Below are 576,716 nucleotides of genomic sequence, written 5' to 3'. Positions count from 1 at the left end.
GGTCTACTAAAATTTCACTAGACCTACTGAAATACATGCTGATCTACTGATTGTCTGAAAAATACCTTTGAATGAGAGAAATCTAGATATTTGGCCTTATGTGTTTTTTTAAATCCACAACAAAGCAGTGATCAACTCTGCACAAGTTTCTCCTTCAGCCAGGTGACTCAGTGGAGTCAAAGCAGAGCCAGAGTCAGATTGCCAGTTGTGTTCCATGTGTACTCTGCAGTCAGCAGGATGATCTGCTGAGATCCCTCTGCCAGAGTATTTTGTCTTGTCAGAGGAACAACGTTTTTAACAACCAATCAAGCTTTTCCAGAGGGTTTCTAGATGGGCTAATCTCAGACTCAGTCTAGGCCTGTAATTGGTATAGTTTGGGCAGTTTTTTTAATGTATGGAAACTGAGTGCATTCTACCCATATATAATTGTGTCGATGCTGTTTGTTCCACTCCCTGCCTGAGTGGCAATGCAATAACAGAAAAAGAGGTGCCAGGACTCCGTTCTTCCTAGTTCCACCACACACAAACGAGTCCTGGCTGTAGGGCTGTGGGCACTCTAGTAACTTCAAAAACAGATGGTTTTTTCTGGTTGCATTTTGAAGTGACTCCACCCTCTGCTGGTCACACCTCCCTTCTCCACTGTTGACTTCAGACCTTTCAGGACTGCCCACAGCAAAGTGATGGGCCAATCACTGTCTCTGTTTGAGCCTACAGCAAAGTGTTTCCATTGACCACACCTGGAAGACAAATGGATTGATCTACCAATCAGTTTCAAAATCTGCCTGAAGCTGAATTTTTTAAAAAAGCACTTGAGCTGATCATCCAGGGTATTACAGTAAAAAGGGAAGGGGTTTTATTGGTGTTGTGTGCCCATATTCAGAAAAGAGAGGTGGAGATGTACTGGAAGTGTGTCTCTCCCCAGGAAACAGAGACTAAAGGGAAATTGCTGCTTTTTAGGACCCAGGGGAGTCTATAACCTGCAATTGAAACAATTGACCTGTCAATCACAGCTCTGACTTCACTCATTGGCTAAAATTACTGAAAAGGCGAGACAAGCAAACCTGGTACATCCATCTATATGTTTTGCTTGCTTACTTCCTTAATATAAGGCTGCTTTACTTACTTTTTTTGAAATGAAAGTTTTAAATGAATGTTCAGAGTCTGGGTCCTCTTGCAGGTAGATGCCCTGATGCAATTTCTCCAATTCAACCAGCTTTGCTCACACACACAAAGTAAGTAAAAAGGCTGCTGTTGCAACAAGGCTTGCTTGTTCTTGTTATGGGCTGACCCAATGTTTAATGTATGTATTTCCCATCTAAGATTGTTTATATGTGTATTAATCCTAATGTATAGGATATTATATATCTTGATATGCCGACCTCCTCATAGCTTTCAGTCAAGTCTTAAATAGTTCAAAAGGGGAAAAGATTTTCTGTTTCCCCCCTCCTTTGTCTAGTTCTGGGCAGTCAGCCAGTGATTTGATGATGGCCTGTAGCTACTAGCTGCAGCTGCCTGTGGACATGTAGGAGCCAGAGCAAGAAGATCCTTATATGGTGTGGGCAACCCCTGTTTCTGGTAAAACTAACCAGTTAGCGGGTGCAATGAAGAGGTGCCACAAAAATACAACTGTGAGCTCAGGGTCACAGGCTTGGGAAGATATTTATTTATTTACCTGTGTGAGTTTCTGCAAGACCTGCTCCCTGCATTTCTGGCTGATTTCCACCTGGCCTGGAAGGGCGGGGCCCTGTCTCTCTCCAGCTACAAAAGCAGCAACTGCTGAAGGGGCCAGAGACCATCTACCTGTGTGAGTTTCTGCAAGACCTGCTCCCTGCATTTCTGGCTGATTTCCACCTGGCCTGGAAGGGCGGCCCTGTCTCTCTCCAGCTACAAAAGCAGCAACTGCTGAAGGGGCCAGAGACCATCTACCTGTGTGAGTTTCTGCAAGACCTGCTCCCTGCATTTCTGCCTGATTTCCACCTGGCCTGGAAGGGCGGGGCCCTGTCTCTCTCCAGCTACAAAAGCAGCAACTGCTGAAGAGGCCAGAGACTATCTACCTGTGTGAGTTTCTGCAAGACCTGCTCCCTGCATTTCTGGCTGATTTCCACCTGGCCTGGAAGGGCGGGGCCCTGTCTCTCTCCAGCTACAAAAGCAGCAACTGCTGAAGGGGCCAGAGACCGTGTGTGTGTATGTGTGCGTGAACCTGCTGCTCGGGATGTCTATAGACTACTGGGGTTTTGTTTAGTATTATATGTTATATTTTACTCTATGTTATATTTTAGTCTATGTACGCCGCCTAGAGTGGCCGTTAATTTGGCCAGATAGGCGGCCTAGAAATAAAATTTTATTATTATTATTATTATTTATTATTTGATATACATCCCACCTTTCGACTTCCGGGAAGGGTGACTTAGCCTGTGCCTGCTTTTGAGACGGGCTCCTGCCTCAAAAGAAGCTTATTCAGATATATCAGTCAGTTTTTTCTTTTTTTTTTGACTGATTAAACTTCTCCCGGGTAGGGAGAAACGAAGAGATTAACCTCAAAGCCTATTTTTGTTGGGACGACCAGATCTCATTAATTTATGGGACGAGGTCCAGCCGACGAAGGTGGGACGGATTTTCAACAGCAAGCTCTATCTGTTAAAGCGAACGTTCATCTTATCTTCTAAGAGAGAACGCACTAACAGGCAAGCACCCCTCTTTCTATATTTTTCTTTTACTTGACTTAAATTGTTGCTGTTTAAAAGAGATTTGCCAGATTGATCGGTTTTTGACATCTCACTGGGGAGCCATAACTTCTCTCTGCTACGCACTAATTAATAGCTTATCTCTGTTTTTGTTGCAAAAAGCTGTCCTGGATTTGCATTCTAAAGATATACACAGAAGAGGGATTTCTATTCCAGATTTTTATTTTGAAGAATATTATACTGTCTGAGACTACTCTCTTTTTGGTCTATTTTATTTTGACGAATCTGTTTCTTGACGACTGCCATTAATTGTTTCGATCCTGGGAACTGCATTTTGTTTACTTAACTATGGAGAGATAAGGCTGTCTGCTCTGTTTATATTGTGATGTCACCAAGTTTGGAGTATTAACCCAATTGTTGCTGAAATAAGAAGTGGTTTTCCTATATTTTTCTTTTAAAATGGCAATTAAGAAAGTGGCTGAGAAGCTGGAAATAACTATGTTTCAGAAAATAATGGATGAGATTGAGATAACGAAACAAAACCTGCGACAGGGTTGTAAGAAGCTGAAAGTTGAATTGAGTAAAATGAAGCAGGAGATTAAAGATATAGGGGTCCCTGTGAGAGAGGTGACCCTGGAAGGGGTCCCTGTGAGAGAGGAGACCCCGGAGATTGGAACAAACGTGGAACAGGAAAAAGATTTGGAGTCTATGGACTTTAGAAACAAAATCTATTGTTTGGAGACACAGGAGATTAAAGACATAGGGGTCCTTGTGAGAGAGGAGACCCTGGAGACTGGAACAGGGGTCCCTGTGAGAGAGGAGACCCTGGAGACTGGAACAGGGGTCCCTGTGAGAGAGGAGATCCCGGAGATTGGAACAAACGTGGAACAGGAACAAGATTTGGAGTCTATGGACTTTAGAAATAAAATCTATTGTTTGGAACTCAATGTTATCTCTGAAGAAATTAATGAAGATTCTAGAGATAAAGTTATTAATGGCATGGATAATCTTCTGGACTGGAATGATGTGATGGAGCCCAATATAGAGAAAATCTATGGAATTAACTGCAGCCATGTGACAATGGAAAAACTTTCAAGAGATGACCCAGTGTATTTTGAAAAAAAGAACAGAGATATGATTTTACAGCTGTATTTCAGCAACCTATTCAGAATGGATGGCAAGAAAATATTTGGGATAGAGGTAATTCCCATTAGACTCTTACTATATGACTATGGCTTTGACAGCAAGATTATTATGGAATACTGATAATGGAAGATTGGATACTGAAATTACTGGACTTAACAAGACTACTGAAGATGGAAGATGGAAAATGGAACTAATAGGGATAATAGAACAATGGCTACTGAAATTACTGAACCTAACAGATTCTGATGTGATGGATTAATTGAAATGTTTATTTTGACTATGGTTATGACAATAAGATTATCATAATTAGTAATGAGATGGATTAATCGATATGCTTATCTGGAAAAAAAAATTGATAGATATATTTCTTAAAGAATTGAAACCTCTCTTTGACTTTTTGTGGAAAGAATAAAGTAATGTTTATGAGATTTGATGATTAAGTAAGATAACTACTGGAGGAAAGTGATTTTATAATATGACTTAAGAGACAGGATTGTTATATATTATAGACTTATAACTGATTTGATCTTTGACAAATGGGAAGTCAATATTTTACTCTTTATTTTTTATTTTTGTTTTTTTTTTCTTTTTTTCTTTTTGTTTAACTATTTTTGATTTTGTTTTTTGTCTTTGAATGTTTTATGATTTTGTCTTGTATGTTTTATGAAAATCTGAATAAAAATTATTGAAAAAAAAAAAGATATACATCCCACCTTTCTTCACCAGATTCTTCACCAGACAAGAAGATACATAGGAAGCTGCCTTATACTAAGTCAGACTATTGGTCTATCTTGCTCAGTATGTCTACACTGACTGGCAGCGACTTTCCAGGATTTCAGCTAGGATTCTTTACCAGGCCTACTTGGAGGTGCCAGGGACTGAACCATGGGCCTTCTGCATGCAAAACAGGTGCTCTACCACTGAGCTGCGGCCTTTTCTGAATAGTTTGCTTGGAGCTAAGTGCTAGCAGCTTTCAGAGAGAGAGAGAGAAAGAAGTAAAGCAAGTAAATAAGGGACGATGTAAAAGCCGGAACAGAACGGAACAGGCCGGAACGGGCCCTTAATAAAAGAAATTGATGCCAAAAACACTGGGATGTGTTAGAGACACTTCAGAACAACATTTAGGAACAACAACCATTCTGATTGTTGGAAAAAAGAGGGATCTATAAGGGAACCAGTGGCATTACCACAAATGTGTCTGAAAGTATGAATGCAGTGTTCAAGAGGCTATGCAGTGAGAAGGAACTGAACATGGATGAAATGGTTTTGGTTTTTTATTTCCTTCAGACATATTATCTAAAAGAAATTTTAAGAGGATTGTGTGGAATTGGAAATTACCACCTCTTAGCAGAACATAATAGCAGAAAATTAAATCCTGATACTACACAGTTTCCAGTAGACTGTGTTCCTGTAGATGACATTGTGCATTTCATAAAGCAGGGAAAGATAGACACAGACCATGTGCCTGAACTTCAAAGCAAAGACCGTAAATCAAAGACTATGGAGGGTCTAGCAGATTTAATTTTAAAGTAAAACCGCATATTCTTACAAGCACAGTCTGGCTGTTTCCTTATCAGAGGATTACGTGAGAACAAATATGTGGTGAAATTATTTCCAAAAGAAACATGTTCTTGCAACAGTTCCAGGACATGCTATCATATTATGGCAGCACAGATGTCTGTAAGAAAAAGTCTTCATCGGACAAAGGTGATGTATTCTCTGAAGAAATTGAGGATGAGTGGACAAAAAGGAAAATCTGGAAGAAAGAAACCTAGACAAAAAGATGAGTTAACCATATTGGCTGCATCAGATTCTCTTCTGATGCACGGTTATACTACAACTGATGCCTCCCAACAGAGAAATGAGAAAAATGAAAATCAAGCTGCTAGCAAGGAAAGGCAATTATCATCCTTTGCCTTTGATCATGACCAGGAAGCCCCCTATTTTTCAAGTACCCCTCAAAAACCTACTCAAGGAAAGCTGATGGGGGAAAAGAACATGTTCCATGGGAATCTATAACATGCTATCCATGCATGAGAAATTCAACCATACAAAGGGTCTACATCAATGCAGATGACATGAAGTCTCTTCTGAATCAAAACCGGCTAGTTGACACTGTAATTGAGGGACTCCTAATTACTAGAACAAATCTAGAGACTGTGACAAGTACAGATGTCGATGTGTGTGTCTTCAGCCCATTTATTATGCGGTCCATGGAATTACAGGGATACACAACAAGTGTTCACAACTTTGGTACAAACTTGGATGTTATGATGAAGGACATCTGGCTCATCCCCACCAATGTACACAGTTCTCATTGGGTACTAATGATTGTGTTCTTCAAGTGGAAAATTATTCTGTATCTTGATTCCAAACATGGCATCTCCACCAAGTACACCAACATGCTGCAAACATTTATAGAGATGCAGTCAGCTTCAGCAATGAATTGGTCAGAGTGGATCATTCATGCACCTCTTGACATACCAGTTCAAAAGGACTCTTCCAACTGTGGGGTGTTTGTATGTCTGTTTGCACATGTGTTGTGCAGTGGCTCTCCAATCCCCTTCCCAGTAGACATGGTCCCTGTACGGCAGTGGATTGCTACGGAATTGCTCAGCAAGAATGCATTACTTCCACAACCAAGAGACAGCAGCAGAGAACAAAGAAACAAATAAATCAGAAAGTCATCAACAATTTCAACACTCCTGTCTCAAGAAATGTGCCTAAAGAATCATTGTCTACAATTGCATTCTTATCTTCAGCAGTACAACAGTATTATAATTCATCTTGGTCATTGTGTTTAATGGGTAATCTGTGCAAGAAACCCAAGGAGGACACAATGATTCTCATCCAGGGAGTCTGTCAGGACTGGTACCATCTGTCCTGCCTTGAGATAAATCAAGCTCCTCGTGGCATATTCAAACGTCCAAAGTGTTGTGACAAATGAAGAATCCATGCCACAGGCAAAAATGTTTTACTCTATAACATGATCTTGTCTAATGTTATATGATTATTTTCAGTGTTGATAAATACTGTTCTATACGTGAAATGATCTTGCATGCCTACCTGCACAAAAGAGTACATTTGTGTTCTATTTATTTTGCAAAATGTTTACAAAAATATTGGTTCAGTTGCTGCTATTTATATTATGTTACATTTATATCCTAATGTTGTTTTAGAATATATATATATTTACACATATTTGTATACATTGTTTTAGTTCTTGCTATGTCTGTTTATTTTTTACTGGATTCATATTTTTCCAAAGAATATAGCTAATGATGCTATATGTTAAAATATCTTTAGAAGAATGGAAAATCATTACAGTTTTTCAGAACTACTCTTTATAGTTATAGTTATTTATTTGTGTCATTGTAGCCATACATAGAACAGGTGTGCTACTCCTTTTCTGGGTGGAGGAATGGATGCTTGCCCCACCACTTTGTAGGCCAGATAATGTCAGAGGGACTGACCTCAACCCTGACATCTGATTGATTTGTTTTGTGATTTTGTTGATATACACTGGTACAGTGGTGTGGCATTTTCGGCAAAGGAGGTGGTACAATTATTATTATTATTATTATTATTATTATTATTATTATTATTATTATTATTATTATTATTATTATTATTATTATTATTATTATTATTATTATTATTCCCCAATGTAAATAGCAGGTGCAGGGACTAAAGCTCCCATGTCAGGACCCCACTAGGGATCAGGTGCCCTGCACCTTCAATTTAGTGTTGCAAAGCTCATCGTGCAATTGTTTATTGCATGATTGGTATCTCATCTAGTTTGGCCCTCAGACTGGCAGTGGCTGTCCAAGGTCCTGTTCTGCAACCTTCTTGCCTGAGAGCCTTTTGACTGGAAAGTTCTTCTGCCTTCACCTCATGTGCTCTGCCCAATGAGTGGGAGTCCCTCCCACAGGTTCCAGACTTTAATAACCTTGATTTTGAAAGTAGTTGTGTCAGAAACTCATTTCACAGAAAGCAAACTGGTGAGGTTTGGCCCAGAACTTGAATACAAGGCAGAGGTGGAGTCTGAGCCCAAGCACACAAGAGCACTTCTTTGAACCCAGTTTTTTTCCTGTGATAGCACATCTATTTCACAGAAGGCAAACTCTATTTCTCTCCCCCTTCTGCCAGCCGACTTGCCCTTCCAATCTCTCTTTCTCTCTCTCTCTCTCTCCCCAATTTACCAGCCATTTGCAACCTGGTAGCAGCACCAATAGTGCTGCTTGGTGGACCTACAAACAGGAAGAAAGGGTATTGCTGATCACCCCAGAGGTTCCTGGGTCATCCTGTGTTATCTCCCATTTCCCAACAAAAGGAGAGACAGCAACATGTGTGGTTGGTAAATTTTGGTAGGTCTGGCTGATTGGGAAGTTGCCGTTCCAGGCTGTTTTATGTAAAAGCATATTATAGCCCGGGACGGGTATCGGAAGGTGGTTTGCGTGAAAGTTTTGTGTCTTATTGCATGCATCCCATGTAGTCATGTGGGACTGGAGAATTTGGGAGGTCTGGCTCATTGAGAAGTCGCTGTTCCGGGCTGTTTTACTTAAAAGCCTATTATAGCCCGGAACGGGTATCGGAACGTGGTTTGTGTGGTTTGTGTGGATGTCTTATTGCATGCATCCCATGTAGTCATGTGGGACTGGTGAATTTCGGAGGTCTGGCTCGCTGGGAAGTTGCCGTTCCGGGCTGTTTCATTCCTTTCTGGAGGGCATTTTGGGTGTTAAAGGGTTAATAAAAATCCTATCAGAATGGTTTTTGTTCCTAAATGTTGTTCGCAAGTGTCTCTAACACATCCCAGTGTTTTTGGCATCAATTTCTTTTATAAAGTGCCTGTTCCGGTCTGTTCCATTCCATTCCGGCTTTTACACCATCCCAGTAAATAAGTCTCAGGCTGTATGTTTGTAAATGTGAGATGAGGGGGAGGAGGGTAGTGAGTTATTTAATTTATTTTTTTCATGGGGGGGTGCTTGCTTCATGAGGAGAGAAATAAATGGCAGGTGTCTTTGCCCTAATGCCATCCATGCAACAAAGCCAATGTTCAGGCCTTTTTAGGGAGAAAAAGGTTTAAAAAAACATATTAAAAGCAATTCCAACACAGATGCATAAGTCTCAACTTAAAAGGCTTGTGGAAAGAGGAAAGTCTTCAGTAGGTGCTGAAAAGATAACAGAGATGGTGCCTGCCTACAGGGAATTCCACAGGGTAGGTGGAGGTGTTATCTCCCCACCACATTATGTATCTCTCTTCCCACACCCCCTTCAAAGAATCAAAGAATCAAGATGTCCAGATACACCCAATGGCTGAATGAATCAACTGAGAAATCCACAAGTTGCTCATTTCATTTCCAGACTGGCTTTCCATTATTACCAGGGCCGGTTCTAAAGGGCGGCCAGGTGGGGCACTGGCCTGATGGTCCCAGAGCTACAGGGGGCCCTCAGCCGCCCCTCCGCTCCCCTTCTGCGATCTGCAGGGGCCCCATACCCCCAACACCCCTCCACCTACCTGTCTGCTGTCTTTTACCATTGCCCTTAATGAAGATGGCAGCCGCGATTTCCCTAAGGTACAGAAGCCCCTGCCGCCATCTTAGTTGATGGCAGAGATGTGCACGCATAGCACACATGTGCCATCAACAAAGATGGCGGTGAAGGAATCATCCCCTTAGGGAAACCACGGCCGCCATCTTTGTTAAGGGCAATGGTAAAAGACAGGAGACAGGTAAGTGGGGGTGCCACGTGCGCACGCACACACACACATGCACACACCAGGGGCCAGGGCAAGTTGATGCCCAAGGGCCCCAGCATTCCTGGAACCGGCCCTGATTATTACCCTTCAGCTTGGTACATCCATTGTCCTACTTATGAAAGTAATTGTTTTAAACCAAAGTCGGCTGAAGGCCTCTCCTCCAGCAACCATCTTAATTTTCGTGACCTTTCCATTCATGAAGGCCTAGTAAAATATGAGTCCATTATCATGTGTTTGGGTTAACAAACATCTGTAAGAATATAAGTGCTGGAACAAGCAAGGCAGCTGCAAGTATGTAATGCTTGTTCCAGCACTTTAAGCACACTTTAGGGCCAATAAACAAAGCTCTGTGAAGTTTTAAATCTTTTGAACTTATCCTGCTAATTTGATCTCATGAAAGTATATGCAATCTTATTAGAATAGTTGGATTATCTCTTACCTTATTATCTTATATTTTAGCAATTCACATAGGCGGAGCATGCTTTGTGATCAGAGCTTGGGAGATTATATTGTGCCTCTCCTACCCCGCCCTGACTTCATGAAAATCCAGGATTGTGCTGAGGCCCTACAAATCCTCCAACAGGGGCTGCATGTTGAAACTCTTTGACTTTCACCCTATTTGTGTACTTTTTGCCTCCGAATCCTATTGTTAATTTCTAGAGTTAGTATTCTCCAGGCACCAGCCTTCTATCTAGGGTTGCCAGGTTCTTGGCCTGAGACTGATCCTGTATCTTTAGGAAAAGAGAAAGTCAGCCAAGTGCAGGTGTTCTTGCAACTCTGTAATGGGAAAATCCACAAGGTGGAATTCTCCCTTCCCAATGCACAACTTTTAAAGATACAGAAGACATCTTGGAGGCCGGGCCTTGGCAACCAAGAGGTCTTCTGTATCTTTAAAAGTTGTGCAGGGCAAGGGAGAATTCCACCTTGTGGTTTTTCCCATTACAGTATTGCAAGAACACCTGCACTTGGCTGACTTTCTCTTCTCCTAAAGATGCAGGATCAGTCTCAGGCCCTGAACCTGGCAACCCTACTTCTATCTCACATATCTGGTAGTTAAACTACTAAAGGCCTAACTATCCGTTACTAGCAAATATGAGTAATTGAATCCTCATGACTTTCCATGTCCCTACCATAGTTGAAGTTGCTCAAGGAAGAAGTGGCTGGGGAAATCTTTTATTCCAAATGGCTTTCCCCGGCTGTTTTCCTTCCTGCTGAGTCCTAGGTATATGTATGAATGCCTGCAGGAATAAAAATGGCTGGGGAGATGATAGTGCTGGAAATTGGAGCAGAGCAATGCTAAAGGAGTAAGCACTTCTTTCTGTCCCCCCCCACACTCCAAATTACCCTCCCCAAGTCCTTATTTTGCTTTTAAATCACTGCAGGACATTGCAGAGAAAATGAATATAGTGTACAACAAGCTAACAACAGGCAGGTGACTTACTCAGGTATTTGATACCTGTGGGTACCAAACGCATAAAACAGCTCCAGAAGACATGGGCTATTCCTGCTCCCTAAATGCTGATCTGTGCACCAGCCACATTTCTTGGCTGATGCATGATCAGCATCAGTGTGAAGAGGACCTATGCATGTACAAATGTGCATGTGTCTAGAGCTGCTTCCACAGGAATAGCCCCTTCATGGACTGGATAACTCCTTCATGCAGTCAGTACCAGTGGTTACTGAATATCTGAATATAGCTCATGTGTAATGGTGGGGAGACCTCCAACAGAGAACAATGCTGGGAGAACATGGTCATGTTCAATTGTTTAAATATTTAATTATTTAACTGTTTAATCATTCAATTGTTTAATTGCTCAGCTGCTCTGTTGTCACCCCTTCATAAGGCTAAATATTCATGCTCTTTTTGGTATCTTTCACTTTATATACCGTAAATGATGATGATGGTGATGATGATGGACTTGGTGTTACACATACATACATGTGTCCTTATCTTCAGCTATTAAATGCGGAGGTACAGTGTTGCTTCTCCCTTGCCACCTCCTTTCATCACTGAATAGCAGAGGCAAGATAACCAAAATACATATAAGTGTCCTCCACTTTTATTACTTTGTGCCTGTATCTGTCTTGGCAATGTTTGTGTCACCACTGGCCACAAGTAAATCATATGTTGCCTGCACATTAGCCCTTTCCCTATGCTCATCTTGAGGCATCTGAACATTTCCACCCTGTAAATCCATACTAACTCAATCCACTGATAATCTGGAAAGGGAAGGAAAAAACATCTTCACTCCGTATCTCTAGGGCTTGCAGACTCTGCTCTGATGCTTTTAGGCAGATGTGTCAGTTGTTCCCTTGTCCATGCCCACTCCCTCCTCCTCCCTTCTTTCATTTCATTTCCTGTGGGCTGAAGAGAAACTTCCACTGCTCTCTCCCATTCTGCAAGCCTTTTTAATGTTGCTGCAAATGGTGCCTTATTTTTCTTTTCCCCCTAATGCTAGTTGTTACTGCTGTTGCTTGGTTGTATTTTAATTATTGCTGTTTGTTGTTTGTTGTTGTGTGAATGAGATTGAGTGGATGTGTGTATGTATTCTTGTGTTTATGTTTCTTAAGTGTTTTGTTGTGTTAGACTTATTTTAAGATGTGCCTGGGAGAACATACTTTGGGCTTGGCAAGGGGACTTTCGGGGGGCCCAATTAACATAGTGACGGGTAATGGGAGGTATGGTGTTGGGAGGAGAACGTGCCAGGTAAGGGGAACTCGTCCCAGACAAGTTGTGTCTGTGCCCTGTTCCGGTTCTCCTCATATCCACAGAACTGTTGGTTGTACTGTCAGCCAGCTCTCGGATCTCCAGGTGCTGCTTTTAAATGCCAGGTCGGTTTTTAATAACCCCCCCCTTATCCATGATCTGATTGTGGAGAAGGGCGCCGATCTCACGTGCATTACCGAGACCTGGGTGAGTGAGCGGGGAGGAGTTGCTCTTTCCCAGCTTTGCCCACCTGGGTATTCGGTGCAGCACTGTGGTAGATCTGAGGGCCGGGGAGGTGGGGTTGCTGTGGTCTATAGGAGTTCTTTCTCTCTCACCAAGCACCCTGTCCAGACGGTGACTGGTCTCGAGTGTCTTCATCTTGTGCTGGGCCATGGAGACAGACTGGGAATACTGTTGGTGTACCGCCCACCTTGCTGCCCAACGGCTTCCCTAGCTGAGCTGACAGAGATAGTCTCGGAGGTGTTGTTGAGGTCCCCCACACTTGTGGTACTGGGGAATTTCAACATTCATGCCGAGGCTGTCTTGTCTGGGGCAGCTCAGGACTTCATGGCCTCCATGACAACCATGGGGCTGTCTCAAATTGTTTCTGGCCCAACGCATGTATCAGGACATACTCTTGATTTGATCTTCGCCACTGGTCATGGAGACGGTGATCTGAGGGTGGGGTATATTGTCATGGACAGATCACCGCTTGCTGAGTTTTAGACTCACGACAGCCCTTTCCCTCTGCAGAGGTGGGGGACCTATTAAGTTGGTCCGCTCCCGGAGGCTTATGGATCCTATAGCTTTCCAGAGGGCTCTGGGAGTTTTTCCGGCTGATAGTACTGGCGCTCCTGTCCAGGCCTTGGTCGACCTGTGGAACACGGAGATGACCCGGGCCATTGACACGATCGCTCCCACGCGCCCCCTTCGGTGCAGAACTCATACAGCACCGTGGTATACCCCGGAGCTGAGAGTGATGAAGCAAGAGAGAAGGAGGCTAGAGTGCAGGTGGAGGCGAACTCCTGACGGATGTAGTCATGCTTTGGTAAGTGCTTCCACTAAGTTGTATGTAAAGGCGGTTAGGGCGGCAAAAAAGTCTTATTTTGCTGCCTCCATTAGATCATCTCTTTGCCGCCCAGCGGAGCTTTTTAGGGTGGTACGTGGGCTTTTACATTCCGGCCCTCATGATACTAAAGAGACATCTGAAGCCTGCTGCAACGAGGTTGCGGAGCACTTCCAGGACAAGATTGCATGCATCCGTCAGGACTTAGACTTCCATGTTATGACAGATGAATCCATTGAAGTGTCCAGAACGCGGCCTTGTCCTTTATTATTGGATGAGTTTCAGTTGGTGCAGCTCGAGGAAGTGGACAAGGTGCTTGGAATGGTGCGGGCAACCACGTCTGTGCTGGACCCTTGCCCATCTTGGCTGGTGAAGGCTGGCAGGGCTGAAACCACCGGCTGGGCCAAAGAGGTGATAAATGCCTCCTTGAAGGAGGGAGTAGTCCCTGGTAGTCTCAAGGAGGCAGTTGTGAGACCTCTTTTAAAGAAACCTTCTTTGGACCCAGATGTTCTGAACAACTATAAACCGGTGGCGAATGTCCCTTTTTTGGGCAAGGTTTTGGAGCGGGTGGTTGCCGGCCAGCTCCAGGCGCTTTTGGATGAAACCGATTATCTGGAACCGTTTCAATCCGGTTTTAGGTCCGGTTTTGGCACTGAAACAGCCTTGGTCGCCCTGTATGATGACCTTTGTCGGGAGAGGGACAGGGGGAGTGTGACCCTGTTGATTCTCCTTGATCTCTCAGCGGCATTTGATACCATCGACCATGGTATCCTTCTGGGGAGGCTTGCGGAGTTGGGAGTTGGGGGCACTGCTTGGCAGTGGCTCCGCTCCTACTTAGCAGATCGTCGCCAGAAGGTAGTGCTTGGGCAACATTGCTCGACACCCTGGACTCTCCATTGTGGAGTCCCTCAGGGGTCGGTTCTGTCCCCCATGCTCTTTAACATCTACATGCAGCCTCTGGGTACGGTCATCAGGAGTTTTGGAGTGCGTTGCCATCAGTACGCTGATGACACGCAGCTCTATTTCTCTTTTTCATCTTCTTCAGGTGAGGCTGTTGATGTGCTGAACCGTTGCCTGACCGCGATAATGGACTGGATGAGAGCTAATAAACTGAAACTCAATCCAGACAAGACCGAGACACTGTTCGTGAGCTCTTTCCCTGCCCAGATGATAGATGCTCATCCTGTTCTAGATGTGGTTACACTCCCCTTGAAGGAACAGGTTCGTAGTTTGGGGGTCCTTTTTGATCCTTCCTTGTCGCTTGAGGCTCAAGTAGCCTCGGTGGCACGGAATGCATTTTACCATCTTCATTTAGTAGCCCAACTACGCTCTTATCTGGACAGTGATGATCTCGCTTCAGTTGTTCATGCTCTGGTAACTTCTAGATTGGATTACTGTAATGCGCTCTATGTAGGGCTGCCCTTGAAGACAGTCCGGAAACTTCAGCTAGTGCAAAACGCGGCAGCCAGGTTGTTGACGAGGACCGATCGGTCCGCGCATATAACACCTGTCCTGGCCCGTTTGCACTGGCTACCTATTTGTTTCCGAGCCAGATTCAAGGTGCTGGTGTTGACCTATAAAGCCTTACACGGCGTGGGACCGCAATATCTTGTGGAACGCCTCTCCCGCTATGAACCTACCCGTCCGCTTCGTTCAGAATCTAAGACCCTCCTCTGGGTACCAACCCATCTAGATGCCCGGAGGACTGTTACTAGATCTGTAGTGGCCCCCGAATTTTGGAACAGCCTACCTGAAGAGATCCGCCTGGCGCCTACAGTACTTTCCTTTAGGCGCCAGGTTAAGACCTGGCTATGCTCCCAGGTATTTTAATGTTTTAATCTTTATGTTTAATGTTTTAGCTCAAATTTGCTGATACTTGTTATTGATTTTATTGTAACTTTGTATTTTAACTCTGTTTGTACACCGCCCAGAGAGCTATTAGCTATGGGCGGTTTATAAATGAAATGAAATAAATAATAAATGAAATAAATAAATAAATAATATGTGCACAAAAGCATAACAGTGCTCAAACAAATATTTGTATTTCATTTGTACTGTACCAGTGAAAATACAAATAATTGCACTTCTGCATTTTTTTAATAAAAATGAAACTTACTTGTAGAACAAACTGAGCATGCTCGGTTTTCAGGTAACCAGAGAGAGTGGAAATGTTAAATTAGAGGATGTAGTCTTTGAACACAGTGTGATTGATGCTTCCCCTCAAGTGTGACTAGAAAACACCATATTTGCAGTTGGCATTGAGCCCTTACTGTGGACAGTGCCAACAGAAAACAGAGGTAAAAACAACATATTTAGCATAAAGTTATGCTTGCATGTGAATAAGCCCTAAGTGGTGGACCAGCAGAGGTTTCCTCTGTTGGATTGGGAAGAAGGTGGGATCAGAAAATTAGTGGGAACGGAATGGAGTGCCTAGAATCCTGAGCAGATTTACTGCAACATTTTCAACATGTTTCAATAGCCACCATATCACTAGGATGTCTCTCAATGTCTCTGTGTGGGGACTGCCATATTGGATGCTCACAATATCATCCAGGTCTCAGAGTACATCACAGATGACTTCTCTAAGAACACAATTTATGGAAGGTCCTTTCACAAAGGGAGAGCTCTTGAGATAAGCAAATGCTAATGTTCTAGGTTTTTAACCCAATATGCCGTGGATGCTACTGTGCTGATAATCCTAACCCTAGTACCTATGATCAAATTGAATGTAAGCTCTGAAGCCAATCCTATGCCTTATGACATCAATGGTGACTCAGCAGAATGCTATATAAGGTCTTGGAGTTCTTGACGCTCTATTATATGTTAATGGCCTGATAATGCACTCATCCCAGTCCCAAATACAATTAAGATTTTTTTTCTTTCTTTTCTATTTGTAGCATGTCTCATCCCCTAGTTTCTCCAAGTGAGGACCTGAAAGGTTCCTAGAGCTCCCTATGGCCCCCAGTCTCCCCAGAATCATAATTTGTTGCTTATCTATTTAAACTATTTTCACACTGCTCTCCAGCTGAAAAAAAACTCTCGGAGTGGCTTACAGATCAGTCAAAAAACAACTGATATGTATGTTTTCACATATGCAGAAAAAAGGAAAAGGAAAGAAGGGGTGGGGAAGCAAACTCAGTTATAGTTCTTATAATGACCAGCACAGATGGAAACAGTTGAGGAAGAGGAGGAGCCAAAAGGAGCTGGCCTCTCAGCAGAGCCAACAGCCTCCCATTTCTCCCACTTCTGCAGTTTGACGGAATGGTGGCTGGAAGGTAATAGAGCATATTCTGTGAGATTGTGCCAAAAGGTTATGTGGTGTCACAAACACTAGTGGAGATCCAGTGTGGTGTACTGAAAAAATGATTAACTGTGGTACAGTGGACAGAGCGCCAGACATTGGCTGAGGATACGTTGTTTTGCCAGAGGGCAAAGGTTCTTTTAGGATTTGATGGCAATAAGCACACAAATGGGGTGAAAGTCAAAGAGTTTCTCACATATAATAAGAGCGTAAGAGTGTCATCATGCAGCCTCTGTTGGAGGATATGTAGGGCATGATTAGTGCACGCACAGCACAGCCAGCATTCACTAAGGGAAAGGTGGGTAGGTGGGCCGAGTGGGCAGGTGCCAGGGCCCATGGCAGGCTGGTGCCGGCCCTGGATGGGGGCCTGATCATGCATCTTGCCCTGGGTCCAGTGCTAGCTCTCAGTGGCCCTGGCTGATCTCACAAAACTACTAGATGTTTCTTTGCAATAACATTGTTACCTGTTATCCATACACTTGGGTAAAATTACATAAAATGTGGATATGCTCAATTGTATCTAAGTATGGCATATCAAAATTAATTTATTTGTGCTATGGCTTTGTTGGAAAAGCAAAAGAGTACCATACAATTGTCTAATATATTTTAGGTGCATATCTGGATCATGTAAAGTACAATATGAAGTCAACCATATCATAATGAGGAAAAATTAATTTTTTCCTTGATATATGGCTTGTACCACAAAAATAGTAATGGGTAAGGTTATTATTACAATTAGTTATTTATAAGAGAATTCATTAGCTTTCCAGTGCAGCTTTAAATTTTAAAATTGGACACTTTGTTCACACATTACAGTTTAAATTAGAAAACTTGGAAAAAGATAGCTTCGGCTATCTAGATGTCATCACAAAAAAGCATAATCAGCCAGTCAGAATGGGATATCACATGAAAATACAATCCATACACCTTTAAAAAAATCATAATGAAATTTTGCCACCTTATGTGATACTGATACGTTACTTTTCAGCTCTTGGCTCATGGACTAATTGTTTTTGTTGTTTTGGATAGTGTTTTATTTCACGTTTACTCCACTGATTTTAATTTCTTTTAAAAACTTGTTTATTCACTATAAAAACCAGAGTGGTTTAACAGTCAGTCTCTCTTCCCAGACAATTCTGGTAATTGTAGCTGTGTGAGGGGAACAGGGATCTCCTAACAACTCTCAGCACCCTTCACAAAGTACCCTTCCCATGATTATTTGGGGGAAGCCATGACTATTAAAAGTGGAATAAATGTGTGGTGTGAATGTAGCCTCAGTGTCTACTGATTAACTTAACTCTATATTTTTTCAATGGGTTCGACTTTGAGTATGACTTAGTTGGATTGGATACAGCCCAGTGGGTTTGAGGCAGGCTCTGCTATGGTTTCTGGGCAGAAACCCAAGAAGAATGATTGAGATTGGATGATCAGAGAGGTGAATGCTTGTTTGTGCTGATTTTGGGGAGCAGTAGGTCTCAACTGCCTTTGAATGTCAGAAGACCATTGACAGCCCATTTCTGCTTTATGTGGTGAGTGATCATCTTGAAATTATTAAAATTAATACCTAGAAATGTTATTTGAGATAATCTGATGTTGTAATGACCTGATGAAATGTGTTTTATGATGACATTAGGTGCTGTATATTGAAATCAGTGCTTTGGTTCCATTAATGAGATAGATGGAACTATGTTTGCCATTCAGAGCTATTTGCTTGTGGCATTATTCTTCAGCAGAACCCATGCTCTTTACCTGTGTTATTCTTGTGTCTTGAGTATGTAGGTTAGATTGTGATGTATGATATGTGGGTGGACAGTAGGGATGGGTGAGATATTTGATTCAGTTCACATTTAAAGCCAAACTTATCATATCCACACTTTCTAAAACAATATGAAAACTGAAACACAGCCATCCTTCAAAATTCGCACTTATTCAGCTTTTGCAATGCAGTTTGCCAACCAAACAATGTTTACAAAATGCAAATGTTGGGGGAAAGTGTGCATAAAAACGAATTTGTTAGTGAAAATAACATTCAAAAATGCATTGTTTGCAAAAATGTGTACATTAGTCAAAACTGCATACAAAAATGTGTTTAGCAGGAGAAATTCTCACTAAAATGCTGGAGATTGTTCATGAGGATTTTTAAAAAAAACTAATATTGCTGCAGAAATGTTGAGAACCAAATGTAAGATTGGGAAAAACTGAGAGAACCAAAATTGACAAACCCTCCATCCCTAGTAGATGGTCCGACCCTTACCCAAGAATCTGATAGTGTCTGGTTCCTATTTTATGATTCTATGAAAGCACGTTGTTGGTGGTCCAAATTGCTAACTTCTGTTATTCTCAAAACACACCCCAAACAAAATAATAAAGTTGCTAAAAACAACAACGGAGATTATAACTTGGGAACTGATCTTCTTGGGACTCAGAATGAACCCTTGGGTGGCATTCTGGATTCTTAAACGCTGCATCAGCCTTTCCCAACCTTTGGGTCCCCAGATGTTTTGGACTACAACTCCCATCAGTCCTCAACCAGCATGGTCAACAGCCATGAATGCTGGAAATTGTAGTCCAACAGCATCTGAGGACCCAAGGCTGGAAAAGGCTCCACTACATCATATTTCAAAACTAAGACTTCTAACAGCTTTGTGGTGTGTGTGTGTGAAATTATTGTGAGGAAATCTGCAGAAAATAATAAATCTAAGATGAAAGAAGAAATTCCCCAAGTAAACAAATAAGCAGAAAGGCTGAAAGACCTTGAATCCTTTTTAGAAAAAGTAGCCTTATAAGCTCACAGCACAATCCTAACCATGTCTACTCAGAAGTAAGCCTTACTGAATTCTTTAGGGCTTACTCCCAAATAAATGAGAATAGGACTGCAGGCTAACTAACTAACCAACATTTATGAGACCAAGACATTATTAAGGATGTTCTGTACCAATAAGGTGTTGGCTCTACAATTAATTGTAATCCTCATCCCACTAACCACCTAATGTTACCAACATAAGGATTATTACATCAAGTCATTACATCACCATGTGAATAACATTTGTCAGTATTCACTTTAGTGCTGTCAAGTCAGTAACAACATAAATCTATTTTGACAGTGGAGGTTTGTGCAACAAAGAGACTGAACTTGAACTGGGACTGGAGTTTGACTGAGGTCTCAAAGGCTCATTCGCTTTGCCCAAGTGGTTATTCAGCACGGACTGCAGGGCGCTCAGTGGGTTTAAACAAGGCAGCTCAGAGGAGTGGTTAGCAGCAGTGCATCCATTGCTCTAAAACAGGAGCTGTAGAATCTGTTGATGCATTACTGGAAGGTTTCAAATGTGGGCTGTCACCAGCAGGTGCTTCAGAAAGTGACTGCATTTTCTCCACTGCCAGGGGATCCAAAACGAGTTGTTTTCCTTTCTTTGAGGCTGAGCTTGTGACTTTCAAGAAGTGACCTGTGACCATCATGTGTGTGGTGAGTTGCTGCAAGGTATCATGTGAGCTCCCACGTTCCATGCACTTGAGGATCTGCGACTTGCATGCTTCAAACTGCCATGTGTAACTGGCTCCATTCTGGTAGCCATAGCGATTGTTAGATGACAACTGCAGGTTTGCATTCTTCTGGGTAGAAAAGGTGTCAGCAAAGGATCCAATGGTTGAGTCTGGGGAACAAGGCCTATTGACATCAAACACATGTTTTTTAGCTGGAGTTACCATTTTGGAATAGTAGGTACTGGCTCCTTCAAAGGCACTTTTTGGTAGTGATTTGTTTTTATCATATGAACACTAAGAACTTGAACAGTCCACATCCACAGCCTCAGCCATGGACTCCACAGTCGCTTCTGTTGGCATGCCACCACTTCTGGCTTTCTCTGCAAGCACCTTGTCCATGGACACTGGATGCTGGTGGGTCAGTGCATTTCCCTGACTGTCATCCAATTCCTCTGTGGGAGCTGGCAGGATGAGAATTTCATGTAGAGGGGATTGGAAGAGAGATGAGAGGGCATAGTCAGAGCCACAGTACACACAGCTTAGGTGCCCACCACCCTGTTTATCCCCACTCCATCCATCCCAGAGGGTTGCCTGAGACGGAGTCCACACCAGTGTCACACATTGCCTCATGGGGCATGATTGGTATGAGCACCTACTTGACCAGGCCCAAAGCCCTATCCAACCCCCCCTGAATGAGCATGCCTGAGTGGCATAGGTCTCAGGCACCCTTCCAGAGGGCATCACAGATGTCATTCCATCACTTGAAGCAGGAATCAGCCATGCTGCAGCAGGTGGGGAAGCGGGCCTTTGGGTTTTTGAGTCACCCCCCCCTTAATTGTTGATAGCAGCTGAGGAGGAAGAACCAACTGGGAGGCTCATCCAATATTGAACATCTTTCTCAATTATATTTGTGGCACCTCATTATCTCCTCTGGGAGCGCTTTGAAATTGAGAAAAGTGAAGAGAGAGAGAGTGCTAGTAGCTATAGTTGGAGTAGAGGTAAGGAATGTGCCAAGGAAATGGTTTATACTAGGCAAGGATATAAAAATCTGGGACTTGCAGTCGAAGTGCCATCTGAGAGGCAGAAGTAGAAACAGAAACGCCAAGGAAAAATTTCACAATTCTTCACTCCAAAAACAGAGGATGAATTTGTGAACAAATCTTTGTCAAACTCTGTACTAGACTGGTCTACTGACATTAGATGTGCCGTGTTCGGGGATGCAGTACCGGATGGGACTAGGGATCTAGTATCTGAGTTGGCTCTTGCTGGGAGGACCTCATGGGTGGGAGAACAAGAGGTACAATCTGCTCTAGATGAGTCATTGGTTAAACAGATAGATGAAGTGGTAGGGTGCCCACTTCTTCCAGCCCAAAATGGGATCTCTAACACCCAAGAATCGATCAACCTAAAACATGAGGTTGAACAACTAACAATTGAACAGTTATTTGAAATTGAGAAACGGACAAATGATATGCTCAAGGATCTAGGTTTAATTAAATCATTTCTTGCGGAGTGTAATGGGTTATTAACTACAATGGTAGAGCTTTGTAGAAGGGGAAATATTGGTTCTATACAAAGGGAAAATAAGTCTGGGTTTCCCAGAGTGCTTCTAATGTTGATAGGCCTACTGGAGTATGCCCTAAGCTCAGTTTGAAGGCAATTAAAAGAGGAAATAGCAATGGAAAAAAGAGTAAAAATATAAAGCGCACAAAAAATAAAAAGAGAAAGGGCCCCCCAAAGGTTACACATTTGGATAGGAAAATGAATTTTAAGAAATTATTTAAACTGGTAGATAAGACCCCTACGAAAGCAAAGGATGTGTCATCTAAAGGGGGAAAGCCGCTTAAAGGGGAAATGAGCAGAATACAGAATGTTGAAGAGAAACCACTATGTGATCAGTCAACTAAAACACCAGTTGGACTTCCTCTCTCTTCTGATAGGAACTGTGGGCTGAGGGAAATAAATGATCCATGGCAACATGTGCTTCACAACCAGGGACTGAGGTCTGCAACTGGGGAAAATGACCAGAGTCAAGGCCCAAAAGAGGCATCTAATTGGATGGTGCCAAAAGACGAACTGGAGGTTCAGGGGGAAAGAAGATTGAAATGGCAAAAGGTAAATGTGAGCAAACTTAAAGACTTCCAGAATTCAATTATGGGCAGACTACTTGGCAACATAATTTTAACTCCTGATGCCAATATTAATGCGGTACTGGAAGCGTACCAGGATATATGTAATAATTTGAGACCTTTTTTAAAAACTGATATGAGTTCAAATGAATTAAAGCCTATGAAGTCATTATGGTTTGACACAGAGTGTAGAGTATTGAGAAGGAAACTGAGAAGACAGATACGAAGAGCACATGCCTCATTTGATCCTGAGGTACACAATATCATGTTAAAACTTAAAAGTGATTATAAAAAATTAATCTCAATTAAGCAAGCACAGTTTCAGAAACTTTTCTGGGCGAACCTCGAATTGGCAGCAACAGGGTCAAATTCTGCCTACTTTTGGCATCTGGTCTCTGGCAGACTCAGAGAAACAAAATTTACATTTGATATTCGTATCCCAGCCCTAACTTGGGAAAGGTTCTATTCAAATTTATTTAGAAAAGAAGATGATGTAAGGTCAGTTAGTAGTTTTCCGTGGGCATTGGACATCACTTCCCTCCCTTTATGGTCACCTGTAACTGCATTTGAGATTAAATCCCTTATTCAGACAATGAAGAACAATAAGGCCCCAGGTGATGACTTTCTGCCTCCGAAACTGTTTAAAAGTGATGCTTACCGTGGGCTTCATTATTGGCAGGGCTGTTTACCCATATAAACAAGACAGGCTGCATCCCAAAAGGTTGGAATCTTAGTATAGTAGTTCCAATATTTAAGAAAGGTAATCAGCCGGATCCTAGAAACTACAGACCAATTAGCCTGATTAATATCCCAGCCAAAATTTATGCCAAGCATCTCTTGCAAAAATTAGAGGACTGGGCGGATGAAAATTCTATCTTAGCTGAACAACAGCCTGGTTTCAGGAAAGGCCAATCCACCATGGATAACTGCTTTACATTACTTCATTTGATAACTAAGTATTCCACAAAGGGTGGTCAGCTTTTTGCAGCTTTTATTGATTTAAGTGCAGCTTTTGACTCTATAAATAGACGCCGTCTCTGGGAAAAGTTGTCAAACACAAATATAGATACGAGGCTCTTATTCCTAATGAAAGCACTTTACTTAGAAACTTACGTGAAGGTCAGAACAGGTTCAAGTTTGGCCCTGACAGACAAGATCTCCACATATAAAGGTGTACGCCAAGGTTGTATTTTAGCACCGTTTCTTTTTAATTTTTATATTAATGATATTGTCGTTTCGCTACAAAATCAGAATTATCATATGCCCAAAAACTTAAAGCGGTAAATATATTATTATATGCAGATGATATGATCCTCCTTTCAACATCCCAAGTTGGTCTGAGAAGACTGCTAAGACAGTTCAGTTCCTACTGTGCAGAAAACAACTTGGTTATTAATAACAATAAATCTAAAGTAGTAGTCTTTGGTAAAAAGAGGAAATCACATAGATGGTATATTAACTCCAAAGAGTTAGAGCAGGTAAAATCTTATTGCTATCTTGGCATTACCTTCTCATCTTCAGTATCCTGGGCATTACAAATAAAGAAAAATGAAATGAAATCTGTCACCAGCTTGCAATCCCTAAACAGACTGCTAAATTACAGATATCCAGGCTCATTTTGCCCAGTTATAAACATCTTTAAAGCAAAGGTGATACCAATGCTAATTTTCGGCGCTGAAATTTGGGGCTTTGCAGATCTTTCTAAAATCGAAAACATTCAAAGTCGCTTCCTGCGTACGATTTTAGGGGTTTCAAAATCTACCCCAGCTCGTTTAACTAGAGCTGAACTGGGCATGGATAAGATCTCAGGGTTAATATATGGCAAACTACTGGTGCAGAATAAATAACCTAACGGAAGAAAGGCTCCCTAAGATCTGCCTGGAGGAACAGAGGACACTTTTCAAATCTACTCCCAAATTTTGGATCCTCTGCTCAGGCATTGAATCCAAGGCTGAATGTTATTAATAAGATCTTTAAACAAAGAGCGTCTGATGTAGGAGCACAAACTGACATAACTGCCCTTACTTCCGCAGAAACAGTGAAATGGCTGGCTAGCGTAAAACGTGAGCATAAATATGAAAAATACCTGGCATTCCCCTTGGAAATGGAAGTCCGTAAAGCCTGCAGACGCTTACGATTTGAACAAATGGATACAATGATGAAATGGGGGAGATTTTACAGTACACCAGTACAAGACAGGTTGTGTGTTTGTGGAAAGCCCGTTCCGGAGGATTTGGCACATTACATACTCGAGTGCCAGTTATATACTGACATTAGAGAAAGTTATTTAGAGCCTTTCCTAAAGAAAATGAAATTTTGGGGTGTGGAAGAGAAACTTTGTTTCTTGTTACAAACAACAAATCAGTATGTGATCTGGAGGGTCGCTGCCTTTGCGGTGAAGGCTGCTAGATGCAGGGAAAAGTTCCTGGATTCCATTTCTGTTAATTATTATAGAGATTCGGAGATATGAGTATATAAAATGTTCTCTGCTATGTTATTAGATGTTATGTTATTTTACTCGTTGTTATTGTAATGTTTATTTATTTTATAAGTCAAGCTTCATTTGCCTTAAGACAAGTTATACATTTTATTTATTTAATTTTAATTGTGATTTTTGAAATTACATGAAAGTCCTAAATATTTTAATGTTTTGTATTCAGTGCCTTCTTGCAATGGTCTTTGGACTAAGCAATAAACAAATAAACAGTGGTAGCCAAGGGTGCTGATCTTCCCAGTAGCTGTTGTGAACCCACTTCCAATGGTGATCTTCCATGAGCGCACAGGACCATCAGGGTCCTCCACCAGCTGGTACAGGTGGGCCTTCTCCTCTGGGTGCCAATTCAGCTTGCCCTACTTGCAGACTTCTGAACTGGGACAGAAGTCAAAGAGACTCTCACCAGCTTCCAATACAGGGACCAGGACAGGGAACAGGTGAACACCACCTGGGAACAGGTGAACACCACCAGGAGTTCCCATGGTCCTGCTCATCATGCCACTGACCCCTCTTGGGAAGTGACATAGCCTACCCCATGTCCATTGCCTCCCACTTGCAAGTTCTAGCAAGGAAGTTATGCCCAGAGAGCACCTCAAGGCCATGGAGCCTAACCACAGCTGATAAGGGATAAAAGAATACAGGTTTGGGCTGAACGCAGCTACCTTATACTACATTGGCAGGGAACTTACTGAGATGGTCCACCCTTGAAGACTTATGGAATCTGAAGGATTCCTGAATGCTCTGGGGGATTTTCTGGATGACATGGCTGGTGCTCTTGTTGAGGCTCTTGACACATTGTAGAATGGTGAGATGCATAGTGCCATTGACATGATTGCTCCTGAGTGCCCTCGCCATTACTCTGGAGCATGTAGGTCACCTTGGTACTCAGTGGCTAGGAGTGCCTGTTTCTAACTACAGCTGGTTTACCAGCTATGGACCCTTTTGGACAGAGATGACTTGGCAACAGTATTCTGTGCTCAGGTAACTTCCAGATTGGATTATTGCAATGTGCTCTACATGGGTCTGTCCTTGAAGGTGACTTGGAAACTTCAGCCTGTCCAAAATGCAATAGCCAAATTACTGGCTGGGATTGCTTCTAGAATTCATGTAACACCTGGTCTAAACAGTTGCATTGGTTGCCAGATCATATCCAGTCCCAATTCAAAGTTTAAAGCTCTAAACAACTGAGGCCCCAAATAATTGCAGCAGAGTGCAGCCAGCAGGATGCTTGTGGAGGTCAAGGATAATGACCATATTACACCTGTACCTGTGCCAGGTGTACTAGCTGCTGCCTATTTCTTTCTGGGTCCAATTTAAAGTGTTGATTTTCACTGTTCAGCCCTTGGTTGGGAACCAGGTTATGTAAAGGACCCATTTACACCCATATGAACTTGCCTGGACCCTCAACTGGGCTTTGGAATGCCTGCTGTCTGGCTTGCTATCAAGATTTATCAGAATGGCCAGAGATAGAGCCTTTTTAGTGGTGTACCCACATATCTGGAAATCTTTCCTTTGAGACATATAAACATCTCACTTGTGTTTACTTTTAAACTGACCTAGAAACACTGTTTATCTATGTTTTTATTTTTTAATGCAAAGATGTTAGCTGCTATCATTTTTATTACTGACTGACTGACTGACTGACTTTATATCCTGCCCCTCCTCCCAAAGGAGCCCAAGGTGGCAAACATAAACAAAACAATTTAATTTTAAGGGGGAAAAACATACTAAAAACAGTTACACATTCCAAAACAGAATTACAGTTGCCGCCCTAGGCTCCTACTGGAAGAGCAGGATATACATCTAATAAATAAATAAATAAAAATAACAATTAAACATATTCTAATGCACAGTTACAAATATAGTAAAACACAGTTAAAATATATTCTAAAACAAATTTACAACATTATTTCACCAGTGATCTTCTGTTTGCCAGGAACAGTTAGTTCCCTTCAGCCATCAAATGCCTGGGTGAACAGGAGCGTTTTCAAATTCTTCCTTATGTAGTTTTTTTTTTATTGATTTTAATTACAATTTTAATTTTTTGTATAATATTTGAGAGGAAATAAAATATATTTGAAAGGAAATGCAAAACCACCATAAAACATTTTTTTTAAAAAAATCCCAAATAGCAGAGAGCATCAGATGTAGCAGACTCTAGTCCACAAAAGCTTACGGTTTATGCCTTAATAAACTGTGTTAATCTTTAACGTTCTACAAGGCACTTTGTTGTTTTAAAAGGGCAAAATCTCTCCGCAGGTAAATACTCTGATGAGGCTCGATGGGTATATCTGTTCGTTGATGATGGGCCAGAATCAAGATTCCAACGATAGGCGGAGGGGAGGAGCCAGACTGCATGGGCGGGGCCATAGCCCACAAGATGTAATTTTCCTCTCTAGTAAGTGGGAGAGAGTCAGTCTATGCAGATATCTGGACGGGTGAGAGGTACGCTTGCGCGCGCGGTGCACAGCGGGACAGCCTTATAACCGTTGGGCGCCGCGCTCAACCTTTCACCCGACGCTGTTTGACGGCTTAATACGGAAGTGCGATGGCGGAGGGGCAGGGCGGCGGCGGCGGCTTACAGTCTGCTGCCCACCGGAGGCTACGGATCCTCTCGGGCCACCTGCGGAGCGCTTCGGAGACGCACCTGTCCGCCACCCAGTGCCGAGGGCGAGCAGCCACGGGGCCGCCGACGCCGGCGGGATCTCAGCCGAGCACCTTCCCTAAGAGGCGGTAAGCAAAGGGATTGCGGATTCCTCCTGCCTTCACCCTCCCCATGAGCTTCGTGGGGCTGCACGAGACGGAGCGAGGCCTCCCCTACCCCCTGAGACGGAGCTGCTCCAGCGGCTCGATGGAAGCGTTTGAATCCGGCGCTTTTGCTAAAAGAAAAAGGGGATGGAGAAGCAGGGCAGAGGTTGCCTCTTTTTTCTGACCCTTCCCCCCCCGCCCATTTATTAATCGCTGCCTGTTTTTCCGCTTAATTTAATTCGGAAATTGATTGTCCATCTTAGTTCCGGAATATACATACTGGAAAGTATTAAAGTATTATTTATCCTGCTGACATTTTTACTTACACTGTTCCCTGGTGTAAGTAGTTTTCCAAACTTTAAGTTATTCCAACTTGTGATTTTTTTAAAAGGAGAAAAACCCACTTTGCCAGCAGGAAATACATGCTTGCCCATTCCTATCCAGTAAGATAGCCTTCTTCCTGTTACCGTGCAAGTGTAATAAAAGGAACTGAGGCTTCTGCAAAATGGAGAAGGCACCTGCCTACCACATGAAATATGGATATGTGAAAATTTTGCTCAGTTCATTTAATATTTAGGTATTTTGTTAAGAAAATGAGAAGGAATTTTATGAACCCTTTGTGAACTTTTTTTAGACATGGTAGCATATGCATTGTATATGAGACTTGCTGCAGAAAACTTTATTCCTTTTTATTGCCTGTTTTTATTTCCAGTGTGGTGTAGTGGTTAAGTTGTTGGACTACGACTTGGGAGACCAGGGTTCGAATCCCCACACAGCTGTGAAGCTCACTGGGTGACCTTGGGCCAGTCGCTACCCCTCAGCCTCAGAGGAAGGCAATGGTAAACCCCCTCTGAATACAGCTTACCATGAAAACCCCTATTCATGGGACTGCCATAAGTCGGAATCAACTTGAAGGCAGTCCACTTCCTTTTTTTTATTTCCACAGTCTCATTAACATGTATGGTGCTTTACAAAATTTAAGAGAAAAAGTTCTTTTTTGAAAGGGTTTAGTAACCTAAAATTAGGCACAATGAAGATCACAACGGAAAGGGAGAAAAATGAAGATGGGGAGAAGAAAACATTTTTTTTCAGTTACATGTACTTTTTTGGTTACGGTAAGACAGGGATGAGGGAGCTTCAGACCTGGGAGCCAGTTGCAAACCTTTAGGCCTCTTTATCTATCACTCAGAACTTCTTCCCAAGTCACATCCCTCACTGGGCCTGCTTCACACCCGTGGTGTTTTTGCCTGACTAGAATGACTTGAACTCATGTGTCTTTACTTGTTTGGATGGAGGCTAGGGAAGTGTTAAAAGTATTGTTAGTTGCTCCACCCACTTTTGCCTGTGGCTCCATCTGCTGCTGGCATGTGGCCCTTGGAAACTTCCTAGAAGAGAATGTGGCCCTTGGGCTAAAAAGATTCCTTTTTCAATAAGAGGTAGTACCATAGATGTGTTCTAGAGGCAATTTTAGGCTTCTTGAAAGAATGGTTGTCTGGAATTCTATTGTCTCTTCTCCCCCCCCCTTCTGATGTCTTAGAGCAGCCTTTCCGAACCAGTGTGCCTCCAGATGTTGTTGGACCACAACTCCCATCAGCCTCAGCCAGCATTGCCAATGGTTAGGAAGATGGGAGTTGTGGTCCAACAATGTCTGGAAGCACACTGGTTGGGAAAGGCTGTCTTATAGAGTGATCTAATTTAGCATGTTTATTTTACTTGTACTTAGTAAACAAAGCCAAAAAAGTTAAAACTGCCAAGCTTGCTTAATATTATTTGCATCTGGCATCCAATCTTTGTTACATACGAACTTGTGAAATGGAATTATAGAATACAGTGAGGCAACAGTTATTAATGGTGTAATGCTGCTGTTGTAATGTGAATTGTAAATATGTGGACTGGAAAGTAGGGTCTCCACCTACATTTGTCATTTCACCGGAATAGGGATGGACTGGTTCCATAAGTCAGATAAAGTTAGTCATAATTTTTCTTCTATTTTATTTTCAGGCTAAGTATTGAAAGACTGGAAGTCTACTATGAGTTAGACATATGTTTTCTAAACAAGTATCTATTGTGGTGTTATCCCATAGTGCATCACGTTAGAAGTCGTATGTTAAGATGTACCATGACAGGAGACAGGATTTCACTTCATGGAGTTCTGAATTAAAAATAAATGGTGTCATGGACAGATGTGCTTCTTTGATTGGTTCTTTGAAAACCGAGATTCCAGTGGTCTTGGAATCCCAGGATGCCAATGCATCTGCAGATTTGCTGAGCAGAAAAGCTAGTACAAATTTCCAGCTGTTTGTGGTATCGCCATCTTTTTCTCACGCTTTTCATAGAATAAAAGTCAAACCGTATGGTCGTGTAAGAAGGAACCTGTGTGCCCTCCATAGGAACTGGATGCATCCAGACCTTCTTCCCTGATTCGCTTGCAGGACTGGCTTGGGGCTATGCCTTGTCAATATTAGTCCTGATCCCTTTTACACCCACTCCCCCTGGAATGGGTAGACTTGCTGTCTGAATGCTTCTGACAGTATCTTCACAGAGAAGCTGGTTGCCCACTCAGGCAGGAAGGCCATTAGCATTTTTTGTGGTCCTGCAAGAGAAATGGTATCTTCTGTTCTTGTATTTGTTTTCTTTCTTTTTAAATACTTTTTATTGAAACTTTAAACTTTTTTCAATCAAAACAAATCCAAAATATTCTTTTCATATTTTGTTATATACAAATGTTAAAACAACAGCCATTATGATAAATCAATCTAAGATAAAAAACAATAAATGATTATAAATAACTCAGGTCCTTATTCTAACATCATATGGCTAACTTAATAAAACCTTATATTAAACAAAGAATCAACAAAACATTAAGACTATCCCCCCCAATTATCCCCTTATCACCCACCCTCCAGGCATAGCTATATTTAATCTTAGGCATGCCATATATTACCATAATATATCAGCGGGGTTACATCCCCTTGAGCTTGATTAACATAAACTATGAATGGATACCAGATATCTACAAAGGTATTTGCTTGTGCGATGCCCTGAGCTTGCCATAATTTTGAGGTCAATTTCTCCATAATGGCTATATACCATACTTTTTGGCTCCAATATTTCAGGGTGGCCCCTTTCAAATCTCGCCAATGTTTGGCTATAGTGAGCCGGGCTGCCATCAAAAGGTGGCCTATTAATGGTTTACAATTTAAATCTTTATTTGAATCTGAAAAAATTTAATATTGCTAATTGTGGCTTTTTTCCTATATTTTGTCCTGTAATTCGTTGAAACTCATCAAATATTAGGCTCCAAAACATCTGTATTGGAGCACATGACCACCACATATGATGGTATGTACCTAATTCCTCGCAACCCCTCCAGTATTTGGGAGACATTGCGTGGGTAACTTTTGAAATTTGCACAGGGGTGGCATGCCACCTATGCGCTACCTTCAGCATGGTTTCATGGACTTGATGAGAGGAAGTGAGTACCAGTTGTTTATTCCAAAGTTGACTCCATTCCCCCTCATCAAGCCCGATTGACCAATCGCCCTCCCACAGACTCTTAAGTCCTAACAAAGGGTTTCCCCCCAATTCTAATAGCATTGAATATAGCTTAGAGGCAAGTCCTCTTTCCTTGTTTTGGGTTGCCAAGATTATATTTTTGAAAGTGGATAAATTCGAAATAGCCTGGATTTTAATTTTTGGACGGGAGAAGAAAATCATGTATTTGTCTCCATTGTAGCCAAGGCACTTCTGTTTGACCCATTGTGTGTCTGAATGATCTTTCTGTGATGGAGGTTTTGTTAGGGGAAAAATACCGAAGATAAAAGAAGCCATGTTCTTTCCATGTTTGCCAGGGTAGACTTCTATTAGTATTGAAGAAATCTTGGTGGAAACCTAATGGAATTAGCGGTGATGCATTAGGTAGCACATGGTGTTTCCAAGTTTTCCAACTTTTTAATAGTGCATTGGTAAGTGGGTTCTGCCCAGCAATCTGGAATATTTGTTTTTTAAAAGGTCGAAGAAGCCAAATTCCCCGCTTAATTTTTTGTATTGTTTTATTTTCTAATTGTGTCCAACTTTGTGATTTAATCCCTAATATTAAATGAATTATATGGAATAATTGATTAGCTCCAAAATAAAATTTCAGATTTGGAATCCCCCACCTTCCTTTCTTGGAATGTCTGAATAATAATGATTGTCTAATCCTAGGCTTCCTTTTATTAAACATAAAATGTTCCAATTCCTTCTGCCAAATTTTTAACTGTTTATCAGGGACATATACTGGTAATGCGTGGAAGAGAAAATTGAGCCGTGGCAATATGTTCATTTTCACCGAGGCAATGCGAGCTGATAGGGAGAGATTTAGTTTTCCCCATCTCTTTATATCTGCTTTTATATTATACCAGAGAGGTCTATAATTTGTCATAAATAATTTATTATAATTTCTATGTAATTGTATGCCTAAATATCTCAACTGCCTTGGACACAAATGTACACCCAAGGCAGCCCAGAATTGTTTTTGTTGTACAGGTGGAATATTAAAACACAGTGCCTCTGATTTATTTAGATTTACTTTTAGACCGGACATCTCAAAGACCTGTAACTCTTGCTTGATATGCAGTGTTGCTTCCAGAGGATTGGAAATTAGTAGTGCGGTATCATCTGCATAGCAGCCTTTCCCAACCAGTGTGCCTCCAGATGTTGTTGGACCACGACTCCCATTAGCCTCAGCCAGCATTGCCAATGGTCAGGAAAGATGGCAATTGTGGTCCAACAACATCTGGAGGCAGACTGGTTGGGGAAGGCTGGCACAGAGACGCATTAAATGTGTATTATTTTCAATTTGGACTCCTTTTATGTAAACACCCTTGTTTGGTGCCTCTGAGGATATCAAATTGATGAATTCATTCCATTAATTTTAATTTTAGAGATGGTAGACGAATATATTTTATTTAATAACATTATAAATTTCTCATTAAATTACATTGTTTGGGCTGTTTTGATCAAAAAGGGCCAGGACACACAATCAAAAGCTTTAAATATATCTAAGGACAAGAATGCGAGGGGAGAATTGTTTATTTTACAATAATTGATAACATTTAAAATTTGCCTAATGGGGTCTGCAATTTGCCTATGGGGTATAAAGCCAGATTGATCAGGGCGAATCAAATGTGATATTACACATTTTAATCTGTTTGCTATAACTGTGGTGAATATTTTGTAATCAGTATTCAATAGAGCTATGGGCCTGTAGGAATCTACTAATAAAGGATCACGGAATGGTTTGGGGATAACTATTATTCTTGATTCTGCCCAGGTAGGGGGAAATGGATCTCCATGTAATATAGCATTAAATAGGGATAATAGTTTAGGGATTAGTATGCCTTTAAATCTTTTATAGAATTTGTTGGTAAACCCATCTGGGCCTGGCGATTTATTGGTTTTGAGAGGGGAGAACACTGTTTCCAACTCATCTTCTGTAACATCTGCTGTGAGAGATTCCCTCTCTGCCTCTGATAAAGTGTTTAATTTTGAATTTTGGAGATAGGAATCAATGTCTTTAGGATTGGTTTTCTTATCTTTATATAGTTTTTTGAAACAATCTATAAATGTTTCCTTGATTTCAGCCACAGAACAAGTCAGCTTATTTTCTTTTCGTATAGTAGATATGATGTTCCTTTTTCTTTTTGATTTAAGCCTATTCGCCAAAAGACGGGACCCTTTGCTGCCAAATTCATAGAATCTCTGTTTTGTATATAGCATATTAATCATAATTTTATTTGAATCTATAAGATCTAATTCTTTACGTTTTGTGTCTAATTGTGTATATACACGCTTTGAACCCGTTCTACCAAATTCCTGTAATAACTTCTTTATTTCCCTCTCCAATTGATCAATTTGTATTTTATTCCTAAGATTCATTTCTTTAAGTTCTTTTATGCAGACCTCTCTTACTACTGCTTTCATTGCTTCCCATTGTATTTTTAAGGGCATCCCAGGTGTATCGTTTTCTTTGAAATAGTTTACAAGAGTTTCCTGTAACTTGTCTTGGGAATTTTGTGTAGTTAAAAGGAGAGGATTTAGTTTCCAGTCAAAATCTCTAATCTCTTGTATTTGTGTCTGCAAGGTGGCTATGACAGGGGCATGATCCGTGATTCTGATCATTCCTATTGTGGTGTCATGAAGGGCAGGAAGCAATGCATTAGGATGCCGTCTAATTGTGTATGAGTTACATGAGAATAATATGTGAAACTATGGTCATTTGAGTGGAGTGTGGACCAAGTATCTTTTAAATCATACTTATGTATGAGTATCTTTTAAATCATACTTATGTATGAGATCCATGAATTGTCGTCCCAAATGTGAGACATTAGTCTTTTTATTTGTTGCTTTAAAGATTATCCTTGTCTCACTTTAGGTGTGAATAATCCCTTAAGATTAACATTGAAATCTCCTCCCAGTATTAGATTACCTAACTGGAACTTCTTAAGTTTGTGTAATACCCTTGATAGGAATTTTAATTGGCCTTTATTGGGCACATACAGTGTTCCAAATGTGTAATAATCTTTGCCATTCAATAAACCAGCCACAAATAAATAATGTCCTGCAGGGTCTTTCCAAATTTTCTGAGTTATAAATGGAACTGCTGTTCGAAAAATTATTGCCACCCCTCTGGCTTTAGAGGAACCTGGTGCTATAAATTGGCTGCCAAAATATTTATGATTGAGTACAGTAGGGCCCCGCTTACCGGCGCTTCGCTTACTGGCATTCCACTAATGTGGCGGCTTTCATTCCCCATTTTAAAGCTGCTTTTGCGGCATTCTTGCACGACGCGCCCCATTATACTTAATGGGGTTCCGCTTTACGGCGATTTTCACTTTATGGCTGGGGTCCGGAATGGAACCTGCCTTATAAGCGGGGCCCGCCTGTAGTGGTTCAGAACATTTTGGTTTGTGTATCTCTTGTAAAAAAGTGACTGCAGGGGACATGCGCTTTACATAATGTATCATATTTTTCCTTTTTATTAGATTGCCAAGGCCTTTTACGTTTAGTGTAACCAATCTTAGACCTTGTCTGTTACCTGTCATGTGCACACTTCATTTACACATTCTACCAGTGTGCGTATCAATATTAGAAAAGTAAAATGGAATATTTTAGATGCCATGCCTGCACCCTCCACCCTCCCCATTTCCTCATTTATTATTACTATTAAAAAAAATTGTAACCGAACTATAAACCTACTTATAAACTGTAGGAACATTGATCTGATCCTGCAGATACTGGTACAATTACCAGAACTGCGCCCTTGCCCATGGGTATGGGATCTGGACTTAGATCTAATATGCTGAAAGCACATATTAAATTGAGAGGATAGGCCATCAAAAGAAGAACAAAATGCAATACAAAACTACCATTTGTCCCCTACTACTGTCTCCCTCCCTGGGAGAAAATGCCCCTGAAGGAAAAAAAAAAACTTCGGAGGTAGATATTAAATTATAAGGGATCAAATCCCCTATATCTACATACATATCTCCTCTCTCTAATATTGGAACCTTTTAATAGAACAACATTGCCCCTTGTTATGTATGAATACTTAAGTGAGCAGTGAAGTGCTAAAGAAATATCAGGAGTCTTTGCAGCAGTTCAGTGTGGGTTGCCTATCGTTCTCAGCTTCCAAAGGTGTTTGGCGCTTCTGGGAAAATTTCCCTGGCTTGGATTTCTGCCATCAGTTCTGAGGGTCTCGTTGATCCGTTTCTTCTTCTTCTTCAACTGAAGGGTTGTCTAACTCTACCGGGCAGTCTACATTGCAGGCTTGGAGTAATCTGATGACTTCTCTTGGCGTCGCTGCAGATATAGTATGGCCATTATGGACTGCTTACAAAAACAATAAAAATACACAGTCAATTAAAAGCAATATTGTGACAGAGGTTGTTTTAGCAACAGTTAGGAAATGTGAAATGAATGCTACAACGTGTAACACAGATAGAAATCAAGATTTCAATATTATCAGAAAGATCAGAGTTTCTAGCTGGTGGTAGCTGAAACTGCGGGTGAAGCATTGGGGAGAAGGGATGTCAAGATCTGCTGCTTCTTGCATAAATATTTGTTTGCTTCCACTACACTCTGCTTCTATATTTATAAATATAACAGATATTACAAAGATACTAGAAGTCTCAACTGCTCTATCATCCAAAGGAAACGAAACCCTACTATTTTGCCCCTGGAACTGCTCAATGCTTGGAAGTGGGGAGCTTATAACAGTATTACTTAATAGCTTGCCACATACACCCTTTTTTGCTTCTGGATTAAGAATGAGATCTTTGTTAATGTATTCTCTTACAACAACAAACATCTCTAGGAGCCAATCAGCATGAAAGTGGAGAGCGTTAGCAACTGAGAAGAGTCTTCTCAGTGGCTGACTCACCTCCTTTCACTCTGATTGTAGGATGCTTGGAGACTTAGGGACCCTGCTCCCAAAAAAGCAGGGGGACTAAGACCCCTTGGGTGACTACACTCCTGGTGCTTATGGACATGACCGTAAAATATTTTGTGATGTGCAAGTTCGATATGACATTATTTATTAAATGTGCTTAGGATCACACTGATGGCATTCCTAAATATGTACTTTCACACAGAGTTTGGTTGTCCATAACACAATGTTTGTCCAAGCCTCCACACTTGGGAGGGGGGCACTACTTGCACATTCCTTCCATAAGCACATCAAAGTTGGATACACACCTGAACCAAGACCCAGACAACAGGGCACTCAAAATAAAAAGGTAATTACAGTGGCTGAGTAGATCCTGTACAGTGGTTATAATGACAGGGCAACCACTGTCCTTCATATTTTACAAAATACTTTTTCCTATATAGAAAATACTTTTTCCTTTACAAAGATTAAATTTCTGTGTATGACAAAGTAATATATGAAGTGGTCTCAATAGTGAGAAAAGTAAACAAGTGAACGGTGATCCAAATGTTTTTCATTCTCACGTTATGAAGCTAGCTGCCAGATGATGTATCACCTTCGCTACGCATGCAGCGTAGACTGAAAAAACAGCACCCAAGCCACCATTCAATACGTGCACGTGTTCTTTCTAACATCTAAACGTAATGTGTGACACAGTCCTCAAATTTCTTATAACATGCCTCAAACATGGTCTCTTGTTCTACCAGCATGCCTGGTAAATTGCTTTTAGGGAGGTTCACAATTATGATTTCCTATTTATTTAATCTAAAAATATTTAAAATACATAAAAACAGCCAGGGGAAGATATTGGGGAAATATAAAATAAATACAAATAAAAAGGGATGTGTGTGAAGAGACCTTAAATGTGTAATAAAAACATCATCAACAACAACAGCAATAACAAAAAGCAAACCAGAAATATCACTGGTTGATTTTAAAAGTATTTGGCTGACACTTAATGTTAAACAATACAATAGTCACTGCCAGGGGTGAGTCAGCCCAGTGTCCACCAAGGGCAGGCGGGACTCACCCTCCTCCTCTGTGTTCTTCCGCCGCCTCTGCCCGCTGCCTTCATGCAATGGTTGCACCCAGTGGTGTGCTGGTAAATGATGAAGGAGGTGTGAAAATTGAGGGAGAAATATCAGTAATTTATGCAGTATCACAAAATTGCTTATGGGGGGGCATGGATGGTTTGAAATGGGTTTACTTTGGAAGGAAGGAACTATTTGGAACAAACGTCCCCTGCCAGCCAAGGGAGGAGGGGAGGGGAGGAAGACAGAGGCCACCACTCAGCTGCTTTGCGTGCCATCGAGGCTCACCAAGCACAGCAGACAGAGCAAGTAGCGCACACACAAACAGGTTCTTCTCCCACTCAGTGCAAGCACACACACACACACCCCCTCTCAGCTAGCAACCATTGAGGCTCACCAAGTACAGAGGCTGCTCTCGCCACCTTTTGCCTTTCCCAGGCCTGGAGAAAAAATGAGGCTGCTTTGCCGCCAAAGAAGGGAAGAAGCCGTGTGTGTGCGCGCACACCTCTCAGCAACTACCCTGCCAGCACATCTGCCTATCGGTCCCTATGCAAAGGCATTGCAATGAGGTTTTCTAGACGCTGCCTCAGGTCAACCAAACTGAAACACAACCCTGGCTTCACTGATTGGCTGCAATCCTGAACGGGCAGGGTTAAAGCTAAGAAGTGCTATACAGTACAGTACAGATTTGTTTTAAAAAAAGATTTAACAGTCAGGGGGGTGGCTGACGTTTTTATGTATATCTTGAGAACCGGATCACCTAGAAACTTTTTTTTAATTAAAGCTGAGAATCCGGGCCACCTAACGGGCTAAACGGGCGCCAGGTGGCATAGAAAGAATCTGGGTAAAACCCGGCTAACCAGGCAATATGGCAACCCTAGATAGTAGTACTAACCTTTTCCGTCCATGAGACAAGGTGCTGTTTGATGCCACTTTGAAAAAGGTACACTCTGACTTCCTGTGCTACTAGCAAGTTTGTATGTTTTTAAAAATTATTTCTGTGGCAAAAGATGCTGGAGGCTTTTCCTGTTAGTTGCCAGAATTAACTTACTGCACACCATTGGCAAGTATATTTGTGGACCTCTGGCTGGACAGAGATTTTACACTAATTTAAAAGTTCTGTTCATCTACATCCACTGGTATTCAAACATTTACATTTTGTGCATTTGTTAAACAGTCATATCCATTGTTTCTATACAAACAGCATTAGCAGCAGCAACATCAAGTTTACTTCAGGGGTGGGGAAGCTGTGGCCCTCTACTCAGCATGGCCAGTAGTCAAGAAAGTATGGAAGTTATAATCCAGGAACATCTGGATGGCCAAGATGTCCCCCACCCCTGCTTTAAGTCATCATCACCTCCAACTCCCTGATCACTATCTTTTTTTAAAAACCCTATACTGTACCTTTTTATTTATTACTGGCTTCCTTTGAGGCCTTTTATCATGCAAAAGGGTGGGAAATAAATATTCCAAACAAATAAACATACATAAGGGATAAAGATGATAGATGATGATGAAATAATTTGAAATTGTATAGGATGGTGGAAGAGATTTGTACACCTTTGCTAGTTAGGGTGAAGTCCCCTCTAATATGATCAGAAATGGATTGGTATTCGCAAGGTTTCTCAGGGAATCCTCAGGTACACAGGAAGCTACCTTATACTGAGTCAGGCCATTGGTCCATCTAGCTCAGTATTGTCTCCACTCTTCTTCAAATTTGTGTCCCCAGATGTTGCTGGATTACAACTCCCATAATCTCTGACCATTGGCTAAACTGACAGTAGATGATGGGAGTTGTAGTCCAACAACATCTGGGAACCCAAGGATGAAGAACACTGGTCTGTGCTGAGTGGCAGGGTTTCAGGCAGGAATCTCTCTCAGCCCTTCCCAGAGATACTGCAGATAGAACCTGGGACCTTCTGAATACAAGGCAGATGCTCTGCTGCAGAGCCTTAGTCTTTCCCCAAAGTGTTTGCAAAACACTGTCCTTTTGCAAAGAATTCTATTTTAGTTTGTAATATTGGCACAGGTGTCTGATAATACCATGCATATTTGCCTTATATTACTCCCTCGGGATTGTAGTACTCAACCACCACGCTCCCCTTGCCCTCCCCCCCAATACAACTAGAAACATGAGTGTGTTTGACCTGGAGGAGGGGGAAGCAGCAAGAGACCACTGGAAAAAAACAAACAAAAGTTTGCTTGGTCCCATGGTCTGGTCATGTAGTTCCACAAAAGGCTAACACTCACAAAGGTTTTGCATCTACGTCTAGTGAATACTGATCTCGCATTAAGAACACAAGAACATAAGAAGAGCCTGCTGGATCAGGCCAGTGGCCCATCTAGTCCAGCATCCTGTTCTCACAGTGGCCAACCAGGTGCCTGGGGGAAGCCCGCAAACAGGACCTGAGTGCAAGAACACTCTCCCCTCCTGAGGCTTCCGGCAACTGGTTTTCAGAAGCATGCTGCCTCTGACTAGGGTGGCAGAGCACAGCCATCATGGCTGGTAGCCATTGATAGCCCTGTCCTCCATGAATTTGTCTAATCTTCTTTTAAAGCCGTCCAAGCTGGTGGCCATTACTGCATCTTGTGGGAGCAAATTCCATAGTTTAACTATGTGCTGAGTACTTCCTTTTGTCTGTCCTGAATCTTCCAACATTCAGCTTCTTTGAGAATCTAATTTTACGGTCTGAGCTTGAGAAAAACTTTTTGGGGAATGAAGTTTGGTTTGTAATTGGACCTTAGAAAGCTGAACATATTCACATTCTAAGTTGGTGTCAGCTCTGCACTGAGACGGCAGTGCCGGTGGGGGCTGGAAATTCCTGGGTAGTTATCAGGGCGGGAAAGTCCTTAGCTGGCAGTCTGGTTGTAAATCTGCCAGGCTAACGAGGATGAAGCATGATAAGGGCAAGGCCCTTTCCAAGCTTACATGCCAAGCCAGAAGTCCAGAAGCGAGGTCAGTAGAGGTCCGGGTTCAATTGCCAAGGGGTCAGTCCAGGATAAGATTCAGGGAAACTAGAAACACACGAAGCCACACCTGACGTTGTAGTCAGCAACAAGCTGAAGCCAAGGTTTGACTTTTAAGGAGCAGGTTTGTCAGCAGGTGTGAGCCCTCAGCGTTTTGGCCTTAAGTGGACAGGCCTGCCCCTCTGTTGTCTACGTTCTGCAGGTGAGGGGGGAGTATCCTGTTCACTGTCTGCATCTGGCTGAAGGGCTTCAGCTGTGTCTGGGGTGCTCTGCAGCTGAGGGGGAGAAGGAGCTGGGTTCTCAGGAGTTTCCTCCGTTTCTCCTTCTGGGTCTGCTGCTGTTACTCCTGAGTCATCCTCGTCTGATGAGTCCTCTGACGGGGCCATGACAGTCAGGGAAATACAAACTTTGGAGATGCTGTTAGTTAGAAGCGATTACTGCAGTTGATTGCATAGGAAACTGGAGGCACCAGTGTGGGCCAACTACAGAGAAACTATTTGTGTCTGTCTTGGAGCTGGCGTCACTGGTGATATTATCAGGAGGGTAGAGCTATAGTACATTTCATTGAACTTGAAAACATTTTACCGAGTACAGAGCCTGGAGCACTGAGTGACCATTGAGCGTTTGTCATTTAAGCTCTATTGGGATGCTACCTGTAAAATTCATGATATGTCCAAGGCCTGAAGGTTATGAATGATGACTGGATGCAAATCTGAGGCAAAAAAATTGCAGCCGTATCACCAGATAGAGTTGATTAAATGCTCACTGTATTGGCAGCTTTTGGAACTATCTGATGTCCAGAAAGCCGCAAGATTACAAATATTAGATTTAATGTGCTGTAGATGCTAATATCTGGAATATACAGTTTATGCCTGCCCAGTCTGGTTTCTTGAACATGGCAACCTACTAGCAATGTAGTTTCCCTAGACATAGGCCTACAGATGACTGCATGCTTTGGGTGGGAACTCTTTCATAAAGCCTTTTTGAGGCAGCAGCATCTGGTACTTGGAGTTTTCAAAAAGACTTCTCATTCTTCTCTTATTTTCAAGGCCCCCGCAATTTTTTATTTAAGAAGCAATCTGCCAATCTTAATGCAGATTTCTTTTTTAAGAACCATATGTCCCAGGTTCAAATTGGCTCTACTTTAGACTTGAGCAAGAAGATGTTCCTGAGGGCTATGTTCTTTGTGTCATCCTGTTTCTATGAAGATTAATGGCACTGCTGAATTGCTGCCTTCTGCAGCCTCCAATTGCCTGGATATTGTGTGTGCCTTTGCATGTGATACAAAAAGACAACTGTAGCAACAACTGCTTATAAATTTCCTCAAACCATTTCTCAGTGATAATTCTAATTTGACAGTAGGGTAATAGTCCTCCCTTTTAAGACCTTGAACTGATTTGGGTGTTGCAAGAAGAAGGCTTTATGCCTGAATAGAAACCTGGGGGCAATTGCTTGAACTGTTGTTTTTTTGTTCCGTTCAGTATGGTCAGGATGCCTCTGTATCACCATATCCCTATTCTACCTACATATCCACCTCAAGTTAGGAGAGCCTGAATCCTAGGAGATGACAAACCTGTCAAAAAATGCATTTTAGTCCAGAGTAGACTTAAATTGTTTTGTCTGCAACTAGTCTCCATCAGAACACTGGACCAAGATTTGATACTTTCTGGTGACATCAAGTTCTCAGGATGATTTCACTTAAAGCTTTCTAAACATGTTGAACAAGAAAGTTTACAAGACCAGACCATGAAGGGTCTTATGGGAAAGGTATGATTACACATCCTACCTGCTCCTCGTTCATCAAGCTGTGTCTCTGTTCTGCTTTATGTACCTTCTCAGGACCCATTCTGAAGAAAGCCTTTAAGCCACTCTCTCATGCGTAGCTATAAAATCATGACTAACCCTTTTGTACTTCTTTGTCCAATGTAAACTGTGGCCCCTGTGAGCAAGGATCATATTAGCTACATTGTTTACACCAGGGGTGGGGAACTTTTTTGGCTCCGTGGACCAGATCCTTACCAGGATCTGTTTCACAGGCCAAATTTGACAGGTGGGCAGTGTCGCCCACCTGTCAATCACATAGCCTCGCCTATCTGACAAAATTCCTTGCCTTTCCCTTATAACTCTGCGATTGGAGAGTAATCCATCTCACTTTCAAATTCCTACTCACTGGAATCTGTGTGAGCCCAATAGATAAGTTATACCTCCATGTGTTTTTCAAACAAAGACTTCTGGATCTAGTTGGTGCTGGTGGCCAGGAATATAAATGTGAAAGAACCAAGCAAGGGACCTACTTCACAAGCAAGAGTGGGGCCCCAGCTGATGCAGCATCTCAGCCCCAATGGTGAAGTTTCAAGGTGACAAGTTTCAAGCAGCTGAGTGAGTTTAGCAGCAAGATGAGGAGACCAGGCCAGACTGCTCTGCCCCTCTTCTCTTTGATTGAACAAAGCCCAAGCAAACCAACTCACAAACTAACTAAAAAAATAGATATGCAGGTAGAAAGCCAATAGAGGCATGTTTTTTCCTAGAGTATTGCCCACATGTCACATGTAGAACTAACTGCTGCTGGACAGAAGTCATGGGTGTGTACTCAGTGCATTGAGCTCCTGACCCTTGGGGAACTTCATACTGTTTCTGGGAATTGCAAGTGGGGAGAGTGCTGTTGAACTCAGGTGCAGTTTGCAGGCTTCCCTTAGGCATCTGCTTGGCCCTCACGAGTACAGGATGCTGGACCAGATGGGCCTTTGGCCTGATTCAGTGGGGTTCTTCTTGGGTTGTAGTCCTACTCAGAGTAGATCCATTGAAGTTAATAGACATGACTGACTTAGGTTCAAGTTAGTTGTGTCTGTTAACTTCAGTGGATATACTCTGAGTAGGACTAGCATTGGATACCACCCCTTATGTTCTCAGGAAATGCACATGCTCTTACTACAGATATTACACAATAGTTTTATAGTATCACATACAAGTAATGATGGTATGGGTGGTAGGCAGAAAATGGGATTTTAAAATGAATATGAATATGATAGTAATGAAGATAATAACTTAGATTCTAAGATAACGGAAGCTAGGCCCTGATTATCAGTAATTGTCAACACTCAACATCCAATAGAATGGTCCTACCATGTCTACTAGTGTGGGTATTTAGAATGGGAGTCTTTCTAAAAGGCATATCATTGGCAAATTTATTTTTGTTATGATAATTAAGATTTTAATTTTTGGAAGCTGCCACAGTTGCTGTATATGCATTGCATGGGTGCAATAGTTGCAGATTGACTAATGTGGGTCAGTATTATCCATCCAGAAGGGAGTCCATGATTTAGTTCTAACTATACCATGCATTTAGTTTGAGGGAAGGAATCTTTTTAAAATTCTTATGTATATTCTGTCTTTATTTATTTGTTTATTATTTAATTTATATCCCACCCTTCCCCCCAGCAGGAGCCCAGGGTGGCAAACAAAAACAGTAAAAACACTTCAAAACATCATAAAAACAGACCCTAAAATACATTAAAACAAAACAACTTTAAAAACATTATTTAAAAAATAATAGAATAGAGGAACAAGAGATAGATGCGTAATATCCATCCCTTGTTCCAGGTCTGCTCAAAACCGGAAGATAACTGGGAGATGCAGGATTCTAACTAACCTTCATTTGCTGTTGTGTAATGCCAGGTCTGTAGTGCAGAAAACATCATGCATCCATGATATGATTTTGGATGAATCTGCAGACCTGGCATGTATAACGGAGACCTGGTTGGACGAAGCCTCGGCACCTATTTTAGAGGCGATGTGCCCGCCAGGTTTCCGCTATGCACAACAGCCGAGGGAAGGAAGGCGGGGAGGGGGAGTGGCTGTCATCTATCGGGAGTCCTTAGTTTTTGCCAGATCTCCTCTCCATGGGACCAAGTTTGTTGATTGCATGTACTGGAGGTTGGGCCCGAAGGGCAGTTTAGGGATTCTGCTTGTGTACCGCCCGCCTCGCTGCACGGCAGAATCCCTGACCGAGGTGCTAGAGGTGGTCTCCGGTGTACGTATGATGTCCCCAGAATTGTTAGTGATAGGGGACTTCAACGTGCACGCCGAGACCACTCTCAAGGGAGCCCCTCGGGATTTCCTGGAAACCATGACTTCCTGGGAACTGCACCTTAGTAATACTGAGCCACCCATGTAGCCGGTCATGCTCTCGACCTTGTATTTGTCCTGGGGGAGGAGGAAAGTGCTCTGAAGTTAGGGACTATTACTTCTATCCCTGTGTCATGGTCAGACCACCATCTGGTAAATGTAGACTTCTCGATGCCACACACCCTCTGCAAAGGCACAGGACCTATTAGAATGGTCCGCCCCAGGCGTCTGATGGATCCAGAAGGATTCCTGAATGCGCTGGGGGAACTAGAACCTGCTGAAGGTCACTCGGTGGAAACCCTGGTGACGGAATGGAATACAAAGATCACCGGGACATTAGACCGAGTGGCTCCGAAACTTCCTCTCCCCCTAGAAAGATCTCGGACGGCACCTTGGTACACACCACGGTTGCGTGTTCTGAGACAGGAGGTGAGACGACTAGAACGCCGGTGGCGAAAGTCCCGCTCCGAAGATGCCCGGACACAAGTTAGAGCAGCAGTAGCTGCCTATCATGTGGCAATAAAGGCAACAAAGAAGGATTACTTTGCTGCCTCTTTTGCATCAGCGGAGTGTTGTCCCAGGATGCTATTCCAAGTGGTCCGAAGCCTGGTCGGTCCAGCTGCTCAAGAACCCTTGGAATCTTCAAAGGCCTCCTGTGACAATTTAGCTAAACACTTTGCTGATAAAATCGAGCATCTAAGAAGCTCGATTTCGCATACCGTGAATGCAGATAGTGGACCAGAGTTGACCAGTCATAATGAGATCCAATGGGATCGGTTTCGGCCTCTTCCTTCTGAGGATGTGGACAAGGTACTGTCAACTGTGAAACCTACCACCTGTCTCCTTGACCCTTGCCCGACATGGCTCTTGATGAGCTGTAAAGAGAAATTGGGCGATGGGATCAAGGCGGTGGTAAATGCATCCTTGAATGAGGGTGTATTGCCATTAGCCCTCAAGGAGGCAATTATAAAACCTATTTTGAAAAAGCCCTCCTTGGATCCCCAAGATTTAAACAACTTTCGCCCAATTTCAAATCTACCATTCTTGGGCAAGGTCATTGAGCGAGTGGTGGCCAATCAGCTGTCAGCGCATTTGGATGAAACGGATTATCTAGATCCATACCAATCAGGTTTCAGGACTGGACACGGAACAGAAACAGCCTTGGTCGCTCTGGTGGATGATATGAGGAGGGCATTAGATAGGGGAGAACTCACATTTCTTGTCCTCCTGGATCTCTCAGCGGCTTTTGATACCGTCGACCACGGTATCTTGCTGGATCATCTGGAGGGATTAGGAATAGGAGGTACAGTATTAAACTGGTTCCGTTCCTTTCTCTCCGGTAGACAACAGCAAGTGGCATTGGGAGACGAGGTTTCAGACCCTTGGCCCCTCAACTGCGGTGTGCCACAGGGTTCTATCCTTTCTCCCATGCTATTTAACATTTATGTAAAACCGCTGGGAACCATCATCAGGAGGTTTGGGCTGCAGTGCCACCAGTATGCGGATGACACTCAAGTCTACCTCTCTTTTAAGTCCTCACCAGAGTTGGCTGTGGAAGCCATGTCCAAGTGCCTGGAATCTGTGAGTGGATGGATGGGAAGAAACAGGCTAAAGCTGAATCCTGATAAAACTGAAGTACTGCTTGTGGGAGACAAGGGAAGACTAGGAAACATCGACCTGACATTTAATGGGGTAAAATTGCCCCTGAAGGATCAGGTCCGCAGTCTCGGAGTGATCCTTGATTCCGAGCTATCTATGGAGGCCCAAGTTTCATCGGTGTGCCGAGCAGCTTGGGGTCAATTGCATCTCATTCGAAGGCTGCAACCCTATCTTCCTGCTCACCTGCTCCCACTCGTAGTGCATGCTCTGGTCACCTCTCGTTTAGAATACTGCAATGCGCTCTACGTGGGGCTACCCTTGAAAACAGTCCGGAAACTACAGCTGGTACAAAATACGGCGGCTCGTTTACTTACAAATAGCCGCCGGTACGATCATATTACTCCAGTGCTCTACAATCTACACTGGCTTCCAGTCATTTTCCGGGCTCAATTCAAGGTGTCGGTATTAACCTTTAAAGCCCTATACGGTTTGGGCCCTGTATATCTGATGGAGCGCCTCCACCGTCATAAATTGTGCCGCCCTACGAGATCTGCCACACAGGGCCTTCTCTCAGTCCCACCAACTAAAGTAGCTAGGTTGGTGAGGACTCGGGAGAGGGCTTTCTCTGTGGCGGCCCCCTCGATCTGGAACTCCCTCCCAGTAGATCTTCGACATGCCCCTTCCCTGGAAATATTTCGCCGGGGCTTGAAGACTTGGTTCTTCAATCTGGCTTTTACAGCCTCTGAGACCTCTAGGGTGAACTAGCCACTGTACTGAAATGTTGATAATTTATTATATTGTAATTCTGTATTGTACCGTACTGACTATATCTTATTTATTGTATTTTATCATGTTTTATTGTATGCTGCCTAGAGTGACCATCGGCCAGATAGGCGGCCTATAAATTAAAGTTATTATTATTATTATTTTAAATAAAAAGGGTTAAAAACATATTGTTTGGGGGGGAAGGTTTTTTTTATTTTTTTAAACATATTAAAAGCAATTCCAACACAGATGCAGACTGGGATAGGTCTTAACTTAAAAGGCTTGTTGAAAGAGGAAAATCTTCAGTAGGCGCCGACAAGATAACAGAGATGGCACCTGCCTAATATTTAAGGGGAGGGAATTCCACAGGGTAGGTGCCACCACAGTAAAGGTTTGTTTCCTATGTTGTGCAGAACGAACCTCCTGATAAGATGGTATCTGCCAGAGACCCTCACGTTAGAGCCTTGAAATTCCAACAATAACACTAAAATCTAACCCACCCCAAAAGCCTGCCTGAAGAGAAAGGTTTTTGGGGTCCGGCGGAAGCTCATCATGGAGGGGGCATGGCGAATGTCATTTGGGAGGGAATTCCATAGAGTGGGTGCCACGATTGAAAAAGCCCTCTCCCTAGTTCTCACCAGTCTAGCTGTTTTAACTGGTGGGACGGAGAGAAGGTCTTTTGAGGCTGATCTTGTTGGGAGGCAACATTGATGATGCTGGAGGCGCTCTTTCAGATAGACTGGGCTGAAACCGTATAGGGTTTTAAAGGTCAAAACCAACACCTTGAATTGGGCTCAGAAAGCAACTGGTTACCAGTGCAACTCCTTCAGCACCGGAGTAATGTTGTCTTGCCGGCGGCTACCCTTAATCAGGCAAGCCGCTGCATTCTGTACCAGTTGCAGCTTCCGGACCGTTTTCAAGGGTAACCCCACATAGAGTGCATTACAGTAGTCTAGGCGAGAGGAGACCAGGGCATATACCACCAATGGGAGCAGATGGTTTGGAAGGTAGGGGCGCAGCCTTCGTATCAAATGGAGTTGATACAACACTGCCTGGCTCACAGCCGAGACCTGAGCCTCCATGGACAGCTGGGAGTCAAGAATGGCCCCCAGGCTGCGGACTTGGTCTTTCAGGGGCAGTTGTACCCCATTAAGCACCAAGTTAACATCCCCCAGCCGCCTTTTGTTTCCCACGAACAGTACCTCGGTTTTGTCAGGGTTCAGCTTCAGCTTATTCCTTCCTATCCAGCCACTCACCGACTCCAGGCGCTTTGACAGGGTTTCCACAGCCAACCCCGGTGAAGACTTGAACGAGAGATAGAGCTGCGTGTCATCTGCATACTGATGACATTGCAGCCCACATCTCCTGATGATAGCTCCCAGCGGCTTTATATAGATGTTAAACAGCATCAGGGAGAGGATAGAACCCTGTGGTACCCCACAAGTGAGAGGCCATGGGTCCGAGACCTCGTCCCCCAGTGCCACCCTCTGGTACCTATCAGAGAGGAAGGAACGGAACCACTGCATTACAGTGCCCCCTATACCCAGCCTCTCCAGGAGGCCCAGGAGGATACCGTGGTGAACGGTATCAAAAGCCGCTGAGAGATCCAGGAGGACGAGGAAGGTGCATTCGCCCCTATCCAACACCTTCCTCATATCATCCACCAAGGAGACCAAGGCCGTTTCAGTCCCATGTCCAGGCCTGAAGCCGGATTGAAATGGATCAAGGTAATCTGCTTCCTCCAAGTGTGCTTGCAACTGCTTTGCCACCACCCACTCCACCGTAGGCACGGTTATGATGTTTTACTCGTGCCCGATCAGCCTCACAGCACATCTTTCACCACTTGCGCTCTAGCCGCCGTCCAGCCTGTTTCATTGCCCTTAGCTCACTGGTGTACCAAAGTACAAGCCAGGCTCGACAATGCCGGAGAGGGCGCTCGGGGGCAACCCTATCAAGAGCCCGACGCCCCTTGCTGTTCCACAGGATGACAAGGACTTCAACAGGGTCACCTGCTCTATCTACTGGGAACTTCCACAGGGCATTCAGGAATCCAGTGGATTCCATTATTTATTTTATTTTATTTTATTTGTATCCCGCCCTTTCCCCCAGCAGGAGCCCAGGGCGGCAAACAAAGCACTATAAAACATCATAAAAACAGATCTTAAAATACATTAAAACAAAATAGCATTAAAAACATTTTAAAAAAAACAACTTTAAAAAAGGGTTAAAAACATTTTTAAAAACATATTAAACAATTCTGACACAGATGCAGACTGGGATAGGTCTCAACATTAGGCTCTGGGGACGGACCATCTTAATCTGTCCACCACCTCTGCAGGGAAGGATCGGAGCCATTAGTCTAAACTTCACCATGAAGTGATCTGACCATGACAATGGAGTGACATCCACCCCCCTATCTCCAGACCACCCCTTCCTCCATCTGGAGCAAAAACCAAGTTGCAGGTGTGCCCTGCCCTATGTGTTGGGCCAGTGACAACTTGAGACGATCCCATGGTCGTCATGGAAGCCATGAAGTCCGAAGCGAGAACACTAGAGGCAGCCTCAGCATGGACGTTGAAATCACCCAGCACTATTGTTCTGGGCTCCTCCAAAACCACAGCCGAGACGGCCTCCACCAGCTCAGTCAGAGAAGCTGCCGGGCAGCAGGGTGGACTGTACAGCAGCAGCAACCCTAGTTTACTGTCTCCTTGGCCTGACACCAGGTGCAGGCCCTCACAGCCAGCTCCAAGACAGAGTGGTTTCCTGGTGACAGAGATGGAAGTTCTGTAGACCACAGCAACTCCTTCCCCCCATCCCTGCAGCCTGTGCTGGTGTTGCACCGAGTATCCAGGTGGGCAAAGCAAGGTCAGATCAACTCCTCCCAGCTCACCTACCCAGGTCTTAGTAATGCACACCAAATTGGCACCTTCATCCACAATCAAATCGTGGATGAGAGTGGTCTTACTGTGTACCGATCTGGCATTAAACAACAACACACACAGGCCAGGGGGCATAGCAGATGAGCAACGAGGGACCCATCCATGAGAGGTGTGGCAGCAAGGAACAAGGCGCAGATAGCCTTGCCCTCATCTTCTATGGTAATTCACCACATCCCCATGGCTATATTTCCCTTTACCCGTGATCATTGAAATTGGGGTGGCATCACCTATGTTCCTCCATACTAAGACTCCTCCTAAACACCTGATATGGACCCAACATGAGCCCACCAACAAAGCCTGCTGGAGCCAATTATCCCAGAAGGCCTCTGCGAGAATTGGGAACAGTCAAACCCATTCACACTTTTTCACACAGGGCCCATCTACTCCCCCTCCTGTCTTGTACCCAGGGAGAGCCAGCCTTCTGCCAGTTACAGACTCTCACTCTGAAGGCATCTGGCGACTTTCTGCTACCGATCAGTTCACTGCACAGGCTCTCACCCTGTGCAGGAACTACACATGCACCACACGCCCTTCCTACCACCAATCTCCTTTAGATTGGTTTAACAATTATTTTTTTTAAAAAAAGGTAATAGAAGGGGGGTAGCGCCCTCGCAACTCCCTAAGGGGCTCCGGGGCAACCCCCTTTGGTGGCAACCCCGCCAGCAGCAGACCCGCCGCCCAAGGGCAGCTGGGCTTTTATGCCTCTTGACCCAGCCAGCAGCAGATACAAGAGGCTGCGAGATTAACTGCAGCCTCTCTCTGGAGCAAGGGTCAGGCAGGTCTTTAAATATTTATATTGGAAACGTTATTTTATATTTATAAAATTTATATTTATCTTGGAAATTATTTTTATTGGAATACTAAATTTATTAAGATATGACAATGTTGTAGCATACACTTCTGTTGCATAGGGCAATATCTGACTGTGTCTGTCTGCCAAACAAGGGACTTCCGCTCACACAATGGGACTTGAAGTTGATTAGTATTGTATCCATTCCAGTTTCCTTACTTGGTTTGTATTGTGTCCACTCATTAAGTCAGTGGTTCCAAACCTGGGGGTCGGGACCCCAGGGGGGCCATGAAGTCATCCCAGGGGGGTCTCTAAGAATTATTTATTAATTAAAAAAAATAATCAATAGCTGGTCTGTGCCCCACCAACTTGCAAACTTGCATTGCATGTGTGTGCAGCTGCCTCTGTCTCCCTTCCAGCTGGCCAGCACAGTTAGTTCCTGTCACACAGAGAGCTGAGCAGCACAGCGCTTGAGCAAGGGCATCAAAAGAAAGGGCCATCTGGGCTTATCTAACCTTCAGCACCTCTCCCATCCCTCCCTTTTGTCAGTGGCAGTGAGAGAAGATTGATCAAGCAGTCCAAATGCCCTGGCATCAGCCAGGCTCTGTTCACCACTCTGGGTGGTTTACTTTTTTCCCTTCTTTAATGCCCTTCAAAATTTGTTAAAAGTTATTTATATTGCTGCAACGTGCCCTGGGTTCTTCTGGTGAAGGGCAGGTAATAAATACCAACATTGTCATATTTGTTTTTGTGATGAATAAAAAATGATATTATTTAATGCTTCATGGTGTATTTTTTCAATTAACAGAGACTAAGATTACAACAATTAGCATGTGGGGGAGTTGCAAAATTTTTGAAGTTACAAACAGAGTCCCATACTTATAAAGCCTGGGAACCACTGCATTATGTTACTAATTTTATGAAACCATGCATTTTTTAAAAACGGTCAATTTTCCGCTAACATTTCTGGACTAGAGTTGAAATGAATAGTCATGTATGCCTTGGGTGCATCTGTCACATAATTTAGAAATTTGCACTTCCATGCCAAGATTGATAGAGTGGGAAAATGAAAAGTATATAGTAAGAAAAACGGATGTTTGTGGATTGCATGTCTACTTGATGTTTTGTTTTTCTTCTTCTTTTAGTATTGCATTTATATTTCATCTTTCCTCCGAGGAGTTCAAGGTAGTATATATTTTTCCTCCCCATTTTTATCATCAAAACAATCCTGTGAGGTAGTTTATGCTGATAGACTGGTCACCTAGTGAGTTATATGGTCAAGTAGGGTTTTGAACTCTGGTCTCCCTGGCCCTAGTCCAATACTCTAACCCAGCCTTTCCCAACCAGTGTGCCTCCAGATGTTGTTGGACCACAACTCCCATCAGCCTCATCTAGCATTGCCAATGGTCAGGAAGATGGGAGTTGTAGTCCAACAACATCTGGAGGCACACTGGTTGGGAAAGGCTGCTCTAACCTCTTCATTCAGCTGTCTAGGGAGTGAGATGTATTTGTGGGGAGCCAAATTTCACTGTAGGTTTTGACAACTAGGGGACAACTTTGATTTCAAAATGAATGACTCCATAATAGGAACTGGGCTCCTGCTGGGAGGAAGGGCGGGATATAAATCTAATAATAATAATAATAAATGCAAGTACGAAACCTCATTTTCTTATTATCTTCTGGGGAGGTGTTATCTGGGTTGGTGGAAGGACGCCCTGATTGTAGGGCAATCTGTATGAAATGGTGGGGTCCAGATCTAGAAATGAAATCCAAACAACTATTGGCATGTAAAATGCACATGTTTAAATGTGACAGAAAGATCCTTTCTAGCCTTTTGTGAATGAATGAGTTGAGCACTGGTGACTTCGCTTTATTTCTAATATCAACTTACTCTGAAAGGAAAAGCTTATAAAGTATTGGTTGCCTCATTCAAATACATGGAAACATTGCCACCTTGTGGATACTGCTTTGTGGATCGTAACTTTCTCTTAGTAATGTTTCATGGTTATAGTATCCATTCCTGGGTTGCAAATTACTAACTTTCTTAGGTCTTTTGATAATTCTGCCCTGAACAGCTCCTTTGGAAAATGAGGGAATCCATATGTTGCAAGTTCTGTTGCTTTGTAAACGAGCATGACTAGTCTTGTTTTAAAAGCTGGCAGCATAAACTTTAAAGCTGCGTGCTTTAGATAGAAACGTATTCTAGAATTACTTAACGTCCTGTTTCTTATGCTACTTTCTCAGTGAAATTCGAAGCATTTTCCTATGGAAGCATTTTGGGGATCATCTTAACACAGTAGATTGAAGAACAAGTTATCACATTCAACAGGCAAATTAGTTATGTAGTGCGCTTGTTTTGCTTTATTCTTATAAAAAATAAGCCTCAAGGCATAATTCTTAATCTGGTTTATTTTAGCTAAGACATGCTTGCCTGTATGCAACATTTGGCCTAGCAGTTCTGGTGACAAGTCTATCTGCAGACCTCAAGGGTGGAGAATCTCAGGCCATGGAGCCAAATGTGGCCTTTCAGGCCTCTGTATCTCGTCCTTGAGATTCTTCCCAGGTCACCCCCTTCATTAGCCTTCCTTCATAGCCTCCTGAAGGGTTTTTGCCTGGCTGGAATGTGTCCTGGTTGCCAGGATAGAGGGGTATATGTAAGCGTGTGTAGAAACTAGCCCTACTGCACAAAGTTAAAATTGGCACTAATATCTCTAGCCACTTTTTACCTCTAGCCACTTTTTACCTCTAGCCTCACCCATCTCTGCATGTGGCCCCTGGAAGGTTGCCCAGAAGAGAATGTGGCTTTCAAATTAAAACAGGTTCATCGCCCCTGGATCAAAAAACCTTCCCGATATTTACAACAAATGCTAGCACATGGCCCAGTATAGTTGCTGCTGTGATATCAAAAGTCAGTAAGCCTACCTATGTAGCATGTTGGGGTATTATGCTAAATAATCCAGCTCCTGGATAAAGTCTATCTTCCAAATTTCATTAGGAACTTGTAGCTTAATTGAACCCATAATTGAAGAGCCTGTGTTTTGGCACATCTTAGGGCTGCTGAATACATTATGATCATTCTGTGTTGATATTTTTTTTCCACATGGGCAATTATGTGATGAATGCACGTACAGACTTGGAAGCTTGGAGTGGCAGCAACATCTAATGCTGTGTAAATCTCAAAAGGGTTGTACGAGGCAGTTTTAGTAGGTCAGAGAATGTGTAAACTTGGGGATAATTTCTTAATGTTAGACTCAAATTCATTGTTGGACCCAGTAAGACCCTTTTTTGGTCAAAACACAATCTGTATAAAGTTGTGCTTATTGATAACTCAGGTGTGTGTTCAGTGAGCAGTGTTTTCTAATTTAGTAATGTAAAAAAAAACCCCGAGTAATTATAAGTAACTGAGAAACTGTATATGGCTTTGCACATCACCTACATAATCTTTCAACTTGATATAACGTTTTGAAAACAAAAACAATTATACTGAACTAACAGATCATATTATTTTTATCCTCCTTCCATTTTCAGGCAAGAAGTTTTTAAATGGAATGGATGGGGATACAATGACTCAAAATTCATTTTCAATAAGAAGGGACAAGCAGAATTCACAGGAAAAAGGTAACAACCATAGTGTTTGGGGGGATTTAAAAGCATGGAATGGATGATAAATATTAGGCATGGTAAGATCACAGGGTTTTTATCTGTTTACTTTATTTATAAAGATTTATATACAGCTATTTCATTTAAAAACATAGCAATTTACAACAAGTAAAAAAATTGTACGGTAAAAACCACTACAAATACAGTAAAAACAAAGGTCAACTATTTGTTGACTGTCAAGCATGTAGTCTATTCATATTACATTCATTTAAAGAGTTTATTGGTGACAAAGTAAAACTAAAATTCTTGCCCTGATGGTTGCATGGGTTTGTAGAAAGTGGAGGGAGTGACTGGTAATTTCTGGTAGTTTATAACACTCTGAGACTTGATTTATCACCCAGACTCAAATACTTGGGAGATTGTTTGATCTCCAGCATAACTCCACCCCCTTACACACATCAGCTGTTTTATCCTGTGTGAACCAAAATGCAGGCAAAGGGCTCTTAAGCCCTCCCTCTCTCTAGTCCAGGGGTGGCTCAGTAGTGGCCCTCCAGATGTGAGCTGTGGTTCAACAGCATCAACCCCAGCCAGCATGGCCAAAGGTTAAGGGTGGTGGGAGTTGCGGTTCAGTAACATCTGGAGGGCCACTGTTTAGCCACCCATGCTCTAGTCTGACAAGCATTAGAGAATTTGGCAGAGCCCTACCCTTACTATGCATCCTAATTGTGCTTTCTGAGATGCTGGCAACTCCCCTCTTTTTCCAGTGTGGTCAACAATAGCAAGCCTGAAACCATTAGCTTCTTATTAAGCAGCTCAGCTGCTGACTCTCACAGACAAGCAGAAACATAAGCAAATGGGAGTGATCAGCTGAGGCACAGAGTGTCATCTAAGCCTCTGGCCATTACCACATAATGTGACAGTGAATTTGGTGAGCTAATGGTGTGTTCTGTGAGGGCATACTTTTCTTTTGTGTCTCCTGAATCTATCTATCTCTTAATTTCATTCGGTCAACCAAACGTCTAGTAGTATTGGGGGGGGCAAAATTATTTCTGCTTTCTTCACAGTATGCATAACTTCTATTTAAAAAGCTTCTGTGCCTTTTTTTATGAACTGATAAACCCCAAAATGCTGTAGCCTTTCCTCATAAGGAAGATGCTCTAACACCCATTCATCTTGGTTTCTCAGCTGTATGATCTCCTAGTCATCCCATCTCCAAAAGAATCGTATACAGTATTCCCAATATAGCTGCACCACTTGTATTAAAGCACTGCAACTCTGGCATTCTTATTTTCAGGAAATACAGTATTTGTATTGCCTTCTATAGTTAACTTGCTATCAGTTAATATGATGAGTTCTAGGTTTTTTTAGGAAATAGCTTTTATTTAGATACAATATAATTTTGCAAGCCTCTGCCCCCTATTTAGCTGCATTTTATCCTAAAGTAAAAAACCCCAATCTCTTAAGACTCATTTGAAAGAAATAGGCTTAAACCTCAGATCCATTGTATTTGTCCTTTATGTACTAACTGCAGCTCTGTGATACCCTCCTTGGATGCTCTCTTTCGGGCATCCGGAAATGTACACAATATCCTAAATATGAGCATGCCATCAGTGTATACACTTGTGACACTGTTTTTATTTCAGCCCTATTCCTAGTGCTGAATTTACCTCTAACAGCCCCAGCAGGCATTTTCACTAAGGTTCCTGAGGCCTATGGCTCTTTCCTGGGTAGTTGCAATAATTCAGAGCTTGTCAGTCTCTGATGGGGTTTTTGGGGTGGTTGGGGGTGTCCAATGTATATAATTTTGCACTTTGGGACCGAGTGATCAGCACAATCCATTTTGTTGCTTAATCACCTAGACCAGAAAGATATTTGGGAAATTCTTTAGTATGCTTCATATTTTTCCCTATTAAATAGCTTATTGCCTGGAAAATTGGTTACATCGTAGATCACCAGATCACTTAAGAATAAGTTAAAACAGCATTGATCCCAATACTGAACTTTAGAGTACCTCAGTTTTCTTCTCTCTGCTCATGTTCTTTATTTTATTAGCTGCAGTGTAATAAAAAGGTTTTTGTCACATGACAACTATGTTTTCTTGAGGAACTGGAGGGCCACTAACTCAACATCTATATTGACAGTCAAAAGGACATAACTGTTATCAGTGTGTTCATTTCACACTCCCAAGGAATTTGGAAAGGTTATCCGGCAAGACTTCCCTTTCAGAAGCCATGCTAGCACTTCTTTGTGGTTAAGAATTCCTAGTATTAAAGTTCTCTGCAACTTGCGTATATAGATGAGGCTGACAGATCTGTCATTTTCAGGATCCTCAGTCCGCTCCTTCCAGAAATTATATACTATTCATGTGTATATTTGAAGACATAAAATACTAGATTTGCACCAGTTTCAGGCTAGAGGGAACTGACTATATTACTTTTGGATTCAGGTACCGGCTAGGTGGTATGACACTGCCTCTTTTGAGAGAATGGATAGAGAAAAACCTTGGTGGAAGTCTGGAGCATAAAATTACCCCAAGAGTAAGTAAATACAGGGAAGCCTAACTTGGCTTAACGCATCTGCAGTGTCTAAGATTTCTTTGTAGGTGGTTGAGTGAAACATACAGTGCCTTGCAAAAGTAATCAGACCTCGACCAATTCTCTCATAGTACTGAATTACAAATGGTACATTGTAATTTCGTTCTGTATATTTTATTTTGAAACACTGAAAATCAATTGTAAGATGACATTGGTTTTATGTTGGGAAATATAAAAACATAAAAAATGGAAACATGTTGCTTGCATAAGTATTCAACCTCTGTGCTGTGGAAGCTGCCAGTTTACACAGATGAAAGAAATTACCCAATCAAGGACAGAATTTCCTTACCATTGGCCTCCACCTGTGAACCATTAAAGGTGCTGTCACATTGTCAGGATAAAACCCCACTGTTGAAGGATCATTGGTCAGGCTGTGGGTCTGAAGGAGAATGAAGACCAAGGAGCATTCTACAGAAGTGTGAGATAATGTAATACAAATGCATAGATTAGGAAAAGGGTACAAAATAACATCCATGTGTTTGGATATCCCAGTGATCACAGCTGGATCAATAATCAGGAAGTGGAAGCTGCATCACACCACCGAGGCACTGCCAAGAAAAGGCTGTCCCTCAAAACTCAGCACTCGAACAAGAAGGAGACTTGTGAGAGAAGCCACAGAAAGGCCAACAATCACTTTGAAGGAGCTACAGAGTTCAGTGGCTAGGAGTAGAGTAATGGTGCACCAGTCAACCATATGAAGAGCTCTGCATAAGACTGGCCTGTATGGGAGGGTGGCAAGAAAAAAGCTGATACTCAGAAAGTTCCATCTGAAAGCACGTCTGAAGTTTGCCAGAAAGCATGAGTGCCCCAGCTGCGATGTGGGACAAGGTTTTATGGTCAGATGAGACCAAGATAGAGCTTTTTGGCCAAAACTCAAAGCGCTATGTGTGGCTCAGACCTAACACTGCCCATGCTTCAAGACATACCATGCCTACAGTGAAGTATGGTGGTGGCAGCATGATGCTGTGGGGATGCTTCTCATCAGCGGGGCTGGACATCTTGTAAAACTGAAAGAAGAACAGATGGAGCAAAATACAGGGAAATACTGAAAAAGAACCTGCTTCAGTCCACTAAAATACTGAAGCTTGGTAAAAATACTGAAGCTTGGGAGGAAATTCAGTTTTTAGCAGGACAATGATCCCAAGCACAAGGCCAAAGCAACATTGGAGTGGAATGTCCTGTAGAGGCCCAGTCAAAGTCTTGATCTCAATCCCATTGAGAAGCTGTGGCGCTCTTTGAAAATGGCGGTCCACAAGCAACATGCAACCAACCTGAATGACCTGGAGCAAATCTTCCAAGAATGGGCCAAAATCCCTCTGACACTGTGTGCAAAGCTGGTACATACGTACTCCAAAGACTTAAAGCTGTTATTGCAGCAAAAGGTGGCTCTACCAAATATTAATGTGTATGGATTGAATACTTATGCAAGCAACATGTTCCAGTTTTTTATGTTTCTTACAAACATTTCCCAACATAAAACTAATGCCACCTTACAATAAATGATTTTGAGTTTCAGTGTTTCAGAATAAAATATACAGAACAAAATTACAGCGTACCATTTGTAATACAGTAGTATGAGAGCATTGGTCAGGGGTCTGATTACTTTTGGAAGGCATTGTATAAAGCTGGCTCAAGCTAAGTCAGACCATTGGCCTATTGTCAGTGCCCATTGAAGGACTCGAGTAGAGGTTTTTGCCAACCTTGCTATCAGCGCACTATGGCTACTTGCTAAATTGTTCAGTGTGAATCTGTTCAAATAAGGTGTACTTTCTTTGATCTGATCTGATTTTGTTGCTTTCCTGTAACCTTCCTTAGTGACATTACATTGCTCCCTTTTCGACACAGATTGAAAATGTTTTTATTTTAACAGGCTTTTGGTGTTTCGCTTTTGTATATTAATTTTTAAAATTGTTTTAAATCTGTATTTTTTAATGTTATGATTTACTACTACTAAGTTGGTCTATGAGTAAAATGTTAAATAGTAAACATAATAATACTATACTTGGGAAGTGTTTTGGTCACTAATTAGTCATTCTTTGACCATTATCCCTGTCCCCCACAAGATACTTGACCAATTAGATGGTCAAATACATAGGAGCAAGTACACTTTTAAGTTAATAAAATTCTAACAAAGCTACCTGCTCATTACAATCAGCTGTGGAACATTGAAACTCTATTCTGTACCACTAGTCACCATTTTGTTTAGCACGTGTGCCACGAGTCAAGTCCAAAATGAATAAGTCATGCTGATGTGCTCCTTAGTCCGTATATGCAGCCTTCCCTGGGCACTGGGAGAATTTGGCCCAAGGATCCTGAGAAGAGCAGTAGACCAGCATTGGGGAGGCAGGGAGGTCTGTAGGTCTCCCTCTGTGCAATAGCCAGGTTATAGGCCCCTCCTGTTCCTGGCCACAAGTGCTGCAAACCACAGTTGCAACCGGTTCCATGTTCTGAACTTTGGTGATTTTATCTTTAGCTTGTAATATTGGCACGAATACAATTGCATATTAGTTGTATCACAGAGACTGAAACAAGTATTTCCACAATTATTGTAAAGTTCACTTTTAATCCAGGAAAAAGTGTACATTGGCTGGCATTCGGAAGTTTTGGAAATGAAACATGGCATGATATGACTTGACTGTTGTTGAGGCATAATACTCTTTCTTGCCTACATTCTTACACTGAACTTCATTATCAATATTGCACTAGATTATTACAATAGAACTTGTTAGAATTATTGCTGCAACAGCACTAAATTAAGCATTTAGAGCAGACGTCAACAGAGAACTAGGCTTGTTTTCCAAGAAAGGGAATATAATGAAGTTTTGAACAAGCTCAAGATCTCATAAAAAGGACTTGCAAGTGGGCTTGTAAATGCCTTTCCTTGAGTTAAATGGAAGTGGATTGGATTTAAAACCTTCAGTTTCTTAGTGAATGGACGGGAAGTGGCTCTAGGTATAACCTACTTCAGTTATACAGAGGAGTATTTTAGTGGTCAATGATACTTAATGGATAGACGAGAAGCACCAGGTGTGGAAACTCCCTGTTTCAGTAGGAGTCTGTCCAGTGCCAGTCCCTCAACTATGTTTCCTACAATACAGGCAGAACTGAAGCAGGGAGAAAGCAGGTGATATGGGCACAACCTTCAAATTCTGTCAGGGCGAAACCTCCCTTTAGCATCATTGTTGGGTCCAGATGGGGACATAGGTAGAGTAATAATAATAATAATAATAATAAAATTTTATTTTTGAGTCGCCTATCAGGCCGAATTAACGGCCACTCTAGGCGACGTACAGAATAAGATAAGATAAAATACAACATATAAAATACAACATAAGTCATAAACCTCAGACTATAATTAATCAAAACCATCCACAACTGTATCACAATCAAACTAGTCCAGCCCAGGAATCTTGTATGCCTGCCTGAATAGCCAGGTTTTCAAGGCTCGGCGGAAACTTGGCAGGGAGGGGGCATGGCGAAGGTCATAGGGCAGGGAATTCCAGAGGGTGGGGGCCACAATCGAAAATGCCCTCTCTCTCGTCCGCACCAGCCTAGCTGTTTTAACTGGTGGGACCGAGAGAAGGTCTTGTGAGGCTGAGAAGAAAACAAAAAGCCTCTGAAATACAGCAGTAATGTTGAATGACCTGACCATTAGCTGGAAAGAAAGTTAAGGATTTTTTTATCCAATTTCAGCAGCAGTAAGTGGGATTGAGTGAATGCAGTCCTAGCCTTCAGGAAATGGTTTTGGTTACTCTTAAATGATAACAATAAAACCTAAGAAAGACCTGTGGGACCTGAGGAAAGGCAGAAGCAAAGAAGTTCAGGCTAGGATGCCCATACCACCTGCTCCAGATAAGAGTCATTGGTGACCTGAGAACTGCTGGAGCGGCCCCTTCCCCACCTTTCCTGGGGTTACTTAAGATCTGTGTAACCTAAAGGAAGTCAGAAGCGAGGAAGGTCAGGCCAGGGAGTTTGTGCCATCAGTGACCAGTTGCCCTAGGACAGCCTTTCCCAACTAGTGGGCCACCAGATGTTGGACCACAACTCCCATCAGCCTCAGCCAGCATTGCCAATGGTCAGGAAAGATGGGAATTGTGGTACAACAACATCTGGTGGCCCACTAGTTGGGAAACGCTGCCCTAGGAGGACTACATTTCCCTCTACATTTTATAGCATTAACTTGTCTGGGCATTTTCAAATTGCAAGTCATCTTGGGTGCCTTGGAAGAAAGGCAGTATATAAATGTGATAATAAATATAAATGGAAAGGGAATAATGCAAGAATGAATTGGTGCCACAAGAGAGACTGCTGGCATGAGCTGGACGTTGCTCTTCTAACAGTGTATCTGAAAGCAGTTTTTGAAGGAGCTTATTATTCTGAACATATACACTGAACGCTGTGGTGTGTGTGTGTTTTCTTTTACATTGAAGGCATCCTTAAATGTTAGTGATGTACCTCCCTCCATTACAAATGAAGAATTTCTCCAAGATCTCCAAGCTGCTAAAATCTCGTACTCTCAAGAAGCAGACGCTAGGGTATTCAGAGCTCATGGTAAGATAAAATCCGCATGCACAAGAGTGCATTTTAACTGCATGTTTGTTTTTTTAACTGGGCATTTTTTGTAAGCCTATTTTCCCCTTGTACTTCAGGTCATTGCCTACATGAGCTGTTTTTGCTCAGGGAAGGAATGTTTAAACGAATTCCTGATGTAGTTGTGTGGCCAGGTAAGCGCTTTAGAAAGTTCTTCTCATTCTTCAAAGTCTTCCCTCCCTTGCCCCCTGAGATCCAATGTAGCAAAATTAGAAACTGTGAAAAAATTGAACTTGATCTTGGAAAAGCACTTGCAGATGTTGGCAGAATACAGAATCTTCAGTATTTGTTTCAGGAATGCTGTTTGGGAGTCTGCCAAGAATGTTGCTTATGCAGCATGGTGAAAAGGCCTTTGTAAAACACAGCCTATCCTCCCCTTGCCTGTCTCTTCCTTAATAGTGTCAGAATTTGGAAATAGACATTACATGGGCACAGTATCAAAACACACAAACGTGTGACAGAGTTGAAGCTTATTTCAGTATGCACATACCTTTAGGTTTTGGAAGATCAAATGAAAGTCTTGATTTGGTAACTTCAACCAGATATTTGCAGGCAACTGATTCTTACTAAAGAAAGAAACTTGACATATGCTAGTAATTTCAAGAACACATAATTTATTGTTTAAAAGGCATTGCATTGGTTCAAGATGGCTAGTTTTGTTTATAGTTATTGTGGCCTGCTGGCCCTTACCCAGTTGTATGCGTGTACAGCAATAGGCTGTTGTGCATGGTGTTGCCTGATAGTGCAAAGCCCTTTCCAGCTGCCAGGCTGTGTGACTCAGCCCTTCCCAAGTCATCAGCAGTTGTGCTCACTACTGTGTGTTTGGGGAGAGGCACAGTAATAAAAATCACCAAATCCAGCCATTTGCTCCCCTCATCCCCCCCCCCGGCACCCCTTCACTTGATTATCAGCATTGTTGCAGATGATCTAAATTCTGCTGAAACCAATGTAGCAAGTTGGTCACAACTAAGTGGAAACTTTAATGTCTAGCTTTAGCTGGATTGAGGTCACTGTTCTAAACCTTAGATATAGACACCTTTTTTGTTTGCCACAAAGCAACAGTTCTTGACAGTTTGTGTTTTCAACTCTTACTTGCCAACCAGTAAAAATGTATACTTCGGCATCTTTTGGATATACCCTTTTGCAACTCCATCTCCTAACATGTGTTATATCCATAACAACTTCAAGCATCAGTGCCTTTACCAGCTTTGGCTGGTGTACCAATTATGTCCCTTTCTAAGGAGTCGAATCTGGTCATGGTAATTCATTCTTCACTAACCTCCAGACTTGAATACTATAACACACTTGACATGGGGTTGCCCTTGAAAAGCTTTTAGAATCTTCAGCTAGTGCAAACTCCTGCCACTAGATTGACTTGCAATCATTATCTGAGTCCCTGCTCTGCATTCTCTCACCAAAGTTTAGTGGGTTTCTACTGGAAGCAGGGACTTTTCAGTTGGGGCACCAGTCTTATGAAATGTCCTCTCCAGCGGGGACCTACCAGGTCCCCAGTATATTGGATCTTCAGGTGCCAAGTAGAAACCTGGCTCTTTAGAAAGGCTTTTGGGCCTTGACTGGCTTGTTGGTTTTACTTTCCTGTTGATTTACTTCTATTTTTACTTCTTCGTTTTTTCTGAGTTTCAGCTAAATCTGTAATTTGATATTATTTAAATTGTAAATTTGTTTTGGTAGTTTTATTTGCAAGTTGTTGCCACTTTGGTTCGATTTTTAAGAAAAGCAGCATGTGAAAGATTTAAAATCAAATGAACTGATGATCTGGACTAGTTTTGCTAGCCAGCATTGAATATATTTTCATTTCCTCATCCCCAATATTGGTGATGCAGGGACTCTTTTTCATCCTGAAGTGAAAGCGTCAAAAATACTAAGACTTTGCTTACTTCACTGTAGTACAGTTGTGGCCTGTAAAGGCAAGCTACTGTTAAATAATTTTAATAAATATAAAAATAAGTTCTAACAGATATGTTAGGTATGTTTTTAATTCTCTATTTTTTTTATAGAATGTCATGATGATGTAGTTAAAATTGTGGAAATAGCCTGCAAACATAGTGTTTGTATCATACCATATGGTGGTAAGTTATATACCTATTTAATAACTTTAAAAGAATAATTTGTTTCCTTGTTTTCAGTGGCCAGAATCCAAAGTGCTACTTCATGCATAACTAATGGCTTGGGTGTACCCCAGTGGGATTTTTATATTTTGAACAGCAGACTTGCTTGCTGTATCACATTCTACTTATGGAAGTCCCCCTCAAGTTCAAATGTAGTACTGTTTATTATTTTAAAAATGATTTGAGCCCCATAGTTAACTATCAGGGAACTAACATTCAGGCACATGAGATAAAAATAAATTGATGTTTTTCCCATGTGTGCAGGAGGAACAAATGTTTCTAGTGCTCTTGAGTGTCCTGCTGATGAGAAAAGAATGATTGTTTCATTGGACACCTCACAAATGGTATGTGGAATAAGCATTTTCAGGCAATACTCCACTGAAAGTCAAATTGTAAAACTATTTCAAATATCAAAACATAATTCAAGCAGACATCTATTCCTGACTGGTGTGAAGGTTACAGAGAATGTCTTTATAATCCCTTGAATAGTTTTAGTTCTTGTTCAAAAAGTTATGTAGGCTTTTGTAGGATCAGTACACTTGGTAGCAGAGTGAAGATTTGAGCCTGGCTTTCTCATGTCTCTTGCCCAGCACTGACCATTATACCACATTGTCTGTATAGTGGGAGCTGACTATAGATACTGTCACCTGGATTGATAGGTTGTTGACGTCATAAAGCATTTCCAGTCTGAGTTAGGCAATTAATATTTGAAACTGCACAAGCATATTTCTTCCTTTTAAAAAAATCTTGGCTGTTGCAGGACTGTCTGTGAGTAAGAAAATACCTTCTGCTACTTTTAGTGTCTTTCACTACTCTGAAGATTTCATTTTCAAACAATATGCCGAGACCATCTTGATACCGATGGTAAATTGATATATTTTGAAGTACATTTTAATGTCCAAGACCCATCACATTGTTAAGTTCCTTTCAGTGCCTTAGACTTAGATTCTATAGTTCTTATATGAATCCATGGGTCTCCATTGCTTATGGATATTTTTGCTTTATGGTAATAGTCTACATTTTCACAGTTTAGTCCTGTGTTTATATCTTCCTGACTGCAGTCCCTACTGGCACAATCCTATACATGTCTACTTGGAAGTAAGCCCCATTGTGTTTAATGGGACTTACTCCCAGGTAAGTGTATGAGATAGAAGCCTGGGCAAGCTAAACACTGCTGGTTTTGTTAAAGAACTGAAAATGAAATTGTTTCATGAGTCTTGCTTTTGTTTCCTTGCAATAGAATAGGATTCACTGGATAGATGAGAAAAACTTAACTGCTCATGTCGAAGCTGGCATTGTTGGACAAGACTTGGAAAGACAGGTATCTTACTCCATTGAGAATTCCTTGTGGTTTTTACATCTGCCAAATGTACAGCATACCTTTTCCAAGTTACTGAGTCATCTGTGTCTTAATCATTATACAAGGGCTTATTTGCTCCTCTCCCTCTTCAGTGCAGCTGTGTCTGTTAACTTTTCTGTTAAAATGATTCAGCTTTCAGGTTAGATTTAAAATTGCAGTTCATGAGGCAAAGCATGTGTACATCTCAAGCAGCGGTCACCAACCTTTTTGAGACAGTGCTGAGGGCGCCAGTCACAAAATGGCTGTCATGGGGACATGGCATATCACAATTAAAGCGATTATAGCCATTGCTATTCCCTCCCCCCTCTGGACAATCTCATGTTTACCATGGAAAATCAGCTGTGTCTTGCAGGTCCCAATTGTGGAGATACAGCTGTTACAGGCACAAGAACCCTGTTTTCCAAAATGCCAGTCCTAAAGCAAAGCCTAGGCTGCTATCCTGTACCCACCTACGTGGGAGTAAAACCAATTAACACAAACATTTACTTCTGAAGTAGGCTTGTACACCACTGTACTGTAAGTTAAGTATACTTCTTAATGCATGACTTAATGCAATGACTTCTTAATGCATGCCATTTGGGGAGGGGATTCTTTAACATCCAGCCACACTTATTGTGTAGTAATATTTGCAGAAAATAACTTCTAGGGAGTACCTGATATCAGATGAACCTACCACACTTATTGCCTGGTGTCCAAACAACTTAATTGTCAGTCATTGTTCTGACTTCACTCATTGGCTAAAAAAGCTGACAGGCAAGAGCAGCCCGACTGCCTCATTTCACATAAATAGTTTAGAAGCATATCTGCACATTGTGCTTCACAACTTTCTTTCTAGGAGGGCTGGAAACCTTTTTTGAAAAAAATGAAAGCTCAGAGTCTGGGACCTCTTCCCGGTGGCACCAGTGAAGGCACTCACCGGCACTGGGTTGGTGACCCCCAGTCAAAAGCTGAGGAAGGGTATTTTAGCAATAGACATGATTCTGCTGGTATGTTGTTTAGGGAAGACATTGTAATGTTGGGCACCTGCACCAGATCTGCACTCATCTAAAATTTTTGTACACTCCTGACTTTCAGAAGAACTTGTGCTGATATTTGACACTGTTTTCCAGATTCCTGTAATGCTTGAAAACATGTGATCCTAGTGAGGATTAGCCTTAAGCTGTTGTGGTGCACCTCTCTGCTTGCTCTACAGCAACTTAAATCTGCATCCTGTGTGAATCAGGTGGAGCAGCATTGACAAGTTCCCCTACTTGCTTCTTCCCACCTTGCCCTCCTCCCCCAAGAAAAACTTCAAATGTTTGATATACTTTTCTGCAAATATTGGGGGAAGGGAGGAGTCTGCATAATGACTGCAATTCCTCCTGCCTTGGAAAATCCCATTTGCTCCAGGACTTAGGAGTTTTCCCATGTACTAGCATCAGTGTCTGCTGCCCTGGTACAACATGAAGCATGCTGTCTGCCCCTCTGGAATACATGTTTTCTTGCGTACAAAATAAGTACTTGTTTCTTTTTGGAAACATGGTTCAAGAAGGGTTTAATACACAAGTCTTCTGTGTCTATAATCCAGAATGGCTTGGCAGCTCCTGCTTCTAAATAGGTATTTATATAAAAAGCTCTTCAATAATGTTTTTAAAATGTTTATCTTGTATTCCATAACTTTAAAAGATCTGCGAGAAGCAGTTCTAATGATGTGCTCTATTTTATGCACTCTGCTTTCTAATTTAGGTTTAGCAGTAGCTTGACAAAAAGTATCCATCAAACCCTGTTTTTTAACTGGGAATTGATGAGAGTGTGGCACTCTGGCTACAATACTATACACGGTTACCTGAGAGTCAGTCCCATCAAACTCAGTGGTGCTTAGTTCTGAGTAGGAGTCCCAAGATGCTATTCCACACACAGCTGGACTGAGTGAACCATTATCAGTAACTTCACAGGCTTGAGAATTCAGTTACAGTTAAATTGGATTTTCAAACTAGGTATACAGACCAGAAATTAATCCAGGCACTGGTAACATAACGTTTAAACTTAGGTCAGTGAACAAGAAATTGGGTTTAACTTACTTCTGAACTGGGTAGTATTGGCAGCCTATCACAAGGAAACAACTCTCTCTTACACCAGTATTTTAAAAATCCTCTTCCTAATGCTGATCAGGAAGAGCATGCCTCTCAGATCAATCTTTGCATAAGATTATCTGTTAGAAATTTTCTGTCCTTTTCTCTTTAGCTATAACTTAAATTTTGTTAGTCTATGATTCCTTTGCTTGCTGGTGAAGCCTGGGATCATTCATGGTGCTTTCTTAAAAGTGATTTCCTTTGCACTTTTCCTGTGTAACTGTAACACATACTTGGTGATATGCTCCATAGCTGAACTTTAAATTCTGAATAGGCAAGCATGGATTTGGCAGAGATTAATGAATTATTACTATAGATCTGGTTAAAAACCATTTTAAAGTCATACATGCTTTAAAACGTGTTTGAATAGTTAACGTGATACTTAACAATAGACTTCCTGCAGAGGAATAGTCCTGTAGCTTTTTCAAATAAATGATCTTTGTTGAAAATTACTAACAGCACTTTTTGATGAGATGGCCTTTCATACTTTTTATATTTATATCATCATTTGATGTAGTGTTTTAACCTTTCCAGAGCTGTTGGTTTTTTTTTTTTAAAAAGTTAGAATTAAAATGCACAGAGCCTGTTCTCTTAATTTAAATGACATTTTTCCAGGCTAGTAACTTCTGATGTTTCACTAACTGTTCCATTCTTGAAATGCCACAGAACCTTCTCCCGCTAGAGTAAGGCATAATAGCTCCTTTTGCAGCAGTTTGAAACGAAAGCGATGCCTTCCATTTCTCTTTTGGGGCTTCAGTGATTTTCAGTGTATATTTTTATGCAGCCTGAATATATCCAAACCACTGTGGTCAGCACCTGAAGCATAGTTTTAGGAGGGGATGTGGTCTGGTAGGCGGCTTACTATAAACCATGGATAATGCCAAAATGGCTTATTAAAATTGGTGAAGGAAGGGCAGAGGCTCTCCAATAATGTTTGAAATATCCAGTATAAAATAATCAGCTGTGTTACTCTTCTGACATATATGATCTTGCTCAAAAAAGTTTGCATATCAGTGTGGTTTGTCACCTGATTGTGTTCATCCACAGTAGTTTCAGCTCAGAATCTGTCCTGAGGATGCTAGGCGATTTAGGTTTTTTGTAATTTGAGATTTTTTTTAAAAAAGGTTACGTTCATATTTTTATTTAATAGTAAATATAGTATGCCCTGCTACTGATTTGAACATTTAAACACAGTCTCCATGTAATGTGGCTGCTGGTGGAAAAATTACTTCCTTGTGATCAGGGTTCAGCGTTTCCATGAAGTATGAAGGAAAAGCCCTGTGGGTCACCCAGACTTTTCCTTAATAAAAGTAGTCCTTCCTTAATGAGGAAGGGCAGGATATAAATAATAATAATCATAATAATTATTAAAAGTAGAACTGGTACCTGAGCTTCTTTTTCCACATTCCTTTTTCCTGATGTGTCAAGCTTTTACATTGAAAACCTGAGGGTAGGGACTGTCTTACAACTGATTTTATAAGCCTCTCTGGGAGCCTTCCCACCTTTTTTTCTTTTCTTTTTTTGCTAAACAGCAGGATAAAAATTCTTTAAATAATTATTAGTAATTTACTGTATACTTTAGAAAGTTATTTTTGTCTGTTCACTGTGCATTTGGCTGCCTCTTACAATATCATAACCAAATTTTGCTTCATGGTTCCTGAGATCAACGAGCAGGCTTTTGTCTGTGTTTGGATAAAATTGGATGCTATTTTAAATCAAGATGGCCAACTAAACCTTTGAAACTTCAATTTTTGTCTTTTTTCTTTAAAACAAGGGGGGAAATCTGCGGCAAGAGGGGGGGGTCTATTTTCATGCAGGTTATGAAGTGGGGGAAACTGGGAGGAGTCTCAAAGGTTGAGAAGGGCTTTTCCAATTTCCAACGGATTACCCTTGAGAGAACATGGTCCTCAACAGAAAAAAAAGGTTCCCCACTCGTGCTTTAAAAGATAACATATAGTATATTTAAAAATTAAAACAAAAGATGCAGTACACTTCAGCGTGTTTGTGTGTGTGTGTGCATTAAACCAGAATCAGTTTGGGATGATGTCTCAATTGATGAATCGTGATTTTGTGACTGACAAAACAGAATAGGAAAAGATGCTTTGAAGAGAGCATGCAAGCTATGGTTTGTACTGATAATGGTTGGTATGATGTTTAAATTGATAAACCATAGGAATTGTAATGACTTGCCTCCAGGGACCACTGCACCAAGAGACTGCACTGCTGAGCAGTTTGGGGGGGGGGAAGTGATGAAGCCACTCTAAACCATGGCTTACCTGTATGTTTTGAGGAAAAATCTATAATGTCAATTCTAAACTAAGGTTAGCATAAATCATGGTTTCCTGTGATGTCTGAACGGAGCCATTGAGGCTTTTCAGACTTAACCAGAGTGGTTTGATGATATGAGCATGAGCCTCGGTCTTGTGCACCCCCTCTTCCCATGCTGAGATTAAGAAAATTCAATGCCAGTTTGGGCAAGCTGTAGCTTGCTGCTTTGTCTGAATTTAGCAGATTTCCCCCCCCCTCAAGCCAGGATAGGAAGTTTCTGGTCTCAATATGGGTAGGAGAACAAAGAGTAAGCATGCCCAAAGAAATGCACCATCTTGTGCTGTCTTAATAGCTGAGGTCAATCACTGAGATCATCTGGAGAAGCACAGTTAGTTAGACCCTCATGTTGCAGAGGTCTGACTGGCCTCAACCAGAAATCGGTCACTTAGTGTCGTCAGTCCCTTACTGTGGAACATTCTTCCAGCACAGATTTGGCAGGCATTCTCTCTGTTAACATCCAGGCACCTCCTGACTTTTCCTTGTATGCAAATAGACCTATGCAGTTTGCTTAAAATTTTCTTGAATAGCCAGTCATTTCAATAATTGATTTGTACACCTTTTGATGGTTTTTAAAATGTTTTTATACTGCTTACACTGCCCTGAGGGGGTGGTATAAAATAAATAGCCTTTTTGCTAGCGCACTATCTTGTAGGTTTCAGTTTTTAAATTCAAAACTTGCTACACTATCAGATATATCTTTAAGCTAGGGCATACCAACCCCTGCACCAGTGAATTGTCCCAGTGAGCATGTTGTAGTATGTAATAGAGCAGATAAAACTAATACAGCTATTTTGGATCTGTGTTTAAGCAATTCAGGGCATAGAGCAGCATCCCAAATTGCATGACTGAACTTCCCATTCCTTTCTTTCGCCCTGCTGCCTCTGTGCTCTCCTTCAAATCTGCTCCAGAGGGCAGTGGGGGCTGCAGGAGTGATGAGGAATTGGTTTTGCCGATGGTGTTTGTTTCGCTAGTGGAGGAATGCTGTTGGATTTCACCCACAGATTATTTTGCCAACAGTTGTACTGGAAAATGCTTAGGAGTTACTCAACTCCTACAGGGCATTCTTAAATAATTCCTCTTTCAAAAGTTTCAAGCACAGAATGTGGTTTCAAGCATAGCCCGTGTGAGCAGTTATGGGGCCAATTGACATAAGACTGTTTTGCCGAGCAATTTCATTGGGATAGCTTTGGGGTCAACTTGTGAAGGCATTTCATTTGATTTTTAGGCGGTACAGATGGCAAAGACAAACTAATAAAGAAAAATGAAACCAGTGACAAATGTATAGAAATTCCTGCTCTGCATAACAAATATGCTATAGTTTTGCACACAGAAAGCCCAGCCAGATGGTTGTATATTAAGAGACCTCTTCTTGAGAGAATAAAGTGTAATTGATGGTTCAAGATTTCTACAGGCCAGCTGCAAATCATCTTAACAGAATCATAAATAAATGCTTGCTTTATTGCTTTTTAGTGAAGTGGTTAGTTGCAGTCTTCTAGCTGAAATTGTGTCATCTGGAATGTTCTTCACAGTTAAGGTATCAGAATTAGGCATTTAGAACTGTGGGGATAAATAAAGTGCTTACTACATTCTGCTGAGACCTGGGTCGTTCATGTCTTTCCCTGTGTATATTGTCATGGGCATAGTACAATGTCAACCTGAAGTATATGGATACACCCTTGCAGCAGTTCTTGCACTTAGTGGTAGTGTCAAAAGTACTGCCATGATAAAGGAAATTGCTGCAAGCGTGAACCTTTTGTGTGTTTCTGTGTGATTGCAGGCACTGGCATACCAGAGAGTGTTCATGTGGGAAAAAAATTCATAGCAAAACTTGCTGTTATGTTAGGATTAACCATGTTAATCAAAGCCAATTTTATTATATTGGTTCCAGTTTTTCCTGTCTGTCACTAGAAATATCCATCTGCAAAACTGAACTCTGCAGGGGAAGTTGTATGTTGTTAGAAAATTGCCTGTTACAATAATCGCTTCTTTTAATGTGTCTAGCTGGGTGAAAGTGGTTACTGTACAGGCCATGAACCAGATTCAATGGAATTCAGTACTCTTGGAGGCTGGGTGGCAACACGAGCATCAGGCATGAAGAAAAATATTTATGGAAACATTGAAGACCTGGTAATAGTTTGTTCTTTTTCTCTAGTCTTTCAGCACGCGCTCTCACTGCATTGCATTGGTGTCTGATATTCTTGTTATGATCTTTTTATCAGTCATGGGAAACTTAGGCTGCCTTGAAATGCCAAATATAGCTTTTTTTAAAAATTGGAAGAATACAGTCTATTCCGTTCCAGTCTTACGAATGGGCAGAGAGACAAAGGAAGAATACATTAGCTGAGCAATAAATGTGATCAATGGTGGCAAATTTTGGTATAGACTGAAGATGGTTTGAGGCTTTCACATATTTGCATGCTTTTGTATATTTTCACTTGCATGTAATTTTAAGTGAATATCCTTTATCATACAGGTCATTCATATAAAAATGGTAACCCCAAGAGGTGTAATACAAAAAAGCTGTCAAGGACCACGCATGTCAACAGGACCTGACATCCATCATTTCATCTTAGGATCTGAAGGTATACAGCAACAGAGAATTACAGTACTTGTGTTGAAGAGCCTTTTTGAAATCTGTATAAACAACACATTGTTTACTAATACCAGTCACCCCCAGCCTGGTGCCCTCCAGATGTTTTGAACTAAACTCCTGTGATCCCTGACCATCGGTCATGCAGACTGCATATCCAAAACATCTGGAGGACACCAGGTTGGAAAAGGCTGATTTAAAGAATGAGACTTCTACTTTCTGTTCAGCTGACTGTCATGCAATTTTTACACAACACATTTAGTTGTAGACCTGTTTTTGTGTGGCATAATAATTTGTACTGGTCAGGGAAGAGGCTGGTGCATTTTCTTGGGGGCAGTGCTAGATTAGGAATGCCTCCTGCTTCCCACTAACCGTCTTGCATCTTAGGCTGCATTTCTAAACACACTTGCTATGGAGGTAGCCCCACGAAACTTTGAATAAGCAAGTCTAGGATGCTTTTCACTTTAACCACTCGCCTTAAAAGCCATTATAGCTTGGACGTCCTGATTTCTAGAGTGTTGTATTCTTAAATTGATTCCATTTCTCCTTTTGGGCTTTCTTTGGTGGTTCACAACCTCCTAAGTACGTTGGTGGCATCAATATTACAAAGCAGCTTCCAGATTTTAGGGTTTCACATGCATGTAAAATGTCGGATTAAGACACAGTGGCTGCATTCAGACATCATGGTAAACTGTAAACTCTTGTTTACCATGCATGAGTAAATTGTGCCCAGTGTGCTCCTCCCTGATCGTGCTGGTAAGAAACCAACCATAATCCCTGGCTTAGCATTATGTCTGAACCAGGAACTGTGGCATGTTCCACTCCCACACACATATATACGTATATGCACAGGACACTGCTAGGGCAACTACATGTGTTTGGCTCTGTGCCTACAGCATAGAGTGCCTGGTCTTCTAGAGGTGATGTATTTGCTATAAGCATCCAGGTAAAGGCTGAATTACAAGAGTAGAGTTTGAAAATTCTCAGTCAAGATTAAGTAGGACAGCACAGTTTTGGTTCACAGTGTTTCCAAACACTTCTCTGCTGAAGTGTTAATCTAATTTATTATATTAAAACCAGAACTCCAAGGAAACTGGTTTTAATATAATAATTGACTTGAAGGCATATAACAACAACAAATGCATTTCTAGATAGGAATCACGGTATTGTGAGTACCTTCAAATTGTAGTATTCTCCATTTTATTTGCTACATACAGTGACTCGGACATTGTGCCAAACTATGGATTGAGTTACCTGCCGTTTAGAACCCAGATTATTCTGAGCTAAACATACAAGCAAGCTATGGTTTAGAGCTGCTGGTTTGCTTTCAGTTCTTTCTGTTTAGCATTCCACAGGCAAAGTAGGGAATGGAACTATAATGTGTTGATTTTAGTATCATGTGAAGCACAAATCATGGTATAGACCCCAATTGAAACCTCTGTCTCTGAATCTAGTTTGTCAGCCAGTCATAAGATACGTCAATTCAGACATCGCACTAAGCCGTAGTTGAACTTTCTTAACCAGTTGGTGACTTCTGAACTGAGTTAGCATATTAGAATTCTTCCTAATGTAGGTTTAAATTAATTAATGATTAATTAACTTAATAGTTTTCCAAACTATCAGGAACCATACTTGGCCATAGGCAGTTGAGCACCTTCATACTCCATGAAACTGTGTCCCACCTCCACTTCCCTTGCAGGCCTGAATATCACACTTCCATTTGTTCCCTGCACTCATGCTGCCTTGTTCACCTTGTTCTCCATTATAAAATCTTGCTATCTCCCCTTTGTAGCCTGATGACCTTTCTTTTTAAATAAATGACAGTCAGATTATTACAGAGCACCTTCTGATGCTCTGCTTGTTACTAAACAGTGAAAAATAATTGCTTACTATATTTGGCCTTAGATTGCACATCTGAAGAAAGCACCCAACAGACTGAATGCTTTTGTCAAATATATTGTAATATTCACTATGTTGAATTTTAATTATAACTTTCTCTTCACTGGGTGCTTTGATAAATAATAGTTTTAATACCTCGGCATAGTGTTAAAGCTTTTATCTTTTAATGTAGTACAGTTGAAACTATTTCAATATTTAATCTCATGAATTACAACATTTCTGTAATTAGAAACCTAATCCTCACAGTTTGAGAAATACTGCATTAACTGTACACTACCATATGGGGGTGCTAGAATAGGCAACATTTCTTAAAGAATTGGATTAAATTGCCATGTGATTTTCAAAATTGACAGATAGGATTCTGAATTTTGCCTATTAAATCACAAAATAATTTTGTAAATCTTCAGCTTCAATAGCAAAATGATTATTTTCCTCTTTTTATAAAGGAACCCTTGGAGTGGTAACAGAAGTTACAATAAAAATTCGACCAGTCCCTGAATACCAAAAGTATGGCTCTGTAGTATTTCCAAACTTTGAGCGAGGGGTGGCTTGTTTAAGAGAAATAGCAAAACAGGTAAAGTAACCTTACATTCAAATTGTATTTTATTGCACTTAAAAAAATAAAGAAGCAATATCCAAATACTTTCACTAGATGGCATGCTAATGCTCTGATCACCTAACCTTTTTTCTCTTGAGGCTGAGAAATGTGTTGAAAGGAAAAATCTCCTTTTCAATTTTTAGGAGATACCTAAATTGAATGTTAAGGTCTTACATTTCTCTGGGTTGCTTCCCTGATTATAGGATTCTTTCCTGTTATAATTATGCAGCAGCTATCACTTCAATTTTTTTAAAAAAATCAATATAGTGTAAAAAGGATTGGAAATTTGTATTGCTAGCACCCTGAGTTGGAGGCTACATCTGTTCCACTTAAAGTATGCTAAGTCCTTTTCCCCTGAGTTCCCTTTTGCCCTTGCAGACCTGGGGCTGGTAGAGAACAGCAAGTTAGGTGACACTAGGGTGTCATCAGTGATTGGGTATATGTAAAATCCACACAATTATCTTTAAAATTCAGTTCTTGCAAACCATTTTGTTTGAAATAGAGTATCTTAATGTTGTGGATAACAATTCAAGAATATTAAGTTTGACAAATGGCATATAGGGTTACTATGAGTGTGGTGATTAAAGCTAAATTGTTTCTGCCAGTATTGTAGCTGAGGCTGTAAAAGGGTTCAGATGATACTTGTTATATATGTACCTGAACTGCTAAGAATACAGTAGAGTTGTATGTTCTGTACCCAAGGACAGAATGTTGCTCAGTATTTTATCCACATTTCTGTAACGTTTGACACAAGTCTACTGGGCTGAGATATGGGAGGAGTATTGGATTGTTTACTTGTCTTCTTCCATTAAATTAATTATCCTTACACCCTTTTTTGTAATAAAAGCAGTTAATCTACCCACATTAAAAAAAATTAAGACAATGTATGTAGATATCTAGGCCCCTCAGAAAGCTAAGTATGACATAATCTTGAAATATAAGCTTATAGAACGTATGAAGTAAGCCTAGATTATAAAAATAAACGGAAGGCACTTCTGCTAATGAAATATGTGCCCCCTTCTAATTTCTGCCAATTCCCCCCCCCCCCAGTGCAGCTCCCATACTGTTCCAGAACCTCCTAAACCTCAGGAGGCGCTTGAGAATACAGCAGTGGGGAGGAGGGAATTGGAAAGCCCCATTGAATACATGCAATTCTGTTCATCTGTCTCTGGATCCAACCCAGCATTTGTTTTGTAAAGATGTCACTTTATCCATCCCTTCTTCCTCTTTGCTATCTCCTTATATTCTCCTGTCACTTCCATTAAATAAATAATACACTTGCTCTGTACCTTTTCCATAGGTTGAAGTTTCTGTTCATTTTCCCCGCCTTTGTTATAATATTTAGCTTTTGGGGTACTCTTGTTACACCAAAACATGTTTGCATCCCTGTCTGCACATGGTTATCGTTTGTGCTGCATACAAGTTTTTTTTCCCCCAAAACACAACTGTGGCTTATTCTTTCTTCTAGTTTATTGATGATGCAGGGGAAAAATACTTTTTTTCACAATCATGGGGCATTATCAATATGTCCTAGAAGGTATACCAACTCTTTCCTCACTTCACTTGGATACCTGTTCCCTATTCTTCCAAGACGTTTTAAAAATCTTACATAACATTTATCCTCCAATAGCACTGTTTGTATGTCTAAACTATATACCTTTGAGACTGGACAGACTACAGTCTGACGTTATCAAAGGCCACATGTTGACCTAATGTAATACAATGTAAATTTTAGAGATTGCATTAATCTTTCTCAGTCTTGGCCTCTGTGGTAAGACTTTCATCATATAGTGTAAAAAAAAAAAAGCACATTCTGTATCTCCTTTATAGATATCCAGTAGCTAACTGTAAGTGGACAGCAATATTTTTCCCATGCCAATTTTTTTCTCTATGCTATTTACGTAATTGCTATATTTTCTATTGATGTTCTTTATTAATGTGCAACTTGTCTATTTATAGCAATGTGCTCCTGCATCCATTCGCCTTATGGACAATGAACAATTTCAGTTTGGTAAGTTTTTACTTATTTCTCTCAAGATTAGTTTTTGTAAACTTATGCCAGGCATTGTGGTCTAATAGCAGACTTCCTTTGACCATGGGTAAGGAATTGAAAATGAAAAGTAGGCGTGTGTGCCTCCTTCTTCCCATACTCCCTTCTCATGCGCCATTGCCGCCATTGCACACCTCTCCCAAGCCTGTTGCCAGTAACCATGGTCCATTGTAATAGCCAAAATCCAGAGAACTGCGCAACTAGTTCTGCATGCCCAAGGGAGTTTTGGGATTGTGTTTCATGAGCATCCACTGCTGCCTAGCAAACTGCCTTTAAAATTAAGGTGACATCTCAGCTACAGAAGAGTGGGGGGAAAGTCAAAAATCCCATAGGGCATGCTGAAGAACTTGGGCTCTTTAAATCCAGCCTTAGTTATATCTTACCAGCATTTGGAACTCTGATTTAAAGGGAAGAGGGCACAATCTGCAGCTGGTTCTTAGTTCCTTAATATGGTTAAGGAACAGATAGTGTTGTATATGCACCAGTCCTGTCTTTCTCATTTGTTCATTCCTTTGTGCCATTCATCACTGACTTCAGATGGAGAGATTACACAGTATGGATACTTTAGAGTAGGGCCCCGCTTCTCGGCACCCCACTTTTCGGCACTCTGCTAATACGGCGCCAGCAGGGCAATCATCTGGAGGAGGGGGTGGAGCTTCCTGCTCTCCAGCTGATCTCGCCGGAGGAGGGGAAGATCAGCTGTAGAGAGCTACAGCTGATCATCTTCTCCTCGGGGCGATCAGACTCCCGCATGAGCTGATTGCACCAGAGGAGGGGAAGATCAGCTGTAGCGCTCTACAGCTGATCTCCTCCTCCTCCAGCACAATCAGCAGGTTAGGTTCTAGACCCCCCACGCTACAGCTGATCCGCTTTTTGGCAGTTTTCGCTTTTCGGTGGGGGTCTGGAACCTAACCTGCCATATGAGTGGGGCCCTACTATATTTGCTTCCCTTCTGCCCCCCGCTGGGCTCTAAATGGTTCACATAAAATCCAGTAGAGACAAATACATTTTACAAAATAAGGATTGGAATGTTAAATTGATTGGTTTTTCTTGGTTTAATCAATTTAATCCCTTTGTATCAACTAACTGGTTGGCACCTAACTAAGGGGCACCTTGTTAATAGCGCAACACTTAAAAAAATATTTAAACATGTGCCTTCCGTTTTATCTTGGCATTCCTATCTTTTCTCACACAACAGGAAATACCACTTCATACGTGCATCATCTAAAAACAAAACACACTTAATTCTTCAACACTATTGGTTAATGAACATGGATATTTATGAACCTTTAATCAATTAAGTCTCACATAATTTTTCAATTAAGACTTCTTTAATTGGGTGACAGCCGTAAGAGATTTTCTAAAGCCTGCCAACAAGTAGGCCACATAAAGCATAGTAGCAGCAGTCATTGTCCTAGCCAGCTTCTCCAAGAGCTTGTTGAAATAATACCCATCCTCTTGTGACCCTAATATCTGTTTCCCTCTACATCCCTACTAATACTTTGTCAGTTCATTCTCTTGTTGAATAAAATTCAGAATCCTCTTGGGTGAACAGTTGACTGAGGAAGTAGACTTTTGGCTGAAGTTTAGGAACTGAGAGTATTTGAAACTAGATTGTTTGTTTACAGTTCATTTACAGTTCTAGGGTTGCATTCACAGTAGTAGGTGGAAACAGCACAAGAAAACTTTCCAGGTGTGTTTCCAGCCAGATCTGTGGTACTTGAACAAAGTAATGAGCAGGGTGGTATGTTACATGGGGGAGGAAATCTTTCTCCTCCCAATTCAGACTTGTCAGCAAAAGCTAGATGATATAGACTAAAATCTGTGACTGGTTAAAAATCTCATAGCATTGTGCCAAAGTATACAATTGTTACAGAAGTAGTCATGACAGATCTCTCCTTTCTTACGTGGACAAAAAACTTTCTGCTGGATGAAAAGCTGTTCAACAAAGAGAACAGCAGCACCAGATAAACAACTAAATTAATTGAAATGCGTGACTATACAAGTAGCATTTAAACAAACAAAAGGAGACAATCCCACCAATCTGTCATGCAAAGGGAGAGAGTTGCAAAGGCTCCCATTTTGATATTCATCTGTTGGCACCCAAAGAATGGAACTTCTAGATATTACTGATTTTTTAAATGTCTTGCATATATGTCTGAAGATGTATATCTACATTAGGTTCCATAAATCCTTTGTCACAATGTTAATGTTTATTTTGCTACGAGACAGAGCACTTACTAATGAAAAATGTCATTAAGCTCCAATTTTCCAGTCATATTCCAAATTAAAAGTCTGGACTCTATTGTTGTTGCTGTTGTCTTATTTTTTTTCCTTTTTCCTAACCCTGCTAAGGACATGCTCTTAAACCACAAGTTTCTTCAATTTTTACATCACTTTTGGATGGTTTGAAAAAATTCTACATTACAAAGGTATTTAATTTTATTCTCAACCTTTAATTGATTCAGATTCTAAAAGCTTTGGGCACACATTCTTCCACAAAGGGTAGCTTTTTGAAGCAAAAACACTGTATAAGCTGCATGTTAAGTCTTCTCTTGTCTCCCCCCCCCCCAAATCTCAACCTAGATTTTTTAAAATGAGAGAAGAGAGAGGTGGGAACATCTGTTCTGATGTCAGAAATGCCACATTTATCTGAATGTGGCATCTCCTTGAATGTGCAAGAGATGTCATTCATTCTACCTTCAGTGGTGGGGGAAGAAAAAGGAGAAACCATACAAGCCCACAGTGTGTTCCTGGCAATCTTGGAGTTTGAGTTTTAATTCTGTATATCGCATAAGAAGCAAAATTCTTGAACTTGAAAATTTCAAAATCAAATTAATTTCATCATGAATTCAGTTCTTCTCAAACACCCACATGGCATTGGTTATATAAAATTAAATGATGGCAGCATATAGAATGATGGATGTTGTACAACACGTCAGTTATGTATTTTTTCCCTAGCTGAGTTTCTAAACGTGAATTTTTGTTCTCTTGCCGGCTCCTTCTTTAGTGTTTCTTTTAAGTAACACTTCTAAATTTTTGCCATTTTACTTTGAAATATGCCCCTCGTTTGTGTCTTAGTACTGCAGTGACTGGTTATAAGGAGTCCTTAAAGTTCCTATTTAAAAGTGATGGCAACTCTGATTCTTAGGGGAGCTAGGGAAGATGGTGCACATACGAGAGTAAAGCCTAAAGGTAATTTACATATCAATTACTGGTTACCAGTGGACAACATAAAAGCTCAAGAGAGGCTTTATGTCTGTAAAACAGCTTAAAAAGTTCTTGCCCTAGCATATGATTATTGACAACCAAATGCTACTTGCTTGCTCCAACTAGTATTGGTCTTCTAGAATTCTAGAAGCTTTCAGAATTGACTAGTGGGTAGCGTTGTAAGTAGTAATTAAAGGCCAGAAGAATTTTTTAAAATCCATGTTTTAGTTTGAAATAAACTGTTCACCGTTTAATCCAACTTTAATCCTTAAGGTAAAATTGATTTTGGATGGCCACTACACCAAGTGAGTAATGTACTGATTCACTGAATCATGAATCAAACACTGATTTCTCCTATGCATGTCAATTGCTCTCCATGTCCCAGGAAACCTTCAAAATGTGAGCTGAACCAGGAGATGAATTGCAGTCCCAACTCCTGATGGGAACAGCCACAAAGTGGCACTATGCAAAAAAATCTATTTATGGCAGCTGCTTCATGCTACCACAGTCACCTGCTAAACTGCTTATGAATCTGCTTTAGAAACTGTACTGTACCATGTTTAAAATAATTTATGAAAATGAGTGTATTGTAAATTACTCTAAATAGTAGATTGACATGAGAAATGATACCTTGCTGTACATATTACCATAATATAATGGGGGTGCCTGTTTTTCCGCAGTTCAAAGGATTTGATCCCAATCTGTTATGTGTTGCTACCTTGCTTTTTGAGGGCGACAGAGAGAAAGTTCTTCAGCATGAAAAGCAAGTTTATGATATTGCTGCAAAATTTGGGTATGATTTCTGAAAGCTTCATATCTAGTAGTTAAACAATATCTTGGAAAGTCTGAAATCTTTGAAAAGCTAAATACTGAAGATATTTTATTTTCATTTATGAAAATCATGAGGTATCACATGTTTTTTAATAATATAGAACCATTTTGAAAAGTGAGAATGAAATTGTAGACATTAACTAAAAGGATTTCATTACCCATTGTGTAGAAATGTACCTGAAAAGACAAAATAGTAATTTGAATTTGCTTAAGGATAAATGTTTGTTGGGGCTTAACTATTATATACAATTCTGTACATTTTGCCATGGTCCAGTTGAAGTCAGGGCTGTTTCCTTTCTCTTTAACATAGGAAAGAGACTTTTGTAACATTAAACAAACAAGCCCTAACACACTGAAGGAAAGCAGTGTTTTTATTATACCGTAACACTGTGCATTATTGACCAAAGCTATGACTCAAGCCAGCCTGTTTTAAAAAGGAAGTTGTATTTAATCAACAGAACTTGATTAATTATATGTATCCCACCTCCTGTCACTGATTGCTCAGTGCTGTTACAAAGGAACAGAAAACATTTCACTTCAATAACAAGCTGAGTAATGATAGGGTGGTTTGTGTCCATCTGGTTTGATTGATTATAAGACTAATCAGTGAAACCATGGTGAAGATATTTGTCTGGGCCACACCTTTATTTCTCATTTAAACAAATTATTAGTTAGATCATTGTATTTAATGGAAACAACAGACACTTTGCAAATGTTCTGCTTTACAGGTTTGCTAACATAATATCTGAATGAAATCTTGCAACACTCAACTTCCTAGTCTCACCAAAAAGTCCTTTCAGAAAGGCAGTTAACGGAGATATTTGGGTTGGGGGGAGAAGGGCAGACAGAAGTAGAATACCTTCTGAAATATAGACATTTAATGAATATTGTACAATTACCTGACAGTCTGGCAACTAAAAAAAGTAGGAGCTATCCTGCTACATTCCTGAGAGCTACGCAACCACACATCTCTGCCCCATCATACTTGTCTCCTGTCTGGCGGCCTTGAAGCTGGAAGATGAGGAGAGACCTGGGGCAGGCAACCACTATTAGCTGTTAGGGCTACTAGCTCTTGAAGGCAAAGTAACTCAAAAACTCAGCCTGTCCCAGCCAGAGGGTGTTTTCTACCTCTTTGTTCATTTGCCAGAGGAACAGAAAAGGAGAAAGCAGCATTAACCTACCCAAGAACCTCCCGTTTCCCTCAGCTGGCAGCTGTTATCCATGACTAGCTACAACTGTGCCAAGGCTGCATGCCCAGTTGGGTTTCAGACTTTCCTCTGCCTCAAATGTGCCAGTGAAGATTAAGCATAAGAGTCAAATGAAATGCCTGCATAGCCAGCACTGCAGCTGGGCTAAGTTGCCACTTAGGTGTTTACTGGGGGGGGAGGGGCACTTGCTCTATGGAAGCAGACCTGTTTCCATACTTTCCGTACAAACACCAGACTTTCATGTGGCTTTCACAGAAGTGTTTTCCTTGGCACCAGAAGTCTTGAAGCTGCATTCTTTTTCATTGATGATCTATTGATATTTGACAAAAGCTCATAAATAAAAACAAATATTGTGGAAAATAGAGGAAATAATTTTTCACTGCTATACCTTAGGTAGTTTATTTCTTACTGCCAAAAAGCAAAAGTCTTTATCTCCCTCTTGTATCTTTTGGCTCTCCAGATGGCCTATTTTATATTTTATAAACTAAATTAGGATTATGAAGGGAAGCTGGCCAAAATCTAGGTCAGTTTTGTCAGGTTTTTTTTAAAAAAGTGAAAGAAAAAATAGTAAATGAGATTTGACTGACTGATATTTAGTTCCTGCACACATTGTATTTTACTTTCTCCTTCAGAGGACATCTGAGTTAAGGCTATCTTTTTGAATGTAGAGTTTACTTAATAGTTGGTGGCATTTCTTGGTATTCAGTGGGATAGGATCCAAGGTACTGTGCAATTCATTTCCTACATCCAAGGGCTTGGATCCAGAGAAGTGTCAGTGGAAGGTGATGCTCCCACCACCAGTGGAGACATCTTCTAGGAGCTGGAGCTCAGCCTGTTCAAATGGGTCCCTTGATCTTGATCTGCAAGACATTTTTTGGGATGGGAGGTGGAAAATCTCCTGTTGACCCACTTCTTCTAGAGCTTCTTTGGATCCAAGCCAAGGGAATTTGGAGATTGTGTTTCTTGAATAGTAGCCCTCCATGCCACATGTTAATCTACTTTGCACTTCCACTTAACTAGATACTGAGAATATATACAAATGTCTGGACTTTTGAATCACATGGAACTGTATTCAAGGGCTTAGATTCTGTTGCTGGGAGCAATTTGCTTCAAGCACCTTCCCAGGAAGATTTTTTTTATTAATTTTTATTTTTTTAATTAAGTTGAAGAGGAAGCATAACTTCAGAAATGTTGATTGTCAATTGTGTGGAAACTTTTGCAGATCTGCAATGTGATTAAATTTGCCAAATTAATGATCAGATGTGCTTATATCCTCTTGCTCAAAACTGTTTCACTGAAACAAGCTCTCTAAGCTGTCACAGGGCATGTCACATTACTGCCTAGTCCTTTAGGTTGGCAGAAACTAGGCACTTTTGGCCAATACACATAGAAGTTGTTTTCTGGTACTCCTGGCAGTAGTAAGCAGTGTTAAAATGGCTGAAAAAGTAATGCACTGAAGCAGCATTACTATTATTATTAACAGATTTATGAAGAACATACAGTGGCTGTGTAAATAGATATTTTGAATGGAAATTACTTTGTAGAATAAAACAGTAGCTGACAGAAATATTTTTTATTACTTTTTCCAGAATCTTTTAAAATGTTGATGAGAACTGACAACAATGCTGAAATGTTTGACAGAAATACAGATACTAGCTATGCAGGGTTTTTACACGTATTTACTGTCGAGATATAATGTCTCCACAACAGAAATGTAAAGATTACAAATTTTAAAAGCTTGGGTTGTCCTCCTTCCTGTATACCTTTTTTGGGATGGAGAAGTACAAAAGTGTTCAGAACAAGTCACTCATAGACAAAGCAGCACTTGAGAGTTTTCATATAAGTGAAAGACGGTATTGTAGGGCTTATGAACATAGGAACCTGCCTTATGCCGAGTCAGGTGATTGGTCCATCTAGCTCAGTATTGTCTACAGTGGCAGCAGCTCTCTAGGATTTGAGGCAAGGTTCTTTCCTAGCCCTACCTGGAGACGCCAAGGATTGAACCGGTGACCTTCTGCATGCAAGGCAGATGTTCTACCACTGAGCCACGGCCCTTTCGCCACTTGGAACTCCTATACGCATTTGAGAACTTTCCTACCACTTGGTGGTTCCTCCGTTGGTCACCTTTTCAAAAACACTCAAGTTCAAAGTTAATGCATTTCAAACTAAACTTAATCTCCCTACCTAAATTCTTGATTTGAAATATTTTTGCTGTTAAGCATTTCATACCCTAGAAATAGCTGGTATATTATATTTTTCTGTCCTTAAATTGTAGCGGTCTAGCAGCTGGAGAAGACAATGGACAGAGAGGGTACATGCTAACATTTGTCATTGCTTACATTCGGGTAAGTCTCTTAAAATTATTTTTAAAAAGATATTTAATTTTCTGTTATGTGCTATGTTGGTGTGTGTCAGACAGAGCAAGGAGAAATAAGATGGTACATTCTGTTTAGGGAAACTTTCATGTTTTAGTGGTTCAGAGCTCTTTTCTATACAAAAACCATGCAAGTTCGGTTACTCTGCTTCTTTCTTAGTTATGCTTTGTAAAGTTTGTATAGTTGCACATTGCAGGTCACACACAGAGGCCATGATAAATGAAGCAATCAACTATCATTGTTTGGGAGGGTTAGATGGAGAGGGCGTTTGAATCCAGGTCCATCCCCACCGTTTCCACCCCTGACATTGAACAGAGGTGTCTCAGCTGGCTATCCCTGATCATCTGATTAGGTAGATATGTGCAGGTCTGTAGGCAGTGTTGCTCCTCTGGGTTGGGATCTTTGTATTTAGAAGCTGGTTTGGCAGAGTCCAGAATCTGTGTTCATTTGTGTGGACGTGCAGCTTTAGGCTGTGAAGAAACACACCCTTGACTGCTAGGGTACCCAGGTTAGTATTTGGTGACTCGCCCATTTAAAATGAGAACGAAATAAAGGTTCCTGCGAACCCAAAGCACCCACCCACAGGAACAGCTGTTTGTTATGTCTTTGCACATGATCCTGCTGTTCTTTTGCTACCTTCCAGTTAGTCTTCTTTGGGAGCTGATTTTTCTGCTTCATCTCTGAATAACCCATTTCCATTCCCACTCAGTGCAACCTTTTCTGGTGCAGAAACACAGATGGCAGAGACACAGGTGGCAGTGGCAGACTGCATATACCACTGTATGAATTCCTGCTTTAGGCTTTCCCTTCTTATTGGAAAGTGTGCTCAAATCAAATACTCGGGCAAGAACACAAGGGGGTGAGAGCCTCTGAGTGTGGGATATTTCTTCATTATAACAGAGAGCTTTGGGGGTAAAAATTAGTGTACCCCCAGAATTATCTGCAGAAACATCTTCAGTCTTTTGCATCAGAAATTAACTGCTTTCAGTGAAAGCTGCCTTTCTTTGTGATAAATGGCTTAATCCATTCAGAGCTTCTGCTTTCTTGAGTTCTAAAGAGGTGCAGTTCTGATTGTCTCTGAAAAGGAGAACATATAAGCAGTCTCTCAGTTGCAGTGATTTGGCAACAAACTTGGGGTTAGAATGGTTTCACAAACTGTTGTTGCTCCAGCTCACAGAGAAAATAGGAAATCCATTACCAGATTTAAGAGTACTCTTTTCTAAGGAAGTTAGCACATCTGGGTTGTGCCTAAGACTAATGGAACATCCAGGAGAACAGTACTCAGTAATATATTTTATCCATTCATTAATAACATCACTATTTGGTATTTCCCAGTAAAAACATGAAGCATCATCCTACGAAATACTGAGTGGCAACTTTCTTCCTGATTAAAAAAAAGTGACTTGACCTAATAACACATCAACTGTGTTCCAGATGCCTAAAGGCTGAAAAGCACTATGACCATTTGAAGTAATTGATAGATTCAACAAATTTATGCAGTGGGCCCTGAGCTAGGCCCTCTTGACAAATGTAGCTTGTCAGAAGTACAGATGAATATGCTTAATGTTTTCATTGTTGTGATTATACTTAATAGCGGGTTAAACTCCAAGCCTACAGATATATAGCTTTAGCAATACTAACTTGAAACTTTTCAATCTCCTTAATAGGACCTAGGCATGGATTATTATTTAATAGGAGAATCATTTGAGACATCTGTTCCCTGGGACAGGTAAAATCAGTCCATTTTTTTGTTCATAAGACCTCATTTTTTTATGATGAATAAATGTTTCCTAGATAATATGCAAAATGTTTTGTGTTGAGTTTGAAGTTCTAAAACTGCTGTGCAGCATATGAAAAGAGTCAGTAAGGGTATTCCAAAATTAGTAAAGTGAGATTATACATTTGATAGCCCACATGCAACCTACTTTAGCAGTAGAAGTTGTATTCAAGGTTTTTGCTGAGTTAAGCAAGCCACTGAATTTTATCTAAAAATAAATTATCAGAAAAGAATCAACTTCTCAGAGACATTTACTTGCTTATCAGCTCTGACTCTATTCATAACTGTCTTCCAAAAACCATCAAAATGAAGTACTGCTATTGGGCTCACACATAATACCTTGGAGTTGATCATATTTCACATGAATTATTATTCTTAGCCTTTATCACATTCCAAAAAAGTATCCATCTCTACAGCCATAAACACAAAGATAATTTTATGGATTGGGACTTCCATTTTTGAAAAACTATATGTTAGGTGATTTTCACTTTTTCCAAGAACATGGCAGTTTTGAAACAAATGTAGGTCTGGTTCACATTTATTTAATACTTGCATCCCATACAAGCAGTTAGCAAACCATGCTTGCTACTGCCCATCTGCATCATATATAGGAGTACTTAGAGAGTCAATGTGGGCTGAGCTGTCTGCAGCAGGATTAATGCGGGGAGGGGCAGGGAGGAAAATACCTGGCTTTGTCAGCTTATAGAGTACAGAGACCTAATCAGAAGAGGAAATCTGAGTGGCGAACTCTTCATTTCATGCAGGTAAAAGACAGTAATCGAGGCACAGCTGTAACAGATAAATATTTTCAAGAAAAAAGTGGAAAATATGGCAAAAAGAAACAGTGTTCAAAGTATCTCCCCACACCCACTTCACACCAGAGAGCAGCCCAGTAGTCACTGGAGAACTACATTTGATTACTTAGTTTCTTTTTTCACCTATAAACTCAGCCATTTCCTTTTTGAATTGCAAATGTTAGCATGGCTAAACATTATATTTAGAATTTTACTAAACCATGCGTCTCAGTTCTTTTGTGGCAACTGGTGATTTTAAGCAAACAAACTGAATTGAACCTTGGCTCCCTAGTAGACAGATCAAATTGTATACAGTGCCTGAATTTATGTTTTTAAGATAGCTTATTATTTTAACAAAAGAAAATCTGCTTCAATTTAACATACATTGTAAAAAAAGAAAACGTAAACGGTGTATAAATCTCACACAAATCTAAACATATACAAGGTAAGTGAATACTTTTTCTTTTTTATAACTTCTCTATGTTTTGTTTCAGGGTTCTAGACCTTTGCAGAAATGTAAAGGAAAGAATAGTGAGAGAATGTAAAGAAAGAGGTGTTCAGTTTGCACCTTTTGCTACCTGTAGGTAAGGTATTTTAGATTTCAGCTTTCTGTTTGCTTGATTAAAATCAGTCTAAATTAGGGACAGTAGCAATCTTGACATTCTTTTGGTGAGAAATGGCTGGGCGCAGGGCTGGATCTAGGTTTGGGGGGGCATCATCAACATGCTGTCTGGTAGACCCTACCCTCTTCCATTAGCCATTGCCAGGTATGGTAGCTTCTCCCTTCCTTTCCTTTTCCCTTTGGACTAGAGGCCAGGTGAGGGAGCAGAAGTGAGCCCAATCTTGATGAGAAATGCAGTCCTGCTGCTGCTACCTAGAATTGGAGGCATACACCAGTGGCTGCTCTGGGAAGGTCAAGATGAATTAATAACAATGTTGGTTCTAATTGGCAGGTAGATGCATCACAGCTTTAGAGATACTGTACCTACACGATATCCATATTATGTATCCCTTGTCCATCTGGTTCTCCAACCTAGATATGAGATTGCGCTTCCTAAAGAGCAGTACAGGAAATGTCTCTGACATAGTGGCATCTCAAAACCATAATGCCCTCACATTATATAATGTCAGAAAGCAGCATTTGAATTTAGTCCTTAAAAATGGAGAATTCTGCTCTAGTTTGAAGTTTTTAGAATACATAAATCTCTGCTGCTACACTTCTTTTGTTGCTTCTTTCATCTGCTATTAGCTTCTTGGATTCTTTGTATGCAATTTGAGGTGTGTTTTCTTTTCTTTGTTTCCTTCTAACACTCTGGTTGTGTTCAGAATGAGCTTCAAGCCAACATGCCCCTACGTCCCCTGTTCTTCTCCAGAACATCTGCCTGGAGGAGATTGGAAGCTTCCACTTTGTTTTAGATGAACCACAATGTAGCATGTTATCCGAACCCTCAACTGTGGTAAATTTTAAGTATGGTTAGTTGAAACAAGCCAGCTTCATGAACTGTCATTTGAAATTGGCTTATTCCCACTAGCCATAGTGAAGATAGAACCAGATTGACAGAGTTCAGATGACACTGGAAATTTCAGTTAATATAAAATGGAAGTGAAAACTATAGTGTGTGAGAAATGCACAAGCCCTGGACTGCTGCCTGGACTCAGTGGTGGGCTGGATGAGGGCCAATAAACTGAGACTGAATCCTAGCAAGACGGAGATGCTGTGGGTTGGTGGTTCCCGCATTTGGATAACTGTTCAGTTGCCTGCTTTGGATGGGGTCATACTACCTCTGAAGGAGCAGGTCTGTAGTCTGGGGGTGTTCCAGGATCCATCTTCGTCAGTTAAGGCCCAGGTGACCTCAATGGCTAGGAATGCCTTTTACCAGGTGTGGCCGTTTCTGGACCAGGAGAGCCTGACCACTGTTGTCCATTCATTGGTAACCCCCATGCTTGATTACTGTAATGTACTCTATGTGGGGCTGCCCTTGAGGTTGGGCCAGAAGTTGCAGCTGGTGCAAAATGCGGTGGCAAGACTGCTCACTGGGGCAGGGTATCGCCAACATGTCACTCTGCTGCTGAAAGAATTGCACTGGCTGCCCATTTGCTACTTGGCCAAGTTCAAGGTTCTAGTTTTGATGTACAAAGCCCTATACAGCTTGGGACAGGATACCTGGAAGACTGTCTTACCCCTTATATACCCAGTTGATCACTGCACTCTGCAGCTGAGGGCCTCCTGGAGATACCATCTTATCAGGAGGTCTGTTCTGCACAGCATAGGAGATAGACCTTTAGAGTGGCGGCACCTACCCTTTGGAATTCCCTCCCCTTAAATGTTAGACAGGTGCCATCTCTTATCTTTTCGGTGCCTATAGAAGACCTTCCTCTTTCAGCAAGCCTTTTAAGTTGAGACCTTATCCCAGTCTGTGTCTGTGTTGGAATTGCTTTTTAATATGTTTTTAAACCTTTTTAAAAAATATGCTTGTGAACCTTTTTTAAAGATGTTTTTAAAGCTTTTTAAAAAAAAATGTTTTTAAAGATGTTTTGTTTTAATATGTTTTAAAGTTTGTTTTTTATGATGTTTTAAAGTATTTGTAGTACTTTTATTTGCTGCCCTGGGCTCCTACTGGGAGGAAGGGCGGGATATATATCAAATAATAAATAAGTAAAATAAAAATAGATTGTGTTCAGTCTTGAGAGAGCTTTTTCACAGAATAGTGTGGTACATGATCTAACTTGGTCTCTATCTTTAAAAAAAAAAACACTACAGGGTGACACAGACCTATGATGCTGGTGCGTGTGTCTATTTCTATTTGGGCTTTAACTACAGAGGATTAAGTGACCCTGTTCGTGTTTATGAAGAAGTAGAGGTAATTTTACTACTTATGGCTTTTGTGTTATAGATAAGGTGTGTAATGCTTAGCTACAATAACTAATTCTGCTGTCCTAGACCTGCCATTAGCAGTGTAGTAGTTGCTGAAAACAACCGCCATGTAAGTGGAGCTCCATGAAACCATGTTGCAGTTTGAATTGTGGTAGCCTGTGGCTCTGAGCAATAAAGATTCATTCATTCATATCACAGTTGTCAATTGTGTACCATTTGGGTTGGTGCTATTGCGATACATGTCCCCAGAGCGTTCCTTGCAGTGGGGTCAAAACCTGTGGAGGGTTCATTGCATACAAATGTGATACTAACTATGTGAAGTTCCATCCACATTGATGTAATTTTAGCAGCTGCTAATCTGCTAGCATCACCATGGAAATAGGCCTTAGAAATGCACTTAATCTAAAAACTTATCCGCAGAGCATCTTTCAAGCCTTCCAATGTGTGCTGTTTTTCCCCACCTGTATACATTCTTCCAACCCCCATCCATTTCTCTCCCCTACAGTCAGGTCACGGGGGAAGGATTCCAAGCTGGGCAGTATCTTGACAATAGGCCACTTCTGTAGAAATGCTCTTCCCAACACATACTGTTATTTCAGATGGGCGTTTTGAGCAGATGGTATTGTAAATCCTTGCTTTTATGGGTTGTTTGTATTTAAATGTGGAGTTTGAGCGTATTTTGCCCTTTGAATGCCTGTCCTCATGTTGCTTAAATAAGTGTTATTATGCAGAAGTGTCTTATCATCCTCTTACTTTCTTTCTTTCAACTGTTTATCGACCAAAATTATTCCAAGAATGTACCAGTTTCTCTACTTGGTATGTTTCTGTGACTGAGATAGGCTATTCTAACTGAGAATATTTCAAGAAATGTTGAACTTCTGTCTAGAAAGTTCTGATTGGCAACACAGTTCTGTTTAATGGGCAGATTTGAGCGTTGAGGGGCCAAGGCCCCATGGCAAATTCATGTGCCAATATCTGCCAATAATTGGTATCAAATACTACTTTTAAGTACAATTTAGATTAAGCTATGATGAGTTGGATCCAGTCTTCCTATGAGAAGAATTCCCACTCATGTTATCCTCCCACCAGGAAAAAGTAGGGAACAATTTCTGCCATTTCCCTGAAAACCTGCTCTAGGGGGTTGGAGGACCCTCCATTACAGTGTGGGCAGTGGCACAGAGGGATGCAGGGAGAAGGGGAGAATTGGGGAAACAATTCCCCCCTTCCTCCAGTGGTAACATCCCTTCCTTAAACAGAAAGAGCCCTTGTGTTTGCAGACAAGCATATCTAAATCCAACTGCATATGTAGATGTGACCAAGGTTCAAGGAATCTGGGGGGTGTATGCTGAAACCAGGCAACTACTTCAGCCTTTTAGGGGGGGAAACAATTATATTAAACAAACCCTTCACAAATGTTGGTCTTCATAAAAGGAACCAAGTCCTGAGTAAACTCCTGTTGCTTATTCTGGCTACTTAGTCCCTTTGCTTTTGCAGGGCCCTGCCTGTTGCCCATGTAAATGAGATGAATATGTCTCCTCCTGAACACATGCATTGCAGGCTGTTGGATCCCTTGCTCCTCATAGCCATTCTATCCCATGTTGACTCTCTCTTCCTATCTCCCTTCCTAGATTTTTCTTCTTCAATTTCTTTCTCACAGAGCAGCTTCCACTCCCTCTTCTCCAACCGACCTTTTTCAACCAACTTTCCCCTCTTTTCTCTCTTTCCCCAACATTCTGTTCCCCATGGCAACTGTTGCCATGAGGGTGACATAGATATTCCATGTTGAGATGCTTCCTTATCTTAGCCAGCCTTTGAGAAGAGTTGCATCTTCATTTATATGGACTTGCAGAAACGCATGGTGGAAATCTATCTCTCAGTAGGTGGGTGAAATGCAGCTATCTCAGAAGCTGCAAGTGGAACCTAACCCTCCAAAATATGAAAATAACCTTGATTTATATTGCTTACATGCTGGTGCTAAAATGAAAGAAGCGTGTGTGATATCATGGCTTGCTTCATCAATATTTAGTTCAGCAACTAATTTAACTACCTACTTTCTTTAGATGGCAGCTAGAGAAGAAATCCTTGCTAATGGAGGAAGCTTGTCGCATCATCATGGAGGTATTGTTTTTGGTTTTCTTTCCAGTTAATGACTTTATAATACTATATCTTGATACCCTTTTGTGTATGATGCTGTTAAACCTAGTGTTGTAGCACTACCTTGCATTACGGGGGAGAGTTTCGGGAGCTTGTCATTATAAATGGGCCTTTTAAGATTTTGATGCAAGTAACTTTAGAGATGGTAACTTTGTTCAGTCCACATTTTGAAGAGAACTAATCTAATTTGCAGTATCTGGTCTTGCACCTCCTTGACTAGTACAGATTGGAACGTAGCTGTCCTTCACACTGCACACTTCTCCAACTTTTCTGATGCAGTTAAGTAACAGAAAACAGGATGGAACAGACTTATGACCAAATACATGCTAAACTAACACAGAGGCAGAAATAGACTGATATGTCCACCCTTAGGTAATGCCTACTTTAAATGTTTGCCAGAAGAAATATTCTCCTGTCCTCCCCCTCCTACTAAGAGGCTGCTGCTGAAAACCCTTTTGTATAAGGAGATGGCTCAGGGGCACATGAAACCAGTGCTGCTGGATCTGCACTGACTTCCTAATGCTTTCTGGGCACCATTTGAGATAATAGTTCCAACTGCTAGCTAACCCTAATCTCCGTCCTTTCCCATACTCAATTATTATGGCTGTAATCTGCTAAAAGCAGTAGTCTGACAGTTCCCATCTACTATGTGCTATCAGTATGGCTGGCTAGGGTGTGGAGGAAGAGCTTGCCTTACAGCCGGAATGGCATTTTGGCAGGAGGTCAGTGAGACTCCCTGAGCCATCACTGACTGTTCCAAGGTGGCAGCATTCAGCTTCAAGTTACATCATGCAGATGTCTTGCCTCCACTGTCTCTTTGGTTATGCTGGCCCTTTAACGGTGCAACATGTCTGCTAGAGCAGAGAGTATCACACACAAGAAGTGTGGTGGGTCCAACAGGCAGAAGCTATGGAATTTTCATATATATATATTTGACAACAGTATAGGTTATAGAAGATCTTATTTAACCAGGTTTTCAGCAGCTGGAGATGGGTGTGATTTCTAGTGTAAAGTTGTATTATCCTCTTTAATGTTTAAAAATGTTTGTTACTTGTCTTGAGCCTAGAGATAGGAATGAATAGAAATTTTAACAAATGAATATGACATGTAATACTGTTACAAGGGCTGAGCATGGGAGAATTTATTTGAATCCATGGTATGTAAGGAATTATGAAATCAGTGGCTGCTGTTCCAGCACACTGGGTGCCTTGCTCCTTCATATTCTGTGGGGTTGATACATGACTCAGTGCCACAGCTTACAAAAGGGGTATTTAAGTTATTTCTGTTTGGCCAATGCCATTTCTTTGGGAATCCTATCTAACACTGTGTAGTAAATTCCTTCTGTAAATCTTAATGTTCCTCTTTAACTAGAGCTTACTGTTTAGGATTAAACTGGTTGTATCCTTTTTATTATTATTTACTGACCTTAAGGCTTCCCATGACATTCTTAACATGACATTCTTTTAAATCCTATGTGAGAGAGGGAGAATATTGATGCAATTCCTCTTCAGTGTTTGCCCTATAATTGTGATTAATAACAGTTGTTTTCACTATCTGGAAACAGACAGCCTGGTTTGTCTGCCTAAAATCATGTTGTGATAAATGGAGCTATTTTAACTCTGGTTTTGTGTATCAAACAAAGCAGATGTAGTCTGAGACTTGAGGCTATAAGGAATATAAAGCCTGTTTAATTCGATCTTCGTAGTGTTTGTTGTTTTAAGGAAGGAACTGGATAGTTTATACAGCAGATATTATTCTAGAGACCTAAATAGTTGCTATTTCTGTATGCAGCAACTGTTCATTGTAAAGGGCCATGTTCCTGAGGTGCAGCCACCTGCTGTGTAAACAAAAATCTTGAGAAACTTAAATCATGAGAGATTGCTTCACAAATAACTTTAGTTTATAGTTGGTCTTAACGTTCTTCATTGTTTTACACATATAGGTAACCAATTTAACCTAAAGCTGTTGTCAGAACTCATCTGAATACCAACCTTGCACAAGAGCTGAGAGCACATGGCATAATAAATGTGCAGTGTCGACTAAGGGATTGAAACAAAATGTTGAAAAAGATACTGCTTACTTTTTGTCATTTACTGGTCCACGCACTAGTGTGTTCTCCTCTCCATCAACGAGAAGCTCATATTTTTATTGACTGGGAGGTCTAGGAAATACCCCACCACTTCCTTTCTAGAGCCAGTTGACTTTTTCTTTTCTTCCATTACCCTTATACCCACCTCCCAAATGCCAGCAAAACAGAGGAGTGGGGATCATGCCAAGTCTAAGACTTGCCCTGGCAAGTCCCTTCTATATCCGTAGGCTGCTTGAGGTAGCAGGTTGCTGGCACCAGTCTGCAGATGTGGTATTATACTGAATTTAGTAATACACATTGCAGTTTAAGGTTTTCAACAACATTTATGCCCTGAGAATTAAATATGCACAAAGTATGATAGAAAAAGTGGCTTGAGGGTGTAACACATTTTCTTGATGTTACTTGATTAATTGTATAAGTACCCGGGGGGGGGGGAAGCATGAAGTGCTCAAAGGGCTCTCGGAATTCTACCAGAAGTTCTAGATTCCTAAATACTGTTAATTCTCTAGTGAGTAAAATGTATTGGGATTTGTCATCTTTGAATCTGTTTCCATTAAACAAACTGCTCAGCTGATTTGCACACACAAGATAGTGGTTAAAAGCCTTTGCCTTCTCATCTAGACAGTACTTGTGGGTTAACCTAACAAATGGTGATTATGGATTTTCGACTAGTAGTTGCAATTCAAAGTCTCAAGTCACTTGACTATGTCATCAGAGCAGATCAGCTAATGATATTAAGAGGTGGGGCAGGCAGGTGGAAAAAGTCTTGGAATGGTTAGCAGATAAACATAAACGCAGTCTATTAATGATGGGCCCTTCACTAATCCCTGTAAAACTACTTAATTACCATATTGTAGGTTGAGTTGTAGGCAAAAAGTAAGCACTGTATACAAGATGGAAGCAAATCCAGATTAAAGAGCACACTAGGAACCTTTATTTGATTGACACGTATTGAGTCCATCACTCAATGATTGCAGCATCAACAGATTATTTGGGTGTGTGAAACAACTTTCGCAGATCAAATATCACATAATGGTCAGAGGACGTTCACTAGTAGAGGGTATTCACTGATCAGTCATGAATTGATGCAGTCAAGTGGACAGGAAGCTTATATCTGGAGCTCAGTGGTAGAGCACATGCTTTGTATGCAAAAGGTCCCAGGTTCCATCCCTGGCATCTCCAGGTAGGACTGTGAAAGACACCTGTCTGAAACACTGGAGAGCCCCTGCCAGTCAGCGAAGACAATACAGAGCAAATGGTTTGACTCAATCCAAGGCACCTTTCTGTGTTATTGTTTCCCAAGGAAAACAAAATGGTGATATCCCTTTTTGTGTAAAACCTTGATTAGCCATAGTTGCAGTAACCACTAAGTACATGTAACATACTAGCAATTGGGACCTTGCAGTGTTATGCAACAAAGGGGTTAAATTTTTGTCAGATACATTCATAAAGGACCACCAGTGTCCGCTGTACAGTTTTTTACTTTCCAGTCCGCTAATCAAATGTATGTTAGATTTATTATTATAAAAGTATAAAGCATAGAAAATGTGACAAGATAGATGTGTAAATTATCACTCTGACAGAACTAATGATGCACTCCAAGCACCTTCTGTTTTCAAGCACTTGGTGAGCGACTTCATTAAATATGCAATGGCTGTTTGGTGGCTGCTCAGACATCAGTTCAATCCCTTGTGGAATTGCATTATTACTGGAGGTGGGGAGAAGACAGGCATGCTAGCTGTCGGACATCCTGCTGTGGCTTTAATGTGCTCCATCTTGTTGGACCAGTTGTTTTCAGTCTTCTTGAAACAATTACATCCATAACCACAGGATACATTCACTGAAACAATTTTACAGATAATGGCGGATAATAGCATAGACTCTTCATTGTCTCTTTAGCTCTAGCTGGGATGTAGGTGACTGGATTGGTAAATCTCTGCTCTCCTTGGAATTTCAGTGTTAAACTCACCAAATAAGAGTAGAGAAGAGGAATATGATAGCAGGAAAGTGTGTATCATTTTACAATTAAATCTGCATTTTCATAGTGCAGTAGAACAGCAAAACCAGTCTGTTTGTATATTTGCTGTTACCTTATGAATTTAATGCCAGTGCTTTGCTTGTGCTTTTACCAAATATTTGGGGAACGCCTACACTGCTAAGTCCTGCTTTCTTTTCAGTCTGCAACATGGCTTGTATTCCTCAGAGAGAAGAAACAAAAATACTTTACTGGCCATTGCTGTCCCCATCATTAATTATTTCAATGACAGTTTAGCTAGAATGGGCCATGCAAGATGGGTTGAATTTAGCTGCAAAGACATGCAAGAGGCAAATGCTGTGGCATATCGCCTTTATACAAATAGATCATGTCTTAGGTTGGAACTCCAAATATAGTATCTGCCTTGACTAATTCAATCAAGAATTCAAATGCTTAGTTAAAAGCCATTAAGTTACACAACTAATCATTTGTTAATAAAGATATGTACTTTTATGTGTGAATAGTGTAGATTATGATTGAAGTCAGAAAACTTAATATATGATCATATTTATAATTGCCTAGGATGTAGTAAGACTCATAAGGATTGTGACGCTATCAGAGTGATCTTGGTTGTACACTCAGTTAACAGCATAATCCTATATATATGGATGGAAGTCCCACTGAGTTCAGTGGGCACTCTTCAAAGTAAGTAGGTACAGGATTGCAGCCTAACTTTTAACTACCCACCTTTTTTCCTGGCTTGTTCGCCTGAGCTCTTTTTTTAGTAACTTCCTGCAGCTGTATTCAGTTTGTGTATTCCATGTTTAAAAATTAACATTAGAAGTCTGTATAACAGTCTACTTATAAAAAAAACCAAAACAAAATAGTTACTACAAAGGAAACAATCTTAAGGGCATCTCAATATATCCTGTTGAGAGGGTTTGAAACATATGCAGCTTTCAATTTAATTTTGAATGTGACACATCATCTTGGTGTAAACTTTATCTAAATTTCATACTTTGTGAAAAGAGTAGGCAATGTGGAACACAGGCTTCCTCTGGGAGTACATTGAGCTTAATGAGCTTGATAGTCTGGTGGGCTCAATAAATCAAATAAAGCAAAACATTTCTCATTTTTGAATAAAAACATTTATCACCCAGTGTTTGTTCATTCATGGTCACAAGATTGATTGGCTCCTGCTATTATGGTGAATATTAAAGTCTCTGTTTTTTCTCTTTGCTTTTTTCCAGTGGGCAAGTTACGGAAGCAGTGGCTGAAAGAGAGTATCTCTGATGTTGGCTTTGGCATGCTGAAATCTGTCAAACAATTTGTGGACCCCAATAACATCTTTGGAAACAGGAACCTTTTATAAGCCTGTTTGTGGTCCAAACTGAAATTACAAAAAGTAATTGTTTTGAATTTCATGACTATCCCAGTATCCAAATAATAGCATGGACCCAAATTGAAAGCTGCTTACTTCTTACATCTTTTATTTCTTCAATTAAACATTACTCATAGTACACTTCTACAGACTACTTCTAAATGTTTCACATACAACCAGCCAAAAGTATACTAATGTCAGTCTAATAAATAACCTGTTTGGATGGCTTTCCTGCTACAGTGCAAGAATATTCAAGGTTGACACTAGTGTTTTGGTCATAGGAAACACTCTTCATAGAAAAGCACTTCTGGGAAGCAGATGAAAAATAGGTTTATTTATATAAAATGGGCTTGTCTATTGAAAGGGTCCAGATGGGAAAATGAACGCCATGCTGCAATTTTTTTTAAAAAAAGCAACAGTTTTGCCTTCCCAGTCCCCTATCTGATAGTATTGAAAATGTTGATTAACAAAAATGTGGTCTAAATTGCATTTGTAACCGTACTTAATGTCCTAAACAATACTTACTGACCCGGAAGAGTATACATTTCTTTTTGGATATTGGAGAAACTTTGCTATATAAAATGTAAGTCCATCATAATTTTACCCTGTTAAATAGTCTGCAATTATTTTACAGGGCAAAAATTTTCAAGCAGGAAAAAATGGTCCTGTTAATTGTTTCTCCAGAAGTGTAGTAACAAAATTTGAGCCATATCAAATCTCAAAAGTAGTCCTTTTTTTTTAATGGTTAGATAGAAGTGTAATGATTTCTTTCACATAAATAAAATGTCAGACTTCTAAAAATATCAGTAAGCATTAGAATGCTTACTTTAATTTAGCACTTGTTATCAATATATACATTCTTAGGGATAATTTCTTAAAACAAATTGGCTTTTTGTGAAATTTAAATCTTTAGAATGTTTAGTGTCACCAGTCCTTTAGCTAGATTATGCCCTTTGTGTCTCTTTTTGAAAATCAGAGCAGTTCTAAGTCTGATTTCAGTGGGATTAAACTGTTTCCAAAAATTGGAGCGCTCTTCAGTCTCTACTCATCTGAAGAGGGAAAGTGAATACAAAGGGGCTGCAAAGCTCTGTTTTTAGCTCCACACCCATCATCATGATGCTTGCTGCTCATGAGTTCAGTTGTAACCTCTGTAGAGGGGAGAATTTTCTATGGACACTTCCCCATGTCACTTAAAACCCTGGAAAATTGGGGTTCTGGGTTGTAGAAAAGACTCCCCACAGCAGTAGTTACAGCTACACATGCAAATAGCCAGCATGAGCATTGCGAAATGAGGGTGAGGCAAAAAGATTTCCCTTTGGACTCGCTTTTCCTTTTTGTATGAGTAACTTTCAAAGGGTTTGGATATATATGGGTTTATATCTGAAAAAGCTTTAAACAAAAAAAACCTTAAAATGGTGACACGTGTTTTTTAAAAAGTTCATGTTTACGTCTACTAGCTATTGGTAACAAATGTAAAAATTTAATACATAATTAAACATAGTACACTGATTTGACCACCCAACTTTTACTCTTGAATTTTAACCCCACATGTTTTTACTGGTCAACAACTCAAAGCAATATATGGTCAAATCTTAGTTACTGCTTTCATGTCCTAAAAGCTCCTTCAAAATAGACAAATGCACACTATCTCATCATAATGAGTCACACTTTGCTGTTGGTCTTAACAAAGCCAGGATTGCAATACACACACACACACCCCTTTTAAACTTTAATCCACAGCAGTAAAAGAAAATTGCAGCATGATTGACCCCAAAAAACTAGAGTCTGCTGAAGTCTGTACCCATAGTAAACATTAAGACTGAGCCCAACATTAAGCTTTTTCTTAACCATGTACAATATTATTGTACATTATTGGTATCAATCTGGTTACTTAAACACAGGGAAACTCAGTTTTGTTTTGGTAGAAATAAGAGTGTTTTCATGTGCCTAATGAGCACCAGATCTAGGATCAAATATGTTTCAGGGAATAAAATTGCCTTTTTTGATAGCAAAAGTTTAATTTCCTGCTTATTTTTGCTTGTTCTGATCAAGTTTGTTCTATCTCCAAAATCTGTAGCCTCAGTTATGGTGCTTAATTGATTTATTTTACTGATTAGAGGTTTTGTAATCCTTTGTTACTGGAAATTGCAGAGGGAAATACCCTATGGGGATATTTGTCATAAATTTATAGATAATTAGATGAGAAGCAGTGTTCAAATCATCAAGTATAAGCTTGTGTCATGTTCATACAGGCCTATCTAACAAAGTAACTGGGCATAACAAAAGTAGATAGGCTTTTGTGGAAAGGACACAATGCACATTACTGTGAACATACTGTAAATTGCTTTACTTATGTCTATTTTGCTAAACCTTATTTTGTTTTCTTTTTGAAATGGTTAAATTGTTCAGAGCATTAGCAAGAGCACCTGTAAAACATAAACAAGCATGTGAATGCTAATTTAAAAAAATACAAACTTACCAAATGGAAAGCTATTTACTGTGTATTCATGGCACTCGCAGCAGGACAAAAATATTAGTGAAGGATCTGCAGGCATGTCAGAATGTTCATTTAATTTTGTCCTAGTGTCTTTTCACTGAAGTTGTAACACTCAAACTACTCACTCCTGAGGAAGCTTCCAAAGGACCATGCCTATGCAGCCATACACATGCCAAGATTCTTTTGGCCTTCAGGAGTGGCATCTGTGAGAGATGGCCAGAGCAGCATGCAACATGATACAAAAGGATGGCCAGAAATGAAAACAGAGGCACAGGTGGAATTGTTTTAGGGGTGCACATATAGAGTCTTGGCCATAATCTGAATTCCACCCTGCAAGCACTCCTTGCCATTATTTTAGCTGATGTAAATGATATCTGCAGTATTGCAGTGCACTCATTGGGGAGGAGCTGATATGTAAAATTTTACCACTGCTTTCAGGCACCCCTTCCATCTGACCAGAAACAAATCAGAGGGTATTCCAGAGGTTCTGTGTTCTTACTAAAATATTGGAACCTCACATTGAGTGCTAGGTGTTCTTTCAGCTCGTGAAACAGCCTTCCTCAGCCACTTAGGATGGGAAATGTGTAGACCTCATTCCATGCTGTATGGTAAACCTCTTCGAGAATTTCCAGTGCAACGTAGTGAGAGTTTTCAGTTCAAAGAAGGAACAACTCAAATCCCACTGGGCATACCTAACAGCTGTTTGGATCCCTAGTATTTCTTCAAATTCTGTTAAAAATTGGAGCTTTGGAGCGGAACCATGTGTGTGTTACGCAAGCAGAGCATAATTCAAATTTAAAGGACAATTGGCCATATTTTCATTTACAGTTTTATTTAACTCTTTGCCTCTGCGTATAGCCCACAGTAAGGCGGCAGGATCTAAAGAACTAGGAAACTTGCTCCACATACCCAAGAGGTCTTGAGTGTTGCTTTATTATTCCTGAATGCAGTTTTCCATATCATAGAAATATGATATATGAAACTGAAAGGAGTTTCAGTGGTAGTTTGTGGTGTTGAAGGAGGAAGAGAATCAAGAATCGTATTGGTGATGTGTAAGCTGCCTGTGTCTAAAAGAAGCTCTTTAGATTCTGGCTAAGTACCACGTCCTCTTTTTTTGTACAATTCAAGCCTGTAAAATATTATATAGACTGTTACATCTCTCAATGGGACATATATTTGTGTATTTTCAGAGAAGGTTAGTTGTAACTTCAAAACAATGTTCTAAGATTCATGGTTTTGTGTTTTTAGTTTAGGAACTGTTTTACAATAAGCGTGCCTCTTATTCTAAGGACCAAAGTATGTTATGTTAAATGTGTCTCTGCATTTGAGTCATGGTGGTAACTTTCTATAGCATAGTAGAGTAGGTGATCTGGGTCTAGACCGCTGTACAGTAGGGGGTTAATTTTCTATCATCACAGTCCCAATCCACATTAGAGCCCCTCATAGCTTTTTTAAAATGCTCATGCAAAGATAGATATATAGCATAACATATTTTGGGCCCTATATCAAATTTTGTCCACTATAATTCTAAGCAACTAAAGAATACAACTGAGCTTTCTGCTAATAATAATGTTTCTCATATACTGAACAAGTAATTGTACAACTACAGTTATAATGTTGAGATAATAGATGCTTATTAATGAAAAAGAGTGGTCCTCAATTTTCTCCTTAAGCTGATTAAATTAATACTTTTTTCAAATGGCTGGTTGCTTTTGATTCATTGACAAATCATTTGAAAGGCTGAAATAGCTTTGGAAGCTTTGGGCATCTTGCGGGAGCAAAAGTTTAAGAATATGATTCTATGACATTAGATTATTTTCGGGAAGTTCTTTTCAACTCCTAGAGTTCTCCAGCACTCTCTGGATACAAGCTTATTACATTTCAAAAGCCAAACCACTCAGCTGCCTTTTATTAGGTCATAGCACCATTCAGATTCGTTGAATTCTGTGAACTAGTTTCTGAAATCTTCATAGAAGGACCTTTTACCATTTTAAAATGTTTTGAGGCATGCACTCCTGCCTTCAGGTATTAAGGGTTATAACACAATTGCACTCCTGAGATACAAACTACATGGTGGGTAGAGTTCTGATCTCCTTTCCACCCCCCATTAGTAGTGTTAATATTCACAATGACTACTAAATCTCTAACAAGCTGAGAGTCTGCAGAAAGGAAGGATGTGATCTGGTGGGGGGTTTTTGTGGGGGGTTTGCCATTGAGGAGAAATATAGGGGATCCCTCAGTAGTCCTTCTGTTTAGATATAGACTCCCTGCCTGTTTTAAATTTATTTTACTTTTTAAAAAACATCATTGTAGTGGAAATACCTGTAGGCATGGCATGTCAGTCTGACAATAAGAAACAAGGTGTGGTCATACCTATTGTGGCTCCCTAAGGCTCATCCTTGAGTATTTGGAGATCTGCATTTCTTCACACTTTTGCTGTTGCAGTGTTAAAATATCAGTGTGCTTGGGGCATTTTTTCATTTTTTTTGTGAAGTGGTTCACAGAAAGGTAGCACTCTCCCTGTTAGTATCCTGGACTATATGGGTGTAGAGCCTTTGCTGATAGCGTATAGGTGTGAGAGATGTACAACTATAGTGGCAGTGGGATTTTGCCAGATGGGTTAGGAAAAGGTGGGGCATAACAGTGCTGATGATGGCTGCGCCTGCTCATTGCAGTCAGTTCTATCTGTTTGGCTATCATTGTGTATAACCTTGGCTTTTGGGGAGGAGAGGAGCTCTGGAACAGACATGAACATGGAAGAAGGCTGCTTTCAACAGTTTACATGGACTGCCTCCTCCAGCTTGGGGTAGTGGAAATCCTGGAGGCAGCACTGCTCAGTTCTGTTACAAAGCTGCTGTGATAAGTTCAGGATTGTTCCATCCCAATAACTGTAGGTGCTGTCTTGCTCCAGGTACATGTAGTAGCTGACAGAATCAGAGGTTAAACTTTAACCTTGCACCTTTAAATCCTCACTGGGAAATGGCGCAAAAATCCAGAACAGACATTGGATAATTGTAATATGTTTATTTGAAAAGGTAACACAGCAGTTGGTGAAGTAAAACAGACACTTGATGTTGACACAGAAGATGATGTGAGTGCAATTCATCAATCCTGAACGGATGGAGCTCTAGGGAACCAGAGACAACAACATGGTCCAAATACAGCAATTGACCTTTATCCCAAAGGCAGGAAGAATGAGGATTTCATGATGCAAACTTCATTAGAATGGGGATATCCAGGGTAACCTGACTGCCCAGCAGCAATACGTTTAAAAACTTAGTTACATTTCCTGTCTTAATTATTTCCCTGAGTTTTAATACAGAAAACACTAAAATAGCACACAATAAGAATGGTAACCTTTCAATTACAGTTCAAGCAAATATAAAGTATATTAACTGCCTCTATGAACAGGCCATTTGTCTTCAGCTATCTTACGACAACAGTGCCACTGGTCATAAACTGATGTATGTTTATGAGAGACTGAAAGGTGGGGGTGCCTAAACAAGGGGGGGGGGAGAACAGAAAGAGTGGGAGAGAACTCTAGTGACAGCAGGTCAAAGATGGAGAAGCCATGGCCCTTCAGATATTGGATTCCAGCTTCCATCAACCCTAGCCAGCATGGCAGATAGGGATGATAGGAGTTGTCCCACATCATCTGATGGACCATAGATTCCCCATCCTTGGTGCAGATACTTTATTTGGGGGGGGGATCTATATGTATGTGCAAGAGCAAACTCAAATATGCAGCACATGGCTAATGCTAATATAACAGAGTTTTCAGCATGGAATTCAGAAATTGTTTAAATATTGTTATCCACATCCTAATGGTCCAAGCACTGAGAAGCTTCTGGAATGCAGCTGTTACCCAGGCATACAGGCATTTTGTAATAATGGACTGTAATTTAGTGACTGAGCATAGGTGGAGGTAAGCATTAGCACACAGAGATGCCCCCAAACCCACTGCTCCCACATTGGACTTCTAGGTGAACTGTCAACACCCTAATATGCTTCCAGAACCAACTTAATGATCTCTTGTTTTGAGCCCACCTTTCTCAAAACTGCAGCTTCTACATGTGTGTACACACTGACATCATCCCTGGCCATGGAAGGGGAAAGGAAGACATGCCCCCCTTCTCCATAATGGCTTTATTCTTGGCCACAGTTCATTGTTAGGGAAGAGAGCATGATTAGCACAGAAGTAAAAAAACAAAAACCGGGAAGATCAAAGTGGCTGTGAGCACCTCTCTTAGAGCCCACACATTGATGTAGTTCCTGTAGGCCAGGGGTGGGGAACCTTTTGCAGTCCAAGGGCCACATTCTGTTCTGGGCAATCTTCTGGGGACCACATGCCAATGGTGGGTTGGATCAGAGACAAAAGGGGGCAGAACAATGAATATTTACCATATCTTTGTACTGCAGACTAGTTTCTACATCCCTGTCTGTCCTCCATCTGCAAGAAGTGTTATCAGAGGTCAAGGCACATTCCAGCCAGGCAAAAACACTAAGGGTTGTGTCCAAAGTAGCACTAATGTAATTGTTCCATCAATGCAAGAATTTCTGCTTACACAATGGGACTACTCCTCTCCTCCTCCCTGGGCCTCCTAAGTCTGTTCTAGTGCTCCCCTGATCCTTTGGATTAGGTAGAGTTGGAAGAGAGAAGTCCCATTCTATAAGTGAAAATCCTTGCACTGGCCGGATTTGTTAGTTGGATACTGCCCTAAAGGATGCAAAGCCGAGCTAGTGAAGGTTGTGACCTGGGTAAAGGAGCATGACTCTGTAGAATGTGTTGCTTGGACCTGAGATCCCCCATCGTGTAGCGTGCCTTAGTTTAGCATACTATGATGTGCAAACCAGGCCAAAGAACCCTGGGAAGAGAGAGCAGCAGGGACCTTGAACTTGCCCATTAGCAGCACCAGAACAACAGAGTGAGCAGGTAGACATGAGTCACCTGGTTACAGTTTTCTCCTCAATGGTGAAATGTACTGTTTCTATTTAAATTGTAGTAACACTTTCTAAATTGTGCATATAGGTATGTATGCAAATCTGTTTTTGTTTTTCATGATACATTTGCTCTCTTTTGGCAATGCATAATAAATTAAAGCAAAAGAACTGAAGTTTTTGCTGATATAATTGAACTACTGGACTTTTAGTGTCCTTTTCGAGTCTGTAAAATTCACTAAATTATTGATTTAGCACTGTCATTGGACATGTGTGAAATCCTTCGCTGAAGATGCTAGGACTGTGAGTCTGACACTTTCTTTTAGAAGTTTAAGATGTTGATGTCTGGAAGCTTTTGGAAATCTCAAGTTTTTAATAGCTCCTGGTTTTCCAAAAGCCCTTCACTAATGCTGCTTTTTTCATTTATTTCATCTCCATTTCAAGAGCTTTTATGCTGACTCTTTAACAGCTATGGAGTTCACATCCCAAGTGTGGAGGCTGGCTTAGCCTGGTCTATATTTTAGACCAGTTTTCATATATTTTATCTTCACTTAATTTTCTGGATGCAGTAATTCTTTTTTTCTTTTCCTTCTCTTTTTCTCCATTTCCTGAAAATGGAGGTTACAATTTATTGTCAGACCACTGTATCACATTGGTTTAAGCCTGAACCAGCAGTAAACATTTCCATCTGTAACAGGGGACTCCATCTCCTTCCTTTGCTCCCCCTTGAGGAAGACAGGTGGGCAGACTATAGAATAAATTAAGAGGAACAACAAACTAAGTGATTTATTAAGGAAAGTGAATCAGGTTCCAGTGTATGGTGGTCTGCCTTCCATTATTTATTTATTTTATTTATGTCCCACCCTTCCTCCCAGAAAGAGCCCAGGGTGGCAATACAATAAAACACACTATAAGAAATAAAAGAATCAACCAAAAGTACAGCTGCAAATCAATGTGAATATTGACTTATTCATTTATTTGTATTTAACAAAATTGTTATACCGCTTGAAAGTAAAGATCTCTAAGCAGTTTGCAAAAAAAATAAAGTTATTGATAGAACAGTTAAAATCAAGTAATTGAAAACATATTTAAAACAATTAAAATAGCTACTAACTAAAACAAAACAGATTAGCATCTATGTGTCTGGATAGGCTTGCCTATGACATCACACCACAGGGAAAATGACCGGTTGAAGGCTGCAATATCTGCTACAGAGAGAGACAGAGAGGTTAGAATTAAGAAGATTTTTTTGCCTGCCCTAGCCTGCAGTCTGTTGCTTGCCCTGTGGAGTAGCCCCTCCTCTTCCTCTTCCTCCTCTGAGTCTGGCCCTGTTCCAGGAGGCTTTTGCTATAGCAGCTGCTCTAAGCTTCCACCTGGGGATGGTCCCTTTTCTCCAGCCTCTTCCTCCTCCGTGATGCCGGGGGTGAGCAGGATGGATCAAATTGGAGGGAGGTGAATCTCATCCCTCCTCTGGACCCAACCAGTCAAACCCCTCTACTAGATTTAGTAAACCAGGAGGACAGTGGTAAAGAGGACCCTTGCTCGGACATGTAACTGCCAACACCTTGTCTATATCAGCTGACTGCATACACGGAAATGGATCCCACAACACATCATTGACTCCCGCACTGGGTACTCCATCTGAAACTGCAACAACAGCAGAGTCAAGGTCATGCAACTTCATCCTCAAAGTGTGTAGCCAGTTGGTCACAGCAGGTCCTTGTATGCTCCAGTTGGAGTCGGTAAGCTCCGGACCATTCAGAGGAACTCTGCTGGAGGATGCAGTGCAAGTTGCAAAATAAGCCTTCTTCGCAGCCCTCACTGCCACAAGGTAGGCATGCTTGTGTGCACTAACCAGTGTTCAGTCAGCTTCAGGGTGTGACTTGTGACACTTGTGTTAGTCTTTGCCCAGCTTGCTTCATAGCCCAAAGTTCCTAGAATACCAAGGAGCCACACAGGCTCCACAATGCTGGAGAGGATGCTCGGTAGTGATCATGTCAACTGTCTGTTTCATCTCGTCGTTCCATAGCGAGACCAGGACTTCGACAGGATCGTCAGCTTTCTCTACTGGAAAATTCCCCAGAGCATGCAGGAATACATCAGATTCCATCAGTCTCCGAGGGCGGGCCAACTAAACAGGCCCACCACCCTTACAGGGGGGAATTGCCACTACCAGTCCAACTTCACTATGTAATGGTCCGGCCATGACAAGGGAATGCATTGCACACTCCCTTCCATCGATCCATCCCTCATATCACTTAAGATAAAGACTACATCAAGGGTATGCCCTGCCTGATGTATTGGACCAATGACTATTTGAGATAGCCCCATGGTTGCCATTGAGGCCATGAAGTCCCGTGCTGGCCAACAGCAGCCTCCACGTGGATGTTGAAGTTAGCCAGAACTATCATTCTGGGGTTCACCAACACCACACCAGAAATCACTTCAGCCAGGATATGCCATAAGCTGCCTGAATGAAGAATGCAGGCCACTGGTGATCCATGGACCACAGTTTGGGAACCTCTACACCATCTTGACAGGATAAAGGATATGGCAGTCACTTTAAATTCTCCATTATACGTGCTTACAGCAGCCTTATGGCCAACATTCAATGACTTAATTATTTGGATGAGAGTGACAAAGATGTCTCTATTTAAAAAAAAAAACATTTTGTGAGATTGCAGGCTAATGTGGAGCTGTTTTTTCTTCAAAAATATTTACAATGGCTTTTCATTCTAGGCAAGCATGAAAATAGAGGTTGGAGGGCTAGCCTTTTGCTATGGATCCATCTGTGACAAACTGTATTTGTTTTTCCAGTATTTTTAATCATGTGGACTGTTAAAGCTGTTTTTTTAAAAAATAAAATAAAATGATAGTCTTTTTATCTTTTCCACCAGCCTTGATGTGGGGCAGTGGAGTTTGCAGGCCTGCTTTTATTTTTTAAAAAAGTGTGATTCTGAAAACATTTATTCTGTGTTTCCTCATGTTTTGCTTAAATGTGATTTCTCCTAGAAGTGCTTTTAATGCATCATATTTGGAGTTTCTGTTTGGAGGTGATAGGAGAGGAAATTGCTTGGACTGTGGAATGTTAAGGTGAATGGGAACTGAAGGGAGCGTAGAATGAAAGTTGTGCTGATGGTGGGAATTCAGTCAGTTGACAGTTGGGGAAAGGGTGGAGGGGATTACACAATGATCCAACTCATGGGAAGCTGGCGGAAGGGGTGCTGGCGGAGGAGGAGCCAACGGGAAGGTCTGCAGCATCCATTTCACATTCAGGAGCTGCTGGGCCAGCTAAATGCTAGGACCGGAAAGTAAAAGCTAGCTCTCATGAATAGCCCTGCTGGGGATGGGGAGCAAGCACTCTCCATAGACTTCCATTGTAATTACTTTCTTAGACCAACCTTTTTTCTTGGTGTATCTTTGGCCCGGATTGGGACCTGCAGGAGTGCTCCAAACATGAATAGGATGTGGCCTAAGTCCCACCCGTGGTTCCTCCTCCAACACACACACCCCAGAACACCATCTTTTTAAGCCTTACACCGACTTCTGCCAGCTCTCCTTCCACAGCTGAGCCTGGGTGAGGGGCTTCTGCCAGCAGACCCTGGCAGAGCTGGGACCCTGCCAGCTCAGCCAGGGTTCTGCCATGTCCAGCTACACTCAGCCCGGCATAAATATGAGTTGGATTGTGCCCTTAGCTGTGTAGGAAGCGTTTCAGGAGATGACTAGTTCTGATTGCTTTCATCCCAGATTTCAGTTTACCATGAACTTGTTTTCATGTTCCTCAGATATACACTCTGTTGTTAACCCTGGGTAATTGTCAGTGTAACTCTCACTTAAAGAGTTTGAATGTACCCCTACCCACAATACCTTCAGCCAGAGTGCTGTGAAACCTTCAGTAAGACAGTGACAGGGGGATGGATATTATCGCTGCCAGTATTTACAGCTGGCCTGCATTTTCTCTACATTTTCTCATTTATTCCACTTTAGAAAACAGCTTTTCCACAGCTTTGCTCCCAAAGCAGACTGTCAGTGCTGATGTAGTGTAACTGCTTACAGGAGTGAAAATTTAACAGGACTGTTGAAAGCATTTAGGGAGGACTACACACATTATAGAATCCATAATGCAGTAGAAGAAACCTGATGGTGTTTGAAAAGGAATGTTGAAAGATGGAATATGTCACAACCTGAGGTAAGTCAACTCTGCCCCAAACACCTTTTCCACACCTTCATTTTTAAGATCAAACTGAAGAGGATTTGGCTGTGGCTTTTCATTCAGCCACAGAAAGAAGAATTGTGCAAATAGCTGTCTCAAAAGCTATGCAGAAATCTAAATACCTGCTTCCTGTATTTGGGGGCTAGAATGTATTTGACTGTGCACACATCTCCCTTGGTTGATGTGAGGGAGCTCAAGAGGAGAGAAACAATCTGCTGGCTCTACTGGTGTCTTGGGGGCTCTCCTTGGGACTAAGACACATCGTGGATTCTTCTGCTTGAGCTGCCTTCCTGTAGTTCTTCAAGTCCACCTGATAGTCATAGGGGCCCATCTGGGCTGCTGGTATAATCTGATGTATGTTTAGAGTCATATGATGAGTTATAAGTGCCCAGATCTTCCTGCAACCACCACCTTGGCATTTGTCTGATTTTGGCACAAAGACTGTTTAGCTTTCATTCTTCCTAGCTGACCTTGTTGTGGCTGTTTCATAGTTTTCATGTCAACCGGGTCTCTTCCTGCCTGTGTCTGTTGCATTTGCCTGCTCAAGAAGCATTTAGGGCTGTTCCCCAGGACAATAGAGTTGCCTCCATCTTTCTGAAGAAGCTCTGGGGTGCTCTTTAGAGTTGGGAAATTTAATTGTAAATGCCAATTGAATGGTGTAAGTTATATTTAAAAGCATGGGAAGATGTTGCAAGCAACCATAATATGTGCTACATCTCTCTGCTGCTTACACTGCATGCAAGCACAGTATGTAATACTATACATTTTCATGGCTTTTACACAGGATGCAAGTTGAGACAGCAGCCTTGATTTATCTTTTCCTTGTGTTTCAGAAAATAAATTAATTTAGAAGAGCCTTCGTGCTTCTCACACAATAGAGGATTTTTTTTACACATTACAAAGGAAGAGGGGTTATCTGCTTTTGAGAGCCTTCAAAATTGGGCCAGAATTGTTTGATGTCATGTCAGATAAGAAAAAGACAAACTCGTATGGTGTTGCCACATATATTCCTTCCAAGTAGGGAGTAGGACTACACTGCCCTGTGCTGCTCCCACCTTAGGTGGCAGTTCACTAGAAAAAGTCATTTCTCTGCTAGCCTCCTTTACCATCGATCAACACGTGAACCAAAAGATCAGCTTCCCTATATTGCAAAAAATGATACATGATTGGTTTTGGCAGATTATTGCAATCTCTATCGGCCTAGTCATGGTGTGGACTAAAGCAGGACTTAGAAGGTCAGAAGAACATGACTCTCCTTGTCTCTGTAAAAGGATCCAGGTGCAATGGAGCTCCTAGGATGGCCACATTGAGGAAACAAGGACACTCAGAGAGGTGGAGGCATCCAAGAGGCATCTCTTACTCCTGCCTCGCAGTGCTTCTTGTACTGTGTTCCCTCTCTCCCAGGAAGAGCATCATGACCAGCTAGCCACAAGCCAGAGAATGAAGGGCTTCAGTGAGTTTATTTGCCACCACAAGAAAATTCAGTTCTTACTGCCAGGAGCCTGGAACAAGGGCTATAAGGTAGTTGCACTACTTGATTCAAGCAAGAAACCCAGCAAGGGAAGCTCAGCCTGGCCTCAGCTGGATCCAACTGTCCGTTTACAAATCACCATTTTATTCTGCCATTGTCCATTGTCTCCCCATCCACCCTGTTCCATTGTGTGCCTTGTCTTTTTACTATGTCAGTCTGAGGACAAGGCTTTGTCTCCCATATTTTTAAATTGATGTGAGCAACTTTTAGAAGACAAGTTTTGTCAGAAAAGCAAGGTAAACATATAATAAAATAGGATATCTTATCACAGTCTCTATGGTCACTCAAGGGCAGGTCTTTAAGTGTACCCTCTACATATAGAAAACTGGGGAAGATAACTGCATAGATAACAGGAGAGCCATTTGCATGACTGCACCAGGGGATCTGTTTATCTTGCCAACTGTATCAATCTCTGGAAGAGACATGTAAAAAGCCATGGTTGGCTGGTATTGTATGTGATTGCACCAGTCAAAGATGTGAATGTGTGTCCCTATCGGTGCCTACTCAAGTACTTTCAGAGACGCATCAGTCACTTGGCAGGAGGCACAAACCTGCTACTTAGGTCATAGAAAAATACAGCTTTTGATGTTAATACTTTCAAACTTTGCTAGTAGGGCATGCTGCCAGAGTGTTCAGGAAGCAGCTTGCTTGCTTGAATTACATGCTCCATGCCACATTAGGAACTATTTATTAACTTGAGGTGTATGTTGGACCTCACTTGTCAAAGATAGGTGATGTGACCTTCAATGTATTATGTCTCTTCCTTCCCCTCATTTTCACATATATGCATAACACTGCTAAATAATGCATTCTCTGTCTCTGTCTCTCTCTCTCTCTCCCTTTCTCTTTCACACACAAGGGTGCTTGAAGCAAGGAGAAGCAGTCACGAAGCATCAGATTCTGAAAGGGGATGCCATTGACCTGGCTCCAATCACAATTTCTGTGCTTCATTTTTTAAAACAGAAGAGGGATATCATTTTGCAGCCTTGACTGAGCTGCAAATATGAGTCCTGATTTAAAAGTAACATTGAGTGAAGAGGAAGACCGTATGTGTGCCGTGTTCCATACAGCTGGGTATCTCATTTTAAAGTTGGGCTCTCAGCCACTATACATAAAATGTTAGCACACCAGAGTGGCGCCCAACCAGGCTTATGGATCACTGGAATACTAATGCTGTCCCTGCAGGCAAGGTGAGACAGTTTAAACAAGGCACTGGATTTGCAGAAGCCTATTATTGGCTTTGTGTTGTAATTGTCATAGAGGATTTATTGGTAAACCAGTTTGCTCCTACGAATACAGTATGGGAGCTATGCTTAGAATGCGATGAGGATCTTCCTGTCAAATCCTTGGCACCCATTTTCACCTCACACCTACAACAACTAAATACTTTTACCTGTTTCCTTCCAGGTATTTCTGAGGCATCCCACCTTTAGCTATGTAATGCTATGGAGCCTAGTTGTAGATGCTTGCTCAACTGTCTGTCTGGATAATTCTACTGGCACAAGGGCAGTAACATTTTACAAAATTCAGTAAAAGCTGTTTCCTCCCAACACACCTTTATTTTCCATGCATTATTTTTCTATGTGCATTTTGGACTTGATGTGAGGAAAGAAGATGGTACCACAAATGAATGCTCAGTTGGTGCATCCACCACGTTTATCATTAAATTAATCTTTTTAGGTTTGGGGAAGACAGTGGCTCAGCTTGAACAGAATGCTAAACCATAATTCAGAATAACATTCATGAGCAGCAAATTGCATTGTTTCTGTTTTTAAAGAAAAGTTTTTTATGTCTAAACTAAGGGAACTCTGGGTAGTTTAAACTACTGTTTGTTTAAACAAACCAGGATTATAAACCTTATTTTGATCCATAGTTTTTGATCCAAACCAGAATTCCACCAGTACCAATTTTTCAGGCATAAATGAGAAACTCTGATTAGTTTTAAGCCAGGAGAAGGTGCTTCCAGTCTCCTTGCAGCTACGTTTGCAGAGAGGGAGTGTGCAAGCCTGAACTCACTGCTGCTGGCGTACAAAAGTATTTCTTTGCATCACATCCAGAAAGGGACAGTTTCTGACATACTGAGCTGCGGAAATAAAATGACTGCATAATCTGACAAAAGTTGTTCCAATAAGCTTGCTCACCCGTTGGAAATTTTCTTTATCAAACTTTCATGTGTGCAAAATCAATTTTTAACATGCATTTTATGTTTAATATTGTTTTTGCAATCTTAACCAGAGATGGGGAACCTGTGACCCTTGAGCTAATTTCATGCAGCCCTTGGTTTAATTTCGTGTGGGTAGCAAAGAGGAGGAAATGAGGGAGGGTGAGTGAGGGAGCCAAGAGGGGGTTTAGCCCTGCTGCTGTCTTTTGGCTCTGGTCCAAGTGCCCACCTAATTTTGGCTCCAGGCCCATCCATCATGTTTTACAGCCCCTGACAAGGAAATGGGGCCCTTGAGAGAAAAAAAAGGTTGCCCACCCTTGAACTTAATTGTAAACCACCTTGTGAGGGACTTTGGCCCTGAAAGCTGATTTTTTAAAAAAGGAAAGAATGAAAAAAAGTAAATAACCTTTTAATTGTTTTAGATACTCTAAATTATTATTGGACGCTTCCCTCTAGAATTCAACCAATTGCGGGAGGAAGTTATGAAACAGGTTTTCAGTTTTAAGAGGACAGAAACTAAATGAAGTCTGCATCCCACTCATCGTGGGTGTCTGCAGGATGGTTTCTTTGGAGGGGGGAGTAAATGCTCCAAATAGTTAGATAAAAAAACAAACATAACTCGTGTCAGAGAACAAGCTTACCAGTTCTGATAGTTCTGGTGACTAAGCAATGGACAGGCTTGGTAAACCTGGCCTCTGTATTCCACCTCTACTTCTCCGTTGGTTCTCAGTAGGTAGACCTGCTTTCCTTCTGTTTCGACAGGTAGACCTGGCATCCGGACAATATCTTTCTACTCGCCATTGAAACCCTCAGTTCTCTCCCTGGCTCCCTTCACCTCCTCTAGCCCTTAATCAATTGTGCTGCTGTTGCAGTCATCTTCACAGCGCATCCCACACCCTAATTTCCCCCCAAATAAAAACATCAGTACACCAGGATAACACTGGCCTACACTTCAGGGTTGTCAAACACGACTCTTAACTCCTTTCAGCAAAACAGATATAACAACACTTGGTTACTTTGCAAGACTGGCATAACATCACCCATGTTCTCCCTCCCAGGTATTTAATATTTTAAACCCGCAATCTGATTGCTAATCACCCCATTCGTGTGTAATTTGACTTTTCAAGCATTTGATCTTGGATTCGACCTTTCCCCCAATTATTTTCCTTAAAAACATACTGAAGTTATAAAATGCCTTTTTTAGTTGTTGTCATATTCCAGACATATTTGCTTTACATCTACTCCTCTGTGGAGAAAAAAGGCGAACTATTTCTTGATTAAATCCTCTCCACAATGTGTAACCTAATAATCTGTCTTCTGTACTATTCTGTACTAGCCTTTCTATACTCAGTGATAGGTCTGTGAGCCTAGCCTGGATTTTTTTGTTTGTTTGCTTGTTTCAAGCAGCCAAGCCTAGAGAAGAGCTCTGTGTGATTTAAAAGCTTCTCCCAAACTTTAAGAGACATTGCTGCAAAAGACATTATTCTCAAATGCCATCCAGTTTCACCACTTCCAATGTGATCTCTTTTGCTAAACCTCTTTGACTGAAATCAGTTGCTAAATTCCCCTGAGGAATAACGGAGGGTGAAAAAGCGTTTAATTAGAATAGCAATCTACCAGCTTCCTGTAGTCAGGCAACAGGCTCATCAGTGTTTGCCAGAAGGTTGTATTTTATGAAAGATTTACCACATTCATTCTGTTAGGAAATCCACACATGGCTCCTCTTTATTCCAACTGCTGTTTTAGCAGTGAGGCTGATTTGTAGAGGTTAACTCTTTCATCATGTGAGAGTTTAGTGTGTTCTTAGTGAGTCCATTGCAGCAATCTTTAAGATGCCACATGACTCTTGGTTGTTTTCAGTAAGTCTAGTAATTCTGAACTAAAACTAGACAAGGGCTCATGGGCTCTACAAGTACTTGGCTTTGAAAGAGTTGTATGTATCCCTAAGAGCAGGGAGACCTAAACGTGGGATTCCTGCTCTCACTCTGTACACTGTAAGAAGAGATGCTGGACTTGCTGGACTTCTTCTTGCCATCCAGCGGTTAAGAGTCACAGGAGCCCTCTTTGGGTCAGGAGATGGCAACCCTACCAAGGTCATGAATTAATCCACAGGTGTCTGCAATGTTCCATCTTTCAAACTAAGCTAGCTGGAGAGAAACTGGTCAGTATCTGGATGAGATACTACCTTTCTCATATACATTGTTCCAGCTAAAAATGGAAGAATATATACAGTGCTTTTTTTGTACCCATGGCAGCCATTTTGTGCTGGCACCCATGGAACTTTTATCAATGTATGAGTACCGGCACATCATTTTCTACCCAAAAACAAAGTGTGGGTGTGTATGTATTAAAACAGTTTTGTTAATATGCAAGTACAAAACAAACCTACAGTAGTAGTGGTCCCTCCCATGACATGACCCAGATTATGCCATTCTAGCATTTTCCGCAGGGAAATGAGTTCCCGTCTGTAGTGAAAACATATTTATAAGTTGAAGAATGGCCTGACATGCTTCCTAGACTGTGTTTCCTTGAGAATTCCTCATGCCTCAGCACTAGGTGCCACTTCCCTTATCCTGTGACAGGGAAAATATCTATACCTTATGCACAGCAGGAGGAGCAAATGCAACGCCGCCCACAACCCATCGGGAAAGCCCCTTTATGGGACAAAGCAAGTGGCTGATGTCAGCCGCACGTGGCTGGCAAGCAACAAGCAACAAAGACTGGGGGGTCCATCGCTGCTTCCTCATTCCCTCCCATCAGAAAAAAAAACCCTTCATGGGGCAAAGCAAGCCAGTTGTTCTTTCCTCTTCCTGCCCCCTCCCTGCCTTCCCTCTGCACATGTCTGTGTGTGCAGATGGGTAGGAGGATGGCTGGTGAGTGGTGGCGGGCTGACACCAGTGTGTGAGTGTCAATCCCAGAGCGCTGTGGGTTCCCATGAGGTCATGGGACCTCAGCCAATGCCCCACCTGGCTGGCCGTCGCAACCGCTGCTGCTGCTGCTGCCCACAAGCAAATGCTGTCATTGCGAACAGGAGCGGAGAGAGCCACCTGTGCGTCATTGCGACAAGATATTTTTGCAGAAACAGTTGCACGTAATCTACTCCATGAGTGAGCTCATAGGGGAATGCTTCTTGCTCAGATATCAAGCAACTAGCCACCCAGCCTAGGGCAAGCACACGAGAGTGGGGGGGGAGGACAACAATCACTATCCCACCACTGTGCAAAGAGGAGCACTCCACCCAAATGGAACCACCCAGAGGGAAGAAGGACAGGACTGGGGGGGGGATGAGCAGAAAGACTAAGCAGGTGCAGGCTCAGTTTGTTTCTCTTTTCACAGTTTCTACCTGTCCTGAGCTTGAGTGCACTAGGAAATGTGTTGCCTTGGAACATACTGTAAGTTACTACTCCATTCATGAAAGGAGGGGTGATTTCCACCAACCCCTCCCTCCATCCTCTGCTCCCTCCCTCCATATCATAAACCACACTATTCCAAAGGGTCCCCACCCCATGCGAGCAAATTTGAGGAGTGTATAGGGGGTTGCAGAAGGAAGACGAAGATGGAAAAATCCTGTTTCCTTCCTGTGTCTCTCCTGTTGATGAAAGAAAAGTTAGGATCCAAGCCAATCTCTCCCTGCCTTTACAAAGGAGTTGCCTGAGGTAAAATAAATAAACAACATGGAGATAGAGCTCGCTATCCTCAGTCAACCCTGTTTCTTTCCCTCAGCTGTTTTCTCCCATCTCTTTCTCCTGCCTCCAACGCAGTTCTGCTGAACACACATAGTCTCATGCATGAATCCAATGAATAATCTCTAACTATAGCAGAAATATACTTCTCCTGCATTGCACATTCTTCTGACCTATTAGAGCCTAGGAGCTTTGTTTTCCTGTATATGCCACATATGGGTGGGTGGTTTCCAGGGCTGGATTAAGCTGAGGAGGACCCCTAGGCTGATTCTGAGCCGCCCGCCATCCTGTCCCATCCCATCCTCCTCGCTTCATCTACCTTTCTGCTTTTTTGTGGCTGTGCGCACTGCACGCACAGGTTTGCCATCAATCAAGATGGCGGCCGAGGTTTCCCTAAGGGGCTGAAGCCTCTGCCGCCATCTTGGTTGATGGCAGCAATGCGCTCGTGTAGCATGCATGCGTGCCATCAACCAAGATGGCAGCAGAGGCTTCAGCCCCTTAGGGAAACCTCGGCAGCCATCTTGACTGATGGCAAACTGCAAAAAACAGCAGAGAAAAGGGTAAGTGAAGCAGGGGGATGGCGGGTGGTTCGGAAGCTCTTGTCCCGCGATCCGTGGCTCCTGTCCTGCTTCCGTGGATCGCGGGCCCCTAAGAGCTCCGGGCCCCTAGGCTTCAGCCTACTAAGCCTAATGGATAATCTGGCCCTGGTGGTTTGTGGTTATCAGCTATGAGGAAAAGATCCTCTACAATCTTCTCTAAGATGGTTCCGCACCTTTTTTTACATATGTGTTCACTAACACTGGTTCACATAGTACATTTTATTTTATTACGTTAAAAAAGAAATGGATGTGCCACTTGCTCAGTTGGTAAGACCAGCCTTTCTCCTATCCTTTCCCTTGAGTTTTGCCCGAGAATTATGAGGTAAGGATGAGGGCAATGTTAAAATACTATATTATGATGTCAGCAACATTTAAGCAAGGGAGAGGTGCAGACAGAGCTGTGTGTACCACACATAGCCTCCATGCACCCCCTAAGCTAGCCTGCTGCCCTCAAGACACTGTTCCATTGGTATTGTTGGTATAAGATTCACCAGCCGGTCTGGTTGGCTTTTAACTTTTGTACATGGAATGGGGGGAGGCACCATCTTGTCCTTTACCTCAGGCAGCTAAATATCTTGGGTCAGCCCTGAGAATGAACATTCTTCTCAGATAAGATGATGGGCAGTGTGGTGACCAAGCAGTTAACAGGAGTTCCTGGAGGATACAGATTATCTGGATCCATTTCAATCTGGTTTCAGATGCAGTTTGGGGATTGAATCAGCCTTGGTCACCCTGATGGATGACCTATACCGAGACAGGGATGGGGGGGTGTATTTCTGTTTTCTGCTTCTTGATCGCTCAGGGGTTTTTGATACCATTATCATGGTATCCTCCTGGATCAGCTCTGTGGGATGGGTATTGGAGGCACTGTTTTATAGTGGTTCTGCTTCTAGCTACAAGGCCATATCCAGAAAGTAGCACTGAGGCCTTATCCAAACGGAGCGGGATAATCCATGGTTTCCATATTCGGTTTGTCATCTGATAGTCCTCACTTTGCCTTTTAGTTCGCTCTTTCCCAATTAAAAAAAATGCTTTTTTGCACCCACACACAATTCTTTTTGCTTTTTCCAAGCTCCGCCTCTAAAACCTCCCCCTATCAACCAATTGGTCAGCAAAAAAATGATGTATGCTTGTCTCCCCCTTTGCAACAAAGCACAATATGGCTGTAAAGGAGTTCTCGCCACGGAAGGAAAGGGAGAAGGAGGGAGGTGGTCGGTTTCAGCCTGCCTCCGGAAAGCTTTGTCAATTTCATTCTACTCCTGGGGTTTTTGCTTCATTTCGCCAGGGAAGGAAAGGGAGAAGGGGGGGGTGACACGTTTCTTGCTTTTTTGGAGAAATAAGTGCAATTGCCAGCGTGTGTATCTTCTTAAATATCCATAAAGGCAGAAAAGCATACATTCGTTTAAGCATAATATCGCAAATACAAACAAGAAAGGGGCTGCTGGTCAGTTTCATGCCTGCCTCCGGAAAGCTTTGTCAATTTCATTCTACTCGCTGTGGGGTTTGTTTCAAATCATTTTGCAGCGGGAAGGAAAGGGAGAAGGGGGGGTGACACGTTTCGTTTCTTGCTCTATGGTTCTCCAGTCTCTATGGTTCCAGGCAGTGGGGACGCTGTAGCAAACCACTCATATGCAGGGCAGGAAATGCCCATTACTTTCAACGGGTTTCGACTGCTGTTGTGTAATGCCAGGTCTGTAGTACAGAAAACAACACTCATCCATGACATGATCATGGATGAGAATACAGACCTGATGTGCATTACGGAGACCTGGCTGGATGAGGCCTCAGCTCCTGTGCTTGAGGCCATGTGTCCAGCCAGTTTCCAGTACGCGCAGCAGCCGAGGGTTGGTAGGCGGGGAGGGGGAGTGGCAGTTATTTATCGGGAGTCTTTGATTTTTGCCAGGCCCCCTCTTCATGAGACCAAGTTTGTTGACTGCATGTACTGGAGGTTGGGCCCAAAGGGCAGTCTAGGGATTCTGCTGGTGTACCACCCACCCCGCTGCACGGCAGACTCCCTGACCGAGGTGCTTGAGATTGTCTCGGGCGTGCGGGTCCTTTCCCCCAGCCTATTGGTTTTGGGGGATTTTAACCTGCACGCCGAGGCAGCTCTCATAGAAGCTCCTCGGGATTTCATGGAAACCATGACTTCCTGGGAACTGCACCTTAGTAATACTGAGCCCACCCATGTAGCCGGTCATGCTTTTGACCTTGTGTTTGTCTCGGAAGGGGGAGGAAGTCCTCTGAAAGTGGGGGCTGTTTTTTCTAGCCCCGTGTCATGGTCAGATCACTATCTGGTAAATATAGACCTCTCAATGCCGCGCACCCTCCGCAGGGGACAGGGACCTATTAAGATGGTCCATCCCAGGCGCCTGATGGAGCCTAAGGGATTCCTGAATGTGCTGGGAGATATGGAGCTGTCTGAAGGTCGCCCGGTTGAAACCCTGGTGATGGAGTGGAACAGGGAGATCACCGGGGCAATAGACCAGGTGGCTCCGAAACATCCTGTCCCCCTGAATAGAACTCAGATTGCACCCTGGTATACACCATGGTTGCGGGGTCTGAGACAGGAGGTGAGACGACTAGAGCGCCGGTAGCGGAAATCTCACTCCGATGATGATCGGACACTGGTGAGAGCAGCAATAGCTGCCTACCAAGTGGCAACAAGGGGAACAAAGAGGGATTTCTTTGCTGCCTCTATTGCATCCGCAGAGTGTTGTTCCAGGAGGTTGTTCCAAGTGATCCGTAGCCTGGTCGGTCCAGTTGCACAGGAACCCATGGAACATTCTAAAGCCTCCTGTGACATATTTGCTAAACACTTTGCTGATAAAACTGAGCGTCTGAAGAGCACGATTCCGCGCGCCGTGGATACAGGAAGTGGGCCAGAGTCGGCCAGTTGCATTCCGGTCCGGTGGGATCGGTTTCAGCCTCTTCCCTCTGAGGAAGTGGACAAGGTGCTCTCGACTGTGAAGCCGACCACTTGTCTGCATGATCCTTGCCCCACGTGGCTCATTATGAGCTGCAAAGAGAGACTAGGAGAAGGGATCAAGGTAGTGGTGAATGCCTCCTTGGGAGAAGGTGTAATGCCTTCAGCTCTCAAGGAGGTGGTCATAAAGCCCATTCTGAAAAAGCCCTCCTTGGATCCCCAAGAATTGAACAACTTTCGCCCAGTCTCTAATTTACCATTCTTGGGCAAGGTGATTGAGAGAGTGGTGGCCAAACAATTACAGACACACTTGGATGAAGCAGATTATCTAGATCCATTCCAATCGGGCTTCAGGACTGGACATGGAACTGAAACAGCCTTGGTCGCTCTGGTGGATGATTTGAGGAGGGCGTTGGATAGGGGAGAACATGCATTCCTCGTCCTCCTGGATCTCTCAGCGGCCTTCGATACCGTCGACCACGGTATCTTGTTAGATCGCCTAGAGGGAATGGGAATAGGGGGCACTGTTTTACGGTGGTTCCATTCCTATCTCTCAGACAGGCATCAACGGGTAGCATTGGGGGATGAGGTTTCAGACCCTTGGCCTCTCAATTGTGGTGTGCCACAGGGTTCTATCCTCTCCCCCATGCTATTTAACATCTATATAAAGCCGCTGGGTGCCATCATCAGGAGATTTGGGCTGCAGTGTCACCAATATGCGGATGACACTCAGCTCTATCTCTCATTTAAATCCTCACCAGAGTTGGCTGTGGATACCATTTCCAAGTGCCTGGAGTCCGTAAGTGAATGGATGGGAGGTAATAGGCTGAAACTAAACCCCGACAAGACCGAGGTGCTGCTCGTGGGAGACAAGAGAAGGTTAGGAGATATAGACCTGATGTTTAATGGGGTAAGACTGCCCCTGAAGGACCAGGTCCGCAGCCTCGGGGTCATTCTTGACTCCCAGCTGTCCATGGAGGCTCAGATTTTGGCAGTGAGCCGGGCAGCCTGGTATCAATTACATGTTATACAGAGGCTGCGACCCTACCTTCCTGTCCATCTGCTCCCCCGGGTGGTACATGCCCTGGTCTCCTCTCGCTTAGACTACTGTAATGCGCTCTACGTTGGGTTGCCCTTGAAAACGGTCCGGAAATTACAGCTGGTACAGAACGCGGCGGCACGTTTGATTAAGAACAGCCATCGCCATGATCACATCACTCCGGTGTTAGAAGACCTACACTGGTTACCAGTTGTTTACCAGGCCCAATTCAAGGTGTTGGTATTAACCTTTAAAGCCCTTTACGGTTTCGGCCCAGTTTATCTGAAGGAGCGCCTCCAGCATCACCAAATATGCCGCCCGACGAGATCAGCTTCACAAGACCTTCTCTCGGTCCCACCAGTTAAAACAGCTAGGCTGGTGCGGACCAGAGAGAGGGCATTCTCGATTGTGGCCCCTACCCTCTGGAACTCTTTGCCCTATGATCTCTGCCATGCCCCCTCCCTGCCAAGTTTCCGCCAAGCCTTGAAAACCTGGTTATTCAGACGGGCTTACAAGATTCTTGGGGCGGACTAGTTTTTATCTTGTTGCAGTTGTGGGTGGTTTTTAGATTAATTACAGTTGATGTTTTTGCTTATATGTTGTATTTTATATTGTATTTATCCTATCCTATTATGTACGCCGCCTAGAGTGGCCATTAATTCGGCCAGATAGGCGGCTTAGAAATAAAAGTTTATTATTATTATTATTATTATTATTATTATTATTATTATAATGGGTAGAACTGGGGGCAGAAAAGCCCATGCATCTCAATGGGTAGACCTGGCGTCACAACAGCCAATGCATTTCAATGAGTAGATCTGGCATTTCAATGGGTAGACCTGGCATCCAGAAAGTCTATGCATTTCAATGGGTAGACTAGGCCACCAAGTCTACCCATTTGAAGCCTGCTTGCTTTCTTGTTTGTATTTGCGATATTTAAGGAAATACACACTCTGGCAATTGCACTTATTTCTCCAAAAAAGCAAGAAATGCCTCATCTTCATCATCGGCCATCCTGTCAGAGGGAGAAGGGGGCCCAGAGACTCTTGCGATAAGCTCGATACCCTGGACCCTCCATCGTGGAGTCCCACAGGGATCGGTACTGTCCCCAATGCTTTTTAACATCTACATGAAGCCGCTGGGTGTGGTCATCAGGAGTTTTGGGGTGCGTTGTCATCAGTACGCTGATGACACGCAGCTCTATTTCTCCTTTTCATCTTCTTCAGGTGAGGCTGTTAACGTGCTAAACCGTTGCCTGACCGCGATAATGGACTGGATGGGAGCTAACAGACTGAAGCTCAATCCAGACAAGACTGAGACGCTGTTGGTGAGTACCTTCTCTGCCCAGATGGTGGATGTTCATCCTGTTCTTGATGGGGTTACACTCCCCTTGAAGGAACAGTTTCATAGCTTGGGAGTTCTTTTCGATCCTTCCTTGTCTCTTGAGGCCCAGGTGGCCTCGGTGGCATGGAATGCTTTTTACCATCTTCGATTGGTAGCCCAGCTACGTCCCTATCTAGACAGTGACGACCTCGCCTCAGTTGTTCATGCTCTGGTAACTTCTAGATTGGACTACTGCAATGCGCTCTACGTTGGGCTGCCCTTGAAGACTGTTCGGAAACTACAGCTAGTCCAGAATGCAGCGGCCAGATTGCTGATGCGGACCAGAAGGTCCGCTCATATAACACCTGTTCTGGCCCGTCTGCACTGGCTTCCTATTTGTTTCCGGGCTAGATTCAAAGTGCTGGTTTTGACCTATAAAGCCCTACACGGCATGGGACCGCAATACCTGGTGGAACGCCTCTCCCAATATGAACCTACCCGTACACTGCGCTCAACATCTAAGGCCCTCCTCTGAGTGCTATCCCATCGAGAAGCTCGGAGGGTGGTGACTAGAACTAGGGCCTTTTCAGTGGTGGCCCCCGAACTGTGGAACAGTCTAACCAATGAGGTGCGCCTGGTGCCGACGCTACTATCTTTTCGGCGCCAGGTGAAAACCTTTTTATACTCCCAGGCATTTTAAAGTGTATTTTAACAGTATTTCACTATTATCTTGTATTTTGGATGTTGTTTGGTTCTTTTATTGTTTGTTTTTGGTTCTTGATTTATTGTATTTATTGTACTTATACACTGTGCTTGTTTTATTTTTTATGTACACCGCCCAGAGAGCCTTCTGGCTTAGGGCGGTATATAAATAAAATAAAATAAAATAAATAAATAAATAAATAAATAAGCATGTGGAAATTGCACTGAGAAGGGACTTTGAAGCAGAGGCAGCTGCATTCTGGGCTTCTGCAGCTACATCGGTGATGGCAAGGACTTGCATGTTCTGGGCAGAGGAGCTCACGTCCAGAAAGGATGTTCCCAAAGACATTAGGAAAGGGCTGAAGAAAATCTCTATACCATCAGCCTTTCAAGCAGATGCTTCCAGGGATGCCTGGTAGTTCAATGCTAGAGCAATGGCAGCCAGCACAGTAGCACGTCACAACATCTGCCTCCTTCTCCCTTTCCTTCCTGCGGCGGAATGATTTGAAACAAAAACTGGGCAGCTATAGTGAATACACCAGGGGAGCAGGAGACCTCCTCTCTGAGATATTGTACTGCCCTACAAATTTGTCAAAATGCAAACACAATTTGGGTTGGTCTTTCACAGTCCAATCCACTTCCTGTGCAGCTTGGAAGAATTTGGTAACATGTGCCTCTGAGCATATGGTGAGTGGTGGCAACACCTGCTATCTCCAAAGATAGAGAATTATATTTTTCTATGTTTGTTGGTGTTCTTCTTACATTGGTCTTTCACAGTCCTGCATACCTTGGAAGAATTTGGTAATGTGCCTCTGAGCATATGGGGAGTGGTGGCAACACCTGCAATCGGTCCAAATAATAGAAACAAGACATGTGCCATGCTGAGCTTGTTTTAGCAGGGAGGAAGCAACATTAATAAGACAGTTGACATAGTTCAGATAGTCACTTTAAATATGTCTGATTTACTTTGCAATTTTAGTGAAGTTTCCTATAGGAAATCATTTTCTTTTCCTTCTATTTCTGTGAATATGTGAAGTATAGCAACACTTTGCAAAATTTACACTAAAAAAAGTCCAAAAATAGTTGTGGAATAACGGCACTGACTTTTGCGCATTACTTGTGGGGGAGCAGGGGAAGTCTTCTGCTCCTCTGATTTGTGAATAAAAATCATGTGCTTCAAATTGGGCTTCTGTGCAGCATTGTTCTTCCTTAATGTTCTATTGGTGCTTAGGAGGTGACGAAGGAGGAAGTGGAGAGCGAGATGGGGTGGAGAAAACAATTGTTTAAAAATTGACAGGAGTCGAAGGAGAAAAGAGCTGGAGGCAATATATATATATATACAAAAAATATGTGTGTTGGGGTATCATCATTGCTGGGGGATGTGAGATTCTGTTATGCCATTCTGTTAATCTTCTGGAGACAAAAAATTATTCTACTACCCTCTGTGTGTGCGTGCTTATTTTTAATGTCGTTTTAGGCTACTTAGATGTGCATCAGCCAAGGCCAGCACCTTGTAGGCATTTTTTTTAAAAAAAGTAACTAAAATGTAATTGCAGCAATTACTTTTGAGTAAAAGTAAAGTAATCAGTTACTTTCAGAGCAATCATAACTGTAATTACTACTTTTTGGGGGGCATGTAACTGTAACTGTAATTTATTACTTTTTAAAAGTAATCTTCCAAGCTCTGACCATGAAGAAGTGCTGTATAAAGTACAGTAGGGCCCCACTCATATGGCAGGTTACATTCCGGACCCCCGCCAAAAAGCAAAAACCGCTGAAAAGCGGAACTCATTGAATAGAATGGTGTGCGATGCCCGAAAACCGCCATAAAAGTGGAACAAGCGCCGTATGAGTGGGGCTTTAGTCTAATTGCATCTAATTGAGACAGCTGCATTAGCGAAACGTCGTAAAGTGAAGCGCCGTAAAGCGGGGCCCTACTGTACTTCCTTTTGTCTGTCCTGAATTTTTCAACATTCAACTTCTTTCGGATGACTCCAGGTTCTAGCATTATGAGAAAAGAAAAACTCTTTGTCTAGTTTCTCTGCATCATGTATAATCTTATACATCTCTGTAACCTCTTACTTACCATTTTTCTAAACTAAGAAACCTTTAAACTTAGTTGACAGAGAACCAGAAGAACTATGGACTGAAGTCAGGGACATTATCAGGGAAGAATGCAAAAGACAATACCTCTTGTTAAAAAGAGAGAAAGACCTCAATGGATGACTGAAGAAACTCTTAACATGGTTAAAGAGAGAAGGAAAGCAAAAGGAGATAGAAACACGGTCAGAACCCTAAATGCAACTATACAACAACCAATACGTAGGGACAAAGAAAACTATTGCAATAGTTATTGTATAGAAATAGAAAAGGACAACAAAATGGGAAGAACAAGAGCCCTATTCCAAAAGATTAGAGAAATGAAAGGGAAATTTAAACCACGAGTAGGGATGTTGAATAATCAACAGGGGAACACACTGACTGACCGAGATGAAATAAAAGGAAGATGGAAGCAATACACTGAAGAACTCTATAAAAGAGATGACAGGATGACAGATTCATTCATGGAGGAACCATATGATGAAGAACCAGAAATTTTAGAAAGTGAGGTGAAAGCTGCTCTTAAAATTCTTGGAAGAAACAAATCACCAGGAATAGACGGCATACCAATAGAGTTGCTATTTATTATTTATTATTTATTTATTTTATTTCATTTTTAAACCGCCCATAGTGAATAGCTCTCTGGGCTGTGTACAAAAGATTAAAAGTACAGAAATACAAAATATCACAATAAATAAACTGAAACAAAGAGATTTAAAATTGTAACATTAAAAGCTTTAAAATGCCTGGGAGCATAGCCAGGTCTTAACCTGGCGCCGAAAAGATAGAAGCGTCGGCGCCAGGCGTATTTCTTCGGGGAGGCTATTCCACAATTCGAGGGCCACTACAGAAAAGGCCCTAGATCGAGTAACTGTCCTCTGGGCTTCCCGATGGGTTGGTACCCGGAGGAGGGCCTTAGACGCTGAGCGAAGTGACCGGGTCGGTTCATAGCAGGAGAGGCGTTCCACAAGATACTGCGGTCCCACGCCGTGTAAGGCTTTATAGGTCAAAACCAGCACCTTGAATCTGGCTCGGAAGCAAATAGGTAGCCAGTGCAAACGGGCCAGAACAGGTGCTATATGCGCTGACCGGCTGGTCCTCGTCAGCAGTCTGGCTGCTGCGTTTTGCACTAGCTGAAGCTTCCGAACTGTCTTCAAGGGCAGCCCTACGTAGAGCGCATTACAGTAATCCAACCTAGAAGTTACCAGAGCATGAACAACTGAGGTGAGGTCATCCCTGTCCAGATAGGGGCGTAGCTGGGCTACCAACCGAAGGTGGTAGAATGCATTCCTTGCCACCGTGGCCACTTGCGCCTCCAGAGACAAGGAAGGATCGAAAAGAACCCCAAGACTACGAACCTGTTCCTTCAAGGGGAGTGTAACCCCATCTAGAACAGGGTAAGCATCCACCATCTGGGCAGGGAAGGCATTCACCAACAGTGTCTCAGTCTTGTCTGGATTGAGTCTCAGTTTATTAGCTCTCATCCAGTCCATTATCGCGGTCAGGCAGTGATTCAGCACATCCACAGACTCACCTGTAGAAGATGAAAAGGAGAAATAGAGCTGCGTGTCATCAGCGTACTGGTGGCAACGCACTCCAAAACTCCTGATGACGGCACCCAGAGGCTGCATGTAGATGTTAAAAAGCATGGGGGACAAAACCGACCCCTGAGGGACTCCACAATGGAGAGTCCAAGGAGTTGAGCAATGTTCCCCAAGTACTACCTTCTGGTGACGATCCGCCAAGTAGGAGCAGAACCACTGCCAAGCAGTGCCTCCAACTCCCAACTCTGCGAGTCTCCCCAGAAGGATACCATGGTCGATGGTATCAAACGCCGCTGAGAGATCAAGGAGAATCAACAGAGTCACACTCCCTCTGTCCCTCTCCCGACAAAGGTCATCATACAGGGCGACCAAGGCTGTTTCAGTGCCAAAACCAGGCCTAAAACCGGATTGAAACGGATCCAGATAATCGGTCTCATCCAAGAGCACCTGCTACAAGCTACTGAGACTGAAACTGTCCAAATTTTGACAAGAATTTGTCAAGAAATATGGAAAACTAAACAATGGCCCACAGACTGGAAGCGTTCAATACATATCCCACTTCCAAAGAAAGGGGATCCCAGAGAATGCAGTAATTATCGAACTATTGCCTTAATATCCCATGTGTGTAAAGTAATGCTCAAGATTCTACAGCAAAGGCTCTTACCATATATGGAGTGAGAAATGCCAGACGTCCAAGCTGGATTTAGAAAGGGAAGAGGCACCAGAGATCATATTGCAAACACACGTTGGATAATGAAACGGAGCAAGGAATTTCAGAAGAAAATCACCCTGTTTTTATACATTACAGCAAAGCCTTTGACTGTGTAGATCATGAAAAACTATGGAATGCTTTAAAAGAAATGGGGGTGCCACAGCATCTGATTGTCCTGATGCGCAACCTATACTCTGGACAAGAGACTACTGTAAGGACAGAATATGGAGAAACCGATTGGTTCCCCATCGGAAAGGGTGCGAGAGAGGGGTGTATTTTATCACCCTATTTGTTTAATCTGTACGCAGAACATATCATACGGAAAGCGGGATTGGACCAAGATGAAGGAGGTGTGAAAATTGGAGGGAGAAACATCAATAATTTAAGATATGCAGACGATACCATACTCTTAGCAGAAACCAGTAATGATTTGAAATGAATGCTGATGAAAGTTAAAGAGGAAAGCACAAAAGCAGGACTACAGCTGAACGTCAAAAAGACTAAAGTAATGACAACAGAAGATTTATGTAACTTTACAGTTGACAATGAGGACATTGAACTTGTCAAAGATTATCAATACCTCGGCACAGTCATTAACCAAAATGGAGACAATAGTCAAGAAATCAGAAGAAGGCTAGGACTGGGGAGGAGAAATAGAAAAGGCCCTCAAATGCCAAGATGTATCACTGAACACCAAATTCAGGATCATTCAGACCATGGTATTCCCAATCTCTATGTATGGATGTGAAAGTTGGACAGTGAAGAAGGCGGATAAGAGAAAAATCAGCTCATTTGAAATGTGGTGCTGGAGGAGAGTTTGTGCATACCATGGACTGCAAAAAAAACAAATACTTGGGTGTTAGAACAAATTAAACCAGAACTGTCACTAGAAGCTAAAATGATGAAACTGAGGTTATCATACTTTGGACACATCATGAGAAGACATGATTCATTAGAAAAGACAATAATGCTGGGAAAAACAGAAGGGAGTAGAAAAAGAGGAAGGCCAAACAATGGATGGATTGATTCCATAAAGGAAGCCACAGACCTGAACTTACAAGATCTGAGCAGGGTGGTTCATTATGCTCTTGGAGGTCACTGATTCATAGGGTTGCCATAAGTCATAATCGACTTGAAGGCACGTATCAACAACAACAGTCAATAAACTCCCTTGCTTTTAACAGGAACATCAATTAATTTAACAGTTACTGTTACACCAAATAATGATTTATTTTAAGTAAATAACAGGAAAGTCTTTTACTCTTCAGAAAGTTCATGGTTTGAGTAGTTCAAACCAACTTCATGGTTTGAGTAGCTTTTCTGGACAAATAGTTCCAAGTCAGAACCATGTCAAATTCACTTTTTAAAAATTCTCTGATTAATTTTCTTGGAAAATTAATTCATGAAATCATTGCTCTATAGGTGGATCCAGACTAAGTTAGTTGACCCTATACCTCAGTGAAATCAGTGGGACAAATTAGTAATGACTTGATCTCAATGAGAACTGCTAGCTTAGTCTGGACCCAACCCATGGTTCCTTAATACTTATATATTATATACATATATATGTGTGTGTAGATTTGTATAATGGCACTATGATGTTGGCAGTTTTATTTCCAGTTCCTTTCCTAATGATCTCAAACATAGACTTTGCCTGTTTTGCAACAGGTGCATACTAGTTTAACATTTTCATCAAACTATTCATCTTGACCCTAATATCTCTTTCCTGGTCAGCTAGTACCAGTATTTATATTTGTACTAATAAAACAGCAACCTCCAGTACCATATAACAAACCTCTACAGAGCTTTCAAGAGCAGTTTGTAATATGACCGGTCTGCTATTCAAAGAAAAAACAGTGGGATATCCCGCTGGATATACCCAAGCCCTTGGGTATACCTAAAGTTGTTCTTTTGGATCCTAGCTCACAGTGATAACTCCTAGATCCATCTTCATCACTAGAGGCCCAGGTGACCTCAGTGGCTAGGAGTGCCTTTTACCAGCTTTGACTGGTGAGACAGCTGCGGCTGTTTCTGGACCGGGATAGCCTGACCACTGTTGTCCATGCACTGCTAACCTCTAGGCTGGATTACGTAATGCACTCTATGTTGGGCTGCCCTTGAAATTGGTCCAGAAGCTGCAATTGGTGTGAAATGTGGTGGCGACACTGCTCACTGGGGCAGGGTATCACCAACTAGGGTTGCCAGATCTCTGGTATTCTGCCGGAGTCTCTGGCAAAAGGGGGCCGTCTCCGGCCTCCGGCCATACTTTGTGTGAAGACGTTGATCTCCGGCTTTTGAACGTCCCCCTCAGGTACGCATGCGTGATTGACACATGCATGCATGAAGGCTGTGGCTGGCTGCCTTCCCGCCCTTTCTCATTGAGGCAGGGACTGGAGAGACAGGAGGAGTACTTGAGCTGGCGCCCCTGCAGGCCCCACCTGAGCAGCAGCCCCTGCCCGCTCCTGCCGCCCACAGAAGTACAGGTGAGTGTGGTGAGTGGAGGCCATAGCCGCGTAGCCGAGCGAGGTCAGCCTCCTGGGCCACGTCCGCCACGACGTGCGCGCCTTCGTCGATTCGCTGCCCCTGCAGGGCCACCCCCCCAGCAGCAGCGGTGGGCGTCCGCTTCACCCCTCATGCCTTCACCCCTTGGCGCTACGACTGCTCAGTGAGGGCCTACGAACGAGCCGGCCTCTAACCGGCTCCTGCCACCCAGAGGCCTTCTTACCCCGAGCGGATTCAAAACGACGAGGTGCTCTGGTCGCCGCTGGCCAACAGCGGCCATGATGGAGACCGCAGGCAGAGACTGCTCAGCCCAATCGAGGCCGCTCCTCCCACCCAGAGGCCTTCTCTGACCCCGGAGCCGATTCAAAACGATGAGGTGCTGTGGGCGCCGATGGGCAGGAGCCGCTGCGATGGGGCTGAGCAGTCTGTGGCTGGGGGGGGGCATTGCGGCCGCTGCCGCCCAGCAGCGCCCACAGCATGAGGGGTGAAGCGGCCGGCCATCCTTTCCAGAGCAGGGGAACCAGCTCCGGGGCTAAGAAGGAGCTGGCCCTGCCCGGCCTCCACTCCTGCTGAGGCTGGCAGGCCACTCGGATGCCGTCTCCTAGCAACCGCTGCCGAGACGGTGCCCACGTGGCCTGGCAGCCTCAGCAGGAGCGGTGAAGAGTCGGTGGTAGGGACTCTCTCTCTCTCTCTCTCTCTCTCTCTCTCTCTCTCTCTCTCTCTCTCTCTCTCACACACACACACACACACACACACACACACACACACACACACACACACGAGATTAAAAGATTCAGGCACAAAGATTAAAACATGCACAAATGTAAACTTAACTTCTTCAGTAACACACAACTATCATACCAAGAAAACTAGAGGAACAGTTCTTTCCCTTAGACGTGCAAAGTAGCACTTGACAGTTTTAAACATTTATCAAAGTATTATTGAAATAAGCTTAGGCTCATCATCTTGGCTGCTAGCATTCAAGACTTTGCATTAAGATTGAACTTCCCGGAAGGAGTGCTGGCTGGTGGTTGTCTCTGAGGGAGCTCTGCCTCAGAGGAAGCTTTTTTCAGGTTAAAAGCCAGCCAAGAGGAATCTTGGACTGGCTTAAATGTTCTCCAAGGTATAGGAGAACCGATCAGATTTTCCACAAGACTTCGTTGAGCTGTCGGCGGCTGGAATTGATCAGGAAATCCCTGAGATAAGAAGGCATGCCGATCGGCTGAAGACGGAGTCAGGATTTCCACGCAAGCTGTACTGGAAAAAAGCGAAGCGTTCTTTTTTTCTTCTTAAAAAAAAAGTTCTTAACCAGCGAGCCTACTTCTGCCTAAATCTTATCATTTGGCTTAAATTACTACAATAAAAGGGATTTGTTTACGGATCAGCAACTGAGAAACCTGGGTGAGTCATACTTTTTCTCTTTTAAATATAATTAAGGAAGAAAGAAAATGTAAACAACTTATATACTTTTTTTACGACAAAAAGCTGGCCTGAATTTGGAGTTTTAAAGTTTAAAAACGGATGAGAGGTAATTATTATATTTTGGACTATTTTTCTCTTTGGACTATTTCTTTTTGGACGAATCTGCTGCTCGTATATGTTACTAATTGTTTGGTGTTGGCAACCAGAATTGTTTTGCATTCTTGGATGTAGATAAGAACTGTGCTGTGCTGGCTGGACTTCAATAACAGGCCTGGAATATTAACTCTTTTGTTGGTGGAGGAAAAAAAAAAGAAATAGACTGCCTCTAGGTTTTGGAACAGTGATTAATATCAGAAATTAAAGGCTTTTCTTGAAAATGACAACTAAAAAAGCAACTAAGACCCAGGAGCGAAGAAGAAGTTCTACTGATCCACAGGAAGGGGTTATACCCCCAGATATGTTTCAAAAAATAATGGAAGGGATTAATGATATAAAACAGGAAATGAAAACTGAATTGACAGATATAAAAGACTATATTAAAACACAAGTGGATGAGATTAAAGGGACAATTGGGCAAATAAAGGAGGATGCAAAAAACACTAAAGAAAAGGTATCTTGGAGAATAGAACAGATATATTAAATCTGGAATTAGAAAAAAACTTGGACTATATGGCTGTGTCTGAAGTGAGAAATAAAGAACATTGTTTGAGATTCCGTGCAATTCCTGAGGAAACAGGTGAAGACATCAGAGATAAAATTGTTAATGCTTTAGTAAAATTTCTGGATTTGAATGAAGATCGGATGGAATTTGAAATAGACAAAGTGTATAGAATTAATTCCAGATATGCAACAATGAATAAAATTCCAAGAGATGTGCTTGTTCATTTTATAAAGAAGATGACCAGAGATATGATATTACAGCAACACTTTAAAAATACCTTTAAAATTGATGGTAAGGAAATACTGGTGATGAAAGAAATTCCTATTAGACTTTTACGTAAGAGAAAAGAATATGCTTTCCTTACAGAGAAACTTAAGCAATGCAAAATTCAATTTAGATGGGATGTTCCAGAAGGAGTGATCTTTACATTCAGACAACAGAAATATAGACTGAATACTGTTCAAAAAGCAAGGGACTTCTTGAGAAAAGCTTCAAAAGATATGGATGAAGATAAACTCAAAGATATGGATATAATTCCTGGGGAACAAAGTCAACAAAGATATGCAGAGGAAGGAAAGGAAGATGATGGATTAAAAGGAGCATCAGGCACATTTTAAAATACACGCTTAAAGATGGATTACAAATATCTAACTTGGAATATAAATGGAGCTAATACAGCGCAGAAGAGAAAGAAAGTGTTTCACTATTTGAAAAAATTAAAATTGGATATAATTTGTTTACAAGAAACCCATATTAAGAAGAAAGATTCCAAATATTTGATTTGTAAAAATTTGGGTGAAGAATTTATTTCGGCTGGACCAAAAAAAAAAAATGGAGTTGTTCTCTACATTAACCCACAATTGCTTCCTAAATTGGTATTACTGGATGATAGTGGTAGATTTGTGGGGGTTGAAATTACTTTACAGGGTACAAATATTTTGATAGTGGGTATCTATGCCCCCAATGAAGATAAAACAAGGTTTTACACAGGACTTATGGAAAAATTGTCAGAGTTTTCATATGACCATTGGTGCGTAATGGGTGATTGGAATGGGGTAATCTCACCAAAAATTGATAGGCTTTCTGAAAAAAATATCAAAGAGACACAGGGTAAATTACCGAAGATTTGCTTTGAACTGATAGAACATTTAGAATTGGTGGATACCTGGAGATATATAAATGATAATGCAAAGGAATTTACTTATTTTTCAGAAAGACACAAAACATTCTCGAGGATTGATATGATCTGGATGTCTAAAATTTTAGCGAAGGACACTTTTAAAATGGATATATTACCAAAAACTTTTTCGGATCATAACCCTGTGATATTAACTTTAAAAAAGAAAAATATTGGATTTAGATGGAGACTAAATGAATCTTTATTACAGAATGACAAAGTAGTACAAGAATGTAAGAAGAAATTAAAAGAGTTTTTTGAACATAATTTACATAAAGGAACAAGTGAAAATATCGTTTGGGATACAAGTAAGGCATTTATGAGGGGATATCTTATTAAATGTAACTCTGAATTAAAAAAAAGAAACAACAGAAAATGCAATTAATTTTGGAAGAAATAAAACAAAAAGAGGAAGAACTGAAAAAGAATCCAACTAAAGTTTCTATTGTAAATCAAATCAAAATGTTACAGAAGCAAGTATCAATGCTGACAGTTAGAGAAATTGAAAGAAAACTAAATTTTGCTAAACAAAGGACTTTTGAATTTGCAAATAAACCTGGGAAATGGTTAGCATATAAATTAAGAAAAGAACGTCAAAAAAATATCATTTTAAAGATACAAGAAGGAGATGAGACGTTGACAGATAATGTAAAAATTAAAAAGATTTTTCATCAATATTATTCAACATTGTACAAATGTCAGGAAATTCCATCTGAAAAAATAGAAGAGTATATATCTAAACAGAATTTGCCTAAATTTACAGACTTTCAGAGACAAGCTATTAATGGCCCTATTACGTTAAGAGAGATATCTGAAGCTATAAATAAAATTAAATTAGGAAAGGCACCAGGACCAGATGGGTTATCTGCAATGTATTATAAATGTTTGGAGGAAGAACTCTTACTACCTTTACAGTCTACAATGAATCTTATTCTTCAAGAGGGAAAGATACCGGATAGTTGGAAAAATGCTAATATAACATTAATACCTAAAGAGGAGCAAGATTTAACTAAAACAAAAAAATATCGACCAATATCTCTATTGAATAATGACTATAAAATTTTTACAATGATCTTGGCAGAAAGATTGAAAATAATATTGCAACAATTTATTCAGGAAGATCAATCAGGGTTTTTACCTAAAAGACAATTACGTGACAACGTCAGGAATGTCTTGAATGTCTTGGAATATTTAGAACAACGAAATGATAAACAAGCAGCTTTGATTTTTTTAGATGCTGAAAAAGCATTTGATAATTTGAATTGGAAATTTATGTTTCAGGTTTTGGAGCAAATGGATTTTGGAGACAATTTTATAAAATGGATTAGATCGATTTATACATCTCAGAAGGCTCAGATAATTGTTAACGGAGATTTAACGGATTCATGTGAAATACAAAAGGGTACAAGACAGGGATGTCCTTTATCTCCTCTTTTATTTATTCTGGTCTTAGAAGTGCTGCTTAGAGATATAAGGCAAGATAAAAGAATTTCAGGATTAAAGATAAAAAAAGAAGAATATAAATTGAGAGCATTTGCTGATGATTTGATAATTGTACTAGAAAATCCTTTGGAAGGAATTAATGTATTGATGGACAAATTAAAAGAATTTGGACCGTCAGCAGGATTTAAGATCAACAATCAAAAAACAAAGATGTTGGTGAAAAATTTAACTTTAAGGGAACAGAAAGAGTTAATGGACAAGACAGATTTTACAATAGAGAAAAAGTTGAAATATTTAGGTATCATTATGACAAATAAAAATTCAAAGTTGTTTCATAATAATTATGAAAAATTATGGACAGAGATTAAGAAAGACTTGCTAAAATGGGATAAACTACAACTGTCATTAATGGGTAGAATATCTGTGATAAAAATGAATGTATTACCGAGAATGATGTTTTTGTTTCAAACAATACCTGTAATATCCTCTGATTTACCTTTTAAACAATGGTAAAAAGATATCTCTAAATTTGTATGGCAAGGAAAAAAACCAAGAGTCAAATTTAAATTACTACAAGATGCCAAAGAAAGAGGAGGACTGGGATTACCAAATCTGAGACTTTATTTTGCTGCCTGCTGTCTAGTCTGGATAAAGGAATGGATCTTATTGAGGAATAAAAGACTATTGGATTTGGAGGGCCATAATTTGAAGTGGGGATGGCATGGATATCTATGGTATGACAAAGTAAAAGTAAATGTAGACTTTAACAATCATTTTATAAGACGTCCTCTGTTGAAAATATGGAATAAATATAAACCAAGGTTTTATTCGAAAATACCATTATGTGTCTCAAGTCAAGAAGCGTTTTATAGAAGAGAAATGGCTGGAAAAGAGAAATGGTTAACTTATCAAGAACTATTAGAAAATGTACATGGAGAATATACAATGAAAGAGAGAGAACAACTGACAAAGGAAGGATATAGTTTTCAATGGTTTGCCTATTTACAATTGTTAGAAAGATATAAAATGGACAAGAAAATGTATGGGTTTGAAATAAGTAAATCTGATTTTGAAATAGGACTGTGTACAAATGATGAAAATATAATTGCGAAAATGTATAAACTCTTATTGAAAATGGATATGGAGGAAGAACAAGTAAAAGAGTGTATGGTAAAGTGGGCAAAAAATTTTGGTTATAATATACAAATGGATCAATGGGAAAATATGTGGAAAAAAGGTTTGAAATTTACACTATGCTATAATCTTAAAGAAAATTTTTATAAAATGATGTACCGTTGGTACATGACTCCAGAAAAGTTGTCAAAAATGTATAGTAATGTTTCTAATGTTTGTTGGAAATGTAAACAACAAGAAGGATCATTTTATCATATGTGGTGGTTATGTAAAAAGGCAAAATCATTTTGGGCACAGATAGGTAGGAAGATGCAAAAAATTCTAAAGATAAATATTCAGTCAAAACCAGAATTTTTTTTTATTGGGTTTTATGGATAAACAAATAGAAAAGAAATATGGAAGAATAATATTATATATGATTACGGCAGCAAGATTATTATATGCACAAAAGTGGAAAATGGAATCAACACCAACAATGGAAGAATGGCTATTGAAATTAATGGACTTAGTAGAAATGGATAAATTGACATGTTTACTTAGAGAAAAATCGACAGATACATTTCTTAAGGAATGGAAGCCTCTCTTAGACTTTTTGTTGAAAGATCAAAATAAAATGATGATACTGGGATTTGACGATTAATTAAGACAGCCTATGGAGAAAAGGGATTCTGTATGTATATATTAAGGGACAGGTTTGATGTATATTATATACTTATAGCTGATCTGTGACAAATCGGAAGTCAACTATTTTATTTTCATTTTTTGTTGTTGTATTGCTATTTTTTTTTACTTTGTTTTGTTTGTTTTTGGAAAAATTTGAATAAAAATTATATAAAAAAAAAAAGACTTTGCATTAAGATTCAGTAGCAGCAACCTATACAACTTTTTTTCTGCAATGACAAGTTACTATATTTCAGCTGATCAAGGTCATCATAAGATCCTCTCTCCAAAGCACTGCTACTTCTTGGTACTCACAGTTTATTTTAACTATTTCAAGTGTTCAAAGTGCTTCACGTGCACCATTTCAGTAATCATTACACCACGTTAAGGCAGAAGCAACTCACCCAGTGGAACAGATCTACAATGCCAATATCTTAATGCCTCATCAGTCGCTGAAAGCCGCAGCAAAGCTGCTGCTAGAAAGTTAGCATTGCAGCTCCACCCCACAAGGTGAGCCGCTTCTGCTGTGAGGTAGGCCACAATAATCATTCTCATACTGCAGATGGGGAACCAAGAAAGATTCCATCAGCTAGCAGAGCTTGGAAAAGTTACTTTTTTGAACTACAACTCCCATCAGCCCAATCCAGTGGCCATGCTGGCTGGGGCTGATGGGAGTTGTAGTTTAAAAAAGTAACTTTTCCAAGCTCTGGATAGGAGAAGAAAAGAGACGGAGTGCATGCTCTCCCCTTCTCTGCTGAACAACCAGCAACTTTTGGCTCCTCCTGCTCTTGAAATCTTTCCATTTCAGCTGGTGATTACAAGAACTCAAGAAACAGTAGCAGTTTTCTTTCTTTTTTCCTCCAAATCCCTTTTCCTTTTGTGGCATTTCTTTTTAGATAAGGGATGGGGAACTTCAGGCTTCTCTATCTGGCCATCAAGACTCTCCAAGTCATACCTCCTATCCAGCCACACCAATTCTCCCAGGCCACATCCTTCACAGGACCAGCTCTGCACCCTCTGTGAGTGTTTTAGGCTGGCTGAAATATATCTTTGAACACTGATAATAATTCTTGCTTGCCTACATGAAGAATAGGGAGGTGTGTGAGAGTGCAGAAACTACCCTACTGTTCAAAAGTGAAGTGCACATTCAGTACTCTGCCTGCTTTTGCCTCAGCCCCACCCACCACTGGCATGTAGTCCCCAGAAGTGAATCTGGTCTTTGGGATGAAAAGGTTCCCCATCTCTGCTTTAGATTGTAGGCCTGAGGGCAGGGACTGTCTTACATTTGTAAGCTACTCTAGGGGTAGTGGTTAAAGTGTTAGACTATGACCTGGGAGACCAGGGTTCGAATCCCCACATAGCCATGAAGCTCACTGGGTGACCTTGGGCCAGTCACTGCCACTCAGACTCAGAGGAAGGCAATAGTAAACCACCTCTGTCTGAATACTGCTTACCATGAAGACCCTATCTGGGATCAACTTGAAGGCAGTCCATTTCAATTTTGCATCACCCTAAGCTTGTGAGAAAGAATGACCTTGTCACTTCAGATGGACCTAGAAACACCCTATTTTAGGTAAGATTTCTATTTTAATCTCCAATCAGAGAATTTTTTTTTGAATCGTATGCTCCAAGCAACTGTGGTTGATACAATGTATCGTGTTTAATGACATCACTAGGGCCCGCCCCGTGACGTCACTAGGGCCCGCCCTGTGACGTCACTAGGGCCCGCCCTGTGACGTCACTAGGGCCCGCCCCCATTTTCTCAGGTTTTTGGATGGTTCCGACCTGGCAACCCTATCACCAACATGTCACCCCACTGCTAAAAGAATTGCACTGGCTCCCCATTTGCTACTGGGCCAAGTTCAAGGTTCTAGTTCTAGTGTTCAAAGCCCTATACAACTTGGGACCAGGATACCTGAAATACAGTCTTATCCCTTATATACCCAGTTGATCACTGCACTCTGCAGCTGAGGGGCTCCTGAAGATACCATCTTATCAGGAGGTCTGTTCTGTATAACATAGGAAACAGGCCTTTAGTGTGGAGGCACCTACCCTGTGGAACACCCTACCCTTAAAGATTAGATAGGCGTCATCTCTGTTATCTTTTCGGCACCTATTGAAGACCTTTCACTTTCAACAAGCCTTTTCAGTTGAGACCTTATCCCAGTCTGCTTCTGTGTTGGAATTGCTTTTTAATATGTTTTTTAACTTTTCTTTTAAACAATGTGTTTTTTAACTTTTCTTTTAAACAATATGTTTTTTAACTTTTTTTTAAGATGTCTTCAAAGCTTTTTTAACAAATGTTGTTTTGTTTTAATGTATTTTCAAATATGTTTTTATGATGTTTTAAAGTGTTTTTAGTGCTTTTGTTTGCTGCCCTGGGCTCTTGCTGGGAGGAAGGGCAGGATATAAATAAAATAATAAATAAAACTTTTAATCCTGCATTCTACTGGGCTTTCTGAGGCTGTATTTGTTGTACATATAACCCAAAAAGGGAAGCTTGTAGTTAATGGATGAGTAGTAAATAATGTTTCTAGCCATCAATTCATCACTACCTTCCTGTGTGTTCATTGTATGTATAAAATACCAGCTCTGGGAACACCCTTGTTGAATTCATTCAGATCAGATGTCATGACTTTTGACAAAGAAACTTCAGCTACCAAATACGTCTCAGTTGATGAGTTTCGAGCTCCAGTTTTCTGGAATTCTGTTCAGATTATGTAGGTCTCCATGAACAGTGCAATTCTGTGCATGCCTACTAAATTCTCCCAGGCAGATGTGCAGATTTCAGTCTCAGTTTAAGAAGATTTTCTCTGATGCAAAAATAACAGATTGGATTAGGCGTGTGGTTTGTCTCTGGGGTGGCAATGCAAAAGCTTCTAGTCAAAGAAGCCTTAACTTCTTTACAGCAATGCATATTACAGTGCAATGCTGGAGAATGGTGAAATCACTGATTTGTGTTTGTTTAAATTAAAGTGCATGACAATGGAATGATTTGCCAGCATAGCTGATGTTTGACAAACAAATGAGTTGCCTAACCAAGCCTCAAGGTATGTCTTGTTGATGTCACAGGATCAGTTGAGTGTCATTATTATATGGCAAAGCTGTAAAAAGGTGGCGTGTTCAATCAAAGCCAAGATCAAATGCCAAGGCTGTCCCAAGCAGCTTCACTATACAGTGCAAGAGGTGTGCCCCCAAATCTGCTGTGGTGCAACTCTCAAATTGTGCTGCAGTTGCAAATGACCCAAGTGCCATTCTTGTTCTGACTCGTCTGCAGCAGGTACCCATGAGGCAAGGCCAGCTGGTGGTTGCAGCACCATGAAAAGCTCAAAGAAAGCAAGTTTCTCCAACTAAGAGATGGGGGACTGAGACCCTCCACCCAGTCTCTCTCTATCAACCTTCACTCTGTCTGAAAAGTCTGCATCCTTAAAGGGCCAACCCTCTGGCCTGATGGCAAGTGCTTCTTCTTCTTTCTATGGTCTCCCACTTGTACCATCGGCCAGGCAAAGTGGAGCAGGAGATACTTGACTCCTCAGGCAAATGAGGCTCAGCAGTAGATGTCCTTGGGGGTCCTGGCTCAGGTTCTGCCATCTCCTGGCCACTAGTATCAGGATTAGGGTTAGGGTTAGTTTATCCACGTCTGACTCTGAGGCTGAGGCTGGGGTCATGACAATGTTCTTGCATCCTCTGTAACACTGCAAGAAGCCTTAGCGTGCACCTCTAGCAGAGCATGTTGCTTAATGGGTAGCTCCTAGCAATACTGCTGACCCAGAGAATCTCTTGGATTGATCTTGCTTTCAGACCAGGTTTTGAAAGAAATAATCAAGAAGCAGAAGCTGGAGCCGTTCGAAGTCAGGAATAATAACTAGATGAATTCACGTTTCCATTTTGGACTTCGGCAAAATATTAAATGCTTTCTCACATTCAGGTAAACACAGGTCTGACAGCAAAAATGGCAGCCAGTATCATATTCTTCCCTCTCCAAAATACTAAACAAAAGGTATCCATGTCCTGACATCTTTGTGTTGTTCATTTACCTCCAAGCTACAGCTAATGATATGGAATGGGGCAAGAATAAGCAGCGCAGTGACATCACAACTTAAGGGGGTTTAGACAACCCCCCGATATATAGTAGAAGAGCATGTGAAGGGGGCCGGAAACCATGCAGGATAGTTGCACCCCTAAAACACAGAGGCCACACACACCCCATCTGTGCATTCAGTCCGCGTGTGAAGGGGAACCTCGAAAGCTGCCTTATACTGAGTCTGACCATTGATCTATCTAGCTCAGTGAACCAATAATATAAGCAAATTCAGGTTCACATGGCCAGTGCAAGAAACAGTTCTGGAAGGAGGAGGGGGCAGATGGTTTCAGTTGAATTGATGGTGGCTGTTCTAGGAGGGGAGGCGTCAAACAGCCATTGGTCCCAAGCAGGCTGAGAAAGAGTCCCTCTGATGCAGCCAGGTGAAATGACTTGTGGGGTTTCTTAATATTCTTTTTAATTTTCAGTTTGCATTTTTTTTTCTTTTTGCATAGTTTTGGAGGAATGCTTAGAAGTAGGAACTCAAGTGTCCCAAAACAGGCTTCCAATAAAGCAGCGCTGTCCAACAGAACTGCAGTATTTAGAACAGCAAAAGACTTGGGGGGGGCAGGAGTCCTATAGTGTGCCTCCCCCTTTCGCCCCTCAGGCAAAGACAATATCAGAGCCTTCTCCAGTCAGGCTATTCCCCATCCTCCAGGTCAAAAGACACCATCTGCCCTGTGAGGAAAGAGCATTTTATTTGTTTTAATATTTTAAAACTGTCAACCATCTTTGGTGCCTTGGCAGGATGATGGCATATATACACAAAATCCAAATAAATATGTATACAAAAAAGAAAGATTGCATATAAACTCAATCAATCTATCTTTTTTACTTTTTTACTATTACTGACATATGGAAGGCACATGGATAGCAAATTCAGTCATTCTGATTGTATTTCAAAAAGCTCCAGAAAAAACTTTCCTACATCTGTTCGCTCATAAGGAAACATCTGCATCATACAGCACATTGTTCTCTCTCACTCTCTCTCTCTCTCTCACTCACTCACACAGAGAGAGAGAGAGATCTTAGATTTTAATATTTCTGCAATAATTTTAAAGTTTATTCAGCTAGACACACAGAGCTGTCTCTCTTTAAATATTACATGCAGTTTGAGGAGGAAGTATATGTTTGTGAGGAAGGGGATACCTTTCTTCTGATGCAATTTGTGTTTTTTTGGGGGGGTCAATCTCATATTTACTGACCCCAGGGGAAAATCCCACCCCCTTTGCCTGCCCACTCATTGCTTTGATTTTATGGAGCATGTAGCTATGACAACATTTACAATGTGGCAGAAGTGAATTTGAAAACGAATTGAATCACACCTTCTGGCCACCACAGCTCTTTCTGAACACTGGAAGGAGCATGAGGCACATAAGATGTAGAAACACTTATTTGCTTAAAATACACCAGCCAAATGTTTTATGTCAGTTCCACCTCTCTCCCCTTCCCCTCCACTCATTTAATTTCATCATGTTTTAAACTAGTGTGGCAGCAGATAAAAAGCATGCCTGTCTGTTTGTTCTTGACAATATTTAGTTCATCAATAGTTCCATATTGCTTTTTAAATATAGTTGATAACTGATAGCTTATTTCTAGGCTTTTTAAAGGAGGCAAGATGCATGTTAAAGACTTACACAATGCCATCAGCTCAGTTTGGTAGCTGAGTAAGAGAGACACTGTTCATAAAGGGAATGTAATGTTTTAAATTGTTGTGACCTGCCTTGAGATCACATGTGATCTCAGGGCAGCTTATAAATCTTATCTTATAAAAAAAAAATTAAAAAGAAAATTGGAAGCTCAGACATTATGTATGGGTGTTGCTTTTAATTATGTTGAAAGGGGAATGATCAATAAGTATGTGTCTGTTTTGTAATATATTAAAATAAGTGAAACTCTCATGATCCAAACCTCCTGCATCATGTTCATCACTTGATTACAGCAACAGCAATGAGCGACACCTGAACAAGCTGTCAGAGGTATTACAGTACAGACACAATTTTCATAACACCTCATGTCACCTCAAATGTATCCCTTTGTCATCCTATGGCATTGTCATCCTATGGCACGATCCATCAGCTTCCACTAATTTCAATGTATGCTTCAGTGCACAACCAGAAGAGCAAACGTTGGGAGTAAAGCACCAATGCTTGTAACAAGTAATCTAAGCCAGTAGAGAGGGGGAGGTGATAGACAGAAAGGCAGCCTGTTCTTCCCTGGCTGATTCCTTCCTAAGAAACCACTAGCTGATATGTAGATTGTTTTTCTCAGGCTTCACTTCCTTCCTCCTCCTGTAATGGCGACATGAATGCCTGTACTCAGAATGGCTTTATTTCCCAGGAGTAATAAACCTGAAGGTCCTTTACCCTTTCAACCACCAGCCTTACCAGATCATTCATTTCTGCTCTCAACTGCTATATATACCAAAGTACAAAGCAAGAAACTGGTATTCTCAGAAAATGAGGTGGTGCATGGCTGCTTGCATCTGACTAACATTCCAGGATTCTTTGAGCCTACCCTGGGGAATCAAAGTGGTTAACAGGTCTTGTTGTGATGCAAACATTAAAAAATCACTATGCAGAAGCCATATAAAAATCACTCCACTTTAGTGGCACAACTGATCACTTACACTTTTTGTATATCTCTCAGGCCATCCATGTAAAGGGCCATTTGAAGTCTGTACTCGTCAATGAAATATGAACTAAAATATAAGCAGGAAGATATCTTGCAGAGCAGACACCGCTTGAATTACAAGATGGGAAATGAGAGGTTCATTGCAGTTGCAGTGACCGTCAGTTGCCATAGCAGATGCAGGGCAGGACAGATTTAGGAGGAAGCTTATGCGGTCCCCAGTTTTCACTAGCAAGCCAACAAAATGCAGGCTTTCCAGTCTTGCAGTTGGACCAAACAATCAGTGATGCTGGAATTCCTAGATTTGAAGTGGTGGGAATAGCTAATTGGTTGCTCATTGAGATGGTGTTTTCCAGATTTTGTTGTCTAAGAGGAATTTTATACACTGTACATGAAAGTACAATAGGTTTGTGTATTTTTGAAGTAGGAAAAAAAGTGTGAATTTGAAAGTATGCCAGCTTTCATTAAAAAAATAAAGTCATGGTAGGGCAAGTCACTGGCTTAACTGGGTTACTAAGGCATCACCCAATTACATACAGTTTATCAGCCAGTACTATACATACTTACCTCAGAGTATTTCTGACCATTGAACTTCTGAGTGGACACGGATAGGATTACACTGTAACTGAGCCAGTTCAGGGGCAGCTGGATGTTCAAAAACATATAGACCCCAGACTTAAAAACTTAGTCATCCCCAGTTTCAGCTATTTTATCCCCAGCAGTTTCAATACCTTTGGTCCCAGTTCACGAGGAACTTGAAACATGGCTAAATGTATGGCAAGCCAAAGATAGGAGCTTTAGCGCTCACCCCCCAATTTTCACAGCTGAATAGCAGTGCAGATCAGGTGGTCAAAGCGCCATGTTCCTTATTCTCAAAAATGTGCTTTGTGGGAAAATCCCATGCAATAAGCAATGCGTTCTTTAAGTGAATGCTCTTATTTCTTTCCATTCTGTGCCTGGCCTTCACAGTGGTATGTGTGGCTTTAAATTGGATTGGAAAGTAAATGCTGTAAAATGTCTCAGTCTTTCAGTCACTGGGCAGAGTACCAAACCACCAGAGACTTTTAAGAGGTGTATGAGTTTAGTACAGGGTAGCAGTCACACCTGGCAGCTTGTATGATGGTTTGTATGCTTTTCTTCATCAACACTGTTGACGCCGCCCCTTTTATGCATAGTAGAAACGGCAGAGTCCTTTCCTTCTCATTTTCTAATATATTTTCATCCTTAATCCATTCATCCAGATGGACCCGATGTGAAGCAAGGGAACCCACTTGCTAAAATTACATTGTGACATTGTAAGCAGCAGTAAGGCATTGCGGGTGCATGTATGAAAAGTTATTGCTCACGTAATTGGAACATTCATATATTTTAGCAAATGGATAGCATTAGCTGTTACATTAGGATTCGGCTGAGGCAGAATGCAATGGTTAAAAACCTGAATTCTCAGTAGGCACAGTGGTCTGTAAACTTTTTACAACCATGAAGTAAGAGGATTGCAACATGTCGTTTCTATTTAGAAAAGGGGCGGGGAATCTGAAAGTATGCTGCATTACATATTTGAGAGATGTCACTGAGATGATGGCCCTGACTTAAGTTATGAGCTGTTACTAGAAGCTTTCCACTGAGAAATGGAATTAGAACAGGTAAACTTTAATTCATTGCATTATTATTCACAATCCTGCTGAAACTAAGCTCAGCTTCAAAGTTCAAAAATGAGCCTGTGATAAAATGAGGCACAATAGTATTTTCAAAAGGGAATAGGGCTGCCAATGATGCTAATATCTATGGCTGAATGTTTAAATTCCACAAGTCCTGTACTGCTGTTTGTCAAAGCCACCCAGGATTTTGAAAAGGGCTGAACTAACCATTATTTAAGAACGCTGCCAACAAGGTCATCAAACCAGACTGTATTTGGAAAATGCAACGGTCTCTGTGAAAGGTTCTTTTAAAAAAAAACCCTCTCACACACAATTTAGGAAGAAGAAGCTGTTCCTTTATTAGCTGAAAGGAAAACAGGAATTTTGGTCCCAGTTCACAAAGAACTTGCTGACAGCCAGTGTGATGTAGCGGCTAGAGTGTTGAGCTAAGACATGGGAGATCAGGATTCAAATCCCCGCTCAGACATGAAGATCACTAAAACCTTAGATCAGTCACACTATTTCATTCTAACCTACCTCACAGGGTGGTTATGAGGATAAAATGGAAAGGGGGAGAATCATATATGCCACTTTGAGCTCCTTGGAGGAAAAATGGCATATACATGTAATAACAATAATAATTTTTGAAAATGAAATATGGATAAAAATGGCCTCACAAGAATGAACACACTCCCTCCAGTGCAGCTATAATGTTTATTCTGCTGTACTGTAGAGTGCTCTCAACACCCCCTTTTCTAAGCAGCTGGAAGTCCAGGGTAGCCTTTACAAGGCCAATTTCCTATAAAATGATTAGAGAGACTTCTGTTATCAGTACAGGGAGAATAGGTATTTCTAGAGCTGACAGTGTCCCTCTATGGCTGCACCCATTGTGCTGCTCCTTGTGGTTGGCTCCTTTCAATTTTGCCCTGCATGCAATAGGATAGTTCTCTTATCATATGAAAAACGAGCAGTGTGGCATTTCAAAGGAGAAATAAGATGATAGTATATATTGTCTTTAATAGAGAGTGATGTGCACACTAAGCCCATGTATAATTATGATCTGTAACCCACCATCTTAATTACAAGGAGAAAAAATTGAATTAGTTCATTAATGCAGTGAAAAGAAAATGTGACCTACCTGCCAAATGGCAAGGTCGAAATAATTAATCTGGTCAGTTATAAAGAAAAAGATGCATTAAAATGCAAAGCCTTTGGTGTGATGCTTTAAAATTAAGCAATTCTGATTGACAAGTGGTGCATTTATTGTCAGGCCTGGCTTATGTGCTTATAGTACAACCCGATACACATCCACTCAGAAGTAAGTCTCATTGTTTTCTGTTGGGCTTATTCTCAGGTATGTGGATATAGGATTGCAGTTTTTCATTCATTTAATCTGAGTTCAGTAAATTCATTTGGAATGAATTGCTCACATGGCACTATCAAGGTTCTTAAGGGCTTCCTACTACATTCTAATCTAATGTAAAAAAACCAAACAAAGGGAAGAAAAATGACAGAAAAATATGTTCAGATCAAATGCAATTAATTCATTCATTCCTTGTAGTTATGTACAGCGACGCTGTTACTTTTGTTCGATCTCTCAGCAGCATTTGATATTTATTTATTTATTATTTGATTATATCCCACCCTTCCTCCCGGCAGGAGCCCAGGGTGGCATAATACCATGGTATGATACCATGGTATCATGATACCATTGACCATGGTATGCTCTTGAACCGATTCAGTGAGATGGGTATTGGAGGCACCATCTTATGGTGTTTCTGCTGTTACCTTCAAGACTGTATCCCAAGAATAGCACTGAGTGAGTGTTCCTCGGCCCCCTGGCACTTGTGCTATGGGGTTCCGCAGAGTATTATTTTCTCCCCAGGACTACTTCATCTATATGAAGCCACTGGAAGCAGTTAGGAGTTTCGGAGCAAGGTGCCATCATTATGCTGATGATACGCAGCTCTATTTCTCCATAACATCTAAATCAGGAGGGGCTGTGAATGCTCTGGATTGTTGTGGACTGAGCTTGAATCCTGGGAAGACAGAAGCTCCTTGGCTGGTGGTTCCCATGTCTGTGAGACACGCAAATTACCTGTTCTAGATGGGATTGTGCTCTCTCTGAAGGAGCAGGTCCATAGCCAAGGAGTATTCCTGGATTCATCTTTTTCACTAGAGGCCCAAATATCCTCTGTTGCTAGGAGTCCCTTTTACCAGCTTTGTCTGGTTCATTAGCTGTGGGCCGTTCCTGGACAGGGATAGCCTGACCACTGTAGTCCATGCATTAGTAATCTTGAGGCTGGATTACTGCAGTGTGCTTTATGTGCGGCTGCCCTTGGGCCTCGTTTGGAAGCTTCAGCTGGTACAAAATGCAGTGGGCAGACTGCTGATGGGGAAACATGGCCAACAACATTCTTAAAACATCTGCACTGGCTGTCCATCCATGGCTGAGCCAGGTTCAAGGTCCTTGTATTAATTTACAACAATTTAGATCCAGGATACCTTAGGGACCACCTGAACCCCTATATTCCAGCTAGGTCACTGAGATCATCTGCAGGAGCACCTTTGCCCATCCCCCAAGCTGGTGAGTCTTATTTAACATCAACACAAAACTGAGCCTTCAGTGTCATTGGCCCAGTTCTCTGGAATGTTCTGCCAACAGAGATTCAGGAGGCGCCTTCTGTTTTAACCTATAAATGCTTGCTGAAAACCTTTCTGTTTCATCAGGCTTACACAGGGAGTTAAGAAGGCGTCTTTTTACAATAGTTGGCCTTTGTTTTTACTGTGTTTTTAATGTTTTTTATTGTATGGTTTTTTATTTGTTGTAAATTGGTTTGATTTTTAAAAAAATGAAATAGCAGTACAGTATACAAATATATTGATAAACAAACAAACAAACAAACAAACCAGCACAAAGTCCCCAAATAATTGGGGAGGAAAGGGAAAATTGCATTTTGATCCATTATATGACGCTGAACAGCTACTTGAAGATGGAAATGGACTACCTTTAAGTCAATTTTCATGGTAAGCAGTATTCAGAGGGGGTTTACCATTGCCTTCCTCTGAGGCTGAGAGGCAGTGACTGGCCCAAGGTCACCCAGTGTGCTTCATGGCTATGTGGGGATTCGAACCCTGGTCTCCCAGGTTGTAGTCCAGCACTCTAACCACTATGCCACACTGGCTCACTGGCTCCACTTATGCACTGCCGAAAAAGAGGATAAGAGAGGACACAGACTTTCATAATATTCACATACATGAATTTATATGTATAAATGCTAATTTAGAAATAATTACTACAGTCAGGTGAACTGTGTGCCTGCTCAATCTGCTGTCCAGTTGCTAAGCATTGATGGGAAATTTCAAGGCCCCTGTTCTCCATTCTTATGGATTTGGACCAGACAGCCTTTCATACAGAACACTTTCAAATACAGGATAATCCTCTGACAGCCCTTCAAATAGAAGACTATACTCTTGAAGTAGGACATATGACCACCTTAAACTAGACTAACAGTTAAGGGATGTGCCTGGTCACAATAGAATTATGAAATATGGAATCTCTATCCTAAGAAATTATCAACATCCACTTTTTCTTTAAAGAACATTCTAGAATTTTGAGTTGTCTGAAAATAAGAAAAGCTTGAAAACAAAAGGGCTGTTTGTGCTAAAGGCGCAGAGACCAAAGGTGGCGTAAAAACAAGGCTTTAAGGCTAATGTGCCATTATGCCATCTTCCTTGTTTTATTTTGTGCTATTTATAAAGCCCTTTTTCAAATCCTGAGACATTGACATCTCTAAAAGGATGAGGCATCTTGGTCTATTTATGGCCTCAGACATTTCAGCTTGATAGAAGAAGCTGAACTCTGAGGGACACAGCACGTATGCTTTGTGGAATTGGAGATAGTAAAACAGTTACTTTTCTATAAATACCAGTAACTTCTCTTGACATTTACAAGCATGTAAGATTCTTTTACACAGTCCATGATCGCCAGAGTGTTTAACAGATCAGTGAACTGTGTTTTCTGCAGTGAAGAGGCTCAATGCAGGTAACTGCAAAGCTATTTTACACTCTTGCAAGAGCCCTTGCAAAAGTTTAGGACATTTACATTAGTGCCAGTAGATCACCAAAGCATAAACTAAAAAAAGAAATATGAGTTAATGGCTGAATGGGAGCCTGGAGCATGAGTGCAGCAGCTTAAAGGAATATACAAATGTTATTGTTTTCTTTAACTACAGTATATATCAAGTCAAGACACCATTTCCTAGTTTGGAGAACAGTTTTGTCCAAAATATACTTTTGGCACCCCCAGTTGCTAAGAAAAGTAATTCACTAAATGGAGGAGAGTTCAGTGGAAGGCATATTTATTTGCTAAGTGTGCGATTTGGCAGGTTTGAGGGAAGAAAATATGTAAAACCTAGCAAGAAGAATGAGGAATGTGATTAAAATATGCAGCATGTTTTATAACCTCTGCAGGAGGCTGGGGTTTGCCTTGTGTAAGGAGATAGAGAAAGTAGCTGGTGCAAGGAATCAAATTTTTGCTAATAAAGCAAGCTCACCTTGATGTCTTTTGAAAACCACAATTTCTTTTCCCCATATCTCTTGGCAGTAGGGTTGCCAGGTTCCTGGCCTGAGACTGGTCCTCTATCTTTAGGAGAAGAGAAAGTCAGCCAAGTGCAGGTGTTCTTGCAACCCTGTAGTGGGAAAAAACACCAGGTGGAGTTCTCCCTCCCCCCTGCACAACTTTTAAAGATACAAAAGACCTCTTGGAGGCTGGGCCTGGCAACCAAGAAGTCTTCTGTATCTTTAAAAGTTGTGCAGGGGGAAGGAAGAATTCCACCTTGTGGTTTTTCTTGTTACAATGTTGCAAGAACGCCTGCACTTGGCTGACTTTCTCTTCTCCTAAAGATACAGGATCAGTCTCAGGCCAGGAACCTGGCAACCCTTCTTGGCAGGGTTCCTGCAAAATCCTGGAAAATCACATAACAGGGATTTGAATGGAAGTTGTTTTTACACCTGTCCAACACATTTTGTTTGCTGCATTCTTATGATAAGTTGTGAAAAGAATTGCCCATGGTCTGCACAAAATGCTCGCATTTATCAGGTGACAGCTCATATCCTATATTACAAGGTACTCCTTCCTGCGGAAGGCTGCCCACTGTGCCTATTAGCGATGCTCTCATAACTAGGTGTGGCAAATGAGAAAGAAATTATAATCTGTATAATAAGTCCAAGTCATATCAGCACCCAGCATCTCTGGAAAACACAAGAAGCATCTTCTGCTTTTCCAACTCTGTGATTGATTGTACCACATTCCTGATCCACATACCACACTGACAAGATCATGTTACCCCCATTGCGCTTAGGGTGTAAATCAGGGCAGGAACTGACCCCTGGTCTTTTAAACTATCAATAAAACCAACAAGGAAAACTAAGCCCAAGTTAGCTATGCTGGTGCCCAAGGAAGGACACAAACCACAGTGGAAAGGCACCTTCACACATGTGTGTGAACCATGCAAGAATCTGGAACAGGGTCAAGATTACTTGTGTAAATGCATTTAATGCATTAGTTTTTATTAATGGTACAGTCATAGTAGGCTTGGGATTGTTAGTTTACATTCCGCTATTGTATGACTAGTACTGCCTTGCAAACAGAATCTAAAGCATCTCTACTCCCATTAGCATTTTCTCAGCAATAGACCACAACTGTTTGTTGCTGGCAAAATGAGTTTCATTCTTTCTTCCCCCATTAAGAATTTGAATGGCTCTTGAGATTGCCAAGCACAGTATTCATGTACCATTGCCACACAAGTACCACAACTACTCATATCCATGGTGTATATATACATGTATACTCCTTTCTTAAATTTTGAAAATTTAAAAAGACAAATAAAAAAGAAACATTTTCAATACGTTCCCCCCCCATTTTTGAGACTTTATTTTCTGCACTTTTGTTATCCAACAGGAATGCTGACTGTATCCAAAAATGTATAAAAAGGCAAACTAGTGAACAGATTGGCTATTCATACACCCACCTGGTTTGGCCCACCATTTCATGAGTATTTTCAAAAATAATTTACAGTGTAAGAACCCTAAATAAGTGTACTCAGAGTTCAACAGGACTTACTCCCAGGGTAAGTGTAGCTAAACGGCAGTCCACTCTCCCCCACCCCTGAAGCAAATTTTTCTGCTCCCTTCCCCCAAAACCCCATTGATTTTGGTAGCCATGGCAAATATAAAAAAAGTAAAATAGAGGCAGTCCTGTGGTGGGAGGAGAGGTGTCTACATGTGCCCAGGGTGTGTGGGTGTGGATAACAGAGTAGTAAGTTGTCCCCAGAGGGCTGACCAAGGTGAATGTGGCCCTCAGGTCAAGAAAAGTTAGCCACCCTGGTGTATAGAGCTGCTCTGTTAATTTAGTTTCTTTCTTTTCTTTTTAGCAAATGTATACCCTAACCCTTTCCATCCAAGGGCATCCAAGACAGCTAACAGTATAACATTTTAAAACAACATTCAAGGGTCTGCATTTTTAAGCAATGCACTTGCATTTTGTGCCTCAGTGCCCCACATGTAGTTATTTTTTTCCTTACAGTGCTTGTCCACTGAGAAGTAAGTCCTTTTGAGTTCAGTCAGCTTATTCCCGGGGTAAGTGTATATTGCAGACTTAAAGAAGTAACGAAAAACTTTGCCCCAGAACAAGGTCATTCCCCTTCCAATAAAACTGATCTCCCATCCATTCCACATGGGGACAAATCTCAGGCTCTTAGCCCAGATTGGTGGCTGGTGCCACTTTGCCATTAACTTTAGTGCTAGGAGATTTCTTTCAGACTTTTAAAATGTGTTTGTAGTGGTTGGTTATTGGGGGGGGAGGGGATTTCTCCTTTCTGTTAACTTTTTCTTTTTAATATCAGGCTGTAAACTGCAATCCTAAACACATTTGCTAGGCATTAAGTCAGATAAAACTCACTTGGGCTTTCCTCTGAGTATACATGCTTAGGATCATGCAGCATGGCTGCAAAACTAAGCATAGTTACTTTGAAGTCAATCTCAGTGAAATCAATAGGAGTTTCTTCTAAATAAATGTAGCTAGGATTGAGCTGTAATAGTATTTTATGGGATCCTGTCTGAAGGTTTGAGTCACCGTCACCATCAAAAGTAACGACCCAAATCCACCTGAAGTTGCAAAGTATTATGAGTGGCCCCATATGTTTTTGCCTGACACAAGAGCTTGGAAGTAATTAGTTACAACTAACACATTACTTGTAATGCATTACTTTTTTGAGGAAGGAGTGGATAATTCCTTACATTTTGATTGTAATAGAACTAGGAGTAATTTTATTACTTTTGTGAAGTAATTATAACGTTTCCAGCACTACTGGGGATGGGAGGGAGCAGGGGAAATCTTCTGCTCTTCTTATTTGTGGATGAAAATCATGTGCCTCAAACTGGGTTTCTGTGCAGCGGCAAAATGGAGATAAAGAACTGTGGAGGTGAAACTGTAGTTTGTTAAGGTTGGTGGGAACTATAACTGTGAGGGGGAAACTACACTTCCCAGAATTCTTTGGGGGAAGCCATGCACTTTAAATGTGAGTTGGATGTGCTATAAATGTATTATGTGCATCTGCATTACTTCATAAACTTTGCCTGCATATAAATCATTTTAATTAAATTTTCGTATGGAAAGCGGGATTGGATCATACGGAAAGCAGGATTGGACCAAGAGGTGTGAAAATTGGAGAGAGAAATATCAATAATTTAAGATATGCAGACGATACCATACTATTAGCAGAAACCAGTAATGATTTGAAACGAATGCTGATGGAAGTTAAAGAGGAAAGCACAAAAGCAGGACTACAGCTGAACGTCAAAAAGTCTAAAGTAATGACAACAAAAGATTTATGTAACTTTAAAGTTGACAATGAGGACATTGAACTTGTCAAGGATTATCAATACCTTGGCATGGTCATTAGTCAAAATGGAGTCAATAGTGAAGAAATCAGAAGAAGGCTAGGACTGGGGAGGGCAGCTATGAGAGAACTAGAAAAGGTCCTCAAATGCAAAGATGTATCACTGAACACTAAAGTCAGGATCATTCAGACCATGGTATTCCCAATCTCTATATATGGATGTGAAAGTTGGACAGTGAAAAAAGCGGATAAGAGAAAAATCAACTCATTTGAAATGTGGTGTTGGAGGAGAGCTTTGCGCATACCATGGACTGCGAAAAAGACAAATAATTGGGTGTTAGAACAAATTAAACCAGAACTATCATAGAAGCTACAATGATGAAACTGAGGTTATCATACTTTGGACACATAATGAAAAGACATGATTCATTAGAAAAGACAATAATGCTGGGGAAAACAGAATGGAGTAGAAAAAGAGGAAGGCCAAAGAAGAGATGGATTGATTCCATAAAGGAAGCCACAGACCTGAACTTACAAGATCTGAACAGGGTGGTTCACGACAGATGCCATTGGAGGTCACTGATTCATACAGTCGCCATAAGTTGTGATCAACTTGAAGGCACATAACAAAAACAACAATTAAATTTTAAAATGGAAATAAGCTACAAAGTTTACTGGGTGACCATGGGCAGCGCACCATCTCTCAGCCTAATCTGCCCCTCAGAGTGAAAACAAGAGTGGGGGACTATGACCACCCCAAGGAAGAAGGGCACACTTAAAATGTAGAGGAAATAATAATTGGTAAATAATAATTTACAACCATAGTGTGAAATCAGATACATATTAAGATATAGTATATAGAAATATTTATATAACATGAATGTCAAATATGTTTATTATTTACACAACCTGTAAATATATTTATAGTGCAATCCTATACATGTTTACTCAGAAGCAAGTCCCAATGTATTCAGCCAGGCTTACTCAAACAGGGAAGCATGCACAGGACTGCAGTTCAGTGATAAGGAACTTCCTTCACCCAACCCAAACTTCAGAATCATGCCACTTTAATCTGTTTTGCAATTGTTTTATACTTGTTTTATGGATTTTAAATGGCTTTATTTCTTGTGATCTGCCTTGGTTTCCAACCCTACCCTACAGGGTTGCTGGAAATATTCCATATACACACACACTGGAGATGTAAAAATACATACACCCCCATATAATAGTTTATTGCCAAACCAGTTGGCCACTGCAGAACACTTTTTTTAAAAGTATTAGTTTCCTGCCACGTAAAAGCAGTGACACCGAAGTAAGCCTTGCCTAACTGCTTTAAATAAAAAGGATTGGAGGGGGAAAGAAAGATGTACAACACAATCCTTTTCTATGTTCACTCAAAAGTCCTATTGATTTTCAGCACAATCCTAACCATGTCTACACAAAAGTAAGTCCTACTGAATTCAGTGCAGTTAACTCCCAGGTATGTGGAATTAGCATTGCAGCTTTCTGCCCAGAAAACCTTCATATTGGGAAGGTTTTAAAAACTGGTCATGAAAAAGAGAAATAAACCGCCCTCTTCAAGAATCCAGTAAAATTTAAACTTGTTTGACTCCTTAATTAGAAAAGTATAACACTGCAGCATGTACACTTTTTAAAACGTCTGTTTAAAAATTAATTGAAAAATAAAATGTATAATAGCTGAATTTTAATTAATTTAATAAATTTACCATTGAACTCAATGATAATGTCAGGCATGCTCAGTAAGAACCAACTGCCAGTGTTCTAAAAGCCAGACTCACAGCTGCTGGGCTTGCCTAATCAGGGGGCCACACGCACACCAGACCTTTATCTCACTTTAGACAGTCATGGCTTCCCCCAAAGAATCCTGGGAAGTGTAATTTGTGCAGGGTGCTGAAAGGAGACTCTATTCCCCTGACAGAGATTCAGTGGCCAGAGGGGTTTAACCATCAGCTGCTCTGATTGAAGCTCTGTGAGGGGAACAGGGTGTCTCCTGGCAACTCTCAGCACTAACTACACTTCCCAGGATTCTTTGGGGGAAGCCATGACTATCTAAAGGGAAATAAAGGTCTGGTGTGGATGTGGCCAGGGACAGCTTTGGTTTAAATTTGGATGGGAGGCTACATGTGCCTGCTGTAGAATAAAAAGGTGGGGGAAACCCTGAAAAAAATGATCCTGTGCACAATATTTTCCTTTTGGAAAGAAAAGGGGCTTCCCCTCTGCCTAGTGCCCACCTACCCAATATCCACTCCTCCCCCTTCTCCTCCCTTCCCTGCCCCTACCCCATGTCAGTTTCACCGATGCTAAACAGGATTGCACAGAAATAAATCCCATTGAACTCAAAAAGTATGCAAGGCTCGGAGGGTTGTGACGAGATCTAGGGCCTTTTCAGTGGTGGCCCCCGAACTATGGAATAGTGTTTCCGACGAGGTGCGCCTGGCGCCTACACTTCTATCCTTTCGGCGCCAGGTTAAAACCTTTTTATTTTCCCAGGCATTTTAATATATTTTATTGCTGTTAATATATACCAGGCTGTTAAATGCTTAAAATGTATGTTTTTAGTGTCCTATTGTTATTTTATTGTATTTATTGTATTGTATTGTATTTACTCTATGCTGTGCACCGCCCAGAGAGCCTCTGGCTTTGGGCGGTATAAAAATCGAATAAAATAAATAAATAAATAAATAAGTGATCATACTCACTTTCCCTTCTTCTCCCTCCTATCACTTGCCTCTTTCCTGTTCCCTAACCCTTCCTTTGCCCCTCCCTCCCCATTCCCATTCTGTTCTAATCCCCTCTTTCCCCTTCCCCCTCCCTTCTGCCCTCCTCCCCCCATGGTCAGTTTTACCTATCTTAAGCATGATTGCGTGGGAGTAAATCCCACTAAACTCAATAAGCATGCAAATGATCAAACCTGCCCTTCCCTCCTCCTTCCTCCTATCACCTCCCTTTTGCCCCTTCCCTCCCCCTTCCTTTGCCTTTCCCCTTCCAATCCCCTCCTTTCCCCTTCCCCTCCTTCTGCTCCCCTCTCCCATCCCTTTTTCCCTCCCTCTCCTCTCCCCTCCCTCTCCTCCTCCCCCCTGGTCAGTTTTACCTATCCTAACTATGATTGCATGGGAGTAAATCGCATTGAACTCAATAAGCATACAAATGATCAGACCTGCCTTTCCCCTCCTTCCCTTCTCCTCTCCCTTCCTCCTCCCCTCCCTTCTTCCTTCTTCCTCCTCCCCTGCCCACTCCAGCCCTCCCTCCTGGTAAGTTTCACCTATCCTAAGCATGATTGCAGGGGAGTAAATCCCACTGAACTCAATAAGCATGCAAATGATCAATCCATTCTCAGCAAACTTGCACAGGATCTCATTTCTTACCTCCCGGATTAAAAAGCAGAGAAATTCACTAATAGGCAAAAAAAACCTTGTGGTTTAAGAGCGTACCTATATCCCACAGATATTTCTATCAAACTATAAAAAGCAGGGGAATTGGGCAGCTATAGGGAATGCACTAGGGGAGCAGGAGACCCGACCTCCTGTCTCAGATATTTTATTGCCCTACAAAGTTGTCAAAATGCAAACACAATTTGGGTTGGTGTTTCACAGTCCAATCCCTGTGTAGCTTGGAAGAATTTGGTAACATGTCCCTCTGAGCATATGGGGAGTGGTGGCAACACCTGCAATCAGCCCAAATAATAGAAAGAAGACATGTGCCGTGCTGAGCTTGTTTTAGAAGGGAGGAAGCAACAATATTAAAACAGTTGATATCGTTCCGATAGTCATTTTAAATATGTTTGATGTACTTTGCAATTTTAGTGAAGTTTCCTATAGTAAATCATTTTCTTTTGCTTCTATTTCTGTGAATATGTGAAGTACAGTAACACTTCGCAACACTAAAAAAAAACCCTCCAAATACAGTTGTGGAATAATGGCACTGACCGTTCTGCAGAATAGTTTCCAATGGACATGAGGAGTGTCTCAGTTTGCACAAGATAAAACAGTGGGAGGTGAAATATATTCTAGCAAGATTCTAGATGTGCTCTGTTTTTAATTGACCATGTCTACCTTTTCTTAAGTGTAGTGGTTTAAACATAGCAGGCTGAAAACATGCATCTTCGGCAGGCCAAGTTTGCTTTTTCCAACAGCTAGAGTCATTGCTTAAGTAGCAGCAACATATTATAATCAGTGTGATTTTACATCAAACTGCAGTTTCAGATTCAACTGTTGATGCACCCAAAATAGAAATAGAACATAACCTCCAATCTGAAACATAAAAGGCTGTCTTCACCATCATATGACATTGACCAATAAAAAGGCTTTGAAATTAATAAAAATAAAGTTGACACAGGTTTCTAGGATGAATAATGAGAGAAATAAAATTTTCTACATTAGATTCTCTGTAGAAACAATAGTAATACAGGAAAGAAACAAAGTAAGAACACCAACAAACATTCAAAAATGTAATTCTCCATCTTTGGAGATGGCAAGTGTTGCCACCACTCCCCATGTGAACAGAGGCACATGTTACCAAATTCTTCCAAGCTACACAGGGATTGGACTGTGAAAGACCAACCCAAATTGTGTTTGCATTTTGACCAATTTGTAGGGCAGTAGAATATCTCAGAGAGGAGGTCAGGTCTCCTGCTCCCCTAGTGCATTCATTATAGCTGCCCAAATTCCCTGCTTTTTAAAGTTTGATAGAAATATCTGTTGGCTATAGGTACATTCATAAACCGCAAGGTTTTCTGCCTATTAGTGAATCCATTTAAGTATGTGATAATGAAGTGAAGACCCACACACCTGCTACCCTATGTTTTGAAATTTCATCATAAAATCAAGGAAGATATATATAGTTTGGACCCACCTTATCCTCATGATTGTAATCTGTTCATCTGTTTTTCATATCCTGTTTTTAAATTGTTATAACCTGCCCTGACACCTCATGGCGGGTCAGCTCCAGAAGGTGGTGCTTGGGGAACATTGCTCGGCAGCTTGGACTCTCCAGTATGGGGTTCCGCAGGGGTCAGTTCGGTCCCCATGCTGTTCAACATCTACATGAAACCGTTGGGTGCGGTCATCTGGAGCTTTGGAGTGCATTGCCATCAGTATGCTGATGACACGCAGCTCTATTTCTCCTTTTCATCTTCTTCAGGTGAGGCTGTCAATGTGCTGAACCAGTGTCTGGCTGTGACAATGGACTGGATGAGGGCTAATAAACTGAGGCTCAATCCAGATAAGACTGAGATGCTGCTAGTGGGTGGTTTTCCTGACCAGATGGTGGATGTTCAACCTGTCCTGGATGGGGTTGCACTCCCCCTGAAGGAGCAGGTTCGTACCTTGGGGGTTCTCCTAGAACCATCTCTGTCACTTGAGGCTCAGCCAGCCTCGGTGGCACGGAGTGCCTTCTACCAACTTCAGTTGGTGGCCCAGCTGTACCCCTATCTGGACAGGGATAACCTGGCTTCAGTTGTCTATGCTCTGGTAACCTCCAAGTTAGATTACTGCAATGCACTCTACGTGGGGCTGCCTTTGAAGACGGTTCAGAAGCTGCAGCTCGTGCAAAATGCAGCAGCCAGATTGGTAACAGGGACCAGATGGTTTGAACATATAAAACTGATTCTGCCCCGCTTGCATTGGCTGTCTGTATGTTTCCGAGCTCAATTCAAGGTGCTGGTTTTAACCTATAAAACTTTACATGGCTTAGGACCACAATACCTGATGGACCGCCTCTTCCGATACAAACCCACCCGTACACTACGCTCAACATCCAAGGCCCTCCTGCAGGTGCCTACTCCACAGGAAGCTGGGAGTCTGGCAACAAGGGAGAGGGACTTCTCAGCGGTGGCCCCCAAATTATGGAATGATCTCCCTGACGAGGTGCGCCTGGCACCAACACTGTTATATTTTCGGCACCAGGTCAAGACTTTCCTCTTCTCCAAGGCATTTTAGCATGTGTTTTTAAATTGCTTTTTAAAAAATGTGTTTTTAAATTTGTATATTTGTTTTTGATGTTTTTAATTGTTGTAAACCACCCAGAGAGCTTTGGCTATGGGGCGGTATACAAATGTAATAAATAAATAAATATATGATGAAAGGTGGATATGAAATCTAAAGAAATATTTCACAGAAGAATTTGGTGAGTGGCAGGAGGAGGAAATCCTGTATTGACTAAAGTTCCAAGTGCTAAACTCTGTCTGAAAAGCTTCCTGTGAAAGGTTTTAGGAAGAATTGTGTTGGAGCAACTTAGCTCAGAAGGTTTCTTGATCCGTTTGTCCCTATTTAAAGCTAAATTTATTTTATTTAACAAAAAGTATATACCACTTGAATGTAAAGCCCTCTAAGTGGTTTACAAAATAACTGAAGTGATCCTTTTCATGGGAGCAGATGTATAAACATATACATACACTTGAGTTGTGTTGAAATCTTTCTTGGGTAGTGCATTCTCAGCTATAGAAAGAATGAGATTGCGCCAATGGAAGCTTTCTTCCTGGGGCACATAGCAGGTGCATGGGGGGTTGGAGTGAAACCATAAGAGGGCAAAGTGTTAAAGCCTCCCTTTCTCATGCCAAGTCTTGATCCAGTTCCTCACTATTTATTTTTTAAAATCATAAAAAGCTAATTGTGTGATTGTCATGTCTAGTTTGGCCTCTGGTAATGCATGTGCAAACACAATGGCCATTTATTCAGAACCTTGCACACTTCACTTTCCCATGAAAACAGAATCCTCCATATATGCCTCTGTGTTTGCCATTGCAGACATGTAGCATTTTCCTCCCATCAAAGAAGACAGGGAGCCCCTACATAGGCTTGTGGTCCACAGTGTATACAGCCAGAGCTGCTAATACTGTCAGTGCATGAGACAGGTATTGTTGCTTTTTTCCTTTCCTTTTGTTTTTTTAATACAGAGGCCATCCAGAGGTTACAAACTGCTTTTGAACATCCCAGGAAGCCACACTCTTTAGTACATTGATGTCTGCATTTTAGCAAGGTGATATGTTTTAACTCCCAGGAATGCCTTTTAAAAGCCTAGAATTGTGAACCACTAACTGCTTACCTCTGAATGCCTTCAGCTGTCCCCATCCTTAGTGTGGAGGCTGTACTGACCTCAGAGAGGATGTTAATCACATTATTAGCCCTTGCATGTCAAATCATGGGTTAAGTAGGCGGATGTTTCTAGGCAGAATCCTATTCCTCTCCTAGTCTCACAGGATGCCATTTCTATGTCTTATGTGTAAATGAGGACTGTATATACTGGGTTTGTTTCATTTATTCTGCATTTCCTCTTTTTCCCAGGGAGACTTCAGTAGGCTGTCGTGTTTGGCTTTAAAGTTGTGAGAATGCTGACCCCTTGTGGGAGAACAAGCTTGTGATTCCGGAAGTCTATGTGCAGCTCACTAGCACCCTCTAGAGCAACACATGAGAATGGTTTGCAACAAAGTCTGCCTGCATATGGATTGGATATTGAGAACACACACAAAATCAGGCATCACTTTCTAATAGAGACATTCACAAGTCTTTAGCAAACAGCTGCGAATCCCTCTAGACTGGAGAGTTGCAGATCAGTCTTATGCATGTTCATTTGAGCTCAGTGGTGCTTACTCCCAAGTTAAGTATGTATAGGAATGCATCCTTGATGGGTGTCGGTTTATCTCAGGGGTGGGCAACCTGCAGCCCTTGGCCTAAACTCATACAGATGCTGAAGAGAAGGTGGGAGGTAGCAGACAGAGAAAGAAGGAGGGGTAGCCATATCTACCATCGGTAGATGGCCTTCAACAGATTACCCCAAAGGATTTTGGTAGCTACAGGGGTGGGGGAGGGTTGCTCACCCCTGGTTTATCCTTTATCGTCATCTGTGTTGTAGCGACTATAAGATAGTATTAACTGTAAAGACTTGCTTTGAAATTGCACAGGTAAGCAGCTGCCTTTGAAAACTCCTTCCCTTCACTGAGTGCTTTCCAAGAAAACCAGATGTTTTAATTCCCAATAGGATTTATAAGACTATGCACCATCCATAATCTGATGTCTGCATTTTTGCATGGCCAGGACTGATTAAAAGTGGAGAACACTGACAAAAAACATGATAGACAAAATTAATTTCAGGACTAAACATTGTTTTCCTTTTCTCGGAGCGGGCAGGGGGTGGAGAGGAGAAAGGATGCTCTAAGACTGGTATCCTTCCATTCAATTTCTTACAGCAGCCATGTTTTAATAGTATCCTGTGCTTGCCTCTCTCTCTCTCTCTCTCTGGTATAAAAGTGATTGTTAAAGCAGCATGATGGTCAGATTGTGCTATTATATGCACAACATGACAGAACATTAGGAGAGAAAGCAAGATTCCTAGAGAAACCACTGTCTACTGTGAAGGGAAAAGAGGAAGAGGGAAAGAATGTGTTTGTTTTCTGTATCTTTTTGTGAACGGGGGACGAAGCCATGATCTATATATGTTACTACTGTAAAGACTTTAAAACAGACTGGAAAGCTGTACACCAACGACATAGAGCTAGAGTAACCTTGTCATTATTATTGGCCATAGCCCTTCCTCATTTTCAATACATTCAGCCCCACAGGGTTGACCCTCAAGCATAACTAATGTCCTCTGGCTCCAGAATTCTCAAGGGGAGCAGAGAGTTGGGGGTGGTAAAGGAGGTGTTACACAATCAAGCAGCTTATCCACATCTGATCTTGGTAGTAACTACTTCTGTCCACTCTCACTTCTTCAGTCAGAAAAAAAGATTGTGAATGACTGAAGGGAGAAAAGATAACAAAGGAAAAGAAGCGAAGGGAGAAGATAGATCTTTGATGTCTTATCTTACTGCACACACTGTGACACTGCAGACCCCACAGACTCAACACTAAGTCAAGAAAGACACAATCGGGCTACTATTATTCATGCTCTTGCTGATTATAATTGTCATTTATTTCATACACCAGAACTGGCTGCATGGTGATTAGTTATATGTAATTCATGTCCACTCAAAAAGATACCTCTTGTGTTTAAGGAGCTGGCCCATCTCTAAAAACGGATCTTGTATTAACTGGCAGTGCCTTATGCGGTGAACAACATGCGCCAAACCCACCATTTGGGGTTTTTTTGGCCTTTACAATCAGTCAAATTCATTGGATGTTTCTACACTCCCATCACCAAGTTCCAATATAGTGAGAGGAGGGAAAAAGTCTTTGCCTTTCTACCCTTTTTAACATTAAGAGTTCAGAGGGCAGAATGGAGACACAGTGTGAAAACGCATATCCTACAGATGGCTGTTTCTCTTCATGACTTCCAATATTTGTGGCTTTCAGCTCCTTGGGTTAAAGGAACAGACAGGAGCTTGACATTCTAATAGGTGATGCTGGCTGTGGAATCATAAAGGCTGATTCTAAAGGTGAAATGTCCAGAGCACACAAACATTGTAACATAGTCAGCCATGAGTAAAATCATAAAGAACTCTTCATCCTGCTTTGCATTGCTTAGAGGGCATTCAACATTTGAACTCACACAAATACGCATGGAGCTTTAAAAAAAAGAAGTCCATTGACTTTTACAGAAAATGCACAATGAATATTAATGAATATGAAACGAAGCCCTGCTACTCCGTGTCACTGCCCATAGCCTGTGCTTTGTTCTCGAGAATATGGAGTGACTTTTAAAAACTATTTGTAAAGGTCACACTATTTATGCCTAACAATGTATACAATACAATTCTCCCTGTAAATTAGAAACATACTTTGCTGCTTGCATACTATGCTCCGTGAAGGTGAACGAGGTTTGAAACCATAGACCCTGATGGGCAAACAATTTTGGGAAGCAATTATATATATGGTGGGAAAGGACAACCAGTACCACACGGTGGCTCTAATCATGTGAATCACCACCAATCTCCCTAGTTTTCAGTCATGCGATGAGCCCAGAATTATAACACGCTGTCCTTCCCAAGTGGTTGTAGGAGGGTGATAATGCTCAGCATCACCATATGGCTGGCACCTACATAGGACTTGGTCTTTCTGCATGATTGTAGTAATCCTGTGACAATGTGACCAGCAGTCAGCTTGTTCACCCACTAGAAGCAACAGCTGCCTAGCTCTAAGTTGTCTTGAAATGAGCTACAGAAGGCCTTTTCATAGTTTACTGGCAGCAAAATGGAAGCTTCATCTCCACTCCATCACTCCCAATAAAGTTGAAGGAAAGTGATCCCTTGGGTGTGCTTGGCAACGCTTGCGTTACTTCGCTTCCCAGCTTGCTAGCCTTGCCCACAGATCAACTTCCCTTGCGCGTTAGAGAAAGCAATGTTGGAGGATGCATGCTGCCATGCCTCTGCTGGTACAGTATGAGAACCAGGCCGGAGTCTTTACTTCTAATACTTTATTATTTCAAACTAAGTCTTGAAGACCCTCTTTATCATTAGATTTCTGAAATGTGCTCAAAGTCAGTTAAGTGCATGTGAATTTTAAAAACCCTGAACACAATAAACAAATTTTAAAAAAAGATAAACAGGGCTTCTACATTTTCTACCTGCATATAAATCTTAACAGATAGGCAGTATTATTTACCTCCTTTGACTTCTGCAGTGGGATATAAACTATGTCCTATATTTGAACAACTCTGATGTACACTACAGAAACAAATGCATTGTTTGGTATTTGTTTTTTGCTGTCCTGGGCTAATATGTGCATTATAACGTCAAAAAGACTAAAGTAATGACAACAGAAGATTTATGTAACTTTATAGTTGACAATGAGGACATTGAACTTGTCAAGGATTATTAATACCTTGGCATGGTCATTAACCAAAATGGAGACAATAGTCAAGAAATCAGAAGAGGGCTAGGACTGGGGAGGGCAGCTGTGAAAATCATGTGCCTCAAACTGGGTTTCTGTGCAGCGTCTCTCTTCCCTCATGCTCTGTGGGTGGGTAGGAGGCGACGAGGGAGGAGGTGGAGAGTGAGACGGGATGGAGTGGAGAAAACTATTGTTTTAAAAAATGGATGGTGGTGGTGAAGAATGGAGTGGAGGGAAAGAACATGGATAAAGGAGAAGGAAGCAGCAGCAAAATGGAGATAAAGAACTGTGGAGGTGAAACTGTAGTTTGTTAAGGTTGGTGGGAACTATAACTGTGAGGGGGAAACTACACTTCCCAGAATTCTTTGGGGGAGGCCATGCACTTTAAATGTGAGTTGGATGTGCTATAAATGTATTATGTGCATCTGCATTACTTCATAAACTTTGCCTGCATATAAATCATTTAAATTAAATGTTCATACGGAAAGCGGGATTGGACCAAGATGAAGGAGGTGTGAAAATTGGAGGGAGAAATATCAATAATTTAAGATATGCAGACGATACCATACTACTAGCAGAAACCAGTAATGATTTGAAATGAATGCTGATGGAAGTTAAAGAGGAAAGCACAAAAGCAGGACTATAGCTGAACGTCAAGAAGACTAAAGTAATGACAGCAAAAGATTTATGTAACTTTAAAGTTGACAATGAGGACATTGAACTTGTCAAGGATTATCAATACCTTGGCATGGTCATTAGTCAAAATGGAGTCAATAGTGAAGAAATCAGAAGGCTAGGACTGGGTAGGGCAGCTATGAGAGAACTAGAAAAGGTCCTCAAATACAAAAATGTATCACTGAACACTAAAGTCAGGATCATTCAGACCATGGTATTCCTGATCTCATGTATGGATGTGAAAGTTGGACAGTGAAAAAAGGGGATAAGAGAAAAATCAACTCATTTGAAATGTGGTGTTGGAGGAGAGCTTTGCGCATACCATGGACTGCGAAAAAGACAAATAATTGGGTATTAGAATAAATTAAACCAGAACTAACACTAGAAGCTACAATGATGAAACTGAGGTTATCATACTTTGGACACATAATGAGAAGACCTGATTCACTAGAAAAGATAATAATGCTGGGAAAAACAGAACGGAGTAGAAAAAGAGGAAGGCCAAAGAAGAGATGGATTGATTCCATAAAGGAAGCCACAGACCTGAACTTACAAGATCTGAACAGGGTGGTTCATGACAGATGCTCTTGGAGGTCGCTGATTCATAGAGTCGCCATAAGTCGTAGTCAACTTGGAGGCACATAACAACAACATTGTAAAAATCCAATTATTATTCAAATATTTATTTATTCAGATGTGGGCCACCTTTAATTTTCATAAAGGTAAACCCAATGGGCACAATCCAGACAAAATTAAGTGTACCTAAAGTTCACTGAAATTAATGGGACTTAAACATTAACTGTGGCTATCAGACCCATTGACATAGATGTGTGTAACTTTCTCTGAATTGCAACCAATTACTGAAAGCAGAAATATTACAAATAAAACAATTTTTAAATGACTGCAATAATACAACCATCTAGAACTGTTGTGAATATATCACTGCCTGAAAAACTAAACAAGACTATATTTTGTATGATGTAATGTTGTTGTGTTATTCAGCTGTATGATAAAATTGCCCCCGAACTATGGAACAGTCTCCCCGAGGAAGTACGCCTGGCGCCGACTCTGCTCTCCTTCCGGCGCCAGGTCAAAACCTTCCTATTCTCTGAAGCATTTTAAGTTACACTGATTTACTTTTTAAAATGTTTATTGTATTGGATTGATGATTGTATTTTAGTATTATTTTGTTATTCATTGTATTTTTATGCTATTTTATGTTCACCGCCCAGAGAGCTATTGCTAGTCGGGCGGTATATAAATTTAATAAATAAATAAATAAATAAATTGTCTTTGTTCAGATCTGCAGACTGAATTAAAGAGATTCTGAAGTAAACATAGCCAAGGCTTGAAACTCTCCCTGTCTGAACAAGGCTGATCAGCAGTAGTGGCACTGAACCACTAGTTGGCTGTCTCTAAGAGGCCAGTGAGGAACGCTAAGGCACGCTGGATAGACACTGCATTGCTGAGGCCTCCAATACACAGGCCAGCGTGGATGGAGATACCACTGCACAGGCATGGCATCAGCAATGTAGGGCCTAGCGTGGAAAGGCCACAACAGTTTCCCAACACAGCAAACAACAGCATGAAACCACAAGGCCTTCCATTTTCTTCACCAAATATCCAGTAACCGAGGGCCCCTTCAACACAGACTTCTTGTTCCAAGAACAGGTCTCCTTGTAAGGATTCTAGATAATGGAGGACCTTGGGCTGCTGCCTTCTAGCTTGCTGTCATGGCAGCAAGCGGAGAGGAATTAACACCAAATTATACAGCCACAAGAGTGGCTGTATACTATAGTCAGCGGGGATTTTTCACATTCCGCAATGTTAAATGGAAAATAACCCTCATGCCATTCTGAGGCTTCCCATAAGCTCATTTCAAAACAAAACCTTACAGAACTTATAGTTCTGAACTCAGAAACGCTTGCTTAACAACCCTGTCAATTTTCATGGCGATACACAAAACAGTCAGAGAGAATTGAGAGTTCAAAGTCTAAAAACAGAGAAAAAAACTCTTTTGGACTTTTTTCTGTGAGTTCTCATAATCTGTTGAAATTCATTAAAAATCAGCCATGTTCACAGAGTACCTGTAATCCTAATACTGACCTTGCGCCATACTCTGACCTTCAGCAGTTTAAAAGTTAAAAAAATGCCTGGTTGATTTTTAATTAATTTAAGAAATTTTGGCTGGAAGCCTATTATAACGCAGGGTATGCTCAGTAAGGACCAACTGTCAGTGTTCTAAAAGCCTCACAGCTGCTGGGCTTGGCTAATCAGAGGGCCACACCCACACCAGACTTGATTTCACTTGAGACAGTCATGGCTTCCCTCAAAGAATCCTGGGAAGTGTAGTTTGTGAAGGGTGCTGAGAGGAGACTCCTATTCCCCTGAGAGAATGGTTAACAGTCAGCCACTCTGATTAAAGGTCTGTGAGGGAAACAGGGCGTCTCCTAGCAACTCTCAGCACCCTTCACTAACTACACTTCCCACGATTCTTTGAGAGAAGCCATGATTGGCTTGGAGAGAAGCCATGATAAATTGTTTTAAATTGTTTTTAAAAGATGTGTTTTTAAATTTGTATATTTGCTTTTAATGTTTTTAGTTATTGTAAACCGCCCAGAGAGCTTCGGCTATGGGGCGGTATATAAATACACTAAATAAATAGATAAATAAATAATGATTGTCCAAAGTGTAATAGAGGCCTGGTGTGGATGTGGCCAGGGACAGCTCTGTTTTAAATTTGGGTGGGAGGTTGGGTTGCCAGGTTCAGGGCCTGAGACTGATCCTGTATCTTTAAGAGAAGAGAAAGTCAGCCAAGTGCCAGTGTTCTTGCAACATTGTAATGGGAAAAACCACAAGGTAGAATTGTCCTTTCCCCCTGCCCAACTGTGAAAGATACAGAAGATGCCTTGGTTGGCAGGCCCAGCCTGGTCAGTTTTACCTACCCTAATCATAATTGCATAGGAGTATATCCGATTCAACTCAATAATCATACAAATGATCAGACCTGCCTTTTCTCTCCTTCCCCTCTCCTCTCCCTGCCTCTTCCCCTCCCCTCTTCCTTCTTCCGCCTTCCCTGCCCACTCCAGCCCTCCGTCCCTCCCCCCCCAGTCAGTTTTACATATCCTAAGCATGATTGCACGGGAATAAATCCCACTGAACTCAATAAACATGCAAACAACCACATCTGTCCTTCTTCTCCCCTCCCTCTCCTGCCTGCTCCCATCCCAGTCCTCCCCTCTGCCTTTCCACCCCTCCCTCCTCCCTCCTCCCCCCTCCCCTGTGGTCAGTTTCACCTATTCTAAGCATGATGGCCTGGTGTGTGTGTAAATCCCACTTAACTCAATAAGCATGCAAATGATCAATCTATTCTCAGCAAACTTGCACAGGATCCCATTTCTTACCTCCCGGATTAAAAAGCAGGGAAATTCACTAATAGGCAAAAAACCTTGCGGTTTAAGAATGTACCTATAGCCCACAGATATTTCTACCAAACTTTAAAAAGCAGGGAAATTGGGCAGCTATAGTGAATGCACCAGGGGAGCAGGAGACCTGAACTCCTCTTTGAGATATTGTACTGTCCTACAAAGTTGTCAAAATGCAAACACCATTTGGGTTGGTCTTTCACAGTCCAAGCCACTTCCTGTGTAGCTTGGAAGAATTTGGTAACATCTGCCTCTGAGCATATGGTGAGTGGTGGCAACACCTGTAATCAGCCCAAATAATAGAAAGAAGGTATGTCATGTGCTGATCTTGTTTTAGCCGGGAGGAAGCAACATTATTAAGACAGTTGATATAGTTCAGATGGTCACTTTAAATATGTCTGATTTACTTTGCAATTTTAGTGAAGTTTTCTATAGGAAATCATTTTCTTTTCCTTCTGTTTCTGTGAATATGTGAAGTACAGCAACACTTTGCAAAATTTATACTAAAAAAACTCCAAACATAATTGTGGAATAATGGCACTGACTTCTGCAAAATAGTCTCCAGTGGACCTCAGAAGTGTCTCAATTTGCACAAGATAAAACAGTGGGAGGTGAAATATATTCTAGCAAAATTCTAGGTGTGCTCTATGTTTTTAATTGATCGTGAACACCTTGCCTTAAATAAAGTGGTTTAAACATAGCAGGCTGAAAACATGCATCCTCTTGTTTCCAACAACTAGAGTCATTGCTAAAGTAGCAGCATATTGTAATCAGTCTGATTTTACATTAAACTGCCGTTTCAGGTCCAACTGTTAATGCACCCAAAATAGAAATAGACCATAACCTCCAGTTTGAAACAAAAAAGGCTATCTTCACCATCATATGACATGGACCAATAAAAAGGCTTTGAAATTAATAAAAATAAATTTGACACAGATTTCTAGGATGAATAATGAGGGAAATAAAATTTTCTAGTTTAGATTCTCTGTAGAAACATTAGTAACACAGGAAAGAAGCAAAGTAAGAACACCAACAAACATACAAAAATATAATTCTCCATCTTTGGAGATGACAGGTGTTGCCACCACTCACCATATGCTCAGAGGCACATGTTACCAAATTCATCCAAGCTACACAGGAAGTGGCTTGGACTGTGAAAGACCAACCCAAATTGTGTTTGCATTTTGACAACTTTGTAGGGCAGTACAATATCTCAGAGAGGAGTTCAGGTCTCCTGCTCCCCTGGTGCATTCACTATAGCTGCCCAATTTCCCTGCTTTTTAAAGTTTGGTAGAAATATCTGTGGGCTATAGGTATGTTCTTAAACCGCAAGGTTTTTCGCCTATTAGAGAATATATACTTAATCTGAAGGCTGGATGGTTGCCACAACAGTCTAAGTGGTAGTTGTATATCTGTGTCGGCACAGATATAGTCTCCATAGAATGACCTTTATATATGAATAATATATCTCTGTCATTACAAGAGCTGATGTCTGGAGAAAATTTAACTAATTATTTATCTACATTACAGTGTTTACTCTCTTCTGTTACTGAGGACAAAACTACTCAGTATGAGAAATACATAAATACATCTGTCTTGTATTTTTGGTAACTACAAGCTGTGGAAGCACAATCTGGATCTAGACTTGGGTGCAGGAAGTTAACTCTTGTGTTATTTCTCCGAAGAAAACTGGCTGCTGAGCTATTTGCTCTGTTAGATAGAACATGTGAGCCTAGCTCCTGCCAGCTCATCTCCTGTTCCTTCCAAAGCAGTAAGACATTCACATTTGGGTAGCACAGATTTTGACTTTATTTTGGAAACCTCATTTTGTTTACTTTGTTATATTTTAAATATATATCTACAGCACAATTCTTAAAAGAAAAATAATAATTAAAAAATGAACAAGTGTTACCCAATATTTCCAAGCTATTTTAACCTCTAGTTCAAGCAAGTCTAGCTAGTTCAATATTTCTTCCCAAGTTTGATAGATATAAATATGCTTCAATATTCAACAGCCTCTGAAGGTGCTCTCAGTTCTGTGTTAATTTGGTACAAATCCAATTTTAATTTCAATCACAACAGACTACATGCGAAAAACAAGTAAATATATATAGTATTTTGAATAGTGGAAGTGTCTCATTGATCTTCTGCTCCCTGGCAATTTTGTATGGGAATGTCACAGCAATTATTTATTCCACCCAGTAACTTCATACATCAGTGCCCTCAGCTGCCTAGCTTCATAAGTAACAGTGTTCTTCCCTGTATGCATCTTCTCTTCCTCAAGAGGTTGTTCAATAACAGCTGGAATGTTTCGGCCATACACTTCACAGTGTTCAAGAAACTGGACACATTCTTGAATGACGCTGTCACGCACCATGATCACATGCTTGCACATATTTTCCAACAATGACAGGAAGCATCTTTTGGCATAATACCAAGTGTCTGTACCCAGCTTTTTGTTGTAAGGCTCCAAACTCTTAATCACCCTTGAGATGCCAAAGTCAAAGTTCCCTTTGGCACAATAGAGAGTCCCAATCACTAGGTTGACAATGCACAGGTGATAGATCTTTTTCTCAGGTTCATGGTAAGATAGCTGCTCTTCTTCCTTTTCAATCTTCCTCATCAGCTCTTCTGCCTCTTCGTTTTGACTAGTCATGATGTAGGAAACACACAAGTTAGCCAGTACAATGGCACTGACCTGTAAGATGTTATCATAGTGCTTTTTTACAATAGGCTCATAGAAACCAATGGCCTCTTTGTATTTGTTTTCTTGCATGAACAGTACATGAGCCACGTTAAGTTTCCATACTTCATGATCCTTGCAGAAGTCCACTGACTTGTGGAACATTTTTTCCAGCATAGGATAGTTCTCCATGTCCCAATAAATCTTGGCTTGAGCCATAAAGACAGGAACATATTTCTCCAGAGTCTCATCATATTCATTAACTGCCTTCCTTAGAGCTTCATCATCTCGATTTTTCCTAGATTCCTGCACCTCCTTGGTCAACTTTCTCAGTTGCTCAGTTAGAGCCCCTGCCAACTCATCAAGCTTATGGAATGCCTCCTCAGGGGCAGTTTGGCAAGTGATCATGGCATCCAAGAAGTTGTACAGATAGGGTGTGAGAAGCTTATAGGTCAGGTGAGCATTTTCAGCCAGCACATCCGCAGCCAAGTCATAGTACTGATACTTGCAGTAGAGAAGAAGAAGGTTCCCAAAGGTCTCTGGTGGGCAGGGGTTCTGTTGCAGAAGGAACTGCAGCTTCTCAAAGCCTTCAGTAGGCCGTCTATCCATGTTCATCAAAGCCTGGTTGTGCAAAGTGACTGGGTCCAGCTCCTCCTCAGCCCGGGGTGGCATGTCTGTGAGTGCCTCTTGAGCTGCCTGCAGGTTGCACAGTTGGTACTCAATGGCAGCCTTGAGGTTGAAGGCCTCTACCAGAGCCGTGCGATGCAGGAGCAAAGTGTTGCCCACGCTGCGGACATCCAGGCCCTCGGTGTTTGTGCCCACACTCAGCTCTGGATGCTGCTGCATGCCCCGCTCAATGATATCCGCAATGTGCTTCAGGGCAGGGGCGTACTGCTTTGCTGCATAACAGCACAGCGCCATGTTGTAGGACAGCTCAGGGCAGTAGCCCAGCACCTGCATGGCAGACGCAAACTTGCTGCAAGCCTCTTCATGCTGCCCTTCGCGGTACAGCAGGCAGCCCATGTTCACCTCGGCATCCGGCAGCTCCGAGGGGTCTTCAGCAGCCCCAGGACTACGTTCCGTGGCGGCTGCCAGCTGCAGTTCCACCAGGGCCTTAGCGCTGGAGAGGTCGACCTGAGCATAGTGTGCAGCGGCCTGGAGGCGCAGGGCCCGGCTCTGGAAGGCCGGGACATCGAGCAGCGGGATGGTGCTGCGCACGGCCTCCGCGTAGAGCCCGGCTTTGTAGAGCGCCTGCGCGTGGTACAGCCGGTACTCGTGGAGCTCCGGGTGCAGCGCCTCAAGCTGCTCGTAGCACTCGGCCGCCGCTGCGAAGTCCTGCAGCTGATAGTAACAGTAGCCGAGCAGAGAGAGCCCTGCCCGGGAGCGACAGCTTCTTTGCAGCTCGCTACTTAAGATCCCCACAGCCTCCGCGAACCGCCCGGCCCTGATCAGCCCGTAAATAGCCGCGGTAAATTCCCCATCGGCTATGGGAGCGACTCCCGTAGCCATCCTCAGCAGGCCGCACGCAAAAAGTGTTACCTAGGCAACGCCCCGCCACCGCGGGAAGCGGAAGAGCATTACAACTGGCGTCGGTTTCTATGGCAACGGCTCTCCCAGGAATCTAGAAGCCCTGAAAAAGAAACGTCGCATCTTATAACCTTCCCTCACACCATCGGATAATATATATATATTATTCTTCGGTGGATTTGCTCCACCACCACCCCGATATCGAAGAGTGTCCTGTTTGTTTGGAATCAGAAGCTGCCCTAGATTGAAAAACGAGACCGTAAATGTCGAGCAGCATGGACCACATATTCCAGAATCCAATGCGCGTATTGTAATTTCTCGACCGACGAGCATTCTGGGATATGTAGTTCCTTTCTGGAGGCGTTTAGAACCAGGAAAGGAGCAGAGCCCGTTTCTGCGTCATGTGATGCTGGAGAAGCCGAGCGTGTAAAAGGAAAAGGGAACGTGCCTGCATGCTTTTTTAAAATTATTATTATTTGCGTTTTGGCTGTTAGGCACACAGACTTGAGGAGGGGACGCTATCTCTTCCGAATGAGTTTAAGGCAAAGGAAGGACGACAGGGCACCTGTAATAGCTGGGTAAGAGTGGTAGGCTTAGCTTGTTAAATAGGGAGACATATTAGAGACGGAGAGTTCCTCAGGATACTGGATTTCCTAGTTGCCTTTTTTATTTTACGACGTGATAACTACCCGCTCTTTGAGTGGAAAAAGTGACAACTGTTCATGGGAGGCAAGGGAGAAATAAAGGACTTTATGGCAGTGATTTAGCTCTAGCGTCTCCCCCCCCCCCTCCTATAGCATGAAGGAAAAAGATCATGCCTTTTCAAACTGATGCCTTCGTGGTGCGTATACATTTTTTAAAAAATCATTTTTCGTTATCGAAGCTCTTTGGACGGTGGGAGAGAAGAAATAAACTGCCAAGTATGATTAGACGGGGCGGCTGAGCGGCTTATGATAAACCTCTAATGCAGCGTTACCCAACCTTTTTTGACCCAATGCCCCTTTGCAAAATCTTTTTGTGCCCAATGCCCCCCTCAGATTAAGTATATGCCAATGCTTCCTATTCTTCCCTTAAAATATGAGGAATGCATAAAAGGTATTTTCAATTATTATTGATCGTTTTATCATGCCTTTTTATTGCACTAAGATTACACATTGAATTTTTAGTATGATTTATTAATATACATACATAGTTATAGAAAAGTAAATAAAATGATATTTATTATAAAATACTAGTGTGATCCTTGAGCTTGATGAGTTTTGGCTAACTTCACAATATCTGGAGTATACTTGGATAGTAATAGCCTTAAGTCACCACAACTAACACTATCCAAATGGTTTCGATTCTTCACTAGTATGCGATTCACTGCACTAAATCCTCGTTCAATGAGATAAGAAGATGGAAAGGCAATATAAAGAACTAATTATGTCCACACAGTATGAACCAATAGAATACACTGTGTTACTTAACAACAAACTCAGTTTAACGGCATTGTTTCGTTAAACAAGTTCATTTAAACATCACAGAAACAACGGGTAGCGAGTGTGTCCCATTCCTGAAGAAAACCAGCGAATAACTGACTGTCTGCGTCACCCGTTTGCACACGGCACTCATCCGTTGGAAGAATGCGCCCTCCACTAATACACCCAGCTTATCAAAGACTCTCTCGTGATTAGTTTCAACATCTCTCAAGACAGCATCGGAACATTACCTAGTGCTGGGGCGTGGCTAATATCCCCATTCCTTGATATGACACTGGCCGCTATTCAGAATTTCTTTACTAAAGAGCACACACTATTTATAGTGTTATTTCCATGAATTGAGACTATTAAATACATTCTAACTGGGGACAAAACAGTTTAAAAATTAATGATTTATGTATTAAATAAAACGAAACTTAAATGCTTCAACTGTTGCATCAGACTGCCAAATGTCAATGCCCCCCTAATGAACCCAAACGCCCCCTAAAGTTTGTAGTCATGCCAACGCCCCCCTGAAAGGCTGGAACGCCCCCCAGGGTGGCGCTGCTACCCACGTTGGGAATTGCTGCTCTAATGTAATCTGGTGCTAACATCCCAACTGTTAGTGTGAATATCCTGCAGAATGGCTGGGCAGGATGCAGGTGGGATTCACCCTGTAGCCAGCCTTCCTTGTCAGGTGGGGCAGCCACATTTTTAGGTGGGGGGAGACATAGTGCCAGTCTATCTCCCCCCCCCCAAGAGGATCTGAGGGTCAGGCCATGGGAAGGAAAAGGCAGTGACCTTGTCCCTCACTCCTCCTTCATGCAGATAGTGTATTAACTTACATAATGGGCTTTGTAAAGATTAGGTTAACAGAAAATGTAATATGAACATCAGGAAATACATGACTATAATATGTTTTATTTCATAAGAAAAAAGGATGATACAGATACAATGAACAAAGGATACTCCTTGAGAGGACCTCCTTATAGTCATGTTCCTGACCTTTAGATTTTCTGTCCTGGAAAATTGTTGGATAATCAAGGGGAAACTTTTTAACTGGTGTATAAAGAATTAACTAAGCGATTGGAATCTTAATTGTGAAAAGCAATTGGATTTTTTTTTACTAGCTCCTGGGTTGGTTTTTCTGCCCAGAAATCCTGAAAAGGCCTCATGCTGAGTTGCATACATTGGAAGAATCAGAAATTAGGCCTGAGTTACAGCCTAGGTGACCACCCAGCCTGCAGACTGTAGTCACTGGGCTAAGTTCAAGGTTCTAGTTTTGGTGTACAAAGCCCTATACAGCTTGGGACCAGGATACCTTAAAGACTGTCCTATCCCTTATGTACCCATTCAATCATTGTGCTCTGCAGGTGAGGGCCTCCTGCAGATACCATCTTATCAAGAGGTCCATTCCGCACAACATAGGAAACAGTCCTTTAGTGTAGTGGCACCAACCCTTTGGAATTCCCTCCCCTTAAATATTACACAAGCACCATCTCTGTTGTCTACTGAAGACCTTCCTCTTTCAACAAGCCTTTTAAGTAGAGACCTATCCCAGTCTGCATCTGTGTTGGAATTGCTTTTTAATATATTTTAAACCTTTTAAAAATGTTTTTAAAGCTTTTTAAAAAAAGTTTTAAAAAATGTTTTGTTTTAATGTTTTTAATGGTCGTTGTGTTTTAATATATTTTGAATGAATGAATCTTTATTGTTCAAAGCCATAGGCCACCACAATTAAATGGGCATAAAAAATACAAAATACATATTAGATCATATTACAATAAAACACAGTTCTTTAGCATAATATATTTTAAAATCTGTTTTTTATGATGTTTTAAATTTTTTTTAGTGCTTTTCTTTACTGTCCTGGGCTCCTACTGGGAGAAAGGGCGGGATAAATAAATTCCTTCCTTCCTTTAGGGCTTTTCATTCTTTGCCATCAAGTACTCAAGAAAAAGAAGAAAAAATAGCCACTATGACTGTGAGTATAGGGAGTGCTTTAAAAGAGTAAAGAGTAACATAGGGTACATATTTTTCAGATCACTTTAAGTTATCTCGTTATTCACCCTTTAGCAATAATCCAATCCAACCCAAACTCATCATAATAATTGCAAAAAAGCTAACTCTTACTTCTTACTGCTGGCATGCTTCTTTATTGCTGGCTTGGTAGCAAGCGCAACTGAAAAGCAAAGCAAAGTCCAGGGGGTGGAAACTAACCCTAGCCCAGAAAACAAAGTTCTAATGTTTAACCTTCAAGAGTCTTGTTACTATGCCAGCTGTTTTTTAGGATCACGTAAGTAATTATAGGGTGATTGTGATCATGAAAAATCTATCCTCGGGGAAAGTCTTGAATGATAAATTTTTGGAAGGGGGGCTCTTCCAGATGAGCCTTTTGTTGTGCACTCTTACTTATTGAATTTTTCAGAGGGTCCTATTTTAAAATTACTCCTGTTCTTAAAACAATGACATTCTTTAAATGGAAGCTGTCATTGTCATGTCACAAATTAAAAAGACAATTTTCCAAAAAAATCTGGGAGGGGGGCAAAGCACAGTTTGAGGGGGGGTACATCCATTGGCCCCACCCTGACTACAGGGCAGGCGAGATTGCTGAGGCTTTGTGAGAATGGCTAGCAAGTACCCTGCAATGTAGTCCAATATTATCTTCTAGTTTTCATGTTGAGGTGGGTGTTACAGCCATCCTATATTAGCAACTCCGTGTTTCAATGGGGACTAAGGCTGACAGTTGCTTACAACAACTCTCCAATGGAAATTTTAGAAATGTTCACCTACTTGATTTTTGCTGGCAAAATAACACCTTATCCACTCTTTTATACAGCCAGCCAACATTTCACTGCTTTAAGATGCAAACAATCATTGCCTATATTTGGTCATTTTTTTTTTAGTTTCTAGGAAAAGAGGTCCCACACCCCCAGGCTACCAAAAAAGAAAAAGAGTTAAATCTAGTTAAATTTACCATCTCCTTCATTCTTCAGCTCACCCCCAATGAAAGCCATTAAATTGAATCCAGATGTCTTGTGCTCCCTTCTGTCCATGCAAACACGTTGTGCTATTTACCACCTTAAGAGAGATTGATGGAGTTCTGAAATCATGCTATAAGCTAGGGAAGGGGAAAGAGGGAGTTGCTCAAGTAGGGAAGGCCTGATGAAGAATCTTGCCTTTTATTTTTTGTAAGAGTAGGCTTTTTGTTGCTCAATTTTGCAGTGCAGCGAGAGGTGCATAAATAATTGTTTTAAGTATATTACATCAAAATTCCGCCAAAAGAAGGGTATTCCTTATAGGTCCCTTCCAACTCTACTATTCTATGATTCTATGAATAGGCATATTTGAACCTATCATCCAATGCGTGAGGAAATACAATACCGATTATATCATCTAGAGTAAGCCACTATCAGAAATGTGGAGTTTCTGAGTAACGTGTTTATGCTGGAGGGAAAAAATCATAACAACCAAATGACAGAGGGCCAAATGTTATTCAGATCTTATTTTCATTATCAATGATGATACCCACTAACCTCTACCAAGAGAGAAAACCTGCTGCATCTTGTATGCGTCAAGGAAAACTACAGGTTTATCTGAAATTTAGCAATTTTCCTCTTTCAATCGCTTAGGGAAACGGTTTCCCTAGTTATACTAGTGTTACAGCTGTTACAGTCAATCTACAGTTGCACCAGATTTTCGTTTGCACTACATTACTGCTGTGGATGCCTTTCAAAAATTGTAGTATAGGATAGTAGGCCATTGAGATTCTTATGTTCATGCACTAGTTAAACTGGCAAGCGTTCAAGGACCTGCCTAACAGGATTTCTTTTTAGAATTATCTTTATAAAAATGCTTTCCCTTGCCAAAACGAAAACTTCTTATGTGATGGGTGGATAAATCATGTTCCATTTTTAGGACAGGCTTTTAATCTTTACACATTTCTTACAAAATTTTTAAAGGTAGGCATAAGCTAACTTGAAATGTGCAAAATAATAATAGTTAATATTTTAATATTTTTAATATTTAATATTGTAGCACTTTTGATATCTTGACATCGCCACATCCTAATAACTTTTAACTAATTTAATTTTAACACTTAGTATCGTGTACTTGGTTTTTAGTTATTTTATGTTTAATTATGTTTTGATTTTTTGGTATAATGAACTCATTTTAAGTGTTTAACATATGGTTTTAATTGTATATTGATTGTTTGTCTGTTGTGAACCGCCCAGAGAGCTTCGGCTATGGGGCGGTATATAAATTTAATTAATAATAATAATAATAATAATAGTTATGTAGGAGTGACAGAAGTTGGGTCTTTTCAAATTACTTCTTTTATACAACAGTTAAAAGTACACGAGGTTGGTCTGCTTTTGCATCTGATAAAAGTTAGTGTGCGTTATGTGTACCAAAAAGGACAGAGAAGAGATCAATCAGGAGGGAGCTAAAAGCATGTGTAGAGAAAGTTTTGGAAGAAAAAGGGTGACTGCCAAATCTTCTACCTTCTCCAATGCTGATCCAATTGAGTTTTACAACCCAGGTTTAAAGTATCACTGTGGCACCATTCTGTTTAGCAAGAATGTGCTCCTTAATACATCCATTACAGAGCCATGTCTTTCTTAGTTTTGTAGGCATACACAGTTATAGCACAGGCAGTCCCATGCAACAAGGAATAGTCTATTTGGGAATAAAGCCTAATACTGCCCTTTCATGCTTGTTTTGCTTAATGGAACATTACACTTCTCATCCTAATAGCCTTTCACCTTCTAGCTGTAGTCACTAAAATATTAATATGTGTTCTTTGAGCTCTGTGTTACATTTACTGTATTGTCCACATGTATGCATATAGGTTTATAGTTGTTATATTTAAAGCCCCTTTTAAATTTTTGCTTTCAAGCATTTCCTACTACTTTTTAAAAAATCCAGTCTTTAGGTGTTTTAAGGTAAAAGATTTTGCAAAAACAGCATCATGCAATTAAGCATTTTAAAATTTACACAGCAGATAGTCATAATCAGCCATACACTTAGGAATGTGTGTTGATTCTATATATGTAAAGGATTGAACAGCAATACAGAGGGCTGACTATATGTCATGGGGAAAGCTGCATAGCTGTGATCACAAATGGCAGTGGTGACTTCTGGTATAACATTTTAGACATTACTATCAGCAGTTTCAGTTGTTTGCATACAACACTCTTCCAGAACTGCAGGCTGAAGAAAGCATTCTACACAGACAGATAGATGGGCATTTTCAAATGAAATGAAAGCACAAATGACAAACCAGAGATGGCATAGCCATTTCCTTTGGTTCTTACTGTCCCAACTTCATACGCTTTTGATAGGACCTTGGGGAACAGAGGCTTTTAGGCAGCATTTTAGTAGGGTCTTTTAATTAAAGATGTAATTTGGTTAGGCAATTAATGCAATGCAATATTATAAAAAGCCGCAGAATTAACTCTTAATGGGATTTCACACAAGTTGCTCAATTGCATTTGTGAACAGCCTAGGGAAAAAGTGTAAGGCTAAGGAAATTAATCCTCTTGATAAATTTTAGGTTTCCAGCTTTCAAGGATGGCAAAAAAATGCACACCTTGTAAATGTATTAATTTACAATATACAATTTACAAATTGTAAATATATTAATTTCCCATTTGTGGTATCCTAACATTTTTCTACTTGAGAATTCAAACGAATTGTACTTTTCTGCAACCAAGTAGTGGAGGGACACCATTTGTAGGAGAGAAGTGTGTGCTTTTAACTCCTCATGCTCACTGATTTTCAGGGGAGAAGTGGGGGGGGTAAAGGATTAACTACTTCCTGTCTGATGCTTTTCTCTCTACCACTTTGCTGTAGAGCTGTGTTTGCCACTAAATAGGTACATCCTTTGAAAGGCAAAATATATACTCATAGACAGAGTATTTATAAAGAAATGTTTATTACTTGATTTTGTGGATTTACAGTTATACTTGAAGTCATCTTTAAATTGACCCAATTCTGCCACATCATCACAAGGAAAAGCCACCAAGAAACATGCAAGTGTATGAGAGAGATGTTTTACATGTTGGGAATCTCACTGAAGTTTCAGGGCCAGATACAGTTTTAGCATTTATGCTTACCTGGGATAATGACCCTTTGAAGAAAGCAGGGCTCATGAATAATATGCATGGGATCATGCATCAGGAGAACATCGAGAGGCTAAAAGGATCAAGGATCTTCTGAGACATTCACCCACTCAAATATCTTTTCAAATGGAAATTTCAACATTAAAGCTATCTTTTTTTTCACTGAATAACCACTAAAGCATGCTGTGAGCCCTAATAAACAATGTGAGACATTCATTTAGTGATTTATTCATTTATTTAGTGAGATAACATAGACCTAAGTTACCCATTTCAAAAACATGCTATTAAAAAGTTGAATTGGAGTTGTTGAATGAGCTAATACAGACCAATGGGGTGCATTGTATTAAAGGAAAGAGATAAGTATACATAGTAATACAAATCCAAATTCCATAGAGTATGCATTTTTATAGAATACACAATCAATTTGTGCTTTTTTTAATCCTCAGTTTAGCTATGCACATGTATGTTATAACACACATATTGATAGTCAGTCTATAACAGTATCTTTCACATAGCTGGCGGAAAACTAACATGTCCCTTACCTCAAACATCAATTCAGAAAAGTTCTAATTAAAAAAAGATCAAAATGAGATATTCATGAAATAAAATACAAGACATTCTCATACACATTAACAATCCTCTAATAACCCCCCAACCTCTCTTTATTACAACTGATGTACAGCAGGGGTGGGCAAGCTGTGGCCCTAGAGAAGTTGCTGGACTACCCTGACAATCAGCCATGCCAGCTGGGGCTGATGCGAGTTGTAGTCCCAACATCTGGAGGGTACCAGGTTCCTCATCCCTGATGTATATATTGTTTTGGTTAAAATCCTTTTCACCTAGCATAAGAATGCTAATTTTTCAGGTTGAGTAAGACTGAGAAGGGCAGCATGGGAAGAGGACCAGCTCTGCTTACTTCTTTGCTTTTTATTGTATCTCTCCCTTTTGTACATGTATGAACCAGTGTGGGGTAGCTATGAGTGTGTCAGATTAGGGAGCCTTGGGTTCAAATTTGGACTCCACTGATTAAGCTCTCTGGGCAAATCAGCAAATGAAGCTTGCTGTTATTGGACCGATCAAAGCCTCCTAACTTGCCTAATGGAGTTGTGAGGGATACCATATCTTTGATTAATTGCCTATTACTCTGAACTGTCATTGTTTTATAATTTTTATCGTTTGTATTGTATTATTATGATGTATTTTATTGTAACTGAGTTGTACGTCGCCTAGAGTGGCCACTGGCCAGATAGGCGACACATAAATTAAATTATTATTATTATTATTTGATGACTCTATGTATTCTGTCTTATGTTCTTAGAGGGAAAGCAGGATACAAATGAGACTGATAAATAATGGTGAATTGGTATATTGATAAAATCTTGGAAGTTTCTCCATACAAATTATTACATGCACAAAATATTTAGGATGTCTTTCATTTTGTCATGAGACAAATAGTGATATGTATCTGGTTTTATTAATACAAACTACTGATTTTGACATCTTTCATATCAGACACTCTTGGCTTCAGTTTTTTAAAAATGTGAACAATGCATGCGAGTAATATTTTTTATGTGACAATATTATGTCTAAGCCAGCCTTTCCCAACCAGTGTGCCTCCAGATGTTGTTGGACCACAATTCCCATCTTTCCTGACCATTGGCAATGCTGGCTAAGGCTGATGGGAGTTGTAGTCCAACATCTGGAGGCACACTGGTTGGGAAAGGCTGTTCTAAGCAGTTGCTTCAGTATGTTGGAGTGGCCTGATTCACACGTAACACTAAACTATGTCTGTTTAGTCAAAATAACACTAATATGTAACACTAAACTACGGCTGTTTTGCTGCCCTTGGCTCCTATTGGGAGAAAGGGTGGGATATAAATAAAATAAATAACTAAATAATATGGTGTGTCTGAATGTGTGGCCCCAGCAAATTAACCATGGTTTGTTTTCTTGTAACAAATCATGCTGAGAAGCCATGTTTTTTTGTCTGCTTAGGAACCATGGCTTGTTTTTACTATGTTTTGCCATTATGTTTGAACCCAACAGCATTGCTTTAGCATGGTGTGTTTGGCCATCCCAATGTAGATGCTCATCAAGCTACAAGGGCACAAAGCAAGAGCAGCTGGAAAACAAACTAAGCTGTGTGGCTTGTTTGCTTGTGAGATGACACAGTTTATTGAACAAACCATGGTAAACCATGGTTTAGCATCATATCCAAACTCAAACAATGACAAAGTAGGCAAGAGAGGTGCAGGTGATGAGAGGAAGAGAATAAAGGGACTGAGGACCACCAGAACCACAGCATTAGTCAGCAGATTCTGAATTTTGATCCACAATAGAAAAGATACCAGAAGACATGTGAAATAGATGGAGGCAATTACAAATAGCTGTGTGATGGATGGTTGACATTGTTAGGGCTTCGAATATATGTCAGCTTGCAATGGTTTTGCATTCCCGTCACTACCACTGCTGTTGCCATGGGCAACAACGTGCTGAAGCCAATAAAAAGGAGAGGAAATGAGGGAACACTCAACCTTGGAAGAAGCTGTAGGTTATGTGCTATAAATTATGTCACACTTAGTAATATGCTGTATCAAAATTCAGGAAAGCTTTATGTAGCAGCCAGCAGGACCAAGTCAATCACAGTGTCTGTTTTTGTCATGAAGCACATACTATATAAATAAGCCTTATGAGGGCTTAAAGCATGCCGTCCCAGGTCTTTATTTATTATTAGAGAAGAAGGGGTGGGGGGAGGTAGCGGAAAAGTAACAAACACGTTCAAACAGTGCAGGTATTCATCTCCAGCATCTAACATGGACTTTCCCTTCCCTGTCTGCTTTATATTACTCTTTGGCAAAATAATTCAAAATGATTATTCTGATTTTTTGTTAATATTGTGCATTTAGTTCTTCAAACATTGCTATGAACAGAAAAATAGTATCAAGATCTGAAAATAATCTAGTAATATAAACAGATTTTTCAAAAATCCTTTGTGAATTTTGTGCTTAGATGTCTCTGTTGGAGGTGGTAAATCTCTGCTGTTTCCTCCAGTCTAAAATCAGTGTCCATGACATCAGAATTCAGAGTTCATTCCCAATGATTTTCCTGCTATACAATAACAGCTACAAACTGTTTGCAGGGTCTTTCAAAATGGATGGACATAGCACCTTTGTTTTCTTAATCAGGCAGTTTTAAGATTCTGAAATCCTAAATATATTTTAGATCGGCATGCATTCAGGAGATACTGTCAGAGAACAAGCTGTAGTGTCATATTGCAGCATTCAAATTGCCAAGATTCTGAAGATTCCTAGACAGAAACTACCTTTCATGGAATAAGGGCTACACAGTTGTATTCATCTGAGAAATCAGACATGTCTGCATTAGGTGTTTATTGTAAATTGGAAACAATTTGAAACTAATATACCTATGTAATGTGTCTGACCTGCGCTGTTTACACAATAAAAACTCCTCCATCTGCATCTGCACAATACAACCTTAGATGTTTCTGCTGTAATTTGTAGTAAACACTTTTCACCTCACCCAGGCCACCACCACACACGCACAAAAAAAGTGTTCATATGCCACTCTTGTGATGCTGACATCAGGGCTATTGCTTGTGTCCATTTCCCTTTGGTCTGAACAATTTTCATATTAGTATTTTTTCCCCCTAAGTTGATATTTCTATGATTGCCCAAATTTAACCACCAGTTTCAAGGAGTTACAGAATGTGGAAGTATGGAACGTGGAGGTCAGAGAGAGCGAAAAAGGAAATGGGAGAGAGAAAAAATCAGCACGAAGACCACTAAAGTTTATAGTAAGTATCCTAGAAGGGGAGGGGATTAGGGTTGGGTGGCTGCATGCTATGAGGTTAAGGGTAGAAACACACTCAGTTTTGCTGGTTTCAGTGTCTTCACCTCTCTCTTCTGAAAATGGGGGCACATGATGCTAGTCAAACCCTGCCTTTTTTTAAACCTGGTGGGACCCGCTTGAGTGTTTTTTTTAAAAAAAATTGAGCTTCAAAGAGATTTCGCAACTGATCAGCAGATCAATCTATTCCCCCTCCAGGTGTGGCTAATGGAACCACTTTGATCTGGGCTAGTGTGTTTACAACCTAAAAAATTGTCCTGCCTGAATTATGGGGGGATGTTTCAGGAGGCAGGGAAGGAAATGGGAAACCTGAGCTGTCTAATAATATAGTTTAGACTATTTGTCCATATAACCCAGAATTGTTTACTCTGCCTGGCAGCAGCTCTTCCAGGTCTCGGTCAGAGATGTTTCACCTTTTAGCACAGCAGGGAAATGCCTGGGTGGGGGAGGGAAATTGTGTCGCGTTTTCTTATCCACCATCCCCAGCAAGGGCTGAGCAGAACTCCAAGGCTCCTATTTCACAAACTGGAGCACTTCTCTGCACATGCCTCTTGTGATCACAGTTCCCAACATTCCATCATATTCCAGCAAACATGACCAAAAAACAGAGTTGTTAAGAGGTGGGACTATGCAAATAGGAGCAGGCTTGCTTCTCAATGGCTGGAGTTGCCAGGTAAAGGAGCAGGTTAGCCCTCATCCCAGGGGTGACTCCGAGGGTATCCCTTTACTTTCTCCTGCATTCGTTCCTATGGTAAAGTGAAATGCTGCAGATGGGGACACTGTTTCAATTAGGGCAAATCCTCCCATCTTTCCCACTGGCTGGACTGACCTCAATGAGAGCAAGCTGATGGACAGATGCAGTGTGTCTCAGTGCACAGAGATGCACTGCACCCCCATGTAGTGTTGTTCAGGCTGAGTGGGGTTGGGGGCATTTTTGGGCTGGGTATATGATAAAAGAACACTTTTGTCTCTGCCATCATGAAGCCTTTCCTGTTGTGCTATATAGGTCTAGAAACAGCAGCATGTACCTGAGCATTTTATCATTATATAGTAGTGGGGATGAAGAATGAGCACAGAAAAAGGGGTCCTTATTCCTTTACTCTTCTTCTCAAAAGTGTGTGCGTGTGGAGGGGAGAGATATTTTTAACCTCATGACACGTATCCCCTAACCTGAATCCCTCCAGGATACAGCTGTTGGAGGCTTCAAAAAGGAAAATAGAGAACAGACGTAGAGAAATGGCCAGGTCTTGACTGTCTTAACCATAGACTTAATTAATAGATTTACACAGTCTGCCTGGCTTCTTTAGCTTTTTTTCCTTTCTCTTCTTTTTTCTGCCCTCCATAGGTTCAGTTTCTACCAGCATTCTGAAAGTCCTAGAAGCTCACAGCCTCTTGTCAGGTGGTTTGGTTTCCCCCTAAAAAGTTACTTTTAATTTACAGTCATCTGCCCTGCCACCTGTGCAGCCGTGGGCAAGCTGCATAGTCCCAAGGAGCCCAGTTGCCCCCCAGCTGGCAGTTGCAGACAAGGAAGGGGCTGGCTTGTGCAGCTGTGGCAAGCTGAGCAGGCTTTAGCCAGCTGGGGAGGACTAGCCTCAGAGGGAGGCAATGGTAAACCCCCTCTGAATACCACTTACCATGAACACCCTATTCATAGGGTCGCCATAAGTTGGGATCAACTTGAAAGCAGTCCCTTTCCATTTCATACTTTGGCATAGTTTGAGAGTACCATGAGTACTACTATTTGACTTGTTTCTTACTTAAAATAAAGCAGACGTTCCTGGAGGGTGGTGACAGTAGAAAGTACAGGCAGACACCATTCCCTAGGAAAATCCCAGTTAGCCCCAAGCAGTCCTGCCAATTCAGATGTCCAAACTGTCATGTTAAGAATGTGAGTTGTGTGGCTTTATACACGGTGTGGCAGATGCTAAGGTGGCCAAATGAACACTGTATATCCAGCCCACATAATTGCACAGTAAATGTTGTATGAGTTGAGGACTGGCAATATGGTGAAGCAACCACATGACATATCCTCTATGTACTGAACATTGCTTACTGGTGCATTCAGTCCACATTCTCAACACATTTAGTGGTTGTGTGAAATGAGCCTGAACATACCATGTAATTCCAAAGCTAATTAGGGAACAGAGACCCAGGAGCAGCACTGCCATGCCAGCAGTACTAAAATAAATTTTGGGGAGACCAATGTGCTAAATAAAAGTACATTCATTTCCAGTGTAGATAAGTCCACTGACACATTTCACTTTCATGTCTATCAAATGTGATTCATATGCAAAACTTCCACCATATCTCAGCAAATACAATTTTGGATTTCATTTCTGGTAGCTGCAATAGTGGATTAAACTAGCATGTTATTATAAAAAAATTAACGGCCAGAAAAAGCAGAGGTAGTGATTGCCCCCTTTTTTGACATACTCCAGTACACTACCAATCCTTAACAGTAATAGTCAAAGATAATGTGATTCAGAAAATGTACTAGAGAGCCATATTAATATCTATAGTGCAAATTCTCTACCAGAAGGCAACAGAATTCATTTTTATTATGCAATTTTAATGAAACACAATTTGTTCTTTTCTTATGAGTGCAAAGCAGCTTTAAAAATGAATGTTTAAAACAAAATTCTAAAGAAACCCAAATTACCATGCAGAAATTTTACCTTTATATAAGCTTCCACCTGAAGAACAGTTCAAATTGCATTGCTAATACAAAATTCTTAAGGAAGCCAGGACAGGTTGGTGTTTTTAAATGTAATAAAATTAGTTTTTTCTCTAAAATGTAGCAAAGACAGGCAGTTCTAAAAGCCGCAATCGATCATTTGAAGCTTTGTTGTAAAAAACAAACAAAACGTCAGTAGAATAAATACAAAGCAGGCTTCTCTGAACATTCAAGCATAATAAAAGGGGGGAAAAGATAAACATCACAAGTGCAGATATTACCTGGTTCATATCAGCAAATGCTGCAAACTCAAGTTATTATTACAAACTATTCTCTCTCTTCTCCCCTCAGTAGCCCCTTGCAGATACCTCAATTATGTTAAAAAATATTTCAGCCGTGCTCTCTTTTACTAATTAAACTAAGCTGTAACCTCCTGTTAGCCAATCCTTTGTGGCCATGTTTGCCAAGTTTCATAACAGCAGCTTGAAATAAGCTGACCAAATCCAGACCTGCACCAAACCTTTCAGGTTACTGCAGATAGCAACACAAGGCTCACTGTAGATCCTCCCTTCAGACCAAAGGTCAGCTGCCAGCAAACAGCTAAACCATGGCCAGCTGGATAATTTTTATTTGAATTAAGCATGTCCTTGACAGCAATTTGTTTTTTTAACTGATGAGACTAAGCTTTAACCAGCCTTCAGACATCTTATCCTAGCAGCAGCAAAACATATGCAGACTTAATTCATATCCTCCAGAGACATGGTAAAGTTGGAAGAAGAAGAGGAAGAAGATGTTGTGTCCTTGGAAAGCAGTCTTTGTTGGTGCAGCTCCTTCCACTTATTTCTATTGTCCACCACTGAATCCAACATAGGCTTCAGTTTTCTGTTCACTTTCACTAAAGTCTAGGAGAAAGCAAAAAAGAGGAGTCATCACAAATCATAGCTGAGTGAGGATTTTAAGATGGTTCTCCCCAATCCTAGTGTGTCCCTGGGCAAGTTTTTCCATATCAAATCTCTCTGTGAGCTGCAACCTGCAACATACTTTAAGTTGCAAGTGTAACTGTACACCACTGTTTTCCATAGCATGCATCTAAAATGTGAATGGAATATATGAACATCTAATGTATGAACATCTTTAGACATCCATGTTGGATGTGATACTCGGTGGTTTTGCCCCTTCACAACAGTTTTGGGAACTGACCGGAGCACTAGCTTTGTGCAGTTGTCTGGAGTTTGATTCACCCAGAATGCAATGCTATAAAGGGCAACTCAAAATGGTGGCAGGGCTGGGTCAAAATATATGGGCCCAATGTTAATCACAAGATTCAGCCTGTTGGGGATCCACTGAATGTGATCCATTAGAGACAGGATCTTTTGGAGAGGCATTCTCAAACCTGGAGTTAGCTCTAATTTAGTTTGTTCCATATACCTCAGTTGAAGCCACTGGATCCTTCCAGATCACTTATAAAAATGAGAATGGGCAAAGGGTATTAGCCATCTCTACAACTGCTGTAATTCTTGGCAAGTTACTTGTCTTCAACGGCAGTGCTTTTCTAAGGGGCATACACAATCGTGTAGTTTTTCTCTGTTAGAAGCCACACAGCGAGCAGATTTCAGCATCTATTGCAGTATTTTGTAAAAGAAGAAAGTGTCAAAGAAAAGCTATATATGGCTGACTTTTAAGTCTGTGGGAGCAATGGTTGCATGAGTGCCAACACTCCCTTATTGGGTGGTCTGATGTGACATCGCTGTCAAGGATGCTATTAATTCCTTGTCAACCATATTGAATAGTCAAGAATTTCCTCCTCTTTTCTCTCAGGTTATGTGTTCTGCTTATGTGCTCCAACTCTCCAGCACATGTAGCAGTGCTTCCAGGTGTGGGCAATTTAGCAGCAACCAATCATTGCTGTTCTGCATCAGCTTTGAAGTGGAATAGCAATTCTGCTTCCAGGCCTCTAGAATCCAAATAACATTCTCTAGCCAAGTGGTCAGTTTACCTTTCTGCAGCCTCAAATATGGACAGATCCACACATACATTTAAAGCACATCCAATAACATGTAAAGCACATGACTTCTCCCAAAGAATCTTGGGAGCTGTGTTTTCATTGGGACTACACTTTGTGGGGAAAAGGTAAAACTCTCCCCTTGCTACACTTCTAATTATGATTGCACCCCTACTGCCAAATATGGAGAAAAACAAAAAGATATAAAGGAAATGCTATTATGAAAGAGAAGGGTTAAAATAGTAGAGTTGATTCCTAGGGAGGAGAGACAGAAGGAAATAGCAAGAACAAGGTATACAAGTCATGACTGGACAAAACTGCTCTGGGATGGGTCATCCATATTGTTATTATATGCTACATTGTGTGAAAAAAGCTGGATTTTCTGAGCTCCGAAAAAACCCCAGAAGCTTAACTGGAAAACATGGGAGGAGGATGTTTTGATCAGTGGTGGTCATACTTTGTTGTGAAGCTTTGTGCAAATAACATGGGGGGGGCAATTAGTTTGATTATATCCAATTACAATACCTTCTGAAACATTATTACAAGAAGAAATTTAATTAAATATGAACTACATACCTTCACTATTATTTATGTATATAAACAATAGATAGGCACATCTTGCAATATCCCAATAACAAACCCTTTCCTTAGCAGCCTATTGCCTCACCCTCTTAACATTATGTGGGGAAGAGGATAGTGCTGCAGATGGTAAGTTCTAATAATGATGCCATAAGATGCCATGTCTACAGGAGTCTGCTACAAACTCAGCCTATTCTTAGCAGTATAGCCTTTACTTTGGGTTCCATTTCTTGGACACACTACGGGTGCAGTCCAAATCCAAGATCCATTATGAGCAAGTTAGGATCCGGTGCATCTCTACCTCAGCTGGCTGGTTCTTGGCTGGGCTACGCCAGTGTAGTTTACTCATCCTGGCTCAGCCAGAGATATGCCAGCTTAACTTGCTCATCTTGGCTTAGCCAGGGCTCAGCCAAAACTGGTGTAACTTGTGCTGGCATAAGTCCTGAAAAATGGCCATTCTGGGGACATGGTTGCGGGGACTAAGTGTGTGTGGGGGCTTACACTGGATCCTAACTCAGCTCAGTCACATGACCTGACAACCTGGCTGAATTTATACCAGCAAAAAGTCTATATTTTACAGGCTTGTTTTCCCTCTGCCAGACTTGGGCTGCCGCAACTGGCAGTAGCTTCGCTCCTGAACAGGGTTTGGATCTGAGTTACACCAGTTTAACTTAAACCAGCATAAATTATGCTGGCTTCCATAACTCAGGATTGCTCTGTAAATTAGAATATGATGAATTCCAGGAGTTGACAGATATATATGCACATAAATGCACACATTCAGAGTCAGTATCACCCCTCCTAGTAGCAAACTCAGGTGGTAAGTGCTAAGCAGCAACTGGACTGGAGCCAAAATGGGGCCCAAGAGACACAAGAGGAAAGGCATCATCATTGCTGGGGGAATCCCAAGATTTTCAGAAGTACAAAAAATATTTCTAAAAAATGTAAAAGCAACTTTTTTAAAAAAAAAAAAACCCCAAAGCAGCTCAATGATGGCTAAGCATGCAAATGTTGAATGTTACCTGGAAAAGGAAAATGGAAAACTAGGGAGGGATGAAATAGTGTATCCCAGAAGAGGGGATGGCTGGCTGGAACCCTGAACAGGGGCATTCCTGTTAGAAAGTGAGGAATGGATACACTGCAAATTTTTGTGGAAAGTCATGCTGCTGATATCTCTTTGTATTGTAGATAATATGATTTTGCTGCATCTCTGTTCACTGTTCTGCCAATTCCAGTGCATCTCCATCACTTTTCTGAAAACAGGAGCACATGACACTAGTCAAACCCTGCTCCTTTTTCCTGTAAAACCTGAATGTTATTTTTTATTCACCTTTAAAGAAATTTTGCAACTGATCGGCAGATCAACTTGTTTTCCCCTCCAGGTGTGGCTGAAGGAAACGATTTGATCTGGTGACTGGTATGTTCATAGTCTCAGTTCAGGAGGAATTTGACTTATACCATCCTTTTTGCCAGCAAAGTTCTACTGGATTGCTGTGTCACGTGGCTGCGCTGAAAAGGTTTGGAATAAGTGTAAATCTCTCCTTGCCTTGTCCCACCCCCCTATTTGGGGACTTACAGACTTTTGCCAGCATAAATTCCGCTGGTGGAGCTGGGATGAGGGACTTATACTGGCATATCTCCAACACAGCCAGGGTGAGGAGCTTATGCGAGCTGTGCCCCAGCTGCAGTGGGAGAGCCCAAGATCCACCAAATCCAGACTCCTTGATTAGATGGCAGATCTTGGGTTTGGATTGCGCTGTGAATCTAGGTATAAAAGTTGTGGGGAAGTTGCTAGGTATGAATGCCTTTTGGGCCTCCTTTGGCGTTATTACTAATTTGACCTATTGATATGCTTTAAGCTCACAATTATATATATATATTTATCTCTCTATACACACACACTATCTGTATTGTCCAGCAATGTCCGTATATTCCATGTTCCAAAGTTCAATTGTCTTTTGCAACCGCTAAGTGGTGACCCCACTGGACGCGGTAATCTAGTCAGGGAGAGAGATGAGGCAGACTATGTTTAGGGCACCTTTTCTAGCCCCCTCCCCATACGGGGTGAGCAGAGTGGATCCTGAATAGGACTGCTCAGTCGTGGATATAGCTGCCAAACTACTCAACAGTGTTACGAGGTGCAAGGCTCTGGAGCCTGCTGGACTGTAACTCCCACCCCACACCCTCCTTGTATTGCAGGTTATGCATTCCTGAGGTACGGTGTACAACAAGGTCATCCTGTGAGCAACAAAAATAACCAAGAGCAATTGGAATAAATGTTGTCTTCTCCTTGGCAGATTTCCCTCACGCCCAGCAGAACGATCCCATTGTTCAAAGAAAGTTGCCTGAGTTTCTCAGAGTCAGCTAGAAAAATGCGCACACACAAAATCACCTCATACCCAGACCCCTCTTTTGCAGGGAGGTGAGAGAGAAAAAGCGTCTTTTAAAAAGAGGCTTGAGTTGGGAAAAGGGGGGAATGGCGATCTGAGCTCCAACACGTGTAACAACGCTCTCAACGCAGGACTGCAGGGACAGAACCAGTAAAGGAATTTGTGTCTTGACACCAGCCTTGAGACAAACAGAATCTTTCCTGATTTTGGGTCAGAGCTCTTCCACACCCCTTCAGCTGCATTTCACTGCCCACTCCTGGGCGTAGGATATGTAATCTTTCCTACCTGTCACTCTTTATAGTAATAGGGTCCTTTGATCTCTTTTGTTTAAAGTCATGAATGGGTTAGGATATTAATGATTAATGCTGCCACACACCCAATAATTTTGTAATGCTATTCTGCCCTTTTCTCTCAATAAAAGAAAGCTTTGCTTTAGTCTGGTTTGGACCTGCATGTCTTGGGTTATACATGCACCATTTAGGCATACTTCAGGGAAAGAGCTTGTTTTATCCCTAGCAAAAGATCCCCCTCCTCTCAAGGAGGTGTGTTTCATGGGACATGTGGGTGGCAAGTTCACACACTCAGATTTCCAAGAACACGTGTCGTAACAACTGGCTCGGTCCTTGAGCCAGGACGACTGAGTCTGTATCCACCACCCATATGGTGGTCCACGACTAGGGACTTCCGGATTTCACAGTCGTGCCCCCGTCGCTGATTGCTATGGGGCTTTTGGTTTGGTTTGGTTTGGCTGGAAGATGCCTGTGCGTGAATTTGTTTTATGTGGGGAGATCGGCGCCCAACAATCAACACACAATCGTAACAGAAAAAGGCTTTGATCCAATGGCATGGATACCACAACAATTGGAAGTCTTTTATCTCCTGCAGCCTTCATCCGCCTTCACAGCAGTTGTAACATACACATTGTTATCCTCCGTCTGTTCTGCCATTGAGGACATTCTTGGATCGTTCTTTGTCTGGTTCTTCTCCGTTGACCTTACTGCCATGGGTGACCCTGCTGGGAGTACATGACTCCCAACGGCATCGCTCATAGGGTTCATTGGAACACACAAGCCCACTCACCACTACAAGGTGATGATCCAGCGAGTGGAGTAGGCTTTGCTATTAAAAATAATCTTGTGAAGCTCTTGTCAGAATGAACGACTTTCAACTCTCTGATTAAAACTTGCCAAAATCCAGTGGGCAACTATTCTAAGTGCTTATGCACCAACATTAGACGTTGATGAAGACATCAAGGAAAATTTTTATAACCAGCTGGACACCATCTTATCAGAGATACCTAAGGAGGATAAAATTATCCTCTCGGGTGATTTCAGTGCAAGAGTTGGCCGTGATTTCATTTATGGCCAGAAACCATTGGGAAAGAAGGAGTTGGCAATAGCAACCTGAATGGCATTCTACTTCTGACTAAATGTGCAGAGCATAATCTTGTTATTACAAACACACTCTTTCACCAGAAAAATACATTTAAAACATCATGGAAGCACCCTCAGTCAAAACACTGGCATCTCCTGGATGTCCATGCCAGAGATCGTCGTGATGTACTCCTCACTAGCGCCATGATGAGTGCTGATGACTGCTGGACAGATCACTAATTAATTCAATCCACTATGGCCATTAATATTGTTCCTCAACGTAGGCTCCAAGGAAGAAAACCAAGGTGCATAATGAGCATCCATGCCCTTCAAGATCCTATTAAGCAAGCCTGCTTTCAAACAACTCTCAAGAAACATCTACCGACGAAACTCCCTGAAAATGTCGAGGAACACTGGATTAAACTGAAGACATCCATTATTGCAGCATGTGAACAAACTACTGGATACCAAACTAAGAAACATCAGGATTGGTTTGATGAGAATGACAGTGAGATTGAACATATCAACAAGAAAAGGAAAGACTTCCAGATATGGCAGAAAGACATTAACTGTGCTGCTAAGAAATAAATCTATGCCAGGGCAAAGGCTAAGGTCCAAAGAAGAACTAGAGAACTTAAGAACGCCTGGTGGATAAAGAAAGCTCAAGAAATCCAGCACTTTGCAGATGCTCACGATGCACGGGGCTTTTTTAATGCCACAAAGGCCATCTATGGACCAACAAATTACGGTACAAATCCCTTACGTTCAATGGATGGTACCAAACTTGTTAAGGATAAAGAGTCTATTGCACTGTGCTGGAAAGAGTATTACCACAACCTCCTTAATCGTAACTCTGTTGGGGCTGGTGAGGTCTCCTCCACAACAACAAACTAGAGACGAGCTTGCAGTATCCCCTAATTTGGATGAAGTCAGTAAAGCCATCAATCAAATGAAGAACAACAAAGCTAGTGGACCTGATGGGATTCCTGCTGAAGTCTTTAAAGAAGGTGGGCCTGAATTTACACAACAACTTCATAAGCTCATTGAAAAAATCTGGATGAGGGAGGAGATCCCGGAAGACTTTAGGGATGCCATAATTATCACCCTTTTTAGGAAGGGTGATAGAACAGATTGTGGGAAGTATTGAGGCATCTCTCTTGCTACCGCAGGTAAAACCCTTGTAAGGATCCTCGCGAATCGCCTCCTACCGATCTCAGGGGATGTCCTCCCTGAATCTCAAAATGGTTTCTGCCCTTCCAGGGGGACAGTGAACATGATCTTCACTGCACAACGGCTTCAAGAAAAATGCCAGGAGCAGAATTGACCTTTATATATGGCGTTTATTGATCTGACTAAGGCCTTTGATATTGTGAAACGAACTGCTCTCTGGACCATCCTTCTGAAAACTGGATGTCCTGATAAATTTGTGAATATTTTGCCACTCCTTCATGACAACATGACAGTGACAATTTTGGATAACAATAGATTTCAGAGCGATCCATTCAGAGTCAGATCAGGCGTAAAACAGGGATGTGTCATTGCTCCTACCTTATTTGCTATGTTCATTGCTATGATTCTACATCTTACTGAGGGGAAACTTCCTACTGCTGTGGAAATCATATATCGAACAGATGGAAAGCTTTTTAATCTCAGTAGGCTGAAAGCAAAAAGTAAGGTAATGTCAACCTCTGTCATAGAACTTCAATATGCCAATGATAATGTAGTCTCCGCACATTCAGAGAAAGATCTTCAAACTATCCTAAATGTCTTTGCATATGGAAAGCTTGGGCTCTCACTTAATATTAAAAAAACCAAAGTGCTTCATCAACAGGTGCGAACTAGACCCCCTGTAGCACCATCAATCCAGTTTAATGGTGCGACGCTGGAGAACGTTGATTGCTTCCCCTATCTTGGCAGCCATCTCTCTGTAAAAGCTGACATTGATGCTGAAATCCAGCATCGTCTGAGCTCTGCGAGTGCCACATTCTCCCGAATGAAGCGTAGAGTGTTCGAGGATCGGGATATTCGCAGGGAGACCAAAACGCTTATTTACAAAGCCATTGTACTATCAACCTTACTGTACGCCTGTGAAACATGGACCATTTATAAATGCCACTCCCAGCTTCTTGAAAGATTCCACCAATGCTGCCTCCGGAAAATTCTGCAAATTACTTGGGAAGACAGACAGACTAATGTTAGCGTTTTGGAAGAAGCAAAGACTACCATTGTTGAAACAGTTGTCCTTCAACATCAACTTTGCTGGACCAGTCATGTTGTTCAAATGTCTGATCACCATCTTCCAAAGCAGCTACTTTACTCCCAACTTAAGGATGGAAAATGGAATATCGGTGGACAGCAAAAGAGGTTTAAAGATGTTCTTAAAGCAAATCTAAAAAAATGTAACATGAACATCGAGAACTGGGAAGTTTTGGCCCATGAACATCCCAAATGGTGGTCGGCTGTTGTCAAAGATGCTATGGACTTCGAAGAAGCATGAATACAGGGCGAATGGGACAAATGAGCTAAGCAGAAGGCACGTCAAACAAATCCTTATCACAACCATCTTCCATCTGGAAATCTATGTCCTCACTGTGGGAGGCTGTGTGGATCCAGAATTGGCCTCCACAGTCACTTACGGACCCACTGTTAAAGACCTTATCTTGGAAGACAATCTCACTCGGCCACGAGTGATCACCAATGAATGAATGGAATGAATGAAATGAATGACACACACACATATTAAACAAATAGTTAATTGTTGAACTGTTACTGATACTATTTTTATTATGTATTATGGTTATTGTCCTATTGTATTTTGACTGTTCATATGAACCACTTTGAGCACAGATATCTGTGGAAAATGTGATTGATATACAGGCATACCCTGCTTTAACATACGCAATGGGACCCGAGCGTGTATGTAAAGTGAAAATGTACTTAAAGCGAAGCAATTATCTATGCATGTACTGCACGGCAATCGCCACTAGATGGCAGCGGCGTCATGCCATTAAGTGTCCGTAATTGCGAAGCACGCGTACGTTAAGCGGGGTCTGATGGCGTATGGAGCATGTACGTTATAGCGAGGCGACGTTAAGTGAAGCGACGTTAAGCGGGGTATGCCTGTACATAAATAACTATATCATTCATCTATAGTACATTTTTATGTATATTAAAGAGTCTAGAAACTCAAGTGTTTACAGATGAACTAACAAAGATGAGGACACTAGCTAGCCTGAAATGCTCTTCATTATAGCCTTAGGGTTATTAAAATTGAGTAAAATAAATTGAAGGGGATTTTTTAAAAATTGTTTTAAATTTTTAAATTGTGTTTTAAATTGTTTTTAAAAGATGTGTTTTAAATTTGTATATTTGTTTTAATGTTTTTAGTTACTGTAAACCGCCCAGAGAGCTTCGGCTATGGGGCGATATATAAATACAATAAATAAATAAATAAATAAAATTTTCTTGGTCTTTGGTTTTTCAGTCATAAGCAAAGTATAGGCAATTAATTCTATAGAATAATGGTAAAATATATAGCGTAATTAAAAAACACAGTCATTTGTTATGCACATTAATCAGGCGGCATTTGGACTAGAAAAACTCCAAAGGCTAGATTTTATGTACAGGGCATAAAATGTCCTTCTTCAAAGGTTCCTTTGATATTTAAACCCTATTTGTACATTTTAATACACTTTGGCTTTGGGACATAGATTCACTCTTTTAATTAAACATACTACTATAATTCCTATGGAAATTAGCCTTTTAAAAATAATTCAGCTACCAAAACATTACTCTCAGACTTTCTGGATACAAAGTACACTATTTGGATTTTATAACTGCCTGAGATATAATTAAAAACTCACTTGATTACTATATATTTTGGCTGTCTGTTACTTATTAAGTCCTTGCAATCAATTTTCTTTTATGAAGCTTCTGGGAAATTATCTCAAAAGCAACACATTTCTCTCTTCCCTGAAGATTCCTTGAACATTTACTAAATTACTTTCTTAGCACCTGTCCATTTCTGAATCAATCCGCCAATTTATTCCTGAGCCACTTAGATCTTTTGGCTGTAGTACAACTGAGACTCTGTACCCATAGCTCTTTACACATCCTGTGCCATTTTGTTGAATGCCACTTGCTTAGTGCTGCTTTGTAAAGCTTGTTTCTCTCTAATTCGTTCCCTTAAGAAATTATAGTTCAAAGTAGGTACCTAACTCTTACTGTAACAAAAATGTGACAAGTTTTAGTTTGACTTGATCTTCACAATCTAGCTACTGCTGGATGATCTTTTAAGCAGACAGTGCATTATGTCATTTGGGGGGAAAAGGACAGTGCATTATGTCATTTGGGGAAAAAAAATCCTGACCACAATGGGTGATCAACAACGCAAAGCACCAAGGTAAGCCAATATTAGTAATGTGGTTTTAGTACAAAAGGGCTTGCAGAAGACAAAACTGTGGTGTTTCATAGTAGTATTTGTACACTATATTTGGTTGGTAGTTCATTTTAAAATTCATGAGTGAAACCTCTTACACTCCTTTAATGATTATATCTCTTCAATAAAAAGTAACCATTGTGGCCTGATTCACACAATACATTTACACACAAACAGTCTGGATATTTGTTGGGTATGGACTCACATGGACATATGTGTCATGTGTTAATTGTGAATACAGAAATGGATTATTTCTGAAGCCTTTAGGGTCATGGGCAGAAACAGATTTGGGAAACCACACATGGGTGGAGGATAACCTAATCCCTGGGCCATTTCAGGAAGCATAAGCAGATAAGAAAAATATTGAATCAGGCCAAAGGTCCATCTGGTCTACCATCCCCATGCCAACAGCAGCCAGCCACATGCTTCTGTGAAGCCCACAAAGCAGGGCAAACAGAACAGTCCTCATAGAAGCCTGTATTATATCAAGTCAGACCACTGGTCTATCTAGCTTCATATCGTCTACATACATTGTCTGGAACAGCTCTCCAGCATTTGAGAAAGGAATTTTCCCAAGCCCAGGGATTGAAACTGAAATCTTTTGCATGCAAAGCATGTGCTATACCACGGAGCTAGGAAGTGCTTCCTCACTGTTGTTCACTGGCAACAGGTATTCAGAAGCATTGTTGCTTCTGAACAGTGTGCACAGAAGTCCTTTCTTTTGTTTGTCCTGCGTCTACTGCCATTCAATTCATACCTCTTCTCAAAATGTTACACATGTTCTTACTGTTTTGCAGTGTTAATTTGCAAAGTGCTTTACAATGTCCATGTTTGCTCTTGCAATTCTGTGAAGTAGGTCACTATTTTTTATTTTCCGTTAATGTATTAAAAGATTTATATACTGTCCCTCATACAAAAATACCAGGATAGTGTTGTTTCCAATAGGCAGATGGAGGCTGGTGCCTGAGAGAGACTAGGTGATATTCAACTAATGTGTCCCATCAGCACAAGGATTTCCAATTGCACAGCAGGTCTCTCCCCCTCCTTTTTTTCTGCCCTGTGCCCTCTGCAAAATCTGCTCCAGAGGGTTGGGGGAACCCCTAGAACAGATTTAGTGGGTATTGGAGTTTAGTATGTATTACAATGGAGTTGAGAAATAAATAGTTTGGTAAGCATATATGTGGCCATTGTAGAGCCATGAGGCTCGTACTGACAGACACTATCTCTGACTGACTAGAAAGGAAGAGGAAGTAGGAAGTAAAGCCTGAGGAAAACCCAACAAGTAGTTATGAAAGAAGGAATCAGAGAGGGAAGAATGAGTTGCCTTTCTATTGCCCCCCACAGTTCAGGTTACTTGTTACAAGTGTTGGTGCTTCACTCCCATGAATGGACACCTGGGAGGAAGAGGGAAGTATCGTTGCTCAGGCTGAAATCTTTGTGCTGATGGGACACAGTACTTAACGCCATTTTGGATACAAACTAGTCACTTTCTCTATGATGCCATGACAAATATGGAACTTGAAACGTTCTTTTCGTGGGTCCAAGTTGATTTCTTGGTCCATGGAATAGTTTGGGCTTTCAAAGTAGACTGGAACTTGTTTTTACAAAGCATATGTACTGGAATTGTTTTTAAGATGTTTTATTTTAAACTTGTTGTTTGCTACCCGGGCTCCTTTTGAGAGGAAGGGCAGGATACATATTTAATAAATAAATAAAAACTAAGTAAAAGCATTTTCACAGTCACACAGTAAAATTCAAATGTTGCTCCTAGCACTCTTCTCCCTTCCAATGGGGGAGGGGGGAGAGAGACAGGAAAAAAAGGTTTAAGCAGTTATTTGTACCCAAAGTAGCATTTAGGTAGACACATACTTGTAGGTCGACTACTCCTACCACCTACTCAAAGCAGGGAATCTAGAGCTAGAACATTCCTAGAATTGATGGTTGTCCAGCCTCTGCTTGAGAGCTTCCAGAAAGGGAGTGCACCAAACCTCTCAGAGAATTAGATCCATTTCTGAACTGCTCTTACCATCCTAACACTCCACCAAAACCTTCCCTCCTGTAACTTAAGCCCATCTAATCCTGCCTTCTTTTGAGGCATCAGAGAACAAGACTACATACACACCAAACACTTAAAGCACATGACTCCCCCTCATAGAATCCTGGGAACTTTAGTTTACCCCTCACAGAGCTACAATTCCCAGCACTCTTATCAAACAACCGTTCCCAGGATTCTTTGGGGGATGTCATATGCTTTAAATGTGCTTATCTTTGTCCTCTCCTAAGTAACAGTCCTTCAGATATTTGAAGAATGCTATCATGTCCTCTCTCAGTCTTTCCTTTTCTAGGCTAAACGTGCACAGTTCCTTCCACTTTTCCTCATAGACTTGTTTGCCATACCCTTGACCATCCTCCCTGTCAGCTCTACACTGCGTCAGCAGTGCCGGTGGGGGGCTGGAAATTCCTGGGTGGCTGGCAGGGAAGCAAAGTCCTTAGCTGGCAGTCTGGTCATAAATCTGCCAGGTCTAGGAGGAGGGGAGCTGATAAGGACCAGGCTTGTCCGAAGCGTACTTGCCGAGTCAGGAGTCCAGAAGTGAGGTCAGTAGAGGTCCGGGATCAAGTGCCAAGGGGTCAGTCCGAAAGAGGGTGCCAGGAAACTAGGAACACATAAGCCACGCCTGACGTTGCAGTCAGCAACAAGCTGCAGCCAAGGTGTGCCTTATAAAGAGCAAGGTTGACAGCAGGTGTGAGTCCTCAGCGTTTGGGCCTTAAGGAGACAGGCCTGCCTCTCTTCTGCCTGACCTTCTGCTGTCTACGTTCTGCAGGTGAGGGGGGAGTATCCTGTTCACTGTCTGTGTCTGGCTGCAGGGACTCTGCTGTATCTGGGGTGCTCTGCAGCTGAGGGGGAGAAGGAGCTGGATTCTTAGGAGGCTCCTCCATGTCTCCTTCTGAGTCTGCTGCTCCTGGGTCTGCTGCTGTTACTCCCGAGTCGTCCTCATCTGAGGAGTCCTCTGACGGGGCCATGACACTCCCTGCCCTTCTCAGAACCCATTCCGGTTTGTCGACATCCGTCTTAAATATATAGTACCCAGAACTGGACACAGTACTCCAGGTGAGATCTGACTAGTGTGGAATAAAATAGAAAGATCACATCCTGGGATTTGAGAACTATTTAAAATAAGCTACATTAGTCATCTGTAATCTAGAGAATTATAAATCAAAGAAAAAATTATTTATTATTTAATTTATATCCTGCCCTTCCTCCCAGCAGGAATCAGTTGTCCTGTAAAGAAAAAATCTCCCACTGTCCTCTAAAGTCAGTTCCAAACTGGTTTGCAGGACAGCATGCCACCCAGTGAATTACAAGCAGAACTTTCTGCTGCAATGTAGATTTGTCTTCAGGGCTCCCATCCAAATATTGACCAGTTCAGACTTGCTTATTTAATTCATGAGCTTTGACAAGATAATTGCACATGGCTGTCTTTCTCCAGATCTAACACTTGCAAAGTGTGTATGTGCAATAAGACCATACAAATTCTGTTTTTTTATTCAGCAGAATATCAGAAAACTACAAGTCACCATGTTCACACTGCTCAGTAATGCACTGGGTTCTAATCAATCACTTTACTCAGGCAAGGAAGAGAGAACCTGGTGACTAGAGAAACTCAAAGGGCACAAAAGATGTGAGCACATGAAACTCCCACAGAAGATAATAGAATCAAAACTGTACTGCATGTGCTTTGCTGACTAGGTTATTCTATGGAAAACACTTGGAATCCTCCCCCCCCACCCCAAAGATCCTAGAATTTTCTCAGCTGATATAAAACATGACTTGGGTGACACCTCAAGGAGGGAATGAAGTGCTTGGAATGAACTAATTCAGATCAATTGAATTAATTCAAAAATCTCTGAATTACACCTGAAAGTAGTTCCTATAATTTCCAGGTGAACTGAACATGAATTACATTCCTTTTCTGATAGAACTTTGGGTGATTTTTAATTCAATAAAATTTTAATTTTAATTCAATAATTTACATACACAGGGGTTTCATCACATTTAACTCTGTTTGATTGTGGCTACTGCATTTACCATTGACCTATCTGAAGCTGTTCTTTAAGCTTAAAGATCACAATTGTTGGGAAGAATAAACAACACAATTGTTTGCATTATACTGTGTGTTCTCATATTTTCCTTGTATTCTTAAGTATAATTTACACTGCAGCAGAGCAGCTAGTACAATTCTGAAGGATGAGGGGGGAAATGTAGAGGACCCCATGAATGAATTGTGAATTGAACTGGAACAAAATTATTCCCTTTTTGGAGAGGGCAGACTTGAACTGGAACGAATTCTTTTAAAATGAACTTTCCAAGCACTGACTAAGTTACAAGAAACCTGGGGCTGCCACCAAAAACAGAAATCCTGTGTTGGATTCCCTTCTCCTGCCCTGTAGCATCTAGTACAATTTACCTCATTCCCTGACAACATTATATTGTGTTTTCCCATCCCTTCTTCACATCATTGGGGAATACACAGGATAATAATGTCACTGCATGGGGGGCAAGTTGTTCTAGATGTTATGGAGGGAGAAAAGGCAATGTGACTCAGAGCTGCAATTTCTGTTGGCTGCCCCACAATTCTTGTAACATCTCATTCTGTCCCTGGATTTCAGAAGATTTTGCAGAACCAAGATTGCATCTACATTGGGACCACTAAAGGTATTGAAGGTTTTTTTTCTAGGCAAGCATCACCATTTTGTCACTGCTAATCAGTGGCTGTACCAAACAGACCCAGTTCACACAATGGCGACAGCCTATTTTAATTAAGGCTAGTCTTGTTTCCACTGTGCTTGGAGTATATTAACAAGTACCACTTGACAACAAACACCAACATTTCCTGTTCTAGTTTTTTCACTTAATTCATTACAGATACCACTATCCACATTTCTGTTGCCCTGTTGTAGGAACCATTTGTGCCTAGACACTTTCACTGCTTTTACATGGACCATTCATTCATTGGCGATCACTCGTGGCTGAGTAAGATTGTCTTCCAGGGTAAGATCTTTCACAGTGGGTCTGTAAGTGACTGTGGAGGCCAATTCTGGATCCACACAGCCTCCCACAGTGAGGACATAGGTTTCCAGATGGAAGATGGTCACGATGAGGATTTGCTTGACGTGCCTTCCGCTTAGTTTGTTTGTCCCTTTCGCCCTGTACTTGTGCTTCTTCAAAGTCCATAGCATTTTTGATAATGGCCAACCTCCAATTGGGGACGCTCATGGGCCAAAACTTCCCAGTTCTCAATGCTCACGTTAATTTTTTTAGATTAGCTTTGAGAACCTCTTTAAACCTCTTTTGCTGTCCACCGATATTCCGTTTTCCATCCTTAAGTTGGGAGTAAAGTAGCTGCTTTGGAAGACGGTGATCAGGCATTCGAACAACATGGCCGGTCCAGCGAAGTTGATGTTGGAGGATCATTGTTTCAACACTGGTGGTCTTTGCTTCTTCCAATATGCTAACATTAGTCTGCCTATCTTCCTAAGTAATTTGCAGAATTTTCCGGAGGCAGCGTTGGTGGAATCTTTCAAGAAGTTGAGAGTAGCATTTATAGATGGTCCATGTTTCACAGGCGTACAGTAAGGTCAGTAGTACAATGGCTTTGTAAATAAGCATTTTGGTCTCCCTGCGAATATCCCGATCCACGAACACTCTACGCTTCATTTGGGAGAATGAGGCACTCGCAGAGCTCAGACGATGCTGAATTTCAGCGTCGATGTCAGCTTTTACAGAGAGATGGCTGCCAAGATAGGGGAAGTGATCAACGTTCTCCAATGTCGCACCATTAAACTGGATTGATGGTGCTACAGAGGGATTGGTTCGCACTTGCTGATGAAGCACTTTGGGTTTTTTGATGTTAAGCGAGAGGCCAAGCTTTTCATATGCTTCTGCAGACATTTAGGATAATTTGAAGATCTTTCTCTGAATGTGCGGAGACTACATTATCATTGGCCTATTGAAGTTCTATGACAGAGGTTGTAATTATCTTACTTTTTGCTTTCAGCCTACTGAGATTAAAAAGCTTTCCATCTGTTCGATATGTGATTTCCACGACAGTGTGAAGTTTCCCCTCAACGAGGTGCAGAATTATGGTGATGAAAGCAGCAAATAAGGTCAGAGCAATGACGCATCCCGGTTTGATGCCTGATCTCACTTTGAATGGATTACTTTGAGAGCCATTGTTATCCAAAATTGTCACTGTCATGTTGTCATGAAGGAGTAGCAAAATATTCACAAATTTATCAGGGCATCCAATTTTCAGAAGGATGGTCCAGAGAGCAGTTTGATTTACAGTACCAAAGGCCTTAGTCAGATCAATAAACGCCATATACAGAGATCTGTTTTGCTCCCTGCATTTTTCTTGAAGCTGTCATGCAGTGAAGATCATGTTCACTGTCCCCCTGGAAGGGCAGAAACCATGTTGGGATTCAGGGAGGATGTCTTCTGAGATCGGTAGGAGACGATTTGCGAGGATCCTTGCAAGGATTTTACCTGCGGTAGCTAGAAGAGAAATGCCTCGGCAGTTCCCACAATCTGTTCTATCACCCTTCTTGAAAAGAGTGATAATTATGGCATCTCTAAAGTCTTCCGGGATCTCCTCCCTCATCCAGATTTTTTTGATGAGCTTATGAAGTTGTTGTGTAAGTTCAGGCCCACCTTCTTTAAAGACTTCAGCAGGAATCCCATCAGGTCCACTAGCTTTGTTGTTCTTCATTTGATTAATGGCTTTATTGACTTCATCCAAATTAGGGGATACTGTAAGCTCATCTCTAATTTGTTGTTGTGGGATTTGCAAGAAGACCTCATCAGCCACAATAGAGTTACAATTAAGGAGGTCGTGGTAATGCTCTTTCCAATGCAGTGCAATAGACTCTTTGTCTTTTAGAAGTTTGGTACCATCTATTGAACGTAGGGGATTTGTACCATAATTTGTTGGTCCATAGATGGCCTTTGTGGCATTAAAAACACCCCGTGCATGATGAGCATCTGCAAAGTGCTGGATTTCTTGAGCTTTTTTTATCCACCAGGCATTCTTAAGTTCTCTAGTTCTTCTTTGGACCTCAGCCTTTGCAGTGGCATAGATTTTTTTTCTTAGCAGCCCACTACTTGAATGTACTTCCACCACCACCCTACCCTTTGATGATGGCATTATGGGATAACCTGGCAGTATGAGATCCTCATTATTTTGGGGTTTGGTTGGGGCAATTAGAAAACCCCTAGAAACATGTGGAAATCTGAAAGAATGGCAGTCTGTGATCACTGATACACTGCAGAGGTGTGCCAGCCTAAAACCAAATTTCTACACAGAGATTTCAGACCTAAAAGGGGAGGAATGAGAAGCAACCCCACATACCAAATTGTTGATTTTCCTCATTGGAGAAGACAAAGGCACAATCTGAGGCCATTCTTAAAGGCTAGTGCCAAGTCAGAACGCTGCTCTTTTAAATTCCTTGCAACTTCACTTGGGTTTCAGGGCTCTGGCAGTCATCTGAGCCTTCTGGGCAATATACAGAACCTAGCTGGGCTTTCATTTATCCTTCACTGGATAAATTCCATGGTTTTTTCCCCCTCCTTTGCATGTTTTTTTTTTTAAAAAAACAACCACACCAAAGTTAGGCTGTGAGCACACTAGTTGCCTACAGCAAAGTGTTTCCATTGGCCACACATCTCATTGAAGCAAATTAAAAAAAAATGCACTCAAGCTGATCCCACCAGGTTTTACAGTAAAAAAGGGCGGGGTCTGACTAGCGTCTTGTGCCCCAGTTTACAGAAAAGAGAGGTGGAGATGCACTGAAACCAGCAGAACAGTAAGTGTGTCGCCATCTGTCATCTCAGCTGGTTGCAAGTCAGAGTGAGGAAGAGACAGGCTGCTTAATCCTTTCCCCGTCAATAATTTTTCAGGTAAAAAACACCCACCTCAAACTGTTTTTTCTCCTAGAGAGGAAAAGACACAGAGCTCTCCCAGGTTCCGCAGTATCTGGATCTAACAAGCTACTTACAACTAGTACTGTTATCAGAGATTTGGTCCTTGCTGCCACATCTGGTTGCCTCATCTGGTTACCTGCTGCTAATTTGCTCATGGCAGGAACAGTACAAGTATTGTAAAGCATCCTGTGAGTTCTTAGAAACATTACTCCCTTGGAATCTGCCATTTGTAAGAAATAACGCAGAATACCTCACAGGACACTTTCAAACAGCATTTCTTCATTGAGGCTAATGCATATGCACTAACATGACAACAAGCAGGGTGGAATGCATGGGAGGCAGTCATTTAATGCATATATTTTGGTGCTGAGTCTCCATAGGGAAGGGGGGAGGAAAATAGCATGGAACATACCTAGTTCATTTTTTTTAAAAGAGGCATCAAATCTGTATTAAAACAAGTGTGAAGATGAATGCCAACAAGGAAAAAAACAAAATGGCAATCATATTCAAATCTATTGATTCTGAGCAACCGTGTTGCAATCCATTACTGGCAATCTTGGGAAGTGATGGACTGAAAACACCCTAAAGCATATTCATATTGCTCTCATTTTGAGGATCAGGAGTGCAATTTTTTTTGTTTACTTCTTAGAAGCAGGATATGCTGAGCAAAAACCCTAATCAATCCCTTCAAAGCATCACCCAGCTACCCTCACTTAGTGATTTTGGGATATGGAGAGGCTTTGCATTATTGGTGAAACAGCTGAAGCAGAAGTAGTTGATTGGCCACTGCTGGAAGTTATTTTAGGTAGGAGGACCTTTGGTATGATTCAGCAAAGACAGTTCTTAAGCAATGAGTGATGTACTGCCTGCTCCATGTCTTGCTTACCAGCTCGCTCGCTCTTTCTGCATGTAGTACAAAGGATGGAAAGCCCTCAAATACAAGCCTATGCAAGCACTCCTGTACTCTCCTATTAAAAGGATCGTTATGTGAATGAGATCCAACCATGTGCTAGAATTAAAACAAACAAATTTCCTGTTGCTAAAAGTTAAATCACTAAGGAGTACAAAGATGAAGCTTCTGTTGAAATATGTACCCAAATCATGAGGTGCCATGTTTGCAGGCCAAACAAATATCCTCTTGCTCCTTAACAACGTCATTAAAATGGACAACCTGATCTTCAATCTGTTTTACAAAGATTAGTGGCTACTTTGAATTAATATATAAGGCTGCAATCCTTACACATTATTTCCTCCAGAGAATTGCAAAAACTGCAAAAATACTTTGAGTACTGCAGCCATAGGGCTTCCTCTACTCTTGCAATTTGTCCCCAGTCTTATATCCAAAGAGAGTTGTGCAAAACACAAGATTACTCTAACCATTCACTTTTGGCATTTGTTCTGCACAGTAATCAATACTTGTTGCTTTGCTATTAAATAGATGTTGAAAATCTTTTCAGTCTGTATCAGTCTCTTATCCTTAGTTAGTTCTTTAGATTTACCCTCAGCTGGGAATTTGCCAGCCAGATGTAAGTTGTGATTCTGGTTTGTTCAGCGCTTACTGGAAGCATTCCATCCATCATCATTTCTAGCCATTTTCTGATGCAATACATTTTGTTCTTTGTCTTTCTTGAAAACTGAGTACCGGTAGCTGTTAAATTATCCATTAATCTTTCAGATTTGCTGCAAGTTTTGTTTTGTTTTAAATCGAAGGGTTTACTTCACTGGCTATCTTTTCAAACACATTTTCCAGGTCCTCAGTCCACTACTTCAGGTTCTAATATGCACCTGCCTTTCCTCTCAATCCTTTTCTATGTAATGCTCAGCTAATTCTATTGTTGAAGTATTTAAAATGCATGTTCTTCCCCTGTCTCTGTTGGGCAGTTTTTGGCCTCACTATTACCGCTCCCCTCTACCTTGGGTAGTTATCTTTTGCTTGGCCACATTCAGGGTTCCTTTGGGCTCAGACCTCTCACCTCTTCTGGGTTGGGTCCTTTTTGGCCTCACCAATCCAGCCTTTGGCTGAATTTAGAGCTCATTAAAGATCAGACCTCCACCCTCTTGGGGCGGGGTCATTTTGGGCCTTGCTATTCTGCTACACTCCTCTTCCTGTGCGGATGTTAATATATGGTCTGGGTCTGCTTCCTTCTACTGTGTATATTTGTGGCCGGATCACTCTGTGTTGGTTTTCTAAATGTCATTATTTAGGCACAGTGCAGTGATAGCCATTTCTTCAGCTGTCAGTGATAGGCAGCAGCACCCACTTCAGCAGCAGTCAGTGATATGCAGCAGTAGCCTTTTCAGCAACCGTCAGTTCCATGTTTCGCACAGCCTGCGTCATAAGGAATTCTGCTGGGAGGAATGTTGCATGCAATTTGGGCTGTACAAGGTGTACATTAACCCTAAGGTAGGCAAGGCGGACCTACGGTGAGTATAGCAGCCAAACTTGGGACTTCTAAGTATTCCTCCTCAGCAATTGCACCTGAGCAGCAAGGTTGGTGTTGACGCTGAGGGTGCTGATGCTGCTTGTGGAATGTAATGGGCACTTTCTCAGTCTGTCCAGGGACTGTGGAAGGGCTTAGCCTTTCCCTCAGAACCCTGGGGAAAGGGCTTAGTTTGCTACCCAGACTCCTTGGGCAGAAAACGGTGTAGCCCCCTGCTGAGGAATTCCTGTCATTCTGTCTAGTGACTGGGAAAAGGGGCCCAGCTATTTCTCCAGAAGCTTTGGCCTGAGAGATGGCATAGTCCTTGGCTGGAATTATGTCTGATCTTTTGCAATGAAAGCAATATTTGATTTCCCATTTTTTCCTTAGGCCTGAACTAATAGCAGGCTGATTCCAGGGGCAACAGTGGTACAATATGGTGCCTCCTCTAGGGGCGTCGGTGTCCCTGGCTTAGTTTGATTACCCTTTGAGTGCTTAAATGGGCTTGCATCCGATGATTGTATGTTCTTCCTAGGCAGCTGCCCTCCTTCCCTTGGCAGTGTGTCACTATTTTCCTTCCTGGAATTTACCGAAGGTCCTGCAAGCCCTGCAGCGACCTCCCTTGGAGCCTCTTAGGTCAGTACCTTTTCGACTGTTGCCCTCCAAGGTCCTGTTTCTGATGGCAGTCACCACGGCGAGAAAAGTTTCAGAGTTGGGAGCTTTGTCACCGACACGCCATCTGTGCATCGCCCATAAGGACTCAGTTGTGCTGCATCCAGATCCGACCTTTGGTCCCAGAATCAATTCAGTTTTCCACTGTAATCAGGACATTGGCCTTCCCTCGCTCTGTCCTAAGCCTGTCCATCCACTGGAAAAGGCCTGGCACTCATTCAATGTTTGGGGGGCCCTCAAGTCCTACCGGTCTCGAACCTAGGACATAAGATTAACGGATTCACTGTTTGTATCCTTTCACCACAGTCACTGGGGAACAAGGTTTCTAACTCCACCATGTTTTGTTGGTTGCATGCCTGCCTTACACTGGCTTACGAGTTGCTTAAGCTTCCAGTGCCTAGTAAGACAACAGCGCACTCGACTAGGTTGGCAGCCACTATGGCTGCTTTTGCATCCAATGCACCTCTTGCAGATATTTGCAGAGCGGCTGTATAGTCTACTCCAGATTCCTTTCTTAAGCATTACAAGATAGACCACTACGCTTCTGCCAATGCCTCTTTTGGGAGGCGTGTTCTGCAACTGATCCTTTCTCATATGTAAGCAGTGGGTGGTCCCTCCCTGTTGGGGCTGTTTTGGTACATCCCACATGATGGCATGCTACCTGGGGAAAATGGACCATTGGTCTCACCTGAAGGGTGGTTTCCCAGGTATCATGCCATTACAGCCCTCCCTGTTGGAGGATGCCTGAGTGTTTTGTACCACCGCTCAAATTATTTCTGTTAAACGTGTACTGAGTACATTGTGTGACTGAGTCAAGACCTTTCTGGTTCTATTAGGAATGGATGTGGTTTGGCATTATTTGAGGCAGTGTCTGTTTTCCTTGCTGGTAGGCCTGTTGGCCCTTGGTACTTTTTCAGATATTTCACTTCGGCCTCATCACGAATGAACTGGAGTGGGAGGGGCATGGATGCCCCCAGGTCTTGAATTCAGTATTCTTGTCTTTGGATGCTAGATGGCGCTATAACCCATGTGATGGCATGATACCTGGAAAACCACCCTTCAGGTGAGACCAATGGTCCGATCTTTGGCCACCTGACAACCTCCAGTAATATGACTTATTTTCTTGATGACATCTTCCCAAAATATTTCTACTATGGGACATTGCCAATATAAGTAACAGCACATCCCCTTAAATCTACAACTTCTCCAGCAATCCAATGAACCTCCACCTAGCATCTGCACAAACCTAACAGGGATGTATGACCTATGGATGATTGTTTTAAATTGTTTATTGTTATGAAATTGCTGTGAATGGTTTTATCTATCAAATTCTGGATCAGTGTGCTGGGTCAATTTGCTTCCCAAAAAGTCTTAAAACTATCAAGGTCTTGTACCCTTCCTCAGCCTCAAAGATTAGCATCTCAAGTAATATAAATTTCCTGGCAAAATCTTCTTATATTGAGGAGTGGATAATGGAAGATCTCACTTGGTGAAGCTGGTTATCCAATCATCATCTCCTGTAATTTATGTTTAATTTAGTCATTTGACAGTAGTATCCCAGGTTGATAAAAAGTCTTCTAGACTTAGAAGCCTTTTCTTTCCATTTTGAATAGTATTGTTCTTTAGTTGGGCTGTAAAAGGAGGAATGGTAAAGCATAGGTATTAGCAGATATTAGCATGCAGAAAGTCTCTTATGCCATTTTATCCAGGTTTTAATGGTGCTTAAAAGGAAGGGATTTTGCATCTCCTTCCATTGTTTGCTAGTAAAAAAGGTAAAGCCGCCACAGAAAGTGAAATTTGAGAGATAGTTTCTATGTTCACCCATTGCTTGCTGTCATCTGAAATCTAAAATTAAGGGGATTTGTTTCAATTGGAATGAATAATAGTATAACTGAAGATCAGGAATTCTCCAACCCCCACTTTTTCTATACATCAAATTATGACTTACCCTAGACATCTTTCCCTGAAAAATACATTTATTAAATATCAATTGCCTTATTTTTAATGATCTGGTCCTCCAAAAAGACAGTAAAGACCTAAAATAAAAACAGTAATTTCGGGAGGAGACCCATCTTTGGTTGAGTATATTATCTCCTGCCAAACCTTTGTTAAATAATAAGGTTAATTGGGGAATAAGGTGCTCCTGAAAGTTCTTATAAAAATAATTGAGCAAACCATTGGGCTCTGGTGACTTGTGAGCTGTTAGGTTGGAAATCACGTGTAGCAATTTTATTATCCAAGTATGTTTATGCTCATCTGTGAGGATGTTTAAGTTAACATCCCTCAAATAGTCTTTAATGTCACCTTCTTTCAGTTTCCTGGTTGTAAATGTAAATGTACTGCCTTCAAGTCAATTCTGACTTATGGCAATTCGAACTCTGGTCTCTCAGGTCGTAGTCCAACACCTTAACCATTTTCAAAGGCCTGATTAATTAGTTTGGGGTCAAATGTTATAGAGGAATTTGGGGTGTTTTTTATTGATAATACTGTTTTTAATGCCTCTGCTTAAATAATAGATTTGGCTTCAGATTGGATGTCTAGGCTCTGTAATTCTGTTCATTTTAGCCACCAAATTTCTATAAATGTTATTAGACCCACATAGGGTATTTTTTTTAACCATAGGGCACTTCACTAATAGCCACACCCTTTATAACCACTGTCATGGCATCCCATACTGTTTTGTGAGCTAACCCAATGCCCAATTTTGCTCAAAATATTGTTGTAATGTTTTTTGCAACTTATGTACACAACATTGTTTAGTTAGAAGAGTTAAATCTCCAACATGTTGTGGATGACTGAATGATGAATTTGAACCTGAGCCAATTCAAGAACTTAACATATTTTCCTAGAACCAATATCAGCTGACACTGCTGCACTACCAAGAGATGCAGATGATAAAATATAGTCAATTGTGGAATATGACAGAGAAGAAAATGTAACCTGCTCCCTCAGGTTCAGCTATCTCCTTATGTCCGTACTTCCTAAGCAAGTCAGCAAAACTGAGTCACTACATGGGTAGGGATGGGTCCACTGAATTCGGATTTGGCACTGGATTTTTCAGTGGTCCACATATTCTCCGTGACACTGGGTATTTTCCCCTCAAATATGTTCTTCTATTGATTTTACTCACAGCCCAGCCCAGCAGTACGTCTCTCTCTCTCTCCCTCTCCCACTCAAATAATCCAAACTCCAAGTAGGGGAAAAGCAAGCCAAGCCTAATACAGATTAAAAGGTAAGCCTAGCCCTAGGGAGTCCTTAACATCGATGAGATTCTATAGGCTTGCCTTCTAATCTCTGTAGTGTTAACCTGTTAAATGATTAAAAGGCAAGCCTAGAGACTAGAAAGTCTTGCCCAAGTTAAGGACTATAGACTTGCCAAGGAAGCAGGAAATGGGGACACTGAAAGCTGCTTTCCTCCTTTCCTTTCCAAAAGGAAAACAGCCAGTCACTGCTTATTAATGTGAAAACTGACCAGCCTCAGTTACACCAGAGGCGGCGGCGAAGCTGCTTTCATTTCCTTTATCAATATTTCCTTTCAAAATATCAATATTTCCTTTTATACATTGGTATTTCCTTTGTTGATATTAATATCAATATTTTTGGGAGAGAAAAAATCAGACTGGTAAAAGCAGTAGAGAGCAGACAAAGAAGGAACTCAAATCACTATTTCCTGTCAGGTCGACAGAATACTTTCAAGGTGGCACTGGCCAACGGATCCAATTCTTATTCCATGAGTATGGTCAGCGTAGAGCAGTCTGCATCTCAAAGTTGTGCATCAAATTCAAATCAGGTCCTATGACAAAGCCCCCTTTCCCAAATTTCTCTATTTTTTTCAGTTCCTTATTCAAAACCAGGCATTGCTTAGTGTTAAGTGTCAAATTCTAAGCTACAGTCAGTGTTCTTTCTCCAAATCTACCTTTGACAACACCCCCCCACCCCCACTGATCCCTGAAGATTTTTTTTAAATGAACGGAAGAGACATTATCTAGAATTACTGCCACTCCAGTTGCTGGATTTGCTAAACTCAGGCCCAAAATAATTAACTTTCAGAGTCTCTCTGTGCAATTGACATGATGTGTTTCTTGTAGACATATAATATTGGGGCATCGGTGATGTTGTCTGATACTTGCTTATGCTCAATAGGATCACTTTCCCATTCCATTTCATTATTTTGAAGTCACCCTGTGTGTCTGAATTTTGCCATGTAGTAGCCATATGGTGTGATGCCAGAATCAATATCCAGCAGCACTGTCCTGTGTCCCATACCTGCCAAAAAAAGTATTTCTACTCTGCTCAAACTGAAAATATCAGTAACATCAACATAACAAGACCAAACCACTGTGTACCACTGAGCCAGGGAGTTGCCATAATGGACCTCAACATTTGGATCCAAAGATCTTCCTCTCAGTATGTCAGGGATGGGGAACCTTTTTTGGCTCCATGGGCCAGAACCTTATCAGGATTGGTCTTGCGGGCCAAATTGACAGGTGGACAGGGCAGCTTGGGAATCTGTAATGGCTTCAGCCCCTTTTGCTGTTTACAAAGGGCTTCAAGACAGCCCCTGTGCTCCTGCCAGAGGCTCCAGAGCATCAGACAGGAGCATGGGGACTGTCTTAAAATGCTTTGCAGAAGCACTCTTTGCAGCAGCCTCCCCCCTTTCATTTAACATTACTCGAGCTATGTGTAAATGCGGAAGGGCACAGCTTCAAAGATCACTTTTACAAATGGCTTTTAGACCCGCACTTCCGTCTGAGCTTCTGAAGCCTCAAACAGGAATGGGGGGGACTGTCTGAAAGTGCAGTGATGCCAGCTGATTGGTGAGTGAGTGTGGTTTAGGTAAAATGGCTTCATTGACCCCCCTGGCAGGCCAGGAGTGTCCCGTGAGCCACAGGTTCCCCACCCTTGAAGAATGTGATAACACACATCTATGGGGGGACAGAAACTTATATTTCAATCACCTATCAGGGTCACCCCAATTTAAAAACAACTTAAACACTGAGTAATTATATATGCAGCTAGCAACCCAGAGGAACATGACAAACTTTCTCTTATAACCCTGTTTCACTCTCAAGGTGTATCAGGGAGATCAAACTTTATATTTCAATTGGGATTGAAGGAATCTTGAAGTAACTATGGTTGCTCCAGGTCTGGTCAGGCATGGTTGCTTCTTCCAATCTGGCTGGCTCAGTCACTGAAAGTCCTTGAAGTCCAATTCTGTCTTCCCATGGTTGTTCCAGGTCAAAGAGTGCTAAGATTAATGCTACTTCCTTATGAGTTGTGGTGATGTGCATAAACTGACTGCCATCGCAATAGGGTGGAATGGAAAGCCCCATTTGTACAAAATATTGGCCACTTGTAACTTCTTCATTGCAGGTCTCAGCATTCTGCGCTGCTGTAGTTTCCCCACAGAAACGCTGTAGCAGCATCACTGGGATATCATTATAGTACTGGTTTTGTTAGTCCCTTGCTCTTTTCATCAACCTTTCATTCTCTTGGGATTGCTCCAAGCATACCACAATGTTCTTGGGCTTAGCGCTAGAGGAGGGTTTAGCAACTAGTGCTCATACTTTCTTTTGAAGTATGTCAATAACATCCACCATTTTGCCCCAGGTATATATGGCAGAATGGATGCCATTGTAAGGAGGCATGCACATTTTGGGGGTTTTATTATTTGGTTCATATTAATGGATCAACACATGGGAGCCCAGTTTCAGTGCACTCTGGGAAACAGTCCTTGTGATAACTCCAAACTTCAGAATGGCTCGTTTTCTGACCTTAGGAAGGCAAGTACTGGTAACTTAGTGCTTAGTGATAAGGAAGGCTTAAATTGAAGATTTACCCAAAGGATAATCTCTGTAACTGAAGTTCCAACCCAAACCTAAGTTTATGATAGTTTAGAGCCAACAAGATAAGAGAGTTTTCCCCACAAACAGGAATGTACACAAACACATCCTACCGGAGACATTAAGTATAATTTTTAACTTCATTTCGGTAAAACAAACTCTAAAAGTATATTTCAAAGGAACCCTTTCATGTCCCTTCCACACAGTCACTTCCCTCTCCCAATTGCATGTAACCCAGTGAGACCCCAAAATAAATTTAAACTGGAGATTTGCCTGGGTTAAATCAGCACACTCTGGCTCCAATGAACCTTCTGACATCCCATCACTCCCTAGGATCATCGAATGTGCAGCATGGGACACTGGGACCAGGAAAGGGTAAGAACTATATTCTTGGCTACTTGGTGATATCTAGAAGGGGAGACCTTAACTCTCCTCAAGGATGACTTTTTATTCTGACTTTGCGCCCTGATTTTCTTCAGGAAAGGTATATTATCCCCTTTTCTTTCTATTTTGTTGTTTCCTTGGTGTGAGTCTATGTGCTCACTATCTTGGGTTTGGGTGTGTGTAGGTCATCTCTTTACTCTCACAGATCTAATATGTGATTGGATTAACTAGAAGCTGCCCACAGTTTAAACTATAAATTTGATGCTATACTTTTCCTTATAACAAACCAATCTTTTGTCATATTTTTCTGTATGTGTTCTTATTTTGGTATTAAGGGTAAGGTTATATACATTTAGAGCAACCTGCAGGTTTCTTGACTCCTGCAAAAGGTTCTGCTATGCTCTTGGGGTATATTTGAGACTTATGCAGAGTACACATCCCATGGGGGTTCTGACATACACATATAACACCATGTTTGTACCATCCGGTTGGGTCTCTCTGTTAAGAGTCCTCTGGGGCCAATCAAGCTTTGAAATAGAATGCGAGGGCTCTCTCTATGGCCCCCTGGTGTTTAGTAGTATACCTTGTCCTGTATTTGACTGGAGTGTACATTGGATTGGAGTGTACATTGCAGCAGGCTGTTTCACTATTGACTAGGTGCACAGCTATCTCCATTGCATGATGTCATTTCCCCCAGGAGATAGGGAAATCTTGATGTCATTGTTCATTCTGACCCCATTCTGACCCTGAGGATGCATGTATTTTCCAATCCAGGGGGAACTGCTTATGAAAAATACATGAAGAAGAGTTACATGTGCTTAAGCATTATATCTCATGGCACAAGTGTCTTTCATTTCCTGTTTCCTAAGGAATGCTACTCTCCAGCTTTATCAGACACTGAACAACTGGCACAAGTGATTGTGGAGGGGAGAAAAGTACAGTTAGAATCCAGGATCCAAGGCATGTTGCCTTTTGTTTGTTCAGTTCACAGCAGTACAGTTACCACCTCAAGCATTTTCCTTTGCATTGAGCACATTATGAATAAATTAGAAGATTTTTTACAAGTACAGCATTCAGTTGGCATCCCTCAACAAAGTCATTTAATTACAGGGTCACACATTATCTAGTACTTAATGATGACAAGCAAGAGAGGTCATGAAAACATTTTTGCTAGCGGCGCAGACATTTATGCATGCCCTTTCTTTTGTGTTCTAAGTATATCATATTTGACAAAGTATCTTTATTTTCCCTCTGCGCTATTATGTATGAAGAACTGAGAAAACATATAGTGAAAAATGTATCTTGTTCCCTGGGGGATTCGGATGAAGCAGTGTCAATTCCTTTACCCTTTGCACTGCATTCACAGAGACTTAAGAAGACTCTTTCAGATGCTTGAAAGGAGCATCCCATCTGGAATTCCAAAAAGAGAACAGAGCACTTACAGGACCAAAGATGCTGTGAATGTCTCTCATGAAAAACATATCCTTTACGTTGAAAGCAGCAGCTGTCAGCCATCACTGACTAACTGCTTAGATTCTTACAAAGACAGGAGCAGAGAGCTTGTCCTCTGACCTCTGTATTTTTCCTTGCTATGAGGTTGCCATCTCTGCTTAACAAATGAAGAGTGACAATAGTTTGGGATTCTTTTAGCCTTTTTTTGTTGTTGCTATTTTCCAATTCTCATATGAAGTCTCCCATCCCTTGTATGTGAAACACTTGGTTATAATTGAATTTCACAGAAAATCAAACAGCTATAAAGATACCCCTTGACTGTGCACAAACAAACTACTCTGAATTATGTTGTTTAGGACCAGACAGGTGAAACATGGTGGTGGTGAGTAACAAGCATGATTTGCTGCAGAAAAGCAGTGGGTGGGACATTGTGCTTCACCATTCCCCCTGCTTGCTAATTTCCAGCTGCAAACCCTCACCACCACCATTTTTGCCTCACCTTGGGCTCAACACACACTTACCTCATCACAAGGACAAGCGGCTGGGGAGGAAGTAGGGGAAAGAAGCAGACGTTAGAAAGGTTAGGCACACCTCCCACGCACTGATTCTCCACTGCGAGTTGCGGCCTCCCCTTGTTGTTTTGCAATTGTCTAATTTGGCCTTTTTATTAATGCCCTGATCTGGCATCTTCTACCTAGTCAACTTTATTTCTAGGCATATCTTGAAGACACACAAATATCCATACCTTATACACTTACAGTTTTAAGCATAAAAACAATACACAGAAATGTTCTCAAAAATCTCATAAAGGAGCACCTGGTCTTATAAACAGGAGACCCTTTTAGCAAATGAAGGCAATGACAAGACAAAACAAGCTGAGAATAAAATAATAATGATTGGGAAATGTGAGAATACACTGTAGTTCCCATGTATGTTCCATGTTTGGCATTTTGGAGTATAACATACTGGAGCACATTCGAATTAATGCTTAGTCATTCTTCTACCTACTTGAATTTTCCAGTTCTATAGGAAAAGTTTTGTACCAAATGATTAATTTAAAACAGTATGTGTTCGATAAGTGACTTGCACAAATTGAAGTTCTGCTAACTGATGTTATTTCACAAACAATGAAGAGCCTTGTGGCACCTTAAAGGCTTAACACACTTATTATCGTGTAAGATTTTATGGACTGTAATCTAATTCATCTGATGCATGAATTGTTATCCTAAAATGACAGGTATATACACAGGTGTAGAAGGGAAAAATGAAAGCAGTGCAAAAGAAAATGAAATCCAAAAAGACCTGACTGACAGTTATGTTAAGCTTAAATATTTGTAAAATAATTACTTCAACAGACAGCTACCCTTCTACAAATTATTTTGGTTTTAGCTGCTTTACTTTTGTACAGCACAATCCTAAGCATGGTTACTAGTCAGAACTACTGTAAGTTCAACTGAATTCAATGGACTTACTTCCAAATAAGTGTGCCTAGGACTACAGCTTCGGCCCAGTCATTGTCCCACTTTATAATATCTAACCTATCCTATATCCTGGAATCATCACATCATGCCTTCCTTACTGACATCAGCCAAGCAAACAAATAACATCAGGATTCTGGGTAAGTTTTACAACAAATGATAGAGGTGGAGTGCTCAATGTACAGATGTGACCTTAGGTCAGTATTGATTTAGCATACAGTACAGAGTCAAATAAGTTCTGATTCATAGAGCCAAACTAGATGTGGCATTACTTGTGTGGATGCAATTAACATGCATGTTTGTTTTTAATGTTAATAGCAACTGTGAGGAAGCTTGAGCAACTTTGGGACTGCAGGGGGTGGGAAGCTAAAGAGTAATCTAACCTTTCTCAATCTTGGGTCCCCAGATGTTGACTACAGGTCACGTATTTTTTGTCTGTTGAGCATGCTGGCAGGACATGATGAGGGTTGCAGTCCAACATCTGGGAACTCAAGATTGGAGAAGATTGGTTTAACCCTCCCCCTGTCATGATCCTGATGGAGATCTGAACACATACACACACCAAGCTGCTATTTGCATTGGGAGGGAACTACGGTGGCACCAACAGAGGCTTCCGTTCTGATGCAAATAGCAACTTTCACCAGGTCCATGACAGGGTGGAAAAATTCCTTGTCCACCTCCTGCAGCCCCCATCTATGATTTTTAGGCTTCCCCATGGGTGCTATTAACATTGTTTTTAAAATGCACATTAATTGCATTCATACAGCTAATATTGCATTTTGTGTAGGGCCACACTGTAACATGTGGTGCCACTCTTACAGTGTAGATGAGACATGACAAAGACATACCCTAGTTAATAAGGAAGGAATGGTGTCAGAAAGCGGAATGGCAGAAAAAGGAGAATGGAGCCTGCCCTTTATGGCCTCAACAAGAACATAATAAGTATCCATATTTCTTTGCAACCATGTGTGAGAGAGAGGGAGTGAAAGAAAGAAGGAACCTAATTTTTGTGCAAGCACAGCATGCTCTGCTACCATAACCATTATAGTCTGTGTTTAGACAATTTATTACCCTTAAAAGCAGAATTTGTGTGGAGGAGGGAAGAAATCCAGAACTGGAGATATCCTCAGATCATGAAGTCCTAACTTAGGTTTCTTAACCATATGTAAATGGGATTTGTAGCATCTCTATCTATGCATCACTGATGCAGTGGCTGTACTGGAAATTACTCAGCTTTATATTCCAGGGAGTATCTCACTCTGTGTGAGACTGTGACATCAAGTTCTCTGTTTACCCCTAAGGCTGGTATGGCATTAACTTCAAGTTTTGACAATGCCTTTAAAAAAAGAAAAAAAGAACAAGAAAGATGCTGAGCAGCTGGATAATAGTTGTGCAGCATGACACAAAGATAGCGGGGGAACAGGGAAGGAATTCAAATGTGCCTCTATTGACCAGCTAATATGAAGCTATGTGATGCTCTTAGTTTTCATATTTAGCCCTCTCACACAGAGAATGCATTGATGATTCTTTGCCCTCAGACACTTTTCTTGCCCTTCCTGTGGAAAAAAGTGCTGGGTCCAACAAGTAAAATCTTCTGGCTTAATAGATAATGCTTGTCTTAACTGATGAGTTCCTAACTTTTTCTCCTCCTAATTTTTTCCTTAACTTATCTAAAATGTGACATTTTAAATAATGAGGAAATATTTATTACCAATTCATCCAATGCCTAATATTTACTTGATTTGAAGCTGCTAGTTCTAATTATTAAACTTATTAAGATGAGCCATAAATTAAAAAGCCAGGTAAGATGAACATCAAGTTAGGCAGAGTGCAAAGAAGGCCTCCATAGGGAGGAATGCCCAAACTTTGAGGACATCCACTAAACAGGTCTCTCTCTCTCTCATGTCCCCAGGAAACATATCACTCACATCATATATATAAATGTGTGTCTACAGTGGGGCTTTATGCTTTGTTCTTTGAATAGGAGCTCTTCTGTGACACACTTGCTCTGGATCTCACAACCTTTGGACTAGAACCAGTATGTGCAAAAGATCTTAAAAAGTATTAAATATGCAGATTAGAGAAAATGGGATGACTGGGTTATTTGACTATTTTATTTCTCTTTTTTACAGATAGATGTCACCAATTTTGGCCTAACAGACATTTATTTCACTTCGTTAGAAGCACCTCAGCCTCTTTCTCTGCCCTCTGAGGGTTATGCCCCGTTAGATGAGAGTGAAATGCACTGCGCCCATCACAGACTTCACAGATCTAAATATTGAAATCACTTGCAAATCTGTTACATAATACCTCCCCTCTCCCTTCTGCAGAGAAGAAGGGCCAACCAGTCTTCTTCTAACTCTGCAGCAGCAGTATGTAAAATTACCTGATAGAGAGGCATGCAGATGCTATCAATCCATTCCAGCTGCAATCGAGGCAGTTCATCTTTCCTATTCCGATCAAAAATAGCCTGAATTGAAAGAGGGGGAGGGAATGAGAGATTGAAAGTGAGGGATCTGTCATGCTTTATTACTCTACAGTATTTTACTGATGTTGCTTCATCCCAGCACTTTGGATCCAGAATCAAATTGTTACAAAATGAATGCTTTGAAAACCATAAACAATCTTTATGCTCGCTTCCCCGTCTTTTGTCGAGGATGAAAAATAAACCATTTAATCTATGGCCCTGTTTACGGCATATATAAGTTTAATTTATTTGACTGTTACACCATGTAATTCCTTAACATCAAACAAATATACCATATTGTTAGCAGCATTCATGTTGCAGGGGGAAGAGATGGGGAGAGAGCTTATGAAGACATGCAACCCCCCTCCCATCTATTCATTCTTCCTGGAAGGAGATGTGCAGTGCAAGTCTATATGTCTCTACTCAGGACAATAACCCCATCTAATACAATGGTACTTACTACTAGCTAAGAGATGGGGGAGAAATTTGGTTCAGTTTGCATTTTAACGTGAAGCTACCTAACCCACACTTTCCAAACCAATACACAAAACAAAATGCAGCTATCCTTTGGAATTTGTACTTCTCCAAATTTTGAGGGCATTTCAAAATGTGTACAAAAATGCATGTATTAAAGTGTGCATAAAAATGCATAAAATAGTGAAAATAACATTCAAAATGTATTATATTAGGGGAAACTGCCTGCAAAAATGCATACATTAAGAAAAATGCTAAAATGCTGACAAATTTTCATGATGACTATAAAAAACACTGACGCAGAAATATGGAAAACGGAACTTAAGAAAGGAAAAATGAGAAATGTGGAGAAACTGAAGCTGATAGTTTCGTCCATCTCTACTCCCAGGTAAATGAGTATAGGACTGCACCCTCAATGAATGATCTGTATGGGGTGCATTGGAGAATTTGTCATTATGGAACAGAACATTTACTTTGATTTTCAAAAAAAGTTATCTGATTTTTTTAAAAAGTTATCTTATTTCCTCCTCTGATTTTTTACTGGGGATGTTTCTTTGGATTAGGTACAGAAAAATTATTATGTAACAAAGGCTAAATTGTAAATAATGAGCAAGAAGGCTATAGCTTATTTAGTATTTTTCATTCATGACAATGTATTTTATTTATTTATTATTTGATTTATTATAATGTAGTTTTATATATAATTTGTATTGCATGATGCACACTTTGCCACAACTGGAGATTCATCATACTTATTGCATGTTCTCATCCTGTCATTATTACCACTATCAATAATATTTATTAATTACAAATTGCTTCAAAGTTCTAGACACTATACAAAAATTAATCAGCTAAGACTTGCTGTACTTGCAGGCTTACAAACTAATGACAAAACCCCTGAGTCAATCCCTGAAAAAATCTTGAAACAGGCTTGGAAATATTTTGAAAAGGATCCCTCTTATTATGCATCTCAAGTGAGCTTTCTCTCAAGAGCCAAGCAAAAGGCTCTCTAACACTCCCTGTCCTGTGTGAATAGCAACAGAGGCCTCCCCCCCTTACTATGCACATCAACTGTTCACTTCTATCTGCATTTATCTTGATTTGCGCATGGGAATCACCAACTCAGTCACCAGCAGTACAGGAGAACTTGGACACAGCCTCTGTGGTTGTTCGTCCTACTTGAAGATCCACTGGTTTGTCTCTTGGTACAAATTTATATAATATGCAGAACTGAATGGTAAAACACTTCTTGGACTGGACCACCTCTAGATGTCAGGTGGGATTGCATCTTTCAATGTTCTTTCACTGGAGGGAAAAAAAACCCAGCCTGCTTATAGTATGTCAAAGAGAAGGGGTCTGCAAACCATGCAAACCACAACTACAGTTGATGTTGGAGTGAATCAGTATGTTGCTGGCCATTTTAGTCAGTTATCAGTTCAAAAAAGGTTTCTATGAAAGAAAATTGTTGCTGACCAACACTCTATCGTCATAGCCTTGCATGCATAAGAGGTGTTCGTTTCAGGACAGATGCATCACATAAAAACTGACAGAAAAAACATGAAGCTAACCTTGAAACTGTGCTTGCTCATAGCAATAAGTCTGATTATTCCTGGTTCAACTCCTGTGCCTGAGGAAATTAGACTCACTGATGTCAAATGAATTGATGAGATAAAACTTAAGAACTAAATAAATTTCTATTGCCTGGAATGTAGTCTCAACTGTTCGTATCTTTTCACTTACTCATTCATATTTTTATGGAAATCATGTAGGTATTCCTTAAATTAAAGCAATGACAAAATTATAATTTTCTTTCTCTTTTTATTGATGTTCTATTGTTATTCAATAACATAGTTAGCATAATCAGGGCTCCTGTTTTTTTTGTTTTGATGTTGAGTTCCTTTTCTTTCTTTTACACATTGTGGGTGTTTTACCTACTTGTGTATCTTTTCATATTTGTATTTTATTTGTTTTAATTATACAGTGATAAAAACAAGCACATTTCTTATAGTATGTTCTCATTTTACAGTAAAGTCTCCAAAATGAGTGATGAACTTACAGAAGGCGTGAGTTTGAGCTCAGATCTCTCTCTGTCTCCTTGTTCAAAGAACTCACTTGTTACCAGTTCAGCAACCTAAAACAAATATCAAATTATCATTTGGCATTTTTACTATTTATGAACAAATTTTCTGGCTGAAACCCAGACGAAGGAGCAGAAGCACACTTTGGATTTTAAATATGCGGTTGCTTGGAGTCTTTACTGAATCAGAGAGTAAGAATATTTGAATAGTCTAAAATCGACTCATCATTAATTAGTGCACATCAATAGAATAACTTCCCAAATAATTTTAAGGTTGCTGGAATTATATAATAGATGCTGGAGTTCTGGATACAGTTAGCACAACTGTGCTCCAGGGAATCTATTAACTCTGTTCCTCTGATGATTTATCCCAGCTCTGCCTACCTTTTGTACACCTCTTATCTTTTTAACCTCTCAAAATGGACATCACTTCATTTGCATGTACTTAACAGGCTGGAACGAGACTTATCCTTGCATAAATTGAAATATTTGTTTCATTCACAGAATAGACTGAGATCCAGCAGAGACTTTTTGTTGGAGGAAAGAGTGTGATTTTTCTCAGTATTCTGGATGGTCCCCTGATGCTCTAGAGTAGCCTTCTTGGGGCACAGGAAAAACTGCCTTCCTTTTTCCTTCAGCAGGGGCATCCTGGGAATGGACACTCTCATAGGAAGTTTGGATCCAACCCAACTGTTTCCCCCTATTTCCCCCCATAATTTTTAAAAACATTTTATCTGAATGGAGATAGCAACAGAACTACATGCCATTAATTGTGAGAAGTGAATACCTTTTTGTAAAATCACTTAATTCATGTCAGTAGTGTACACCCTCAGTATTTTCATGGGAATCCCTTCATAAGTATTGAGATGGGAATAGAAATGTCATGATGTCCATGGACCTTTACTTGCTCACTGAGATTTGGAAGGCAGAATGGGATTATTCCCTCTAGCTCTATATGGATAAATAAATGTAGCTTTGAAAACAACTTGCAAAGTGTTCATGACCTGTGGGGATATAGACTGATGCCAGTGCTTTCTTCATAGTCACTGAAGCCCAGATAACTGTTTCCTTTGTTATCACTATATGGAGTCACTTCACAGATAAGTCCTCCACCAAGAATCTTTTGTGGAAAGGGCCATAGCTCAGTGCTAGAGCACATGCTTTGCATGGAAAAGGTCCCAGATTCAATCCCTAGTGTCTCAGGTATAACTGGGAAAACTGTTGTGTGAAGCACTGGAAAGCTGCTGCCAGTCAGTGTAGACAATACTGAGTGATGATCTGATGGTATAAGGCAGCTTCCTGTATTTCCATGCTGCTGGTGGGACATTGTGTTGATATGAAGACAAACCACATAGGAAAGGCTGGCCTTCCTATCCACGTGAAGGATAATTCTGAAAGCAAGTACCATGCAGAGGTAGTTTTAAGCTACTTCCTCATGGTAACCATATTGTGAGAAGCAACCTGTAAAACAGCTTCATTAAATAAATGTAGCCTGGATTTTAAAAATATTTTTCCTATTTAAGAGTCATCTCCATATATCTTGGTTGCACATGGACATCTAATTATGAGCAGAGGTTAAGATTGTTCTAACCCTTTTGTAATGTTTTATCTACTTCATTGATTTAATTTGCCTTCAAGATGTGTAAGGCTATACATTTAATTGAAATAAAGCTGAGGATACATGAGTAGCTTCTGGAACTATGCAATGTTCTTCCACAAAGTTAAACTTAATTGATTTTCAGGTTGTGCTTCTTCAACAATTTGCTTAAAAAACAACAAAAAGTAGGAAGGGGAGGAAATGTAGTATTGCAGCAAGTAACTTTGGCATAAACAGGCACCATGGCTATTAATGTTCTCTCTGTTGCTAACATGTGAGCACACATATTATGATCTCTGTTGAAAATATAATGGGAGATCATAAGCTGTCTGAAAAGGCCAGTTCCTGTAGCATAATATAATTTGTAGCTTACTTGATCAATGCTATCCTAGCCATCATCCTGTGGGGCACATAAGTACTAGTAGTCAGCTTGCACCTTCTTTCCTCTTGCCGGGTGCTGTTTGTTTGTTTTGCTGACATTAAGACAGGCTTTATACATCAGTGAATGATATTGTAGAATCCTGAGGTGGCAGAAAAAACTCTACCAATTTAGACTGTAGGTATGGAATCATTTTTGGATAACCTCCTATGAAAACATCTCCCTGCAAGTAGAAAACAAGCGAAGCAGGGAACAAACTGTATAAAACCAGAGTGGTTTTGTTTTGTTTTTTACTTTTTAACTTCCTGGGAAGTTACATGGAGGAGCATTAAAATTTTCCATCTGCAGCAGCAAAATGTCTTCTAATGCAGTCTTGCCCGGCTTTTGGGTCCCCCAGATGTTGCTGGACTACAACCCTCATCAGCCCCAGCCAGCATGGCCAGTGGTCAGTATGATAGGATCCATTGGCCGGTGCCATTCAAAAGCATTCTGTCAACCTAAGAGGCTGGCAGCAATTCAAGTTCATTCTGTATCCGCTAGCAGCTGCTTTTACCAATCCATGTTTTTTTCTGCTTGGAAAAATATTGATATTAATATCAATATTTTAAAAGGAAACACTGATATTTTGAGGGAAATATCAGTATTTCTTTTATAAATAGTTTCATTCTTACAATCAATGTTTTACAGGCAGATTTATTTTAAAGTCCATTTTCAAAAATAGCTGTGGAAATTCTGTATATTAAAATCCAATCCTCAGCGATTGAGAATAAGCAAATTAATGGAAAGTTCAGTACCAAATCCAAACTGGGCGGAATTCTAGCATATCCCTAATGGTCAGGAATTATGGGAACTGTAGTCCAGTAACATCTGAGGACCCAAAGGTTGGGAAAAGTTGCTCTAATGCATCAGGATTCTGTCTCCTTATTCTGCTGCATGTGTAGGCAACCGTGCTGAGGCCCAGCTCACACAAAAAACAGATGAAGTGGCAAAACTGTTCTTAGATTGTGTCACTTCAGATTGACAGGAGTGAGATGGGGGTAGAAAGAAAACCACAAGGCTGAACTCTATGCCATGAAAATAAACTCCTGCACCATCTATTCATGGCATACAGCAGTCAATTTATGAGAAAAATCATTAACTATTTCTGAAAAACATGTTTTCATCTCTTTCCCAAAATAAAATTGGAAATTTCTAACAAACAGCATGGACATATCTTTAACAACCTCACCAGACAGGGTAAGATTGCTGTCCCATAGATGTGCCCTCCAAGTTGCAGTCCTAAGCATACATACTAAGATGAAAATTCTAATTTCTGAGAAATTTGCTTCCAAGTAAACCTGCTCTGTGTCAGGATCTAAATCAATCTATAAGCATGCCAACATTAATGAGAAATGAAGTACTGTAAGCACAATCCTAGAAGGAGGATATTTAAAAATGGGTGAAGCACAGTTCTTTTAAAAAAAACCAATGCCATATCCTGCACAGAAGACATGAGGCTCATGGGCAGCTGCTAGATAGTCTTCCTAAGGGATATCAACAGTTTGATATTATTGTTAAATGTAGCTATCAATGAGGATTTTAGTTGACAGATATTAAATAACAAGTCTCTTTGAGTTGGAAGTTAATCAAATAGGTGGTTTGGACTTCGGAGTGAGAGGATACATGGAGCCTCTTTCAAATGTCTAGTCTGACCAAAATGATATTTTAAAATATAAAAATATCTTTTTGCCAACTCTATAAAGGTTTCTGTAGGCTTCTAGACATTCCCAAAAATTGTCATAAGTAACATTTTTGAAGATCTACAAAGATCCATACTAAGAATTTTGCCTTCAACATTTTGTGGTAAGGAGGAAGTTCAGGAGCTGTCAACAAAATAATTAGATATTCCCTTTTGTTTTGCTGTTTTTTTATATGAAGTGGAAGAGTTAATCTTGGGACTGTGGTTATGGAACCAGGTGTTCTTCAGATGCCTTAATATTGCTCAGGGCCATCAAGTAAACAAGAACAACAAAACAATTGGGCAATACACCATGCCTAGCAGAAAACTTGTGCTATGTTTAAATGTAGCAATACTGTTGTAATTCAGTTGCAGATTTGGCCCCTTCCATGTCAGGTCCTGGAAAAACCATTGCATCAGTACCTTCTCTTCCCTGCCCTGCTATTAATCATGACTTGCCTGTCTTGAAATCTCCCACGGTTTGGTCGCAGCTCCAAGGTCACAGGCTGTCATTAGCATTGATCTGAAAAAAAGAAATGAACAATACAAGCTGAAAAAACCTTTGTTGCTTTTCTAAACAAATTCAGCCTGACTACGTAATTTGTTTTAAAGACCCAGAATTAGCACCTTTTCCCCTTACCAAAGGGATGGCACAGCTTTGAATTTCAACAGTCAGCACAGTTTTTATGCCATTAGATATAGAAGACCTAATACATTATAGATCATAAGTTAATGAATTTTCAATGCTATCCATTGAGTGCTACAAAAGAAACATGTATTACTGCAGACTAACTACTAATTTTGCTGCACTTTGACTAAAAAAGTAATATTTATAATATACAGGGCAGCTGGGTTTTTGCCATGATGTAAGAAAAGGAGTTATTACATAATAAATACAGACAGAGCTAATCTATTTGCCTACTAATGACTACTGTGGTAAGAGAAAAGCTATAAACATGAGAGGCATTCCAGACACTGTTTAAGCAGTTTCTACGATTCATCTGCCATAAAAATACCAAGATTTACAGTATGGACTACACTGTTTCACTGTAGTTTAATACCTGGTGACAATTATGTTTTATAAGTATTGGGAGAAAGAAAGTACTCAGCTGGAGAAAGCATTTCTGTACAGTACATGATGCAGATAAAACTGTGAGAAAGCCCAAACGAAAAAAGGAAGGACACTGGAAATAAAGAAGTGACATATATACTGCCCTAGCTCTAAAACCTGGAATGAGTGAAATGACATGGAAAAATAGGAAATGACCTATGTCTCAGCTAAAACACAAGAATCTTTCCCATTGCATGAATAGCTCCGTTCACAACTGTGTGATTATGCCCATATGAGAAAACTTGCAGAATGTTGCTATTATGTATCCCCAAAGTCTTTACTCTTTCCTGAAGTTTCTTGGTGAACTGTACAAGGATGCCCTAAGGAATTGCGAGTCTACAATGGTGAGACTGATGGGGTGGAACAGACTGGGATCCCCATGCCCATCTGCTGGTTGACATATAGGGAGGAGAGATGTGTGCATGTAGGGAGGGCATGTGTATGTACTAGGCATTGTAAGTGATACAAGACCTGCCTGAGGCAACAGCTACAGCATCAAGAGAACACTAGGGCTCTCCTCTTACCTATACAAACAGTTTGAGAAAGAGTGAGAGAGAAGTGGCCAATAGAAAAAGAGAGAAAATGGGTGGCCCACTAACTTTTGGGTCTGGCTGTGCCCATTTGTAACTTCAACCTCTCCCACAGATTACACCAGAGGGAATGAGACCCTCTGCAAAAAAAACGAACAGGTTGCCCATTTGTAACTTAACTAAATGTTAACAATGTATGTAACAAAAGAGCTGCTTGAAGGTGGCACTTTTCAATAGAGACTAGATGGGCAAGGAGGGGATCCTAAACATACCTGCCACCCATCCCTTTTCTTCTGCAACTCCCCACCTAAGCCACTCCCCACCACCATCCCATGAAGGTAAACTATGTGTCTGAAATGCCACAGGGGAGGAAGCAATGAAAGGGAGTTGCAATAGAAAAGCAAGGGGCAACAAAAGATTAAAACACCTAATCTCCCACCTGATCTCTGCTGCTACTCCACTTAAAACTCGGCCATCTTGAAGCAGCTTTTCTATGACAGAAATGGGCATGGCGAAACGTCTTGGGCAGCTTGATTTCTAGGAACTCATTGGCTGCATACTCATGACATTTTATTATAGAATCCATGGAGACTGATTTCTTGTTTTTTCTGCCAAGTCCACACATAATCTAGACCTCTTGCATACTTTTGCCACTGAAAAGTGCTTCTTGACAAACTGGTTTCATTCAAAAAATAAAAGCTCATTGCAGATGATTTGTGCATTATCCCACAGTGTGTCCATTTGAAAAAATGTAGGCAAGTCCCAGAAATGGGGGGGGTATATCCACACCTGCCCAATGACGTTGTTGGTGGGTGTATACCAAGACCGCAAGGGGAGGATTTTCAAATACCTATCAAGTAACCACACCCACCCGTCTGGACAACAGAGTCTACAATCAATATAGATTGAAAGCAACATGTTGAGATGAACATGAACAATTCTGTATAGAGAAAAACTACATTTTTGCACTACAATTGGGTAAGTGTGTACAAAGCCATTAACTTTATACTGCTATATGGTGCTATTTCTAGGATGACCATGTTGGGTGACACAATTCAGCTGTGGGCTAGGGATGGGATCCATTAGCCAGTGCTGGTTCAAAAGCATTCTGCCAACCTAACAGGCTGGTATCAATTTGAATTTGTTCTTTGTCCACAAGTCTCTGATTTTACCAATCAGTTTTTTTCCCCTTGTAAAAAATATTGATATATCAATTGAGCCAGTGTGGTGTAGTGGTTAGAGTGCTGGACTACGACCTGGGAGACCAGGGTTCGAATCCCCACACAGCCATGAAGTTCACTGGGTGACCTTGGGCCAGTCACGGCCTTTCAACTTCAGAGGAAGGCAATAGTAAACCACCTCTGAATACAGCTTACTATGGTTGCCATAAGTTGGAATTGACTTGGAGGCAGTCCATTTTCATCAATATTTTTAAAGGAAATATCAATATTTTAAAAGGAAATATTAATATTTTGAAATGAAATGTTGGTAAATTAAAGGAAATATTGATAAATTGAAAGAAATATATATAAAATAACTATATTAATATCAATATTGTAGATGCAGATTTTAAAAAATCAATTTCTCAAAATAGTCATGGAACATCACTACATAAAAATCTGATCCACAATGATATCAAATAAGCAAATTAATGGAAAAATCGGTACCAAATCCGAATTGGGCAGAATTCTAGCACATGAACTGAGGAATACATTATATTTGCCAGGGAAATTCCTTTCCCAATAGACAGTAAATAGTTGGATCTCCCTTGACTTTGGAATGGGAGAAACCAAACACAGTGTGGGGTAAGTGGCATGCTTCCCCTGTTCCAGTTAAAGATCATGCAACAGGGAACAATAGAAACAGGTTTTGCGACAGTGAGAGACAGAGAAATCACAGTTTGAGAGACTGAGAAACAGAGTGAATGTGCTGTAAACTTAAAAAAAATATAAGTATGGTGGCCTCACTGGGCATCCGACATGAGGCATTGGATTTGCTGCTTGTAGAGCTGCTATGCTGTCTGCCTCTACCTATGCCCAACTTGTGTATTTGCAAATAAGCCCAAATATTACCAAAAATGTCATACGCCTCCAGAGCTCTCTCCTTCCACAAGGAAATCAACCCTGGATAAGCACAGCCTCTGCAACCTCTGACTACTTAGTGACAACCTCACAAATGTTTAATGCAGTAATCATGAAAATCATATTAAGAATCTCCACACTCTTGCCCATGAGTGCCAGGGGTATCTGGCAGAGATTAAAAGTGCAATGACAGCAATCAGTGGTGAACATTTTTAAGCATTACATCTCAGGCAGGGATCACTAGTTTTGGAGAGGCTCTTTGGGCAACAGACGTGCACAAAGCAGTGTTGCTGGGCAATCTTAACCATATCACTGGCTAGCTCTAAACGTCTAGATGACTGTTAGGAATATGGTCTTCTGTTACTGCAAACAGTCTAGATTCCCATGCTAACCTTGTTAATCAAATACTCTGTATCCCATAGAGAGGTCTCACTTACCGGAATATCTCTCGCTGACACATAACATTCCAATTGTAATCACCTTTGTTGACAAGATCAAAAAATTCAGTCCTCTTCCTACAACAAAATATATCAGTGGAAAGAAACAAAAAAATATGTAAGACTTAGTTGTAATGCTTTCGCTAGCATTTTGTATGAAAAAATTGCCCTTCCTAAAACATATACGCCTCTGCAGAAAGTACTGAACTGGCCCTTACCTCTCTGTTCCCATCAATGCAGATACCCCTGGGGACCAGCGTGCCCCTACTCCAGATATTCACATAAAAAATTATACTTGCAGGATGGGTTTTTGCAATAGTCCATCAATTTCATAGTCTCCTGATTACATACTAGCAACAACAAGGATGTAATTACAGATATGCCTCTGTCTTTATAGAATAATATTTAATAAATGTTTGAATTTTAGAAATACGTGAGGTTGCCCAGCTCCCCAAAGTGGTATAACCTTCCCTGGCCCTTAGTCATGTGCATGACTGCATGTGCTAAGTGATCATAGCCAGTGACTTTCAATGTGTGAAGTTGAAACTGTTTCCATTTAGATGCGTTAAAACCAAGCTATGTGTAAAAGCCATCTGATGATCAACAACCAGCCAGGTAGCATGCACCTGGTACTGAGCACTTGTGTGATATGCTTTGCCATAAATTTCACTGAATAATGTTGAGCCACTAACTGGCTGCGTACACATGACCAGGTAAAAAGGCAGCTAGGTCGTTCCCTTTTTCTCAACTTAAATTGAAGATGGCTTGGGGAAAATGCATCAAAGACAGAGTGATCCATTTTAAATTCACTTGTTCAAAATTTTTCTTGGACATTTGTTTTTCTTAATAATGTTGTTTGTTATTTAGTTTAATTTTTGTAAATTGTATTGCTTTTATTGATGTATTTTCATACTTGTGTTTATTTTTCTGCCGCATTGAGGGCCTTTGGCCAAAAGGTGGGGTATAAATACATTTAATAATAATAATAATAATAATCAAAACGCAGAACTTCATCAGAAACGACAGGACACATACAGGATAGATGTTGTGGCTAACATCATGTGAACACCACTTGCCAAACCAGCAGTGGGAGCACACTGGATGCAGAGTAAACGGGAGTGTGTACACAGCCACTGTCTCTCAACCTAACCTCTTCATATGGTTGATGAGAGGATAAAATGGGATAACCCCATGTGTGTGTCTCTGAGATGAAGGTTGAGATACAACGGGGATAATAAATTAAGAGAATACTTGGCATGTGATTTGTTTTTCAAATCAAGGTGCCTTAAATTATTTGGTGGCAGGTTTTGTTATTCTTGTTATTTTTATAATTTATGGTTAGGAAAACTAGCATCAAATTACGAGATTTAATATTTCTAGGAAGAAACATATTTTTAAACAATGCCTATAGAAACCAAGAGAGCCAGTGTGGTGTAGTGGTTAAGGTGCTGGACTACGACCTGGGAGACCATGGTTCGAATCCCCACACAGCCATGAAGCTCCCTGGGTGACCTTGGGCCAGTCACTGCCTCTCAGCCTCAGAGGAAGTCAGTGGTAAACCACCTCTGAATACAGCTTACCATGAAAACCCTATTCATAGGGTCTCCCATAAGTCAGAACTGATTTAAAGGCAGTCCATTTTCATTTCACAGAAACCAAAACATAGAGACTTTTTGATGATGTGCAATGAGAATATCAGATTGATGGAAACATCAGTTCATAATAGAGTTGTATGACAAAAAAGGAGCCAAGAGGGCATTAAAAATAATTTCTGCTTTGGAAGAGGATATGTAGCTTATTATGTAAATTATTTGGTGTGAATTCTGGAGCTTGCATGAAGACTCACCACATAATACAGAGGATCAATATGGTAAATATTAATGTTGTAGCCACTACATGTATTTTTGGAAGCCTTGACATGGGGCCTACATCACATAGATCAGCTCTCAGACTTCCACAGCAAAAGCCAGATGACGTAGGAGGCACATGAAAAGTTTATTTTCTTTATTATTATTAAAAAAAAATTATTTATGTATATCCCACCTTTCTTCTATCATGGAACGCAATGCAGTGTACATGTGGCTGCCCAGCAGTCACCCCACCAGGCACTAATCCAAACCTGCTAACCTTCATCAGAATGGTAGCCTCATGTGCCTTCAGACCATGCTCTGGGACCAGTTCTGTCATAGTGACTTGCATCAGTGAAATGACTTTTGGACATCACAGTGTGTTAAGCCTTACAACTTATTGAAAGACAGCCTCATAAATAAGATCCTGAAGCCTTGCTATTCACTGTATTGTCTTAGACTCAGGGACTTTTCACATATCATCTGGAACAGCTTGGTTGCCACCATCCCATGCTGCTCCCAATGATAACTACAATTACCACCTTGATGGTTAGTCTATATTGGTGGTTATATAAACCATAATGGGGTTGGTATAACTAGTATGAGCTGGTACAGCACAGTGGGGAGGAGAGCCTGGCTGGGAGTTCAGAGTCTGTAAGTTCAAATCCTCGCTCGTGTCTCCTGGGCATTAAGGGCCAGTTAAAGATCACCCCCACAGTGAGTGGCTCAGGGGTTACATGCCCTGCCATCTGTGCTGCCGTGGGCAAGCTGCATAGTCCCAAGGAGCCTAGTTGCCCCGCAGCTGGCAGTTGCGGACAAGGAAGGGGCTGGCTTGTGCAGCTGTGGCCAGCTGAGCAGGCCCTTGCCAGCTGGGGATGACTAGCCTCAGAGGGAGGCAATGGTAAACCCCCTCTGAATACCACTTACCATGAAAACCCTAGCCATAAGTCCATTTCATAATTAGTATGGTCCATAACAAAGGCAAATGATCTCCTAAGGTCAATCATTAAAGAGAGAGAAAAGAACCATTTGTGTTCTTTTTAAAAATGGAGATTGAACTTTCCCTTTATTTAATATAGTCTGCTGATGAAGCCTCAAGTAATATCTTTTTTGCTTTCGCATTTTGCTTTGAACATCCTGTCAAAGTGCTTGCATGCTACAAAATGTTTCTAAAACAATGCAAGGTCACACAACCAGAAAAGAAGATTCATTTCTCTCATGCAGATTCATGGCATTATGGCCTAACAACCCCACTGGGAAGAAGTACTGCAGTGATGACAATTTTAACAGCCCAGACTAGCTGGCACATAGGCTTCAAATCAATCTTATCCTTAGCTGTTCACATACAACTCTGCATTGCGTCTGTGTACACAAGATGCTTCTGTGTATGGCTCCTTATTTTATTTAAATAAAAAACACCTGCAATTTAATACACATTTCCTAAGAAAACAATTCCACATTTGAAAACTCTATTTCCCCCATTATCTCCCTTAAGCAATACTATATATAACAATTAAAAAACTACTAAATTCTTCAACTGTGACCAAAATGTGACTTTCTCACACTCATCTTGAACTTGTTTTTACATTATAAAGGTAAAAAAAGGTTCATAAGCGTGTCTGTGTGTGGCTGAGGCTAGACACACCTCTCACTACTGGCCACATTCTGATTTATTTCAGCATTTTAAATACTACTCAACACCATAGTATCTTAGTAGTATACAGTAAGGTTAAAAAGATACAGTAAATATAAAATTGGTTAAAACTAACAATAAAATAAGAAAATTTATTTTAAAATCCCTGCTGAGACAAAAAGGACTCTACATGCCAGAAATTCAGCAGGGAGAGGGCCTGTCTGATCAGACCATCTGGTTTATCCTGCTTCCCACAAAGCCTCAAACATGGTTGGAAGGAAAACAGCCCTCTCCTGCGTTTGGCTCCCTAGGAACTGGTAATCAGTGGTACAATGTTTCTGAATATGGAGGTTCCATTTAGTTGAATTGCCTAAAAGCCCTCAATAGACCTATCCTTCATGAATTTGTCTAATCCCCCTTTTAAAATAATCTAAACTAGTGATTTATATAGTGAGGCTGATTTATATAACATGAACAACTAGGGCTGTCAGCTTTGTTTTTCTTCCTGTGCCTTTAACAGCTGCATGACAAGCCAAAGTTCAGCAGCTGAACATTTCCTCAGGAATGAGATATAGTATCACCCAGGCCCATTATCAGTACATAGCATTCTTGAGAAGCTGCTGAGACTATGGTACCCTGGAAAAGCCTACTGCTGACACCTGTCCTGTGCCCTCCCCTTTTAATTTTTGTTGCTGGCAGGTGGTGCTCCAGTCAGTGTCAGACACCACCATTTAACTTTCTCATAATGCCCTTGACATAATGCCCTGGGACATTGTGGGAAATTAAAATGGTGCTGCTCACAGCCTATTTATATTTCTACTGTTTTCCCCACTGCTAGCACTGCTAGGGCCAGTTAGTGCCAGAGGACACTCAGCTGAGGGCCCCTCAGATCTACAGTCAGGCCTTGCTTCAACTGTTAAATCTCTGTACCTTATATTGCTGTTAAATACATAAGAGCACTGCCAGAAAAAAAGTTGTCAAGCCTACTTGCAACTGAATGTGTTACCTGTATCTGTTGAAAAAGCAGGTGTCAGGGAATATTCTGTGGGATTTGATCTGCAATGGCAGCTTCACACACACAAGATATCACCTGAAGACCATGTTGGTCTTACCCAACAACAACATTCCTACTAAAAGTACTATCTGGTAACAGTCTTTTGTTATCTACATGCAGGAACGTAAGACTAAATCTATTAATTCCACTGGGTCTACTTCACGTATGACTATTGTTGGATATCATCCAATGTTATGTTTGAAGAGAGTCACATCCAGTGAGACAAGAAGTTCTTTTGATTTAGTTCAAACAAAACATTGGGTGATCCAACATTGGGTGATCCAACATCCAAGGTTAGTCATACTTGGAGTATACTTAAGCCCATCCATTTCAATGGGTCTACTTTGCACATGACTTACTTGGATATTACCCATGTTCAGAAAAACAACAACATGGGTTTGGATCCATAGACCCACTGAAATTAATGGGGCACAAATTAGTCATGATTAAATCCCATAGATTTCAGTGGGACTGCTCTAACCTTGACTAAGGCTGCAATCCAATACATGTCTACTCAGAAGTAAGCTCCACTGAGTTCAATGGGACTTACTCCCAGGTATGTGTGTATTGGATTGAGTCTGGATCCAGTCCATGTAGTACAGCTTTCCAGGATTTGTGCACCTTCATTATAGAGATGGGGCATTACAAGCTTGGAACATTCCCCTTGCAAAATAACAAAAACAAGCCAGCATAACAGCAAGCAAGAAAAAAACCTAGTTTCCTCAAATGCTATTCTTCCATTATCAGGGAGGTGAAGTTTTTTTTAAAAAAAAACACCTTATGTTGTACATTCAAAAAGTAAAAAAACACATGTACATAACATATGTAAAACTTTCAGAAGCCTAAAATGCATGAGCAGCAGAGTAAATAACTCAAATGATAATTAAATAGCAACTGCTAGTATTATGTGCCCCTTGACCTCACTGGTATTTAAAAGGTCATTAGGGGCTATAGCTCTTTCGGATTTTCATTCGTCAAATTCAGAAAACGCCAATACCTACTCAAAATAGAGAGTGAGGTCTGTTGCCAATATTGACTTCTTCAGAAGCTGCATAAGGTCACTGTAATCCTTGGAGGACAAGTTAGCAAAGATGTTGTGACCCTATAATGAAAGAGATAGCAAAGCTAAATAGCTTAGAATCAATAGACTGCTTTTGAAAGGTTTTCCAATAACTCTGCAATGTGTGTCATTATTATGGCAAATCTCTCTTTTTACTATTCATAGTGAAACCATAACAAAAATATTTTCATCGACCACTGTAATTAAGATGTTTTCCTGGATTTTTCTGCTAGACTGAAATTATGGGCAATAAAAAGGGATTACACATGTTCATTTAACATATGCAGTTGATAAACAGCATACTTCCTATTTTATTTTTGCAAATGCCTTTAAAACTACACTATGCAATCTCCCCCCCTCCCCCAACACATTTATGTCTACAGGCTAGAACAGATTGCTGTTAGGCTGTTGGCCCAATGAGAAAGATGTGTACACAGACATAATTCCCAGTTGTTTCAATGGATCTTACTTTCTCCTTTTAAGTATGCTAAGGATTGCATTAAACATTTCTTTGTAGGTTAGTCTTTCCCTTTTCCAGGTACATGTCTGTGCTACTCTTTGCAGGTTTGCAGTGTACATGTGCAAAGAATAGTACAGGAACAAAACTCTGGCTATCTGCCCCAGCGTACTCTATAAGGTGCATTTCCCAATAAGAATCTACTAATGAATGAGAGCCCCAGCTTTGCTATTCCAGAAGCAAGCTTGCAGGGAACATTGTGGGTAAGTTAGTACCACTTCAGTGACACATTGAATACAAGAAGAAATTTGGGCTCTCAAGCAAAAGGCAAGATCATTGTTTTTCCTGGAAAGTGATACTGAACCTCTGACTCAAAGATTACACAAAGAAACCTGAAATCAAGGCACACATTAGTTTTCCCCCCAGTTCTTTGTGCAGAAGGAATGCAAATCCACATGGAGAGTATTGCTGTTTATCTTTTTAGGATGTCCTAGGATGTATCCCAGGAAAAACAGTCAGAATGGTCACACACTGGCCTGGTTTGCACATAACAGTAACCCATGGTTAATGTTTGTTGTTGTTTTGTGCCTTCAAGTCAATTATGATTTATGGTGACCCTATGAATCAGTGACCTCCAATAGCATGTGTCATGAACCACCCTGTTCAGATCTTGTAAGTTCAGGTCTGTGGCTTCCTTTACGGAATCAATCCATCTCTTGTTTGGCCTTCTTTTTCTACTCCCTGCTGTTTTTCCCAGCATTATTGTCTTTTCTAGTGAATGTCTTCTCATTATGTGTTCAAAGTATGATAACCTCAGTTTCATCATTTCCTACTGATAGTTCTGGTTTAATTTGTTCTAACACCCAATTATTTGTCTTTTTTGCAGTCCATGGTATGTGCAAAGCTCTCCAACACCACATTTCAAATGAGTTGATTGTTCTCTTATCCGTTTTTTTCACTGTCCAACCTTCACATCCATACATGAGATCGGGAATACCATGGTCTGAATGATCCTGACTTTGGTGTTCAGTGATACATCATTGCATTTGAGGACCTTTTCTAGGTCTCTCACAGCTGCCCTCCCCAGTCCTAGCCTTCTTCTGATTTGTTCACTATTGTCTCCATTTTGGTTAATGACTGTGCCAAGGTATTGATAATCCTTGACAAGTTCAATGTCCTCGTTGTCAACTTTAAAGTTACATAAATCTTCTGTTGTCATTACTTTGGTCTTTTTGATGGTCAACTGTAGTCCTGCTTTTGTGCTTTCCTCTTTAACTTTCATCAGCATTCGTTTCAAATCATTACTGGTTTCTGCTAATAGTATGGTATCGTCTGCATATCTTAAATTATTGATATTTCTCCCTCCAATTTTCACACCTCCTTTATCTTGGTCCAATCCTGCTTTCCATATGATATGTTCTGTGTATAGATTAAATAAATAGGTTGATAAAATACACCCCTGTCTCACACCCTTTCCGATGAGGAACCAATCGGTTTCTCCATATTCTGTCCTTACAATTGCCTCTTGTGCAGAGTATAGGTTGAGCATCAGAATAATCAGATGCTGTGGCACCCCCATTTCTTTTAAAGCATTCCATAGTTTTTCATGATCTACACAGTCAAAGGCTTTGCTGTAATCTATAAAGCACAGGGTGGTTTTCTTCTGAAGTTCCTTGGTCCGTTCCATTATCCAACGTATGTTTGCAGTATGATCTCTGGTGCCTCTTCCCTTTCTAAATCCACCTTGGACATCTGGAATTTCTTGCTCCATATATGGTAAGAGCCTTTGTTATAGAATCTTTACACGCATGGGATATTAAGGCAATCGTTTGACAATTACTGCATTCCCTGGGATCCCCTTGCTTTGGAATTGTGAGGTAGATTGAACGCTTCCAGTCTGTGGGCCATTGTTGAATTGAATTGAATTTATTGTTACAGTCAATAGACCATTCCAAAGATCATACAGTAAAATCACAATAAAATAATATCAGCAATCCGGTATTTACCCTATCAATACATAGTTAAAACCATTAATATCATTATCTAATTTATTTTTCTGGTAGGTGGTTCTTCATTAATTTCCTGTATTGGATGGCTGCTACAGTAAATTTGGCGACTGCAAAGGTCACCTCCGATAAATGGTCACCTAACAAATAATCTAAATAAAATGATTGAGTCCTACCTGGGAAAGATAATAAAATAGGTAAGATTAATTTGCTTCTTAGATCACAATAATAAGTGCAGTGAAGAAGAACATGCTCGTTAGATTCAATTTCTCCCTCAGCACATGGACAAAGTCGCTCAGAATATGGAATTTTGTTATATCTGCCATCAAGGATGGCAGATGGCAAAATATTTAATCTCATTTGCATAAAGACTCTACGGTAGTTGGGGAGTTCCAAGGTTGAGAGATAGGACATTAAGGTACAAAATTTGGGGTTATGTTTTTGGTTTCTGACGAGAAGTAAATGGTGCTGAAAATCAATATCTCTAAGTCGTTGTTTAACTAGTTCACAAGCAGGTTCAAAGCCCAATTGTAAAATATAAGATGGGGATAAACCTAAATTTGATATTTTATCGTGGATCATTTTTTCCCAGAGCGAATGGTGGTTGTCCGAAAGAACATGTGGGGCCAACCCAGAGGGGTTAAAAATCAATTTCAACCATAATAATATTCTCAATTTTCATACACATGATTCTATAGATTGAAGTCCACATTCTAATCTCAGAATATGATTGGGAACACATGTGGGGACTCCTAATATAGATCTTAAAAAGGAATTTTGGATAGCTTCCAACTTTGTAAAGTTCGTGAAAGTACTGATTTGAGTTCCATATAAAAGTTGAGGAACAATTTTAGCAGCAAATACTTTCCTGGCCGGGGAAACAAGTTGACCCCCTTTAGTGTGAAAAAAAGATAATAGGGTCTTTGTTGTGCGCCTAGTGTTTAGCAGACTGGAGGAGATATGCTGCTGTTGAGAACCTGATGATTGGAAAATGATTCCAAGGTATCTAATAGTTTTTACCTGATCGATAGGGCGTTTGTCAATCCTCCAAATATGTTCTATCTTTTTTTTAGTAAAAACTAGCACTTTATTTATTTATTTATTTATTTATTTATTTATTTATTTATTAAATTTATATACCGCCCGACTAGCAATAGCTCTCTGGGCGGTGAACATAAAATAGCATAAAAATACAATGAATAACAAAATAATACTAAAATACAATCATCAATCCAATACAATAAACATTTTAAAAAGTAAATCAGTGTAACTTAAAATGCTTCAGAGAATAGGAAGGTTTTGACCTGGCGCCGGAAGGAGAGCAGAGTCGGCGCCAGGCGTACTTCCTCGGGGAGACTGTTCCATAGTTCGGGGGCCACCACTGAGAAGGCCCTAGATCTTGTCATCACCCTCCGGGCCTCCCTGTGAGTTGGAACCCGGAGGAGGGCCTTCGTAGCAGAACGTAGTGCACGGGCCGGTTCATATCGGAAGAGGCGTTCTGCAAGGTATCGTGGTCCCGCACCGTATAAGGCTTTGGTTTTTTGATGCTTAACTATTAATTCTTCTTCTAGACAAAATGATGTTAAGGCCGCCATCAGTCTTTTAAGGCCTATAGGAGTCTGCGATAGCAGAACTATATCATCTGCATATAATAAACAGGATCTCGGGATATGGGACAGCATCGGAGGATGCGATGAAATAGGTGTAAGTGTGGTCACTAAGGCGTTTATATAGATGTTAAATAATAAGGGTGCAAGTACGCATCCTTGTTTAACACCCTTTGAGGTGGAAATTTGTTTCGTTAAGTGACCATTATTATTGCATCGAATTTGTAAAGAAGCATTTTGATAAAGACCTTGTATCAGGGCTAATAGGTGCCTATCTATTCCCAGATTTTGCAGTTTCAGCCATAGTCTTGTTCTAGATATTGTATCAAACGCCGCTTTTAAGTCAACGAAGGCTGTAAATAGAGCGCTACCTTTAGAGCTACTATATTTGAAATCAAGTGCTGTAAAACCAGAGCGTGATCACAGGGAGAGCATCCAGCTCGAAAGCCTGCTTGCTCTGGAGCTAAAAGGTCCATTTGGTTTACTCAATCCAAGAGTTTCCTGTATAAGGAAGTGGCATAAAGCTTTGTTATTATATTCAGCAAACTTATTGGCCTATAGTTTGCTGGGTCCAGTTGAGAACCTTTTTTAAAGATGGGAATTATTATTGCAGCACCCCAACCTTCAGGAATAACCGTAGAGGAATTGATCTTAGTAAATAAATCAGCCAAAAAGGAGCCCACCATTTTGCATTTAGTTTATAAATCTCCGGGGGTATATTGTCTGGCCCTGGTGCCTTGTTTAGTTTAAGAGAATCTATAAGGTCCAAGACTTCAGCAATGGTGACAGGTGGCCATATAGGAAGCTCGTTTGATGGGCTTGATAAAACCTCCTCATTAGGAGAGTTGGTTTGATATAAGGTAGCATAATAATTTCCCCAAACAACTGGAGCAATGGCACAGTCTAATTTAAGATTAGATTTAGGCCACTGTTGGGCTATTATGTGCCAAAACATAGTGGAATTTTTTAGTTTTGAGGCCTGTATAAGACTTTGCCACGTTTGCCTCAGGGCAAGGTTCTTTTTTATTTTTATTAGCTGCTTGAAACTTTTCCTGATCTCTCTAAATTTTTCTAAACAGTCAGAAGTTCCATGAAGTTTATAATCTTGATGTATAGTTTTAACTTGTTTCTTAAGTTCATAGCACTCATGGTCGAACCAAGGATTCTTCCTATAACTAGATCTATTTGAAGTAGGGACTAGACCCCATCTAAGGAGATCTTGGATGGTACTTATCAGTTGGTAAAGGTGGCGGTAAGGCATCGTATCATCAGAATCAAGTATAAATTGATTTTTAATAGTCTCTAATTCTAAGGAATTTAGTCTATCAGATATCTCCTTCTGAAATTTGGGAACCCATTTTATCCGAGGAGGGCGTATATCTACTTCCGTTACATCAAAAGTACGCTGGACTAAAAAAGGGGAATCACCGATGCCATAGATTGAAAAAATCACAGGAAAATGATCACTTTCGGGGTGAGCTAGAACTTTACAGCAATCAATTAAAGCAAAAATTTCCTGTGATACAAATATCATATCTGTAGCAGATGCTCCTCTGACCGTAAAATAAGTTGGCTCCCCCTCCAAATCTCCATTTGTACGGCCATTCAGCAGTAGCAAGTTTAACTTCACAGACAGTTGCATTAAGTATAATCCCGCATAATTTATGCCCTTATCCTTAGATTGTCTCATAGGAATATTTAATGTACCATCTAACAGAGGGGGTTCTAAGTGAAATTTGGTGTAAAATTCATTGTCTGAGGAGCCCAATCTGGCATTAAAATCCCCCGCTAAAATTAACGTGGCTTCGGGAAAAGAATCTATCAACTTTAACATATAAGTCTCTAGATTCTTAAATTGTTTTTTAGTCAGATTTTTATTGTTGTTAGGTGGAATATAAACATTTATAATTAGATAAGTGATGCAGAAATTTTTTAATAATATTGCAGCTGCAAAGCCCAAAAGCGGAGTCAAAGGATAAATTTCAGCTTCAATCTTGGTGGTAACTAAGATACATACTCCTCCTTTGGCTCTTCCCCCTCTAGTGCTTGGCAAAGCATCCAGTGTAAAAGCCGAAAAGCCATCCAAATATATATCACCTATTGACCAGGATTCTTTTTTTTTTTCCAATTAATTTTTATTCAAATTTTCAAAACCAAAACAATACAAAAAGAAAAAACACAAATCAATAACTAACACAACAGGAAAAGAAAAAAAATAAAAATATTGACTTCCGATTTGTCATAGTTCAGCTATAAATCTATAATATATAACAAGCCTGTCTCTTAATAGATTATAAAATCACCTTCCTCCAGCGGTTATCTTAATTGGTTTCAAATCTCATTAACATCATATCATTTTATTCTTCCACAAAAAGTCAAAGAGAAGTTTCCAATCCTTGAGATATATGTCCATCAATTTTTTTTTCTAGATAAACATGTCAATTAATCCAACTCATCAAGTCTACTAAGTCCAGTAATTTCAAATTGCTTTTCTTCCATTATCCATATTGGTTCCATCTTCCATCTTCCATCTTTACGCACCCAATAATCTTGCTGTCATAGTCATATAATAAGAGTCTGATAGGAATTTCCTTTATCCGATATTTTCTTGCCATCAATTCCGAACATATCACTGAAGTATTGTTGCAAAGCCGCATCTCTGTTCCTCTTTTTTACACGATACACTAGCACATCTCTTGAAGATTTTTCCATTGACACAAAACAGGGATTAATTCTGTTAACTTTCTCCATTTCAAGTTCCATCAAATCCTTCCAGTCCAGGAATTTTTTTGAACCAATAATATCTTTATCTCCAATCTCTTCAATTCCTTCAGGGACAGCGCTGAGTTCCAAACCGTAATATTTATCTCCAGGATCCATCACAGCCAGGAAATCCAAATCTTTTTCCATGTCCATATTTAATCCAATCTCCATAGTTTGAACCTTGCCTTTAATTTCTCTTTCATCCTTTTTTGGTTTTCCAGATCTATCTTTATTCTCCTTTCTCATAGAATCCTGAATTTCTTTCAGCTCCTGTCTCATTTCATCAAATTCAATTCTCAACGCTTGACTATTATTTCTCAGTTCTTGTTTTATTGACTTAATCCCATTCATTATTTTCTGAAACATGTCTAAAGATAAAGTCCCTTCTTGTACATCCATGATCTTCTTAATTGTCATTCTTAAAGCCAAAGGAACAAAACTCCTTCAATTTTCAATGCCCCAAGCAAAGAGCAGTTTATTTCTTTATCCAGTTACAAAGGAGTTAATCTTTCAAACCAACTGACGTCACACTCTAGACAGCCCTTATCTCTTATATGCCCAGAAGTGCAAAAACAGCTTTAGTTCACAGCGTCCAAATAACTAGTAGCAGAAGGAATGAGCAGATTCGTCAAAAAAAAGTAGATCAGAAAAAATAGTCCCAGACATGTGTTACCCAAAAGTCTTATAAATCAAAAAGATTTTTCCTTTCTCTTCCAATCAGAAACCCCTCATCCGTTGTAATCTTTATAATGCTATTTTCCATGTCAGCTTTTTGCAATAAAAAAAAGATAGGCTATTTTTATTTTCTTCCCCTTTAGTTCTGTGAGTAAAAGAGAAGGAAAGTTTTATCTCATCCAGGTTTTCTTAATTGCTGGTTCTCTGACAAATCTCTTTAGCTGTATAGATAAGAAAGTAATAAAGCATAGACAGGAGAATGCTTGCCTGTTAGTCCGTCTTTCTTTAAAGAAAAAAAAACGGGTCACTTATTCAGCTGAGCTTAGCTAGAAATCCGCGCTCCGTCCGAGCTGCTGGAAGACCTTCTTTCACAGACAATTCTGACGAAATCCAGTCTCCAACAATCACAACAAAGCTGTGTGGGAGATCTCACGTTTCTTCCTTATCCGGAAGAAATTATCCCCAGTCAAAAAAGACCCTTCTGACTGGATTTAAAACTGAAAAAGTTTCATCCAAGACGGGAACCCGTCTCAGAGCTGCACAGGCGGAGGGATCCTCCTGGGAAGTCGCTATTGACCAGGATTCTTGAATTAAAATAATATCATATTTAGATAAAAAAAATTTGACAGTTGGCAGTTGTATTTTACTGACCCACCCGGCAATATTCCACGAGACTAGCTTCAAATTCCGATTTGGGGCAGATGCTGTTGGTCAATTTATAGAAGGGAGATGAGTGCTAAAATTAGCTGAGTACCTTGGTTGAAATATATCCACTAAGGGACTCTTTAAAGATTGAATATTAGTATTTTCCAGATTAGTATGGTCATCATTGGGTGGACTGGTTGGGTCTAGTTTAATATCCCCATGTTTTATATCCCTATCCAGTTTATTTGGCGTTTGAGACTTTAAAGTCATTAATAGAAGTTCCAATTTTGTAATTATCTCTTTTTTTGCATCTGCAGACAGGGAAGAGAATGAGTCAAGCAATAATAGCTCTTCTGGAGTAAAATTCTCGTTATTTAAATTGGGTGTATCTTGTGTTTGACACAAAGTTGTTAGAGGTAAGTGAGCTCGGACCATAGACGTTTTAAGTTTAACACTAGATTGAACTTCGTGGCTTTCCATAATGTCCACTTTGTTCTGCAAAGAAGGACTAATTTTTACTGGAGCAATCGGTATCAGACATGGAGGAGGAACACAATTTACAAAAACTCTAAAAATTGGTAAATTGTAATTTAGGAAAGTCTGCCTTCTATCGTAGAGATATTTAGTTAAATTATGGTCGCAGAGTGTTATCAAGACTCTAATGGATATATAATTATAAAACAAATATTCTACAGAAGTAATCTGATCTATATTTAGAATCCCAGGAATTATCTTCCCCAGTGTGTCACATAAGTGTTGCTTTCTAGCTTGATGATTTAATATGCCCCAAGGTTTTGGATAATTTAGTATAGCTATCATATTTCCTTTCCGAACTAAATTCCATCTGTCCCGGTTAGAAAGTGGTAAGGAGTCAAAATTCTTCGAGATTTGAAGCTCGAAAGGAAGTTCTTCCTCAATCTCAGGAAGGGAGGATAGTTTTATATTAGTCATATCCATATTGTCCGGTAAGGTAAGTTCTACTTGAGTTCTTTGTAGGGGCGTCTGAGTTTCTAAGCTTGTTTCCTTTGATTTTTTCTTTTTTTTCTTTTTCTTCCTCTTTTGTTTTTTAGTCTTAAGTCTCGGTGAATCCATGATTTTATAGAGTTTGTTGAAATTCAAAGTGGATTTACGGTGCATTTTAGATGATTTCTGATTTTTAGTTTTCTTAATTTGGTTTTGTTTATGGAGTTTTTTAAATCTCCTAGAGTTTCCATTTTGGGTCGGTAGATGGCAGAATTGTTCCTCCATAGTTTGCATCGATCTAGAAACTATAGTTGTTGTTACATTGTCATTTTTTGTTGTGATAAGTTTGTTCTGTACAAAGTCAGTTAAGGTGGTAAGTAGTAAATTTGATTCAGCCACAAAGTCTGCAATCTGAATTAGCATTTGAGTAGTTGTATGAAACCAATTGTCATTTAAAGAGGAAGACTTCATATATGATAACTGAGAAATTTCTGACTCCAGATGATGAGAGAACTCTGCAGCAGGATTTAAATTAACGGAGTCATCACAATGTGAAGATTCCAAAGAAGGCATTGACAGCGATATATCAGGGATAGAGTTATTTAGCACATTATTTGCAACCCAGGATTCCTCTTGAGAGGCAGATCCAATAGCTTGGGCCAGTTCCTGAGCCAGGTTCAAAGTTCCATCTTTCTCCTTCAACAGCACACATGGAGAACTAGAAATTGTCCAATCATGGTCGTAAGGAGGGACCGTTGGTTCCGACTTTGATTTCTTCACAGAATTGGAAGCTACCTTTGGATGGCAGAAGTTCGTTATTTTCGTCTGCCTTGTCTGCCTCCCCACAGTTAAAGCTGTATTGACGTTGGCGTCCGGGATAAGACCCAAGTCTCTGTAACTTTTTCTAGTAAGCACCATATTTTAAAAACTTTATCTGGCTTCTATTCACTCCGGAAATATTGTCAAATTTATATCTTATCCACCTATGATAATTCAGTCTCAGGATTAATAGTAATTAGGAAATAACTCTTTCTGGCTATTTCTCTCTTTAAAACATTGCTTCGTACGGCATGGCAAAAGGCAGATAAGTATGGTAGAGTAGAATGTAAATAAGATAAGATAGTTATAAATCTTCTGAATAAAAGTCAGAGGGAGTGCAGACAATGCCGGGAATAAAACAAAAATAACTTACAAAGCACTCGTTAACATGTCTGCTATCCTGATGCCATTTTCCCCCTCTCCCCAGAAGATATTGTGATTGGAAGCCAAGCATTTGCCTCCACCACCCCTTGGATGGAGAGCAGCAATCTGGGCCATTGTTTAGTTTTCCATATTTCTTGAGAATTTTTTGTCAAAATTTGGAAGGATTCAGTCTCAGTAGCTTGTAGCAACTCTATTGGTACGCCATCTGTTCCTTGTGATTTGTTTCCTCCAAATATTTTAAGAGCAGCTTTCACCTTGCATTCTAACATTTCTGGTTGTTCATCATACAGTTCCTCCGTGAATGAATCTGTCATCCTGGCATTTCTTTTATAGAGTTCTTCAGTGTATTGCTTCCATCTTCCTTTTATTCCTTTTATTTCATCTCGGTCAGTCAGTGTGTGTTCCCCTGTTGATTATTCAACATTCCTCTCTTGGTTTAAATTTCCCTCTAATTTCTCTAATCTTTTGGAATAGGGCTCTTGTTCTACCCTTTTTGTGTCCTATTTCTATACAATCTATTGTAATAGTTCTCTTTGTCCCTACGTACTAGTCGCTGTATTGTTGCATTTAGGGTTCTAGCTGTGTTTCTATCTCCTTTTGCTTTTGCTTTCCTTCTCTCTTTAACCATTTTAAGAGTTTCTTCAGTCATCCATTGAGGTGTTTCTCTCTTTTTAATTAGAGGTATTGTCTTTTTGCATTCTTCCCTGATAATGTCTCTTACTTCAGTCCATAGGTCTTCTGGTTCTCTGTCAATTAAGTTTAAAGCCTCAAATCTGTTCCTTATCTGATCTTTATCTTCTGGGATGTTATTTAAATTGTATTTTGGTATTATGATTGTTTTATTCTTCTTGTTTAGCTTTACTTTGATTTTCATTATTACCAGTTCATGATCTGTACCACAGTCTGCTCTTGGTCTTGTTTTTGCAGAAAGTATGCAACTTCTCCATCTTCTGCTACCAATTATATAATCAATTTGATTCCTATATTGACCATTTGGTGATGTCCATATGTATGGTCTTCTTTTCTGTAGCTCAAAAAATGTGTTTGCAAGAAATAAATTAGTCGCTTCACAGAATTCAGTAAGTCTTTCTCTTGCTTCATTTCTATCTCCTAAGCCCCATTTCCCCGCAATTCCTAGTTCTTCTCTGTTCCCTACTTTTGCATTCCAGTCCCCCATGATTATCAGGACATCTTGTTTTGGTGTATGGTCAATTTCATCCTGTACCTCTGTGTAAAATCTCTCCAATTCCTCTTCTGTGTTTGCCGTTGGAGTGTAGACTTGGATAATGGTTATATTAATAGGTTTCCGGTTTAATCTCATTGATATCACTTGCTCAGACCTCACGTTATAGCTCCTATTTGCTTTTGCTACATCATTTATCACTATTAAAGCAACCCCGTTTGTCTTAATTTCTCATTTCCTGCATAAAATATTTTGTAGTTGCCTGATTGAAAATGTCCCATTCCCATCCATTTTAATTCACTTACGCCAAGTATTGTAATGTTGATACGTTCCAGTTCTTGCTTGACAATTTCTAACTTTCCCTGGTTCATGCTTCTCACATTCCATGTTCCTATTGTGTGCTTCGTATAACTCCGGACTCTCCTTTCGCATCTCTGCACATCAGCCTCTGGGCTTCCTTTCAGCTTTGACCCGGCTGCGTCATTAGTCACAGCGCTACTCATTCTTGTCCTTTGTTCTTCCCCTGTAGCTCGGTGAGTGCCTTCTGACCTGGGGGTCTCATCTTCCAGCACTATCTTGTGTTGCGTTTTGGATACTCTGTTCATAAGGTTTTTGTGGTAAGAGGTATTCAGAGGTGGTTTACCATTGCCTTCCTCTGAGTTTGGATGCATCTTAGTCTGGTGTCTCAGCTTTGACCATTCTGCCTTGGGTGCCCCTGCTAGGAGTCTAGCCTCTTGGTCTACACTTCTGATGGCATTGCTCTTAGCTTCTTCAACACTCTCAAACCCCCTCACCACATTAAGGTGTGCATCCTAGAGGGGGATAGTTAATATTAATCACAGCTAATAAACCAGTCAGAGGTTTCTGGCAGATGAGCATTTAAACCTTGGTTTACTGCATTCCCTGCCCCCATTCCCCATTAAAGGAGACACAACCCAGGAAGAGCTGTTCTTCATTCAGTGAGCCAGTGTGGTGCAATAGTTAGAGTGCTGGACCAGCATTCAAATCCCCATTGAGCCATAAAGCTTGCTAGGTGGCCTTGGGCCAGTCACAGTATCTCAACTTAACCTATCTCACAGGATTATTGTGAGGATAAAATGTAGAGGGAGAGAACCACGTATGCCACCTTGAGCTCCTTGGAGGAAAGGCAGGATATAAACATAAGAATAAAATAAAATAAAAATGTGTGGCTTTATAGTTTTGGACAATGACAACTCCTTAACCACAATTAAGAAGGAGGTCCAGGTTCATACACATAAGCTATGGTTAATGTTAACTACGGTTAACCAACTACAAACCTTGGTTAATGAGTAACTTTTAACCATAGCTGAGCTGCTGGACTAAGTTCACACATAACACTAAGTCATGTTATATTTATTTATTAAATTTATATCCTGCCCTTCTTCCCAAAAGGAGCCCAGGGCGGCCAACAGAAACACTAAAAGCACTCTAAAACATTGTAATAACAGAAGACTTTCAGAGATAGTAGTACAGTCTTAAATGGTAGAATGGACTGTACCATTTCAGAGTTTATTTGGAGAGTGGGAGATCCTCTACATTCAAAAAATTCCCTTTAAGAAGGAAACTAGCATAGTCTGACTCATGAGAGAGGGGAAGTAGAACATTTCTCTCTGGTATGTTTGTTTTCTCACATCAGCTTTTCTGTCATAATATCTTGTCTCTCTGAACACTTCCTGCTTTCTCATTGTCCATGGATATTTCTCATTTTGAGGAGTGACTTAAATTTTATGGATTGTTGTTTGGGTCTTATATGACTATACTGAGTGTTTTGCTCTAAGAAAAGGAGGAAAACTATGAAATATCATTCTTTTGGAGAAGAATTTGATATTAATAAAACATATTATTTTGGATGCATAGGTGTGAGCTGCACCAAAATCTACATTCAGCACAAAATACAAATGTCTGTTAAGATCTACATGGGATGCCCTTCTAGATGTCCCACTGCTCAGTGTAGCCCATAATGCAGTGACTTAGGACAGGCCTTCTCTGTGGTGTCACCCCAGCTACAGAATTCTCTTCCATCAGAGGCATTATCTTTATTAGGTTTTTGCTACTCATTGAGAGAGGTTGATCTGTTTAAGGCCAGCTGTAATTGATGGATGCCCATTGTCCGTATAACACAGTTTGATTTTAACTTAATTTATAATTGTTATATTACATTTTATAGCTCTAAAGTACAGGTGCTTATGTTTATAAGTCACCCCAGGATCATATTTGATAAAGGGTTGTTAAAATATTGGGGGGGTGTCCCGTCCAGAGCCAGAACCAAGAGACAGACACGGGTGCAATTAAATCTCGTTTTATTAAAGTAATGGATACATCAAAGGCATTGCGCTTCATAAGAAACACCTATACTGGCTCACATGCTCTACGACGTGTGAAGAAAGTTGACTCAGCAACCCCCCCGTGCACTGCCAGCTTAAGTAGGGAATGTTTCCGAGCGTAATCTCTGACTCCTTTGCAAGTCCTGTCTCTGCCCTGTCCGCTTCTCACGGCGGTGGGTACGAGGCGATGGGGGGCGGGTCTCCAGCGGTTCATCGGAAGACATCTGCTCCAGAGTAGGCTTGAGGTCAGGAGGCTGCATCACACTGTTGGCATCCTGAGAACTGCTTAGTTGGGGAGGAGTTGGCAGAGTCTTCTGAACTTCCCCCAACGGCTCCTCTGCGACAACTGGGGGCGGCGTGCTCTCTGCTTCTGAGATCGCACTATCAGTGGGAATTGGCTCAAGTTCAGGCTCGCTTCCCCTCCCAAAGTCCTGTTCAGACTCAATAATTGCTGGTTCTTCCACGCCCTCAGACAGCTGAGGCGCCTGCAACTCATGCCTCCCCCCTTCCTGCCCCTGAAGGGAGATCTGAGGCTCAACATGCCTTAACCCTTCCCACCCCCGAGGTTTGGGTTTTGCAGGGTAAACCGCATGGAATTCTCTCACCAAAGCCGGGGCGTGCATGTCTTCCGCTGTTTCCCACGAACGTTTGGATGGCTCGTACCCTTTCCAATGAATCAAGCACTGAAGGCGGCCATAGCGCTTCCTCGAGTCCAATATCTGTTCCACCTCATATTCCTCCTCCCCATCAACCAACAACGGCGGTACGGCCTTGATCTGCGGCCAGTGAGGAGCATCCTTGGTCAGTAATGCCCTGTGAAAGGCCAGGTGCATCTTGAAAGTGGGAGGCAGTTTCAGTCTGTAAGCCACGGGGTTAATCTGCGCCTCCACCTCAAAAGGCCTTACCCGACGATCCTGAAGCTTACAACAACGGCCATGCATAGGTAAATAACGTGTAGACACCCACACTTGGTCTCCCACTTGAATGAGGACTCCTTCTTGCTGGTGCTGGTCGGCTGCGCGTTTGTAATCCGCCTTGGCTCGTTCCAGTTGTTCCTGGAGTAACTGTTGCATAGCATAGAGTTCTTGCAAGAATTCCTCGGCGGCTGGGACAGAGAGATTGTCCTTTGGGGCCGGAAACACTCGGAGGTGATAGCAAGGCTGGCGAAGAAAGGAGTCTGCTGCATGTGCGAATGCACGGCATTATTATAGGTGGCTAAAGGCAGGTACAACATCCAATCGTCCTGCTGGTACCCCACATAACAATGTAGATACTGTTCTAAAATTGCATTCACCCTCTCAGTTTGCCCATCCGTTTGGGGGTGATGAGCCGACGACAGTCTTAATTCACTTTGTAGTAACTTCCACAATGCTTGCCAAAAGCGCGCAGTAAATTGTGTTCCCCGGTCGGAAACCAAGCTGTCTGGCAGTCCGTGCAGCCGGTACACATTTTGGACAAATAGCTTGGCAGTGTCTTGAGCGTTTGGAAGTCCAGCGCACGGAATGAAATGATCCATTTTTGAGAAAGCATCAACTACCACCAAAACGGTGGTTTTTCCCTGAGAAGGTGGGAGGTCTGTAATCAAGTCCATAGTTACCATCTGCCATGGTCCAGATGGAGTAGGAAAGGGTTCCAGCAACCCTGATGGCTTCCCCGTGGCATGTTTGGCTCTCATGCAAGTGGGACAGGAGCGGACGTAACACTCTACTTCTTTTCTCACCTTGGGCCACCAGAACTCCCTGGTGACGGCTTGGAGGGTCTTAAAAGACTCCGAAGTGGACTGCTGTGGGAGAATCATGGCACTGACGCAGTACCCTGGCTCGCAGCTCTCCAGGGGGCACATAAATAGCCTCCTGATGGCGCAGTATGTCATCCTTCCATGTAAAGTCCTTCAGTTCTGTTTCAGGCGGCACATCTGCGGCGGCCCGCCGCTCCTGGACGAAGGGGTCCTGTTTTTGTGCCTTGCGTAATTCAGCCTCCCACGATTCTTGACAGGCCCCCACCACTCCCTTCTCTGAAGGGATAATGAATTTCAAGGGTCTTGGGGTGGGGTCCCCCAGATACTCCAGCTCCCTGGACAGGGTGTCAGCCCTCTTATTTTGCGCTTGAGATATATAACAAATCTTGAAATGGAACTGTGCGAAGAACTGTGCCCATCGCACTTGCCATTGGTTGAGTTTATGGGCGGTGTGTAGGCTCTCCAGATTATGATGGTCAGTACGGACCTCAATTTCGTGCTGCACCCCTTCCAAATGGTGTCTCCAGGCTTCAAAAGCATTTCTGATGGCCAACAGCTCTTTTTCCCACACAGCGTAATTTTGCTCAGAGTCGGTTAGTTTTCTGGAAAAGTAGGCACAAGGCTTCAGCCCTCCCCCCTTCTGAGACATTTCCAAAAGGACGCCTCCGATCGCTACGTCTGATGCATCTGTCTCCACCATGAAAGGAAGCACAGGGTCTGCATGTTGTAGGATGGGTTCAGTAGCAAACCTTTGTTTCAGGTTCTCGAAGGCCTCCTGAGCAGCTTCTGTCCAGTGGAAAGGTCCGGGGCCCTTTAGGCAATCCGTGAGCAGCGCCATCTGTTTGGAGTAATTGGCTAAGAACCGATGGTAGTAATTGGCAAACCCCAAGAAGTGTTGCAAGTCCTTCTTAGTCTTGGGGGGCTGCCATGTGAGTACACAATGGAGTTTTTTCAGGTCCATTTCTACCCCTGCCGGGAGATCCGATACCCCAAGAAGTCCAAAGTGGTCAGGTCAAATCCACATTTTTCCAGCTTAGCATAAAGGCGGTGTTCTCGTAACTTCTGCAACACTGCGCGCACATGTGCGTCGCGTTCTTCGGGGGTATCCGAATACACCAAGATATCATCCAGATACACAATCATAAAGCAGTCCACAAAATCCCTGAAGATGTCATTCATGAAATTCTGGAAGACTCCTGGCCCGCCTGACAATCCAAATGGCATCACTAAATACTCAAACTGACCGTAACGGGTCTTAAAAGCACTCTTCCACTCATCCCCTTCCTTGATCTGCACCAAGTTATAAGCCCCCCTCAAGTCCAGTTTCGTGTAAATCTTGGCAGAGCGCAGCTGCTCCAACATCTCCCTGATGAGCGGCAGGGGATAACTGTTTGGGATCGTGATTTGGTTGAGGGCGTGGTAATCATTACATGGACGGAGCTCCCCCCTTTTTTCTTTATGAACAACAGAGGTGCCCCAGCTGGGGACTGCGATGGGCGAATGAAGCCTTTCTTCAGATTGGTGTCCAGGAACTCCCTTAGTGCTGCCAACTCTGGTTCAGACAGGGAGTAGATCCTTCCAGCTGGAATGTGTGCCCCAGGCATCAAATCAATGGCACAATCATAGGGCCGGTGAGGAGGGAGTTGGTCTGCTTCCTTTTTGTCAAATACGTCAGGAAAATCCCCATACTTGGAGGGCAACGTAATTTCCTTGGTAGCAGGCACCCCTGCCATCACCTCTGGTTTCTCCTCAGGCTGGCAGTGTTGATGGCAATACTTGGAAGTAAAAACCACCATGGCTTCATCCCAGAAGATCGTGGGGTTGTGCCTGACCAGCCAAGGCATGCCCAGCACCACCGGAAAGCGAGGCAAAGACGCCACATAGAATGACAGTTCTTCCCGATGTCCAGGAACTATCACTTCCAACACCTCAGTCACTTGAGTTACTCCCCCTGATTTCAGGGGCCGGCCATCTATAGTTTCCACTGCCAACGGCTGGTTCAGTTCTTGTGTGGGGATAGCGTGGTGTCGCGCCAACTCTCGGTCCATGAAACAAGATGCTCCGCTGTCAATCATAGCCTTGGCTGAGAAAATCTCACCCGAAGGCAGGGTGATGCAAATGGGTAACAGGAGGGCACCTTGGGAAGGAAGGAGTTGTGACAGAGGCTCAGTGTCTGTGGCACCCCCCAACTCTCTAGCCTCTACGAGAGCTGGGATGTGGAGTTTTCTGGCGGCTGGGGTCTCCCTGTTTTGGCTGCAATTTCGGGCGATGTGACTGGGTTTCCCACAGTATAGACACAAACCTTCCCTCCGGTACCTTTCCCTCTCCTCCTCTGTGAAGCGTGGTCTGCCCCCCCAATCTGCATGGGTTCCTCTCCCAAGAGAGTAGGGATGCTCGAACTGGGTACGGGGCACGCGTGAAGCGGTGGGGCAGCAACCTGGCCCCGAGAGGTTTCCATCCATCGCTCCGGCTTCCTCCCTTCCAGGTGGCTGTCTATCTGCAGACTCAATTGAATCAGACTCCTCAGGGAGTCTGGGGGTGTGGAGCGTGCCAGTTCATCCAAAACTTCTGAACTCAGTCCATTTCTGTAAAAGTACATCAAGGCGGGATCGTTGTACTCCGTTTCTTGAGACAAGACGCGAAAAGCATTGGTGTACGCTCCCACGGACCTCCTTCCCTGCCACAGGGTTCCTAGCTGGCGAGCCACCGTCTCCTTCCTCTGGGGGTCTCGGAACATCTCCCCCATCACGTTCTTAAAGGCAGTCAACTGTCGCAGTACCGGGTCGCTGCGAATCAAATATGGGGTGGCCCATTTGGCCGCTTCCCCTTCCAGTAAGCTGATGATGAACACCACCTTTGCATCATCTGTCGGGAACTCAGCTTGGCGCACCTGAATGTACAACTCACATTGAGCTAGAAACGTAGCATACTGTTCACTCTGACCCCCGTATCGAACAGGAAGTCCCACCGGAGTTTTGACAAGGGCTGCTGCTGCTCTGGGCGGCGCAGCTTGGACTTGGGCAATCAAGGTTCTGAGATTCTGGTTATCTGCTTGCAGGGCTTGCGTCGCGGCTCTGAGGTTCTGGTTCTCGGCTTGCAAAGCTTGCATGGTTGTTCGGAGGTTCTGGATCTCAGTATACAAGGTTTCCATGGTTATGGGTATTCCCCCTCTTGCTCCGTCCAGGTCCATGTCGTCAGACATGGGAACAGATTTGAGTAGGGATGGTGGCTGAGTCAAACAGTCCCGTCCAGAGCCGGAACCACTGAGACACGGGTGCAATTAAATCTCATTTTATTAAAGTAATGGATACATCAAAGGCATTGCGCTTCATAAGAAACACCTATACTGGCTCACATGCTCTATGACGTGTGAAGAAAGCTGACTCAGCAACCCCCTCCCTGTGCGCTGCCAGCTTAAGTAGGGAACGTTTTCGAGAGTAATCTCTGACTCCTTTGCAAGTCCTGTCTCTGCCCTGTCCGCTTCTCATGGTGGCGGGCGCAAGGTGACGGTGGCGGGTCTCCAATGGTTCATCGGAAGACACCTACTCCGGAGTAGGCTCGAGGTCAGGAGGCTACGTCACGCTGCTGGCATCCTGAGAACTGCTTGGCTGGGGAGGAGTTGGCGGAGTCTCCTGAACTTTCCCCAACGGCTCCTCTGCGACAACTGGGGGCGGCGTGCTCTCTGCTTCTGAGATCGCACTATCAGTGGGAATTGGCTCAAGTTCAGGCTTGCTTCCCCTCCCAAGGTGCTGCTCAGACTCAATAATTGCTGGTTCTTCCGCGCCCTCAGACAGCTGAGGCGCCTGCAACTCATGCCTCCCCACTTCCTCCCCCTGAAGGGAGATCTGAGGCTCAACAGGGGGGCAATAAATGTCTTCTTTGCTCAAAATACATTAAATACCCCAACAGAGCAATCCTTGGCATGTTTACGTAGAATTAAATCCAGTTGTGTTCAATGGGGCTTGATCCCAGCTTAGTGTGTATGTGGGATTGTAGCCTAAGTAATTGTGAATTACACTAAAACAATGTTCTTTAATTTGCATATATTTACTATTCCCAAGATCAGGTTTTCAATAAATTTGGATTTGGCAAGAAGCAGTACAACAGAGGCAAGTAGAAAGACAACAGAAGACAAGAGCTGTAATCCAAAATATATTTCCCAACTTGCTACATGCAAAGGCTTTTACATAGGTACCACACTTCTCACCCTCACCAGCCCCAGCCCAACAGCAAGACTTCATACTCTGTCAGAAAATGTTTCTAAACACCCAAATTTCAAGAGAGGTCTAGTGAGTAATGCATCAGAAGGAAGGAACTTGGAAGTCCCACTGTATTTGCAGAACATTTGGTGCATGACTCTTTAAATCAAGACCAAGAGTGTAAAGGCTGGGACCAGTTTAAAACTTATGGCCAACATAAATGTCTGTTTGGCTTTATGGTGTAAGGGTCAGCATTTTACAGTCAGGTGTGGTGGGAAAAATGTACAATGAGAAACCAAATTATCACCATCCTTTCTTTATAAAGCCAGCTGAAATGTGTAGTTTTTTGGCTAAATGCTGTAAGAACTAATCTGTAAAATATGTATGAAATAGCATAATCCTCGGTATTTCTTTGCTTATCTTAGCAGGAAAACAAATTCACACAGAATTTGATTCCCCTGCCCCTCAGTGTCATCTTTAAAAGCCTGTTTAGCGCTGAAGGAGGAGGAGGTTAAGAGGAAAAAACAATAAAAAGTTTGCCACACAAAATAAAAAGTTGCATCTTCTGATCTGATAGATTTACTATGAAAAGGCTGTAGGAAAATTATATCATACAGTTTAAATTTACTGTATTAATTAAGTCAGAGGCAATGCTGGTCTATATACTGGGGGGAGAGATATATTTATGATACAGAAAAATTACTAGAATATTGCCGTTCTAATGGTGTAAATAATGAAACTCAAAAAATTTTCAAGAGGTTGTTTTGCTTCGTTGAACTATTTTGACATGGGGAAACAATGTCATTTATTTAACCGATTGATACCCCACTTTTCAGGCATTCTATTCACAAAACAGCTTAAAAACACACATACATACAGATATAAAAATACAATATAAAAGTAGTTAAAATCACATCATATCACAAAACCTAATTTATTTTATTTATTTATTACATTTATATACCGCCCCATAGCCGAAGCTCTCTGGGTGGTTTACAGCAACCTAATGACATGTGTATCAAAGGAATCTGGACCAGAACTCAGAATCCTTTTTCTGCACATTAGCAGAGAAAGAGACAATTAATAGATGTGCTATAATGATGAAAAAATCAGGTTTATTTTAGATGTTTATATTTACAAAAGAAGAAGAGGTTGGTCATTCTGCTGGCTTTGTACCTCACTCTGAAGAATCATGACAGCATGGTTAAAATGATGGTGCTCCAGAGTAGCAGATGTCCCATAGAGTTGAGCCAAAGCAGATCCAATCCTGAAAAAAATGCAACAGACACAAAAGAGCAACACTGATTCTTTCCACATATGCTTCTGAGATGTTTCAAATTATAAAATCATAGAGTTGGAATGGATCCTCAAAGTCATCTAGTCCAACCCTATCTCAGTGCAGGATCTGTAGTGGATCACTAACAGATGGTCACTGAACTTCTGTTTAAATACCTCCAGCAAAAGAGAGAAATGCTGTCCAGTTTCACCACTCATGAGTTCCCCTTGCCAAAAACCTCAAAGAATACCTTACACAGTCATGCTGAAGCTAATTTCATACCTGGTTTGCTACAGTGGCAGTCTGCTAGACATTTTTTTCACTTCTAGCCACTTTGCTGATCCCCATTTTACCCACAGTAAAAAGACAACAGAAAACCAGCCCTCCAAAGCCTGCTAGCCCAATCTAGGATCATATGCTGAAAAGTTCTGAATATAGTTTACATCTCTGATCACCACACTGCAGTCATTTGGAGAATGAAAGGTGCTTGCCTCTAAGACTGACTTCATCAACGTAGCTCCTGTTTGATATGCAATGGAAGGCCTCTCTTGGACCACAAAGAGTCCTTCTTACATACTCTTAATATAGTATATAAAGATACCTGTATAAAGGAGAGATGCGTATGTGTACGGCACATATATTTATTATTTTATTATTAGATTTATATTCCTCCCAGTAGGAGCCCAGGGCAGCAAAAGAAAATCAGCCCTCCAAAGCCTGCTAGCCCAATCTAGGATCATATGCTGAAGTTCCACAAAACATTGAGTCATAAACCACATGTCCATGTTTAGGTTTGGTACAGGTGCAGCATTTACCTTTTTTTTGTACAAAGATACTATTAATAATAAATAACCAAAATTACTGAATGATCAATTAGACATACAAAAGAAGTCCGGTGCTAATTATAATTTCATTCTTAATGTAGCAGTATGTGATACCAAAATGGTACAGTGAACAAGAAAGCTAACAGAATGGATGCTATAGCTGGAAAATGCAATACTAACAGCACAAGCAGAGTCTACTTAAAAATAAGCCAAATTGCGTTGAATGGGTTTTACTTCCAGGTAAGTATGCACAGGATTGCAGACAGACGTTACAATCCCATTCATGTTTACTTTGAAGTGTGTGTGTGTGTGTGTGAGTGAGAGAGAATGAGAGAGAGAGAGAGATCTGATTCCTATGCATTTTAATGCAAACCTATTTAATTCACACTTCCTGAAACAAGTCATACGCAAACTGAAACACAGCTGTCTTTTAAAATTAACATTTCTCCATATTTTGGGTTGCAGTTTTCCAACCAAAAAGTATGTACAAAAATGGGTATATTAGGGGAAAGTGTGCACAAAAATGCATATACTAGAGAAAACAACAATGCACTATATTAAGGAAAATTGCTTGCAAACTGTGTATTAGTGAACATTTCATACAACAATGTGTTTATTAGAAGAAATGCATGCTAAAATGATGATGAATTTTTGTGATGACTTTAAAAAAAATCACAGACTGATGTGGAAATGTGGCGAACTGAACCTAAGATTGGAAAAATGAGAAACGGAAATTTACAGATTCTTCCAGCCCTGCTTTGAATTAAGCCCCACTATATTCAGGGGGTTACTCCCTAGTGAGTGTGTTTAGGATTGCCTTCTAAGATGTGTGTACTATTTAAACATGATTCAGCTGTGATATCTGTAGATGTATATATCTAAATATATACTGAGAGAAAGAGTGTATGTATTGCACATCATTTAAAATGCTAAGTTAAATCCTTAAAGGGAAACTATGAAATGTAATTAAAACACTGAGAATTGTTGGAAGGTGAAAGGCAATTGAGTTGGACTGTCACAACAGATTAATGTACACTTCTGGGATGCAGCCTAAAGCGACAAGATTAGGTTTGTTGTGTTTTTTCAAAAAAAAGAAATCAGTATACGAGATTATGCTAGGAGGGGAAGGAGTCTCCTAGGAGCTTATACTACAAAGCTGTACCATACCGATATTTAATCATCATGGGGCATCTGTAATGGGGTATGTGTGAGGGAATGACTAGGAAACATCATCCCCCAGAGAAAACAGCGCTGAGGTGTATTAAAAGAGCAATTTCAGGCAGCCGCGATGCTATTTTCAACAACATGCCTCTTGATCTTTCATCATACTCAACCTTAGCACTTAAAAATAAAGGACAATGTTAAGCTTTATTTTAGGAATGAGCTTATGAGAATAAATTATACCTTAACATGGAGTAACTTAACATGCTATGTCACAATGTGCCTTTTGTTTAAACCCTTCAGTGATTTCCAAAGTATTATAGAAAAGACAAACACAAGGGACAGCAAACAAGTGACAGCCACTGATTGATCGGTTTCCTCTTTAAAATACAATTTGCCTTTTATTTTTTTTAAGGCAAAGTATGCATTATCTCAACAGAAAAACAGGATAGGCTAAACAGGGTTTTAATTTTTTTAAAGTCAAGTTTTCTGAGCGATGATCTATTAATACATAAACTATCAGAGCAGGTGCCTTTATAGTGGCCAAGTTACCATCTTAACAACGCAAGGTCAGTTCACATGCAACATTTTCCTTCATGCAGAAACAAAGCATGTACATTTTCACTTAAGAGTTTATTCTAGCATTTGGCACACAGTTTGGACAGCTAGTGAATGTGTTGGCTTTGTCTACTTACGAAAAAGCCCTTAAAGCTGCACTTGAACTAGCATTTCACTGCTGAATTAAAAGGGCTGGCCCAAGACATTCTGCTGCTTGAGGAAGAGAAGCAAATGGACCCCCCCACACACACACACATGTCAAGGGACATAGTGTCTAATGGCAGACAATTTCTTTTGGGATCTGAGGCAGAAAACCCACAAGTATCTCTCCCCCTCCCTGGCAATAAAAGTTACCATAATATTAAATTAAATAACTAACAAATTGCTGCTCTTTCACGGCACCAAAAATCAGCTACCTGAGGTGGCCGCCACACTCTGCCTACTGGTCAGGGGGTGGCAGACCTATACTCGCTAGGACAGGGATGGGGTGGGGCTAGGCAGCAGCTGTGTGGTCAGGGGAGCTCCACCTGTGCATATAGCTGTGGGGCTGCTGCTGCCACCAACCACAGTTTCCCTGACCTCACTGCCGCCTCAATCCACCCCATCCCGACAAGCACTGTACTACCACTTCCGGGATGACAGCTCTGCCTCTGCCCAGCCCCACATGAGCCACCACTGCCTTTTCTACGTTTGAACGCATGGCTTATAATTGTCAATCTTGTTTAAATACCTATTTGGATATAGGGACTGCATATATTAATCTATACATTTAAATTAGGATTGATTGAATATTTTTATTGTTAATGTCAGCTGGCAATGCTTTTACCCCCCCCCTTATTTTTGCTATATTTGCAAATAAAAATTATTAAAAATCAATCAGAAAACCAGAAACTTAGCCTGCCCCTCAAAGGGACTGTTGAGAGAGGTACTGTAGCTTGGTAAACCTGTGTCTGAGCTAAACCATTTCAGACTGCAGGTGGGAGCTCACACGACATAACACAAGAAAAATGCTTCTCATGGGGAAGGTTCAACAATCTAACTTGGTACAGCCCATACACAGGTTTATAATCTCAGTAAGAAATAAGCCTGAGAGACAGTTATAAAGTCTTTGCCATACTTTTATTCTAGCAGGGCCAGACCAATACAGCAAAACCTCTTTTCTCTATCAAACACTCACCTACGGAGATGTAGGACATAAGCATAATCCTTTCCATCATGAAATGCTGAACAAAACTGCTGTATGGCAAATTTGGCTATTCTGCTTTTCATGCTGGAGTGGATATATCCTACTTATTATCTATTTTATTTATAATTTATATTTATTACTTGCCTCGTAATAAAGATTCTCAAAATGCCTCATTGATGAGCATACGGTCAAGTTCTCCCATGCTTGCCAGTTTCTGAGCAGCAGGGAATCTAAAACTGTGTATTCACATGACATTTTTTAGAAACTGAATACAGTTGCTCAGTGTATCTGATTCTATCTTTTTGAACTCTCAACTACCTGTTTTGCAGATGCGAGAGTGGACTACTAGGCTGTCATAGTCCACAGAGAAGAATGAGCAACATTAATATGAGAAATCTTCACTATATTAAACCCTAGTGAACTTTCTCACTTACTTTCTACATAGACATGCCTTCAGGAACTGCAGCTCCGAATGCACACAAGCACCTCTGCCCACATCAGAAAACTCCCAATGTAACTGTGCATCCTGGTGCATGCCCATAGTTCAGACACAACCTTACTTTATTTTACCAACTGTGCACCTTAGACATTCTTCCAACAGCAGTAGCCCAGAAAAGAATAGACTATCCTGTGAAGGAAATTCAGTATCATGGGAATAAATCCACAGCTTCTTTTACCATGTAGAATACCTCCGTCACTATCTAGCGATGTGTGGGCTGAGAAAACTCTTGAGTCTACCTACTCTGCGTCTACTCTGAGTCTAGCTATGGAGTCCAGCTACTGTATTTTCTCCCTTGCAACTTATACATACTGCCACATGCACACCAGGCATTTATTCCACTTTCAACAGCCATGGCTTCTACTAAAGAACCCTGAGAAGTGTTGTTTGTGAAGGGTACTGAGAGTTGTTAGTAGACTCCTGTTCTCCTGACAGAGATCCAATGGCCAGAGTAGCTTAACAGTCAGCCCCTCTTCCCATAGAATTCTGCGAACTGGAGCTCTGTGAGGGGCATAGTAGCCTCCTAACTCCTCTCAGGACCTCTCATAAACTACACTTCCCAGGATTCTTTGGGGGAAGCCATGACCATTGAAAGTGGAATAAATGTCTGGTGTGGATGTGACCTGTGATGCCCCTGTAAATACAGATGCTCCTGTTGTACAGAATTGGCTGAGGTGTATCAATGTCTCCCCTCAGACAGGCCAGTGACATATGCTGATTTTAAGGAAGCAGTATTCAAAAGATTTAGATTGGGGCCTGATTATTTCAGAAAACTTTTCAGAAATTGCCAGTTACAGACAGGAAGGTCTTTTGTGGAGTTGGGGGCGAAATTGATGGATATATTTGATAAGTGGATGTTGAGTGCGGAAGCTCAATCTGTGGAGGAGGTAAAAAGTCTCATGGTGTTAGACCAGTTATTCCATCAACTGCCACTACAGTGGGGAGGAGAGCCTGGCTGGGAGTCCAGAGTCTGGGAGTTCAAATCCCCGCTCGTGGTGTAAAGGGCCAGCTAAAGATCACCCCCACAGTGAGTGGCTCAGGGGTTACGTGCCCTGCCACCTGTGCAGCCGTGGGCAAGCTGCATAGACCCAAGGAGCCCAGTTGCCCCCCAGCTGGCAGTTGCGGACAAGGAAGGGGCTGGCTTGTGCAGGCCCTAGTCAGCTGGGGAGGACTAGCCTCAGCGGGAGGCAATAGTAAGCTGAATACCGCTTACCATGAAATCCCTATTCATAGGGTAGCCATAAGTCGGGATCGACTTGAAGGCAATCCATTTCCATTTTCCACTACAGATTAGGTTACTGGTTAAAGATCGTTCCCCTAAGTCTGTGCAGGAAGCTGCAGAGCTGGCAGATCATTTCACATCAAACTGAACAGGTTGGTTAGGAAAGATACAAAAAGATTTTAAAACAAAACCCAATACAAATGGAAGGAGGGATGTGGTACCACAGAGAGATAAATCCTCTAACAAAATCTGAAGGTCACAGGGCACCTCAAAATGGGTCTGTGTATCCTAACATGGAGGGAATATGTTTGGATGTGGTAAACCAGCACATCTATGATTCCAGTGTGAAGCAAGCAACCCCACCAGTAATCCTGTTCATGTAAGAACAGTGAAGAATGAGCAGAGAGAGGGGGAAGTTAAGAAAATTCAATTCTGTCAAATAAGCTGGTCAACAGGGTCTGGGCAACACCAGTGTCCAGTAAAGCCCGATCTGGTGAAAGCTGAGGAAATGTTACATCAGGAAAAAGTGGTTATACAAGGTGTGAGAGGTGTGCCAGAGAGCATTCAGATGGCCTTGATAAAATGGAACCGGAGAGGAAAAGAGGAGTCTTATAAAGTGGGTATCAATGCCCAACAACATCAGCCTGTAATTTTGGGCAGAGATGTGATAGGATCACAGGGCCAGATTTATGTGGTGACAAGGCAACAGCTTTGCACAGCTGCAGAAGCCATTTTGTCTGATGCTGAACAGAACAGGGGGGAGCCTGTAACTGAGTCTGAGGTTGCCGTAGCAATCCCTAGTGTGCCTGGAGAGAATGAGACATTGTTGCCAGTCCTGAACTTGCTAGATGCTGGACCGGCACAAGAGTTCAGAGATGAGTTGAAATAAGATTCTAGCTTGAAAGCCATAAAGGAGCAAGCCCTACCACAAGGAGTCCCTTTTACAGAGAACCTGAGGGATCAAACAGTGTGGAAAAATGGGGTGCTGTACAGAATGTGGCTGCTAAAAGAGAGAGAGATAAACTGTGAGCCAGCCAAACAGTTAATAGTGCCCAGCAAATACAGATCTAGGCTGCTAGTAATGGCACATGATATACCTTGCTTGGGACACCCAGGTATAAAAAAGACAAAAAAGAGACTAACTGCACATTATTATTGCCCAAATATTGCCAAAGATGTCAACCAGTACTGTTTATCATGTCCAGTGTGCCAAAGAGTGGGTAAAAGTGGAGTGAAAACAAAGGCTCTATTGAAACCCCTTCCTATAATAGGACAACCTTTTTACAGAGTAGGGATTGACATAGTGGTTCCTTTCTCTAAACCCTCAAGGCATGGCTGGAGATATATCTTAGTGGTGGTAGACTATGACACAAGGTACCCAGATGCTGAGGCATTGAGATCAGTAGAAGCTCCTGTGGTAGCAGAAGCCTTACTGAAGGTTTTCATGAGGCTGGGTTTTCCCCATGAAGTTTTGACAGATCCAGGCAGTGTATTTATGGGGGAAGTTATGCAGTGCATATGGAAGTGCTGTGGGCTGAAGCATCTAAAAACAAACACTTATCATCCAGCTACCAATGGGTTAACTGAAAGATTTAATGGGGTGCTGAAAGGGATGATAAAAAGCTATGTACAGGATCACCCACAGGATTGGGATGAATGCTTGGGGTGTTTCCTGTTTGCTTACCGGGAGGTGCTGCAAGAATCGACTGGGTTTTCACCTTTTGAATTAATGTATGCAAGGAAAGTTAGGAGTCCTTTAGAGTTGTTACAGAATTCTTGGGAAGGGTCCTTGGTGGAATATAAAACGTCCATGGTAGATTATGTGATGGATTTCCGTAATAAATTAGAATCCATGATGAAAGTGGTACAAGAAAATATGAGCCAAGCTCAACAAAAACAGAGCTATTGGTATGACAGCACAGTAAGAGAGCGTACCTATGAAGTGAGGGATATGATCGTGGCATTTATTCCCAGAAAACATGACAAATTACAAGCTAGCTGGAAGGAACCATTTGTTATTACAGAAAAATTACACCTTGACTTATGTTATTACATCAGACAAACTGGAAAAACATAAAGTGGTACATGTGAACATGTTAAAGCCCTATCACGGCAGAGATGTAAGGGTTTAACAAGTCACCTTGTTTCCTGAAGGGAGTGGCCCTGACTTGTTGGATTTGGTGCAAGAGAGCAAGACAGAGGAAGGTTTAGATCAGCTGGAGTGGTCAGAGGAGGTGGATGATCAAGTGAAAGAGGAAATCCTGAGAGTCTTGAATAAGTATGAGGAACTCTTTGATAATAGACCTGGTAGAACTAGTGTTGCAAAACTCTCTATAGACACTGGCAATCACCCTCCAATAAGGTCTACCCCCTGTCATGTGAATGGAAGAGTGCTTGAAGAGATCAGGAAGGAAGTGAAGGAAATGTTAGAGCTGGATGTGATACATGAACCGATTAGTCCCTGGACACCTAGCACTGTGTTGGTACCCAAAAAGGAATGCTTGGTTGTTGTTTGGGCCCTGAGTAAACTGCATCTTTACGTGTAGGGAAGAAGATTTACCGTGGTCACCAATCATTGTGGCTGGTGAACCAGCCAGATGGGCGACTAATAAATTCAATAATAATAATTGTGTGCTGATGTGGCTGGACTCGATAAAGAACAGTAACGCCATGCTCCAGAGATGGTAGTGAGCGCTGCAGGAATATCTGGTGGATTTTGTACATATGAAAGGAACGGATAATGTGATTGTGGATGGACTTTCCAGACATGTTCCAGAGACTTCAGTCACCTGACCAGAAAGTTGGACTGGATGGACACTCTCCTCTAGAGTGATATGAACTCTGTTGTAACATGTCATATTATTCTTGGGCACAAGAAGAATACTATGCTTTTGTTAAAGGGGGAGAAATTGTGATGCCTCTGTAAATGTTGTACAGTAATTATGGTAAGTGTCGGTTTTGTAGCGTAAAAGTGGTAAGTAGAGTGAGTGAGAGGGGGGAGTACACGGGTTGGAATGGTGAGGAATGCTGAGTTGTGATTGGCGGAGCATCTGGGTGATTGAAGGTATAAATGAGAGAATGACAGTTGAGGGGAGGTTGTTGGTTCTGGGTTTTGGAGTGGTGCATTTGTGTTTAGGTGGGTAGTGAGGCAGGTTTTAGGACTAAGAGGTATAAAGAGAACACCATTATATGTAACCACACGCATGTTGACTGAACGTAATCTTGTTTATTCCTTGTGTTATTAAATAAATAGTTTTGATTTAACATCACGCTTGATCCTTGGCTGGGATAGTACAGACCAGAAGGGTGGGCAGAACAAATACCAAAGCTGGGAACAGTATCAATGGTGGCAGGGGCAAAGGGATAGTGTAACAGCAGCAGGTATCCAAAAGCAACCCAGGGCTGTAATCTTTAAAGGCAGAAAGATACAGGGGGTTTGTGGTCTGTAAGTGCACCCAGACACTTCGTAGCAATCTGTGGAGGAGACTAAGGCACAGTCTCAGGGCAGTATTGCATTAGAGAGTGTCAGGTGGTGGTGCCTAGTGGGATTGTGAGAGACCTGTGCTGCGGCCAGTGTGAGAGATCTATTACAAGACCAGACACAGAATAGGGGTCTGACATGACTTATACAGAATGTTACTAGCTAACAGAAACTGAAATGACTTCTTCCTCAAATAAATGTGCCCCATAACCAGTGCTGGTGACCAGTTACTCCTGAGACTGCTGAGAAAAATGGCAACACTTTATCCACCACCACAACTATCCCACTCTCTCAACGTGAACTTGGGTTTCCCAGATTTTAACCCATAGTTCTCCAGGCTCACTCCCAAGCTTTGTGGTATTGTGGGCAATAGGGCTGAACCCAGGAGAAAAAACACTTGTCAGGCAGCTCAAGACACTACCAGTGAGAAACCCTCAGTGTCTAAGTTACAGTGAGATCAAGCTGCAGAAGTATCGTAGTGAAGTCATGTATGACATTACTTGACAGACTGCCTTATCCCTTATACATCCAATAAGTCACTATGGTCTGCAGGAGAACTTCTGCAAATTCAAAGATATCAAAAGGCTGAGTAGGTCTTTCAGTGTGGCTGCCCCTGTTCTGTGGAACAGCATTCCTGTTGAGATATATCAGGTGCACACTATCTTCACTTTCTGGAAATAATTGAAGACATTTTTGTTCCAACAGGCTTTCCCACTTGGATAAATAGATCTATGCAATGGGTGTGTAAAAATGTTTTCTGTATGGTTTTATCTGTTTTTTAGCTGTTTAATCGTATCCTGTACATTGCTTTAAGTCACTTATGTGGAAGGCTAATAATAATAACAACAGCAACAACAACAACAATAATAATATCCTCATCTTTACCCTGGCAATTGATAGACAAAATAAGGCAGCCTTCCCCAACCTGGTACCCTCCACATGATGGCAAGGTACAATTCTCATAATCCCTGACCATTGGCCATGCTGATGGGAGTTGGAGTCCAACAACATCTGGAGGGCACCAGGTTTGGAAAGGCTGCCTTGTGTTGAGTGCTTCCCTAGGCCTTGGTTTCTGGAACCTAATTCCCTGCATCTTGTATCCTGTTGCCAGTCAGCTGGCCTATAAGTAGCTGTCAAAAAGCTGTCCTCTAGCCATTGGACTCACCTAGGAACCTTCCTAATAAGACCTATTGGGGTAGGGGGATGGCTATGCCATTAAGCTGAGCTGTGGGCAGCTGATTTCACTCCAAGTGACCCACCATTTTGAGGATTGCCAGCTTGTTGCCCTGCAAAATGCACCATGGAGGACATGGTGAAAACCTTGTGACCCATAAGGTAGAGTAAAAGGCATGAAGATATACACGGACTGTGAACAAGAACAATTTCATCTGCATTTTGTAGGAATATGCTCATATTAGCCAAGAAGGATCCCAGCACCTGTTTCTTCTGTTTGGATTGCAATCAGTTATATTTCCTTAATACTTCCTGGGAATTCATACAACTACAATACAGAACCAAGAATGACAGATGGGGATTTTTTTTAATGTTCCCCATTTTGGCAATGGAAGATATGTAAATGAATGAGATACCCCAATAGTGGAACACCCAAATTTTGTATCATAGTTTTATACCAGACAGAACTTTATATGAAGCAGGCCAAACCAACAGCATAATGCAAAAGCAGTTCAAAGGGAATTTAAATTTATGTGGGGGGTTTTTTGGGGGGAGAAGGGGAAGAATAGAGAACTGTTAAGATGAATAGTGTCTCTTAAAGGCAAGCATAACAATGCTTTGCTGTGCATGGAGGCACCTTGAAATTAATACTTTCTTCTGTAACTCCAACATGTAAGGAAAACAAAGTAGTTAGAATTAAGAAACATACTTAGCCTGAAAGGCATTATTGGTTCCTCTGTGGTCAAGATCATGGCACAGACATCCCACAATCAAAGCTAAAATTTCAACTTCTGTCAGAATCTCCTGAAATCCTGCCGTCTGAAAACAGAATAAAGCAATAGTGATGATGTCAATAACTGTAACCATCAATGATGTTGTAAAAAATTATATAAACTGATACTTAGCAGGAACTTGTACAGAGATATATCAGCTATTTATTTATTTATTGGAATATTTTTAGGCCATATTTCTTCACAAGTTGGCTCAATACAAATAAAATAAAATAAATAAAACACAAAACAATTCATAAAAGTAAACAGAATAAAACCAAATAAACATTTAAAGCATGGATGCCTTCACGGGGATAGTGTGTCACTGGAAGGCCTTGGAGTTCTCCATGAAAGGATGGTTTGATCGGATTTGGGAACTGGCTTTGTTAGCCACAGTATAATAGGGTCTCAAGAGGCATTGCAAAAAATGATCACTTTGAAACTGGACACTCTTTTTGGCATATGTAAACAGAAATAGACAGATAATATAACCTCCATTTTTCCATGTTAAACTTCAAAGGGGTATAAATACAGGGCAAGAATAAAAGTGCATTTCTTAATGATAATTTCAGGAAACAAACACACTGATGACCTTGAAATGTAACACTTTCTTTTACTTGGATGAATAACAAGATTGTATTATAATACTTTTTTTACTGTTCTACTGTTATGGAAAATTAATTTTTAAAAAGCTGACAGCCAAAAAAATGCTTATTGTAGACCACCTGTAAGATTTAAAATAATTTACACAATAAAAAGCAAGGTAGAGTAAGTGGGTTTTAAGAACCCATTAAAAAAACCTGACTAGATGGTGTCAGTTGTACAATAGGTAAAGAGTGATAGAGACATGGAGCCACCACTGAGAAGACCCACTCTCTCTTGAATGTCTGCCTGTTATATCTGATTTACTGTTCAGAGTTTCTGAGCCCCTGAATGTGGATTCAAAGTACAAACACAACTTTAACCTTGTCTTTGCCAGTAATATACCAGCACATACATCACATTATTGCCAAACTGCAATTTAAAAAAATGCCTCAGTTTCATCAGGCACTGTGCTATTTTGATGACACTTTTAACCAGGAAGCCAGTTGGCCAAATTTGCCATTGTCAATTGGCCTCACATCAGTGACTGGACCATGAAGCAGGATGCTTCCATCTGTATGGTCATGTATTACATAGATATCAATTTAAGAATGTCAAAATGGAAACAGAAAAGGAAGGGAAGCAGAATTTGCCATGCAGTATTTTATTACCGTCATCTCCTTGCTGAGACAGTAAGAGGCTGATGCTATCCTCCACTGTGTAGAGATAGGTGGATATGGGATCAAGAAAAAGCCCCCTTACCTAGTTCTGATGCAAGCCTCCTCTGTTCTGTTGCAGAGTATCGAAATTAGGTATTTTAGCGTCTGAGTGAGCTTTGTGTATTTGAATCTTTGAAGATTACACCTTCCCTGGAATTAATCAGACTGAGACTTTAAGTTTTAAAATAAGAAATAACTACTTTATTCTGGAAGTACATATTTGATAGGAAAGAGTTCTACATCTAGCTAACTAGCTATGTTGGAGATGCAAACACTAAGCCTAGTGTTTGCCTTCATGCTTGGAGGAGAGGGACAGACAAAGAGAAGATGTCTGTTCTCCCTCTCAAGAGAAAGAAGAAAGAAGGAAGGAGACCGAAAGATGTGGTCAACATCTTAAGCGTATCAGTCTAACAGGAAGGGAGAGTCAGCTGGAGATCAAAGGATAGGTATTAGTCTAGCAATCAGGTCTCCTCTCTAGCTACCCTTTTAACCCCATGCAGCCTCAACCCACAAGTTCGAGTTGAACCACATATTCCAACATGCTTCCCCTACCCCTGCATTTTGCTTTGGCGCTACAAATTGGCCTCGCTGGGACAGCAACTGTTGGTGTTGTTGTCCTGGAGCCAAACAGCCTCTATGTCAGGGCCTTTTTGGTTCCATGGCCCAGATCCTTATCTGGATCAGCCTTACAGGCCAAATTTGACAGGTGGGTGGGATTGTCCACCTGTCAATCACATGGCATAATTATGACATCACATGATTTTATGTGGTGCAGCAAGTGAGGACACTAAGCCCCTAAGAACTTTTCAAGCTTGCATCCCAACCCAGGGGTGCAGTAACAAGCTCCCCTTTATTCAGAGGGGGAAATGTACATCTGCTCCAAATAGTTGTAATCCAAATATTCTGGAGTGCACCCAGTTGAGGAAGGCTGATGTAGAGGCTTTAGTCTGCCTTATAGGCTAGTTGTCCTCAGTTCCCCATTCTGTCCTATTCATGTAACAGTCTATTTCTTCTGTACAGCTCTGGATTCTGAGACTATACTACATCAATCAGTGGTATTTGTCCCCAGCAAAATGAAGAGCCAATGTAGTTTAGCAGTTATAGTGTTAGACTTGGAACAGAGATACTCTGGCATAAATTCCCACTCAGCCATAAAGCTCACTGGGTAGCTTCAGATCAGTCACTCACTCTCAACCTCTCAGGATTGTTGTGAGGATAAGCGGTGGGGGTGGGGGACAGAACTGTGTGTGTCATCCTGAGTTCCTTTAGAAGAAGAGTGGGATAAAAATGTAATAATGAATAAGTGGTGCTGGCCTATTTTGCTTTGCAGCAGCAGCATAATGTAGTAAAACATTACAATATAAAGGAGCACTGTTTTCATATAGCCACAAGAGTGGCTGTATATCATAGCCAGCATGGATTTTCACATTCGACCATGTTAAATTGAAAATACCCCCATGCCATTCTGCTGCTTCTCATAAGCACATTTCAAAACAAAACCTTACAAAATGTATAGTCCTGAACTCAGAAACACTTGCTTAACAACCCTCTAAGTGTCCATGGTGACACACAATACACTCAGAGAGAATCAAGTTCTAATTGTAAAACATGAGAAAAATCTTTCCACGCATAGGAGAAGAGACATTTGGCCTTACCATGAAACGGTCTTCTCTGTGCATGTCAAAGATAACCTCAGGAGGGCTTTGCTGCCATTATTGTTGCAGTGTAGGCCTTTAGCAGAGAGTGCATGAGTGTTGTTAGTTTTTCATTTTTGTGTGGTCGCTATCATCTACTCGTACTATTGGCTTGTCATCAAGAAATGTGGCAACAAGCTACAGAGAGCAGGAAGTCCCTGCAAAATCAAACAGCACTCTTTCTGCCTTCAGCTGATAGGTGGAGCTAGCTACCCACCTGAGGTCATCTTTGATATTCACAGAGAAGACCGTTTCACGGTAGGACCAAATGTCTCTTCTCCTGTGCATGGAAAAATGACCTCAGGTGGGACATACCAAAGCTGACCCATGTAGGGTGGGAATATCGCCGGGCTGAAGCACTATTGGTCTGAGAGAATGTGCTGTAGCACTCTCCTCCCAAAGGCCGCCTCAGCGGATGTGTACGTGTTAATCTTGTAATGTTTGATAACATTAGGAGTGGCCCATGTAGCTGCTCTACAGATCTCCAGGACAGAAGCATTGTGGGGAAATGCTGCTGACGTGGCAGCTGCTCTAATGGAGTGGGCCATTATCCTGGTTAGGCAGCTGAGTCTCAGGGAAGTGTACGCCAATGTAATACATGCCTTAATCCCCCTAGCTAGTGTTGAGGTGGACACCTTATTACCCAGTGATGCTGTTTTGCATAGGGATTTTGTCTTAGAGATATATACTTTCAGGGCTCTTCTCATGTCAAGTGAGTGCCATGCCTTTTCTGGATTAGGACAAAAGGAAGGAAGCACTAGCTGTTGCTGACAGTGAAAGGTAGACAGTACCTTAGGGTGGAATTAAGGGACAGTGTGGAGAACAACTCTATCATTATGAAACACACAGAAACACTTATCAACAGAGAGGGCATACAGGTCAGACACTCTATGAGCCGAGGTAATGGCCACAAGGAACAATACTTTAAAGGACAGTAGACGAAACAGGACTTTACTGAGTGGTTCAAATGGGGTTTTTTGGAGTGCCATTAACACTTTGTGCAGGTCCCACATTGGGTAGCGATGCACTGTAGGTGGTGTGGCTATCGTTGCCCCACAAAGGAAATGCTTGAGACAGGGACGAGGTCCCAGTGGGTTGTCTGGGGATTTGGACAGGACAGCCGATAGGGCTGAAGCCTGGCATCTCAGGATGTTTGGCCTGAGTCCCATGCTAAGTCATAATAATAATAATAATAATAATAATAATAATAATAATAATAATAATAATAATAATAATAATAATAAATTTAATTTATGTGTCGCCTATCTGGCCAGTGGCCACTCTAGGCGACGTACATACAATAAATGTGGCAGAATACAATACAAAAATACAGTGAAATATATAAATTATAAGAGCAAACAATACATAATAGGAGGCATTTAAAACAGAAGAATATTAAGCCTCCCCAGAAGTCCCGAAAGCCTGCTGAAAAAGCCAGGTCTTTAAGGCCTTGCGGAACATATTCAGGGAAGAGATGTGCCGAAGATCTTGTGGGAGGGAGTTCCAGAGGGTGGGGGCCGCCACTGAAAAGGCCTTCTCTCTAGTGCCCGCCAACCTAGCTGCTTTGGTTGGCGGGACTGAGAGAAGGCCTTGTGTGGCCGATCTTGTCAGGCGGCATGATTGGTGGCGTTGTAGGCGCTCCTTTAGATAAACTGGGCCGAGACCGTGTAGGGATTTAAAGGTTAAAACCAACACCTTGAATTGGGCCCGGAAAACAACTGGAAGCCAGTGTAGATCGAACAACACTGGCGTGATGTGGTCCCGGCGACGACTGTTTGTGAGTAATCGAGCCGCCGCGTTTTGAATAAGTTGTAGTTTCCAGACCGTTTTCAAGGGTAACCCCACGTAGAGCGCATTACAGTAATCTAATCGAGAGGTGACCAGGGCATGTACTACCAGTGGGAGCTGATGAACAGGAAGGTAGGGTTGCAGCCTACGTATAAGGTGTAGTTGGTACCAAGCTGCCCGGCTCACAGCCGAAATCTGAGCCTCCATGGACAGCTTGGAATCAAGTACAACCCCGAGGCTGCGGACCTGGTCCTTTAGGGGTAAACTCACCCCATTGAACTTCAGGTCAACGGTTCCCAACCTTCTCTTGTCCCCCACGAGCAGTACCTCGGTCTTGTCGGGGTTCAGTTTCAGCCTATTCCTTCCCATCCATCCACTCACGGACTCCAGGCACTTGGACACGGTCTCCACAGCCAACTCTGGTGAAGATTTAAATGAGAGATAGAGCTGAGTGTTATCCGCATATTGGTGACACTGCAGCCCAAATCTCCTGATGATTGTCCCCAGCGGCTTCATATAGATGTTAAATAGCATGGGAGAGAGGATAGAACCCTGTGGCACACCACAATTGAGAGGCCAAGGGTCTGAAACCTTGTAGGAAAGACAGAATCTCATTAATACCTGCTTACCTAGGGAGTATCTTCCTCTTTTGCACCCAAGCGGAGAAGGCCTTCCATGTACCCTTGTATATTCGAACGGTGGATGGATGCCACCACTCGGCGGAATGCCCTTCCTCAGGAGACATTGCCTCTCAATTTCCAGACATGAAGTGCCAGTCATCTCAGGTTCTGGATGGCAAAGTTGATAATAGGCCTTCCCTGAGGGGAATCTCCCATGGAGGGTCAACTGATAGGTCGAGGAGCTCCGGGAACCAGGGTCTCCATGGCCAAAATGGGGCTACCAGTAGAACTGTTGCCCTCTCGGCACAAATTTTTTGGATCACGCTGGAAATGATTTGGATTGGTGGGAAGGCATATAGCAGTCCTGGAGGCCACTGGGACATTAGATCATCTATTCCTTCTGCCTCTGGCATTGTGCTCCTGGTGAAGAACGTTTTCACCTGGTGGCTGAGGGGCATGGCGAAGAGATCCACTTTGACTCTTCCGAAGTGTGCCACCATTTCCCGAAAGGCCACTGGGTGAAGCTTCCATTCTCCCTGGTGGACTTTGTCTGTTGTCCACCCCTCTCAGGTATTCAGCCAAGATGGAGTCAAATATGTCTCCGTCCACTGGAAGAGCAGTGAGGCTTCCCTCTGGAGGTGGGCTGAGCATGTGCCTCCCTGATGGTTTAAATGAGATTTGGCTGTCACATTGTCTGTTCTGACAAGCACCACCCCCAACTGCCTCGACTCCCCAAAATGTCTGAGCACCAGACGGATCGCACGAAATTCTACCAGGTTGATGGGGAGAGATGATTCCTGTACTGACCATGTGTCTTGTACCATCTGGCCATCATATATGGCTCCCCAGCCCATGAGTCTGGTGTCCGATGTGATGAGAGTCCATGGGGGATCCTGGAATGGTACACCCCTGAGCAGATTGGGTTCGTGTGCCCACCATTGCAGGGACTGATGGACAACCGGTGATAGTAACATTCTGCAGTGTTGCCTGGTCGCTATCTCACTCTGGAAAGGAAGAAGTGCCCACTGTAGGGGGCAAGAGTGGTGATGTGTCCATGGGGTAGTTTGGAAGGTTGAGACCATCAACCCCAGAGTTGCTGTTAGTTGCATGAGGTCCACTGATGGGGAGGACAGGAGATGTAATACTGCAGTTCAAATCTTGTTTACTCTGTCCTGTGCCAATCTTATAACTTCCTGCTGTGAGTCTATACTGGCCCCCAGATGTACTGTGCAACGGGATGGATATAGCTGGCTCTTAGCTAGATTGATCAAGAAGCTGTGGTCCTTCAGGCAGGCCAAGGTGACGTGCAGGTCCTCCCAGGCCTTGTGCAGCGATGGGGACCAAATTAGGAAGTCGTCCAGATAAGGGAAGACATGGACTCCCTGCATCCTGGGGTGTGCCACCAGGATAACCAAAATCTTCATGAATACCCTGGGGGCAGATGACAAACTGAAGAGCATGGTCCTGTACTGGAAGCGATTCTCCCCCCCCGTGAACCTGAGGTAGTGTCTGAGAAAAGATAGGAACATGTAGGCAAGCCACCTTCAGGTCAAAAGAAGTGAGGAAGTCTCCCTGTCTCAGAGCCTCCTTCATTGACATCAACATGTCCATGTACTCATTCAAGTTCTTCAGGTTGAGCACCGCTCTGAATGAGCCATCTTTCTTCACGACCGTAAAGAAGAGTGAGTGATTTCCCCTGCCAGAACAGGTTCTATTGCTGCAATGTGCAGTAGGTGGGAAATTGCCTGTTGGATTCTTTCCCTTTTGCCTGGAGACATGGGATGGTATGAACCTCGTTGGAGGGAGGGATGTGAAATCCAGCTGTAACCTGTACCGGAGGATGTACAGCACCCATTGGTCCAATGAAATATCTGCCCATCGATGAGCGAACCTTTGGAGGTGGCCTCCCACAAAAGCTGTGCTGGCGTCAGAATTGATGTTTAGTTCCCTGCAACTGGGTCCCGAACCCTTATCGGTTGGCGAAGTGCTGTTGACCCCTGACCTGGTTGCACTGTCTATTCCAGAAAGGATGGATGGAACGACCTTCCTTTGTCCTTCCCACTGGCCTGGAGCCTTGAAACGACTGTGCCATTTGGTAGGGGTGGAATGATCTTTGAAAAGATCTTCTATCGTCCTTCCTTTTAGAAGGCATGGATTTTTTCTTTTCCTTAGACTCCAGGATACCTGCTAGGGTGGCGTCACTGAACAACTTGCCTCCCACATAGGGTTCTGAGGCGAAGTTAGAGCGGGTTGTAGTGTCAGCATCCCAATGGTGCAACCACAGGGTTCTTCAAGTGAAAATGCCCACTGCCAGTGACCTAGCTGAAAATTGCATGGTGTCCATAGATGTATCTGCCATGAAGGTCACCGCTCGAGAGCTTTTCAGTACAGACTTGCGGATTTGGGCAAGGTCCTGCTGTGGACTGTCTAGGGTGTCTTCCAACCAGAGGAACATTGCGAACATTGAGGAGGCTGCTGCTGCCTGAATGGAAAGCACCCTAGCCTCATTGATTCTCCTGAGGCCCTGATCCATTTTGTGTTCTGTTTGGTCCTTGAGATGTGCATCTGAGTCCTTAGGGTTCAGGATGGATTCAGTAAATTGACAATGGGGGCGTCCATCAGAGGAACTTTCAGCTGATCCATGATTTGTTGTTCTGGTGTATAATACTGGTTAGCAGTTGGAACTGATTTCTTGGACTGCAACGGAATGTCAAACTCCAATTTATTTATTGATTTATTTATAGAATTTATTAGTTGCCCATCTGGCTGGCTGTCCAGCCACTCTGGGCGACGTACAAAATAAAAACATACAAATACGTTAAAACATTAAAATCTCAACTATAATAATAAAACCTAACCCACCCCAAAAGCCTGCCTGAAGAGACAGGTCTTCAAGGCCCGGCGGAAACTCATCATAGAAGGGGCATGGCGGAGATCATTTGGGAGGGAGTTCCACAGGGTGGGGGCCACAATTGAGAAAGCCCTCTCTCTAGTCCTCACCAGTTTGGCTGTTTTGACTGATGGGATGGAGAGAGGGTCTTTTGAGGCTGATCTTGTTGGGCGGCATAGCTGACGATGCTGGAGGTGCTTGTGACGTCCTTCCCTGGCTCTCCCTGTCAGGTTCCCACCTGCTTGTGGCTACTACCTTCCACTAGGCACCACCAGGGACTCCACCAGTCAGGACTGTCCTTTTTTATGGTTTCTCTCTCCGCTCTAGCACAGATCTCACTAGATCCCTCTGCTAGGCAGCACCACCAGTCACGTCCTATAACCAATGTTCCCAGAGACTTTGCCTGAGTCTCTCTCTATCTGGTTACTTTTGTGACTGCGTGTGTATGCTGTTCCCAACCCCTTGGTATCTATATAGATTACACATATAACTCTGGGTTGCTCTGGATACTTGAAATGTTATTATTCCTCCCTTCGCCGCTGCCACCATTTGTTACTGTTTCCCTTCAGCCTTGGTAATTACCTTGCCCTCCCTTCTGGTCTGTATATTTCCCAGCCAAGGATCAGGCCTTCGGTAAACCAAAATAGTATTTATTAAATATCAGAAATAACAAGATTACTTTTATAATGTTACATAAGCGTATGGTTTCATCTATTCCTGTGGTACTTGACTTATTATTAATCTGAACTCCCACTCCCTCTTTCTCCACACTCTCCTGACATCCACCACCAAACACCTTCTTCCTCTCACATCCACCAACTAACACCCACCCAGATTCAACTGTCATTCTTCCATTTATACTCCCAGCCATTCAAACGCTCAGCCAATCATCCAGCATTCTACTGCTCATGTACTCCCCCCTCCTCTTTCACTCCACTTACCATATGTCTTCTCTATAAACAGCACTTACCATATTTACATTAATACAGGAACATCACAGTGCTCCTTTAGATAGACTGGGCCAAAACCGTATAGGGTTTTAAAGGTCAAAACCAACACCTTGAATTGGGCCCGGTAAGCAGCTGGTAGCCAGTGCAGCTCTTTTAGCACTGGAGTAATATGAGCTCGCCGGCGGCTGCCTTTAATCAGGCGCGCCGCTGCATTCTGTACCAGTTGCAACTTCCGGACTTGATTACTTTGGGTAATAATGACGGGAGCTTAATACTCTTGACTTGGGATTTGGGTCTGGACACACTGCTGAGACTCTAGATGCGGAGGGGGCTGGAGGGTCTTCTGGGGAATATAGACTCAGTGCTTCCATTGCCTTGCATAGAAGGGGAAGAAAGTGAGCTTCCTGGAAGATCCTGTTAGTCGACATCTCTTCAGATTCCAAATCTCCATTCCACTCTTTTCTTCATCTAGGACTATTAGCTCATTGTGTGGGTCCATCCCCGGATCGTCTGGAGGGTGAGGGTGCCTGCCTTGGGCAGCAGTGTAGGGGTCTGGTGATGCACAGCTGAGTAATGGTTGCGTGTTTGAAGAGGAGTGGGTTATGGAGGAACCCTGTGCTACTTGCGCCCTTGATGGGCTCGGGAAGATAGTCCTGATGCAGCAGTTTCCCCTGGAGTGTGTTGCATGGGGGCTGAAAAGGCTCTGGCCAGGTCCATCAAAAAGGATTCCCTCAGTTGACCCTTCAGTTGTTGGAGCATCTGAGATGACAATTGCAGCTGTATAAGGCTGAGCTTGAGAACAAAGGTGCAGATGAAGGGGAACCCCCCCTCCAGTTGATGGGCATGGGAGCAAGAAGATTGAGGATGGGTCATTCCCCCCTTGCCTCTTGTGTAGCTTGAAGAGACGTGGGTGTGTCCTGAAAGCCTGAAAAAACCTCTGGAGAGGACGTTGTAGAGAAGTTGGAATGTAGGGAAGAATGGGGTTGGATGTCTTCCTCCTCAGACGGATTCTTGGTCCCTTTGAGCTCTGCAGGTGGTGCTGTTGGAGTCTTTCCCTGTGGCTCCCCCATGGATAGCTGGGTCTTTCCAAATAATGCGATCCTGCCTGTTCCCTTCCTTTGTTAGGTCTTCTGAAGCCACTATACCCTCAAGTGTACATGCCTCGGCCACCTCTTGCCTGCTGGTAGAGGGGTGGGCTATCGCCGTATCCGCCACTGCATTGCTCCTTAAGGAAGGCCCTGATGCTTGTGCTGATAATGGAGCTGGCGCCAAGTCCGATGTGGATGGAGGCGCGAGTGGTTTTGATCTTTTCGCAGGAACTGAAGATTTCAGGTTGCTTTCCTCATTGGGATTACAACCAGTGCAGCGGGACTTACAGGGGCGGGTGGCCACAATGGCGGCTAGTTGACATCACTGTGATGTTACTGGGTGAGGGAGTCAGTGACAACCACCCCCTTGAGCATCAACTGTCTCCACGGCAATCCCCTATGAACCGGGGCAAGGAGCTGCTGGCAGAGGTGGAGGGATGAGGGAGCTCTGAAGCGGTGCAGTAGGCCATGCCACTGCCTGTTGCAGCACATGAGTTGGGGCCATTGAGGAGCAGCTGGTGGGAGCAGAGAGGGAGCTCCGAAGTGGTGTGCTAGGCCATGCCGCTGCCCGTTGCAGCCAAAGCATTGGGGTCGCTGAGGCAATCATTATTTGCTGCTCGCCACAGAGGCTCAATGGAGGCTGTTGTGTACTGCAAAGCTGATGGGAGGGTGGCGCTAACCTGCAGGCAGCAGGAGCTGGACTGATCTCAAGGCCAGCAGGGAAGACCTCTTACAAGCGGCCTCAGGCCGCAACTAGGAGCCCAGGGGAGCAGGGGGAGACTTTTTTTTTTTACACTAAACGCAAGAGAAAATGGGGAGGAAGGGAAACAAAAACATTGAGATAGGGAGGGTAAAAACACCTAGTAAGTCAAGAGAAATACAAACAATACAAGCCTGAACCAATGGAGCAGAGGGAGGAATCAACCGTTTTTGGTGAAGGCAGAAACAGAACTCTGGCAACGAGCTACAGAGAGCAGGAAGTCCCTGCAAAATCAAACAGCACTCTTTCTGCCTTCAACCGCTAGACACAGCTAGCGACCCACCTGAGGTCATCTTTCCATGCACACAAGAAAAATCCAGACACCTGTTGGACTTTTTTCTGTCCCTGGTCTTATAATTTGTTGAAATTAATTAAAAATCAATCATGTTCACAGAGTACCTGTAATCATATTACTGACCTTGTCCCATACGCTGACCTTCATCTTCTGCAGTTTAAAAGTTTAAAAATGCATTGCTGAGTTCTAGTTAATTTAAAACATTTTACACTGCAGTCTATTTTAGCGTCTGCATGCTCAGTAAGAACCAACTGTCAGTGTTCTCAAAGCCAGACTCACAGCTGTTTGGCTTCGCTAATCAGGTGGCCACACCCACGCCAGACATTTATTTTATTTCACTTTAGGAAATCATGGCTTCCCCCAAAGAATCCTGGGAAGTGTAGTTTGTGAAAGGTGCTGCAAGTTGTTAGGAGACTCTTATTCCCCTGACAAAGCTCCAGTGGCCAGAATGGTTTAACAGTCAGCCCCTGTTCTGGAGTTGTAGCTCTGTGAGAAGAGGGCCTCTCCAGTAACTCTCAGCATCCTTCACAAACTACACTTCACAGGATTCTTTGGGGAAAGCCATGACTGTCTAAAGTGAAATAAAGGTCTGGTGTGGATGTGGCCAGGGACACCTTTGGTTTAAATTTGGGTGGGATACTAGATGTGCCTGCTGTAGAATAAAAAGGTGGGGGAAACCCTGAAAAACAATGATACTGTTCACAATGTTTTCCTTTGGAAAGGAAAAGGGCTTTCTCTCTGCCCAGTGCCCACTCCCCAATCTCCTCCGCTATCTCCCCCTCCTTCCCTATACCTATCCGTCCTCCCCTTCTCTCTCCCTTCCCCTTCCTCCCCTCTCCCTGCCCCTTCTCCAAGTCAGTTCACTTATCCTAAGCATGATCGAACAGGAGTAAATCCCACTGAACTCAAAAAGCATGCAAATGATCAAACCTTCCCTCTGTTCCTCCTCCCTCCTATCCACTCTCTTCCCCCTTCCTTCGACCCTCCCCATCCCCATCCCCTTCCAATCCTCTCCCGGTCCTTTCTCCTTCCCTCTCCTGTCCCCTCCCCCTTCTCCTCCTCCATGGTCAGTTTTACCATGGGAGTAAATTCCACTGAACTCAATAAGCATGCAAATGATCAGATCTGCCTTTCCCCACCCCCTCCCCTTCCCCCCTCCCCTCCTTTCCTTTTCCTCTCCCTTCCTCCTCTCTTCCTCCTCCTCTCCCCTCTTCCTTCTTCCTCCTCCCCTGTCTACTCCAGCCCTCCCTCCCTCCTCCTCCTCCTCCCCCATGGTCAGTTTCACCTATTCTAAGCATGATTGTACAGGAGTAAATCCCACTGAACTCAGTAAGCATGCAAATGATCAAACCTGCCCTCCCCCCTCCCACCTGTTTCCATCCCCTCTATCCTTCTGACCTCCCTCCTCCCCTCCCCATTTTCCTGTGGTCAGTTTCACCTATCCTAAGCATGATTGCAGAGGAATAAATCCCACTGAACCATGCAAATGATCGATCCATTCTCAGCAAACTTGCACAGGATCTCATTTCTTATCTCCCAGATTTAAAAGCAGAGAAATTCACTAACAGTCAAAAAACCTTGCAGTTTAAGAACATACCTGTAGCCCACAGATATTTCTATCAAACTTTAAAAAGCAGGGAATTTGGACAGCTGTACTGAATGCACCAGGAGAGCAGGAGACCTGACCTCCTCACTATGATACTGTACTGCTCTACACATTTAGAAAAATACAAACACAATTTGGGCTGGTCTTTCACAGTCCAATTTGCTAACTATGTAGCTTGGAAGAATTTGGTAACGTGCCTCTGAGCATATGGTGAGTGGTGGCAACATCTGCAATCAGCCCAAATAATAGAAACAAGACATGTGCTGTGCTGATCTTGTTTTTGCAGGGAGGCAGCAACAATATTAAGACAGTTGATAGAGCTCAGATAGTCACTTTAAATATGTTTGATGTACTTTGCCATTTTAGTGCAGTTTCCTATAGTCGATCATTTACTTTTGCTTCTGTTTCTGTGAATATGTGAAGTACTGCAACTTTTTCACATTAAAAAAAACCCTCCAAAAACAATTGTGGAATAATAGCACTGACTATTCTGCAGAACCCTCTCCAATGGACATGAGGAGTGTCTCAGTTTGCACAAAATAACACATAGAAATATATTCTAGCAAACTCCTAGGTGTGTTCTATGTTTTTAATTGACCATGCCCACCCTTCCTTAAGTGAAGCGGTTTAAGCATAGGAGACTGAAAACATGCATCTTGGGCAGGTCAAGTTTTTTTCCAACAGCTAGAATATTGCTTAAATAGCAACATATTGTAATCAGTCTGATTTTACATCAAACTGCAGTTTCAGATTCAACTGTTAATGCACCCAAAATAGAAATAGAACATAACCTCCAATATGAAACAGAAAAGGCTGTCTTCACCATCATAAGACAGTGACCAATAAAACGGCTTTGAAATTAATAAAAATAAATTTGACATAGATTTCTAGGATGAATAATTAAAGAAAATTTTCTAGGTTAGATTGTCTGTAGAAACAGTAGTAACACAGGAAAGAAGCAAAGTAAGAACACCAACAAACATACAAAAATGTAATTCTCCATCTTTGGAGATGGCAGGTGTTGACACCACTCACCATATGGTCAGAGGCACATGTTACCAAATTCTTCCAAGCTACACAGGAAGTGGATTTCCTGCACAAGAATTGGACTGTGAAAGACCAACCCAAATGGTGTTTGAATTTTGACAAATGTGTAGGGCAGTACAATATCTCAGAGAGGAGGTCAGGTCTCCTGCTCCGCTGGTACATTCACTATGGCTGCCCAGTTTCCCTGCTTTTTAAAGCTTGATAGAAATATCTGTTGGTTATAGGTACATTCTTAAACCACAAGGGTTTTTTTTTCTTTCTATTAGTGAATTTACTTGTCCTAATTCTTGCTATCCTAAGCTCTATTTGCCACTAAATCGGAACACAGGCTCAGGCTATTTTATTTTATTTTGCTTTCAGTACAGGATATAGTGTACAAACTGGAGCTTTCACATCTCCAGTTTGTACACTATATCCTGTACTGAAAGCAAAATAAAATAAAATAGCCTGAGCCTGTGTTCTGATTTAGTGGCAAGTACATTGGTGAAAAGCAGCAAAGGACAAATGTTAACTTTTGTTAATCAAAAAATATTGCAGTAAAGTAGGTAAATACAAAATAGCAAAAATTATTGCAAAAAGATCATTTCCAGTGTAAATACAGCACAAGAGCAGGAAAAGCACTAGAAAAGGGATTGTGCTTCCTCTGCTTTAAAAATGGAAGCATGTAAAGGAAAATGCAGACTACAAGATAATAGAGCACAATTTATTTTTCCCAGAAAATAAATGACCTTAACTCATATATGCCAGAGTTTAAAGTGAGTTGTGGAGGTCATTCTTTCCTGTGAGGAAATTAATTGCATCATACATAAAGGTAAAGGTGGCCCCCTCACTTGTAGTGCAAGTCGTTTCCGACTCTTAGGGTGACGTGTTGCGACGTTTACTAGGCAGACCGTATATATGGGGTGGGATTGCCAGTTCCTTCCCCGGCCTTTCTTTACCCCCAAGCATATGCTGGGTACTCATTTTACCGACCACGGATGGATGGAAGGCTGAGTGGACCTCGACCCCTTTTACTGGAGATTCAACTTCCTCCTTCCGTTGGAATCGAACTCCGGCCATGAGCAGCGCTTTGGCTGCGTTACCACCGCTTACCACTCTGCGCCACGGAGGGTCTTGCATCTTTTATGTGTTTTGTTGTTAGCACGCTGGATTTAAGTTTAATTATTTGCTATATTTGAGTTGCGAAAAGAAAAAGAAACTGTTAAAAACAGAACTGGAAGAAACAAGACTGATAAAAAATTTGGGTCTGATCTTGAGGTCAATCCTACAGTCAAAATTCCTTACTCAAATGAGTAGCCTCATTATAATCAATGAAAGCAGTCATGTGAGTTAAAATGATGGATGTGTAGGTTGCAGCACCAGGTCTATAGCTTTCAAAGGCCAAGACATACAGGGGTAACAGAATAAATCATGAAAGGGCTGCATAACTGTGAAGTTATTTTAAAACTTTAATGCTGCATTCATGGCAAGACCCCAGATGGGATTAAAACGTTCATAGCCATGTGCAGCTAGGTTAAAACTCTATATTTGAAAATTATGGGCTCCCCTTGCTCTTTGCAAATGAACAGTCCCTTTGGGTGCCAGAAAGGTATGATTAGTGAATAGCTCAGTTGATGTCATGTAATAGGAGGACTCTATGCTGGGCGATACAAATCCATGAGGTATACAATTTAGATTTAATAACAGCAAATTATCATCAACAGAAGTGTAACAGGCAAGGGGAACTGAAACTCTTCTCCCCTATCTTGGACTTGGTAATCCAAACCTAAGCAGCCCAGCACCATGAACATAAGCTAATTGTTAGGGTTTAATGGAAGCCATCATCCTATGTGGTAGCAGGATCAGAGCCATATGGTAAGTAGGGAGTTAACTAACAGATGAGAAACCTGTAGTGTGGCCAATTGGTCAGGAATAATGGGAGCAACATCCAGAAGCATCAGGAGGACCACAGGTTCCTTGTCACTGCAGTAAGCCATCAGCCAGAGCTTTGGGGGGAGAGGGGCACAAAAGCAAGTGCTGCATAAGGCATGAACAGAGTATGTGAAAGGATGGAGAGCAGGCATTCATATGGCAGGATCTTTTCAATAGCCAACAAGTTGCTCAGACTGAAGAAGCCAAGTCTTTGTAGAGCCAGGTAGAACTTTGTTGTCTGCCTGGGTCACCTCACCCATGCAGAGTCAGCTGGTCACACAGTTCAACCTGTAACTCCCTTGGCAGATATGCTGCCTCACTGGCACAGGTGGTAAACCACCATTGGAGCTTGGCCACCAGAGATCGCATTAACACATCTACAACTTTCATTGAACTTTTCCCACACCTCCATCCTGAGGGCTCACAGTGGGTTGATATACTTAAAAACACAGTCATGAAAAATACACTAATAAAAAAAAAGCAATATGAAAATATTAAAACTCTATATTTTACTTTGGTCCTATGCACCACAAGCCAGCTTAGATTAAAAAACCATGGTATTAAAAGATACTCTAATTTTCTTTCCTTCTATGCAATAACCTCCAATATAACCTAGTTCCAGGCTCAGTGATGTAACCACAAGAGCCCTTAGGGGTAGAAACCTCAGGAGCCCTACTAAGGCAGAAAGGCAGTACAGGCATACCCCGCTTTAACATACGCAATGGGACCGGAGCGTGTATGTAAAGTGAAAATGTACTTGAAGCGAAGCAATTATCTATGCATGTACTGCACTGTAATCGCCACTAGATGGCAGCGGCGTCATGCCATTAAGTGTCCGTAATTGCGAAGCACGCATACGTTAAGCGGGGTATGGGGACGTATGGAGCATGTACGTTATAGCAAGGCGACGTTAAGTGAAGCGACGTTAAGCGGGGTATGCCTGTATATACAAGTCCAGCATGGATGGTAATGCTTCTACCCTCAGTCACAAGGCCTGCTTGTCATTATTTCAGTATTGTCCTCAATTTACATATATGTGTTCAGTTTTCAAAACCTGGAAGTGATCGTGAAATAAATTATAACTTTGCATGGTATTGAGCACAAAATGGTTCAGTTATGCAAAGAGTTAGACTGGATGACTCTCAAGATCATTTCCAAGCAATCCATTCTTTATTTCTATAACGTATCTTACTAAGATCAATTTGTAGCAACTCCAACCTTTTCTATAAATACTAAGACTGGGTTAGATAAACAGTACCAACTGAAAATTCATGCAATATAGGCCTAGTATGAAGAACAGAAAAGTATTAATTCTTAAAAAAAAAGGAAATCCTTTTCTACCTCATTATCTATTATTCATGACCTGTCTGAACTTAATCACACTGACATCACAAATGTCATTTTTAAACATGTAAGATCAGCATTTTAAGATATATAAATAAGTAAAGCCAAAGAAATTGTCAGTGTGTTTACTGTAATAGCCAGTAATAAAAGTGCTGAACTGCTACTCTCTAGCATAGTACTATCAAAAACTAAGATGATCTTTTCACTACATTACCAGTAAGTTGTGCAAAATTATTACATTCCAAATGGAACTATGTAACGCTCAGGAAGAAAATGGATGAAATGACAAAACATGTACCCGTATTTCAAGGTGTCTTTATTTAAATGTCTATGGGTTGCATTCAGCATGCCTGTTCCATCAGCATAAGGATTTCCCCTTGCCACCAGAACATTGTCCTCCTTTCTTTTCCCACACACCCCCTAAATTTGTTCTGGACATTCCTTCAACCCTCCAGAGCAGATATGGGGATAGTACAGGGCATGTGTTGGCTAAGAAGAGGAGGGAAATCCCATTGCACTAGTGCTAATCCTTGAGCTAGGCACAAGAATTTAGTTGAATATCATTCTACAGTTTTAGTGTTAGTGACAACATTTATTATCTGGGTAATATGACACCTAAGAACAATTTTATGAATACAAATTTCAAGGGGAAAAGCAATCCTTATAGGACAGTACAATGTGCAGATCAGTCAGATACAAATGTATCCTTTGGCCTTTTGCATTTGCTCTTATGTTTTTAAATACAATGACAGTGTCAAAAATCTAATGTGTATTCTGAATACTTTATGAATATTGAAACATCTTCAATTTAGGATATTTTAACAGCAATTGATCAAATTACTAGTCTTTTTAAGGCTTTCAAAATATTGATTGTGTGTAATGTAAAAGGGTCTGCTCCTTACCTATGCCCTTTATTTAGAACATCAATAGACAATGATAGTGGTGGTGGTCTCTACAGATATTCTAATAAACATTCATAGGGCTTGTCACATTTGAGGTTGTCACATTTGAGCATTATTTAGCTGTTAATCCACCTTTTCCCCATTCAAATTAGACTGGAGTAGTACACACCAGCACATATTTGAATTTGCATATGAGGAGCAACTTTGCTCTTTCCCATTCATACCAGTAGGCGTTCCCTTTTGTGTTCGGCCCTGCCTTCTAATTTGTTGATTCTATTATGCCAGTTAAGTACCAGCAGGGCATACCCAGATAGCTGTGGACATACTTTTTTTAAAAAAATTCCAGCCCAAGTAGTATGCAAAAGCATACAGTCAGGCAATTGTAAATTTGCTTGTGCAGTTTTCTAGTTTTGTGCAAATCTGATGGATCAAAATTCTAGCTAGAGCTATCTGTACCATTTGCTTGTGCGGTGTAATGGGAAAGTCCATGTAATAGTTTCAAATATGCATATAATGTGCTGAAATCATTTGAAGAAAGTGGACTGCCTTCAAGTTGATCCCAACTTATGGCGACCCTATGAATAGGGTTTTCATGGTAAGTGGTATTCAGAGGGGGTTTACCATTGCCTTCTTCTGAGGCTGAGAGGCAGTGACTGGGCCAAGGTCACCCAGTGAGCTTCATGGCTGTGTGGGGATTCGAACCCTGGTCTGCCAGGTTGTAGTCCAGCACCTTAACCACTACACCACACTGGCTCTGAAATCATTTACATATGCTTAAATTTGCTTAGAACATGCTTAAGAATTAATGAAATAGTCTATAAAGTCTGCTGTATGCATAAGAGCCAAACAGTAAAACAGGAGTAGTTTGAAACTGTCCCCCCTTTCTTCCTCCATCTCCTGACTAAAGTAGTAATTTTTCTGAGAAACAACTCAGCTTCTTCTGATTTTCTCATGAAGTTGAGTATAGTACAAGATAACAGGTCTGGGCAGACAGCCAGTGTGTCAGGTAAACAGCTGAAGTGAAGGAGAGGAAATCCTTATATGGTGAAGTTAAGCTGACTAGTTGGGAAATAAAGACTCTTTTGGAGCTTCTGATGAGAGCCTGATTGTATGTGTTATTTGCCTGCAAGTCGATTACGACTTATGGCGATCCTATGAATCAGTAACCTTCAATAGCATGTTGTAAACCACCCTGTTCAGATCTTGTAAGTTCAGGTCTGTGGCTTCCTTTATGGAATCAATCCATCTCTTGTTTGGCCTTCCTCTTTTTCTACTCCGTTCTGTTTTTCCCAGCATTATTGTCTTTTCTAAAGAATCATGTCTTCTCATTATGTGTCCAAAGTACGATAACCTCAGTTTCATCACTGTAGCTTCTAGTGATAGTTCTGGTTTAATTTGTTCTAACACCCACTTATTTGTCTTTTTTGTGGTCCATGGTATCTGCAAAGAGAGCCTGATAGAAGTAGCAAAAAGCAGGTAAGACCATGGGAACACACCTTCCCATAGAAAAGAAAGGATATAAAAGGCCAGGTTTTATACCATTCAGGGACCCTCAGTTCTGGTAGGGGGGGTCAAAGAAAGCAGGAGAACCATCCATCTATACCATCCATAACATCTGATGGGTGACGTATCATGACTTGTATTTCTATGTACTGAGTAATTTGGCTCTGTGATATGACTTAGAGTTTAACTCAGTCCTTCAACTATTGTAACTTGTTTTAATCAAGATGTGCCTTCAGAATTGTATACTTTGATGTTAAATGGATATCTGGCAATTTCTTTTATGCTGATATATATATTTCTATTTTTCTGTTTTCTGTTTCTGCAATGAGGGCTAAGGCCACCTAGAAAGCATTTTATTAGTTGTAGGGTGCAAGATATGAATAAATAGCATATATTATAAAGACTGTTCTGCTGTCTGAAGTCTGACTCCCAAACAGAAAATATCTGGTCCCTCCCAAGACTCAAGAATTCTTGAGTGGGGTCTCCTCTATTCTTTTCTCCTACACTAGACAACTGCTGTTGATAACCTGTGAGCATAGGTGACCTAACATTCGACATGCAAAGACTCTGTGTAGATATGGGGTTAGGGAGAAGGCAAGAATCCTCGACCCTATGCATTCACAGGCAAGGGGGTAATCTTGCCAGTAACATCAGTTTTCTGCTTTGTGCAAATCTGAGAGATCAAAAGGAAAAAAAACCTGTTCCTGAGTGTACCAGAAATAGTTACAAACTAGGGATGGGAGAGAATGTCTCTGAATTCAAATTTGGTACAGGATTTTCTCCCATAGTTCACACATTTGCTATCTATCGAATCAATCTTTTATGCTGCAAGTTTCCACAGTTGTTGCTGACACTGGATTAAAAAAAAAACACAACAAATATAACATTAAACTGCTTTGCTAGTTACTAACCAATGAAACTGACTAGCCTGCTCTATGCTTTTTCTGGGGAGGTGTGTGTAGAGGATCAAATATAATTCAGGAGGAGGAGGAGGAGGATGGGGGATTGGGTGAGTAGGTGGGAGAAAGGAGGAAAAAAGAGAAAGAGGGAGAATGGCAAATTCAAGAGGTGCAGGGGAAAAGGGGGGTTGATCTCTGCTTTGCTGAGAAAAAGAGAGAGGGTGGGAAAGCACTGATATCATCAAATCGTATTATTTAGCAGGAGGGGGGAGGTAGAGAGAGGGAGAGAGGATTGACAGCCAGAGCCAGTGCATTCAATGTGGAGTGGTCAGAGTGTTGGACTGGGACCTGGAGACCAGGTTTAAATTCCTGTTCAGCCATGAAGCTCACTGGGTAACCTTGGGCCAGTCACTGTCTCTTAGCCTAAGAGGGCTGTTGTGAGGATAAAATTGGAAGGGGAAGAACCATATCTGTATGCCACCTTGAGCTCCTTGGAGGAAAGGTGGAATATAAATAAATAAATAAATAAACAAAGCATTTGACAGTGTACTCCTATACATGCCTACACAGATGTAAGCTCCACTGAGTTCAGTGGGACTTACTTTCAAGTAAATGAGCATAGTTACAGCTGGGTTAGACTCCTCTTCCCCTAGTTGTTGTTGGCAGGAAGGGTTTTGGGGTTCTCTGTGTTTTGCATGTAGGGGGAGGAAGTAATGCTGCTTTGGCAAAGGGAAAGAAGAGTGGAAAAAGTTTTGCCAATAATGTAGCCCCTCTCTCTCTGTGTATATATGTGTACATAAGCACTCTGAACCAAAGACAAAGAAGGAGGCAATTATTATTTGGGAGAAAAAAACTGAACTGGGAATAGCACATGGTTGCAATAAGCCAATGAATATGGAAAGAAACCAGCTGTCAGTTTCGATGGAATGCAATTGAAATGAAAGCAACATATGGATCCCAACCCTATTACAAACACAGCCAGAAAAGAAATGAAGAAGTAATGGGCGTGGAAAGAGAAGTAGCAGAAAGTGACAATTGATCCATGCACCCCCAAACACAGAAAAAAATGTCTGCAACCCTGAGTAGAGTGGTTTGGGGCCTGATTGTCCCCAACTTATTGGATTATCCCAGTTTCAGGTAAATCCGAATTTATAGAGGGAAAACATTGAGACTGGTGTTGTTTGAGGGTAAAGTCATGTGGACTACACAAATTAAATGGGAACACAGCTGCAAGCACACAGTAAACTGAGATTTTGGCCCCTCTGCTAGGCAAGATCGCTATCCCATTCTGAACACCTGAAAAGGCTAATGTAGTAGTACAACAAATTATTTTGAACCCTTCTGGATAACATAATACTAGTCTTAAATTCAGTTTCTAATATATCTTTGACTCTAAAAACTGATTAGCTAGAAGTGCAACTGTTAGTCTGTTGTAAAGGAAACACCAGTGAATCCTCTAGTACCTTAAGATCCAATATATTTATGGTTGCATGAGGCAAGAGCCTACTTCATTAAATGCATAATTGGACAGTAGAAGAGATTATGCCTACATCAGTCAACTGTGAGATTAGAAGATAAAGGAACAGATCCAATCATTTGAAGTGAAAGAATCCCATAGATGTAGATAGGCCAAGGCACACACAACCCTTATGGACCAGGATAAAACTGTATAATATGGCATCTCACACAACTGTTGTCATGACAGACAGAATAATTATGACTGGACTCTCTTAAAAGTCTGTCATTGTAATTTAAAAGCAGCTACATGAGGAACTCAACTGTGATCAGGAGCAGCAATACTGGAGGAGGTAGTGATCCCTTCCCTCTGAACAATTTTCCCATTTAAAATTCCCCCAACCTGCTATTGCTCCTGTGGGGGGAAATGTGCTTTCATGAAGAACACCAATCCCACAATAAATGCCCATCTGGAAGCACCCACAAACATGCAAAAGTCCACTTTGGTGCTCTAGCCATCCAGAGAGCCCCATGCTGAATACTCTGATAGCCTCATCCAGTCCTACCACTGTAGTATCTGAACATCTCAAATGCACTGCTGTATCAAACCCTATATTCTGTTGTGTTCCTTGGTGGCTTGGCCTATTACAGCAATGGGGAACTTGCGGCTTTCCAGATATTGCTGGACTATCGTCCTTGACCATTGGCCACACTGGCTGAGGCTGATGGGAGTTGAAGGGCCAGAGATTTGCCATCTGTGTCCTGCAGTAAGACTCAGAATATCAGGAACATCCAGCAAAGCCTTCTTTCTTGTCTAGTAGATCAACTCATATATTCATGTTTCAATAATTAACCTATGGCTTATTATACATATTCCACCAAAACCTGTGGCCAATGAAGTCAGAAGCAAAGTTTATATAGAAGCAGACTTACAACATCACGTACAGGTTTATTCATATGCAAGTCACTGTATTTATTGCTGCTTACTCCCAGGTAAGTGTGTACAAATTGCAAGTGTGTGTAGAATGGAAGCCTCAGTAGTATTGCAGCACTCAGAGCTTCTTTTCCATCATGTTTCCAAGACACTGATGTGCTACTACAAGTTATACCCATAACTAAAAGTGTCTTAGTAGAATTCTTAAATATACATATATACTAGAGTTGCTTCTGGAGTCTCACATTTGACTAAGAACTAAGGAGGTGCATTAAACTTTCCAACAAGATACTTCAAGGCCTATTTAACAAATATTTGCCACTGCATAGTAACTTTTAGTGAACTTTAGGCAATAATCTCATAGCGCACACGTATGTGTGTGTGTGTGTGTGTGTGTGTGTGTGTGTGAGTGAGTGAGTGAGTGAGAGAGTGAGAGAGAGAGAACAATTTGAATGAATGGAGTCATGCAAGGAGTCATGCAGCCTACAAGGCTGGGAGAGAGAAGGGCTGTTGGATGGAAGGTAGTGGGGGCAAAAGGATATTATGAAGCCATTCACAACAACAGATTCCCCATAACCCTCTGGCACCAGAGAGTTGTTGCAGAGAAGAAAATGTCATGCAAATTTGCTCTAAGGGTTGACACATAAGCAGTGCTGTATGAGATGTGGGAAATAGTTTTGTGGGAAGTGCCCCCCATTTGGCAGTGTTTTGACAGCTAGCTCTGCAGATATTCACAGATCCACTGCCCAAAGACTGATGTTTAACCCTATCAAAGCGAAAAAGACACTTTCCAAACAATAGCAGCTCTATTGGATCCTGCTGCGTGGTAGTTATTTAATCCAGATGAAAAGAAGCCATTTCGTCAAAGGATGGAACAATCTGTCATCCCTCACCATCACCACCTCCAGAAAGCAACCTAAAACAATTGTGGCCTTTGAGCTCCACCTAGGGGAAGTCTTATATTAAGATCTGTATTGTTATGAGCAAAGATGTGACACTTCCTTAAGCTGCTATTTGCTTGTGAAGAGGTAAGTGTATCATGCCTGTTTTCCATGCAGAGAAAAACAAGCTTGGAGATGCAGTTTTGATCAGGAAAATAGCACTGGAGGGAGAATTAACCATTCTTCCCTAGTCAAATCAATAGCACCCTCCCTCCCCTGCTGCCTGGAGATCAGTCACAGGTCTCCCAGAGTAATGTGTAGCTCAACCCTGAGATTCACAGAAATACTAGTCTCAGTGGGTTATTCATTTGCGCTATGAACTCTGATTAACAACTAGTGTTACCATTATACAGATAATCAAATATCAGATTAGTGAGTTGTTTCCTTTGCTAAGAAGCTGTGTCTACCCTAAACCTTGCCCCTACCTTCATATGTCAAGCAAGTTATCCAAGTTTTTTTAAAAAAAACTAAATAAAAAGCATGCATGTGTCCAAATAGCCTTCCATAACTGAAAAAAATAAACAAAATTTATTTAGGGATTGGAGATGTGCAGGTAGTATCACAGGTGCTAGCCAATAAATACCCACAACAGTCACTCTGAACCAGGAAAGTCATTTTAAAGGCCACCCTATAATAGACAAAATGTTTTGTGGGTAGCAACAGTGATATCACCCCAATTCTATAATTATTTTTTGTGTCTGCCTTCATCCCTTATTTGTTAAAAACTATTCTGTAATCACACTATAATCACCCTGAATTTTGCTTACTTCGAGAAGCTCCCTAGGTAGCACTGCACTGAAATAATGCCATCTCATGCTCAGTTTTGTCTTTTAGTAAACTGCTTTTATTTCTGATGTAATGCACTTTCCCCTAGAAAATACTGTCTAGTTTACTGGCATATGAAATGCTATTACAGATGATACAGTTTTTGGATTTGGCCTCTTTCACAATCACAGCATTTCATTATAAAATCAACAGCTGCAAAGGACCATCAAGGATCATCAACCTCTATTTTATGCAGTGAGTCACAATATTCAAGGTATCCATGTTGACAATTTGTCCACCTTTTTTTTAAAGACAACAGTGAAGGTATGTGATCAATGCCTATGTGATGTAGAAATAATAATTCTCAATGTCTTTTATATACTTGGTTAGGTTTTCTTATGCTTTCCCCAAAGCCAAAGGAAATTGTTCACCTGTCTTCATGCAGCTGATTGTAGGATAAGAAATTCTGGCTCCCTAGGTGAAATATTATTATTTTTATTTATTACATTTATACCCCACCTTTTTTTCATGATAGAAACCCAAGGCAGCTTACATATGGTTCCCAGGTGGTCTCCCATCCAGGCACTGACCAGACCTGACGCTGCTTAGCTTCAGCAGGGTACTAGCCTCATGTGCATTCAGATAATAGCCTGGGACCTATATTAAGATAGCATACTCCCTCATCCTCCATTATATCCTTGAAACCCTGCACCTAGCAGCTCATCTTCACCAATTCAGTTTAGGCTTCTCTCCTTTATAACCCCCCTTTCCTTCAGCTGAAATTTCTAGCTTATCTGTTTCCTTTAATGGAAACAGCAACAACCACCATAAAGGTCCTAATTGGTTGCTGGAGCTTACCAGTTTACTTCCACTTTCAGATCAGCTAGAGTTCTCCCTTTATTCCCACTACTGTTGAGTTTCTTTGCCCACTGCCTGATCCTTCCCTACATCCTCCCATCATGTACTTGGTTAGCAGTTAAGTGCCTTTTAGGGAACTGTGTGGGTGCAAATCTTCAGACTCATTTAAATCCAGACATCTTTAATTACATGGTTACATGCTGAGTTCCTATTTCTCTCAATGGGACTAATACACTAAACTTTCTCTAGATTGCACCCAATGTATTAGATAGATAGGTATGTAGGTAAAGTAGGGAACTGATCATGCAGCAACATCTAAGCCATATATATGTAAAACCTAGATTCTATGTAAGATCAGGTTCTATAACAATAAGGTCAGTACCGTACAACTGCCATCTGTTGTTCCATTCTTTCATGGTACTCAAATCTTATAAAATGTTGCCAAATAAGTGCTGCCAAATTAGTTGTCAAATTTGGACACTTTAATCTCTTGGGCATTTGTATCTCAGATTTTTTATGTTGTATTAAGCAAGGAGAAGAGGAAACAAATGTTCAGACACTTGTAAACAATGGGGACAGTAACATGAGCTATCCTGCTGCTCAGATACTTACAGTTAACATGGCAAACATTAGCTGGCACACATTGAAAGCATGCCTCCAGTTGTGATACAGGACCATTCGGTAATTCTTCCTCACTGTCAAAAGCCACCTACACAATGTCTGAAATGGAAAAGTACAAATTGCATCAGGGATACTAATATATACAAATGGACACAGCCATTGCCAAGACAAAAGCAGATTATCTCTGTAGAGCAGATGGTTACCTCATAGTCAATTTTAAATTTCTGCACCATTCCAAGTTCCATGAACATTCGGAGGGCTGCAGTTATCATGGCATCTATGTCGAGGGAGAAGTCATCAAAATGGATGTTGTCTATGCCAAGCTCTGACACAAGTGGGATGTTTGCTGCCTAGAATTACCCAAAGACAATAAGAAACTTCTTAGTCACAGCCCAGCTCTTTCTCTCATCTCTTTATTAGAATGCATATTTCCTAAATCAATTTAAACAACCTATAAAATAGCTTACAAATGTCTGGTGCATATCTGGGAGGGGAAGAGATGGGAAGCAGGTAATTTGAGCAGGAAACTTGCTTAATCTTTATACTGAAAACTACAAACTGGAAATGCAATCCAGCAAGTACTAAAACTGCAAAAATATCTATTCGATTAAACCAAGGATGGGGAACCTGTGGTATTCCAACTCCCATCAGCCCCAGCCAGCATGGCCAATGCAGTGGTCAGGGTTGATAGTTGTAGTCCAACAACCCCTGGACAGCCACAGGTTCCCCTTTCCTAATTTAAATGGAAACTTCCCAGATATTTCACTAAAATAGCATTTGGACAAATGGAAGTTATGCAGAAGTAATATTTGGCAGGCTGACCTTTTTCCTGCATTGATGTAATGTCTAAGTCAGGTAAATAGTGAACATTCCATTTCTTCAGTAAATACATGGGCTGGAAAGCTGATGTGTATGGCCCATATATGCTCAGCAAAATAAATATTTATGTCATGCTTCACAAGCAGAGCTTGGAAAAGTTAGTTTTTTGAACTACAACTCCCATCAGCCCAATCCAGTGGCCATGCTGGCTGGGGCTGAAGGGAGTTGTAGTTCAAAAAAGTAACTTTTCCAAGCTCTGTTCACAAGTGATGTTTTATGAACATTGCTATACACACACACAATTGACGTAAGAAAAAGACATGTGTAACGTGGCCCAGTACCAGAAATATAGCATTTCAAGAACTATCTGCTCTCCAATGGATTTGTGTTACAGACAGGCTGGCAGTTTTAGACTTCAGGAGTGATGGCAAAGGAAGGTTCAGTCTTTAAAATGCTCATCTTTCCACAGTTGCAACAAACACATCCTCAGTGAATCAGCACATGAAGATATTTGGATGTTTCACTGATATAGTCTGTGTGCACATGACCTTTTATTCTAGAATCAATGAAGCCCAAATTCTTGTTTTTTCTATCTAGTCCACTAGACCTATTTTTGCCCATGAAAAGCTCTTCTTCACAAACTGGTTTCATTCTAAAAAATAAAATCTCACTGCAGATTAATTCTGCATTACCCTGCAGTGTGTCCATTTGAAAACAGATGTAGGTGGTCCTGGCAATGGAAGATGTATCCACACCTGCCCAATGATGTGGGTGTGTGTGCCAAGATCACAAGAGGAGGGTTTTCAAACACACAATCTAATCAAAGGGAGGGTTTTAAAACACATATCAAGTAACTACACCCACCCATCTGGACAGCAGGATCTACAAACAATCTGATTGAAAGTGTCATGAGGATGAACATGAATGATTCTGTATTGAGAAAACCTACATTTTTTTGTTATAAAAAGCTAAGTGTGTATGCGGCTGTAGATTGTATGAAGCTCTATCTGACTGTCAGGCAGCTTCAAAAGTTACAAACCAGGAATTCCAACAGATTCAAAAGTGATAGACTAGCACATGCAATTTCTTCTGCAGTTGGCTGGCAGTGCTTGTTTGCCATATCTGAGAGGGCAAGTGATCATTGCATAAGCTGTAGATGGGAATATGGTCTGTACAACCTTCCTATACAAGTGCCTTTTCAGACTTTACAAACAAGTGCTAGCAACTGAATGCCAAACATACACAGTGTAGATAACTTGCAGTGCTTGTTTATACTGTTCAGAGCTGCTCCAAGGGAGGTAAAATAAATTATATGGATTTCTCAAATGGAGAAATAACAATATATAACAAATTTATCATAAAACCAATGAACAAAACAAGTCAAATATATTTTAATGACAGACTTTATATTTATGAGGCTCTATTGCCTTACATTTAACTAGGAATTCATTGTCCAAAATAATAACTGAATTAAGAGCCAAGAGGTAACGTTTGTAATCATTTGCTTTACAACAGCAGTAAAAGAAATGGCAGAATTGTGAATGAAGGCTGAAAGTAATTGGAATATAGAAAAGGAGAAATATTATGTGTACAACATCTATCATCATTCTGCATTTCAGGTGAAGCAGAGTAAATTTATAATGGAGAAAATCATAGAAATTACAGCACTGGAGGTGGGGGAAGTAACTTAATATGTTATTAAAAGAGCATGCTTAAAACTCCAGCTAATCCAAAAGGATTTTAGCTCTCAAATATTATAGACTAACAAAATAGTTGTCATTATGACAGGAAGGAGGGTGAAGAGAGGATCCATATATCGCACAACCCTCGGAAAGGGTTATAAAATACATCTGTGTGTGCTCTGCTTACAGTGACACATTGGGCACAATCCAGTAATGGTTAGTCACGGCCAAGTCCCATAGAAAGCAAAGGAACTGGACTTAGGGCTGAATTAAACATGATGCAGGAAATGTATGAATACCTGGATTTTATATGTATGCATGTGTGTTCATGTGTGTAAAACATATCTGAATGAACCTCATTCTCTTGCATGAACCTGCCCGTTCGTTAAGATCTTCTTCGGAAGCCCTTTTCTGGGTGTTCATTCTGCCTGAGATTTGACAGGTAGCTAGAAAGAGCCTGTTCTGTGGCAGCACCCAAACTGTGAAACTCCCTTCCCAATCTTGTTCACTAGGATCTTTTATAATTATCTTACAGGTGTCTGACTAAGTTCATCCTGTTCTCTCGGGCTTTGAATGCCATTTCATTGCTTTTAGTGGTTTGCTTCTCCCCCTGCTTAAGTGAGCTGTTTTCAGTTTTGTGTTTTTTCTTCTTTTTGTATTTATTGTTTGATATATATATCCCAACATTCCTCACTAGAGGTGTTATTCCATATTAGTCCTACTCAGAGAAGACCCACTGAAGTTAATATACATGACTATTAGTTTCATTAATTTCAATGGGTCTATTCTAAGTAGGACTTAGCTGAATACAACTCTAAGTACCCAAGGTAGCTAATAGTTAAAACACAAAATCAATCATATCAACTGCAAAAAGACAAAAACAACAGCAATAAAACAATGCAGCAGGACAAAATAATAATAATAAGCTAAAGTTTTTCCTAAGCAGGAACTTCTTCTCATGTCAGCAGAAGGCCATTAGGAAGGGGACTAGTTATACAGCTAAAGGTCTGTCAAATCTGAGTGGTGGGCAAGAGGTAAAGCAGGGATGGATATCCTGTGTCTCTCTCAACAGTGTTGGACTCCAACTACCATCAGTCCCTGCCACTATGGCCAATGGTTGGGAATGATGGGAGTTGTACAGCAACAACATATGCAGGGACATAGGTTCCCCATCCCTAGAAGAGAGTCCTAACCACTCCAGTGCTTACCACCCAACTACTCAATCTCCCATTTGTCCTTGCACCCATTACCCCAGGCACAGCAAGGGCAGCAACTGATTTTCCTCCCCCAATTCAAACACTGCCTTCAGGCCATGTGAAAGAAGTAACATACACTCTCCTCTTCTAATTCAGAAGCAGTATTTGAGAAGGTAGAAGGAAAGAAGAGGTGGTGGCAGTCAGTGCAATATCTGATGAATGAAAACAAACTGACTACAAGCAATCTAATAATAACTGTCTTATTAATGCGTAAATGAACAACATCCCTGATGTTTCCGATATCCTTATTGCTATCTTTAAAATGCTGAAACTGAGGCTCAGAGAGATTGAGTCACCTAAGTTCATGCAGGAAGCCCGGAGATTCAATCTGTATCCAGTACCAAGGCTGATTTAGGGACCCACTGAACCAGAAAGCTAATTTTGTCATGGGCAAGTAACCCACAGTTATATACATGTTTCGTGCATGAATACAGGTGCTGCTGGCTGAATGCAGTGAAGAAGGTAAGGAAGACTGAGATCATTTGATTGTTATTGTTATTTATTCATTTATAGAAAAAGTGTATGCCAAAATGAGGTTCATGACCTAGGTTGCATAGCACTCGAATGGCAATGGTCAAGGGGTGAATCCTAACTCAAGGGGTAGGACCACAGATTTATTTACTTACTGTTCTTATACCATGCCATTTCTCCCAATAGGAGTGAAGGAGCCCGTGTGCTAAACTGGGGGAAGACATGAATACCCAATACATTAGATGAAATTGTGGCTTTTTGCAGACCATTATTCAGCACTGAGTATCCAGGCCAAAAGGCAAGCCAAACAAACATGTGACAAAAAATCTGAGGCATTCTGGAACCTCTGGTAGCAATGGGATGTGTGTATAATAGATATACAATCTTTTGATGAAAATAAGGTAAAATAAGGAAAAAATGAAATGGGCTGCCTTCAAGTCGATCCTGACTTATGGCGACCCTATGAATAGGGTTTTCATGGTAAGCGGTATTCAGAGGGTGCTGCGAGGCAGTGATTGGCCCAAGGTCACCCAGTGAGCGTCATGGCTGTGTGGGGATTCGAACCCTGGTCTCCCAGGTCGCAGTCCAACACCTTAACCACTACACCACACTGGCTCTCAAGGTAAAAAATTAATTAAGTTAATTTTCTAAACATTTGTCGTTGTCTATTAATCTAATACAACTAAATACTAAGATCCTCAAGTCAACAATTAATACGTAGGTCAACTCCACCCCACCCCTCAACCTCCACTCATGGCAGTGGCCAATAGTTACCAGTGCAAGCTGAGCAAATCATAAGAACATAAAAAGAGCTCTGTTGGATCAGACCAAAGCCCCATCTAGTCCAGCATCTTGGATCAGATCAAATGAAGTTGTCCTGTTAGTGGAAGGGCTTTTGCCTGCACAATGCGACGGCTTCTGTTCTCCCCCTACATGCTCCCCAAATTTTCCCTGGAGGGCTGGGGGGAACTCATAAGAGATTTGGGGGGCACACAAGGAGAGGAAGTCCTGTTGAGCAGGTGGAAGTTCTTGTGCTAATGGAACTTCTTTGGATACTACCACCTGCTCTTACTGTGGTCAACCAGATCCTTATGAGAAATCCACAAGCAAGACTAAGTGCAAAAGCACTTCCCACTTGCGATTCCCAGCAACTGGTATAGAGGCATACTGTCTCACACAACAGAGATAGAATATAGCCATCATAGCTAGTAGCCATTCTTATCCTCCATGAATTTGTCTAATCCTCTCTTAATGCCATTCAAGTTGGTGGCCATCACAATCTCTTGTGGGAGCAAATACCATAGTTTAACTGTGCACTATATGAAGAAATACTTTTTTTGTCTGTCCTGATCTTCCAACATTCATCTTCATTAGATGTCCACAAGTTCTAGTATAATGATGGAGGAAAACCCTTTCTTTCTCCATACATAATTTTATACACCTCTATCATGCTCCTTACTCATCTTTTTTCTAGACTAAAAAGCTCCAAATATTGTACCCTTTCCTCATAGGTGACTTGCTCAATCCCTTTGATCATTTTGGTTGCCCTTTTCTGAAACTTATCCAGATCTACAATATCCTTTTTAAGGTGAGGTGACGAGAACTGTACAGAATATTCCAAGTATGGTCACACCAGAGATTTAAATAATGGTGTTATAATATTGGCAGTTTGATTTTCAACCCCTTTCCTAATGACCCCTAACATGGAATTCATTTTTTTTCACAGCTACCACACATTGGGTCAACATCTTCAAGCTATCCACTATGATTCCAAGGTATTGTTCCTGGGCAGTCACCACCAGTTCACAGCCACACTGGTCACTCTTGGACATTGCCTAGGTACCACATTGTAACACTGTGATGTGGGCTGGGCCTTCAGTGTTCACCAACCATGACAATATTAATGATGCCCAGAGATATCAAGCAGCACAGAGAGAAGCATGGACTGCCTTTGTTTGCTCACCCTCTAGTAGTTCTGTCATAAGTGATAGCCTCACATAGTAAATTAGGAGGTTAATTTAGGCCAGCAGATTGCAAGGTTGAACAATCTGACCCATGGGGAAATTATTTTGAACAGTGCTCTTGCACAGCTCTGTTTTAATGATGCTTATGTAGGAGAATGTCTTGGTGGCATGTGCCTTAATTAACATAAATTAACGACAGCTGAACTAGACCTGACATTGACAGATCTGTGATTAGGGGTCTCAAGGTGTTCTTTTTTTAAAAAAAAGAATAGCAGGCATGTCAGGGGAAGATTCAGAATGGAATCATGGTAGATGGGGAACAGGTGTTAATCCTTTCACTATTCTTTTCATGATGAAATTTCCCCCCAAAAATCAATTTGCCCGAAGGGGCTAAATTCACAAATACCCATATGGGTATCCTTCACCCCTTATTATTCCTGTTCATGACGAGAGAGAGGTGTGATCATGAAACTCCTGCCATTTTATTTTGTTCCTCAGAGACCGAAATGTTTTTGGGTCAGCCCTGACCACCATGTCCTTCTTGTTTTCTCTGCCAGTGGCTCCTCCTCCTGCCCTGCCTGCTGCTTACAAAATGTGGGGGAGCAAGAGAGGGGTTAAAGCAGAGGACTGCATCCAGCCAACACAACCTCCACTTCTAGACTTATTAGGAATAGCTATACAAATAAGGCTGTGGTAGAAGAGCTTGCACTTTTTAGCAACCACACCTCCTCAGGAACACCTGCCTTACTCTTGGAGAACTATGGATCAAGATGCCTCAAACAGGAGGCTACCTTCAAATGATAAATGGGCATTTCCTCTGTCTTAGAGATAGGCTGTGACCCTTCAGATGTTGTTCAACTATAATTCCCATCATTCCTCAACAGCAGCTATGTGATGGGAGCTGGAGTCCCACAAAAGCTGGAGCTCCATAGGTTCCCCATCCGTATCTTAAAGTAGTCACAGTAGATATGACTTTAAGCACATTTTAAAATCATATTCTTGTCACTAGCCATGTCTCTTTGTTTACAGAAAATAGCTGTGGCGACCACCAATCTGGATTGGGTCCATTGTGAGGAAGGAACTTGCCTCTCCTCCAGGTTATTTTCCTACTGAAAATGCCCCTCAAAACTTTTATTTGCCCTGGTTTTATTTTTATTTTTTTTTAAATGGGGCAAACAGGGGCCAGGGTTGATTTTCAATAGAAAAATTGAAAAAATCACCCAACCCCATGCTACTTTTAGTAAAAAGAGAGGCAAAGCCAGTCACAACCATTTCTTAAGTTAAAATATATTTTATTTTTAAAGGAAATGTCATCTAATAATTTCACATGAACTTACTGATATTTTGTTTGTTATGAAATATTGCAACTAGGAGCCAAACTAGGACTCAGGTATGATGTACTAGATTAGATCAAAACAGCACACATGTTTATGCCTCTCTCTCTCTCTCTGGAGGGTATATCTAATTGTTTTAGCCAAGGGATACCTTAACACCCAGAGCAAACTTAGTTTTAAAGGCCTCCATCTGTTACTGTGTCCTGCTGACTGATGGTGTCTCTCTGCCCTTCACAATGCTGAATCAGCACCTCCTCATGATAGATCTACAGCGGCAGAAGTAGGACGCTAGTCTCTAAAGGAAACTTTCTAAGACAACTTGAAGTAAAATGAGAAAATAGAGAGCATAATAAATGAGAGTTCCTATGTAGCTTGTAATCCGCTTCTGCACAGAGTTCATGTTTTGTTTCCTTGTATTTCTGTAAAAGTTGATCATTTCATTCATTGTAGATCAGAATGCTGCCATTTTCATCAAAACCAGGTTTCTGGATTTGTGAGCACTTATTCATGAAGACTTTGTAATACAAAGATTGTCGTTCATTGTGTAAAAATAGACTGCTTTTTAAAAAAATAGAAATGTAATTATTTAGAAAGAATATTGGACAGAAATGCAGTAAATAGATTAGGGCAGGGGTGGGCAGATTTCAGAATTGCAAGATCCACTTTGTTTTTTTACTAGAACCCTAAGGTCCACAAACCAGAGCCAGATGCAAAAGACATACACTTGAAATTAAAGAATTCTGAAGTGCAGGTATTTCTTTTGAGAGCTGGAACTGAAGAGAGCCCACAGAGTCTTTCCACACAAAAATCCACTCCTGGTTTACACCTACCCTTGCTGCTTTCTTCATTCCAACACTGCAATTTAAGGTGAAGGGAGGGGAGGGAGACTTTTTTTGTTGCTATTGTTAAACAATGAGGAGTCAGAGTTTCTTGCTGATCTACTGCAAATCATCTAGATATCTATCAGTAGATCCAAATCTAACTTCTGCCCACCTCTGGAATACAGTACATGAACATAATCCAAGAGTATATTGGGATCATTTTAAGATGTCGGCCCCTGGGTTTAGCTGAAGATCCTATCCCCCTTCCTCAGCAGTGTAATGGCTTCCTTGCTAAGGATATATACACAGCAGCACTCAGCTGTGCTCACATTTCCCCGTTTTTTAAAAAAGATCTATTCCTCCTTGCTCCTTGGTGTCCAAATTCAATCATTATTAACGTATTTCCTTCTCCATATATGCATTTTCTTCTTGCAGCTATGTGCTCAGGCTATTTTTAATAAATAACCCTGAACATTCCTATTGATAGCCTTTGCCCTTACATACACCATTACTTTGCTAGGTTCCAGACGGAGTGAGAGAAGAGATAATGCTGCAGGATTTGTAAACAGACAAGGATGTGCAATGTCGGGGGAGAGAAGAATGTATGTACTGATATGGTTAGTTGAATAACAAAGTGCATATTCAGTTTTGTTTTAAATTAGTGTGAAAGGGAGATACTGTGTGATGTAAGATACACTACATAAAAGTTAATATCTCTTTAATAAGGTTACTTTCATGTTCATTATAAAAAGGGTAAATGAAGCACAATACAAGTTAAGGTGTGGGTTTAGGTATGGACTGCAGAAGCTATTCATACAAGTAGAAATCTTTAAAAAGAAAAGGTGGTCCAGAATTATGCTATCATTACAAATATGCGCCTAAAATAATGGTATTTCATATTGTAGTTTGTGTTTTTATAATGGAAGATATCTGCTAAAGCCATCAGCAGCCATGAAACAAGGGAAATTCGGCACATCCACATTTTCAATACTACAGAGAATATCAAAGGAAAAGGGAAATTCCTCCTTCTAACAATCTTTTATGTTCATCTCATGATGTGGCAGTAAAGTTGAAGAAAGTAAACATCTCCTGACTCTGCACAGGTTCAACACACCCATTATTTCCCCACTTTATTTGGAAGCTTATATCCTTTGCAGCATCTTTCTAACAAGTGAATAACAAACAGCTTTCTCAGCAGCACAGTTATCTTGGCTTCTGCTCTGCTCACCCTATACAACATAGACAGTGTCCTGCTGTGTAGCTCTGGCTTTAAAACCCACCTCAGAGTCCAAACAGGCACTCTGGTATCAGGAACAACTGAGCCAGAAAAAGCAAATTGCATGTATTCAGGGCACATCAATTAACATTGCCCCCATGCAGCTTCAAATGTGCCACAAGCACTTACAGCAGGAAACGCTACTGACCTTGGCAGCTCCTGCAATTTTTTTTTGCATGAATTAAGTGTTACAGAGCATTTTAAGCAGGATGTATCCCACCCCACCCACGCTCCAAGTGCACCAAGCATGAATGCATACCCATGTCACCTTTTAATATTTTATCAGAAACATCTGCTGAGATTCAATGTGAAATACCAGGTTTTTCCTTCTATTTGGAGAGGTAGGAGGGAGAAGAACAGGAACAAACATCCTTTGCTTGATGTGAAAGCCATGTTTGTGCCATTAGCATGTTAGAAGAATACCAGCACCCCCAGGCCACATCTACACTACAAATTTATACTGGTTTTATACCAGTTTAATTGTTGCAGATTCCTCCACAGAATCCTAAGTCTGCAAAGCCATTAGCATTTGCTGTGGCAAAGGGCTCTTTTAAGCTTCTTCTCCACCATGTAAATTAAGCAGCAGAAATCTCCCCGTTACGCAGTTCAGTCATTTCAAATCATGGACATATGACACTTTAATTCCCACTTACCTCTGTGTGAAGATACTGTCAATGATCGTGTTCTTTCTTTATTCCTTTTTCTTTGTCCCTTCTGCACCCCAGGCAAACAAGATTACAAATTCAGAGCCTCTATTGCTGTTCACTCTGTCATAGGTAGTGGCTTAAAAAGCGGTGTTTTAGGTTGCATAGTTGAAAGCAGGGAGGATGATATTAAGAACCATGGGTTCAGGAGCTACACTGGAGCCAGATAGGAAGTCCCTAAGAACTAGATTGAGCCCCTGGGCCAACCGGTTGCCTAACCTTCCTCTAGAATAGAGATGGGGAACCTGCAGCCCTCCAAATGGTGTTGGACTCCAGCTCCCATCACACCCAACCAGCATAGCCAATGGCCAGGAATGATGGGAGTTGTAGACCAGCAACATCTGGAGGAGAAAAAGTTCCTTACCCCTGCTCTAGAACTTTCAGTGCTTTTACAGCTGTATACTATAACCTTAACAATAATACTTAAGCCCTCACAGAGTTGTTGTGATATTTTATTTGAATTTATTTATATTCCATTTTTCTGCATTGCAACCACAGAGGTGTTCAAATTTCAGAATCTCAAATGCCAACATTTATTACATTTATATCCCAAGACCATATATGTGATTCTCATCTCCATTTTATCCTCGCAACAAACCTGTTAGGTAGGTTAGGCTTAGGGAGAGAGAGTGACCCAAGGTCTAGTGAGCTTCCACGCTGACTGGAAATCTGAAGCTGGGTCTCATCCTATACTCTAACTCGGGGATGGGGAAGCTCCAATCTGTGGGCTAATTAGGCTCAGCATAGATTTCAATTTGGCTCAGGAGGCAGTTTTCCCCAACCCATGGCCACTTTTCCCATACCTTGCCAATGAGCGCTATCAGTGAGCGCTGATTTGTCTATTTTCAGATGCTGTTTCTGCCTAGAAACAGACTTCAAAGTCGTTTGCTGCGACCACTGATCAGCAAGGACCCAGTTCCCTTCCCCTGCTCTAACCACTACACAAAACTTGCTCTCAGCATTACTATATTGAAATAATAAAAGGCACCAAATAAAAATGTGACAATCAAATCAGCAGAATTAAAAACCAGCAGGGAAAATAGTTAAATCATCATGAAACACCAAATGCATGTTTGAAATTTTAAAAAGGATTTTAAAATCTGCGTAGAAGCAGGAAAGATGGAAACATTTCAAATGGGATACCCCAGGCAACCCCCTATTACTCTACTATGAATTCCTTGGAGAAATTACATTTATTTATTTATGATTTGATTTATATCCCACCCTTCCTCCCAGCAGGAGCCCAGAGTGGCAAATATGTACATGATACATATATATCAGTTGTTTTTTGGAGGGTCCCCCCACCTACCCCTGCAGGGTTCTAAATCAAACCATTTTCCTCATAAGAGAATAGGGTGGCCATAAAGGACTTGGGAGTGGCCAGGTGAAAAAGAAGACAGGGCTCCTGTACCATTAATACTTGTGTATAAGGGGAATGTCATGCTGAAATTTCCTCATCCTACACAACTATTAAAGGTACAGGAGCTCTGTCTTCTTTTTCACCTGGCTACCCAAAGCTGAATCGCTTGCACACTTTCTGTAATAACAAGATAATGACTGAACCAGGATTTTGCTCTTACACAAAAACTCAAGATGAAGTGCACATTCCTTTTGTCTCCTGTAGCCATCGTCAAAAAAAGAAAGAGGAAAAGACTATATTTTATCTCTCTTAATCTTTATCAACAGCTATAAGGCTTCTTTCTAAGCACTGCCTGAGAGTGATGTGCTTCAGGCCAACGAGATAATTGGAGTCAACCCAGGGTGTAAGCATAGGGAGGAGGAAAGGGTACACTTACAGGAGGAAGGGAGCTGGGGATCTGAGGGGACAATGCTGGCCTGGGCTGCAACCCCATTACAATGAGGGAGAAAATGAGGTTGAATTCTAGATCAAAGCAAACAATAACACTGATTCACATTCCATTAAGTTCTAAAATATGTGTACTAGAGCCTGAGGAACTGGAAGAAGCTTCTAAACATCTGCTTCACAAGTATCCTACAGATCTTGTTTAGAATTTTCCTTGCAATTGCGGGGGGAAACATTTTATAGTCTATTTTTGGAAAAGTATAAACAATTTCCACTTACCTTATTCACTAAGATTTACAAAAACAACTGCGAGTAATTCTCAGTGAAATGAGCTTTGCCCTACAGCAGGGATAGGGAAACTTTGGCCCTCCATATGCTACTGAACTATAACTCTCATAAGCCCTAGCAAGCGTGACCAATGGCCAGGGATGATGATAGCTGTAGCAGCAACATCTAGAGGACCAAAGGTTCCCCACACCTGCCCTACATATTTTTTTGTACACTGCCAGTAACACTGGCAGAAGCTGAAAGAAGTTTGAGCAGGTGGTCTACTATGCAGGTGTTCTATTACGAAGCAAGAACTGTTAAACCACTGCAATCAACCACTCAATGCTGGCATAAAAAGGATGGAACTACTTCTTAATAAAATCTGTTCACACCCTGGGTTAAATTATTAAAATATCAGAATATATGCACCAGCACAATTTGAAACAGGAGTTAAAATTTGGAAAGGAGAGATTTGCAGGTCAGTAGAGAGCAAAATCTGGGACCAAAACCAAGTGACCCTACCCAAAGCCAGTGGTTAGAGTATTGGATTAGCATTTGGGAGACCAGGGTTCAAATCACCACTCATTCATGAAGCTTACTGGGTGATGGTGGGCCAGCCACTATCTATTTATTTCTTTAATTTATTATTTGACTTAAATCCCGCACTTCCTCCCAGCAGGAACCTCAGCCTAACCTATCTCACGGAATTGTTGTGAGGATAAAACCTTCAGCTCCTTAGAAGAAAGTTTGTCCTATGGTTTAAAGCTTATGATTTGTCTGGAAGAGCTAAGCCACCAGCCCAAGGTTCAGACAACATGCTAAGCCAAACCTCAGCTTAGCGCAGCAGAAAAACAACTGGGGAGGAACAAAGTGGCTGTGATCTCCTCCTCAGGCCCACACATTTGTGCTAAGTTATCATTTAGATGAGCAATATGTGCAATCAAGGGCATTGTTTTTGCAGATGTTAAAAGGGCATCTGCCAATGGTGGTTAGTGCCCATTGAGGGGGGGGGAAACACCCAAACAGTAGGTGAAATCAGAGCCAATGATAGGCAAAGCCAACTAATATTAGTTTCAGCCTCAATCTTCTTCTCCCTGCTTTCATTGATGTCCTTTAGTTTCTGCATCTCTGCTACCTAACAAAGAGATATTTCCCATGTTATTTGGATACTGGAACTATGTATAGTAATGCAGTGGGATGAAATTTTCCAGCTAGCCTCTACAGTTTTTTCTTATGTTCAGAAAAGTTCTTGTAATAGACCAAGCTAGCAGAACAATGCCAGGCAGAAGACTTCATGCCAATAAACACTGGGGGTACAGTTCCCAAATGAAGAAAATCTTATTCCTGGACCTTGACTTGATTGACAACTGCAGCTGAAATTTCTTTGATTGAATATAAATCATATTAAGAGCATCTTCAAACACTGAACATGCATTTGCGTGCAAGCACTAGACAACCAAGACTGTCGTACAAAATATGCTTTATCTATCTCTTATACTTTTCAGCCTCCATCAAATTCTAGGGAGGCTATTTTGTTTTTAAGCAAACCCCATGGGGTTGAGCTGTAAATCGCATAATTAAATCACATCTTTAGCAGCATGATTGTGAACTTAATTTTCCCTTAATGTCATCTACTTTCTGAAAACCAAACAAAACCCCGTATGGCTCACCTGGTCTAACTGTAAAGAGGCAAAAGCACTGATCTGAACTAATGCTGTTTCTGACTGTCCAAGTAGACAGAGGACAGTCATTTATCACTTTTCAGTTTTCTCTGGGGGTGTGGGAGGGGACGTTATCTCAAATCTCAGCCCAATCCAGGCAGCAATCATATACACACTTCCCTGGGAGTAAACCCCATTTAATTCAATGGGACTTACTGCTGAGTAGACATGCACAGGATATTGCTGTCCATCTCTCACTGTTGTGAGGGAAGATCACATCTTGGTCAATCTGGCAATATGTGTGGTGGGCCCTTGTGTTATCCAGCACTACATAGAATGCATCAATGTTATGAGGGTGTACACCCAATTTGGGCAATCCTTCTGCTTTATAAAAGGGGTAGGAATAGGATGAAAACCAGGCAAATGTGCACACACCTTGCTATACTTTATATCACATTATGGAGGTGCAACATGTACAGGCTCAGAACCTCCATCACAGACAGGGGCCAAGGGGAGGGGCTCAGTGGTACAGCAAGTGTTTTGCATGCAGAAAGCGCCTTGTTCAATCCTTGTCATCTTCAGGTAGGGTTCAGAAAGACTCCTGTCTGAAACGCTTGCAAAACCACTGCCAGTCAAAGTATAGATAACACTGAGCTATATAGACCAACAGTCTGGCTTGGTATAAGGCATCTTCCTTTGACTATGTGTAGGAAATGGTTAGACTTGACAACCTTCAAAACAATGAACATTTCCCCACAAAATGGCACACACACAAACACAGCATTATGAGCATCCTTTACACCACTTGCACTATACAGTATATGAGCCCCTTTAAACACTACACTAGCGGCATAGGAGCCAGGATAATGTTTAAATTACCCGGCCGTGTGGAGGTGAATTGTTTGATCTTTCTCATGGAATCAACACACACATGCACTTCCTGGCAGGATGCTCACATGATCAGCACTCACCCTGCATGGTTGAGTCATTCAAATATTATTCCAGCTGCATGAAAGCCACATACAGAAAAGCACCATGTGGCTGGTATAGAAAACAGAAGGGACATGTTTTAATATTTATCTTAATATTTGCATTACAATTTAAACAAAACTCAGTTTATGCCTCACCTAATATGTCAGTGACCTTACACCTTAATGCTGTGAGTGGCTGAACTTGAAAACTAGCTCATTACTTTTGCCATTTTAGTCTGATCCTAAATAAAGGTATTTTGAGATTTTTCCTCCACTGACAAAGTAATTCATTGGTCAGGCTTAAATAGTCTCTTTCTGTGTCCATGGATATTATCTTCAGAATTATCACCCCATGTCTTACTTAGTATCTTATTACTAATAAAAAGCACATTCTGTGCTTTAAAAAGCTTCACCTGATGATTTCTGCAGATCTTACTGTTTCTGAAGGCACAGGAGCAGGCCTTGCTTTCTGGTGAGATGGCACCCCTAACAATCATTGAAGGCACATGAGTAGGCTAGACTGGTATTTTTATGAAATCTTACATACAGACACTATTTACAACAGACCTTCCATTTGCAAATGTTAAAAGGGTACTGCTGCTAGTATTAACTTGTGTAAGAGAGTATATCCACAATCAGTATGTCTGAATATCACTGGAGGCATCCCACAGAGAAGTGTTGCCAATTTGTCGGGCAGTTATAACTTCCCTGACTTTCTTTTTTGGAATTTTATATAACAAATGAAGGGGGGGAAATACCACTTCTACTAGTCAGGATGGGATCTGTCTGTTCCAGACACAATCTGTACAATGCCCTGGCTCTACAAAATGTACCAAGTAAGATTAATCATATAAGCAGGTTTCTGTTCAAAAGAATTGAGATAAAGAAAGCATTTCCTTTGGAATTTAACCCACTATTTCCCAAAATACAGTCACCTGAGGCACCTATTTTCTGAATTAAAATGTGAAGCCTCCTGTGTTATACCTGAAAAGGTTTCCTTTTGGACTGTGTAAGAGAAAGCACTACCTGTCCTCAGAGAACCCCCACCTTCTGTGTTCCTCAGAGAATAACTGTTCTAGGCATGTCTTGTTCTAAGATCAGATAGTTCTGCTACATCTCTGCATTGGGAGTGACTGAATTATCCAGTTGAATACACAGATGTAGAGACTGATTGGAAGGAGGCAAGGGCAAGAGATGACTCATACAGAGAGGCAGTCTCCTATTTGGGGGCAGGCACTTTGGGCTCATAGGAAAGTTTAATTTTTAATTAGTTTGTTTCTTGTGGTACACTAGCAGTTCTGTGATGTAATGCTAGTATTCCCTGGCATATAATTTAGGAATTTCTGGTTTAGCCTTTAAGTAAAAATAATCCCTGATGAAATCCAATAAAATCACTGGACTTAATTTCTAAGATTGGCAGGGATGGGAGGGGGGAGAAAGCAAAGACCAATTCTGCCTAGAATGTTTCACTTTTTGCCCTAGAAGGCCTGCCCCTTTCCAACTGTGGATGGGCACAGACTAGTTGTGGTTACACAGTGGCCAGACATATTACTCTCTGCATCCTCAAGGCACTTTCTTCTTCATTATTGTTTCATTAGTTCCAGATTTTGAGCCCTGGCACTGAAAACAGATTCTGGGGCTAAATCTGGGTAACAGCTCCTACTAATGGAAATACAGAAGGACCCAGGTTCAATTCCTGGCATTCCAGCTAGAACTGAGAATGTGATTACTATAAAATACAGGGTCACTCATAATCATCAGCACATCCACCACATACAAACATACTGCGATGATTCATGGAGGAAGCATCCTTGCGATAAGTGCTATTACTATATTAACAGAACCAAAAAGGATATTTCTTATAAGTTTTTCATTTGTAAGTATGCTGAAGGGGGTGGGGGGTGGCGGGAGACTGTTTATGTTCCTGCTAAATTCCAGCACCTGTCCATGCGCAAACATTATTATGGTCTCAATTTACATTAGCACTGCATTGTTTTGAATTTTACATATCTACCACAGCCACTCTGCACTACTCTGAACCTTAACGTGGAGCAAGAGTGGCACCCAGTGGCCAAACAGCTTCATTTCAGCTATTTGATTTTCAAAAACGTTCCAGATTCACATCTTTCAGAACCTGTCTAGATAGATTCTAGCTGAAAATGTAATGCATTGCTTTAATCTAACATGCTTAAAAAAACTACTACATGAAACTATTTAAGAGCGCCACAGATACCTTGCTCAAAGGAAATTTTATTTGAAAGACAAAACAGAATAAATATTAATGTTCACATCAATTTAAAAAACTACAAAACTCCAGTGTAATTAAAAAGTGAGTATGTTCTGTTTGCAATATTTTGGCGGGGCAAGGGAAGCAATAGAAAAACTGATATCAATGAAAGGGTTAAAACAGGCATTTCTATCAATGTTTTGCTGGTTAGTTTTTAATAAGGTGACACAGTATGATAAATTAAATGAGATTTTTTTAATAATACTATTTTTAAGTAAAGAGTTACATTTTCATCCTGAACTGGACAGGGGATAAAAACACATGGCATTGGATACATGCATGTGTGTGTACATATAATGATGGGTCAACACAGTTGCCTGTATTTTGGACTCCAGTTAGGGGCATGATAGCTATGAACTCTACTTGGGGGTATACCTATGAGTGTTGTCATACTTAAAAAATGTAGCACTAACCCATAGGTTATAAAGTTCCCAATGATGGGAGGCTCCTGTCCTTAAAATAGTTCTGGGTTTCCTTGTTGGCTCAGGTAGCAATTATTTCCCATACTGGGATAAATGAGAATAAACTGATGTACTGAGGATTACTGAGACCTGTCTCCTGTAAGTGGTCCTGCTGAGCCAGGAATTGATTTTTTTTTTCCAATTTGGAAGTGGAGGGAAGGGGGAGCTTCATTGTCACCTCTCAGCAACCAACCTGGGCACAAACGGAAGACATGATTGGGCTATGCTGGAGGATATCACACAGGTGTGATTGTTTGTATACACGTGCGCACACAGAATCTCAATGTGCTGGCCTCCTTGGTGGAGATTTTTAAAATTATACAGCCACAAGAGTGGCTGTATACTATACCCAGCGTGGATTTTTCACATTCTCCAATGTTAAATTGAAAATACCCCCCATGCCATTCTGATCCTTCCCATAAGCTCATTTCAAAACAAAACCTTGCGAAACTTATAGTCCTGAACTCAGAAATGCTTAACAACCCTCTCAATTTTCATGGCGATAAACAAAACAGTCAGAAAGAATCGACAGTTCAAAGTCTAAAGAGAGAGACAAACAACCCAGACTGCTTTTGGACTTTTTTCTCTCAGAGTTCTCATAATCTGTTGAAATTCATTAAAAATCAGCCATATGTTACTGACCTTGCCCATACTCTGACCTTTATCTTCTGCAGTTTAAAAGTCAAAAAAATGCCTGGCTGATTTTTAATTAATTAAAGAAATTTAGCATTGAAAGGAATGATAATGTCAGGCAGGCTCAGTAAGAACCAACTGTCAGTGTTCTAAAAGCCAGACTCACAGCTGCTGGGCTTGTCTAATCACAGGGCCTCACCCACACCAAACTTTGATTTCACTTGAGACAGTCATGGCTTCCCTCAAAGAATCCTGGGAAGTGTAGTTTGTGAAGGGTCCTGAGAGGAGACTCCTGTTCCACTGAGAGAGCTACAGTGGCCAGAGTGGTTTAACAGTCAGCCACTCTGATTGAAGGTCTTTGAAAGGAACAGGGCGTCTCCTATCAACTCTCAGCACCCTTCACTAACTACACTTACCAGGATTCTTTGAGAGAAGCCATGACTGTAAAAAGTGAAATAAAGGCCTGGTGTGGATGTGGCCAGGGAAAGCTTTGGTTTAAATTTCGGTGGGAGGCTACATGTGCCTGCTGTAGAATAAAAAGGTGAGGGAAATGCTGAAAAGCAATGATATTGTTCACAATGTTTCCCGTTTGGAAAGGAAAGGGTTTTCCCCTCTGCCCAGTGCCCACCCACCCAATCTTCTCCCTCCCCCTCCGCCGCCCCTCCTTGCCCCTCCTCTGGGTCAGTGTTGGACTAGGACCTGGGACACCAGGGTTCGAATCCTCACACATCCATGAAGCTCACTGGGTGACCTAGGGCCAGTCACTGCCTCTCAGCCTCAGAGGAAGGCAATGATAAAACCACCTCTGAATACCATTTACCATGAAAACCCTATTCAAAGGGTCGCCTAAGTCCGGTTGACTTGAAGGCAGTCCATTTCCATTTTCAAACATAATTGCACAGAAATAAATCCCATTGTACTCAAAGTATGACACTGATCAGACCCACCCTCCCTTCTCCTGCTTCCTATCCCCTCCCTCTTGCCCCTTCATTCCCCTCCCCATGGTCAGTTTTACCTAACTTAACCATGATTGCACGGGAGTAAATACCACTGAACTCAATAAGCATGCAAATGATCAAAGCTGCCCTCCCCTGCCCCTTCTTTGCCCCTCCCCCTCCAATCCCCTCCTTCCCTCTCCCGGTCCTTCTGCTCCCCTCTCCCTTCCCTTTCTCCATCCCTCTCCTCTCCCCTGGTCAGTTCTACCTATCCTAACCATGGTTACACAGGAGTAAATCCCATTGAACTCAATAAGCATGCAAATGATCAGACCTGGCTTTCCCTTCCTTCCCCTCTCTTCTCCCTTCCTCCTCCCCTCCCCTCTTCTTTCTTCCTCCTTTCCTGCCCACTCCAGCCATCCCTCCCTCCCCTCCCAGTCAGTTTAACCTATCCTAAGCATGATTGCAGGGGAGAAAATCCGACTGAACTCAATAAGCATGCAAATGATCAATCCATTCTCAGCAAGCTAGTACAGGATCCCATTTCTTACCTCCCAGATTAAAAAGCAGAGAAATTCACTAATAGGCAAAAGACCTTGCGGTTTAAAAACATACCTATAGCCCACAGATATTTTTATCAAACTTTAAAAAACAGGGAAATTGGGGAGCTATAATGAATGCACCAGGGGAGCAGGAGACCTGTGTGGCTTGGAATAATTTGGTAACATGTGCCTCTGAACATATGGTGAGAGGTGGCAATACCTGCAATCAGCCCAAATAATAGAAACAAGACATGTGCTGTGCTGATCTTGTTTTAGCGGGGAGGAAGCAACGTTATTAAGACTGTTGACATAGTTCAGATAGTCACTTTAAATATGCCAGATTTACTTTGCAATTTTAGTGAAGTTTCCTAATAGGAAATCATTTTCTTTTGCTTCTATTTCTGTGAATACACTTTGCACAATTTACACTAAAAAACCTCCAAAAATAATTGTGGAATAATGGCACTGACCATTCTGCAGAATAGTCACCACTGGACACGAGGGGTGTCTCAGTTTGCACAAGATAAAACGGTGGAAGGTGAAATATATTCTACAGAATTCTAGGTGTTTTCTATATTTTTAATTGACTGTGCCCACCTTGCCTTATATGAAGTGGTTTAAACATAGCAGGTTGAAAACATGCATCTTGGGTAGGCTAAGTTTGTTTTTTCCAACAGCTCGAGTCGTTCCTGAAGTAGCAAGATACTGTAATCAGTCTGATTTTACATCATACTGCAGTTTCAGATTCAACTGTTAATGCACCCAAAATAGAAATAGAACATAACCTCCAATTTGAAACATAAAAGGCTTTCTTCACCACCATATGACATTGACCAATAAAAAGGCTTTGAAATTAATAAAAATAAATTTTCTAGGATGAATAATGAGAGAAATAAAAATTTCTAGATTAGATTCTCTGTAGAAACAATAGTAACACAGGAATGAAGCAAAGTAAGAAGAACACCAACAAACACACAAAAATGTAATTCTCTACCTTTGGAGATGGCAGGTATTGTCACCACTCACCATATGCTCAGAGGCACGTTACCAAATTCTTCCAAGCTACACAGCAAGTGGATTGGACTGTGAAAGACCAACCCAAATTGTGTTTGCATTTTGACCAATTTGTAGGGCAGTCCAATATCTCAGAGGAGGTCAAGTCTCTTGCTCCCCTGGTGCATTCACTATAGCTGCTCAATTTCCCTGCTTTTTAAAGTTTGATAGAAATATCTGTGGGCTATAGGTACGTTCTTAACCCGCAAGGTTTTTTATGAATAGTGAATATATATATTTGTGCATGAATGCAACTTTCTAGCCTGCCTTTCCCAAGACAGAGAGTAGACTCTATTTGTTCCTACAAATCCTTAGACTATTTTGCACAGTATCTTTTTTCCTTCCTAAAATGAAAATAATTCCTCTGTGACACAAAAATACAGGACCTCTTTCTTCATTCTGATCTTTTCATCATGTCTTTCCTAACACAATCTTGAACATGCTTTACTGATATTCCATAGTTCATCATTTGACGAGGTGGATATTTTATCACGAAGCAGCACTACCTCACACTCACGACATGAGAAAAATAGCCTTGTACATGCCATCATCCCCTCTACATCCCCTCCCTGAGACTGGCTATGGTAATTCTGAATAGCGTTTACACCCCTCACAGTTTTCCATCAGATAATAAGGGTGGAACTAGGTGTTACAAGAGGCAGAGAGCTGCCTCTGCTCTATATCCCTTTGTCCTCTCTTCCTAGCAACATCTAGTATGAACACAATGTGTGATGTGATGAAATCATGCTGAGTGTTTCCCCACCCCCAGTAACCAATGACGGGAGGGAGAGGCAGGGACACATACAGTGACCCGGATGAGAGTCAGATGTGGGGCTAGATACTATATGTTGCCAGGAAAAGGAGAGAGAGACAGCAGTCCAGTCCCTTGTAAAGCTTAAGTTTTCCCTTAATAGTACTAATACCTATGATGCTAATAATTATGTTTAGAATGTAGTAGGATATATTTGTTCTTAGAAATTTCTACACAGCTACATAGCTGCATAGTCTGAAGGGAAGACAACAGTTAGACAGAACAAAGAATCATTTTATCTTCTGCAATGAATGATGCAATATTCCCTAATATAGGCTGTTTTTCCAATTTATAAGCATCATTTCACCATTAGACAATAGGCCTTTGCACTCCACAACAGATACAATAGCAAAGAAGAAAAGACATCCACCATCCGGTCAGAAGAACCACCCACTAGCAGCATCTCAGTCTTGTCTGGATTGAGCCTCAGTTTATTAGCCCTCATCCAGTCCATTGTCGCAGCCAGGCACCACTTCAGCACATTGACAGCCTCACCTGAAGAAGATGAAAAGGAGAAGTAGAGCTGCGTGTCATCAGCGTACTGATGGCAATGCACTCCAAAGCTCCAGATGACAGCACCCAACGGTTTCATGTAGATGTTGAACAGCATGGGGGACAGAACTGACCCCTATGGAACCCCATACTGGAGAGTCCAGGGTGCCGAGCAATGTTCCTCAAGCACCACCTTCTGGAGCTGACCAGCCAAGTAGGGGCAGAACCACCGCCATGCAGTCCCTCCCACTCCCAACTCAGCCAATCTTCCCAGAAGGATATCATGGTCGATGGTATCGAAAGCCGCTAAAAGATCAAGCAGAATCAACAAAGTCACACTCCCCCTGTCTCTCTCCCGACAGAGGTCATCATTCACACATGGTGACCAAGGTTGTTTCCGTGCCAAAACCAGGCCTGAAACCCGACCAAAATGGATCCAGATAATCGGTCTCATCCAAGAGTGTCCGGAGCTGGCCTGCCACCACTCATTCAAGGACCTTGCCCAGGAATGGAACATTTGCTACCGGCCTATAGTTATTAAAAGATCCTCCGTGGCAAGGATCAGACCCAAATTTTTTATCAGTCTTGTTTCTTCCAGTTCTGTTTTTAACATTTTCTTTTTCTTTTCGCAACTCAAATATAGCAAATAATTAAACTTAAATCCAGCTTGCTAACAACAAAACACATAAAAGATGCAAGACCCTCTGTGGCGCAGAGTGGTAAGCGGCGGTAACGCAGCCGAAGCTCTGCTCATGGCCGGAGTTCGATTCCAACGGAAGGGGGAAGTTGAATCTCTGGTAAAAGGGGTCGAGGTCCACTCAGCCTTCCATCCATCTGTGGTCGGTAGGGTGTTAAAGAAAGGCCGGGGATGGAACTGGCAATCCCACCCCATATATATGGTCTACCTAGTAAACATCGCAAGACGTCACCCTAAGAGTCGGAAACAACTCGCACTACAAATGCGGGGACACCTTTACCTTTTATAGTTATTAAGATTTTCTGGGTCCGGGGAGGGTCTCTTCAGGAGTGGTCTCACTACCGTCTCTTTCAGGCAGTTGGGGACCACCCCCTCTCGCAGAGAAGCATTAATCACTTCCTTGGCCCAGCCGGCTGTTCCATCCCTGCTAGCTTTTATTGGCCAAGAAGGGCAAGGATCCAGCACAGAAGTGGTTGCACGAACCTGTCCAAGCACCTTGTCAACGTCTTCAGGCTGCACCAACTGAAACTCATCCAAGAAATTGGGATAAGGCTGTGCTCTGGATACCTCACTTGATTCACCTGCTATAACACTGGAGTCTAAGTCCTAGCGGATGCTAAAGATTTTGTCCTGGAAGTGCCTAGCAAATTCATTACAGCAGGCCTCAGATGGTTCTACCATGTCCTTGGGGCCAGCGTGTAATAGCCCCCGGACAATTCTGAAGAGCTCCGCTGGGTGGCAGATTGATGATTTGATAGTGGCAGAAATTTCTTTTTTTTGCTCTCCTCACTGTCCCTAAATACAGCTTACCATAAGCACTTACCAGTGTGTAACTGCATCCACCAGGAGTTTGTCTCCATCTGCACTTCAGCCATCTCCTATATTGTTTCATCGCCCTCAGCTCTGGGGTATACCATGGAGCCGTACGGGCTCTATATAGGAGATCATGTCAACTGCCCTGGTCATTTCTGTATTCCACAGTTCAACTAGGGTTTTGACAGGAGCGCCAGCCCTATCAGCCGGAAAACTCCCCAGAGCCCTTTGAAAACCACACGGATCCGTTAGTCTCTGGGGGCGGACTAATTTAATAGGTCCCCCACCCCTGCTGAGGTGAAAAGCTGCTGTAAATCTAAACTTCAGCAAGCAGTGATCTGTCCATGACAGAGGGACTGATGTAAGGCCCTCCACCATCTCCTTGTCCAGTTGCAAAAACCAAGTCTAGAGTGTGCCCTGCTACATGTGTTACACCAACTGCATGTTGGGACAGTCCCATGGTTGTCATGGAAACCATGAAATCCTGAGCTGCCCCGGATAAGGTGGCCTCGGCATGGATGTTGACATTCCGCAGAACCAACAGTCTGGAGAATCTCAACAGTACACCCGAGACCACCTCCATCAGCTCAGCTAGGTAGTCTGTTGGGCAGCAGGGTGGGCGGTACGCCAATGGAATCCCCAGTCTGTCCCACTGACCCAACACAAGGTACAAACACTCCAGACCAGTAGTCAGATGGACAGGGTGCTTGCAGAGGGAGATGGAGCTCCTACAGACCACAGCAAACCCCCCTCCCCAGCCCTCAGGTCTACCCTGATGCTGAACCAGGTACCCTGGCGCGCATAGCTGGGAGAGACTGACTCCGCCCTGTTCACCCATCCAGGTCTTGGTTATACATGCCAGATCGGCTGCCTCATCCACAATTAAATCATGAATGAGGGAGATCCTATTATGTACCGATCTGGCGTTTAGGAGCAGCATCCAGAGGTCTAAGAGCTGGCTGACAGGGCAGCCAACAAACCTGCAGGTGCGGGGAGGACCGTAACAAGGCACAGCCATTAACTGCCTGGGCCACTTTCCCCTTACCTGGCAAGTCCTCCTCACAACGCCATATCTCCCTCTACCCGTCACTACACTAATTGGGACGCCCTTAAGTCTCCCCGCTTGGTTCTGAGTCCTCTCTCCCAGGCACATAACTCAAGACCTGCCAGTCCCACAAAAAGCCAGGAAATCTGCAAAGCAGGAGCTGCCTCAGCCAGCCAGCTTATGCATCCACTCCAGGGAAGGGACAGGTGGACAAAATCAGGAACAGCTGGCTGAGTACCTGGGGGCCTGGTCCTGAAAAGCGTGGCAACCTGCTGCACAGAACTCCAACAGGGAGAGGGCAGTGGTGGTAGCCAAGCAGCAGCAAGCAAGCAGGCAGACAGCCGCAGCAGATGGTTCTCCCTCTTCCCTGGGAGATGGTAGTCCCCTTCTTCCTGCAGGCACTGGGTCCTTCACTTTCTTCCTTCACTTTCTGTAGGATAAAGTTATCTCCAACACAAGTCAGGAATTTTTTGGAGGGGCCATGTTTGGCAGAATTTGTCTCCTAACAGATATTGGGGTAACTGAAGTCCTCCATTACTACTACATCATGCCTCCTCGAAACATTGGCAATTTGCTTTTCCTAAGTTTCATCCTCGTCTTCTCCTTGACTGGGTGGTTGGTAGTACACTCCAGTCGCCATGTTCCTCTTATTCCTTGTCCCATTAATTTTCATCCAGATACTCTCAGGGGGGCTACCAAGCTCATTCTCCTGTATTTCTGTGCAGTGATATATATATTTTAATGCATAGTGCGACTCCGCCTCCCATTCTATTCCTTACTTTCTGAACAAGTTATATCCTTCAATTGCTGTGTTCCAGTCATGGGAGTCATCCCAACAAGTTGAATGACACCTATCAAGTCATATTTACTCTCCTGTATTAAAAGTTCAAGTTTGTCCTGTTTGTTTCCCATACTCTGGGCATTAGTATACAGACATCGAAGACAATGTAATTTACAGTCTGGCTTGCTTCCTACATTTTTTTGAAGATTATTATTGGGCCCCATTAGAGCCATTCTCTCAGTTCCTGTTACTGTGCCTAACCCTTCACTGATAGTTATCTCCAAGTTTACGTCTCCTTTTCCCTTATAATTCATCTTAAAGTCCTCCTGATGAAGTTCTCCATGCTGTGGCCAAACACATTCATCCCAGTTTTTGTGAGGTGCAACCCATCACTTGCAGTCCATCTTCCAAGAAGCATAGCCTGTGGTCCCAGAATCCAAATCTCTCATGTTGGCACCACTTTTGTGGCCAGTCATTCACCCGGAGTATTTTTCTTTCCCTTTAATCCTCTTCTCCAGAGGAATCATCATAAGACACTCCATTGAGAATAAATAGGTCGAGCTTGGATGCAAGTTGGGCTAGATGAAACCCCCTCTGATTTAGTTTGCTATCTTTAGAGTGGTGGGGGAAAGATGAAGATCCTGTCTCATATACAGGGAGTACTGCATTAAAGTGGGAATACAGGACATCATTAGAAGGGCCTATTCTAGCATTGAAATCACCTGCTACTACTACTAGAACATTAGGAAACACAAGGAAAAGGTTACATAAATTTTCTGCAAAGGTAGACCAATTTTCACTTCTCATAGATTGAGCTCCGGGGGGGGCGGGGCGGGGGGGAATAGAAGAAGACCGGTGGGCTCTTTAACATTTATATGAAACCGCTGGGAGAGGTCATCAGGAGATTTGGAGTACAATGCCATCAATATGCTGATGACACTCAGCTCTATCTCTCCCTACCACCTGATTGCAGGGAGGGAGTGCTCATCCTAAACCAATGCCTGGAGGCTATGAACGGCTGGATGTGGGCTAACAAACTGAAACTTGATCCAGACAGGACGGAAGTACTGCTGACCAAGGGAAAAACTGCATCAGGGACGGGGTTGCAACCTATTCTGGATGGGGTTGCACTCCCCTTGAAGGAGCAGGTTCGCAGTTTGGGAGTCCTCCTGGATCCTGCCCTGCTGCTTGAATATCAGGTGGCTGCAATAGCCAGGAGTACTTTTGGCCAACTCAAACTGGTCTACCAGCTGCGTCCGTTCCTGGAAGCGGTTGACTTGGCCACAGTGACACATGCATTGGTGACATTGAGACTTGATTACTGTAATGCACTCTACGTGGGGCTGCCTTTGAAAACAGTTTGGAAATTGCACTTGGTTCAAAATGCAGCAGCCAGAATGTTAACTGGAGCACAGTGCAGGGAGCATATTATTCCTGTGCTTATCGACTCCACTGGCTCCCAATTTGTTTCCGGGCCCAATTCAAAGTGCTGGTTCTGACCTTTAAAGCCCTACACGGCCTTGGAGCAATGTACCTGAGGAACTGCTTACGGCCATATGTACCTGCACGGGATTTAAGATCATCTGCCTCTGGTCTCCTCTGCGTGCCTGGAGTGAAAGATGTTAGACAGACAGGCACGCAGGAGAGAGCTTTTTCAGCTGTGGCCCCCAAGCTTTTGGTTTTCCGGAGACTTCTGAAAATGATCTTGTTCTGGAGAGCCTTTGGGAGGGATTGAAGGTAGAGCCTGACACTGATTTTATGACTTCTGCATTAAATTTTACCTTTGTAGTCCCTTTAGTATATGTGTGTGTATGTATATGTATATATATATATTGTATTTTGTGTATTTTAATTGTATTTTATGTATTTTAAATTTATTTTAATGTTTTTGTGATTTTGTTGTTTACAATTTTATTATGTATATGTTTGATTTTATTTTTGTAAGCCGCCCTGAGTGCCCTATTAAAGGGTAGAAGGGCGGGATAAAAATATTTTAAATAAATAAATAATAAAATCTCTGGATTCAACCCAAACTCTGTATGACAAAATGCAGAAACATACATACAGGCGAAATGACAGTAATCTTACAGCTTCTCTACATATCCATGGCTTAGTGTTATTTTTTACAAATGCAACTGATTTTTAAATACTGAAGATATCTCAAGTGAGGATTACTGTCTAAACAAAGGTCAGTCAAAGCATCTCAGGAAAAATACTATTAGTATTATAGTCTGAATCAAAGATTTCATAAAACAGGTGATTGTTTTCTGCTGTAGGGTTCTCCTAAGTGCTGCTTCCCGACAAAAAGGAATATCTCACAAAGCTATAAATAATGTATAAGGCCATTAAATATTGATCTGTTACATAGCATTCACAGCTGCACAATTAGGTTAGGTTTGTAAATAGCACATCAATAGAGAACAGTTCACATATTCTCTTTGGAAACAGCATTAGGTGCATCTTTCCCTTCCTAGAAAAGTCTTGAACCCTTGTCATAGGAGAGCTGTATGTACTTTCTGCAGGCATTCTGCAGGGAACTATGGGGCTGCTTGTTGTATGGGCTCTTTCTGCCCTTTGTTTTTGATATGCTCAAAAAAGAACACTTGTGAGGAACATAAGGGGATTTGAACACCTGCCTGGAGAAGTGCCTGCAGCCTGGCTACACTAGGGTCATTGCTGGTTGTATCACTGGAGCTGATAGACTGGGGGCACTGTGGCATTGTTTTGTGTGTGTTACAATGTAGGATGTGTGTAAGGGTGCGGTCCCAGTCATCATGAGTTCATTGGTTCTCCACATATGTGGGTGTCAACACCAGCCATCCCTGACCGGTGGGCACTGATAGTGTTTCCAGGGGTGCTGAGGGCATTTTACACTGTTTTTCTGTTTACTGAATGTTTCTCTGTCCTCTCCAGGGCTGGTAAGATTCAGCCGCTATTCCACCAGCACAGCAGCAGCATCTCTCCATCTCCCCCCACATAATAAGTATAAGATTCCTCGGAAAAATTAATAAATAATGAAATAATCCATAATGAGAAACCTCCTGTTGACAACCTTTTAAGGTTCATTAGCTGTACCGATAGAAGCATTTCTAGTGAAAACCAATGATTCATTTCTTCATTGATTGCATGCTCAAACTTCCCATTATTTTGTACGCTTCATGCAAATGAATATAAGTTTTCATTTATTCATTCATCTGGCTTCCTCTTTACCTCAGGTTAAGAAATTATTAAAATCTCATATTTTTTTCTTTTGCATTTCTTTCTTGATACACTATTTGATTTTTTTCATTTCTTTCCCACTCCTAAGGTAATCATCAGATTATTTAACTCATTTTCCTTCTTTTACTTTCTCTGGGCCAGTGCCAACTTTTCCCTTTCCCTCCAGTTCCACTGCCCTTTTGCCGCACATTATCAACCTGCAAGCAGGGACTGGTGTTTTTTATTTTTCCACACATTAGGCACTTTTATAAATAATACATCATGATGATGATTAGACACTAAAATGAAAACATGGGACAACAGGCAGATGGAGTGGAAGGGGAAGGGGAGATAGCTAAGGAAGATCTAGTTAGGGAGATAATAATGCAGAATCTTAAATATAAAGGACAGAGAAACATGACATGAGTAGTCATATGACCACAAAAATGACAGAGAGACAATGGCTGAGAATTTTACTGTAGGCTGTATTAGCATGAGACAGCCAGTGTGGTGTAGTGGTTAGAGTGTTGGACTATGACCTGGAAGACCAGGGTTTGAATCACCACACAGCCATGAAGCTCACTGAGTGACGTTGGGTCAGACACTGCCTCTCAGCCTCAGAGGAAGGCAAGGGTAAACCATCTCTGAATACCGCTTACCATGGAAACCCTATTCGTAGGGTCGCTGTAAATCGGAATCGACTTGAAGGCAGTCCATTGCATTTTTTGTGTGTGTTAGCATGAAAACATTGGGCTGTATTCAACTAAGTACTACTCAGAGTAGACCCACTAAAAGTAATGAACATAAATTAGTCATGTATATTAACTTTAATAGAGTATACTCTGAGTAGGACTAGCATTGTGTACCACCCATTAGAATTATTCTTGAAATGGATTCTTAGTGCCACAGGAAATTAAACCTTTCCCCACAATTCTGCTTATTTTGTTTGGATTAAAAATTTTTTAAAAAATCTCTTTACACTCCATTTGCAGAATAAAATAAAGTATTAATATGTTACCTTAAATCTGTCCACTTCTGCCTTTGAACATGTTGCATGGTAAGACAGCACCTGACCCAGAACAAATTAGGTGGGGGAGGGAAGAAATTTCACATGTGAGAAGCTGAAATGATATACCATCACTTAAGCCACCTTGAAAGGACTATTAAAATTATTTATTAATATTTATGCATCATCATAGATTATATGTGAGATATTATATAATCAATTATACTTGCAGCACTCACCTGCTAGAACATTTTATAGGAAATCATGTCAGAAATACCATAATGTTGCAAACAATATTATTGTTCTAAAGTGAAGAAAAAGTGAGGTAAATAATAATGGGATGAATCCAAGAGTGCCCTTTGGCTCACATAAGGGCTTTTGATCAAATGGACACCTCTGGTAATAGAAGGGGGTGGGAAAGTAATTTTCTCTGATTCCCATGCCGGTCTGCACCACCTTCCACACTGTTCTGGAGGATCCCTCCTCATTCTGGAGTTGTAACTGCCTCCCCCTTTCCACTAGCATTATTGTCCATTGGATCAAGTGGATGGACACAACTGGATTCAACCCTATGACTTAAAGATATTGCTGGCTTTACTTAGGTATGGTTTCCAGAATGTGCCAATATCAATTTTCTTTTCCATTCTACATCACCTATAAATGTTATTAAATATTTTGCTTCAGAAATTAAAGATTCCAAGAACATTATCCAGAGGTGACATGTCTCAGGCTGTAATTCTCGCCATGTCTACTCAGAAGTAGCCATGTCTACCACTGAACTCAATAGGTCTTACTCTTAGGTAGGTGTGATTAGAGGTGGGAAGATGGTCAGTTCTAGATGTGGTTGCACTCCCCTAGAAGGAGCAGGTCTATTGTCACTTGAGGCTCAGTGGCTTTGGTGGCTAGGAGTGCCTATTTTCCAGCTACATCTGGTTCACCAGCTAGAGCCCCTTTTGGAAAGAGGTGACTTGGCCATGGATGGTACTCCATGCTCTGCTAACTTCCAGGCTGGATTACTGCAGCATGCTCTACATGGGGCTGCTCTTGAAGACAATTCGGAAACTTCAACTAGTCTAAAATGCAGCGGCCATATTACTGGGTGGAGTTGCTTTTACAACTCGTATAACCCCTGTCTAAAACAATTGTACTGGTTGCCAGTTCTTTTCCAGGCCAAATTCAAGGTGCTCACAGTAAAGTTTCAAGCTCTGAACAACTTAGGCCCCAAATACCTGAGAGACTACCTCCTTCCTTACAGAACCTCACAGGTGTTACGATCTGCAGAGGCAGCCCTCTTGTTAGTTCGCTGCCTTCAGAAGTCCAGGGGTTGGTGGCCCAGGAGAGGGCATTCTCTATGGCAACCCCAAAGAGCTGGAACATCCCACAAAGGTGCATCTGGCACCTTCATTGTACAGTTTTTGGCAAATACTGAAGATTCACCTCTTTATCACAGTCTTTGATACCTGCAGTGTATGTTTTCATCCTATTCCTGTCATTCTAATTTGTTTTAACTGTTTTTAATATTAACTATCTGCATGGGTGGAGTTTGGGCGATCCCTGCAGAAAAAAACCCCAGCATCACTAGACGGTGCTTCTCTCTGTTGGTGGGGAAGATATTGTGGCATCCTAACCCCACTACCAGCATCAACATTTTATTTATTTATTTATTTGTATTTATATCCCGCCCTTCCTCCCAGTAGGAGCCCAGGGCGGCATATATTATCATATATATATTATAGTGGTGACAGGAGTACCGCTTGATCCCTCAAATTTTGTTTAGCATTCTCAGTGTGCCTCTAGTCATCCTACCATTGTGTTATTTAAAAAGAAATACAAAATTGTGATGGTCCTTCATCATTGCCTTCATCAACATTCAGATAACACTATGATCAATCTTTATGTATCTTCCAAGAGTGTAGTATCTTAAAGTTGATCAATTATATTTTTCTTTGTTGAAATAATAAATGATTTTCCAGTTTAAGATCCCAGTACGTGGAGCATTAAACACACTTTTGTTGAAATTATATACACAGCCACACAGTGAAGATAAATTTGCGTGCAGCTGGAGTTGTTTTGAAACTTTCTGTTACAACTCATCACCTGCCTGAACAGACCAGCCAGTTCTAAAGAGAAAAACAGCACGCTCATTATACCAAATGATCTGGTAAAACTTTCACATCATTTGTGGCTAGATATATACTTCTTCATCACTGTGCCATGGCTGTCTACGGTTCTAAGCCTTCTTATTATTTACATGGAATACAGTTAAATCACAGATCTACATAAGAACATAAGAAAAGCCTTACTGGATCAGATCAAAGACCCATCTAGTCCAGTACACTATTCTCACAGTGGCCAATCAGATGCCTATGGTAACTCTGCAATCTTGATAAGGTGGCTTAGATGTGGATTGACAGAAGTTAATGGAGACATTCAAGGTCTTGCAGAATTCAGCAATAGTATCCACCAAGATTTTTTACATTAAAATAAAAATAAAGGGATGGGAAGCAGGGCAAAACTAACCTTCTCTCTCTTATGATGGGGGTGGGGGTGTCAGGCAATAAATTAAAGTGGAAATACAGGTGTCTTGTTTCTATGGCTGGAAGGGCTAAAAATCCATTCAATAAATTAAATACATACAGTGCTTTGCAAACTAATCAGGTCCCTGACCAATGCTCTCATAGTACTGAATTACAAATGGTACATTGTAATTTTGTTCTGTATGATATTTTATTCTGAAACACTGAAACTCAAAATCAATTACTGTAAGGTGACACTGGTTTTATGTTGGGAAATGTTTGTAAGAAGCATAAAAAAACAGAAACATGTTGCTTGCATAAATATTCAAGCCCTGTGCTGTGGAAGCCCCCAGCATACACAGATGAAAGAAATTGCCCTGTTGAGGACACAGTTTCCTTACCATTGGCCTCTGTGAACAGTGAACCACTACAGTTGCTGTCACATTGTCAGGAAAAAAACCCACTATTGAAGGATCATTGGTCAGGCTGTGGATCTGAAGGAAAATGAAGACCAAAGAAGTGAGAGATAATGTAATACAAATGCACAGATTAGGAAAAGGGTACAAAATAATATCCAAGAGTTTGGATATCCCAGTGAGCACAGATCAATGGAAGTGGAAGCTGCATCACACCTCCCAGGCACTGCCGAGAAAAGGCCGTCCCTCAAAACTCAGTGCTCGAACAAGAAGGAGATTTGTGAGAGAAGCCAGAGAGAGGCCACCAATCACTTTGAAAAAGCTACAGAGGTCAGTGGCTGGGAGTGGAGTAATGGTGCACCAGTCAACCATATCAAGACCTCTGCATAACACTGGCCTGAATGGGAGGGTGGCAAGAAAGAAGCTGTTACTCAAAAAGTACCAGCTGAAAGCACGTCTGGAGTTTGCCAGAAAGTGTGAGAGTGCCCCAGCTGCAATGTGGGAAAAGATTCTGTGGTCAGATGAGACCAAGATAGAGCTTTTTGGGCAAAACTCAAGAATGCTATATGTGGCGCAAACCTAACCCTGCCCATGCCTCAAGATACACCATCCCTACATGAAATATGGTGGTGTCAGCATCATGCTGTGGGGATGCTTCTCATCAGCAGGGACTGGGCATCTTGTTAAAATGGAAGGAAGAATGGATGGAGCAAAATACAGGGAAATACTGAAAGAGAACCTGCTTCAGTCCACTAAAAAACTGAGGCTTGGGAGGAAATTCATTTTTCTGCAGGATAATGATCCCATGCACAAGGCCAAAGCAACATTGGCCAAAGAACAAAAAGGTGAATGTCCTACAGTGGCCCAGTCAAAGTCCTGATCTCAATCCCATTGAGAAGCTGTGGTGCACTTTGAAAATTGCAGCCCAAAAGTGATGTGCAACTAACCTGAACAATCTGGAGCGAATCTGCCAAGAATGGGCCAAAATTGCTCTGACATGGTGTGCAAAGCTGGTACATACCTACCTCAAAAGATTTAAAGCTGTTATTGCAGTGAAAGATAGCTCTACCAAGTATTAATGTGTGGGGATTGAATACTTGTGCAAGCAACATGTTTCCGTTTTTTATCTTTCTTAGAAACATTTCCCAACATAAAACCAATGTCACCTTACAATAATTGATTTTGAGTTTCAGTGTTTCAAAATAAAATATCATACAAAACAAAATTACAATGTACCATTTGTACTTCAGTATTAAGAGAGTATTGGTCAGGGGTCTGATTAGTTTGGAAGGCACTGTACATTGATTCTTTCCCCCAGCCACAAAAGGCCAATTCTTTAGTATATGATAAATGATTTACTGAGATACTCACATCAAGAGCCACAGATTGCTTTGCCCAGGATTTCTTCACTTGGTCATACATTATCGTATTGTTGATGCCCAAGCCACAAAATATAACAAAAGCCTAGAAAAATAAAAACAGAAACACACCTGGTTAGCACATAATGCTAAGCCATGGTATGTTTAACCAAAGTTCACTTGTTTGAATGTCCAGATCCAGCCCAGAAATAAACTAACCACAGTTTATATTCTGGCAACAAACCATGATGTGAAGCCATGGTTTGTTGCTGGCTTACACTGTGCGCACACCATACATTTAAAGCACACCCCCCCTGCAAGAATCCTGGGAACTGTAGTTTACCCCTCACAGAGCTATAATTCCCAGCACCCTTAAAAACTACATTTGAAAGGATTCTTTGGGGGAAAGCCATGTACTTTAAATGTCCTTTAAATGTATGGTGTGTATGCAGCTTTACAAACTATGGGTTTGATTTGGCATTATGTTCAAACTGAGTAACCTTGTTTAACCATGGTTTTCTTCCACTTCACTCCAGACACTCATCACACTACAGAAGCATGAAGCAAAAGCTGGAAAACAAAACAAGCTTTCAAAAAACAAGCTATGGTTTAGCATTATGTGCAGATGCAGTTATAGCCTGTAGAATTCTGCAAGTGTCAAGTGAGACAGTCCAGCCTAAAAGGTTGATGCACTATTGCATGGAAAACTGCTACCATCACTTGAAGCAGTGTTGCTAGCAGCATACCAAACTAATTATTTCTCCATCCTCCAAATTTTTCAAAGGCTTTTTCTCTGTCTTATTGTTCTTGCAGTGTATACCCTAGTCTTGTAGATAGTATGTACTCTAATCTTGCAGAGTCTGTAAACAAAAGGGATAATCAGTAACTTTTCTTTTAACTCTTTTTGGAATCTGTATAAAGTTAGATGGGTTAACAGTATTCTATCTGATGGGAACTGTATGGGTTATTCTCAAATTAGAATTATGTCTGGAGGTAATTCTTCATCCTGGATTCAGTACTATCAACTGAAACATTTTGTAGCCTACAATCTTAGAATTGGGAAGATGGAAGCAAAAATGTCTCTGAATTACTAACATTTGAGAGGAAGAAATTGTAGAGGGAGAAACTGAAAGGGCTCTTGCTTCAGTTCTATCAAGCTCTTATAGTTACAGAGGGGGAAATGACAGCAGTAATTTTAAAACCAAATGGAATAACACTTTGGGAATTGATATTCCAGATTCTATTTGGCACTTCATTTTTACAAAAGGCCCTGCAGCCTCTTCATGTATAGACCCGAAGGAAAGCCATTACAAGGTCCTATACTGCTCCATCTCATCTAGCAAAAATGTATAATAGTTACTGTGAGAGATGCTGGAAATGGTAGAAACCTAAAGCTGATATCGTCCATACTTTGAGGAGTTCAGAATGCCTGAAGAAAGTTGCTTCTAGGATCATTCTTAATAATAACAACAACAGCAACAACAACAATAATAATTTATTTTTGTTGTCTGCCTCTCTCCTGGAATGCAAGTCCTAAAATGGATTACAAATTAGATTTAAAAATACAAAGCATACATAAAACCATACAGAAATTTAAACATACAAAAACATAAAAAACCATATATAAACAAATCCATAAAATTCTTAAGATCCTTAAAAACATCATTATGAAGGGGTAAAAAAAATTAACTAAATGCTTGAATAAAAAAGATGGGTCTTCAGCAGCCATCTAAAAATGGGAAGAGAGGGGGCTGATCTTACCTCACAGGGGAGAGTAATTAGGACTGGTAATTCTCAGACTGCAATCCTAGGCACACTTAACAGGAAATAAATTCCATTACTTTCACTGGTATTTACTTCTGAATAAACTTCTGAAAAAATATAAAATAAGATCAGGGTGCACATGTCCTTTCACTAATAACACGGGCTTACAGGAGACTCTGTTTGGAGAAATACTCCATTGGTTTGAATGGGAAAGTTGCAATTCAAACCTATGCAAATTTGTTCAGAAGCAAGTCCCACAATGTTCACTGGGATGTAATCTCAGGTGAATGTGCATAGGATTGCAGCCTTTAAGCCAGTGATTACTTCAGTTCTGCTGAAATGAATAAACATCAGTTTTTAAATTGGATTCTGTCCATAATTTGTGCTGCTTAAGTACAGGTCCCTGCTGCAAAGTAAACATTTCTTACCTCAAAGAGTCGCTGATCAGCATCATCAAATGGTTTCCCATCAAGTCTATTCAGTACTTGAGCTACCCCTTTAGAAAAAGTTAGAAAACATAACCCATTTTATACATTAATTCATAGCACCTTCTGTTGTATTAGTTACCAGTGTGTTTATCAAAACTGCCCATGTCATTAAACAGGGCAAATTCTGGCTTATGTCTGAGCACATTGGCTTAATTAGGTTGTCAGCTGGACAGTCTTAAATCCTGTATCCAACGAATCTCAGGGGCAACACTTTATACTGAGTATATCTCAGTATTTTACAAATTGTTAATAATAAGCTCTGTGTAAAAGGTCACTACATTAACACTGCAAGGAAGCAATGAGAAAAACAAAATCCATACATGTATTCAGTGCTTTCTTTAACCTTCCTTTCTGGAAGCCTTCAGGTACCAGGTTATCTTTTATTTTAAAAAATGTGAGCGTAGCGCTTCATAGTGGTAGTAGTAACTAACTAAATAAAATCATGCATATAGTCAAACAATAAAATTCTTGTTATCTTACCTGTCAAAATTCCACCTCTGCAGAATGTTAATGTGCACATCAAACCATGTAATTTTATACCAGTATGAGTAATTTTGAAGTTTAATTTTCAAAATTAAAAGAACTACTACTCACATGCAGCTATTTACTGTTATTAATATGTACTGAATTATAAAAGGAATACAGGATTTTTTAAAAACAACTAAAAGTTTACATTAACAAAACAATCCTATTACTCATTAATGATTGATATCTTACCAATTATTTGGTGAGTGCTATTCCATATAGGGACACAGAGAACAGATCTTATATGAAAGCCAGAAAACTGGTCAGCCTAGGACATAAAAACATTTAGTGACTAGCATGGTATATGACTTAGCATTTGTCCCACAGGTCTAACAATTAATATGTCCAACAGGTTATATTATTACACACCAATTAAAATGCTAATATAGTAAATTTATACAGATTGTGTAACTTCCAAGCCCAAAGTGAGGAGGATGTTAGCCTGTCTAGGAAATTGTCCAAATGCATAGAAATAACAAAATCTTAAATTTCCCTCATTATTTATGAGGGCTACAGAAGGCTCAGATTAACCTTCTTCCCAAAATAGACACTCAGTTTTATAACTTTCAGTATATCTAGCGCCAAGAACTATATAACATTACTGTAAATACATTTTACCCCAAATTTATTTGGAGGTGTAATAGGGTTAATTGTACCAAAACAATGAATTTTCTAAAATCACCTCCTTCCCAGATGATCTAGGAGATAACTTTCTATAACTGATCAACTTGGCAGAAAACCAACAGCAGGCTATGAAAACCAAAATTGTAAATAAGTTTATTTCGGTCAATGACCAGCAAATAGAAAGTAGACAACATAATCATAAAATGTACAACTACAAAATGACAGTCCACTAAAACTAACAAAATAATAAAATCTTATCTCTGGGCCAACTTTTTCCTGCGGGCAATGGCGGCTACACAAAATTTGGCCACCATAATAGTGACCCGTGGTTCCCAATCTTCCAAGAGTTGGTGCACAACAGCTGACTCGGGGCCTCTGCACATTTTGTACATAGGGAAATAAATAAAGGTGTCACAAAGATCTCGATATAAGGAGCAGTATAATATCACATGATCCACTGATTCCACTGCCCCAGACCCACAGGGGCAGACTCATAGGTCATAGAGGACTTTCTTATATCTACCTTCAAGGAGCGCTGAGGGGAGTACATTGAGTCTCGCGAGTGTGAACGCCCTTCTATACTTAGCAATACTCAGGTTGGCTAAGTAATCCACAGGCACGGGTGAAATGTCACTGAGCCGTAGGTTGGGAAACGCTGCTAGTAAACTCAAGTTATTTTGCAACTCGGTATCCTTTATTCATTGAATAATGGCATCTTTAGCCTTGTAAAAGCCTAGGTCTAGTACCGCTTTTGTCAAGAAACCGAGAGAAAGCAGTTTGTTATTTCCATTGAGAATGAAAAGTAAGAGGGGCTAAGCCTAGAGGAGCAAAAGACATCCTAAGCCAGAAGTTAAATCTAAGAATCCAGACTCGCAACTCCATTTGGAGGACCCCAACGATGAAAACCAACAATTCTCATCAGGGTTTGCAATTAAGTGCTGGGTGACCTCCTTCTCAGAAAAGCAAAATCAAGGGTGTAAAGAAGCCCAGGTAGCCATTGCTTCAAAGATGTTTACTTGTCTGTCTCATTCAAGTTTCTTATATAAAGAACAATCATTAGACCAGTGAGGAAATACCATAACTTTCAAGGAATGACTATAACTAAAATAAGATGTAAAGACCAATTTTAGGTTAATAGGTAAAGTTTGAAAGAGGGAAACTATGAGAAGTTTAAAGATGAAAAGAAGCTTTAGGCTGCAATCCCATGCACACTTGCATGGGAATAGGTTGCACTGAACTATTCATTGAGGCTTACTTCTGAGTAGACATGTAGAGGATTGCACTGTGAAGCTTACAATAGGGGGAAGTGGCAATTTTCAAGGCATGCATCATAATGAGAATGTGATATTTCCAAAAATTGTAGATATTTCTTGTAGATTAATACAAGAGTCTGCATGACCTATAGAACTGCTGAGAGCTGTACTTGGTGGCCAAATATGTCTTTGCAGTTCCAGATGCACCTGGTGCACTTGTCGCTTCTTAAATGATAGACTTAGGCTGCAACCTTATGCATGCATACCTGGGAGTAAACACCACTGATTAGTTCCTTTTAACATAGTGTTTGTTTTATTGCTGCTCTTTTTATTATGTTAAAATGATTTAACTGCAATTTTTGCCTTGTTGTAAGCTGCCCTGAACACTTGTTGGAAGGGGTGAGGAACAAACTCCGTGAATGAATTAAAGCACTGAACTAAAAAGGTTTCAAATTTTTATTTACAATTTAATAGTAGCATAAGAAAGGCAAATACTGCTGCACGTCTGTTATTTTATCTTACTTCAGTAAGAGATTATAGTGTTAACTTATTAATAAAGTGATTTGTCTCCAAAACCCAGTTCTTTCTAAAACCTGACATCACAGATTAAATACCTATGATGATAGTCAAAAATTAATTATTATCTCTGCTGCCTCATATGCCACATAATTCTTTTCCCATGTAAGTTAAAGCAGCATTTTTTTTAATTCATGCAGACTTTTAGGAAGTGTGAAACAAACATGAATTAGCTGCATTGTGTATTAATCAAAACATGGCCTATTAAACATAGCATATTAAATAACTACAGTAACAATATGGCATGCTTTACTTCTGCATATCTTTGGCAGAAAATATTACCTAGGCATTAACTGTACTTTCTGAAAAGCTGAATAAATTAGAATCCATTGTTCCCCCTGTAAGTTGGTACTGGGAGTTTATATTGAATCTATGGGTTTTTAAAAAATGATTGTGATGGTTTGGCAGGCATTCCTTCACAAGTTACCTATAAAGTGAGGATTTTGTATAATAGAGTAACATCGTGTACACTGTTCTAAGTTCTGTGGAGGAAGAACAAAGTACAAATACAATACATTGTCTAATGGAGTACGTTGGCAATTGTGGTTTCTACTGACATTGCCAATTCTGACCTGACAATCCCAAGAAGAGGAGGGCTGAAAAGAGGTGAGGGTGGGAGAAAATATCACAGAATAGTTTGAATGAAGTAGTCAGTTTTTGGCTGTAGGCTCGTAGTCATCACTGTGTCAATTACTAAACTAAGTGGAGTAAAGTTAATTCAGAAGGAGAGCGCAGTTCTGTTCTGTGTATGTTAAGCCAGTACCTGATCTGTCGATAAAATGAGCATTGAGCCAACAGAGCACTTCATAAACATGATTAGGGTCACAACTTAAGCTACAAAATTTAATCAAAGTCTGTATGATTTTGAATGTTAAAAGAACACAGGGGTGTGGAATTATACAGGTAGAGGATGCCTTACTTCTGCATCAAAGCGAGGATCTTGATATGCATCGCTGATGTTCACTGGGAGGCCCGTGGAAGCTACGAGTTCAGCAATACTATTATTTACTAGCCAGTCTGAATAAGATGATGGTTTCTCCAAACTGTCTTTCAAACTATCATAAAGGCAGAGCAGAGGAAGAAAAGGGTATAGTCACTGTCGCTTGAAAGCCCATCTTCATAAGCCTGGAAAGCATAGCCTTATATCAGGATTACCTATAAAAATTCAGAGCAACTCAAAGGCATTAGGTACAGAGTGGAGAGTAATAACATAGTTTTATTTGTATGGTTATTTCCAATATTTGAATTTGTGGCTAACAAGGAGATTTCAATAAATATACAAGATAAAAATAAAATAAGATCACTACAATTATTTAACAACAGTCAAAAATAAAAAGTAGCAGCAGACAGATCCGCTACCTTAAAAGAAGAATGCCAGGAAAGGCTTGCTGAAATAAAACTGGGCTTGTTTGGAGGTTATCCAGCCCATCATATGCAGCTGAGTACAGATTCATCTGTTTTCCCCGTATCTATGGGGGCAACATATATGAAAGTGGCCGATGCAAGGCTGCTCCAAAACATTTAGCTGCCTTAAGTGAAGGACAAGATATGGCACCCCTCCATTATATAAAAGCTGATGAGATTGGCAGCCAAATCTTGCAGAACAAGACAGCATCTTCCACTGCCCAGGGCATATCGCACTGTACATCTAGCTCTATCCTTCAACACCTTACAAATGCTCTAGACACCCAGCTCTATGCCCCTCGCTTATTTGGTTGACACCCCAGAAAAAAGTCTGGATGCTCAAAAAGGTCTGAATGTGAACATTCAATATGGGCGTTGAGAATGGTACGCCAAGGAAGGCAGGTATGCCCTTGTTCTCCTCCATGAGGAGGTATCATCCAAACTGGCTGCAAAAGAGCTAAGTAGATTTCTCTTGGGAGGCTATTCCAAATTGCAGATTCCATCACTGAAAAGACTCCGTCTCTTGTATCTACCCACTGTATATCCAATCTGCCTCCTGCAGATTCATATCAGCAGAGGTGATTCTTAAGGTCATTTAGAATCTTAGAAGGTCTAAACCAGCACTTTGTATTATGTCCAGAAACAGAATTGTAACCAATTTAGCTTGTAGAGGGTAAAAGTAGTATGATCTGAGCTGGCTCTAGTTAAAACTCTAGCAACTGAATTTTGTACTAACAGAAGTTTCCAAACCATCTTCAAAGGCATCCCATCTAGAGTGCATTATAGTAATCTAACTGGAATTAGCTAGGGCGTGAATGGGTGGGGCTAGGTTTTTATAAAAGAATTATACAGTTATAGATGTTGAAAAGTACCTCAAAACGTCATGTACTGATAAATGAACTCAACACACCCAAAACATCTGTAACAGCTGGCTATGCTTTATTCATAACTCTTTAAAAGATGGGAAAATGCCAAATACAGTCATAAAAATGAATACATATATTCCATCTGTGGCTTCTTTGCAGGAAATGGACAACACAGCAGATACCTATTGATATTTTCAAGGGGTTATACTACTTTGTAGGTCAGGAGTGGATAACCTGATCCTTCCAAATGTTGTTGGACTGCAATTCCCATCATACCTGACCAGTGGCCATGCTGGCTAGGGCTGATGGAAGGGAGTCCAACAACATCTGGAAAGCCACAGACTGCCCACCTTTTTGAGGTTACTCTGAATTCTGATTCCCTACTTTTAACTTCATTTTCCCACAATGGAGGGTTTGTGAGTCACTGTTATGTTTCCTTCATCTGGGGTTAAACCAGCCAATGACTGGATCCCAGTGTTTTAAATCTTGCTTCTTTGCCAAGGTGGCCTAAATCAACACATTAGGGCTGATAAATATAATCAAATACAACAAAATAAAATAAAATGCAACCTCAATGTTTACAAATATTCAATATTCACACTAAATATTATTAATTTATTTTATTAACCTCCTTCACCTTGAGGTCCCAGGTTGGATTACAAAATTTTAAAACACATTTAAAACAACTTACAGTCACAACAATCACAAAAATAGGGTGGGTCCTAAAAAAATACATCTTAAGTGTCAAAAGGCCAGGGTAAAGAGGTGTGTCTTCAACACTCACCAAAAACTGTATAGTTGTTGTGGAGAGGGAGTTCCACAGCTTAGGGACCACCACAGAGAATGCCCTCTCCCAGGTCACCCCCCCCCAAACTTCTGAGGGTGGCAGAACTACCAAGAGGGCCCCCTGTGCTGATCTTAACCCCTGAGATGTGTTATGAGAGGTGCTCGTGACAGGAGAATTTGAGAGAGTAAAGTCATATTTAAACAATCAGAATGCAGAAACACAGCAGACCCTGTCTGGTCTGCTACCAGGGCAGTGCAGAAATATCCCTATAGATGGCATCACTGCAGAGGATTTTCTCTATGTTCCTTTTCACTGCACCTGATTATGGAAGCTGGAGTCCACAGGTTCTCCATCCTTATTTTAAGTGAAGTGAAGGTAGAATGCTAGCAATACTACAATGAATATATTCCTAAGATACAGAGTAACTATTCAATATTAATTTAATGCCATTTCATAATCATAATTAAAACTGTTAAAGAATTTTCTTCTTGAGCAACATCATACAGGCAGTCCAAGTCACAAACAAGTTAAGCTGAAGTTTCTGGATTTTCAATTTGCACAAGTGTCTTCAACTGAACAAAACTGGATTCAGTCCAAATATTGGTGTTGTGCCCCAGGCGCAACGAGAGTTAGATCAGGGAGAGGTCAGATGAGGATGAGGTCCCCGGGGATGTTGAAGGAAGGGGGAGTGCTGCCAGCCCACAGACTGCTTTGGCCACCCCTCCCATCAAGGCAGATTCCACTCTGCGGGAAGCGACCACTTATGCGTGCCAACTCCACCCCCACAGGAATCCCCACCTGGCACTTCAAATGCTTCCCCACCAACCAGTTTCCGGCTCCATGAAGCCAAGCTGTCACCTAGCGAAGCCCCACTGTCGGATTGGCCGTCAGAGGCTCGCACCCCCTCACCCCGCATGAGATGGCACGAGAAGAGGGGCTTTCAGAAGGTGAAACTTGGGAGGAGTTGGTGTTTACGGGCGAAGACCTTCCCTACTTAAGCAGGTGCCCACCCAGACTCCAGTGCTGAGTCAATTCTCCCCACACACTTCAGAGACTGTTTAGGTAGCTTAGTTAGGGAAAGTAGTGAGTCAGAGTAGACAGGTTTATGAAGTGCAATGCTTTGGATGTAACCATCACTCAAATAAAATGAGAATTAAACCAAGCCTCGCCTCCGTCTCGTGTCTCAGACTGTGGGCAGGGCAATTAGGGCTTAATCTGTTTGGATGCGACTGAGGCTTTGGATACATCACCAACTAGGTCTCTATCCACAGTCAAAACTTTAGCTCCTCAATAAGAGCAAAAGCCTAAGATATGAGCTATCATATAAACATGGGGAAAAATAAGCAACATTGCATTCAGCTAATTTTGTAAGTCAAAATAATAACAACATTTAAAGGATAACAAAAGAAATTCTCTAACTCACTTGAATAAAATACCATGTCTATCAGTTGCAGAGCAGATACAGACATACCCCGTTTTAACATACGCAAGGGACCGGAGCATGTATGTAAAGTGAAAATGTACTTAAAGTGAAGCAATTATCTATGCATGTACTGCACGGCAATCGCCACTAGGTGGCAGCGGCGTCATGCCATTAAGTGTCCGTTATTGTGAAGCGCGTACGTTAAAGTGGGGTATGGTGGAGTATGGAGCATGTTCTTTATAGCGAAGCAACTTTAAGTGAAGCGACTTTAAGTGGGGTATGCCTGTAATGCTAAAACAAAAAAGAAATGGATCAGCAACAAAATAGCTGGATCCATCAGTCACAGAAAAGCAAATGATTTTTAGCTGGCTGCATAATTCTCCATCTACTCATTCACAGATGCTTTCTGTTTAAAAGGAAAAACTTCATAAACAATGGTATTAACAAAACCTTTCTTTAAAAAATCATTAAATCTAAAAACGTTCACTCACTTTTCAGTACAAATAATAAAATACATGGTATATGCTTTGATAGCAATGTAAAATCTAAATGTAAAGGTGCAAAAATGGAAAATCTGGTTAAATATTTCAAGATTTATTTCAGCAGCTTCATGAACCAGCGCCATCTCTGTTATCTTTTCGGCGCCTATTGAAGACCTTCCTCTTTCAACAAGCCTTTTAAGTTGAGACCTTATCCCAGTCTGCATCTCTGTTGGAATTGCTTTTTAATATGTTTTTAAACATTTTTTTTTTAAAAAAAGATGTCTTGAAAGCTTTGAAAAAATTGTTTAAAGATGTTTTGTTTTAATGTATTTTAAAGTCTGTTTTTATGATGTTTTAAAGTATTTTTAGTGTTTTTGTTTGCTGCCCTGGGCTCCTGCTGGGAGGAAGGGTGGGATATAAATCAAATAATAAATAAATAAATAAATAAATAAATAAATAAAATGAACATGGGGGAGGAAAGTCTTTGAGGGGAGATTCCAATTACCGAAGCGCAGAGCTCATCACTGTGTATCTTGCAAAATCCATCATGAAGCAGACAGATAGTTAAAGGGCCCAGCACCAATTAAGATCTCAACTTTACTATTACATGAGAGGGTGATTAAATCAGCATTAGATGTGTGACAAGTTTTAAGAGCAGCAAAATATATCCAAGTTGACAAAACAAGAAATAATTCAAGTGGAAGTTCAAATAGTTGGCTGCCTACATAAGGTTGCCAGGTCCAGGGCCTGAGACTGATCCTGTGTCTTTAGGAGAAGAGAAAGTCAGCCAAGTGCAAGTGTTCTTGCAACACTGTAATGGGAAAAACCACAAGGTGGAATTCTCCTTTCCCCCTGCACAACTTTTAAAGATACAGAAGACCTCTTGATTGCCAGGCCAGGCCTCCAAGAGGTCTTCTCCTAAAGATACAGGATCAGTCTCAGGCCCTGGAACTGGCAACCCTATGCCTACACCTCCAGCAAATTTATTTTCCCTAACTAACTTACCAAGGGTAACCAACATGATGCCATCCAGATGTTGTGGATTACAGCTCCTATCACTCCTGACCATTTGCCTTTCTGGCTGGGGCCAATGGGATTTGGAATCCACAACATCTAGATGGCACCACACTGGCTCTCCTTACTCCACAGAAGGTGCGGGGAACCTTTGGCTCTTCATTATTTTTTATTTGCTGAACTACAACTCCCATCAGCCTCAGCAAGCATGGTCAATGGCAAAGGATGATGATAGTTGTAGTTCAGGGTGGGCTGTTAGCGCTGGCTCTTTAGTTTGGATACCCATGTAGTGTTGGTGGCATAAAAGTTATTTCCATCAGTTTAGGCTGCTGCACTAATCACAGCCCTTTTTGACAAGGTAGCCTGACCACAGTTTTTCATCTCATAATAACATCCAGACTTGACTACTGCAACTTGTTGTATGTATTGCTGGAATCTTCAGGTAAGGTTAATTGATCCAGTAATTTGAGGAGCAAAGGGCAGAGCTTGGAAAAGTTACTTTTTTGAACTACAGCTCCCATCAGCCCAATCCAGTGGCCATTCTGGCTGGGGCTGATGGGAGTTGTAGTTTAAAAAAGTAACTTTTCCAAGCTCTGGAAAGGGTTTGTGAAACTGTCCTACCCCCAATGTTGTTTCTACTAATAATGTTGCTGACTCAGCTTGTTTATTTGGATGTCCCACTGAACTCATGGGCTTACTTCTGCTTAGACAAGCATAGGACTGCACTGTTAGTCTCTGATTTCCATTCTTCCTGCCTCCCACCACCATCACCCACCACCACCAAATTAGGGTTGCTAGGCTCAGGGTCTGAGACTGATCCTGTATCTTTAGGAGAAGAGAAAGTCAACCAAGTGCAGGTGTTCTTGCAACACTGTAATGGGAAAAGCCACAAGGTGGAATTCTCCCTTCTCCCTGCACAACTTTTAAAGATACAGAAGACCTCTTGGTTGCCAGGCCCAGCCTCCAAAAGGTCTTCTCCTAAAGATACAGGATCAGTCTCAGGCCCTGAACCTGGCAACCCTACACCAAATAGATGTGTTTTAAACCTTTGAATAAAGCATCTTTGAGTTCTTTGCAAGACATTATTGTATTGAAAAACAAATCCTAACAAAAAGGGTTTTCCTATTAGTTGAAAATTATAAATAGGGTTGCATGGAATTGCACAATGTGACTTAATATTCTTGACAAGCCTGATTCAATCACTACCTTTCCTTTGGAGGAATATTTAACATTGCACCTCTTGAATAAAGCAAACTGCTGGAGGACTGATTCACCCACTCTGTAAAGATAGGTGTTTCTCCATAGATATTCAGTTGCTGTCCACCATAATGACAGTCCCCAGTGAGCAGCAAAGGAGACAGCCATTTTTTTTTAAAGTGGCAGCCCTTTTGAATTTCCCAAAATCAAAAAGCACTTCAGAACAGGCCATCATGGGAAAAACAATATGGTGACCATTTTGCTTCTCTTCCCCCCAAAATACTTTCATCTCATCTCTGAAATACAGCTAAAACAAGCCTATTAATTTAAAAGTGGGTGAAATGGCTGAGAAACAGTCCTTGACAATGTCAATAGAGGCTGGCCTTCAAGACTACTTTAAAACTTCCGTTAGTTTAAAATGCAGCAGCTATGCTGCTGACTAGAACAGATTATGCAGATCACTTCTTGACAGTTCTGAAACATCTTCACTGGCTTCCTATGTGTTCCTGAGTGCAATTCAAAGTGCTGGCATTAACCTATAAAGCCAAAGCATCTCAAGGAGCTCCTAATTCCATGTTAACATTCTTGTGTTTTAAGATCATTTGGTTAGACCCTTCTTTTTTTTTTTTTCAATAATTTTTATTCAGATTTTCATAAAACATACAAGACGAAATCATAAAACATTCAAAGACAAAAAACAAAATCAAAAATAGTTAAACAAAAAGAAAAAAAGAAAAAAAAAACAAAAATAAAAAATAAAGAGTAAAATATTGACTTCCCATTTGTCAAAGATCAAATCAGTTATAAGTCTATAATATATAACAATCCTGTCTCTTAAGTCATATTATAAAATCACTTTCCTCCAGTAGTTATCTTACTTAATCATCAAATCTCATAAACATTACTTTATTCTTTCCACAAAAAGTCAAAGAGAGGTTTCAATTCTTTAAGAAATATATCTATCAATTTTTTTTTCCAGATAAGCATATCGATTAATCCATCTCATTACTAATTATGATAATCTTATTGTCATAACCATAGTCAAAATAAACATTTCAATTAATCCATCACATCAGAATCTGTTAGGTTCAGTAATTTCAGTAGCCATTGTTCTATTATCCCTATTAGTTCCATTTTCCATCTTCCATCTTCAGTAGTCTTGTTAAGTCCAGTAATTTCAGTATCCAATCTTCCATTATCAGTATTCCATAATAATCTTGCTGTCAAAGCCATAGTCATATAGTAAGAGTCTGATGGGAATTACCTCTATCCCAAATATTTTCTTGCCATCCATTCTGAATAGGTTGCTGAAATACTGCTGTAAAATCATATCTCTGTTCTTTTTTTCAAAATACACTGGGTCATCTCTTGAAAGTTTTTCCATTGTCACATGGCTGCAGTTAATTCCATAGATTTTCTCTATATTGGGCTCCATCACATCATTCCAGTCCAGAAGATTATCCATGCCATTGATAACTTTATCTCTAGAATCTTCATTAATTTCTTCAGAGATAACATTGAGTTCCAAACAATAGATTTTATTTCTAAAGTCCATAGACTCCAAATCTTGTTCCTGTTCCACGTTTGTTCCAATCTCCGGGATCTCCTCTCTCACAGGGACCCCTGTTCCAGTCTCCAGGGTCTCCTCTCTCACAGGGACCCCTGTTCCAGTCTCCAGGGTCTCCTCTCTCACAAGGACCCCTATGTCTTTAATCTCCTGTGTCTCCAAACAATAGATTTTGTTTCTAAAGTCCATAGACTCCAAATCTTTTTCCTGTTCCACGTTTGTTCCAATCTCCAGGGTCACCTCTCTCACAGGGACCCCTATATCTTTAATCTCCTGCTTCATTTTACTCAATTCAATTTTCAGCTCCTTACAACCCTGTCGCAGGTTTTGTTTCGTTATCTCAATCTCATCCATTATTTTCTGAAACATAGTTATTTCCAGATTCTCAGCCACTTTCTTAATTGCCATTTTAAAAGAAAAATATAGGAAAACCACTTCTTATTTCAGCAACAATTGGGTTAATACTCCAAACTTGGTGACATCACAGTATAAACAGAGCAGACAGCCTTATCTCTCCATGCTTAAGTAAACAAAATGCAGTTCCCAGGATCGAAACAATTAATGGCGGTCGTCAGGAAACAGATTCGTCAAAATAAAATAGACCAAAAAGAGAGTAGTCTCAGACAATATAATATTCTTCAAAATAAAAATCTGGAATAGAAATCCCTCTTCTGTGTATATCTTTAGAATGCAAATCCAGGACAGCTTTTTGCAACAAAAACAGAGATAAGCTATTAATTAGTGAGTAGCAGAGAGAAGTTATGGCTCCCCAGTGAGATGTCAAAAACCGATCAATCTGGCAAATCTCTTTTAAACAGCAACAATTTAAGTCAAGTAAAAGAAAAATATAGAAAGAAGGGTGCTTGCCTGTTAGTGCGTTCTCTCTTAGAAGATAAGATGAACGTTCGCTTTATCAGATAGAGCTTGTTGTTGAAAATCCGTCCCACCTTCGTCGGCTGGACCTCGTCCCATAAATTAATGAGATCTGGTCGTCCCAACAAAAATAGGCTTTGAGGTTAATCTCTTCGTTTCTCCCTACCCGGGAGAAGTTTAATCAGTCAAAAAAAAAAAAAATCTGACTGATATATCTGAATAAGCTTCTTTTGAGGCAGGAGCCCGTCTCAAAAGCAGGCACAGGCTAAGTCACCCTTCCCGGAAGTCCTGGTTAGACCCTTCTCTGTGTTCCCCATCCTGCTGAGGTCAGGTGAGCTGTGTCTGGGAAACAGATCTTTTTTGTGGTGACACTTAATTTGTGCAATGTCTTCCATGGGCTGGTACACCTGGCACTTACTGTTATAACTTTTTTGACCAGGAATGATTTGCTGTGGTGTTTTTAGCCTAGTTGTTCTTTTAAAATCCTATTGATTGATTGATTGATTGATTGATTTTTATAAATATTCTTATTTTAAGCCATCTCAGGAGAATTTTGGAGAGATGGGATATCCATTAGATAATATTTTTCAAAAAGACTCACCATTTGTAGGATTCAACTATTTGCCATTGAACAACTGGAACAATGGCAGACACACACAAAAAATGTTTCTCCACATTGCCAGTGTACATGATTAACAGAGTAAAAGGGCTATCCAGAATAGTCTGAGGGGCCATACGGAACTGGAAATCTACTGGTGCAAAAAAGCTGGGAGGACAGAAAGCCAGCCAATCACCATGGCCACTACCTGGCTTGCTGGGTACTTGATGGCACTCACCTTTCTATTTGAAGCACTCCAGGCAAACAACAGGTGAGCAGAGATGGTGGACAGCTAGCTTACAGAGTGGGGCAGGTGCTCATTCTGCCACTCTTATAATCCACTGCCTTATCCCAGAGACTCACCTTGCCTCATGATCTGACCAGTCCTGAGTCAAATGTTGCTCATCATAATGACATCAATTGTCCCAATGAATGGCTTGAAGATTTCTAAGGCAGTAGAACTGCTGAACTAAGCAGGTGTAGAACTGGTCAATGACTTGGATGAGAGGCTATTTGGAGCCCCCCAAATGCTATAATGAACATTTTTTTTAAAAAAATCACTAATTGCATGAGAAAATATATCCATGCTGTGCTTACGCAACTTCATCCCACAGTGCAGTCACAAAACCTATACCTGCACCATCTGAAAGAACAAATATTTTCTCTAAAACATCATGTAATTTGAGTGTACAAAAGATACAGTACCTACAGTAGAAGCACAAGAGGAAGGGAAGATGTACTAATTATACACATCAAATGACAAACTGTACAATAGCCTAATTGAATAGAAAAGGTGTTAAATTTGTGCTTTTTTAAAAAAATGAACATTAAAAAACATCTATTCAGAGATAATATTAAGTTCAACAATCAATGACTATTCATTAAAACATAATCAGGTGTTGCAACATAAAAAATAAAATCTAACCTATTCTCTGTATCTGCACTGCATCTTGGAGACATCAAGTCGAAAGATTTGGTAAACTTCACGACCTACCATGGTAAAAAATACATAGAAATGTGTAATGAGTTTCATTTTTTAAAACACAACAGTTGAAAAATACATGTTCAGGAGATAAACTATAACCACAAAACAGCTCTCCATTCTCACTGCATACAGCACTCATTTACCCCCAATTAAATAATATTGAATGAATTACAAATTCCTTGATTGCAAAATAGTTGCTAATATAGATTAGAATCACAACTTCATATCATTTTACCCCTCTGCATTGTTTTGTTGCTTTAATAGCTCTCAATAGAAGTATCCATATAATCTAGTTACATTTATATCCTGTCATTCTATCTGGGAACTGACCAGATCTAAACTCTGTTATGTGCCTTCAAGTCAATTTTGACTGATGGCGACCCTATGAATCAGCGACCTCCAAGAGCATCTGTTATAAACCACACTGCTCAGATCTTATAAGTTCAGGACTGTGGCTTCCTTTATGGAATTTATTTATTTATTTATTTATTTAATTACGCTTTTAAACCGCCCTATAGCAACAAGCTCTCAGGGCGGTGTACAGCAAGATAAAACCACATTTAAAAACAAACAAGTGTGGATTAAAACATGCAATATAAAACATATTTAAAAACAAAATTAAAATACAAGTAAAATAAAAATACAGTTACAGTTAAGTTAAAATAAAATTAAATTTAAGTTTAAAATGCCTGGGCGAAGAGGTAGGTTTTTACCTGGCACCGAAAAGATAACAAAGAAGGCGCCAGGCGTATCTCATCTGGGAGGGCATTCTATAATTCGGGGGCCACCACTGAAAAGGCCCTAGATCTAATTGTTGTTCTCCGGGCCTCCCTATGGGTTGGGACCCGGAGAAGGGCCTTAGATGTCGAGCGCAGTGAACGGGTAGGTATATAGCGAGAGAGGCGTTCCATCAGATATTGTGGTCCGATGCCGTTAAGGGCTTTATAGGTAAGAACCAACACTTTGAATCTGGCCCGGAAACATATAGGTAGCCAGTGCAGTTGGGCCAGAATAGTTGGTTTTATGGTCGAATTTCTTCGTCCCAGTAAGAACTCTGGCCGCAGCATTCTGCACTAGCTGAAGTTTCCGAATCGTCTTCAAAGGTAACCCTACGTAGAGTGCATTACAGTAATCCAATCTAGAGGTTACCAGAGCGTGAATAACTGAGGCGAGGTTCTCCCTGTCCAGATAGGGTCGTAGTTGGGCTACCAGCTGAAGCTGGTAGAACGCATTCTGTGCCACCGAGGCTACCTGAGCCTCAAGTGACAGGAGCGGATCTAATAAGACCCCCAAACTACGGACCTGCTCCTTTAGGGGGAGTGTAACCCCATCCAGAGCAGGTCTGACATCAACCACCTGGGCAGAGTACCCCCCAACCAACAGCATCTCAGTCTTGTCAGGATTGAGTTTCAGTTTATTAGCTCTCATCCAGTCCATTATCGCGGCCAGGCAGCGGTTCAGTACATTGACAGCCTCACCTGAAGAAGATGAAAAGGAGAAGTAGAGCTGCGTATCATCAGCATATTGCTGAGAACGCACTCCAAAACTCCTGATGACCTCACCCAGCGGCTTCATATAGATATTAAAGAGCATGGGGGACAGAACTGAACCCTGCGGGACCCCATATTGGAGTACCCAGGGACTCGAGTAATGCTCCCCAAGCATCACCTTCTGGAGGCAATTCCCAAGATAGGAGTGCAGCCACTGCCAAGCAGTGCCTCCAATTCCCAAATCCGTGAGTCGCCCCAGAAGGATACCATGGTCGATGGTATCAAAAGCTGCTGAGAGATCAAGGAGAACCAACAGAGTTACACTTCCTCTGTCTTTCTCCCGACAGAGGTCATCATACAGGGCGACCAAGGCCGTTTCTGTACCAAACCCCGGCCGAAAGCCCGATTGAAATGGATCCAGATAATCAGTTTCATCCAAGAGAGCCTGGAGTTGGTGAGCGACCACGCGCTCTAGAACCTTGCCCAGGAATGGAACATTTGCTACCGGTCTATAGTTGTTAAAATTATCAGGGTCCAAGGAGGGCTTTTTTAGGAGCGGTCTCACCACTGCCTGTTTCAGGCAGAGTGGGACCACTCCCTCTCGTAAAGAGGCATTAATCACCTCCTTGGCCCAACCAGCTGTTCCATTCCTGCTAGCTTTTATTAGCCATGAGGGGCAAGGGTCCAGAGCAGAAGTGGTCACCCGCACCTGTCCGAGCACCTTGTCCACATCCTCGAGCTGTACCAACTGAAACTCATCCAATAAAACCGGACAAGACTGTGTTCTGGACACCTCATTAGATTCAACTGCTACAATATTGGAGTCAAGGTCCCGGCGGATGTTAATGATCTTATCTTGGAAGTGCCTCGCAAACTCATTACAGCGGGCTATCGATGGTTGTATCGCATCCGGAGGACCAGAGTGTAGAAGTCCCCGGACAACTTTATAAAGTTCCGCTGGGCGGTTACAAGATGACTGAATAGAGGCAGCAAAGTACTGCTTCTTTGCTGCCCTCACCGCCTTCACATAACGTCTGGTAGAGGCCTTCACAAGAGCATAATTACAGCCGTCGGGAGTTCGCCTCCATTTGCACTCAAGCCGTCTCCTTTCTTGCTTCATCACTCTTAGCTCCGAGGTAAACCAAGGAGCCAATTGAGCTCTGCAACGGAGAGGGCGCACCGGGGCGATTGTGTCAACTGCCCGGGTCATTTCCGTATTCCACAGAGTGACCAGGGTTTCGACAGAATCGTCAGTTTTATCAGCCGGAAAATTCCCTAGAGCCCTTTGAAATCCCTCAGGATTCATTAGTCTCTGGGGACGGACCATCTTAATCGGTCCTCCACCCTTGCAGAGGGGAGAAGACAATGTGAGTCTAAATCTCAATAGGCAGTGATCTGTCCATGACAAAGGAATAGATGTAAGATTCCTCACTCCCAGATCACCATCCCCTAACCCAGTGGCAAAAATCAAGTCTAGAGTATGTCCTGACACATGCGTAGGGCCAGTAACAAATTGAGACAGCCCCATGGCTGTCATGGAGGTCATGAAGTCCTGAGCTGCTCCCGACAAAGCGGCCTCGGCATGGATGTTGAGATCCCCCAATACCAAAAGCTTGGGGGATCGCAACACCAAATCCGAGACCACCTCCGTCAGCTCAGTTAGGGAAGCTGTTGGGCAGCAGGGTGGACAGTACACCAACAGTATTCCCAGTCTGTCTCGCTGACCCAACGCAATGTGCAGACACTCCAGGCCATTAGCCACCTGGATAGGGTGCCTAACGAGAGGAATGGAACTTTTATAGACCACAGCGATTCCCCCTCCCCGACCCTCGGATCTACCCAGATGCTGGACCGAATATCCAGGTGGGCACAACTGGGAGAGATTAATACCTCCCAGATCGCTCACCCAGGTTTCGGTAATACATGCCAGATCGGCCGCCTCATCCATAATTAAATCATGGATGAGGGAGGTTTTATTATTTACCGATCTGGCATTAAGAAGCAGCAACTGGAGATCCGAGGGTTGGCTGATAAGACTACCAGCAATCCTGTGGGTGTGAGGAGGACCGGAACACGGCACAGCCACCAGTTGTCTGGGTCGAGTTCCCCTTAACTGGCATGTCTTCCTCACAGCGCCATACCTCCCATTACCCGTCACGGCACTGTTTGGGGCCCCCTCTGGTCCTCCCTCCCAGCACACTATCCTCTCGCCCAGGCACATAATAAAAATAAAATAAATAACAAAACACATGCTTTATACACAATCACACACTCATTCATACAGCCACACAAACATCCAAATAGCACAGCAGCAACAGCAATGTCCCAGCGGCCAGCGGGTCGCAACCTCAGCAGTCGCAACGGCAGGGGCTCAGGAGCAATGGAGCGACGATGCCCCCCAACCAAACAGCATCAATGGCAGCGATCCCAAAGATTGTAAGGTCCAGGCGACAGCAACAACAATTAGCAGCGATGACAACAATCCCAGGACAGTTCAAGGGTGTCGGGACAAAGCAGTAGTAAAACAACACCCAGATCCGCGGCAGTCACAGCAACGGTGATGGCAACTCAGGCGGCAGGTCACAGCAGCAGCAGCGGCAAGCGCCCAGCACTCGAAACTGCAGCAACAGCAGGAATCAATCCATCTCTTGTTTGGTCTTCCACTTTTTCTACTTCCTTCTGTTTCTCCCAGCATTATGGTCTTTTCTAGTGAATCTGGTCTTCTCATTATGTGTCCAAAGTATGATAACCTCAGTTTCATCATTGTAGCTTCTAGTGACAGTTCTAGTCTAATTTGTTCTAACACCCAATTATTGGTCTTTTTCATGGTCCATGGTATCTGCAAAGCTCTCCTCCAACACCACATTTCAAATGAGTTGATTTTTCTCTTATCCACTTTTCTCACTGTCCAACTTTCACATCCATACATAGAGATCGGGAATACCATGGTCTGAATGATCCTGACTTTAATGTTCAGTGATACATCTTTGCATTTGAGGACCTTTTCTAGTTCTCTCATAGCTGCCCTCCCCAGTCCTAGCCTTCTTCTAATTTCCTGACTATTATCTCCATTTTGGTTAATGATTGTGCCAAGGTATTGATAATCCTTGACAAGTTCAATGTCCTCATCGTCAACTTTAAAGTTACATAAATCTTCTGTTGCCATTACTTTAGTCTTCTCGGCATTCAGCTGTAGTTCTGCTTTTGTGCTTTCCTCTCTAACTTTCATCAGCATTCATTTCAGATCATTACTGGTTTTCTGCTAGTAGTATGGTATCATCTGCATATCTTAAATTATTGTTATTTCTCCCTCCAATTTTCACACCTTCTTCATCTTGGTCCAATCCCGCTTTCCGTATATGTTCTGCATATGTGAGAGCCAATGTGGCGTAGTGGTTAGAGTGTTGGACTACGACCTGGGAGACCAGGGTTCGAATCCCCACAAAGCCATGAAGCTCACTGGGTGACCTTGGGCCAGTCACTGCCTCTCAGCCTCAGAGGAAGGCAATGATAAACCACCTCTGAATACCGCTTACCATGAAAACCCTATTCATAGGGTCGCCATAAGTCAGAATTGACTTGAAGGCCGTCCATTTCCATGTGTCTGCATATAGATTAATCAAATAGGGTGAAAAAATACATCTGTCTCACATCCTTTTCTGATTGGGAACCAATTGGTTTCTCCATATTCTGTCCTTACAGTAGCCTCTTGTCCAGAGTATAGGTTGAGCATCAGGACAAACAGATGCTGTGGCACTCCCATTTCTTTTAAAGCATTCCATAGTTTTTCATGATCTACACAATCAAAGGCTTTGCTGTAATCTATAAAGCACAAGGTGATTTTCTTCTGAAATTCCTTGGTCCATTCCATTATCCAGTGTATGTTTGCGATATGATCTCTTGTACCTCTTCTCTTTCTAAATCCAGCTTGGACGTCTGGCATTTCTCGCTCCATATATTGCAAGAGCCTTTGTTGTAGAATCTTGAGCATTACTTTACTTACATGGGATATTAAGGCAATAGTTCAATAATTACTGCATTCCCTGGGATCCCCTTTCTTTGGAATTGGGATGTATATTGAATGCTTCCAGTCTGTGGGCCATTATTTTCTTTTCCATATTTGTTGACAAATTATTGGACCAGGGATGAAGAACCTGTGGCCTTCCAGAAGCTGTTGGACTCATCAGTCCCAGCCAGCATAGCCAATTTGTTGTTGTTATGTGCCTCCAAGTCAACTACGACTTATGGCGACCCTATGAATCAGTGACCTCCAAGAGCATCTGTCATGAACCACCCTGTTCAGATCTTGTAAGTTCAGGTCTGTGGCTTCCTTTATGGAATCAATCCATCTCTTGTTTGGCCTTCCTTTTTTTCTACTTCCTTCTGTTTTTCCAAGCATTATTATCTTTTCTAATGAATCATGTCTTCTCATTATGTGTCCAATCAGAGATTATTCAAATTGGAGTCCAGTAAGTTTCTCATATCTGGAGTAGGTAGCACTGATCCAACTCAGTATAAGGCTGTGAACAACCTAGTCACCTACAGCAAAGAGTTTCCATTAGTCACACCTGGAGGGGTAACGGGTTGATCTGCTGATCAGTTGTGAAATCTCTTTGAAGCTGAATTAAAAAAAAAACATTCAAGCTGATCCCACCAGGTTTTACAGCATAAAAGGGCAAGGTTTGACTAGTGTTGCATGCCCCCCTTTTCAGAAGAAGTAAGTGGAGACGCACTGGAACCAGCTGAACAGTGAGTGTGTTTCTACACAAAAGCTCCTTCATATGTGAAAATTAAGTCAAATTGATCCACACTGAAGCATTAACATAAACACACTCCTTGCCTTGGCTCAAGAAAGAAATGGGACAACTTTTAAAGATCTGTAGGATTTTGCCAGTCAGTTCTAACACTGAGGACACTGAATGAAGTCACAAACTGAAAGTACACAAAATCAAAACCCCTGATAAGAAATTTTCAGAGTATACTTCCCAGTGCTAGCTTTCTCAAAAACAGCAGGGAGATAATTATCATTACTCTAGTAGATGAATATTCCCCACCATGCAATCATTTCTTGGCATCAGTCAGAACAGTAGACAAGCAGTCTGTCTTCTTATATAATGACAGTGACAGAGCCCAACTGACATCAGTAGTTCAAAACTATAACGAAGTCGCTGCAGGAACTATAAATTTGAACACTGACTTATCAGTAACATCCATGCCTAAAAGACAGTGTCAGGTGGTCTCTCCAGTACTGTCTATTTTCTAAAGAAAAGTAATTTACTTTTTACACTGACAGGCCTATGTAACTGTTTGAAATTTTCTTGCGTAGCCACTTATTTTAATGATTGTTCTGTATTGTTTTTAATTGTGTGGGTGGGTGGTTATGTTTCGTTTTGCTTTTATGTCGCTGTACACTCCCCTGATATTTAATGACAGTGTGGTATAAAATTACTTTTATAAATAATTTATAAAACAATACACACAGCAAACAACATTCACCTTATTGCTTACACACATTATTATTCCAGCACTTGTCAATATAAAGGGAAGTTTGCTGTCAAGTTTATCTCAGTGACAATACTCTGTCTTTCTTATGACAGCCACCTTCAGCAATCCTTAGGTTGTTTCCAAATGCTAATGTTTTACATAATGTCATAGCACTAGTGGGTAAATGGCTGATATACTGATTCTGAGCACTGATACTCATAAATCACACTCTCAGGCAGTATTGCCCCTGTAACAGTCAGCACTAGGTAGGTGATGTGTGCAGTCACTAAACAGCACTGATAGCTTAAAACCCCATAAGGAAGAGTGACTGAGTGAGTAAAGCATTCTCCATATTGGGTGCTGTATTTCTGTTACCATTGCTTCTAGCAGCTATGCCAAAAAGTGCATTTATGATGCACTTGATATTGAATGCGAGACCCGCCAGCTCCTTATCCTCGCCTCCCAAAAAAGTCTAGCTGGGGCCCAGCACCCCCCCTTATCACCACAGACAAAGAAGGAGAAGAAAAAGGAAAAAAGGAAGATGGTGATGATGATGATGATAACACCGAGAAACAATGGGGGGGGAAGCCAGGGAGAAAGGCTCTAACACTGTTGCCAATTTAGTGATTTCCCCACTAAATGTAGTGCTTTTAGGCATGCTTCTGGTGGCAAATTTTCCTATCTAGTGGCTAGTGTAAAATCTAGTGAATGTCAAATATTTTATGGTCAGAATCTGGTGGTTTTTACAAATACTTCAATTTCATTATTTTTTTCTCTATCATGTATTTCATGAAACTGTCTAGTCAAAAGCTAGGCTTTTAAAAATATTCCTTACAATCAGCCAGTGACAGAGAGGAAGATTTTTAAATTAAGTCTCCAGATCCTCTGGTGTGCTTGTTTTTTAAAGGTATAAAGAGAAGGAGGTTCTTGCCAAATGAGTTACTGAGAAGGAAAATGTGCAGGCAATATTCTAACCAATCAAAATGTGATGCAGCCTGAACACCACCAACTCCTCCTCACAGACTTGAGCAGAGGAGACATGATTATTAGGAATTATAGGCCTCAGAAATAAATGGCCTGAGCATGTAAAAAGTGCACCTGCCTTACCAATGAGGAACCTCTGTTTGTATTTAATAATTCCACAATAGGTATCCTTTGTATAAACAGTATATCTTATAATCATCACAGGAATAGCCTGCCGGATCACGCCAAAAGCCCACCAAAGTCCAGCATCCTGTTTTTAGAGTAGCCAAACAAACAAATAAAATATTCTCTAAAGACCCTGCCTATCACATCCAGAGGGAGGCCTTATCTATCAACTGAATGTTCTCCAACCTAATCTGGAAAAAGTGCATTTAAGGACTCAGTAACAGAGGAAAAAACCCACACCACTCCTCCGCACCAGCTACCTAACTTGCTAGCTGTTTCACAGACTATGGTGATAATTTTGTGACTGAGGCTGAAGTTGGTATTGGCCTTAAGTAGCAGACCCCAATCTAAAACTCCAACCCGAAGCTCTCTTCATGCTGTTATGCACACACAAAGCTCCTACATCACTTCACAGCTACTTCACTGACTTCAGCAACAAAGGAGCTTTGCACAAGCAAAGAGCAGAGTTCCTCCTTGTATTGGACTTTACTTGAATAACAGCGGTGAGGGGTATAGGTAAATAAGAAGCCTCTGGAGTGGACTGTAACCTTTTCATTGATTGATTGATTGATTGATACGAGTATTTATATATCGCCCTCACGTAAAATATCAGGGTGGTATACAGCAACATAACCCTCCCCCCCAAAAGAAGTACAGAATAATGATGAAAGAGATTGGCTAGTGGCTACTAAAGAAAATATTAAACTGCCTGTCAGCATAAAAAAAAAGCCTTCAAGAGACGCCTGAAAGTCAAAAGCAAAGATGCCTGCCAAATCTCTACTAGAAGAGTGTTCCACAGCATGGGACCAGCAACACTAAATGTGGATACAGGAAGACCACCTCCACATGCAAGCTTAAATAGATTGTCTTAGTGTATTAGATATGGGAACTGAAATAAAAATATAACGTATTAAAACAGTATCCAAGATAGATGCCTGACCAATATAGCCAAGCAGTTGTCCAGTTTTGACATACATGCCTCAAATTATTAAGCTGATATATGCATGAGACTTCTGCCTATGCTCTTCTTTCTCCCACTGCCTTGCCCTCTTCCATCCTGGCATACCATGATTAAAGATTTCTTGGATGAATAGCTTCCCATTATATCTGAACCAGGAAATGATGGTTACCAGGTTTGGAACAAACCAAAGTGAGGATTGAGTGCACAGGCAGAAGGCCCATAAGATTTCACCAAAGTCTCCAGAAAGAGCCAAGAAAAAGCCATTTTGATGAACTAGCCACCAGAGTAAAATTCATGGGGATGTTTGGAGAATGCTACATCTGAGGGTAGAAACACACTCACTGTTCTGCCTGTTCCAGTGTGTCTCCACCTCTCTTGACGCTAGTCAAACCCAACCCTGATTTAGCATAAAATCTGATGCAACTAGCTTGTGTGCACTTTTAAAAAAAATTCCTCTTCAAAGAGATTTCACAACTGATCAGCAAATCAACACGTTCCCCCTCCAGATGTGGCTAATGGAAACACTTTGCTCTGGCGACTAGTGTTATCCTAGTGGCCGACATGAAAAGCCACCAACTCAGCCTGGCCTGACTGACTGGCTTGAGTTCTTCACTGAGATAGTAACCTAGTAACCCCGAGGTCTTCATGCAGGCTGGGCGAAGAGAAAAGAATGTAGGATATAAAACTGGAGGAAGAAACACACAGGCTAGGGTTGCCAGGTCAGAAGCATCCCAAACCCTGAGATTTCATGGGAGGTCCCCAGTGATGTCATGAAGCCTGATACATTAAGCATCCACCACAGTTGCTTGGAGCGTACAATTCAAACAAAAACATTTATCTAATTGGAAATTACGATAGAAATCTTAGCTAAAAGATGGAGCCTGGGTAGGGAACATTTAATCTAGCGTACTTGCTTCTGGCAAGAAGGGTTTAAGCACCCTCAGGCCAGGCCAGTCACCAGAAGGCCATTGTAGGAAGGAGCTTAGTGTTGTGGAGATGTTAGATGGGAGCACTCAGGATTAAAGATGGATGCCCCTGAAGGCTGCAATTCTAAAGAGACTCACTAAGGGACTAAGCCCAATAGAACTCAATAGGATTTACTTCTGAGTAGTTACAGTTTGGATTGCGCTGTTGGTAAAGCTTGACTAGGTATCCTCTGCAAAGATATCCATATCCAAGCAGATTTGGCAATCCCCTGCATGGAATGCCCTGCCCCTGCCTTTTAACATGGCTGCTCCAAACCTCTTTACAAATTTGACCCTTCACTTCAGAAAGAGGTTTGAGAAATGAGTAACAGTAAGAAGATTCTCTACCCTTTTCTGTCTACCCTGTGGGCTGCTATAAACTCACTTTGACCGCCAATCTAATTCCAGTGAGTAATAATTGACAGAGGGAAAACACACATGGTTTGGTCTATCTTCATGGGAAGTAGCTTGGGAACAACAACAATTGCAACCACATTTCCCAGTATGTGAATTCTCTTTTACCACTATTGAGCAAGAAACAAACCATCATGCGACCAACAGGGTGCATCATCAGTGGGTTTAAGGAGGTTGAACTGAGGGCATGGAACCACTGGTGCTGCTTCTATGGATGTAAGGGAGTGAGGTTAAAGGTCAATGAAATGCAAATAGAAAAAGAAAAGACAATGATGATTTCCTAAATGCACTACCATACCAACCACAACAAGATTCCTGTGAGTAAGGCAGAAAATTCAGCATCCCACAACCAGTCAGGATTCATAACCAAAAATCACAATTAAAAAATCCTGGCAGCCTCTTAGCCAAGGTCACAGAAATCCCCATGCAGCACAACCTGACCCAGGGGCTCCAGTTAGTGCACAATGCTGTGGCCCAATTGCTGGCATGAGTGAGACTCTATCAGCACATAATACATCTGCTCTGAAATTTGCACTGGTTGCTGATTTGCTACCAGGCCAAGTTCAAGGTGTGCTTTCCATGTTACAGGTGTCACATAGTACTTGTTCTGCTCTTGTAAGAAATCAGTCCTTTAATGTGGCAGCACCTATGCTTTGAAACTCCCTGAGACTCCTGTCTTTAACTGTTTTTGCCAATAATTTTATTGTTTTAATTCCTTTTGAATTAAAAGAAGTATCTTGCTTTGAGATTTTTTACAATAAAGCAGTATATAAATGTTGTAAATAAAATACATAAATACATTTTAGAGTCACTGTGGCATTGCAGCTATACTCCCAGAGAAGTGAGTATAGGATTTAAACTTCATATTGGGAGGGTTTTAAAATAATTTTCAGATAAGCAGGAAAAAACAACAGTTTTCTGGCTTTGCAATGGGGTCTAGCTACAACCTTGTCAATCACAACCCTGATTTCACTTATTCGCTACAAACCTGAAAGGGCAGGGTTAGAGCAGCCAGCTACACGCTCATTTAATAGAAGTTGCAAGGGGTAAGCTGACATTTTGGTGTATATCTCTTGAACCACACCATCAAGATCACTTGATTTTTTTAAAATGAAAGCTGAGAGTCCAAAGATTAAGGTGACTCACTCATCCAATTCACATTTAAAGCGCATGACTTCCCCTACAGAACCCTGGAAAGTGTAGTTTCCCCCTCACAGTTATAGTTCCCACCATCCTTAACAAACTACAGTTCCCATGATTCTGTGGTGTGATTCATGTGCTTCAAATGTGTGTTGAATGTGCTTTAAATGAATGGTGGGGATCTGCCCTAGCTATGCTGTACATACATTAGTGAATTGAGAAGAACAATTTTAAAAGGTACTTTTTCAAACAGGGGAAAGCTGTAGCTCAATGGTAGTGCATATGCTTTGCATGCAAAGGTCCAAAATTCAATTTCTGGAAAAGACTATTATCTGGAATCCTGGACAGCCAATGCTAGTTGATGTCACCAGTACTGAGCTAGATGGTACCAAATGGCCTGAGTCGGTGTCAGGCAGATTCCTTTGTTCCTAAAAGTGGAAAGAAACGTAAGGGCTACAGTGACTCCAAAATCTATTTATGTATTTTATTTACTACGTTTATATACCACTTTATTATAAAAAAATCTCGAAGAGGTTTACAGAAGGAATTTAAACAATAAAATTATTGGCAAAAACAGTTAAAGACAGGTATTTAAAAACATTCAAAATAATAAAACCAACAATGAGTTAAAAACAGATAAAAAAAACCACAATCACTTCTACGTGCCTGGGTATAAAAAAATGTTTTACCAGGTGCAGAAAAGAATACAATGAAGGCGTTTGCCTAATGTCAATAGGCAGGAAGTTCCAAAGCATAGGTGCTGCCACACTAAAGGACTGATTTCTTACCAGAGCAGAACAAGTACTGTGTGGCACCCATAACATGGAAAGCACACCTTGAACTTGGCCTGGTAGCAAATCAGCAACCAGTGCAGATTTCAGAGCAGCGGTATTATTTGCTGATAGAGGGTGCTTTCACACTGCATTTTATTCCGTTATTCTGACGATTTATTTCCTGTTAATTTGCGCATAAAATATGAGCTTTCACATGACATAACGGGTAGCTCCGGAATTCTGGTGGAATATAGTGGAAGTTTAGCGCTAAATTCCACAATAAATGATACCTGAAAAATTCCAATAGCAGGCTGGGAACCTGGAAGATTGCAGGAGTTTTGTGCTACTGCCACTGCTCACGTGACAGCCATCCCAGCATGCAGTGCATTCCCACCCTTACCAACTGCCACCGCCATGCCTCCCAGCTGATCCCAGCTGCTCCTGGAGAGCAGCCTATGCTGCTGCTGCTTAACCAGAGCCTCTGCTGCTGTGCTGCTGCGCATCTCAGCTGATCGTGATCGTGCCTCTCAGCTGATCGCAATCGCGATCACGCCTCCTTCAAACCCCCCCACGCACCAAAAGAACAGGCCTCAAACCGGTAGGTGAAGACCTGTGTGAAAGATGCCGGTATAACAGGTACTGCAGTGTGAAAGGGATTTTTGAAATCCGGAATGAAGCGCTACCTTTTTAATCCGTTAAACTAGTGCTATTAGCCCCATGTGTGAAAGCAGCCAGAGTCTCACTCATGCCAGCAATCGTGCCACAGAAATGTAGCTGCAATTGTTGTTCCCAAGCTGCTGCCTGTGAAGGTAGACCAAACCGTGTGTGTTTTCTCTCTGTCATTTATTACTCACTGGAATTGGGTTGGCTGTCAAAGTGAGTTTATAGCAGCCCACAGGGTAGACAGAAAAGGGTAGAGAATCTTCTTACTCTTACTTATTTCTCAAACCTCTTTCTAAAATGAAGGGTCAAATCCATAAAGAAATTTGGAGCAGCCATGTTAAAAGGCAGGGGTAGGGCATTACATGCAGGGGATTGTCAAGCCTGCTTGGATATGGATATCTTTGCAGAGGATCCCTAGTCAAACCCTATTGAGTTCTATGGGGCTTAATCCCTTAGTGTCTTTAGAATTGCAGCCTTCAGGGGCATCCATCTTTACTCCTGAGTGCTTCCAACTAACATCTCCACAACACTAAGCTCCTTTCTTCCTACAGTGGCCTTCTGGTGACTGGCCTGGCCTGAGGGCGCTTAAACCCTTCTTGTCAGAAACAAGTAGGCTAGATTAAATGTTCCCTACCCAGGTTCCTTTAGCTAAGATTTCTAAGAGAAATATTTTTATTTGAATTGTATGCACCAAGCAACTGTGGTGGATGTTTAATGCATCATGCTCCCTTGACAAGCAACTGTGGTTGATGCTTAATGTATCCTGCCCCCTTGACATCAGTAGGGCTCCAGGAATGCCGGGGCCCTTGGGCATCAGCTTGCCCTGGGCCCCGGCATGTGTGTGTGTGTGTGCGCGCGCACACACACGCACGCGGGCTCCCCACCTACCTGTCTGCTGTCTTTAACTAAGATGGTGGCTGCGATTTCCCTAAGGGGATGATGCCTCTGCCACCATCTTTGTTGATGGCATGTGTGCGTGCTACAAGCATCTCTGCCATCAACTAAGATGGCGGCAGGGGCTTCAGTACCTTAGGGAAACCGCGGCCACCATCTTTGTTAAGGGCAATGGTAAAAGACAGCAGACAAGTAGGTGGGGGGATGTGGGGGGGCTGTGGATCGTGGAAGAGGAGCAGAGGGGTGGCTGAGGGGCCCCCTGTAGCTCCAGAGGCCATCGGGCCAGTGCCCCACCTGGCCGCCCTTTAGAACCGGCCCTGGTTGGGGGTAGCATTGGCTGCTTCTGCCCCCAAACACCCTACCTACTCCCATCCTGCCTAGCCTTTCCCTTGGGAAAGATGAGAAGGAGCATTAGATGCTGCTTCCTGAAGGTGCATGGAATGCCTCTGGGCAGTAGCACCCATCAGCGCATGCTCCTCCCTGTCCTTTCTCTCAGGAAAGTTTGAGTAGAGAGGAGCAGAGGACACATCTGCCCAAAGACACTCCATTTATCTTCAGGAAGAAACACCCAACAGCACACTCATCCCCACCCTACCCTGAGCCTTTCCCTGGGAGAAATGACATGGTGGAGAGGAGCAGAACCAGCAACTACAATTTTTTGCAAGGCCAGTCAAAAATTGTTGATTCCTGTACAAAGGTCAACATTGTTTCACTTTATTATTCTATCTTGCAAAGGCATTTACACAGCAGTAACATAATAGTGCACAACAGATGTTTTCTCAGTGAAAAGTAGTTACCATGTCACCATGATATTACAGCAATGGTTCCCAAACTTTTTCCCCCATAGACCACTTGAAAATTGCCAAGGATCTTGGTTGCCCACTTAATGATTTTTCTGCCTCTTGTTGCAATTGTAATGTGCTATGTTAGATGCTGTATGACTTTTATTGTATTTTTATTGCTTCTTTTATTTAATATATATTGTATTACAACTTGAATTCCAAAAGAAGCAATAAAAATACAATTAAACTCAACATGGATATTTAATGCAATGGATGTGCTGTCTCCCATTTTCAACCACAAATCCATAGACACATCACAGACCACCTGAATGATGTCTACGAACCACAGTTTGGGAAGCCCTGTATTACAGCTTTTCCAAAATCTGAAATACTACTTACTGGAGATTCAATGTCTTCAAGAAGTAATACTGAGCAGCGCTCACATTTCAGTAGAGTCTGGGCTCGGTGCATAATTTTCTTCACAATTTTTTCTAAGTCTGTCTGTTCTTCAAAGAGATCATTAACCACCTCCAGCAAGGCCTGCATACATGGGATGGAAAGCTATCACAATTTGTTTCCAAAGATAATCAACAAAATATTAATTTATTTATTTACTGTGTAATCTTTGCAAACAAGAATTGTAAAAAGTCCAGTTACTATAACTTACTGACTTTGTTATACTGTTTACAGTTCTTCCAAATTAAATTTAGGTGCAGAAAACAGCAAAGGCAACTGTCCCTATAACAGATCACCGAAATAAGTGTGGAATTTTTTTTTCTCAATGGAGCCAGAATAAAAGGCCACTTCAGTGTTTCATGTTCATTCTCAAGTTAATGCCAAGGATGCTTTAACATATCTTAATGACTCCCACAAAAATAACTGCTAAAATCTAGCCCACAGTTACACGAACTTGATATAATCAGTGGAACTTAAACATGGATAACTCTGTGCTAAATATAACCATTTTCCCCTTTTACAACACTTCTAAAAACTGTTTTTATTTTATTATTTTGACCTAGTTTATGTGTTTCACAATGAAAGTTCTTGCATCCCAGATGTGATTTAATGTAACATGTCAAAAAGTTACACCAGACATTAATGCTTTATGCCTTTGTATATTACACTAACATTACAGTTTAGCCACATCACTGAACAAATATCAGGCAAAAACAGAACAATTAAATACTCTGAATCCTGTTTAAATAGAATGGAGAGACATCTTGGTTTATGTAAGCTGCAATTCAAAAGATTTAAACCCTATCTGTATTCAGATTTTCTGCTTTGCAAAACTATGTATGATAGTGTTCATTTGTAAGAGAGGAGCTGCAATCATAACACAGCCCAACAACAAAAAAATGTTTTTTTAGTTGCCAAGGATGTTTGAATGACTTTAGGGTATTTTGGGGGTACTAAATCTAAAAATGACATTAGTTTTGCCAAATTGGCTCTAGTTTTTGAGATAATGGATACCCCTCAAATGACTATTGTACCCCAATACGACCTGTAGCTGCTGACATATGCAGCAGGGTTTGGTCTGCCTTTTTACTCTTGAACATTGTTTTGCAAGTTTATCCATTGCATATAATATCATATTGATACTTTTTTTTTTTTTTGGAATATGAGTTTGTCACGAAGAGGCTGCTTAAGCAATCCTAAAGCATTCTGCTACATTTGTGGCGAATACACTCTGCAAAAACAAAGAAAAAAATCACTGACTTTGTAAAACAAGCATATCTTCTTTATTTTGGAGTGAAGCTTGGAGATCAAGATAAATCTTGGGCTCCCCATAAGGTTTGCAAAACCTGTGTAGAGTGCCTACGACAGTGGAAAAATGGAGAAAGGAAACATTTAAACTTTGGTGTGCCTATGGTGTGGAGAGAGCCGCAAAACCATCACGATGATTGTTATTTTTGTGTTGTGAATGTGAAAGGCTTCAATCGCTACAAGAAACATAAGTGGGAGTATCCTGATTTGGACTCAGCAAGGCGACCTGTGCCACACAGCGAAGACGTTCCCATACCAGTGTTTACCTCACTGCCTAACCTTCCATTGTTAGATGTTGAAGAAATGCTGGACGTGGAGTGTAGCACAGGTGGTAGCCCTGGAAGTGGATATGAAGAAAGCTTTTCAACACTTGAGCAGTTCTCCCAAAAAGAACTCAATGATCTGATATGAGACCTCAGTCTGTCAAAGCAAGCACCTGAACTTTTAGCATCCAGGCTAATGGAAAAGAACTGTCTACAGCCGGAAGCTAACATAACAGCTTATCGGACAAGAGAGGAGGAACTTCTTCCATACTTCAGCCAAGATGAAGAACTTGTATACTGCAATAACATTCCTGGACTTCTTCTCCAAATGGGACTACCGGAATATCGACCAGAAGATTGGCGGCTTTTTATAGACAGCTCCACCAGAAGCTTGAAATGTGTTTTATTGCACAATGGTAACCGCTATGTATCTCTTCCAATTGCTCACTCAACAAAACTTAAAGAATATGCAAATATCAAAATGGTCTTGCAGAAGCTCTGCTATCATGAGCACCAGTGGTCTATTTGTGTTGATCTAAAGATGGTGAACTTCTTGCTTGGGCAGCAAAGTGGATACACGAAGTACCCTTGTTTCATCTGCTTGTGGGATAGTAGGGCAAAGCGAGATCATTGGAAAAGAGTGACATGGCCTTCAAGGGAACACATGACTGTAGGTGCAGCGAACATCATTAACAAGCCTTTAGTTGACAAAAAAATCATTCCCCCACCACTCCATATCAAACTTGGACTGATGAAGCAATTTGTTAAGGCCTTGGACAAAGATGGTGATTGCTTCAAATACATTTGTAGATCGTTCCTGGACTGACTATGGAAAAACTAAAAGCAGGAATCTTTGATGGTCCTAAAATTTGTAAACTCATCAATGATTTGAATTTCACTAAATTTATGAATGATGTTGAAGCTTCTGCCTGGTGCAGTTATGTCTCAGTTGTCAAGAACTTCTTGGGTAACCACAAAGCAGACAATTATGAAGAATTGGTGCAAAACATGCTCGCTAACTTAAAACATTTGGGTACTAATATGAGCATAAAGGCACACTATCTCCATAGCCACTTAGACAGATTTCCGGATAATCTTGGTGATTTTAGTGAGGAACAAGGGGAGAGGTTCCATCAGGATATAAAGGTGATGGAGGAAAGGTATCAAGGCAGATGGGACAGACACATGATGGCAGACTACTGCTGGAGCCTCCAACGTGATTGTCCTGATGCCCCACATAAAAGAAAATCGTACACACAGCATTTTTCTATGCATTAATTGTGATTATCTGAATCAGCTTACTTTGTTTTAATGTTATTGTACTGAATACAACGCCATTAGGTATTTCATGTGTTTACTTTTGTATGATTTGAGACAGTTTCCATGTCGTTTGTGAGTAGGCTATGCCTGACCATTAAATTTTTTGAATTTGTTATGTTTTTCAATGGGGGCATCCATTATCTCAAAAATTAGAGCCAATCTAGCAAAATCGAATCCAAATTCGGAATCAGCAACACAAAGTTACCCTAAAATCAATCAAACATCATTGGCAATAAAATTAGTGTTGACAAAAGCATATAATGGATAAGCAATTCACCCTTTGTGTGTGCCCTGAAGTTGTACAAGATGCCCTTTATTTATAATGTCGGAATCCTTATTAGCAGACATTCCCTTCTTGGTCTAGTTTTGTGAACCTATTTTTATGGCTTCCTTTTGGCCTCTTGCTTATGAGAAAGCCAAAAGTTGGAAATGACCAGTCACAACTGGTGTTTTTCCTTTGTGCAGTGATTCAGCATTCCTTGCTCATGAACAAAAATGCCAGGCAGTTACTTAGGAGATTTCCTTAAGACACCTTCTAGGGCTTGGGCTCCCAAAATAAGCCAGCAGCTAAGATGGGTTTGAGCCATCCCCTACACCCCCTCAAGATGCATATGTCTGGACAGCAGCACCTATCCGCATCAGGACTCTGCCTGAACCATTCTTCCTCCAAGACTTTCCCATCAAGCTAAGCCAGAGTCTTTTTGCTAAGGTCCGTCCCTAGCCTCACATGCCAAACTATTCGACGTGTAAAGTTGCAATAAAGTTGTATTCTATTGCTCTCCCAAATTATGTGTGACACTCCCCTAATACTCACTGTCTTCCAGTTTGCTCACAAATGTCAAACGGGCTGGTGAGGGTTCAAGACAATTGAAATGTCAAAAATAAAGGCCGAAAATTTTCTTTCAACAACTGCCAGTCCTACAGAACACAGGAAAGCTCTTTGCAATGAACTGTGCTCTCAAAAGTTACACATTGTAATATCTTGATAAAGCTTTTAGCTGTCGCCATTTAGCTCAAACAATGGTGGCATAATAATGTCAGTGGAAAGGAATACTGTAGAAACTAGAAAAATATAAGTAACTAAAGTAGAAAGATAACTGCAAGATTCAAACATGCTTTGACTATGAAGCTAAGAACATAAAGATTGGGAAGATGGGAAATATATGCATGTTTTCTCACGGAAGTAAATTTCACTGTGTACAGCGGAACTTATTCCCAGATAAATTTGTATAAGCTTACAGCAATAAGTATACAATATACTCTTCAATCTGAGTAGCAGAACAAAATAATGCAACTGATAGCAAAATACAAACATTGATTAACAAAGTGATATGAATTAAGTGTATTTTATAAGATGCTCACTAACCAAGGTGCAAATACTTTGTTTAGAAATAAGAGTGATTAATCTGCAATCACCTGACTTGGTTTTTATCATGTGATCATGCAGAGTTGGTACATGAAGGAACAGTAAGTGGTAGCAACTCAAATTGCTACTTTCTTTTTACTTACTCTGCTTCTATCATACTCCTTCCTGGAAGCAGCAAACAGCTGAGCGTTAGATATGGCAATCCCACAAAATGGAAGATACATCTCCATTACCTAGAACAAAGAGATTGATATTGAAATTAAATGTGCATCTTTATTCATTTATTTATTTTATTTATTACATTTATATACCGCCCCATAGCCAAAGCTCTCTGGGTGGTTTACAGCGATTAAAAACATTAAAAACAAATATACAAATTTAAAAACACAAAAAAACAATTTAAAAACACAATTTAAAAAACCTAAGGAACAATTTAAAAACACATGCTAAAATGCCTGGGAGAAGAGGAAAGTCTTGACCTGGCACCGAAAAGATAACAGTGTTGGCGCCAGGTGCACCTCATCAAAAAAATCATTCCATAATTTGGGGGCCACCACTGAGAAGGCCCTCTCCCTTGTTGCCATCCTCCGAGCTTCCCTCTTTGATCTAATTCTCAGTATACCTGTGCCTGGAGTGTACTCAGTGTTTTTTTTGTAAAAAATGAAGTGCCAATACTCATATCTTGATAAAAGTGCTGTGGGTGCCAGCACAAAACGATTGCCATGGGCAGCAAAAAACCTGAGGTGGTGGTACTCCACACCAGTAAGTACCATCACAAAAAAGCACTGGCTGTACCACTTCAGCCAGGGAGCATTAGGAAAGGGAGCATTAGGAAAGGGATAAAAATAAAACTGCCAATATTGCATTGCCTTTATAAAAATCAATGATGCAGCCGAACTTGAAATACCGTGTACATTCCTGATTGCAACACTTCAAGAACGATATCGCAAAGCTCAAAAAAATACAAATAAGGGCAACCAAAATGATCAGTGGGGCTGGAATTCCTCTATGAGGAAAGGGTACAACCTTGTGAGCTTTCTAGTCTAGACAAAAAGTAAATAAGGGGGAGACATGATAGTGGTCTATAAAATAATGCATGGCGTGGAGAAACATGATAGAGAAAATCCCTCTCATGTAATACTAGAACCCAGGGTCAAGCCAATGAAGCTAAATGTTGGGAGATTCAGAAAAGACAAAAGAAAGTACTTCTTCACACAGTACATAGTTAAACTCTGGAGTTTGCTACTACAAGATGCTACCTCCAATTTGCATGGCTTTAAAAGGAGATTGGATAGATTCATGGAGAATAAGGCTATCAATCACTACTAGCCATGATGGATATTTACTACCTCCAGGTTCAGAGGCCACATGCCTCCAAATACCAGTTGCTGGGGATCACAAACAGTAGAGTAGTATTGCCTCTCATGTCCTACTTGTGGACTTTCTGGAGGCATCTGGTTGGCCACTGTGGTAAACAGGATGCTGGACTAGATAGGCCTTTGGTCTGATTCAGCAGGGCTCTTTTACTGTCAGTGTAGGGAACCTTTGGCCCTCCAGAGGTTGCTTAACTGCAACTCATATTAGCCCCAGCAAGCATGGCCAATAGCCAGGGATGGTGGTAGTTGTAGTTCAGCAACATCTTGAGGGCTAAAGGTTCCCCATGCTTGTTCTACATGATGAGCTACTTTTTTGTGTAAGAAGAGAATACATAGAGCACCATTCAAACAGAACTTGGGCAGGTTTGTTTTCAACAACGGCTTTCTAAAATGAGGAAATATCACAGCTTTACTTTAGGCTTGTATATGTGTTGCCACATACAATTATCTTATTATAAAAATAAAGCCATTTCATACATTACATATACTTTACATTATGACGGTTCCCTCCCGCCCCTGCCAAAATAAATACCTACAAGAAAATGATAGGATGTCCAATGAGCATACTTATAATAAAAAAACACCTGTGCTACATTGCAGTCATTATTGTATACCTGTATCAGTGTTTGCTGTAGAAAAGGATGGACTTCAATTTTCAGCGCTGATTTAAGCACCACTGGTGATTTATAAAGTATGTTAAGGGTCAGATTTTAGTTGTTCAGCCATTGCCCTCTATTTAACCTTTGCTCCTACAATGGTCAAAAGGAGATTCAAAGTAAAACGTCATTCAACAAATAGCTTCTTCTCCTGTAATTCTGCCATGACACATAATTCTAGGTTATACCTTCTTCAATATTTTATCAGAAGAAAGAACATCAATAAAAGAATAAAAACTGTTGGACACTATCTAGTACTTGATCCTTTTCACCTCACAATATTCTTCTGTTGTATTACTCTTTTATTGTATGGCTCTTTTTTATTCTAAAACCATGGCTATTAAAATAAATTCACTAATAGGCAAAAAACCTTGCAGATTAAGAACGTACATATAGCCAACAGATATTTCTATCAAACTTTAAAAAACAGAGACATTGGGCAGCTATAGCGAATGCACCAGGGGAGCAGCAGACCCTCTCTGAGATATTGGACTGCCCTACAAATTTGTCAAAATGCAAACACAATTTGAGTTGGTCTTTCATAGTCGAATCCATTTCCTGTGCAGCTTGGAAGAATTTGGTAACATGTGCCTCTGAGCATATGCTGAATGGTGGCAACATCTGCCATCTCCAAAGATGGAGAAATACATTTTTGTATGTTTGTTGGTGTTCTTTGCTTCTTTCCTGAGTTACTACTGTTTATACAGAGAATCTAACCTAGAAAATTGTATTTCTCTCATTATTCGTCCTAGAAATCTGTGTCAAATTTATTTTTATTAATTTCAATGCCTTTTATTGGTCAATGTCATTATGATGGTGAAGACAGCATTTTGTGTTTCAAACTGCAGGTTATGTTCTATTTCTCTTTTGGGTGCATTAATAGTTGAATCTGAAACTGCAGTTTCATGTAAAATCAGACTGATTACAGTATGTTGCTACTGAAGCAACTCTAGCTGTTGGGGGAAAAACTTGGCCTGCCCAAGATGCATGTTTTCAGCCTCCTATGCTTAAACCACTTCCCTGAAGGAAGGGTGGGCATGGTCAATTAAAAACATAGAGCACACCTAGAATTTTACTAGAATATATTTCACCTCCCACTGTTTTATCCTGTGCAAATTGAGACACTCCTCGTGTCCACTGGAAACTATTCTGCCATTAGTCCACAATTGTTCTTGGAGGGGTTTTTTTAGTGTTGCAAAGTGTTGCTGTATTTCACATATTCACAGAAACAGAAGCAAAAGAGAATGATTTACTATAGGAAACTTCACTAAAATTGCAAAGTAAATCAAACATATTTAAAGTGACTATTTGAAACGATATCAATTGTTTTAATATAGTTGCTTCCTCCCTGCTAAAACAAGATCAGCACAGCACATATCTTGTTTCTGTTATTTGGGATGATTGCAGGTGTTGCTACCACTCATAACGTTACCAAATTCTTCCAAGCTACACAGGAGTAGATTGGATGGTGAAAGACCAACCCGAATTGTGTTTGCATGTTTACTAATTTGTAGAGCAGTACAATATCTCAGAGAGGAGGTCAGGTCTCCTGCTCCTCTGGTGCATTCAGTACAGCTGCCCAATTTCCCTGCTTTTAAAAGTTTGATAGAAATATATGTGGGCTATAGGTATGTTCTTAAACAGCAGGGTTTTTTGCCTATTAGTGAATTTCTCTGCTGTTTAATCTGGGAGGTAAGGAATGGGATCCTGTGCAAGACTGCTGAGAACGTATTGATCATTTGCATGCTTATTGGGTTCAGTGGGATTTACTCCCCTGCAATCATGCTTAGGATAGGTGAAACTGACCACAGGGGATGGGGAGGGGAGGAGGGGGATAGGAGCAGGCAGGAGGGGAGGACAGGTTTGACCATTTGTACGCTCATTGAGTCCAGTGGGATTTATTCCTGTGCAATCATGCTTAGGATAAGTAAAACTAACTATGGGGGGAAGAGAAGTGGGAGGGAGGGCTGGAGTGGGCAGGAGAGGAGGAAGAAGGAAGATGGGGGAGGAAGAAGGGAGGAGGAAGGGAGAGGAGAGGGGAAGGAAAGGAAAGGAAAGGCAGGTCTGATCATTTGCATGATTATTGAGTTCAATGGGATGTACTACTGTGCAATCATGCTTAAGATAGGTAAAACTGACCATGGGGAAGGATGAGACTGGAAGCAGATGGGGGAGGGAGAGGGCATGTGGAAGGGGATAGGAGGGTGGAGGAGGGGAGGGCATGTTTGATCATTTGCATGCTTTTTGAGTTCAGTAAGATTTACGCCTGTGCAATCATGCTTAGGATAGGTGAAACTGTCCTGGGGGAGGGGCAGGAAGGGAGGAGATTGGATGGGTGGACACTGGACAAAGGGGAAGCCCCTTTCCTTTCCAAAAGGAAAACATTGTGAGCAGTAATTCTTTTTTCAGCATTTTCCCCACCTTTTTATTCTACAGCAGGCACATGTAGTCTCCCAGGCAAAGTTAAACCAGAGCTCTCCCTAGCCACATCCACACCAAACCTTTATTTCACTTTAGACAGTCATGGCTTCTCCCAAAGAATCCTGGGAAGTGTAGTTAGTGAAGGGTGCTGAGAGTCGCTAGGAGATGCCCTGTTCCCCTCACAGAGCTTCAATCATATCGGCTGACTGATAAACCACCCTTGCCACTGGAGCTCTGTCAGGGGAATAGGAGTCTCATCTCAGCACCCTTCACAAACTACACTTCCCAGGATTCTTCCCAGGAAGCCATGACTGTCTCAAGTGAAATAAAGGTCTGGTTTGGGTGTGGCCCCGATTAGCCAAGCCAAACCGCTGTGAGTCTGGCTTTTAGAACACTGACAGTTGGTTCTTACTGAGTTCAATGCTAAATTTCTTTAATTAATTAAAAACCAGCCAAGCATTTTTTAACTTTGAAAGTGCAGAAGATGAAGGTCAGAGTATGGGGCAAGGTCAGTAATAGGATTCCAGGTACCCTGTGAACATGGCTGATTTTTAATTAATTTCAACAAATTATGAGACCTCTGACAGAAAAAAGTCCAAAAGGGGTGTTTTCTCGCACGCGCTTTTTACACTTTGAACTCTCCATTCTCTCTTGACTGTTTTGTGTATCGCCATGAAAACCTGGAGGATTGTTAAGCAAGAGTTGTTGAGTTCAGGACTAAAAGTTTTGTAAGGATTTGTTTTGAAATGAGCTTATGGGAAGCATCAAAATGGCATGGGGGGTATTTTCAATTCAACACTGTGGAATTTGAAAAGAACCCAAGTAAGGAGAACACTAACAAAATTACAAAAATGTATTTCTCCATCTTTGGAGATGGCACGTATTGCCACTACTCACATTACCAAATTCTTCCAAGCTACACAGGAAGTGGATTGGACAGTGAAAGTCCATCCCAAATTGTGTTTGCATTTTGACAAATTTGTCAGGCAGTACAGTATCTCAGAGAGGAGGTCAGGTCTCCTGCTCCTCTGTTGCATTCACTATAGCTTCCCATGTTCCTGCTTTTTGATAGAAATAGAAGTTTGATAGAAATATCTGTTGGCTATATGTTCTTAAACAGCAAGGGTTTTTGCCTATTAGTGAATAAGCTGGAATATTTTCAAAGGCTGTAAAAAAACACAGGAGTGCAATACAGAAATTATTAATTAATTGACGTATTCTGAGTTTTTTCCCCTCTTTTAACTTTTTGCTAAATATAATTCAACATAAAACTTAGCTTAGACCAGTTGTTCCCAACCTAGGGGCCGTGACCCCTTAAGGGGCCACAAACAGTAAAGAAATGAATTATTTTTCACAAAAAGTCTTCATTCCCTGGATGCTGTCTGCTCCCCATGGCTGCTGTAGACAACATCTCCCCCTTGCTCCAAATGAGAAGGGAGGCCTTTTGCTGAAGCTGTGTCTGTCTACAAAACGTTTGGCAGATGCCAAAGAAGGCTGATGGGGAGCTACCAGGAAGAGGGGATTACTATAGCTAACTCCCTTGTTCTCATACTGCTGCTGCTGCTGCCCTTAGAACAAGAGGAGAGGGCTTTTCGTGAAGCAAAAAGAAGCAAGGCTGCAAGAAAAGGCTGCTTTCCCCCTTCCTTCCTGGCAGCCAGCCAGCCTGCCTTTCTTGGCTCCTGATTCACTACCACCTCCATTTAATTTTTTTTCTTGTTTGCAAGGTCATCCAGATCTTGCCTTCGGCCTAGATGGATCCAAGGAACAGTGAGGAAGCTCAAGACTTGTTCGCCCCCCATCTCTGAGATGAAATCTGTGTGCCAGTGTCCCCTTTCTTCCACCTACACACCATCCCCCCAATCTCTCTCCAAGATGCTATGGCAGTTGAGGGCTTCCCCCCTCCCATGTGCCCAAATGCATGTACACCTGTAGATGCTTGCAGGAGGGGCAGGTGTGTTTGTGTGTGTATGTGCACTGATCTGTCTTCTGCTCCATTCTCGTTCCCCAAGTGCACACTAACCACGTCATCAGTTCTGAAGACCATCCTAAGAGGCCTAAAAGCACTAACCCCCTCTTTCACCTATCCACCCTGTTGCTTGCAGTGCACAATCTAGCATCCCCATCATCACCACATTGCTGCTTCTAGATTACTTTTTTTTTTTTTAAGTTCAGCAGGTTGGCTGAGGTTGGGGTCCACATACTGCAGCTGAAATGTATTCGTTTAATTATTATTGTATTTATATCCCAATTTTCCTCCAAGTTCCTCAGAATGGTACACATGGTTCCCCCCCTTTCCATTTTATCCTTACACCAAGCCTGTGAGGCATGTCAGGCTGAGAGGCTGTGTCTGGTCGGTCACCCTGTGGGCTTCACAGCTGGATGGGGATTTGAACCTGGATCTTAGCCCAATACTGTAACCCACTGGTGTTCAGAGACAAGACTGTATAGCTTCAGATGGGGATGGGGAGGGAGATACCAATTTGATTGGACCTTTGCATTAAGAAAGCAACACCTCCTGCAGGGAGCTTTTTGTGGAAAGTGGTATTTCGAGATGTGATTTTGCCATGCACCATTTTTTCAATTAACAGAGACTAACATTACAATTAGCATGTGTGTGGGGTCACAAAATTTTCTGAGCTTACAAAGGGGGTCCCATACTCATAAAGGTTGGGAACCACTGGCTTAGACCAACACAGATGAGGCAAAATGTCTTGATGTTCAGAAGCATTGCTTAGGAGAAAAGAAAGTACAATAACATTTACATATGGAATTAATAATATACTGAGAATTCGATTCATCTGCACTGATAACTGGGATAAATGTGGCAAACTGTGCCATAAATCCAGTGGGTGTTACCCTTTGAAAAGGCCACACAATCACATAGGCAACCAAGAGTTCTTTGAAGAACAAAATGCAGCACTGCCATCTCAGAGAGGTTCTAACTTCAAACTTCAGTTTCATAAAGATTCACATATTTCATGTGTAGTATACAAGACATATATGGAGAAGAAAATATAACAAAATCATATAGTTAAAATATATAGGTTCACAAAGGATCCCTCTGATCAAAATTGTTCTGAAACTGTGATGGAAAAGATTAATCCTTTAATGAATGTTATGAAACTGGCCCCACTTGCTGCCAGATGGATTTTAAGTGGGATCAGTGCTCCTCAAGCATACAGTTTTTGTTCTGCGGAATGTAGCTGATCAAAATGCCAGCCTGTATTTTTCTCCAGGGAAACTGTTACTGGTTTTTTAAAAAAACTTTTTTGTTTGTTGCTTATTTTATTTATTTGATAGATTTATAACTGCTTCACAGCCAACTTCTATTGAAGTTATGTATACAGGCGGGCCCCGCTTATATGGCAGGTTCCGTTCTGGACTGCTGCCGTAAAGCGGAACCCATTGAGGATAATGGGGCGCATTGCACGAAAATGATGCCAAAATGCCGCAAAAGTGCAAAACTAGCTTTAAAACGGGGAATTTCCCGCCGCCGCATTAGAGGAACGCCGGAAAACGAAGCGCCAGAAAGTGGGGCCCTACTGTACTAAGATAAAACACGTAAGATATAAATGCTAAAAACAATCAAATTATTTCTAAAGACTCTAAAACCGATAAAGACATTTCTACAATTATACAATTAAAATTCCGTATATAGACTAGGTCACACTTCAGGGAAAGCCTTCTTAAACAAAAATCTTTGCCAACAGCCTTTTTGTGAGACTGAATGACCCATTTGTGATATTAAGTCCTCATTTGGAAGCACTTTTAGATCCTCTCAGCACATAGTAACTGCAGTTTTGAGTCACTCTGAGCTGGCTGAATTAAGTCTGATTTCAGCTACTGAAGTGGCTAAATATACAGATTTCTGCACATTGCTGTGAGAGTAGCTTGCAATGGTGTGCGCCTGTCTACAAATGGTACCTATCACTCTAAGTCTACAGAGAGAGCCTCAAATCTACAACTCCTTTGCATCAAGAGGGTTATAAGAACAAACCCTTGGGCAGAGAGTAGCTTGCAATGGTGTGCGCCTGTCTACAAATGGTACCTATCACTCTAAGTCTACAGAGAGAGCCTCAAATCTACAACTCCTTTGCATCAAGAGGGTTATAAGAACAAACCCTTGGGCAGAGACTACAGTTATTATTATTATTGTAAGAAAATGCTCTTCAAAAGCCTTCCTTTTTCTTTTTCAAAATATATCAAGAACACCCTTAACTCCACATGCACTGATTTCTTTACAGTCTCTTTTCTTAGCAGGGTATCCTAAGGGTGGGAAGGCAACAAAAAATGTTCTAGGACAACAATCCTGCTCTGCGCCCGGTACTTACCGGGCCAAAGGGGCAAGTTTTACAACCGCAGCTGAAGCCTGGGCTGTCATCTTGGAGGGTGCGTGCACGTGGGGTACTGACATGCCAATGTGGCACACAAGGAGGGGGCAGGGCGGCCAATGGGTATTTAAACCTATGCCGCCAGCTTCCCGCCCTCCTTTTGAATTTGGTGGCACGAGCGGCGGCAGCACAGCAGCAGTGGCAACTTGGGATTAGGCGGCGGCGACCCTTGGAGCAAGTGCAGCAGGACACTCAGGCCAGGCCAGGATATTTTATTTGTTTTAATTTAGGCTCTTGGCGGGGGGGAGGCTAGTGCACGGTGACATCCTTGCGCAGGGGGGCTCTTCCCTGCTCTCACAGCAAGTGGTGGCACAGGAGGACTACGGGATGGCCTATCCAGTCATGCGGGCCTCCACAGCCAACTTTGCCCCCCCGGCTGCATCGTCCTTCCCTGCCACGGCAGAGCTTTGCCTCCCCCCTATGGCCGCTAGTGTGCTAACACACAGGGAGTCAGCGCAGCTTGGGTAAAGGCAGGCCTTTCCCCCGCACAGCAGCAGGCACGCACACACACATATTGGGGGCATCCTCGGGTGGCGGGCCTTCCACTCCAGCCCGTCCCACCACTGGGGCAGCCTGTGAGGCCTACTCAAGCCACAGCAGGGTTGGGTTGTAGTAGCACAGGTAAAGCTTGGGTTGTAGTAGCACAGGAAAAGCCAGGGGTTTGTGTGTGTGTGTGTGTGCCAGTTGGGGGCCCCCAGTTTGCTTTAGTTAACTAAAGATGTCACCCAAGAAAGGACAAGGTGAGCCGAAAGGGAAAGGCAAGGCCCCCAAGGAAGGGGGTGGGCACCCGCCTCCTGCAGCTCTAGAAAGGGGGAAAGAGGACGGGCCGCCATGGGCAGCTATCCTGGCCAGGTTGGAAGCCCTAGAGTGCGGCCCACGCCAGCCTGATGCACCCCAGGCTCAATCTGTGCCTGGGAGGGCAAAGGAGCCACCGGCTAAGCGTTCCCACAGGAAAACGCAGCACGCAGGGAACAGGACTAACAAGGCTGCCATCGATGCCATCCTAGCTCGGCTGGACACACTCGAGGCCGGACCCAGCAGGGCTGACGTGAGGATGACCAGTGCAGCAGCGGGAATAGCTCTCACCTCGCAGACCTCCAGGGGGCCCACACCAACAGGGTTAACCACAGTGGAGTTGGCCCCCATGGGGGTGTCCTTACTGGCCCTTTTCTCCGCCTACAGTGACGGAGGGGTACAGGCAGTCAGGGTTGCCCACGGGGGGGGATAGCATGCCACAGCAACAGATAGGGGAGGCCTATGAGCAGGTGTGGCAGTTCCCTGTGGGTACAATGACAGGGGGTGCCCCCCTCATCCACCCCCCCTCTGCCAGAGGCTGTTGATCCTCTGGGATCGGTGGGAGATGGAGCTATCCCTTTTGGGGAGACGTCAGCCCCACTAGGCTTTCACCTACTACCCGCCACTAAAGAAAAAATATGGAACAGGGAGTACGTGGACCTGTTCTCACTTTTATATAGGGAACCAGTCAAAAAGGACAAGGACAAGGGTGATGACGCGGAACCGGATAAGCCCAAGCGGCGACGCATAGAGCGCACTTGGGCTAACTGGTTGTCAGCATTCCTAACATACATGGGGGTGGTGATGCAGAAACACGCACAGAAGGGCTCAGTACTTGTTAAATACCTCAACATCATATATCAAGGTTACTCTGAGTTCCAAGGGGCTGCCTGGCTCGCCTATGATCAGGCATTCCATATGTGGGTGGCTTTTGATGCTTCCCTCCCCTAGGACAAAAAGGAGGCTGACCTGTGGCTGCAGTTTATGTCGCATTCCAAACCCGTGGCTGGAGACAGGACAGACAGCGGCCACCTCTTAGCTCAGCAGGTAGCAGCAGCTCCTCCCTATGGGCCAGCGGGGCAGGGGGTTCAACCCACCTGCTTTGCTGGGAGTTCAGCTCCCAGAGATCCTGTGGTCGGAGCCTCTGCAGATTCTGTCACAAGTGTGTGATATGCGGGGGGCCATGCCTGCACAGGCTGCCCCAGGGGTTGGCCCTTCAGGAGTGGGAGCAGGGACACCACTGGCCCGAGAAAGCCGGGGGCTGCTGGTGGAGCTCAAGGAAAAGGGCCCCAGCCCAGTTAAGCTCAAAGAGTTGCAACACCTGCTCAGTTGTTACCCACTAGTCCAAGATGCAGTTTTTGCTGGAAGGCTTCTCAATGGGTTTTAGGATACCCTACTTGGGTCCCAGAGGGGCCTTTATGTCCTGCAATCTTCAGTTGTTGGGGGGGGAATAGACAAAGAAATTAGGGCAGGCAGAGTGTTGGGCCCCTTCCCGATGCCACCCATCCCCTCCCTCAGAGTTTCTCCGCTGGGCCTTGTCCCCAAGAAGGTGCCAGGCAAATTCCACCTCATACACCACCTGTCTTTTCCTTGTGGTGAGTCGGTCAATGACTTCATCCCACCAGACCTATGTTCTGTCCGCTACACAACATTTGACTCTGCAGTGTAGATGGTTAGGGGTTGCAGGATCGGGGCCCTCATGGGAAAGTGTGACATCAAGTCAGCCTTCCATCTCCTCCCTGTTCACCCACGGGACGTTGAACTGTTGGGCTTTACTTTGGGGGGCGAGTATTAAGTGAATCGGGCATTGCCTATGGGCTGCTCAATTTCATGTTCGGTCTTCGAGCACTTCAGTTATTTCCTGGAGTGGGCAGTCAGGGGCCGGGCAGGCCTGCAATCAGTGGTGCACTATTTAGATGACTTCCTGTTTGCAGGCCTGGCAGGCACTGGTGCATGTAGGGCCTTTTTGGCCCATTTTGCAGTGCTGGCAAATGAACTCAGAGTCCCCCTTGCAGCCGAGAAAACTGAGGGCCCATCCACTGCTCTCACTTTTCTGGGCATCAAGATTGACACTGCAGCCCAGTGCTGTAGACTCCCGCAGGACAAACTGGCGGCCCTTAGCAGAAAAATCTCTGAAGTCATCGGGTCCAAGAAGGTGACGTACACTCTTCAGGTGCTGGCTGGCCATATGAACTTTGCATGTAGGGTGGTACCACCCGGGCACGTATTTCTGCGGAGCATATACGATGCCATGTCGGACTTGTCGCGACCACAACATTATGCACGTGTCACAGCTGCTCTTACAGCTGACCTGGCAGTGTGGCCTATCTTTTTGTGGGAATTTAATGGGGTATCCCTATGGAGGAGGGACTGCCTGTTGGAGGCCGAGCTACAGGTGCACTCTGATGCTTCAGGTTCCTGAGGTTTTGGGGTTATCTTCCATAACACATGGTGCTGTGGCAGCTGGCCACAAGACTGGGTGCAGGCTGGGTTAACTTGGGACCTTACGTTCCTGGAGTTCTTTCCCATTGTTGTAGCCATGCACCTCTGGCCTGACAGGTTGTGTAATTCCACAGTCCACTTTTGGTGCACCAACCTCCCTACAGTGCATGTTATCAACAGCCTGTCTTCAAAAAACCCCAACGTTATGTGCCTGGTGCGAGCATTTGTGCTCCAGTGCCTGCACTACAGCATCCTTTTCCTGGCACGTCATGTACCGGGTATTGATAACAGTATTGCCGATGCTCTCTCACAGAACCAGATGGGGAGGTTTTGCCACCTGGCGCCATGGGCAAGGGCTCAACCGGATGTGTTCCCTCCAGCGCTATGGGAGATTGGAGGAGTGAAACGGGAAGGGCCATAAGCCTGTCTGTGACACCCAGCACCATGGCCAGCTACCAGGGAGCAGGTAGGGAGCTGTCATATTTCAGGGAGGCCAGAGGCTACGCACAGGAGTGGCCCATCCCCGTAGAGTATCTCATGGAGTTCTGCGTGGAGGAAAAATGGAAGGGCCTCTCAGTTAGGACCATCAGAGGTGGTCCACCGCATGCTAGAGGGCTGGTCCCGAGAGTGCCCAGGCACCCCGGATGCCCGCTTCCTCCTTTCCCCTGAACTACTGTTTGGCCTATAGGGACAGTGGAGGGATCTATGTTCTTCCCCTTTTGAGACCCTGCTATTTCATGCGGCCACCATCACTCTATTTTTCGGGGCCTTTAGAATTGGGGAAGTGGTGGCAGGCTCTAAGACAGACGACTCCTGGCAGGTCCTCTTGGTTTCAGACCTCAGTTGGAAGGCAGAGCGTGCCCTCCTGCGCCTCAGATGGTCCAAGACTGACCAACATGGTATGGGACACCTGATTGTGTTAGCCCCGTCGGCAGGAGGAGCTCTGCCCAGTAACAGCCCTGCAGCACTTTGTGGTGGTTCACGGGCTGCAGTCTGGGTATCTATTCATACACAAGGACACTCACCCTCTCACCAAGTATCAGTTCTGGACAGTGATGAAGGCCTCACTGCGCAACTTAGGTGTGGACCCTCGTAAGTTCGGGACACACTCCTTCCGGATAGATGCGGCCTCCACCACTGCCCACCTGGGTTTCTCAAAGGAAAGGCTACAGGCAATGGGCAGGTGGCGTTCAGAGATGAACAAGACTTATATTAGACCACTGGCAGAGTCACAGATGGCGGCTGTTAATTGTCACCCTTCTTCCTGATGTTGGTTGTTGTTATTTTGACAAGTCGCAGGAAGGGAATGGAGCAGGCACGTACCCTACTCTGTAGCCACAGCATGGTTTTCTGGGCAGGCCACAGGGCGGCAAGGTCTTGTTTTGGGATGCAGCTGGGGCTCAGTCAATGGCCTCAGTGCAGTGGCTCGGCTGCCGCAGGATGCGTTGGGACAGGCTCCTTCCCACATTGTTCCAGCCGGCTGTGGAGCGGGCGGTACCCCAGTTGCTGGTCATCCACCTGGGGGGTAATGACTTGGGCCTGTTGAAGGGCAAGGCCCTGATCGAGCAAGCGTGTGGTGACCTCTGGGCCATTGCACATCATTGGCTGGGGGTGCACGTGGTATGGTCTGACATCCTGCTGCACAGGAGATGGAACTGCACTGGTGACCCACAGGGAATGGACAGGGCCCGCAAAAAGGTGAACAGGCAAATCCAGAGGGCCCTGATGGACTCTGGGGGTTTGGTCATTCACCACCCAAAGATTAGACATGACAGGGTGGAGCTGTTTCGGCCAGACGGTGTGCATCTGATGGACGGGGGCAACAATATCCTCCTGATGGACCTGCAGAGGGGCCTGCGCAAGCTTCTTATTGGGTGTGAGGTGATGGGAGACTAAGTAGAGGCTTGTCCCCCTTCTGTGGCGAAGAAGTGCAAAAAAAAAATTAAAAGAGAAGGGCAGCTAGGTAACACCTTTAGGCAGTCTGGAGGCCTGCAGCTCAGGCCTATACAGCCCGGGGGCAAAATACAGGCCGCCTTTGGGGACAACGTGCCTCATCTGCTCGGGGTTTCAGGGCCCCAAGGGGCGGTGACGTGGGTTGGACCCCCTACACATCTTCATGGAGTGGCCTGAGCTGGGATCTGGCACAGGGCAGCCCCTGGCTCAGGCAGGGTTTGGTTGCCCTTTAGCTGCAAGCAGGCTTTGCCTGGATCATCAGGATGCTCCCGCACTTAATTTCCCCTCTGCAGGTTCATTATTCTAATTGGATTCTGTTTAATAAAGTGGCCCATGATTCAACCCAACGAATGGTGTTTGTGTTTTATTTTCGGCAGTAGGCCGCAAAGAGAAATAATGAGGATATGGCTAAACAAATGGCTTCCTGCCCAGCCCTCTTCTCCCCTTCCCACATGCAAGCTCGATGGATGCAGTCCTTACTTGTCATATCTAATGGCATCACAATTTAAATACCTGATTTTCTAGGTGGTCTAGCCTGCTGTTGAAGATAAATCCCTCTCAAAATGGTTTGGAGCTGTGGCTAAACCTACTGCTTCCCATTCATTAATAATTAAACCAAAATGAAAAATGATAAACCTGGGTTTTATGGAATTGTCTATGCTTATTGAGACCAATAGTGATAAGATAATTAAGCGATACTATAATTAAAGAAATGGCTTAAATTAAGGGGCTTCCTTTCAAGTAAGGAGCATCTGGCAAAGTTAAATAACTTGGAAGCAGAATGAAGTTGGAAGAGCAGCAGACTTTTCTCTCTTTAGAGACTTCTGTATTCGTCTGTTCCCAAGTGTACCTGCAGAGTCATTTTACTGTGGCACAGGAAGGAATTTTTTGAAGAATGCAAAGAGAAACCAAATATTCTATTAAAAATAAATTTGCATAATTAATTCATGCAAGGTTTCCAAACTTGCATATTCTTGCTCCCTCTCAAATATGTCTATATATTTCTAAAAATAGTTACAATATGTTTTTCTGAGTCCATGAATCCACAGACTAAAAATCAATTGCAATATGGTTAGGTGTGAAAACTCAACCAAATCACATTATGTTCTGGCATCTGTGCAGTGCATGTCTAGTAACGCTTACAATCAAGGCCTCTGATCAAATAAGGGCATAATGTAAGTCTGTCCTTCGCAAACATATTTCTCAAGGGAAGCCACTATTTTTATTTCAAAACCACCCACTGCTGTTGGGTTAAGCTGTATCCTATGGGCCCTAAATCTGGATCCACTAGTCTCAAATCACAAGCACTGTATGGCTCCATTTTTATGCAATCTCTTTCACCAGATTTTTTTGATTCAGAGTCTCTTTGCTACTACAATATTCCCTCATTCAAATGTAAGCTCAGCCACCAATATATTGGATGGCCTTTGGCAAGCCACAAAGGGATGATAATGCTGGCGTAACTTGAGATCGTTTTAAGGATACTGAGATCACAATCTTTCTTTTATAAGGCCAGGGGAGTAGTAGTCGAGGGTCTCAGAAGGTCTTAGACCCCTTACTTTTTTGGGAGATGGGTCCTTATGTCTCCAGCATTCTACTAGCCAATAAGCATGAAAAGGGAGTGTGTTGCCATTGAGAAGAATCATCAAATTTGCTTCCTTGTCATTTCCTCCTGACTAGAGACAGGAGGTGAATGAGCCACTGAGAATACTCTTCCCAGTACCTCACAATCTCTCTTTTCATGTTTATTGGCTCCTAGGGACATCTATTGTTGTGGGAGAAGGCATTAACAAAGATCTCATTCTCAACCCAGCTGCAAAAAATGTATTTAACTATCAATAAGGGACCCATAAGACTGAGCCATTGAAGGTTCATTTTCCAGATATTACAAACGTAACTCAATCTCCAGAAGAAACACTTTGCACTTTTGGGGTATCTTCATTAAGAAAACTTATGTAAGTACTTTGCAACTTTAGTTAGCATTTGACTCTGCACCAAAGTATTCTGAAAGGGACTATGGTGCCAGTAGTGGGGATGACATGTCATTTATACAAATTATTCTCAACTGTGGCAGGTCTATAATGTCATATACTTTACACAAAGAGTGATATATTTATATAAAGCACTGACCCGTCACCTAATTAGCACTGATCAAGCATTAATTTAGGGGTGTGGGGGGTGAGATTAGAATAATGCTTTATATTCCCAATCACTACCACCACCTTCATGCATTCAAGCATCCCACTTGCACAAAGTCTATGAGCCTATCACCCAAACACTTCCTGTTTATTTAGCAGCCTGCTATGGCAATTATATATGCACCTGCTCCTTCAAGGGAGTGCTACCCCATCCAGAACAGGCCACTTTCCTAATTCCTGGACCAACGAATCACCAACCCACAAAACTTCTGTCTTGTTGAGACTCATCTTCTATTTATGTAAATACATTACATATTTAAATGACAAACGCTAATAATGTAATTTAACAAATATACATAACAGGCTGTTCCTACAAACCAAATAGAAACAGACATACAGGAAACAGGAATTTAATCATAATCTAAATTGTTAGGTGGCTATACTATTTAACAACAGTTCTTACAAGCTTTAGTCCCAGTTATTTATTTATTTTATTTTATTAATTAAATTTATATCCCACTCTTTCTCCCGGAAGGAGTTCAGGGAGGCAAACAAAAACACTAAAAACACTTTAAAACATCTTAAAACAAAAGGCTGTAAAACATATTAAAACAAATATCTTAAAAACATGTTTAAAAAACAACTTTAACAGCATCTTAAAAAGCAATTCCAGCACATACACAGACTGGGATAAGGTTCCTATTTAAAAGGCTTGTTGAAAGAGGAAGTTCCTCAATAGGCACCAAAAAGATAACAGAGATGGTGCCTGTCTAATATTTAAGGGGAGGGAATTCCAAAGGGTAGGTGCCACCACACTAAAGGTCTACTTCCTATGTTGTGCAGAATGGACCACCAGAGCACAGTGAGTATATAAGGGATAAGATGATCTTTCAGGTATCCAAGCTGCGTAGGGCTTTGTACACCAAAACCAGAACCTTAAACTTGTCCTGGTAGGTAAAGAGCAGCCAGTGCAATTCTTTCAGCAGTGGGGTAACATGATGGCAATATCCTACGCCAGTGAACAGTTGAGCCTCCTCATTTTACACCAGCTGCAGCTTCCAGACCAACCTCAAAGGCAGCCCCATTCAGAGCACATTAAAGTAATTCAGCTTGGAGGTTACTAGTGCATGGACAACAGTGGTCAGGCTATTCCGGTCTAAAAATAGCCACAGCTGTCTTACCAGGCGAATCTGGTAAAAGGCACTCCTAGCCACTGAGGTCACCTGCGTCTCTAGCAATACAGATGGATCCAGGGGCACCCCCAAACGACGAACCTGCTCTTTTAGAGGGATTATGACCTCATCCAAAGCAGGCAATTGACCAATTATCTGAACTTGGGATCAACCAACCCACATCGCCTTCGTGTTCCTAGGATTCAGACTCAGTTTACTGGCCCTCATCCAGCCCACCACTGACTCCAGGCACTGGTCCACGGTTTGCACAGCCTCTCCCGATTCAGATGTTACAGAGACATAGAGCTGGATATCATCAGCATACTGGTGGCTTCTTTCCAAATCTCCCAATGACCTCTCCCAAGGGCTTCATATAGATGTTAACCAGCATTGGGGACAAGATGGTACCCTGCAGCACTCCATAGCACAGCTGCCAGGGGGCCAAAAGACAATCACCCAATGTTTTTCTCTGAAAACAACCCTGGAGATAGGATCAGAACCACTGTAAAACAATGCCTCTGATACCCATCTCACCAGGTCAGCTCAGAAGGATACTGCAGTCAATGATATTAAAAGCTCCCAAGAGATCAGGTAAGAATAACAGGGTCGCACTTCCCCTGTCCTTCTCCCAATAAAGGTCATCCATCAGGGCAACCAAGGCCGATTCAGTCCCATAACCAGGCCTGAACTCAGATTGGAATGGGTCAAGATAATCTGTTTTATCCAAGGGTACCTGCAATTGCTGCGCCACAACCCTCTCAATCACCTTCCCTAAAATCAGAATATTTGCGACTGGACAATTATTGTCACAAACCAATGGGTCCAAAGTGGACTTTCTTCAGGAGTGGTCAGATCATCGCCTCTTTCAGGATGGCTGGCACCACTCCCTCTCGGAAGGGCACATTGACTGCACCCCAGATTCACTCGGTCATACCCCCTCAGCAAGCTTTAATAAGCAAAGAAGGGCAAGGGTTGAGAGGACATGATGCTGGCCACATTGTCGCAAACACCTTGTACACATAATCAGGCTGCATCAGCTGAAACTGATCCCAAGAAGTTGTGGCACTGGACGTCTCACTGGAGACTACAATAGATGCAGATGGGGCATCAAGATTGCTACAGAGGTGAGCAGCTTTACCCTCGAAGTGCCTTGCAAACAAATCACAGTGGGCTTCTGAAGGGTCTAATGCTCCATTTCCTGGAGGTGATGTTAACAGACCCCTGACCATGAAAAAGCTCCACTGGGCGGGTACTTGAAGAGGTGATGGAGGCAGAGAAGTGGGCTTTCTTCGCCACCCTCACCGCACAGCAGGTACAGCTATGATGTTTTACTTGTGCCCGATCAGCCTCACAGCACATCTTTCGCCATTCAGTTACTCTGAATAACAATAAGTATCATCTTTGAAAAAAAACTTGAAATGAATATTTTTCCAGTAACTATTTCTATTCCTGCTACTAATTTAATTGGGGTTTGAAAATGCAGTTCTTTTGTAGTTTCTTTTGATGTGTTTCCAGGTTACCTCCTCAGAAATTATATGTGGGTAGGTGTTAATGTGTGGTGGGTGATGCTGCATTCTGCTGTTACATAAACAATCCTCAGAGTGAGAAGGATTGAAAGAGGGAAAATACTAGAAACAAGGAATATAGCTTTACACTATAAAAACAAAATGCAGAAGCGTTATACCAACAAGTATTGTTCCTACCATGGTATTTTCCAAATCTCTGCAAGAAGACACTACTGGTAAAATAACTCATTCTAGTTTTTATATGTATTTGTTTTGACAAGATACGCATTTTCAGCAAATATCATAATCATCTTTTTTTTAAAGTAGCACTGTTTTAGAAGATATCCTTCCTGCAGATTTACAACGCAATTCTAAATAAATAAACTGTAAGACAGAGTATCAGAACAGAAAGGCCAGAAAAGGAGATGCATGCTGGGTTCCAATATTTTAATAGGACAGTTCATATTGTCCAGAGAGAGGCCTATACCACAGCAAAAACACATTGGATTTATCCCACATTTTGATGCAGGCAAAATGGTGTTACGTTGAAATCTACTGGTTTGGAAATGGAGGCCAGTGTAGTCTTAGAGCTTTTATAGATGCCACATTTTATTCTTTGTGTGACATTTGAGATAGCTCTGATCTAGCACCAGCAGAGTGATATTCCATCTATCACATAGTAGCCTTGTTGTGTGGAACAGCCACACAAGGGTTTGCTGTCGAAAAGCAGAGGAGAAGTTCACTGTGCTGTGGTGCTGCTAGAGTGAAAACATGCAAAATAATTAACTTTTGAACCTCTTTGGTTGGCTGGTGAACATCTAACTGCTGGATTTATGTTCTACATATGTGTTGGTTGTATTAAACAGAATTCTATACAGCTGTCTGAAAGGGCTGCTATTGCAGGCCTGCCCAGACTTTCTCCTGTTCCATGTGGCTGCTGCAGAGGAAGAGATGGGGCAGCAGGGCTCTCTCCATCAACTTGTCTGAGAGATCAGCTGCCATTTGGCTCTTCTGTTTCATGAACTGCTTCCATTCATATCTGGTCATATTAGAACAGGGGTGGGGAAAACCCCCCCATGTTGCTGGACTACAATTCCCATCAGCCCTTTTCACTGCTCATGCTGGCTGGAGTGGATGGTAGCTGGAGTCCAACAACATCTGGAGAGCCTCAGGTTCCCCACCCGTGCATTGGAAGAGCAAGCAGATAGTTTAAGAATTGATGCCTGCTCTGTTCTCTCCTTTCCATCCCTTTTCCCTTTTGTATTTCGTCTTTTAGTCTGCAAACCTTAAGGCAGGCATTGTCTTATTTTTAATCTGTGTATAGCACTTAGTAAATTTTAGACATTTTATAAAGGCAGGCAGCTTTGCTGTATTTTTTTCGGTGTCTGCTTAAACCATTTTTGTTTAGGCAAGGCTATTCAGACATGTTTTTTAAAAAATTGATAATTTCAATGGTTAAACTACTTAGAGGTATATAAATTTTGTTAAATAAATAAATGAAAAGAAGTCTGAGAGGAAGGAACATGGGTTGTACTTAAGGGCACAGCACACAATTTAGTTAAATATAACACAACTGTGTTAGAGTAAATAAAATGACTAAAATAGAAGAATACAAAGAACTAAAAATTTTTAAAGGATGAATTACTTTCCTTGGCTGCTATTGCTTCACAAAAAATGCAGACAAGAGACTCTTAAAAACCCTGTTTCCTCTGCCTTTCTTGGATCTCATCTTCTCTTGCTGTTGTTTGTTTATTGTGTATGCAGTCTTCTCTGTTTTCTTATGGTTTTGTCAGAGACATACCAGGTTTGAACAGAATGTGACTTATTCACCTTTCACTAGCAGAGTGGGAGGAAGAGAGGATAACGTAAATTAGGTCTCAGTATGAACCGTTGAAGTGTAAAGGTGCCCCTCTCCAACCCAAGAACAAAATAGAAAATGTGAACAAAATGGCACAGGCATAACCAGGGATGGGAGATGGGGAGTACTGTGTCATGTGTTACCAACAACAACAACATGGATTCCATCCACTAGACGTCAACGGCACTTGCATAATTACATTCTGCATATTGCTAACTACAGCAACTGACTAGCTGGGAAGAAAGTAACATTTTCCCCATCCCAAAATATAATGATCTACACAGTTTATATTGAGAGTTAAAAAAATAAAAAGGGGTACTTCAGGGGAAGAGTATTGCAGGAGTGGGGAGGCTGTGATTGTACAGCCCCACCTAGCAGGGCCAATGTTCAGGAATGATGGGAACTGCGGTCCAGCAGCATTAGGAGGGCCACAAGCTTCCCATGTCCCACGGCCATTGTCAGCAACTCTGGCCTTATCAGTTCCATGGAGGAAAAGAAAGAAAATAAAAATTTCTTAACTGTATTTTATCTATTTTTATCTATTTTAATTTTTGTGTGTTTTTATGTGAGCCGCCCTGACTGCCCTATTTTATGGTAGAAGAGTGGGATACAAATATTTTAAATAAATAAACAAGCATATTGACACTAAAGGTTCTGTAGAAGTGTTGAACATTAAAACTAGCACTTGTGAAAAAAGAGATATTCCATTTTGTTTGATAGACAACATGGGGTTGACATTTCCTGCTTTCTTAATTTGTCTACAGTATATCTGACAAACCACTCAATTTTTAAATGTGCTGCTGGTGTTAGCATATTTTAGTATTAATTACCAAAACGTAACAGCTAACAATGACAAAAGAGAAACTGTGGGTTTTAATGTTGTCTCTTGAATATTAAGGTCTTTCAGACCAATCTAAGTCTGCTACTGGTAGCTTCTACTGGTACCAACACTTAAAATATGAGCCAAGGAAACCCCTTAGTAGGATTACAATAACTGACTGCTCTCACTAGATCTTTAGGATCCAAACCAAGGAAACCTTCTAGGACTCTGCCTCATATCATCTTGCCAATGTTGTGCAATAGCCCTCATGCAACACTTCTGTGCCATAGCAATAGAACAGGAATATATATATTTTTCCCTTAGGAGCAATCTACAAATAATGGTTTATGATTTGTTTAAGATTAACTCAATCAATTTTTTCTCTTTGACATTTTTAAAAGGTTGGCTTAGTCTTTTCAAGAAGTGTCAAGTTATGTAGCATACAAATACGTTTATGCTGTCTGAACCCCTTCTATTACTGTTCAGTTGATATAATGGTCTTAAAATGATTGTAGTTTGTATCCCTTTTTTACAACAGCTATATGTTGCAATTGAAAGTAGTATTTATATTGTTTTGTTCATACATCAGTAATTGAGTTTATATATATATATTAATTTATTTGTAGATTGCTCTGAAAGAAGAAACGTTTGTTTCAAAATGTGTTAAGTTGTAACCATTCCTCTTATTTGGCATTTTTGAGAACATGTTTCTCCTTCTTGCATCCTTTCTAGTTTCTCTGCTTCTCTCTACTTTAGCACTTCGGTTCTTTTTTAGGGGCTTCCAAAAGATAACAACAACCATAATAGTAACAATAGCAATAAATATTTATTAATTTATTTCTAAATAAATAAATAATCATAGGAAGAGCTCCACAGCAGTACAATCCATGCCTGGAGAGAAAGAACACAAAGTGGAATGCCATTCTGTATTCAGAAAGACAAAATACCCCAGATTTCACATTGAGCTTAAACTGGCACTGTTTGACTTTGCATTTTCACATTTATTCATCTGAAGCTATGATTTGAACCTCAAGGGAATAATGAAATTGCTTTGTGCAAACTGCTTTGAAAGTGAGCTTCACAGTGGTGGCTGGTGACCACTGAGACTGGCAGTGCAGAAGGCAAAGAGAGTAGCAGTAGGTGGAGCCAGAGCCAATGACAAGTAAAGCCACCACCCCTGCCTTGTTAAAAATAAGAGGCAGGCAAGTTGGGGCTGGCTGAGAGCAGACAGTTGGTGGTGCAGCACTCCATTTGCCCAAATGGACAAATGGCCTCCACTGGAGCCGGAACTATTCTGCGTGCAATGTCTCCTGAATAAAGGAATAAACTCTGCAGTGCTAGATGTCAAAATTCTACAAAAAGTATATATATTCTGAAACCAACTTTGAGTTTAAAATATACAGTTGACTCTAAAGCCTAGCACATCCAGATCCACTTTCCATCTCAGAGTGTGAAGGGGAAAACAACCAATTCATTTGTTTATCACTCTAACTCCAAGTAACATAGATTGCATCCACAGCCTCCTGTGGTACACTGTTCAGCTTTGGTGTCTGAATGTACACAAACAGCACATCACATGCCTTGTCTGTACTTGATGGCAGATTTTATTTAAAGTGACAATGGCCCTTCTAGGTTCCAAGCAACTTATCTGACCTTGATCTCTCTCTCTCTCTCTCTCTCTCCCTCTCTCTCTCTCTCTCTCTCTCTCTCTCCCTCAACAACTTGAAAACTGGGGACCATAAAATTGGACTTTTTTAGAGATGGAACTGGAAAAGTTCGATGATACCATGTGTTGCCTTGAAATGCACCAGGAACCCCTTGTCTTGCCCTCCTTCATCTCCCATTAACATACAGGGAAACAATATGCACTTATTTTCTTTATTTATTATATTTAACAAAATGTATATACCACTTGAATATTTAAAAAGCACTCTAAGCGGTTTACAAAAGATATTTAAAATTACTGATAAAACAGTTTATAAACAGGTAATTAACTTTTTAAAACAATGAAAAAAGCAACAGACTAAAAAGATTAAAATATATCAGCATCTATGTGTCTGAACAGACTTGCCCAAACAAAAAGGTTTTAAGCAGGCGCCAAAAATAATACAGCAAAGGCACCTGATATCAATAGGCAGAGGGTTCCAAAGAGTAGGTGCTCCCACACTAAAAGAATGATTTCTTGCAAGTGCTGAACAATTATTATATGGCACCTATAACAGTGCCAGTTCTGCAGATCGAAGCAGTCAAGTAGCCATACTAAATGCATGCTACCATGGCTCTGTGATCCAAGTTTCTCCACCCCACCAGGGGCAGCCACTGAACTGTAATGGAGGCAGGGAATGAGATGATGTCACATGTATCACACATCCCGCTTTACTAAATACTGGAGGAGAGAGAACGAAGGGACATGGGAACAGTGCTTTTGATGGAAGTCATGCATCAGTAGTAACACTGAGTTTTGTCCTTATGCAGAGCTCTCAGACGGGATGAGAGAGAAATTCAATTCAGTTTGCATTTAAAGCTGAATTTATTAAATTCGTACTTTCTGAAACAATATGAGACCCAAAATACAGCCATCCTTCAAGATTTGCACATCTGAATTTTGTGATGCAGTTTTCCAACCCATGTTTACAAAAATGCATATATTAGGGGAAATGTATAAACATGAACACATTAGTGAAAATAACATACAAAAATTCATTATACTGGGATTAATTGCTTGTAAAAATGTGTACAATAGTCAAAACTGCAGACAAAAACATGTTTATTAGGAGAAATTAACACTAAAGTGCTTTAGAATTTTCATTAGTTTTTTTTAAAAAAAACAAAACCAAATTGCTGCAGAAATAGAGAGAACTGAATTTAAGATTGAAAAAAGGAGAAAAGGAGAGAACCGAAATGGACAGATTCTTCCATCCCCACTTTCAGTGAAATTAGCATGAGTTTAGGAGTAGTGAAATATTAATGCTAATGTTTTGCTCCTTCCTAAACAACGGGGCAGGAAGAAAATTTACAACAGCTTCAAATGAGTCTATTTGTCTTTCTTGCCTTTCTTCAGGGAAATTTTGTGAAGTATACAGAGAAAAACAACAACACAGAACAAACGGCACACTGAACATTCTGTGAGAACAGCATTATGAGCAATGCTATTTGCAAAATGTAAAAACAGGGCTCCAATATGATGCAAGCTTAACAGGGTGCCAGTACTGAAGCTAGCAAATGCACCCTTTTTAACTTGCATATCAATACTGTGTATTATTTCCCACCTCAAATTAAAACATAAATGCATACAAAATAATGCACACCATCTATGTCCTGGACATATTCAAAAAGACTTACGTTTGTATTGTTCATGCAGTGGTACAGCTATTTATTTATTTATTTATTTGTTGCATTTGTATACTGCCCCATAGATGAAGCTGTCTGGGTGGTTTACAACAATTAATAACAAATACACAAATTTAAAAACACATTTTTAAAAAGCAATTTAAAATCACATGCTAAAATGCCTGGGAGAAGAGGAAAGTCTTGACCTGGCACTGAAAAGATAACAGTGTTGGCGCCAGGCGCACCTCATCAAACAAATCATTCCATAATTTGGGGGCCACCACTGAGAAAGCCCTCTCCCTTCTTGCCAGACTCCCAGCTTTCCTCTGAGTAGGCACCTGGAGGAGGGCCTTGGACGTTGAGTGTAGAGTACGGGTGCGTTCGTGTCAGGAGAGGCGTTCCATCAGGTATTGTGGTCCGAAGCCATGTAAGACTTTATAGGCTAAAACCAGCACCTTGAATCGAGCTTGGAAACATACAGGCAGCCAATGCAAGCGGGCCAGAATCGGTTTTATATGTTCAAACCATCTGGTCCCTGTTACCAGTCTGGCCACTGCATTTTGCACAAGCGGCAGTTTCTGAACCGTCTTTAAAGGCAGCCCCACATAAAGCGCATTGCAGTAATCTAACTTAGAGGTTACCAGAGCATGGACAACTGAAGCCAGGTTATCCCTGTCCAGATAGGGGCGTAGCTGGGCCACCAACCGAAGTTGGTAGAAGGCACTCCGTGCCACCGAGGCTACCCGAGCCTCAAGTGACAGAGATGGTTCTAGGAGAACCCCCAAGCTATGAACCTGCTCCTTCAGGGGGAGTGCAACCCCATCCAGGACAGGTTGAACATCCACCATCTGGTCAGAAGAACCACCCACTAGCAGCATCTCAGTCTTGTCTGGATTGAGCCTCAGTTTATTAGCCCTCATCCAGTCCATTGTTGCAGCCAGGCACTGGTTCAGCACATTGACAGCCTCACCTGAAGAAGATGAAAAGGAGAAGTAGAGCTGCGTGTCATCAGCGTACTGATGGAAATGCACTCCAAAGCTCCAGATGACAGCACCCAACGGTTTCATGTAGATGTTGAACAGCATAGGGGACAGAACTGACCCCTGCGGAACCACATACTGGAGAGTCCAGGGTGCTGAGCAATGTTCCCCAAGCACCACCTCTGGAGCTGACCTGCCAAGTAGAAGCGGAACTGCCGCCATGCAGTCCCTCCCACTTCCAATTCAGCCAGTCTTCCCAGAAGGATACCATGGTTGATGGTATCGAAAGCCGCTGAAAGGTCAAGCAGAATCAACAGAGTCACATGCCCACTGTCTCTCTCCCAACAGAGGTCATCATACAGGGCGACCAAGGCTGTTTCCATGCCAAAACCAGGCCTGAAACCTGACTGAAATGGATCCAGATAATCGGTCTCATCCAAGTGTCTGGAGCTGGCCTGCCACCACTCGTTCAATGACCTTGCCCAGGAATGGAACATTTGCTACTGGCCTATAGTTATTAAGATTTTCTGGGTCCAGGGAGGGTCTCTTCAGGAGTGGTTTCACTACCGCCTCTTTCAGGCAGTCATGGACCACCCCCTCTCGCAGAGAGGCATTAATCACTTCCCTGGCCCAGCCGGCTATTCCATCCCTGCTAGCTTTTATTAGCCAAGAAGGGAAAGGATCCAGCACAGAAGTGGTTGCACGAACCTGTCCAAGCACCTTGTCAATGTTCTCAAACTGTACCAACTGAAACTCATGCAAGAAATCGGGACAAGGCTGCGCTCTAGATACCCCGCTTGATTCACCCGCTGTAACACTGGGGTCTGAGTCCTGGCGGATTATGTAATTGTAGACCCTAAGATTTAAAGGTTTTGCAGGGGCTCCCCTCTTTAGATAGCAGGTATATTACCTGCATTGGCAGGGGGTTGCACTAGATTGCCTTTGACGTCCCTAACTCTGTAATTCTGTGTTTCTACTTGAAAATGTAGTTTGCTAACCCTTGCTGCAATTGCAGGCCCTCCTCCTCATTCTGCTGAATAAGATGCTGGACATCTTCACCAAGTCCTGACCTGACAGCACCACAGTGCTCCTGCAAGTTTTGCCTCACCCAATGAATGACTTTTTGGACAGGTATTTTTATTACTGCAAGTGATCAGTGCTTGCAAATACAGACAGAAAATGTACCAAAGAAAGGGGAACAGATAACCATATATGTCCATATTCTTGTACAAGTACAATTGGCTTTTCATTGCTGTCTCATATAACACAACAAAATAATCTGGATAAACCATAGCTCTTTTCAGATGAATGCATAAAGGAGAGGTGAGTGGGCCTGCACATGCCCAGTTGCCACGTGTTCTTTATAAGGGAACTAAACATACATAGAGGCTATACAAGCAGGAAAGGACTAACACGCAGGAACCCTGGAAAAAAAACAGAGCTCCATTGTAAAAAAAAATACATTTGTGCATACATGGGCTCTTTTCAGACCTTATTGCAACCGTGTGGTTGGGTTCATGTGGGATCCTTGCAATCCACACATTCAGAGAATGTCTGAAAGGTGTTGAGAAATACACAAAGGAAAGGAAGGGAAAGAGCATGAATACACAGATATGCAAAACTTATGCACTAGAGTGTTTGAAATGCCACTGGTTAAGGAAGAAAAAACAAAGCAGTGTGATTAAAGGAGCTTTTTAAACCAAATGAAAAATTATTCCATACTGGTTTCACTTTGGCTTTATCTGTGGCTTTATCCATTCTCTGGTTGCCACTAATCCTTCCCCTTCCCTAAATCCTGTGTATGTTCCTGGAGACCAAGGGAAAGTTGCATTTTGCAGTGCATTTAGCTATTCATTTTCTAAAAAGTAAATGCCAGCAAACACAGAAAAGGCCCAGTGGCTTTCAAATTTCCTGATGCAAGTTTGATTTTGTACAGTCTGTACACTCTGGACAAATTTGTTAGTTCTGGCATTTGGGAGCCAAACCAAAGTAGCGTCAAGAGTAAAAACCTATTTCTGCAAGCAAGAAGAAAACAACTGTGAACCGAAATGTGTTATTTTATCAAGCCACAGATTTGGGTTTCCCCAAAATAAAAATAGCTGTCATTAAGCCTAGTACCTCCTGTTTATTTTGCCATAGTCTGAAATTTATAAAAAAGAAAGCAAAAGTAAAGTCAGCTTATACCCAACTTAAGCAAATATATTTCATTAAATTTAACATGTTATGGTCACTCAGGCAATGAACTGATGTATTATTGCAAGAATGAGGACAGCTTTGCGGTTTTATTATAAAGTCCTCCTATATGTCAACAGTATTTGTATCCCAAAGAAGTTAGAAATGATTTCAGTGTCTGCTACTACCTGAAGGGACATAAAATGGTTTTCTACCTAGAACAAGGCTTGGGAACCTTTTTCAGCCAAAGGGCCACATTTGCTTCTGGGCAACCTTCCAGAGGCTGCATACAAGTTGTGGGCAGAGCCAAAAGCAAAAGCCGAAAGAGCAACAAATGCAATCCTTACATTTGTAAACTAGGCTAGAGGTTTCTGTGTTCAGTTAGAGGTTTCTGTGCACAAACTCATCCACACATCTCTCCAACTGGACAAGCAAGAAGCATGATCACAGTTCAAGAACAGATTGAAGCCAATTAGGGTTGCCAACTCTGCCTGAGGAAATTCCTGGAGTTTTTATTCAAAGTAAAATTGAATTTCTGCATGTTGCTTTATCTGTCTAAATTCACAGACACAATTTCACTTCTTTAATTCACCTTTACTGTTTAAACCCAAACTTGGAAAACCAGACCATTAGAGGTGAATGAGCACATCACTTTTATTTATTTTATTTTACTTTTGTTCTTTTTTGTGTTTTCTTCTCTCAGTGTACTCCTTTTTTTCTGCATGTCATTTTGTTGTCATTCTGTAAAAGATATGAAAAAAGGGGTTTGTGGTTTTTTTAAAAGTAAACCTCAGGAAGAGTCTTCAAAGAGAACCACTAGTAGAGGCCATGTCCATCACCCTCTTAAGCTTGTTCTATCCTCCCTCTCTGCAGCTAGATTTCATACTAAAATACTTGAAATATAATGTGATGTTGTTACCTTAAAGCTGGGTTGGCTTGTGCTTAGTTTCCTGCTTTTTAAATTTATATTTGAGCTGGCCTCTTACTGTTTTTAGCTGATCCAGGTTCTTTTTTAAGAAGTCTAAAAACTCTGCACAGGTCATATTAAAGTACAGTTTCACCTGCAGCTCGGCCTTCACAATGCTATTACTCAGCCGGCTTCTGTCCTTGGTTCGCAGTTCTGTCATTAAACTGAAAACTCTCTCACAGTAGGCATTCGACACAGGAACAGGAAGTACAAGAGACCAGTTTCTTCATTTGTCTGCCACTGCCTTCTGGCATTTGTCTGAAAACTTTCACCCATCTCTGATCTAAGTTCTGATCCTTGGAGACAATCTCTTCCCTTATTTGTCATAAAACACAGTTGTCATCATACAGTAGTCATCAAAGTCAATGTCAATGTGAAGTGCTACAGCAGGCATCTGTAAATCTGCCCATTTCACGTCACTAGGAAGTGAGAGCACCAACATTGGTTTTTGCTTTTTTTTTAAAGTGATGTTTCATTAGAGCATTTTTCCAGGTATTCCATGCACCGTGTCAATGACCTACAGAATTTTCTTGTCAGCTGGAGAAGCATTGTCCAAACTGACTTGGGCTGATCTTCCACAGAATCTGTCCTCTCTTCTTGTCTTCAGTTTTGAATGGAGGCCTTCCATGCCACCATGGAATTCTGTGGAATTGACATTGTTGCATCCCAATTTCTGCACAGCTTCTTGAAAGATTACCATCAGATTGTGCAAAAGGTTATTTATTTATTTATTTATTTATTTATTTATTTATAACAATGCCTCACTGAAAGCTGCCCAGTCTTCACACATTCTTCTTCCCCCTCTGAAAAAATGTATGCCCTCAATGCAGGCCAACATTATACTATGCATTCAACAGCAAGTAGAAGTGACAGCCAACCTCGTTAATGCATGCTGAAGCACATCTTTGTATTCCATTTCCACAAACTCAAAAAAGGACAAAAGAGATTCTGTTTGCCTTCTAGGCTGAATATACCTTGAGGATATCAGGTGGTCATTAAACTGTTTAATTTCTAATACACTAATTTATATTTTCCAAAATTTACAGAGGCATTGTCAGCCACATAAGAAGACACACTATTAATGCACAGTTATAAGATGGGGGATACTTGGCTCAGCAATATGACATGTGAGAAGGATCTTGGAATTGTCGTTGATCACAAGCTGAATATGAGCCAACAGTGTGATGTGGCTGCAAAAAAGGCAAATGCTATATTAGGCTGCATTAACAGAAGTATAGTTTCCAAATCATGTGAAGTATTAGTTCCCCTCTATTCAGCACTGGTTAGGCCTCATCTTGAATACTGCGTCCAGTTCTGGTCTCCACACTTCAAGAAGGATGCAGACAAACTGGAACGGGTTCAGAGGAGGGCAACGAAGATGATCAGGGGACTGGAAACAAAGCCCTATGAGGAGAGACTGAAAGAACTGGGCATGTTTAGCCTGGAGAACAGAAGACTGAGGGGAGATACGACAGCACTCTTCAAGTGCATGACAGGTTGTCACATACAGGAGGGCCGGGATCTCTTCTCGATCGTCCCAGTGTGCAGGACACGGAATAATGGGCTCAAGTTGCAGGAAGCCAGATTTCGACTGGACATCAGGAAAAACTTACTAACAGAACCATATGACAATGGAATCAATTACCTAGAGAGGTAGTGGACTCTCTGACACTAGAGGCATTCAATAGGCAGCTGGACAGCCATCTGTCGGGAATGCTTTGATTTGGATTCCTGCATTGAGCAGGGGGTTGGACTTGATGATCTTATAGGCCCCTTCCAACTCTATTATTCTATGATTCTATGAACAGGCAAAAAGAGGTAAAAATGCTATATAGACAAAAAAATCAAATATAAGGGAGATAAAGACCTATATGGTCACATTCTGTCTAAAGCTTCATATACTTCTATCCATGTTATTCTTCTAGTTTAGACAAATTTCAACCTTTAGTCTATGCTAGAAATGAAAGGATCTGTCCATTTTGATTCTGTTTTTCATTTTTCCAATCTGAAATTCAGTTCCCCACACTTCTGCAGCAATTTGCTATTTTTAAAAAAACCTCATGAAAATTAATCAGTGTTTCAATGCAAATTACTCCTAATAAACACATTTTGTACGCAGTTCCTACTAATATACACATTTTTGCAATCGATTTCTTCTCCTATAATACAATTTTGTATGTTATTTTAACTAATATATTCATTTTTATGCACACTTCCCCCTAACATATGCTTTTTTGTAAACATTGTTTGGAGAACTGCATTGCAAAATCCAGGTAAGTGTAAATTTAGAAGGATGGCTGTGTTTCGGTTCTCATATTGTTTTGGAAAATGTAGATTTGATAGATTTGGCTATAAAATGCAAGCTAAATTGAATTTTTCCTCCATACCTAGTTTATGCTAAAATCGGTCTTCATTCTTATCACTGTCTTATTAAGAACACTTTGTCTAAAGGAATGCATCATTTGAACCAGTTTTGTCAGAAGTATTCACATATGTTCTTCCAATCCATGAAGAAGAGGAGTATTCTGTCCCTGTGTTCCAGACATTAATTCATACTGTTGTATGTGTATAAACTCTGTTCCAACCTTCAAATTAACATGTGGAGGTTGGGGGCAGGAACAGTACACACAATTCTGCTTTTCCATCCCACCAACACCCCGCTATGATATTTTAAAGAAATAAATAGAAACAATGTCTGAACATGGTTTTAGAAGAACAGGCAGGGTGGCGGCAAAATGGTCATCTAGCAGCAGCCAACTCCATCAGGATGCAGAGCAGAGTGAGGGGAAAGAAGTTGAGAAAGCAGATCTTTTTGTCTCCTCCTTTCCTTAAACTGTTTCCGCCCCAGCCAGTGATCATAAGAACTATAACTTTAAGATCTGGTGTCTGAATTTGCTTTTTTCCTCCTCCCTGTCCATCCCTTTTCCCTTTTGTTTCACGACTTTTAGATTATAAATCCGAGAGCAGTGAATGTTTTACTTTTTTATTGCTCTTGACGCTGTTCTAGGAGTCTTTTCAGTTGAAAGTAAGGTAAAAATATTTTCAACAAATAAATAACCATAATTTAAGTAACATCTTATAACATGCTAAAGGCACAGGGTTACTTTATTCCTTTTTGTTGTTGTTATGTGCCTCCAAGTCGACTATGACTTATGGCAACCCTATGAATCAGCAACCTCTAAGAGCATCTGTCATGGACCACCCTGTTCAGATCTTGTAACTTCAGGTCTGTGGCTTCCTTTATGGAATCAATCCATCTCTTGTTTGGCCTTCAGCTTTTTCTACTCCCTTCTGTTTTTTCCCAGCATTATTGTATTTCTAGTGATCGTGTCTTTTCATTATGCGTCCAAAGTATGATAACCTCAGTTTCATCATTTTTGCTTCTAGTGACAGTTCTGGTTTAATTTGTTCTAACACCCAATTATTTGTCTTTTTCTCACAGTCCATGGTATGCGCAAAACTCTCCTTCAATACCACATTTCAAATGAGTTGATTTTTCTCTTATCCGCTTTTTTCACTGTCCAACTTTCACAGCCATACATAGAGATCGGGAATACCATGGTCTGAATGATCCTGACTTTAGTGTTCAGTGATACATCTTTGCATTTGAGGACCTTTTCTAGTTCTCTCATAGCTGCCCTACCCAGTCCTAGCCTTCTTCCTTTACCTTACAAGTATTATCCATGTTTAAGCCAGGGCTGTGGAGTCGGTACGCCAGACCTTCAACTCTGACACCTCTATTTTTCTACTGTCCAACTCCTTCATAAATGGCAAATGTATATTAACTAGTAATAACAAATTTACTGTAGTAAAATGGTAGCACAAGGCATTTCATCACCACCACGAGAATCCAGAGCTTGGAAAAGTTACATTTTTGAACGACAACTCCCACGAGCCCAATCCTTGGGGCGGATGGGAGTTGTAGTTTAAAAAAGTAACTTTTCCAAGCTCTGGATTCTTGTGGTGGTGATGAAATGCCTTGTGCTACCATTTTACTACAGTAAATTTATTACTAGTTAATATACATTTGCCATTTATGAAGGAGTCAGAGTCAGAATCAGAGTCGGTACATTTCTACCGACTCCGACTCCAAGCAAAATTGCTCCCAACTCCAACTCCACGACTGTCCCGTCCAGAGCCGAAAGAATGAGGCTGGAGTGTGTGTGCAAGTAAATCTCGTTTTATTAGAGTAATGGATGCGCTTCATAGGAAACCCTATGCTAACTCACTAGAGTCCCTAACTATACTCTAGATATGCTCTGCAGCGTGTGAAGGAAGTTGACTCAACGACCCCCCACTGGGAGCGGCAGGCTTATATAGGAAATGTTTTCGAATGTAATCTCTGATTCCTTCGTAATTCCTGTCTTTGCCCTGTCCGTTTCTCGCGGCGACGGGAACAAGGAAACAGGGGACGCGCATCCAACGGCTCATCTGAAGACACCTGCTCCCGAGCAACAGGCTCAAGGTCAGGGGGCGGTGCCACACTGGAATCCTCCTGGGAACTGCTTGGCAAGGGAGGAGCTGACACTGTCTCTGAAGCTTCCCCCCGCAAGTCCTCTGCATCAACTGGGGGCGGTGCGCTCGGCTCCTCGGAAAGGGCATTACTTGTGGGAACTGGCTGGAGAGCAGGCTGCCCCCCTCCCGCACGATCCTGCTCAGACACAACAATCCCCAACTCTGCTTCTTCTGGCTGCGGAGGCACCTGAAACTCATGCCTCCCCCCTTCCTGTCCCTTCTGAGTTGGCTGCAGCGCAACAACGACTCTGACTCCGACTCTACAGCCCTGATTTAAGCTGACACACATTGCTTTCACTTTCACTTTCACTGTTGTTGCCTGATAAACAACTCAGGTAAACTGAAGCACTTCAGTATGATTAAATCAGCTTTGGTTATAGATACTGAGTCATATAGGACAACAATATAATTAGTGATACAATGGTCATAGTTAACTGGACATATGTTCTATTGAAATCAATTGGCTTTTCAAGTAACTGTATGTGGGGCTAGACTTATTATTGAACATTTGGAGGGAATAGGGACTAATCATGCAGCTTGGGGCCAGAATACCTGAAATATCATGTTACCCCTTACATACCCAATCGATCACTGTGCTCTGCAGGTGATGGCCTACTGCAGATACCATCTTATCAGGAGGTCCATTCTGCACAACATAGGAAGCAGACCTTTAGTCTTTGGAATTCCCCCTCCCTTAAATATTAGACAGGCGCCATCCCTGTTATCTTTTTGGCAGCTGCTGAAGACCTTCCAACAAGCTTTTTAAAGTAGAAACCTTATCCCAGTCTGCATCTGTGTTGCAATTACTTTTAAGATGTTTTTAAAGCTGTTTTTAAAGCTGTTTTTAAGATGGTTTGTTTAAATATGTTTTTAAAGATGTTTTGTTTTAGTATGTTTTAATGCCTTTTGTTTTTAATATGTTTTAGAGTGCTTTTAGAGGAGGATTTATTTATTTTTTGCTTCCCTGGGATCCTTCTAGGAGGAAGGGCGGCATATAAATTTAATAAATAAATAATAAATAAAATACTCAGTCTAAAGTTATTCCAAGTTATTGATGTGAGAACAAGTATAATTCTGTAGCTGTGAAGTATCTGGCCCTAAAAGTACTGATGTTTTAACAGCTTGCATCCACTTGATGGCACTGCAGACATACTATTTCTGTGTATACAGGATGGATAACTCTTACACACAGGTAGCAAACTTTTCAGATAAAACTGTGGGATGCAAACTACTTTTTGATAATTGGGTCAAAACTGACTTGAGACGTGAGTTAATGGAAAGATCATGGTTGGCACATCTGTGATCTTAACTACGTGCTAGAAATATATATAGCTTAAAAGTGACAGAGCAGTTCCAAAATTCACAGTGTCCTGACACAATTGATTAAATGGCAGCACAGAAATCAATGTTTTGAAAACAATAAAAACAAGAGTTTGATAAATTAAAATACGAAACTTTTTACAATCATGAAGTATTAGATTTTTACTCCTCCTCCTTTATTATTCATTTAGCATTTATATTCCTCCCTTCCTCCAAGAAGCTCCACAGAATCGTTGCAGATAGTGATACCACACTCCAAGGGGGACATTCTATCATCCCCCTGATAAAAATGCTGAGGGAGATCTCAAGAAGAAAAATGAAATCGATGAAACTTCTAAACAAGGAAATGTTATCATAATCAGTGACTTCAACTACGCTAACATAGACTGGCTATGCATGTGTTCCAGCCACTACAAAGAAACAAAATTTCTAGATACCCCAAATGACTTTGCCCTAGAACAGTTGATCATGGAATCAACCAGAGGAATGCCAACGCCAGACTTAATCTTAAGTGGCACCCAAGACCTGGTGCAAGATGTAAGTGTTGCCAGACCAATCAGAAACAGTGACCATAGTATTTAAATTAAACATACATGTAAATGGCCAATTGCCAAGAAAATCCAACACAGTCACATTTTTCTTCAAAAGAGGAAAAGATTGGTAAAAAGAAAGTTCAAGGACAAAGTCCAGAGAGTCAAATCACTCCAAAATGCTTGGGAGTTGTGTAAAAACACAATAGTAGAAGTTCAACTGGAGTGTATACTGCCAGGGCCAGCCCCAGGCATGCCGGGGCCCTTGAGTACCAGCCTGCCCTGGGCCCCTCCACGATCTGTGGAACTTAAGCATCCGCAGACTGCAAGACAGGAGCTTCTGCGCCACCTGCCATCCCCCCACTATCCCCACACTTCACCTACTATTCCGTTGTTTTTTGCAGCGCGTGCAGGTTTGCCATCAACCAAGATGGCGGCCGAGGATTCCCTAAGGGACTGAAGCCTCTGCCGTCATCTTTGTTGATGGCAGCAATGCGCGCGTGTAGCACACATGCGTGCCGTCAACCAAGATAGCGGCAGAGGCTTCAGTCCCTTAAGGAAACCTCGGCCACCATCTTGATTGATGGCAAATCTGCGTGCAGCAAAAAACAAGAGAAAGGTAGGTAAAGCAGGGGAATAGCGGTCCGCGGATCACAGAAGGAGAGCAGAGGGGCCCCTGGAGCTCCAGGGGGCCTCAGGCCAGTGCCCCACCTGGCCGCCCTTTAGAACTGGCCCTGTACAGGCATACCCCGCTTTAACGTTCGCAATGGGACCAGAGAGTATACTTTAAGCAAAAATAAACTTTAAGTGAAGGAATTGTCTTCACTTGTACTGCACGCAATCACCACTAGATGGCAGCGGCACCATGCCAATTAAGTGTACATTATTGCGAAGCATGCAAACGTTAAGCGGGGTATGGGGATGTATGGAGCATGTACGTTATAGCGAGGTGACGTTAAGTGAAGTGACGTTAAGCAGGGTATGCCTGTATACCGCAATCAGGAAAGAGGATGCCAGCTTGTTAATAAGCAGAGTCAAAGAAGTTATTAGAGGCAAGAAGTGCTTCCTTCAAAAAATGGAATTCTTGTTCAAATGAGGAAAATAAAAAGGAATACAAACTCTGGCAAAAGAAATGTACAAAGACAATAAGGGATTCTAAAAAACAATTTGAGGAGCATATTGCTAAGAACATAAAAACCAACACAAAACCTTTTAAAAAAAATATTCAAAGCAGGAGACCGTCTAGGGAGGCAATTGGACCCTTGGAAGTCAAAGGTGTGCTGAAACAGGATAAGGACATTGCAGAGAAGCTAAATGAATTTTTTGCATCTTCTTCACAGTAGAGGATATAGAGCAGATCCTTGAACCTGAACTAACATTTGCAGAAAGGGAGTCTAAGGAACTGAGGCAAATAGAGGTGACAAGAGATGAAATTCTAGGCTGAATAGACAAAATTAAAACTGATAAATTGCTGGCTCTGGATGGCATTCGCCCAAGAGTTCTCAAAGAACTCAAATGTGAAATTGCTAATCTTCTAACACAAATATGTAACCTGTCCCTCAGATCCACCTCCATACCTGAGGACTGGTAAGTGGCCAATGTAATGCCAATCTTTATACGGGATTCTGGGGGATCCTGAAAATTACAGGCTGGTTAGCTTAATGTCTGTCCTGGGAAAACTGACAGAAAGTATTAATGAAGACAAATTAACCAAGCATATAGCAGAACAAGTCCTGCTGAAGCAGACCCAGCATGGCTTCTGCAAGGGAAAGTTCCGTTTCACTAATCTATTAGAATTCTTTGAGAGTGTCAACTATCATATAGATAGGAGTTATTTAATGGAAATAGTGTACTTAGACTTTCAAAAAGCTTTTGACAAGGTAGCTCACCAAAGACTCCTGAGTAAGCTTAGCAGGTCATGGAATAAGAGGAGAGGTCCTGTTGTGGATCAGGAACTGAGAGTAGGAATAAATGGACAGTTCTCTCAATGGAGGGCTGTGGAGTCCCCCAAGGATCAGCACTGTGCTTTTTAACTTGTTCATAAACGATCTAGAGTTAGGAGTGAGCAGTGAGGTGGCTACATTTATTGATGATACTAAATTGTTCAGAGTTATTAAAACAAAAAGGAATTGCAAAGAGCTCCATAATAACCTCTCCAAACTGAGTGAATGGGTGGTAAAATAGCAAATGCAATTCAGTGTAAAGTTATGCATACTGGAGCAAATAATATCAATTTCACATATATGCTTATGGGGTCTGAACTGGAGGTGACTGATCAAGAATGAGACCTTGGGGTCATAGTGGATAGCTCGATGAAGTTTAGTTTATTCATTTACGGTCATAGACCCAATCTGTTACAGGCAAACATTGTTACAAATCATTATACAAAACAGTTACATTAAAACAGAGTTAAAATAGTTCATAAGTGATGTTCTTTCAGATAATCTGAAACATTTAAGCTTCCAAGCATTGTAGTTGGGCCATATATATGAATTTTGCCACTGTCAAGGTAATTTGTTTGTTCAGACCAGATAATAAGTAACGTAACTTGTTTCTGGGAGACATTTTAAATGTATTTTCTATAGTTCTTGATAAAATTTCGACACGTATAATATCATATAAAGTACAATCAAATATTACATGGTAAAGCGTTTCAGTTTTTCCAGACCCACAGGGGCATATACGCTTTTCATATGGTATACCTTGATATCTCCCTAAAAGAAGCGATGAATACAGAGAATTGAATCCGGCTTTCGTGAAAGCCAGACGCAATTTTGGGAGTATAAGAAAATCTAAGTATGAAGCATATCGGAACGGCACTGGATTTAAATTAAAATATAATGGTGAACAGGTTTTTGTAGCCATTGCGATATTATTTTGAAAATCAATATCTTTAAGGCATGTTCCAATTTCTAGTTTGGCCATAGTAGGAGTTTGAGAAGATAGATAAACTATTGATAGCCCTATGGAGGAAAATTTTAACCCAATATTTTTATTCCAGCTTTCCGCATATGAATCACTCCACATTTGATTTAAATAGCCCGGAGGCTGGTCGTAAAATATTCTAATCCAGAAATTTGAAGCTATCCGCCACGCCTGGGATTCAATGGACGGAGTGCCCGCCTCCAACCTGAGAGCTGCCGCCGGTGCACATCTTGGCACACCCAGCAGGCGGCGAAGGAAGATGGTGAGTACTGCCTCCACTGTAGCGTTAAACGCATGGATCCATATTGGTATGCCATATAACAGCTGGGAAATAATTTTTAATTTAAAAACCTTGATGGCTGCTGGAAGAAATTTTCCCTCTTTATAAAAGAAATAGTGAAGTACATGATTTACTGAGATCCTTGCCTTAGCTACCATGGCTTTTATATGCACAGTCCAACTCAGGGATGAATTAAAAATTATGCCCAAATACTTATATTGGGAAACCAGGGCTATTTGTTGGCCATTTACTTTCAAAAAACCTGTAGTTTTCTTTATTGAAAACACTAAGATATTTGTTTTAGAATAATTAATTGTTAACAAATTTTGTGTACAATAAGTCATAAAGGCCCTTATTAAGCGTTTAAGTCCAACCTTGGAGAGGGATAAAAGAACAGCGTCATCGGCATATAAAAGAAGAGGGCAGGGTTGTTCCCCAATTTTGGGGGGATGGAACTCGGCAGCTAAACATGACGCATTTAAATCATTAAGGTAAAGTGTAAACAACAGGGGAGCTAAAATGCATCCCTGTCTTACCCCTTTTGTTATGGGAATTAAAGTTGTTAAACTGCCATCAAGACCACAACGCACCTGCATTGAGTTTTGGCAATGTAAATTGTAAATTAAGAAAAGTAACCGTTTATTTGGATTTTTTCAAGTTTTCTCCATAGATGTTGTCTTGAAATGGAGTCGAATCCGGCCCTTAAGTCCACAAATGCTACATTAAGTCCGTTACCTCTACAATTTCTGTATTTTTCCGCAAGAAAACTTAGCAGCAAACAATGGTCCAGAACGGAGCGCCCTACTCTAAAACCGGCCTGTTCGTCTCCAAGTATGTTTTTATCTTCCATCCATTTGTATAATCTTGATTTTAAATGGGATGAATAGAGCTTTCCAATTATAGAAAGTAAACTAATTGGTCGATAGTTAGATGGATCCTCTTTTGCTCCTTTTTTAAAAATTGGGACCACTATTGCTTTCCGCCAAACATCAGGGATGTGACCAGTGTTGTTAATTTTTGTGAAAACATTCGCTAACAGCGGGGCCCACCAATTGGGGAATTTTTTCAGAAGCTCAGGAGGTATGTTATCCGGACCAGGTGCCTTAGCGGGTTTTAAAGCTGCTATTAGTTCTCTAATTTCACCATGGGTAACTGGGGACCATTTAGGCAAATCAGAGAAGTCAGGGGGCAGATTGGTATTATAATAATTGGGGCAGTCAGTTGCATAAAGTTCCATAAAAAACTGTTCCCACTTTTGGGGAGAAATAGTACATGGGCTATAAATTGACGTTCTGAGTGACTTAGAAATGATTTGCCAGAAATTTTTTGAATTTTGTGACCTAGCCGCCACGATAAGAGCTTTCCAGTCCTCCCGAATAGCCAGTCTTTTCTTATTGCCCAAAGTCAACTTATATTTGTTTTTTATATCATAATATTCTCCAGGAAGAGATTTACAATTTTTATGCCGATAATGCTGATAAATTTCTTGTAATTGATGTTTTAATTCAAAACACTCTTTATTGAACCAGTTGACTTTTCCTCTTAGATTTAAATTAGATTTGCTTTTCGTAGTTTTGGGCAGTAAGATAGAATTTGTATGCAACATTAGTAAATCATAATCTTTAAAAAGTGTGCTTACATTCTCTTCTTTTATTATCTGGTCACGAATAATAAGAGCCCAGTGCGTATTAAAAATTTTTTCCATCTTTGTGGTTAGAATCGGGGTCCAGACTGACTTTTTATGAATTAAAAAATTGGAATTTAGAATTGAATTATACTCAGCTTTTAATCTAAAATTCTCTGGCATGTAATGTAGAAAAATGCGAGGTAGATGATCGCTATTGTGCTTATTTCCCACTTTAAAGATATTATTTGTTCTTAATAATTTTTTTGATATAATAACATAATCAATTACACTGCATCCATTTTTTGAAATGTAAGTGAATTCCTCACTACCTGATATATGGCTAAGACCATTTAATATCTGCAGATCATGATTAGCCACAAATCGTGCTAAACATATTCCCCCATAGTTTATTTTTGAATCTTTAGACATCCTATCAAGAGGGGAAATATAATGTTCTATATCTTCTCCGCGCCACAGGTTAGAGGTAAAAAGAGCATCGTTATTAGGCCCAATTCTCACATTAAAATCACCCATAAGAATTAGATTTGCATTCGGGTATTTACTTTCTAATTCTGATAGATACTGTCCTATATCATCCCATATCCAGTTTATAAAATTCCTTTGATTTATAGGTGGAATATAAAAATTAATAATCAAAAAAGACTCTATTTGGAAGGTCAAAAACACTGTCATAGCAAAATTTCCCCTGGCTTGTATCTCGGTAATTTTTGCCGACTGCGCAGTGGAAACAAACACAGCCAGACCACCTTTCGCTCTACCCTTCTTGCTATCAGAAGGGGTTGCAGGAAGGTAATAAGAAGAATATCCGTTCAAGAAGGGCATATGGTTTGACCAGGTCTCCTGTAGAGCAACTATGTCGTATTTGCTAATATATGCCAACAATTCCGAATCTTTGACCTTTGTATTCCAACTTGAAATATTCCATGATAGAAACGATATGGACTCTTTATTTGCAGAGGGAAGTTTGTTATGCGAGGAGGATTGGGTCATAATGACACCAGGATGACAAGCATATTTGTTTGCTGACAAAGCATGTCAGTTGGATTCATCCAGGAAACTTTCATTTATTGATAAAGATTTGGCATTTTTATCTATACAAACTACGTCACTCTGGCAAGATGCAGATCCCAATTCTGTCGGGTATAAAAACCTGGCATTGTTCCAGTCGTCTCCCACCATAATTGGTCTATGTCGAGTTTTGATCTTACTATCTTTAGTTAAGTCGATTGAAGAGCTCCTCGACTTTGATGCCAATGCTGATCTAAATTCAGATGGAACTCTTTGGTGGTTTAAGTCAGAGTCAAGTGACTTACAATGCTGCAACAGATTATGCAATTTGTTAATAAGGATCATCCTCTCTTGTGCAGGCAGTTGTGAATATAGCTCTGTTAGTTCTATTTCCTCCGGTTCCAGTTCCTTTATATGGTGTGACAGCTGATTCACCTCGTTTGAGCAAGCCGAATCTTGCAATAGCACATCCGAATCTGTCTGAATGGAATCGTGACTTGTATAATCTCCTAAAGTTGCTGTTGTATCACCATTAACAGGAGCATATAGGGCAACCAGGGGTCCAGGCGGCGTGAAGTTGATAAAATATCTGTGTATCATTATGCTTTTTTCTTTCAACAAAGCCTCTCTTGCGCGAAAAAATTGATTGGCCATATATCGTGAATGGAAAGTCGCTATCAATCTCCATTCATGTGGGTTTACCGAGATATTTACCGGTGACTTAACGTAGTTTATACGTGGCCCTGCATGGAACATTTTTCCCAAACATTGGTCCAAAAAGAAAAAACTAGGGAAATTTATGTTGTTTCCTCTTGTTGTCTTTTTATAAGATATTACCAACTTATCTGGTTGTAGCGCTAAATTCCAAAGAGACGTAGAAACTTTATAAGTGTCATAAATATCCGAACTAGAGAAGACACAAGATGTTCCCGGAAGAAAATCTTCTTCCTTCCGATTTGCACAGAGATCAGTGTTTAATGAAGTGGCCTTTTTTTCGGATTTTAATTCGATCTTTCTTGCCTTGTATTTGGCTGGATTAGAATGACAACAAGGTTTTATAGAATTCAGTTTTGTTTGGGAATCCATTATTTTAAACAAAGGTTTGAGATTGAGTTTCTTCGATTTGGTGGCCTTTAAATTTTTGAGTTTTTTTGATTTTTTAATTTCCTTGTTCTGCTTACAAGGTAGCTGAGTTTTTATCTTTGTCCGTGTCTTTTCCTTCTTATCCTGGTCACTTGAGGGTTTAGTGAAAAGTCCTGATTTTTCAGTCTCGTCGAACTTATACTCTCCCCATTTTTTACGTAAATTGGGGACCATTTCTTGCACCAAAGTGGTAAGAAGCTTGTTCGTTTCTAGGATATAATTTTTAAGCAGTTGAATTTCGTGTGCTAATGATTTTTGCCATTTCAAATATGCTTCTTCCAAAGTGGGATTTATCAGTTCTACTTTTGTTTTGGTAATAGATGAATTTTGCTCAGAATACGACTGGTACGAATCAATAGTTAAAAGGGTTAGAAGGGTGACTCTCATAGAACAAAGTTGAAGGGGCATTAAAGCCTGCATCTTTTAATTCTTCAGCAAGGCTTTTTGCTGAGTAGTTTATGTTCGTGCTATTAACAATAGTAGGATGTTCCAGTGACCATTCATGGGTTAATTTTGGCGTTGAGGATGCAGTTAAAATTGACTGTGATTTAAAAGGCAAGCGTGGCAAGTTTGTTACTGTAGGGAAAAAACTTGTGATCTTTAGTTGCGATTCGGGAAAAGATACATCATTATTTGAAGTTGTTCTCATTTCCTGATGTTTCCCAGAGAGGCAAGCCATCTATATTTGATTCAAGTATAATTTCGTGTTATCGTTTCTCTTGTCGGAAGCCCCACCGGAAGCCGGTCTAGCTCGATGAAGATGCCAACCCAGTGTGTGGTGGCTGTGAAAAAGGCAAATTCCATGCTAGGGATCATCAGGAAAGTTATTAAAAATAAAACTGCTGATATAATGCCGTTGAATACATCTGTGGTTCACCCATATTGGAAATACTGTGTTCTGTTTGCCTCACCTCAAAAAGGATATCGTAGAGTTGGAAAAGTTTCAGAAAAGGGCAACCAGAATGATCAAGGGGATGGAGTGACTCCCCTAATAAAGAAAGGTTGCAGTGTGACGTCCTTCCCCAGCACCACCTGTGAAGCTCTCACTTGTGGCTACCAGCAGACAGGAACGTCAGGTTTTCTTCTTACCCTTTACAGCTCTAGCACAGATTTCAACAAATCCCCCTGCTAGGCCTTACTACCCCACACTCTATATCTCTTATAACCTTTAGACTGTGCCTTAGTCCCTGCCAGGCTGTCTCGATACCTTGTGTCTATGGGTATAGGTAATTTCCAAAAACCCCTGCAGCCTCTTGCACTGAAGCATAAAGCCCTGGGTTTCTCTGTGGGACTGGATACAGTTTACTCCAATCCGCCGCTGTCACCATTCGATACAAACTGTTCAGCCTTGGTTACTTTGCTATTCCCCGTGGTATGTGTTTCCCAGCTGAAGGAATCAGGCTTATGTTTAACCAAGAAATATATTTATTAAGAATTAGAAATAACAAGATTACTTAATTACTTTGTTGACAAGCTTATGGTTTCATCTATATTCTGTTATGTACTTGACTTCTTACTAATTGCCTCAGAACTCCGACTCACTCTCAACAACAACAAACACCATCCACCTCCTCAATTCACCTTACAATTCACTTCCCCACAATTCGCCACCCAAACACCACCTCTCAATTCACCTCCCAGATTCAACTGTCATTCTTCCATTTATACTCCCAGCCATTCAAACGCTCAGCCAATCATCTAGCATTCTACTGCTCATGTACTCCCCCTCCTCTTTCACTCCACTTACCATATGTCTTCTATATAACCAGCACTTACCATATTTACAATATAAGCAGGAACATCACATTCAGCATTGGGGCTTTTTAGTTCAGAGAAAAGGTGAGACTGAGGTGACAGGATAGAAGTGTATAAAATTATGCATGGCATGAAAAAAGTGAATAGAGAAATGTTTTTCTCCCTCTCTCATAACACTAGAACTCGTGGACATTCAATGAAGCTGAATGTTGCAAGAGTCAGGACAGACAGTGTCTTCAGACAGTGCATAGTTAAGCTATGGAATTCGCTCCCACAAGAGGCAGTGATGGCCACCAACTTGGATGGATTTAAAAGATTAAATAAATACATGGAGAATAAGGCTGTCAATGGCTACTAGCCATGATGGCTGTTGTCCTGCCCGAACTTGAAGAACTCAGACATGACTGTGGTTTTTTCTTTTATTGTAGTAAGACAGTTTCAATTCAGTGAGCTTACTCAGCATCTCTCTAGATCTAACTAGGCACAACTTCACTACACTAAGACGTTGACTCAGCAACTACTCCCCTCCCTCCCTCGGCTTAAGTAAGGCTGAGCAGGCACCCTCCTTGCGTGTGCCAACTGTCACTGTTGGGAGCATGTGCGCAGGTGAAGACTCTGCCTCAACTGTGTCTGTTGAATCTCCTGCTGCATTCGCCTCCTGGTGCGAGGTGATGGTGGAGCCTCTGTCACCATCTGCTCTTCCCCCTCCAAGGGAGAAGGGCTGCTTGCTGGCAAGGCGGGCGCAGGGAAAAGGGAAGTGTCAGGCTGGGAAACAACCAGCTGGTCAGGTTGACTCTCCACAGGAGTATCTGGAACTCCTGAAGTTGAACTGTCAACTGTCAAAGTCCAGAGCTGGGGCGCCTTTTAAGTCCCACTCCCTGCTCGGCCCTTCACAGCTCAGACATCCCACTCTTAAGTCCTCCTCCACTTCATTCTCATCCGTCCACCCCACTCCAGCAGGGCTCATGACAGCTGTGCTCTACTACCATAGTCAGATGCAGTATGCTTCTGAAAACCAGTTGCCGGTAGAAGCAGGAGTAGACTTGCACTCAAGTCCTGCTTCTAGGTTATCCTTGGGCATCTGGTTGGCCACTGTGAGAACAGGGTGCTGGAACTAGATGGGCCACTGGCCTGATCCAGCAGGCTCTTGTGTTCTTATGTTCTTAAAAGAGCACATATAAGGCATGGGGTCACTTGAGGAATGTTTTCACAGTAATCCTGTGAGATAGCAAACTGAAGAATAGGAACAAACACACCCAGTGAGCTTCATGGCTCTGCAGAGATCTGAACCTGGATTTTGTATGTCCAGACCACACCACTTTAGTCACTATACAACAGTGGTTCCAGTTTCATAGCATAAAACAGACTGATCCAGGACCTACTAATACATGTGGGAGCCCTAATATATACATAAAGGTTTTCCCTACCAAAAACAGTTCTCCGTTCATTGAAACAGAAGAAGATTGTCCCCACGCATATTCCTTTGAGCAGGTGATATCCAACCATTTAAGTCCATTTATTTCAGTGGGTCTACTCTGAGTAAGACTAACACTGGATATCACCCATTATGTAGATTTCATTTTTTCATTTATTGCTTATCTCCTGCTTTTCCTGCTCAAGGGAAGCCAACAGAAAACTCAATTAACACAATTTCTTTATATTGTTTTAAAATTGTCTATTGATGGCCCTGTACTGCCGCTTTTTAAAAAGATTATTGTTGACTGCATTGTATTTTATTATGTATTGTATTATTATGTATTGTTGAATTTAATGTTGTACGTCGCCTAGAGTGGTTTCGGCCAGATAGGCGACACAAAAATTAAATTTATTATTATTATTAACATATCAGAATCAATATAACAAAATATAGCATATACTAAAATATAAAACAAGTCAAAGCCACATTTATGTCAGAACAGTAGTACAATAAATCTTAAATCCATAGCAATTAATTAATGGCTTGGCTCTTTGAAAGCAAATGATATAGGAACCACATGTTTATTTGCTCTGTGGATCATGGTAAAGATGTGCAATCTATTATCAAGTGTGGTCAGAATGAACTTCACATAATAACAACAAATACAACCCAGGGAAGTGGGAAGAGCCATATCTCAATGGAAGAGAATATTATAGGGCTCCAGTTTCAAGCCATAGCACCTCTAATTAAAGAATTTCAGTAGAACGCCTGAGAAAGACGTCTGCTCCAGAACAGAGAGAATTACTGCCTGCTTGATTTCACAAGAGATTTGGGACATCTTAAAGACCAACAGTTTTTATTATGGCATATGTTTTTGTGGACTAGAGTCTACTTTATCACCACAAAAGCATATGCCACAATCAAAACTGTTAGTCTTTAAGCAAGGATCTCCAACCTTTTTGGGCCCATGGACACATCTGGCCAACACAAAATATCATTACATAGAAGAAAAACTGGCAATGCTCAGAACCTTTCCTCAAACAGGCAACACTCCTATACACCCCCCTCCAAAACAAATAACACAGAGAAATCAAGCAGGCAATAACTCTCAAAAAATAAGAAGAAACAAGCAGCTCCTTTAACCAGCCAACAAAAAAGCCAAAAACTCAATTTAGAAATAAAAATTGGGAAGAGCAGAGGGAATTGGCAGGCACCACTGGAGGTGTCTGAGGGTGCTATGGTGCCAACATGCACCACATGGGGGGGTAGCTTTAAGATGTCACAAGACATCTTGTTGTTTTTGTTGCAAGAGACATGGCTACCCACCTAGAAATTAATAAATTAAATGAATGTTACAATTATTGCGATATAAATCTGAGCTGCCTGTTCCTCTCCTCCTTCCCATCATCAACCTCAGATCAACCTCCCTATTTGGGCTCCAGCTATTAAATTAACTTAATCTCATGTAATGCATTCTTTTTATTTGGCATAGCTTTAGCACAGCCTCATTCTAACAGCCACCGCTTCAAAATTTAAAAATCTACAGAGTAATGATATTAATGGAGAAGCAGCCTCACTAATTCTCACAGCCCAAGCAAAACATCCCAAAAGCTCACTGAACAGCAAATGCAGATTCATCTAGCCTGCAATGCAGACATGAGCCTGGAAAGTGCAACTGAGCTGTTAATATCACTTCAGCTTTTGCAGTAAAAAAAAAAAAGGGAAAAGAAAGGGGGAGGAGGGGAACACACAAAGAAAGTGGTTCTTCTGGGTTTACTTACTTACTTCTACAATTCATGCTGCTTTGCAGTGACAGTAACTGGAAGCAAAAATAATCTGTCACCAGGGTAAAGCTATGATTAAATCAGCAGGAGGATGGACAGAGCACTCTCCTATAGCTATAATGTTAACTTAGTTGCTGCAGCTCCAGCAAAGCAGAGATATGCTGAGCTACAGAGTGTGTAATCTGATTGTTACAGCCAACTAGGCATGGCAGCTGATATTCACTACTTCCATTCTCAGTGGAAACAGATAACAATAACAACCCAACAGAGCGCAGATCTCTGTTGCCCAAATAAACTAGGAAACATAACAGAAATTCTAGAAGCAAAGATAAAATATTTATGTTTATACAACCAGGGCCCAAATTCTGTAATTCTCCTGTTGTTTAATAGCATTTTAATCTGTCCAAAAGGACATATACTGTTATACAGTAATTAGAATACTTTTTCTAGCATTTATTGGGCTTCTAGTTTTTCATGGTTTTAATATTCAGTAAACTCCTCTGAGCATTTTATAGAAAACCACTCTGTCATGTTCAAAACACATCAGAATTAAAGAAATGCAAACATTCCAGAGAACGCTTTAAGATACAACTAATGGAAATTTAGGACGGAAAAGCAACATTTGCATTGTTTTTGTAGACAGGCAAAAATTGTTCAGAACTGAGGTGTTTGCACCAACTACAAATTAAGAAGCAAGAAATATGCCAATTTACAAGGCAAAAATGTTATACCGGAGGTTTATTTAGCATAGGCTGGATAGGAAAGAGTGGCAACAAAGTTTCATAGAGAGAGAAGCAAAAGAGGACTTAACTTTATTTCTGACTATGAGAATTTTATAGCTGAATGTTCTCTAAAATTGTGAGAATATTTTAACGGTTTCTAATTCAGATAAAATTTTTGGATGCCAGGCATGAAAACGTATCCTTCTATTCTGAAAAGAGGAAAGGTGTAAAAGAAACCCTCTTCTCTCTGTGAGCAAGTGCAGGGGTGTCTGGTGTAGGTGCTTTTTTGCCCATTGACAAGACAACTGACTGGGAGGGGGCTATGCCTTTACTATTTTGTGGTTCTGTCTATTTTTCTATGTTTTTGATGTGACAGCCATTTTGTTATGCCGTGCCCCCACAGCAGCCATTTTGTGACTTGACTATCTATGCAAACACAATTTAGAAGTCCATTCTTGATCTTAAAATGATAACCCTTTTAACTTGTTGCTTAGATTCCTCTGTGAAGATCATTACTCTGCTGTTTATCTTTGCTTCATCATGTGCTTTAAGTAATGCAGCTGTTAAACATTCCAGACAAAATTACTGCAATGAACCATTACAGAATCTACATTTGACCAAAAGCACATATTTGTGCAATTTCTGCCTTTTAAAACCAACTCTACTTGAAAATACCCAACAATATTTATTGTACAAGGATAATTCCTCCACTTCTTTTCATGTGTCACTGTTTGGATACAGACATAGTAAACCACACTAATCTTGATGAATTGTGTGTTTTCTTGATTATAGCCTTCAGCTACTTGTCTTTCCAGAACTTTCTGTCTCAAATGCAAACTAGCTTCCTCTCTCTATGTATGGTACTTGAGATGGTGATGCCTTTAGAAAACAAAGATATGGCAATGTCTTGCCACATGTATGTCATTAGCAAGAGAAGTATATGATTACGACAAGGGGTCACAGTCCTCCATACAGAGGCAGGTTCTGGAACATAGATATGTGCCTTCTCTAAGACAGAACAGGTACACGAAAACAGTGGTTGGTTACTGTTACAGAAGGATAAGTGGAAGAATGACTGACAGAAAGGAAGTGTACTGGAATGGTGGGTGGACAGGCGTGGACTGTATATTGAGAATGGCAGAAGTGGGGATTGAGTTAGACAGGGAGACAGAGTTAGAAGAGTGAAAAAGAAAGTCAGGGTAAAGATCAGGGTTGGGGAACCTCTGGCCCACAGGTCTAACTAGAACTGGCACAGGTCCAAATTTGGCCCATGTGGCTCTTTTCTCCAAACACGCCCACCTGCTCCCACCTGACATAACATGTGACATCAGACATGGGGCAGGTAAAGAAATGGCTGCAAAGGAACACATGGGAATTTAAAGTGAGCTCCCAATAGTTTATTTGCAAATACAGCTCACTGACTACGCCAATCAGCTAATTGGTGCCAACAGTGAGCCCCACTGTTATCAGTTGCAGTAGGGAATTTCCCATCAGGGACTCTGTAGTGCACCAGAAGAGGCACAGTGCTTTGAAAGCACAGATTATGACAGTGGCATATGCAATCAGCTAATTGTTGGCACTTGCTAAGCACTTGCAATACACCTTTGCCCGCAGCTGTTTGACTGTGATGTCAAGTGACTGACAAATAGGTGGCCCCAGCAACCTGTCAAAGTTGGCCCACAGAGGGTGGTAAGATAAGGATCCAGCCCATCAATGAGATCAAGTTCCTGACCCCTGGCATAGGGAAAAGGCTGGAACTTAGGATAGCTGTTAAAAAGGAGAGTTATGGTAGGTTAGGATACTAAAATTATTGTTTGTTCTTTATCAAATGACCACTTGTTCTAGATACTATTTTCCATACAGTAACATATTTACTTATTTTTAAATTCATGAATGTGTTCTCGTCTGGGGGACTCTGGGTTAGCAGATTTTATCCCATGTGCTAGCTTTGAATTACACATCTAAATCCTACTGCTCTCTGTAAATCAGTAGGTGGTAGCAGCAGTTTATTTTGGGGGATATTAGAGGAGACTCATGTCCTGAGTAGAGAGGCTGAGTGACTTACCCATTGACCTCTATGGGTCAGGGTCTTGTAGGAGACCCCTAAAATGTCACATAACTGACTTAGGCTGCAATCCCATCATGAGCAGCAGGGCTGTGGATGCAACGGTGCCCATGACTTTTATGTGTCAAAGCTTGTGCTTTTGTAATGGATAGGGATTTAAGGGTAGAGACACACTTACTGTTCTGCTGGTTCCAATGCGTCTCCACCTCTCTTTTCTGAAAACGAGGGCACACAATGCTAGCCAAACCCCGCCCTTTTTTACTGTAAAACCTGGTGAGGTCAACTCGAATGAGGTTTCTTTAAAATTCAGCTTCACACACATTTTGCAACTGAGCGGGAGATCAACCTATTCCCCCTCCATGTGTGGTCAATGGAAACACTTTGCTGTAGGCGACTAGGGCATTCACAACCTAAGAGTGGCCACTTTTGGTGCTTTGGTACCATAATTTATTATTTATTTATTTATTTATTTATTTATTAAATTTATATACCGCCCGACTAGCAATAGCTCTCTGGGCGGTGAACATAAATGCCTCATTCCATACTACCCAGTAGACAGTTTGAAAGCCTATCTTCTTACTGCCATGTTTGATAACACTGCTTATCTTAATATAGTTGTCATTATTAATTAAATTAGTTAATAAATTTATACCTTGCCATTCAGGCTTACAAAGTGGCTTACAAAGAAAGATATGTAATACAACACATAGTTGAAAATACAGTTTAAAAGTTGCAGTCTGTTTCAAGTCTAGCTGGATGTGGGTTTCTTCCCCAATTTCCACTTCTTGCGCAAGAGATAGCTTGGTCTGCAGGCTCATGACACAATCCTACAACTGAGACTTAACAGATCTGGCCCGTAAACCTATCTAGATGGGACATATGCAAGCCACTCTGAGAAATAAGTGCAGAAAATAAATTATCTGTTTAGCTTTGAACAATTCAGTAAACATTATTCCATGCATTTTGTATGTCATCTTCTGTTAACAAGAAATGAAAATTATATTAATTTGTATCTATGAGCTCATCCAGACATCCTTTTTATTGTGCATTCATGATGTATTTGTGTTCATGATTGTATTGGAGCAGTAATACACGATCCTGCTTTCAATTCCGTTTGTGCCTGTGAATGGTTCAGGGTAGACTTCGTTTCCAATCAGTGCACGACCCATAGCTTCCTGCTGAAATTCTGTAGTTTGTTATAACACAAATATTGCTGGTGTGTGTGAGTCCCGCGTTTGTTGCGCTAAAATGCAAGAGTACCCCTGCAGATGGTAATAATCTGGTAACACTGGGGAAGCACTGCAGAACAATTAATAAAGTGGGATGATATGTGGACGATCCAATATAAATCCACCACTAATGCACTATTATTGTGTCAATGTCATGTTGCAAAATACACCCACAAAAAAACACCAGTCTGGAGGGGCTCTTTCTATTAGAGTAAGATGTTAAGAATCCGTTTTTTATTTTTTCCTTAAGATTTTCAGTGTAATAGGCCATTTCAAAATTGTTTTTAATTTTTGATAGTTACTGATATCTCTTTGCTTCAATTACGTCTGGGGGATAAAATTTTAATAACAGTAAGGTTTGATACAGAATCTGCTAATGTACTAAGTCATCTCTCTGACAAGATAACCAAGCTTCCAGCTGTACTTAGTGAAACTTCTAGATGTATCAATAAGTTTGGCAGCTGTCTTTTTCATAGCACATACATTAGCTCACTTTCACATTTGCAAACCATACAATATTATTGCTAATATCTTTGGTTAACACGTGTGATTATAAACATTGACGCACACTTTATCTCTCACAATCCCAACAATGTTAAAACTGCTAAATGTAGTGATACATTTTATTTTATTTTTATTCAAGCTAGTAGCTGCACAGAAATAAAATATCACACAGAACTTGATTGGCTTTCATGCAAAACAGCTTCTGAATCACCAACAAACTTCCTGAATTAGCAAAATGGCTGGACAACGGTTTTTATCCCAGTTGAAAAAAATTCAGTGCAAAGCTGACACATTGAGTCTTGTGTTTTCTATTTATTCATTAGCAGTATGACACTTTGTCACATACACAAGCAATTAGAGAACTTTGAAATTTCCTATAAGGTCAGTGACAGAAATTTGCTAAAATTAAAGAATCAGCAAAACAAGCCAATTATGTTAATTTATCAACAAAGCAGATGTTTTGGTTGTGCACTAGAAATGTTGTATCCAAATGTTAATGAAAAAATGCAGTCGAAAAGCTAGCCTGCCTGTAACAGATTCTTAAAAGTGCAATATTCTAACATGTTTCCCATTTTTGGCCTTCTTTATTATTTATTTAAAGCATTTTTACCCCACTCTTTAGCTTCTAGACCAACTTCCAGATCAATAGAAAGAACACACAAGACAGTTTCTTCTCTCAGGCTTACAATCTAAAAGCTAAGTCACAAAAGGAAAAGGAAGGAGGAGGAAAAAGGGGGGAAAGCAAATTCATGCACAAGTTCTTAAAGTTGTAGTTCTTATAATGACCAGCTGGGCTGGAAACAGTTCAGATAGTCTGATGGAATGGCCATTGCTAGGTGACAGATGAGGGAGGGGAAGAGCCAAAGGCAACTGGTCTCTCAGCAGAGCTGAAGCGACGGAACGCCTGCTACAAGTTTGCAGTGGAAGAAGAGCCAAAGGCTCTTCACATCACAGACCACTAAAGTGAGAATCAGTTAACATGGCCATGTGAACACTGCAATTCTTACTTTAACAGAGGTTCTTACAGGTAAGGCTGGAACTAGACATTACAGAAGAGGTCACTAAAAAGAGCAGCCCTGTATCTCCTCCTTAATCTCCCTGGTTAATGCCTACTAATGCCAAATGCATGACATGTGATGTCATCATGCTGCATCTTATCCCAACTCTGTATGATGGTTGCCACAGAGAAACACACAGCACAGTGGTATCACATTACACATTTTGAATTGCTAGATTTACCAAGAAGTGGAGGAAGCAGGGCTGGTGTCTAGTCTCAGCTGAATGAAACAGGACAGGTAGAACTGCATTTCCCAGTGCCTCCAATCTGTTTTTTTCTTCTCCCACATAGGTGGAAGAATCTCCTCTTCTCAGTGCCACTGCTTTCAAATGGCAACAGTAACTGCACTTGCTGCCAAATTCTGTAATCAAATTTGCGACAAATATTGTGCTACTTTTCCTTCTGTATTGTGATCCAAAAAGTTCTGGTGGCCATTCTAAGTACTGCTATGCTATGAGTCCACTTATAAGTCATGCTTACATGAAATAGAATTATGCATTCTTGCAATATTATACAGCCACAAGAGTAGTCAGCATGGATTTTTCATATTCCGCAATGTTAAATTGAAAATACCCCCATGCCATTCTGATGCTTCCCATAAGCTCATTTCAAAACAAGACCTTACAAAACTTTTAGTCCTGAACTCAGAAACGCTTGCTTAACAATCCTCTAAGTTTTCATGGCGATACACAAAACAGAGAGAATTGAGAGTTCAACGTGCAAAAAGCAGGGCTGTGGAGTCGGAGTCGTGGAGTCAGAGTCGGAAGCAGTTTTGAGTGGAGTCAGAGTCGGAGTCGGTAGAAATGTACTGACTCCGACTTCAAATTAAAATTAATGTTTTAATATTAATATTAATATTAATTTATTAATATTAATACATTAATATACATTTGCCATTTATGAAGGAGTCAGAGTCGGACAGTAGAAAAATAGAGGAGTCGGAGTTGAAGGTTTAACATACCAACTCCAAGATTTTTGGGAGATGCCATGACCATTCAAAGTGAAATAAAGGTCTAGTGTGGATGTGGCCAGGGATAGCTTTGGTTTAAATTTGGGTGGGAGGCTACATGTACCTGCTGTAGAATAAAAAGCTGGGGAAAACCCTGAAAAAGAATGATACTGTTCACAATGTTTCCTCTGCCAAGTGCCCACCCATCCAATCTCCTCCCCTCCCCCTCCCCTCCCTTCAGCTTCCTCTCTCCCTCTCCCATTCCTGACCTCCTCCTCCCCTCCCTGCCCCTCCCCCAGGACAGTTTCGCCTATCCTAAGCATGATTGCACAGGAGTAAATCCCACTGAACTCAAAAAGCATGCAAATGATCAAACCTGCCCTCCCCTCCTCCTCCCTCCTATCCCCTCCCTCTTGCCCCTCCCCTCCCCTTCCTTCACCCCTCCCTTTCCCTCTCCCATCTCCTTCCAATCTCCTTCTTCCCCGTCCCCCTCCCCCTCCCCCATGGTCAGTTTTACCTATCCTAAGCATGACAGCACGGAGTAAATCCCATTGAACTCAATAAGCATGCAAATGTTCAAACCTGCCCTCCCCTCCTCCTCCCTCCCATCACCTCCCTTTCGCCCCTCCCCTCCCCCTCCCTTCACCCCTCCCCTCCCATTCCAATCCCCTCCTTCTGCTCTCCTCTCCTCCCCCTTCCTCTATTCCCTCTACTCTCCCTGCCCCCTCCTCCTCCCCCATGGTCAGTTTTACCTATCCTAGCCATGACTGCACAGGAGTAAATTCCACTGAACTCAATAAGCATGCAAATGATCAGACCCGCCTTTCTCCTCCTTCCCCTCTCCTCTCCCTTCCTCCTCCCTTCTTCCTCCCCTCCCCTCTTCCTTTTTCCTCCTCCCCTGCCCACTCCAGGCCTCCCTCCCCATGGTCAGTTTTACCTATCCTAAGCAAGATTGCAGGGGAGTACATCCCACTGAACTCAATAAGCATGCAAATGATCAATCCATTCTCAGCAAACTTACACAGGATCCCATTTCTTATTTCCCAGAGTAAAAAATTCACTAATAGGCAAAAAACCTTGCGATTTAAGAACGTACCTACACCAAATAGATATCTCCACTCACCATATGCTCAGATGCACGTTACCAAATTCTTCCAAGCTAAACAGCAAGTGCATTGGACTGTGAAAGACCAGCCCAAATTGTGTTTGCATTTTCACAAATCTGTATGGCAGTACAATATCTCAGAGAGGAGATCAGGTCTCCTGCTCCCCTGGTGCATCACTATAGCTGCCCAATTTCCCTGCTTTTTAAAGTTTGATAGAAATATCTGTTGGCTAGAGGCACGTTCTTAAACTGCAAGGTTTTTTGCCTATTCATGAATTTACTCTTAAGCTATTTCAACCTTTCCTGAAAAACCACTTTGAACACTCTTCTTGCATTTTTATGAATGCAGATGGCATTTTTTAGCCAGGGGTGTATGTCTCATGTGCCCAACATTCTGTATTCAGATGCTATTATAATATTTTCTTGTCAAATCAACATTATTTATGCAAGCAAGACATGCTAGCAAGAGTGTACAGAAGAGCTTAAGAAGAAGGCAAGGTGCAAGAGTCCTCTGCTCTGTCAAGGTTTTGGCATCCTTCTTAGGAACAGATATCACAGACTTGGCCACTAAGTTTGTTGAAGTAATTCCACCACACACCTAGAAAGCTACGATTTGGTGCACACATATGCCAAAATATCCTGATTACTAGAAAATCCTGAAAGCCGGAAATTACAACCTTAGATTGCAAAATCTGCCTCAAAACAGTGAGTACTTCTGCTTGGCATCCACAAATCCAACTGCCAGATCAGCAGAGTCTGTTCTCAGCAGTGGAAGAGAATCCTGCCGTTTCTTGCATTCTCCTTACCACGCACAAATGACAGAAGACCCTAAGTTCCCCCCCCCAAGCCTTCTATGCATGCCAGGGAATATTGGGGAAGGGACTATTGGCAATGACAAATAATGGCTAACAAGTAAGCCAAGTCAACAGTTTGTAAAAACAGTAAAATATAATGTTGTGAGTTTGGGGGTTGAAATGGATAATTTCTATGAGTCCCCTTCGAGCTTCCAATTTGAATCCTGTGCCTTGGGGTGAGAAACTCGCTCTGCTGGTCAGATAAGTTTCTTTTGTTAAGCTAATAGAGTCACCAGGTTTGTTAATGGGTCTATCAGGTGCCCAGCAACTGGTGAATGGGCCGGGAAGATCCTTTTGTCATTGAAATTCTTCATGAGAGCCTCACCCCCCCTCCTGGGGCCGAGGAGAGGCTTGTGTGACAGAGTTGTGGCAGAGAAAGGCTGGGAACTGGAGGCAGACAGAGAGATTGGCTCTCTGCACCATGGCTTTAGGATGCCTCCTGTAACACTGATGGAAAAGCTGGATATTGGACTGCTCATGCCTTGAACCCCTCCATCCTAAGCTCAGGTTGGAATGTGTATAAATAAATAAACCATATTTCATGAAGACACCACAGTCTCCGCTGACCTTCTTCCCAAGGAAACCAAACCCAGGATGAGCGCAGGGACCCCTGGAAATCTCACCACTCGGAGATTGGGGTGGTGAACAACAATAAGATAAATACCCTTTGTAGATCACAATGACAGTGATCTACAAAATTCACCATGGAACATGCTCTCCTATAAGTCTCAGGCCGGAGTCTGAAGTTGCAATTTCTGGCCACTAAATATTTCTGGAGTTCAACATTTCCTTTTTTTTTTTTTCATTAATTTTTATTCAAGTTTCAAAAAACAAAACAAAACAAAAACAAATTAATAACTAATACAATAAAATAAAATGTTGACTTCCGATTTGTCGCAGATCAGTTATAGGTCTATAATATATAACAAACCTGTCTCTTAATATATTACAAAATCACTTTCCTCCAGTAGTTATCTTAATTAATCATCAAATCTCATTAACATCACTTTATTCTTTCCGCAAAAAGTCAAAGAGAGGTTTCCAGTCCTTGAGAAATATATCCATCGATTTTTCTCCAAATAAACATGTCAATTAATCCATCTCATCAAGTCTGCTAGGTCCAGTAATTTCAATAGCCATTCTTCCATTATCAGTGTTAATTCCATCTTCCATCTTCCATCCTTGCATCCATAATAATCTTGCTGTCATAGTCATAGTCATATAATAAGAGTCTAATGGGAATTTCCTTCCTCACAAATATTTCCTTGCCATCAATTCTGAATGTGTTACTGAAATGTTGTTGTAAAGTCATATCTCTGTTCCTCTTTTTTACGAAATGCACTAGCACATCTCTTGAGAGTTTTTCCATTGTCACATATCTGTAATTAATTCTATAGATTTTCTCTATTTCAAGCTCCATCACATCATTCCAGTCCAGAAATTTTTTCAAAACATTGATAGCTTTATCTCTGATATCTTCATCAATTTCTTCAGAGACAACGCTGAATTCCAAACAGTAATCTTTATCTCTAAGGTCCATAAACTCCAAATCTTTTTCCAGTTCCACATTTGATATATCTGTTCCAATCTCCAGGACTTGCATCTTCCCTTTAATTTTTCTTTCTTCTTCTATTGCTTGTCTAGTTATATGTTTGATCTCATCAACCTCCTCTCTCATAAAATCCCCTATTTCTTTCAGCTCCTGCTTCATTTTGCCAAATTCAATTTTCATCTCTTGTTTGCCATGTCTCAGCTCTTTTTTCGTTATCTCAATCTCATCCATTATTTTCTGAAACATATTTACTTCCAGGGTCTCAGCCACTTTCTTAATTGTCATTTTTAAAACCAAGAAGAAAAAAAACCCTTCAATTTCCAATATAGCACTATTCCCAAGCAAAGAGCAATTTATTTCTTTTTCCAGCAACAAAGGAGTTAATATTCCAAACCTGATGACATCATAATGTAGACAGCACAAACTGCCTTATCTCTTATGTGTCCAAGAATGCAAAACAAATTTAATTCACAGCATCCAAATAATTAGTGGCATAAAGAACAAGCAGATTCGTCAAAATGAAGTAGACCAGAAAAAATAGTCCCAGACATATAATACTCAAAAGTTCATATAAATCAAAATTTTTCTCCTCAGATTAGATATCTCTCATCTGTTGGTATCTTTATAATTCTCAATTCCAGGCCAGCTTTTTGCAATAAAAACAAAGAGAAGCTATTTCGATTTCCTTCCGCCTTAATTCTGTGTATAAAAGAGAAAAGTTATAACTCACCCAGGGATTCTTTACTGCTGATTCTTTTAACAAATCTCTTTTACTGCAACAATTTAAGCCAAATGATAAGGATAGATAGAAGAATGCTTGCCTGTTAAAATCTGTTTTTCTTTGAAGAAAAGAAAAACGTCTCGCTTAATCAGTTTGAGCTTGCTTGAAATTCCCTGGCTCCGTCCGATGTTGCTGGCTGGTCCTTCGTTCATAGGCGATCCTAATGAATTCAAGTCCCCCAACAAACACAACGAAGCTTGTGGATGATCTCTTCGTTTCTCCCTTGCCTGGGAGAAAGTTTTTACCAGTCAAAAAAAACCTTTTGACTGGTTTTAAAACTGAAAAAGCTTCCTCTGAGACGAGAGCTCTTCTCAGAGGCAGGCACAAGCGAAGCAATCCTTCCCGGATGTCCTGGAGTTCAACATTTCCAAAATAACAAACAGTTTTTATTCTAGTGTGGTAAAATATGCTTCCATCAGCTATTCTGGATGGGCATTTTAGGGAAGTGCCAATGGCTCACTGACTCTGCTCATGGGATGCTTTGGTGGTCAAATAATTTCACAATGTATTGCTAGACTACATATTGTACATGTATACCCCATGTTTTATTAATGCATACAGTAGGGCCCCGCTTCTCAGCGCCCCGTTAATACAGTACCAGAAGGCCATCAGCTGGAGGGGGGCGGAGCTCCCCGCTCTCCAGCTGATCTCGCCAGAGGAGGGGAAGCGCTGATCTCTTCTGGCGCGATCAGACTCCCGCTCAAGCTGATCGCACTGGAGGTGCTACAGCTGATCTTCTCCTCCTCCTCCGGCACGATCAGCGGATTAGGTTCCAGACCCCCGCACTACAGCTGATCCGCTTCTCAGCGAGGGTCTGGAACCTAATCTGCCATATGAGTGGGGCCCTACTGTATTGCTAGCTTGGCTGGAGAGAACTGGAGTCCAACAACATCTGGAGGGTCACAAGTTCCTCATCCTGAACAGCAGTGTAATGGCAAATTTAGACGTCCAGGATCCCTTCATGAGTTATCAGGATCAGCCTCACAGGCCAAATTTGACAGGTGACTGGGGGCACCTACTTGTCAATCACATGACATCATTATCCAATCCATTTATCAAAACCCCTTTACAGAGGGTTCCCAAGCCATAACATCTGCTGGCAATCAGGTGCTTGGAAATCGCTGCACCTGCGCTCAGCGCTTCCCAAAGCACCAAACACAGAGCTGGCAAAGTGATTATTTCTCCCCTCCCCATGGGGGGTGGGAACAAAGAAGCTGGTATTTTACAGGCATTGCTCCATGAAGAAAGGCACCTCTCACAGCTGATCTGCAAAAAGCAGATTTCTTCCCCCTGCATTTTGCATATCAGCTAAGAGAAGGACTTCTCTCACACACATGATGCCTGTAAAATACAAGGGGCCTTTCTTGACAAGTGTTTCTTTCTCCTTGCACAGTCTCACTGCAGCCAAAATAGAGGGTACACGGGAAGAGAGAGAAAAAGTGCTAAGAAGAGTGGGTGGAGAGTAGGGTTGCCAGGCTCAGGGCCTGAGACTGATCCTGTATCTTTAGGAGAAGAGAAAGTCAGCCAAATGCAGCTGTTTTTGCAATGCTGTAATGGGAAAAACCACAAGGTGAAATTCTCCCTTCTCCCTGCACAACTTTTAAAGATACAGGCACTCTCTGTCTCACCTTGAGTCATTTGTTTGCACTCTTGAGACAGGACGTTTGTCATCAACATCTTTAGGTTCCAGTCGCTTAGGAGAAAGTTGGGTTCACTAAGAAGCGAAATGAAGGAATAAATAATAAATAGGTTTTTCCACCGAGTCTTGATGCAGGCATTAGTAAAAAGGAGTCTCTTGTTGCTGCCACGAGACTCCTTGGGCATTGCTCCAAAGTGAAAGGAATTAGACAACTTGCAATGGCTCCATCTGGAAATAGAATGGCCCAAGTGTGCTATGAACCAGAAGGAAGCAGAAGAGATGTGCCGGTATACCACCTCCCCAAGAAACACCTCCTGCAACCCTCCCTCTCTGCCTGATAACACCAGCCTTTACACTAAGGGAGGAGAGAAAACATTTTACTTCAGGCTTGAAGAAATCTGCTTGCTGTGTCCAGCATTTGGCATTTTTGAAGAACTGGCTGCTGCTTATATTTTTATTGATATTTCACAGTACCCAAAATGTTTTTCACGTCTGACTTTGTTTCATATGTTCTGATAGTGTATTTTATAATGTATTTTAAAATGTTATAACATTTAGGTTATCAAAATGAATTCTTTGTTTGGATTGTTATATTGTGTTTGAATAGTCGTTGGACTGTTATTGTAATGTTATATTGATATGCATTTTTTCTTTTGTGTTGTGAGCCACTGTGGGCACATTTGTGTGGAAAAGCGGCATACAAATAGAATGAATGAATGAATACAGAAGACCTCTTGGTTGCCAGGCCTCTCTCCTAAAGATACAGGATCAGTCTCAGGCCCTGAACCTGGCAACCCTAGTGGAGAGTGAGGTGAGGTGGCATTTCCTCACAAATAGGGGGGCAAAGGAAGGCTAAAGAAAGGGAGAAGGAAGGCTACAAGGGGAATTGCTTGTAAAGCAATTCTTTCCCCCCCAATTGTGCTTTTTGCAGATTGTCCATGAGAAAGTGGAGGCGGGGCAGCGAGAGCCTCACAGAGGGTGGGAGAAGACAGAAAGAGCAAAGGGCTAAGAAGAGTGGGGCTGCCTGTATTTTACAAGGGGAAGAAACCTGCTTTTTGTAGATCAGCCATGAGAAGTTCTGTCTCACGCAGTGATGTCTGTAAAATACCCTCACTCTACTTAGCCTTTTGTCTCTATCCCCCCATCCTCCACTTCCTCCTACATAATGCAATGTTTTTACAGTGTATTCTGTTTCCAGTACTAGCAAGATTCATATATATTGGGTGGTATTCCATGCTAATCCGACTTAGTGTAGGCCCATTGACATTAATAAACATGACTAACTTAGGTTCATTGATTTCAGTGGGAGTTAGGTGAATACAACCCCGTGAGAGACAATTACCAAGTCTGTGTCTGATATAGGAGAGAGACTCTGTCTGTCATCGGGGAGGGCTATTATTTCCACCTGCCTTGCCCCACCCTCCAGCCCTGGAAGCCTTCAAAAGGGAGCTGCCTTCCGGAGAAGGACTATGAGGGAAGAGAGACTCTGTCTATCATCAGGGGAGGGCTATTTCCACCTGCCTTGCCCCACCCTCCAGCCTTGGAAGCCTTCAAACGCAGCTTCTTTCAGAAGACTTTCTGGTCCTTTGGGTTGAGCTATGGGGGTCGGGGGAATGGAAAATATTTTTGTATCAGCTTGGGGGTTAGTTTTTAAATATTTTTGCTTTGGCTTTGTTGAGCTTTATGCTCATTTATACTTTGATGTGTATTTTTTTTCTTAATGTTGTAGTGATTATACTTTTTATTATGTGTTGTGCTACAGCATTTGGACTGTTTGTGTGAACCGCTTTGAACACATGTGTATTTGTGGAAAATGCACTATAAAATAAATTTAATAATAATAATAATATAGTGTATCTCTAGAAATTTGAAGAAGCTTAGGGCTTAGGAATACAATTACTGAGGGAAACCAGGCCACTTACCTAGCCCAACCACAGTCAGCAAAGGTATTGTATAGCCCTGATGCAGAGATACGGGCTAATACCACAATGATTTTGTTCTAAGATAAACCCCCTGGTTTAGAAGCATCCTCACACTGTACTCCAGACTCTACTGGTTTCCAGCCAGTATGGAAACACAGTAAACAACCTGCACAACTATTCAATGACAATTAATAAATTTGTCTAGTCTTCCTGGAATGCCTAATCTTTTTATATCATTTTCAATTTTGCGGTAGTGGACAATTCCATAGGTCAACTGCTCTGTAAAAATATATTTTGCGTTTTAAACATGGTGCAGGTCAATGCTCTCATTCTAATTCTGTATAAATAGCAATTGTTTAACAATAGTAACCCACTGTTCCTTATTCCTCTTTTCAAGCCATTCATGATTCCATGTACTTCATTTCTTCCTAGACATATTATGCTAATCTGAAAAACTCTTCAGTCCCTAGAACCAACTATATACTGTACATACCACTTAAATTATGTCTATACTTATATGGTAATCATTTCCACAAACAAAACAGTATAACTATCAGAGAGAAATCTAGAATGATTTCCACTAGTTGGGTTGTGCTTCAAAAATCGTAAGGCAATAAAAAGCACCGGATTCTTGTTGTTTAACCTTGTTCCCAAATGCTGCTGAAAATCTGATCAGACAATTCAAAAGGAATATGTTTTCCTGTAGATTTCATCTGTTAGATCACTGGAAAACTAGGGCAGAGAGTTGAGAGGGAGTTAACAAACTGAGGCTTCCTGATTGTAATTCTGTGGAGTGAGTCTATATACTGTCATGTTTAGGAAGTTGTAGGAATTGTCGTAGAAGCATAACAAATTACTGTGATATGCTGAAAATGGAAAATCAATATCCCTTTCTTCAGAGGGCTAGTTCAGAACTTAATAGCATTAAGTAATTACTTTCACTAGTTCTCTTGGGAACTCTAGGAGAAAAGAAACTCTGCTTCCTTGCTTATTGCTTAGCAATACAGTATTGTTCATTTTAATCAATTTAGCTGCTCAACTATGATTGCTATTACCATTGTCCTTGATTAAATAAGATTCCGCTAGAGCTGTTTGGATGTGTTTAACTTCCAATCACTAGTCATTGCACACAAATTTCAGCCCCTCTACATCTAAAGTCCTTACATGATGTCATTGGGTATCCAGAACCCTGTTTGCATTTCAGTGGGCACACAGATACCTTGCTTAACTTTTAATAATAGCAGAACAGAATGTTTATGTTTAAAAAAGGATTTTATTTATCAGAAGCAAAAAAGGCATAAAGATGTAGGCTCAGGGGGAAAAAATTATAACACCTATGATTACACTCGGGCAGGATTTACTCAAGTTTGATCAGTTATATTAAGAGTTTGGTTATCTTGATTACTATGAATGGAACTATTAGAAAGGTTTTGCCCAGCTAACCTGATAGGTGATAAGGGGCTCAGTGAAAGGAACTACAGTAAGTGGTCGTTATCCTGCAATCTCTCTCCAGCATTTGGAATGCCATGTAATTCCAGAGCTTGGAATGAGCAGAGTTAGCTAAAAGGACTTTTGCAATTTGAGTTTGGTTGAACAGAGTAGGAGTTGCGAGTTGACTGAACGTGAAACATCCAGAGCGCAGTTGGGAACCCAATGACAAATTAGCAATTGTGTTATGTGCCTTATAAGGCTGTTTGCTCCAAAACAGCTCTGCTTGCAAGTGAACAGACAGTACAGCACCACTCTAAGATTCCATAAGGAACAAGCTTTTGTGTGAGGGAAAGAAAAAAACATAAAAATAAAAAGCTGAAGGCATCGCAGATCATTGGTTGTTGTATGGACTATATCATGTTTAATTATCCATGAGCCACAAAACACCTGTCACGACTCGCCCATAGGGATAATGTCCTGTGTAAAATTAACTGGCATGAAAGACTGCAAGTCCACAAATGTGCAAGTAAATAAACAGCACACATGTACTGAGTTGGTCCAACATTTTATATGTAGGTGATATAAGCCTAAGTGGTACTAAACTTTTTAAAGAGGGGGCAACAATTGAATATTCCTCCCCACTTACCCCCACTGAAAGAGAATGACCATTGGAATGACAATATTCTGGTGGTTCTTAAGAAATGCATAAGTAGACACTTGTCTGGTCATAGTGGGCTGCACAGTAAGTAAACAAATGACAGTGCAGGGGGAATCAAGTAATAACGGTAGAAAAATTTGCATTTTTGAACTTTTTTTTCATGTACTGCTTCTCCAAAAGGATTTGCAAATTAACATCCACATTTTCAGTAATACTGAACACTAAATATATTGCAATTACCATTTATAGCTCATTTTTACAAACCATTTGTTCCATATAGGTGAGACAGAGTTACTCTTCTCCAGTGCTGCATGATTAGCCCAGTGTGGAAGGCATGTACTATATTACTTAAAAGGCTAGAAAATAAGGGTAGGATACAGCATTAAACTCATCCCTATCATCCAGCCTCCGACATCTTCAAGTCTTCTCAGAGGCTTTGGGATAACTGTATTTCAGCCATACAAATAAAACAATCCAGGTCCAAGACACATGCAACAGGACTTTCTCTTAAATCAGCAATCTCCATGTTAAGGAATGGAGAGACTGCAAGTAATAGTTACTATCTACAGTAGTCTTAGTCTGCAATCCTATGCACACTTAAATAAGCTTCACTGAAAAACAATGAGACTTTATTCTGAATAAACAGGCATAAATTACATTACTAATATAGTGTTTCATACCAGTTGTGCAGTTATTTGTGGATTTTAAAAACATTGTTTTAATTCCTGTATTGCATTAATCTGCTTGGACTGCATTTTTTCACACTATCTTGGTGAAGTAATTATTATAATAAAATAAAATGGCTACAAACAGGAAAGCACACATGTCTGTGTGATTTTTTTCAGTCACAGTTAATGCTGTACTTTTAGCATGGTTATCATGCAGTCCAATCCTCTGCATATAACTCTGATGTAAGTCCTACTGGGACGTACTCCCAAGTAAATATACACAGAACTGAAGCCCTAGATTATCAGAAGAAGAAGAAAAATAGAAAATCTGGACCTGTAAAACAGAGGCAGTTCACCAGTTTATAAGCACTACTAACTAATGTGATTATATGTATGGGCTTGAACAGCACACTGATAAATATGTAAATGAACAGGCCAATTGTGGTTGAGAGGGTTTGGGGTGGGGACTTGGTTTGTAGGAGAATACATTATTTTGTTTTGATGATGGCATTAGGTGCCTTTTACGACAACGACTGATATTAAGAGTTGTTATCTTCCTTTATGTATTGTTATTTTAATTGTATATGTTTAGTGTGCCACCGTTTGGTGGAAGGGGCATTATAAATAAATGTTATTGTTTAATTTGTATTAAGACATTTCTTATAAAACCTAAGCACATACATATTGCCATTGTGTATCCCCCCCCCCGCCACAAGCCTTACTTAATCATGCTTTTTAGCTCTCTCCTTTTGAAAGCCCAAGACCATCTCTTAATTGCACTGAATAAAACTGGGAAAGAAGCATGCACAAAGAGAAAAACATGTGCCTGTTATGTACTGGTTGATTTCTAGTTTATAAGTTCATTTCAGTGGTGCAAGAGATCCTCTTACTGTCAGGAATCTGAGCAAGAAACTTGTTCAGTCACCATTAGAGTTAGTATATATTCTGTAAGCTCTGTGTCTTGGAAATGCTTATTAATATGTTCATTAAGGAAAAATATACCCATCCGGTCACAATACTACAGTGTTTAAAAATTGAAGTGCTTCCAGGGTTGCATTTCTGAGTCACCTTCTCCTTTTTGGAAACCTAAACTATCTGCCTGAAGTCTTCTTGACATTTTACTCACTTACTGCAAATTATATGATCATTCGGTATACATATTACAAAATAAAAATGCACTTCTAGCTCCTAAGAGCTACTAAGTAGGGCAACATTCAGCACCTCCCTCAGTACTGCAAATCAAGTACAGAAGCTATACCCAGTGCCTGCAGGAGGAAGGAGACCATCGTCCAGGGAAGCTGCTGTCTGCCTGCCTGCCTGCCTGCCTGCTTGCTTGCTTGCTGCTGCTCGGCTACCACCACCATCCTCTCCCTGTTGGACTTCTCCTTGGCAGGTGTCACACCTTGCAGGCCTAGGCCCAGGCCCCAGGAACTCAGCCAGCTGTTGCTGATTTCTTCCACCTGTCCCTTCTCCGGAGGGAATATATAAGCTGGCTGGGTAAGGCGCCTCCTGCTGGGTCTTGAGTCATGTGCCTGGGAGAGAGGGCTCAGAGCCAAGTGGGGAGATTTGAAGGGGCCCCAATTAGTGTAGTGACGGGTAGAGAGAGATATGGTGTTGTGAGGAGAACTTGCCAGGTAAGGGGAATGCGGCCAAGACAGTTAATGGCTGTGCCTTGTTCCGGTCCTCCCTACACCTGCAGGTTTGTTGGTTGCCCTATCAGCCAGCTCTCAGGCCTCTGGATGCTGCTCCTAAATGCCAGATCGGTACATAATAAGATCTCCCTCGTTCATGATTTAATTGTGGATGAGGCAGCCGATCTGGCATGTATAACCAAGACCTGGGTGGGTGAGCAAGGCGGAGTCAGTCCCTCCCAGCTATGCCTGCCAGGGTACCTGGTTCAGCATCAGGGTAGACCTGAGGGTCGGGGAGGAGGGGTTGCTGTCGTCTATAGGAGCTCCATCTCCCTCTGCAAGCACCCTGTCCATCTGACTACTGGTCTGGAGTGTTTGCACCTTGTGTTGGGTCAGCGGGACAGACGGGATTCTGTTGGTGTACCACCCACCCTGCTGCCAACAGACTCCCTAGCTGAGCTGATGGAGGTGGTCTTGGGTGTACTGTTGAGATTCCCCAGACAGTTGGTTCTGGGGGATGTCAACATCCATGCTGAGGCCACCTTATCTGGGGTGGCTCAGGATTTCATGGTTTCCATGACAACCATGGGACTGTCCCAACATGCCATTGGCCCAACACATATAGCAGGGTATACTCTAGACTTGGTTTTTGCAACTGGACATGGAAATGGTGATCTGAATGTGGGGGGCCTTACATCAGTCCCTCTGTCATGGACAGATCACTGCTTGCTGAAGTTTAGATTTACAGTGACTTTTTCCCTCTGCAAGGGTGGGGGACCTATTAAGTTGGTCCACCCCCAGAGACTAATGGATCCAGATGGTTTCCAAAAGCTGATAGGGCTGGCGCTCCTGTCAAAACCCTGGTTGAACTGTGGAATACAGAAATGACCCGGGCGGTTGACATGATTGCTCCTGAGAGCCCTCTCCTGTGTAGAGCTCGTACAGCTCCATGGTATACCCCAGAGCTGAGAGCGATGAAACAATATAGGAGATGGCTTGAGTGCAGATCGAAACGAACTCCTGGTGGATGCAATTACACACTGGTAAGTGCCTATGGTAAGCTGTATTTAGGGACAGTGAGGGCAGCAAAAAAACAATATTTTGCTGCCACTATCAAATCATCAATCTGCCACCCAGCGGAGCTCTTCAGAATTGTCCAGGGACTATTACACTCTGGCCCCAGAGACATGGTAGAACCATCTGAGGGCTGCTGTAATGAATTTGCTAGGCACTTCCAGGATAAAATCTTTAGCATCCGCCAGGACTTAGACTCCAGTGTTATAGCAGGTGAATCAAGCGAGGTATCCAGAGCACAGCCTTGTCCCGATTTCTTGCATGAGTTTCAGCTGGTACAGCTTGAGGACGTTGACAAGGTGCTTGGACAAGTTCGTGCAACCACTTCTGTGCTGGATCCTTGCCCTTCTTGGCTAACAAAAGCTAGCAGGGATGGAACAGCCGGCTGGGCCAGGGAAGTGATTAATGCTTCTCTGCGAGAAGGGGTGGTTCCTGGCTGCCTGAAAGAGGCAGTAGTGAGACCACTCCTGAAAAGACCCTCCTCGGACCCAGAAAATCTTAATTATAGGCTGGTGGCAAATGTTCCATTCCTGGGCAAGGTCACTGAACGAGTGGTTGCGGGCCGGCTCCAGACACTCTTGGATGAGACCGATTATCTGGATCCATTTCAGTCAGGTTTCAGGCCTGGTTTTGGCATGGAAACAGCCTTGGTTGCCCTGTATGATGACCTCTGTCGGGAGAGAAACAGTGGGCGTGTGACTCTGTTGATTCTACTTGAGCTTTCAGTGGCTTTCGATACCATCAACCATGGTATCCTTCTGGGACGACTGGCTGAACTGGAAGTGGGAGGGACTACATGGCAGTAGTTCCGCTCCTACTTGGCGGGTCGGCTCCAGAAGGTGGTGCTTGGGGAACATTGCTCAGCACCCTGGACTCTCTAGTATGGGGTTCCGCAGGGGTCAGTTCTGTCCCCCATGCTGTTCAACATCTACATGAAACCGTTGGGTGCGGTCATCCAGAGCTTTGGAGTGCTTTGCCATCAGTATGCTGATGACACGCAGCTCTATTTCTCCTTTTCATCTTCTTCAGGTGAGGCTGTCAATGTGCTGAACCAGTGCCTGGCTGCAACAATGGACTGGATGAGGGCTAATAAACTGAGGCTCAATCCAGACAAGACTGAGATGCTGCTAGCAGGTGGTTCTTCTGACCAGATGGTGGATGTCCAACCTGCCCTGGATGGGGTTGCACTCCCCCTGAAGGAGCAGGTTCGTAGCCTGGGGGTTCTCCTAGAACCATCTCTGTCACTTGAGGCTCAGGTAGCCTCGGTGGCACGGAGTGCCTTCTACCAACTTCAGTTGGTGGCCCAGCTACGCCCCTATCTGGACAGAGATAACCTGGCTTCAGTTGTCCATGCTCTGGTAACCTCCAAGTTAGTTTACTGCAATGCACTCTACGTGGGGCTGCCTTTGAAGACGGTTCAGAAACTGCAGCTTGTGCAAAATGCAGTGGCCAGATTGGTAACAGGGACCAGACGGTCCGAACATATAAAACCGATTCTGGCCCGCTTGCATTGGCTGCCTGTATGTTTCCGAGCTCAATTCAAGGTGCTGGTTTTAACCTATAAAGCCTTACACGGCTTGGGACCACAATACCTGATGGAACGCCTCTCCCGATACGAACCAACCCGTACACTACACTCAACATCCAAGGCCCTCCTCCAGGTGCCTACTCCGATGGAAGCTGGGAGGGTGGCAACAAGACAGAGGGCCTTCTCAGTGGTTGCCCCCCAAATTATGGAATGATCTTTCTGAGAAGGTGCGCCTGGCACCATCACTGTTATCTTTTCGGCGCCAGGTCAAGACTTCCCTTTTGTCCCAGGCATTTTAGCATGTTTTAAATGTTTAAATTGTGTTTTAAATTGTTTTTAAAAGACATGTTTTAAATTTGTATATGTGTTTTTAATGTTTTTAGGTACTGTAAACTGCCCAGAGAGCTTCGGCTATGGGGCGGTATACAAATACAATAAATAAATAAATACCTGGGGAACATCACCTGGGAGAACACAGCTGCACCTGTGTTTTAATTTCTTCCATGTGCTCGATTCATGTATAAAGATACATTCTTCTGTCACTTCCTTTTGGTTCATAAACACACACTATTTTTACTCTTGCTAATGTTTTATTTCCTTTGTATGAGTGGTATTTGTTTATATATATAAATAAAAATGTAGGCCCTAAATCCATCATGCTGGTTTGCAGCTCAACCAACAAACTATAAAGCAGCAATGGAGCAGGGAGGAGGCAGAGAGGAGCAGCTCAGGCAAGCCATGGAGAAACGTTCCTGACAGGCTGGTCTAAAAGGGGGTGGGGGGGAGAAAGTGAAGGGGGGGCTTAGCCAGCTCTAAAGGGGAAGAGGAAAGCGGGACGGAGAGTTACCCAGATCTAAACCTCCCACACTAACTCAGAGTGGCAGTGGCGAAAAGTTTTTGCTCCCACCCTGTGGGCCAACTTTGACAGGTGTCACTCATGTGATTGATATTGGGATTGCCCCTGTTAAAGTTGGCCCATAGGGTGGGAGTAAAAAAGGTTCCCCACCCCTGATTTAATGAGTTCATTTGGGGGGGTGGCAAGGTCTAAGGGTACAGGGACTGGTGAGGGGATGGGGCGGAGTTGCAAGCAGGTTGGTGAGCAAAGCAAGCAGGGGCAGAGCTCCACGTGTGTGTATGATATAGAAGGTTTCCCCCCCCCATGGGTACATTTATTTATTTTATGTTTTTATTTAAAATATTTCTATCCCGCCCTTCTACCCTACAATAGGGCACTCAGGGCGGCCACAATAAAATCGCACACATATATAATAAAATACACAATAAAAACACAAAACGTTACAGTAAATTAAAATGCATAAAATACTATTAAAATACATAAAATGCATTATGCATACACATACAAACATGTACATATGTGCATATACATATAAGAAAGTGAGAATAAAAGAACTTAAAAGATAAAAATAAAAGATAAAAAACTTAAAACAGTGTCAGGCTGACCTGTCAGTCCCAACCAAAGGCTCTCCAGAACAAAATAGTTTTTACAAGTTTCCAGAAGACCATCAGGGAGGGAGCAAAGAGGGCTTCTTGGGGCAGGGAATTCCAAAGTCTGGGAGCCACAATTGAAAAGGCTTTCTCCTGCGTGCCTGTCAATCTAACTTCTTTCATTCCAGGCACGCAGAGGAGACCAGAGGTAGATGGTCTTAAATCCAGGCTAGGAACATATGGGCGTAAGCAGTCCCTTAAGCACACTTGTCCAAGGCCATTTAGGGATTTAAATGTCAAAACCAGCACTTTGAATTGGGCTCAGAAACAAATTGGGAGCCAATGGGGTTGATAAAGCACAGAGGTGATATGCTCCCTGCGCCGTGCTCCAGTTAACATTCTGGCTGCTGCATTTTGGACCAACTGTAGTTTCCAAATCATTTTCAAAGGCAGCCCCACGTAGAGTGTGTTACAGTAATCAAGCCTCGATGTCACCAATGCATGTGTCATTGTGGCCAGGTCAGCTGCTTCCAGGAACGGACGCAGCTGCTAGACCATTTTGAGATGGCCAAAAGCACCCCTGGCTACCACAGCCACCTGATTCCAGCAGCAGGGCAGGATCCAGAAGAACTGCTAGACTGCGAACCTGCTCTTTCAAGGGGAGTGCAACCCCATCCAGAACAGGTGGCAACCCTATCCCTGGGGCAGTTTTTCCCTTGGCCAGCAACACTTCTGTCTTGTCTGGATTAAGTTTCAGTTTGTTCGCCCACATCCAGCCCTTCGCAGCCTCCAGGCACCGGTTTAGGATGAGCAGTCCCACTTTGCCATCAGATGGAAGGGAGAGATAGAGTTCAGTGTCATCAGCATATTGATGACAATGCACTCCAAATCTCCGGATGACTTCTCCCAGTGGTTTCATATAAATGTTAAACAGCATGGGAGATAGAATGGAACCCTGAGGTACCCCGTAGGCCAACGGCCAGGGGGTCGAGCAGTAGTCTCCCAGCACCACTTTCTGGGTCCTGTCCATTAGGTAGGAACGGAGCCACTGTAGAACAGTGCCTCCTAGACCCATCCCAGCAAGACGGCTCAGAAGGATACCATGATCGATGGTATCAAAGGCCGCCGAGAGGTCCAGCAGCACCAACAGGGATGTACTCCCCCTGTCCGATGCCCTGCGTAGGTCATGAAGCAGGGTAACCACGACAGTCTGTCCCATGACCAGGCCTGAAGCCTGATTGAAAAGGGTCTAGATAATCCGATTCATCCGATTCATTTATATCAGCCATACTTTCCTGTGACTCATCTTATTTCTCCCATCCCCCTTTTTTTCTGCACATAATTTCCAAATTCTTATTCCTCCACTTTTTTTTTCTTTAAATTGAATTCTGTTTGTCTTCTTACCCCCTTAAATGTACATTTTGCACTTATTTACTGTCCTTTTTCTCTTCCTTCATTACAGACCTTGATTCCTGATTATCATTCTTCCTTTCTCCTCCTTTACCTACTACCCTTTTCCTGTGGGACTCTAATTTTCACTTTTGATTCTTCCTCTGAATTTTCCATCCGCCAATTTTCTTCTTTCCTTATAATCTCATTCCCAATACTTGAGTTTCCCCTCACCTTTCCTACACATATAGTGTTGTTGACTTAAGACTGAATGCTTATTTCTTCCCCCTTACACCCACATGCTACCAGGAAAGGGAATATGCTAGGAGGCTCCTTTAGTCACATGCACCACTGCAGAGATTATTCTCATGTACTATTACAGTTTGCTATTAATAGGCAAGTACAGACAGCTAATTTAATGAGAAAACTATTTCAAGAATATACATCAACACAAAAATATTACTTAGATTTCTGGCTCCGCTTAAAGAAATGGCAGTACTGAGATTAGTGGAACCTGTTTTTACCAGTTAAAGCAAATATATAGGAATATAGGGAAGGGCCTTAGCTCAGTGGTAGAGCATCTGTTTTGCATGTACACGGCTTGGGACCAAAATATCTGATGGAACGCCTCTCCCGATACAAACCCACCCGTACACTATGTTCAAGATCAAAGGCCCTCCTCCGGGTGCCTACTCCAAGGGAAGCTCGGAGGGTGGCAACAAGGGAGAGGGCCTTCTCAGTGGTGGCCCCCAAATTATGGAATGATCCCCTTGACAAGATGCGCCTGGTGCCAACACTGTTATCTTTTCGGCGCCAGGTCAAGACTTTCCTCTTCTCCCAGGCATTTTAGCATGTGTTTTTAAATTGTTTTTATATTGTTTTGAATTTTAAAATTGTGTTTTAAATTGTTTTTAAAATATGTTTTTAAATTGTGTATTTGTTTTAGTGTTTTTGATTGCTGTAAACCGCCCAGAGAGCTTCGGCTATGGGGCGGTATACAAGTGCAATAAACAAATAAATTAAATAAATGTAGACGGTCCCAGGTTCAATCCCCAGCATCTCCAGGTAAGCCTCAGAATGTACCCTGCCTCCAACCCTGGAGAGCCACTGCCAGTCAGTGTAGACAGTTCTAGGTTAAATGGGCAAACCATGGTTTGATTCAGTATAAGGCAGCTTCCTATGTTACTAAATACCTTAGAAGCAACAAGCTGTACATGGCCATAATCTAACTATAATCGAATCAGAACTGTTAATCTTCCTTCATTTCCCCCTCAGTTTTACTGATCCTTTTAAATTTAAGATTATAGCAATTGCCAAAATATGAGAACTTTACAAAGAGTTGAAATTAAAGCATGACATCTGATGCTTGGCACCTCATACTACATGGCATTACATTTCAAAACACAGTAACAAATTCCAAGCAGCTGCTGAGCCCACTGTTACCTCTGTTTTGAATGCAATCAAGTGTAATGGGTAGGGAATATTTAACAAAAAGAGTAGGAAAAAGACAAGTATGTTGTTAATATTTTTTATGAATTCAGCCTGCTGACTTCAGTAACATAACTAAAGTTGAATACAAATAACCATTTATCAAAGTAGGCATATAACCACATGGCAAGAATTTTACATGCATCCATAGCCAAACACAAACAAAAGAAATTTGCAGCAAATGTAAAATTCACCTTAGCATTTAGGCAGATGCCCCCTACGTGGCTGTATGCTCACCACATAGTGTTGCTTGCCACCATGAGAAATGGACATCTATAGGCACCATGTGTTGCATGTGATTGCCCACATAATAGCCTAACTATAGATGAAAATGGGTCAAATGACACCTCCCTGTTGAAACTGAGCCAGCCACTCAAGTCACCAGCACCTTTTTGGAGACTTCCTCAAGTAGCAGAGGAAGAAGAACAAAAAGGCATGCCTGCAGATGGTGGCAGTGGCAACAGCAGCATCAAGAGGAGAGCCAAGGAAGGAGCAGTGCTTGGAAAAGTTACTTTTTTGAACTACAACTCCCATCAGCCCCAGCCAGCGCCATGCTGGCTGGGGCTGATGGGAGTTGTAGTTCAAAAAAGTAACTTTTCCAAGCTCTGGAAGGAGTCAATGATAGATGGGGGGGTACAGACTTTTGCATCTCACCTTAGGCAGTGATGAGGCTAAAGTTACCCCTGAAAACAAACAGGTCATACGCTAGCTATCTTAAAAAAAAAAAAGCAAAAATTGGGCAGTCTGAAAGTCTTGTGAAATGATACCAATGAAACTAGAGTTTTCCAATGATAATAACAGCAAATGTGACTAGAAAAGACTGAACAAATTAATGGTTCAATACACTGTCTCTTATAAGAAGAAAATGCTGAAGGGGTTTATCTCAAAATATGAGATATCAGCGTCACCAGGAGTTTATATAACTTGGGGGGGGGGAATACACAGATTATTGAATAAATGTAAGAATTCTAACAAAATGTGTCAGACAATGCAATATGTCATCTTAACCACACAAACAAAAAACATTACTTGATTACAAACACAGTGATGCATTTGCTTTAAGACTGGAGATGCATTCCTTAATACACTTCTGAGAAAACAGCTATAAGAGATTTCATCCATACTGCCAAGCAAAAAGGAAAATATCTTACTTTTTCATCATCATCGGTGAAAGGAGCACCTCCAGGCGTTTTATTTATCGCTTGGGCAACGCCAATAATCTCGCCCTCACTGTTTCTTATGGGCATGCAAAGCAATGACTTGGTCTTGTATCCTGTCAGTTTGTCAATCTCATCATTAAAGCGGCGGTCCTACCCAAACAGATAAGGAAAATATTAAAATTAGAACTTGCATGCTTTTAACAACATGTTTTTTGCATCCAACATACTTCAATGATTTCATCACACATCTTCTAGGTTGAATTCACTAACGTGATATTGATTACTTCCACGTACCTGGCCTTGATAAAACCTTAACTATGAGCATGTTTGTGCAGTACACACTGCAATGAATATAAACATAGTCATATTTTGCAATTTAGTTTATTTTATGTATGCTGTGCTAATATAAATTTTGTTATTTTCCATGTGTTACTCATTTTTAGTTTGCTGCACATCTTCCTCCTCTTTTTTATTATTCAGACAGAATGCCTATACATCCATTAGACTTAGAACAACACTTTTAAAATGTGCTGTGGAGGAACTTTTCCCCCACCCCAGTTCTCACTCACATTAGTAGCAGCAGGGTAAGTGATACAAAAATGCACCTGTTGACCACTGTTCAATTCCACCTCAATCTGGGAAACCTATCTTCTTGCATTGCCTAACGCGATTCAGGCTGTCACTGATCACCCCACTGACTTCTTAGGTGGGGTGATAAGGAGACACAAATCCAAGTGCTTCAGAATAGAAGCTCCTCCCCTGTACTCTGAGCCTGCTCATCTTTAACTCCTGACACCATGGGTTGCCTCATGAGAGCTGTAAGTGGCAGCACACTCCTCTGATCTGTGAACCCTCCATCCTGTACACCCTGGTTGTTAGTTCCAGATTATGTTAGATTTGTGTGCAAACAATTGTTTTCACACACGGATTGTCTTCTCTAGAGGGGGGTGGTGGTAATGGATTTCACACAGTACTTAGCAATAATTTTATCTATTTCCCAACCATCCCAGCCTGAACAGATTATTACTTCATCTGCTGCACAAGAAATAGCAGCACAGCAAAACCAGACCCACTTGCCATGCTGCATGATGAGCCCCCAGCCTGCACCCTCTGAGAGTGGAAGAAGAGATGCAGAAAGTTAGCTCTACAAAATCTTATCTTCCTGTTCTGTGGAAAGGGTGAAAGGAAGTGAATGTGCTGTTGCCATCTCATTTAGCACAGAGCAAAGTGATTCCCCCCCTCTCTTCCTCATAGGGAAGTGGGAGGGTTAACTCCTCCCCTCTGCTATTTCCTTTTCTTGTCCTTTTATGTGGAAAGGGAAGAAGAAGGAGTTGATGCACTGTCTATCATTACATCAATAAGCAACATCACAAACTGGGGCACCAGTTGTATGCACAGCAAAACCACCAATGCTAACAAGTAAGTTCCTGACAGATCGATACACATACACCCATTTTATCATGGATATCTTCTTTTGATTATAAATTGTGTAACAACACAAGCATTGACCCTGAAGAATACTACATAACATCACCTTAATCAAAGGTTTAAGGGTCTCAAGCAAAATGAACTCCCAGAAATCCAATCTGTTGCATGATTGTTGTCAAAACAGAGATGTATTTAAAAAAAAACACAGCTGGGTATCAAGACATTTTCTTATGCTAATCACTTAGTATTTCTTCACTTTGTCTAAATTTAGAACATTCCTACATACTTGACTATTTGCCTCCAGTCCATGCAATACTTCAAAAAAATCTAAGACAATCAATATTTCTTTCTTGGTTGGTCTCTAATTGGATACAACATATTTAGGAAAAAAACTGGTAGAGGTTTACTTATGGAAGATAAAATAACTATGTTACTTAATCAAAACTTTTTCTTTACTGGGAATATGAAGGAGATCCCAAAGGGGCTTGGCTTAGATTCTGCCACCTAACTGAAGAGAACATAGGCATATTTTTTCCAGAATCTTTTCTCTCTGTGTATTCCAGCTATATCACTTTTGCCACGGTTATCTTATCTCTGGGTTTTATAAATTACTTTTTTTTAAAAGCAAACATTTCCCCTTTGAAGTGAACTTTGGAAGATCCTTATTTTTTTTGAAAAGGGGAATCTTTAGAGAAACCTTTTTTTCAGCAAAGATACATCCCTCCATATATATGTTATCAAACACACAGAGCTGCATCACAAATCACACATAAATTTTATCTCACTGTATCTTTCAAAAAGAACCTACAGATATTTCTCACAATAGTGCCATTACATAGATATGCCAGTTGTATTGCCTCCTATCTTCCAGTTCTAAAAAATGTGTTTTTAATAGTGTGGGAAATGCACACACTATTGTGGAATATTAATAGTAAAAGACAGATATTTCAGCAAGTAGGTGTCACAGTGATATCCTGACAAGATTCCTGCAAACATAACACTGGAAGGATAATGTGCAGTTCTCTATCCCAAAGATAGTATTTGGTGAAATAATATACACTGCTCCAGAGAGTACACATTCTCCCTGAGAAATAAGTACTTGCTCTTCCAGTGTCCCATTGGCAAGTCCAGGGTGGTTTTTTTAAGTGGATTTGTTGTATTAGGGCAGTAGAGCACTTTAACCCACTTTATATGTGGAAACCTAAAGTTCCAGTATGTGACTGAATCACTCCCACAAACTTTTGACAATGTGGAGGTGCCCATAATGGATAACAAGTTGACATTTGGTTACTTATAAAACATTAGTCTGTAATCCTGTGCAGGACCAGGGCCAGCGGGCAGCCAGGTTGGCCCTGGCTGAGGGCCCCTGAGATACAGAGGGACCCCTGAGGGGACCCTCCATAGGGTGGGATTGTGAAGCTCCTACTTGGCGAACCACGGCAATGTCGGGTTGAAGGACTCAGCAACCCAACGCTGCTGTGGATCACAAAGCGGGAGCTCCCATGGACCCCGACCCCCAGATAAAGGCAGTGTGGGGCTTCAATAAACCCTGCCCGCTCCACCTACCTGTCACATCAGTGTATCAGTGCAAAAGCCCCACGTGCTGCATGCACAGGTCTGCCATCACCCAAGATGGCAGCAGGGGTATCCCTAAGGGGTTGATGCCTGGGCTGCTATCTTGGGTGATGACTGGAGTCTGCGCACAGCACACACTGCGTGCGCACCAATGCACTGACACAACAGGTTGGTGGAGTGGGCAGGCTTATTTAAGCCCTGCCTGTATCGGGTGGGGGTGTTGGCCTTAAGGTGCTGCGGGCCCGGAGCAGACTGGTGCCCAAGGGCCCAGTCATGCCTGGCGCCAGCCCTGATCCTACATACACTTATCTGGGAGGAATAAATCCCAATAAACTCAATGCAACTTACTTCTGATTGTACAGGATTACATTGCTAAACATCTAGGCCAGTGGTTCCCAACCTTTAGGAGTACAGGACCCACTCTGTAACCTCAAAAAGTTTTGTGACCCCCACATGTTAATTGTTGCTCCTTCTGCTACTCTGGCCTTCACCACAATTTGCATGCAGATGGAAAAACAGGCAGAAGAAAGAGAAATCCACATAGCAGGAATTTAAAAATGTAATAAATTTAAACACACAGTTCAAGCAAGCCTATAGGCAAAATCAAAATAGGAGCAAATTTGGGTGCCAGGGGTGGGGGCAGGCAAGTGCGAGTGGGCAGAGACAGAAATAAAAGAGATAGAAGTAATGTGAAGGGAGGGGAAGGGTTAGAGGGAGGAAAGGCATGCCAAGTTGTGTGTGGGGGAGAGGTTCAGTGGGTCAAAAGAAGGCAGCAAGTAAGAGGCAGTAGCAGCTAGAAGAGTGAATAGGAGCAGCCACGTGGGAGGGAGGGCACTTGAGACATGAGGGCAGGGAGGGAGGATTGGAGTAAAGTGGGCCATGTGTCCATTCTAAGTGCTTCCTTTCTCAGTGACCTGTGATGGCAGTGAGACCTCAAAACAAATGCACAGTCTCACTCCTCTTCTTTCTCTCACTTCCCCCTCCTGTACCCTTACATCAAAGGGAGGGTGTCCCGTGGGAGGGAGAAGAGGGAAGAAGACAGTGAGTGCAAGTGTGGAATCCTCAAGTGTTGCCTCTTTTCCCCCTCTCTTTCTGAGTCAAAGAGGTGAGGAGCGACCTCCCCTTCTTTTCTCTCCCTCCCCCATCACCACCCCATTCCCCTTAGCCTGGTAGTGGCCTGTGTGGGGCTACAGGAAAATGCACAGGGAGGGGAGAGTGTGCTGCTGCTGTTGCGTGCCTCTTTCTGTGTTGTACACACTGCAGGAGTTTGGTGGGTTATGGGAAGGGGTTGAAAGAAGGCCAGTGGACCCCCCCTACACACACACATTCCACTTAGTACCTGTTTGCCAGCATGTCTGCACTCTCCTTCTGCTATTGCTGCTGCTGCCACCACAAGTCTGTGCAGCATGCAAAGGCTGGGACCACCCTTCTCCATAAGGGGTTAAGGAGCTGGGAGCTCAAGAAGAGCAATCAGCAGCTAGTCTCCTTGAGGGGCAGGGTGAGGAGCCAGGAATGGGAGTTGCTCACACTTGCTCAGTTTGTTTCAGCCATCCTGAAGACTTTTATAAAAAAAATAAGAAATAATTCCTCTCTTGGCTCTTTGTGCCCCCCCAGGATGACTTCCCATCCCCTCTGGGGGTCACGGACCCCAGGTTGGGAATCACTCTTCTAGGCAATAAAGAGCACTGCAATAAAATAAACTTGGGCATTCAAATCTCAACTTCAGGTATTTTCTTGTTTCTCTCCAAGGTAATACCTTTAATACAAGTTTTGATTAACATTTCTAAATTGTGATTTTGAGTATGGGGTGCTTTGGCTTAGTTTCCCCTCTACTTCTATCTTTCACACACTCTTATAATTATATTACAAATTCTTACATATTAGGTCTTGTTTGTGCCTCAGGAGGATACTTAATGTTATTTGTTTCTACAAAGAATGCTACATTGTGATCGCAGACAAAGCAAGTTTTCTCATGAGTTACTTATGCTTGAGCTTTAAAGAAAAGGCCTAAGATAAATGATTTTTAATTATGCTACACAGGGTCTGGCTCAGGATGGTGCTGAGAGCTTCCTACAATCTGTAAGTACTCTCCAAACAATCTCTACCAGTAACAGGACCCCAAAACAGGTGAGTGTTCAGTACTAGGTAAAATAATGCTAAGAAAATAGCTCTTATTCTGCCTTCATAACCCAGGTAAACAAATGGATTATTACAATGCGGTTAGCCCAGAGTAGGTGTCATATGGATGTGAAATAAAATATCATAAATATGAAGTAGAAGACCATTTTATCAAACTATTACAATTACTCCTTTATTTTTTGATTTACTGACTAGAAGTCAATTTCAACAGTGGTACTATAAAGCTGGTTATGTCATGCTCTTTATTACAGAAGAACCAAAATGCATGCAGTAGCTAATTGCAAAAACGAAAGAAATACTACAATTACAAGGCTTTTAAAATTATTGATTCACGTCTACAAGAAATCATGAAAGCTGTGATCCTTGTATGAGCAGAAGTACAGTCAGACTTACCACTAGATGACCCATAGTTCTCAGTCTCTGGGGCAGGCATGGGTAAATGTACATGTAGGATCTACTTTGTTTTTACTAGAACCCCAAGGTCCACCAGTGCAAAATGGGGGAGGGGGAAGAGCCAGATGCAAAACAGTGCATCAGGCAACGGAGCCAGAGACTCCATGAACCATACAGTGGGATGGTCTGCATATAAACGTTCAAAACTGCATCTGAGTTACTACACATTACAGAACCTTACACTCTAGCATCTTGCATCCACCTATTCTCTGAGGTAGTTTTTTGATCCAACAGCAAGTTGTGGAGAAAGAACAAGTAACAACTCCAGGGGGGGGGGTGTCAGAGAAAGCATCCTCAGTGGGCTCATTAGGTGGCATGTATCCAAAATGAACAAGTGGAAGGCAACTTGCACAACACATTTTTCCCTTCTGTTACTCCTCACTGTAGCTGTACACCCTACCCCGTAACATAAAGCCACTCCCGGTCAGAGAGATCTACAAAACATTATTCAAAACCACAGTGACAAATGAGCCAGAATATGTATCAGATCAGAAAAGTCACCACCAAGGCCTGGTTTGTCCTCTGGTTCTGATGCTCTATGGCAGGGATAGGCAACCTTTGGCCAGTAGTGTAGTGGCAAACGAAGAAGTGCAGGGGTACCTTCAAGAGTTATGCCATGCCCCCTCACAGCCATGCCCCTCTTCTGCCCACCTCTCCCCCTTCTCTACTGAATCTGTAATAATAAAAAGTTAATAAAAATAAAATATATATAATAAAATATTTAACTTTTTTTAGATGATGTTTATTACTTTTGAGTTATAGAGAACTGAAAATTAAGACTGGTACCAAGGGCAGCACTAACAAAATGGCCACTGTGGTGTGTGTGTGGCATAGAACACAATGTCTGCCATGGGGGCATGCATGACACAGCACAAAATCAGAGAGAGCAAAGCCATTGCTGCTTCCTCCCCACCTCATGTTTATCCAGGAAAGTCAGTGTTATGCCCTGTTGGTCCTGTTTGTATAGGATTGCCATATTCCAGTTCCACAAATCCAGGCAGGCTAACTTGCATGTTATGCGAATAATTTGCTAATTATGCAAATTAAGAATATTAATGGTTGCATTGTCCAGTTGTTTTATTTTTGTGCCTAGTAACTACCACCACTGCTTTTTAAATAAATAATAATTGGATAAATTCATGGAGGATCACTGTATCCAATCAACAGCCATTGGCCTTGGAAACTCCATGTCCAGAGGTAGCATACCTCTGAACACTAGGTGGAGGGATAAATAATGGGAGAAGTTTATCAACTGCAGGACTTGCTTATGTGCTTTCTGGCCACTGTCATCACTGGCTAGCTGGCAGCCTTAGCTTGCAGCGATATCCGTCCCTCTTCCTGTCCAGCTAGACCCAGTACAATTTTTATTTTTATTTTTAAAAAGGGGGTGTTTGACGGCAAAGGAGGCACCGACCACAGTTTGGGAACTTTTGCCTAAAGAATTAAATAAATACCTGGGCTTTGCTGTCCACCTTCCTCTCCTCTCTGCAAACTTCTCTCTCACACACACTGTTGTTGCCCTTGCATCCTCTCTCCTGCCACAACAGACAGTGGGAACCAATCAGCGTTAAGGGGGATTCATTATGATTGCTGATTGGCTGTAGCGCTGGAGGCAGAGGGACCTGTGAGGGGGCTGGCTCCAAAAAAAGTAAAGGGATGTCCTCCTGAGCAACCTGGCAGCACTACACAGCTTCCTTTAGTGCTCCAGATGTTGCTGAACTACAACTACAACTCCCATCAGTCCCGGCCACCGATTCCCCACACCTGCTCTATGGTTCTGCCTTCTGGCTTGCTTCTCAACCCTGATTTTCCCTTTGGTCCTGACTTGGTCTTCAGTCCTCACTCCAGGTTTGCTCTTCAGTCCTAACTTCTCTTTGGTCCCATTGTCTGGCTTACTCTTTGATCCTGCCATCTTGTTTGTCCTATAGTTCTGGCTTGTTTCTTGGTCCTGGCTACTTGGCAGGTCCCACAGTTCCTGATTCCAGTCTCACCCCAGACTGCTGCCCATTTCACAGAACTGATAGGTTCATACAAGGTGTTTGCATCAATTCAGAGAGATGTGTTACTTTGTTCTTTGTACAACTGATTTTCCCACCACAATGTCATATACCAAACTGCTTCTGCAATTCCATCATTCAAGTGTGGGGAACCTTTGGCCCTCCAGATGTTGACCTACAACTCCCATCACACCTCACAGTTGCCCATGCTAGCTGTGGCTGATGGGAGTTGCAGTTCAGCAACATCTAGAAAGCTAAAGGTTCCCCACACTTGCCATAGTTCTTTGGATCTTGACCATACTATTTAAGGTGAAAAGTGTCATCACTCATACTGCTCCAAACCTTCTTTTCCTATCCACTTTTCACTGTTAACAAATTTAATTCTTATTTTTAAATTACAAGAATCAAGCCAAAACAAAAACAAAGCTAATAAAAAGGTTCATTTTACTATGGTTTTAAATTTGTATACTTGTTTTTAATGCTTTTAATTGTTGTAAACTGCCCAGAGAGCTTCGGCTATGAGGCAGTATATAAATGCAATAAATAAATATAGTACTTCAGGATCAAGTCCTGAATCATATCACTTGTGCCTCTTAAAACAATAACACTATGTCACTTTGAGACTATGTTTTCTTCATAGTTAAAAAATGACAACATTTAATAAAAACTAAAACCACAAGAGCTCTGCTGATCAAACCAAAAGCCCATCTAGTCCAGCATCCTGTTCTCACAGGTGCCAACCAGATGTCTATGGGAAACCCACAAGCAGAATCAGAGTGCAACAGCATTCAACTCACTTGTGATTCTCAGCAACTGGTAGACAGAGGCATACTGCCTCCAACAGTGGAGGGAGAACATAGCCATCAAGGGTAATAACCATTGATAGCCTTATCCTCCATGAATTTCTCTAATCCTCTTTTAAAGCCATCCCAAGTTGGTGGCCGTCACTACTTCTTGTGGGAGTGAATACCATAGTTTTAATAAAGTGCTGTGTGAAGTACTTACCTTTGCTGTCCTGAATCTTCCAGCATTCAGCTTCACTGGATGTCCACAAGTTCTTGGGTTATGAGAGCAAGAAAAAATGTTTCCCTATCCATTTTCTCCACACTATGCATAGTCTTATACACCTCTATCATGTCCCCCTCCCCTTACCTGCCATTCCTCTAAACTAAAAAGCTCCAAATATTGTAACTTTTCTTTGTGGGAGAGTTGCTCCAACCCTTTCGTTATTTTAATTGCCCTTTTCTGAACCTTTTCCAGACCTGCAATATCCTTTTTGAGGTGAGTTTAGTTGGAGTGAGGTGAGGTGACCAGAACTGTACACAGATTCCAAGTGCAGTCTCCCCACAGATTTGTATAATGGCATTATGATATTGGCAATTTTATTTTTAATCTTTTTCCTAATGATCCTTACCATGAAATTCACCATTTTCACAGGTGCCACATAATGGGTTAACATCTTCATTAAGCTGCCCACTGTGACCCCAAGGTCTTTGTCCTGGTTCATCACTGCCAGTTCAGACCCTGTTAGCGTATGTGTGAATTAGGATTTTTTTTGTCCCAGTGTGCATCACTTTACACTTGCTTACATTGAACTGGATTTGCCATTTTACTGTCAATTCACTGAGATTGGAGAGATCCTTCTGGAGCTTTTTGCAATCTCTTGTTTTATCCACCCTGAACAATTTGGTATCAATAGCAAGCCTGGCTAACTTACAGCTCACACCCAGCTGTAGACTAGGGATGGAATCCTCTCCTTTTTTACATTTCGTTTTTAAGTGTGGCTCCCTGGTGGCAGTTAATGATTCGATTCCTTTTTCCTCTGATATCTTTTCATTTTTCTGATCTCTTCTGATATATGTATATATAAGTATGAGTAGATAGATGGACAGACAGACATTGCTTTGCAGAGAATTATGGATATTATAATCACTATTTATTCACAAGTCTCCACTGGTATCGATCTTTATTCTGAACTCTGTAATCATTGCCTGTTTACATTCCTTTTCAAATGCACTACAGAGCAGACAGATGAAGGCAGATAATCAAGTCAGTGTCTTCCCCCCTGCTACTTACAATCAACACCTCATTCCCCCTTGCTGCTTTCTGTCTGACAGTTACAATCAACACTTCATTGACATCAGTGAAGGGGAATACACATTTGAAGAGCTCACACAGAAAGAAGATCAATAAAAGCATTATTCACACAATCAATGATTTCAAAGCAAATTTTTAAAAAATGAATTGGAAAAAAGAAAAAGAATCAATCAGAAACCAGAGCTGCTACTTCAAAATTCTCTCTGCAAATATAAAGAATATCAGAAATAATAATTAATCTGATGGCAAATCTGATTATTGCAGAAATGGAGCCCATCACTACTGTAGATTATTAAAGTTAAATAGTGCAGGTCCCAATACTGACCTTTAGGGGACTTCACTAGAACTGTCTGTTTATTCCTGCTTTTTCCTTCCTGTTCATTAAGTAGTTACTGATCCATAAGAGGACCTTTCCTCTTGTTCTGTGACTGCTAAGTTTATTCAGAAATGTTTGGTGAGATACTTCATTGAAAGTGTTTTTAACATGTAAGTACACTATGTCAACTGGACCACCTCTGTCTATATGCTTGTTGACACTCTCAAACAACTCTAAAAAGTTAGTGAAACAGGAGTTACCCTTGCAGAAGCCATGTTGGTCCTTCTTCAGCAATACTTGTTCTTCTGTATGCTTGATGATTCTATCTTTAATAATGCTTTCCCCCCATTTCCCCGAAACAGATGTTAAACTAACCAGCCTCTAATTTCCTGAATTCTCTCTGGATCTCTTTTTAACATCTTAATATGATTGAGATATAATTTAGGTGGGGAAGTGTCTACTAGGACCTTTCTTGCCAAAACAAGTATGCAAGATCTGAAGGTCAGTTAACAGTACAATCCTACACTTGACGGGAGATAGGATTAGAATGGCATGTAGATTTGCCTCTGCTGGCAAAGAGAAACACTGCTGGGCAGGGGGGCACTCCACTGTGGCAGAGGCCCTGAGCTTCACCCAAATGAGTGACAAGTTGCCAATGGCAGTTCTCTTGCCAGCAGTGTGTTGCAGAAAGCCCTGAAAGTGTGGAGTGCCAGTCTTTAGATTAGCTGGATCCAAAGCCCTGTGGATTCCTTGAAGGCCTCACCTTTGGACACTCAACTACACCAGCCAGGAGCTGACATAGAAAAAAAAATTAAACTGCCCCCATCCACCTTGGCCAGCTCAAGCCAGCAGGTAGTCAGATGCAGTGGTGAATCAGCCACTCCACTCCTCTCAGGACCTGGTTTTGTATTGCCTCTTATCATTTGAGTTTTTTCACTAAATAATTATAGAAAACATATATAAGTGCATAAAGAATGCTCTTAGTGTATACTAACAATATACATTTATATAATATTATGGAAAATGTTCTTAATAAAATCACAAGACAAGACAAGTACCCATTTGACAAATGGGTACTTGTCATAGGAAATAAAATTTAACAAACATTTAAAATGATGGCAAAATCATTCTAAGATCACTCTAAGAACAATTATCCAGCCTTTAGTCATTTCTTATGTTTTGTCATGAGATTGCTACTTAGAGCTGTAACATTTTGGCCCTTAATTTCCCAAATTATTGCTGCACCTAAGCTGATTTATCTAGATCTTACTAAGCACATCACTGAATATAAAAGAGGCATTCTAACTCATATTCCTATTTTGATGAAAAATATATCAAACCATTACTGCTTTCAGTTACTGAAATCATCACACAAGAAAATAATATATCATAAAACAATGAAAACTGAACAATAAATATGGAACAAATATATTGAAATACCTCCTCTAGGATCCACACCTTAATGTGGTGAGGGGGTTTGAGAGTGTCGAAGAAGCTGAGAGCAATGCCGTCAGGAATCTAGACCAAGAGGCTAGACTCCTAGCAGGGTCACCCAAGGCAGAATGGTCAAAGCTGAGACATCAGACTAAGATGCATCCAAACTCAGAGGAAGGCAATGGTAAACCACCTCTGAATACCTCTTACCACGAAAACCCTATGAACAGAGTATCCAAAATGCAAGTCAAAATAATGCTGGAAGATGAGACCCCGCAAGGTCAGATGGCACTCATCGAGCTACTGGGGAAGATCGATGGACAAGCACGAGTAGTGCTGTGACTAATGACACAACCAGGTCAAAGCCAAAAGGAAACCCAGAGGCTGATGCACACAGATGAGAAAGGAGAGTCTGGAGTTGTTCAATATACACAATAGGAACATGGAATGTGAGAAGCATGAACCAGGGAAAGTTAGAAATTGTCAAGCAAGAAATGGAATGTATCAGCATTATAATAATTAAAATGGACGGGAATGGGACACTTTCAAACAGGCAACTACAAAATATTTTATAGAGGAAATGAGAAATTAAGAAGAAATGGGGTTGCTTTAACAGTAAGAAGTGATGTAGCAAAAACAATTAGGAGCTATAATGCAAGGTCTGAGCAAGTGATATCAATGAGATTTAACGGGAAATCTATTAACATAACCATCATCCAAGTCTATGCTCCAACAGCAAACACAGAAGAAGAGGAATTGGAGAGATTTTACGCAGAAGTACAGGAAGAAATTGATCACACACCAAAACAAGATGTGCTGATAATCATGGGGGACTGGAATGCAAAAGCAGGGAACAGAGAAGAACTAGAAATTGTGGGGAAATGTGGCTTAGGATATAGAAATTAAGCAGGAGAGAGACTTACTGAATTCTGTGAAGCCAATAATTTGTTTCTTGAGAACACGTTTTTTTGAGCAACCGAAAAGACGACTATACAAGTGGATATCACCAAATGGGCAATATAGGAATCAAATTGATTAAATAATTGGTAGCAGAAGATAAAGAAGTTCCATACTTTCTGCGAAAACAAGACCAGGAGCAGAATGCGGTACAGATCATGAACTGGTTGTATCGAAACTTAGACTAAAGCTAAAGAAGAACAACAAAGCAATGATAATTAAGAACATAAGAACATAAGAACATAAGAAGAGCCTGCTGGATCAGGCCAGTGGCCCATCTAGTCCACCATCCTGTTCTCACAGTGGCCAACCAGGTGCCTGGGGGAAGCCCGCAAGCAGGACCCGAGTGCAAGAACACTCTCCCCTCCTGAGGCTTCCGGCAACTGGTTTTCAGAAGCATGCTGCCTCTGACTAGGGTGGCACAGCACAGCCATCATGGCTAGTAGCCATTGATAGCCCTGTCCTCCATGAATTTGTCTAATCTTCTTTTAAAGCCGTCCAAGCTGGTGGCCATTACTGCATCTTGTGGGAGCAAATTCCATAGTTTAACTATGTGCTGAGTAAAGAAGTACTTCCTTTTGTCTGTCCTGAATCTTCCAACATTCAGCTTCTTTGAATGTCCACGAGTTCTAGTATTATGAGAGAGGGAGAAGAACTTTTCTCTATCCACTTTCTCAATGCCATGCATAATTTTATACATTTCTATCATGTCTCCTCTGACCCGCCTTTTCTCTAAACTAAAAAGCCCCAAATGCTGCAACCTTTCCTCGTAAGGGAGTCGCTCCATCCCCTTGATCATTCTGGTTGCCCTCTTCTGAACCTTTTCCAACTCTATAATATCCTTTTTGAGATGAGGCGACCAGAACTGTACACAGTATTCCAAATGCGGCCGCACCATAGATTTATACAAAGGCATTATGATATCGGCTGTTTTATTTTCAATACCTTTCCTAATTATCGCTAGCATGGAATTTGCCTTTTTCACAGCTGCCGCACACTGGGTCGACATTTTCATCGTGCTGTCCACTACAACCCCGAGGTCTCTCTCCTGGTCGGTCACCGCTAGTTCAGACCCCATGAGCGTATATGTGAAATTAAGATTTTTTGCTCCATTATGCATAATTTTACACTTGTTTATATTGAATTGCATTTGCCATTTTTCTGCCCATTCCAAAATTCCAAAATAGAATTTAAATAACATCCCAGAAGGATATAAAGATCACATAAAGAACAGATTTGAGGCTTTAAACTTAGTTGATAGACAACCAGAAGAACTATGGATTGAAGTCAGAGACATTATCAGGGAAGAATGCAAAAAGACAATTCCTCTAGATAAAGAAAGACCTCAATGGATGACTTATGAAACTCTTAAAATGGTTACAGAAAGAAGGGAAGCAAAAGCAAAAGGAGAAAGAAACAGTCAAAACCCTAAATGCAATAATACAGTGACTAGTATGTAAGGGACAAAGAGAACTATTACAATAGTTATTGTATAGAAATAGAAGTGGATATCAAAGAAGGTAAAACAAGAGCCCCATTCCAAAAGATTAGAGAAATTAAAGGGTAATTTAAACGAAGAGTAGGGATGTTGAATAATCAACAGGGGAACACACTGACTGACCGGAAAAAAATAAAATAAGATGGAAACAATACACTGAACAACTCTATAAAAGAGATGCAAGGATGACAGATTCATTCATGGAGGAACCGTATGACGAACAACCAGAAATTTTAGAATGTGAGGTGAAAGCTGCTCTTAAAATACTTGGAAGAAACAAATCACCAGAAACAGATGGCATACAAGTAGAGTTGCTACAATGTACTGAGACTGAATCTGTCCAAATTTTGACAAAAATTGTCAACAAATATGGAAAACTAAACAATGGCCCACAGACTGGAAGCGGTCAATATATATCCCAATTCCAAAGAAAGGGGATCCCAGGGAATACAGTAATTATCGAACTATTACCTTAATATCTCACACAAGTAAAGTAATGCTCAAGATTCTACAACAAAGGCTCTTACCATATATAGAGCGAGAAATGCCAGATGTCCAAGCTGGATTTAGAAAGGGCAGAGGTACAAGAGATCATATTGCAAACATACGTAGATAATGAACGGACCTGTGCTTTATAGATTACAGCAAAGCCTTTGATTGTGTAGATCATGAAAAATGATTGAATGCTTTAAAAGAAATGGGGGAGCCATAGCATCTTACTGTCCTGATGCACAACCTATACTCTGGACAAGAGACTACTGTAAGAACAGAATATGGAGAAACCAATTGGTTCCCAGTCGGAAAGGGTGTGAGTCAAGGGTGTATTTTATCACTCTATTTGTTCAATCGATATGCGGAACATATATGGAAAGTGGGATTAGACCAAGATGAAGGAGGTGTGAAAATTGGAGGGAGAAACATCAATAGTTTAAGATATGCAGACAATACCACACTACTAGGAGAAAACAGTAATGATTTGAAACGAATGCTGTTGAAAGTTAAAGAAAAATGGAAATGGATTGCCTTCCAGTAGATCCCGACTTATGGTGACCCTATGAATCAGGTTTTCATGGTAAGCAGTATTCATAGGTGGTTTACCATTGTCTTTCTCTGAGGCTGAGAGGCAGTGACTGGCCCAAGGTCACCCAGTGAGCTTCATGGTTGTGTGGAGATTCAAACCCTGGTCTCCCAGGTTGTAGTCCAACACTCTAATCACTACACCACAATGGCTCTCTGAAAGTTAAAGAGGAAAGCACAAAAGCAGGACTACGGCTGAATGTCAAGAAGACTAAAGTAATGACAAAAGAAGATTTAGGTAACTTTAAAGTTGACAATGAGGACATTGAACTTGTCAAAGATTATCAATACCTTGGCACAGTCATTAGCCAAAATGGAGACAATAGTCAAGAAATCAGAAGAAGGCTAGGACTGGGGAGGGCAGCTATGTAAAAGTTGAGACAAAAATTGTTTGGGGTAATAATGGTTAACAATACCAACCAGTTTGGGCATCCCAGAAAACTATGATTATATCCAACTATAGAAGAGAGTGAGGAAAATCTGTGTGTGGGCTGAGAGGAAAACAAATAGGAGGAGAGCTTGTATGAGTCTTGTACCTTATCTCTAAACCAGGCATGGAGAACCTTTGGCCCTCCAGACTCCAATCATCCCTGGCCACTGGCCATGCTTGCCAGAACTGATAGGAGTTGTGTTTCAGCAACATCTGGAGAGCCAAAAGTTCCCCACCCCTGATCTAAACCACTATGATTTGAAGAAACATGATGTCTGAGAGAGATGCTGTGCACTCCATCCACATCACTGTTATATCTTTCAGTACAAATCACTAAGTTCAGTTTCAGTGCTGGAATCATTTTTCATCTGTACAGGTTTGAGAGTTTGTCAACAACAACAGATTCAGTTCAAAACTCTTTTTGGCTTATATATCTTCTTCAAATACATTATTATTAGAAGCTATGGAGGATGAGCAGCTCACAAGCTTGGTTAATGTAATCAGAAATAACACAAGCAACACTGCTTCCAATGCAACCAGAGGTGGTTCTGGTTAGCATCCTCCTCAATCGCATGGGCATATATGGTTTGATATATTTCAACAATGAGCAATATTAAATCATCTTCTATTTGATTCCTGGATATGAGTCTCAAAAAGTGATTTTCCAGGGGTACACCTTTTTATGCTTTAAGTATGATCCTGCACTGTTTTGCATGGTTATATACATATATAACATATATATGTTATGTTAGCAGCTGATGAAGGCGGAAGCTGAAACGTTTTGTTAATACAATAAAAACCTCTGTTTGGTTCATCACAATTACGTATATGCTATTGTTATAAATAAAACAAAACATAACAAAAATCTTATTTTGGGTGTTATCAATGCTAGTCTTACTCTGAATAGACCCATTAAAGGAAATGGAGATGACAAACTTAGGTTTATTAATTTCAATGGGTCCACTCTCCGAGTTGGACTTACTTGAATACAATCCTTTTGGGGCGGTTTTGTTGTTGTTTTATTTATAGATTCAGGGTACTTACAACCTTTTTATCCAAGGCACATCTTGGCATATAATACATATAAATATTTTCCAATGTTATGTCTCTTCTCAACATAAACCTTTTCTGAATACACAGTATTTACCATGGTTTACTATTTTCTATCTATCTGCATCTGGAAACCAGTGACATATACTGGGAAACAACCCAAGGCATGCATTAGGAAATGTGAAAATGTTGGCTTTCCTAAGCACTATCACTGAAAACAAAAAATGGATTCCTTCTCCTATATTAAACAACAGGAGAAATGTGCAGGCTATACAGAAGGTTAGTCTAGTCAAGGTTCCATAAATCCTCCAAGGAGTGTGATGTGTAGGCACAGACCCTCACCCCTTATTCCCCTCTTCTGCTTCTAGATGCCTCTACTTCTAGTGATAAGGTGAGATGTCAAACTTGCAGTATACTGTATAAAGCCAACTTTACACACACAACACCCAAATCCTGCTGCTTTATAACATTGCACTATTAAAGGAAGAAATGGGTATGTAAATATTTTACACATCAAGCCCAGACACACACACCCCCAAAAAAGAGCAGGTACCAAGAAAGGATAAGCCTGTGCCACATGAAGGGATGAATATTTCCAGATTGAAGAGGTCAGTGTCTATATAGATTTTTTTAATTATTAGAGGTGTAGGGACAACAAAGGCTGCAAAATGAGAAAATACCATAAATCAATTAAGTTGCATATACCATTTCATTACTGCAACATAAATGGTTATTTTAGCAGCCTATATTTTTTCCAGAAGCTAAGGATGCTTCCACGTTAGATGGTTAGTGTAGAATTGTTACTCTTCAGTCTCCACTCCTTACATCCATCTACACAGAATCATAGAATAGTAGAGTTGGAAGGGGCCTATAAGACCATCAAGTCCAACACCCTGCTCAATGCAGGAATCCAAATCAAAGCATTCCCGACAGATGGCTGTCCAGCTGCCTCTTGAATGCCTCCAGTGTGGGAGAGCCCACTACCTCTCTAGGTAATTGGTTCCATTGTCGTATGGCTCTAACAGTTAGGAAGTGTTTCCTGATGACCAGTCGAAATCTGGCTTCCTGCAACTTGAGCCCATTATTCCGTGTCCTGCACACTGAGACTATCGAGAAGAGATCCCGGCCCTCCTCTATGTGACAACCTTTCATGAAGAGTGCTATCATATCTCCCCTCAGTCTTCTCTTCTCCAGACTAAACATGCCCAGTTCTTTCAGTCTCTCCTCACAGAGCTTTGTTTCCAGTCCCCTGATCATCCTTGTTGCCCTCCTCTGAACCTGTTCCAGTTTGTCTGCATCCTTCTTAAAGTGTGGAGACCAGAACTGGATGCAGTATTCAAGATGAGGCCTAACCAGTGCTGAATAGAGGGAACTAGTACTTCATGCAATTTGGAAACTATACTTCTGTTAATGCAGCCTAATATAGCATTTGCCTTTTTTGCAGCCACATCACACTGTTAGCTCATATTCAGCTTGTGATCAACAACAATTCCAAGATCCTTCTCACATGTCGTACGGCTGAGCCAAGTATCCCCCATCTTATAACTGTGCATTTAGTTTCTTTTTCCTAAGTGTAGAACTTTGCATTTATCCCTGTTGAATTTCATTCTGTTGTTTTCAGCCCAATACTCCAGCCTATCAAGGTCCCTTTGAATTTTGTTTCTGTCTTCCACAGTATTAGCTATGCCCCCCAATTTTGTATCATCTGCAGATTTGATAAGCATGCTCTGTACCTCCTCATCCAAGTCGTTAATAAAAATGTTGAAGAGCACTGGGCCCAGGACCGAGCCCTGTGGTACCCCACTCATTACTTCCGCCCAGTTTGAGAAGGAACCATTGATAAGCACTCTTTGAGTACGATTCTGGAGCCAGTTGTGGATCCACCTGATAGTTGTTCCATTCAGCCCACATTTAGCTAGCTTGCTAATCAGAATATCATGGGGCACTTTGTCAAAAGCTTTGCTGAATCGAGATAAATTATGTCCACAGTATTCCCACTGTCTACAAGGGAGGTTACCCGATCAAGAAATGAGATAAGATTAGTTTGGCAGCATTTGTTCTTGATAAATCCATGTTGGCTCCTAGTAATCACTGCATTGCTTTCAAGGTGCTTACAGATTTGACTGCTTTATAATTTGCTCCAGAGTTTTTCCAGGGACTGATGTTAGGTTGACTGGTCTGTAGTTCCCTGGTTCCTCCTTCTTGCCCTTTTTGAAGATAGGGACAACATTAGCTCTCCTCCAGTCATCCGGCATTTCACCAGTCCTCCATGATTTCGCAAAGATAGTAGACAGCGGTTCTGAGAGTTCTTCAGCCAGTTCCTTCAACACTCTAGGATGCAGTTTATCGGGCCCTGGAGATTTGAACTCGTTCAAAGTGATTAGGTATTCCTTGACCATTTGTCTATCAATCTCAAGCTCCAATCCTGCCCCTTCTACTTCATGTTTCCCGGGAGGGTCACAGACCGTTTTCTGGGAGAAGACTGAGCCAAAGTAGAAATTAAGCACTTCTGCCTTTTCTTTGTCATCTGTTATCATTTTGCCATCCTCATTGAGTAGCTGTGCCACGATTTCTTTTCTCTGTCTTTTACTATGGACATACCTGAAGAAAGCTTTTTTGTTGCTTTTAGCATCCCTCGCTTGCCTCAGCTCATTCTCAGCTTTAGCCTTCCTGACACCATCCCTGCAATTCCGTGATACCTGTCTGTACTCTTCCTTTGTGGCCTGGCCTTCTTTCCACTTCCTGTATGTGTCCTTTTTTGTTTTCAGGTCATCTCTAAGCATTTTGTGAAGCCACATTGGGTTCTTCTGCTGTTTCCCCCCTTTTTTAGAAACTCCAACTCATCTTGGACTCCTTTTCTCATTAGGGTGGCTTGCCATGGAAAGGTACTTACAATTGTTCTGAGTTTATTAAAATCAGCTTTCCTGCAGTCCAGGGTGCGTGCATGGCTACTCTCAGCTTTTGCTTCTGTTAAAATCAAGAATTCAAGTATGGTGTGGTCACTTTCCCCCAGAGTTCCCATAACTGCCACTTCATCTATCAAATCATCTACATGATGTCATCATCCAGTCATTGTCCACCTGTAGTGCAGTCTCCATAGGTGTGAATGGGTCATAACAGTACTCTTCCATCTTTTCCTAGAATTGCAGTTTTAACATGTGAGTTGCCATACCAGCAGATGGAACTATCACCGCTCCACTTTTACTTTTCCAGTGAGCACTATTACTTTTTATTACTGTTGATTTTTTTAAAAAAAGTTTCTTAATTAGCACTGAAACCCTTTTTTGCTATTGTTTAAATTAAAATAAATTTAAGTGAAAGAGCCCCAATTTTTTAATGATTAAAAAAAAAGCAAATATACAGCTCCCTGATATCTTCCCAGTTGCCATTTTAGCTTCTTTCCTTTTCCAATTTGGTCTAATGCATTTTGTAACTTTAAAAAACATTTATACAGATCTTGAAACCAATTTGGAAATAGTGCTTTTAAAAGGCTTTAGCAGAACTCATGTAATTCATTTATTTTTAATTGGTGCAATTTTTAAAAAGCTATTCAGGCAAATTGTCCTTCCCTTACCCACATGGCTATGTCACACCTGCTAGTGTGTGGATAAACATAGAAATAGCACAATATGCCTAATATGCCTGGGAGTATAGAAAATCAATTGTGATTTTGTAGGAGAGCAATAATCTGAGAATGTAGCAGAAGGAGCTGCCCATTGGAAAGCATCATAAGATGGTGGAGAAGCAGATGGTGTAACAATGTATAAGCTAACCACATACTTTTAGGTTTTCCAGGAGGCTGCTGAAGGGTATTCATTTCAACACAGATGTTGGTCTGTTTTAATCTTTTTAGTTAGCAACTGTTTTAATTGTTATAAATACTTTTTAATCACTTGTTTTTAACTGTTTTGTTGATAATTTTAATATTGCCCCAGGCCCTGCAGGAGAAAGAAAGCATCGCCCAAGGGAAGGAGAGGCTGCTGCTGCTGTGCTGCTGCTGCTGCGGGACCACCACCTCCACCACCCTTCCCAGAGGGACTTCTGCCTGGCAGGACCAGGCCCCAGGTACCCAGCCAGCCAGGACTGATTCTTACCACCTGTCCCTCTTTGGAGGGATACATAAGCCGGCTGGCTGAGGTGGCCTGGGAGACCCAGGCCCTGCAGGAGAAAGAAAGCATCGCCCCAAGGGAAGGAGAGGCTGCTGCTGCTGTGCTGCTGCTGCTGCGGGACCACCACCTCCACCACCCTTCCCAGAGGGACTTCTGCCTGGCAGGACCAGGCCCCAGGTACCCAGCCAGCCAGGACTGATTCTTACCACCTGTCCCTCTTTGGAGGGATACATAAGCCGGCTGGCTGAGGTGGCCTGGGAGACCCAGGCCCTGCAGGAGAAAGAAAGCATCGCCCCAAGGGAAGGAGAGGCTGCTGCTGCTGTGCTGCTGCTGCTGCGGGACCACCACCTCCACCACCCTTCCCAGAGGGACTTCTGCCTGGCAGGACCAGGCCCCAGGTACCCAGCCAGCCAGGACTGATTCTTACCACCTGTCCCTCTTTGGAGGGATACATAAGCCGGCTGGCTGAGGTGGCCTGGGAGAACCAGGCCCTGCAGGAGAAAGAAAGCATCGCCCCAAGGGAAGGAGAGGCTGCTGCTGCTGTGCTGCTGCTGCTGCGGGACCACCACCTCCACCACCCTTCCCAGAGGGACTTCTGCCTGGCAGGACCAGGCCCCAGGTACCCAGCCAGCCAGGACTGATTCTTACCACCTGTCCCTCTTTGGAGGGATACATAAGCCAGCTGGCTGAGGTGGCCTGGGAGACCCAGGCCCTGCAGGAGAAAGAAAGCATCGCCCCAAGGGAAGGAGAGGCTGCTGCTCTTGCTGCTGTGCTGCTCCTTTCTTTTTCTTTTTCTTTACTTTTTGTTGGTGTGTTGATGCAATTTGAGATGAATGGGTGCCTGATTATATGAATGTATGTTTGTTTATATGCTGTATATATGGCTGTTTTTATACGTTTAATTGTTGTATATTTTAGTTGTATTATGTGCTTCAGAGAGAGTTTTATCCATCAGGCGGGGAGACTTGAGGGGGCCCCAATTGCCGTAGTGACGGGCAAAGGAAGGTATGGCGCTGTGAGAAGGACGTGCCAGGTAAGGGGAACGCGGTCCAGACATGTTGTGGCTGTGCCTTGTTCCGGTCCTTCCCACACCCGCAAGGTCGTTGGTAGTCCTATCAGCCAACTCTCAGATCTCCAGTTGCTGTTATTAAATGCCAGATCGGTATATAATAAAACCTCCCTCGTCCACGATTTGATTGTGGATGAGGCAGCCGATCTGGCATGTATAACCGAGACCTGGGTGGGTGAGCAGGGAGGAGTTGGTCTCTCTCAGCTCTGCCCACCGGGGTACCTGGTCCAGCATCATGGTAGATCTGAGGGTCGGGGAGGTGGGGTTGCTGTCGTCTATAAGAGTTCCATCTCACTCACCAAGCACCATGTTCATTCAGTTACTGGCCTGGAGTGTTTGCACCTTGTGTTGGGCCAGAGGGACAGGCTGGGAATCCTTTTGGTGTACCGCCCACCTTGCTGCCCAATGGCTTCCCTAACTGAGCTGGCGGAAGTGGTCTCGGATATATTGTTGAGGTCCCCCAGACTAATAGTACTGGGGGATTTCAACATTCATGCCGAGACCACTTTGTCTGGCGCGGCTCAGGACTTCATGGCTTCCATGACAGCCATGGGGCTGTCTCAATATGTTAGTGGTCCAACACATGTATCGGGGCACACTCTAGACCTTGTTTTTGCTACTGAGCATGGGGAAAGTGATCTGGATGTGGGGAGTTTTACAACACTCCCTTTGTCATGGACAGACCACTGCTTGCTGAAGTTTAGACTTTCAGTAACCTCTTCCCTCTGCAAGGGTGGGGGACTTATTAAAATGGTCCGCCCCCGGAGACTAATGGATCCTGAAGGTTTTCAAAGGGCTCTGGGGGATTTTCCGGCTGATAGGACTGGCGCTCCTGCTGAAGCCCTGGTCGCTCTGTGGAATACGGAGATGACCCGGGCTGTAAACACGATCGCTCCTGCACGCCCTCTCCTGTGTAGAGCTCATACAGCTCCATGGTATACTCCGGAGCTGAGAGCGATGAAGCAAGATAGGAGGAGGCTTGAGCGGAAATGGAGACGAACTCCCGACGGATACAACTATGCGCTGGTTAGTGCTTCGACTAAGCTCTATGTAGGAGCAGTGAAGGCAGCTAAAAAACATCATTTTGCTGCCACTATTAAATCATCTCTTTGCCGCCCAGCGGAGCTCTTTCGAGTTGTCCGGGGGCTTCTCCATTCAAACCCTCCGGACACGGTGGAATCATCGGAGGCCCGCTGTAATCAGTTTGCCGATCACTTCCAGAATAAGATCTCATGTATCCGCCGGGACCTAGACTCTCAAGTTATAGCAGTAGATCCTAGTGAGGTGTCCGGAGCACAGTCTTGTCCTGTTTTGTTGGATGAGCTTCAGTTGGTTCAACTCGAGGACGTGGACAAGGTGTTTGGACAGGTACGTGCAACCACTTCGGTACTGGATCCTTGCCCCTCCTGGCTGATAAAAACTAGCAGGAATGGAACAGGTAGCTGGGCCAAGGAAGTGATAAATGCCTCTTTACGAGAGGGAGTGGTCCCGGGCTGTCTGAAAGAGGCAGTGGTGAGACCACTCCTGAAAAAGCCTTCCTTGGACCCAGACAATTTTAACAGCTACAGGCCAGTGGCGAATGTTCCATTCCTGGGCAAGGTCTTGGAACGGGTGGTTGCTGGCCAGCTCCAGGCGCTATTGGATGAAACTGATTATCTAGATCCATTTCAATCGGGTTTTAGGCCCGGTTTTGGCACTGAGACAGCCTTGGTCGCCCTGTACGATGACCTATGTCGGGAAAGAGACAGTGGGAGTGTAACTCTGTTGATTCTCCTTGATCTCTCAGCGGCTTTTGATACCATCGACCATGGTATCCTTCTGGAGAGGCTCGCGGAGTTGGGAGTTGGAGGTACTGCTTGGCAGTGGTTCCGCTCCTACTTGGCGGGTCGTCTCCAGAAGGTAGTGCTTGGGGAACATTGCTCGACACCGCGGGCTCTCCAATATGGGGTCCCGCAGGGGTCAGTTTTGTCCCCCCTGCTTTTTAATATCTACATGAAGCCGTGGGGAGAGGTCATCAGGAGTTTTGGAGTGCGTTGTCATCAGTATGCTGATGACACGCAGCTCTACTTCTCCTTTTCATCTTCTTCAGGTGAGGCTGTCGATTTGCTGAACCGTTGCCTGGCCTCGACAATGGACTGGATGAGAGTTAACAAACTGAAGCTCAATCCAGACAAGACTGAGATGCTGTTGGTGGACGGGTTCTCTGATCGGATGGTGGATATATACCCTGTCCTGGACGGGGTTACACTCCCCCTAAAGGACCGGGTTCGTAGTCTGGGAGTCTTTTTAGACTCTTCCCTCTCACTTGAGGCTCAAGTAGCCTCGGTGGTTAGGAATGCGTTTTACCAACTTCGGTTGGTAGCCCAGCTACGTCCCTATTTGAGTAAAGAGGACCTTACATCAGTGGTACATGCTCTGGTAACCTCACGTTTGGATTACTGTAATGCGCTTTACGTAGGGCTACCTTTGAAGACAGTTCGGAAGCTACAACTAGTGCAAAATGCGGCGGCCAGATTGCTGACAAGGACCAAGCGGTCCCAGCATATAACACCTGTTCTGGCCAGCTTGCACTGGTTGCCAATATGTTTCCGGGCTAGATTCAAAGTGTTGGTATTAACCTATAAAGCCTTATACGGTGCGGGACCACGATACCTTGCGGAACGCCTCTTCCGATATGAACCGGCCCGTGCACTACGTTCTGCTACGAAGGTCCTCCTCCGGGTTCCAACTCACAGGGAGGCCCGGAGGGTGATGACAAGATCTAGGGCCTTCTCAGTGGTGGCCCCCGAACTATGGAACAGTCTCCCTGAGGAAGTACGCCTGGCGCCGACTCTGCTTTCCTTCCGGCGCCAGGTCAAAACCTTCCTATTCTCTGAAGCATTTTAAGTTACATTGATCTAATTTTAAAAATGTTTATTGTATTGTTGATTGTATTTTAATATTATTTTGTTATTCATTGTATTTTTATACTATTTTATGTTCACCGCCCAGAGAGCTATCGCTAGTCGGGCGGTATATAAATTTAATAAATAAATAAATAAATAAATATAAATATTTTTATAAACTGCTTAGAGGTCTTTACATTCAAGCAGTATATAAACTGTGTTAAATAAAAACAAATATACATTAACATTTCACAGGCAAAATTAGGGACATACTAATTATTAATCTACTGATTAGATTATTGACCACTTTTCTACCCCCTTTAACCACCACCTTCCCAGTTTTCACACACATTGCAACATATATTGCTGAAGACCCTACTCTGTCTGCTATATTTGTTTCCTCTGCAATTTATTTTTAAAAAGCTAAGGAAGTGCTTGCTCTTTTGACTAATGGCTTGACTGACCTAGGACATATTACCAGGAGTTCAAAATGAGCATTGACAGCATATGAAATGGCAGTCTGCATGCAGAATGGGACTTAATGTTTATACACAAACATTTAAATGCATGTTCACTTGAGGCAAGGTCTGTAAGATCTGTTAAATAGCAGTTATGGTTAAACTCAATAATATAGTATGAAGAAGTCAGCTTTAATTTTTGGAAGCAAAGTTACATCAGTCTGTGTCAATATGTCTTTGAGTCTCTTTACTGTTCAGATCCAGAAAAAAACAGGCTTCTGAAATGCCATGTGACCATGAAAAGGTGATTAATACAGCATATATTTTATGCAACCTGTTCCTACCCATGTATGTTTAGAACCAAGGCCACTTACTTCAGTGGGATTTACTCACAAATATGTATGCATAAGACTGGGCATTAACATCCCAATGTTCTAAGCTCAGGTGCCAGCTGCTATTTAAGCCTTCCTGCCATAAAACATCTGCCAATTTAAAACCTGACTACAAACTGCTGTTCCTTGACTCCCTCCTCATACTTAAGGTATATTCTGACTGTGAGTGCAACAAAAAAAGAAGGGCTGCAGCTCAGTGGTAAAGTATATGCTTTGGATGCAGAAAGTTCCAGGTTCAATCTCCAGCATCTTCAGGTAGGGCTGGAAGATATCCTGGTCTGAAATCTTGGACAATTGCTGCAAGTCAGTGTACACAACTCTGGGCTAGATGGACCAATCAGTATAAAGTAGCTTCCTATGTTCCTAAAAGTTGAGAAGAATATTGTAGTGCCTCTACATAGAAGCTAAATAAACTAGTTTCCAAAATGCTCTGGTATCTTTTCCCTTTGAGTGAGCATCTGAATTACTCTTAAGAATTGTATGGTACTCTTGGAATTGTACATATGAGAGCAATGGCCAATGGTTACAGATGGTAGAGTCACATGGCTTGAAGGAGGGAGGGAACCATTAATAATTATTTGTTTCATTTCTTTTACTCTGCTTTAAACTGCTCTCAACTGTTAAATAAAATCATGGGATAACATACATGAGGGAGATATTTGTTCGAGGCATAAAATTTTAAAGTTACATGGTCTGAGAAACAAATGGATTCCTATTTGCTTATACAGAGCGGGAAAGCCCAGAAAAAAGCCATGTAATACAGGCATGCATACCTGGAGAATGAAGACCATGAGGACAAATATATAAATTACACAAAATAATGAAACAGTATGTGATCTGGGAATAAGCATTTGTGGTGTATGATTAAATCTGTAGTCCTATGCATACTTACACGGGAGTAACACAATGTGGCTCACTCCTGGGCATTTCTTTCTTTATAAATATACAAAGTGCAATACTCTGCTCTAAGCAGTTTTTAATCAAAACTCTGTTGTTCATTTGTTTTTCAAGTTAGCCTATGTTTTGGTAATGCCTGGTCTCTAAAATACTTACCACTCTGTGCTTGGAAAGCAACTGGGTACTTCTGGAATCGATCCAGCACTGTCAGCTGTTACCTCTTTATTAAGAGCTGCTGGATAAAACACATCTTCAAACCTTTCTCATACATTGTACTTGCCTCCCAGGAGGACCTGCTTTTAACAGCTCTTTCATACTGGAAGAAGAACAGTACTTAGCATGCTAATAACTAATCATTACCATGCACAATAAAATACATTTCCCCTCTGTCCATGACTTCTTTTTATGTAGTTGGCCTCATAATCAAGGAGCACCCAATGTAAAGGGCATATTGAGAGTGGGAATTTGCCCAATTGTTCTATGGTTAAAATCAAGACCCAACAGCTAAGAGGTGTAATTGATGTACTAATTATGCAGACAGTCAACTTCACCCCAGCATGAGGAAGAAACTTTGCCCTGGTCCACCCATGCAGCAGAATGAAGTGACAGATTCTCAAGACAGTTAAGTAAGCTATACCACTATAGCTGCAGGTGGTGGGGGGGGGCAGTGTAACATTTTAAAATTATCCTCCACTTAAAAAAAAAAAACCCTGCAAATAAAAATATTAGCTAAGGCTGGGCTTGTTTAGCCTAGTTTTTGGGGTTTATCCCAAAATGGAACATACTTTCAGAGGCCCCAGAACAAGGGCACCTCTATGGAGGGAAGAACCAGATCATTTGGTTTGGTGGAGAGCACTTGCCAGAACATAAATGCTTTTTAAAGGTCACAACCTGTGTGGGCAGCAGTGATCGTGGCTTTTCCTTTCCTCTTCCCACTCCACCCTCCTCAGTTTAAAATTAAAGTCACAGTCGTCAGAGCTCCAATCACCACTGATTTAATTTTAAATGCAGAAAGGGGTGGGGAAGAGAAGCTCCCAGACACCATTCATCTCACAGCCAACATCTTCTAAAGGTTTAATCCATTGTAGCGCATATCAGCCACTGACTTGGTCCTTTTTCAAGATTCCATTCCAGCTTAAGAGATTTGAATATCAGGTGGGTGACTTTGAAATTTAATGCTGAGTCCAAGGGCTCATCCAGACGACTGTAAAATGTGTGACATGATCGCTTTGTGTTTTCATTATTTTTCGGTCGTTCATATGACGCCGCACGCTTTTGCGCATTTTCGCGCAGTTAAATCTGCTCCTGCAATACCGCAAATCATGCGATTTGCTTTTTTAAACTGGGAATCATCCACTGTACCTTCAGGCGCTTGGATGCAATACCGCGGACTTTACAGCTGTGGGCGTTTGATGGGCGGTTCCCCATATCCCTTCCCTCATTCTCAGCCAATCACGCATTTCCACTGTTGCGCATGTGCGCTAATGTCCGTGGAAAGCCCGGGAAAAAGGAACCTATCAAAGCAATGGTGTGGTGCTGGGGGGGCCCTCTGCAACTTCTACTGCACAGATGCAAAAAAGCGCATTTGTGCAGAAGCAGCAACAGCGGTTAATTTTTAGCCAGCCTGCAAACTGGGCAGCCACTCAGGGTGAGATCTGCAATTGTGGTTGTTTGGAAACTTTTTCAAGGGAGAAAATATTTATCTTTGCCTAACCTCCACCTCCCACCCCTCACCTCCCACCCCTTCTTGAACGTATTGGTCTTTGCTTCCAGGCATCCAGAGTCGAGGAAGAGGGGGAGAGAAGAGAAATAGAGGCTTTCCTCTTGGATTACAGACACTCAGGCACCCTTACTCAATTTCGCTTTCCTGCCTGCAAGGCTACTCTCTTTTGAGTCTTGTCAATTTCAACCACAGCCTGCAGGTTCTCTGCAGCCCAGCTGAGCTGAAAAGCATACAGTCGCTTTTGCAAAATATCGCAAATTCAAGCAAAAAACCCACAGGAATTATTGGCATATAAGTGGTTTGCTACAGCGTCTCAGCCACCCGCAACCATAGAGACTGGTGGTCTACCTTCCTAGACATGACACATTGTTACTTGCTGTTCTGGAGAAATAAGTGGAATTGCAATCATGTGTATCTCCAGAAATGTTAATATGCGTAAAGGTAGAAAAGCATACAGTCGCTTTTGCGAAATATCGCAAATACAAACAAACAAAAATACAGGAATTATAGGCATATAAGTGGTTTGCATGTTTCTTTTATCAGAGGGAACACCGCAAAGCCTGTGCTGGTCGCTTCAGCGCAGATTGACACAGCAGCATGTGGGGCTGTTTGCCCGCATTCCCTGCCCGAGCCAAGAGCAGCCACCCGTGGGGGGGGGCTGTTTGCTTCCCTCAGGGGCAGCATTCCTGCCGCGGAGCCGCATAACGGTCCGGGGCTGAACTCTGCAGTGAATGAGCCCAAGGGTTACGGGGGGATTCGCCCGGTGATTACAAGCACTGATCCCTTGCACTGCCCACAATCCCCCTGGATGGTCAGGGGCACCTGGAGACACCCCCCCCAGCCGGTGCTGCTCCAGAGTGGTGAGCGACAAGGAACTCCATTACAGCCACTACTACCAAACCATCAGGAAATTCAAACTTTCGCGCTCATACGTACAAGTGCATGTGCCTTGTTGTGCTTTGTTGCAAAGGCGGAGAGGAGCATACGTCATATTTTTGCAGATTAATTGGCTGATAGGGGGGAGTGTTATGGGCGGAGCTGGGAAAAAGCGAGAAGAAGTACGGGTCCTCTCGCTGCGTGTGTGGGAGCAAAAAAAGCTGTTTTTTTATTGGGAAAGAGCAAACAAACAGGCAAAGTGAGGACTGTCAGATGACAAACCGGATATGGAAAACGTGGATTATCCCGCTCCATCTGGATGAGCCCCAAGACAAAGTTACCCCAAAAATAAAACAAAGCTTTCCAATGACGAGGGAGTAAAAGAAGGCACTCTTGCTCTGGAAATGTTGAGCCTCAGCTAACCCAGAAGGGACAGGGAGGGGGGAGGCATGAGTTTCAGGCACCTCCGCTGCCAGAAGAAGCGGTTGGGAGTTGTTGAGTCTGAGCAGGGCCTTGCGGGAGGGGGGTCAGCCTGCACTCCAGCCAGTTCCCACGGGTAGTGCACTCTCCGAGGAACAGAGTGTGCCACCCCCAGCTGATGCAGAGGACTTGTGGGGGGAAGCTCCAGAGACAGTGCCAGCTCCTCCCTTGCCAAGCAGTTCCCAGGAGGATACCAGTGTGGCACCACCCCCTGACCTCGAGCCCGTTGCTCAGGAGCCGTTGGAAACACGCCCCCTGTCCCCTCGCTCCCGCCACCGCGAGAAACGGACAGGGCAAAGACAGGAATTACGAAGGAGTCAGAGATTACATTCGAAAACGTTCCCTACTTAAGCTTGCCGCTCACAGTGGGGAGTCGTTGAGTCAACTTCCTTCACACGCTGCAGAGCATGTCTAGAGTATAGTTAGGGATTCTAGTGAGTTAGCGCAGGGTTTTCTATGAAGCAGAATGCCTTTGATGTATCCATTACTCTAATAAAACGAGATTTATTTGCACCTACGCTTCAGCCTTGTCCTTCCGGCTCTGGACGGGACAGGAAAGCACCTCCATCCAAAACAGACAAAGCAGTGTAACCTCCAACCCCTTCAAAAACAATTGAAATGACAACCCCAATATGTCACTGTGATGTCCCTGTATATATGACTGTAAATATGGTAAGTGCGGGTTTATTAGAGTGTATATGGTAAGTGAACTGAGTGTGAGTGGGGAGTACATGGGCTGGAATGCTGGAGAATGTTGTATTATGATTGGCTGAGCGTTTGAGTGTCTGAAGGTATAAATGAGAGGATGACAGTTGAGAGGGGGTTCTGTTGGTGGGAGTTCTGAGGGAGGCTGTTGGTTGGTTTTGTGGGTTGGATTGGATTAGGCTGGTAGTGAGGCAGGTTATTGACGACTAGTAACATAAAGAGTAACGCATCTGATGAATCCATACGCTTCTTAAACTATACCTTTAAGTAATCTTGTTATTCCTGTGTATATAAATAAATATTTCTTGGTTTACCTAATGTCTGATCCTTGGCTGGGTTTACACAGACCAGAAGGGTGGGCAGGGCATATACCAAGGTTGGGAAACAGTATCAATGGTGGTAGCGGTGAAGAGATAGTGTAACATCATCAGGTATCCAGAGCAACACAGGGCTGTATGCTTTATAGGCACAAAGATACAGGGGGGTTGTGGCCTGCAAGTGCACCCGGACACAAAGTATCAATAGGCTTGGAGGAGACTAAGGCACAGTCTCAAGGCAATATTGAATTACTGGGAGTGACTGGTGGTGCTGCCTAGCAGTGGGATCTTGAGAGATCTTTGCTAGAGCCTGTGAGAGAACCATTTAAAAACCAGGACCCTGAGGTGGGATCCTAGCAGGTGGTGGCCTGAAGTGGGATCCTGACAGGAAGGGTCCTGACAGTCACCTTTAGATGGAGGTGGTGAATTAGGGTAGCCATTTTGGTTCAGTCCCAAAATTATCACATCAGCAAGGAAGGCTCTAGGTCACTTGGCTCTCTTGCCTAATTTTCTACTTGTACAGAGATCGTTATGTGAGGAACATGATCTTCTACCTGCAGTGTTGAGTCAGAAAGTCCAACCTTCTCAGGATTCTACCGCCACTTTATTCTGCCCTATACATAGAACAGACCTCACTGACACCATCTTGGACAGCCACAATAGCAAAATAAAAGTAACTATCAAGGCTAGCTGAGTGGCTTTCACCTGGCTTTAAAAGAGCTGTTTATTCAAGTGACTGATGTTTAATGGCCAGACTTATCAGAGAGTGCAGCTGCCAGAATGGTGATAGAACATAGCAAAGCCATATCAATTGCCCGGCTTTGTACAGACAAACTAATTAAATGGAATACAGTTTTACTTTGAAACTAGATAAACTGCTGCCACTTTTAGTAAGCATCAGCAACCAGTAGGCCTGAGGGCCAAATCTAACCCACTTGATGCTACAGTACCATTTGCCAACCCTAAGGCATGAGGGGTGAGGGGTGGGTGTAGAACTGTGGCAGTAGGATTTGATGGCAGCCACATTCAAAGGCAAATGTTTGAAGATCTCATTAGTGGAAAAGCCATTAAGGGGGTAAAACTTACTTTATATGTAACAATTATATCTTGATATACTTTTGTATGGCATTGTTAAATGTATGTATAAAATTCAATGATAGACTGTGGGTGTGGTAAACAACATAATGAATCATTATTATTTTTTTAAAATTGGGTGGTGCAATTTGGAGGGAGGAAAAATGCAGGCACAAAAAGAATTAAGTACTCCCTCCCTATTTTGCTTCTCCATTATCAATTGCACCATATCAAAGCAACTTGTACTGCCAATAATACTAGTAAAGTGGTGATCATTACACTTTTTGGTCTGATATGTAAGCCCTTAACAGCTATTAACAGACTCCAGATGCCTGGGAATAGAGGGCAATGCTTCCAAGGTTCTAGGTACATCAATATCCCAAGCTGGGATAGGGAATTATCTGCACATAAACATGTGCTGTTTGTGCAATTTCCTGGCAACTTAAACTGTGTGCCTGTAGCCCTGTAAAAGAAGCTGTAATAATGTCATCAGCTATTGGGAAGCTAGATTCCCTCCTCCCTGCTAAATAACTGATCAGCAGGATTCCAGCTTATTTTACAGGGATATGCATGCATACAGTTCTGAGCCAGAACACATTGCTTCCAGGAAGTCTTGAGCTCTGCCTTCTGTCTCTTTAGAAATTAAGACGTTGGTGATCAAGTGATCTCTATATTGGCATGAATATAATTGCTTTTCTGCAATTATAGGCACAGGTCAGGATCTATGTATTTTAGGGCTTGCTTTTTTACTAAGCCTTGAGTGTTTTCTGCATTCTTTACTTCAGAGGAATTCCAGGTTACTCCATATTTCACCAGGAACACAATCCAATTCAAAATGAATGACCAGTAAAGCTTTCTATTGATTTCAATTATAGTTTGATCAGGCACTAAGGAAGGAAAGCAGATGGCTTGGGGGGCACAGTGACAAATATATCCAATATTCTGTGAAAAGCTGGATATTAAATAATAATACTTGCCCTAAAATCATGTTTATGTTCCAAAACATGCTTTTAAAAAAATTAAACTACTAATATTTGCGTATTTAAAGCAATGTCTTTTTTTAAAAGCATTCTTACTGAGTACCTGAACTTCCAGTTTCATTGTGGCTATTGTTCTCTCCCACATAGAAAGTAAGCTCAAATATCCCTTTTTCTCCACACCCATCTGTTGTTCAGAAAGAGCACTGACACTTTTTCACTTCATGGTTCATCAGTCACCTGCATTCACCATTAATGATACTGTCAAAAAAATCACCACAGCTGCTATTAATTTTTAAGTAGCATAATGTGAGCATTAACAATGATCTGAAAAGGAACTTCTGTTGCTCGCTTGTGTTTGCCCAATATCACAGAGCCCCTTTATTCTTTATACAAAATTAATATGAGGAACTGTCCCACTTGTTTAAATAATATGAAAATGTCATATATCTAATAGAGACAAAAATATAAATTGAGAGATTGACTGAAAACCTGCATTTAACTAATTAAATCCAACATTTTTGTTACCACCAGGGCTGTGGAGTTGGAGTCATGGAGTCGGAAGCAATTTCAGGTGCAGTCGGAGTCGGTAGAAATGTACCGACTCCAACTTCAAAATAAAAACTTATAATATTATAACAAGAAATGGCCCACAAACTTGGTGTTTCCCTGGAAAGAGATAGTATTAGAAAAATAGTGATTGAAGAAGTCCTTAACCAAAAGGAAGAACTTAAAAAAACTCTTAAAGGACGCTTTCTATTTCTTAAAATGGATGCCTGCACATCCACAGAGGGAACTATTTTGCCATCAGTGTCCGATTTGTTTGTGACAAGAATGAAATAGTTACCAAGACACTGGGAGTAAAAGACGCAGAAGCTCATCACACCAGCGAGTTTCTCCAGGTCTTAGTGGAAAAGGTTCTGCAAGATTATGAACTTAAAAAAGAACAAGTTCTTTGTATTGTAACTGACAATGCTTCAAACATGCTAAGTACAATTAAACTAATGAATGCAGATAATGAAGGTGACCAACAGCTAGAAGAACTCTTCAGAGATATAGGAATGTTTGAAACTGAAAAGCACACTCCTGCAACTGAGCAACTGAGGAACAAACTGAAGTTGCTACAGAACAACAACAAAATTTGTTATTACTAGTTAATATACATTTGCCATTTATGAAGGAGTCAGAATCGGACAGTAGGAAAATAGAGGAGTCGGAGTCAAAGATTTGGTGTACCGACTCCACAGCCCTGGTTACCACTTACAAACAAATTTATATTGTATGGATGGCATTCAATGTTAGTCTTAGCAGAACTTAGGTAAATACAACCTTACATATGGAGTGCAGTGGAATTCATGGCCTTCCCAACAACAAACTGAATCACCCAGAACTTACTACAATGAACAATTATGAGGCAGGAAGGAACATTTTATTTGTTCGTCTGATGTTTCATCTCATTTCTGCTCCAAAAACAATAAAACTACTAAAAGATATTTAACCATATGGAAGTCCCTGGCCCTAGTGGGTCATGAAGAAATCAGCATCAGGGACTATACACCAACACAATAAGGTAACATGGGCATAACATTTTGCAGGCATTTCACCAGACCCCCAAAATGGGCAAAGATCTGTCAGGGAAGGACCAGGTTTTAGTTGGGATCCTAGCCTCCCTCGATCCTCAGTTCCACCCTAAGCAACAGCATAATATTACACCTCTGAGAGCAGTGACACATGTCAAATTGCTCACACTGAATGTAAAACCACCACCACCTATCTTCCTCTTGCTCTGCCTACACAGCCACAACAGATCATAGGATTCCAACTAATTTTTCAACCAAATCTGAATTTCACTTCTCTACATTTCTAATTTTTCCAAATTTATATTCAGTTCTCCACATTTCCATGCAATTTACAAAAAAAAACCTCATGAAAAGTCATCAGCATTTTAGTATCGATTTTAGTATGGATAAACACATTTTTCTTTAAAAGGTTTTGACAAAGATGCACACTTCTGAAAGCAATTTTCCCTAATATAGTACATTTTAAATGTTATTTTCATTAATATATGCATTTTATGCACATTTTCCCCAATATATGCATTTTTGTACATATTGTTTGCTTGGAGAACTGTATCACAAAATTTGGGCAACTGCAAATTACGAAGGATAGCCATGTTTCAATTTGCATATTGGTTCATGAAGCATTAATCATGTAGTTTCTCATTTAAATGCAAACAAAATCAAATTTCTCCTCCATCACTATTTGTAAACACCTGACAGGGAACCCATAACTCAAATGATAGGGTAGGTGACACGGGTAGGTGCCATTCCAGCTTCAGGTCATATAAATTCAGAGCAGAATGAAGAGAGGGAAACCCAGAGAGTCCTCAAGTGCCACAACTAGCAAGGACTCAGAGTTTGCGTCTTTTCCATCTTTTAGCCACTTCAGCTCAAGCAACAGAAAAGGAGCAGTTTCTCAACAGCTCAGAAAATCCCTACTTATGTTGGTGTGATGAATTATTCAGCTGGGCTGAGGGTGGAGCAAGGAAGATTAATATCAATATCTGCCATAGGGATCAATCTAATTCTGTTCAGTACAGTTTCCCTTTGTTCATTCATAAGTCTGTTATGTTCCATTTCCACATTAAACTGTCTTTATGATCTACATAAAAATGTATTTAAGTACATACTTAATCATAAAATACACATTTATAAACATAGTTGTGTCAATGTGCATATCCTAAAATACACATTTTAAATGCATTTTGGTACTTTTTTGAACTACTGAAAATTTCAAAAATTGAAAATCCTGAAGGATAATTAAGTTCCGATCCATGCATTAGCCCAGGAGATGTAGATCAGGTCAGTCTGTTTTGCAATTCAGGACATAAAAATTCTCAATCAACCCTAGTCTGCTGGGGCAATAAACAGAAAGCATGGCTAATCAAGCTACTGGGCAAAGGGGAGGAATGGCTAGATGACATGAAGGGTGTTGGACAAAATACAGGCATACCCCACTTTAACGTTCACAATGGGACCGGAGAGTATACTTAAAGAGAAAATAAACGTTAAGTGAAGCAATTGTCTTCACTTGTAGTGCACGCAATCACCACTAGATGGCAGCAGCGTCATGCAATAAAGTATACGTTATTGCGAAGCGCGTGAACGTTAAGCGGGGTATGGGGACGAATGGAGCATGTATGTTATAGCGATGCAACGTTAAGCGGGGCAACGTTAAGCGGGGTATGCCTGTAAAAGGCAACCTGAGGGTTCTGTGAACTAAGGAATTAGCTACATAGGGCTCTTTGTCCATGACCCACTTCCTCCATGCACCTCTGGCACTACACTCCCTCAGGTGTATCTGTGGCTCTTTCTAGACTTTTCCAGTGGGAGACCTGCAGCCCAGGTGTGAACCTGGGGCCTCACGTGTGCACAACCTTCTGGTGTTCCCCTGGGCTAAAGCTTCTTAAGCAACTTCCTTAGTCCTGATATCCCTAGGTATCTGCCTTATATTTTTGGTCAATCTAGCCCAGTATCATCAATAGTGACTGGCAGTTGCTCTCCAGAGTTTCTGGCCCAAGTCTCTCTCAGTTGTACTTGGATTAAACCTAGGACATTTTGACTGCAAAGCATGTGCTACTACCCTTGCCTTTGGACACAGCATCACTAAAACATACAGTAGATTTAAAAACAAAGAGGATAGTGGGAATTGCCAGAGTTGTCATCATTCTTCAGGATTTTGTTCCCTTCCCAGGGTCTCAAGGTGCTGCATCTCCAAATGGAGAACTAATGCATTTTCTACCTGGTGCACAATTTTAAATGTGTGCATGAACACTAAGGCCTATTCTGTGTACAGACTGCTATTTCATATTCACTAATAGGCAAAAAACCTTGCGGTTTAAGAATGTACCTATAGTCCACAGATATTTCTATCAAACTTTAAAAAGCAGGGAAATTGGGCAGCTATAGTGAATGTACCAGGGGAGCAGGAGACCTGACCTCCTCTCTGAGATATTGGACTGCCCTACAAAGTTGTCAAAATACAAACACAATTTGGGTTGGTCTTTCACAGTCCAATCCACTTGCTGTGTAGCTTGGAAGAATCTGGTAATAGAAGGGAAGCCACTTTCCTTTCCAAAAGGAAAACATTGTGAACAGTATCATTGCTTTTCAGCGTTTCCTCCACCTTTTTATTCTACAGCAGGCACATGTGGACTCCCACTAGGGTTGCCAGGTTCAGGGCCTGAGACTGATCCTGTATCTTTAGGAGAAGAGAATGTCAGCCAAGTGCAGGTGTTCTTGCAACCCTGTAATGGGAAAAACCACAAGGTGAAATTCTCCTTTCCCCCTGCAAAACTTTTAAAGATACAGAAGACCTCTTGGAAGCCTGGCCTGGCAATCAAGAGGTCTTCTGTATCTTTAAAAGTTGTGCAGGGGGAAGGGAGAATTCCACCTTGTGGTTTTTCCCATTACAATGTTGCAAGAACACCTGTACTTGGCTGACTTTCTCTTCTCCTAAAGATACAGGATCAGTCTCAGGCGCTGAACCTGGCAACCCTACCTCCCACCCAAATTTAAAACAGAGCTGTCCCTGGCCACATCCACACCAGGCCTCTATTACACTTTGGACAATCATGGCTTCTCTCAAAGAATCCTGGGAAGGGTAGTTAGTGAAGGGTGCTGAGAGTTGCTAGGAGACGCCCTGTTCCTCTCACAGATGTTCAATCAGAGCGACTGACTGTTAAACTATTCTCTCAGGGGAATAGGAGTCTCCTCTCAGCACCCTTCACAAACTACACTTCCCAGGATTCTTTGAGGGAAGCCATGACATCTCAAGTGAAATCAAGTCTGGTGTGGGTGTGGCCCAGCAGCTGTGAGGCTTTTAGAACTGACAGTTAGTTCTTACTGAGCATGCCCCGAGTTATCATTGGCTTCAAGCCAAAATATCTTAAATTAATTAAAAATCAGCCAGGCATTTTTTTAACTTTTAAACTGCAGAAGATGAAGGTCAGAGTATGGGGCAAGGTCAGTATTAGGATTACAGGTACTCTGTGAACATGGCTGATTTTTAATGAATTTCAACAGATTATGAGAACTCTGGCAGAAAAAAGTCCAAAAGGGCTCTGACGTTTTTCTCTCTCTTTTTAAACTTTGAACTCTTGATTCTCTCTGACTGTTTTGTGTATCACCATGAAAATTGAGAGGGTTGTTAAACAAGCGTTTCTGAGTTCAGGACTGTAAGTTTTGTAAGGTTTTGCTTTGAAATGAGCTTATGGGAAGCATCAGAATGGCATGGGGGTATTTTCAATTTAACATTGTGGAATGTAAAAAATCCACGCTGGCTATAGTATACAGCACTCTCGTGGCTGTATAATGCTGGCTAAGCTCATTTTGAACTGGTCGTAACATATTGTAGGTCAATCATATCATTAGTCAAAAGAACAATACAAAAATAGTGAAGGGTTGGTTATTGCAGAGCAAACTAGAGCCTTTAGCAGTGAGTGGTATTTATTCATTTTTATTTATTTCATTTAAATCTGACCTTTTCTCCAAGGATCTCAAAGTGGCCTATATGGTTCTCCTCTCGCTCTATTTTATCCTCACAACAATCCTATGATGAAGGTTAGGTTGAGAGACTGTGACTGGTCTAAGGTTACCCAACAAACTTCATGGCTGAATTTGAACCCTGGTCTCCCAGGTCCTAGTCCTACATTCTAACCACAACACCACATTTTAATATCTGTAAGGAGGTGGTCGGTGAGGGGGGAGAGAATATTCAGTGATCCTATTGTAAATGAGGTATGTCTCTACTTTTGTCTGTGAAATGTTGGTATCAGGAGCAGCTGGTGAGAAGGGGCAGCACCAAGCACCTGCCCTCCCCTCAGTGGAGTCGCTGACACTTACTGGGAGGAAGACAAGAGGATCAGTAGAGCAAATCTGGCACTCCTGCTGATATGTCTGCACAATACCAGCTTCCCTGCCACCTCACCCGTCCTAGTAAATGCTAGGAGGTCTGGTGCACAGGACAGCAACCCCTTCCTAACAAGTCCTGGTTGGTGTGTATGAAATTATTAACCTTCAATGGTCTCACAGACAACTTTAAAGCATGTGGTTAGCTTCTACAGTGCTACACCTTCTGCTTCTCCACCTTCTAAGGGTGCTTTCCAATAGACAGCTCCTTATGCTAACTATTCAAACTTTTCCCTTCTACTTGAAGCTATATGTGGAATCGCAATTGACTTTCTACACTACCAGGTATATTGTGCTTTTTCTGTGTTTGCACACACTAGTGGGTGTGACTTAACCATCTGGGTGAGGAAAAGACAATTCACCTGAATACCTTTAAAAACAACAAAACTAAATACATTTTGGATCAATTTTTTAAAATCAATTATTTAAGTTCTCCTAAAGCCTTTATTTATTTCAGCACTATTTCTTAATTGCTTTCAAGACTAGATTTGTGTGTATGTGTATGCACTGGGGGCAGGATGGCCATTTCCCATAAACGCTTTCATTCTTAATTGCCTTCATTAGGCTTCTTCATGTGCCCTTGGGTAATTTTTGCCACTTTCAAGTCAACTGGAGCTTCTTTCCTGTTGCTTCTTCTGGGTGTGTTATTAAGAATGCTATTTACTAGCAGTCTATTTACTTCACTTATATTCAGCGCTGGCTACATTTTTTCTCCCACTGTGGTGCCTTCAGCAGCTGATGATTACCAATAATTCCCAAGTGCTGATGATGGCATCAAAGAAGAGAAACAATGCAGCCAGCAGTACATAGAAGTGACATGAACAGAAACAATATAAATGAAAAGATATAATGAAGTCAGCATTACTATCAATCACATGGTGAGCAAATTAAATGTATTTGAGGGCATTTTGGATGGGGGAAGGGAAAATGTGAAGGAATAATAACAACAAATAATAATCAGTTTAAAAAGAAAAAAATTAAAAGAAAATACAAATAGAATGAGTTTGGGGGATTTAAGGGAACTAACAGACTGGATGGAAAACAGGATGATGGTGAAGATGATGATGATGATGAAAATAGTCCATTAAAACTAAAATAAAAAGTAAAAGTAAAAAAATATTCAAACAGAATTGAAGGGAACAGACTGATTTTGGATGGAATGAAATGAACAGTATTAATATTCCATCTTAGCAACACCAACTTTTCTGCCTTGGCCACACCCACTTCACCATGCACCCCTCAGAGTTTACCATGAGTCAGTTCAACCCTCAGCCGGATAAATTTAAGCCACCTCTGCTCTGTTTTATTTATTTATTTATTACATTTATATACTGCCCCATAGCCGAAGCTCTCTGGGCGGTTTACAGCTCTACACTGACTGGCAGCAATTCTCTACAGTTTTAGGCAGAGGTCTTTCCCAACCTATACCAGGAACTGAACCTGGGGCTTTTTGCATGCAAAGAATGCGCTCTACCACTGAGCTACAGCCCTTCCTGTCTGTTTGTGACTTTGGCCAGTGGGAGATGCTCCATGATATAGCCTTTCTCTGTCAAGTTAAGAGAACGGTGCAAGGTGTAGGTTCTAGTCCTCTTGCCTCCCCTTATGTACCTCTGACAAGATGGCTGCTAGCTGAACATGTAAAATATGGGTTTTGACTTAGCTCCACATGCTCACACAGAGAGGCAGGACTTCGATTTTTAAAAACACATTATTATAATGATTGGTAGCATATCAGTGCTTTATGCCAATAAGCTATTCATGGGGGGAGGGTCCCAGCTTTGTTTCTTATAACAGTAACATTTGTGGCTCCCATGATGACTTCTCCCTGACAAAAAGCTCATTCTTCTCACAAAGGCCTTATTCCCCAAGTAAAACCTTCCTCATGATTCTCCATTCAGGTCTGCTTAGGTGAGCTGCAAAACTGGCTGGGTGCTATGCTGGATTTTTCATCCTTCCTTCCTTGCTTGCTTGTCAAAAGGGTTAGTGTTTGCAGACTGCCTGTGGGGTAAAAAGGAGATTCCCCAGATGTGCAGATGTCTGGACTTGTGCTGGGTTCACCACAGCGGTCCACACAGCCTAGGGTACTGTGCTGTCCTTCTGGCTGGCAGATTTTGCCTTAAGGGGGGCAGAATTGGGTGATGTCATCTTCAGACTCAATATTTTATTTTTATTTATACTATATACTCCACATTTTCTCTAATGAAGTTAGTATATGTTTTTAGACACATTTGGAAAACAGAACTTTGGTATATAAAATAAAGATTGTGGGTTATGCAAAAGAAATGACTTTTCCCCCCACTTTTCTTTCACAGTTTTGTATCATAATTGGAAGGAAAAAGAAAATAAAATTTATACAATTAAGAAAGTTTGCTCTGCTGTGGCAGGGTCTGCTCTCTTGATACTGAATCTTTGCGTTCTTATTCCGGCCACCCTTCTCCTTATTTATGCCTCATTCAACATTAGGCTGGTGCACCATGTGCTTCACAGAGCCTTGAGCCTAATGTTATCCATCACTGTGACAGGTAAATGCTGTCAAGGATGTATGAAGAATGGAATAAGGAAAATTATAATGCTGGGATAAAAATCAATGATTGACCCTCAAATGGAATACTGTATGCAATACTGTTTGCTGTGGGTGTTTACCTCAAAGGGAGTATTACTATGTATTCAATACTATTTGCTTTCTAAAAATAATTTCAGATAAATGCAGCAATAGAACTGGAAAAACTGGAATGGTTTCCTGGGAAAAAGGACTGATTTGAACGAACATGATAAAATGGCATGTAAAAGAGTGCACTGACAGCCCAAGCAAAGGGCCTCTGATCTCCTGTGCTGAACAGTCTGTGTTCTGTGGGATTCACTACACCTGTAGCTTCAAGGGAGGCCATCTAACTGTTCTATTGTTGTGTTCATCCCTGTGTATAAGGGGAGGGTAGCTGTCTGAAAGCAGCCCACAGGGTAAGAGGGTATGTGATTTAATAGAAGCAGTCTAATGCCTGTCACTTGGCAACCCGGTTATTTTCAATGGCAGGATTCAGCCCTGAATGACATGAAGTCATAGTAAAAAGGGGTCTTTCAGCAGAGTGCCTTTCCCTTAAAATAGGCCAGTCTCCATATGCCTGAGATTGGGTAACTAGGAAGCTCAGGATCTCACACTTGTTTGACTTTAGAAATTGATCATTATTGCTTTTTCCTACTCCTCTGGGACTCCACTCTGTAACCCAGTGCCTTGTACAATGTTTTCTGGAACAGAAAAACAACAGGACTTAATCCTCCAGATTAAATTTCAAAGAGGAAAAGAAGAAAGCTGTGAAATTGATAGTTTGGCTTCTAGGAGAAGATTGCAATATGGATAATTATATCTTTTCCTTGCAAAGTGAATCCTTAGTCAATTCCAAAGTCCATACCTCCTCACATATCTTCAAAGTATAATGGCTTCAGCTCCTTAAACTCTAAGAGCAAGACTGGGAAAACCATCAGACCATGGACTGGATCTGGACTTCCCAGGAGGATCCCTCCGCCTGTGCAGCCTCTGAGACGGGCTCCCGTCTTGGATGAAACTTTTTCAGCTTTAAATCCAGTCAGAAGGGTCTTTTTTGACTGGGGATAATTTCTTCCGGATAAGGAAGAAACGTGAGATTTCCCACACAGCTTTGTTGTGATTGTTGGAGACTGGAATTCGTCAGAATTGTCTGTGAAAGAAGGTCTTCCAGCAGCTCGGACGGAGCGCGGATTTCTAGCTAGCTCAGCTGAACAAGTGACCCGTTTTTTTTTTCTTTAAAGAAGAACGGACCAACAGGCAAGCATTCTTCTGTCTACATTTATTACTTTCTTATCTATACAGCTAAAGAGATTTGTCAGAGAACCAGCAATTAAGAAAACCTGGGTGAGTCAAAACTTTCCTTCTCTTTTACTCACGGAACTAAGGGGGAAGAAAATAAAAATAGCCTATCTTTTTTTTTATTGCAAAAAGCTGACATGGAAAATAGCATTATAAAGATTACAACGGATGAGGGGTTTCTGATTGGAAGAGAAAAGAAAATTCTTTTTGATTTATAAGACTTTTGTGTAATATATGTCTGGGACTATTTTTTCTGATCTACTTTTTTTTTTGACGAATCTGCTCATTCTTTCTGCTACTAGTTAATTGGACGCTGTGAACTAAAGCTGTTTTTGCACTTCTGGGCATATAAGAGATAAGGGCTGTCTAGAGTGTGACGCCAGTTGGTTTGAAAGATTAACTCCTTTGTAACTGGATAAAGAAATAAACTGCTCTTTGCTTGAGACATTGAAAATTGAAGGAGTTTTGTTCCTTTGGCTTTAAGAATGACAATTAAGAAGATCATGGATGTACAAGAAGGGACTTTATCTTTAGACATGTTTCAGAAAATAATGAATGGGATTAAGTCAATAAAACAAGAACTGAGAAATAATAGTCAAGCATGGAGAATTGAATTTGACGAAATGAGACAGGAGCTGAAAGAAATTCAGGATTCTATGAGAAAGGAGAATAAAGATAGATCTGGAAAACCAAAAAAGGATGAAAGAGAAATTAAAGGCAAGGTTCGAACTATGGAGATTGGATTAAATATGGACATGGAAAAAGATTTGGATTTCCTGGCTGTGATGGATCCTGGAGACAAATATTACGGTTTGGAACTCAGCGCTGTCCCTGAAGGAATTGAAGAGATTGGAGATAAAGATATTATCGGTTCAAAAAAATTCCTGGACTGGAAGGATTTGATGGAACTTGAAATGGAGAAAGTTAACAGAATTAATCCCGGTTTTGTGTCAATGGAAAAATCTTCAAGAGATGTGCTAGTGTATCATGTAAAAAAGAGGAACAGAGATGCGGCTTTGCAACAATACTTCAGTGATACGTTCGGAATTGATGGCAAGAAAATATCTGTGATAAAGGAAATTCCTATCAGACTCTTATTATATGACTATGACAGCAAGATTATTGGGTGCGTAAAGATGGAAGATGGAACCAATACGGATAATGGAAGAAGAGCGATTTGAAATTACTGGACTTAGTAGACTTGATCAGTTGGATTAATTGACATGTTTATCTAGAAAAAAAATTGATGGACATATATCTCAAGGATTGGAAACTTCTCTTTGACTTTTTGTGGAAGAATAAAATGATATGATGTTAATGAGATTTAAAACCAATTAAGATAACTGCTGGAGGAAGGTGATTTTATAATCTATTAAGAGACAGGCTTGTTATATATTATAGATTTATAGCTGAACTATGACAAATCGGAAGTCAATATTTTTATATATATATATATTCTTTTTTTATTGTATTAGTTATTGATTTGTGTTTTTTCTTTTTGTATTGTTTTGGTTTTGAAAATTTGAATAAAAATTAATTGGGGGGGGAAAAAAAAGACCATGGACTGGATCTGGCCCATCAAGCCTTCCAAATGGCCTGCCACCATTCTACTGCATTTATCAGCAGCGTTAGTGAGGGAGGCATTGCGGGGGCGGGAACACCTCCCCAGTGAACCACACAGGAGGCTAGCACAGTGGACTTCACTGCTTAGTGGCACTATTGTCCCGGGGGGGGGAAATCACTAACCACACAAAGTCTGATGAGAGCAGTTTCAGTAGTAGCATTCTTCAGACTGGTGCTGGAACCACTCAGGAATCTTCACTGAAGCACTCAGGAATCTTTGTGGGAGCACTTCTGGAGCAGAGATGAGCAGAGGAGCATCGCCAGTGCTCGTCCTCCTTCTCAGCCTCAGGAACCATCAGAAGTGCTTGGTGATCATTACCAGTGCTTTGCCAACTACTGAAGGTGCTCACCAATGACCACCAGAGAGCATCTGTAGTGCTTAAGCCCCCTCCCACTTCTTACCATGGCAAGAACTATTGGAAGTCGGCAACCCAAAAAATATCAAGTAAAATTTGATATACTTTGTGTGCAGGGAAGAGTGAAGAAAATAAAACCTTCCATTATTGGCTGACTGGAACTGGAGGCTGTGTGTGTCTCTGGCCTTGCCCACTATTGGAATACAGCCTGGACAGCTTTTCACTGATGTCAAACCCTCAGCTTAAAAAAGGTTTCCCACCTGCCTTAGAGTCCAATGAATCCATCATGAGAGATGAGCCTTGCTTTAGTTCTGGAAACAGGAGGGAAATATGGCTGGATCTTTTGGCTCAGACTCCATGCCAGTGACCTAGCTGCACTAGATGAGGAGCCAGTGCCAGAATGTTTGGAGTGGGGGAAGATGACCAGAGGGGAATACAATAGATTTATAAAATTCTCCATACAACATAAACAATCAATTTATGGAACTCACTACCAAAAAAATATGTCAACAGTCATGGTCTTAGATTGGGAGCAAGGAAGACTAGATAAATTAAATGATTAGTTTTTGAATCTTTAACTAAACAACCTCCAGTGTTGGAGGCATTATGGCTCTGAATACTAGTTGCTAGGAAGCAATAGCAAGGGAGGACTATTCCCTTCAGGCCCTGTTTGTGGGCTGCCCAGAAACATTTGAACCAGCAAGGCTATTCTTATATCCTGCAGACTCTCCCCAGTGAACTCTCCAATGCACCCAATAAGGCTTTCCAATGCCTGAGCACAGAGGGGAAAGGGAGAGTTTTCAGAAAATTTTGTGGGTCTTATCATTGGGAGAATAAGTGATATTTCCTTTTCTTGTATCAAAAGTGACTATAGGTAGCATCAAATTCAATTTCCAGCTCAGCTGAACCAAGTACCACATTGTACTTCTTTGCTACCAAAGAAAAACGACCAGTACTTCCTGAAGTTCCTTACAAACTGCATCAGGAGGTAATACACAATCCTTTATTGGAGGTTTTAAAACAGAGGCTAGATGGCCGCCTCACGGATGCTGTAGCTATGGCTTTCCTGCAATGGCAGGGGGTTGAAGTAGATGACCTTTGAGAATCCCTTCAACTCTATGATTTGATGTTTTCAAAGATCAGGACTTTTGTAGCTTCCATCTATATTATTCACTATTCCCATTTTAGACAAGGGAGAATTGAGGTGGAAAGGCCACCTAACATTTGTCCATAATGGCATCCACTCTATACCACACTGTCAAAGTGTATTTAAAATAAAGCATTACAGCAACAGCAGTGTCAAGCCTTATTTAGCCACATACACAAGATCACCATCTTTTACTCCAATTAATTCAAACTACTGCCACCACCTGGTTTCCAACTGTCAACCACTAGGGGCGACTTATTTATGTTGGATACATAGTATTAGATAACTAAATGCAAAATACGTGCATGAAGCGTGAGTTTTGTATGATGCGAGTGTGTACAAATCAATGTACTTGCAAATGGTGAGCAGGAGAGGACCAGGCCCTTGATAGTGTGTATTTTGAAAGGACACTGTAGCAATTAAATCACACATGCTCCCATCAAATTTACACCCTGTATATGTATGCAGTATTCAGGTATCTGAGCCTGACTATAAAACTTAAGAAGTGCTCCACATATGGATCAAAAGTTCAATAAGGGCATATTCAAAGAACATGTGTAGCGGTGTGTGTTTTTTAGCCTGGATTTGTTCATGGTAACCTGAATAATTATCACAAATTATAATATGATCCACACCACTGCAAATCTGCTTTATGTGAATGAACTGTGGAATACAAAATTGTGATGTAAACAAGGCTGGAAAAAATTCTAGGAATCTGATGCTGGTTCCTAATTATTTGATCATGGTGGCTAGGAATTTGGACTTTTTTCTGCATTCCTGCACATGGTTGGCAACAAAGAATTTGGTTCAAATTACATTCTGAAATTAAAGAATATTTTGCCAGCTCAGGCGATGAATAATGTATTTATCTGTTATGCTTGCATCCTGTTCCTCCTCTGAAAAGATCAAAGACCCGTTTTAGGGTACACTTTTCCAGGAGTAAACCACATTGAACTCAAACTTACTTCTAGGATTGTACTGTTAAGTCTCACAACAACTCTGCCAGATTAGGCAAGTCAAGTCAGGATAAGGACTTTCTCAAGGCCATTCAGTGACCTTGGCAACCCAGTAAGGACCTAAGCCCAAGTTTCCCACAATGAAGTCAGCAAGTCTTATGTATACTGGATTTTACAGATAACTGTAACTCCTCCTATCAGCCCCAACTAGCATGGCCAATGGTCAAGGACAAGTTGTCCAACAACATCTGAGGGACATAGGTTCCCTACCTCTGGCCTAGGTTTTGAAAGCAAACAAGGGAGCTTGGCCCTCTTCCAATGATGCTACTGAACAGGATATTTAAGAATTTGGCTGTTTCTGTGTGTGTTTAGCCAATTTGTGTTAGAGCTTTATTTTGTATACCAGCTTGTTCCTCGTCTTACTGCGATGGTGGTATCTGTCTTTATTTGGTTGTTGCCGCATAAGTTGCCTTGGGAGCTGATTGGCGGAAAGACGGGATAGAAACACCAGGCATCCAAAAGCAAATGCTCTGGTGAGCCTGGCCTTGGCAAAGAGAGCCCTACCTGGTAAGCGTCGGGAATATTAACCGTCTCGCCATGCTGGGCCACATAGCCGATGATCCCTTTGCCCCAGGGCACCTGCACTTCATTGGAGTTCTCAGCGCTGTAGCAAGGCAGCAATGGGGTGCCGGCGTGCACGTCGAAGACCTTGGAGACGAGGCTCTTCTTGCCGCCACCGGCGCCGCCTTCCACTAGGAAGAGGGAGCCCCTGTCGGCGTCCACCATGAGGCAGACAAAAATGAGGATCTTGTAGCTGAGGGCGCTGAGGTCTAAGTCGTTGGAGATGTCCTTGACGAGCTCCAGGAAGAATTGCCGCTCGTTGTGCTCCTTGAGGTGGCGCTTGTAGTCCAGGGCGGTGGGCGGGTACTGGGGGAGGTTGACCCGGGACTCGAGCAGCGCACTGAGGATGTTAGCTGTGGTGGGCGGCAGGGAACTGGCCTTCCTCAGCAGCGCCCTTCTCCTCATGCTACTCAACGGCTCCTGAGCCCGGGCATGGACGTGCTCGTCATAAGTCAGGTTCACGTGGATGGCCTTGGAGCGCGCGAAACTTTTCCTTAGCTCTTTCTGCGACGCCCGCCGCTGCAGCCCGCCGGCCGCAGTCTCCGAAGCTGCTGCACCGCCGCCCCAGCTGAAAGAGGAGCTGGTGGCGGCGGCTCTCAGCGATGGGGTGCCGTTGCCGTGACTGTTCGGCCGCTCTTCTGCCTCGCCGCCGGGATTGGGAGCCGCCTGGCTGAGGAGGGAGTTTCTCCTCTTCAGCCACTTCTCCACCAGCTCCGGGTGCCCATCTAGGAAACTTTCCACTGCAGCAAAGTCCAAGCTGGTGGGAGCTGACATTGTCTTACCTCCACCTAATGCTCCCTGCTCCCCCAAAGAGGATATCCACTCGCAAACTTTTTCGCCGCCAAGTCTTAAATCACTCATACCTCATGTCAAAAAACGTGGGGAGCTGTAGCAATACAGAGTCGCCGCTGCACTCGCTCCTATCAGCGTCCGAGGTCCCGAGAAAAACCCAGGGCACTCACCACGTGGTATATCCGAAGCTGCCCGAGGTTTCCCGCCCTCTGTTGGAGCAAGCAATAGGACCCACAAGGCCGAGCCATCCGCCTCCTAGCCTTGGCCAATGCCCCCTCTTCTGTTCTTTTCCTACCACGAGCTCCTCACCTTGCTTCTAGCTCCTGTTCGGCGCCACCCCCTCGTCTCATGTCCAGGCAGACCCTGCGGGCTTCTCCCGCCCTTTCCCTCTCGCTTACTTGAAAGGAGCTGCCGCTGTTTCTCTGGAGATGCACGTCAAAGCTCTCTGCTTAACTGCTGCTCTTGCTGTCGGCGGCTCCTGCGCAACCCAGCCGGCGGACCACTAAGGAGGCAGGGCGGGGAGGGAGGACGCGTGAGCCGAGAGGGAGGGGAGGCCGCGGCGGCAGAGAGAAAGCCGGTGGCGAAGAGAGGCAGCAGTCACTGTAGCATCTTCTCTTTCTAGAGGTGATCGCGTCGGCAGTCGATCCTTGTTGGAGCGTGAGCAGCAGAATGAATGAAGGGGTTTGGAGGGGGGCGGCGGATGATGCTTGAGGCTGTACGGTGCAAATCTTCTCTCCTTCCCCCCCTCCCTTCACAACGCGTTAGCATCAGTAGTAAGGGGGAAGTTGCACCACTGGTGTCATGCCTCAAGAAGGGAAATTTCAACGCATTCCAGGTCTTCCGTTAAGAAATGCAAACTCTCTGAGAGGTGCTGCTGGGCAGCTATTGATTGTCGTGGGATGCCTAATTAGATTCTGGACGAGAAAGAGAGAATTTAAAAAGATGTTTCGTATGTGTGTGTGTATTAGTGACCACGTGCCCTTTTGTCTGAGGACGTGTCTTCTGTGCATTTGTTCCTCAGAAACAGAATTAAAAAAAAAACACTCGGTTGCTTTTCTTTAAAATATGTATTTGTTAGATGTCTAAAGAACATACTTCTGATTCTTTAGTATAAGAGCCTTAAGTGTACACCCGAATTCTGAATACAAGAATGGAGAAGTGGAGCTTGCTGATTTTAATGGCATGCACTGACAAGCAAGGCTTATTCTAACCATAACTTGAGTCAGCCTATTTAAAATCCGATGTGTTTAGGATGCAGGGGGCCTGTAAGATTCGCTGCTTGTTGAGGAGTCGGAGGGATAGGCAGAAGATGCTTTTTATCTCAAAAGTCATGTTGCTATTCTCTGACGTCAATCTGGAAACCACTAAGAAAGGATACGTCCAATAAGGAGGAAATCCCTCGTGCCGCCCGATCCCAGTGCAGGTTTACTTGGACGTGAGTGCCTGAGGGTTCAATGGGATTTGCTCCCAAGTAAGTGAGCGTAGGTAGGTTTGTAGCCTTGATTTTCAGCTTGACCGTTATCCTTTAACTTATTAAAATCAATCTGTCACGCTCGTTTTAATGGCATTCATGAAGCTCAGGAATGTAATCGCATCTTTTCCCCACAGAGGAGGAGCAACGTGGGCGGGAGCGGGGGATTGTATGCGATGATTATAATACACACAGAGAGACGGGAAAGCGCCGCTGTGCCAGCTGACTTTTACACAGGGAGTTTCCCCCTGAAGCGGCTGCGCGCACGTGGTCACATTTCCATGGAAATGTGCGGGTCTCAAGGTCCGATTACGATGAAGGAACAGCAAACACGCGCGGCTTCCGCGCCTCCTGCCGCAAGACGAAAATCCGACCGCATCCACTGAGACAGACGGACGTGGAGCTATTTTTATACACACGTGGAGAAGCACATTTAATGGCTAAATCGATGCCTACGCAAAAATTCTGGGGAACCTAAAGCCTTGGATCCCAGCACGTGGAAAACGTATTCTGTGCAGGGACGTGAATGAAAACGATTTCAAAAAATTATGAATGAGATGTCAAGCCTTCTCAATGAAAGCTAGCACACAGCCTTGCTATACCACCTGAGAGACTGTCTGGTTTTTAGGTAGAGGCTTAATTTAAACCCCGGGTTCTGTCTTGGATGCCAGGGCTCAGCCCTGGAAAAAAAACACATGTGACTAAAATAAACAATGAGTGCCTTCGAGCATGTGCAGAGTTCCTTTATTCGAAATCACAAGCTTTTGGAATTAATGTTAAAGGCAGCTAGGTCAGAAAGAATACTTTCACTACAGGTTGAGCCTCAATAGCCTGTCTCTGCTTTTACAAATTGAGCAAAGGTGGGAGTCCAAAACGAATAAGCCTGAGAGTGCCTAAAAGGAGACGGGCCGATCGAAGACAGACACGTGGAATTTGATTACGTAGGTAGTGGTTGAAACGGGCTGAGTTCTCTAGCCTCCGCTGATACATAAATTGATTTGCCCTCCTTACTGCAGACATTTTAGAGCGTAAGCAGGAGCCGTTCCGTGTCTGACGATCAGATAGCACAAACTTCGATAGAAACAGTAATTGAAATAGACAAAGGAACAGGCTGTCTTAAGACTCTGGCCTGAATACTCGTCCTAGATTATAACAACGTCGTTGAATTTAGCAAAAGTTATTTTAAAAGCAAACAAAACAAAACCAGCGTACCGCTGTTTGCGGGTTGGCTGCAGATTTAACTTTGATTTTATTTATAGTGCTAAATAATCTCTTTCTCTGCAAGATTATAGGTTTTACTATACACCAGCTGATGGCTTTTCATTGGAAAATAGCGCATCGCGAACGAAAGTTGTCAATTGCGGACGAGGGAGGGCCGTAGACCGAAAGATTCCTTCTGAGCATGCGCGGTGAAGGCGAAGGGATTTGCATGTGCACGCACCACCTGCTAATTCTCTCTTCCAGAGTGACGCTAAGCTCTTGTGGAGGGGGACTCCTCCTTCTCCTCCACCCTCCGCGGCCTAACCGAGCATACTCACCACCGACACCCACCTTTGCTATCGCCTAAGTGGGAGGGGCGAGGAGACCGCTCCGATTAAAAAGAGGGGAAGGATTCGCCCTAGCTTACTGGTATAGAGCACATACCCCGCATGCAGAAAGTCACCACTTCAGGCTTTGGTATTTTCCACTAAAAAGAGTTTCAACCACTATCTGTGGTGCTGTTAGGTAATGTTAAACTCTAATGGTATGAGACCCCTTCCCCTTTCTTCAGCAGATAGCGTGTATTGCTTCACAAATTTCAAAATCTGGTAAGGCAAGTCAAGCTGCATTGGGGGCCCTGGACTTCTGTCCCCAAATCCTACCTTGATTATGGCACCACTGGCCACTAAGACTCTGCCACTGCCAGACAAACTAGAGGGTTTAGTGATTTAGACATTGGCTGCGAGGCAGCTGGAACATAAGAGGGCAACCAGGGAAAATTCACAACATAAGAGGGAACCAACCCTCAGCCTCTTTATTCCACTAAGTGGAATAGTTGACTCTCCCCATCACCACCACAAGGGTCCCTTGCCCCCAGTTTGGAATCATGAAGCCAGCGGAGGCTAGTGCCCATTGGGACTGATAGGGCAAGAAGGCAAGGAGCCCAACAGTGGGTGGAGCCAGAGCCCATGGCAGCCAGATTTAGAGGCAATGACAGGCAGAGCCAAATAACTCTGGTTTTGTCCCTGTCCTCCTTAAAGGCAAGGAGGAGTCTGACAGCCAGTGCCACCCCCTGGAATAGTTGTGAGAAGTCAGGCAGGTGGGGGCTGTCTGAGGGCAAACTGTGGTTGATGGAGCAGTGCCCCATTTACCTTCATGGACCAGCCTCCACTGGTTAAAGCATTTTTGTTAATACCTATGTATGTAAGTGGATTTCTACTTATTTACCCTTCTTTTTTTTAAGGTGGCTACGGTGATACATGCCTTAGTTACATCCCGTTTAGATTACTGTAACATGCTCTACGTGGGGCTGCCTTTGAAGACTGTTCAGAAACTTCAATTAGTACAACGAGCAGCAGCTAGGATACTAACTGGGGCTGGCTACAGGGATCATACAACTTGTTGCAACAGCTCCACTGGCTGCCAGTTTGTTTCCGGGCACAATTCAAAGTGCTGGTTTTGACCTATAAAGCCCTACACGGCTTAGGCCCAGGCTATTTGTCAGACCGTATCTCCCAATATGAGCCTACCTGGGCCCTGAGATCTTCGGGAGAGGCCCTCTTCTCAGTCCCACCACCGTCACAAGTGCGATTGGTGGGGATGCGAGATAGGGCCTTTTCCACGGCTGCCCCTAGGGTTTGGAACTCCCTTCCGAGGGAGGCAAGAATGGCCCCCTCTTTACTGTCCTTTCGTCGACAGGTTAAGACTTATTTGTTCCAGCAGGCTTTTGAAGTAGAAGTTGTTTAAGACAGGACTTCTAGAGGTATCCCGTATTGTTTTACTGTTTGATTACATTATTCTTAAATTGGTTTTAGGTATTTTTAGGTGTTTAATTGTTTTAATGCTGTAATGAGTTTAATTCTATTCTATTGTTTTGATGTGTGCCATAGCTCTGTCACCAAGTAGTCTCATGTTAATATTTTATATTGTATTGTGGTCGGTTGACTGAAATAAATTATTCATTCATTCATTCTATTTTAAATGTAGATTTTTATATGTCCAAATTATATGTGCCCATTTTTAGTTGTAAGCTGCCTTGAGTTCCAGTTTTGGAAAAAGGGCAGGGTATAAATAAAGTTAATGATGATTATAATAATAATAATAATTTTTTTTTCTGACTCCCACCCACCCCCCATTTATTGACAGGGCCAAGCTGCTGTGAAGGACAGGGCTAGGTTCTGCCCAATCTGGCATTAGCCAATCCTGCAGCTGGAATGTTTAGAAGGGAAGCAGAGTACAAAGGTCTGTTTGTCAGTTGAGCAGGAGAGATGAGTTAGGGGTTTCCATGAGAAACACTGAAATGGAGATTAGGCTGGAGACTAGATTAGAGATGCTATGAAGTGCTAGGGAAGGAAAAGGTTAAGGGAGAAACACTGAGAGACAGTTCAGGGAAAGGTTATATCTTTAACATTGTAACTGTCATGCACATCTCAAATAAGTTCTTGGTTTACAAATAAAAGTTTTCCTTTTGTTTTACATTATTGCCTAGATCATTTGTATGTTGGAGTGATGAGTTATGAATAATATTGGAACCCAGATAGAACTGGTCATGCACATCAAGATATGATGGGGCACACACTCTGTGCATCTGTTTTATGGCTTCTATTTTAGGGCAGTCACTGCATGGGCTGTCAGTAACTTTAAAAGGTTTACAAAAGGCAGGTGAGGTGGGACAGCCAGTTCCAGTGAGGGGGGAAGAATTGGAGAAGGGGAGAAGACCTCATCTGGTTACCCTCATCTGGGGTTTTCAGAGGGCTGTCACAGCTGCCCAGCAAGGAGAGAACTCCATATGTTCCTGATATTTTGCTGAGTTATATGCTGTATTGTACGTGGCTCAGAGTGGCTGGAAAGTCAGCCAGATGAGCGTCTAACAAATCGAATAAATGAATGCTTCTGGTGACCAGGTTTAAAACCACCTAAAATACGAATCTTTACCCTAAAGCCCAGAAATGTCAGAGCTGACTGTAAGCTTTACAGAGAGAGAGAGAGTGAGTGTGAGTGTGTGTATGTGGAGAGAGAGTCCTCCCAAGTTCAAAGGCAGGCTTTGACCCACCCACCCTCCGAGTAGTTCACGTCTTGCGGCGCTGTGCGGATGGCATTGGGGAAGCCAGCCTATAGGGGCTCCTTTCCCCGCGTCCACCTTTGCTGGTGGTGGTCGCGGAAGAAACGGGCGCTTCTCCTAAAAGTCCTGCAAGGCAGGTCGATCCGATGCCTATTTACTCGGAGGTGACGTCCCGCTGAGTTCAGTGAAGCAGGGCCTGCCCCCCAAGTTAAGTGCCCAGAGGGCTGCAGCAGCCCCTAGACCTGTTCACTTGAAAATAAGGGCCTCCGCTGAAATCAGTACGACTTTCCTAAGTTTGGGCGTGTGTGTGAAGGAAAGCTGGAAGAAGTTGCCCATTCATCACGAGAGTTGAGTGGAATTCTCTTCCCCCCTCACCCGGTATTTCTTTGATTAAAGCTGCAATCCAACACACACTTACCTGCGACTAAGTCCCATTGAACCCAATGGAGCTTACTTCTGAGTAGATATGTATTGGAATGCAGCCTAAGTTACGCTGGTCGGAGCAGTGGGTGCTACCGGCTCTCCAGCTGCCCCTAAACGGACTCGAGCCTTCTGCTCCGCCGGCGGCTGAGGATGAAGTATCTGGGCCGCTGGCTTCTCCCCACTCCCATCGGACTTGAAAGCTATTAGAGAGCTCCAAGTTCGCGTTTCCTCCCATAAGGCGCCCGGTGTGGAGAGCCTCTTGATGCCGGAATTTCCCACCAGGGCACCAGCAGCACTGATTAATTCAAAGCGCGCTCTGATGAGTATGCAGCGGGGCCTCCGCTCTCCTGATTCTGCACTTGACTATTTTAGACTGTCTTTCACATACATCGCCGGGTTACAATAGCGTGCGACGCAATGTGACCTCGAAAGGACGGAGCGATTGTACACAGTTACCTCAGGGCTCTCCTGGCAGGATGCTCTAGCTGTCTCCTCCAGCAAAGGGGTGGGCAGTTGTTCTCTGGGGGGCTGGAGGGATGCTAGTTGGCTTATTTATATATATTTGTAGATACAAATCAAATATAACGAAAACAATCCTATAACCCCAATTCATAAAAGAAAAGAAAAAGGCTGCATTAAATTGTTAATTAATTCCATAAAAAAACAACTGTAAAAAAATCCATAAAATTTCTTCACCACCACCCCTCCTCCAAAAAGCCTGCCAAAAGAAGTGTAGCTTCACCTGTTTCCTAAAAGCTTATAATGAAGAGGCCAAATGCACCTCAGTGGCAGGCAGGGTGGGAGACAGAGGGAGACAACTAAACTGCCCTTCTCTTGGCTCCTGTGTTGCACACTTACTATGCACAGGGACCACCAGGAGGGCCTCACCTGCAGATCTCAAGGAACCAGCAGGTTGGTATGGGAGCAGGCCATTCAGGTTTTAAACACACTCATAACCACCTTGAATTGGGCCCAGATCACAACTAGCAACCAATGTAGATGTTTATTTAATTTCAATTCCACCATTCCTCCCAAAGGAGCCTGTTGTAAAATGGGGTGATGGTGTTGCACTCAACCCCATCAATCAGCTTTCTGGCTAACACACTTCTAACTGCACTAATTGCAGTTTCTGGACCATTTTCATGGGCAATCTCATGTAGAGTGCATGACAATGGTGTCTACTGTAGGTTACCAGAGCATGGATGGCTATGGCCAGGCTGTTTCTGTCTAGAAATTGCCATAGTTGGCATGCCAACCAAAGCTGGGCTTAGTCACTGCTAGCCACTGAGGCCTTTTGGGCCTCCAATTACAACAATGACTGGAGGAGCACCCCCAGACTAAGTACTTGCTCCTTCAGGGGGAGTGCAATCCCATTCAGAACAAGCAATTCTGCCAACTCCCAGACACAAAAACTATTCACGCACAGCACTTCCACCTTGTCTGGATTTAGCTTCAATTTATTGGCCCACATCCAGGCCATTACCAACTCCAGACACCACTGCCTCTCCTGTTACTGATGATACAGAAAGAGGTGAGTGTCATCAGCATATTGATCTCACCTAGCCCCATCTCCCCTGACAGCTTCCAATAGCTTCATATGGATGTTAATCAGCCTGGGTGACAAGATAAAATCCTGTGGAACCTCACAGTATAATTCCCATAGATCCAAACAACACCCCCCAATGCTATTGTTTGGATTTGCTCTAGCGACTGGAGGGGAACCATTGCCATGCAAAGCCCTAAATGGCTTGGGACCCAACTACCTAAAAGAGTACCTCCCCCAATTTGAACTATCTGGATCTATTTTGGTGGTGGTGCCTGCTTGGTGCTGATCCATTAAAGGGCTTTCTCAGTGCTGGCTCCCCATTTGTAGAATGCCCTCCTTGCTGAGGTGCATATGTCCCTCTCATTATTAACATTCAGGATAAATTAAAAACATTCCTGTTCACCCAGGCATCGAGATGTAGATGTACTGCCCTCAAGTCGATTCTGACTTATGGTGACCTTATGAATAGGGTTTTAATGATGCCGAGAGGCAGTGACTGGCCCAAGGTCACCCAGTGAGCTTCATGGCTATGTGGGGATTCGACTTCCCAGGTCGTAGTCCAACACCTTAACCACTACACTACATATGATGGCTGAAATATACTATCTTTGCCAACCTTGAAGTTATTAGCACTGAGGATATGTTCTTAATGTTTTTCAGCCAAAAGGCAGCTTCCCTCCCAGCTGGCCAGCACCAACCTCAGCTCAGCTCTAAATCAGGGAGTGGGACAGCACTGGGAAGGCCCTGCATCCAGGGGGTGAGGTGGGGATGGTTGAGAAGTGAGAGTCTGAGTAATGTGCATGAGAGGATAAATTATCCTATGGCTGGGGAGTCTAGCCTCTGAACAAATTGGTCAGGGAGGATCTGGTCCCAGGCTGAGGTAGTTAACCATCTCTGCTATCCTACCCCATATAAGCACTCTTCCATGCTTACATAGTATAATGCAAGCATGAAAAAGGTGATACTGAAAATCTGCCTGTAGCCAGGATGTTATCTTTGGTCAGGCAGGTGGAGTTGAAGCACCATTGTGCATTGTTCTTATTCTGTGAGCAAGATTATTCTGTAAATAGATACTTTCATGTCAAATACTAAAAAGCCAGTAGTTGCTTTTTGTTTTTATACTTAGATGAGGCATCCACCCCAGCTATGGCCTTGGAACAGTACTTCCCAAACTGATGAGAGAAACAAAGAAATGCCTCCCAACTAGACCAGTGGTTCTTGTTGGAAGTGTGACAAGAACAACTCCTATTTGGTTCTCTTTGTGTTCCTAAGGGGAGATAGAGGGAGGGACCTCTAGCTGGCTAGATTGCCTATCCTTACCTGTGTTCCTCTACCTGTCTTCCTTCTGCTGTAAACTGATACTCTCAGGGAGCTGACCTCACTTCCATCCTCTCCTTCCTCCTGCCTCCAACTTAGTTCACTAGAACCACTAGAGCCTTTCCTATCAAGTATGCATTTCTATCAACAAAGTAGTCTTTCCTTATTTTACTAAGTTTCAGTGATTCAAAGCAAGATAAAAGCTTGCTTTCACAGGTAAAACACACACACTCACGCTGCACAGAACACTGATCAAGTGACACTCAGCCAAACTCTGCTAATTTACCAATACTTGAACAGTTAATATTTTTGGGTGATGGACCCTTTTGAGAATATGAAAGCTATGGAACCCCCATATATAAATAAAATATATTGTATTGCATTGGAAACTCCCTGAAGGTTAAGACCCCCTGAACTAGACAGTCACAATTTTTAAACTATAGCCCCTTCTTCAGCCCTGTGACAGTACAAGATAAGATAAGCATTATTGTGTGTATGTTTATATACATTCCCCTTTCCTTTGGGAGTCTCTGAGTGGTGTAAATGGGAGTTTCAAAGGGTCTCTCATCCAGCCACTGCTCAGACCAAAACCTGCTTAGCTTTAGCAAGTTACTGCACCATGCACCTTTATACACTATACCCTTCCAGGTCTCCAACAGCTGGGAGAGAAGCCAATGACTGTGTATTGTGCCGAGGAGGGAGCACTGTGACATTGCATCGGTTCTGCAATGGAAAGACATATGTGACAGCATGCATTTCCAATTAAGAAGCAGATCGATATTCAGCAGGCTTTCAATATCCATGACTTACATCAAATCTCAGGTGAAATTCCTGGATGCTCTTCTCCCTTCCAATGCAACAATACAGAGACTAGTACGTAGGGACAAAAAGAACTATTACAATAGTTATTGTATAGAAATAGAAGAGGACAACAAAAAGGGTAGAACAAGAGCCCTATTCCAACAATTTTTTTTTACAATAATTTTTATTCAAATTTTCATAAAACAAAACAAAATCATAAAACATTCAAAGACAAAAAACAAAACAAAACAAAAATGATTAAACAAAAAAATAAAATGTTGACTTCCCATTTGTCGCAGATCAGTTATAGGTCTACAATATATAACAATCCTGTCTCTTAAATTATATTATAAAATCACTTTCCTCCAGTAGTTATCTTAATTAATCATCAAATCTCATAAACATTACTTTATTCTTTCCACAAAAAGTCAAAGAGAGGTTTCAATTCTTTAAGAAATATATCTATCAATTTTTCTCCAAATAAACATGTCGATTAATCCATCTCATCAAAATCTGTTAGGTCCAATAATTTCAATAGCCATTATTCCATTATCCATATTAATTCCATCTTCCATCTTCAATAATCCTGTTAAGTCCAGTAATTTCAGTGTCCAATCTTCCATTATCAGTATTCCATAATAATCTTGCTGTCATAGCCATAGTCATATAATAAGAGTCTGATGGGAATTTCCTCTATCCCAAATATTTTCTTGCCATCGATTCTGAATAAGTTGCTGAAATATTGTTGTAAAGTCATATCTCTGTTCTTCTTTTTTACAAAATGCACTGGCTCATCTCTTGAGAGTTTTTCCATTGTCACATGGCTGCAGTTAATTCCATAGATTTTCTCTATATCAAGCTCCATCACGTCATTCCAGTCCAGAAAATTATCCAAGCCATTGATAACTTTATCTCTAATATCTTCATTAATTTCTTCAGAGATAACGTTAAATTCCAAACAGTAGATTTTATTTTTAATATCCATAAACTCCAGATCTTTCTCCAATTCCACATTTGTTCCAATCTCCAGGGCTTGTATCTTCCCTTTATTTTTTCTTTTCTCATCTCTGATCTCATTCTCCTCTCTCACAGGATCCCCTATTTCTCCTGACGCTCCTGCGTCATTTTGCTCAGTTCAATTTTCAGCTCCTTACTGCCCTGTCGCAGGGTTTGTTTCGTTATCTCAATCTCATCCATTATTTTCTGAAACATAATTACTTCCAGATTCTCAGCCACTTTCTTGATTGCCATTTTTTAAAACCACGAAAACAAAACAAAAATAAAGAAGAACCACTTCTTATTTCAGCAACAATTGGGTTAATATTAATATTCCAGGCTTGATGACATCACAGTATAAACAGAGCAGCCTGCCTTATCTCTCTATGTTCAAGAACACAAAACAAATTTAGTTCCCAGCATCAGAACAGTTAGTGGCGTCGTGAAGAAGCAGATTCGTCAAAATAAAATAGACCAAAAAGAGAATAGTCCCAGACAATATAATGTTCCTCGGAATAGAAATCCCTCTTCTGTTTATATCTTTAGAATGCACTTCCAGGACAGCTTTTTGCAATAGAAACAGAGATAAGCTGTTAATTTCGTGAATAACAGAGAAGAGTTATAGCTCACCCAGAAGTTCTTTAAAGCTGATTCATTTGACAAATCTCTTTTTGCTGCAACAATTTAAACCAAGTAAAAAAAAGAATAGAAAGAAGGGTGCTTGCCTGTTAGTCCGTTTTCTCTTTGAAGAAAAGATAAACGTGTCACATTAATCAGATAGAGCTTGTTCGGAAGTCCGTCCGGCATTGCTGGCTGGACCTTTTCTCATAAATTAATTAAATCCAGTCCTCCCAACAAAAACAGGCTTTTGAGGTTGATCTCTACGTTTCTCCCTGCCCGGGAGAAATTTCATCAGTCAAAAAAAAAATGTTCTGACTGATTTATATCTGAATAAGCTTCTTTTGAGGCGAGAGCCCGTCTCAAAAGCAGGCACAAGCGAAGTCACCCTTCCCGGAAGTCCCCTATTCCAACAAATTAGAGAAATGAAAGGCAAATTTAAACCAAGAGTAGGGATGTTGAATAATCAACAGGAGAACACACTGACTGACCGAGATGAAATAAAAGGAAGATGGAAGCAATACACTGAAGAACTCTATAAAAGAGATGCAAGGATGACAGATTCATTCACAGAGGAACCATATGATGAAGAACCAGAAATTTTAGAATGCGATGTGAAAACTGCTCTTAAAATACTTGGAAGAAACAAATCACCAGAAATAGATGGCATACCAATAGAGTTGCTACAAGCTACTGAGACTGAAACTGTCCAAATTTTGACAAAAATCTGTCAAGAAATGTGGAAAACTAAACAATGGCCCACAGACTGGAAGCGTTCCATATACATCCCAATTCCAAAGAAAGGGGATCCCAGGGAATGCAGTAATTATCGAACTATTGCCGTAATATCCCATGCAAGTAAAGTAATGCTCAAGATTCTACAACAAAGGCTCTTTCCATATATGGTGCGAGAAATGCCAGACATCCAGACTGGATTTAAAAAGGGAAGAGGTACCAGAGATCATATCGCAAACATGCGTTGGATAATGGAATGGAGCAAGGAATTTCAGAAGAAAATCACCCTGTGCTTTATAGATTACAGCAAAGCCTTTGACTGTGTAGATCATGAAAAACTATGGAATGCTTTAAAAGAAATGGGGGTGCCACAGCATCTGATTATTCTGATGCTCAACCTATACTCTGCACAAGAGGCAATTGTAAGGACAGAATATGGAGAAACCGATTGGTTCCTCATCGGAAAGGGTGTGAGACAGGGGTGTATTTTATCAACCTATTTATTTAATCTATACGCAGAACATACATATCATACAGAAAGCAGGACTGGACCAAGATGAAGGAGGCGTGAAAATTGGAGGGAGAAATATCAATAATTTAAGATATGCAGACGATACCATACTACTAGCAGAAACCAGTAATGATTTGAAACGAATGCTGATGAACGTTAAAAAGGAAAGCACAAAAGCAGGACTACAGCTGAACGTCAAAAAGACTAAAGTAATGACACCAGAAGATTTATGTAACTTTACAGTTGACAATTAGGACATTGAACTTGTCAAGGATTATCAATACCTTGGCACAGTCATTAACCAAAATGGAGAGAACAGAAGAAATCAGAAGAAGGCTAGGACTGGGGAGGACAAATGCAAAGATGTATCACTGAACACTAAAGTCAGGATCATTCAGACCATGGTATTTCCGATTTCTATGTATGGATGTGAAAGCTGGACAGTGAAAAAGTGGATAAGAGAAAAATCAACGCATTTGAAATGTGGTGTTGGAGGAGAGCTTTGCAGATACCATGGAATGCAAAAAAGACAAATAATTGGGTGTTAGAACAAATTAAACCAGAACTATACTAGAAGCTAAAATGATGAAACTGAGGTTATCATACTTTGGACACATAATGAGGACATGATTCATTAGAAAAGATAATAATGCTTGGAAAAACAGAAGGGAGTAGAAAAAGAGGAAGGCCAAACAAGAGATGGATTAATTCCATAAATGGAGCCATAGTCCTGAATTTACAAGATCTGAACAGGGTGGTTCATGACAGATGCTGTTGGAAGTCGCTGATTCATAGGGCCGCCATAAGTCGTAGTCGACTTGGAGGCACATGTGAGGCATCCTTCCCTGGCTCTCCCTGTCAGGTTCCTACCTGCTCGTAGTTACTGCCTGTCACTAGGCACCACCAGGGACTCCACCAGTCCGGACCGCACTCTCGTATGGTTTACCTCCCCGCTCTAGCACAGATCTCAACAGATCCCCCTGCTAGGCAACCACCAGTAACGTGCCAATACTAGTATTCCCAGAGACTCTGAATACTGGTATTGTTATTCTCTTCACCACTGCCACCATTTGTTACAGTTCCCCTTCAGCCTTGGTCGTTACCTTACCCTCCCTTCTGGTCTGTGAAACCCCAGCCAAGGATCAGGCCTTTGGTAAACCAAATTAAGTATTTATTACAGATGACAAAGCTAACAAGATTAACAAGATTTCTTCTTAAGGTACATAAGCATATGGTTTTACTCAATACTAATCCGAACTCCACCTCCCTCCTGGCAAACAACTCTCTAAACCCCACCAAGCAACCCACTCAGTTCTCTTCTCCCCCCCAGATTCCACTCTCACTCTTCCTTTTATACATTCAGCCATTTTAAACACTCAGCCAATCATCTCGCATTCTACTGCCCATTCACTCCCCCTCTTTCACTCCACTTACCATGTATCTTCTAAAACAACAACACTTACCATATATACATTAATATAGGAACATCACATTTCCCCCCCCCCCCTTAAACAACAGCAGAGTATTATTCCTGTTCCAGGATTTATACGTCGCGTTAACAAATAAAAGTCTCTATGGGGAAAATGTCTTTCTTTGTTCCTCTGTCTGGTCACGTCACTGCAGTCCCAGCCACTTGCCTGGAAAGTCCATTGGCCAGTACATTGTCCTTGCCTTTTATGAACTGGAAGTCCACTTGATAGTCCTGTAGGGCCCAGGACTACCTCTGCAGCATAGTGTTGTGGTTTTTCACAGTCTGCAACCATAACAAGGCCCGATGATCCGTAGTCACTGTGAATCTTCGTCCCCACACGTATGGGCGCAACTTGTTCAGTCCCCACACGACCGCTAGGCACTCCTTCTGGACCGACGAATAGTTTTTCTCCCTCGGCGTCAGCTTGCGACTCAGGTACGCCACTGGATGTCTGGTGCCTTCTCTCTCCTGTAGCAAGACGACTCCCAGCGCCAGGTCCGACGCATCTGTAGCCACGATGAATGTTTTCTCATAGTCTGGTGCTATTAATATGGGTCCTTGGCACAAGGCTTGCTTCAGTAGATCAAAAGCCTTCTGACATTCATCCGTCCATAACACACGCTCAGAACACTTCTTCTTTGTTAATTCATGCAAGGGGGTTGCTATTTCCCCAAAATTTCTCACAAACTTCCTATAAAATCCAGCCACACCCAGAAATGCCCTTACTTGTTTTTTGGTTAAGGGGATCGGCCACACTTGTATTGCCTCCACCTTGCTCCATAAGGGGGTGATTTTCCCACTCCCCACCTTATGTCCTAAATAGATTACTTCCTTTAGTCCAAACTGGCATTTCTTAGCTTTTATTGTGAGGCCTGCTTTTCTTAAGGCCTCCAATGCTGTTGTCAGGTGTTTTGGACATGCTCAGGCACCGACTTGCTAAAAATGGCCACGTCATCGATATAGGCCACTGCAAAATCTGACATGCCTCGCAACACAGTATTGATTAGCCTCTGAAATGAACTTGGTGAGTTCCTTAGTCCCATGGGTAAGGTCACAAACTCATATAACCCATCTGGTGTACTGAAGGCAGTTTTGGCTCTGGATTGCTCGTCTAGTTCCATTTGCCAAAATCCTTTACAGAGATCTAGTGTAGAGATAATGGTTGCTGCCCCCAATAACTCTAACATTGCGTCTACCCTAGGCATAGGATACGCATCTGGGACAGTAATTTTATTGATTAGCCGATAATCAATGCAAAACCTGGTCGTTCCATCTTTTTTCGGAACCAGGACAATACTTGAGGCCCAGGGACTGATGGATTCCCTGATCACTCCTAATTCCAGCATATCTTCCACCTTCTTTTTGATCTCATTCAAAACTTTCCCATTCACACGGTATGGAACAGATCTGATTGGGGCATGATCTCCAGTATCAATGGAATGTATAACTATACTGGTTCGGCCAGGTTTGTTGCTAAAGAGATTCCTATAGGTTTTCAACACTCTCAGAATCTCTTCTTTTACTTCCTCCTTCACCTCCTCTGACCATTCCACTTGATCAACCCCTCCTTTGTCTTTGCTTTCCTGTACCAAATCTGGAAGTTCAGGCCCACTTCCCTCAGGGAATAAGGTAACTTGCAACACCTGTGCATCCGTGGTATGGTAAGGCTTCAACATATTTACATGAACCACTTTGCTTTTGTTTAATTGGTCTGTGGTAATTACATATGTCACTGTGTCAAGCCTTTCTCTGATGGTATATGGTCCTTCCCAGTTAGCCTGTAATTTGTCATGTTTCCTGGGTATGAACGCCATAACCATATCTCCCACATCATACACACGTTCCCTGGCTGTTCTGTCATACCAGTAACATTGCTTCTCCTGTGCTTGACTCAAATTCTTTTTCACTACTTCCATCATTCGTTTCACTGGTTCACATTCTTTCTTTCAGCAGGCATCCACAGTCTATATAAAATCCCATCCTCACACACAACTTGATTCCTCAGTTTGTCAGTGAAAGGAATCTGTTGGGTCAGAGCTTGTTCTTTTATCTGCTTCAAACTTAGATTGTTATGCAGCTCTTCCCTGAATTGCTCTGCTTCTGTCGTATCAGAGACCACCTGATACAGTTTGTCTCCTTCAGCAGGCCTGCTAGTGGTTGCTATGGTGACCTGAGGCTGGTTAACAGATTCCACCCTGTTTGTTTCAGCCCCCCTTAATATGGCTTCTTTTTCTCTGCCAATTTGCTGTCTGGTCACTACATAGATCTTTCCTTGGGCGCCCATTACATCCCTTCCCAGTATTACTGGTTCTTGTTGCTGGGCATTAATGCCTACTTTATATCGGCCCTCTCGGCCTCTCCAAGTCATATCCACCAGGGCCACAGGCAAACTTTCTGGTTGACCCCTCACTCCTTGGATAGTCACAGTTTCCTGAGGTAATATTACCTCAGATTTTATTAAATCTGGCCTCAGTAATGTCTGAGCGGCACCAGTATCAAGCAATGCCCAATAATTTGCCCCATGTACACTCACTTCCTCTCTCAGACTTGAATCAAGGTCTGTTACTTCTGTCCAGTTTATCTGGCAGAACGGAACCTTTTTCGCTGTTTCTAAAGCCTTGGGCTCTGTTTTCACTGCCCTTGTCTGAGCAGGATTACTAATGGGGTTGGCAACCTCACATTGAAAACGTAGGTGCCCCGGTCTACCACATTTGTAGCATAATTTCTCCTCACTTTTAGGGTACACAGATCCACTCTGGGGTGTCCTGTGCCCTTCAGATTTTACTGGAGGACTCACTCGCTGTGGTACCACATCCCTTCTGCCAGCGTTATATGGTCTGGGTTTAAAATCTCTTGATGTTTTCCCCACCCAGCCAGTTCTGTTGGAGGCGAAGTGATCCGCCATCTCTGCGGCCTCCTGCACCAATGTAGGGGAACGGTCTTTGACCAGGAGCCTTATTTCTGGTGGTAACTGATGGTATAATTGATCCAATATCATGAGGTTTTTCACCTCCTCCACAGACTGAGCTTTTGCACTTGTCAGCCATTTCCCAAATATGTCCATCAGTTTTGCCCCCAGCTCCACGAAAGACCTCCCTGTCTGTATCTGGCAGTTTCTGAAAAGCTTTCTAAAATAATCAGGCCCCAATCTGAATCTTTTAAACACTGCTTCTTTGAATTCAGCATAGGTGACGGGCCTGTCTGAGGGGAAATATTGGTATACCTCAGCCAATTCCCCTTTAATCAGGTTTGATAAATACTGCATGTATTTATCTTCAGGTAGCCCCCACAACTGAGCTGCTTTTTCAAAGGTGCTGAGGTAAATTTGAGGATCTCGACCAGGCTCATAGACAGCAAAGTCCTTTGGAGTAATTTTTATTTTTGCTCCATCTCTGTCCTTTCTTGTTTCATCAGAATGAAACTTCTCTCTTTCAAATTTTAACTTTTCTACTTGTAATTCGGCATCCACTGCTCGTTGCTTCTCCCTCTCCTCAAACCCCATTCTCATTCTCTCAGTTTCCATCTTCAACTTCTCAGCTTCCATCCTCAATCTCTCAGCTTCCAACTCCCTCTGCTTGTCTTTTTCCTCAGCCTCCCATCTTAACTTCTCTCTCAAGTACTCTATATAAGCGGGATTGCTGAAATATCCTTCTGGGGTCTCTTCTCTGACAGGTTGTTTTTGCTGGGCAGTAGCAAATCCTATAAGTGCTACCCTCAATTCATCTACCCCTTTACCCTCGTGAGGGAAATTGAATGTTATGCACTTCTCTACCAGCTCCTCTCTTTTCATTTTTATATATTCAGCCATGGTGTTTGAGTTCACTCACTCTTTGCCACACACTCTTTGCCAGTCACTCTCACAAGTAATCTTGTTTTGTTATTTCTGTTTGCCACACAACTATTAGGGATTGTCTAGTATTCGTATCTCACTGCTACAGCCAACACCTGTGACGTAGTCTCCTTTGTCACCACGTGTCTTTGGGACTCTCTTTGGTTCGTATCTGGATTCTCTGTTGTTCGTATCCCACCGCTACTGCCACCACATGTGATGCATCCTTCCCTGGCTCTCCCTGTCAGGTTCCTACCTGCTCGTAGTTACTGCCTGTCACTAGGCACCACCAGGGACTCCACCAGTCTGGACCGCACTCTCGTATGGTTTACCTCCCCGCTCTAGCACAGATCTCAACAGATCCCCCTGCTAGGCAACCACCAGTAACATCCCAATACTAGTATTCCCAGAGACTCTGAATACTGGTATTGTTATTCTCTTCACCGCTGCCACCATTTGTTACAGTTCCCCTTCAGCCTTGGTCATTACCTTACCCTCCCTTCTGGTCTGTGAAACCCCAGCCAAGGATCAGGCCTTTGGTAAACCAAATTAAGTATTTATTACAGATAACAAAGCTAACAAGATTAACAAGATTTCTTCTTAAGGCACATAAGCATATGGTTTTACTCAATACTAATCCGAACTCCACCTCCCTCCTGGCAAACAACTCTCTAAACCCCACCAAGCAACCCACTCAGTTCTCTTCTCCCCCCCAGATTCCACTCTCACTCTTCCTTTTATACATTCAGCCATTTTAAACACTCAGCCAATCATCTCGCATTCTACTGCCCATTCACTCCCCCTCTTTCACTCCACTTACCATATATACATTAATATAGGAACATCACAGCACACAACAACAAAACTTCTCCCTTCCAGAATACCATTATCCACTGCAAGTTTTCAGTCAACTTTGACACATCCTGGTTAAACGTAATCCTAATCTGTGGTGACATTATAACTTGGATGCTAATGTTATAACATATTCTAAAATTTGAATATAACATTGAAGCGAAATTTTCAAATTAAATATAAATTGATCAGAATCTAGTTTTTCCAATACCCTCTCAAGCACCACAGCAGTGTGATACAATGGTGAACTAGAATTCTAGACACATCTAATGGTCCTCATCCTTGACTTCAAACCAACTGCATTTGTCAGCTTTTTCTTTTACTTTTCCAGTGTTCTACAGAGGGCTGAGCAGTTCCCTCTTCCACTGATTTAACTGAAAAGTTGGCCTGAATAAAACATTGCTACTGAAGTGTGCAGGTTCATTTTTTCTCAAGGGCAACAGCACTCTAATGGAGTCCTATAGTGTGACCTGCCAGGTCCTTGACCTCTCTGTTTTTTGCAATTCCTGGCAGGCAGCAAAGGCTGGTTTCTTGAGCTCATCTTGACAGGAGCTGTGGTAGGCTGTGTTTGGCCTGGTGGGTCACAAGGTGTGTACCTCCATAGACAGAAGACTGAACTAAGCCCCTTGTTGTCTCCTCTATTTCTATTATGGCATTTTAAGTTGCTATTATTGCATGTTGTGAACCAGTCCTGAGAACTTTGTTTTAAACACTGTAAAGAAATAAAATAAATACTGAGATATCTGTACAGGGGCATGTATATAAGAACAGAAGACAGTTCACAACTGTTTGGTTAGGACACAGAGCATTTGAAAAGACTAAATTTTATTTGACTTTTTAAAGGTAGTTATCTTAAAGAGCAAATGCTAGGACAATAAACATGTAATGTGGCTTAAGAGTGGTACAAACTGGAAATTATTTTGATATCACACAGGTTGCAATGTTTCATGATGAGGTTGCTTTTTTCAAGTACGCAATTAGATCTGCTCTTTCGTTCTTCTTTTTAATGCCAGCAAAAATCATTTTCGTTCCAGGAATGTATTTCTTAGGGTCCTCCAAATATTCCATCAGTGTATTTTCACCCCAGACAATACCTGAGAAATTTAGAAAGTGATGAAGTATCTACTTTTTATTTACTGAATGTTTTGCTGGTTGGTATACCTATAGTCTGAGAGACTTCAAATTTTATGCATACATATATATGAAAATAATATTGAATAGCTTATGTTCTTAATTCCAAAGGTTAAAAAAAAGATTAGAAAAAATGTCAAGCACAATCCAGATTCCATTACTATTTGAACACATTTAATACTTAGCACATATTTGGCATTTTATTTATTTTTGACTCACATTTTCATAATACGTTGGGATTCATACTATTTTACTCAAACTGTATAAACAAAACAATTTTATATGTCCTACATACATAGTTCTGGCAATTAGAATGAGGTGGCAGTTTTTAAAAATATAATCAGTTAAAAAAGTCATACCTCTTTAAAAAAGAAACCCAAATAATGATCTTTCTAGATATTAAAAATTACTTTCTGAATGTAGATGGAAGTCAAATCACTAAGGCCAAAAACCAACAGGTCCTTAATGCTCCATGTACTTTGGGAAGCCTTTCAGTTGATCTCCTCTGCCAATTAGTGTTATCTCTATCTTGGACTGCAGACACCCATAGCATTCCACCTATTCAATGAAATAGTCATCTGAGGCTGTGGTGGATGGGTAACTGATGGCTCACTTCTGGAATGTCCTCACATGCTGCGTAAACTGATGTAATTTAGCCACCAGGCTATTTCTCCCCACCCCCTAAGCTTTTCAGTGAACATTTTTATTTATTTGAACACTAATTCCATGCCCTTCCAGTGCACTTGCATTGCTCAGGGTGGCTTAATAAAAACCAAAAATGATCCCATATAAATAAAACAACTGCATGGAAAAATGGAAACAGGGTCAGAAGACAAAAACATTATAAAATGAGGGTCAGCCACATACAAATCAAATACCTGAGTGACAAGACAAATGCTTGCTAATACAGGAAAGGTTTAACCAATCAGCACAAACAATGAGAGGGCCAAATGGATCTCACAGGGAAAGAAACTTCACAATCTGGCTGCAGCCACCAAGAAGGCTCTTTCTCTCTCTTGTTTCAGTCTTGCTCAGCCACAAACAGGACATGGAGAAGAACCTCTTCAACAGACCTTACATTCCCTCAGCTATGCCTTCAGATTTTTTCACTTTTGAGCAGTTGAAGTTGAGGTGCTGTTGTTTTATAAGGTATTTTACCTGTCCTGTATTGTTTGCTGCCCTCGGAACTCTTGGAATTGAAGGTTCAGGATATAAATTGAGTAAATAAATATCAAATAAATAATTGCATGTCCTTCCATTCTGATATACGCTGATTCCATTTTATTTATTTATTTATTTATTATTTGATTTATATCCCGCCCTTCCTCCCAGCAGCAGCCTGGGACATTTGAAGTTCCTTTCAACAAAGTATGCTTAGAACAGAAGCTAAAGTATATTTATGAAATAGAAGCCAGTTGCAGAGGGGATGAAGCCAGCCTGCATTCAGCCTTATCAAAATAATCAAAGAAATTGAAAATTCAGTGAAACCAGCAGTCCAATCCTAACAATTTGCTTTAAACTGTCACAGAGAGAGCCAGTGTGACGTAGCGTCTGGAGTGTGGGAGTAGGAATATAGAGACCCAGGCTCAGCCATGAAATGTACCGGGCCAGTTATCATGTCTCATCTATTATCTGAGGATAAAAATGGGAGAGCATGAACTATGTACGCTACCTTGAGCTCCTTGACTAGAAAGGCACAATATAAATGTAAGAAATAATAATGTAGAGTGGCATCTAAGCTATAATCAGAGTAGACCCATTGAAATCAATGGACCTACTCTGAGTATAATTTAGATTCAACCCAAAGTTTGTTTGTTCACATTGCTGTAGCTAAAGAATAATCTTCTGCTTCTCTTCTTGTTGTGGCAATCTTGTTGTGGCAATCTTTACTATACAACTATGTGAAAAACTGTATTGTTTCCACAAATTGTAACATTTCAGCACATTTAAAAGAAGACCACGGTGCTGAAACATAACAAGCAAAAGGTTTTGTATTGAAGAATTAATACAACTCTGCAAACCTACTCTACAAGGAAAAGCCTGCAGTGCCAATCCAGCTCAAACTGCCCTTAGGTGCCATCACTGGTCTTGCCTCTGACCCCTGTGGTACCATATAAGGGAGTAATTCAGCTCCTGCTCTGGTGCTGTGGTTGGGTCCCAGTTCTGGTACAAGCTCTGGTAGCATGAGCACGAGGGGCCTTGAGACTCATCTTATGACCATCTGCGCAATGCATGAATAGACCATAAATCTTATGATGTTACTAAATCCATATCACAAGTGTATATTTGCTACACAAACACCTGCTGATACTAAGCCTCCTTTAATATATATACCTTTTCAGAACACATATCCAAGAACTGAAATGAGTAGTGAAGTAATCTCCCAGTGACGTTTTCCCTTGCAGAACTTTGGATCAAATTTATTTAGGGATACTGTCATTACATATAATAAACCAATGATTTTTAGAAATGTTCTATTCATTAAACTATTCCCATCTTACTCCCCCCTCCTTTCTTTTTACCTTTATTCTTGTTTGCATCCGAATAAGAAAAGCCAGCAGATTGTCCAGTTTTTCTGCCAAAGAGACCCGAAAGATTTGGGCCAACCTTGTGCTTTCCACCTTTTTCAACTGTATGACACTGTGAACATTTTTGAACAAAGATCTTTTTACCCATTTCAAAATCACCCATGGCAATCTATGAAAAAGAAATGCACAAAAATAAAACTATGATATGTTTGAAATGATTCTCTCCTTTCAGCACATCTGTTTCCAAATGCATGTTTGTAGTATCTGAAAGGGAAAAAAACAAATAATCATTTTGTGATGATGGTAGTGTAATGGAACTCTGGAAGTGCTACTGTTTAATAAAAAGGTGACAATTTGATCCTATCCATGTTTAGTCAGAAGTAAATCCTACTGCGCTCAATGAGATTTACTTCCAAGTAAATGTGTATCTAGGATTGTACCCACAAGCTGTAGTGTTGAGAACACTTACCTGAAAGTACAGAGCGGAACTTACTTCTGAATAAGCATGGACAATATAAACGATGTAAATATGACCAGCAGTTCTCCTGGTTGTCAGATAGGAGTCTTCCTCCATCCCTATTTGGATTTGCAAGGAACTGAAGCTGGGACCTTTTGCATAAAAAGCACATCCTATACCATGAAAGAACTGAAGTCTTCCCCAAAACCAGATGATAAATGTATTAATAAGTTTTAATTTTAGTAGAATTAAAAAGTAAGCACCAAGTGCTCCCTATTCTCTTCTTAAAACATGAAATATGAAACATGAAATAAAACATGAAATATGAAACATGAAATAAAACATGAAATATGAAATCATGAAATAAGTGTCTACACAATCAGTCAGCAAAATAATGTCTTATTTGTAATAATGCGAATACACTGGTCCTACTACTAATAAACAAACCCAATTCTAATAGGGAGATAATTTAGAAATGAAATTCCTTATTTTTTTATAATGCTAGCTAAAACTAAGTTCAGTTTAGACACGTTAATACTTGCATTGCTTGCAATGAAAAACAGCTGTTACTTCCTTGAAGTACAGAGGTTCAAAATGAACATTAGTCCTTCAAAATGACAATAGTGATACACAGGATTCTAGAAGTGCATAAAAGTCTACTCTTCACAAGTTCTTGCCCAATGTACAAATATACATTACATGTAAGTTTAGACCTGTGGCTTCCTTTATGGAATCTATCTATTTCTTGGTTGGTCTTACTCTTTTTCTACTCCCTTTTGTTTTTCCCAGCATTATTATCTTTTCTAATGAATCATGTCTTCTCATTATGGGTCCAAAGTATGATAACTTCAGTTTCATCATTTTAACTTCTAATGATAGTTCTGGTTTAGCATATCAAAAATTTAGGGGACTGCAGCCAACAAAGCTGTCCCACTAGCACAATGACTTCTGCCTTTCCAGTGGGACTTCCTCTCCCCACCCCGCCACCCCCATCTGCTCCAAAGGCTTGGGGAAATCGTCAGAAAAGATTTGGGGTGGCAAGAAGGAACGGAGTCCCATTGTGCAAGTAAAAGTCTATGCACTAAAGGGATGGCTTTGCTGGATACAATACAACCCAGGGAACGTACAAGGGGGGTGGGGAAAAAGAGAGGGTCAAAGAGTAAAACAGCTGTGGAAAGGGGCAATTTGGAGTTCAGAAGCAGTGTGGAGAAATGCTTAATGTTTCGCCATTCTATTATCCCATTCTATTATCCTATGATTCTAATTATAGAGCAGGGGAAGAAGAGAGGTTCAGTACTGACAGCGATATTCCCTGCCTAAAAAGTTACAAGTGAAATCAGTTTAGTGTAATTTTTTAAAAACTTCCTGAGGTAAACTATCAGAACTTGTAAATTAGTATACTGTACACCATAGTGCTGAACACACCAATAATGGTATACATGAAAAGTTAAGATTTTAGCAGAATTCTGAGGTCTTTAACAGCACTATCCTATTCTTCTGTATCACACTAAACAAACTGAACGTTGTGATATCTCTGAGGTTTGAGCAAGAATATGATGTAGATCAAATCATATAAATATACCTAATGCAAGTTTAATTATATAAATTACCAAAGTCAAGAAATTGGCAGGGGGGACTAACATTTTGAAGTACGGTATTAGGAAGGTGCAAGAATGACACTTTCCCCTCCCCCCATTAATGCGACACAAGTAGAAAGGATGAAATTAAGTAAGATTTTCCTCTCATCCTAAACACATTTATTTGGATACTGTGCACTAGTGATTTGTTCAGGGCCTACATTTTAAGCAAATGTATGATACAGAAGTAGAATTTCCCACTAGAGATGCATCATTCTGTGGAACAATCTCAGATGGACCAATAATTAATCATTAATGGACAATAAACTTTAGAAAGTTAAGACGCCATCCTGCATTAGTTCTGAAACAGAAAGGCAAATGATCTTTTGATGGCATGTTCTTCTTACTACACACTTGGAAGTATGGGAAGGAGGGAGAAAAAAGGCTGGGCCTTGCTTCCTCAGTATTCCCTTGAAAGAGATTTTGCTGTATCTTAAAAAATCACAGAGAAAAGCTGGGTATAAAATCTATACATCAGGGTTTATTAGGCAGAACACTGCCAGCCTCCATCATATGTGTGTGAGATTTATATGTTACTTGCAACAGTAGTTTTATAGTTATTGCATTTTTTTATTCATTTGGTGTACACTGCCAAGATATTTTATTACAAGCCGGTGGTTTATAACCTTTATAAATAAACAAATCAGATAGCACTTTTTCTTAAAAAAAAGAATCTCAGCTTTGTTTTCTCAATTTTCCAGGCTAAACTGAAGATGACACCTCTACACATTTCAAAGGCTAGAAGGCAAATGTTCTATTCTCTGCTTATGACATGCTTACAATGTTTAGGCCACATAAAGTGTGGTTTTTGGAAGCTGTCAGTTACTGGTTATGTGCAGGTGCTATTACTGTCAGTTGAAGTTCCATGGAAGAGGCCTGGGCAAAAAATGGATCCAGTAGAGTAGACACATCCTCCTGAAATTGCATGATTTTTACACATGGACCGTAAAACCATAATCAAATCACCACTCATGTCTTGAGTTCACCATAAAAATCACAGATGTGGTTTGTGAAAGGATGGTGGATTGGGGAAGCTCTACTGAGAAATCATGAGGATCCGACATTTTTCTACATGGAAGCAGTACTCAGTGAATTGTGTATCAAACATCGTTAGTCAAAGTACATGGACTACACAGAAAATAGTAGGAGCAGATGCTCTGTAGAGTGGGCAGTTGTATTCCTATGCCTCAAATAGAACTGAGGGATTAAACTCTGAACAGATAGGTGAAACTTTACCAATAACCCAGCCCAGTGCTTTTTGGGGTAAAAAATGAGGTGCTGGTACTTATAAGTGCCGTGAATGCCTGTACAAAATGGCTGTCATGAGCAGCGAAAAAGAGGTGTGAGTATTCTGTACTGGTGAGTACTGTCACAAAAAGAGCCCTGATCTTAACTAATATTTATTGGAAAGCAAGGTTTTTTTAAAAAATGGAATAAACACGATATACGTATCTGTATAACCTGACCGCTATAGGGAATGGGCACGATATAAACTGGATAACGAAATAATATTGAGGACAAGGCGCTTTACAGTAAGAACGAAATGAAAGCAGCGGGCTCTCCCCACTTTCTAAATAACCTCCTCCTGCTGCCTACCTTAAATCCAGGCTAAAATAGGGCCCTTCTACACCGGCTGGGCCTCCTTTCAAAGCCCAGCCTCGAACACTCTCGCTAACTAGCCAGTTCCACCTGGATGTGCTGGTATCACATCTTGATGACGTATTTAGAGACAAGGGCCGCCAAGGCAGACAAAGGTTTTATGTCACAATAGAGTCACCCAATTACAGACCAACGTCTGAAATGCTCTGAGCAGTGACTGGCGCACTCTAGCCAAGAGAGCGGTCCACCGGTGTGTATGCGCGAATGTTCTGCTTCGTTCCGCTTGAAACACTTTCAAGGGAAGCCACCCTGGCGCCTGCGAATACCTCTAAAAATAAGTCCCCTCACGTTTAACAGCTAGTGGGAAACAAAGTTTATTTATTGATTCGCGCCTTAACCAATACCAGGTCCGACCTTTGTTGTCCTCCCGCCCCCCTTTTTTCGTACAGTATCTCACTTCACAGAGTGGGGTTTAAGTAGGGAGAATCTTTTTCTGTAAGTTTACACTCGCGACGGGGTGTGACGGGAAAATGTTGTGCCTCAAGTCCGCCTCATCACAAGGGGGCGCTATGGTCCTGTTATCCTTTCGAGATGAGTGCTACTACGGAGATGAGAACGTTGGGAAAACAGAGCGGCAGCCTTCACACGAAAACGGGCGCTGCAATAACTTCTTTTTTGTTTCAGCTTCTATGGGCCGGACCGCTTGAGGCCGAGCTTCCGGTTTCTTTCAAAAAAGACGTCGCCGTCTCCCAGACCCGAGTTTGGAAGCAGGGGTAGCCGTTTCTCCTTCCAGCGGAACAATCGCCCCTCTAACAGTTGTTTGTTCCTGGTGATGGGCAGGAGTGTGCTGTAGGACGGGCTCCGGGACTGCTTCGCCTGGTTCGGCGAGGTCCAGGATGTCTGAGTAGCGCGAGACAAGCGCACCAAGCAGTCTAAAGGCGTCGCTTATATCAAGTTCGCCCTCAGCTCGCAGGCTTGTCGGGCTATGGAGGAGATAGACGGGCAGCGGTTGTGGCCAGGCTTCAAACCCTTGAAGGTGAAGTGGCAGCGGCGGCTCTGCCTTGTCAGTTGCCTCTTAGCAGCAACAAGCTCGGTTAACGCACACACAAGTGCAGTCTTGCTTATTTTCTCAGAAATAAGCCCCCCCCCCCCAAATAAGCGTGCACGTGCATTGCAACTCTAGGCTTGGTTGCTCAGGAGATGCAGCCACAGGCACGTAGCAAAGAAAGTTTGGCCCACCATTTTATCTCCCCTGCTGAACCTCTGCAGTCATCCATTTTTAGTAATTTATTATATATGCCTTTCTTTCTGCTTTTTGTAGCAGAAAGATTCTTGTACCTTTTAAAGTCCATGTAAAAGTTGAAACTTTCACTTAAAGTAAAAACAGAATTTTGAAGCTCAATTCAGCCATCACACCAAGCTTAATTACCGTTTGCTGTAATGTCTGAATTGACAAGCAATGATTTGTGATCAGTCACCAAACCATAAGAACATAAGAAGTGCCTGCTGGATCAGGCCAGTGGCCCATCTAGTCCACCATCCTGTTCTCACAGTGGCCAACCAGGTGCCTGGGGGAAGCCCGCAAGCAGGACCTGAGTGCAAGAACACTCTCCCCTCCTGAGGCTTCCGGCAACTGGTTTTCAGAAACATACTGCCTCTGACTAGGGTGGCAGAGCACAGCCATCATGGCTAGTAGCCATTGATAGCCCTGTCCTCCATGAATTTGTCTAATCTTTTAAAGCCATCCAAGCTGGTGGCCATTACTGCATCTTGTGGGAGCAAATTCCATAGTTTAACTATGTGCTGAGTAAAGAAGAACCAGATTTAAAAAACTATGGTTTAAAGAGTCTTTGTGAACCATTGTGTGTTTCCAGTGGCTTAACATAATACAGGGGTTCCCAAACTGTGGTCCATGAGCTTCATTCAGAGGTGCCTGATCATTCATTGGCTGAGTAAGATTGTCTTCCAAAATAAGGTCTTTAACAGTGGGTCTGTAAGTGACTGTGGAGGCCAATTTTGGATCCATAGAGCCTCCCACAATGAGGACATAGGTTTCCAGATGGAAGATGGTCACGATGAGGATTTCCTTGACATGCCTTCTGCTTAGCTCATTCGTCCTGTTTGCCCTGTATTTGTGCTTCTTTGAAGTCCATAGCACTTTTGATAATAGCCGACCTCCATTTGGGACGTTTGTGGGCCAAGACTTCCCAGTTCTCGATGCTCATGTTACATTTTTTTAGATTCGCTTTAAGAACATCTTTAAACCTCTTTTGCTATCCACCGATATTCTGTTTTCCATCCTTAAGTTGGGAGTAAAGTAGCTGCTTTGGAACAGGCATTTGAACAAAATGACCAGTCCAGCGAAGTTGATGTTGAAGAATCATTGTTTCAACGCTGGTAGTCTTTGCTTTTTCCAAAACGCTAACATTAGTCTGTCTGTCTTCCCAAGTAATTTGCAGAATTTTCCGGAGGCAGCGTTGGTGGAATCTTTCAAGAAGTTGGGAGTGGCATTTATAAATGGTCCATGTTTCACAGGCGTCCAGCAAGGTTGGTAGTACAATGGCTTTGTAAATAAGCATTTTGGTCTCCCTTCAAATATCCTGATCCTCGAACACTCTATGCCTCATTCGAGAGAATGTGGCACTCGCAGAGCTCAGACGATGTTGAATTTCAGCATCGATGTCAGCTTTTACAGAGAGATGGCTGCCAAGATAGGGGAAGTGATCAACATTCTCCAGCGTCACACCATTAAGCTGGACTGATGGTGCTACAGAGGGACTAATTCGCACTTGTTGATGAAGCACTTTGGATTTTTTTTAGTATCAAGTGAGAGCCTAAATGCAAAGACATTGAGGATAGTTTGAAGATCTTTCTCTGAATGTGCAGAGACTACATTATCATTGGCATATTGAAGTTCTATGACAGAGGTTGACATTACCTTACTTTTTGCTTTCAGCCAACTGAGAGTAAAAAGCTTTCCATCTGTTCGATATATGATTTCCACACCAGTAGGAAGTTTCCCTCAGTAAGGTATAGAATCATAGCAATGAAGACAGCAAATAAGGTAGGAGCAATGACACATCCCGGTTTTACGCCTGATCCAACTCTGAATGGATCGCTCTGAAAACCATTGTTATCCAAAATGATCACTGTCATATTGTCATGAAGTAGTCGCAAAATATTCACAAATTTATCAGGGCATCCAGTTTTCAGAAGGATGGTCGAGAGAGCGGTTTGATTCACAGTATCAAAGGCCTTAGTCAGGTCAATTAACTCCATATATAAAGGTCGATTCTGCTCCCAGCATTTTTCTTGAAGCTGTCATGCAGTGAAGATCATGTCCACTGTCCCCCTGGAAGGGCAGAAACCATTTTGAGATTCAGAGAGGACATCCTCTGAGATCGGTAGGAGGCGATTTGCGAGGATCCTTGCAAGGATTTTACCTGTGGTAGCAAGAAGAGAGATACCTCGATAGTTCCCACAATCTGTTCTATCACCCTTCTTAAAAAGGGCGATAATTATGGCATCCCTAAAGTCTTCTGGGATGTCCTCCCTCATCCAGATTTTTCGATGAGCTTATGAAGTTGTTGTGTAAGTTCAGGCCCACCTTCTTTAAAGACTTCAGCAGGAATCCCAGCAGGTCCACTAGCTTTGTTGTTCTTCATTTGATTGACGGCTTTACTGACTTCATCCAAATTAGGGATACTGCAAGCTCGTCTCTAGTTTGTTGTTGTGGAATTTGTGAGAAGACTTCACCAGCCACAATAGAGTTACGATTAAGGAGGTCATGCTAATGCTCTTTCCAGCACAGTGCAATAGACTATTGTTAAGAAGTTTGGTACCATCCATAGAACGTGAGGGATTTGTGCCGGGTGCTGGATATATCCTCATTAAATATTCTTACTGATTTTAAGTGAATTTTTATTGCCTCCATATACTGTGCAATATTGCATTACAATATTAATTATTTGGGTTACAAATTGTAATGCTATAAATACAGTATGAGCAATAAAAGAAGTGATAAAAATATTAAAAAACATACAACATCTAGTACAGCGCATTACAACAACAGGCAGAAGAATAGTTAAGTGGTCCACCAAGACACTCAGCAATTTTCAAGTGATCTGTGTGGGGGGAAAGTTTGGGAACCACTGGCATAATACTTGGTTCAGCATACCAAAACAATTGCTGATTCTTTACTTGCAGAACTTGTTACACCATTGAGCTCTGAGCAGATGGAAGATGAAAGCAGGCAAGCACTTTGTATACCCTGTGCCAGTATATTGTATTAGCAAGCTAGAATAGCCTTAAAGCTGATCAATATAGTCAGAATTCAGTATGTATTTGTTAGCTAACCTGGAGACTTGTATTCCCCTTTCAGGGCCCAGCATCCTTGGGTATGTCAGATCACCTCATAGCCACCTGCAGTCTAATCTAGGTGTTTTAATGAGGATATGATGGCTTGCCCAGTATAATGTTGGGAATGTATCTTGTTAGCGTAAAGACATTAAAGGAGCCCAATTAGGCCTGTATTCAAGTATATGTTAATCAGTAGGTATTTTATAGTTGGCTTGCTTAGTATGATGTTGGAAAATACCTTGTTAAACTTCAGAGAGCCCTGATAGGCATAGATTCAATGGATGGGTCGAAGGACGGTCAATGGGCAGATAGTGCAGCTGTGGCTTGTTAGTGCACAAGTCAAGTAATGGTCAATGATAAACTATGCTTGTTAGTGAAGATGAAGATAAAAATGGTAGCTATGTAGTTTGCCAAGGGAGGATGCCAAGGTGCTCCTGGAAAGATACTATAGTTTTCTAATAATTAGCCTGCTTTGAAGATGTTCTGTGAAAAGGTCAGAACAGCCAATTATATGCAACAGATGTCATTATGTGTTACTTCAAAGTGTGTAATCTCATTAATCATATATGTAACCTCATGTGTATGCCAATGTTATGTGCCAAGATTTATGCTATATAAACATGACCTGTGCCCAGTATGGGTGTTCAGTCTCTGATGTCCGCTACTGCAGTGTGGTGGGACTGATCCACTTTTATTGGGAATACTTGGGTGAATGCTGTAAGTTACTCAATAAATTTTAACTCTTTGTAAGCAAACCTCTTGTCTGCATCTCATCTCTGGTAATCCAAAACAACCCTGAAGGTACACACACTTTTAAACTGTGGCTTGCCTGTACATCTGAATGTTTAAATCATTGGCTGAGTTATAAGCTGTGGTTTGGTATGATGTCTGAAGATTTGGTCAAACTTAGAACCTAAGTTTTGGTCACTATTTTCTTCCTGTTGCAAACGCACTTTAAATAATACATGTGGGTGGGAGGATTAGAGGTTACAGTGAGTGCTTGGTCTTTGTGAGAATGGGCACAATAGAATTTTACATACTATGCTGTTATATGCAGTTTGCTAATGGTCATTGAAAGAAACCTTATATTATTTTTAAAGTCAGGGCAGGATGCTGTTTTAATGCTTATGACTGAGTATTCATTTATCCAATGCCTGCCTGTGCATTCAGTGTTGAAGATCATTCATAATAATGATAGTATTGGTAGAATAGTTTGATTTGTTCTAAACTAATATGGAGTAAGTATGCTTTTGTGAATGTACCCTCGTATTTGAAGAAATAATAACTTGTAAAACTGTTTCAACTTGAAATCTGAGACAGAAGCAAAATCTGTGTATCTGATGTCTCTTTATATAAGATTGTAAGTTATAGAATTCTTAGACATGTCAGAATCACTCCTGGTTTGTTTTAATTATCTGATGATGTTATTTTTCTGGGCATGCTAATTGACAGGAGGAATACAAATAAAACTGATCTTGCTCTTCAAGTTTTGAACAAATTACATAAAATTGGATAGTGTTCTATAGCCCTGCTTTTTTTTTGCTGTTTCTTGCATTTAACAAAGTCTTTGTGCCACTTCAAACACTTGTAATTATTTATTCCATAGGTCCTTTTTAGCATTTATAATACAGTCTCATGTAACAGAGTGGCTATGGGAAAGTTTCGTCCATCCAAATACGTAGATTAACAAGTGGCTTGGCAATTCAGTGTCTGTTTATGCATTGGGGAGATGTATTGTGAATTAAGCTAAGAGTTATTGTGAGTTATCCTGAGTACCACTTGTTAATTCTACTGACTTGATTATTGGGAACATTGTGCATGCTCACAGAGTCGTCCTCCTTGATCAGCAGTCATTATAACTTAACACTATGTCATTATTATAGAGGTTGAAATCAAGACTGGAATTAACTGATTAGTATGATTGCAACAGCTGTGGTTGTGATAGTGAGGGAGCTCAAGCCAGGGAGTACGCATACCGTCACCTCCTGACAGAATCATCAGTAGCCTTAGTGAACTGTTGGGGCAGCTCCTTCTCCACCTTGCCTGGAGCTCTGTGTGGCCTGAGGGAAGGGAGGCCAGGGAGGGAGCACAGGCCAGGGAGCCTGTGCCATCAAGTCAGTAGGCCTGAGGGTACTCTTGTCACTCTACATTTCACATGATTATTTGTTCAGTATTTTAACATTGTAAACTGCTTTGGGTGACTTGGCAGGAAGGCGATATATAAATCCAAAAAAATAAAGACTGTGAAATCATAATTTACACTAACCATGGGTGGTGATGATAGATTTGACGCTGCTTGTGCTTTGATTTTTGCACAGGAAATAAAATCATGAATTTGACTCCAAAATAGCCATTGGAATCCTGATTGACTCACGGTTTGTTTGAAATGTCTTTCTCTTATCAAACTTTTATTGGGGTAGAAATCTCGTAAACGGAATAGTCCTTGTTCCTGCCACCATTGCCATGGTAGATGTCTGTTTTTGTTGAAAGAATCCTGATGAAAAAATAAAGGGACTAATGAGGAAGGGTTAGGTATAAGTTCTTGTGACCATTGACCCCAAGTCCTGAGCAGAGTAGTCGTGAATGGATTTTTATTGGCTTGCGTGATTTTGTTTGCCTTTGGTCTAAGGAGCCATATTCCCAATGGAATATCTTGTATTTTAATATTTTCCAGTGGAGTTCATTTCTTTGATTTGTCATCTGTTATCAATTGCACTAGATGGTATAGCTGATTGGCATCATAGTAAAATGTTATATGGGGGATTCCCCACCCCCCTTTACTAGATTTACAGAATAATAATGATTTTTTAATCCTGGGGGATTTTCTTTTGAAAAATGAAATAACTTATTTTTTTTTGGCCAGTTTAAGTTGTTTTTCAGCTATATGTACTGGAAGTTCATTTTATGTATGTATTTATTTATTTATTTGATTTATTAGTCGCCCATCTGGCTGGTTGTCCAGCCACTCTGGGCGACGTACAGAATAAAAACATACAAATTACTTTAATAAAGAGAGAAAAACTTTCTGAACCGCATAAGCCTGAGTTCCTCTGCCTTGGGCAGGACAGCTAGAAGCCATTCCCCCACCCACTCCCAGCAGACGACCCACGTAGACAGTGAACAACTTAAAATAGAATGTATTGTAATTAAGCCAGATGCTGACTGAAAATAGAAGGAATTGTAATAAAGCCAAATGGGAGGAAAAAGTTGAAATGGTCAAAAGGATATATTTGTCAGATAAAGAGAAAGGTTGAAATGACTGACTGAATACATCTGTTTTGAAGTCAGTTAAATAATGGAGTTGAAACGGTCAACAAGATGCATCTGTTTGAAAAGGAAATAGTTGCTGAATCGGCATTGTTTGAAAACTGCTGGGCCCGACTTGCCCTGTCCTGTAATGCTTCCATGAAACTTGTGTATGCAACTCTATAGGTATCAGCACTCTGCTCTAGAGAGAGCAGAGAGAGCTCTATTTTTTTCCTTTGCACCATTTTTGTGTAAGGTTGCTGCGGCAAAAATAAATTCACTTAACCCCAGTTTTGGAGTGGTCTGAAATTTTTCCACCACACCCCCTACAGCAGGGATTTTTTCCAGTAGGTCTACTGCTACACTCCTCCCCAGTTTCCTCCCTGCCTTTGCACAGGTGAGAATCTTCTACTTCAGCTCCTGGCACTGGTTATATCTGTTACTTTTCTTTTTTTACTAAAACATTGCCTTATTTTCAATCAGCCTCTCCTTCCAGTCCCCTTTTTGTTTGCCTTTGCTCATTTTTTAAAACTCTGTTCTTCAGTGTTCTCTTTCCCCCCTTTGGTTCTACTCCACATGGGTCCCTTGGAGATATGCTATGCTGCTAAGCCTGCAGCAAAATGAAAATACCATCCCCCCATCTGTGTGTTTTGAGATAAGATGAGATCCCCTAAAGCCATCAAGGGGACTTTGATCATGAGTACCCATGGTGAACACCGGCTAACAGCATTTTCTGTCAAGACTTCCCTCTCTCTTTCTGCAGATGCTGCTGCCATAGCGAAGATCTGACTGAGGCCATAAATTAGCCAACTCCCAGGGTAGTCCGAACCCTCCACATCAGGTGCACTGATGCTAGGATGCAACATGGCCTAGGGTGGCATTTGTAACCTAGTCTTTATGTCTTCATGCCAAATCTCAGGCATGCTTGTGAACTCTACCCCTTGTAAATAGCTACCCTCTACCTTATCAATACGTTGCAAGCAAACATCACCTTCCAATGAGAATCAACCCAAATGTAGGGTCTTTCTTGCTATAGTGGCTGAGCCTTTGCAAGCACCTCAGATGGGTGCCCTTGAAAGAACTCCCCCAGAATTAGCGGTCATGGTGGACGCAAGTATTTTCGGATGGGGTGTCCATTGATACAACCAAGTGGTACAGAGGGCCTACTCCTGCCTAGAGTCCTGCCACAGTATCAGCTGGCTAGAGCCTCAGCAGGCCAGCCTAGTCCTTCCATATTTTGTCCCTTAGGTTCAGAGAACCCATTTCATGGTCAGAATCAAATAATGGCTACAAAGGCGCGTATCAGTCAGGTGAAACCACATTCCACTTTCCTATACATAGAAGCAACACCTGTGCTGATATGAACTGGGAGCAACTTCCTCTCAGTATTTGTCCAACATTCCAAGAGGAGTGTGTCACAGCTAATTACCTCATCATCAAAAAGTAGACCCAGGAGAATGGAGTCTCAAACCTGGCTTCTTCCAAGCTCTCCAGAAACATTTTGGCCACCCAATATTGGATCTGTGTGCATTTCCACCAAATCACAATACTGCATTTACTCATAACTAAAAGTGCTAGTTGCCATGGGCAGCCAAAAAAGAGGGGATGGTATTCTGTAGCATTGAGTGCTGTCACAAAAAAGCACTGCTCAAGAAGATCTGAATAGAACAGGCCAGAGTGAACTTAATAGTTCCTCACTAGCTACAGAGGCTGTGGCTTTTAGAAAGTTTACACATGGCAGTGTCAGATAGGTTTATTATGCCAGTAAGAATCTTCTGTCTCAAGGCCCCATTGTGCACTGAGATCCTGGATGGCTCCACCTAGTCACCTGGTGGCTGAAAGGGATGCCTTTCTAAAACCTGAATCCACTAACATTCTATAGCTTCTGTTAGTAAGTCAAGACTCGCCTCTTTGCCCTGGTTTTTGGAGGGGTGGGTTGAGGTGATATTTTAATTGATGCAGCACTCTCTTCTGTATTGATTTACTGTATTTATGTGCTGCTGCTTTTACTGTAATTGCAGGAATTGTAATTTTATATTTTTGTTTATATGTAACTGGCCCTTAGGTGAAGGGTGGAAATAATAAAATAAATAATATTTGAATAGCGGTGAAGTCTGAATCACCTTCTCTGGGCATTAAAGAACCTTCCACCATTTGTATATACAAGACAATATAGAACATCTTCACTGGGTATGGACAAGGTACAGTAGGGCCTCACTCATACAGCAGTTTAGGGACCAGACCCCCGCTGAAAAGTGAAAACCGCCAAAAAGTGGAACATCAATCAGCTGTAGCGTGGGGAGCTCCAGCAGACAGCGCTTGGCCCTTGAAGCTCCCTGCGCTACAGCTGATCGATGTTCCACTTTTCTGTGATTTTTCAGCGGGAGCCTGTGGCGCGATCAGCTGTAGCACAGGTAGCCTCAGCCGCTGTGCTCCAGCTCCCCGCACTACAGCTGATAGCATTGCCCTCGCCCCCCGCTTGCTTGCCCTCATTATGGTGAGGGAGTAGCGCTCCCCTTCCACGGCAGGCTTCCTGCTGCGGATTGCAGGGAGGGAGCTGCCTGCCTGCCTGCACCTGCTTGCTCGCCCTCTGCCGGCTCCCTGGCTCATCCTCACCGGCTCGCCCTCCCCCCTGCCTGGTTGCTCACTCTCCACTGGCTCCCTGACTCATCCCCCGCTCATGCTCCCCCCTGCCTGCTCGCCTGCTCTCCGCCGGTTCCCTGGCTCGTCCCCCCTCGCCCGCTTGCCCTCCCCCCTGCCTGCCTGCTCACTCACTTGCTTGCTCGCCCTCTGCAGCCTCCCTCGACAATAAAATGGTGCCTGATGCCCTTCTCAGACTCAGCTGCTGAGCGTGTTGTCAGAGCTTGGAAACGTTCTTTTTTTTAACTACAACTCCCATCAGCCCAACTGAAAACATCACGAATCAATTCTTTGTTGGGGGATGTACTAATTAATTATTGTATACCTACAGAAACCATTTGTGACATACTTGAGTAGAGAACAAAGTTAAGTGATGTTTGAAATTTATTATAAAGCATTCGCAACTGATATTAACATGGTTAGGAGTGACATCCTGGGACCAGGCACTGTTAGCAGCTGATGAGAAAGTCCTGGCCCTTGTAGAGCCAACTATGTGTCTAGCTTGGTTTTGGCTTTACCTGCCACACTATTACACCTTCACCAGGTTTAGGAGCCATGGTAACTTCCTCTAGCCGTGTGGCAAGGTGAGCTGAGCCTCACTTCAGTTTACCAACTACCTGTACATCATCAATTCAGAATTCAACAGCCCCCATATTAGCATCTGTATCTGAATCAGCTGCGGAGGCATCTGTCTTTAATCTGAAGCAGGGTTCAGAAGTTGGTCACCATACTGTCTTTCAGGTCTAAAGAGTTGTGTTGGAGAGCCCAATAAGTAAAATTAAAAAACCAACAACAAAAAAGGACATGCAGGGTATTGTTGTGCACATTCTGTGTACAATCTCTGTCTCCCACATGTGAGAGATGAGTTGTAGCTGTTGACCATGAGGTGGCTTCCAATCAACTTCTTTGCCACGGTGGTGCTTTACCAACCACATCACTCCAGCCAACCCCTGAGAAGCTTCAATAGCTTATCCCTGGGCTGAGGTGTTCATGAGTTTGAAGAACCTGGCAGATCTCCAGATCATTGGTTTGGTATCTCACCACGTTCTGATTGGTCACTATTTAGTAAGTAGCATTACTACTCTCTCTGGTGCAGTTGCTTCCCTTCTTGGGTTTGGTGCTCCTCATCTCATCATGATGACTCATGATTACCTTGAGCAGTCTCCCAAAACCATTGTGATTTAACTTCATGGGTGTTATCTCTATTCTGTTTAATCAATTTTATTGCTTTTAGACAATGGCCATCGCAAATACAAATACAGATGAGGTACACAAAGTGATGAAAAAACGTTAAAAATCCAGGTTAATGGCCAACAAATTAGGTATGACAATTATCATTTAAATATTGAAAATGGGCAGCACGTAATTTCTTCGCTGCCAGGGCATACTTGGCGACGAAATTAGTCACATGATTGCAATTATCGATTAAAAGCTCCACCACTAGCTCCTGGGGACATTTGGGAGAGGTGGAATTAATAAATTGTGCCAGAAATTTCTGTCTGGGACCGTCGTATAGTGGGCAGTGTAACAAGTAGTGGATAATATCTTCGACAGTGTTACACCCTGCAATGCATTTCTGCTCTTTAATAGGAATACCTTGATACCTCCCTGCTAAATAGGCAGAGGGCATCAGTTGGAATCTCAGTTCGGAAAATGCTCTGTGAGGAGAGGGATGTGTAAGAAGGTCCAAGTACCCTGATCTAGCATGATTTAGTTTAATTTGAGGGTACCAGATGGAAAAGGTGGCTAGTACAATAGATACCCGATCTTGGCCTATTGCGTGGTCGAAGACCCAACTCCTAAGGACTTGTGGGCTAAAATTATATCTATTCATGATCTCTGTCTGGGCCAGTGAGTTTGTTTGGGATTGGCTTATGCAGGCAATTAAGTGTTTGTTTGTTTTACAATAATTGATCTTACTGTATTTTTAATGTGTTTTTTTTAAACTGCTTTGATTTTTTAAAATGAAATAGCGGTATACAAATGATATAAATAAATAAATAAATAAAAATTGCATGTTCCCTCTGTTATGAAGGAGACATGCTATCACTGAGGTTGATCTCCATCTCATTCTAGCTGGTGCAATGGCCAGTACCATCCATTTTCAGGTATTGTATCACAGCCTCCCTTTCCTGCTAGTCACCCTGCAGCATGTAGAGACCCACTAGTGGAAGATCCCTCTGCTCAATTTTGAACGATTTCCCCCTTCACACAGCAGGTCTGTATATCACAGCCCATGGTGTTCATCAGCACTTCCTGACCCTCTAGAGAGGCATTTTGAGTGTGGATACAGGTGATCACAGAGCCTGAGTGTGGTCTGCTGTGCTTGGTAGGTGGGTTGACTCCTTGATTTTTTGCTGCTTTTGCAAACATTATTTTGGCTTGTTACCCACCCTTCACCCTGAGGTTCCAGGTGAGTTACTTTAAAATGCATGCTTAAACAATTTAAAATTGCAAACATCACAAAAATAGGGTGGATTCTAAAAATATACATATCAGGTATCAAGGCTAGGATGAAGAGGTGCTACTTCAGCATTCGCCAAAAGCTGGACTGAAGTTGCCAGACACGCCTTTGTGGAGAGGGAGTTCTACAGCTTAGAGGCTGCCACAGAGAATGCCCTCAGGCCGCAAGCACACACTGGGCTTCTGAGGACAGTGGAACTACCAAGAGTGTCCCCTATGCTGATCTTAACATCCAAGGGGGCTTGTAGGGAAGGAGGCAAGCTTTCCGATATTTGGGGCCTAAGTCATTTAGGGCTTTAAACACCAATTTGAGCACCTTGAATTGTGGTCAGAAACAACTGGCAACCTATGCAGCTGGTTTGAAATGGATAGGAGTTGTAAATGGAACCCCAGCCAGTAATCTGGCTGCTGCATTTTGAACCAGTTGAAGCTTCTGAGTCGTCTTCAAAGATAGGTCCGTGTAGCGTATGTTGTAATAATCCAGTCTAGAAGTCACCAAGGCATTAATTTCATTGTGGTTTACAACTACACGAGCAGATCTAAAATTGCTGTATAAAGTACTGTGTTTGACAGCCTGTGAACTGCAATAGTATCCTTTAAATTTGCTTTAACATTGGATAATTCAGATACTCTGCTGAAACCAGAATTGAGAAATATCAAACAATGCACAGAAGCAACAGGAGGAAATTAAAACAAAATAAAGACTTTGAAAATTTGCTACCGGGCCAAGTTCAAGGTCTTGGTGTACAAAGCCCTATACAGCCTGGGACCAGGATACCTGAAAGACCGTCTTATCCCTTATATACCCAGTCGATCATTGTGCTCTGCAGGTGAGGGCCTCCTGCAGATACCATCTTATCAGGAGGTCCATTCTGTACAACATAGGAAACAGACTTTTTGTGTGGCAGCACCTTCCCTGTGGAATTCCTTTCCCTCGTTGAGACATTATTGCAGTCTGCGTCTCCAGAAAATAACATTATTTGAGGCAGTGCCCCGTTCTGCTGTATTACACTTAAACAACTGATTTTTGTAACATTTTTATTGTTATTATATGAACCACCTAGAATAGTTGTAGCGATGGCTGGATCTCAAGTGATCTCAGATTCTATAAAACTACAAAGCCTTCGTGAAGCCGGAACCATCATCAGCCGCACAGAAATAAAACGGCACGAAAGAAATGAAGGTGTTGGAGGGCAGAGCGGTTACTCGCCTTCCTGTATTGTGCGCCTTCCTGTGGCGTGGCAGCTTTAACCCGGAAACCGGAAGCGGTGCAAGAAGTTTTTCATAAGCCGGACTGGCGAAGGATGAGTTTCCTTTCCAAAATGGCAGCGCCGTTTTGCCACTCCCTCCTTGGAAGCGAGACCGAAAGGAGCTGCTTGCCCGTCAGTTTGGTCGACACTCCTCCGTACAGTAGGCTGTACGTCTTACTGGGCAAGGATGTGGTGAAGGAGGAGATCCTGGACCACTTTGCCCCTTTCGGCGACATCCAGAATATCCTGGTATTGTGGGACAAGCGCACTCAGAAGCCGAAAGGCATCGTGTACATTAAGTACGCCCTCAGCTCGCAGGCCTGCCGGGCCATGGAGGAGATGAACGGCAAGCGCTTGTCGCCCAGCGCCCGGCCCATGAAGGTGAAGCAGTGGCAACGACGGGCCTCGGGTGGCCGCTGCCCGTCTTTCCTGCCTCTTACCATCAGCAAATCTGGTTGACAAGCACAGGCGCAAACAGTGTAATCCTTTGCATGTTTACTGAAAAGTAAGCCCAGCAACGTTCAAAAGCAGGTACTGTTAGCAAAAGCATGCGTAGGATTGCAGTCGTGCAGTGCCGCGCAGCCCTGCGCATGTTACGTCAGGAGAGTGTGCGTAGGATTGTAGAGGCAGGCATTTGGTAGGGAAAGTTTGGCTCTCCACTTTATCCATCTTGTCACGAAAAGCTTCCCCTACTAAACCTCCGTCAGCCAGGGTGGCTATTCTAAGGGTGGGTAGATGATGATGATGGAAGCCAAGGTGGCAACCCTGAGCCTAGCCCAGGCTACTGTTAAAATGTGTAGTGTATTATGGTAGATTTCTTTCAGTCCAAATGTTGGGGTAAGGGGAAAGAAGCCTTGAATGGTTTGGGTTTTCACAGGCCGCATTCACACTGAGCATTTATTCTACGATTATTCCATTTTAACAGGCATGGGTCCAGAGAATCCTGGGAAGTGCAGTTTGTGAAGGGTGCTGAGAGTTGTTAGGAGACTCCAATTCCCCTCACAGAGCTACAATTCTCAGAGTTCCCTGGGAAGAAGGACTGACTGTTAAACTACTCTGGCAATTGTGGCTCTGTGAGGAGAATAGACATCTTCTCAGCACAGTTCAAAAACACGCTTCCCAGGATTCTTTGGAGGAAGCCATGAATGTTGAAAGAGGAATAATAGTAGAATAAATATATGGTGTGAATGAGGCCACAGTTTCCCTGATGTTGGGCTGAAGGGCTATTTTCCTATCTCTGTCACTGATTATGGGAAGTGGCTGTATTGGTACAGTAGGGCTCATCTGAGCCTCTTGTTAGCCTTGGAACCTGTATTGATTGCCAGCTTTCAGCACATCAAGTTGTAATGGTGTGTCTGAGCATGCACGGACTACATTTTTCTCACTACTGAAAAACTAAATTTCTTGGTAAGAGTGTTTGTATCAGGGAGATGAAAAATGATCTGATACTTTAACATTGGGTATGAGTAGTTGTGGATTTTTAATCCATGTCCTGATAAAACAGGTTAGCCTCTAAAAGGGCCACACAAGTACTTTTATCTTTTTGGCTACACCACTGGAATTGGTCAGTATAGTGAGCATGGGATAACAGAACAAGAAAAAGTGAACAAACTCTTGAGGAAAGAAGCCATGTGTGATTCTGTGATATCGCTACAAAAAGAAAAATATATGAGTTGTCATTGTGATTGTAACTACATTACTGTTGGTACGAAAGGGTTAGTAACAATTGTTGGGAATATCCACCTGAAAAAATAAAGAGCTTCATCAGCTAATGTTTATGGTCTCATAAATGTGATTATGCTGATGTTTATATATTATGCTTTGTTTTAAAATTGCATGCTGCCTGGTGAAGGCTTATATGCCCTACAAAATGTTTTACAAATCTTTCTTAAAAAATAGATATGGAGTTATCTTATGCTCATCGAAAAGAAATTCTTGTTATTTTAAAATGCTGCAAGGAGCTCTTCGAATTGTGCTTATGATTGCTTATTCTTCCAATACATGTCTACACATTCAGTGCTCAATGTAATTCATAATAATAATTCTATTAGTAGGACAGAAAGGTTTGATTTATTCTAAATGTAACATGGAAAAAGGGTATCCAAGTGAATGTAGCCTCAGTCTTTGCAGAAATAATAGTTTAGTGTACAACTGTTTCTGTTTGATATGAGGGAAGAGCACAGCTGCAAAATCTGTTTTGCTCTGTATATATTAGAATCATTCTTGCCCTCTTGTAATAGCTTTGTGTGATCTGATGTTTTTAAAATTTTCCCTCCTGTTGAGACTAATGGAATAGAAAATAAGTATGCTAACTCTAGAGCTAGTGTATTTTTTTCTTTTTCTTGGGCTATGTAAGGAGAATGAGGGGAATTTGAGTCTGGCAGATCCAAGGTCCTCTCTCCTCTCCCCCCCCCAGCACATAAGAACATTAGAGGAGCCCTGTTGGACCAGACAAAAGGCCTACACAGTTCTGGAAAGACCCACCGCCGCTCCAGGAATACTGCAATACTGTAATTGGCAGATCAAAGGTGGTGGAGATGTTATGTAGGCTGCCACACCACAGAGGCCTCCACTGATGGACAGAGGTTCACAGCATTCAACATCCCCTCAGTCCTCCCTCCCAGGGAATACAGGGTTTTAGTGTCTCATACTATTTCAACAAAATCTTTAAAGATTTACCGGGAAATTATTTTATGAGAATACTTGTAAATATTTTAAAGCATCAGGTCTCAATTTCAGACACTTACATTGTTTAAATTTTAAGATAAAAAATGAAATCCTGAAAATTGTCAGCATACTAATTTCAGCATCCCCCGAGAGCTATGCATTTGTATGTGTGCATGCTTCTTAGGGGGTGGGGATTAACAATTTTGAAACTGCGCAGTTTGTGTGGTATTATGTTACTAATTAACTTTCATTTTTGAGAAATGGAAAAGTTCTGTAGGAAAACATGACAGCTCTCCATCACTTATTAGAGAAGGAAACTTGTGGAGAAGGAGGAAGCAATGCAAGAGCCAGTGGGGCACTTCCAACCCTGGTTTGGCAGTTGGTTAGCATGATATCTATAATAATAATAATAAAATTTTATTTCTGAGTCGCCTATCTGGCCGAATTAACGGCCACTCTAGGCGACGTACATTAATACACTAAAATACAATATAAAATAGATAAGACCATCAATCAACTAACCCACTCTTCCAGTTAATAACACGTTAACAACTAACCCATCCCAGAAATCCCATAGGCCTGCCTGAATAGCCAGGTCTTCAAGGCTCGGCGGAAACCAATTAAGGAGGGGGCATGACGAAGATCAAACGGGAGGGAATTCCAGAGGGTGGGGGCCACAATTGAAAATGCCCTCTCTCTATGGCATCTAATTAACAGTAGCATTCTCTTTGGCTCACTCCTTTTATCACTGTTTTCATTATAGGTGTTCATGGCACAAGGCATTGCTTCTGGAAAGGCTAACGTTGACATTGAATTGCTTACTCAAATATGCATTGTCATTCCGAACACTTTTACAGAGAAAACCCTCAGGGATGTATTTAAGGTACTAGTGTGGCTGTTACCAATCAGTTCTTCCGTAGTACTTTCATATCCTGTCTCAAAAAGATTAAGTGAATAAAATGCTATTTCTTATATCTACTTTTAAACTATTATGTCATGATCTTAACTGATTTGTTTTAAAATCATGTAGGTCTATGGAAATGTTATATGCATCATCGTCAGGAACAACGTCCTCCCAGAAAATAAAGTATTGGCATACATAAGATTTTCAAAGGCATTCTACGCTGCCTTGGCAATAGAAGAGTGTGACAAAAGTAAGGCATGTTGCTTTTTCCTCTTTAAAAATGGTTTTGCTACTATAGTATCTAAGCCTGCTATCAAATTCTTAATAGTTTAAGGAAAGTTTTTAGTTATTAAAGACCAGTCTGCTAGCACCTATGCACATATATGATCATTTTAATTTTAAGACCCGTTTATACAAACCTTGTGAATTTTCCTGCAACGTTTTTTTTACTTGCCTGCTTTTTACTCATGGTGCAGGATGAATGGAGCATTCAGTATCTTCTATGCCAGAATAGGTATGCCAGAGGGCTGCTTAATTCTGACCACCACGAGTCTATTGAAGGCCATTCACTCATCCGCTGCCAAGAATTTGCCTTACACTTTGAGAACAAAGTCGCTCAGATTCGTTCCAACTTAGACGCCAATATTCATGCAGTCTCTGGGGATGTACCTCTGGATTCCTCTTCTATGATGAGCTTCTGCCGGGCCTTGAAGACCTGGCTCTTCAGGCAGGCTTTTGGGGTGGGTTAGGTTTTTATTGTTATGGTTTTAAATGTTAACGTTTTAATGTATTGTTTTTATCTTGTACGTCGCCCAGAGTGGCTGGACATCCAGCCAGATGGGCGACTAATAAATTTAATAAATAATAATAATTCTGTTTGTCCTATTACGTTGGATTCTTTTCAGCTTATTCACCCCGAGGATATAGATAAGCTTCTTGGTGAAATGAGATCTACCACCTGCCTACACGATCCTTGTCCTTCTTGGATCATAAAGCAGGCCAGAGGGGGATTGGCTAATTGGGTTTGGGGTGTAATTAATGCCTCTCTCCAACAAGGCTACCTTCCTGGACGTCTAAAAGAGGCCATAGTAAGACCATTATTAAAGAAACCGTCTTTAGATCCCCTCTGTCTAGACAATTTCCGCCCAGTTTCTAATCTTCCATTCTTAGGTAAAATTGTTGAACGAGTAGTTGCCACCCAACTCCAACACTTTTTGGATGAAACTGATTATTATGATCCATTCCAATCTGGTTTCAGGCCGGGCCATGGGACGGAAACGGCTTTGGTTGCCTTAGTAGATGACCTTTGTAGGGAACTAGACAGGGGGAGTGTGTCCCTGTTGGTTCTCCTTGATCTCTCAGCGGCTTTCGATGCCATTGACCATGGTATCTTCCTGGACTGTCTCTCCGGGATGGGGCTTCGAGGTACTGTTTTGCAGTGGCTCTGCTCCTTCCTGGAGGGTAGGACTCAGAAGGTTTTACTCGGGGACTTCTGCTCAGACCCCTGGCCTCTAACGTGGGGTCCCTCAGGGTTCGGTGTTGTCCCCAATGTTATTTAATATCTATATGAAGCCGTTGGGCGAGGTCATCCGGAGGTTTGGAGTGCGATACCATCAATATGCTGATGATACTCAGCTTTATTTCTCCTTTCCCCCAGATACTAGGGAAGCCGTCTGCCCTTTGAACCAATGCCTGACTTCAGTGATGGACTGGATGAAGGTGAATAAGCTGAAACTAAATCCAGACAAAACAGAAGTGCTCCTCGTTAGTCATAGGACTGATCTGGACATTGGGAATTTACCTATGTTGGACGGGGTTGCACTACCCCTGAAGACCCAGGTTCGCAGTTTGGGTGTGCTTCTGGATTCGGCTCTGAACCTGGAGGCCCAGGTCTCGGCGGTATCCAGGAGTGCTTTTGCCCAGTTAAGACTGGTCCGCCAACTGCACCCGTTTCTGGAGATACCCGACTTGACGAAGGTAACACATGCCTTAGTTACATCCCGATTAGACTACTGCAACACGCTCTACGTGGGGCTGCCTCTGAAAACAGCTCGGAAGCTTAAATTAGTTCAGAGAGCGGCAGCTAGAATGTTAACAGGAGCCGGCCTACGGGCCCATACAACTCCCCTTTTACAACAACTACACTGGCTGCTGATGTGCTTCTGAGCTCAATTCAAAGTGCTGATTTTAACCTTTAAAGCCCTACACGGCTTGGGCCCTCTCTATTTGTCTGGGTGTATATCTTCCTATGAACCCTCCCGGCCCTTGAGGTCCTCCGCTGATCCTTCTCTTGTGATTCCCCCAACCTCTCAAGTCCATCTAATGGGAACCAGAACTAAGGCCTTTTCTGTTATTGCCCCCAGACTTTGGAATTCTTTACCGATAGAGGTGCGGTTATCTCCTTCTCTTGTTATATTCCGTCGCCAGGTCAAGATGTTCCTTTTTCGTCAAGCATTTAATTTGAGCGATGTATAGGATGTTTTTATTGCTTGACAGGCTCTTGCTGCTGATATGCTTAGTTAATACTGTTTTTATTATGCTAATTTTAATCTTTATATGGGATTGTTCTTTGCTTTTTGTTCGCCGCTCTGAGTCCTCGGAGATAGAGCAGGTTATAAATGTTTTAAATAAATAATAATAATAATACTCATCGCCTGTGTCCCCAGCCTGCCTGGTTGGGCAGCCTGCCTGGTTTCTTTGCTTCCTGCATGTCCAGCACAGACCTTTTCCTCTGTCCCTCTGACAACCTGCTATCTGCCCCTCCCCTGCCTGTTCACTTGCTTTTTGTACTGGCTGCAGAGGGAGCATCTTCTCTTCCTCCTTGGCCAGCACAGAAGACAATCAAGCTGATAGAGGAAGGACAGAACAATCCATTCCTCCTCCACCAACTTGTGCACTTGGCCACATGGAATTTCTGGTTGTTTATGGCAACCAGGGGATTATTTACATACAAAGGGTGATATCCAATGTTTGTTATTCTCAAAGTAGACCCATAAGAAGAGACCTGCTGGATGATGCCAAGGGCTAATCTTGTCCAACATCCCATGTTCGCGTAGTGGCCAACCAAGCCTATGAGCAGGACCTGAGGATGCCATTTTCCTCACTTCTGATTCCCATTGACTGGTATTCAGAGGCATTTTGTCTCCAACAGAGGAAGAACGTACTATTGTGGCTATAAATAAACCAGTATAGATTACAATATGAAGCAAGTATGTCTTTATCTCTGAAATATTTCCTCTCTGTAGTATTTAAAATTGGCCACCACTGATTAAATCAAGATTTTACTTTATAAGTAGGGCCACAGTGGTTATGTGGGAATATCCTACTCCAGAGGTCTCTTGTTTTGTTGTTGTTGTTATGTGCCTTCAAGTCGATTTCGACTTATGTCGACCCTATGAATCAGCGACCTCCAATAGCATCTGTCGTGAACCACCCTGTTCAGATCTTGTAAGTTCAGGTCTGTGGCTTCCTTTATGGAATCAATCCATCTGTTGTTTGGCCTTTCCCTTTTTCTACTTCCTTCTGTTTTCCCCAGCATTTTTGTCTTTTCTAGTAATCAGGTCTTCTCATTATGTATCCAAAGTATGATATCCTCAGTTTCATCATTTTAGCTTCTAGTGATAGTTCTGGTTTAATTTGTTCTAACACCCAATTATTTGTCTTTTTTGCAGTCCATGATATGCGCAAAGCTGTCCTCCAGCACCACATTTCAAATGCGTTGATTTTTCTCTTACCCATTTTTTCACTGTCCAACTTTCACATCCATACATAGAGATTGGGAATACCATGGTCTGAATGATCTTTACTTTAGTGTTGTAGTTCCCTCTAATTCTTTGTCAGGGAGAAGGGAGTCTTTCTGTTCCTGTCTCCACTGATGAGCCTCGCTCCATCACTTCCTGAACACACTGAATGTATATGTGGTTCAGCAGTCACAGGTTTTTCCACCCTAGAGGATAACAAGTGTTGGAGAGTGTAACCTTAAAAGCTGTCCAAGCCCTTTTTCTTGAAGTCAGGTATCTCATATGGCCACATAACTCCCCATTCTTCTTTGCAGACAGTGAAAGCAACTGTTCGTAGACTTGCCAGTAGGGAGAGATAGAGGATGTAGAAGGCCTTATGCTGATGAAATTCTTACAGAATGGAAAATAAATGGATTTAATAAGTTATTTATTATTCTGATCTGGGCCACATGTAATGCTGAACTATACTTTAGCATTACATGCATGAGCTTTGGGTTCATGTTCACCTAACTAATCCTACAGCATGGCTGTGAAGAGAAGATCTAACCCTTTTGCTTCACTTTTCAACTAACTGCAGCTACTCTTTATGTCCAAACCAAGATTAACTGTGGCAAGTATTAAGTATGATGGTTTTGATAAACAATCCACTTTCAAACCATGTTTAAAAATCCTGGTTTGGTTCTAGGGAAGAATAAAGGAAAACAATCCCACAATAAAAATTGCTATTGGGCTCCTTATTAATTAATAATTAAAATATTGGCAGTAAGAATAACCTTTAATAATCAATTTCCATTTCACAGGTAACACCTATAAATAATTCTTGTTTGACTATATTGAGCAGAATGGCAGAGAATTATTTTAAATATGTGCAGTTTTGTTCATTCTGATACTGGACCAGTGAAGAAGACCAATTTGTGGTCAAAATACATTTTGTTTGTATTATATACCAAAAACATAATGCTTGTTCTAGTGGGGCATCAAGCTTTCTGTTTTTGTTGTGTTCTAATCTGTTGTGGTTATAAAGTTGAAGAGTACATGTTAAATTTATTTTTTTGATATCACACACTCCAATTTGATTGTTGTTTCTTTGAAGTCATCTCCAAAACCAGCTGAAGTCAGTAGATGTTTTGCACTGATGGTGTAAAAATACCAATCTAAGAGGTAGTTTTAGTGCTAGACTATGCATTTCTATTTTGGACCTGATGTGAGAGTCTAAAACAGCACTGTAATTGATTAAGTTGACAAGAAGATATAACTATTCAAATGTCTAATTTCACAATCTGTGAATGTGAAATTTCAGGTTGACTTGTAAGTTTTGTTATGTCACCAAGGCTGCAATCCAATACATGTCTACACAGAAGTAATCTCCATTGGGTTCAATGGGACTTACTCCCAGGTAACAGTGCAAAGGTTGTACATTGAACAAGTGTATATTGGATTGCAGCCTGTATTATGCTATGTCAAGTGCCTCTTTTCCCTGGCCTTTGAGACCTGAGACATATGCTTTTAGGACGCACCCTTTTTGGGGATTTTAGGTTGGTTTTTAAATTGTTTTTAAAGTCATATTTTAAAATTGTTGTAATCCGCCCAGGGACCTTTTGGTGAAGAGTGGGTAATAAATGGGGGGGGAACCCCTATCTCAGTTTAAGAGTTTCCAAAGAGAGATCTGAGATGCATAGTAGTCCACAAGAATGAGCACAAGTCAGATGTATGAAGCACAGTTGGAAATCTGGAATTTATTTGTTGGTTTCAGGTTACCAAGCTGCTTGGGTCGATGTTAAAATTACCCCTCTTGAATCTTGGGAACGTATATCCTGTGTGAATAGTCCAAAAGAACAAACAAATAGAAATGAAGTACAAGGGATCAACTTGATTACTTTGGGTAGGTAGCACCGTTTTTTTCCTTAGTAAACCATTTTACTTACAAATAATACAAATATAATGCTTTTAAGAAACACTGTAAAACATATTTTAATTCATAAATATATAATTTCCAAGCAAATATTCTTTGTAGGAATAGGAACAAAGGGAGCTGCCTTATACAGAGTCAGACCATTTGTCTGTTGAGCTCAGTGTTGCCTACACCCGGAGATGCCGGGGATTGAATTTGGGACCTTCTGCATGCAAAGCAGATGCTTTACTACTGAGCTGAGACTCTTCTACAACCGTCAACATAAAAAACTGCAAAATATATCTTTAATAAATTTACAGCTTCCAAATAATGCCTCTCAACATAAAACACAAAGGTATCCGTTATGTTAAAGTATCAATAATATTACATTATTTCACACAAATACGCATTTAAATATCTTATTTTCTTATAATGTTTCCAGTAAGACAAATGTTGTGCTGTGTCTTGTACTCTGTTGTTCCATTACATAAGCTCCATTTCAATGAACCAGACGCACCAGTCTTACTCTGACTATAAAGACCTGGTGGAGCCCCTGTCTTTTCCCTATTTTTATCTTTTTTAAACTTTGTAAGGTTTTTCTCAGATATTTCCAAAAATATGTCTCTAGCACTCGAAAAGTTGAGGACCCTCGATACAGATCATATCCCACACTCACAAGAGCCATTCATTCAAAAAGGGAGGATTTCAATTTTTCGGTTTAAAAGTTATGTCTATACGTGCAGGTATCAGTAAATAAAAGGTCACTTTAATATTTTCAAATAATACCATATTTTAACTTAACACTATTGCTATCAGATATAATGGTAGAGTATAGAGTTATATTTTAGAGTTCTGTGTTGGTTGTGATCCTAATTATGCAAGCTGGTAAGGTCTATTGAAATCCTTGGGATTTGCTTGCCCCATTTTAAGAAGTTCTAAGGAGATTCAACTATGAGATATACCATAATCCACAAGATTGAATGCAAATCAGAAGTATGCAATTCATTTTTAAATCTTGAACTATTTGTCTGTTGGCTTCAGGTCCCAAGGCCACTTCGACAGAGCATGTGACAAAGCCACCGGAATCCCATGAACATGAATTCTGTGTGAGTAGCACAAAACAAGAGATCAATAGCCTTGGCACGCAAAGGAACAAGTCTGATGGTAAACATTTCCATGATCCTAGTACACACATGCTGTTCATTTCCATTGAAATGTATGTGTTTATTGCATTTTCAGTGTTTATTATATTACCCAACAACAAAAGTTCTTTGGGCAGTTTACAAGTAAAAAAAAATAGAGGAAAACCAACAGTACAATAAATCCAGGAGCAGAGAATGATATCAGTTACAGCAAAGCTAAAATTCCTAAAAAATTATTTAAGATTGCAAAGCCTTGGAACATGCCTCCTTTTAGCACATTCTGAGGCAGGAGTGAGAAACCTTTTCCCCCTGAAGTGCCTTTAACTAGGCAAGGTCCATTGGAGCGGCAGCTTTTGGGTGGGTGGAGATTGCAAGATTGCATAGCCCTGTGTCACCTCATCTTCCTCTCTATCTTCCTCAATCCCTGGCCTGTTTTGACTTCTTTTTCTTCTCACCACCTATTAAGACAGGTCTGAACTGATACTGTGCAGAGGGCCACATGAAATTAGGCTGAGGTACCCATGTTCCCCACGACAGTTCTAAGGAGATTTAAAGCAAGTCAGGTGCAGTTAATGAAAGTTGGATCTTGAGAACTATTCGTCTGTTGCTTTCAGGTTGCAGGACCACTTTGAGCAAGCCTATGACCAAACCACCTGAATACCATGAACATGAACACTGTGTGAGTAGCTTCAACCAGGAAACCAACAGTCATGAAATATGTGGGAGCAGTTTACTTGCTTCAGGTGTGTACTACACTCTTAAAAATAAATGTCTGTATGAGCCCAATAGAGAATTAATAAATATTTGTTGGCAATGGGAGAGAGGAATTCTATCTGAATTCAAGGTTTGGGCAAGATAAACCTTGTAGCTGTTGTTTGTGTATCCTCTGTGCTCATACAGTAGCTCTTTGTTCTAGAGTATGCCGATTGTTTACAGATCTGTCGTCTTTCAGGGAGAACACAAATCTTCCCAGATAACTGGCATCTCCAGAATGTCCCTTGTTTGGGGCATTCTGATCTAGCAAAATATATCCTATTGTGAAGGGATCCTATCTTTAACATCTCCCCCTTTCCAGAATTTCTCTTTTTCATTCCTGTCCCTTGTTAAATAATGTAACGTCCTCCAATACTCCAATCTATTTAAATGTATCATTAGGCAAGGAAAAAGACTACACAATGCATTTTGTATGAAGCTGATTCAGGCTTGATCTCTTCTACATTGCTGCTGGGTCCCTGCCTTCCCCCCAGAGTTTCAATTTCTGGTGGAGAAGCCTCAGCTGGTCTATGTCTTGGATTTGCATAGTTTTATCAGCTTCTAAAAACTAACACGGGGATCTAGACCTTTATTTCTTTATTTTGGAAAAGGGCTTCTTTCTTTTAAAAGGCAAAGTTTTAATTTGCAAAGCAATAGTGAAAACTGGTGTAAGCCCTACTTGCAACAAATTCTCCTCATTCCTGCTGTCTATAGAGCATCCACATCATTTAGGCAAAATAAGATTAAAGGTTTGTAAAGGTTTGTTCATGGCCATCTGCAAATGAACATTTAGTTACCTGCTGTTACGCTATCCATCATTGGGAAAGCACTGAAGTTTTCTTCTCTGACACTTCAGATCTCATGCTGTCCTTCCTCCAGCATGGTAGCTTCATGCTTAATCCAGTTCAATAGCTGGAAAGGAATTTTCCCACAGTGAAGCTCCTAAAGTCTGGCATTGGCTTTACTAAATCAAAATTGACACCCGGACAGGATGGCCTCTGAGTCTGGGCATAGTACCCAGAGTGGGTCCAGAAGTGAATTCATGAGGTTTGTTGAAGATCCTGAGATGCACAGCTTAAAAGCAAAAGTACACTGGTACAAAAAGAAAACAGGACTAGCCTGGGTTTTTTTGTTGTTGTTGGTAACTCTACCTTAGATTGCGTGGCAGACAGACTTTTCTTTGTTCTTAATCATCAGAACTCCAGAGAGGGGAGGGGATGAGACACATAAGTATGAATGACATAATTACATACAAAGGCTGATGGATGTCTCTACTGTTATGACACATGTCCACTTGCTGTTGTGTTAGAAATATTAAGAGCCCATTAAGAGAAGTGGTTCATTCTTGCCACTATACAGCTATCAGTCAGTGTTGACACTTAGACAACTTTTGATTTGTGTAACTAAGCACTTCAAAAATAAGTCCTGTCTTTTTACTTATTTATTATATTTCTATCCCGTCCTTCCTCCCAGTAGGAGCCCAGGGTGGCAACTTTTGTCACTTCTACCTCTACGGGCTTAAATATAGATGAAAAACATTTATATTTATACTGTCTAATTCTTTAAAATGCATCTCATAATGGCAAATTCCACATCATATTGCCAACATTGATATCTTTCCAGGACCAGGTGAAGATGTGTTTCTTCTCCCAGGCATTTGAATATTCATTTTTCTTTGCAGTAGTTGGTGGTATTTTTCCTCCCTTTCGGGCCTGTTTTGTGATGGTTAGGCCTATGTGAGGGGATGGAAGGATTGTTTTTTACTTTGGTGACCTTGTATTGTGATTGGCTGTTAATTATTATAAGTGGCATTATGTATTTTACTATTTTGTAAGTCGCTTTGAGCCCCTTGTATACAGTGGCTAAACCTTTTTTTAAAAAAAAAAGCTACTTGAGGTGATCATAGCTTTTGAAGAACTTGTAAAACTGTGGAAATGCCTTCAAATGAAATCAATGCAACAGAGTCATTTGGCGGCTTGCAAGTAGTGTTGCATTACTATGTTTCCTTTTAGAACAACCGCCAGACCTGGCAAGCTTGGAAAGGAGTGGTATCAGAAGCCAAGAATCTGTCTCTAGGCGCTTATTAGTGATTTCGCAGTTCCCCTTTGAACAAGAGCAACTATCCAGACTCTTTGATATCATCCCAGGATTGGAATCTTGTGAAACTCATTGGGATCCTTACAATAACAGCGGTAAAGCAAAAAACTGCAAGTCTCTTTCTGTGAAAAATGTGATAACTACAAAACCCTTGTTTGTAAGAAAAGATGAAATAATTTTGGAGTGAGCATCTTGGCCACTTAAAAGTTGTGAGAGAGCCATTAGGGGTGTGAGCGAGATGCTACCTCTAGACCTGCCATTTTGTAACAACTGTACTTCTTTGTGGTTGAGTGTTCTTGCGTTACTGCAACAGCTCGAATGGAATTATTCACCACAACGTTAAATTTGCTAAAGAAGGAAGAGAGTATGTGCCTCAAAAATGTGTCCTTGAGAGCACATTGTGTTGGTATTAGTATGGTGTCTAAGCAATTTCAATTTTGCCACGTGTACACATAGTAGAAATCTCATTAATGGTAGATATATGTGCATCCCTGACATATGACAGGGGATCCCCAGTTTTCTGCATGAAAGCAATATATACGAACTTGCCTGTTGTATAGTCCATAGCAGAAACTGCCAGTCCTAGTACTAGTAAAATTACTGTGTGCTGTGCCTTGCACCTTAGTTTATACTTTTAAAATACAGGGTTTATATTGGATGCTGAGTAATCTGTACTGTTTACAAAATATGTCAGCTCAGCTGGAACCCCTTTGTACTATAGTACAATATCATTTTCTGATATCATTTAACTATTTGTGTAATATTTAAAAGGGAGTAAATGTAATCATCTCTACCTAAGATGATTATTAATTTAAATTCGGTGTTCCTTATTTGTTGTATAGAAAAAAATACACTAGTTCAATTTCTGTAGTGCTATTTATGGGGCAATGGGTTGGGTTGTAATTCTACAAGCTAGAGTGTGGAAGCAGGCAATGCCTTATATGCTTCCTCTCCTCCCCACAGCGCAGATTTTCTGTTGTTTCCCTTCCTGTTCTTACCCTTGGTATGCCTTACACGTATACACTGGTATTAACCATTCCTGTTGCTTACTAGGTTCTCTCTTAAATAGGATTTGCAAACCAGCTTCAAATGTTAACTATGGTTAGCACCAGTGTTCCTTTAACAGTAAACCATGATTAAAGCTGGGAAGGGAAGGTGAGGGTGCTTTGCTGTCCGAGTATGGCTGGAATGTTTACGGTCATGCTGTTCTTTGTTCTTAGCACATGCAGTGATTCAGTACAGTAATGGTGCATCAGCGATATATGCCAAATACAAACTGCAAGGTTTTGAATATCCTTTTGGAAATCGGCTGGTTGTCCAGGAAGGTTGTTCCGGGAAGGGTGACTTCGCTTGTGCCTGCTTTTGAGACGGGCTCCCGCCTCAAAAGAAGCTTATTCAGATATAAATCAGTCAGAACATTTTTTTTTGACTGATGAAATTTCTCCCGGGCAGGGAGAAACGTAGAGATCAACCTCAAAAGCCTGTTTTTGTTGGGAGGACTGGATTTCATTAATTTATGAGAAAAGGTCCAGCCAGCAATGCCGGACGGACTTCCGAACAAGCTCTGTCTGATTAATGCGATATATTTATCTTTTCTTCAAAGAGAAAACGGACTAACAGGCAAGCACCCTTCTTTCTATTCTTTTTTTTACTTGGTTTAAATTGTTGCAGCAAAAAGAGATTTGTCAAATGAATCAGCTTTAAAGAACTTCTGGGTGAGCTATAACTCTTCTCTGTTATTCACGAAATTAACAGCTTATCTCTGTTTCTATTGCAAAAAGCTGTCCCGGAAGTGCATTCTAAAGATATAAACAGAAGAGGGATTTCTATTCCGAGGAACATTATATTGTCTGGGACTATTCTCTTTTTGGTCTATTTTATTTTGACGAATCTGCTTCTTCACGACGCCACTAACTGTTCTGATGCTGGGAACTAAATTTGTTTTGTGTTCTTGAACATAGAGAGATAAGGCAGGCTGCTCTGTTTATACTGTGATGTCATCAAGCCTGGGATATTAACCCAATTGTTGCTGAAATAAGAAGTGGTTCTTCTTTATTTTTGTTTTGTTTTGTTTTCGTGGTTTTAAAAATGGCAATCAAGAAAGTGGCTGAGAATCTGGAAGTAATTATGTTTCAGAAAATAATGGATGAGATTGAGATAACGAAACAAACCCTGCGACAGGGCAGTAAGGAGCTGAAAATTGAACTGAGCAAAATGACGCAGGAGCTTAAAGAAATAGGGGATCCTGTGAGAGAGGAGAATGAGATCAGAGATGAGAAAAGAAAAAATAAAGGGAAGATACAAGCCCTGGAGATTGGAACAAATGTGGAATTGGAAAAAGATCTGGAGTTTATGGATATTAGAAATAAAATCTACTGTTGGGAATTTAACGTTATCTCTGAAGAAATTAATGAAGATATTAGAGATAAAGTTATCAATGGCTTGGATAATCTTCTGGACTGGAATGACGTGATGGAGCTTGATATAGAGAAAATCTATGGAATTAACTGCAGCCATGTGACAATGGAAAAACTCTCAAGAGATGAGCCAGTGCATTTTGTAAAAAAGAAGAACACAGATATGACTTTACAACAATATTTCAGCAACTTATTCAGAATTGATGGCAAGAAAATATTTGGGATAGAGGAAATTCCCATCAGACTCTTATTATATGACTATGGCTATGACAGCAAGATTATTATGGAATACTGATAATGGAAGATTGGACACTGAAATTACTGGACTTAACAGGACTATGGAAGATGGAAGATGGAATTAATATGGATAATGGAATAATGGCTATTGAAATTATTGGACCTAACAGATTTTGATGAGATGGATTAATCAATATGTTTATTTGGACTATGGTTATGACAATAAGATTATTATCATTATTAACGAGATGGATTAATCGACATGTTTATTTGGAGAAAAATTGATAGATATATTTCTTAAAGAATTGAAACCTCTCTTTGACTTTTTGTGGAAAGAATAAAGTAATGTTTATGAGATTTGATGATTAATTAAGATAACTACTGGAGGAAAGTGATTTTATAATATAATTTAAGAGACAGGATTGTTATATATTGTAGACCTACAACTGATTTGATCTGCGATAAATGGGAAGTCAACATTTTATTTTTTTGTTTAATCATTTTTGTTTTGTTTTGTTTTTTGTCTTTGAATGTTTTATGATTTTGTTTTGTATGTTTTATGAAAATTTGAATAAAAATTATTGTAAAAAAAAAAAAAGATAATAGAAATGATGGAACTGAGTAAGTACCAGATTGTGTCAAAGTTAAACCTAGTAATGCTGACTGACTTGAGAATCGTACTAGACACCTTTTCCCCCCCCTTTGTACATGACTTCCTAAAAGAATAAAATTAAGGGAAATGTAAACATAGCTAGTACTTTACCAGTGTTCATAGGCAGAATCTAATGGTTTTGATGTTCAGGCACTAAAGTAGACCACTCGGTGAGAAAAGATTAGCTTCAAAGGAAAATGCGATTTTCAAGCAATTTTTTACTTTATCATGTATGAAGCTGCTATTGGAGTAGGTTTTTAGGTGCCAGGCCATGCCAATTTCTAATTATAGCAGTTCTCAAACCATGATCTGTGGTCCACTGGTGGTCTGGTACCTCTATTCAGGTGGTCTGTAGAAAATTTGTGGAACTGCTGAGAATATCTGTGTTTGGCTTTGCACACAGAGACTTAGGCTGGTTCAGCCATGATTCGATTTATTGAACAGGGTAACAAGCCCTGGCTTAAGGTTTGAGTTTTTCATAATACAATGCTGGTTTCGACAGTGATGGCATTAAGCAATTTTCAAGTGGTTCGCAAAAAAGTTTGAGAACAGCTGCGTACTGCATAGGTATCAATGAAGGAAAGTGCATTCATAAATCCAGTTTAGATTTTGTTTGATTTTTTACCCATTTTTAAAATCTGTACCAAATGGAATGAAAGATATGCACAAATAGTTATCTTTCCTTTGTTCTTCTCTAAAGGGGTAAAAAAGAATTTAATACTAAATATTCTCAGCAATGGAACTTCTAAATTGAATATAACTGGTAATGCATTAGGAAAGTCTTCTTTGATGTATTATTGTTTGGAAGTAGTGAAGAAAGAGGGGAGGGTATAAAATTATGCATGGCATTGAGAAAGTGGATAGAGAAAAGTTCTTCTCCCTCTCTCACAATACTAGAACTCGTGGACATTCAAAGAAGCTGAATGTTGGAAGATTCAGGACAGACAAAAGGAAGTACTTCTTTACTCAGCGCATAGTTAAACTATGGAATTTGCTCCCACAAGATGCAGTAATGGCCACCAGCTTGGATGGCTTTAAAAGAAGATTAGACAAATTCATGGAGGACAGGGCTATCAATGGCTACTAGCCATGATGGCTGTGCTCTGCCACCCTAGTCAGAGGCAGCATGCTTCTGAAAACCAGTTGCCGGAAGCCTCAGGAGGGGAGAGTGTTCTTGCACTAGGGTCCTGCTTGCGGGCTTCCCCCAGGCACCTGGTTGGCCACTGTGAGAACAGGATGCTGGACTAGATGGGCCACTGGCCTGATCCAGCAGGCTCTTCTTATGTTCTTATGTTCTTAACTTAATAGATCTTCCAGTGCAAGGATTTCCACTTGTACAATGAAACTTCCCTTTCCCTCTTTTCTCCCTGTGCACCCTTCCCAGATCTGCTCTGGAGGGTTGGGGGCAAACCCTGAACAGATCTGGGGGGCACAGGGGGTGCATGGGGAGAAGAGAGGAAGTTCCATTGTACAGCCAAAAGTCCTTATGCTGGCGGATCTATTCTTCAGCTGACTTGTGGTGGGTTGTTGAAACTGTATGCCACAAGCACAAAGTGGCGTATGGACATTCTGCTTCCAGAGTTCAGTATTTTATCTGCTACATGCAGAGAACTGTTGTGCACAACAACTAGGGAGCCATTTGGCTCGTACAATATGTGCGCAGGCTGTAGAGCAACTACCACCATTGAAATCAACGGAGAAGGTTTGGTAGGCAAAAATTTCTCCATGTGCCAGAGCAAGCAACCTAGTGGAAGCTCTGGGGCCTGTAAGTGTTGTTGGATCAAGAAGGGTTTTTTTTTAAATGACAGCTTGTTGAAGCTACTGCTTCCAGTGCTTTGTTGAAAGAAAGGTGTAGAAGTCCCTATTTTGCTGTATAAAAGTTTGCAATAGTTAATTATTGACTTGTGCGGCAATGCATTTGCTGTAAAAATTGTGAGTTAAAATATGTGGGAATATTTAAAGCAAACCAAATTCCTACAGGTTTGCCATACATTCTGAATCACAGTCTTCTTTGCTGTTAGGACATTCTGTGTATACCTTCATAGTATGTGAAGTTTCCCTGGTCCTTTTAAAAACATTAAAATTCAGAGGGCATGAGTGAAGTGAAATGCGGACAAATCATGGCACTTTTTCTAAAAAAGCTGTTATGTAAGCTTGGATGATCAGATTAATAATCATTTTTGAAAGACGTACATTTTATTATCTGTAGTCATAGGAGCAAGGCAGCCAAAGTGGAGCACCTTTAAAATCCCATTGTTTTCTTGATGGGAGAGAGTGGTTAGTAGTACCATTTATGTCGGTGACATTCAAACAGTGCTTAAAATTGGCTGCATTGGACCTATCGGGAACATGAACGCTAACTGTGAATATTGGGCTTGAATATTGAGAATTGAATATTTTCTAAATATAGTTGAATAATGTTAGGATATAGAAATAGTTTTTGTTCTAAAAAGGTCCTGTTCTGTCTGCAGCCTCATCGCGCAGATGGCAACAGAGTTGGTGACTTTACAACTACCATCAATAATAGAGGATAATAATTTGGCTTCTCAGCTTCTGAAGTCCTCTGTAAGTAAACCTGATTTTTTTCTTTTAAATAGTTGTAAAATCCTGAAATACATATTCATTCTCTTCTTGGACTTGATGGCCTTGTAGGCCCCTTCCAACTCTACTATTCTATGATATATGAATGCTAATTACACTACTTTTAAATGAAGTGGTTTGTGTGTTCTTTTTATGGACTACTTCAGTTTCCCTTTATTACATGTACAATGTGTTGGCTTGGATGGGGAAGCGTTGCTGTCTGTTGGCTTTTGCTTATACTGTGCGTTTGCCTGTTTTCCTTTTACATCTTCCTCTTGCTGGCAGAACTCACGAAGCTTAGACTTTTGGGTAACGCAAATTTACCTATAAGTGGCTCTGCTTAAACTGGGTGACAACACCATCTTCCAGGAGCTTTCCTGCAAGAGCAGTCAAGCCCTGAGTACAGCATGTTTTTTATTTAATGAAATATATATATATTGCTTGATTGTAAATAGAACCTTTAAACAAACATAAAAATTGTCAAAGAAGGCAAAGTTAAAAACAGGTATATAAAATTCAAAGTATAATCAACAGTAAGCTAAAAACAGATTAAGGTGCATGTCAATTTCTGCGTGTCTGAACAGGCTTACCTGTACAGGAGTCCTGGTGGAGATCCTTTTTGTCTCCAAGGGTCAGATCTTTATCTGGTTCTACCACCATGGGCCAGCTTTGGTGGGGGATGGGAAGCCCCACTTGGGAACTGCTGTGCTGAGCATAGGGCTGGCAAAGCACTTTTCTCACACCCATCAGTGAAGGAGAACTCCCTTGAGCAGCCAATGCCTTCAAAAAGCAGGCTTTTTTTCTCTCCCCCCTCCCCCCCATCAACTGGTGGGCAGAACAAAGAAACCTGCATTCTACATCATATGATTGACTGATGAGAGGGGCAGAGAAACTGCATTTTGCAGGCATCTGCTGCAGGAGGGAAAGGCATTCTCGTTCATGCAACTGATGCCTATAAAATGCTCTTGGAGCAAAGCACACCCTCAGCTTGCTCCAGGAGGAAGAAGCAGTTCCCATTGGAAAAGCTGGTAAAACTGAGGTGTTTCTCCATTTTAGCAGCCATTTCAATAGAAACTGCTTCCCCTTTCTTGAGCAAAACACGCCTCAACCTTGCTGCAAGCAAAGGAAGAATCGTGACCTCACTTTAACTTTCCAGTTGTTCCTTTGAAGCCACATCTGTACCCACTCCGCACCTGATGTGACACATGTCAGGTACAGGGTGGGCTAGCATGGTTTGGGGGAAATTTGGACCACTTGAGGGCTAGGTTTGGCCCCGCGGACCAGAGTTTCCCCATCTCAGTATTTCAGACTTTTTGAGCTTATCTTCTCCCTCTTCTTAATTTGCCATGCCGTCTGCCCCAGCCCTCATCAGCTATGATTCAACACCAGTATGTGCAGCCTGCCTCTGTGCAAAGATCTGTGAATTGAGGGTGATCTGGTAGAAGAGCGTCCAATCGAAAGACAGGATAAAACCTTGGGATTCTAATATAGAACTAGCATTGTAATGGGGGTCAGAACAAGATATGTCTGACCCCTAAAATCAATAGATCAAGAAACACCATTATAACAAAGTAGCAACTCTTCTCAGAGTTGTGAAAAGACAAATTCTGTCTTAGGATTCATTAGGAAAGAGCTCAAGGATCACACTGTTATACAAATCTGTCATGTTAACTACACTTGCAATACTGTGTACAGTTCTGGTTGTCACATAGTATTGTTGAAAAATGCGAAAGGGCAATCCAAAATGATTAGGGAGTAGAGCACCTCCCCTGTGATGAAAGTCTACGATGTTTGTCGGACCCAGCAGGGGTCATCATATGTTCTGGGATGATGGGGCAGGTAGTGGATTCAATCCAGCGTGAATGTAGTGGACATTGAGCCCACCCATGTCTTGTCAGATGAGGGGAGGAAAGATAATGAATATATACACATAGGCATCCATAACTCACTCTTTCTGCCTGTTGTAATAGCAGTCAACTTGAGAATTGAGATCTTGTGTTTGTGGAATTAGTTCAGGATTAGTTCTGGAAAAGGAGATAATATTTCAGTGAATTTGATTATACTTTATTCTGTTCTGCAGCATGGAACAGTTCTGTTGTGCTAGTTGCCTTGAGCCTCTCAGATAAGGCAGGTTATACCTTAAAATTCTATCAATATGGAAGAGAAAACCATTTGGGAAACTTGCAGGCTTTCTAGAAACTTCATACACTGGGGGAGGGGGTAAATTATTAGATGATATTCAAGTCTGGACCTGCAGTATTGAATGTGTATAAGTCTACTATTTAAAAACTGAAAAACAGATCAACAAGGCCAGACAGGTATCCAGAAGAATCTACTACAGGGCAGGGCAGGAAGAAAGAATGACAGAAAACCACTTGTTTTCACCTGTAGTTTTCAAATTAAAAACTACTTAAATGGGTTTGTTCTGAGAGGAAGGGTGGGATATAAATTTAATAATGAATGAATGAATGAATGATCTATAGCCCATCCTGGACAGTGGCACACAAGGGCACCATCTCACAAGTGGTGGATAGTAGGGTCTGTATTTGCTTATCCCAACCTAAAACAGCTACTCATCAGCAGTAGTAGGCCACATAACAGAGATATGGACACAGGGACCAGACCCTGTGATAGGCCAGATGCCAACTCTTCCCTCATGCCTACTCTGGCAGGAGGCACCGAGAAGCAGAAATGAGCAGGAAGTGGCACTGTCAACCAACTTTTAGCAACACCAACCCCCCCTGCCATTTCCATGAGGCGTACCCTTACCCACCTGCATTGTGTAGATCTGAGGAGAGCAGTAGGCAGAACAGCTACAGCAAAGTGACATCAGCTGGAGATGCCCTAGCCTGTGAGTCAGCTTCCAGTATAGGACTTGCCCTGACACCAGCCTCTCTGGACGGGGTCGTTCAAACACCGTCTTGGCTATTGGCAGCAGAGGCACAGCAAAGCGACTGAGAAAATGGGAGCAGGGAATGGTAAGTTTAACAACACCAGACTGCAGTGTGAAACCATTGAATTGCAATTCATCAAAAGGTTCAATGCTGACATCTGTGGGTTGAATTGGAACATAATGTTTTTATCACACATTAATTAGTTTACCAAGACCAGGACATCTGTATTATCACCAACAGCTGTTTTATTTATTTATTTATTTATTTATTTATTGTATTTCTATACCGCCCCATAGCCGAAGCTCTCTGGGCGATTTACAATAACTAAAAGCATTAAAAACAAATATACAAATTTAAAAACACATCTTTTAAAAACAATTTAAAACAATTTAACAGTTTTGTGAATGGCTACTGTAAATAACATACTTAGTACTGTCTGTACTTTTTGCATTTCATTTCTCTTGGACCCTCCCCCCAAACCACCTGTATGGGCTCCTACTGGGAAGAAGGGTGGGATATAAATTTAATAAATAAATAATAAATAAAATAAAACTTGTAACCCAAGGTAATGCTACATGCATCTGATGAAGTGGATTCTAGACCATGGAGGTTTATACCATAATAAACCTGGTTAAGATGCCATAAGGCTCTTTGGGTTTTGTTTGTTTTGCAGCAACATACTAACATGGCTATCCCTCTGAAAAAGATGTATAATGAAAGTGTTGATTGTGATTCTTCTTCCTTCCCCAGCAGTCCAGTAGTCCTTCACCTCAGCTCCAAACGGACACCGAACGTCCATCTAACAAGAGGAAAGCTCCCTTTGATTCTTCTGTGCGGGAAAGGCTTTTCATAATGTTTAATCCCCATCCCTTACCTCAAGATGTATTGGATGATGTATTAAGGTGGGTTCTACTGAATCAACCAAATAGCTTGCTAGGCAAGGGTGTGTGTAAAACTGATAATTAAACCAAATACTTATCTGTAGCTTAGGAGTATGGTACTGTGTGTATCTGGAAGAGGGGGAAGAAATGCTGGTGGAAAATGGCTGCCATTGGTTTATTATAGGCATATTTATGACGCCGCTAATGGCAGATTACAGATGATTGTTTAATGTTTTGAAACTTAAACTCTTGGTAAGCCTTTCCAGCAATAATTGAAATTGAGATAATGGTTTGGCTGTTTAGATATGTAGAACCTGATTTGTTGCCTTCTTCCAAGATCAGCTTGTATAGCAGTTAAATTGTATGGCATCTTAAAGACTGATGTAAGTATAAGCTTTTAAAGCTGCCTTCCTCTGATAAATGAAGTAGAGAAAAGACACTGAATGCACACACACATGTCCATTGATGATGGTGGGGTTACAGCGGAGACTGCATACTAAAGCAATACAACCTGCTTTGCTCACATCTAATTATATACTATTTCTGCATTGTTTTGTTTCAGTCAGTTTGGGAATTTTATAAACATTTACCTTATCCCCGGGGGAAACGTGGGCTATGCCATGTTTGCAGACAAAGCAAGTGCTAGCAATGCTATAGCGGCGCTACACGGCAAGACTGTGAATGGCGTTAAGTTGAAGGTGGTCCTGGCAGACTCGCCCACAGAGGACTCCAGTAAACGTCAAAGAACAGTGTGACCAAGTGGGTAAGTACCTGGCCTCTGACCCTGCACTGCTGCTATAAGTAGCAGTTTTGAGCTGGCCTTTCTCCTTCTTGGCCCTTCAGTTCAAGCCACAATAAACAAACATACAAAAAAGACTGATTTTAATTATTGGTTGAACCAGGCTTCTCTAATATCTACGGCATGGGTGGCTAACCTTTGGCCCTCCAGAGGTTACTGAAGTACAACTCTCATCAGTACCAGCCACCATGGCCAGTAATGAGGGTAGTTGTGTAGCTCAGGAGGGGAATGTTGGGCAAGACTACATTACCTCAGATGATTGTTGTGAGGATAATGGCAGGATTTCTGTGTTTACTGTCTTAAGCTTGTTGGAGGAATATCATTATTAAAATTTGAGGAATGTTCCTTGATGTAATGCCTTCAATTCCCAATTTTCTAGGAAGGATAAAAAATATGTGGGAAATGAAAAGGGCTAACAGTGTTTATACAGGAGGAAATCCCATTATGTTTAGTAGGGCTTGCTCCTAGTTAAATGTGGATAAAATTGAAGCCTGAATCTGTTATGATAAAGGAATTTGAGATTTTTCGAGAAAACAAGAAGCCAAGATCAAACTGGTTTCAAATCCTGTTTTTTTCATAGTTGAAACAAGCCACAGTTTCAAGATTTGGCTAACACAGGAAATTATTTACTTCAAATTTGGAAACAGAAGCTTTTGCTCTCCTCCTAGTGGGTAGAAGGGGAGAGGAGTGCATGAACACGGGTGGCAAATCTATTTCAGCCTGAGAGTTGGATTGGAATTTGGCCAACCTTCTGGGGCTTGCATTCAATGGTAGGTGGGGCAAAAGTAGACAGGGCACACACACCCCAAAAAAGCAGAAGAAATGCATGCACCTCTATCTTCTGCTCTCCCCGTTTTCACAAGTGTGCATACATTAGGCAACCAGGCACACAACACTCTCTTCCTCTCACACGTGTACATACATGCAGTCACATGCACATATCCCCACACACCAGGCAGGCAGGTGCATGTGTGCACACACACACTCAGCAGTTGCAGCCCTTTCCAGCACAGAGCGAGTGATCTATGATCAGAGCTAAACCCTCTGCCTGCCCGTTAATAGTAAAATGTATCCCTTCTCCCCACCTCACTCCAGAACTGGGGTGAGTGGAAAAGCTGCCTTTCATTCTTAAGGAATAGACTGAAGTTGTATCTCCAGTTTTAGTACTGCGGTGCTTAGCACTAAGACCAGATACAAGAGAGTAAAAGGCAGAAGAGTAGTCATAACCTTTACCTCTGATTTTAGTACTAAGCGCCGCAGCGCTGAGACATAAGAGATGCCTCTGCTGCCTTTTGTTCTCAAAGAGGACATCTCCAATCATAGCTCTGTGGTGCTTAGATCAGAGGTAAGCAATGCCTTTAACCACTCACACCTGACATCATATGACTTCAAGTGATTGGCAGGTGGGAGTAGTTTGCTAAATATCACTGGAGTGCTAACATGTTTTGCTTGTGACATGTTAAACATTTCCTGACCTTTATCAGGGACAATTCTTCTTTTGGTTCTTTGGGAAGATGGGAGACATGACTTTTATAGCTTAGCTGTGCTGCTGCTTGTTGAATCTTTGTCTTGGCATCCTCAGAAGAAAGACAGTAGCCAAATTAATTTCACCACCATCATCCATAATTTCATTCTATGTTAGTCATACCAAAAAAGGCAGACTCCTCCACAGAATTATTGTTGGTGATGATACCAGGCCACAAGAGTAACTTAGTACTGGGTATGTTCCATCGTTTCCCTGATCAAAATGCTCAGGGAGATCTTGAGATGAAAAATGAAACCGGGGAAGTATCCAAACTAGGAAATATTGTACTAATGGGTGACTTCAACTACTCTGATATAGATTGGCTACATATGTGTTCCAGTCATGACAAAGAGGTAAAATTTCTAGATACCCTAAATGACTATGTCCAAAACAGTTGGTCATGGAACCGACCAGAGGGGCAGCGACCCTGGACTTTATCATAAGTGGCACCAAGAACCTGGTGTGAGATGTAAGTGTTGTCAAACTGATTGGGAACAGTGACCATAGTGCTATTAAATTAGACATACATATAAATCGCCAATTGCCAAGAAAATACAGCATGGTCACTTTTGACTTCAAAAGAGGAAACTTCCCCAAAATGATGGGATTGTTAAAAAGAAAGTTGAAAGGCAAAGTCCAGAGAGTCAAATCTCTCCATAATGCTTGGGAGCTATTTAAAAACACTATAATAGAAGCTCAATTGGAGCGTATACCACAGATCAGGAAAGGTACAACCAAGGCCAAGAGGATGTCAGTGTGGTTAATGAACAGAATCAAGCTATTAGAGGCAAGATGGCTCCTTCAAAAATGCAAGTCTTGTCCAAATAAGGAGAATAAAAAGGAACACAAACTCTGGCAAAAGAAATGCAAGAAGACAATAAGGGAAGTTAACTTAAGAATTTGAGGAGCACATTGCTAAAAACATAAAAATAAACAACAAAAAATTATTTAAACACATTCAAAGCAGGAGACCATCTAGGGAGGTGGTTGGACCCTTGGATGACAAGGGAGTCAAAAGTGTGCTAAAGCAGGATAAGGAGACTGCAGAGAAGCTAAATGAATTCTTTGCATCTGTCTTCACAGTGGAGGATATAGGGCAGATTCCTGTGCCAGAACTAACTTTTGCAGCAAGGGAGTCTGAGGAACTGAGGCAAATAATGGTGGCTAGAGATTAAGTTCTATGCTTAATAGACAAAATAAAAACTGACAAATCATCAGGTCTGGATGGCATCTACCCGAGAGTACTCAAAGAACTCAAATGTAAAATTGCTGATCTTCTAACAAAAATATGTAACTTGTTCCTCAGATCTGCCTCCATACCTGAGGACTAGAAAGTGGCCAGGGGGAAATCCCGGAAATTACAGGCTGGTTGGCTGAATGTCTGTACCAGGAAAACTGGCAGAAAGTATTGTTAAAGATAAAATAACCAAGCATATAGAAGAATGAGCCTTGCTGAAGCAGAACCAGCTTGGCTTCTGCAAGGGAAAGTCCTGTCTCATTAACCAATTATAATTTATTATAATTTTTTTATTTATTTATTTTATTAGATTTTTAAACCGCCCTATAGCTTTCTAGCTCTCAGGGCGGTGTACAAAAAGGTAAAAACAGATTAAAATACAATAAACATGATAACAATACACTGTAAAATATAAAAACAAAATCAAGACACAGACAAATTAAAATAAAATTAAAATGAAATTAAAATGCCTGGGCAAAGAGGTAGGTCTTTACCTGGCGCCGAAAAGATAACAAAGAAGGCGCCAGGCGTATCTCATCAGGGAGGGCGTTCCATAACTCGGGGGCCACCACTGAGAAGGCCCTAGCTCTGGTTATTACTCTCCGGGCCACCATATGCATTGGAACCCGGAGAAGGGCCTTCGATGTCAAACGTAGTGAACGGGCAGGTATATAGCGGGAGAGGCGTTCCACCAGGTATTGCGGTCCAATGCCGTTAAGGGCTTTATAGGTAAGAACCAACACTTTGAATCTGGCCCGGAAACATATTGGTAGCCAGTGCAGCTGGGCCAGGACAGGGGTTATATGATCATATTTTTTAATCCCAGTAAGAACTCTGGCCGCAGCATTCTGCACCAGCTGAAGTTTCCGAACCGTCTTCAGAGGTAACCCTACGTAGAGTGCATTACAGTAGTCCAATCTAGAGGTTACCAGAGCATGGATAACTGTGGCAAGGTTCTCCCTGTCCAGATAGGGTCGTAGTTGGGCTACCAGCCGAAGCTGGTAGAACGCGTTCCGTGCCACAGAGGCTACCTGAGCCTCCAGAGACAGGAGCGGATCTAATAAGACCCCCAAACTATGGACCTGCTCCTTTAGGGGGAGTGTAACCCCATCTAGGGCAGTTCGGACATCAGCCATCTGGGCAGAGAGCTCCCCCACCAACAGCATCTCAGTCTTGTCAGGATTGAGTTTCAGTTTATTAGCTCTCATCCAGTCCATTATCGCGGCCAGGCAGTGATTTAGTACATCAACAGCCTCACCTGAAGAAGATGAAAAGGAGAAGTAGAGCTGCGTATCATCAGCATATTGCTGGAAACGCACTCCAAATCTTATGACCTCACCCAGCGGCTTCATATAGATATTAAAAAGCATGGGGGACAGAACCGAACCCTGCGGGACCCCATATTGGAGTACCCAGGGGTTCGAGTAATGCTCCCCAAGCACCACCTTCTGGAGACGATTCTCGAGGTAGGAGCACAGCCACTGCCAAGCAGTGCCTCCAACTCCCAAATCCGCAAGCCGCCCCAGAAGGATACCATGGTTGATGGTATCAAAAGCCGCTGAGAGATCTAGGAGAACCAGCAGAGTTACACTCCCTCTGTCTCTCTCCCGACAGAGGTCATCATACAGGGCGACCAAGGCTGTTTCTGTACCAAATCCCGGCCGAAAGCCCGATTGAAATGGATCCAGATAATCGGTTTCATCCAAGAGAGCCTGGAGCTGGCGAGCGACCACACGGTCTAAAACATTGCCCAGGAATGGAACATTTGCTACCGGTCTATAGTTGTCAAGATTTTCAGGGTCCAAGGAGGGTTTTTTTAGGAGCGGTTTCACCACCGCCTGTTTCAGACTAAGTGGTACCACTCCCTCTCGTAGAGAGGCATTAATCACCTCCTTGGCCCATCCGGCTGTTCCATTCCTGCCAGCTTTTATTAGCCACGAGGGGCAAGGGTCCAGGGCAGACGTGGTCGCCCGCACCTGTCCAAGCACCTTGTCCACATCCTCGAGCTGTACCAACTGAAACTCATCCAATAAAACAGGACACGACTGTGCTCTGGACACCTCATTAGGATCAACTGCCACAATATTGGAGTCAAGGTCCCGGCGGATGTTCTTGATCTTATCTTGGAAGTGTCTCGCAAACTCATTACAGCGGGCTATTGATGGTGTTATTGCGTTCTGGGGACCAGAATGTAAAAGTCCCCGAACAACTTTATAAAGCTCCGCTGGGCGGTTAGAAGATGATTGAATGGTGGCAGCAAAGTACTGCTTCTTTGCTGCCCTCACCGCCTTCACATAGAGCTTGTTAGAGACCTTCACAAGTACAAGATCACAGCCGTCAGGAGTTCGTCTCCATTTGCACTCAAGCTGTCTCCTTCCTTGCTTCATCACTCTTAGCTCCGGGGTAAACCATGGAGCCAATTGAGCTCTGCAAAGGTGAGGGCGCATTGGGGCGATCGTGTCAGCTGCCCGGGTCATTTCCGTATTCCACAGATTGACCAGGGTTTCAACAGGAGCGTCAGTTTTATCAGCCGGAAAACTCCCTAGAGCCTTCTGAAAACCCTCAGGATTCATTAGTCTCCGGGGACGGACCATCTTAATTGGTCCTCCACCCTTGCAGAGGGGAGAAAACATTGTGAGTCTAAACCTCAATAGGCGGTGATCTGTCCATGACAAAGGAATAGATGTAAAATCCCTCACTCCCAGATCACCATCCCCTAATCCAGTGGCAAAAATCAAGTCTAGAGTATGCCTCGAAATATGCATAGGGCCAATAGCAAATTGAGACAGCCCCATGGTTGTCATGGAGGCCATGAAGTCCTGAGCCGCCCCGGACAAAGCGGTCTCGGCATGAATGTTGAGATCCCCCAATACCAAAAGTTTGGGGGATCGCAACACCAAACCCGCGACCACCTCCGTCAGCTCAGTTAGGGAGGCTGTTCGGCAGCAGGGTGGACGGTACACCAACAGTATTTCCAGTCTGTCTCGTTGACCCAACGCAATAATTCTTTGAGAGTGTCAACAAGCATATTGATAAAGGTGGTATAGTGAACATACTGTGGTTTACATGGACTTTCAAAAAGCTTTTGAGAAGCCACAGATGTAAATACACAACGTTTCCATTATCTATACCTGGAGAGGGAATGGATTGATCTGCCAATCAGTTGCAAAATCTCTTTGCAGCCGAATTTTTTAAAAACGCACTTAAGCAGCTCCCACCAGTTTTCCACAGGTAGCCTTCCATCTCATGGGTAATACTGCCATCTAGCATCTGAAGGCAAGAACGCACTGAAGTCAAGACCTGAGGGAACCAGGCCCCTCCCACTCCAGTTCATTCGCGATGAGTCCGAAGTGAGATATCTGAGAAAACATAATGGCCAACTGGCTTCCCAGCAAAGAAAATACAAGAACTAATCACATAGGAAACAAAACGCATAAGCTTAACATGGTAAAGGGTCTTGACTTGATTCAGAAAGAAAAAACCCCGGATAAAGGGGAATCAGCATCCATTAAGGTGGTAGAAGACATCCCAGCATCCTTCAGGAGGGAGGGCCGTGATGGAAGGCTTCCTGTGAAAACCACCCTTCAGGTGAGGCCAATGGCCCGTTTTCCACAGGTAGCCTTTCATCACGTGAGATGTACCAAAGCAGCCCCAATAGGGAGGGACTGCCCACTGAGTAGTCATGAGAAGAAACCTGTCGCAGAACACACCTCCCAAAGGACGCATCAGCGGAGGCGTAGCGGTCTATCTTATAATGCTTAATAAAGGAGTCCGGAATAGACCATACAGCCACTATACAAATATCTGGAAGCGGTGCGTTGGTTGCGAAGGCAGCCGTAGTAGCGGCTGACTCGGTGGAATGCACCATTATCCTAGCAGGCACTGGAAGGGAAAGAGACTCATATGTTAAGTAATACAAGCTCGCAACCAACAAGACAAAGCGGATTTAAAACCTTATTCCCCAAGGTCCTAGGGTGAAAGGATACAAATAATGACTCCGTTAGTCTTGTATCCTGGGTTTGAGACAGGTAGATCTTGAGAGTTCTCCGAACATCTAGCGAGTGCCAGGGCCTCTCAAGTGGATGGATGGGCTTCAGACAGAACAACGGAAGAACAATGTCCTGGTTACAGTGGAACCCTGAGCTGACCTTGGGGCAGAAAGATGGATCTGGCGGAGAGGCACTGACCTAAGAGGCTCAAGGAGGTTGCAGGCTTAGCAGGCCCCTAGGTAGGCTCCAGAAAGGAAAATGGTGATACACTGCTGAGGAAAGGAGGGCAGCTGCCTATACCGACCTTACGATCTTCAGATGCGAGCAGATTGAAGCACTTCGAAGGGTAAACAAAGCAAGTCCGGTGAAGCAAGATGTTAGCTGACAGTCCTATCTCCAGAGCTCTATGAGGACCCTGTCAGGCTAGTTGCAACGTGGCTCGTGAAGTTGGAAGAGCTGTGGAAGCATATGGTCATAGAAGGCGGACAATGGAGTTTGGTAGATGTAATTTGTTCACGGTCTTCTAGGCACCGGCATGGTATCAGCACACTTCTGTGATAGACCCGTGCATACTACCTGTGTTGGCTCTAGTGCCAGGATTTGTTATTAATAGGACAAGCTGATTGGAGAATCACGGTTGACACGGTCAGAGCATAACGTTCTACAGCGACGAAACTCCACAGTGCTTTGACCAGGAGGGAACCAAATAGGAGCCCGTCCAGTCAGGTAGACCCAAGGACCTCTCTGGACTCCGCCCTTGTGTCTAGGTATCAGTAAAAGTACTGGGGAAACGAGCAGGTCCGCTGTCAAACTGTCAAAACCAACAGAAAGAGATAAGATTTCCGGATGTAGTTTCCAGCCCCCTGGGATCACTTGTAGCCCGCTCAGCCAATATGCAGTGACCTTCCGAGCCAAACTGAAGTAATCTCTTTTCAAGGGGAGCAGGTGACTCTTGGTCCAATATAATGACTGCATGATAGCATGGTCTGCACCTAAGGGAAAAGGAGCTCCAAAGCCCCCTTTCAAGCTTTTATGTAGTTTCATGCCAGAGTTGTCATGACTAAAAAATGCAGGTGGCAAGTGGATTGCTCTCAGCTCCAAAGACAAAAGATAAACACTGAAGGAGTGTTCCTAGAACTCAGTGCTGACAACTGTAATAAAAAACATTAAGTGTTATATTCAGTCAGGGAAGTACTGACAAATGTACCGACGATGGCCAGGACTTGAGTGGATAATCCGTACTTACCAGGAGAATGGCACGTCAGGCCAGACATGACTGTGAAAGTAGCTGAAGCTTAAACTATGTGATCAATCTAGAGGGAAGTTACGCAAATGGTTAAAAGACCGGGTCCAGGTGCTAAACATCGAAATGAGCCTAATAAAACTACATGGAAGTTGAGGGCTGATATCACCTAGGGACTTTCAGGAGACAAGGTCCCTAGGCACCCAGTTCATAGGGTTATTCTGCTAAACATCATTTGCCAAAGATAAATGCAACACAGTCAGTCTGAGGGGCTTCCAAGATACACAGAGATAAGGAAGGCTAAACGTAGAACTAAGGCTGATGCACGTTGAATAAGTTAGGCCTGTAGGGGAGGCACCACATTGAACCACTGTTGCCCCTGGAAGAGGCCTGCTATTAGTTCAGGCCCAGGGCAAAAGTGGGAAAACCCGATATTGCTGTTAATGCAAAATATTGGACATAATTCCAGTGGAGGGTATGCCAACTTCACTGGCCAAAGCTGGAGAAATAGCTGGAACCCTTTTCCAGTTAGTAGACAGAACAGCAGGAATTCATTAGGAGAGTACTACACCGTAGTGTGCCCCAGGAGACTGGGTAGCAAGGTAAGCACTTACCCGGGGATCTGGGTGAAAGGCTAAGGCTTTCCACAGTCACTGGATAGAGTAAGAAGCGCCCATCACGTTCCACAAGCAGCCTCAACATCAGCCATGCTGCCCAGATGCAATTGCTGAGGAGGAATACTTAGAAGTTTCACGTTTGGCTACTATACTCACCATGGGACTCCCTCACCTACCTTAGTGTCAATGTACACCTTGTGCGGGCCAGACTACATGCAACAGTCGCCCCCGCAAAATTCCTTCTGATGCAAGCTGCGAGAAAAATGGAACTAATGGCTGCTGAGGAGGCTACTGCTGAATATCACTGGCTGCTGCTGAAGAGGGTGCTGCTGCCTAGCCCTGCCAGCTGGAGAAAGTGGTTATAGCTGCAATGTGGCAAGATAATGACATTTAGAAAACCAACAGGGTTATCCGGTCACAAATACGCCCACACAATAGAAGGAAGGCGGCCCAGACCAAATAGCAATCTCCATAGGGGAAAGGAAGCAGAATGGAGAGGCCCAAGTGACCCCACCGCAAGGGTGTGGAGGACTGGTCTTTCATGAGCTAAAAATGCAGGCAAAAACTGGATTGGTAAGGCCAAAAAGGGCCCAACCCAGGAGAGGAGAGAGGTCAGAGTCCAAAGGAACTCTAAGTGCAGCCCTGCCACAGGGGGGCGCCCAAGGTAGAGGGGGGCGGTAATAGCGAGCTCAAAAAACTGCCCAACAGAGGCAGAAGAAGCGATCTGCCACCAATCAGATCCAAATACCAAGGAGGCAAACCCACAAACACCTCGGTAGAGGGAGCATTACCACATACCTCCATAGGGGGTGGGGCAACCTCTGAGAACCAAACTAATCGCACTCATTGGGGAGGGGCATAGCGAGAGTCTCTCCACACTGGTCTAGTTTCTGGCCTGACAGGAACTGTGGAAACCTAACATGGTTAGAGAGGGGCGACTCCTGAGAACTAAAGGAATTGGACGCAGTGGGAAGGAGCATAGAGAGAGTCCTTCCGCACTGGTCAGGTCTGTGGCCTGGCAGGAACTGTGGATACTTATCATGGTTTGAGAGAAAAGAGGAACCACTACTAAAGGCCAAAATAAGTACACAGAGGAGAGGGGCAGTGAGAGTGTCCTTCTGCACTGGTCTAGAATCCAGCCGGACAAGAACCGAAGATAACAGATCCTGGGTTTGCAGCAGCAGCAGCAGCCCGCTTGTCTGGATATGTCAGCAGATTGCAAACTTCGCCTGGGTACCCCATGTAGACAACCAGTGCACAAAGTAGATGGGATAGGTAGCCTCTGAATATAGCCCAGAGAAGTATCCCAGGGCGAGAATGTGCAAATACCATTAACTACGGTCCCAGGCAGATACGTGTCACCAAGGAGCGCCTGTGAGAACAAAAATAATCGCACACAGTGGGGAGGGGCAGGTAGAGTGTCCTTCCATGCTGGTCTAGTATCTGGGGCATAGTGGGAGAAGCAGAGAGTGTGACCTTCTGCACTAGTCTTGCATGAGGTCTGATAGGAACAACGGGTAGCACCTCAAGACTCTGCAGCAGTATGGATATGCCTTCCGTGCCTGAGTCGAAACCTCTGACGGACTCACTGGAGCTGTAGGCAAATAATAGGGCCACCAGTCAATCCGCCCCATAGAAATGGTGGAGGAGACCCCTGCCAAGACTGGCTGGCCACCAGCCAAAAAGGGCAAGAGGTGATACAAATGATATAGACTCACCTGTCACCTGGCCTGGTCTGTACTCACCTGGTGCCTGGCCTTAGTGGAAAATATGCCTATAAAAGGGGGTGCGGAGTTAATAGGGAACACTGGTACACGCCCACGGACGAGAGCGGTGGCACGGCCCCAAGTGTACTTCAGCCAGGTGGTACCTCAAGTGGACGTTGATCCACCATAATATACCCGCACAGGAAAGGGGAATGTGATATTCATTGTCAACCACGCCTGACCGCTGATCCACCATCATATACGCACGCAAGGTAGGATTGAGGTATATGTCACCAACAAACGCACAAAGGTAGGAGGTGCGGTATGGAGGGAGGCCAGCGCACGCACACAATGGAGAAGATGCAGTACTGCTCCTGTGTTTAAATGCTTGGTTTGGGCGACAACGTTGGAGTGAAGCCTGGAATGCTTGTGCTTTGTGGCTTTGTGTTATGCCAGGGCGTTGCACTGTTGGTTTGCCCCTGAAGCTTGTACTGCTTCTGGTCACTGGTCTGCCATGTCCAGAGCTGGATACATGCACACAATGGGGAAGGTACGGTATTGCTCCTGTGCACTATACAAGTAATGGCTGCCGGATGTCAATGAGGGAGCTGGGTACACGATCCAGGCTAGGGTGCCAAGAGAAATAGTCTTGATTCAGTATGGCCACAAAACGGCTAGATACACGCACACAATGGGGAAGGTACGGTATCGCTACAGTGCACTAAAGGAGAAACAGAGCTGCATGTTGTCAGCATACTGATGGCAATGCACTCCAAAGCTCCGGATGACCGCACCCAACGGTTTGATGTAGATGTTGAACAGCATGGGGGACAGAATTGATCCCTGCGGAACCCCATACTGGAGAGTCCAGGGTGCTGAGCAATGTTCCTCAAGCACCACCTTCTGGAGCCGACCTGCCAAGTTGGAGCAGAACCACCACCATGCAGTACCTTCCACTCCCAATTCAGCCAGTCTTCCCAGAAGGATACCATAGTCGATGGTATCGAAAGCCGCAGAGAGGTCAAGGAAAATCAACAGAGTCACACTTCCACTATCTCTCTCCCAACAGAGGTCATCATACAGGGCGACCAAGGCTGTTTCCATGCCAAAACTAGGCCTGTACCCCGATTGAAATTGATCCAGGGTCTCATCCAAGAGTGTCTGGAGCTGGCCTGCCACCACTCATTCAAGGACCTTGCCCAGGAATGGAGCATTTGCTACTGACCTATAGTTATTAAGATTTTCTGGGTCCAGGGAGGGTCTCTTCAGGAGTGGTCTCACTACCCCCTCTTTCAGGCAGTCAGGTACCACCCCCTCTCGCAGAGAGGCATTAATCACTTCCCTGGCCCAGCCGGCTGTTCCATCCCTGCTAGCTTTTATTAGTCAAGAAGGGCAAGGATCCAGCATAGAAGTGGTTGCACGAACCTGTCCAAGCACCTTGTTAACTTACTCAAGCTGTACCAACTGAAACTCATCCAAGAAATCACGACAAGGCTGTGCTCTGGATACTTCGCTTGATTCACTTGCTATAACACTGGAGTCTAAGTCCTGGCGGATGCTAAAAATTGTATCCTGGAAGTGCCTGGCAAATTCATTACAGCAGGCCTCAGACGGTTCTACCATGTCCTTGGGGCCAGAGTGTAATAGCTCCTGGAAAATTCTGAAGAGCTCTGCTGGGTGGCAGATTGGTGATTTGATAGTGGCAGCAAAATATTGTGTTTTTGCTGTCGTCACTGCCCCTAAATACAGCTTACCAAAGGCACTTACCAGTGTGTAATTGCCTCCACCAGGAGTTTGTCTCCGTCTGCACTCAAGCCGTCTCCTATATTGTTTCATCGCTCTCAGATCTGGGGTATACCATGGAGCCGCACAAGCTCTACACGGGAGAAGGCTCTCAGGAGCAATCATGTCAACTGCCTGGGTCATTTCTGTGTTCAACAGTTCAACCAGGGTTTCGACAGCACCAGCCCTATCAGCCGGAAAACTCCCCAAAGCCCTTTGGAAACCACACGGATCCATTAGTCTCTGGGGGCGGACCAACTTAATAGGTCCCCCACCCTTGCAGAGGGGAAAAGCCGCTGTAAGTCAAAACTTCAGCAAGCAGTGATGTGTCCATGACAGAGGGACTGATGTAAGCCCCCCACATTCAGATCACTATCTCCATGTCCAGTTGCAAAAACCAAGCCTAGAGTATGCCCTGCTTGCTACATGTGTTAGGCCAATGGCATGTTGGGACAGTCCCATGGTTGTCATGGAGACCTTGGAATCCTGAGCTGCCTCAGATAAGGTGGCCTCGGCATGGATGTTGACATTCCCTGGAACCAACAGTCTGGGGAATCTCAACAGTACACCCGAGACCACCTCCATCAGCTCAGCTAGGGAGTCTGTTGGGCAGCGGGGTGGGCGGTACACCAACAGAATCCCCAGTCTGTCCCACTGACCCAACACAAGGTACAAACACTCCAGACCAGTAGTCACATGGACAGGGTGCTTGCAGAGGGAAATGGAGCTCCTATAGACCTCAGCAACCCCCCTCCCCGACCCTCAGGTCTACCCTGATGCTGGACCAGGTACCCTGGCAGGCATAGCTGGGAGAGACTGACTCCTCCCTGCTCACCCACCCAGGTCTCGGTTATGTATGCCACATCGGCTGCTTCATCCACAATTAAATTGTGAATGAGGGAGATCTTACTATGCACCAATCTGGCATTTAGGAGTAGCATCCGGAGGTCTGAGAGCTGGCTGACAGGGCAACCAACAAACCTGCGGGTGTGGGGAGGACCGAAATAAGGCACAGTCGTTAACTGCCTGGGCTGCGTTCCCCTTCCTGGCAAATCGTCCTCACAATGCCATATCTCCCTCTACTCGTCACTACACCAGTTGGCCCCCCCTCAGGTCTCCCCATTTGGCTTTGAGTCCTCTTTCCCAGGCACATGACTCAAGACCCACAAAAAGGCAGACAAAGCAGGAGGCACCTCAGCCAGCCAGCTTATGTATCCTCTTCAGGGAAGGGACAGCTGAACGATATCAGATACAGCTGGCTGAGTACCTGGGGGCCTGGTCCTTGAGCAGAAGTCCAACAGGGAGAGGGTGGTGGTAGTAGCCGAGCAGCAGCAAGCAAGATTAGACAAATTCATGGAGGAAGAGGCTATCAATAGCTAATAGCCAGGAAGACTATGCTCTGCCTCCATAGTTGGAGGCTGTTTTCTTCTGAATACCACTTGCTGGCAGCTGTAGGAGTGGAGAGTGTTTGCACTCAGGTCCTGCTTGCAGGCTTCCCATGGGCAACAGGTTGGCCACTGTAAGGACAGGATGCTGGACTAGATGGGCCACTGGCCTGATCCAGCAGGCTCTTCGTATGTTCTTATACTCAGATTAAACCATGAGTGGAGAATCTCAGGCCCAGCTGCCAAATGCAGACCTCCACCCTCTCTGTCTGTCCCTCGGGAGTCTCCCCAGGGAACCCTCCTCACTGGCCCTACTTTATACCCTCACTGAGTGTGTTGGCGTGGCTGGAATATATCCTTGAACTCTGATCTTGCCTCTTGCTTGCCTGGATGGAGGATAGAGAGGGGTGGCTGAATCTCTATAGATGCTGCCCTGCTGTACAAAAACCAAGTTTATATTCAGTGCTTTGCAGGCTTTTGCACCTGGCCCATCCCCCACTGGTCCCCGGAAGCTTGCTCAGAAGGGCATGCGGAACTCAGTCTGAAAAAGAGTCCTCGCTCCTGCAGTAGACCCATTAAAGGTAATGGGCTAAAGTCACTTCAGTCCATTAGATTCAGTGGGTCTGTTCTGAGCATGACTTGTGTATCACCCAATAATTCTAAAGTAAAGCCTCTCTTCAGATTATAGACAAGGTGAGTTCTGTGGGATTAACTGGCTTTTGAAATGTTTTTAATTCCTTGTTTTTGTTTGTTTCTATTAATAATTTTAATGTTTTAAGTAAACTGCTTAGAGGTTTTCTACAATCAAGCGGTATATAAGTTTTGTTAAATATATAAATAATTAATAGTTTCCACAAAGGTGTATGCAAGCTATTGACATATTTCTGCTTCTCATGCTAGTACAGCTCTACCAGCCTGACAGTGCATGAAGGAAAAAGATAGTGGCCACGTTGATTTGGAACGCAACAAGAATAATACTTTCTATTGTAAACTGTATCTGCCAATTTTATGTAGGTCTCCTGGGGTCTGTGGTGCTGATATCCAGGAAGGTGCATGGAAGCGATTTCAATATCACATGCTGGTACACTTTTCCCGGTTTCATAGAGAATTCAGGCTTGGATCCAAAGAACTATGAACGGAAGGAAGAAATGTGTTTGTGCTTGTCCATGAACTTTTGTGAAGGCTAGTGGAAGGCTTATCACAGTACAGCATCACAACGTATTGGGGCTTGAGTTGCGGTATAGGTAAAATGGTGGATGAAGAAGGCTATAGCATATAAACGTTGGTGTCAGGCAGTTCTTGTGCTCGTGTGAGTCTGTTAGGAATTAAAAATGGCACGTATGGGCATCCCCTCGCCCAAAATACTCCACCCATCAGTGCTTTTGAGATTTGTCAGAGCTGTGTGGACATTTTGTCACGTTAAGCATATGAGCCATTCACCATGTAAATGATTTTTGAAATAGCTTTTTAAGATTTTGACATTTATGAAGCCATTCTGTGTTGTGTGATCTTTCTACAGAACATCAGGGCCCTTAACAAGTGGGCTGAAAATGTGACTTCACTTGCGACTGTGACAAGCTTTTCTTTGTGCTGGAGTTGATAAGCCCACATTTGTGGAGATTTTTGTATATAAATTAATTGAACTTTTAACTTTTCTTGTAAGCAAAATATCCTTCTAGGGTGCAGAAATAAATTGTGATTTCCTCCTGAAAATATGCCTCTAATATGGAAGATTCTAACAAAGAAATTAAAATATATGTGGAGGCATTAGTGGGTTTGCTCATTGCTTGGGCTGCTAATACTAAACAATGGTAGTGGCTTACTGTTGAAGCAGAGAATATATGGTTCCTATGGTATCTGTTAACTTCTCTGACAGGGAGGACTGTGCTGGAAAATTTTGCCACCACATGGTCAATGGTTTACTTAGAAAATGGGTGGGGAATCTCCAGGTGAAACATGGCCTCCCAGGGGGTCCAGTTTGGCCTACAGTGCCATTTTCTCCAAACAATGTGCATCAGCTGACATCACTGGTGACATCAACAGATGGGTGGGAGGATAGAGGTTAATCCTCGATTGGCTGCATGATCGTGTTCCCAGCAGACTTTTGCAAAGGCTTTAAGACAGCTCCTGCACTCCTGTTTACTCAAACAGGAGTGCAGGAACTATCTTAAAGCCTTTTGGAAGTCTCCCCACCCCCTTTAAGTCCCCAGTTGTGGAGACTTAAAAGGGAAGCACAAGGGATTTTGACAGGTGAGCAGGCCCACAAGACAGATCTTGATAAGGATCTGGCCTTTGGAGCCAAAAAGGTTCCCCACCCCTGACTTAGAAATACATTTTTGTGTTAGGAAATAATAAAAATTGGGATACTAATTAGACCATTGATTGCAAAGAGCTTTCAGGACTGTATGTGACTGGTGAACAACACTTTACCTTCCCCTCTTAAACTGTTGCACAACTTTTTGTTCCAACTAGCAAACGCCACTGACTCAAAATTACAATTTATATGTACATAAAATGCCAAAGATGTGTAGATGGATACCAAGAGGGAATAAGGGCACTGTGGACTCCTTATGTATTAGGTCTGGACTGCTTAACTACAAAAACTGCTGAATGGAAAACATGTAGAATGACTGATTACTTGAATTATGCTAGGACTTTACTAGACATGTTTTCCTTTTTGCACAGCTGTTGTATAAATTCCCCATAGCAAAATATATATAACTTCTTAATTATTCTTTCTATTGAATACAGGGTTCTTTGTGGCTGCAGTGTACAGCCACATGTTGGTTTTACACTGCACTGAGCAACATCTGGAACCTTGTAAAGCAGCTTTTGCCAACATGTTACTCTCAATATTTTTTTGGGTTTCAGCCAGAACTTGCTAAAGGGAGTTGTGGTGCAAAACATCTGGGGAGCACTGAGTTGACCACTAGATAATAAAATGTTTCAGTATGAAGACCCACCCTCAGGGAATGTGCACTAAGAGGCACACACATATATATTTGTATATAACCTTGTATATATTTTGTAAAGAGTTTTTGGGTTACATTTTGACCCTCATTAACCAGTTCTTTTTTTTATAGTTCTCCATTTTTTGCGACTGTCATTTTATAGGTGTTCTGTTGTTAATTTGGATTTGTTAGATATATTTTTCTTGATATATATGTTGATACACTTGTAAGTTCTCACAATAAAAAGTAACTTGGCAATTCTGTTTCATATTCTCGTGCGCTCATGTTGAAAGATTGTCATACTTCCTATTTGCTATCTCACTTCCCATGTATGTTGGTACAAAGCGTTCTTGAAGGATTTCGTCCTGAAATACATTGGGCCTTGAGTAAATTTTACTTCAAGCATCTGGAGATTTCCCCTCTCTTTTTGGTCTGCTTTTGGTGCTTTTCCAGTTTTGTGGATGTCTTTCTTGTCTCACCAGTAGCTAGAGAACAGAACACAAAATCACCCATAGCAACTTTGAGAGACATTTTAGTGTCATGAGCCATATCAGTAATCCTCTCCCACAGTATTCTGTGAGATAAGCTTATGCTATCAAATCATTTTTTTGGCGCCAACAGGGCTGCTGTTTCAACAACGCACTTCTGAATGAGGCAAGATTGGGAGGGTGGGATAGGCTCACAAACCACATGGGTGGCCTGTACAACATGGTTTATCTTTTTAGTCGGGTGCACAACAGGAAATTTTCACAATTTTTAAAAGTGCTATAATTTTGTCATTGCGCAGCTTTTCAGTTCTTCAAATTTGTTAGGGTTTTTATTGTAGTGTCTTAACAAGTTTACTTTTTCATCACAGAAAGTTTTTCCGCAAATGAGCAAAGAAGTTTGTATTTCATCTCTGCACTCGCACGCAAAAAAATTGTCCATTCTTAAAAACTATGACACTCAGCATCTGTGTTTTTGGATGCTATTGTGGGTGATCTGACCTTATAGATATGAGATAATATGTACCCATATGTACCTTCCTGCACTTAAATAGAGATTATCTTGCTGCCCTGAGAGCAAGCAAAGAGGCTTTATCTAGGTTCAAGCACATCATATTTCTCTTATTTTAGCCTGCCTCCAGGTTTTTATCACAGCACTTGGCATTGGAGACTGTCTGATGCTTAGACATCTCTCTCTCTCTCTCTCTCTCTCTCTCTCTCTCTCTCTCTCTCTCATACACACACACACACACACACTTTCTGTAACTGAAAGATGAAAAGAGACTTCCTTCTCCATCACTATTATTTTTTCAAAAAATTAGGAATTATTATTATTATTATTATTATTATTATTATTATTATTAATTAAATTTATATACCGCCCGACTAGCAATAGCTTTCTGGGCGGTGAACATAAAATAGCATAAAAATACAATAAATAACAAAATAATACTAAAATACAATCAATAATCCAATACAATAAACATTTTTAAAAGTAAATCGGTGTAACTTAAAATGCTTCAGAGAATAGGAAGGTTTTGACCTGGCGCCGGAAGGAGAGCAGAGTCGGCGCCAGGCGTACTTCCTCGGGGAGACTGTTCCATAGTTCGGGGGCCACCACTGAGAAGGCCCTAGATCTTGTCATCACCCTCCGGGCCTCCCTGTGAGTTGGAACCCGGAGGAGGGCCTTCGTAGCAGAACGTAGTGCACGGGTCGGTTCATATCGGAAGAGGCGTTCCGCAAGGTATCGTGGTCCCGCACCGTATAAGGCTTTATAGGTTAATACCAACACTTTGAATCTAGCCCGGAAACATATGGGCAACCAGTGCAAGCTGGCCAGAACAGGTGTTATATGCTCAGACCGCTTGGTCCTTGTCAGCAATCTGGCCGCCGCATTTTGCACTAGTTGTAGCTTCCGAACTGTCTTCAAAGGTAGCCCTACGTAAAGCGCATTACAGTAATCCAAATGTGAGGTTACCAGAGCATGTACCACTGATGTAAGGTCCTCTTTACTCAAATAGGGACATAGCTGGGCTACCAACCAAAGTTGGTAAAACGCATTCCTAACCACCGAGGCTACTTGAGCCTCAAGTGAGAGGGAAGAGTCTAAAAAGACTCCCAGACTACGAACCCGGTCCTTTAGGGGGAGTGTAACCCCGTCCAGGACAGGGTATGTATCCACCATCCGATCAGAGAACCCGTCCACCAACAGCATCTCAGTCTTGTCTGGATTGAGCTTCAGTTTGTTAACTCTCATCCAGTCCATTGTCGCGGCCAGGCAACGGTTCAGCAAATCGACAGCCTCACCTGAAGAAGATGAAAAGGAGAAGTAGAGCTGCGTGTCATCAGCATACTGATGACAACGCACTCCAAAACTCCTGATGACCTCTCCCCACGGCTTCATGTAGATATTAAAAAGCAGGGGGGACAAAACTGACCCCTGTGGGACCCCATATTGGAGAGCCCGCGGTGTCGAGCAATGTTCCCCAAGCACTACCTTCTGGAGACGACCCGCCAAGTAGGAGCGGAACCACTGCCAAGCAGTACCTCCAACTCCCAACTCCGCGAGCCTCTCCAGAAGGATACCATGGTCGATGGTATCAAAAGCCGCTGAGAGATCAAGGAGAATCAACAGAGTTACACTCCCACTGTCTCTTTCCCGACATAGGTCATCGTACAGGGCGACCAAGGCTGTCTTGGTGCCAAAACCGGGCCTAAAACCCGATTGAAATGGATCTAGATAATCAGTTTCATCCAATAGCGCCTGGAGCTGGCCAGCAACCACCCGTTCCAAGACCTTGCCCAGGAATGGAACATTCGCCACTGGCCTGTAGCTGTTAAAATTGTCTGTGTCCAAGGAAGGCTTTTTCAGGAGTGGTCTCACCACTGCCTCTTTCAGACAGCCCGGGACCACTCCCTCTCGTAAAGAGGCATTTATCACTTCCTTGGCCCAGCTACCTGTTCCATTCCTGCTAGTTTTTATCAGCCAGGAGGGGCAAGGATCCAGTACCGAAGTGGTTGCACGTACCTGTCCAAGCACCTTGTCCACGTCCTCGAGTTGAACCAACTGAAGCTCATCCAACAAAACAGGACAAGACTGTGCTCTGGACATCTCACTAGGATCTACTGCTATAACTTGAGAGTCTAGGTCCTGGCGGAACTTGAAACCATCCTGTTTTCAGACTCCTCCCCACCTCCCCAACTGAAATATGAAATTCACCCTTTCCCTACTGTCCATCCAGCCACTCATGGGAGTTGGCTTCTGTCCCCAAGAATCCTCCCTCTGGACCCCCTGCTTCCTCTTCTCCTGCACGTGCCCCCTGGAGCTTCCTTATCTCAGTCATAGATATATACCTGCACAGTCAGAGGTTTACCAAACGTGTTGCAACAAGTTGAGTCACCAACAAACAAGGCTGTGGGAGTGGACACTCTTGATGGTTGATGCAAAGTCCAGACCTTTATGGAACTTTCTTCATTTTGACTGTATTTTAGGTCCTTCTGCCATACCACTAGTCCCAGAATTAAGTTCAGGTGCTACAGTGGTTTCCTCTAGCCTTGTGGTGAGCTGTTCAAAGTCTACTGGCTACCTCTATCATTGGCCCTGATTTTGTCAACTCCACTATTAGCATCTATATCAGAAAAGCCTGTAGAGACAACCGACTCAAGTTTGAAGTGGGGATTCTGATGTTAGTCACCACATCTGTAAGAAGTCTTAAGGGCTGGATGTCCATAAAAGGGACCAGACAAGGTTGGTGTCAATCTCACATGCTGTGTCCTAGCTCTGCCTCCACTGGTTGAGTAGGAAACGTTGTTAGTTGCTTACTACAAAAAGTCTGTCAAAGTGAAATGTCATTGAAGTGACTGGATATGAGGATCCTCTCAAAATGGACTTATAAAACAGGATCTTGTTTGATTGTAATGACCATTTCCCAAAATTAATTTTGTGAGATGTAGTTTTTTGTATTTACAGGTTACAATTGCTGGGCTTTACTCCTCCTGTGTTTCCCACTGGCTGGGATTAGCTTTGAGACATGAGAAAGTACCTTTGCACAGAGTGAAATAACTTACAGCTCTACATCAGAGTTAAAACTCAGCAGTATGAATAGCAGCTGCCATTTGAAACTACCTCCAGAATTGCCAAAAAGAAATACAACCCTAAGACTTTTTCAGACATTCTTAATCTGTATCTGCAGAAGGGCATGGGGTTACATGTGCCAACCGGATTCTGTCTACCTTCCTTGACATGGGAAAGGTCTGAAGGGGGAGGAGTGCATTTAATTTGAACATGCTTACAATCCTCCACAGCATCAGGAACTCTGCACAATCAAGATGCCCAGCTTCAGGGAGAATTGCAAGTACAACCTAATTATTATTATTGTTGTTGTTTATTTCTACCCCGCCTTTTGGCCAAAAGGCCCTCAAGGCGGCTTACAAAAAACCCACAAATATAAAAATACATCAATAAAAACAATACAATTTACAAAAAGCAGCAGTTACAACTTCCGATAAAATACATTTACAAATGTGTTTACAATCACCCTTCAGACCTTCCTGCTTGATAGAGGAAGGTTGGTTAGGGATGGTGCAGCCAGCTCTGTGTTTGTCCACAAATACAGATTAAGAATGTCTGAAGAAGGCTTTAATGTTACGGCCGCTTTTGCCGAACTTCAAATTCTGATTAACAATCCAGTTTAACAAGTGCGCAATAACATTTAAAATGAGCATTGGTCTAGAATGGAGCTTGGACCCTTCCAATTATCATGATGGAAGGCCAGTTCACATTATGCATGAATATAACTTGATTTTTCAACATTGGTTGATTCTCACTTGAGTATGTAAACTGGCTCCAATGAAAAACATCACATTTGAGATGATACAGAAAGGTTTTTTTTAAAAATCTAATGTTGATCTAGGATGGGGCTTTCACACATGCAAGGCACCCCTTGATTCTGCGGAAAACGAATGTGTTTCTAAACCAATATATTTTAATGAGTGGTACAAATCAGAGCCACTACATTGTTTGGGACTTGTTTACAAAATCTAATCTGACCTTTTCACATTTTAGCAATTTGGAACATAAGGCTATATGCATGCTTTTCCCACACAGAAGATTTGGGCTTTAAACCTTGGACTGATTTCATTTTTTGAAACAGATTGCATTAATATTACTATATAGCTGCATCTGTTAGTGAAATTAGGTAACAAACAAATAGGACCAGGATGTGAGTAATGAAATAGTTGTAGATGTGAAACACTTCTGCCTATTGCTACTTAAAACAGCTATCAAATATTTTCCTTGATCTAAAATGGCATTGACAGTAGACAAAATATATGCTTTCAGTTTTTCAATCATGGGCTCATTTCTGTTGGTAATCAACTATTTAATTTATTTAAGCACTTGGAACAGTTTTCCCCCTTTTAAATTGAAATTGTGTCTGAACAGATGCTTTTCATGTCTCAGCTTTTAAAACACCCAGAGGAGACTGGAGAAATTCTCTGCCTTTTGTGGAATGGTCTTCCTAGAGAGACCTGCCTGATGCCTACATGATATGCTGGGCAAAGACTTTTCTGTTCTCTTAAGCCTTTCAACATCTTGTAATATCCTTCATATTTTTTTGCACATTTTCCCTTTTGAATGCTACTTAGCACAAGGATGGGGAACTTGTGTTGTTGGACTTCAATTTGCATCAGGTCCAGCCAGTATGGCCAATGGGTAGAGTGTCCGGGGGGACAAGAGGGCCCCCAATTCTAAATGTAATGGAGGATGGAATGGGTTGCCAATGACCAGAAGTAATAATTCATAGACCTTCCCCACCACCCACCCCAGAAATACTCCTGCAGACACTCTTGTAAGGGATAATGGAGTCCAGCAACATCTGCAGGATCACAGGTTCCTTGTCTCTGACTTAGCATCTGAATGCTTATTACTACTGGTAAGTGTTTTCTTAGCTATTGCATATGGGTAGGCTCTTTTACTCTGCTTATGTTTTTATTCTTGTTTTCTATGGGATTTTTAATATTCCATACGATTCTGTGTCATGTTTTTAGTTTTAAATTTCATGTGGTATGTTCCCTAGAAAACATGTTATGAGGCCATGGACAAAGGCAAATAATAAAACAGTAAACAATTTTTGAAATAGACCGTAACAATTCCACCCTTTACTATCCAGAGGTCTGTCATATTCTGGCAGAGGTCACCAGTGCCCAGGCTCTAAATCCATAACATATACTTCAAAAGGGGGAATTAAAATTGTGCTTTGAAAATCCATAGGTTTTGCAGGCAGTTAATGCAATGTTTTGTCATACGGATGTACATATCCAGTAGTGTACCCTGGGGGAAAAGGGCCATAAAAGGAGGTGTGTTCCATATCTTCCATGGGGCATGCCTCACGATGGGGTCAAAAAAGGCACCAACTCACATCAAGTCAGGTGCAAGTAAGGCTTTATTTCAGGTGTTACTTTATGCACCTACACCCACCTGCGTCCCAGATTACTTTCACTGATAAGCAAAATCTTTCAGCTGGCCTTGTTTCCTAGGTTGGCTGTTTCAGCATCGGTCCTTCTTCAGAGCTTCTTGTTCTCCCTTTGCCACTCTCCTCAGCAGCATGCCCAAAACCCTGGAACAGTCAGGTCCTCTCGTCATTTCAGGGGTCTGGGGTAGGCTTTCGCTAAAGAGGGCAAGAGTGTTCTGCCTCCATGCTGTTGGCCTAGGCAAACTTAAGTCCAGAACTCCTGTGCCTCCCTGTGGAATGGGATGGAGATAGGTAAACCTAGGGAGCAACCACTATTCCTCTCTGGCCCACCCAATGACACTTCAGGGAATAACCTGAAGATCACCTTTGGCAGGGGAGCAAAGGCCAAGCTTCCTCATTGGGATGGGCAAGAATTTCAATTCAGTTTGCATTTCAAGCTGAATCTATCAAATTTGCACCTTCTGAAACAATATGAGAACCAGAACACAACGACCCTTCAAAATGTGCATTTATTTGAATTTTGCAATGCCGTTTTCCAACCGAACAATGTTTACAAAATGCATATATTAGGGGAAGGTGTGCATAAGGAAAGGACCAGTGAGTTCCAGAGGCCCATCACAAAACACAGTTTAACTTGAAGTGCCTTTTGATGCAGACATTTTAGGTGAATTGTAACTGCTGGATGAACATGTTTATTCTTAGATGATTGCTAAGAATAAGATTATTGCTGTGGAGGCAACACATTTAGGTGCTTCTTGCATCTAAGAAGTGGCTGGGATGCTCTTCTTCTGCCCACCCTTCATTTCCCACATTTTATTTAGAACTGGTTTACCGAATTGTCCCCAAATAGAACAATTCTAATTTTAAACTGTAATGTGGGTTTTAAGTTTTTATTTACTTTCCCTTCAGAATCCTTTTTGGTTATGCAGTTTTGTGACTAAGTAAGACAAGGCAGCAGTGGTTAAAAAAAAAAGCAAAAATGAAGGGAGCTAGAGGCTAAATGATGGGTAGGAGACATTGCCCAAATAAAAAATAGAAAGGAAAAGGTTGGGTGATCAAATTAAAAAGAGGTCAACAGATAAGTAAAAAATTGGGTAGGGGGATTGTTTTGTCTGACAATATTACATGTCTCAGAAATTATCCAAACCTGCCAGGGGACTCCACTGCACCCACAAATCCTCGGCTTCCCTGATAACGTCAATGGTAAGAGAGTGCTATATTTTACTTATTAACAAAATGTATATGCTGCTTGATTGTAACAGAAACTAAGAAGAAATTAAAACAAATGTTTTATGAGCATGAGGCAGGGATGGCCAACCTTTTTGGAGCTGCAGGCCACTGAGCCTCAACCCCAGGATCAACCCACCCTGGGGGTCTGCATGCCAAAGTCCATGTGGCCAGACTGGGTGTGGCTAAAGTGTCATCAGCACTTTAAAAGAGAATTACAGAGCAATCCAAATGGTTAGAAGCTGGTGGAGGGCGGGGCAGCAAAGGAGGAGCCAGCAGAAAGCTCCATGGTATCCACTTCCTGCTCGGGAGCCACTGGCCCGCCTGAGCACCAGTTCCATTAGAAGCTGCACACATGAGTGGGAAGGAAGAAGTCAGCTGTTGTGAATTGGCCTTTTGGGGAATAAGCGGCCATTACAATTTTTTTTAGTGCACCCGCCTTTTGGCCAGTGGAGTTTCTGGCCAGATCAGGATCTGCGGGTGGGCTCTGAGCAGTGCTCCTGTCAGTGGCGTGGCTCAGCCAGCCAACAGAGGGCTGCTGCTGGCACCAGGAGCCTGCTGGCACATCCAGGGGTCCGCAGCATCCAACTACCCCCAGCTCGGTAGAAAGGTGAGTTGGATTGCGTACTTAGACAAATTCATGGAGGACAAGGATATCAGTGAATGTATGGAACTGAATCTTCCAACATTCAGTTTCATTTGATGCTCCCGAATTCTAGTATTATGAGAGGTTATTATCCACTTTCTCCACATCATGCATAATATCTCCTCTTCCCCACATTTTCTCTAAACTAAAAAGCCCCAAATGTTGTAACTTTTCCACACAAATGAGTTGTCCCAACCACTTGGTCATTTCAGTTGCCCTTTTCTGAACCTTTTACAATATCGTTTCTGAGGTGAGGTGACCAGAACTGTACATGGTATTCCAAGTGTGGTCACACCATAATTTATATAATGGCACTATGATATTGTCAGGTTTTTTTATATCTATTTATGTTTTTATATTGCTGTCAAGAAGACTAAAGTAATAACAGAAGATTTTTGTAACTTTACAGTTGACAATGAGGACATTGATCTTGTCAAGGATTATATATAACTTGGCACAGTCATTAACCAAAACGGAGACAATAGTCAAGAAATCAGAAGAAGGCTAGGACTGGGGAGGGCAGCTATGAGAGAACTAGAAAAGGTCCTCAAATGCAAAGATGTATCACTGACCCCAAAATCAGGATCATTGAGACCATGGTATTCCCAATCTCTATGTATGAATGTGAAAGTTGGACAGTGAAAAAAGTGGATAAGAGAAAAATCAACTCATTTGAAATGTGGTGCTGGAAGAGAGCTTTGCAGATACCATGGACCACAAAAAGGACAAATAATTGGGTGTTAGAACAAATTAAACCCAAACTATCATTAGAAGCTAAAATGATGAAACTGAGGTTACCATACTTTGGACACATAATGAGAAGACATGATTCACTAGAAAAGACAATAATGCTGGGAAAACAGAAGGGAGTAGAAAAAGAGGAAGGCCAAACAAGAGATGGATTGATTCCATAAAGGAATCCACAGACCTGAACTTACGAGATCTGAACAGGGTGGCTCATGACAGATGCTATTGGAGGTTGCTGATTTATAGGATTGCCATAAGTTGAAATCGACTTGAAGGCACATAACAACAAGAAGTCATACTCTGAATAGATCCATTTAAATCAGTGGACTTAATTTAGATATGTCAATTAATTTTAATGGCTCTCCTCTGAGTATGTAGTCGAATACAACCCATTGTATTTGAGCGTCTCAACAAAAGTTTATTCCCAACCTTTTCAGAAATCTACACAAACACCAGTTAGAACAGAATCCTAAAAGCTGAAGAGTTTTAAGAGTTAATTTCTGTAGCTGATCTTGGTACTTTGAAGGAATCTGTTTTCCAGGACAGTGATTCTTGTCAGAAGGTAAGGTTAAAGAAGATTGATCATGCCTTATGCAAACAATTTAGAGCATCCTCCAAGGTTTTCAAAGTATAATCCTTTGTATTTTAGCTGTAATTTCACATTCAAAGAAGCTCTGTGTGTTTTTCAAAGAGAGAGAAAAAGGATCTTCCATTTTACAGTGGCCACTTCCATCCTGTGCAGTAAATAACTATACATAGTATTTATCCTGTGAGAATCGCCAGCTTAAACATTGAGCAATGGTATTTCAAATTGTTTTAGTGTAACTGATTACTTTTTTTGCAACATATATCTACTTTTGAAAGGGGCTTTCTATAATATTAATTTCTTCATGATAAATCATCATGATTATCCTGAAAGAGCAGACGCCTTCCATCCCTTCTAGCATATTTACCATTTTATATGTTTTACTGTATTCATAAGGCCACACAAGATAATCCCATATGTAGTAAGGATCAGGTGCTGCATTAGGTTTCAAGAGGAACACTGTGTTTTATTCCTAGCTCCTAAAAGCAGCATTAAGGTTCAAAAATGTCTTGTATTGTCTTAAGGAAATCTTCTGGCAATCAACCCTCTTTCTTCTGATAAGGTTTTATGTGAGATCACTCTGTTCCCCATTTCATTTTACCTGCATTTAAAAAAAAATTCACCCTCTTTCTGCAGGAAGAATGGAATATCTGGGATAATTTTAGCAACACAAGCTCTTTGCAGTACTTGCTGCCTCACTTTGAGCTCACATATCAATAAACCTCCAGCCATTCTCCCCATCAACATAGTGTGACTGAGGATCTGTTTATATAATCTGTTATCCTGGAATACCAGTTTTTGAATTCACTCCATTATCTGATTAATCCCAAGATTGCATTAGAGAGGAATGTCAGCTTCTGTTTCTCTCCATTTCTCAGTTTTCCAATCTTAAATTCAGTTTTCCACATTTCAGCAGCAATTTGCATTTTTTTTAAAAAGAATCCTAAGTAATTCTGTGTCTCTTTTCTGTGGGCTTTTCTGGGGATCTCTTACATAATTCAGCTAACAGTAAAGAGAGACTTTATAGCTTGTCCCAATCTACTGTGGAGGAGAGCTTTGCGCATACCATGGACTGCGTAAAAGACAAGTAATTGGGTGTTAGAACTTTGAAGATCTGAACAGGGTAGTTCATGACAGATGCTCTTGGAGGTCGCTGATTCATAGGGTCGCCATAAGTCGTAATTGACTTGAAGGCACATAACAACAACAATCTACTGTTCCTACCCAAGCAGCTCAACCAATCATAACCAGAGGTTTTACCAAAACCACTACAATGAAATCCTAAGATAATACAGACAGTAATTTACACTGCACAAACATCTTGGTAATTTGTTGCCTCCTACATTTAGTTGCAAATAAATTTTGGTTAAAAATGTCAGTTCTGTGTTTTTGAAAAGATTTTAGGCAGCTTTTTCTAAGGATTCCCACAGGCTACAGTGCCATATTAGGTGTTTTCTGGAATATCTCTCTTTCAGGGTTGGCATTAGTTATTTTAGCACCTACTTTGTACTATGCTGCTCCCTGTGCCCCAAATAGTTATTATTCACTTCATTGGCTACTTCTTTTAAGCCTAAATCCAGACCGATGAACCATGCTAACTTCACCTTGGCTGCTCTTGCCTATCCTACTGGTAGTATGCATTTGTCAGTTCGCAATCCCTCCTCACCCTGTTTCACCCTTCTAGTGAAGATCTCCTTGCATATTGTTGATGGTAAATTTATCTTAGGAACACAGGAAGCCGCATTATACTGAGACCACTCGTCTGTTTAGCATAATAGGATCTATGCTGCTTGGCAGCAGCTCTCCAAAGTTTTAGACAGAGGTCTTTTCCAGGCCTACCAGGAGATGCCAAGGACTAAAACTGGGAGCTTTTTCATACAAAGTATATGTTCTGCTACTCAGCCAGTAGTAGCATTGGCCAGTAGTAAACTGGCAAATTCAGATGTGCAGGGTTCCTTCATGATAGTCACACCACATGCTCTCACAGCCATGCCCCTTTCCACTTCCCCTCATCTCCCTTGCTCTCCATGTTGTCTCTGAGTCCACACTCCACTACAACAGAAGTGCCTAGTAGCTAATCAGCATGAAAGGGGAGGCTCTGAGAATCTTCTCAGTGGCTGACTCACCTCCATTCACTATGATTGGCTCCAATCAGCACAAAAGGACAAGGACTCTTCTCAGTGGCTAACACTCTCCTCTTTCATGTTGATTGGCTCATACATAGGGACCTAGCTGGGACCCTGCCCTCCAAAATGTAAGGGGTCTATGACCCCGTGCAACCATGCAAGTAGCACACTAAC

At 41.8% G+C, this 576,716-nt stretch overlaps 5 protein-coding genes across 7 annotated transcripts; 2 read left to right on the top strand and 3 right to left on the bottom strand.

The window, feature by feature from the left end:
* Positions 1-27,182: 27,182 nt before the first annotated feature.
* Positions 27,183-100,910, top strand: AGPS (alkylglycerone phosphate synthase). Its single transcript, XM_061608381.1, has 20 exons — positions 27,183-27,498; positions 53,725-53,814; positions 56,243-56,333; positions 60,821-60,941; positions 61,040-61,114; positions 62,999-63,070; positions 63,374-63,453; positions 64,350-64,430; positions 70,910-71,035; positions 71,382-71,490; positions 73,844-73,971; positions 75,955-76,006; positions 78,401-78,477; positions 79,936-80,048; positions 83,570-83,639; positions 85,337-85,398; positions 86,735-86,824; positions 89,002-89,101; positions 91,176-91,233; positions 96,584-100,910. The coding sequence occupies exons 1-20, from the start codon at positions 27,314-27,316 to the stop codon at positions 96,703-96,705; spliced, it is 1,902 nt and encodes a 633-aa protein (XP_061464365.1). The 5' UTR covers positions 27,183-27,313; the 3' UTR covers positions 96,706-100,910.
* Positions 100,911-168,588: 67,678 nt separating this feature from the next.
* IFT70B (intraflagellar transport 70B) lies at positions 168,589-171,077 on the bottom strand. The gene has a single exon (XM_061612905.1). It carries the CDS (start codon positions 170,999-171,001, stop codon positions 168,995-168,997), a length of 2,007 nt encoding a protein of 668 aa, XP_061468889.1. The 5' UTR covers positions 171,002-171,077; the 3' UTR covers positions 168,589-168,994.
* Positions 171,078-185,077: 14,000 nt separating this feature from the next.
* PDE11A (phosphodiesterase 11A) lies at positions 185,078-485,211 on the bottom strand. Its single transcript, XM_061608380.1, has 20 exons — positions 483,675-485,211; positions 436,797-436,955; positions 362,796-362,885; positions 358,339-358,479; positions 343,165-343,229; positions 332,948-333,083; positions 329,768-329,843; positions 328,991-329,058; positions 326,812-326,904; positions 322,521-322,571; positions 292,928-293,074; positions 292,716-292,823; positions 266,492-266,601; positions 255,579-255,669; positions 234,560-234,660; positions 229,025-229,102; positions 225,325-225,388; positions 221,152-221,226; positions 218,541-218,624; positions 185,078-186,047 (listed from the first exon to the last, which is right to left on the bottom strand). Exons 1-20 carry the CDS (start codon positions 484,590-484,592, stop codon positions 185,883-185,885), a joined length of 2,820 nt encoding a protein of 939 aa, XP_061464364.1. The 5' UTR covers positions 484,593-485,211; the 3' UTR covers positions 185,078-185,882.
* Positions 485,212-504,152: 18,941 nt separating this feature from the next.
* LOC133376369 (cytochrome c, somatic) lies at positions 504,153-511,836 on the bottom strand. 3 transcript variants are annotated; one of them, XM_061608378.1, is made up of 3 exons: positions 510,704-511,836; positions 507,008-507,277; positions 504,153-504,448 (listed from the first exon to the last, which is right to left on the bottom strand). In XM_061608378.1, exons 2-3 carry the CDS (start codon positions 507,174-507,176, stop codon positions 504,300-504,302), a joined length of 318 nt encoding a protein of 105 aa, XP_061464362.1. In that variant the 5' UTR covers positions 507,177-507,277; positions 510,704-511,836; the 3' UTR covers positions 504,153-504,299. The 3 variants fall into 3 exon arrangements, with proteins under 3 accessions (XP_061464362.1, XP_061464363.1, XP_061464360.1); XM_061608379.1 differs by having other exon boundaries at positions 507,008-507,182; positions 511,164-511,836; XM_061608376.1 differs by having other exon boundaries at positions 507,008-507,182; positions 510,704-511,834.
* Positions 511,837-524,718: 12,882 nt separating this feature from the next.
* RBM45 (RNA binding motif protein 45) lies at positions 524,719-564,970 on the top strand. Its single transcript, XM_061612688.1, has 15 exons — positions 524,719-525,045; positions 528,095-528,214; positions 528,362-528,485; positions 529,893-529,954; positions 530,026-530,212; positions 533,729-533,857; positions 534,908-535,030; positions 535,623-535,751; positions 537,774-537,953; positions 539,079-539,198; positions 542,772-542,871; positions 543,636-543,729; positions 547,389-547,540; positions 548,082-548,282; positions 563,322-564,970. Exons 1-14 carry the CDS (start codon positions 524,719-524,721, stop codon positions 548,272-548,274), a joined length of 2,040 nt encoding a protein of 679 aa, XP_061468672.1. The 3' UTR covers positions 548,275-548,282; positions 563,322-564,970.
* The last annotated feature ends 11,746 nt before the right edge of the window (positions 564,971-576,716 follow it).

The sequence above is a fragment of the Rhineura floridana genome, chromosome 2, assembly GCF_030035675.1.
Source record: "Rhineura floridana isolate rRhiFlo1 chromosome 2, rRhiFlo1.hap2, whole genome shotgun sequence".
Classification (NCBI taxonomy): domain Eukaryota; kingdom Metazoa; phylum Chordata; class Lepidosauria; order Squamata; family Rhineuridae; genus Rhineura; species Rhineura floridana.
The sequence above is the reverse complement of the archived record's forward strand: the minus strand, read 5'-3'. Positions and strand labels throughout refer to the sequence as shown.

Coding starts and splice junctions, on each gene's coding strand:
- AGPS (XM_061608381.1), top strand. CDS start 27,314: ATGGCGGAGGGGCAGGGCGGCGGCGGCGGCTTACAGTCTGCTGCCCAC. Junction 83,640..85,336: donor TTGTCATTGCTTACATTCGG/GTAAGTCTCTTA, acceptor TCTCCTTAATAG/GACCTAGGCATGGATTATTA. Junction 91,234..96,583: donor CTTGTCGCATCATCATGGAG/GTATTGTTTTTG, acceptor GCTTTTTTCCAG/TGGGCAAGTTACGGAAGCAG.
- IFT70B (XM_061612905.1), bottom strand. CDS start 171,001: ATGGCTACGGGAGTCGCTCCCATAGCCGATGGGGAATTTACCGCGGCT.
- PDE11A (XM_061608380.1), bottom strand. CDS start 484,592: ATGAGTGATTTAAGACTTGGCGGCGAAAAAGTTTGCGAGTGGATATCC. Junction 329,844..332,947: donor ATCCTCGCTTTGATGCAGAA/GTAAGGCATCCT, acceptor TTTATGTCCTAG/GCTGACCAGTTTTCTGGCTT. Junction 186,048..218,540: donor TCTGCATGCCTCTCTATCAG/GTAATTTTACAT, acceptor GCTTTCTCCTAG/ACTTTAGTGAAAGTGAACAG.
- LOC133376369 (XM_061608378.1), bottom strand. CDS start 507,176: ATGGGTGATTTTGAAATGGGTAAAAAGATCTTTGTTCAAAAATGTTCA. Junction 504,449..507,007: donor GGATGCAAACAAGAATAAAG/GTAAAAAGAAAG, acceptor TAAATTTCTCAG/GTATTGTCTGGGGTGAAAAT.
- RBM45 (XM_061612688.1), top strand. CDS start 524,719: ATGAGTTTCCTTTCCAAAATGGCAGCGCCGTTTTGCCACTCCCTCCTT. Junction 528,215..528,361: donor CCCTCAGGGATGTATTTAAG/GTACTAGTGTGG, acceptor AAAATCATGTAG/GTCTATGGAAATGTTATATG. Junction 528,486..529,892: donor AATAGAAGAGTGTGACAAAA/GTAAGGCATGTT, acceptor CCTTTCCCCCAG/ATACTAGGGAAGCCGTCTGC.